Raw genomic sequence first — 522,677 nt, forward strand, 5'->3', positions numbered from 1 at the left:
AGAAGTCCAGCAAAGGGCTAGGGTGATGCAATCTTCCTCTGCCCAACCACTGGCAAAGACAACATCAACCACTGTCTTGCTTGTGCCAAGAGTCTAGGCTGAAGAGCCCTATTTAATCTCTTGTCATGGAAGAAGATACTCTGATGTTCTCCACACTTCTATTCTCTGTACCTTCTCTAATCTACTCTTTTTGACCTTTTTTGAGGTGACAGCAATTAGCATAGCCAGTATTCAGAATGGATTTATGTAGGGACAAAATAGTATACTTGTTCCCTTTTCCAGTCTTCTGGAAAATGCCTTTCTAACTGCTGAGTGTGAAGCAGACATTCTGGAAGCATGGGTCTAGCCTACCAGCACAGAGAGACAGACATTAAAGTCAACACAGCAATACACTTCAGCAAAGCATCTTGGAAAACCCTGCTCCTTTCAGACCTCTGCCAAGGACACCTCTCCAGGCTACTCCAGGAGTGTGTGATGCATCCAAAGCAGAATCAAGGCCATAGTAACTCCTGATGCCATGTGTGGAATACACCACCTGGTTTAGTTTGTCCATTCTGCATGCCTGATATTAATCCTAATGAAAAGCTCTTTCTTTTTCCAATGAATTGGCCTTTCATTGCCAAAGCCCCACAGATAGGGAGCACTGAACTTATGCCTGTTAATTTGTATTCAGTATAAACTGTACCACTGATATAGGATGAGTCTGCCAATAGGGATAAAAGAATGAGTCAGATGAGAAAAGTTATTTGCAAACACCTACAACCTAGGCTGGCACTAGTGATTTCTGGGCTCACTGCTACAAACACTACGAGATGCAGCATACTATCAGCCTTTGATGACTTAGCTCATAGGTACATAATGAAATTTATTGATCATTTCTAGGTCCACGTTAGTCCTGGAAGTGTTTGCAGAGTTCTGAGCATTTGGTCTAGATTGCAGTGAACTGAATTCAACCCCACTGAATGCTTTTGGCTGCTGCTGGGTTTTGGGTTACCCAGCTAAGACAGGTGACATCCAAACCATTTAAGGGCTGAGGTGCCACCTTACCAAATAAATGTGTGGTGCACTGGGGGGGGTGTGCTGCAGGGACCTCAAAGCGGCACCTAGCACTGTCACCCTGGCACTGGAAGGTACTCAAGCACACCAGTGGCAGTGCTGTTCAGGAGGAACCAGCTGCACTGAGTGGCTCTGTCCCAGGGCCTGCAGCAGCTCAGGAGGTGATGTTCACAAGCATCACAGACAAGTTACTGATAGCTGGAGTCCCATGGGCTCATGAAACAGAAGCCCACGGATAGTAGCAAGACACCTGGGGAAACCTTCACCTAGAAGTTCTTGCATATCTGTCACATTGCTAATCATTTTATCCAAGCATGATCTGTTTGCCTTGAAGCCAGAAATGCCTTCCATTTGTGGAGTTAATTCACAGTCTTAACAACACCAGAAGGCAGGTTTTTGTGGTCAAATATATTGCCACATTAATAACTTCAGAATATTAGATGAAGCACAAAAAGAAAAGAAGAGAATAAATTAGCAGAAGAAGCCTGCATGGCACACCGGAGAATTAAAGTGCCATTTTATTACACACACCTTAGAGTTAAAGTTTTAATTTTCTTTAAAAGATAGCAACATATCATTTTCATCCTCTGCGTTCAAAAACACTCAGAGAGGATGTGAGAGAGGATTTGTTCTTTGTTGTAATCTATAGGACAAACAAAGCTGTAGTCAAGTGATGTTGACCAAATTCCTGTAATTTCACAGTAACAACAGAATTATTATTATGGTTTGTATTCATTATTGCTCTAATAAGGGACTTTTCTTCAAGGATGCTGATGCACTTTAAACACAAATGAATGAGTCTTCTCTAATTCCTTGTGATCTGTTTATGCAGCCTTATTTTACAAAGGGGTTAAAAAAGACACTGAGACAGAGAGGGGTTGTTGGCCTTATTTTCATGGGAAGTAACTTTGAAACTGTTCCTAGCTACTGATCTGACACAGGTCAAAACTGTAGCTCTGAGTCAGAGGCAGCTCCAGGAATTATACCCATCTCCCTCTTGAGACATGCCTCCCTGTCCAGATGTATGGCTGCATACATTCACACAGTACAAGTACAGTAAGCACTGCCACTTGTGGGTTTTACTAGCTCTGCTGAGCTGGCACTGAGGGCTTTTAAAAGTAGAAAGGCATTTAGAGGCATCTTTTTCTTTTACAAGCTGCAGACATTTGCCTCTTAGTGAAGAAGGTCACCAGCCAGGCATAGAGATCTCAGTGGATATCACTGCAGCAGTTTCCAAACAGCTCTCAATCCAGCAGCTCTCCTCACTGCCTTATATTGCAGACCAGCAGAGCTATATTTGGAGACAGATACAGGGGTTATGCTCCCAAAGGCCTCGGATGGAGTAAGTTCAGAGTGTTGTCATGATGGACATGCACACATGTGCCCTAGCAGAGTAGAGGTCAGCCATCATTCATGAATATGCGAAGACCGCTTACAGTCCAGTTACAACATATGCTAGTAACACGTGTTCCCTACCCACTCTGCTTTCTCCCCAGTAAGCTGCTGCATTTTTAATGCCTCCATTAGCTCTTGGAACAATTGACAGCTTCAAGTCTTCCCTTGCAATGAGCTCCAATGTGGAAACGCCATGCAGCTTTCAATCACAAGCCAAATGGCTAAAGATTTTGAGACAAGATTTCTGTTCCAGAAGAGGAAGCTTGTCCAATCAACCCTACGCCTTTAATATAGCTATTAATTATTCATAAACAACTATAAATGCACCTAAGTCCAGCAGTACCATTCGTCTTTGCAAATGACCTTGTTGAAATCACAGGTAGGTGTCTGGGATTTTCTCTTTCATCTGCACCTAAGACAAGGTTTCTGGCCCTAATGCTTCTATTGAGAGTCAAAAGATTAAGTGTTTAATGCAGACGTAGCAGCTTGTCCCAAAACATACTATGGTTTAGGTTTCTTTTAGCAGAAGAAATTATTCTTTTAGCACAAGAAATGATTCTTTCATTTAAAAGGAGGACAGTGCAGTTAAATGGTTTCTACATAAGGCAGTCAGACCTCACACCCCTCCTCCAAATCCACCCAAGTCACATTCACATCCGCAGAAGAAAAACCTGAAGCTGGCTGGCGTTGCAAAGGTTCAAAGTGCCAAACAAATAGAAATAATATAAAGTATCTGCTCTCCTAAATTGTTTTTTTTTGGTTTGGGCTCTTTTTTAGGAAATGCTATCAGCCCTACCAGCAATGAAAGATGTGCTCTGGTATGAGATAAAATGATGTTTCTCTAAGTGCCATGTAATTTAGCTTGGGAGCAGAAAGTCACCTAAAGCTCTTAATTGAAACGTCACTGACAATTACAATTTTGTTATCAAAAGTTGGCTCAGTTTCAGTGGAAATGCCCAGCTATGGAGATATAGAAGCCTGTCCCCTCTCAGGTGGTTCAGCTCTGCAGAGCTTCCAGGAATGGAAAGAGGTAAAATCATACTTCTGTCACTGAAGAAAGCCATGCACACAGTTTGAACACCAATTTAAATCAATTTAGAAAACAATTTTGTTAAAACAGATCCGTCCCTTGGTATAGATACTTTGATTTTAGCTTGACAGCACTCTTTTGGATAAGAAACTGACTGAAGAAAAGAGCAAAGCAGGTCACTGAAGCTGCAATTACACATGCTGTGCTGTCTGCTGCCAAGCCAGTCAGGAGGTTAGTGCCCAGCAGTTTTCTTGCTTAATCTTGCTACCCCATCTCCCCTCTGGATCTTACTGGCCCCTTTGGATTCCTGAAGCCTGACTCCGCAGAAACAGCACAGACTGAAAGTCCTCCCAGTATGAACTTAAACTAAACTTTATCTTTTTGGTGGAACAGAGTGAGGTAGAAATCACACATAATTATGTTGGCAGACCAGAGAGGACATTAAGTCCCTGGGTAAGTAAGTAGTGAGATGTCATAACCCATGTGCTGTAGGAACTCAGACATTAGTCTGAGCCCTAAGCCATCCTGCTTGAAATTTGTCATATTGTTTGACTTTTTCAATAGTTCATGACAAACCTTTGTGTAACACACTAAACCTGCACTCAGATGTGGTCCTCTGGCAAACAAGGTTACAAGTGTATTACTGCCATCACATATAAACTGAAAGACGCTAACTACCCATGGGCTCATTGCTGCAGCTTACAGTAAATATGAAGTAAGATATGTTTTCCTAAATTTCAGTGAAATGAGTGATGTTAAACATTTAAATTAAGCCACACTGACCTATATGGACATATTGTCTGAAACCTTGTTGGCATGCTTAACCATAAATACCAGTAGAAGCTACAATGCTCTGGGTTCAGTTTTAGCTAACAGACTTATCCACTGCTCATGTTGGTTTTAGTGAAACATTTGATTTGGGTTTTTGGGAGGCACCAGTACATTCCCAGAGGTAGAGAGAGCTATTCACTTACAGGGAAAGGAAACTGAGTAAGAGATGAATTTATGTGGCAAACTGTGGCTAACTAAAAGTGCTAAGAGTGCTTACTGATTTTAATCTTAACAACAGTTGCATTTGGAGTAAGAAATACATCTAAACTGCTAATTTTCATGCTGTGGTACTGTCAACTGCAGCAAGGCATTACAGGGAGCTCTAGCTGCATGAAACTTTGGGGTAGTTATCTCCCAGTTGCTATTATGTTCCTCTCTTGGTTCCAACCAGGATGTGTCCTGGCTATGAGCTGTGCTTCCAGACCAGGGAAACAGTCCTCCATGATGCCACACATGCCTGTGGGTGCAGGTTCCATAACCCTGCCTTACTGTCAGGGTATGGTTCTGATACTGCTTTCAGTTCATGTGAAGCTTATCTCCTCTTTCTGCAGATGAGCAAGGAGATAGCATCCTTCTTTTTCCTGTCCTCTTCTCTCCCCCTTCTACTCCCACAATTTCTGAAGGGATAATAAGCTCTTTCTTTTTCCTACAAAAATAAGTTAGCTACCTAAAACTTCCCAGCATTGTTGACAATGCGCTTTTGTAGGTTAACATTCACAGTTATACTCCAGCACAACAAATGAACAACAAACTGTCATAAACATGAAAGAAATGAGCATGAGAGCATTACCAAAACCAGCTCACTGATATAAACCTTCAAGAAACTTCTGCTTCAGAGAAATGTTCTGGCAAAACAGCTCTACACACTGAAGCCTATCCCTTGTAAGATCACAAAAGTTATGAAAACGGGTCATGAATCCCATCAGTCAAGATGCCCACCCCCTAAAGGTCTCAGCTTTGTAGACAGAAAAAAAATACGTTTAAAAACAGCTACATGGAGGTGGAGAGTTTTATTTTTTACAATCCTATATATCTGGAGAGAGCTCTAGGTCCACTGAGTGAAGTCTTGACCTTACACCTATGTCCTGGACAATTCTCCCAACACCAAGAGCAGCCAGAGGAGACCTTGATGATGCAACTCCTTTCTCGCACTTACTGAATTGCTTGGATTTTAAGTCATTCTACAATACCATAAATGCTTGATTTAGGTATAGCAGCATGTGTTTATCTCACATCTAGCTTGACAGCTTCATAAGGAAAAGCACTCTTTAAGGACATACTCTGAGACCTGGTGAGCTGGGGTTTGTGCATGCGGAAAGACTGCATCAGGCTCCCAGAGCAGGAGCTTGGAGTAAGGCACTTCCAGCACCCCACTGCCTGGCCCATGGGGCTGTCGCTCTGTAATCAAGTCATTCATTGCTCTCTTGAACTTAGACCCTGCAGGCAATGCAAAAGCAAGCAATCAGACCTCACCCCTTTATCTTCATACTCACACTCAAAAGTCCTGCTTTCAATAACAGTCTGAGGACTTAGGAGAGTAAGTCCCAGTGAAAGTGACTCTTTGCAAGTGGCACTAAATCTTTTTGGCACTTTCAGAGTTATATCTTGACCTGCACTTGTGCAGTATGGCCAGCAAACCCTTTTATCCAGCTGCTGACAGCCTATCTGCAGAGCACAGCTGCTCAGGCTCCTGGAAAATGTTCATTTCTAAACAAGAGAAAGGCAAAACCGACCAGCTCTAGTGTTGGCAACAGACAAGCTCTGAGAAGAAGCTTGGGCAAGAGACCCTGGAGCTTCCCTGCTACTAATGTTCCCATGATTTCCACGGCTCAGGAAGGAGAAGGTGCTGGCAAGACTCCATGTCACTCCTTCAGCATGGGAGAGTCTAGTCTTCTCTAGCATTCTTACACACAAAAATTTCCAGATTATCTACAAACCAATTTACTTCAGTCTCCACAAATTACAGTGAGTCCAGAAGCTGAAACACACTAGAATGTGACAAAAACTCTCCTCTAAGTCTTTCCTATCAGGGATTTTAGAGGGAATTGCAAGATACATCTATTCCATTGTGGTAGGAAAAGACTTTGAGATGTGCAGCCTTCAGATTTACACTGGGAAGGACAGGACATGCCCTTCTTCTGAGGAAAAAATGAGCAAGAAAGCATTTTTGTTGAAGACTAACAGATTAGATATTTCTTCTGCAATACCATGAGGTTTCAAGAGAGATTTTATGTGTGCTCAGAGGAATGAGCAAATCTTTGTAAATGCTGATAGACTGTAAATAAATAAATGAAGTATTAATCATCACTGCCATCAAACTCTGGGAGAAATTTATCTTTGTATTATTTGGATGAGGCTCTGTCATTAGTTCAATCTTGCCATTTTTAGAAATTACTAGAGTTTTATAGCAGGTCTGAAACTCTATGCCAATGAGACTGTGATTTTAATGCATATTAATGGAACAAATGGGGGAGGGGAAAGGAAGTTAGTGCGATTTCCTTATAGAGTAGAATGCTAAATAAGAAGATTCCAGCTGTGCAACAGGAAAGTTAAAATGTTTTGTTTGGATCATTAATATTGCAATGAAAACTAATTAAACCTAGAGCTACAAGGAGGAGCTCATTAGAGATTTGAACAGAGGCAGCACAGCATTTAGCAGCCTTCAGTTTAAGCAGTTTCTTTTATCACACCAAGTAGGATAGCAAGAGTTCACCAAACAGAGGATAGTCTGAAGAGCCAAGGGGGTACAGATGCCCAGTCCAGGGGATGCAATGAAAGTTACCTGACTGCTACAGGCCTTCTTTGGAAAACACTACATGAGTTTTGTAGCTCTGTTGAAGGAGTCAAGACCTTCCACTGTGTCTCCTCTCAGACTAACATCACTATGCTCTTTACCATGACCTTCAACTCCAGCCTTGCCTCCTGCAATGTTATGACTTTGTTCCCTTGTCTGACCTGACGTTTCCATAGTCTAAGAGCCACAAAAGATGCTTTGCAAAACACATCTACTTGTAAACCACTGATCCTTCTGTGGTCCTTAAACCATGATATAAGGGCCCTTCTATGCCTAGCTATGGCACTTCATAGTTTGTAGTTTTAGTATGACCCTCAGTTTTGCACTTCCTTTCTTCTTTACCATGCCATGCCACTTTTGCTATAGCCAGAGGAGGTGTTCCTGCCTCTGCTTTGTGAACATCAGCATCCTCATATGGGCAGATAAGTCTTCTTACCTCTGATTTTCTCTTTTCCTCACCCATAATGCTGCAAAAAAAAACCAAAACAAAACAAACCACTGGAGTTGCAAAATTAATTTTCAAATCTGATGTCCAGGTATCAGCCTACTCAACCTGTGCCAGTGAAAACCCTCAGAAAAGCCTCTGCTGCAGCATTTCACAGTGGCAGGCACAGAGGCTGCTGGACAATGAAGACTGTTGCACACCCTGCAGAGTCAAACCCTTTGCACACCCCCAGTTGGTGCCGGCAGTGTGGGGCACAGGAACTTACGCACATACATTGAAGACATGACAGATGCCTGCTGTTTGTTTAACACTGTGTAACAAAACAAAATGAAAGGCTGTGTGCTATAGGCCGAAACGGCCCCAGAGGCCAGAGGAGTGACACCTTTGTGAAGACCTCTTCCCTGGCATCCCAGTAGTGGATGGTGGATTCATCACCAAAGGGGGATCATTTTGATTTTCTGTGTCCAACACATGCATACGTAGATGTGATCTCTTCTGCACTCACCCTGCAAACTTGCTTTGAAGAATCCATTAAGAGACTTGATGTCCATAGGAAGGCTCAGATTACAGCAAGCTCACAAAGAGAACAAGAGCCTGAGTGAGGCAAAAGTATACTTCAAATTGCCCTTGAACACAGGAGTCCCATCCTAAATTTAGAAGCATGTAGGTACACTAGACGAGATTTATCCAAACCCTGAAAAATTCACACCAAGAGGCCTGTTATCTGTAATGTTTCTATTTTTTCTCTGGAGAAGAAATAGGTGAGTTTGTGATGATGGCACTTCTGCCTATTAATAGACTGCAATCCTGAGATCCTACATACCACTTTCTATTTTCCCCTCTCTGATGTTCCCTCTCAACCAAAATCCTCAACAGCATAGTTTTGGAATGACAAATATCTGCTGAGGCTTGAGTGACTGCAGTAACCTCACATTCCCTTTCCTGGTGCAGCTTGCATAGTACGAATTCACATAGTTCAAAGTCAGCCCTTGAATATTTCACATGCTAGTTCTGTTCCTTCCTCCCCAGACATCAACATCTTTAAGCAACCCTGTGTTGCTCCTAAACTGGTTCATCTAATATACTTCTGACTGACAAACAAGGACAGTGACAAACAAGGGGGAGGAAATAAACAAAGTTGTTTTGGCCAAAGGCTTGATTTCCATAGAGCAAAGAAGACCAGAGGACACATTAACTTCACATAACCCATGATCAACAGCCACCTTACATTTGCTGTCCACCACATAAGGCTTTTAAGGACATCTTCAAATAAATCTAACTAACTCAAAAAGTGCTCTGTATGAGGCGAAGCATAAGACTGGGAGACCGCAGTCTCAACAGAGAAGGACAGTGCAGGGGAATATCATCTCCCTGAAACCGTGGTGTTTCAAGGGTTTAGTGGGAAAGGTAGTTTTGTTTCAGATCCCTCCCATAAGATAAATTTGTGTTGTGACACAGGCAAATGTTAGTAATGTAGTCAAAGTTGGATGCTTTGGCTGCCACTTGATCATGCATAGTGATGATTTTACTAGCAAAGTGACTATGCACTGACATGTTGTTTCTGCTAATTGCCCACCACGAACACTGCCTTCATTGGAAAGACCTCAGGCCTGAGCCATCAGAATGGCAACACTGTTTAGATTCTCTAACCTAATTTAAGCACCTTAAATCATAATGTAGGTCCTTAAATCCCTGTTGAAGGCACTAAACCAGATGTTTACATACCTAAATCTATATATAAAGTGCTTAAAGAAAACAGGGATGTAACTAGGAGCACATTTAAATCTCTCATTTCAAGCATCCAAATTTGGATTTTGGTGCCTTTCTTCTTTATTTGGCCATAAGCATTTCTCCACTCAATGCTGCTTGGCATGCCAGAGCAAGGCAGGCATAGCCCCACCATGCAGAGACTGAGAGAAACCTCTGTCAGGGTCTGAAAGCTTTCTTGCACAAAGAACAAAATTACTGTCTTCACAGGCAGATAATGCATTTGGGGTCAATCTGCATGGAAATGAATGAAAAATGGCTGTTTTATTTTAACTTGGTGTTTATGAAGATTGCCTAATGATTTCTACTGCCTTTCTGTGTTTTTATATATAAAAGGAGCAAAATCACATAATTCTAAGCCCAAAGCAGGGCAATTGGTTTGTTTATGCCTATTATATTCCATTAAAGATGCAATATGTGCTTTATCTCAAGAGAAGTCTCAGTTTATTCATGCCTAGTGTAAGCGTAAATATTAGTTGGCACCAAAATGGGGTGCAGTTAAGTCTAATGTCATGTCACCAGCACTGCTCATTTATAAACAAAGTAAGTGGCAATTACTTGGAAGCAGAACTGGATAGTTTGTTTAAGAGGCTATTAATGTGCATTCAAATATTTTCATCCAACAACAAGATTTCAAGACTAAAGTGCAACATGTTCATGCTTTTGAAGAATAATATAAACGTGCTGTAGAAGCCTGTTTGTCCACTATTGCACTGCTCTAGACTAGCTGTCTGACATCAAATGATTCCCTTATCGTTAAAACAAACAATCAAGCACACTCACACAAAATAAATCCAAGGTGAATATTTCTACTGAGAAACTTACCAGGCTGTCTTGTGGAATTACGTATCTGACATTTCATGTCCCCTCTTTTGATGGTTGAACTGACTAGTCAAAAAACCCCAAACCCACCAAAACAAAACAAAAAATCCAAACAGAACAGTGCAAAAAAAACCCAACCCAAAACCAACCAACCAACAAACCCACAACAAAACAAAACAAACGAAAAAAAACCAAAAAGACAACCAACAAAAAAAAAAATAACTCAAAAACCACCCCCCTCTGAGTGCATCAAATTTTTTCTGTGCCAGTGCAGTGGATCAAATGGATCATTCTATCCTCTGGTTACAGTACATCATGAGAATGCAATTCAATGGGTGACCCAGCCAAGAGAGGATAACAGGGGCATGAACTACCTGCATTACAACTGGTGTTTTTCAGGAGTTCCTTCCTGATAGAAGCTCAACCTTTCTGCATGTACAGCACATTTTCTTTAAAGAAGAAAATCTCAGCAGTTTTATTCTGTTGAAAACCCTATTTTACACCCAGGAACAGAAGAGACACAAAAAGTTTCATCCATTCCAACAGCCACATTCCCTCATGGGTCATTTGGAGGAAACAACCTGCAGACCTTTGGTCATACAGAAATAAGCCGCTGCTGCCCAGAAGCCATTGACACAGATTTCCATATGTTGCCTAGCCAATAAGGATACAAAGTGACTTGTGCACCATGTACTTACTCTGCATCTGTAACAGCAGGTACTAGCTACAAGCAGTGTGTTATGATACTATTTCCTGAAAATAGGTGTTACTAAATGCATTTGTCACTTTCATGTGTAGATATGGCCCAGAATTTCCTACATGACTGGCTTTAATCTGCCAAGTGGTCATGTCAGCCATGACTGCTTACATTTATTCTCACCTTAATGAAGTTTGGGCTTTGACATGATGTAGGCAGACAAACAACAGACAGTTTTGCTCCTACTAAACTAAAGAGACATAAGGACAGTTGCACTTTCTGAGAGGTACTAAGGGGAACTGAAGTCAGCACAATTTTTATGAGAGAAATCAACAATATCTCATTGAAAAATACATTATCTCCTGAAATCCTCCATCTTCAGAGATAGATGCCATGTCTTTGACACCATTATTCTTGAAATACTAATAAACCGCTTGAATCACCACACAGAGAAGAGCTGCCTTCCCCATGTTCAGCACCCAGCACAGCAAGTGACCTTTTTGATACTCACAAAGGCCACCAAGTGTAGATTCTTCTGGACCAGTGTGGGGAGAAGCCAGAAATCCTCCTTTTCAAAACAATAAGGCTGTTCATTCAAATGCTTCCCTAGGCTGCACTGTTGCATGGAAGAAATGGTGTCCGTGGCTGTATTAGCAAAGATAGTTAAATTAAGTTTTCCACTTCTCCCATTACCTTCAAAACTTCATCCTGCCCTATGCAGGACTCCAAGGATTTATTTCACTTTCCTGATGCCAATAAAATTAAAACAGGACAACATACATGTGAGAGCAAGAGCAAAGCACTAGACTGCCTCCACTACAGCAATTGAAAGCAAATCTGTCAACTCTGCCACCTTCTTCTCCCACTCACCTCCCTTGACTTTTCCTTTCAAAACCTAACTGGTCATTAAAAAAAAACAGTGTTATTACAGGTAGGCAATTTATTTTTGCTATCATTATATTGTCTGCCCTTAAAAAAAAGGATACTTAGTAGTCTAAAAACTGCATTGTGAATATCTTAAGATGCTGTACAACTAGACGGCAAACGCATCAAGAAAAGGCAAAGTTAAAAAACAGGACCTGTGATTAAACCGGGCATCCCATCTTGCTCATTTCATGTCCTGCTTTAAATTAGATAAGTACTAATACAGAAAAACATAAGTGTTTTAGAAACACAGCAACAGAAACACTCAATTTTGGCTATGGTGCTATTACTTTCATATCATTTGACTTCCTCATTTCTTTCCTGGGCACCCTTAGCTTTACCATTAACTTTATGTTCATATTCTTACAAATCCTGGCTAAAGATTGTGCTCCATCTCCTGAGTTAGTAGTAGAATAAACAGGATAATTTTCAGAAATGCAGAGCAGAAAATCATGTTGTTCTGTACTGTGACAGCAGGAGCAGCAGCAGGAGAAATTTACAGTGAACAGGACAAAGCCTGTGAACAGCTGGGATCTGTCTCTCAGTCCTGAACCCCTGAACTGCAGAATGCTAAACATCATCTGAAAAATACAAACCCAAGTTTTCCCTCTGAAAGAGGGCTGAGAAAAACCTTGTGCTACTTCAAAATTTCTGATGGTTTAACTTCCTCTAAAGCTATAGCTTCAGATTTTCAGTCTCTAGTGTTTGGCTTTTTTTAGTTTGTTTATTTTTTTTCTTCTTCAATAATCATGATGCCCTTGAAAGTGTTTATCCCATTTTACTGATATAAATTTCTCAGAGTGGCTTCAATTTAACAAAGTCCAACGTGCTTATACAGGGTACAGGTGGACAGGGCATGCAAGAATAGGGGACAGAAATTGGACATACTTTGCCTTTTCTTTCTTTTGCTCCGAATTTTCTTGGGCACAGCATTTTGCTCCACCACCACATATGCCACCTTCAACAAGTAAACACCCAGCCATTTTCAGAGGCTGCTTAGGAACTTTCTAAATTATCATCATGCATGTCAAAGGTATTTTAAGACACAGCTAAGTGCATCAAAATGTGTAACAATGACAAAGCCAGACTGCCTGGCATGTTTTGTTCATGCTATATGAAAACTTACACAGGAAGAATTAGCTGCCTCACTAAAGGAACTTTACCAACACAGAGCCCTCCAGCAACTGAGATGTTTGATAGTCAGAGGAGAAGCCAATATCATCCAGTGAGTAATGGAGCCTTCATTTAGGGACATCAAGTCCTAACTCATTGCTCAGAGTCCTAACTCTCCCCCACAGACATTTTTAATCAGATTTGTGGGACTGTTGCTTCCTCCCACAGCTTCCCAGCTTCTCTAGCATCTTTCCAAATGCTGCAGTATCTCCCTTGTGATATACAGTGCTTCAGAGAATATACAGTATGCAAAAGAAACTTCTCCTCCAGTAGCTCACCCAGATAGATTTGAACAATGAGACAAATGCAATGTGAAGAGCATTTCCTATTGGATGCCGAGTGTACTGCAATCCACATGCTCTGTAAGGAGGGTCCCTTCTCTCCCTGAGCAGACTGCAGCCTCTAGCTGACCTGCATGGAGAGGAGCTGTTAGCCAAAGCCAGCCAAGGAAAACAAGCAGACACCTCCTTCCCCAGCCAAAGCTAGCTTTCTGATGGAGTTGAACAAAGTGGTGAAAGGCATCTGCTGATGAATATGAGTAGCTTTGTTGGGATTAATAAAAATTTGTTCTGTGTTTGGCAGAGGGGTTAGGTAATAAATAAGGCCTGTTAGACTCACTGAATGATGGAATTAAGAGCTATATTGAGCAACTGCCTTCTTCACTCTGCCTCATTCATTATCCATTTCAGATGAGGTGAAGATCTGTTCTTGAAGTAGGTGAAGGCTGGACAGGGAAGGTTCGTACCATGGGACCATGCTACTGAAGTCTGCACTACCATGGAAATATGTAAAAGGCTCAATTAAACATAACTGAAATTTCAAATGGTAGCACAAAAAAGCATTTCCTAAAAGCTTGTCTCAGCACAATACAGTTCCTGTAACGTCATTTTGGCAGTGTCACCTAGATGTGTTTTTTGGTTTTCAGTAGACAAATAAAAATCCATATTTGGTTCTCTGACTTCATAACAACATCTATTCAGGTATCATCAGCAGAGTTAGACTATTGAATTCCCCATGTTTTAATAAATATTTTCTACTTAACACAAGAAATCCATCCATGCAATAAAAAAGGATACACAGTCAAAAAAACAATGGGTCATCCACATTGTAGTACTGTCGTGGTTTAAGCCCAGGCCGTAAGTCAGCCATGCAACCCTCTCGCTCACTCCCCCCCAGAGGGATGGGGAGGAGAATCGAAAGAATGTAACTCCCACAGGCTGAGATAAGAACAGTCCAGTAACTAAGGCATAACATAAAACCACTACTGCTACCACCAATAATAATAATGATAAGGGAAATAACAAGGGAAGAGAATACAATACCACCCGTCGATACCAAGCCCGACCAAGCAGTGATCTAACCGTTCTGGGTAACTGCACCCAGTTTATATAGTGGGCATGACGTGCTGTGGTATGGAATACCTCTTTGGTCAGTTTGGGTCAGGTGTCCTGTCTCTGCTTCCTCCCGGCTTCCCCTCCTCCCTGGAAGAGCATGAGACTCAGAAAGTCCTTGATTAGACTAAACATTTGAGCAGTAACTAAAAATATCGGTGTTATCAGTGCTGTTCCCAGGCCAAAAGTCAAAACCATAGCACTGCATCAGCTACTAAGAAGGGGAAAAAACGACTGCTACTGCTGAACCCGGGACAAGTATACACATTCTTTAGAAAACCAAGACAAAAATATTGTAGGACATTTCTGTAAGACGTAGTATGGATGAGAGATGGGGAGCCATAGGTTCACTATGGCACATTTTCATACAGCAACAAGGCCTATATGATCATACTCTCTCTGTGTGTATTTCTCAGTCCTCCCACAGGTATCTGAACTTACTGAACAATTTCAACTAAATCAGAGAGAGGATTAAGATCTTTTCCAGTTGGTGAAGCTTTTGTAATTTTTAATTTCCCACCTGCTAGCCCTCTGAAAGATATCAGTAGAAAACCAATCCCTTTCAGAGGAAAAAACAGGTCAAATCAGGTGGGTTCAGGTCGCTACTGTAATGTCATCTGGTTCTATTGAAAATAAACCAAGATCAACCTACAAAATGAAACAGAGCCTTTGTCTTTGTTGACTATTATCTGCAACACTAGCTTTTGGAGAAACATAGGCCTAACTTTCATTTGCTTTTGACTTGTTTAATATTTGCTCCTTGTGTTCCCACACTCATCCTTCCCAGTTACTCATGGACTGCTCTAAGGAAGGATCCAGATCTCTTTCCTACTTCATTAGCTAACTGAAACAATTCCCAGTCATACCGAGCATGAACACACCCTCCTACTTCGAGACTGTCTTTGCTGACAGGCCAGCTGGTGATTTCATGAGAATCCTAGAAGTGTCTTTATTATTAATCTTTCTAACTTAAATAAACTATTTCATAGTAGACTATTTGCCTCACACTTTTATAAATATTTAATACAATAGGCTACAGATTGGACTATGTCTAAGACAAGACAAGTAAGATCAAAAGTTTTTGTAAAATCATTCCTCTGAGCTGTGGTTTACAACTACATATAAGGCTGTGGACTATGTTTGAGGGCCAGCAAAGGTTATCCTAAGAATACCTATGGGTCTAAATGTATTAGTTGGAGACTGATACATTTTCTAGAAAGTTTCTGGCTGAAATGAAAAAGGAATTTAAATCCTCTGGTCTAAAGCAGAGGAAGATGGGAAAAAATGCTGCCATTGCTGATGCTCCTGTATACTACCTGTAATCTCAGCCTGTAGGAAATTAACAATAAGAGACACAAGGGAAATGCTAGAGCAATGGCCAAGCGGCAAAAGATCCAGACAGGAAAGAAAGATTTTCAATGGCTTATAATAATGCTAGCTCTAAACAGATCTCTGTCCTTCCACCAAGCACACACACACAGGAACAGTGAAAAAACATACCACCCTGGCCGTTATGTCACCTCACTGAAAGCCCTGCTACACCATGTATAAGTGCCAAAGCTTTCCAGCTGAAGGGTAGTAGGAAAGCGCACCTGAGAAAAGGAACCATGAACACTCCTGTTGCCTGTACTCAAGTCTGAGCTATAAACTGTGTCATCAAGAAAGAGCATCAGTAGGTTCCCCAAGTACCTAGCCCACACCTATGGCACACTGGCAGGAGTCTGAAACAGCCTGGAATGAATCTGACTGTTTTCATGCAAATATCTGATACACACCTTCCAAGCACACACATTAGCCATGTTTCTTACAAAAACGATCTATTTTTTCACCCAAATTTATATTTGCCTACCTGTGTTTCATCCCAACACATATGTTCATTGCCATGTGTTAACCTGAAAGATACGCAACTTCTAGAAGTGATCTGCAGGTGTTTTCCTTCCCCATGAAAGAAATTGCCCTCTGTTGTAATACCCTTTTTTCCTGCTGCAGCCACAGTCTGGCTTAGAAATACAAAACATCCTCTTCACTGAATGAAACATAGATGCAGACCATCTGAATGAATAATCCAAATACACCTGGTATGGAAGAAATTAAGTTCAGTAAAAGTTCTAAATTCTACAAGGGACACCACACAGTTTTACAAACCTAGGAACAGAGCAAGATCTGGGACAGGACTCCTGCAAATGAATAGACTGCTTAGCTGAGCCATGGACTAGTTTAGCATTTTCTTTCCTGATGTTGCACAAAAAGACTTGAGTACACAAACCAAGGTTTTTTTTTTTGCCTCCTTGAATCTCTCTGAGTTGGCAATAAGACCAAGCCTCAGTGTTCCTCAAGTAAAATCAAGAAAACATGTTTTTAAAGCGTACCAGCGTTTCCATTCCTTCACATTGAAAAAGAAACAGAGATGGAGAGGGAAAAAAAAGGAGCGAGACTGAAATGTTGAATGGTTTCCCATGGTATTTCTTAATGTCAAGGGAGGAAGGCGTTAAATAACTGGTGCAGGAGTGTTTCCCTTTGTTAGCACACATGACATCTGTGATTTTGCTGCTTGCTGAGATGTGGAATCCCTCCCAGTTGTCCCAGCAGCTCAGAGTCCTGACAGAGGAGGAGATGGAGAAAATAGCAAATGAAGAGCAGCTGTGATTTTTCAAGCATAGTTTCCAATTGTTCTGGATGCCCATAGCAAAAGCACCTTGATTTTTTGGCAATAACCAGCCTGAACATGTTTCCTCCAATTTGTTCCACGGTGTGACATGACATGTTAATGGAAGAAGGCAGCATGTCCATGCACACCAGACTGCTCTGATGTTGCCTGATCTCCATCAATACCCACCCAAGCCAAGTGCACAAAAGCTTTCAATCTTTTTCCATGAATCTTTTTCAGTCAGACTTCAGGACTTGCTTGGCTACACTCTAAGAGCTTATACTTGAGCCTGAGGACTGGATTTATGTGATGATGATCTCTTACCAAGACCTGTTAATGAAACAAAGGAAATGACCCCTTGGATCAGACCAATGAACATTTCACTCCATGTTTGCCCACAGTGGCAAATAGAGAGGATTCTAGCAATGGTGACAAAGGACAATCAATAACAGAACATCCTGGTCATCCTGGAGGTTTGCTTTTGAATTCTTGCTTTGGAACTCATATGTATCCCATTCCACCGGAGTTTTCTCTTTCATTTAAAACAGGTTTAAAGACTATGGTTTAAAGAATTTGTATTTGTTTGATTTCTCTTACTGAAATCCTTCATTTCACAACATTTGCTCTCTCCTGCCTTGCTCATTTCAGTTAGATTCTTTAATTCATGCTGCCTATACCTTTGTTATGGTTCCTTATTCTGTTGCCATGCTGAAAGTAATCTGAATTTCTTCCTCTCTGCTTAACTCCTCAATTTGTCACATGCTTTGCCCTTTAAAGACCTGCTTTCAGAAAATCAGGTGGATAGTCCTGGTTCAGGCAACTAACAAACAAGAAAAGAGATTCTGCTATGAGGGTAAAGGCTTTAGAGAACGTGCTCCTAGATGACCAATGCCTTTTTTCAGTTAAGCAATATAAATCTAGGCATCTCTACAAACACGGACCATGTTACACCACTTAAAACAAAAAGGGAACAGGCACTTGCATCTTTAATCACTCATAATCTTTTAAGGGTATCTCCTTAACCCACCACAACTGTCCTGACATCCCATGCAATCATAAGCTGCTGCACTGGTCTTTGCTTTGCCCTGTTCAGAGCAGTTTCATTCAATTTTTTGCACATGGGATGAATTCTACAGAGAATCAAAGTTTGCCAGAAGGACAGATTTCTTTTGAACCTGGGATGAAAGAGAAGGAAGAGACTTTAGTGTGCCTCTGATTACAGCCACCATGACAGTTCATATGTGTAGCAATAAAAATAACTATAAACCTACCTAATCATTAAAGTAAAGCAAACAACTCCTCTCTGTATCATCATACACAGGTACTAGAGTTGTTAATAAACCAGGAAGAGCACTGAGGCACTGGAGGAGCATCTTTCCTATCTCCACAGTTTCTTAAACAACTTTAGAGGCGTATTTTTATTAAGTATATGCAAGGCAGATGATCTTAAACCTCAAAAAGAGTCTGTATAATAATTGTGTGCTCTTCTAATGCTCTCCAAAGACCTATTCAGAGTCCATTCTGAAAGACAATAATATATCAAGAACTTCTGCAAACTTCCTCCTAATGAACACATGCCAATTTGAGACCAAGAATTCTGGCCTCGGAGGACAAAATAACCACTGCTCTTAGTCTCTGGGTGTTTTGCTACTTTATTTCAGAGTGATTCAAAATCTAATTAAATTTCTAAACTCTAATGAAATTACAGAAGAAAAATCATTTAGGATTATATTATATACAATTACTCACAGCTGAAAATTACAGTTAGCCTCTTTCACCAGGATAGGGTCTCCTGAGAAATCCTTGTTATTCATATAACATATAAATCTGACATCACTCCACTATTTACAGGTCGAAGGTAAAAGCAGAATTAATTAAACATATATATCCTGCCCAGTGGCTGGATGGTGGAGAGTAAGTAATAGAGGAAAGGCTGATAATGATGACTATGCTTGAAACCACATTCCCCAGTTTGGTCAAGAAACAGAATAAACCTATTGCAAAGCAGGATTTTATTAAGCCTGACTTATTCTGATCAGTGCTTTTCCTCACTGGAGGTATGCCGTGAACGAAACAAGTGAAACATACGTAGCCAGCAGTGTGCAGTCAGCTAGCTAAGCTGTCTGAAGCGTTTTGTGGAGAAGTAGCAACAGAATAAAACAAGCAGCTTTAGAAAGTTCAGCCAAATGCTTAGTTTAGATGTTTAGTTGCTTCTCTGAAGTAACGCCCCTGAGACCACTGGCTTGGGCCAGGGTAAATAAAGAGAAAGGGAAAAAATAAAAAAGAAAGGGGGGAAAAGGCAAAAGAAAAAAAACAGAGGAAAAAAAAGAAAGGGAAAAAGAAAGAGAGAGAGGGGACGGGAAAAAGAGAGCTGACATTCATACTATTCCTTCCACAAGTTTCTCAGGAACCTTAGAGCATGGGATCATTTGCAGATGAAACACATGAGGCATGAAAACATTGGGGGTTTCTTACAAGGATCTTCCCTATCTTGCTGGTGCAGAGATTCTTACTGGTTTTGGTGTTTTCAGCTCTGATCCCAGAGAGAACCAGGGACAATGAAAGGGCAAAAATGCATTACACACACATGCATGTGTGCACGCAAACACTGGTCCAAGTGTTAAAAAATACTTTATATCACATCTACTGCACTCAGCCACTTTTACCTATGCTTCATACAGCCGAACAGGCCAGGAAGTGAGGCCACCTCAGGGGCACATGGGTCATCTCTACTTATATTTTTAGTGCCTCAAGAGCCTTATTTGTTGGCTAACACAGTGTTTTGCTTAATCCTCCACAAACACCTGGTGGTCATAAATACAATTTTTCACTCACAGCCTGTCAGAACAACTAAATGTTTGTGAACATCTTGCTCATTTGCAGTCACGTTTTTCCACCCAGGTAGCCATACTAACGCAGTCACTGGCATTCCTTATGGACTATAATGGTCCCATTAAAAAACACGTTTCTGGAAGGAGGCTTTATAACTGTAATTTACTCAGCAAGACAGATGTTTCATCCAGCCTTAAGATGCAAGATTCTGTTGAGACCAGATTGCTCAGACCAATAGCAGGAAAAATAAGCATCCAAGAGTTTTCTCTCTGAAAACCTCTCACTTAAAATGTGTTTCAGATTACTTTGATTGGTGTATGTAAGTATCTACATGAGATGAAGACACCAGACAGCAAGGAACTATTCTAAAGCAGGAAGGTACATAAAGAGGCAAGAAGTAAAAGCAATAGAGACCCTCCACAGAAATCTGCTGCAAAAAAAGTGGGGCTCATGTTCTTTGAGTCTTGCTTTTCTGAAGGATGGACCTGAAATGAGTTGGGAGGAATGAGTTCACTTAGCAAAAAGGGCTAATATACTTGCATGCTTTGCTGTCATTCATTTTTGGAACAGGTTAACCTGTTTGAAAGATGAATTTTCCTGAAGAAGAATCTCTTCTTTGATTGTGGTTCAAAGAATAAACTTGACTTCTATCAGAAGCATTACCTGCTAGTAAGTTCTTGCTGTTTAGTTCCTACTACGGCAGGACATTATTTTTAGTTATAAGGTCTTTTCCAGGAACTGGCTTGCAATGGTTTTGCAGCCATGGCAGATTTCTTCCACTCCGCTCCTAAAAAAGCTGATTATGAAAGGGAAATGTTTAACCAAGTACTCCTCTCCTCTAAATGTTACAATGGCATTCATGTTGAATTTAAAAAAATACTGCAACATTGATAGAGATTGCCTTAGAAGGTTTTCCTTCTAAGATAGAAAATCCACTTGCATGTCCATGGATTTAGAAGTCATGAGCAAAGACCAATTACCTGTGGTAGGACTTCTTCAATTTTTAATAAATAGAGGTTAGTGTTTAAAGGTACCTTAGAGAGCAAAGCAGCTGAACCGGGCTGTGACTGTTCCTGTCCACCTCTTCCACAGAACAGCTTCAAGTGGGGAATTTATTTATATGTTTAACTGAAACCCAGAAAGGGGAACTCCTGTTTGCAGATGCAACTACTCAGGATGTGGCTGAAGTTTCCCAGTATAGTCACATGACCTGCTTTATGTCTGGGGTTGGTTTTGTTTGTATTCTTTTTTTTTAAGAAGACACTGCAGAAGAGCTAAATTCAGAAAACTGGGTGAAACTTCTGTGTCAAAACTTCACAATGACCTTCTTAACACGCTGGGTATCAGTGCTACTGGCATTTCTTCTCTTACGTGAGTCATCTATCATATTTCTTTTCAATCCTTTTTGAGAGCTTTTTCTTTTCCCTGAGCGTGGTGGGATTATTTATTTCCCAGTCTAGTTTTATGTATGAAGTTTAAAACTTTGTTTAGAACTCTGCTTCTTGGAGAGAACATTTTTTTGAGACAGTGAGGTATTTTGCTGAGTTTTCTCAGCTAGCATTTCCTAGACTGAGTGCTAAAGGGTCTGCTGTGTGAATCCAGAAGCTACCGTGAACTTCACTACCTGCATCCTTGCAGGTTAGATGGCAGAGTTGCTGAACGTCCTGTTTGGCACTGTATAGAAAACGGTACTTCAGTAGAGTATAAGAAAAAATTTGATTGACGTGCATGTTATCTGCAAGTCAGTTTTGGTCTTTGCAACTCTCACTCACAGAACTGGATGCTTCTGACTCATTCTGCTTCTAATGCTTCCTGCCAGCCCAAAGCATGGCTTTCTCACAATTTGCTTGTTATTTCACAGTTACTCACATCCAATTTGTGCAGGGAAGAACTGGGGCTCATGGATAGCAAGTGTCAGCAGGTGTCATATTAACACTGGGATTAATGTGGACTAATGGGGAGGATGGGGCTGGCAGCAGACACAAAGGCAGAAGTTTACAGTGGTTACTGAGGTCTCTGAGATGTTAAGTAAGACTCATCTTTACCTAATGAACACCTCCCATGCTACCCTACTTCATGCAGAAATTCATACAAAATCATCATCTACTCTTGGGGAACCCCGCAAGGGCATTTTGCACCTGCCTGAGGCATACAGACTGCTTGCATCCACTGGGCACCTGATCCTGCCTCAGCTTCTGTGAGCAAAGCTATCCATAGATGTACAGCAGTGCTTTATCCTCTTGTAGTCCTTCTCAGGGTACACATAGAATGTTGTTGCTCTCACTATTCTATTTATTGGCCTTTCAAGCCCTCTGCACCTTTCTATTGACACTTCCAAGTCTCCAGAGAAATGGAAACTGTCCACCACACAGGACATAGATAATCAACCAGTCTCACAGATGTGGAGTCAGCAACATCTGCTCTCCAGTTACTGACCAGTTACTGCTCACCAGTGAAATGACACAAGACCCATTAATACAGTAGAATTTGCTTAGAGCAAAGAGATGCAGAGTCAAGGACAGCACAACATGTTCCATAGCAAAAGGCACTTTGCAATAGATAAAAGGAAAACACATTAACATGCCTCCAACTGACACATGGAAAGGTGCAGGCAATCTATGGATGGAGGGGTGCCTGGCAAAGACTAGCGCTCAACAATTTCTGTCTCCATGGAAGAGTGATTCCTGTCTTCATCTATTGCTACAGAGAAGGATTTTGCCTCTAATTTGAGGACCAAGGGAGGACCTAATTTACCTGGATGCCAACAGTGCCTATCTTATGAAATTCATACGTAGCTGGGAATTTTGCTACACTAAATACCAGCTAAAATACTTCTTTTAATAAAGCTTTTCATGAATGATGTCCAGCAGGCTCATTGCCAGTAACCTCTTTGTTGCCGTGGGCATTCCTTATCTGACTGGAACTGCTCAGACACCCGCTGTGAGCCACCCTTTTTTACAGCCTACCTTAGGGTTCCCCAGATACTTGCTTCCTTTCCCATTTGCTGCCCCAAAGAGAAATGGTCCTGAACGCCGGGCTGCTGCAATGCCACAGGAGCAGCCATTATGTGCTGCAATGAGGAGAAATCTGAGATGGGGAGGAAGAGAGAAGAAAGTCACATGGAAGCAGGAGGCAGTGAGCAAAGGGACTAAAGCAAGTGCTGTGCACTGAGAAAGGCGAGGCACATACTGCCATTTGTCCCTGCAGGTTATGGCTGGGAGTTGCTCACAGTATCTAATAAGGTGGGAAAGTGAGCTATTCCTGTTCCCTGATCTTATGCGCAAACTGCATTCTGCACCACTTTCCTCACTGCACTGATCTATGGGCAAGGCACCTCGTGAGCACAGTTACATTGCAGAGGCCACAGAGAGAACAGGGTGTCCCCCAGTACAGCTCAAAAGCTGTTTTCTACTTTGCCCAGTGTTGTGTGCCATCTGAGGAGGGCTAAACCAGCCCAGGGATACACTGGGATCACAGACCAGGGCTCTCAGCCCAGTCCCAGCCTGGTGTATTTATTTGCAGGTCCACTACCTTATCAGGAGCTCTGTTTTGGAGGAGGTAGCCACAGTGGCAGAGGACTGTAGCAAGCAGGCACAAATAAAAGCTTCCATTCTGCAGCCAGTTAGAGATGCAGCCCGCACCTCTCACCAGCTTCCTGGTGCGGCCAGGGCCCTGGAGGGCACATTCTGATTATAGTGCCAGTTGTGTGCTATGCCTGAACCTGGTACATAAGAGAGGTGAGAAAGCACCATCAGTTACTTTAAGACCCTTTGCAAAATGGTCCATGAGTCACTCAAGTATAGATACCTCGTTCACCTGCAAGTCTCTTACACCCAGAAGCAAATATTCTGCAAGTCCAGAGGGCTTGTTCAAGATGCGGGAGTTAGTCTAAATACAGAGATAAGGGGTCAGAAAGCTAGCACTGGGACTAGAGCACTCCAGAACTTAAGGCATTTCTAACCTCTCTGTAGCAGGAAGTTTGTGTACATCCCCAAAAGATCTAAATTGAAGATGGGATCTGGGTAAAACAGCAACACGTGTGTTTGATTTAGTCAACCCACTTCCTTTCATCTAAGAAGAACCTGAAGCAGACAGAAGGCATCTAACACAGTCCTCACCAGCAAATTGTGTTTAAGTAGCACCCAGTAAACAATATTAAACCTTAATTAAAACCATATTGAAAATATGAATTGGAAGTGTTCTCTCTAGTCCTGTGGGTTTTCAGAGACTTCCCTTCCTCCCTTTTAAAAAAGAAACTAATAATTTAATTTCAATATATTAAACTGACCTACATAAAATATTCCATGTAAAATATTATTTCTGCCATAAAACACATAATCTGTCACTGGTTTAATTCCATTAGAAAGCATACATTAAGGTCTATGTATAATGATCCTTAGGATAATAAGAGTATTACAATATCACTTCTATTATATTTGAATTTAAAACATTCTTCATATGAGCACAAAGAATAATTAAAGGGATGGAGGAAAGGTGGTTTCTTCTTTTTTAATTTATAATGAAATACATTCACAGGCGAGAGCAAAGAGACTGGTTTTTAATCTGGAAATTCAGGAGCTTTTTGCACCCACGATATAGTCCTAGATTTTTTCTTTTTTAAATTTCCTTCTCTTTGTAACTTTGATTTTGGTCATTTGGGATAGCAGTTTTTGTGATCATAGCTGCAATTGGATTCCCCAGCCCTCCCAGCTCCCTTCTCTGGCTGTCATGGGGGTTTTGGAGAGAAAACATTTCTGCTTGTATAAAATAAGTTTCCAGACATTTTAATTATGAAGAAAAATTTGGCAAAAAAGGACTTTCAGCTCAGAATTATAGTTCCCAAAATATATTTGCTTTAAAACTCAACATTTCTTTTTTTAAGCTTGTCTCCAGATTTTTGAGGTTTGGATTGTAATTTATGAATATTTGGGATTAGAAATGTGATTAAGACCAGGAAATGAAAACAAATCTGTTGTGAGACACACAATATATCAGATATTTCTGACATAACCATGGAAGCCTCAGAGCCCACACTCAGCTCAAGAGTTTCAGCAGTGTGAAAAGCAGACACAAGATAGATTTCTGTAAAGGTACCAAAAAGGCTGGTTTTGGAGTGGGAGGACTGTGCTTCAAGTTTAAAAGTAATTGTATTTCTAGTGTTCGTTTTAAGGGACAAGAAATAAAAGCACAGCTCCCCAAACCTCAAGAAGCATGCTGTTTTAAAATGCAGGAGTCATATCTGCATTTAAAGCCTTCTCATTCCCCAGGCACCTCATGCAGCTACACATCAGTTACATCATTTGAAGCTACTAGTAAAGACTTCGGTGGAAATATTCCCATAGCTGAAAAAGAAAATTTGAGTGTACATTTTTAGCCATTTCCTATAATAAGCAAGCAACATTAAAACTAAATGTAACCTCTCCTTTCTCTTAACTTCTTTTCTTTTTTGGAAAATTTTGAATATTTCCTCAAAAAAATTATGTGGGAATTAATTGTTTTCTTCAGAGCCACTCCATGCTGAGGGCCTGCAGACTTTGAGCATCAGGCAGCAAAGCTCACTGCTTTATGGAGAAGGAAAGGGCCAGGATAGCGTCCTTTTGATGAACAGGGAGCATGGCATGGGAGTCTCTGAAAAGGTTGCTTCCAGCCCAGAAGATTCTCTCGCAAAAGACTCTCTTGTCTACCAGCAATAAATCACATTTTGAAGCCTGGAACTATAAGAGGGACTGGCTCACAAATTTTCTGGAGAGGGGTGCTGGGGTGTGCTATATTCTCTCTTGCTAGCATGTCATTAGATTTACTGCACTGATAGTCTTTTTCTTGATTTATAGCAACTTTCCTTGCATACAGCTTCCAAGCTTGCATGGAGGAAACTCTGGAATAGGAACAATACTAACATAACATAAAATATAAAAATTCTGTATTTTCCATTCTGTCCAAAACACGGCATGTGGTGCCCACATTCCTAGGATGCCCTTATTAACTTGACTGATAACTATTCACTACTGCAGGAAGCCTCAGATCCTTTCTTAAGTTTTACCAGGATCAACCAGATAAGGCATTCTTCTTCAATGTAGAGTATTCTCCTTGATATCCTAACAGGACAAAATGTTTCCATTTCAGATTTTTGGAGAACAAAGGTTTATGCTTCTGGAAACTCAGAGGAGGAAATAGGTGAGTCCATGGTGAGAGTTGTGCTTCCAGACAGGAAACTAGGGGCAAAGAAATACAGCAAAAAATAATGTGCTTAGAAGACTTTACATACTTGTTATGTGTAGAAGATAATCACCTGATTGCATGTTTGTATTTTGCCTAGCACAGCAAACTCCTGCTGTATGACTGGAGCTTTTAAAGTACTTTTGAATAAATACAATGAGCATAGGGAGGACAGATCCTGAGCGCAGGCCCTCAATACAGGCATTCTCCTGCCTGACAGGTGGAGCTGGTCCCTTATATACAAACAATGATGAAAAAAATTAATCACAAAATTGTGCCTAATTTACACTAAAAAATTCTCCTGCTTCCTCTCAGTGGGGATTTACAGAGGCAGAATAGTTGGGTAGGGCATAAGGCTGGGGAGTGGGAGGTGGAGATGAAGATATGTGCATGCAGCTATGGGAAGCAGGAACGAGTTTGGCAGGGTACAAAATGACAAGGAAGTGAGAACAGGGAATTTCACTTTTAGGGGGTGAGGGAAGTAAAACCCCAGTGTATACTCACTGATTTGTTTTCAAATCTGTTTGCAGATTTCACATATGTTATTATAGGAGTTACTCTGGGAGCGTTTCTAGCAATTACTTTTGTAGCAGTAATAATCTGCATGATCAAAAAACAGATGATTGACAATGTTTTCAGAGGTAAGAAAAATACTACTGCTTTCTCAGTCAGAGATCTAGATCTCCTTATGTTCCAATACAGCAGATCTGCGCTTCAGTGTTAGGAATTATGAATGTGCCACAGCTCTAGTTTTCCTCTGAAGAACTATTTTAAAAGGTGTCTGAAGTGCTGGAGTCCCTGGAACTGCAGGTTCACATCTTGGTGTAACCAACTCTGCTCTTTAATCCTATCAGAGAAACAGATTCACTTCAGCATACTGCTTAGGTATCTTCTAGAATAACTAATTTTTAAACAGAATTCTGTCTATTCAACATAAGTTAATGAACCTGTTGCATCTGCAGAATGGGCAAGAGGCTTGCTTACACTTCCTAATCAAAATTACTATATATTTCACTGATTTTGGACTTTTCTTTCAAATGCCACTGGCTCTAAGATACGCAGTTTCCATCAGAGTACATAGAAAACTGTAAGTTTCTCACTGCAACTGGTTTTCAAGTTGTTACAAGAAAGCACCTTTTTCATCTGAAACGGGCAAAGGCTCTTCGATCTAAAATCATAACTGCTGGTAGTAACAGTTCCTTTTGAGTTCATACCAGCAATTTACAACCCATATTTTTGGATTCAAAACCAAAATCTTAAACTGAATATGACCATCATTTCAGTAGACAGAAGTTAGTGACAGGCAGAATTTGTCCCACTGCCCTGCATCCTCAGATACAAATACTATGATTTCTTCCACTGCTGAAATACAACTGTCATGTGTGAAATAAAGTTACAGCACACAATAACACTCAGCTGCAATTAAGAGCTAGAAATAAAGAGCATAGCACATAAAATAACAACAGTTTGTGGCAAATAAGGAAAATTGAAGTCCTGGCAGATTGACTGGAACTTCTGTGTAGGTTTTTCTTTTTTGCAAAAGAAGATCACCGAAACTTTGCTAAGGCACATCTTTGCAGCCTATGTTTTGCTTGTTAAGAGAGGTCTGTACTCTTAGGAGTACATGAGAATTTGGCTTAGAAGGAAACCATAGCAGAAATGGAAGCAGTGAGGCAATCTCATGTAATGAGGAAATAATCCTTACTGAAAGAGGAACTATAAAAAGAGTTTGGGGACTGAAAGCCTTGCTTTCTGTATGCCATAGAATCATAGAATGGTTTGGGTTGAAAGAGACCTTAAAGATCATCCAGTTCCAACCCCCCTGCCATGGGGACGGATGCCATGGTGGATTTAAAAGTCTCCATGTTGAAATTCAAAAAAGCACCATTACAGCTCTGGTTGCATGCAAAATGTCAGTTTTTGCAGTCCACTTAAAAAAGTAATAAAAAATCATTTATTCTGATAAATTCCACCATGAAAAACATCCAAAATATTAGCAGAGATACAGGTCTGAGAAAATTGACGTAAGATATTATAACTGGAAGAAGCAAGGACTTTAGGAAGGTTGCATGACACTACTAGTATCAAAGAGCTTTGCCTCAGAAAGAATGGGTTGATCTTATCAGCTACGACTATGTTCTGGTTGCATCCGCATAACTTCTGAGGAAGCCTATCACCATTTTGTTCCTGGTTTCTTAAGTAATCGTATTTTCCTGTTGTCTTTTTAGAATCAGATGGCAACCTGGATAGAAGGTAAGAGTCATTGTCCCATGCATTTTTTGAGGTGGTACGATGCACAAACTGTAATGCTTAACTTCTCTCTTTATGCATGATGTTTCCCCACAGCTGTGATTTGAGTAACACATAACACACATGAAAGCATGTAGTGGACTACGCAGTAGTAGTAGTAGTAGTAGTAGTAGTAGATACGCAGTGTATCTAGTGGATCTGTGTGGAAAAAGGAAATTTCTTGTAACATGGTTTTGACATTTCAGAAATAGGAGGGAAATCACAGCAGACTGAGATTCTTTTTAAAAAGAAAATCTTTCAAACGCTTTTGATTAAGCTTCTTTTTTGTGTTTGTACTATGTATTAGAATAGCAAATTCATTAAAAAAAAAGGCATTTTTAAGGGATGATAGCCAAAAGCCTTGTTTCAAAAGCATTCTTACAGGCCAAGGTCATGCAGTGATCATTCCTGCTGGAAGCAATGTATTTTTGATCTTCACATCTTTCCCCTAACCTAAAAACAACAAGACCATTTCAGATTTTGAGCACATGATGGACTCACAGGTAGAAGAAGCAGTGCTAGACTGCTTAGTCAACGGCTACTCCTCATCTTCTTCAAGGACCAGCAATAAGGTGGAGATGTACAGGAGCAGGGGATTTGGGCTGCTAGTTATCTCTTGACTGATGGCAATCTACAGATACTTCTTTTGTGTCCCTTTGAGACATTTTATAAGTGACTAAAAAAAATTAGACATTAATTAATCAGCATTTTCATGAACTGAAGGCAACAGCTGTACTCAGTGACCTAAGAAATGGCTTTTGGCCTCCCTGAGACAGCTGGATAGAAGGATGTCCCTGTCACAGTCATTCTTCATAAAGAGAGCAAAACATCTCTTGCTTATTTTGTTGCTGTTACACTCAATTAAAGATCAAAGCAAGGGCACCCCTTGCAGCAAGTACTTCAATATTTTGCCTGCCCAACAGAGAAAGGCAAAGCACCTGTTATTTTACCAGGGAGAAACTTCCCCAAACTAACACAACTGTCACAAAAATGTTTCCAGTAACACACTATTCTCTTATAAGACACTGAAAAATTCTGTGTATTAACCTAAAATAGATTAAGACTATTATCTGGCCAGAGAAACAAAACCAGAATGCCCAGTAAACTTTCTGGTGTATTGATGGTACAGACAGAAAAATGATGGGAAGGGCATGATAAAGAGCCAAGACAAAGCAGAAAAGCCAGAGACCAGAACCAAGAGAAAAGGAAATAAAAGGAGAAGAGGCACAAAGTCAAGATCAGAAACAGAAGGCAATAAATTTACTGCCTGAGTGAAATGCAGATGGTATGATAGATCAGACAATGTATGAACTGCTCCTTGTTTTCTGCATCCCCTTGCTGCTTATAATGTGTGATATTTTCTTTTGAGACAGTTTGAACATCTATGATACCATTCTCTGATCTTTCTAGGGAAAGCGACTGACTTTGTCACACATCAAAATTTTACATCTTTAAAGATGACCTTACATTGACTCCAGCCTACAAGCATTTGCTAAAAGATAGAGTGAAGTTTCCAGCTTCACGCCAAAATCCTGGTTTTAAGGCTGGAAATATGACACAATACTCAAACTAGCCTTAGAGCTACTGACACTCACCAGTTAAAGAAGCCATAATTCCAGACTGTCTGAGGGCAAAACTATGTATATTAAATATTACAGTCACAGAACCATCTTGAATCACTCAGAATGCAGGGAACCTGAAACCCACAGTGATAATTAAGATCATCTCCAAGTCATTAGGACTGGAGTTGAGAACTGGTGTATCTTCTGCAGACAACTTCATTGTCTCTTGACCAGTTACGATTATTAGTGTTCGTTCAGGAATAAAACCTTAATGTAACTGATAGAGCACTGACCTTTAGCCAAATTTTGTTGTAAACTTCACCTCATTATTCCCTCAAGAGCCTCAAGCCCTTTGGTAATTTCTCTCCCTAGCTGGGATATACTCTGAGTACTTGTCACCCAGCACAGTACTATCATAGCCAAAGCAGTTGTTCAACCTCATACTAGTTGAAGGCCTTGATGCAGATAATCTTTTTTTATGCTAGAACCCCAATTAGCTGGTACTGAACCTAACCAACACATTGCAAGGACAGGTTTCCACTAAAATCAGGAAGCATTCCGATGTGTCCCCCTTGATACTTTCCCAAACACTTAAAACAGAAGTGCTTCTACACCCACATGACACTGACAGCTCATTGTGAAATAATTAACAGCATTTACAACTTTATTTAGTCAGGTATATAATGTTAAGATTTAAATAATCAACTCATAATGGGATGCCCTTAAACTCAATGGGATATTTACTAACACTTGAGAAGAGAAAAAAGCTTGAGGCAAGCTTCTGTCAGCTAACAAAACAGTAATTTAGATGTCAACTGACAATTATTTAATGTCCTCTATTTTAATTAATAGCTCATGTCAGTTTCAAATGCCATCTTGGTGTAAGCTTGGTAAATTATAATGCCTAAAAATTTCATGCAAGTTTAATGTATTAATAAAAATGTCTGGGCACATTTATTACTAGCAGTATTTTGAGTTAACTACAGTGCATGGCAGCCAGATTTATTTTGACAGGAGACAAAAAAAGAGACATACAGAGACAAGGAGAAGAATGGAGAGAGAGAATGTTTACTGAAAAGGCAAAAGTACATATTTTAAACCTACTGCAATAGCAAAAAGGAATCTGTTGCTTCAACACATCCTGGGCAACAGCACACACCAAAACTCCCCATGCCACTCATTGGGTTTTACAGACCCCCAGATAAATCACTCATTAGGAGATCAGGTTTTAAATGCAATGTACAAGTCATTCTGGTGTTTGATGGAGGAGAGGAAGAGCTTGGAAGGTGCATCAGCCAAGTGCCAAGCTTATCAGTCATTTTCTCTTGCTACCCAAAGCAGCATCTAGATGTCCTCTTCTATTTTCCCCACTTGACTTCTTGCAAGGGACCGACTTCTCTTTCCTTGCTAGACTATGCTTAGGGCACACAAGGTACTCTTGAGAATCAGAACATTCTTTAGACGAATGGAGGCAGGCTTGGAACATTATCACATGTTGCAAGTCTTCAGTCTCCTCATTGCCTAACTCTAAAACCAGCACCATGGTAATACACTAGGTGAAATCATCCACTTGGAAAATATAAACATCAGAAGTGGCTGGCATAGCAAAGGGGCAATCACATGCAAGTTTGAATGTTGAGCTGCTGTTCCTTCCAACTTCCATAACTGCCTTGGCCTAAACATTTGAGCCAAGAACCTTTTTCCTAGCATTTTGTCATGTTCAGATCTGTAGCCATCTGCACTTACAGGCAGACAGTGAACAGGATCTGATCTAAAAATTTCGTATCCTTCAAACAGGTTTAAAGTCAGATAGAAAGACAAATCTTCTGTTTTAGAGAGGAGAGCATCTCCTTCTGATGTAAATAGTCCAGACTGGTCTGCACCATTTACCAAACAGGAAGCCAGTCAAGCAGGCATGAGTTATATCACTGATACTATTAGCCACAAATGAGAGACACAACTTGTCTAATCACTGGAGGCTGAGCTCAGAAGTAAACTTAACTGGAGACCTAGTTTTGATGCTAGAGGTACTTGAGAGCTCCTCAAGAGTGTGTCCTTTGGAAAATGGGCCCAAAATTTACAACTAAAAATCCACACATATTGAAAGAAAAGAGATTTTGGCCTTGTCTGAACATGTCATTGGAAGAGTGATGCACAAGAAAAAAGGATCGTGTTCTAGAAACACAGGTTGCACAGGACACTGGGCATTGAAATGCATTACAGTGACTCAGATACTGCATCAGCTATTCACAGGTAACACTATACATTTGATCTGCAGCCAGGGAGCAATACTGTCTCAGACACTCTACTATCCATTGAAATTATATCTGCTTAAGATGCAAGAACATACTGCTGCTCTACTATAAGCGAGTTCAATGGCAAAAATAATTGAAATAGCATGGTGCCAAAAATAACTCTGCAAAGAAATTATTGTTATACCGTTTCTATTCAGAGCGACTAAGATGTCCTTTCCACAAAAGATTTTTATACGAAGACAGCAGGAAACAGGGGCTGGTATTGCTTGTTTTAAGCCATGCTACAACTTTTGTGAGCTTTAATTACTTTTCAATGAAGTAATTTCCTCCTGTGTAAACACGTCAGACTTGGAGACGTTTTCTTTCACTGACCTGACTTTAAGAGGACGTTTTTCCCAGCAGTAAGGGAAACAACTGGAATGAGGCTAGTTCATTCTGCACTAGAATGAGGCTAGTTCATTCTGCACATTTTGTTCAAGCTATGGGCTTCCTGCTAAGACCACCATGAAGAAGTAAACAGGATTTGTTTGGACACCTTTGCAGAGGGAGATTAAATCTATGACATATTACACACTGAATAATCTATCACTACAAAGTACTAACAAACATTGTCAGCTGCAGCTGTGGACATGAAGAAGCACACATTTTCCTAAGCATAAACCTATGTCTGTCATATGCCCCCAGGAGATGGGCACTATAGCATTCTATCTTTACCTGCAAGATTACAGCCTGTACCTTCCAAGTTTCTGATTGCTTAATCTTGCTCCCTCATTTGCTACCAGTTATCACTTTATCTTTCTGATTCACCTCTTTCAGCACATGGGATGCAAGTAACAAATACAGGCATAAGGAAAGGAATTTGTTAAGCACAGTCACTACTATTCTGAGAAAAGCTTTCGAGTGTTACCAGTCTTACCAGAAGAGCAAATATTGGTATGGAATGGTTTGGAAAGGTGGCATAGTCTTTTATGAAGAGTCCCAGCTGCTTGGTCTCTTCCCAGCCTGGTCTTCAGACATGTAACAAGGGAAAATCCTCATCCAAAAGATGGTGCCTAATGGAATAGAAGAGGCAAACCTGTTATCGGAAGCCATCCAACACCACTGACACTAGATGTGGGCAGTCCTTCCTGAGTGGCCTCATATTTCTGCATTAGCAGAACAGTGCCTGGAATAGACAGAATCCTCCAAGTTGCTTTATAGCAACAAACAAAACCCAGAGCTTCAGCTGTCAGAAACTAGACCTGCCAGGAAGACACCCAGCAGAAGCCAGCTCACACTGCAGCATGGATGGGCCCCCCTGGAACAACAATCTCTTCATATAGTCCCACAAAAACACACCCCAGTGGATCTGCCCCAGCCCACTGGTTACCTCCCTTTCCCCACTCAGTTTGGTCTTCCTGGATTTCTTCAGTAATCCTCAACTTTCTTAGAGCCACTGAGTTTCCCACATCTTTGTTCTCCTAAAACAAGCTTCCTTTTTCTTTTCCTCTCCCAGGAATATTCCTTTTAATCTATGACAACCAGTGTCATCTTCTTGGATCTGGAGAAAGTGGTCATGTAGATTCAGCAGAATCTTTGACACCTCTGGGGTCAAAGACTTGAGCGCTTTTTCTTAACACCCCTCAGCTAAACCTTAAGTTGTTTTTTCAATTGCCACTTTTTTTTTACTCCAAGCAGCCCTTTGCAGGGTCTTTCATTCTGCCAACTAATATTTTCTACAGACAACTCAATCATCAGGTCAACATAAAGGTTTCATAAGTTGTTGGAGGTTTACAAAGAAGGATAAATAGACCCAGCAAAGACACTTGTCCTCCTCCATGATAAGCCTTGCAAAATCAGTCAAAAAATTCCTTTCTAGTCTGCTTTGACTGCAGGGTTTCCCTTCACATTGGCCAAATATCCACTACTGGGGGAATATATCCTCTAATCCAAATATCCACTATTGACCACCACCATGGCCAAATATCCACTATTGGGGGAATGAGAGTGAAAGACAACTTGGAGGGCTACAGCCCTCTTAGTGAAATGCTTTTGCATTTCTGCTGAAGAAGCAGATACCACATGCGCAAGATGAGCCTGCCCCTCCTGATACACCAGAGCAGGCTCAGTTCGCTCAGCACTGTAGGGATTAATGGACGGCTGATAGAATGAAGGCTGCATTCAGTGCCTTAGGTTTTCTCAGTACACATCTTGGGAACTGAGTTTAATGAGTTTAAAGATGCACAAATGCCGTAATAATGCATGCTACTGCAAATGTAACTACAAAGAAAGATGGCCTAAACAACTCCAAGCACATTTGTGTTAAGTGTTAAAAAATGAGCACGTGATGCCAGCAGAAGTGGCTGTCTCAATTCCTTGCACACATACATTTGCAGAAAAAAAATTAAATACCCATTCAGGGTTGAGGAGGGGCCACCAGTGACTAGAGGTTTTCTGCCTGGTTTTGTCACTGTCCTTTTTTATATATATATATATATATATATATATATATATATATATATATATATCTCCACACACATATAGCCCAGACTGTTAGGGTAAGATTAATTCATTAAACCCATTTCCAGGATACAGCATACTTCACTGATGCCAGCTACCAGCCTGATGGGCAGAGCCACACTTCTGGCTATTTTTTGCTCCTCCCTGGCCACTCTCCACATTCCCTAGGAGAGCATCTGGCCCGGGATGCCTGTTCTCCCCTCAGATCTGGGGGCTGCATTTGAGGTTGACCTTTTCACAGCTGCCAAACAGGGAGGAATCCTTACTCCTTCCTACCCCTCTGCACAACTGTTCGGGGCTAGTCTCTGAATCATTTGATTGTAAGAGTTGGTGCCAAACCTGCTGATTCAGGAGAATACTTTCCTAGTAATATTCAGGCACCTGTTAGAGGGAATTCCTTCCACAGCCATGGTGGTCTCTGCTGGCAAACTTGCAGGTGCCACTGATTCCTGCAATAAACAAGTGACTCTACTTTTCCCTGGAGCTGCTGTGAGTCTGGATGAAAAGAGATAAATGTTTCTGGAAGAGCACCCTCTTCACTCCTGTCAACAGACATCCAGGGTAACTCAAATATTAGATGTCACTGAGCAGAGAATCTCCTGCTCCCAGGAAGCACCTGTCTGCCATCCAGACTGAGCAGCTTTATGTTGACTAGGGCTTGTCAGGGAGCTGACAACATGGGATTAGTTAGGAATGGAAGCTGCTGCCATAGCTAAAGGACAGCTTCAAAACAAAACAAAACAAAACAAAACAAAACAAAACAAAACAAGGCCTCCTGATGCAAGGGACTGAGAGTTCTACAGCTTTTAGCCAGAGAGAACAGCATCAAAACAGAACTCATGCATATTCCAACTCACAGAGTTTGCTGTACTGCATTTAATTTCTAAGCAAGTTCACACTAAACATATGAAAAAGGAATCACTAATTTCAGATGGAACTTCTTTCAGTAATTTCTCAGAAACTAAGATTGTTTATAGATCCTTTTTTAAGTACATATATGTAGTCTGACAGGTAATTAATTTCAATTCCCTGATCTAATTTTACTCTCCAAGAGTTCTTCCTTAAATGACCTGTACTAGATATCAACAAATCCAAAGCTGGTTTTTTTTTGTGGTCGTTGCTTATAACCATCCATCTCCATATTCCCTGGGCACTTTACAGCCTGGTGTCAGAGAGCAAATAGCAAGCTGAAAGAAATGATCAGTGATGATGACTTCTGCCTTACAGGCTGCAAATGCTTGGGGACTCATGGAGAATTTTTCATAGGTTCACAGAAGTTCATGGGCTTAAAGGTTTTTCTTATGGGTTTAAATTGGCCTAAAAGATACATCAAAGAGGCCCACAGCTTCAATGGAAAATTTCTATGCACTTGTAAATGAACGAAGACAAAAAAAAGACAGCACTGGTTGAAAAGTAACTAGGTATGGGGTCGTATTTGTTTGTTTATTTTTATTCAGTAAAAACAACACCTGGCCCACTCTCAAATGTGATTTACTACGTAGACATTAAAATGCTTGTGCAGGCACAAGAGGTGTGGGAGAGAGGGCCAGGAAGTGGAGACAAGTGCTGAAAAATAACTACCCCTTTAAGTGGAAATACTGTTTTTAAAGTGTTTGTGAACTGGTTCTTTTGAGTGAGCTTCAGTGACTCCCTGGACAGTATCAAAGCATGGGCTCAGCAGAGTGTCCCATCTTCAGAGACAGTTCTGCTCTGCTTCCCCCTGCCTCCCTGTGCAGCAGCATATTCTGATCAGGCAGTCGCACATCTCCATGGCCTCGTGGAACTGGTCCTGCCAAAAATCTGTATGGTATGACATAAAAATCATTTTCAGAGAGATCAGGCTGTTCAAGGGCATCTGTCATAAGGGAAGTAGTAAAGTGTTACAGCTGAGGTAGCCTGGACCATCCTTTCCTGGCATTGGCATTGTTAACAGTGAGAAGGCTGCCTGAGAGCATCAGCAAGAAAGCCAGTCTCTTTAGTTGACTTACAAATTACGTTGGTCTAAACAAAGAAGAGCATTGGCTTCCCATCTAGTCCCTTGTTTGTTCTTTCTGTATGCAGAGGACTGAGTTACTTAGGATTATGGCACAGGCAGGACATCACTTAGAAACGATACCGAGAGACAATGCCCTTCCCAGTATTTCCCTGCCACCTTCTCAGACACAGGCTAGGGAAGGGATAAAGTGAACACCCCTGAACCTAATCCATTGCTGATTCACCCCAGTTAGCTCAAATCACTTTGCACTGGCTGTGTTTTGCATCAGTTATCACAGTCAGAAGAAGAAGATAGAATTGTTGTTTTTAATGGCTGCAGTTCTAGCCGGGCAGGAATTTGCATAACTTGTTTCACATGCTCAAATCTGTGTTGTTTGAAGAAATTTTGACAAGCTCATAAGCTCACCCGATGTCAGGTCCCCTGATTGTGTTTTGAAATGTCATCTCTTTCTGGGAAAGAGCTGCCACAAACTGTTTGGAACAAGCTGAAAAATATTGCTGTATAACTGCGACACCCAAAAGAAATCCCTGTGTCTGTGAAGTGCCAGACACCAGTGCAGGCAAAAGAGGGCTGAGACAACCCTCAGGTACCTCCAGTGTGGTCACCAGGTTGCAGGCAAAGCAGACTGGTAGGCAGATACTGGCTAGGTGCTGACGAGCTTCCCTCCTTGCATTTCAGCAGACACCTCTGGATGCCCTGGAAGCTCCTGAGGACTCAGCAAAGCAGGCAGTGTGGAAATTCAGCTGTGAAAGCACTGCAGGACAGTGCAGGCACTGCCACCTTATAGATGTATATGATCTGACTCACCCCAGCCCCAAACTAGAGAAAGAAATAATGGAGGAAGGGGAGCAGAGCAGAAAAATATCCCTCCAATTCCAGCCTCACCATATGGTCTCCCATGGGTTGTATGACCAGTTCAAACTAGAAAAATGAGAATCAGGTCTTAACTTTCTTACAGGCACTAATGGTTAGTGCAGTAAATTTCACATGGACAGAAAATTTCAACACAGCTTTCTAGAAGATACATGATGAAGTTCCTCTCAAGAGAAGGAAAAAAGACTGAGGGAAAAGATAAGAAGGATATCCCTCCCTGCCTGCCAAATCTCCTGTGAGTTCTGTCTTTAGCAGTCACCAGAAAACTGCTTAAGTAGTATTGAAGGAAAGGGACTATGATGAATACTATTTCCCAGTAAAGTCATGAGATCTAATATAAGTAAGCTGAAGGCTGAAAGGCAAGATCTTATTTCCAAACACTGACGCTAGATGGAGTAAAACTGAATAAAAGATTAAGAGCAGCGAAGAAAAAAAAAATAAGAAGTTCCTGAATTTTCCCAGCTCCTAATGTGTTGCTTCTTTGAATGCTGATCTTTGATTATTGCTCTGAAAGGCACAATATCTCACTCTCTGTACTTTACAGGTCAAACATGGGATCAAGCCAAAACAGGTATGTGCGGGAACAAGGGGGAGCCTGAAGGAGCAGAGATGGAGTGACAGTACTAGGCAGACATGTAGGCGCTGTAAAAACACATCAACATAGGGAAAGGTTACACATTCATGTAGGTAAAGGAGATGTTGCACAGCAATAAAGGCTGTGGGGCTACCCTATCTTCCTAGTAACAACCCAGATCTGCCAGACACTGCATGGCCTAAGGCACGTAATTTAAAAGCCTCATCCTTCCCAGCTGTGTACCTGGAATACCCTAACATAAGGCCCTGGCATACTGCAAGACTGTCTGCCCTATGCAGCTGCAATGCAACTCCCCCAACATTAGCAGGTATTCCAACTGGTATACTCTTGGAAAGATGCAGCCATAATATGGATCTAGGAGCTGCTCAGCTGGTCTCTACTCATGTGGCAAGGCAATGCTGGGAAGTGGCCCAAATAATAATAATCCAGAGTCTTCAGTTCTTACAGTAGGATGCTGCCCTAAAATGCATTGCTTGCTGCTAGTGGATTCCTACCTGGCAGCAAAGAAGGCATCAGGAAGTCATCACAGCAGCAAGAATCATACATTTGTTCTGTTAATTCACTTAGGAAAAACAGATACCTCCAAAGAAACGCAGATACATCTAGGAAAAGTTAAGTGGAAGGAACTTCATTAATGTACTTTCAGCAGCTCTATTAATAATTTTCTAGAATTCTTCTAATTTTTATGTGGGTGTCTCAGCTCAGCTTTTACAGCGATGCTATGAATCATCCCAGGTAAAACCAAAGCCAGCAAATTATTGTTAACCTATGATTTTTCTTTCTTTTCAGAGATGACATCAACGTACCAGGAAAATAAAGTACAAATGATCAATAAACCTTTCGCAATCAACAGTTACCTGGTCTGAGGATCAATAAAAATCTCTTGTACACAGGCAAGAATGTCACCAATACCAATTCCTTTCTTTGTTCTTTAATTGAAAGACTGATCGATTGATTACAGGAAGTGCATGCTAACTTCAATCACCTGCACAAGAAGCCTGTAATTCCCAACAGCATGTATATGAAGGAAATGTATAAGAAAAATCAAATAGATGAGCTCTGCTCATTAATAGATCCTGTTTAATCTGTGCTAAGTATATGATTGATTTCTAAAATCAGTTAAATTGTAGAAATACATTTCAGCAGCAGGATTCATGGTCACACCTGTATTTCAAGATAGGTAAATAATGACTGAAGTAACTTGAAAAAAAAAAGTCATTCATTTGACATTGAAGCAGAACAAGGCTTCTCAGTTTTTTCAGGAAATACATGATCTGTGTTAATAGGATAACATTTCATTCACACTAAAGTTGTATCTTCTTTAGCTCTAGGGCTAATGTATAACTGTAAGTGGTAGTTCTAATCTCAGCCTTTTAAATGAATCATAATTTAAAATTAAAAATTCCTTTTTGAAATAATGGTTTTTATGTTTTGTTTTTAGAACATTGAGATAAAACCAGTTTTGTACTCTCAAAAAAAAAAAAAAAAGTTTCTGGGCACCCGAAGCAAAACATTTAATGCCATCATTCTAAAACAAGCTAATCTGACACTTCCAAAATTCACCCACCCTATTTTTTTAGTATAAAACAATGCACTAAATTCAATCAGAATTTGAAATGTCATTTCAGTCAGAATTCAATCAGTCTCCCAGCCCCTTCATTCTTGTTCTAGCAATATATATTCTCTTGAATTTGATTTCATCATAATTGCTTTACCTGATTCCAATTATAGTGAGAGTGACAAGAAGAAAAAATAGAGCTTTGTCTCAGAATATTTGTAATAGTTTAAATCATTTAAAATGGTTTAAACCCAAGTTGCTTTGTAAGCACATTCCAACCTTTATCAAAGCTGTGAGCCTGTAGCTCAGAAAATAATGCTATAGTTCTGTTTAACCCACTTCTTTCAAGAATGCTGTATTACAGCAGATATTTTCATCACAAGGTGTGAGAAAAGCAGGAAGATTTTTATATTTCAGGCCAGTTTTTCCTTTCAGTTTGTGAAGACAGGGCAACGACTGCTATTTGGCTAGGAGCAATGCCACACTGGGCATCCCCTGCTATTCCTGCAGCTCCTCTCAGGAAACCCAGCAGGATCCAAAGGCTTGAGAGCCTCAGGTAGATGTCACACACAGCATCAAGTAACGTCACAATTTCACAGGCATAGCTGTTATGTCATAACATTACAGGATGACTCAAAGCAGGATGTTACATTATTTTATTGCAACTTACAAACTCCACTATCCAGATCCAAAGACAGCAAACTTAAATAGATTGGATCTTCCTAAACTTTACACTCAGGCCAATGTCTGCAGACATATGGATTTGTTTTAATCTCTTATCTAACATACATTCCTAAAGTTAACTTTTAAACCAGTGTTTGCTCTCAGTTACGCCACATGGCAGATCATAATAAAGTTCTTTCCAGTTTTTCATTACTGTAATGTAACAGAAGTTATCCAACTTATAAAAAAAGTAATCCAACCTAGAAATTCTGTGTATTATTAAGAAATATAACTTCAAAAACTCATGGAAACCAGGGCCTCCCTTCCAATAATCAACTTTCAGACAATGAAGAGCTGCAATTAACCCTGCACATTAAAGCCAGTGCTGATGTGCTGAGTCAGGGACTTAGAGTGAACACACTGTCAGATCACAAAAGCAGATATGTCAGAATTTTGTTTCTCTGAAGAATAAGGTAGTGTATTGCTTGTAACTAACTGAAAGGATTTGAATATGGTTTTGTTCCGACCTTAGCAAAGCAGGTAATTTTCCAAATATGCAAAGAAAACTGGATTTTTTTTTTTTTTTGTACATTTTGAACAACAAAATGTAAGGTTTATTTTCAGAGAAAAATAATATATTTCCCTGGATTCCTTGGTGTCTGTTACCCAGGTCAGTAACACTGCAGTTCATAAGCAGCGTTTGCTAACAGATAAACTAAAGCAGTAATGTGATACTTGTAAGTAATTGTGTATGTGTACATGTGTAAGTGAATAAACCATTTTGTAAGGTATCTGCTAATTGATTTGCTTCCTTTAGTACCATTTTAATTAAGACTTGGAACAGAAGAGATCATGTGGTCAGGGAGGGAAGCTATTACCTTCCCTTATTTGTGTGAACAAATGTTTCTTTCACATCATTTCAGTACACTACGGGAAATAAAGATGAAAATAAACCAAAAATGGTAAGCTACAAGCAGTAGAAAAGCCTGGAGAATTAATGTTAGTAATATTCATCAGGCAAATGTACTGGGGTGGTGAACAGATTATGAATTCCCAAAACGTTGGTGTGTTCATTGGCTTACTGGGTATGAGAAAAGGATGGACAGTGCTGAGAAAGACAGCTGAGGACAAGAGACCCCCAGAGCTGCTGCTTCTGCTGCCACTGAGAGGTTTGGGCACACTTAGTAACTGCCACTGCTGCACAGGGCTGCTGTGGCAACTTTTTGCCACCCCAAAGAGGTGCTTATTTTGCCCATTCCTACAACCAATTTTACCAACACTGCTTGCAGCATCAGTAGCTCCCGAATTTGGTCCAAGTAGCACAGCACTGCTTGGAAATAGTCAGTAACGGAAAACCAGATGAAAAGGGAGCATTTTGGAGGCATTCAGTCAAAAGACAAAAGTGTTAGCTTCACTAATTCTTGATCAAGGATGCAGCCCTGGCATTCCACAACCAGCACAATAGACATCTGCACTTGCCTATTTTACTATCCAGCACAGGTTATGCTGGCCCATGCTGAACACTCCCAGCTTGCTGGCATTCGCTTGAATGGATAACAGAGGGAAGGCCTTTGGAGTCGGCATTTGGACACATGCCCCAGTTATGTCATGCTGGACCTACCGTCTCCTCATGGCAGATGCACAGCAACATAATGATGCTTGTGAATAGAGTTATTCAGAAGAGAAGACAGTTGCAGACACAAGAAGTGAGCTAAGAGGTGCATACACAGCATTCATTTCTAAAGAGATAACGATGCAGCATTGGCTTTGATTACAATGCATGTGCCACAGTAACAGTGGGATCATTGAGTTCAAACCCTGCTGTCAGCTACATCAGTGCAAATCGAGACTAACTGCAGGAGTCACACAACTTGGCACAGCACTCACTCACATGGTAATAAATCAGACAAAAATCCACTGGACTCAGTACAACTGCATGGGTAGAAAAGAAGTGCCTGCGGGAGAAGTTCTGTAAATCAGACCTCACTAATATTAATCAGCTCTGAGCAGTGTGAGGAAGAGTCTGATTCAGCTCCTTCCAAACAGAATGAATGGAAAATGTAATAGTCAAAACAGTTGCAACCTTGGCCTCTCTAGTGCCTGTAAATGAAAGATCAGGTCATTTTATCAAGAGGTTTGTTTTTTTGGGATGTCTTTTTTGTGTTTTGTTTTTTTTTCTTGTTTCTTATACCTGCACTTAATCAAATACAAAAGACTAAGACTATTAAAAATTATTTGACTCACCAACCAAATATGGAAAAACAAAAGCAAAACAAAGTACCTAGCTAGCTAACCTGCTAAAGAAGGGATTTTATACCATACAAATAGGATCTATAGAGGCTTCACATTTCTGAAAATCACACTCATTACATACAGGGAATATTAGGATAGCCAGCCTAGGTCTGACTGAAGTCCATCCTCTCCAATAGCCTCTTTGACACAGGGGCTAATAGCAAATATCTAGATGAAGTCTAAAAGCATTGCTAGCATAAGTCAGTGCTCTCCTAGAAGACCCCACTATCCTACAGGAAGCTTCTGCATAGTGTCATTAAGCCAAAAGTGTTCCTGTTAGATTTATTTATATTCTAATGTACTTTCCTTCCACAGTCAGAAGTGTTTTATTCCACAGATACTATATATTTATACATTAAAAAAAGAATAAATCACAAAAGCCTTTGCCCTTCCTGTCACTACATCAGTGAATTTGCATGGTCATTACTAACACAGAAAGAAAGGAACTCACATACTCCTAAGAAGGCACATCTCTCTCATTTCTTTACAAAGGGGGGAAATGAGACATGGAGCAGCACAAGTGCTGCACCAAAGGCCAATCCAGGATCAGCAGAGCAGAGAATACAGACAATGCTTTCCAAGTTCAGCGTGGGTGACCTAATTATTAGACCATCATCTTTACTGCAGCCTTCAACAAAAACGCTGTTTCTGGAATGGTTAGGTGTTAAGTATTTCACCTTATTGAATATATATGGTCTCGATTCTCATATTTCAGGCTTTAAGCCCTAGAAGAACCCTGTGCTTTTATTCACAACTGCATCAAACAGGAGCCTCAACAAAGTCAGTGATATTACACTGGACTTGAACACTGTGTGGATTAATAACAACCCCAAATGAGTCACAGGCAAACTAGCACACTGCACACATTCTGTTTCCTGAATTCAGTTATAAAATGTGTTCCCCGTTGCTGCAATCCAAGCAGTGCTTGTAGTAGGTTAGCAATGTTTCATTTGGATCCCTCACACCACTCTTAATGGCAGTCTGTCCTGATGCAGACAATCCACAAGGCCTTTCTTTCCTTTACAACCAGACTCTACTCAGCACTATCAGGAATCTTTCTGAGTCAAAGGGCAATTAAAATAATTATATTTAATCACATTCTTCAATTACTCCACAGTACGGAGGGAGGACTCACAAGGCTGGGATCAGATGCAAACATATTCTGTTGTGATTGAAACTGGCTGAAATGCTCCAGTGAATTCAAAACACTGACTATTCATCCCTTTAGTGAACAACAACCCCTGTGTGTTTTAAGCTGCTTGATATTTAAGCTCATTGGAGTGACACCAGGGAAGAAACAGAAACCTGTAGTAAGTGAAGAAGGGTTCCTGCAGGGACCCCTTCAAAGAAGCTGCTACCTTGAAATACATACAAAACATGAAACAACTACTCAGAAGAAAAGGCTGCTGCCTATTTGCAGGATGAGCAGTTCTAACAGCAATTGGTAAAGAAACCATGAAGGCTGGGCAGGTTGGTTGGTAAATTTACCCCTCATACACTGCCTATTATCTCCAACAGCTTTGGGACCTTGCTATTCCACACCAGGTCCTCTTTGGGAGGCTATGGGAATCTTTCTGTCCTGGGTCAGTCCCCTGACCTCAGGTCTCAAAGAGTGCAGATACCCAGCTGTTTCCTATGGGTCTGTCCCCACTGGAGGCTCCTGCTCCTTCCTTCCAAAGGAATGCAGTACCCAAAGTAGATCTGGAAAGGCTCTGAGGTACCTCAGGGGGTCGTGGTGTGAGAGTCTGACTGGATGCATTTGATATGGCACTGGGGACAGTGGCAGGTTTGAAGGGACTTGTCTGGGGATGTGTGGTAAATTGCTTTCTTGGATGAGCAAACTGATGATATAAAGGAGTACCAAATATAAGAGAGAACTAACTTATGCTGGGAAGGGAAAAAAAGTGCTTGCACAGGAAAGGCAGGATATGTGAATTTACAATCGCCCCAAATCACTGCTTTAGCAGAATCAGGAACAACAGAAAAGGTAGAGTGCTGCCAACAGTCATTATTTAACTCGAAGTTTTGCACTGTCTGATACTTTACTTGAGACACTAGGTCTTCAAATCATGTGGTGGTGACAATATACCTTTCTCTTGATGCTGTAGGGAACGCTTAGAAGCTCTGATCCTTGCTACATCATGAAGGCTCAGAAACTGGCAAATCAATAGTACTAATTAAAAAACCCCAAAACCTCTAAACTGTCAGGATTATTTTGAGTGTGCTTACAGATTTTTGAATTCTCAGGGTTACAAACACAAGCACAGTAAACAAGGGGCCCATACCTGCTTTCTTCTCAAAAGGCAGTCCCTTCCCTGTGACAGACTCCAAGCCCACAAGGTTTCTGGCTTACAGAGAGCAAAAGCCTGGTCCTACATCTCCTCTTAAAATTACTCCAAGATGTAGTGGAGGAAAAGCCCAGAAGAAAGAAACTGCATATTGCTGGGAACTCAACTGCAAATGATTTTCACTAGAGATTGGCAGAAGTGAGTTAGACGTGGTAGATTAAATGAAAAGTATTGCATTGGCATTTAAATGTAAATGTCATGTATATGTAACTATAGGCTGTGCCAGTAGTAGTGAGTTTGCCTTTCTCCATTCTCTTCCCCTCCACTATATTGGAACCTCTTACACTTACCCAACAAGATCACTGCCTCAGTCCTGCATCCCCTGCATAAAAATGATGGCTACATTCAGTTTCCTTGAGTACAATCGTCCAGGTACCAATGCTGCACATTAATAATTTGCATCTAATTCATAACATTTTCAAAATAATGCTAATGAGACAATAACTTAAATCTAATTGCTGTTAAATAGCATGATCACATACAAGAGAGTGAAAATGGAAAACAATTCTCAAGCCCATGTGACATAACATCGACAAAAACAGTAAACTTTTCATTCAGTTCTACCACCTGCCAGGCTTTTCAGAGATTCAGAGTTCAAACATGAAGATCAACTTTTAACACCCTTGCCCTGTGTTTTTCATGAAGTAGATTGAAAGACACTCAGACCAGATGAGATGCTCATAAGAGGAAGACAATAGACCTTATTTAGCACCTCAGCACCAGCCACATCCACCGTCTGTGCTCAGATGGAACAGTCTGCAGCTTGGTGCACCAGCACACATCCCACCCTTGCTTTTCTCTGCTCATTGCTGGAGCTTGCAGCTTGAGCTGTAACAGGCCTAGCAACATGTGCTAAAATTGAGCTCAGTGAAACCTTCTCCTAAGGGTGCATAGACTTGCACAGCATAGTCCCTTAGGTTCACCATGTTGAAGGGCTTAGACACACTTTGCGTTCAAAGTTGAGCACAGCTACAACTGATTTTTATTTCTGCAGTGATTTTAATGGGAACAAGATGAAGCTGTGCTTGGATCTTCTGCGTGAGCCATAAATGCCTTCCCACCATGACTAAAGAAAATTAAAAAATTCATCTCATGTCCTTGATTTACTATGGTTTAGTGGCTAGAAACCATTCATTAGCACAGAAGCATGTGGTTTTTCAGGCATCCTTCTTGGGGAGGTGATGCTATTGATCTGGATTGAGCTGAGGTTTAGAACATGTGGGAGAAAGGAGCAAAGGGTGGCTTGACTGCTGCATGGCTTGTCTGCAACAGGAGTAAGGAAACCACACAAAGTTCAGGGTGAATCCAGAAGGTATCAAGCCTCAAAACAAATAAGAGCTGCTAGTTCTCTGCTCCCAAGCCTTTTTACTGACTTATCTATTATCTCCTCCTGCGTAATTTGTCATAATCTCTGACTCGTCAGGCCAATTAATCATGCTTCAGAAAAAATGAGATTTCTCTCAAGGAGATGATCTGTCTCTGACAAACAAGGGATAATTCAATTAGCTTTTCTTTTTCTAAACATTTATTAACTAGTTTTGGTAAATTAGTCCTTTTTTGTAATTTAGCTATAATTTAGGAAGATTTAATATGTCATTAGGCACACCAAATTCTGTGTTAATATAACATTATGGCTGAGATTTTAATTGCCCCAAAGTCAGGAACTGTATAGTTAAATGGCTTGATTCCCATATGGAAGAGGCTGATAGGAAGTACGCAGGACTCCACAGAAGTTCTCCTTAAAATCCCTTCTTCTGTGAGTTAAGCACATGCTTAAGGACTCTGGAGAATAGGAGGCTTTCTCTGACTTGGATAAGAACTCTAAGAATTCAGTGAGAGCTACTTACGTATTTATTTTCGGAGTTTCTACATACCATGGAAGCTTATAGTATACATGGACTTAACTCTCCTCACAGTTCTCAAAGTTCCTATTTTCTATACTGCAATTTCCTGAGAAAATCCTAGTGTCCAACAGGAGTACCTGACTGTGGCCTGTCAGATGATAATTTCTTCTCTGATTCATTCTGGATTATGCCTTTTAGTCTTTTTGGACACTGCCAATCGATACTAATGTAATGGCATTAAAGAAGTCAATGCAACTTCATTCTGAGAATGAAAATCTGCCTTTCTCATGCTGGGGGGAAATAAAGAGAAAACCGAAGCTATTGAGTTGTGTGGATTTTAAAAGGCATAACCGCAGAAGCAGATCCAGTTTTAAAGCAATGTTAATTACTTTACCATAGCAGGGTCACAGAGACTTTGCCTAAACTGAAAGTGAAGAGTCAGTTTAAGCTGACTAATCCCTACACACTGCTGGCTGCACCCTGATTGTAACATGGATTCAGAATATTGTGACTGGCCACACGAACATCAGAACTCGGGGTATTTCCTAGCAAACCCCGTAGTAACCTGACCATGTCAGATCCTTTGAGGGTTCATGTTTGACAGTATGCATCCACCATAAAGTGCTAAGATTTGGAGAATCTTTTCTTTCAGAGAATTTTGGGACTCAGGCTACGGCAGTCTTCTCCCCTTGTTTGAATAGATTGGCCAGTTTCTATCACAGCTCAACAGAAGGGCAGAATCCTCCCAGACACTTACATTCCAGTACATTTATGAGGATGAGAAGCTAGAGAAAAAAAACTTATTAGTCTTCTTTACAATGTGGGTCCTAGTGCCTAAAAAGACACAAAACCCTATTTGGAGCTTTTCTCAAGGCTGGGGCATTCTCTAGATCTCTCTTTATAGATTACCTGACACCTAATAGTAGCCGTAGCCCTATTTAGCTAATGTCAGCCAAGTATATAACACAAATCTGCTGGGAAGCAGACTTCATCAGTTCTGCTGCTCACAAGATGCATCTGCTTACCGTTGAAATACACATCTCCCAGCAGAAGTAGTAGGAAAATGTCCACAATTTAAGACAAGCCAGTTCAGCCCACCATAGTGGCACAACCATTACCTGCCAACTCTGTGGTAAGCCACATTTAAGGAAACAGAAAGGTTTTTATCACAGACAGTGGCCTATCTGACTCTCAGCTGCAATAACAGGTACCCATTTGCAGCTGAGTTGGTGAATAAAAGCTCTGAAGAAGTAAGATCTGACTCTGTCTTGAAAACAGTCATCGCTAACACAAGGGAGCTTATACCTCTGGCAAAAAGCCAGATGTTGTAACTGCTCTGGCATCACACCTTCATTTAGGCAAAATAAGAACGTTCCTTAATTTTATTTTATGGCTAAGATAGTCCAGAGCTCATTAGATGCCATGCTGTTCACTAGTTTAAAGCCATAAATTTATACATTAAATAAATTGTATAAAACTGAGGCTTTTTAATGAGTTATTTCAAGTGGTAATAAGAGGCATGATTCTGCACTCAGCTATACAACAAAGACTGGGAGTAACTTTATGGAATTACTGCAGGAAAGAGAGGTTCGGACAAGAAGAGAGCACAGCCTGTGTATTTTCTAATTTAAAATATTCCTGTATTTAACTACAACTCTAAACTCAATAATTATTACCCTTAAGGAATTTATTAAGCAAGCATTGCTCTGGAGAAAGCCCAGCTGACCTCAGTGGGAATTTTGCCCAAGTAAACTTCCCATTGGAGTATGCAATCCTACTTGTATGCTCATAATCATGAGCATTAGCAGAGACCAGACCCATATCTGAAAACTATTTCATGAGCGTGTCATTAGCAGCAGAGGTGGAGCTTTAAAAACTATTGGGACAGATTCCCTTTGTCCCTTTTTGGTCTGTATAGTGTCCATTAACCCTCTGCAAGCAGCTGGGAGGAGTTCACAGCCCTGGGCTGCAGGCTCCATTAAGCTCTTTTAATGCTATTGTGGGGCACAGAGAAGGGTGATGTACAAGTAAATATCCCAGGGATAAAGGAGTGTTCACAGCATGTGTGGAGCTGTGCCTTTAAAAAGTACTGGTTTGACACATGTAGAAGAATATGTTAATTTTGATGGAGGTTCACTCAGAGCAATGCTGACATGTTCAGACATCACATTTACAGTCTGTCAGACTCCCAGACTTGACATTACCTCAGGACAAAGTATAGTATTGGGCAGAATCAAACTGTTCTGCAGGAATGAATAATGGTGTGGGTAAACTCCCTACTAGTGAAAAAAACCCTTAGAGAAGACCTGCACAGTTTCTACAGCTACAAACAATGAATGCTATCAGCTAGGCAGAAAGTCAATTTATTTCTGATAAAAGTTGGATCTCAAATGCATTAGGTTTTTAATAGCTTTCAATTAAGTCAGCCAAGAGGCTCACAATGAAAATGGTTTGCAGAATCTTAAGGAGGACTGCATTCCATGCAAAAATTGAACAAGATTTGTTAATGAAAAGTATAAGAAGAGATTATAAGTTTATAAGAACAAACAGACTGGAAAGATGAACATTTTTTCTGGAGCGGGGAGAAAGGGAGTTGGGGAGGATGGGAATTGTCTGACCAAGACCCTGATAAGAGGACAGCTCTTCACTGGTGTTGAGACACACACACAGAGTGAAGTCAGAGATGGGCTCATGAAAGACCCAAAAATAAGCTTTGGCAAAACATCTGGAATCTGCCAAGCAAAGGAAGTCACCCAAACTCAACTGAAGGTTACAGAGTGGAGGCTGCTCTGATACTGTGGCCATGACAGTATGCAGAAAGCATCGTAAGTAAAGAAATCAAGACAGAACCTGTCCATGGAGCTCCAAGGCCAAAGTAACAGTATGTGACTCAGCACATGAGCCAAAACCATGCCCAGATTCTACAACTATGTGAGAGCTGTAATTATTGACAAGATGGCAAGCAAGGCCTGGCAAGTTCGTTGATGGCAATACCAATGCCGTAACTTCTGGGGAAATCTGGACAGTGTGGCCACAGAACATGATTTGGCTGCCAACTGTGGGATGCTTGCTAATTTTCTCTCTGACGTGCAAATCAATGTGATGCGAGGAACAGTTGTATTAGCACTACACTAAGGATAAAATAGGTCAAAGGCAAAGACCATTGAAGAACTATGAGAATTAGATGTACAGGCAGTTAACAAATTGGAAACGACAATTTTCTGAGACTTGGTGAAGAAGGAAAATATTGTTGCTGATCTTAAGGTAGTAAGTCTGATCAGGACTGAGCACAGAGAAGGAGTGACCAAAACAACTCAAAGAAGTCTTTAGGGACAACTTTCAGGAAATAAGGAAGCTCTCAAAGAGTGCTGAAAGCTCTGGAAGAACACAATTACTCCAAGACACAGGCCCTCAGGAAAGCTACCCTTCCCCTAAAAAGGAGCTAAGCTTAGGCCTGTTTCTCTGGGAAGGCAGGGAGGAAATATCAGTCCAGTTGTTGAACATCTGTTCTGGCTGCTGCAGGGGACAAAACAGGCAATTCATGGAAAGCCAGGAACTCCCTGACAACAAATGCTGATATAAGCAAAATCAAAGTACAGCTCAGGGTATTATAATTTTTAGGTTTAAATTTTAAATGTGTTTTTGCACATTTTATTAACCCACAGAACGTGCAGCATTTAAAAATGGAAATATCATAGCCAGAAAGAACTACAGATGTCAGTAATTAGTGGCACATTACTCACATTTCATTGTAAAACAGATGTGTGTATTATTTTAATTATAATGACTAATATAACATATGCCTTTGACATATATAAGCATAATGCTTTCTGTGAGTCAATGCTTTAAGTATGGTTTTCATTTTATTTACTTCCCTAAGTTCAGTGTCAGAGAAGGAAAGCGTATTTGTTACACGCAGATCAAAAAAAACAGAGAAAGTCTCTGTGTATTATTGTAAACCTGTGTTTTGACAGTATGCATTTGTAACTGGTAAGTGGAATGTTATGGTCTCCAGCTTCATTCAGATGACTTCTTTTTAATGATAACACTTCCTTACCCTGACGCTATACCACAAACAATTATGGAACATTTTGGAAACTGCATTGTGTTATTACTTTTAAAAGATAGTATCCTGCTTCCATTTTTTTCCTACAATCTTTTTTTTTCTTCAGAGCAATGTCCAAATACGCTCCTTTTTGAAAATTACTTTCATATGCCATGGTTTTTATTATGGCCATTTAGCACTGTCATCATCTACTGCACAGCTAGCTTTTCTTTTCAGTCAAATTGTTGACTGTCTTTGCACTGACAGTCAGAAAGGAGTCTGTATTAAAAAACCCAAACACACCTCAACAACAGAATCACCAGCAGACGTTCAACAAGGTATTAATATACCCTATGTGCCACTCAAGCAGATGCTTTCACCCACCTATCTTATTTAATTTCAGAGGTTACCTATGTTCAGATACAGACCTCTCTAAGAGATCAGCATGATGATTGTGAGTCCCAGAGAAGGAGCTGGGCCCTCCTTTCCATTTGTGTTTCTCCACAGCCACTAAGAGACACACAAACCTTTGAGACTCTCCATTAGCCTGGTGAAGTCAACCCCAAATGTGTGACACTCTCAGCATTGTTGTAACCTTTGCTGGCAATTTCCCTGAAGTTTACAGTATCTGACCCTTTAAAATTTCACATTTTGAAGTTCACATTGCCATATCGCCTCTACCATTGCACTCAGCCTCTGCTTATTGTCACTCTCCATCTTCAATCCCCACCACAACCTCCTACTCTACTATTAATGACTTTTGACAGATTTCAACTATCAGAGTAGAAATGTTCTATGCGCAGGCCCTCCACAAGGACCTGTTTGCTTCTTTGTTTAAACTGAGCAAATATTAGTCATTTTTTGCCAAAAATCAACACAATATACTTTTAATACCTTCATAAGTGAGAAAAATCATTTGTCATGCCTCCAGGGTACAAACTGGAGTTCAAAGGTGTCTTGCTCAAGTCACAGGGAATCATTCATACAGGTTTCCATCATTTAAAAAGTGCAGAGGATAAACCATTTTTTGAACTTGCACAGAGGAATTTGACTCACTTGTAATTCTGCCCATGTCCCTGCTGCCCTGCACAGGCTATTGTTCCACATAGCCATGGAGGCAGCAAATCAGACCGGACACAGCCAAAAAAGGATCCAGTTGCTAATTCACCTCATCAAATCAGTAATTGTAATGGATCAGGACCTCCCTTCTTCCATCAAACAGCACAAATAATTTGGTACCTTTCTAAGGCCTGCTGTTGGAGTAGTTGTCTTCTCCCTGATTTAGAAGATAAATGAGGAATTTTGCCTATTGCCTTCTCATGTAAGGAAAGGAATGCAGGGAAAAAATCAGACTTTTTTTGTTCAGTAAGTAGCGCAAATTTGAGAGTTTATACAAGGTAACTTTTCAGACAGAAAAAAATACAAGCTAATTTTGTGATATGGCAACTCTACATTTTATCCACATGGCCATAACACTGCTAGGAAAAATGTCTGTGTTTGGTTAAAGGATGCCTCCAAGCATACGGTATGTACGGTATGCAATATGTGGCTTCTTTCACATTCTCTGCAAAGAATCATTTAACAACTGGCACCTGAACTTCTGTACTTTAAAAAACATCAGTCAAAGTATTTCTTTTGCTCCTTATTTTTACTTTTATAGGAAATAAGATGAAGAACACACAATATTCAGCACCTGACAGCTAGTCAAGGGACATGCCTTTAACTTCCTACAGTATCAGCATATTTTTCACTTAAAGGCAGACACTATACATCCACATCTACAACAGGAAAGATAATCTATCCTAAAATACTCAGTATTGGAAGGACATGAAATGTTTTGTTATTCAAAGCTGTGCCAAAAATTCTTTGGAGTGATCACCTTAGAAACACAAGTGAGGTAACTTTTTAAATAGTTCATGGACCTGCTGGATATTTGGATGGATATTTATCCATGATTTCACTGCTCAGCAGGAAACGTAACCACTTGTCTCATCCATAACCCCTCCTGAAGCTCAGAGATCAAAGTTCAACCACTACTCAATCCTATATGGCACACAAAATTTGACTGGAGCTTACTGATTAAAGTAAAATCTTTACTCAAAGAATTCCTTAAGAAACAGTAGGCTTTTACTTCTGTTTTTAAGTTTAAAGAATCTGGTTTTAAGTTAGCGGCTGCCAAAGTGTGGTGACACCATTCCTGACAACAGAGCAAAAGGCAGTCACATCTTCCAGGGACATTCCTGAGGTTAGGGAAGGATTCCCTGCTTTTCTGACAACAAACACTGCAGTGTGGGTATGTGTGTGGGTACTTTGTTTCCAGGCTGTAATGTTTTAAAATATGCAAAACACAGAGATGCAGGATTTATTATCTAAACTTAAGAAAAGCAGAAACAGAAGAAAATCTTAGGGGACATGGTAGAAAATGGAGAGAAGAGGTCAAGATGTTATCTATGTCTGAGTAGGACAAAGTAGGTTAAAGTGTTATTCCTTGGGATGTGAAGACCTTAAATGTCTTTTCTGTGGCGTGTTCATGGATTTCGTATTTCTATTAAAGGAGACAACATAAAGTATCAAAGAAAACAGTGCTAGAAGAACTTTTGAGGTCTTATTTAGTTCAACATCCTTCTGAAAAGCTGATCAGGTATACTTAGACTATTTCTGATGAATATTTGTCTTATCTGTATTTAAAAACTTCTTACAATGAGAAGTTTCCCTATTCCAGCCCTTAACTAACCTCATGGTTAGGAAACATTTTCTAATATCTAATCTTGCTTCCTTCAATTTAGATCCACAGTTTCTCATTCTACTGTCAGTATACATAGATGGTTGTTTATTCCTTCTCTTTGCAAAAGCATTACAGTACCTGGAGGTTTATTATGCTTCCCAGGCCTCACTGAACAATCCCAGCTTTTCAATATTCCCTCACAGGCTGTGTTTTCTAGAGCTGTGATCTTCCTTGCTGGGCTCTTCTCTGGGGTCTCCCCAGTTGGTGTGTAAATTTTTTCCAAGTTTGTAGTTGCTTTCCATCTGTGAACTTCAGCTCTTTCCAAAGCTGAGTTAGAAGTTTGTGAAGTGCAGATAGTAATTCGGTTTGACATGTTAGAATTATAAGCTTCAGAGTCAATTTTCCAAACAGACATCCCGGAGAAGGTAGATTCTACATACATCATAGATCTGCAGGTAGGGATAACTAATGCATAGGAATAAAGTATCTAATGTAATGTGACATCAGTCAGGAGCAATACCTGAGATGTTTTGGTTCATAACTTGCCCACACCTTCACCTTAATTTACCTTCATCCAAACCCTGAATTCCACAACAATCACGTCTCTGCTTGGACACTAACTTCATCTTTCTCCTCAATCAATGTAGCTGAGTAAGGGCAGATCTGAAATACCAAGTGCAGGCAAGCGGTGCACCTCTTGTCATATTTCTAGCCTGAGCAGGAGCAGGTAGGCCCAAGGACTTTATGTGAAAGCCTTTCTTCTTAAGATATGTCCAGGCTAAATTTTCTGATTTGGAAAAATTGTTGAAGAAATGTTTGAAAACTTGAGACAATAAATCCAAACATAACCAGGCAACTGCTAGACAAGTACAGTACTAGTATACTACATACTAGTTTGCTGCTTATGTAGTGTGACTTTTCATGAGCCATGTAGTGCCAATTGACAGCAATGGATGTTGGAGTGTCCCTGTGTGGTCTCAGTGATTCTTCATGATCACGCCAGAAAATTCTTCCTCTGTAATCACGAAGCTTTATTCCTATCAGGACCATACCTAATACTGTAAGAACCATGGAGCCACTCTAACGAGGGAGGAGGGGTACACCAGAAAACTTCTGTCCCTTCAGCCCAGAATGAAGTGACAAAGGACCATGTAATGTGGTTGGGTCTGATCAATGATGGTCTGAGACTCAATGTCTTGCTGAGACAGCGAGTGCTGCAAACCATAAGAAGCTGGAAGTCTCCTGTGGTATTGTGGCAAACAGAATACCACAGTATTGAGGTACTGTTTTTGCCCTGCCCATACTACACTTTAAGTACTTGCTATAGGCTACTGCCAGAAACAGGCCACTGAGCTAGGTGGATCATTGCTCTTTCCCAGTAGAGTCATTCTTACATCTCCTGTTGACGAGCAGGCAGCGGGGTATCTCTTAGACTGAAGATCCAGAGGCAATTATGGCCATGATGTTTTAAATATGATGCCAGCAAAGGCTGTGTGAAGAGCACAGAGTAAGACTTACTGAGGTTTCAACTCTTGCACAAACCTAATAACCCAGAAAGTACACATGACACTCTTGCAAAATATCCACAAATCTCTTTTTTGTTTTTTTTTTTTTTTCCCGAGGATTAGCAGTGCCCTGCAAACTGGAATGATCAAACTTGAAGCAAGAGCTAAGAAAAACATCATAAATCCCATGTGCTTTTATGTAGTCCCAAACATAATCATAAAAGTAGTAACAAAAGCATGTTTCCCAAACTAAAAAATATGCTCTGATTTGAAGAAAGAGAAAATGGAAAAATAACATTACAGCATCAATAATAAGGATTTCACCTACCCAGGAAAGTATGGCTGCACTACATGAAACATCAGGTCCTCCCAGATATATCAATATCTTTCATAACCCTGAAAGAAAAAGGAAAAGAGAATGGAGGAAGGACAGCTTACCCTGGTGGAAAGGATATCTTCAGTAACAACATCACCCTACCTATCAACTTGCCAATCAGTCAGAAACAAATGGCAACAAGTAAACCAGCATCTGAGCCCCAAACAGTGTAAACGTTACATGATATTCAGAGAGCTAAAACCCATGATGCTTACATTTTGGAAGATTTACAGAGTGTCTTCTTTCCCACTAGCATGGAGCTGGATCCACAAGACAACATTTCCTATGTATCAGTCCACAGAATAGCCATGGAAAAATAGCAGGGTACAGTTTTTAATCCTAAAACACAAGTTCTGCACTGTTACGGTTTGTAGTTGATTTTGCTCATCAAAGGGATGGAAAAGTTTGGATACAGATCCAAATTCCCTCCATGCTTGGCAACATGGAACTGGCTTGGATTTTATCCATCTCTAATCACTGAACATTTATTTGTAATTCGGATTCCTTGGATCATAGGAGCTACCAGCTGCTGGATTCTGAAGCAGACCTGGCCATAATTCATGTCTCCCTGATAAGATTCAGGCAGGCAGGTACCATCTGAAGTGTGGGAGGATGGTAAGCTGAAGCTGTGCTGATCAGTCCAGGTAAAGTTCAGAGAAGTTCAGAGAGGCAGTTTATTGTTGCAGGTGCATAGCAAACTCCCATACATCACCCTGAAGAAGCATAACTTTCCTTAACAATATATCAGGTACGAAAGCAGGTGATCAACCCACACCAATCCACCTACACATGGCGAGATTTGCAGTGTTGTGGAGACATTTTCCCCAGGGCCAGAGCACAGCCAAAGCAGCCCTGTGTGAGTTGCAATGAATACTACTGTATCCTTCTGCTGCAGTTCAATGTTGCTCCAAGGGCAAGCCATTATTGTGGTCACAGGAACCCTGCAGGAGACAGATTTGGGGACACTAGTAAGACCTTCCAGTAGAAGAAGGCAAGTTAAGAATAGCAGCCAGGGGGGAGGATGGTACAGCACAAGCCAAGAGGCTGTAGTTAACTCTCCTGATAGATGTGACTTTGCAGAGAGGCAAAGGGGATTTGCACATCAGGTCTCACTGAGAGCGACTGAGGCTAATGACTTCAGTAACATTGCCCCAGGGAGCAAGGGGCTCCAAGCTCTGAGCCAACAGGCAGTCTGAGCTGTGTCAGCGGCACTGGAGTGCTGATTAGGCACTTTTCCTCATCAGAACAGACCCATTCCGGCAGGAAACGAGGCCACAAAGGTGCTGCCAAAGCTGAGAAAGCCATATCCTGGGGTCAGAGGCTCCTCTCATGTGCGTCAGCACACTTCCAGAGAGGCTAAGGGACATCTGCTGGCTTACAGAGCTGTGTGTCTGACCTGTGGGTGAAAGAGATAAAGGGAATTGTACTGCATTTAGCCTTTGGAATTTTTGGTGTATGGATAAACTGTGATGGTATCAGGTAAGAATGCAACAAACTTCAACATTTTACAAAAGCAGAAATGTCTCAGCTGCTACAAAGGGGTTGAAGGGGTGAAAGATTTTAACAGTGAAATAATGAAAACCGCATAACTGAACCTTTTGTGCAGGTTGCCTCAGCTCCATTAGCAAACCCTTCCAATCCAGCACAATAGAAGGCTACAGATCACTCAGCTGCAGCCCAGAGGTTGGAACCGACTTGTGTAAAATATCCAACAAGTCAGCAGCAACTCTGAGAAGATGGCCAGCAGCCTGTTTCCCCACAGCTCACCAACCTGACTAGTGCTGTCTGGCCCATGAGTATATTCCAAGAGATTGGCAAAATGTGTATTTATTTATTTATGTTAGGTGCTGGGAGGCCTAATGAATGCTGCTAGTGGTACATTTCGGGGCAAGAGAGTTTTTTTTTTGCTATGCAAATAACTCTCCCTTGGTAAAAAACCTAAAAGGGCAGAATCATCAGAGCTTATTTATGCAATGGGAAGTAGAAGACTTGCAACCTAAACCACTTTTAAAAGCACATTCTAAAATTTAAAAGAAATGTCCCTTTAAAAATAAGGAATGCTTCTCATGTTATTATGTTAATGAAGATCTTTCAATAGGGGAGAAATGAACTAAATAATTGTACACAAAAGAGAGAACCCACAACACACAGGGAAATGTCAAAGGTACAGAGATTACAAGTTACAAACCAGAAAGATTATATTTTCAGTAATCTGGCAAACATTTGAGACTAGAGATGCCCAGTTGTGTCTCTGACTTTCTACTTATCTTCTATCACATGCAAATACATCATATGAAGCCTTCTCACCAGCTGATCCATCTAGCTCTTCCACAAAGCTCATTTGGGTTCTTGATGCAGTTAAAAGAACTGTTGGTGCCATTGGTAACTGGGATGGTTGATAAACAATGACAAACACAGGTACTGATTCTAACAGTGCATATTTAAGCTCTGTCCAGGCACTCACAAGAGAGCTTAGGCAGTTCTTATTGATATCTTTACATCAGTATTTTGTACACACCATTAAAAGATTAGTAGACTGAAGGAATTTATGAGACATAGAGTAAGGCATGACTGAACCTAGCAAAGTTATATGAGGTCTAAAATGTCTATCCAGACTAATATGTTTCTTCAACAATGGCAAGATGAAAATGCTTTGGAAAAGAGCATGCAAAATCAGTTATCCCTGGTTTCCCTCTCAATTGGCAGTCCAATGACTTCCTGAGATGGAGCTCTCATCAGGACCATCAAAGTAAATAATTGCTGGTTGATCTTTTGTGAATTTTTCTGTTTCTTTTTGAATTAGCTTATTTCTCTGTTAGGATTTCCTTTTACTATGGTAGAGCTGAATCTACAAATCTTAATTAGCTCCCTCTTAATTAGCTACTGCTCTTAATTAGGCAGTACAACTTTTAACAACTCCCTCTGTTTCTTCAGGTCTGCTGGTTGTTCTCTTCATAATCCAGACCTGCCATTCTCTTGCAAGGAGTTTTTGCTGTACAGACACAAAACCGAAGTAAATGAATTGCATTATGTTAAAGGTAGTGTTCAGTCTCGTAAGTACCTTATGAAACACACCCTAAATTTTCCATGATGCTTAAAAGCAGACATGTATTACCCTGCCTGATTATTAGGAGAGGGGTGGGGTAGCTATATCAATCCTGCTTTCCCTGCCCTGGGAAGCAGGAGTGCCAAAGTGTTTGTATCATCCCCACTTCACAAAATGTGAACACTAAAATCAGTCATAGCCCATCATATCTGCTAGTAGAAGGATTAAGTCTATGTCTCTGGAGATTTGTGGGCTTTCAAGTCACAAATACTTTCAAAAGGAGCAAAGGGAACGGGCAGGAGTAGACTGCCAGGTGGCAACATCTCTTGTCCTTTCTGGCCTAGAAATATGTACCCATTTGGCAAAATAAGCACAGTAACCTTGGGGTGATGCACTTTAAGATGTTAACATCAGTTAATTTAGGACTTTTTTTTGTGTGTAATGTCCTGGTACACATGTCCAAACAGCCTACAGCATCCATACCCATGCCTGCTGATGGGCCATTTCTGCCCACCAGACCTCCTTGCTCCCATGCTGCCACCAAGAGAGCTCATGGAAAGCGGGACAGCATTAACTAAAAATGCTTAGAAATGGTGGTGCTGTTCCAGTTAAGGAACGGGGAATGGGCATGAGGGCCTGCAGAGTTTCAAACACCTCCAGGAAAGCAGAAAAGATGCATAACAGCCTTTCCCATCCCACCACCCTGCCCCACAACCCCTAATTGCCCGCCTCTCACCTTCTTGCGAAGAGGCTTTCTGGGCTCAGAGAGGGGAGCTTCCCACTTACCATATGCACAGATCCGGGTCCTTAGGCAGAGGGTGTGTGCACGGGGAAGGGGTCACAACCCTATCTAGCCCTAGTGCCACCCCACAGGCCTGAGCTCAGTGGGGAGAAAATAAAGGGAAAGAAGTCGAGAAAAACAGGAGCAGAGCTGAATGGGGGGGGGGGGGGGGGGGGGGGGCGCAGGGCGCAGGGCGGTGGGAAGAGCAGAGAAGTAGGGAGGGAAGGAAGAAAGCAGAAAAAAAGGAGGAGAAAGGGGAGGAGATGAAATGCACAGAGAGGAGGGAGGACCGGGCGGGCAGGAGGCGAGAGGCCGGGAAGCAGAGAAGTGAGGCAGCTCGCACAGAGGAACGGGACGGGACCGGACCCGGCGCCCCCCGCGCCATGCGCCTTCTGGCAGCGGCGCTGGCCGCCCTGCTGGCCTCGGCCCCGGCCCCAGGTAAGCGGCACCGCGGGCGCTCAGCGGCCGGTACCGGGCAGACCCCTCAGACGCGGGCTGCCCCCGTCCCCTTCGTGCCTTGGAGCTGTGTCCGGGCTCCCACGGCAGCGGGGCTGGCGCAGCGGCCCCGAGCAGCGGCAGCGCCCGGAGCTTGGGCTCCAGGAGAGGGGGCTTACAGGGGTGTTCGGGGAAGCCCGGCAGTCCCCTGCAGCCGGCGGGTCATCCCCCCGGCCCGGGGGATCCCGCACCCAGCTGTGCCGCCCCTTCCCGGGCTCCCGGCGGCAGCGTTTCTGCACAGCGACCTGACCCGCAACTGTGGACTTAAAAAAGAAAACCTTTCCCGTCAGAAGTTTATGGAAACGCGTTCTCCGCTGCCTGCTGTGCCAGGCGGGACAGCGCTGAGCTGCACCGGGGCACTCCAGGCAAAGCTGAGGCAAAGACAGATTCGGCATTGTTTTTTTTCCACAGGTGCCTAGGTCCCATAGACACCCAGCGAAACAGAACCTGTAGGTCACTTGTAAAAAACTTTCTTCGTTCAAGTCCTTTATCCCTCCAAAATCAAAGGTGCATTGGCCAGTGGTGTGTCTAAAACTGCAACAGAGACACAGAGGCTGGATCTGAACTTCAAGGTGCAGTGAGGGTTACAGGAATTAGGAAGCCCTGCTTATTCAAGAGTTCCAAGATGCAGCTTGAATCTTCACCTCAAAAAGGCAGGAGATGGTGGAGGCAGAGGTTTGGGTCAAGCCCATCTTTAGTCAGTACAGAAGCTTTCCCTGAGAAGGAGCCTCAGACTTGTGAAACTTGCAGACAGATCAATTCAGCTAAAACCAGCTGGCTGCTGTTGTTGATCCTGCTAGCCAGCTCCTATTTTCATAGAACTTTGCTTCTTCCTGGCTCACCTGCTCGTCTTACTTTTTAATTGTAGAGGAGTCAAAATAAAGCAGCCTTTGACAGTAACATTGTTTCACAGAACAAACTACAACACAGATGAAAGCCATCCCGTATGCTTCTGGTCGTGCACATCTGAGATCAGATCAGAGATACCCAGATGGCATGCCTCTAGCCCCTCAGCTATCACCAAAGGCTGAGGATAAAAGTCCTCTCAGCCCTGAAGGATGGTGGGTTGCAGATTCTGCCTGTCAGACTCCATGCGGAAAGGAAGAGGGGCTGGTACATAACAGTAAATCTGGACTGTGAGCACAGTAGCAACTCTGCTTCTATCTCCACTTATGTAATTGGGGTTCTTCCACCAAAACACAGCCACACTGAAACTACTTACCAAACACAAGGACCCAGCAGTGACTGAGGGTCCTTTGCTGCAATTCTAGCACAGAGAGAGGGGACAACCCTACCAGTGACAGGTTTCTGGCTCCTAAAAGTATAATTTGTTGCTCTTGACAGTGCTGTCAAAGTGCTTTGCAATGTAGTATGGCAGACAACAAAGTCAAACCTAGCTAATACTTGGAATTGAACTGGTGCAAGCAGAAGTGGACTGCTTTCAGAGCATGACTTTTCAAAACAGAGTTTAACCAGCAATAACCTTCCCTGATTCTCTACAGGTTAGTGAGCCATGCAGGTGAAGGGTACCAATGAAATAAACAGCTAAAACACTGGGATGGGGGCAACTAAGAGAGCTGGTGGCAAAAGGAGATGTATTTAATGATTAAGCACACTGCAAAGAAATCCTGAAGTCTTTGACTCACTCTTCCCACTTTTTCTATAAATAGTTTCCCTTTCTAAGCAAAAGCAAGACTAAAACTTGTGGTGAGCTCCACCTGAGTGGCTATATGATGCTATACTGGGAAGGCAGGAGAAGAAAAATAGTGATTCCTCACTTGAAGCAGTAATCTGAAATCTAGAAATTTAGCACTCTGTTGGCACACAAGCCTGCTCTTAAGTTGTGGAGGAGTCTCCTTGTTGGCAAGGTGCCCATTACAAGGGTAAACCTCATTCTGGGGCTGATCCAGTGACTGCTAAAGACAAGAGGAACATTGCCAGTAGTGTTTGGGAGCCCTAAATGAAGCTTTTCCTTTCTACATAAAATGTAAATGACCTCTTTCCTCCAAAACCCACCACTGTTCCTGCTCCAAAGGCAGTGGGAGGATAGAGTCAAATGGACACTGTTTTTCTATTTTATAGAAAGCATCACCTGACACTGTTCAACATAAGATGCGATCACGGTAAAAGTGTCAGGAAACTTCCAAAACTCTCCCCATTGCTCCACTTGTACAGCCACACCAACTGAAGCTGCAGAAGGAAGACAAGGAGATGTATTCCCACTAATCAGACAACATGAAGCATGCAAAATTTGGTATTTCCTTAGAAAAAAGGCATGTCCCCAGAGGAAAAGAAGGAGCCTTAGGTATAAAATACTAATGTTTGTATGAGTGTAAACAGCTAGAAAGGGATCAGAAACTCCATGTACAATGCTTCTTTATCTTCTTGCACAGGCTTCCATCTTCGCCATATCTGAGTTCTTCTGTATTTTCTCTTGGGTACTTTTTGGCACTATGTTCTGCTTAGTTTTGAATTAAGCAATGATTCTTTGGACTTTTATTTTGGGACTCTGTTCCACAGTTAATCCTAGCCAGCTTTTTCAAACAAGAATTTCGCATGTCAGGAAAATGACATAATTGTTTTTCTTTACAGTTTTTCACGATATGTTCATAATTTCAGTAGAAGAAGTTTGTGTTTTTCATTTACCCAAACTGCATTTTTGACTTATTAAATATTTACAGCCCAAGTATTTATGAGAACCCCAAAAGTGCTGAAAATCTAAAACTTATTTACTGAGCAGCATAACCTTCAAAATCTGATCTTATTTTGGTGGCAGAGGCAGCCATCTTCACATCTGCCTGTAAAACGCCAAGGTCAGGTAACTTCAGCAAGTAATAACTCGAATTTCATGCCTGGAAAGCTTTTTGTGGTGTTCAGCCTTAATTTTAAGTTTAACATCCTGTTCTACTTGTGTGCTTTCTACAGTCCAAAATAATCTCTTGCTTTGGCACTTACATGAGTTGCCCACACAAGCATCATGCACAAATAATTATATCAATAATCTAGGCCATGCTCAGTAGCAGTTTCTTAAAGCAATTTAGAAACTCCTCCTTTATACAACTTATTTTCTCCTTCATAAAGAAAAAATACTGTCTACTTGGAAAAAATATACCACTCTGTGTATTTGAAGTGAAACCAAAAAAATTATTGTACTATTAATTTTCATAGTTTTTCTCAAACACGTGCAATGTAAATAATTTAAGTGGATTTACTTTAAGTAAGGTGCTACAATTCACCACTCCATTTCATGGCTTCATTGGGAACATAAAAACAGTGTCTCTGTCTCCAATGTTGTTTCAGAAATAGCATGGAAATACTTTACTTGCTTATTTTGAAGATAAATATACGTTTGGGTTTCAGGAGCTGATGTCAGATAAAAGACTGCCAAAACGCTCATCCCCTTTGTTAAAATGTTCCTAGCTGATGTGGTAGAAAAGTGTCTAGAAATGAAAAATAATTCTCCCAGATTTGCAATTCTCATTAGGATTTGACCACAGTATATTCACATAACAGGAAGCTTAATATTCACATTTTAGAGGACATTTCATGCTTTGCAGGGTGCATTGCAGAGCGTGCTTACTGTTGAAATATGGTGCTCTCTCTAGTGGATGCCATCAGACCAGTAGGTTGCACATTACAAGTCATTTAGGAAACACATTGCCACGATATACCATTGGTAAAAAAAAAGATCAGTCTCTGATATGACTAATAAGAACATTATTAATGTGCATTAGGAAGAAAATAAAACGAGTGTTGATTCCCATGACTCAGAAAACCAGTCCGGCATAAATCAGTTAGGTCAGGAAAGAAAATTTTCCTGTAATGATCAGCTATGGACTTCTTTCAACCTTCACCTATACTGGTCGTTGTTAGGTGTAAAGCAGAGAGACAAACAAGTGGCTTAAGCTAAATTGATTATGAAGAACAGAAAAACAAGTGTCAGAAATAAATGGAACAATGGAATAATCATTTGTTCCAATATAATCTCATGTCATAATTTGTCATGAAAATGACATCAGTTTAATTTGAATTTGTAGTCAGAAGGACTAATCTGACAGATTTAACCCAGGCTTGAGGTGACCATTTAATAATAAGAGGAAGACGACATGGAGAACTGCAAAGTGAGGAGCTGGTTACAGTCATATAGGGACATTAGAAATCTTTCAGAGATAATCTATTCAACAGCATCATGTAAGGTTTGCACAAATGATATCTAAAAGAAGTAGACAGAAGCACGCACATTGAAATTATGTGACCTTATAAAGTCAGCATAAGACTGGGATAGCATGTAGGAAAAACTGAGGACCAATTAACAAAAGTGGAGCAGAACAGTAAAGCAAAGTCATGTACTTTGAGATTAGTAAGAATTTGACAAAGAAGGAAAGACACTCAAGTTTATTATTTAATTTTAAACTGACGTATAATCACATGTGGAAATATCATGAGAAAGGACAACATAATTCTGGGATATACCAGGCAACGTATATCCCAGACAAATCTGGGAAGTACCATGACTATTTCACAGTACATTGGAGAGCTTCTTTCCAGACACTGCCTATAATTCCAGTCACACACATTAGAAAAAGATGTAAATAATTACAATCAAAACCAAAATGGAAACAGGACCTAATGCAGAGAAGGGCTATTAAGGTGAACAGGGAAGACACTACTTCACTAAAGGAGACTAACAGAGCTTTGCTTCTTCAGCTCAACAAAGCAATGGCTGAGGCATCAGATAGTTGCTTTCTATAAGGACTCAGAAAGCAAGGGCTAGAGAAGAAAACACTAATCTTAAAGTTGGGACAGGAAAAATAGGCATAAGGTGGCTATTGAAACAATTTAGCCTGGAAATCCTAAGAAGGGTGCAAATTGTTGGAATAGCTGGTCATGGAACAGCTTTGCAAAAGATATTCTTAGCTCTTACTCCAAGCTAGTTCTAGACTAACACTTGTTCAGACTGATAAAAGATTATGTGATGTTGGGCTTATGAGAGCAGCAAGGTGTCCGCTTCAGCCCCATCTTATTTATTAGCAACAGCAAGGACACTAGAGGAGACTCACTGAAGGAGGGCCTCGTACCAAGTTAAATATTCACAGATAGACAGATGATGTCAGGTTCTAAAAGCTCATTAAATTGCTGCATACTGAATGGATGCCATCAGTTTACCTGCTGTGGGCTTGCACACTGGGACAGATGCTGTTGTGCCAGCATGGAGGGCTCTCACCATCTTTTATCTCCTTTGCAGATGTTTGTGGGGCTTTAAATGTGACAGTCTCTCCAGGACCAACAGTGCGATACTCTGAGGGAGATAATGCTACCCTCTACTGCCACATTTCTCAAAAGAGAAAGACAGACAATTTGCTGGCTGTGCGGTGGGTCTTTGCTGCGTCACCTACTCAGGAGTATCTGATGATCAAAATGACAAAGTTTGGGTCTGTCCAGTATTATGGAAATTATACTCATCATTTCCACAAACAAAGACTTCATCTTCTTAAAGAGAAACATGGAACTATGTACAAATTTCTTATTCTAAGTCTCCAGCAAACAGATCAAGGACATTACATATGCAAAGTCCAGGAAATTGGCAAACACAGGAATAAATGGACAGCATGGTCAAATGGCACAGCAGCTACTGAAATAAGAGGTGAGAGACTACTGATTTCAATTTTATTATTTTTCTTGTCCCATGAGGCCTTTTAAAATTTTCTTACAAGTTCATCCATAAGATATTTGAAGTTAGGTTATTTTTAAGTGTTATAAGAGGATATGAGAAGAAAACCTAATACTCAACTTCTTTACTTACACATTACAATTTAAGCATTATTCAGCCCATAATAAAATGCAAAGAAGTGAGAAGGCTGATTGAGAGATTTGTAGAAGATAGTCTATTTCCTTTGCCTTTTACCAGAATAGCAGTAATTAAAATTCCTTTGCATTCAACTACAGGTTTGTGGTGGGTTGACCTTGGCTGGATTCTGGCTGCACACTCTGTTGCTCCTCTCCTCAGCAGGACAGGGAGAGGAGAAAATGAGATGAAAACACCCTTGTACGTCACGATAAAGGCAGTTTAATAAAGTAAAAGCAAAGGCCATGTGCAGAAGCAAAAGAAAACAAAAAAATTGTATTTTACTTCCCATCAGCAGGTGATGCCCAGCCACTTCCCGGGAAGCAGGGCTTCAATCGGTGTAGTGGTTGCTCCAGAAGACAAACACTGTGATAGTGAATGCCATTCCCCCTCCTCCTTTTTTTTAGCCTTTGTTGCTCAGCGGATTCCACGTGGTATGGAATATCACTTTGGTTGGTTTGGATCAGCTGTCTTAGCTATGTCCCCTCCCAAGATCTTGCCCATCCTCATCCTACTAGTTAGGGGGCAATGTTGGAGAGACAGCCTTGATGTTTTATGAGCACTGATCAGCAGTGGCAAAATACTGGTGTGTTATCAACACCTTGTTAGCTAGCAATACAAAGTACAGCACTATGAGGGTTGCTGTGGGGAAAATTAACTCCACCTCAGTCAGACCCAATACAAGGTCTCTACAGCTTTGCTAGTGGGAATAAATGAATGCCATTATTATTATTTAAATACAAAGAAAGAGAAACAGAGAGAAATTAACTTATTTTCTGAAGAATATGCAGTGGGTCAGACAGAAATAGAACCATTATATTTTAGATTTGTGTTTGGCATCTCTCTTGGTGTTTTCATTGCTTTCAGTTCTAGTCCAGCAGCACTTTGCAAATAACATTCCTAGTATCACTTTTTTACTTTTGTTTATACTACTTATAGCCACAAAGCACAGCTAGAAAAGCAGTGAATGCCTGATGACATTGAACTTCAGATAAAGAAATGACCAGCAACAAGTGTGGGTTTAAACCAAGTTGAAAACAAGCTTCCTCTTTGGGATGGGTTATCTCAAATCTATAACACCACCACACCTACACATTCAGAGATGTACGAAACTGGACATAGAGAATAGACGCCTTTGAAGAAGTGGTTGAGCTCAGCAGTTGTACTGTTAGGGCTAGACGGCAAACTAGCCCCTGATTGTGGCTTTATAAACAGAAAAGCTGGCTTACCACAGGGTCAGCTGTAAAGATATTGCCAAAAATCAAGGTTGAGTGCTTGGTCCATGTGTCTGGAAATTCAAGAAGCTCATCCAGCAATCACAGAAAAACTAGTAGGAGGAAACTGTATTTTACAAACTTTCTGCCATTCCTGTTCATGCTAAATTTGATGTTGTGTTTAGAATCCAAAAGGTTGTTCCTGCAGCTGGAAAACCCTAATCCTACTTATCTATGTTGTGTTTTGGTGAAAATGGCCCTAGCTTTCCTCTGAAACCAGTTTTGGTCGGAGGGAACTCTACTGACTACAGGCCTTTTCAAGATGGGTTTGAACATGTTTATGTAGTCTTAATCTAAATCATATTCCCTCAATGCCAGCTTCACAAGTGTCATTCAGGTTTTTTGTATTATTTTTGGATTACAAACACAGCAGGGAGAGAAATGTGACAGTAAAAAATAATATTTTTGAGTGTATTATCTCCGATGGGTAGCTTTTAGGTACCACAAACTTTCACTTTGATCTATCAGAAGTTTGAGAGCAAAGATGTGAAAAATACAATATAACAAGAGATAAAAAGCAGCTTCATGTTGACCAGAAATGTTTAAAAATGCCTTGAGGAATCATGGCATTAACATAATTTAATTAGCTGATTATTACGAGCAACGAGGAAATATACTAATGATCCAAAGCTGAAGTTCTGTTTGGATTAGTAGCAAAGATGATGGATCATTTTTAAGCAACAGCAAGAAAATCCTAGTCTAAACTATTTTGTCTTACTGGGCATGCAAAACTTGTCTGGAAAACCTCCATGACATTCATTTTGGATTGCCTCTGCTTCCTGACTGTAGACAGTCAGAAATATAAATAACAACAAAGCAGGACCCAAGTCCAAATGGGAACCCAAGCCCTTTACCTGTCTCCACCAGGGAAATGCCTATCCCTTCAACACCCAGACCCCCAGCAACGCTTCTTTTGCACAGAAGATTACAGAACCAGGACTTAAAAGAAAACTCCACCAAAGTACATTAGGCTCTTTAAATACAAATCACCAGGGCAATCAGTACCATGGGTCAGAAATGTAATCCTGCAGCCAAATGCCATCTCTAATCCATAACCTGATCTCCTGAAGAAACCAAAGCCTACATGATCACACTATCAACTAGTCTGCACCATTCTGAATCCATGGGCTGATTTTTGAGATGACAGTCTTAAAGATATTAAGGTTGTACAAGTAATGTGAAATTGTCTGGGGGGAGGGGGGAGGGAGAGAAGATCCGTATGAACTTCCTCACTGAAGGAAAGCTGTAAGAAGTAAAAAAGGTAATTATTGCTCTTGAGCTGCCATCTTTTTGTCCAGTGACCTTCCACATCGTAATCAGTAACTGGGGCTCCTGAACATAGCACAGGGTTCATTAGCTTCACAGCTCAAAGAACAGTTTCTTTGATTTTTGTTGCTGTTTTCACTCTTCTGTTTTTAAACAGGGAAGAGTAAAAACACTAGAGTGAAAACATCTCCTGAACTCAGTCATCTTAATCTCTGGAGGGCATTAAGTTTTATAAGCACTGACCCCATGTTGAGTGGCTGGAGCCAAGGCACAGCGGTTAGTTTTGTAACCACACAGGGATATGAAATGAAACTTTACTGCATGCATGATTTAGCCCTACAGACTTCAGGCATAGTTTGTCTCATGCTCAGCAGCTGTTCTTCCCTGTTGTTCCTGCACTTGGCTAGGAACTGGCTCTTCTCCTCCTCTCCCGATCTCTTCTTTCATTCCTGTAGATTTGACTGAAAGGGGAGATTCAGCCACTGGCAACCAGGAGGTCTGATCATCCCAACTGCCTCAGCCTCCCACCTTTGGGAAGGGGCAAAGCTGATGACTGGTGTGGGGAAGGGAAGCCAATTCTCTCATCTCAGCCTGCAAAGAACAGGTGGTTCAAATGCTGTGTCAGGGGAGGAGGAGAGGCTGAAAGTAGCTACCAAATGTGGCCACTTTCAACAGTGCCTTGAATGGATGGTCAAGGCTGAAGCTTGCAAGCCTACAAGCAAGGCTAGGAGGCCATCGTTCAATCCCAGAGTCTTCCAGAGGATAGACTAAGCTTTTTTTCCAGTGCTTTGAAGAAGAATTTCTGAGGGTAACTTGAGGGAAAGGAAGGCCAGGTCTGATGTGAAGAGACGGAGAGAACCAGTGAAGGAGGAGAGTGCTGTTTCAGTTGCACCAGACCAGGTAGCTGTCTCCACGAGCAGTACACTAAAACATGCAATGGATAACAAGTAATGTTTCTTGCATGAAGAACCTGCAAAATAGACCAGTAGATGTGCCCAAAGGGTGCAGAATAATAAGCAGGCTTACAGGAAAAAAATAAAAAAGAGAGAAAATCAGATGGACAAGTTTTTAGATTTTTTCTATGATAATGTCATTTCATGGGGGAGGTCAGCAGTTTAAAGAGTGTTCTCATTCACTGAATGATGGACTTTCTTAAATGCCTATAGGGAAAGATGGATTTGTCAGGAGTGCTTGGAAGGGGAAGGACATGCTCCAGCATGGATGGCAGAAGAAAAAGCAATATAAAATATCATGAGATCACGTGTCATACCCCTCCTCACAAAAAAACATTCTGCATCTTTCTTTGCTGCTCAGGCTATTAACTAAACATAGAAATCTCTCATTTTTCTTCATAGCCAAAGTGTGAGTCCAGATCAATTTAGTTACTGCAAAGAAGGGAAACTGTAAATTTTCAGTCTACCCCCTAAACACCATTCCCTCCCCCCCTCCCAATTTTTAGTATGATTTATGAATACAAAATCAGGGTGGGTATTGGAGACTCAGAAACACAGAAAGGTTTGGGTTGGAAAGGATCTTAAAGACCATCTAGTTCCAAGCCCCTGCCACAGGCAGGGACACCTTCCGCTACACCAAGTTGCTCATGATTTCATCTTTCCCACACTGGTCAGCTGTACTGCTTCTCAATGCTTCAAACGTGACCCAAACCAGAGCCAGAATCCTGAGACAAGGAAGGAAGTCAGGCCCACCTGTAGACTAAACACAGAAACAATAAGCCCTGTGGGGATCTGAGGCAGACATCATCACCACCCCAGCCCCCCAAGAAGGAGTATTTATTCTAATTCTACATCCAGATTGAAGATACTAAAAGACATCTGAAAAATGACATATCTTTAAATGCCATAGCAACTGTTTTACTGCTAAAAGCCTCTTTACTGCAAACAAAGGACCTCCTTAGCTAACATTCTGTTAATGCACTGTGAGTGTACAGGACTTGCTACACATGGGAGGGAAGGCAACTCTTTCCAGAGTGGTGATAAAGTCTCCAATTTCCCCAATGGTAGCACTTGGGCTTTTCAAGGAAATTTTCTTCCAAACACATTTTGTATTTTATACTATGATTGGTTACAGTTTTTATTGCAAAGGGATTCACTTATATTACAGTTAGATCCAGGATGAAACAAAAGGAGCAATACAAATTGCCTGAAGCATTGTGATACTAAAATTGTACTGCTTGTGCTTTATCAAATAAGGGAACAGTGTTCACACACATTACGGTTGCCGTCTTGTCTAATATTTTGTTCCAGTTAATGTGTCCACAGTTATGCCCAAGTTCAAAATAGTATCTTTACATTAAAGCACCAGATAAATTTCTTACAACCTTGCGTATCATATGGATGCAGAAACAGCATTTATATCCCTGTTCTTATTCACACAGAAAGAGGGGGTGACTGTGTTAGACAGATTTCCAGAGGGAATGGAAAAGGGTCATTTGGCTTCTTCAGAATCTTGAAGTAGAAAAAACCTGTAGCAGTTCAGTACATAGCCTTTGTCATCCACCTAGCACAGCACTGTACAAAGCAAAATGAGTTACCAGACTGTAGTGTGGTCTAGAATATATTCCACTATTAACTTATTCAGATGTTACTTGGTAGTAAGTTTGCAGGTGTAAATTTATGCAGGCCATTAAGAAGTTGCAAATACACTTTTTTTTTGCAATACATAAATTTATACAGATACACATATCAGACTTGTGGAAAAACAATTAAGTTACAGGTGCTAGCTTCTAAATGTGCAACGATGGCAGCTAAAAGTTTAGCTACATACCTGGCTTCTCCTTCAGGGGCAGAATCAATAGAATGTTTACGGTTGGAAAGGACCTTAAGATCATCCAGTTCCAACCCCCCTGCCATGGACAGGGACACCTCACACTAGACCATCTCGCCCAAGGCTCTGTCCAACCTGGCCTTGAACCCTGCCAGGGATGGAGCATTCACCACTTCTTTGGGCAACCCATTCCAGTGCCTCAGCACTCTCACAGTGAAGAACTTCTTCCGTTATATCTAACCTGAACTTCCCCTGTTTAAGTTGAAACACATTACTTCTTGTCCTATCGCTACAGTTCCTGATGAAGAATCGCTCTCTGGGATTCTTGCAGGTCCCCTTCAAATATTGGAAGGCTGCTATGGATACATTTCTTCAGAAAAGGAGCCTCATATGATGGGGATGGACTCTTTACAGTCTTCTGTTCATGGACTCACATGTCAGCTACAGCAACTCTGTAGTATTTTCAGAAGGCCCAGCTGAAATTTGAACTGTTGGTTTGTCCTTTTCTGTGTAGTGAACACAAGATATCAAGTAGGATTTTTAAAAAGGTTATTGTTAAATCTTAGCAGTAAACCCAAGAGAAATCCACGTCCTGATGTTGCCAAGAAGTGTCTTCTACTCCAGCCATGCAACATCTTCCTTCTAAGTTAAGGTCAAATTTTTCCCCTTCCCACATCTTCTTCTCAAAGGCATCTGTCCTTTTCCTGAACTTGTGTGGTTAATGTTAGTCTAAAACCAAGTTACTGATCTTTATTACAGCAAAAAATACACCAGAAAACACGTATATTTGAGGAAAAAAAAACATCAGAAAGATGGTTCTCCCACTGCCTTTCTATCAGAAAACTCAAAATAGTGAGTAGTCTGTTCATAACAATATGCAGCACCTTCAAACTATCATTTACAGTTTACTAATCCCTCAAGCCCATTATGCAATGTACTGCACATTTCTTAAGAAGAGCAATACATGCTCCAAATGGTTTACAATTCAAGAGAAGACACTACAAGTAGGAGGACAAACGCAGAAAATCAGGCAGTCCCAATTACAATCCTACTGGCATAGATAACATAAACAAATAGAGATGATAGCAACAGTCTGTCTTGTTGGGAAGTTCATGTGTCAGAGTTTCCCACAGAACAGTGTCTGAGTTATACTAAATGTTAGTTGCATGTGGCATTTTCTAATGGTAAAAGTGTTGGAAGATACAGGAAGGCAAGATTTTTTTTTTATTTCCAAGAATTAACAAAAGCCTTTTTTTTCCCAGAGCAGTTATTCTAAAACACTTGCCAAAAATCTACATGTGTGATACTTTCTTGTAATAAATTAGTAGATGTGCTAATATTCAGGATGAGCTTCCCATCACAATTGAACAGAAGATTTCAGTAGTCCCTAAAGCAGTTCCATATCCATTGAGTTAACTCCACACCTTACATCTCTAAGGAGCATACCTTAATGGGTTACTTTTCCAGTAGGATACTTGTTCTGTAATGCTTTGCCATGTGAAAATCTCTTGGATGTTCAGTCTTCACTGGCAATATGGAGGACTCTTATTGCATTGCAGTGGTTGCTAGCAGAAGAAAAATCATGGATTAACATGACAGACATCATCTAATCTGATGTCATCAAGAAAAGTCAGCATTCTTAAACAGTCTGGCTGGGGTGAGCAGAGAACATTTTGAACAGTGATCCAGCAGTCGGACCATTTGTATTCTAGTGCTAGGTTGTACAGCTGTTACGATATCGACATCCATCCATTTGCTGTCTGTAGAGCTCTGTAGTCTGTTCCTCCTTCTGAAACAGAGAGAATTCTGTGCAAACTCTGCAGCTATTTTCCCTCTTCACTGGGTTAGAACATAGTGATTCAGTCAGCTCTTTTCCTAAGCTGTAAAGGTGAGCTGGTACAACTTGTGGTCATGCAGTCTTTCTGGCTAACTTAGAACACAGAGCCGGAATAACTACAGAACCAGCTGCGTACATAATGGCAGCTTTTTCCCTCCGATACTCAGACTCCCACAAAGCCAGACCTTACAAGAACATGCCATCTTATTCTAAGGGCTAGGCTCTTCTAAAGTGCCTTTCTATTCTCTTGCTGTTCTTCACTGAATTTAACTTTCGATTGAAGAGCCACACATTGCATGTATAAATGGGTAAGATGACAACAGGGAGGCAATATCAAGCAATGAAGCCCTCATGGGGGTGCTAAGCCAGATGAGATCTACTGGAAGACATTTTTATAACGCTGTTTTAGAACTGAAGTGTTTTATTGGAAGGTAAATGTCCTGTGAGGTAAAACAAGATCATGGTGTACTGAAGTCTACGGCAGAACTACATTTACTTCAAGAGGTCCCAACTTTTTCTGCCATACAATTTCAGTTCTTGTCATGGATTTTTTTTTTATTTTTTATTTTTTTTCCAGTGATCTCGTCGAAACCTGGTGATGATCCCACTTTCAAGAAAAAACATGAAGCTTGGAAGTTTTTTGAAGGTAAAGATGCGTCTATAACAGCTACTGGTTCTATACAAGATGTTGATTTAGTTCAGTGCTACAGGACAACTAAAATCCCTCAATCAGGATCAATTTTGCTAGTTCCTGTGCAAACTCAGGCCTTGCTTGAGAAAGCATCCCACAAGGTACAGGGGGTGATGGAGGAAAGAGAATGGAAGGTCCAGCTTCAGTTTCTCATATATTCTCATATACATTCAGTTTCTCATACATTTGTGATGGTCAATGGGAAAATAACCTATGTCTGGCTAATCACACAACACAAATGCAAACCTTTATTCGGGAAGGTGCTGAGCATGCCTGAAGAGGCACTGAGCACACTATGCTACTGCTAGCCTTAGAAACTGTTTACTAAACATGCTCTGCACTACAAGAGAAACTTAAAGCTCCCTTGATTTTCAAGGCAAGCAGTATTTTCTGTCCAGGAGACTGAAATCCAGAATTTGCACACAGTTGGGATTCCCTTCTCCTCCTCCCACCCCAATCTGGAACATCAGCAAAGCACCAGCACAGCATTTGCAGCCACTGCACTGCCTGCCAGGCAGGATTGCTTGCTTGCAGGATGGTCTTGATTCTATGGGGAGCCTTGCTGTTTAAACCACAATTTACAAACTATATTGTTGTACTGTGTAGGGGGAACAAAGCACAGAACTGCAGGTCAGGGGTCTAGTTCCAGCAACGCTATTTTCTACAAGAACACTTGACCTTTGAGGCTTAGTTTCCTCTTTGTGAAGCAGGAAAGAAGCCAGTAAAGCTCCCTTAGGACATTTCAAGGCATTAATGGGTAGAGCATCCTTAAAGTCCTCTACTTAGAGTTCTAATAAAAGCAGAAATAAGTCATTAAAGATTTCTTCTCCTTCTGAACAAAATACTCCATCTTGATCTGCCATGGTACCACTCCTGTCAGCTCCACTGGGAATGTGTTATGGCACCCAAATGAAAGCCATAAAGGGAGACTGAGGCTGTAGATTGAAAAAGAAAAAAAAATACACAAAAGTTTCAAGCTAGTGCTGCCACCAGAAGAAGCAATGGCAGACTTCCTTCTTCTTCCTCAGCCACTCAGTACTCTCCCCACTGCCACTTTTCCTGTTGCGTTTGCTTGAAGGGTTTTTTGGTTTGTTTGCTTTAAAAAGTACAGCTGTTTTAACTGGGAAATAATCCAGCTGAGTTCCTTTTAGTTTTTTGTTGGTGTACAAAACAAACCAAAACCAACACAAACCCAACCAACCATCAAACAAACAAAAAGGGAAAGAAAATAAAAGGAAAAAAGCTCCGCCAAGTCAGCGCTTCTTTCCTCCCTCATGAAAGCCCTCTTACTTTACTTTAAGCACACCTCTTTGCATTTATGGAACCACCAACCAAATTTTAAACTGAGCAGGATACTATATGAAAGTCTCAGGAGACTCAAATTACTTTGAACAGTTACACTAAATCTTTTGAGCCTATTTAGATATTGTAGGTGTAACTTCTATCCTGTAAGCGTGAAGCATACAGCTGCAACTGTGACTGACATCTATGCTTGGCTTTCAGATCTGTACGTGTATGCAGTGTTTGTGTGTTCAATAGGAATTATCAGCGTCCTCCTTTTTACATTTGTCATTCTCTGTCAGTCACTTCTGAACAGGAGGAGGTCCACAGGTGAGTGAAATGTCATTCTTGCTGTCTTCAAGGCCTTTCCCAAAGAGGTAGAGGGGGTAGAAATAGAATGCAGGAAAAGCAGGAAAGCAGGAACTCCTTGCCTTGATTTTAATAAAAACAACAACAAAAACTTCGTAGAAAAAAAAAATGTTTCTGCCAGCAAAAGTAGAACAAAGGTATTTTAAATTTGCATTGGGCTTTTAAAAACTTTCAGCTTTGCATAAACATAGATTGAAGGTTGTTGGAACTTCTTTCAAGGAAGACAAAGTGCTGTATCATTAAATTACATTCTGATCAGACCTAGCTAACATTTTTCATGAGTGACATTTCTGCAGATATATAGAGGGGTTTCAAAGCAGTCTTATTCTGTCCTGTTTTATTCTCCTTTCCAGACTAGCTGGCAATATTCTTGGAAATATGGATGGTTGTTACTAGCCCTCCCTCTTTTGTAACATTCTTTGAAACTAAAGCATCTTTTCATTAGTCGGATCTGATTTTTCTTAATAATCTTTCAAGATCAAGGATTACTGTTTCATTATTTTCTTCCTCAGAGAGAGCTTCTCAAAGAGGCTACATGAAAGCAGACCTGTTATAACCAAAGTGCTATTTCAGATCTGTGGAGTAACAGGTGCAAGCTCTACTTTCATTTTGATTTAAGAGTGGTTTATTTGGATACCTCACACAAGCTGTGGCATTGAGATACCAGCATCCTTAGCAGCCACCATGACAGAGGAGAGCGTAAGGACCATCTCTGCACAGAAACTCTCAAAAAGAGTTAGTGGTTTGTCCTGTTAATGACAGGAGAGAATCATGACTTCACTGCTTCTTCAGCACCACACATATACCAAGAAGGAATGAGTGACTCAGATACACAGGGCAGAAGACATGCAATCAAAAAATAGATGTATACAAAGAAGTCCTTGCCTGACCACAAACATATTTCAGGCTGTGGCTCCGTCTTCCCGGTAGTGCGCTCAGTAGAGTAAATGATTCTAACTGAATCCAACAGCTCTGCTTGCCAAGAGGAAGGAACAAGATCAACGTTATTCTCCCTGGTTTTGAGCCAAGGGAGTACCCACACTTAAGTATGTTGGTCATGGTGAGTCACCCTGAAGCTCCAAGCAGTAGACATGCTGATGTAGACATGTTGATGTACCCTGTTTTTTTCTTGGGCAAACATTGGGCTACACTTCGTCTCTGTTTTTGCTGATTTACATTACTGTAAGCATAGAAGCAACTTGGAGGTCTCTTTACATTGAACCAATACCAGTTAAATATAGAACTAATATACAATATAATACAGAATAAGCATATACAACAGAGAAAAAGTAATTTCTTCTGAGCTGCTGGATCCTTTCTTCACTACCTTAATATCTGAATAACTGCAGGCTTCACCAAATTTTTATTTAGATTTTGAACATTTTCCAATAAGCACTGGCAACATTAGACTTATGGATTCAATGGAAATATGACAGAATAAAGCTTAGCAGACAGGTACTCAGGATACAATGATAAGATTTTCATGCAAGTCTTTCAGCCAGGACCAGCTGATCAGAGTATTTTCCATAATCACATTAATTGCCTCAGCATCCAGTCAGGCATCAGGGAATTAAAATTTCTGAAGCAGCAGTGGAAGAAGCAGCAGTGACAGACACAGTCTCCACCAGCCCCATATTGCTTTTTCTCCCCACAGCCTCTGGGCCAGGGTAGCACGCTCAGCCCTGAACTTCTGCCCCAGGGAGCAGCAGTTCCTGGAGGGTGCTGTTTCCACTCTGACGTATGGGCATAGGGCACAAAGAGCTCCCTGCTCTCTCAACACTCCTCTACATCCTCTAGAAACGCCTTACAGGGGTTAGGGTCTGACCATATGATACTCCCCTGCCAGCCAACAGCAGTACTCTCTCATTCAGACTGTTAGAATAAGGCATCACTCCTCAAAAAGTGTTATCTTACTTCCTCTCCATCCTCAGCACTCTGTATGCCCATCCTGGGATGGACTAGGCAGATGCTAGTATTCATGTGAAAAGAGCCTGCAGTGAAATCATGAAGTCCGTCCTTCCCTGAGAAAAGGAGAAAAGACAGGAACAGCAATGCAATTCTCCCTCTGCATCACCCCAAACCTCCAGGCAGGCTACAGGCACAGCTGCCTTCCACCTTCAGTGAGGTTTTTGCCACATCACCCCTCTGAGGCCCCTCAAGAAATGCCTGGCTCTGTTCTTGAGACCAGGTCAGGGGCCCAGGGCAATGAAAACTATCTCCTTACCTCACCTTGCTGGGCAGATTTCCATCAGGGCTTCTCCCTGAACCTCTTCAGGCACCCCACCCCTGTCACAGAGACAGCAACAGCCCCTTCAGCTCTCCTGCTACTCCAACTTCCTCTCCCCAGTTCCTCAGCCCTAACACCACAAAGAGGATGAACTGCCCTGCCCTAGCACTGTGTAGGCAGACACCCAAGTAAGGGGAGAAGAGGGAGGGAAAACTCTGCCCAGCCCTCTACAAGAACAGCCCAGCCTGGGATAAACAGCAACTCATACGCAAACTAAAAGCTGAGATTTGCAATAGAGGAAGCTGGAAATAATCCCTCTGAAGTGTCTGTCTGTGAAACCTGAGCAGATTCTGGCTCCCCTCAAGTCTCTGACATGAGAAGGGTAATACTGAACTCAGTTCCTCACCAAAGGAGGTTGCTTGGTTTGACTGGATTGGCAATGCAGCTAGGGCTGTCTCATGGCAGAGGTTAGCTTTGGGATTCTGTGGGAAGCAGCAGTGGTTGCAGCTGGCAGCTCCTTTGTGGTTATGTAGAAGCCTATGCCCATCTATTACAGGAGTGGTTGCTCTTCCCAATCCCTGGTTCAAAGGCTTGGAGTATTTAGTGCAGGGCAAAACAAAATAATACATACCTAGACATGCTCAATAGAAGCATGTCAACAGCGTGCATGAGCATCCCCTTACTCCTGAAGGGTCAGACCTACCCCTCTGCTGTATATCTTTAAAAGGCCAGACAGACAGATGGAAGCACTGCCAGATAGAAGCTAGCTTAGACTTGGCCTCTGTGTTAGCCCCAGTTCCTAGTGCTCTCAGCTCCCTTTCCTTAGAACTAAAATACGCCCCCTAGGAGGTTCTTTAGAATGGAAGAATCGAGGTAAGACGAAATATGAAAACTTTCCTGTAGAGAGGGGCATGATCATGTAGTGCACTATTGTCTGGTCTCCATGGCCTTTTAAAGAATGGAGAACATAAAGGGAGGGTGGTGTCTATGTTGTATCCAACTTCATATCATGGCCTAGGGATGCACCCTCATTTCCTTCCAAGAAATAAGTTGGCAGTAGGTTGACCAGAAGAGCCAGAGCCTCTCCTCCTGCCTTTATGTCTCTGCATGCTGCACAGCTTGGGCAGAGCACAGAAGCCACTAAGCTACAAAGAACATCTTAATAACCGTGGCTCCTGAGTGGCTGCAGTGGGGGGAGCTGCCCTTACTCAGGACTACTGAGTCAAAGGAATGTGTAGCAGAAGGATTTATATAGCTCACGCACACAGCTGTTATGGACAGGATAGTGGCTGGACTGGACCTCTGATCTGATTCCAGGAGGCAATCCCTTTATGCCTGAGGCCACAGTCTAGCTTGCATTAGGAACAGTAGTGGCTCCTGTGGGTAAATGGTTTATTTCAGGCTTCTGGAAATAAATAGAGGCACCACAAGGGAAATAAAAGTCTTCAAAGCAAAATTACTGGCCTGCTGTGCATGTCCTTACCAAGCTGTCTTTTGGCTGGGCTGACCACTGGAATGTGTGCTGCCCAGCACTTCCACAGCAGATTTTTGCTGTTGTTTGATACATTCCTCTTTCCCAAGCCTATGTGTTTTAGTCAGTTTTTAAATGCACAATATAACTTATGGTGATGATTAGAAGCTCTCCCAGTGTAACAACTTGGCAACTCTGCAGTCTCAGCAACATAGGTCTATCTGCAGTGCCTCATGTAACTCATAAACTGTGTTGGTGTGAAGCCACATTTTCCTTCTTTTTTTCTTTCCTTTAACAGTGAAACATTACCTGGTGAAATGCCCCCAGAACAGGTAGGAGATTGCACTTCTCTTTGCTATAACCCAAGGCACCAATTTTGTTTTTGTTTTGCTATCTGTGCTGAAGAAGATGAGTGATATTTTCCAAAATGCTTACAGGAAGATCCCAGGCCCATGACTCATGAACGTGCCTGAAAGCCGACATCTGCTGTGCATGATAAGGGAGATCTATCTGGGCTATCTAGTTGTAGGTCCTGCAGGTGCTTCAGTGACAAGCTTCTTGAGGCTCTGAGCTTTCTGGAGAAGCCTGCTTTCATCCTGTATGGTTTGACAGGCTTTCCTGATGCCTCACTAGATCGTAGTGACTTAAACCATCCATGTATATAGGACAAACCACAATGTTACCCAGTGATTCCCACACCCAGGAAAACAGATTGGAGTTCAAAAGCAGTTTTTCAAGGCCCACAGGCTATTCCCAGTTGAAGACTCCAAGTGATGGAAAAAATTCTACTTTTGCTTCAGTCATTAATCCCTGTCTCTTTAAATAGCACCAACATCCACAAGTTTTTGATTGTGTGGTGCTATAAAACTGATTTCCATCATATGATTTTCCTGAGATATAAATTGTGCTGGGAATGCAGTAAAGGAAAAAAAAAAAAGACAGAAGTATTTTACAAATAAAAAAGATTAAAGAGGGATGCTTTATAACAACTCAGAAGAACAGCTGTTGCCCAGTTTTCAGTGACATAAAACATGTGTTTTTAGCCTTGCACTTTAAACCCAGTATCACTTGGTATCACAGATACTATTTCTCATAGTATCTAGAAGGATTCTATGAGATTCAATGTCAAGCACAGCATACTCTACATCCTCAAATAGTGTATTTTTTAGTGCATTCTCATGGGATTATCTTTGTATTCAATCTAACTGACACTCGGATGTAAATAAAGTCACAATAAAAGAGAGTTCAGGAAAGGCCAGTACAAACTGAAACTTTCATGTTATTCATGGAAAGATCTTTGTTCTGTGACCCTGACCAGCCATTGCACCATACCAAAAATTTACAGACAGCTCAGCAGTTTTCATTTTCCCCTGGGTGGTTTTTTTTTTCCTCTTCTCTATCAGCTGCTGGGACAAAGTTGGAATTTCAAAAACAAAAAAAAGGAAGGGGAAGAGGGAGGAAATCAAAGAAAATCAGTAGAGGACACAAGGAGAAAAATGAGACCAGACTGAAAAGATGACTGAAACTATGGAGCATGGCATTCAGATAAAAGGGCTTGTGCTATAGAATCTGACTCTTTGGGAATAGATGTGTGATACTACTGCAAACACTAAACTTTAATGGCTGAATATCGGGGGAAAATGAGCCAACTTGATTTCTTCACTGTAAAATGGAATACCTTGAAGCACAAGAAATGCATAACTCTATATGGACAAAAATACAGTTTCATGCATTTAAGTGTGACAAGATATGCTAATGAAAGCCCCACTCCCACAAGTGCATGTGTAAAGTTCATTGACTTCAGGGTTGCAAATTAAACAGCTATGAAATTTTTACCAGTATCATATTTTTTCACACTTGATACCACTTATTTTATACTCTCTGCTCAAAACACAAACCATTAATTCCTTTGAACTCATCTCTCTTCACCTGTGGATTCCTTGTCTTGGAACTTGATTCATACATTTAGACCCAAACTCCAGTGTCTAAATATCCCTTAGGCCAAACTGATGAACTCATTTGTATGAGATTCCTGTCAGTCAAAATGACTATGCTGTGCAAAATTCACCCTTGATTAGAGAGGCTCAGCTCCAACTCCCTTAGTGATATTTCAAACTCAAAGCAGAATCCAGTTTCAAAATTGCATTGATAGTTTCGTGTCTAAGAAATGTCTGTACTCCCACTGCAGTAATACCTAAGCATCTTAGAATATTTTGTCTTGACATCATAATGGTGTTTTTCCTTTATTAGAATCTGAAGCATAAAGGGCTAAATGACTTGCTCCAGGTCTCACAAAATGGCCTTGGTAGAAAAAAAAATTAAATGCAGATTTCCTGGGCAGGATAAAGCAAATGTTTGGGTTTTGGTTTGCTACTTGACCAAGAACAAGTTAAGAAAAAAATAAAAAAGAGTTAACCTAAACCCATTTCTTTCCCACATTTTAAAAATAAATACCTAAATAAAAAGTATAGCTATTTTGGTTTTCAAACCACGTAATTCAATTTTTTGGAGGTTTTTTTTTTTTTTTCCCTTTAAATATTGTCCTTCTTATTTTGTTCATTGTTATTAGATCATTTGGTCAGTTTTCAAACCCAGACAGCCTCAGGAGGTGTAGCTTTGAAAATAGGCATTATTTTTTTCTATTTGTATTCTGTATTTGTTTTGGCCTGAACTCCCTAGTCCTTCGGTGGCTGCTCTTCTGGAAACAAATAGCTCAAGGTGAAAAAAGTATTCACCCAGAAATATGCCCATACAGATGTCCTGGTTCCATACTGCCAGTCCAACACTGCAGGGTCAAATTCTGCCAGACTGAACCAGAACTGAGTACCTAGTCCATCCCTGGCACCTTTCACACAGCTTCCCTCTTTGGAAGATACCAAAGCAGCTCCTAGTTCACTCAAGCGGATTTTTTGTCATCCCTCTGCAGACCTTTGACAAGAGAAAATAGCTGACTTAGATGACAACAGGAAAAGTCCAACTTCCTTGACTCTAATAAGGATAGTAAACCCAAAACTGTGGTAGTTTGACATCTCTTGGGACAGTCATGACCTCCAGAGAACATGCTGCCCCAGTGCCATGATTGTTAGACACCTTCCACAGGTTTTCCCCCCAGATTCATCTGTTTTTCTTGCTCTCAAAAATCTCATTAGATCCCACAAGAAATGCACAATGTGACACTGTTGAAATAGAAGCCAGGAGGCTGGAGGAGGAGCTGGAGATAAAAAACTAACTTTCCTTTTAGAAATAGAACAAGACAGGCTCACAAAGAGGCAGTGTTTCGGAGCCAAGGAGTCTTTTCTGAGCCTTCTTTAGTTTGAGGAGCTCAGTTCTAAGACAGCAAGTACAGTTATTGTATCTCCCAGAATTAGTTAACCCTGTATGGCCCTGGCATTTAAAAGAAAAGTGCAAGCCACAAATACATTTCTCTGTAGCTTCACTTTTTTTCAGTGGCAAAGCAGGAATAACCAATGCAATGAATTGACAGTAAGTCTTTTCATGTATTGTGCTTAAAGTAGCTGTATCAGAATAATAGTATCTTTAAGCTACACATCTGCCTTAATGACCTTGGATTATTAAAACCAAAAGCATTAAAAAAAGCACTCTTGTCCCCTTTTTGGCATTCTTTGTTCTTTGCAGTTTGCTATGTTTGGGCAAAGGGAGCCAGTCAGGACAGCTTCATTTCCTGCTGGTTTAGAACCATTTCATGTTTTGTTTTTAATATAGAAACAAATGGTTGTTGTGGGATAGGTTCACAACAGTGCAGGCAGACTTTGAAATTATTTTAATGCAACCCTCAGTTTACATAACTGGTGTGATTTGTTTATACATCATGAAAATATTTTACCTTTTAAACACTTTAAAAAATGAAGCTTGGCAGCAAACCTAGGTTTTGGACTGAGTACATGGAACAGAACTCAGGAAAGTCAGCAAACCAGAGTCTTTTTGTAATCTACACAAGTGTAAATCCAGAGTGATTTTACCAATGGCAGGGGCATTCATTTGGATGTGTGAAATGATAGTGTCTGTTATTTTGTTATTCTTGTGTGGGCAATAGCTGAGACATCTTAACTTTCATTAAGGTTTTGGCCCAGTTTGAGTATTTTATTCTATTAATATAAAGAGAATGTTTCATTATGAAGAAGAACCTGGAGAGGAACAGCAACCTGGGACAAATTATTTAAGATTCAGTGAAATCAGTGTTGTCAGCGTTATGACTATGGAGACAGTGGTTGGATCCCATTATGTGGTGTAACTCACCAGCACAGAACAGAAACCTCTCCACAAGCACACTGCCTTAATTTTTCCCAGAGTCCCAGGTATGGTCATATGCATTTGAGCAACAGCTGCTTACCAAGGCACCTCCACTACTGTGGTAATCATAACTAACTGCTATACACTCCCATCCCAGCTGCAAGTTATCTTTCATTAGCTGTTAAGAAAATACAATTTTATTTCACATTAGTTGCAAGCTAGGAGCACTGCACAGTAACCACAGCTCAGCTGACACACAGTGATAGTGATTGCAATCTGACTGTGTACCCAAACCCTAAATATTCAAAGCAGGATTTATGATCTAAGGCTTTGGAGATGTGAAGGGTAAAAATCCCATGTGAGCTTTTATAAGTCACCTAACCTGTTTGCACCTCTGGCCCTCAAGGACAGTCAGGTACAAGCTCATCCTGGGTGAAGCAAGTGGCCATACATGTTTTTAAGGAATAGGTGCTATAAAATGATTTTTGTTTATGCTTGACATTGCATTTTCTGCCCCAGGACAGATCACACTCTTGAGTTTCTCAGCTTGTATGGTTGAAAAAATGCAAGACCCAGAGCATGTCCAGCCCCTGTAAGAAGTTCTTCAGTATATCCCCAGGTCAAAATCCAAGTTGGTGGGCAGGGACTGTCACAAGTAGGAGGTGATGTGTTTGCATGAACTCACTGTAATGAACTGCCTTTCCCTGCATTGCCTTCACTTTTCCCTCACATATGGGCCTCTGCTTTGCAGCTCTGGGGAGACAGTTACCAGTGTGACAAGCATGTCCCCTCTACAGCCCAAGAAGGTGAAGAAAAAGAAAGAGAAAGAGAATCTGGAGCAGCCACCAGCCATCCCAGCAAAAGGTATGAAAACAGAGATATAGAGGTGTTTCAAATCCTGAGCACAATTTTAGTGGCACAGCAGTGTGGGATGTGACCTGTGCTTGCTCCCATCAGTGGGGAAGAAATGGTCCATGCCTGCTTCTGGGACCAGGGTTTTGCCTCCCTGCAGCTTTAACTATTGAAAAACTAGTTGCTAAGTAATCAGAAGAGGCAGAGGAACCTCTATAACAATATTCAGGCAGGATGAAATATCATGTTGGGGGTAGACTGAGAGAAGCCAGCACACTGCACTCTTAGAATTTCAGGTCACTTGAGAAATCAAGCAAGCTGAGCAGATAATGACCAACCTCTTGGGTTGATCTCAGGGACCTCACTTTTGAAGATTTGTGATTGCCTCTGGGGTCAGTCTCACAAACACTAGGGTGTACTTTCTGAGCTATACTGCCAGTGCCAAGACACTGGGAGAGAGGAGGGAAAAGACCTGAAGGTTTGCTGTGGGTTAGATCACAAGTGGCCAGTTCTCAAGGGGTATAGTTGCTTTGGATTCTGCACACAAACAGCATGTTTTGCATGTCATATTTGTTAATCCTATGGGGTTCTTTTTTCTAATCCGTAAACTATGCTTCATTGTAAAATATTACCTGAAATACAGTTAAACTCTGGTATAAATACATGTATTTGCTCCTAATCTGCTATTAATCTGTATTTTATAAACTGCTAATGTATATACTAAAAATGTCAGTGAATGATGATGATATAAAATGTTCCCTTAATATTTATTTTTATAGCTCCAATAGCCAATAATTTTCCTAAGCCCAAGCTCTTGAAACCTCAAAGAAAATTGATCCTGGTAAGTAATTTTCTATGATATTAGTTTCTCCATATTCTTCTCTCTCAATACAGTGGTTGTATTGTTGCCAGAACTTTAGGTTCAGAAATTCTAAACTGGCTTTAACAATAGTACAAGTATTTTTTTTTAAGTAATACTTTTAAAAGTAATTAATGATCGTGGCTTTTTTTTTTTTTCCACACTGAGCATTAGGTTACACTGGATGATGTTTTCCACCTTTCTAGCAGTCATCATGTCTACAAGTGTATCCTGTTCTTAAATAAAACCTGCTAGTGATTCTCACATTCCATTGGCAGCTGATGCTTTGGAAAAAATACCAGTTACTGACAGTATTATAACTGTACTGGTCATACTGCTTTTGAGACTTTTCAAGTCAGAAATGGGGAGCCTGATTCTACCCTATTGTGGTGTAAGTCAGGAATAACTGAATTGGAGGTGTAAGATGTATGTATATAGCTCATACTAAGGAAAAAAAGACTCGCATGATAATTTCTGTTTGAACCCGTACAGATACATGACAGACAAAACAAATAGATGGAGTGGTGCTTCTCTGCTATAATGACAAAACAATACCTGAACAAGATATCCAGGGGTCATAGAGTTTTAGACAATTAACTTCAGCTGCCTTTATAAAGAGGGTAGTCAGACTTTCTATACAGTCATGAGAAAGAGAGGTGAGTGAGAGTAGGAGCCTAGTGCTTCTACTGATTCAGACTAGATGCTCTGAATTGCCTGCTGGGAATCCTTTCTTGTCTGGCAATACAGAAAGCCCAGAGTGAGTAACTCCCTAACTTAGATGAAGTTAAAATTTATGTGCCTAAATTTAAGCCATGTGAATAACCCAAAAGCCCCTATGATGACTTTGACTTTCAAGTGGGGCCTAGACTTCAGAACCTTCCCACCAATTTTCAGTAAATACCTCTGCCCTTTAAAGCATGGTCAGAGTACAGCCCAGGATACCTGGTGATTTCAGAACAGCTCAGGTAAAAACTTAGGCAATATTGCTGCTTGGGTATGAAGTTCACATCTCCTCGTCCTGCAGGGATTGCTCCTTGCCCAGGCACTGCTTATGAAGGTCAGGTTTCAGTAGTGGAAGAGGTAGAGCTCACTAAGTCTATGATAAAACCATGTAGGTAATTGTGTTAGGCCAAAGATACGTTAAGATACGTTAATAGTACAAAGACACAAATGGGAGCACTTGGCATCAGGGAATGACAGCCACCCTTTGCTATGCACACACTACATTAATCACTGTGCCAAGGCACACAGGTACATCAGAAACCAGTCATCAGCCCTCCTAGGAAAAGCCCTCATCAGCTAAAGCACTCAGGCTCTTCCTGCAGGTCAATAAAGCACATCAACACATGCTGAACTTGAGGTAAATCTGTTTCCAGATGCTTTTTCTTTCTGGAATAAATCCAAGGATAACAAATAGCTGTTGTCTCTTCCCTTCTTCCTATGCAACCCCAGTCAAGGTTCAACCTCTTTAGAGGTGAGCAGGAATAAGCCTTTTCAAACAATGAAATCAGCTTTGTTTTCACTAGCGTGACTGAGGATCCACACGCTGCCAGTCAGCAGACTCAGTTTAATGTCTTGCAGTTGGACTCGAGTCTGGCAGCTGTTTCCATATGTTGCTCTTTTTCCTTTCATATTCACCCCACTGCAGCCTGCAGAAAACCCACGATCTATGGACGTTAGTTTTAAATCAAAAAGTAATCAAAGAAAAATTATCCAAAATATTTTCAAGACCTGAACTCACCCACCAATAAAATGCAATAAAGGGTAAAGTAAACTAAAACCAAGTCAGTCTATCAGGCTTCATTCAGCAGCTGAGCAGGACACTCCCCAGAGCTGTTTTCCATTTCTGTTTCTCTTGCCCCCCTTTACAATGTGGTTAAACCTCCATGGCTTAGTATTATCAGTATAAAAAAAAAAAAAAAAGTTTTTTCTGCTTTAAAATGATTTTTCTGTGAGAAAATTAAACAAATTGAAGCAAAAGAAGTTTCAACAAAGATACAAAATGGTAATAAATTCATCTAAATGAAGCATTATATTGATTTGCAACAAACTTGACTCCTCATTTTTTTTAGTTTTCAAAAAATTCTCAGATTTCAAATTCTTAGTCTGCTTTGGGGAGAAAAAACCCCAAACAAAACCCAACCATCATCCTGCCAAATCTCTGCAGGATTAAGGGTTTTTTTTTCTTCTAGAGCTATTGCACAGCTGGTGTCCGCACTAGGTCTTTTTCTCACTGATGGCGCATGATAACGGTCACTACAAAGACAGATTCAGATTGCTGTATTTCTGGATGACTTCTGCAACTTCCTTGTGCAACCCAAGGAAGGTACAGGGCACAAGAAGAATATTTTAGAAAACCTAAGCGAACAAGCAAGAGTATAAGGGAACATTACAAAATAATTCTAGTGTTTTGGGAAATTTTTTGTAATAACCTAAATACCAGCAAAATTATTTCCAGAGGACATGTGCTTCTGGTTTCTTGAAAGATGTTTATAATAAGCTAGAGAATTTCTTTTGTTGTTAACGTGCTGGAGTGGGTTGCAGTATAATTTTACAATACAATAACCTGGATAAAATATGGACATAATCTCAATGAAAATTAAAAAAAGAGAGAGAAAGCCTAATATTGTGTTCAATTACACAGCCTTGAGTAAAGTCTTTTTAAAACTCTGCTTAAGTCATATTGCTTTTGCTTTAGCCAGAATAACAATTCTATGCTCCCCTTGTTGCAAAAATATTCCCCATCAGTGTCGTTCTCTATTAGCATCAATGAAAAATGTGTGCAGATCAAAAGAAATAGAGAAGCTGAAATGCAAAAACGGATGTTTTTTTTATAGCATGCAAGAAGCACAGAGAGTCATTAGGAAGAAGAAAATTCTAGGGGCCCACAATTTCTGCTCTCCAAGGGCTGTTCTGCTATAGCCTTAGCCCTTTGAGTTGGCAGAGATGAATCTTAAACTTCCTCAAACAAATTTTCCAGTAAGCCTTTCATTGCCTCCTAGAGATTAGTTGTCATAGCCTGAGAGTGTCAGTCGCAGAACATCATCAAATGAAAAGGTTTCAGTGTCTTTTCTTGAAGGTTTGCGCCACCAAGTTTAGGATCTCCTGTGTGATTCACAAGAGCAAATGGAAGGGACAAGACTTCAGGTTAGACAAAATCCTGCAATATTTATGTGCGCAAAATTTTTGTTGACTTCATCATCTGCACACTAAATTTGAAGGGGAGGAATACGTGCACTGACAAGACAGGCTATAGCGAATCTTTCCAGTTTGGTTGCTGACTTATATGGCCTCTGTTAAATCATATAACCATCCCACTCTGAAATCAGAGAAACATATCCTGCGTTACAAATGATCTTAGTTCTTCAAACATGTTGTACATGCACACAGTACGTAAGAGTTGGCTTCTGCTGTCCCTACACTGAGTAACCTCTTTACTGGAGTGTATCTGGCTTCTTTTGTTCCCCACCACAGAATACGTATTGGTCCTGTGTGACTTGTGAAGCAGAGTACTCTCAGTGAGGGCAGCTGAGCTAATTAAGGGAAACACTCTTTTACCTTCAGCTCATACGGCATAGACAGGGTTGCTTATCTCAGAATTGATTTGATTGCCAGTGGCCCAGCACCATGTGATGACTGAGATTTTCTTTTGATGATGATAATGATGTAAAAGCTACTTGAGAGACAGGAAGGACTTATGGTTACCTAAGATGGAGGGAAATTTCTGAAAGTAATTTTGTTTACTTTGGGTGAAAGCGTGATCTTTGGCACCCATTCTACCCGCCTGCCTTTTCAGGCACCACCTCTATATTTTATGCTGAGATTTGCAAAGCCAGCTCAGAGATCTGGATTCCCAGGTGTTTATAGATCTAACAAGCGGGGAGCTCAGATTCCCTTTTGCAGTTTTGAAAATTCCATCTTTATTTGCTTTATAGACCAAGTGCTGACAGTGTACTGAGTGCCAGTGACTGCAGGACAGGATAGTCCCTGTACTGAAAGTGCTTACTCTGTAATATGTCTGAAAGTCTGAAATTTGCAAGTATTTGTTCAAAGGACATCTTCCCTGCTACTGCTGTGTCCTCAAAGCAGAAGGGTGCTGAGCAGTACCTTGACATAGCTTTCACCTGTGGAACTAAAAGACAGCTGTGATTTGGTCTTATTATCTGCATGTACTCAGCAAAATCAATCTTTCAGCACTACACATTTGGCTCAGTGCTCCACATTGGTGTATACTCCTCAATCAAGCAATGAAGGCAGGTGCCCTTTAAGCTGCCCAGAAGCTTAAATTTCCTTTACCTGAAAAACTTATGTTTCAGGAGTGCCTTTCCCATTATACAGCAAAACAGCCAGATCCGCTGTACATCAGAACCAGTGACCATGCTGTCCTTTTTGGAAAGGGGTCTAGGTGAGTGAGTGATTACCATGTCAGAGCTGTGAAATGTAAAGAGCTGCTTTGGGTTTTGATTGCGGGCAAATTTGTGCCTTCTAAGCTGTGTTTCAGCCTGTTGTCCCACAGCTTCAGCCTCACAACAAATTTACCCTTTGCAAGATTGTTCCTGATGGACAAATTGACCTTTTTCCCTGTTTTCATTTTCATATTACAATTAAGCACTGCATCACTGAAAGCAGTCTCATACCCTATGCATAAAGCTAGCTGCGAAAAATGGACTAATAATTTTTTTGCACAACTAGTAGTATTCCTCATTAGTCTTAACCTGTAGGTATCATTGGCCCTTTCCTAGACAAAGAAAAAGGAGCTTACATACAACTGTTCAGTAATTTGTGGATTCTGGATCTGGAAACAATCAGGTCTTATTTTCTCCTGGATTATTTTAAATTAAAAGCTGTGCCACCCTCTGTTAGAAGAGTTGTTTCCTCCACAATATGTAACAATGGGTGATGATTTAAGCTCCCAATTTCTTAAGGCTTTATTGATCTCCGCAGATGTCAAGTAACATTGTATATATGATATACAAAGGAGTGAACATTTTTTTCCTTGACTCCCTGTGAGTCTTGAATATTCCATCCAGTCCACATAATTTCTCTCTCCCAAAACAAATATTCCTTTTCTTTTTTTCTCTTTTGCAGTCTCTCCTTAGGATCTAAGTTGTACATAGGAACATGAATATTATTTACACATTCACGTTGACACTCAGAACACAACATATTCAAAACTATTGAGATATGGCTGCTTTCCCATTCAGATCACAGGTTGCTATCTTTACCCTCAAGAAGGAAGAGTTTGTCTAAATACATAACATCTCTTGCTGGAATTGTGTTGAGACTTGTGCATTTACAAAATCACACAGCAGATGATTTTTGTGTGATGACACATTTGGAGTAATAAAAGTATCACCAGAAAATGTTAATTACTTCCTTGGGCCTTTGTGAAGGATAAGAAGAAACCAGCCTGATTTCCAGCAATGTTGGTTTAGAATCTGGGAATAACCGTGACTGTAAAAGAAATAAAGTGTTAGCGAAGATGTTCCCTAAAAGCTGTTAAAACAGGCTGGACAAAATTCTGCCAGTTATATTTAATTCTATAAATGAAAAAAAGATGGACAGGCTCACCCCTTAGAGTTGACACCTGTCCTACATTTGTGGGGTTCTGTTTCTTTAAAATAAAATCATTCAACGTGACTTAGTAAATCTTTTTTGTCCCTGACTTTGTTATCATAACTTGTGTGGATTCATAAGCAAAATTCAGATGCAATGATGAAAGAGACTTCACAAATTGTTGTAGATATTGTTCCCAGGGAATCTGAGAAGTACTTTTCTCTATAAGGAGTGAAAAAATAGGTAACTTAATGGAAAGAACCCATCCTTTTTAACTGATAGTGCCACTAAAAGTCGTACTTCCTACTTTCCATATTTTCCAATGTCACATTCCTCAGCTTTAGCACTGGGAAGACGATGTCTCCCTTGATATTTCATCACTCTTACTGGCCAGCAGTTGCATTTCTAAGGGGTAACTCATCTTGCAGATCTAGCTTCAGATTTTCATGAAGGTCTGCAGAAGTAATTTTTGAAGCTTCTCTCTTCCAGGGGAATCTCTGGCTCTCTGCCTGCAGTCAGGACATTGACACTGGTAAACACCCAAGGCTCTAAAAAGAAAAAAACACCTCTCTGAATCCTGAGTTAAGTTACTACTTCAATGAGGGATCCATTCCACTAAAATTCATGGGGTTTGAGCATCAACTGTGTCTATGTCCCTGAGGAGTACTACTGATTTCAGCACAACTGAAATTACACATTCTAGAGAGAGTGACTTTCCAGTGTATATTACAAACCAGGACTCTCAAAGGCTAGTTCTTTTCTCTCTGAAGCTACATTAAGTGTTCCCACTATTAACTTTGCAAAATCCTGCCTAATCTGACTGCTAGCATGTGTGGTCTTCCCCTGTCCTGGTGGCCCAGACAAAGGAGTTGCAGCCTGTCGACCAAACACACTGGATCTTCACCTCAGCACGCTCTTGCCCTCACAAATGTAATCAACCCTCTGGTGATGGCCAGTCTAGCAGCCAAAGGCCATCCCCTCCCATAGCCTCAAAAATAATGCTTACAAAAAGGAGATATGCAGAGGAGAAGACGGCCTGGCCCTTTCCCTTAGGCTGCATGCAGTGTGCAGTTTCCTTCCATCTGGGCCTGCATGCAGAGCAGCAAGAGTCTGTCCTTATGGCCAAAGCCCATCCAGTTGGCCCGGAGAGTCCTGCCCAGACACTTCCTGGCTAAGTGTGCTCAGCAGTGAAACAGGAGGCTCCTAAGCTGTGTCATCTGGACAGTATCTTCATTTTTCCTGTGGAGCTCTTCACAAGAGTGACTACAAAACAGGATGTTTCTTAAATATGAAAGAGAAAAGGCCAAAGGCAAAGTTTGGTTTTTGCAAGAGAAAGGGAGAGAAAAAATAGTAGTTTCAGCATGTGCTTGCTAAGAAAGTGTTATTTCATGGCACCGGGGAAGGACTGCTTTGTGCTGTGGAGTAACCTGGAAAAAAGTGGAGTTCTTAGAGACTGGATCACATGAACCTCACCACCACCTCCTGATGCTATACGTTTCCCATTTTCATTTCCTACAGCACCCCTGTGGCACCACAGTGTGCACCCAACAGCACAGCACAGCCAGTCCACAGGTGGCAGTTGGCCATGTACTGGCAATCAAACAAGCAAACTTATGTATAATTGGCAAGGTTTTATCCTTGCTGACCTAATCCATTCACCCATGACAAATGGCACGCCAGCGAGGGTGGGGTTTCATTTTCATGCATTGCTGCAGGAAATTGGAGTTACTAAAAATAATATGAAGCTCTGACTGGAACTTGGGATATATGCTTGTTAAATTCAGAAAATCCAGAGCTGAAAATTATATACACAGAAAACATAGTTTTCTTGCCGTGGTCTCATGTTAAAGTCATTCTGCTTCACATCCCAGAAACTCCATCACACGCTGTCATACAGACACAGAATTCCAAAGCAAATGTTTGCAGCAGTAGTCACTAAAATATTTAAGATTGAAGTGAACTTGAAAGTGAGCCCCTTTCTGCTTCTCTTTGGTAGTAAACAAGAATCAGGGGAATTACTATTTTTTAAATTAGAAATTTCAAATTTCACGTTCATTTTGTCATGTTTATTATAACTGGTGTCGTCATGGAAGAACAACATTGCAGAAATCTGTAAGTGCAAGTTGGCACTAGCATAAGTCGTTTTTCCAGAACAATTAAATTTATGAGGTTATTATTTGCTTGTTTTCTTCATAAGTAATTGCAAGTTTGGATTAAAATGTTATTAGTGAACACTTCAAGAACTTTCAGTCTGACAGTACTTAAAGTAGGCATCCTTGAGACTGCTAAGAAACAAACCAGCTAGGCCTAGGAAGAGCAAAATTGATATTCCTGATAATTATGACACAAAAATCTGCGTAATTTTCATTAAAAACCCAATCCTTCTGGGTAATTCCTAACACATTTGTATATTGGACAAACCCAATAAAAACAAAACTATGTATATGCGTACTTCAGTTTCTTTTAAGTATTTGCATGATAGACTTTGCAGATTGTTTATTAAGAAAAAGGTTCCTAAAAGTGAGCTGTATCAAACTGTTTCCCATGGGAAGCCCTGTAGCTGGAATGAACTAAAATTAAACTGGAAGAAATTTGAAGGAGGAATCATTTTGTATTTGCCAGAAGTTACACTGGAGAATGACGAGTCTTTCTATTTCTGCTAAGTGTATGATCCCAAGATGAGAAAACAGACATACAAGATAAAGACTGTATCTAGAAATGTCACATTGGAATAGAACCCTATTTGAAGAAATCATTGCAATGTTATTTAAAAACAGTAATGCAATTTTTCAGAAAAGGATGTTGTAGCCATAGAAACCCCATTGACCCCCTAAGTGAAGAGCCAGGATGGAAAGAGAGAGGTGAATGGCCAGCTAGTCATTATCTCTTCCTCTTCTGCCCTAATATCAGTCCCACTTATAACATCAGTAATTAAAGTCACGCTATAGTTCCAAAAAGGAGGTGGTGGCAGGGTTCCAGATTCACATTGCCAAAACATTATCCAATCCAAATGAGAGATGAAATCGTAGAATAACTTTTCTTTCTGTGCCTGTAAAAAAAAAAAAAAAAAAAGATTAAAAAAATTGGGTTTGGACAAACAAACCAGCACAATTAAATTAAACATGTGGTTGATAAATGAAGTACAGAAGAATATACAGAATAAAACCTTGGCTACCATAGGTATTTTAAAGTAGAATTGGCTTCCATGCACTGTTATTACACATCCTTTGCTGAAAACTGTATACCTTTCACAATTTTGAACCTCCTGTGTGTTTCCTCATATTTTCAATCAAATTATTACATACAAGAAATATGCATAAGGGAAATTATTCTACACATTTTATGGCTTGCTGTTGCTTGTAGCAGTAATTGAAGTACCTTTTCCACTTATGAAAGTACTAATTTTATTTGGTTTTATTGCTTTTCTAGATGCAATTATTTATTTAGTGTGTTTTGGCTTTATTAAATTATGCTTACTATAGGAACATCATAAAAATGTATGAAAGCAACACATCAGCCACTACTGCCCAATGACTTGTTTTGGGGAATCTAGTGTTATTTTTCATATCCAAATATAATAGAATAAAGTAAGAATAAAGAGATAATCTACACTGGAAAACAATGCAATTTTGAGATAATATAATAAAACACCTGGACAATATGATTTCATAAATCTTAGTTCTAAAATTTACATGAGCTGGGGTGGCTATTTTAGGACATGCAGCATTTTCTAAATGGAAACGCAATATGAAATAAACAGCAAAGGCGAAAGCATATAGAGATTCAGCTTGCCCTGAGCTACTGATTTCTACAGAACAATGAAAATATTTCTACTTCAAAAGATGCAGTGGGTCAGTCTTAGGAAGTGTAGAGTTTTACTCTGGCAGTGACCAACAACTTGTTTGTAAAGTTTTATCATCAGATTCATCTTTAGGAGGCTTTTCACATTCAGTGTATAATTCTGCATTGAGGGTCTGAGATGGCACTCACTGAGGTTGGCAGAAAAACTCCTGTTAACTTCAAATAGAGACTAGATGTGCTATCCTACACTGTGAATAAAATCTTCAGTATTTGCTGGTGTTACTGTGATGCCCAGCCTCAACTCCTGTATTTAGCATCTAAACTAGCTATTGAGTGGATAGGCACATACAGTTTCGAAATCTCAAGAGGAATCTTCAATATATCACAAAAAGCAAATGCAAAACCAACTTAAATGCCTAGCAACTGAGTCTAATGCTCTTAGGCTAGAAAGGAGAATACAAAAATTAATTATCACAGCAGTTGACCATAGGGTTTTTTTTACCTCTTTAAGCCAAAGCCAGGATAGGACAAATGTCTTTCTAAATATTGTGGCTAGGCTCAGTCCAAGTACATGAATAAAGAAATGTCTGATTTTATTTCTGTTACATACAAGATCAGGCTGAGATCCACAGGAACTTCTTTTATATCATTAAACAAGAGAATTCAATTAAAGCAGGAAATTTTCTGTGTGGTCAACAGTGCAGCATTTGATAGTGAATGAGGACCAGAAGCTGAGATCAAATAGGAGGACCCATGCAAGAGGGGGAAGGAGTGTGGGAGTGAAGAACATGTGAATAATAAAACACAAAGATAACAGTCCTGCGAAAAGTTAGCCCTGCAAAAGGCCTTTACTCACACGCACAGATCAACTGCCTTCAATGACACCACTTGCAGCAGCAGCTGCAGAAAGTATTTCAGGATCATATCTGCAGAGAAGAAATAAGATTAAATTAATGCTGGAAAAGTGTAAACTGATCCACCCAGGGGAAACAATCTGAAATGCATAGTGTGAGCAACTGTCAAGGCCAAATGAGAGTATTCCAGAGCAGTGCAAAAGACAGGAAGCAGGGGAGCACAGGGACTGATTTCAGAGGATATTACATGTTTATCTTTTTAGCCAGAAGACAATATAGTAAGTATTCAAACACATTTCAAGGAAACAGAAATCATTTATGTTAAACCAGAAAGAAATAAATAGCAGTATATAAAACATAAAGGAAACTCTTGGAAAATACTGACAATTTCTTCATTATAATATTTAAGTACTGTATGGAAAATCCTTGCTTTATGAACTTTGACTCAGACTTTAGTTTACAATCCCTTCTTCTCAGAGATTAAACCTTTTTCATAAGGTAGAGTCTTGTTTCTTGCTTTGTTTCAATTGTCCTTTTTAGGCTTAAACTTGAGGACCAGTTATATTCAGATAGAAAACAGTACCCAAGAAGATAAAAGAACAAATTTTCCAGTTCTCCTTAGCACTTCCATCCTTCTTTGGGAAGCAGAGGCTTGAATCTTCTACCAAACTGAAATCCATTCAAAGTACTAGGGCTAGACATACAATTCTACAGGAACTCTTTTGCTTGTTACTACATTTTCTGAGGTGAATTTGATATGAACAACCCACTCCCAACTGATGAACCAGCATACACAAAGGAACACAAGACTTTCCTCCCCTATGCCCCCATTCTGAGTCTGGATGTAGGCCAGTCCCCAACAGCAGTAGGCAGCTCTTCTGTCACCTGTGTGAAATTTGTTCAGTAAATTTTCTTGGTAACATCTCTTTTAGCTGACTTTTATAGCTTTAAGTCTAAAACTCAATGCTGTAATGAATTAGTGGTATGGTGGTATGGCCTTTTTTCGAAACTCTGAACTCATCTATACCGGGCAAAAGCGGTGAAATCCCATTAGAATGACAGTAACTCAATTTATTAATTTTTGCTGCCTTCTACATATTTTTAACATCTTTTCTGGTTCTGTTAAGAAACAATGAGAGGCACTGAGAATGTCTGTGATTAGAGATGTAATTGGTCCAAGGTTTACAGAGTGGAAGCAAATTCGGCATATATATACTTCAAATTGCGAAATCTGCAATAGCTAAAGTTAAATTGGAAAATTTGGGATTAAGCTGAACATTTTGCTAATTTTTCAAATTTGTAATATTTGAATTATTAAATTTAGTGTTTTAGAAGCAAGGATAAATTGAAAATGAACGCGAAAATCTTACTCTTTCCTGTTTCTGATTTTTAATATTATTTTTATTTCATCTTCTATGAACTAACTCCAGTGCAGACTGAACTGATTAACAGCATAGTAGAATTATCATGTGTGAGAGAAGAAATATAACCTATTCTGTAGAATATTTACATTCAGTGGTAAGAACATTATAACTAATTTGTTGGTTCTGTTTCCTAGCCAAAAATCACAGAGGAGAATTTAACATATGCTGAACTTGAACTTATGAAGCCGATTCAAGAAGCCAAAGGCACTCCCAGTATGACAGTCTACGCACAGATACTCTTTGAGGACAACAAGCTGTAATAGTTCGTGCCTGTATAAATGTCCTTTCTGTGTTCTATTTAATTTTTGCTGTGCTGTTTATTTATAAAAATCATACAAATATCCTTATTTTTTTATTTCCATTTGTGCATTTCTATTTTTCTATGAGACTTTTAAACAAAATGCAATTGAAAGTAATCATAGAAAAAGCAGCTGGTCTACAAGTGACATTCCAGAGACATCCTTTGTAGAATTTGCCCCATTTTAAATGGACTGAAGTTCCACCTGGGGCATTTTCAATATTAAATATCATTCCCTCTTTGATGCTAATGCGACAGGTCCAACTGCAAACATCAACATCTTAGCAAGCCTCAGGAGGAGTAGTGGCAGGATCCATGCACATAATCTGCTTTTGAAGACAAAGACCACTGACCAAGAAATTTGTCAGTTTAATGCTGTTTTTCCCATAAGAAAAATACTAGCGCAGCAAAGCTGAAATGTTTTCCCTACTGCAAAAAAGAAGCTAAAATTACTTTTTCTGATTTTTCCCCCCCCAGAAATAGTTGTAAAAAGGTTTGCGTTCTGTATTTTCAAATTCCCTTTTTATGACATAATCTTTAAAAATTGATGTTACTTTTAGTAAAGTTATTCTTAGGTGCTTGAAATCAAACATTCCAAAATAATCCAGAGGAAGCTTTCATAGTTAAACCCTAACAAATTTAGGGAAGAACTTTTTTTTATTTTTTTATTTTTTATTTATTTTTTATTCTGATTGGGAATAGGAAAAACTTATGAGTGAGTTAAATACTTTAACAGAACCAGGACAGCTTTTGGCCTTAATTTAGACTGGGGCTCCCAGACCGGCAAAAGTTTTCTCCTGTGGCCTATATTACTGAACTGCTGATTTAGAGGAAAAATGGCAGTTTCTCCTTTGCTATGGAACAGGCTCCATTAGAATCCTGCTCCCTCATTTGGAGTTTTTTTGGAAAGACCAGGGCTCAGGAGTTAGTGAAACGAGCCTAATGTGAGATCACGAAATACTCTTTCTCTTTCTTCACCTCTTGATAACTGAGAAGGGAGTTTTCCTTTTTCTTTGATATACATTCATGGAAAATGGGCTGTTCTGTTGCAAAGTGAGCATTTCAGTCATGCAGGATAGCTGGATTGATGTTTTCAAGCTCCTGAATCTCCAATGCCCAAATTCTACCAAAGCTCAGGGAGAACTGGGTACCAGACAGCTTTCAGCCCTTAAGAAGCTTTAGCCCTTGAGTAATTGCAAAAGCATAGGGTTTTTAGCTCACCATCAGGCCATAGAGATCTGGTATTTGGCATGTGGCAAGTCCTCTCCAGGCCTGGGGGGAGCTGCTTGACAGGCCATGCATTCAGCAGTATTGAGCATGGATTTTGGAGTAGAACTTGCAGGCCTTGGGTTTTGAAATTATGATCCAAATTGCATCCTCCTTTATAGGTCAGGCCTTTTTAGTGATACAGAATCTTCTTACCAGGGTTTAGGCACAGCTGGGAGCCATCACAGAAAAACTTATGCCCTTATTCATGTTACTGCATGGGAGCACAGGAGAGAAGGGCAGGGGTGACAATGCAGGGATGGGGACATGTGACAGCGGAGAGTACATCAATACCTTTTGGAAGGTTTCACCAGAATAAGTAAGCCTGCATGAACTGCTTTTTAACTTTTTTGAATGGGGATAGAGATTAGGAGGCATACATAATCTGTTACTGTATAGCCAGGACGCGTAAATGTAAAATGCAGTTACCTGCTTCCTTGTCAGATAAAACCCTCTTGTATAAAAAAAGAATTTAAGACAAGCTTGTCAGGCTGTCCATTATGTACAGTACTAATTCCTACCCCAGTCCCTCATAAAAATAGTTCTTTTCAAACTAAGGCCAGTTTTTATCAATAGGTTTCCTAGTAATTATTTGCATTTATAATTTATGCATTTTTGAGATGTCAAGACAACATTCATTTCACCTTTTCATTATCCCAGGACTTTAATCACCCACCAAAAGGGCAGGGTATATTTCCTTGTTCATTGACTGGGTGATAGGCTTTCAAAGAAAACAGCAATCAACTCATTGACCAAAATAAATTGGCGCTAAAGAGTGATCAAACATTCAGGGATCAATTTTGGAACAGCTAGGGTTTGACTGACTTTTCAGAGAGGACCTCTCTTACTCAGACAGCTGTAAGGAAGGCCTTAGAAAAGTATAAAAATTATTAGTGATTCCTTTGGAATTAAAAATAAAAACCTAACACATTAATGAGTTGATCACTTAGTTGTGAAAACTTCCTAAAGTTTCGTATATGGACATTCCTTTTACATACAACTGGACATTGTGCACATTGTTCAGAAAAATCCTCTACTGTATGTTTATGCGCAGTATTTTAATGAATACCATTCTTGTGTATTAATAGTCTATATATTCTTATGTTTGATATCCATTTCACCCAAATAATAGTTAATTGAGCTAAATAAATTACGTTTTTTGTGAGATAAGTTCTCTGAGTCTGTGGAGGATTTATTGCTTCTTAAAGAACAATTCGAGGATATGTGTTGATCTCATACTTAGCACTGTCCTGGGTTCAGCAGTAGCAGTCATTTTTCTCCTTCTTAGTAGCTGGTGCAGCGCTGTGTTTTGACTTTTAGCTTGGGAGCAGAGCTGATAACACTAATGTTTTGGTCTGGCCAAGGACTTTCTGAGCCTCATGCTCTGCCAGGGAGGAGGGGAAGCTGGGAGGAAGCAGAGACAGGACACCTGACCCAAACTGACCAAAGAGGTATTCCATACCACAGCACATCATGCCCAGGAGGTAACTGAGAGTTACCCGGAAGGGCTGGGACTGCAGGGTTGGAGGAGGTATGGGTTGGTGCTCTGTAGGGTGAGGTGGGGCGAGTTATCCGTAGGCTGGTGGTGAGGTGTTGTATTCTCTTCCCTTGTTATTTCCTTTATCATTATCATTGTCATTGCTAAAACATTGCCTAATGCTTAAATTTTAACAAATACAGCTCTATTAAGCTTCACACTGATTTAGTATCAGAATGTTAAATGTTAATGTACTGCACCCTATAGCTTTAAATAGAATTAGAGATGTTTACAGCTTTGGTTAAATGCACCTTGTTCCTCCACATTAAATTTTATGACTAGAATCGTCCATCAGCAAATAGGAGTAAATCATATTAGTGTTGTGGGCTGTGTGGGGGTTGATTCTGCAGCCCAAAGAAAAGGTGTTTTATTACTCTTTATTACAACTTTCTAATTGGTAGGTGTGGTCAGAATGTCATTATCTCTGTAATTACAAGCAAATTATTTGTTTTAGTATAATTGTAACATAATTGCGGGGTTCTCTTCATTAAGAAGTTCAGTAAACCTGTGTCTTTAGCCAGGGTTTGGCCAAGTTCTGCTGACATAGCAAGAATCAGATCAGATGAGGTCTTGTGATGTTTGATTTGTAGGTCAAATTCTGCTTTTTGAAGGCTTCTTCACAACAGATCTGGTGAGTGACTTAAAGGTGCAAAAATCCTTTTTGGCGTCAGTCTAACCTGTGAGGTCAAATAATAAAATTCTTAAATTCCATTGCACAGCAATTGCTCCTCTGAATTCCTGCAGTAATCTGAAATTCATTCACTTGGTGTGCTTTGTTCCACCACTTGGTTTGACTCCTTTTTACTGCCTCGGTTGGAAGGCACTGGATAGAACAGATTTTGAGAAGTCAGCTAGTTTAGCTCTTCATCCCAAGATTGGACCAACTCAGCCTGAGTGAACCTGGTAGAGGTTGATCTAAAAAGAGTTTGACTTCTTTTTAGAAGCTTACAGTGATAAGGTTCCATACTTGCTTCACCATCTGTCCCCACAGCCCTAATCATTCAGAATGTTTCTTAGGATACAGGCTGAATCTGTTTGCCTTTTCTTCAGAACTTCTACCTTTTCTCTTAACAGCCTGCTCTATGGGAGGGAAGTTTGCAAACAGAATTAACAACCTCAATTCCCCTTGTAAAGGGCAATTGATTCCCAATATTGGAAAAGTATAACAAATTATTCTAGAAAAAAACGGCCCTGGAAATTCAGAGTATGGTAAAGGTTGGGTTCTGAGCTAGCTTCCCAGATCCCATTCTGAGTGAACCCACAGAGGAAAATTGCTGAAGCAACTTCTCAAAACACACCATAGCTCCAACACGTTGATCTCAAACAACACCTCTCACTGGCTGCCCCAGCTCTTCCAAGCAAACTTCACAGCCGTTTTGTATTCCAGCATTTCCACTCAGAGGCTAAATACTGAAGCAATGTACCCTACTGATGACATTGCAATAGGTAGGGCAAGAATCCTACTGTCGTGGCATCATATTTTGTTAAAGCTCTCTTGTTCCTCACTGGTGTTGCTGGGTTGTTTGCAAATACCACAAGAGGCTTTTCAGTCTTCAACCACCCCAGTCAGAAATGTTCTGGCAGCCCTTTTTGAGCCTCTAGCTGAGACACACTCAGCTTTTTGTTGTAGTACATAGCACGGCTGGTCACTGCAATTGTATTTCTGCCTGCCGGATATGGGACTCTCCTACACCTCACACCAGGAAAGCAGGAGGTCATGTGCATAGATTCCCCTGGCAAGCTCACCTGGGTTCTAGTCCTGGCTAGGGAAAAACTTTGGGGAAAGGGACTTCTTAGCTCCCTGCAAGCCTGTTCCCTGTGCTCCTCTTGAATACAAGCTGTTGTGATGAGCTCAAACTTCCCTTTGGATTTAAATTGTTAAGCCATGTTAAAGTCCTATCTATCTTGTCTGCATCAAGATTTTATCATAAGGAAGTGATCAGAACACAGTGGTACATTAGGTGTGTGTACACAGAGCTGCACAAGACAGGGACACCTCTGGGGGCTTTTGCCTTCTGGTTCTGGGCTGGCACAGTCTTGGGCATAGTTGACAGCAGTTAAAGTGGCTACACAGAGCTCTATACCTTTCTGTAAGAAATTAGTCTTTGATCCTTTTGGATTATCCTCAGGAAAGAGGTGGCCTGCAGGAACTTCTCTGACTGCTAACAGTTCTCTCCTGACACCAGAGGAGAGCACAGCACAGGACCAAGACATCACATAAAATATACAGGGCAACAGTTATCACTTTCAAACATGGTAACTGGACTTTACAATGAAAACAAACAAAGAATCACTGGATACTGCTCAGTGGTGCTACACCATTTCCTCCACCTCTGATTCTGCCTGCTGTGCATAGCAACTAGGAGGGAAACTGCTCAGCAGCATCTGTGAAGGGATTTTTCAGGCAGCCAGTTAAGCAGCTTTACAAATCTCATTCCCCTGCACTAGTCCTGTGAGAGTCAAGCAAATGGTGAATCCTGGCCTAAGTACTCAGATCACATCGGATCAACAAGATTGACAGCCGGCCATTATTATTCTATATAGCACCTCTATGCCTTAAATGGTCCTGCCTTGCACATGCACTCTACTCTCATAGGACACGTGCCCTTCATAATCCTCAGGCAAACATAGCTATACCCACTTCTAACTTTACTTCCTCCTTGCTTGCTCTCAGAAAGCAACCAGAGGATAGAAGAGCTCTGATTTGCCAGGGAACTAGGTCAAAAGCCAAAGTTAGTAAATCGTTACGTACATGACACCAGCAAATGGTAAAGGCCACTCCTATATCACTATAAAAAATAACATTAATTGGGATGCTTTTCAATTTCCTGTACAACCCATAATTAGGTTAGATAAGAAAATAGCATTGTCTAAGTGCTATAAATGTCTAGATTAAGTTATTTTGAGAGTGTTCGGCACTTTGACATTTGAGAGTTCAGAGTAATTGGGGTATTGAAATAAAATTGCTTCTGTTATTTAAAAGGTCATTATCTTCTTCAGATAGATATATAAGGACTATTTTCCACTCTACTGAGCTGTTCTATTTGGTACAATTAGACCTGCTTGAGTAGATTTCTAGTGGGCCTCCTCCCACTTATCACAGTCCCAGCACTGCCACAGAAAGGCCTGTAAATATCCAGCCCAAATACAGAGTATATATTCAGTTCATAATAAGGCTCTGAAGAGCCAAGAGCTGCCCAAAGCTTCAAACAGACAGCCACCAAAAACTCTACAGACTGCTACACAGAGCAAGGTGGCAACTGAGTCATTACACAAATCAACAAATGCCAGGTTACACGATTTCACCTTCCCAACTAAGTTACCTCACAGTCTGGCAGCAACTCTGGTTATTTCAATAACACTACTGGAATCCCTTGTTTACAACATACACGGTCCCACTGTCACAATAAAAATATAGCTTTTGTTTGCTTACCAGCTCGGAGTTAAACCTATGCCATTTTCCCATACTTTTATCCTAATGGAATTAGATTTCATTTTCCCATACTTTTAGTTGTTTGATGCTCTGCAACTGTGAATTCCCTTGTCACAGCCATAGGCAATCATGAATGAGATGATCTTATTAATATGGTCTTGGAACAAACTTTGAGATCCCTGTATGAAAAGGAGTTGGGAACAGTAGCACATGGTGACAACCACAGGGGAAACTTGCCTGCCGGAGTTCCAGGTTGGTTTGCACAGAGAAGAAATCAAAACTTTTTCAACCAAGCACAGAAAATCATTCCTTATCAGAATTTTCACCAGGAGGAAACTGCAACCCATTTCTATCCATTAATCTTTTATATTCTCCCAAATTGCAACTCCCTGAACATTAGAACAAGCTTGATCCAGGAAGACATTCATTCTTAACCTGCTGACTTCCATTCACACATGTACACTCTGGATTTGTTTTCTGAGATCCAAAACAACAGCTTATGTACCTGATCCTTCTCTTGAGGGTGTAAAAGAACGGACTTTAGGCACAAGGAGATGAGTCTGTCAAATCCATGCATGGCTAGCTTACAGCTGGCCTCTTCTTACACCAAAGTCAGGATGATGTCTAGAGCATTGGAGTCATTAGTGTGACTGTCCAGGCTGCAAAGTATCTGCCAGTACCAGCTTTAGGAGAGGGAGTATTTGCTGTTGGCAAAGACAGGCTGCATAAAATAGCTAAGGGAGGATACACAGTTAACAAGCTATCAAGATGCCTAGTAGGTAAATGAAAACACAGGTAGTGAGTGTCTTTCATGGCTGTTAATCAGCTTTATCATGGTTCAGTAAAGCTGTATTCACAGTTGACAGGAGTCCAAGTCTTGATCTCCATGTATCCCAATCACAGCTTACTTTTGTGGAATGTGCAGAGGGAAGAAGAAAGAAGCAGTGCACTTAATTTTGCTGCAGTCTATGACAATTGACCTTTTCACAGTCCTCAGGAAAAGGAAAGATGGGCATGGTCCACCTTTGCTCCATAGGGTTAGTTTGCAAGAACAGTGGTGCGTTTTGGCCTGTTTTCAGTGTATGTTTCACTGAGCACAGAAAAGATAGTATTAGAGTCATCAAGTCATGTACTTGGAGGTTAGAAAGGATAACCAGCCAGGTCATCTGTGTAGACATAATGCAGACTTCCAGGTTAGAGTGTCTAGCATCATAAGCTAGCCTCTAATTACGTCATTTTCCACAGGCGATTACCTCACTCACTGTGGAGGTTAGACCAAGCTTTGGGGTGGGTTGGGGCAGGGACATAGCCGCACTGTGTAAGGAAGGAAGCTGTTTGCCATAGGAAGTCTTGCTCATTCAGCAACATAATTCAAAAGAAGAGTCACGAACAAATCAGTGTCCTACAAGAAGAAGAATGTTGATGGTATAGTTAAAGAAAGACCGCTAAAAACAGATTCTTTCTAATGATGCTGGCAAGACTCTAGCACCAAGACTTTGGCATATGGCAGTTCTTCATTCTCTGGCAGTCCAGTGCAGCACACACAGTGCTTCTCTTCTGCAGGGCTGAGCAGTTCCAGTGTAGTGGAAATCAGGGAACAACCCTGGCATTGTCTGCCAAGGGTGTGTTTGCTGGTATGAACACAAGGGCCTTCATGGCCATAATGTCCTTCATGTTCTTCCTGGCTCTGCCTTGACCCAGTTTATAGCGTTCAGGAAGTTGCCCTGCCTAAGTGGCTACTCAGCCTTTCTGTGTTTAAGACAAGATACTCAGTTTCTTTACCAGGTCAAGGAGGCGCAGGGCAGAAAGGAAATAAAGCTATCAGTTTAGCTCCATCAAGTTCTCACAAAATGTTAAGGAGCTTGATTTCTCACACTTTCTCCATTTCCACTAGGAACACAAATGGCACTTAAATTTATTACACTGTGGCCTCAGCATTCTTATATTACAAATACCCGCTTCTACCATGCAGGGTGATCGTGAAAGTAAATCCTGAAGTATGTCTCATATACTGATATTCCAGAGAACACTGGGACAAGGCCAGGAAAGAAGGCAGTGAAGGAGAATGAAAGAATATGCTGACCAGCTGTGTCAGATCTTCATCTTCACCCATTCCATGCATGTTGCCTGCCTTGCTCGCTATGAAAAAGAACAAGTCACAGATTAGGAAACTAAAGATTGCACCATAACACATGTTCACAATGGGGCTTGGTAAAAGCACTACTATCAACCTATGAATTCCTACCTTCACTTTCCAAACAAAATAGCTTTCCAGGAGACATGCATACATTTTCATGCAGCGAAGGAGGAACATTGTAATGGAAATATTAACGTGCTTGTATGTTAGCAAGAACAAAGATGCTGCAACAAACTCACTTTACATCTGTTTGAAGCCCCCATATTTTCTGATATCATTGTATTAAAATTAGAATGTTAATTTTATTAAAAGCTACATTGCTCTTTGGCATAATCAAAGCAGTTTTATTTGCTAGCTATTATTTATGAAATGCAATGTATTATCTAAAATAACATTTAAAATACATTAAAATACAAAAACTTTCTTAGGACAAATACTGCAAAATCTCATTGTCCATGTGTCTGTCAGTATCTCACACAATTTTGGAATCCATTCTCCAAAATTCCAATCAGACTTCACTACAAAGTCAGTCCTTTGCGATGCAGTCCCCAACCATAGGCTTTCAGTTTCTCTGATTCTTTCATGCTCTGAAGGGTAATTTTCTCTCCATCCAGAAGGCTGAAAAATCAAGAGTTCTTGGATATTTCTTCCTACCCATCCACAGACCAGCAGCAGACTCTTCCCCAGTCATCACCAACTAGAAGCTTGGAGGAATTTCTTGAGAAACAAAGGAGAAAGATTTAAGAACAATATACAAATGGGATCAAGCCTTTTTCCTGCATGAGTAGCTATTATGAGGATGCAACATTCAGGAGAGTAGGTTATGTTTAACATTAAATTTGAAGAGTAATGATACAGAGTAGAAAAAAACTGTAAGTAGACAAAGTATTTCCAAGTTTGAACTTAGAAGTACATCCAAATTTTCCTGGAGTTCAGTGAGTTAGTTGAAGACAATCTAGCCAGATCAGAAGCTCTTACCCCTCTCTAAGACTCTATCAATGTTAAATAATCTGCTGGCCAGATTCAGAATTCAGACTCGTTAGTAAATAATGTCATAGCATCACCCCCTGAAATCTCTGCTGCATGCAATGCCACCAACAGTAATGAAAATAACCCACCTCCAAGTTTCCCACTTTTAGTACATATAAACATCACAATCACTAAGTGTTGTAAAGCTGAGAATGAAGAATATAGGAATAATTTTGGCAACTATCAAAATGCCAACAATTGTGGAGAGAAAGACAGCAACTGTTCTACAGTATATCATAACATCTTGGAGTAGGAGATAACAAATATTACAGCTAGATGAAACTGCAGGAGGGGGATTGAGTAAACTAAAATACTGCTGGCTGTGCAAATTGTTTAACAACAAAGTTGTCCTTTGGCCAAAAACTTCCCATTTACATTTTAAGGAAATAGCAACTCCTAGGATAGTGTTTTTTCTATGGAGCAGAGACAGTGTAGCAGCTACAGATCTTTACAAGTATTCCGGCTGAAATCTGCTATTTCTCCTGGGTTGTCTCCTACCTGATCAGCTCCCAGAATGACTGTGTTTGGCTAAAAGTGATTTGGCTGAGATTTAAAAAAAAAAAAAACAACAAAACAAACAACAACAAATAACCCTGCAACAACAAACCCCCAAACACAAAACCCCATCAGTATTAGAAACTTCAGAATAAAATCAAAACCCCTGAGGATCCCGGGCAGAGCGGTGGAGACCTTAAGGCCAGCACCGTGCCCTCTGCTGGGCTCCGGCTGGAATGTAAAGTGAAGAACAGTACCTGGATACAGCCAGCGCGGTCACTGCTGGGCTGGTCTTACTTGGTTTTCCAGTCAAGGCAAGGCTGGGATGCAGTTCCCGACAGAGAACAAAATGTTTTCCACACTTGTTACCTGTTGTGTGGTTTAAAAATAAATATTTAGAAAGTATCTGGGGGCAGCATGGATGGGATTGTTATTATTTACGGTCAGCAAGTTGTTAAGTTGAGAACAAATATATTTAATCTCAGCCTGTGCTGTTGCAAAATAGGCCCATCCCAATTTAATTTGTGGCTATGATAGTTACATGTGCTGACGTGCGGCTGTATCAATTGTGTACTAAATTGGATTTGTGTATTATTGCTTTCTAAATTGCATGCCTAGTTCAGCAAAATTGTTCATCAGTTTTCACTGGCTCTATGCTTAATAAGATGCCCCACAATACCTTGCTGCCAGGATATAATACAGCCCATAATTGCCTAGTAAAAAGAAATTACATAAAGCCCTGGTATTATCAACTTATCTAAATCTGCTCATAACAGAACCAATAATTAAATGCTGAGGACATTTCACATACACACACATACATACATACACACACCCCCCTAACATAATCATAGTTACTTTAGTCTTTTTAATGATTGTGGTTTGTATTAATTTCATTTTCTTTAATGCATATAATGAAATCTGGGAATATTTGGCCACTTAAAATAATCCTGAAGTCATCTGAATAGTTAAAGAGAACATGTCACTGCTTTGATTACACCTCTCCACTCTAATAAAGAGTGCTGTTGCTGCATGCATCTGAGAACACACACTGCTCATGTACAAACAGATGTGTGTGTCTACATATCAACAGATGCCTGCACTCAGTGCATGTCTTCTATGGTCCTCTCTGAAAAAGGCACAAACGGGAGTATTCTGCTGTGCTCCCATGGGCAGCTTTTAAGTCCTCATTTAGAAAACTGTTTAAGGTATAAATTTTTCAAATAGCCCAAATCAATCAAAGACATGCGTAAGCAGTTGTACCTGAGTACATAGGACATGGAAACGTCTGCCACAGGAAGTTATGGACAACAGTTTAGGAAATTCTTAAAACAAATGGGACGTTCCTACATGTAAAATGAATCTGCAAAATACTTACAGAATACGACAAGGATTTTGGAAGGAATGTGAAGTCTTTAGCTTTGACTTACAGCAATCTCTGATTAGAGACCACAATGAAACCAAATATGTAGCTATTGCAGCCAGACTAACATCACATCTGGCATCTCTGGTGTTCTTGCACCTTCTGTAGAAGCATGTGGCTCTAACTACTCTGAGACATGACAAAATGTAGGATGGGCACCTGGTCTGGCATTTCCAATATGCCTCTGTATGTATAAATATTTTCATATAGCAATCTAAGTAATGTAGATTCCAAGTTCCATGAACAGTGTGCTTGTGAAGATCTCAGTGGTAATGCCCAATTACTGTATAATATCTTTTTATGCAGATGCTACATCTGTATCACTATATTTATGCAAATTGTGTGCCTAAAATTGAAGTAATAGAGATTGTCTGTAATGAGGATCATAGCAAATAAGTGGTGTAAATTATACATGATAACACCACAGCTCCTTTCTCTTCTAAAACGTGCTGTGAAGAGAAGCAAGCTGTGCTATTTAGGATGTGCCTTTAAAGTTCCCTGGCAGATTTCAGCTCCTCTATTTGTTAGAACAGAGAAGCGAGCTCAAGTTATTTTTAATACCAGTCAGCACCGCAGCCCCATCATCTTATTAACCTCAGCTCTGTGAGAACTCCAGTGTATCAGCTTTACCTTGGCATGGCCTTGAATAAACAGCTCCATGCTAACAGAAACCAGGCTCAGCTGCTGCTGGCCTCCAACCAGTTTGAAGGGCCTCTGACCTCATTTAAGGTGGCAAAGACAACAAAATTCCATGTTTCATCCCAGGGCAGGATCTGACAGTGTCCTTTCTAACATTATTCCAGGACACTCAAGTACAGGCCATCAGCAGAGGTGCCAAGGGAATGGGCTTTTTGGAGCCAGAATAATTGATTAGTTTCATGGGTTTATGCAGAAACGTGGTCTGTTAAGCTCAACAGAACCCATGACAGAGCCTATGAAGAAGCTTTTAACTTCATCCAGGCAAGATGTGCCTATAAAACTGGTGGCTCAGTGGTGTTCTAAGGTAGGGCAGTAGCTACCCACTACTTCCGCTGTGGTTCCAGCAACATTGCACCAGTAACCTGCACCATCTCTCCTTCACACTACTGTGCTCACACCACCTCTTCTTCCTCCCAAACAAGGTCTGCAGTGCATAGTGACGCTGAAGTTTAGAGCTCACCCTGTGTTCATACCTGTGTTGTCACGCTCTTCCATTGTGCTTTTCTGTGGTCCCAGTCCAGCAGCTTGGTGTGGGTTACTGGTGTATTCAGTCTTCCACAGCTGTGCCAGCAAGCAGGTTGAAGTGGAAAAGCATGGATTATAACAATGCAACAAGAGAGAGAAGCAGCTGCCTGCTTCCCAGCAAGGGGTTGAAAATGGACTTCTAACATCAGAATTGGATTTCTCAGTCATCAATCCCTCTGCCACTGCGTTGCAGGGTGTGGCACTAGAGAAATATATGCAGGGACCTGGTATAACCCAGGAAGCTCTCCCACCAGACTGGAGGTAGAACTAGCAGTGAATCCTGCTCCTGAGAAAGTATGACTTAATAAGCTGAGCTGTGAATCAAGTCTCAGAAACCAGGCTCAAATATATTTCCTATGGATGATATAATTCTTTCTTTCAAAACCACACCAGAATGAAAAGCACATTTTCAAAAATCTTCGTGTATGGCAAAGACTGCTCAATTCGGGAGGATAAAAGCTGATAGGAAGCAACATTTCACTTTGATTCTCAGCTTCTGCCCTGTGCTGCTCTGTTAAGAAAGTGACATGGGCTTTTAGTAGCTCTGTACTTCCATTTAGGGTGCAAAATCCTGCCTCTGTTCTACAGTGAATCAGCATTTCCTTTCCTCTCTCCCATCTACTTACCCTCACTACTCCGTCCGTGTTTCCTGTGATGATGACGCTATGTATGTCCCAATCCATCACTTCAGCAAAGCAGCAGCAAACAATATGGCATTTGGGGCTGCATGTGGTGTTAATGCTTGTGAGAAGCTGGCCATTGACTGTCCACAAGTATAGGTAAGATCCAGCACAAGAGAGAATATCACCCTGTAACAAAGCAAGAGGCAATGTCTCAAAATCCTACACTCATCCTCCTCACAACTCTTAAATGCTGGTTATAAATTGCAGTGTTGGTCTGACTTAAATTCTGACCTTTGTTTTGCTTCTGGGCAGATGATGCAAACCAGAGAAATAAAAATGTCACTTTTTTTTCTCATGAAAAATGCTGACATTTTTGTATTGTAGAAATCCAAAACAACTTTCTCAGATTTAGCAAAATAATGCAGAGGGTTTCTTACATTTTAAATGAAAACATTTATTTAAACCTTCCCTTTCTATTTTCCAGAAAATCAGGCTTTTAGTGAAAAAGGAGACTGTCAGACTGATGTACTGACAGGGACTGTGCACAGGCAATGGGCCAGGACAAGTGCTCTTAAATTTTACAAACAGGCATTCTCTTACAGAAGGACATGATGTTCACCTGCTTCACTGAGAAGCCTTTGGCGATTTCACAATCCTCCTCTGCCCCTCGCAGGGAGCTTAATGTCATCGCATTTTTAAACTGTGTTTTGCATTTGACCAATGACCAGCTCAGCATTCAGTGATACGCATTTCTGATGCAGAAAACATCCTTTGCAACCGAGTATGTCCTGTCCTCTCCCTTCCATACAGGTTGCAGTCTTACACGTCAGAGGCATGTGTAAGGAGCAGATACAAAGGTAATCCCTTAGGGGCAAGAAACATGAGACAATGATGCAATTTTAAATGTTTTTTTCAAAAGTGCATTTTGATCAAGTTACTAACTGAAATTCCACCTAACCTTTCCATCCTTGAAGCATGCTAAGAGCCAGCTAAATAGAACACCATCAGCAAAGTCATCTGATTCTGGCAAAGGCCACTGTGCCCTTAAATTAGCAGCATGCATCTGGATAAGATCAACTAACACCATACTTCACCCCTGTCTGATTTGGGCTCTTCATACTGCGAGGCAGAATTCTGAAGATAAAATAGGAATAGCACATTTGAAACAGAGTTGCCAATAGTTAAAGAGATTAAATTTTAGCTACCTTATCTGCATGTGAGCACATAATGTCCAGGCATTCGGTAATGATCTGCAGTGTTTTTCAGGTCTAGACCAGGGGTTTAAAACTAACTGAAATCATTAGTTACAGCAAGCTTTTACAATCCTCCTTAGCTCACAAAGTTCTGGGGACAGTGCTTTTGTTTTGTATCTATGTGATACAAACAGCATGAGATTTGGATCTATAAATGCAGCTTCTAGATGCTCTAATATAAAAATCAACAATGACATACAAGACTTGGGGTTCTTATTTCACAGAAATGTATGTGGTTCAGAGATCTGCTTCCTTCAAAGCTTTACTTCAAATTGCTCTGAATTTTCTAGGAAAAAAACTTGTTGCTGAACATGTAATTTCGTGTCAATCAAAATATTTAATTTAGCACAATGGAAACATTTTAAAAATTAAAATTTAAAGAAAAACACATTTCAGAATTTTGCATTCTGTTCTGCTAACGTCAAAACAAATTTCTTTATCCACAACATATGGACCCCTTCATCCTTTTTCCTTGAGATTTCAGTCATATTTTCCTAAGGCTTTTCCTCTTTTAAATGAACCTTTCTGCAGACTAGTGTCCAATCAGTTTAACCATTTACACCCCACAAGCTGGAGAACTACACTTGGATCAATTACCATACTGTTCCTGGCACAGACAATCTCTGTTTCAGACAGCTCCAGAAGAGGAGCTACAACTAAAAAAAGCTTATGTCAAGGGTGGGCTGGTACCTAGAAAGGAGAGGACTCCACCCTTTTTGGGTCTCAAGTCCATGCTCTGTACCAGCCACCTCCTCAGTTTTGAATGCTTGGCACTGCTTCAGCTGACTTCATAAGGCACCATTGAAGTATTCTGAACTGGCCTGCTGCACTGGACATTTTACACTAACCAAGAACCCCAGGGCTGGGAGCTGAGCTGGCGCTGGACAGACTACATAATTCTCCCTCCACTGCAATTATTAACCATCAGACTGTATGATTAATAAAACTCAAATAGAAGATGACTGTTTTGGCACAGACTAAATAGAGAATGTCTGCCTGGTTTCTAGCTGCTATAAACTCAATTTTGCCTCTCTTGATACAAGCTCCACTACTGGATCCAACCTCGACTTGTCTGAGAACCTGGAACCCTGCTCTAGTATATTAACAGAGAGAAAATACAAATGTGCAAGCAACATTTTTAGGAGGTAGATGGTCGGAAAAAAATTCGAGTGGTTGCAGCAAAATACCGTACAGAAAAATTTCCTATCAACAAGCATGCAATTCTGACAAGGGAGACCACAACAGACTTACACCCATTGTTATCAAGTGCTCCCCCTTAACCTGAGAGTAGATGAGAAAGCAAAAAGTCAACATTGTCACCACGCAGGTGTAAGGTAGTTGTTAGCTGAGGCGTCAGACTGAGGTTTAACATGTCTCAGCTGACATGTCTCTGCTGCATGAATGTCAGGAGAAATTAGTGAAATAACGGAGGCAATAAGGTTATGGGTGAGCCAAATCCAGGAGCTGCTAGGGTAATGCTTCATGCTCTGTAAACTAAAAGTTGTTTAATCCTGCTATCTACCCATCCAAAGATGCTTCTACTTAGCTACTCAGTCTAAGATGCTGCTTTTAGTGCTCGCATCTCATCATTAAGAACACTATTAGCAATCTCTGTAGAAATAAAAAAAAATCAATGTATCAGACTCTCAGGATGTTTTTATGTTGGGAAGAGCACCCATTAAATTATCATGAAATGTTCATGGATGCATCAGAAGAAAGATGATAAATGAAGATCTTACTGTTGAATTGTTGATGGCAACAGAACACAGGCTTGCCCTGTGGGCAGGAAGCTGGTTTATGTACATCAGCTGGTTCAGGTCCCAAATGATACAGGTTCTGTCATCAGATCCACTCACAAAGATGCTGTAGGTCACAGATGCAGCAAGGCAGGTCACTGCCTGAGTGTGCCCATACAGAGCCTGGTGGGGAAAAAGCAACCAATAAACCACAGTAGAGGCTGGCTGATTTACTAGGGAACCACAGCCCTACTGTAATTTGCTTAGTAAGAGCAAGAAAATTAGTCATTCTTTGGAGAATTGGAAAGGGTATGAGTGGAAATACCAATGCCCTTAACTTGTGGTTGAAAAAAGTTGAGGTTCTAAGAGATTATATGACTTGCACAGTAACTCAGGGCCCTTGGTGTACTTTTGAGACTACAAGAGTGCTTTGCCCTCAGCAATAACACACCTTTTTTTACTTAAGTCCATACAGTTTTAAGTAAAATTTATGCTTGGAAATTACTATTTCTCAATACTTAATAAACATTTTGAAATAAAACTTATCAGGATGTATTTCAGTGACCTTCTCAGTCTTTATCTTTGTATACACTTCTGTTGCATAACCACCAATGACAATAAAGCCTGTAGGGCAACAGAGAAAAAGTCCTTCAAGGCTCTCCTAAAAACCTTTTCAGTTCTCAGTTTTTAGCTGCCTTACTGTGAAAACTCAGACTCACCAGTTTCAATGTTTGTTTTAACAGTAAATGCATATTCCCCACTGTCTTTCTCTACATGACATAATTAGCACATCTTCAGGGTCTATCTCAGTTCAGCATGGAGCAGAAGAGCCACATGTCCCAAATGGTTTTTGCAAACACATCTCTCACTCTTTTCCAGCCTGTGACTGTGAGACTGAAATCCTGCTGGCTAACATATGCTGCCACTTGCCAAGGTTACTAGGACAACAACATTCAAACAGTCCAGTGGTGCAGAAGGTGAGCTGCAGCAGGCTATGCACTACTGGAGGCGAACTGCAACTGCAAGGGATGAATTTCAGCTTGTGATTTATTTTACTTGCAAGACCTGTTGACTAAAAATCCTGGCACAAAATGGGATTTTTGGACTGGCTTTAGAACAGTCATTTTACAAAGGACAGGGCATAACCCGGGGCCTGCGCTCAAGAACTGCGCAAGACCTTTGAAAAAGGGCTGGGACAAGGCAGGTTCAAGGGCTTCAAATTTCCCTTCCTTCTTCCAAAGCATGAAAGAAAACATACCCACTGTGACAGCATCCAAACTGCTAAGTCAAGCTAAGCTCCTGCACAGATTTTAATTAAACTCCCTTTTTGTGTGTGTGTGGGGGGGGGAGGTGTTTGTTTTTTTTTTTTTTAAGCCAGTAAGATCCTACCTGGCAGTGAAGTCCTTTAAATAAAAGTTGAGTGTGGAGCAGAGGGCTAGACCTGAGCCCAATTATAATCCCTGCTTCAATCCACCAATGTCTCAATGCATATTAATGCAAAAACTGCTGCATGCTTCCAGCTCCCTACCATTTTCTCATTATTGCTCAGGTTTTCCCTTAATGGGAAATGTCCTGCAGCATATCTGCAGAAAGAGCTGTGAGGCCTATTTCTGGAGGTAATTCACAAATAGCAAAAGACAGAAAGAGACCAGGTTCACTGCAGGAATACTCAGTCCACGAAAACTTAAACTAAGTTTGACCATCCAACTGAACTGGCTGACATGGACACAGACACTTCACAGCTACGTTCAACACATCCCTGAGAGGTCTGTGTGGCAGACAGCACATCTTGCCTGGATGTTTCTCCCAGTCTAGTGTTTCATTTGGCTCAGAAATTCTGGGGTCTGAATTGCACATATTGCTCTCCTCATGAACACTGAGGGGACCGGTAAATCGCATGGATCGATACTGAGGCTATTATGCTCAATCTTTAGTATTCCACAAAACTGTGTAAGCAGCCCCTGTTAAAAAAAAAAAGGGGGGGGGAGAAATGTCTTTTTTTTCTGCTGAAATGTAGTTTTTGTACTTTACTACATTCCATACCGGAATGTGCCAATCCCATGAGACAACTGATAAGTGAATACCATCCACTTTATAGCACATCAGCTTTACTTAAGCAAAACTCACTCTCTCAGGAAAGATGATACAAATTTTTTGTTCAGCAGAAAAAGCAGCCACCACAAAACAGTGAATTACATGAAAGCAGCAAGTAATTCACTAAAAGACATATAGAGCCATAGTTCAAATTTACATCTATGCCAGATGGTCATCAAAAAAAGCCTCTGCTAGCAAAAAGAAGGAAAGATACAGTATTTGTCATCGAATGATCTCATGCCACTTTGTGGACTTTGGATAATACCAGATTAATCACAGTGGAACACATCAGCAAAGCTGATTTTAGATTGTTAAAAAGGTGTTATATTGGAGATAAAATACAACCTCTTCAAACAGTTGCCTGAAACTAAACTGACCCCCTGACTGGTATCATCTTGATGTTGATGAAGATTACTGCTTATGCTTTTCTCTATTACTATCTCTTCCATTTCTACGTTCATGTCCTGCTTTGGATTAATAATCAGCTGGTTAAAAGTCATCACTGAAGATCTCGTCTCATATTTCTGGCTTCTCAAGCAGAAAATATCATAAACCTCAGAAGAGAGACTGCTCTAAACACAATTTCTCCCCTAATTTCAACACACAAGAATTTCAGATAAATGAAGACCTAAGCCCTTCTCTGGCATCCCAACAGAGATTTAATGAAAATTCACATCATTTAATGAAAAACAAAATACGTTTTGGCTCAGGTTACAGAAAGCACTGAAATACCAACCAAATATCTCTTCAGAGCAAATGAACAGAAGAAGCTTCTAACACTGTGAGAGCTTGATGATCAGTGAACCCTTTATTAGTTCACCTAATAAGTAGCAGTGTTTTGTGCCTCTTGATTTCTTCGGGAAAAAGGGTCTTGTGTTGCCTTTCAGCTATAACAGAGGTATATATTAGTTTTACTTGTAAGCTGAGAACTCACCATAGCTGCACCACACAAACCTTGTATGCAAATTTGCTTTTGTAAATGAAATAGCATTTACACAACTGTTTGATGACTATAGATGAGCTCTAAATCAACAACAACTAAAGACATTGGACAACGAGGACACAAACTATATCATTCTTATTGGATGCAACCCTACCTCATGAAGTGACTGATGATAAACTTTTTATGTTCTGAATTCAGTTTGAGAGAAAAGAACCAAGAACTTTGCCTAGGTGAGCCTTCATCTTCATCAGCTAAGTTCGCAGGGTGTTTTGGACATCCTGCCCATTGCTGTAGCAGGCCAGAAAGAGCTATTAGCATTTCCAGGTGATACTGTTTTTTGAAAGTAATCCAAGGGCTGGCTGCACTTCAAGTGAGGAGAGCATATGCCTTAACATCACTGTTTCTGTGATCATAATAAACTTTGGAAATGCTACCAAGGCAGGATAAAAACCAACCATTTTCATAAATTTAAACTGTGGGAATAAGGCATATTATCAGCGCCTGTCCTGATAATAGGCTATCACATGGTACTGCTGATTGGTTTATTTTCTGCCTTCTTGATTCACCCAAAGGTATTTCCTCTGCCAGTCATATGAAAGAAAGAAACAAACCATTTGGCTTTCATTGAGTTTCTATAGCAGAAGAACCACAGTACTGACCTGTCTCAGGTTCAGATATTTCACTTTGTCCTTGACCAAGGAAAATTCCCAGATGCACACAACTGAGCTTGTTCCAGATGTGATTATGGTAGTTGCTGAAGGACACACAGCGCAAAGACACTTTCCCCAGTCTGCCATGCACTCAAATGTAGTCATGTTCTGTATGAGAAAGCAGCTTTAAGATCAGTGATCATCTGGTGATACCATGCATTTACCAATACCAAAGGGTAGATTCAATTTTCTGAAGTGAGCCTCCATTTCTTCAAATCCATGAAAGAAAAGCTCATCTTAACCAGTCTTTTTGCTCTCAGCACAGCTGCATAATAGGAACATGCACAGGCTGTGGCTGCATACAGCTGTGCCATCCTCCAGGGGCAAACAGGAAGGCTGGACAAAAGTCAGTGTCTTATGTCTTCGGGCACCTGAGTCCCAATCTCTCTTGTGCCACAGATGTCCTCCATAACATAAGGCAAGCTCATTCTGCCACCATATAGTGACAGAACGCAAACATTCAGGGTAGATTAAAGTGAAAGTTCAGGTTGTGATGGCCACTGATAACAGTGCCTGGCTCTGCAACCTTCCTCTTACTTACTTGGATTGAAAAGCCAAAAGCCAAAGCATTAAATTCCATTCTGTGCCAATTTCTCCATTAGTGTCATCCAAAACAGCCTAAACCAAAGTCAGGTCTATTGCATATTGCCACAATTATAGCACAAACATCCTTTTGCTCATATTCTTCATTAGCTCTATCCCACAGAATGGGAACAACATTATGGTGCTAATGATTCTGGCGGGGCTGGATGGCACAGCTACAAAATCATACCACAGACAGAACACACCTTTACCTACTTACAATGAAGACAGAAATTTCTTTTAAGCTCATGTGCAGAGGCATGGTTGATCCAGAGAGAACTTAAGTTGGACTCTCAACTACTTCTCACAGCTGACTGTAAGAAGTCACACTCACTATGCTCAGTGTCACTAGGCTCAATGACACCCTGACATTTGAAAAGCCAAAACAAATAATTTATACCTACAGCAGTGCTACGAATTACTAAGCACTGAGTGTAATGAAGTCAGTGGAGAAAACTCTCAATAATTTTTACCAGGGAGCAGAAAGTAAAATACATCTCAAGGCTTTTTCATTTCCATTGACTGTGGTTATGTCTAAAAAACATAATGGTGTGGCTTCCACAAATACCTGAGTCATTATCTTGCTGAATGACATAATCTGCTATTGTGGTACCCAAGCTAAATCAAATAATTTCATGCGTCATAACATTGTCCCAGACATGTCTAAAAATCAGTGTGTTTATGGTAGAGGAAGAAACTGGACCTGTCAAGTGCCCTAGCAAGCAGTGTGATGACACAGACTGTTGATTTTTAACAGTAAAGAAATAAGAGTATTAACTTTCTAGAATAGAAGGCATTATTTTAAATGAACGCACTGGGCTAAACTTGGGAGCCAGAGGGGAATTGACAGATGGTCCTACTTTAATTTCAGCAGAAATTTCTGCACAACGAAATTTCTAATCAGTGGCCAGGAGACCTTGTATTGTCCTTACAACCTATGAAATGGGTTTTCTCCTTCATTTTGCTGGACAACACAGTCACTGGAAGGAAAACTAGAAGTAGTTTAGAAAGGAAATCCTACATTTTTGAGCAGTGTAGAATGACTTTGTACTCTCTTGGGATATCCACCTCGAAAAGCCTGACTGTGAGAAGTCCTATACAACATCCTCTGAAACCAGCTCCCAGTAGCCTCTGAAATGGGTGCCTAAACCAGCCAAAGACCACAACATATCAGTAATTTATTTTTCTTCATAGATTTTTTTCTTATTTACCTTCTCAGACCCATAGTTGCCAAAGCAGCAGGTGAAGTCCTCAAATCCCCAGCAGAATGTTTTGTTCCAAAGAGGAGGAATCAAAACTTTATTTTTTTCAACAGCCAGAATGCCTTTCTCAGTATGAACAATGTGCCCAATAGCTCCCTTGGGGCAGTCTGTCAAGAGAGAGAACATATTTAATCCTGTTGGGTTTAGAGCAATTAAGTTAACTTTTCTCCTTGCACAGCTTGTGTGGTGAAACTGGCAAGTCCCACAGCTGGGGTCAGTGCTGTGGCTAGGTCCACAGACAGAAATAGACTCTACAACTGAGATTCCAGACAGAACAGTGGAAATACTCCTCACCAATGGACCACATAAATCCATGCAGCGGGAGTGATGTGCTCCAAAGGAGGACATGATAATGACACTGTTTAACAGCAGTGTTATTAAGCTTCTTTTCATTGGCAGACATGCCTTATGCCATGCACTACAGAGGATGCTGGGCATGTCACTCACAGCCTTTGTAGTACAGCCCTTCTGTCCCCACAAAGCTGTGTGATGTAAAGAACTCCACCACGGGATGAAAACATTGACGCTGAAATTTTTCAGGCTTACTCATGGCAAGAAAAGCAGCAGACTAAGAAAAAGATGAAGAAAAATAAAAGATTTGAAGATCAAGAAGTTGAGAAATGCAGACAGTATTTACTTTGCTGCTAAATATAAGAAGAGAACGTGAAAGGAAAACAGTGAGATTTATGTTTCAATTTAACATACTCAGAATGTAGAAGAGAGAAAAGATTTAAGTGTCTTACAAATAAAGTAAAATAAAATGAAATAAAATGAAATAAAATAGATTTGTACTGAACTCTACAACAGAAGTTTCAAAATTTCTCCTGACTGTTTGAGTGTTTTCAATGCCCACTCACAACACATAAATAGTGATTGGCAGAAGGGATCTTGACGGTACCCACTCATACAAAGCTGTGTGACTATTTTTGTGCTCTTGAAAAGCCAGATTCAGCCCATCCAAGAATTCTGTAATTATTAGCTCATAAAATGGAGCACTGCCCCCACAGCACCTCTTATTGTAACTGGTGAGAGCTTCAGGTTTTGTAGGCTGCTCATAAAAGGAGGAAGAATTCCACTTGAGTGAAGGGACAGCACAGACTCTCTTCCTGACAAGCTTTTCCCGTGGGCATTCCTGGGTGGATGTGGTTTTGTGAAGAGCTAGAACAAATGAATGGCATTGAAAAATTAATCTCTCTTTGACAGATCATGCAGGAGAGACACTGTTTAAACCCTTAATCATAGACTCTAGGACATGAACCTCTTCATTACAATAAAATCTTAACCTTATTACATTTTCATCAGATTACACCCCTTCCTCACAGAAATAGGAAGCTAATCCCAGCAATTTGGAAGAAGAGATAAAAGCATAGGTGAGACTTTGAGCTGCTTTTCTTTGACTGTACCAATTCTCAGACTAGGAGTTACTCATGTGGCTGTACCAAAGAAGAACCCAGATTTGATGCCACAGCTGTATGGCATACAACAGGAACAGCATGATTGAAAAGTGGCGTCACACGTGTGGGTGCACAGCGACATGTTACACAGTCTGGAGACATCTATAGCCCATGTTTGAGCAGATTTAAATCAGACAAGGTTCTATTCTTGCTTTCCAGTTGAAATACTATAACATCAAAATAAATTATGATCTTTATTCTTAAGATAAAGTGGTACCTGCTTTGGTATCTGTCCAAAGTTGCTAATAAAACCCAGGATGGTGCTCTTAATCAGAGGATCTTTAATGTTGTTAAGATCTGTTTTGTCTCCATAGAAGTAAGGATGATAGGTGTTAACTGCCTCCACTGCAGCTGAACCATGTTGCTTGTGGCCAAAAATCAGATCTATCCAGCGATGAAGGTGTGCACTGACATAGTCACTTTCCAGTGCCTAAAAATGAAAGAAAATTATTTAAATCACTAGAGCGTATCAGTTATAAATGCACTGCCTCTCTCTTATCTTTGCTGGAGACTTAAATTGTGGGCAAGAAATCTTCAAATTTTTTGTTCCTCCAATACTACAATTCTCAGCACATCCTCATAGAATGTGACTTCTTGAGGAGATGTAAGATGGATCCCCATGGAAAAAGAAAGGACATTGTGCAGAATTCTTGACTTCACAAACAGCAGGAGCAGTATCCTCAGAGACAACACAGACAGGTTCCACAGAACAAAGTGCAAGCACTCCACAGATCTTTGCACACCCTCCAACCTCCAGCATACATTAAAGCCTGTGCTATCATGTCTTCCCCAATCCTGCTACTATAAACAAGATGGTTTAAATGAGCAAAACATTTGTTAGCATTTGGTACCACCACTTGGCTCTACAGACAAACCACAGGTGAATTTCTATTTGTAGAAAGAAGTCAGTCTTAGTCAAGACACACACTGAATAGCAGAGACTTTACTTGAGAAGATACATATATACATAGATTGGGAAGTGAGATGACTAGAAGAGGGGCTTTAAGTTGGGTCTGAAGGATACATCAGGAGAGGCTGCATGCCATGAACCAGCAAAGAGAATGCAGAGCCTGTAGTGATATTGCAAGGAGTGCTGCAAGTCAAGACAGGGAAGGCTTTTGCACCAGCAGAGCTGGGGTGCAGTGAGGCAGCTGTATGAGAGAAGTTTCCAGATTGTCTGGGTTTGATCAAAAATTTTCTACCCTTGAAGGGCTCAGGCACAGACAGCTGCAGCATCAGATTTCCTTATCCTGGAAAAACTTGGGGTTTGATCTTTAGATCAGGTGGCAGGTGTGTGGATTAATGAGACTAGAAGAAACAACTACTACTGAAGAAAACTGGTAAACTGTAAGGTAATACATCCACCCTAATGTGGGCTCCCTAGAAAGCTCAATGTAATCAAGCAGAAAACTTGTGCTCAGAAGACCCAGAGAACAAGTTCAGAAGCAGCGGACACAAGTCTGAACTGAACCTTTTCCCACCTCCACATTAGCCAGCCTTACCCATGAGGCTTCACTAAATGGTACTGCCATCACCTGCTTCACCAAAATTTTTTGTATTCCCGAATGGCCTTGCCCAATGATTCAAGCAGCAGAGTTAAGCATTATTAAAAATACTTTCCTATCTCTGAATCATTTGACTGTGCAATACTCCCTGATGCTCAGTTAAAGGTCTCCCAAGCAGACCATCCCACCCAAAGCACAGCAGAAATAAGCAAACTAATGGGATCCAGAAAAATGGCTCATTTCACAGAGCAGACAGTTAGCCCAGTGCAGCTGGTTTAAATGACCCTGCCCACAGCTATAACGATCACACAGCAGCTCAGAGAACAAGCACAGCATACAATCTGTCCCCTGCAAACAACAGGAAAGCACTTATGAACAGACTCAGAACTCATCTTTATTAATAAAAGCAGTTAGTCTATGAATTACAAACTGTAAATTTTGCCTTGCATCACTGCCAGAGAAAAACAAAGCAACCAACAGAGCTGCAGCTCTGCAGCCTCTCAGTATTTCACGGAGCACTATGACAAGCCCAGCCACGTAGGAAGAACTTGCGGTCTAAGTAGGAAGTAAATAAATTCTTCAGTAGATTAGATTCCTAACTTATTAAATGTGAAACAAGAAGCTACCCAGAGTTGTATGTCAAGAACAATTCTCTCTCATATTCTTTAAAGCAATAACCAAAACAGTGTTAACCTGGATCTGTTTAATGTACCAAACTTTCTGTGAAGCCTCCTAAAAATGATCATTATACCAGTAACAAGTACATTCCCATCTGGCAGATGATTTCAGAGGAGACAGGAACTATCATCTTTCAGAATTCAAGAACTCTAGCTCTTCATTTCGGTGAACTTTCCCAGGCAGGCTAATCAATTTTCTTTCCACAGCAAGATTTCTTGCACCCTCCTGTGTAACACGTAGCATTAGCCTTGGTTGAAAAGGGAATATTGCAGTGACCATACATAAGGTGTGATCAGGTCTGGCAAATCATTAAGAATATGAGTCTATAAACATGATCTTTCATGTGCTAAACAGTTCCTATTGGAGATTTGAATTAATTTGTAAAAGTTGTGCGGCTTTACCAGCTGTGCCAATGTTATCAAATAGTGCAGCTCAGTGGAAGCAGGTCTGTAGAACAGAACAGATGGTAGAGAGGGCCCAGTATCCCCATTACATGCACTGTGGGAGCTTTACTTGAAACTAGGTCTAGTCTGCTCCAACAGGCTGACTGCCACCAGCATCTGGAGTGCGTAACTGAAGTGCAGCCTTTGGTTTCATTTCATCCAACCCAAATGTAGTTCACACAATCTGAGATTGCTCTACAATGAGAGCAAACCCATGCTATGCAGGGATGATGGATAGATTAATTTCCAAACTGCACCCTTACTCCAAAGTGTAAGGCAAAAGCAGATGTTCCTCATTGTATCTAAGTGCCTTCAGAGTGCTTACCATTACACAAGCAGTAAAGAGTACAGCTCAGTACTTTACATTCCAAACAAGCCACAATGTGAGAGACAGCATTTCTCCCTATGTTTTTCTTTAAAAAAACAACAGCATAAACTCACAGCAGCTTTCAAGCATCCATGCTTTTCTGTCTGTAGCAACCTCTGTTAGGGAAGGACAGCGTTGTCTTTCCCATATTTGGGAAACTGAAGAACAGAGACTAAGCATCTTGGAGAGCTTGAGAGAGAGCAGAGAAAGGAACCAGAAAGCCTCTACACCTCCATGCCTTTGCTAGAGTCACTGGGGAACATCAGGGAACTGCTGCATGACCTCAGTGGTCAAAACCTATTTGCAGTGGGTAGCACTGACTTGCTTTCCCTACAAGGGAAGAGATTGGACACTCCCTAAGCTCAACTCTTCATTTAATAAGGACTGTACATTAAGCAGCAAGCCTGCAGTGGACACAGCACTTACACAAGGATCTCCTTCCTCATTGTAAGTGTATCATCATGCGGTTGCAGGCACATGTAAAAATGAGAATTAGGTTCTGGGAGAGACTGAATAATATTTTCTTTCCAAATCAGAACAAAAATCCCAGCTCTCAAGTTTTCCCATGTATTAAAATTTGCTCCCCTTCCCCAGTTCCAAATTTGGAAAAAATACATCCTTTTATTTTACTAAGAATGAGGCTATATACCTATACCATACAGTATTAGTTATAACAGCTACATTATAAAATACTATTTCAGTTCAACCTGTAAGCTAATATAAACATTGCAATGAAAACTTCATTTTAATTTTTTTCTGATAACAAAGAAAGTTGAAAGGATTTATTGAGAAATTTTCTTGTTACTACCAACACACTCCCATTTCAACTTGGCTAGTTTTCTGCTGAAAAGCTCTTCCAAACATTTTTTTCCCCAGCAGGTCTTCCCACTATGTTCTTGTCAGACCAGTAATATGGGGCTGTGATCCGAGTTACACAGGTAACTGCTACACAAATAGAAATTAAAACAAAGGACAAGAAGATTAATGTAGCTTCCGCAAAGGGACTAATTAGTTACTGAATATGTTGTAAATTCAATGTGCTGGCTTGGCTTAGGTTACTAAACTGTGTGGCAGCACACCACAGTCAAGCCACTAGGCATGGAGATACTTGAGACCTGCTAATAATAGTAAGCAGCTATTCTCCACACCACATAACTTGAAATACCATTAATTCACAATTTTTCATATATTAGAGGCAGGATTCTGGGGAAAAAAGTGGTAAAGTGGTAGATATCTACTTTCAATCACATTTTCAAATGATTGAAAACAACATTTTTAATAAATATATGGACAAGTTATCCGTTTCAAAAAAAAGTAAAGTAGCAAGACAGAAATTTAACTTATTTTAAATATTTTTTAGCATTATTGTTCTGACACAGATATGAAGTGTTCAGGTCATGAATTCACAGTAGAGACTAACAGGAACCTTTCAATTGATAAAGCCAAAAAATTAAATATCTCACTATATACTCAACTGTCCTGAAAAAGAAATGAAAGCAGGACTACTACACAAAAATGTGGCAAGCACAGGCTTAGATCATATCCATGTTTACTCAGGTCAGAGGTCAGAGAATTTAAAACAGCATTTGGAGAGGTCAGCTGAGGAAAGCCTTGTTTGGAGATACCAGAATAGAGAAGATAGTTGTATCCACAAGTTTGGATACAATCACCTACAAAGAGATCGTAGAGAGTGAAAGCTGAACCCCCAAGGGCAGGACCTGCATAGCATAGGAGAGGTGAGAAGAACCCACTGAGGCAGAAACTGAAGGTACATGACAAAGCAAGACGATACAATGCCTTGAAAATCGTGGACTATTTGTTTAGTTCCAACAATGCTAACAAATACAATCATCATACTTTTTGTACACATCAACAATCTGCATGCACTCGCAAATACAGATTGACTCCTTTTGCCAGAGGAAATCTGATGAGGTAATACAGGGGCACAGTAGTACAGCCCCTCCTCTTTTTAGCAATAACAAAGAGACCTGCACCAAGATAGCTTGCTGCAGTCTGTGTTCAGTGCACCATCTTTCATACAGAATTGCATTTGCGCTCACTACTACATAGCAAGTGACATCATACAGAAGTTAAGACTTGCTAGCTATTAATAGATAGCACTAATTGCAGTAAGTCTCAAGACCTTAAAGCTATTTGCTTTCGAATTGCCAAGGCTGACTCCATTAAAGGCAGGAAGTCACATTAGCTTTTCCCTCCAAAACAAAAAAATAATTGCAGTCCTGGCATGACTCAGATGGAAGTAGCTAATTTAAATAAAAACAGAGCTGGTTAGCAACAACATGAAACTGTATGCATACAAATGCTACCTGTATGCATTACGTTATGTTCACATCCACTTACAGGCTGAAATAGATCCGTACCAGACCTAGATACAAACCTCACCTGCTGTGGAAAGTTGGCTTTGTTTCAGGGTGAATTGTTAGGCAAGCAGACATGGAAAGTTAAGAACTCACACAAACTCCACACAGGCAGGATGCGTTTGCAGCTAATGTTTTGATTTGTGACTTTGGCCTTCAGAATTTCATTTTTATTGGGGCCCAGTTCAGCATTTTATCACAAATCCTGATGTTCACTGACCTGTCTGTGTAGGAGAATGAATTTATGGGGGTCCCCATCTGCCCAAGGAGGAAGCTGCACATCTCCCAGCACTGTTCCATCCTGCATGCAACCTGCAGGAATCACAAAGGGAGAATTATATTGTAGCTTTTCTAAAACACGGAAGTCAAAGGAAATTAAGGTGATTTTCTCACATGAAGTTTCAGGTTCTACATCAAATATAGTGCCTCAGAATACTGCAGAAACAATTTCTCTTGGGAATTCTGATCCAGTAATAAAGCACTGAGAAAATGTTCTAGTAACTGTCACTAATACAGTAAAAATAAGCATGTTCTCAGCACAAACCATTTTAGCACAGATTGCAAACTCAGACAAGACAAACCTGTTGGCACAACTTTGGTTTTATACATAATCCTGTGGGTCTAACTGCCAGATATTCCTACTAAATCTACCACTCAGAGGGATTATGTTCTCAAGACTTTTGCAATCTGATTCCTTTCAGAAGGCAAGCATGTGTTCTTAAATCAGAGCACAGGGTTGCGCAACTGGATGAATTAAAATCTAAGTTGAGGCTCAGGTCTGTAACTGCAAGTTTCTTTATGGTGTAGCGATGAACAGACTTAGGTTCTTGGCTTTGCCTGTTGTAAAATCTTCCTCTATATTTGTCTTCTACTGTCAAGATTCTCATGTGTTTTTTAGGTCCCTTAATTCCACCCAGGTCAGTCTCTGGAACTTGATTTCAGCCAGGCTCTGTTTCTTGGACTCCTCTCAGGATAAAACTACTTCAATGCTTTCTTATCTTCTAACAATCTTCTAACACCTTTTTTTTCCATTCTGCTGTTATCTTAGAACGTCTCACTGAGTTGTGAATTTCCTGTAAAGTGAAGTGAATTGTGACTGCCATACCTATTTCTGAATACTATATTTTTTTCTGGATTCTCTCTGACCTTCCATCACTGATGCAGAAAGGTCTAGAGACAGTGCACATCCAGAAGGGATTATGATGCTGCTTGAGGTCAGGGACAGTATATCAAATTCATGCAACTTCTACAGAACCTTTCAGGATGACAGTGAGGACATTTAGCAAATTTAATCACCTTGTGATCTCCCATCAGATTTTAAAAAGCCTCACCTTTCATTGACACCATTTAATAATTCATCTGCCTCTAAAATTCAAATTAATATATTGTTCATGGCAATATAGATGTAATGAAACAGCCCAAATTTTCAAAAGCAGCCAAGTAGATTGCTTATATAGAAATCTGCCTTTGTCTGACAAAATGTGCAACTCTGTTGTATAGTAACTAAGAGGAAATACAATCCTTTCTGAGCTAGAAATTTGGCTCTTCTGATATCATTCAGCTATCAGAAGCTTGTATTCTTGTAGCCTTATTTTGATAAAAATTAATCTCTTGTCGCTGGAGAGCTTCATCAGTCCACACAGTCAAGGGATCAACTCTCAACAGATGATCTGCATCATTTTCCCTGGCAGAATGCTGCGGAGCAGAAGGGGAGCACTGAAGTCCCTGCTAGAACTTACCAAGTTCAAAGTGATTTGCATTGGTTAGGAATTCTGGCAAGTAGAAGAATTCAGGGATGAGTTCCCTGACATCACTCATGTTGTCCTTTGATGCTGATTCCCATGTGCTCTTGACACTGTGAAACATCCTGTCAGCAACATCGAAACTCCCGCCCTGTGAAATGGAGACAGAAAGAAAGACTGCAGTGTGAATAATCTGTTAAATAAAAAGCAGATGCAGAATCCTAACGAACTTTGCAATAATTACCTTATCACATATTTGATTAGGTGGTATCTCAAGATCTGTCCCAACTCTATTTACCGATGTTTTATTAGGGACTGTCTTAGACCTAATTTGTAGATATGTGGGTTGAGAATACCATGAATCTTGGAGTCTTAGCATAGCTTTCAGTAACACAAGGCAAGCAGAAATAATCACGGGCAACCAGAGAATATCAGCATACCCATCACTAAAGCTTCTGAGGGTAATTAATTCCTTTTTCCCTGAAGTGATTTGCAAGCCAGTAGACACAACTTCAGTGCTTTCACTTCAGTTATGACCCAAACAGTTGTGAACAATTATACACATGAAAAAATTTTGAGGAGGCGGGGGTACCACTGAAATAACATTCATCAGATACAGCCAAAGAGGAAAGGCACAGTGGGCAGGAGCCTGCAGGGACTGTTCATTCCTTATGGGGTGGAGGGACAGCATAAAGAGGGGAAGAAAGGAAGAACATCTGGGTCTCAAGCAGAATTCGTGTGTTAGGAAGGAGAAACAAACTACCTCACATCCTGAGAGCATTTAAACACATTTAGTTTAATGAGAGTCAAATGCTAGGCAAAACCAGCCTTAGTAGCAGAGGACATCATTCTGAAGCAAGGCCTCGAGAAGAAAGAAAATAAATAACTAACTCCGTGAACTAAGCCTATATGCCTTACATTGGAACTATACATGATTTTCTAATGGGATTGCAGATACTGTAGGCATTTGTGAAAATCCAGGTTTACTTTTCCGTAAGGATTCCTACATTAAGCATGAAAGGATTTATTTTAACATAAAATTTCTACCATAATGAAAACAACCAAATCAGGTTTTTTTTTAGAGATCATCTTACGGGTTAAAACTTAAACAGGGGAAGTTTAGATTGGATATATGGAGGAAATTCTTTCCTGTTAGGGTGGTGAGGCACTGGAATGGGTTGCCCAGGGAAGTTGTGAATGCTCCATCCCTGGCAGTGTTCAAGGCCAGGTTGGACAAGGCCTTGGGTGAGATGGTTTAGTGTGAGGTGTCCCTGCCCATGGCAGGGGGGTTGGAACTTGATGATCTTAAGGTCCTTTCCAACCCTAACTATTCTATGATTCTATGATCTGAATAAGTTTGTCAGAAAGAACAAGCTGTTTCAGGAAATAGCTGACTTTTTAACAGTTTACGTGACAGAACCAAATTGTTTCTTAATACCTAGTTCAGGTTCTGCCAGCAATATAGTTGCCCAGCTCCTGCATGCTCCCACACTAATATAGGTACTTCTTATTGGGATTAATTAATTTGAATTATACATCATTAGACATAACACTACGTCTCACTGTCAGAGCTCAAGAGAGATTGACAGAGATAGAAAAGTAACTTTAAATAGTTCTGCAGTGCAGTGAAAATATATGAATGACTTTGTCCTCAACCATTCAATCCTCAAAGCTGCTTCACTGGGAAAAAGGAATAAGCCACTGAGATTGCAAAATGAAGACACTAAAACCCAGAGTTGTTGCAAGAGTAAATCTGTTTATGAATGTGAGATGCAGTCAGGCTCTGTCTGTGTCGGACTTCCTAGGAAAATTTGTTTGCTTTTGGTTAGTTTTCTCTCTGCTTGTAGACTGTTGCATGTGCCGAATGAGGAGGATGCTGTCCTGCACAACAGTCAGCTGAAGCTTTGATTTGCAGTGTATGAAATAGAAAAATAACATCTAAGGATCCTCATGCTGTATGCATGGGATCCCACTCCCATGGACCAGATGAACCCTGTACAGCAATTGCCAGATTGGCTCCTGATGGTAAGTACTGCCCTTTTGACTGCTTGAGTACCTGCACACTTATGATGCAACTCCTTTGGATCCACAAACTCTGCTAAGTCTGCAAACTGCAAGTCAAGAAATAACTTTTGCAGTATCTTTTGTTAGGAAAAAACTACCCTCATGGATAATCTGTCAAAACACAGGAGGCAATAAACCGTAAGTTCTGAAGCCACATGTCTTTGCTTGTCTTTTGAGATAGACTCTCAGCAAAAGTCAACATATATTCCAGATGGAAAGACCCGTCCCTGTTTCCCCTGAGGTGAATTCTGACCCAGCTTTTGATCCAGCCTCATTTCTAAATGATAGTTCTGCTGTATCCCCTTGACCTTCTTCCTTATACCACTGACAACTGTGAAGCCTTCCCACACCCACTCAAGGGATTGAGTAAGAAAGTGGCTAATCATGTGAGTAAGCCTAGCTGGAGTTAATCTGATGCACAAGGTCATCTTGTTCTTGATCGTTATTAGGCAGGGACCCTTGGAGTCAAATTCAAATTGAAATTAAAACAGAGTAGAAGAAGGACTATAAATAAATCAACAGCTAACAAGTATCTCATTGAAGCATATTAAAGGGCTTTGTATATTTAATCTGCACACAGCACGCTGTGTCTGATGGTGATTGATGCTTTTTCATCTTTTTTTGCAGCTTTTATGAGAGCTGATCGTAATCTCCTGAGAAACAATATGATTTGTAATAAAAAGATTACCTGTATTAAATAAAAATAATATATACATAGGAAATGCTGTTAGCGCGACAAATCTGGTTAAAGATATTACCACCATGAAAAAATGTGATTTTTTCCCTGGCTGTCTAATTCATTTTAGGGAAAAGTAATATCTTTAAAACTTAAGCCTGTATTATTTATAAAGGAAGCAATAACTGATTTTCCCATTTCCTATATTAATAAATTTATTTGCATATATTTATATCAGAATTAATGAGTTTTCTCTCTCTCTGAATGCAAAAACTGCACTGAAAGGGAAAAAGGAGTATCAAGAATTGCTTTATGCCTTTAGATTGCAAGTCGACACAAACTCTCATGGCTTTTCTGAAACATAGCAAGTCTCTGTTTTCTTTCTTTTCAGTAGAGGCCTAACACTGTCATCAGAAATACTATCAAAATATGCTTTTTAAAACTAGAGTTCAGTGGGGTATACACAAAGCAGCTAGTCAAAGTGATCTCTAGAGAGAAGTTAGAACTTCTCATGCTTATGACCCTAAGCATCACTGATACTTGGTGGTGCTTTAAACCCAAAGACCTCAAAGTGTTTCTAAGAGATAACTGTGAAGGTGCAAAGTCTTACCACATGCCCAGAGATGCTAAGAAGCAATTACTTTCAGGCAGTGCTTAAATGACTGCTCAAGAGTCAGAACACAATAACAAGAACCCTATTCTCTGTAAGTAGCTATGAGAGGCAAATGCCAGGAAAGATCAGCCTGCAAGCTGAAATGCAACACCAGTGGGATAAGAATATAAGGGCCAAAAAAAAAAAGCCAAGTTGAATCAGAAGCAAGTCTCACTAATTATTGAGGCCATGGAGTTCTAGAATGCCTTTCCCTTTCCAACAGAGACACTAAACACAGAAATCTTTGCTGCTTTTTGTCATACTGAGACCAATTCCTGAAAGGATTGCAGGGGGCACTTGACTAAGGTGAAGTGTAAGGTAACCTTCAACAGCTGTCCGACAAGCCAGTTTTTCACCCATTCCAGTACAATAATGCAAAGCACATACACACTTTTCTCCAGAGTCAGATCTCAATACACTTATATGAAACATGAGATAAGGTTTTGTAAACTCCTGTACAGCTAGCTCCCTTACTAGAAGCAAAGCTTCACCACTGCCTTCTTCTGTGGTCATGTGGAAATCTTGCGAAACAACGTTACCCCAACCCCAATTTCTCACATGGTTTGCACCCAAGTTGTCGCACTACTTGTGCATTCACACTGGCAGTTTGCAGTTATAAGCATGTCTTTGCCACTTTTTAATATGCTTAGAAGCCTTCACAGCTCCCAGCTCAACACCCTTTTAAGGTCTTAAGTTTGGGAGTACTCCTTTTCCAACCTGCTCTTGCCTTGATAATACAATTAGGTCTCACAGTCAGCAATTCCTATGCCCCTACAGGACCACTCACCTGGGGGAAATGACAGGAATGAGCTCAGCTGAACATGCAACAACATAAGAGCAAAGGAATGAGAATGGAAAAAGTTCAACAGTTTCAGTGGATCCATATCCAGACAAAATTGAGTGCTTCAGTTCTCAGCAGCCTTTGAAGACAACTATTCCCACAAAAAACACTGGTTACCTGCTAATCACACATAATCACAGCTGTAAAGCAGCTACACAGACTGGGAACTTGTTATGCATGAAAAGTGTGCCAGTGAGATACAGCACTTTGTTGTTTACAAGAAACAACTGCTCTGCAGTCATTCATGACTGCAGCTAACATATGGCTCACAGAGTGCGATGGTAACTATTGCCTCAGGTGGTTCACTAACCCATCAGCTACTGCTGGTAACAGCCAATATCATAGGGCTTATTACTTAATTAGCACAGCGCTTTATTTGTATTAGTTCATTAAAAGAAAAAAATAAAGACCAGCACAACAGCAAAGCACTTGGAAAGCTGCAGGAGGCATGGCCAGCCTTTATCGTACATACAGAAGTCTCTGAGTGTGGAATGTTCTGGTCATGTTGTCTCACATTGCTCCATAAGGATAGGTACATTTCAGCAAGACACTCCTTAAAAAATACACTTTTAAGGATCTGTCCTCCTGGCAGACCATGCTATAACACAACATATACTACAGAATAAAGGGAACAACTGTCTGCTAAAGCCCCCGTCTGTGCTTGTGCATCATCAACTGATGGAGCTGAAGGGAGCAAACAGGAAATTTGGTGCTCCTCTATGCTGACCAGCTGGGAAAGGCAGGGTCAAAGTTCATTTTCTAGGAAATTAAATTTCATGGTGAATGATTTTGGCACTGTCAAACAGTGCCAAGTTCAAAACAAGCTAAAATAAAATATTCCTTCTGGAGCAGTGGATGTAGCCTCACTCCACTTCTCCATCTGTCAGGGAGCTGATCCCATGATCCCTATCATTCCCCACCCACTAGAACTTGTGCATCCTCAAATGGCCCAGAGATGCGCTCTATGCCACAACAGCCAACCCCAAGTTCTTGCCCATAGCTGCATTAATGTATGGACACTTGATTTTAGAATACCTACCATGAAAGCCTCATGTGCCCCAAAGTCAGAAGCTTCTGTTTAGACAGATAGTAAAACATTATCTAAGTGATTATATGCCTGAGCTCTCGCAAAAGGCATCACAGGACCAAAAGTAAATAAACCTTCTCCCTTTAAAGAAAACAAGATCATCAGGCATCAGTCATGCTCCCATGAAGATATTTTCACTGAATTCAACAGACATAGCAGAGAGCCCTTGCTGAGCCCAGAGTCCACAGAAAATGTCAAAAGAATTAGTCCCCCTACACTACACAACCACTATAATCTGTTACATGGTTCATACTGAGGTGTAGTATTGAAGCTCTCTTGCCCCCTTACCTGCAGAGAACAGAAGGTCTGGGTAAATGGCTCAATTCGGACCAGGTAAGATGCCACTATAATTGCTGATGAGTAGTGAGTGCAGTAATGGCACTGCGCTGACAGGTCTCCTGGAAATTGGACAGAAATCATTCCACTGCAAAATATCACCAATTCAAGTCCATAGCATCCAGTTACCATAGCACAACTAAATAGGCAGCAGGTCTGTAAAGCAGATATGTTTCAAGAATCTGTAAGCAAAAGCACACTTTGCATATTTGCATTTAACAGGGACAGTTGCTACCATCTCTGTATGTTCTTTTTTTGCCTACCACATTACAGTTTCTGAAAAATAAGGCCTTTCACTTTCTAGACCATCCCTTTCCCCATTAGTGCCAGAAAAAGTCTTGATCTCCACAGTTTAACAGCCTCAGCATCCTGTTTCCTTTTCTTAAAGTAGCTGTTAGCTAAGCTGCATGCAGCAGTATGTAGCTTAAGTATGTAGCTTAGCTAACAAATGAGACTAATGTGTTCAGCTTGGCTAACAGCACATTCTTTTCCAAGGAATATTGCTTTTTGCTGTAGCCTCTCTTCCTGCCCAAGGGAAGTGGACAGAATGCAGCAGTAAAAGGCACATAAGGCAGTAGTTGCAGGAGTAATTTCTATTCGAATCCTCAACCAGTTTGTATCCAGAAGTGAGTGGATCACCTCGACATGGTGCTTCCCTTAGCCACAGTTCTGGAAAGTTTTTGGGTGACATTTTCCAAGGGATTCATGAGCATCCCTAAAGGCTTCAGGGCCTCAAGCCTCTGCTGTCTGTTAATGTCCTAAACCACTCACCCTCACTCTTCTCCACCTCATTGTAGCGCTGGATGAACTTGCGTTTCCTCTCCACAGTCTGTGCTCCCATGGGCTTCGACAGGTCCCGAAACGTATGAGGATTAGTGAGGTTTAGCGTCTGAAAAGCAAAACCAGCAAAGATGTAGATTTTTAGAGTCTTAGACATCATGTTCAGCTCAATGACACTGGACAACAGCACAGCTGCGTTGGAAGTTTCACCTGTACAAGGAGGTCACAGATTCATTACTAAAACTCATCTCCAGAACTGGGATAGCACTTGGAAAGAGTGGCAGCATGTGCCACTGAAAGATGCACAAAGAGGTTCACAAATGATCTGGCAGGTTGCAAATTGCTGTCAAGGCATTTTTCTCCAAACCGCCTTGTCAGGGGTCACAGAAACCCATCTCAGGCTGTGTGCTGAGCCAATGCAGCCTTTCCTTAACTAGATATGTCTTTAACAGATGTTCATACACCTTTCTGAGGCAGAACATGATTCCTCAGCATGCTGATTTGAAGATAAGGCTATTCTATGCAGAATCAACACATTTCAGATTAACTATCTCAAATTTAGAACCCTTGGTCTAGGCCCCTCTGCTTCAGTGGCATCATTCAACAAACCTTCATATGGCTGCTGCCACAGAAAGCACAGAAAGCTGCAGCAAGCACTGACCTCGGAGTGATAGTCAGCGAGGACCCATGGAAACACAGGATACTGCATGTAATCATTATAGCTGCGGCCAGCCAATGTGTTCAGGTACATGAGGTAATCGAAGTTGCTGATCTCCCTTTTCTGACAAAGAAAAGAAACAATTATTAATATCTAACTCCACTCCTGAGCACCATGCCTCAAAGGTACTCTAGGAGCCCTGTGGGTCCCAGGTCCACCAGGACAAGAATTATAAATAGTGCAATTAATCATCCATTGCCATTCAGATTGGCACAATATCTCTTATACAACAATCTACTCAATTGAATCTGTCCTTATTCTGGCTCTTCCTCAAATAGGCCATCTGCATTTGTCTATAATCACACAGTGCTTTTATGCTGCATTTGCATAACAGAGCACTTTTCCCCAATTTAAAAGTGAGCCAAATGCAGGTAGTCTGCATATTGGAAAATCCTGGACAACTGCCTATACAGAAAAGGCTGCACTAAGTGCTACATATAAACAAGAAGGTATAGATTTCTTCAGTGTTTCTTGAGTTACCAAGATCAGGGGTACAGGAAAGCAAATGCATCTCTCAGCTCAGTAAAACATCTGGGAAAAAAAGAGGTGCATTGATTTAGATGTACAGATGATCTGTGAAGTCATTCAACTAGGTGGCTGTCTTTGGTCTCAGTTTAAAAATGTGCATGATATCACACTTAATCTGCCAGACAGTAGCACCATATGTTTCACAGCAGGAGGAGCAAAACCTCTGCAATAACCAGATGTAAATACTCTGCTCCTCTTGCCAATAACCTCACCTCCAGCAGTGAAACAAAAGCTTAGGCCTTGAAGTACATGCATACACACACACACCTATCTGTGTGCAGGCATACAGACAGGTACTGAAATTCTCCGCCTGACCATGTGCAGCCAAGATTTAGCTTACCTGCCACTTCTGGAGCATTGTCTTTTCCCCTCCTGAGTGCTTCCTGTATGGAACAAGCATTCAATTGAAACAGCCTGCTTCAGAACAGTAAGAGAAAGTCAACACTAACATCTGTGCTCCCTGTTCCCCCTGCTCTCATCCCACAGAAATAAGGGAACACCAAGACTAGGAGAATACTGAGGTTTTATCAGCAACCAAATAATTCCAAAACCAGAAGGTCATCAGTTAGGTTAGTGCTGCACAATCAAATTTTGTTACTGCTTTCCTTAGGAAGGAAGGCTCTGCCCGATGAACAAAGATGGTCTAGCTTCAGATAGCTGATGAATTTATCACTGTCAGTCACTTTCCCTATGACATGATGACTCTCCTACTTGCCAGTCTTCTCCTGAATGAAGTGCCACCTAAAGTATGATATTTAGTAAAGGAAAAAGAAGGAAGTAGGGTGGTGATGCTAAGGATGGATTCTTTTTGCCCTAAGATACCACTGTGAACTGTGGTGGTGATGCCATGTGGTAAAAAGAATTCAGAAGCTGACTCACAGGCAGAGAAGATGCCTCTGCAGCAGGGGCAGATGGACAGATGGGAACAGCAACCTCCTCAGCTGTTCTGAGCTAAGCCACACTCTTAATCAGTCTTTTCCCAGTCTCATCTCATTGTAGATCTAGAGTGCTAGTGACAGGTACCATTAAGGCTGTCTGTTTCTATTCTGAAGCCTGATTCTCAAAGGCTCATGCTTTTCTGAAGCGTTCTGAAAATATTGGCTTGAAGACAGAAGTGTCTCAGTCTCCATATCAATTATGTTCTTTTTGCACAAATCACTTTGAAACAAATAAGGCCTTGACTGTGTGTAAGCACTGCTAAGTAATAAAACACCCCTGGGTTATTAACAGTTTTCAGCACAAATCTAAACCGTAGCTCCACATCAGCTACTATGAAGAAAATTAATTCTATCCCAACCAAAACCAGCAAATGGATTGAAGAAACTTCTGATCTGCCAAAGTAAACAGGGTTACTGATGTGATACGATATAACTGGTGGTAGGAGGTTCTAAGGTGGCAGCCAGAGGCAGGACTACCAACTTCCTTAAGTTCAATTCAATTCAATCAATTCAGCCATAGATTACAAAACTGCTACAGGAATAACTAGCTGTTACTTTGCACTCTTGTGCTCTGTATCAGATCACACTAGAAACCCACAGAAAAGGTAGGCTTAAAGCAGCCTCAAAGATCTAAATAAAACACCAGCATGGTCTATGATCATTACAGTTTTATAGAATTTGCAGTAGTAAATTCTTGCAAACAACCTCTCATGTTTATGACTCATTTTACTGCTTATTCAGTCCTGGACCAGATAATAGTGTACATGAAAGAAAAACCCTAGCATTTACTCAACACTGTATTTTATCCCGTGCTTAGGCACTCTCTTCAGAGAAAAGCGTGTATGTGAGGGAAGTATTTTACATAGCCTAAGTAATAACCTATTCCATGAACAAACATGAAACTCAGGACCAATTCTAGCACATGGTCTACAACTCTTAAACTTTTTTAGTTCTCCTGTTCAGCATATGGTTTCATAGGTTTCGCAGAGCTTTGCCCCACTTTCTTTTCCAAGATCTCCAACAGATATTTGGAACTCAAAAGAGTGTATCTCAAAGGGATAGAACAGGATCAGGATTCCTGACATTGCTTGAAGTGTTTTGGATTAGGGTGTTCGTCACCAAAGTTAAGTTTGTCATCAAGTTAGTTTCTCCCTTTCCACAAGGGCAGACTGGCTAACTAGAACCACCCAGGTTTATTTTGGATTTATGGCTGAGTTAGGAAGCAGGGAATAATATAATGTTCAAGCCTGCTCAATACATCAGTCCTCCAACATTCAAAGTAGAAGCATTATAAAATACTATACAAAGGACTAAGCTGGGCGAGTCTGTGTGTATATCACGCAAATATACATATCCTGACTTGTGGGTGCCATGACCTTCCAGTGGAACTCTTGCTCTGCTTGTCACAAACCCTAAACAGTTAATAAGGACTCAAGAAGGGACAAAACAATCCTCCAATTGGACTTTGGAAGCCAACTCAAAGGTGTTGACAACTTCACTATGCCATGAAAACAGTCAAGGCTAAATGTAGTCACAGCACTGTAAGAGCTACCCTTCTGGGTCTCAGGGGACAAGGCAGGATGCTCCCTTCAACTCCCCAGAGATCTAGAATTCTATATTCTCCCTTGTTGACTCACAAAGGCTCAGAACACGAATCACATTACCAGCTCAAGCCTGTTCCTCCCTTCTCCATGGTAATCCATCAGCATTCCTCCTGCCAACACCTCTCTAGCTAGCACAGCAAAGCTCGAAGTAGATCAACTGCAGCCAATCAACCACAGTAAGTGCATTTAAAAAAAAATAGATAATCAAAGGCTGGTTTGAAATAGAAACAAAAGTGCTTTATAAATGTAAATAACTAAACTTCAAGAGGGGGTGAAGTTATGTGATGCTAAGAGGTGTGTCTGTATAGCTATCGATATCTAAATCTACAAGGTATTTGTAGGGCACCGGCCCTGGCAGAATTTAAGCATCATGTGTACTAATGATGATCCACCTTTGGCTACACTATACATAAGTGATTTATTAATCCCTCCTCCATTACCATCAGACTATGATCTCACTCTTGCGATAGCCAGTGCTCTTAATTTGCTAGAGACAGGTGGACCTCAATGCATTTGGAGATTCACTGCAGATGAGATAATCTCAAAGGATAAGATTTTTGCCCCCACTGAAATGAATCCTAAAATCTCAATAAACTTCAAGGCTTCTTAGACTTCACAAAGCTGCTTTCATTTTCTTTTTGTCTCCCATCTTCCAGACTTCTTAAGTCTGCAAAACAGTGCCAAGGCTCTCCTAACCCACTTCTCCTAAAGAATCTTTGCAACTACCAAAAATACTCTAAGGAAAATCCCCTTCCTGGTAAGCCACAACCTAGGTCCAAATCCTACTATAAAAAGAGGGAGAAAGAGAACAAAAGCAATGTCAGCTTTCCCTGTGAAACAATCAAGTCTCCCTCAAACTCAGAAAAGTGATAGGTTACCTTACTTTATTCTAAAGGTCAGTGTCCTCCTTGTTTGATTGTACCAGTCTACCTTCTAGGTATTCTGACTCTGTGCTCAAAGAATAGAGCAATATAATAAAAAAATTATAAACAAGTATAATATTCAAGTAGGGCTCCTTGAAGTAGCATGTCTTGAAGGGCCTAGGGAAGGAGAAAGGAATCTCTCTCTTTTACAGAACACTGTATGCACCATGTATACTCACAGGTTTAAACTAGAAAAAGGGATAATATTTCCACTGCAGAAATGCTGCATTCAGACACAACTTGGATTGTGCAGAAAAACATCAAGTAAATTGAATTAATTCATTGAGGTGAGCAGAATGCAATCTGCATCCCCAGAATCAGGCAAGCACGTCAACACTGGCAGTTTCTTGATGCCAATAATATCTGAAACCCATTATCAGCAAGAGAGGGATCTCAATGTTGCATCTCCTGTGAACAATATCTACCACAAAACACACAGCTACTTCTCTTCCATAGTTCTTTTTTCCAGATACTATTTTGAAATTATTGCAACTAATTACTAAAAGTTTGAGCTTGGTAGCCCTAGTTGTAGAGAGAAATTCCAGCAAATTCACATGCTACAAAGGGAAACTTGTACCAGCTGCACTTTTGAATGGTCACAGATAGAGGAATATAAACTGCAGCTCATATCCTCTCTGCTGTGCTGCTGAATAAACCTTCCCTTCTGTGTCCTTATCTATCTGATCTGGCATATGCCAAGGGTGGTATCACAAATGTTGTGAGTTTTAACGCACACACACAAAAATATCTCACACTGTGTTATAGCCAAGTAAAACGAAATAACCAAATGACTAAAATGGACAGTTAAGGTGATGGTAGAAACTGATGAACAGCTTCTAATGAGGTCCAGATGTTTTTTTCTTTCTGCATAGTTTGAAATCTAACGTTTCCAGGCACTGCGTGTCATTCAGTTCTTTTCCCTCCAGCTTGAACTTGCATGCTGGAACCAAACATTATGCTGATGATCTCCAAGGACTTAGCATTGTTGTTGCTTAGGAACGGAAGTTTCACAGGCAGTGGAAGAAGAATTGAATAGAAAGACTGGAGCGGAGGAAGTCCTTTTTGCCACTCCTCCTCCCTCTGCACGCTCACATACACAAGTTTCTTGAAGGGCTGCCATTTTCCATCAAGGAAGTATGATTCGGAATTTGCAGGACTGCAAAAAGGAAATAGTCCTGTGCTCTCTGCTCACGTGTTTATTTACAGACTGAAAGACTAATTCATGACTCAGAGAAGAGTTGGCAGAGGACAACTGCACAGTAACGAAGGTTCATCCTGCACTACTGAAAAAAGCCCCAAGGAGCTTGTGACATCTATACCTCACCTTGTAAGTCTTCCTAGCTGCTAGCCAGTAAGATCTTATGCAGGGGGGCAGTGTGGCAGAATTGTAAACATGAAATTATATTTTTATTAACTCTTGGTGGGCGTTGGTTTTATAAGTGACCTTGCACTGTGTGATACCTCTGAAGTGATCTAGAAAAGTAAGAAAAATAAGGAAGAAAACCTCTTTTTTCCTACTTGCTCATGGCAGGATTTAGTATAAACCTCCCTTTTAGCAAGAGACTGCATTTTAGATAGTCAGTGAATAAATCTCTCTTCCACAACAGGTTATATCCAACAACAAAGAAATGGTAAGAGTCTTGTAAGCAGGGAAATAAAAACCTACTGTAGCTGGAACTGCATTGATTCATGAAAAATCATTTAGTATAAAATTTTGGGTTTAAGTTTTATATGAAAGCACCAATAGGCCAGGTTGGACAGGGCTTTGAGCAACCTGGTCTAGAGGAGGGTATCTCTGTCCCTGGCAGCATGGTTGGAATTAGAAAATCTTTAAGGTTCCTTCCAACCCAAAATATTCTATGACCTTACGATTTCCACAGAACTATTCTATGGGTGAATTAGAACACGTCACCTCACTGCTTTCCTGCCCCCAGAGAGGTGTAGAGCATGTGTAACTCTGTTGGACTTGGCAAGCCTGCTCTGTAATACACAGGCTTTTAGGAAGAAAGAGAAAACTTTTCTCACAGACTAGTTCAAGATGAGATCAAAATGGCTCTGTGCAGCTTTGGGTGCAGTGAAGTAGGAAGCAGGAACCTATGAGAGGAAAAGAACAGGCATAGAGTTAGAGGTCCTGAAACACCCAGACAGTGTCACAGGCAGAAGGCTTGTTCTGTTCCTACCAGCCCTATACTGAGAAAAGAAGGAAGGTTCAGGTAGAAGATATGCATCACCAGGGTCAAAATCTGTATTCTTCTAGGACTGGATCTCCTTAAAACAGACTTAAGCTACAATTGGTCATGACTAGGCCCTGTGCAAGTGCTTAAGTGCAGTTAAGGAGTAATCTCCAATCCTCCTTTGCCTCAGAGACACACTGACAGTTTTAGCCCTTATGGCCAAGGTCTGTTCTGCTCCTGCAGCTCCCAGCAACACAGAGCACCACAGACGGCATGATGCCCCTGACACATTTTCTATTTATTTCTGTATCAGTTTAGCCTCAAAGGTTTGTTCCTGTGAAACACTCCTAAAGCTCTGGGGTTAGCCCTGGGCTTTCAAAAGCCAGATCCAGACCAAAGATTTTACCAAGTGCAGATAAAACAGGAAAGCATTTTCTAGTTAAGATCCTCTTTAGCAAGACCTTATATCACATAGAAACGCCCCACCTCTGGGCAAAGGCTTGCCAGCAACTCAGAAGGTGAACCTGGCAGTGGGGTGAGGGTTTAAAGCAAGTAAGAGAGTTCTCTCTTACCATGATTTCATAGGTAGCAGGGCAACACATGTACCTCTTCCTGTGCTATTCCAGAAGATGCACCGTGAGCATGAGATTGAACAGGCATAATTAACATTTGCAGCAAGGAGGACTCCTGCGATTCCTGAATTTTTAGTATCAGTGGCTACAGAACTGGAGACCTCATATATATAGACCTAAAGAAAATGAGATGTGGCTAAGTAAGCTCTACTATTTCCAGCTACAGCCCTGTGAAACATTGATAATCTGTTTACAAGCATGCAGAGACAGGAGAGCTATTCACATCCCCTTTCAGTCGTCCGGTGAGCTGCAGTGTTTCTGCAGACTTACTCTAATCCCTATCTTTGGGATAGCAAATCACCTTTTCTGAGTTTGAAACATGGCTCCAACTTTTAACCCAAAGGAAATAGCATTTGGAAAGCATGAACACTCCCTAGGGACTCATATTTTCCTGATCAGTGCCTCTTAGAGGTCCACAGTAGGATTTAAAAAAAATCCAACTAAAGGAGGCATTTAATCTCTGATGTCTGGGCATTATCCAGCACATCATACAAAGACATCTATCTTCAGGAAAATTGCGCCGATCTGCTTGTTTGGACTTCTTAAGAATCTGAAAGGTCCAGTTTCAAACTTCGTAACAAGTTGGCAAAGGTTACTGACAGCGTAGAACCCGAACCCAAAAGGTTAAACTCCACTGTTACTCCTGAAAAGCCTGCCGCGCTCAACCTTGTACACCAAGCTCCCTCTAGTGCTCCTAGGCCCGCGCAGCACGGAGGGACACCGACGCTGGGAACCAGCATTATCAGGCAGCTGCAGAACAGGCTGACTTCTTGGCTAGCTGGCATTCTTCAGAAAAGAACAGGTTTGAATCAGTGTTTCCCCCTTGGATGAAATGTAACAGAAAAAAAATATTAGGAGCTGAGCAAAATGTTTTCTTTCTGAGAGTTTTAAAGATGTTTTAAAAAGTGTTATAAAATAAATTTAAATTTTTAATTAAAAAAAAAAATCCCTTGAGGCTCCCTTTCATGTTTTTAAAGACAAACTTGTCTGAAAAGCTTCACTGATCAAAATGTTTAGGTCAACTCATCCAACACAAAAACAGACAAAGAGAAAGCTGGACCAGGTCATAAGGTTCACATCATTTGTGGGAAGCAGAAATGCTCTTTCCATCATGAAGAAATGCAAGGAAGCTGCCCTGCAGATCTTTTTCTGAAACATGGTAGTCACCCTCTGTTCACTGGTAAGAGACTTATGGCATCCTTTACCACCAGCAGGGCTCTGGCATTTCCCATGCAGCTGAACTTCATTGCAGAATTGCCAGCAAGAATATTGCATCAAAACCTTAAAATGAGTGAACTGTGATAAAAAAACGCTGTTGTTTTAATCTTTAGAAATTCCTACCCACTCCTTGGTAAGTTATTTAAACTAACATCAACAAAGGTAAAAAAAGTGCTTGATTTTTCACTGTAGGGTACTTAAGTTACCAGTCTATACTATAGAAATAATAGAATTAGTATTGCCACAGGAACACTCTAAGGCTACATAGAGCAAAGAGTGAGAGGGCTTCAGATAAAATGGTAACATGGCCCTGTAAGTACTAGTGAGAGACAGAAATGTGGGAGTGACAGACATAGAAAGATTTAACTGTGTCTAAATATTTTTGTATAAAATAACAAAGATTCAATTTGGGAACATACCCTTAGGGCAAGACTGACCCCACTGTTCTGCTTCCAGGATTTTCTAAAGCATCTACCTCATTACAGAGCTCCTGGGAGGTTGGATGGTAACTGGCAGGCAACCCCCTTGCTTATGCATTACTTTGGGTTATCACATGTAATTGAAAAGGAGCTCAAGTGCCTTAGTTGTAGCCTGAATTCCCCTTTCATGTATTTGCACATGATTAATGAGTAGCCAGAAAGCCTCAAGGGTTTGTAGTGAAGCCTTTCTAATAGGGAAATGTATTGTTGACAAATCCACATTTTATCCTAAACAACCATTCATCAAAGCTGTGATTTGAATCTTATCTCAATTAAATGCCAGAGCACCAGTACCATCTGTAACCCATGCTCCTTTCTGTGTTCTGGTTTAGAGTGACATTGTTGTCCATTTTCAAGGAATCAGCTATTATTTCCTTTGTCACTAGCCATAATTAGCAGCTGCATATGGTGACCTTTGATTAGAGAGATAGTTCATCAAACCTAAGACTACAGTAGACTACTACTCATACAGGACTCAGTTCAACAAAGCACATGACACATGCTGAGAGCATCAGTATGAATCAGAAGTTTGACCACAACACTTACATGCATTTTTTGGGAACAGAGTGCTTTGGTATTGGAAGTTCATCCATCCCACAGCATGGCTGGAAAGGCAAGGTTAAGCAGCTCTGACACAGGCCTCCTGTTACAGTCTGCCCTGCAAGGGATGTGTGAACTGCAAGCAGTCTGGCAAATCTGGGAGCCTTCTATATTCCTGGTTTAAACAATACTCTTTATCATTTGTTTTAAATACGTCAATCTTCCAACATCAGACAGAGCCCAAAACTTAGGTCCATTAAACAAGACATTTAATCAACCTGTCAACAGCTGCCAGGCATATAAGAAGGCAACTCGGTCTGGGATAATATGTACAATTTTGGATAACTTTTTTTAGTGCAGGCCTAAAGTGTAGGCCTGGATTGAGACCCACAAAACATCTTGCTCAGGTCTTCAAACAGCTGATGGATAATAACACATTTCATTCAGTTTCATTACATGCTGAGCTCAAATCAGTATCTAGGGATGAAAGGAATAATTTCACCTTGTAATGTAATATAGGTGCTACAGTGCAATAAAACAATGATGTAAATTGTTAGAATTTCACCTACTAAAAGTATTTTCAGGAAGGGCTTTCAGTCTTCCAGCTTCAGGGTTGAAAAGTCCCGATCTCAACAAAAAACTCAACAAACTCTGAAGAGTCCAGCAGTAAAATTTTAACTATGTGATTACTTTGTTTTTAATTAGAGACAAGCAGTCACTGCTTTCAAAGGCTTTACAGGAGTTTCTACACTTTATCCACAGAGTCTGGTGTATCTGTCTGTCTTTTAGTGAGAGATGGCCAAGGGGAAACCAAAAGGGAAGAAGATCACCTTGAAAATTGCCAAAAATTCCATCCGGATAGCTCCTGATGGAGCACGTCGTCTTGACTTAAGCAAGATGGGTATCACTACCTTTCCCAATTGCATTCTGGAACTGGCTGATGTGGATGAACTTGATTTGAGCAGAAATATGTTAAAAAAGATTCCAAACAGCATCCAGAAGTTTGAGAAACTGCGCTGGCTGGACCTGCATACTAATCAACTTGAGGACTTGCCCAAGGCAATAGGTACACTTCAGAACCTCTTCTACCTGAATATATCCAACAACAAGCTGACCACCAAAAATTTGCCAGAGGAGCTGAACCTTCTCAAGAACCTTCGTATTCTCAACCTTGGCTTGAACTGTCTTGACAGTATTCCTACCAGCCTTGGGGCCTTGAAGGAACTTCAGGAGATAGGTCTCTTTGACAATTCCTTGACCACCATCCCAAACAGTGTGAAAAATCTTCCCAAGCTCAAAAAACTGAGTGCAGACAGAAATCCTTTTCCAGATTCAATAGAGCAAGAAGAGTATGCAGACTCCATTAAACGCATAGAAACCCTTTACTTAGTACAAGAGAAAGACCTGTGCTCTTCCTGCCTGAAGGTGTGTCAGGGTGAGAAGGACAAGCTGAGTAAATTAAACAGTGAGACACCTAGCTCTTCAAAGAAGCTAAGTTTCCCTTTGCTCCTTACACCCAATTCCACTGCAAAGGATAACCAAGAAGAATGGAGATTAAAAGACATACAGGCTTGAAACATACCAAGGTACTCCACAGACCATGTTCCATGAAGTCCAGCCCAAGCTAATAAAAAGCTGACCTTCCTCCTCCCTTTTTCTGCGGTTCTCTTTCTTTAAAGATCTATTATGTTTTAGAAGCAGCAGATCTCTGTCTCCAAACCGACTAAACCAGATGGATATTTGGGAAAAGGTTCATTTGGGAAAGGAAGGACTGTTTCCATCTGGGCTGTTTCTACAACATATTCTCCCTCTTTGGGCTTGTTTGGTGGTTTTTGGGTTTTTTTTGGCCTTTTGTGTGCGCACATGTCTGGTGAGGGAATCTTTAAAAAAGATAGGTTTTTTTTCTAGTAACTTCACTTGCACTCCACTGAGCACTAAACATTAGTTCTGTCCATTTTCTAGAGTGAGACACAGTTGAACTAGTCTCAGTAAATAATGTTTGGGGGAAAAGGAACAGACCTGGAAAGTTCTGCTGCTGATGGCTGTCACCAGCCCCTCAGACAATCTCAGATAGGCACTATGATAAAAGGAACTATGAGCCTGTTCCAATTCAGCATAGGCAGCAGACACAAACATTACACTTAGGAGGAATTAAGCAGTGCAAGCACAATCTTAAAAGCTAAAAACCAGTGATCCTTCTTGCCATCAAGGGGCCAGATTCTGCATAAGCAAGTTCTCTGTGATTTTGAGTGCTATACCTTGGTGCAGTGGTCTCTAACTTGCATGACACAATCAGCATCACTACCTATACTCATCATGTTTCATCTGCCTCTGATTCTCCCTCCAAGGAACACACAGAAGGGAGGAGAAGTAGGGAAAAGATTGCTCTTTCTAAATGTTCTGGGTGTATCACTTCAGTAATGCTTAAGAGAAGAAAAGTCACCCTCTTCCATGATGCAAGAGGCAACTGGTGAATTGATGAAATCAGGTCTGGTGTCCCCACAGTACTTTTAGCTGTCTGCTCACATGTGCGCATGCACAAGTGCACCTAAGCACATGCATTCACTTGCTCAATCACATCCCTAGGGCAGAGGGTGCTGACAGCCTGCAAATAGCAACATACAGGTATAAGTAATGAGCAATTTATAAAAGCAATCAAGCATGACATGAGAAGAGGTGCTGTCTGTGGCTGCAGTAACACACAGTAACAGCAAACATTTAAGTATATTTAAATGAAGAATAAAGTGCCAGGGGCAAAATACCCAGTTGTCCAGTAACAGCCCATTACTGTTTTTAAATGGCTACAGTAGAGTCTGCGAGTCAGAACTGTGTATTATTCCTATGAACTAGGTGAAAAAAGTATATGGCATTTCCCAGAAATATTATCACCTCAACATCATATGATACATCAAACTAGCAATTTCTTTTTTCCATGCATCAGCTGTGCACTTATTAATAGTGTGTCTGGGCAAATAGCTTTGTTTGGCCTGCCTCCCTGTTTCAGGTAGGGCAGGAAAAGCTGGGATGCTATGGAAACACGGCCATTGCCCCCTAGATGGGGAAGAAGCCCCTTGTGCTGCTCTTGAATTTTTCTAACTCAGAAGAGGCTCCAGAATTCAAACGAGGGAAAAGGGAAGCATGCCCACTGGGGTAATTTTCTCTAACTTTTCACTTAGGAGCTGCTTTTCTTAGGCAGCGGCAGTATCTTCTTTATTTTATTTTAGCTCGTGCTCTAACATGGCCCTGCCAAAGCTATGGCAAAGGCAGCTTACATTCTCAAATATGCTAAAAATGCATAAGGTCCTCTCTCAGCAAGTGGAGTAAAACTGGAGGCAGAGCCTTACGGAATTCAGGACAGGCTACTTTAAACCTAGACATACAGCCTGCTTCGGTCGCCAAGACATACACAAGTCAAATGTTTCTCACAATAATCATGAGCCCAGCTAAAGCCCAGAGTTCCTGCAGCCATAGGAGATCTTATCTCAAGACATTCCCACCTGTTGGGCACCCAGCAAGAACAGGGAAAGGAAATCCTGGGGAGAGTTATTGATTACTCCACACAGAACATCTCCATAGAGTCAACCATCACCTCTGGCATAGGTTAGGCTCTAGCCAGAGTTGGTTGCACACTGCACCTACATTTTTTTGTGAGCTGGTGGCTGGTACCTAAGGGTGAAAATGTTCTCTTACAAGATCAGTAATGATCTACAACAGAGTGAGAATGAAAAAGAGTACAGCTGACACAGGACACAACAATTCATAGTGTTAATCTGCCCCTCAGGTCTCAACAGATTCTGGCCTCCAGGTGATCACTTCAGGGGGCACCAGGTAGGCACTTAGGGTTGTGTTCCTCAGATATCCAAACTGAGAAGAGCTACAGGTATGCAAGTAACTCAAGGTCAGCATGGAACATATTCTCAATCACGTCCCACCAGGAGAAAACTTTTTCCTACAGTGGTAAATCTGAGGGACGAGTTGGAATCTCCACCGCACAGTTACTACCACATACCAAAACTTCCATACGTACATCTATCACTGTCCACACAACAAAGAGGCCATTATGCAGAAGGGTTATGGATTAGCCCTAAACTCAGCTCACTCTCTGCCTCTTTCCCACGCTAGCCATCTGTGTAGAGTTTACTAATGAATCATATTAGGGAGATAATTATTAATCAACTATGCACAACCAGCTACTCAACACATTCTTCATGTTTTCATACTGTGGACATTGCACTTCAGAACACTTTTCAGAGTTCTGGGGATAGCTTTCAGTCTTTAAAATAGGGGCACAAATAGGTAAGTTTCTAGATGCTTTTTTTAAGGTGCAAATTATTTACACTTGTTTTATAATTGCACTTATCTACAGTTATCCAATGTTTCTTATGTTTTACCTTATATTCAGGGACTCTTCTGTTATCCCCTTTGACTTCAAAGCAGGTTGGAATGAGCAAAATCTACAGAAGATATGAAAGGTCACATTATAACAATTTAAATGGTTATCTGTACACATTACATTTGTATATGTAATCTTGATCATGTCCTGATAGCAACTTTCTTTCTGAAAGACACCACAGCATTTCACTGAGACTCTAACCTAGGATAGAGCTGCAAGACAACACAGCAAAAGTAATAGGAGGAACTTCAGTGATTGCTTAGAAATTAACAGTACCAATCCTCAGTCCAGAATGCAGAATTTACCAGAAGTACTACATATTGAAGTATTTTTCTTGTGTAAAGGATGGTGAGAGTAAACCTGATATAACTGCCGGAACTGCAGTAGGGAAAAAAAAGAGCAAGAAAACAAAGTGCAAATTATTCACTTCATAGTCTTACATTAAAGTTCCAACAAACAAAACAAGCACATAAAGTGAATTCTTTTAAAACAAAACTTCCACTGTTAAAAGTCAGCTGCACACCAAAATCAGAGCCAGAGGAAAAAAAAAAAAAAAAAACCAAACATCTTATCCCTAAAGAATCTAATGAAACTTTCTATATTAGAAGAAAACAAGAAAAAAAACTCCTTTCATACAGTACTGTGAAGTGAGATGGAGGCGGCTCTTAGTGAAAAGCAGCAACACATCTATAACTGCAATTTCTTGGGATGCAGGAACATACAACACACTCCTGGGTGCTAGAAGAGTCCTACACATGCATTAGCTGCCGTATTAAATCAATGGCTCTGAAGAACTTACAGGTCAGCAAAAGGAAAATTTCATGGCTTTGCTTGAGTTTAACTCATTAAAGACCAAGGAGCTGCGATTGAAGAAAAAGCCCCTGGGACAGAACAAGACAAACACTTGAAGCTAGGATAAATGATTACCTCTTAAATATCTTATTTCGGTCACTGTCGTGGAAGACAAGAAATTTGGAATAGCCATTTTTGAAGAATATTTCCAAGGCGATCTCCTGGAAAGGTAAATTTACAGTTTGAAGAGCTGCAGAGCAAACCTGTTGCTGCAAAGAGCCTGTCATGGCCTGTCCAATTCTTCAGGGCTTTAAAAATGAAAAGTTGCTGACTTTGTATCAGTGTGAAGAAGTAGAGCAAAATATGCCAAATATCCCAAATTTCTCCAACTGTAAGAATGGTCCTATTGGGTTGATTAGTTCATTCAAATGCCTTGAGGAAAAAACAAACTCCAGATATTAGCTCCATCATCTGCCTCTTCCTGCTGCTTTCAAAGCATTTTTCTTGAAATCTCAGTGTGATTTACAAGACACTAGTAGCATTAATTTATAATTAGTGATAAAGATAATATGAAAAGGGAATGTTAAATAACAGCTTCTTTAAGAAAGCAACCATGCTGCTTTCTAAATGAAGAATGAATTCAACAGAAATGCCAAAATAGTTTCTTCTGGCCAGAAGCAGCAGGGCAGGTATGTGAGTCTGTAATATTTTCATGTTTTAAATAATCAAAGTTGAAAAATGATCCCCTTCTTTCCCCAATGTTTCCACACATTGTTATATTGGGCATTTGCATATAATCCTTTTATTTTCTCAGTAAGTGGGTTTTTTTTTGTCCAAAGTCAACAAGTCAAACCCAGACATGAGTTTTAATCCAAATGTGGCAGGTGCAATACAAACCTAGAAAAACACCACAATGGCAACTGCCCCATGCATGATTCACAAATGAAGTATAATGCAGAAAGGTAATATGAGAGCAGCTACAACAAGAAACAGCTTACTCCACTTGCTCTGAAGTTCAGCTTTCCAGACCAAGCCTGCTCAAGTGTCAGCATTACAGAACTGGGCCGTGTAGTTTCACAGTGCTTTGCTCTGAGCTGTATTATGTGCATGAACAGGAGATCAGCTCTTTGAGGCACAGCAGCTGCCCTAACAGCTGATCCACCTGCCTTGCAGGGAAAGCACAAGAAATCAGTTTTCTTCTTTTACCGCAATATTTTTTTCAAAGCAGTTCGTGCCATGGAGTCTCAGTACAAGATTTTGAGAGCCTGATACAGATACCCGTGTTTTCAGTTCACTAATTGAAGCATAACAAAGCACAACAAAACCAAAATAAACAAACAAAACCCTCACAAAGAACAAACCACAAAGCCCCCTCAAACAGCAAGCCCCACATCTGCCCTAGGCCCACTCAAAGACTGTTCATAATCACCTCCGTTTTTCATTTTTGGTCACACAAAGCATTTCCAATTTACATGTTTAAAAAAATCTATGCATACACAGACATGTGAATATATGAGGTGGTGGCAGGATTCCACTGCCAACTTTGATGCCATTCACAAACCCAGAAGAGGTTACAGTTCTATTCTTCAGGTTGCTCATCAGTGATGTAAGAAAATAAGATTCATGCAGTTGCTCAGAACAAGACATTCCTATACATGATTAGAGCGTGACCTGACCACTGAAATATGTTATATCCTGAAGCAAGTCTCACCTGCTGAAATTGTCCATTTTGCATACATAATTAAATATAAAATGAAATGGGGCTGAGTCATGGATAAGGGCCATACTTATCAGCCCTAGTTTTCTCCAAATTTTGAATTTTCCAAATTATTTCTTATGTGTGCTGAATTTCAACCTTCCAAAAACGGATTCAAACTAACAGGTAACTAGTCATGTCAAACTAGTCAAACTTCATATTTTCTGTCAAATGGAGTCTCTGAATTACTCTTTAGACTGTACCAAAACCCTCTAGAGCAAGCAGAAGCTCTCATACCTCTGCTTCAACTTATGATTCATTTATTGACTCACTTGCACAACTTGAAAGTTATTCCAAGAGGCCTAGAGTAAGTACGTTAGACATACCCATAATTCCACTGATGTCCAAAATTACTGAAGTCTGTGGGAGCTGAGTATTACTGAAAGTTAGACACTAACTGGGAGCTTCCATTAAACACAGGAAACTGTCTTATTTTCAAAAACATGGAGATAAACTGTGAAGAACATTGTTAGCCTAACTACTAATAAGCCAACACTCCAGTGAGGATGCTTAGGCACCCTGGTGAATATAGGCAGGAGTTTGTATTACCAAAGGCTAATGAAGCAATGATAGGAGCAAAAGCATTTTGGGACTCAAGCAAAGAAATCTCAGCAGTCTTAGTAAAAATCATGCGAGTAGTTTTCAGTCACAAGTTGTTACTCCTCCTGCAGCTTTCCCTTGAATGACTGAGGCATTAATTCCATTAGTGTTAGTTCCTACCTGCAGAAGAAAGCGCATCAAATGAATCTCTTTTATATCATGATATGAATAACGAGAACACATCTGGTCTCCCACAGCATTATCTTTATGACATAAGTTGAAAATAAATGGATCACTGATGCTGGAAGTGAAAAACAAAGAAATAAAAATTAATTTAAAGCAAACAAAACAAGAAAAATAATTAGGAGAACTCTAATGAACATCCAAATAATCCCTAAAAATGAATAAAAAAACTAAGATAGCAATATCAGCTGGGATATACATGAATTGAAAATAAAGCTAAATACTGAAGGCAGATTTTGTACTAGTTCACAAAATGAAATAAAGAGTCTGTGGAGGCTAAGGGTAGGTTTGGAAACATGTTAGTGCATGCAAATAGGAAGACAGCAACATTTTGCACACACTGAAGTCTGACAACAAGGGAAGGAACTGGGTGGGAGAACCTGAAAGCCTCAGTCAAGAACAACTGTCATATGGACACACAGCTATTACAAATAGCAATTAATTGTATCTAATAATTAAGTAGTTAACTCATTATTACTTTAGTTGTGTATATATACTGTTATTGCTGTTTTCAGCCTAGCCTATAGCAAATCCCTTAGAAAAACAACCTAAGCTTTTATCAGACCAAGTTCAATTCATCCTCAAGTCACCTGATCAGATTGATTGATATTAGACTTCGTAAGAACTAGATGCAGAGCAGACAGTCGGGGAGTAAAAACACTGAGTTATTCACTATCTCACTAGGCTTTGCACATGAGCACACAGTATGTGCAAAGAGCCAAGTCTAACAGACTCATTTTCCATATTGATCAGTTTCAATAAATCATGAGGCAAAGACTGTAGTAGTGTGCCAAGTATTAATTACAATTCTGTCTTGGAGAAACAAACAAAAACCTTATGAGACAATGGAGCTAACGGCTCCTGTAATGACTGTTCCATATGAATAAAAGCCAATCAGAAAAAAACATTAACAACACTTTAAAAGAACTGAAAAACAGCAGTGTGTGTTAGACTGCCCACCATCTCCATCTGTTGGAGATAGTTCACAAAGCCTGTGAACAAGCACCTGTGTTAGTTAGGTTAAACAATTCTGTGAACAGATGGAAAAGATGGCAAACTTCTTGTGCTAATATCCCTTTTGAAATTCCCTCAAAGTCTGTGCAAATTCTGCATATCCATGTGCCACTACTGAAGTTAAACAAGCAGATCCCTGGGAGGAATGAATGACTCACCTGGACAAGCAGTGACGTGTGCAGTACACTTCTTCTAGAGGGGATAACACAAAGCACTCGCAGATGTAAAAGTGCTCTTTGCCAAAGAGCAGCACTCCTTCCAATGCTCTATGCCCCTGCACAACTGCCACAGAGCACTTGAATGTGACCTAGTATGGAAGCGAGTATAATGAAGGCAGGGGTGAGTAACGCAGGAGACAGAGACAGCAAAGAGCAAGACCCAATGGTGCAGAAGGACATATGTATGTACTAAACCAGCTGTCACCTTGTCTGGGAGGTCTATAGGGATGCAGCCACAAAATCACCATATGACTGACAGTGCATGCCTCTCTGTTATTAGTAGTAAGAGGGTCTGACACTCTTTCCCCCCAGTAAATCTGTTCCTTCCCCATCTCTCTGTAGCTATATTTAGCAACATTAATACAGAATATGAAAAGCTTGCAAATGTTGCAGGAGTTAGCACTGCAAAACTTTGTTAGACAGCAAATATGGACAGTTATACAGGTAGGGGGTTGGAGCACTGAGGAAACAAGTGACATAGAGAAAAACAGTGTCATATAATAAATAAATATATATTTAGAATATAGAGAAAAGGCAAATACTTTTATTTAGATCCTAGTGAAATCTATACTTGAAAAAACCCTGAAAAGGATCCCAAGGAGCAATGAACAAGGAAAAAATCTAATATACCTACTAAATACCTAACTCAACATGGCCAGCTGAATCAGCATACAGTGGATTGAAATCTTGGTAACACAAAACTCCTTGCCCTGGAACTTCTCCTTCCTGTCTTATACAGAAGGCCAATCAAAATATATGAGTCTATGATTCCAGTTGTTTTGAAGATTCAGTTAAGCATCCTGGAATAGTTTAGAAACCTCTCTTGACTGTGCCCAGTTTGGAACAAAACTTCCAACCAGTATCTCCTACAATTGCAGGGAAGGAGGCAGGAGCTAATCATCTGGCTATTAGCCTATCTCAGATGAAGCACCCTCTATTTGCAAACATCCTTTCAAACACTCATACTACAACAAAACACAAATGCTCCCACAATTTTAAAACAGAAATACTACCTTATATACTAAGAAAACTTCTCACTGCTAAGTTCCCCCTGTAAATCAACACAATTCTGAACTCTATGCAATCCAGATACAAGTGTAGAATTTTGCAGCCTGAGTCCACCTGCAAGGACCAAATGGCTGCATACAGAGGGAATAGATCTGAGAGGTATTTACATAATAGAAGTTTGCTGGTTCTGAAATCTAGTGCAATGCTCTTGAGAGAACTGATTAACAAGTATGAGAAGTATCACAAAGTCTGTTTTTACTCTTAAGATCTCAGCTCTACCAAACTTCATACAAACAAAAGTTGTGCATTATTTTCTGTGCATGCAAAAAAGACCCAGAAATAGCATTGGTTCTACTACATCATGTAAAGTCTACACGATGATATGTAGAACAAGCATGGTTCTCCTTCACTTTTTGCCTTTGTTGCTATGTCACTAGTTCTGGAACCAAGTCGACAACCTTCCTTGCCTCCATCCCAAAATACACATAGGCTAATTCAGGTCTGCACTGCTACACAAGATTTCAGTCTTGGATGCCAGCATAACATAAACGATAAATTGATAAATAATTGAAATAAAATCTTGTTTCTGCCTTTTTTTTTTTTTTACTGAAAAGCAATTATTTTACGAGCAAAATGGGGGTTTCATTTTTAAGTCACTTCATGGGCACAGAAGATTTTTTTTAATTCTGGGTTTACAAAAAAGAAACAATCACAGAAGATTTCTGTGAGTAATTTTTGATGAAAATCCCTTCAATCTCTTTGTCTTTCCCTTCTAAATTATTTCTTAGAGGAAGCTAGCATTTTCCAATCACTTCTCCTGCAGATCCCAAAGGAACACCTGTCTCTGTAGACAGAAGTCTCTGAACTGGAGTGCCTCTGTTTGTGCATGCCATTACGTGGCTAGGGGCATGTATGCTCGTGCTGAGAGTACTGGGGAATTCTGCTCACATTAGCAAACCATGGGGTTTCCCGAAGTAATTGAATAGCAGAAAGATCTTTTCTTCCCCAAAGGAAGGTAACTGAATATTGAAACCTCAGGCAGCTGTGTAAAATAGCTAAATGAACACAAAGTTGAAATCCAGACTTCTAAGAAATCCACTTCAGCAAATCCAGCCTCTGTGCCAGAGATCATATGTGTGGTTTTGGGAGGTACATGGATAGTGAAGGGGGCCTGCTCATGATCACTAATATGGTCTGGCACTAAACACTTTTTTACTACACCTAAGGCAGGAGCAGGACACTTAAGCAGGCCTTGAGGGAGAGAAAGCAAGTACCACCCTTTCTCAAACCTTAAAACTCCAAGCCCCAGTACATTGTCTTCTGTACTATTCAGCCAGTAATAGCAACCAGTGCCAAATCCATTTCTTCAGTTTTATATCACCCCCAATAGAATTAAACACATTTGCACTGTTAGAAATCCTAAGGCCCGTGGGATAAGTCAATTGTTCTTATTTGGAGAGCAGGGCTCATTTTATTTCAGGTGAGTAATAAAGATCTGACAAAGAGATGTACTACTGAACCCCTACCATAACAGTTTTGTACCTAGTCTTGCATTGAAACACCAAGCAGCCTGAAATTACCATAGATTAAATAAAAACTTTCCTTTTCTTTCAAAACAGAACAAAATCCAGTCCACCAGCCACTAAAAATCATTAATCAATGAAGTAAACATGACATAAAATAATTGATTTACCTTCTAAGGTATTGCCCAGAGCCCTGCATCTCTTGATTGCTCTGTTCATTCAGATGTAAGAGGGAATTAAAGACATGGTTTTAGTTTTTTTTCTTTCTTTCTTGTTTTTCAGAAGAGCTGTTTGTAAATGTTCCAGTTGCATTTAAGCAAATAGCAATACAAACATATCTGCTCTGGAGTTAAAGAGGCAGATTTCCAAAGGAATTACCTGATGCAAACAGTTTTCACACAGTTTTCAAAAACCCAGGAGGAGGTTAGCATTAGCCATCTATTCCTGCAGACTCTAGTAGTGTTAACATGGCTCCTCCAGGGAAAAACACAATGCAAGGAAATTAAAGTCACAAAATCATGTCAGTGGAACACATTTACCCATCCCATACAAATCTCCTGAACACAGCATTTTTACAGAATAAGGACAAAAGAATGGCTACTCCAAGTCAGTTCAGATGCCCATCTAATTAATTATCCTGCATCTTAGTAACAGAAGCTTATGGAAAGAGTATAAGAAACAAGCTAGGTAAGGAGTGATTCTTGATCTTCATATACCTTCTCAACATCCAGTGGCTTTAGGGAACTTCCTAAAGCCCCTTCCTACTCATTGTCACATCTTATGTTTTTCTATAAACACTCATAACTATCTCTAATCATTTGCTCAGCAACAGCTACAATAACTTTGCATGATACACATGAAAGCAACACATTCAGGCACCACTGTATCATGAATCACAGAGATGAAACCTGTAGTTATATACTCTCTCTGTCCTTTCTCTGGTGTATTGAGGGATCCCAGGGTGTACCAGCTACAAAGAACTTGTCCATAAAGTAGGGTTAACGTTATTTAGGGCCGCAGAGTTTAAAATGACTATGAGCAGATGAAATCAAATACATTGCTTTCACAACTTTTGCTGGAGAAGCAAATAATGTGTTATCATGGCAAGAGCAATACAATCCCACCTCCTCTCTGTGCTACTCACAAGACCTTCCCTGCAATGACTGTTGGTTTGGTTGATGTTTAAGTCTCATCTTACTCTGAAACTGTCACACACGTCTCATAAATCACAACTTAAGGATACATGACAGGTTGCTTCACTCTTACCAGCTGCTCAGCGATCAAAGGAAATTAAATCCGCTTAGCCTAGTCTTTAGTGGTGGGGGCTCTAGGCTCAAGTTTTGTCACATTTGAACTGTTACAAACATGAGATCAAATTTCTTCTGCTCATACTTGAGTGAAGCCATTTGCAATCACTAGAAAGCAATCCTTGTGGTTACAGCTTAGCTTTAGAAGACCCAGGACACATCCCTTTTATTGCAGATAGCCTCTACTCACCCTCCCTCTCTTACTTCACTGGAGCAAAAACCCCATGTAGGAAGTGTTTCTGTGTGCACTTCTCAGGTTTTACCAACTTCCCAAATGTTGCAAGGAAAGAATATCAGATATCTGTGAGAAAAGAGGGTGGCAGAAGGTGGTGCTTGTCTTGTACATAGCTGTGGGCACTGGGACTGCTCTTTGTGCTTGCTTTCTGTAATGAAAGCTGACATCTGTCCCAGCCCATCACGAGCCAGAGAGGCCGGCACCCCTTAGCTGATGATAGCATCTGGAAGACAGTTCCAATTGCATTGTGCTCATACCTCTTACACTCCACGCTCCTCTCAAAAAAAAAAAAAAAAAAGAAAAAAAAGCTGCCAAAAACTAACACTATTCTTTAAATTTCCCCTCAGCTCAGCTCACACAAGTTCATGCCCTTACCACTACTCCTATGGCTCTCTAGGTAAGAACCACAGCAAAGCCTGCCTGCTCCTTTCCTTGCTGCATCATTCTACAGAAAGAGCTTTAGGAAATCAGCTGTGCTTGCTTGAGGCGGCAGTCAGGGACCTGGGTTTTTGGAGCCCTGAAGAAATCCAGAGGGCAGCTACAGCCTTACAATTGAAAGACATTTTTCATTAAGGAGAACACTTAAAGCAAAAAAAAAAATCCCACCCCCCCCAAGACAGCAAAAAAAACAAACCAAACCAAACAAACAAAATCCAAACAAAAAACCCAAACGAACCCAGAAGCAGAGATGAAGGGAGACTACTAGGAAGTATATCTCTGGAACAAAGTAGTGTGGTGAAGGAGCATATCCAGAAGAGCAGAGATCTGGCTAAAGATGCTCTGGGTTTTTTTCTTGGTGACACTTAGAGCATGAGTCAGACCCTGTCATTTGCACCTACTAGCAAAGCTGTTCCCTGAGCTGTGGTACAGGTAGAGGTGCACAGGCTGGAGAAAGGGCTCCCAGTATCTTCTCTACTATAGCAGAAACCCAGATAGAGCAAGTCAGACGAGTAATCATCTGCCACACTATGTCCTTCTTCATATGCTCCCATCTGAACACAGGAAGAGTTTCACACTGAAAACCCCTACTACTGCTTAGCACTCCTTCCTGCAGTGGAGTAGCCATCACAACCTCTGCTCCTGGAGCAAGGAGGGAAGATGAGAAACTTAAGACACAGAAAAGGGAAACGGCTTGTGACAAGGACCTGGCTTCTGAGTTCTTTGCTTTGACCACATAGCTAGGCTCTGTTCCTACTGCACGTCAGCATGTTTAATGCTCTGTACTGCTACATCCTCATGCTCAGATGAATTGTAAGAGCATTCCCATGAAAACAGCCTGCTTTGGTATTCTGCGTTTCTGAGAACTGCAGAGGGAGGTGCTGATGCTTCTAAAAACACTGGCTCCACCAAGTGAATGCAGACCCCTTACATCATTCCGCCAGTCCTAAATGCAGAACTTTACAGTTGCTCCCTCTTTCAATTGAGCTTATTCTTTAATCAGCTCCTTTCTCCCAGTCATGGATCCCACTCCCTCAGATTTATGCTAGTCCCTTCTATTACTGCTCCTACCATGTCCTGTGATCTCTCCAGCCCCTCTTTCAAGGAAAGGCATTGTGCCCAGATTTCTGCTAGGTCATGCCCTCTTGTTAACTTCAGATTCACTACTCCAGCTGCTTGGATTTCTTAGTCTTGAATGACTTGCTGGCAAACAGAGATTTACTATTTTCCAAAATTCAGAATTTCTACACCAAAACCATTCCCCAAGCCTCCCAACACTTTCTTCATCTAGTACATGCTAACCACACATTAACAACCTGGCAGGACTTCTTTAGGATTGTAAAGACCAGGGAGGTAATCTTGCACTTGGGGGCTCAGATTGCAGATACAGGTATCCGATCTCCCTGTCTCTGCTGGTAAACTAGGGTTATTTAAAGAGCTGTCTCTGCTTTTAGTTGGCATGTTGATAGATTAGGCCAGGACAGGATCCTATTTGCATTTCTATTGCAAAATTCAGCAGCAACACACGTTGTGTAACATCTCCTTCCATGCATAGGGTGTGTGCAGTCTCAGCACACTAAAGATAAATGCAAAATATAATCTTCACATACTATAACTTCAATGATTTTTCAGCAAAAACTATAACCAAGCAGCCAGAGTATGACAGCTCAGTAACTTCTGAAGTGACAGCCCTAACAGAAACAATCTGTAAATCTGCACCTGCAGTCTGATATATCCTGATACATTAACTTCAGTGCAGAAATAAAACCATCTCCTTCTGCTTTGGGCATAATACCATAGATACCACTTTACTGTAACTACAACACCAGTTCTAAACATTCAGCAATGACATGACTCAATTCCCACCTTTGAGGTCAAAGCCACATTTGTCCCAGGCATACCATGAAGAGTTCTCTTGCCCAGCTTTCACAAGTGGTCCCTGCTGGACCCATCTGTCTGGGAGGAGGTGAAGCAACAAAATATCTCAGCTACCAGCCCACCATTCTCCTCTAGTCTGCAAGCAACTGCCCTGAGCCTCCATCTCTGCCATTAGTCTGTTATTCCTGGGAGGCCTGAGAGAGGCTTCCGTTTTTAAGCTTTTGGAATGACACACAATTTAAAAAAAGTATTATTATGATTGCAAAATTGTATCTTCAGATGTCAGCCTGAATTCAGCCCCTTTGCATATGCATTATGTCATTATGTAACCACAGGAATAAATACTATGTTTTCAGAATTTGCTCAGGAGGGATATATTTTAGTGATATATTAACTCTGTGTAAGGAAGATGACTGGAGTCTATAGCATTCCTGCTAGCTGCAAAACACAGAAGCTACAGTTATATATATTACAAAGATCCTGACTGGAAGAGACAGAATTATCGTTAATAAAACTAAATACTCCTTTGAAGGTATGGATTTGGATATACATACCTTCCACTCTTTGTACTGGTAAAGCAAAATGGATAGTCTTACAATAAAATCAGCAAGTGAATATGTCATTGAGTACTGTGATTGCACAGATCTGGCATTAATTTATTGATTTCTGGCATATTCTAAATTCAGAGTGTTTGACTTTGAAATCTGGGAAACGCATTTGTCTATGGGTAGATATTGCTTTTAAAATGGGACAAAAAAAAAGAACACATTTAAAGGACTCTTTTGCATGGTCTGGGTGATGTTCAAACATGCAGAGCATAACTGCTCCCTCATATGATTAGTCCCCACTCTCTCAGGGACTAACCATTCAGTAGCATCCTTTAGCCTATACTCAAACTATATCCATTTGCTTTCTCTTTTATAGTCCCTTTCTCTTGCAGTCCAAGTGGTAAATTCATATTGTTTGAATACTTAAATTTATTTTCATAGGAATGCCTAGAAATGTTTTCTGTTTTGTTTTTCAAGTAATATGAACCAAAAATTTAGATGATATTAGCAATAAGAATATCCCACCTGCACCTGCATATTCTTCATATTTAACTTGCTGAGGAACAGACTCTGAACCAACAATGTCAATAACATTTGATCTACTGCTTCTGCAAAAAAAGACATCTCGTATATCTGAATATGTACAAAAGTATCTGTTTAATAGCAATGCAAAAAAAAAAAATAATAATACTGGGTAACACTATAAAACAACTATCACTTTCCAGACAAGGTACCCTTGTGTTCCAGAAATCAATCTAGTATCTGCCAAAGCATCGCAATGACTTTCCTGTGCAGTGTAGTAGGTAGGATGGTTCCAGTTGCCTGCTTAAAGCGCAAACAGCCCACGAGGCAGCCATTTATGAGGCAGGACCGCAGCGCACTAAGTGAGCACAGGACAGCTAATGTCACCCCCTACTGCCTTTTTTAATACTTCTGTCAGCTCGGCAACACAGTGACTGCTGCTGGAAAAAAACATGCCTGGCGTTTCTGAGGGCTTCCTGTGGAGTTACATGGAGAAAAGACAGCCAGCCTTAAGGCTCAAAATGAGATCAGTGCATGGAAAACATGCCTTACATTTTCATGCATGTCTTCTTCTGCTGGAGAGAAGGGGGTGAGGAGAAAAAAAGGAGCAGGGGCAGGGAAATTAATTATGTTGTACAGACAGAGAGTGTACCAACAGCTCTTATAGCAGGATGAAGCCTTCATGTTAGAGAACATGAATATGACCCCCCAGACATTACCAAAGCATTAGGAAAATTTAGCAATGGCATTGAGACATAAAAATAAAATAATTATTTCTATATATATGACTGTCACAGCACTGTGATGGCTGAGTTTAAATACTTCAAGTCTGACCTTCAGCTTCTACTTTGGGATGCTAACTCTTGGGCTAATGATGCTACTGGATAAAACAGGTACACTGCAAAAAATCAGATCTTTCCAGTACTCATGGGGGAGCAGAAAAGAAAAAGGCATAGGAAGAGAGGACGAAAATATTTTCTGGTATTCAGCAGGAAGAGATTTATACATCACTGAACTAGCAGCCTATACAAATCGGCATACTTTTCTAGAGGTAATAAATGAAAAATCAAATTTGATCCAAGCACTGCTCTGAGCCTGAGTAAAGGTGGGGAAGCAGGACATGAATTCTCAGCCTCATAATTAGCCACGTCTCTGGCAAATTTAGAAAATACTGCCTCACAGGTATGAGAATACTTTGGTCACATGCCAAGATTTTTTTCTGTTTCTTCAAAGAGTTAATGTTAAATACTTTTCAACAATAAGTCCATATGGGAGTTGTGATTGCTTTTAGGAAACAGTGATGACCCTTACTGTAGCCTAAGTAAATCTGAACCCCAAACTGAAAGGAACAGGTAGGCCTCCACATCCAATTCATCCTCTAAAATGCCATCTCTCCAGAGAAAATGTTCTAGTTTTTATTTCCTACCTTTTCACTCTCTGCAAACTCCTGCAATATAATTTGTCTCTCCACACACAGTTCCAAGAAGTCTTCTGAATGGAAACTTTCATGTAGAGCAGGGAAGAACGTTAGCTGGTTGCAATCCAATCCCTTCTTATCCATCTCGCTTTCTGCTCCATTTAATGTCAGCTCTCCTATATCAGTATAAAAGAGATTGCAGTTTTAGAGGCAGTAGGATGACACCAAAAGCATTTGCAATTTAGACTTTAACTCAATCTGTTCTACCTTGGGAAATAGCATTATTTCTCTGAAAAAAACAGGCAAGAAAGGAGTAGAATCCGTGACTGCTAAGGAAGGATGCTTAGCTCAGGGAACTAAAACCGTGTAGCTGCAATCAGTCATAATTCAACCTAAATTCCTATAATCACTGATGATTAAAAAATTAAGAGAAACTGAAAATGGTAGTCTTTTGGGAGCATGCACTGAGCAGAATCTGAATAGAATCCAAAGAGAGACAATCCACTCATATCTTGTCCAAGCTGTGTCCCAGGTTTTGCAACTTTACGTAGTGCACACAGTCAAGGAAGGCACGATCAGCCTTCCTATTGGGTAGAGTGTAATCACTTTCATGCAGAAACTACATAGTACTTCAGTCTTGTTGAACAATGAGCTCCATTATCACTTATTTGGTAGGCCCTATCACAATAAAAGCATACAACAACCCTGCCTATTTCCAACAGTTTACACTACATACACTAGAAGCTTGACATAAAGCAGCCATAAAGGTGGCTGAAACCCACAACCTTAGACCTGGCTAACATTTCCAAACTACAGCTCTTTTTCAAAGTTGGGGTCTTTCCCCATCCCTGCCCAACCCCCACCCCCACCCCCCCGCCATTAACTATTGACTTCTGTACCATATTTCACCCCAAGATATCCTCTTTTAATGTCTTGTGTAACAGAAAATCTGGCCTTGGAAAAAGAAAAGTGTTGATGTAATGATCGCATTTTGAAAAATCTGCTTCTACTTTGAATGCTAAATAACAATTTGACATATTAATATTCTTGATGATTTCCTTCCACTCTCCACCTTTTTTTTCCACATTCTTGGAAAGTTACATTTCCTATTACCACTTCTCTGAGCTATCTATCACCTGGTTTTATATGCTGTTTCAGAGGCAGAACTGGAGTGTCTACTAAAACCAGAGGGAAAGTCCACACTTTTTCTTCTGAGTTTAGGCAGCTGGAAGCTTTCCAGGTGGCCAAGGATGCTCAATACTTTCAAGATAGCTTTTTTACTTTGAGATCTTTCTGGTGGCAACAAGAGAGCAACAAATTTTGAAGGCAGTTTATACACCACCTATAACAATTGCATTGTTTTTTCCCCTGATGTTACAGTGACATTTCAGTCCAGAGAACTGACAATAAGGGTTTTTTCGTTAGAAGAAATTCTGACCTAGAAATCCATTCACTAACTCTAATTCTCTTTGTCTGTTTGTGTCTACCCTTTTGATGATGTGATTTTAGCCCTAAAACATTACCTGGGCTCACTTCAGCAGAGGAGGTGGTCTCATTTCTGTTTCCCATGAGAACCTGAAAAGAGATTAGGTATGACTAGAGTGCAATATGCAGAAGATAAACATAATTCAGAACCTTGTTGTAGAGAAAAACACGGATTTGGAACTATATTGCAAATATATGCCTTGGAAATTCAGATAAACTTATTTGAAAAGACCCAAAGGAACAATCAAATGTAGGAACAAATATTAACTGTTAGGCAAAAGGAATATTGTCTTTTCAAAGAAGACCCTACAAAAAGCTGCCAGAATCCAAGCTTCACATGACAGCTGGAAATGTGCTAGAAATGGGAACTTCCTGATAATATTGAAATGCTGAAGCATTTGCTAGGTTGGTAGGATTTGGCACTTAGATACTCAGACAGACAGTAGTAAATACCCCACATTTCAATGCTTAGTTCAAACCGCTCTAATTCCCTTTTTGATCATCCCTACGAAACATAAGACTAACAGGACAGTGCACCCTTCTAACTGGACTCTGTTGCATACATCGGGAAGCACTGTGCCCATGAGATTACAAGACAGAAAGTATGCTTGGGTTATGCTTTCATCTGTCTGGGGAGATCTTATAACAGAAAGGAGGAAAAATAATTCTGTGGCTGCTAACCACATTGCAGCCCCTCTTAGTCTCTCGAAACCAGACCTGTTCAGTAAGTTCTCTATGCATTTCATAGCATATTGATGAGTCAATAGAGAACCAGAGGTGGTGAGAACCAGAGGAAAAAAAGTCACCAGCAACTGCGACAGAAATCGTGTGCGTCCTGCAAATGCTTTCTACCTCACTCTTCATTTGCATCCTTGTTGCTTGGGTGTTTACAAGTTGAATCCTCCTCCGCATTCGTGAAGGCCCTTCATAACAATCAAGAATCCATTGTGGATCAAACGATCGTGATGCATCTCTCCATGGGCCCCTTCTATAGAAAAGTTGCTCCTCAAGTATCATCCAGTCCTTGGCTGCTTTGCTGTAACCACACTGCAGCATCTGTGGGACAGAACCACCTTGTGCCACCTTTTGTACACTTCCCTCCCACCCAGCAATGGCACCACTCTAGCAATTCAGAGGGATTTACCCAGCCTACTGGTTAGGACTACTACAGAGGAAGGGCTGCAGACCCAGAAAACACAGGTACAGCTGACCACTGAAAGTGTGCTGTGTGAGATGCTACTACTTAAACTAAGATACAGTGACAAATATAAGCATGTTGTAAACCTCAACCTCCTTGAAAATGGCTGCTTTCATTATGTTTCCAACTCAAAAGCAGTAAGCCAGAAGAACAGCATCACTCCATTTTTATCTGGTTAATGTTTGTGTCAAATGACAACAACCATGTTCACTGAAAACACAGTCTGAAAATCTCAATCAGAGGTCTACTGTACTCCCTCCAAGCATGGCAAAAATTGAATTATTTCTACTTAGGAAGTGTGTGCAGGAAACTGGGGGCACTAAAATATCAATTTAAAAGAGATAGGAGGTAAGAATCTTAAAGAATGAAATGCTTGTTGGTCCTTGATAGCCAACACTGAAACAGAAACAGTGAGATTTTACTGGCTGTGATTGAAGCCTTCTGAAAAGTTTTACTGGCTACTAAGAGAAGGTCAAAATTCTCACTTTCTGCCATTGTGAGAGCAGAATAATTTATTTAAACCAAAGAAAAAAGGCTTCTGAAGATAAAGTGAGGAATCTGATTGGTGAGGCTTTATCACACCTCAGTGGTGATGTCAGGAGTGGAGTATTGACTTATCAACTCTCTGCATTCCTTTGGGCATACTACTCATCTCACTTCTGAAATGCCTGCTTTCTCAGGGTAGTCCAAAATCATCCTTCTGGCAACTGAAAGCTGTTGAACAACATTCCTGTTCTTTACCTGTATGTGGTTCTTGTGCAAAGAGGCATACAGCTCCTGCCCAGTCCTTCGGTATTGTTCCATACATGATACAAATCCCTGGAAGAAACATTGTGACACATTACACCAAGGTGCGGCCGGTGTACACTCTGTGAAAGGCAGAGGATGCCATTAGCTGCTCATTTACAAGAAAAATTAGGGAATATGGCCTGTGACTGCAAGTCTGGTGACTCTCCAGACAGGATAGTGGTGAGGCCATCATCTGAGAGCAAGCTGCACACTTTCACCACAAAGATAAACATACCATGATTTTGAGTAGTGGAACTACTCAAAAGGAGGAAAATAACAGCAAATAACATTTAAGGTTCCTCTTTTTGGAGCTGAATTAGAACTGCACATAGCATAAAAGACAATTAATCTCTTTGTAGAGACCCCAACTGATGTAAGGATGCGTAACAATAGGCCTGCTCCTTCCTGCATGAACTGCAAAGGAACAGTGCATGGCCCCTTTTTGCAGGCAGGAAACCAACTGTTTCCAGAAACATTTTTGAGATTTAGGGGCCTAAGTCTTCTGACAATTAGAGATTTGGAGTATAAATACACTAGTTAATGGAACTGTGATGTACACATGTTTAAGCTAGAGCTAGAACTGGGAATTTGTAGAGCTGACACCTATAATAACCGCCTCTGCTCCACTACAGAGCACAGACATGCCCTAAACCCCAGTGCTATTCAGATGCTTCTGGTAATACATGTTTTCTAAAGCAGTCTGACAGAACTTCCTGGCCATCTTTCCTTCACGAATGCACTAGACTCATAGAACAATGAACTTGCATCTGGTGTTTTATTGGAACTAACTTCTCAAGCTAAGGGTCTCTGTGCAAGTACAAGACTGATGAACTGCTGTCATGAAATTACAAGTTGCAGTCCCCATTATGCAAAAGAATTGTTTTGTGATCTTTAGCAAGACATGCTATTGCCCTAAAACACTACCTCTCCAACCAAAATCCAGAGACTATAATACTAACCTCAGAGTAACACATGCTAAAATCATAAACAATGGACTACTGTGTGGGATCCTTAAACTTAGGGAGCAGGGAAATGAAATGGGTTTCATTATCTTAACTACTCAACCAAAACCCACAGGTTTTGGAGTCACAAAGTTCACACAGCCAAGATCTACACAGAACACAAACCAGAGAATTTCAAACAGCACATCCTACCTGAGCCTCCCTTTTGAAAAGATCAGCAGAAACATTATTAAACTCAATGGAGTATCTCAGGTGCCAAATCATCGTGCAAATAACTACAAAATACAACCTAGGACATTCATTATCATATTAATTCATCAAATTTAAACTTTAATCAAAGACAAGTTTCCAGCTTTGAGAATGCTAGGCTTGTTCCCCACTTTCTCCTAGCTATTTATGAAATTCTGGGTACCAAATGGACTTGAAGTAAAGTGTTCTCATGACATTTACTTTGCCTGATCAGAGAGACAAAGCATATGGAAAGGCTGTGTGCATACCTGAAGCACTGAACAACTGCAGAGTAAACTACTGGCTTGTTTTATCTTATTGAATTAAGACAGTTGAAAAACCAGCACAGGACTCTGTTTTAACAGTCTGTCCAACACTCACAGGACTTTCTACAGTCATAGAATCATAGAATGGTTAGGGTTGGAAAGGACCTTAGATCAACTAGTTCCAAACCCCCTGCCATTGGCAGGGACACTTCACACTAGACCATGTTCCCAAGGCTCTGTCCAAACTCACCTTGAATGCTGCCAGTGATGGAGTATTTACCACTTCTTTGGGCAACCTGTTCCAGTGCCTCACCATCCTCACAGTAAAGAACTTCTTCCTTATATCTAAACTGAAATTTCCCTGTTTAAATTGAAACCCATTACCCTTTGTCCTATCACTATAGCCCCCGATGAAGAGTCCCTATCTGTTATCCTTGTAGGCCTCCTTCAGATACCGGAAGGCTCCTATAAGGTCTCCACGCAGCCTTCTCTTTTCCATGTTTCCATGATGCCAGTGATATCACATACCTGTAGACGTGCACACATCTCTAATTGCTCTTGTTTATTCTCCATACTATGAGTGTTTGTATGCAGGCATCTAAGTCGAGCTCTGAATAAATCTGGCTCATTGGCTGGAGCAGCTCTGCATCATTCCAAGCATTCATTACATGTGCTGACATCTGACTGGTAGTTTTGGGAAGAATCACTGCTGCTTTTCCCCAGCAAATCTAGTTTAAAGCTGCCTTGACCAGCCTGGCAAGTCTACCAAAGCAGTTCTTCCCCTTCTGTCAAGACTGGCCCCATCAGCTCCCAGCAGACCTTCCCTCCCAAAGCAAGTCCCATGGTCTAAGTAACCAACCTCCTGATTTGTAACTAAAACCCAAGCAACCAAATCAAACGAAAGTCTGAGTCTTGTAACACAGACTTTTCTAGGCAAAACACAAGGATAGTTACTACATTTGTTTTGTTATGCAGGAGAGGATAGTGTACCATTCCAAGGCTCTCATGCCCATCTAAACTTCCTTGACAAAGGTGATACTGCTATGAGTCACAGCACAAAGCTAAACTGGCTGTCAAAGTCCCAGCCTCTCACTACCTAAAGCCATGGATCAGATGGGTAACTTTTAAATGCATGGACTCTGTGCCACGCTGGCAGTGATTCCTCACAGCAAACTATCTAGCTGCTGCTTGCACTGTGCTATAATTAAGTTAACACACAAGGTCTATGTGGTGTGCTGATTACTGCTGGCTGCCAGCCAGGCCTGTGCCCCTGCCGCGAAGTCACATTTATTGGTGTTTCCCTGCAGGAAGCTCCTTTTTTCACACTGATGAAAGTCATTACATTTTTGTTTGTTTAAAGCATCATTAAACCTGTAATCACAGTTGTGGCCTCACAAAACTATTCCATAATTCATATAAAACTCCCATAAAGGGTGACCTAGAAATCAACATCATCTCTGTGCTATTGAGCTGGGCTCAGTATAGGAGAAAAGCTGAGTTCCCAGCTCCATGTGGACACAGGGTAAAAGCCATTCACAGTACACAGCCAATTCCTCCAGGTATTAACAAGCATTTCAGATACCCACAGGCTATTCAAGCCTAGTCAGTGCTCTACTGGCAGCTGTTTCAAAGTTGCTTGTAGTTTGGATTTTGCTTATGGTCACCGATCAGACCCCTAAGGTCAAAGCCACATTGAAGAGATTCTCACAAACTTCACTGACCCAGCTTCTAGCCTTTGAAACATATGAAGGCTCCTAAGAAGGAAAAATTCCACTAGCCACATTTGGTGAACTGAAGACTAACCATTTTGGCTTCTGAATGCTATATCTAGCCATCTTCAACCAGATGAACATGTCCCTGATGATCATCCTCACAGAAAAACCATCTGGTTGCAAAATTAAATGAACAGTTAACAAAATTGGAGATCTCTGTGATTGGAAAAAAAACCTAATAAACAAAACCCAACAAAACTAACAAACAAAACCAAATTTCTAACAAATAAACAGTTTCCATTAAGAATTGTAGGTGGTTATCCTTTAAAATGGCAACCCTGTATAAAACACAATAGTGCCACACTGCAATATCTATCATGACCAAAACAATATGCCAGCTTTGATACTTGTAATATTGGTAACACACAGAATTAGTCTCGACAAGAAAAGACAATGTAGAAAGAATCATGCCCTGCCTATACCACCCAAGGAGAACTTTTGTGTGCTTTTTGCAACCAGATTTGCCTATCCCACACTGGCCTTTTTAGTCATCGGCTCGCTTGTAGTAAGCGTGGGTAAAGCCCTTCTGAAATCTTCGTTCACAAAGTCAAGCCATGATGATGATGAACTTAAATGTGTTTTACATGCATAAAAGCAGGTGTAAATATAGGAAAGAGCATGGTAGGAAAGAGCAGACTAAAAGGCCATATTGATCTATCCTTTCAAAAAAATCTGAGTATGTTACTATGCTGTAAGTATTTATTTATACAGATTTCTCTACTTTGCAGCCTTAGACAATCACATTCTAAGCAGAATCAGGTTGTTTTGCTGCCTCAGATTCCACAGCCAATATTTAGAGCTTGAAAAGGTGATGGAATTTATAAGCTATTTCCCCATTAAAAAAAAAACAAATCCAAAGAATCAAACCCCATTTCTCCTCTTGCGGCATGGAGACCTCATGCAAATAGGAGAGAGAATGATTATCACTGGGGAAAGGTAAAACCAGCAAGAAGAAATATGCTGTCAAACAAAGAAATTAGCATGCAAAAAAACCAAACCAAAGCAAACCAAAACCAGAGATCGGATTTTCTATAATTTCTTTCAACTAAAGCAATTGCAAGGCTGCTTGTAATAAGAGGAAGTTGAAACAAAAAAGTAAAAAAAAAAAAAAAAAAAGTTGAAGTGTCACTTCTAAGTTAACAATTCTTTACTGAGCTCTGGAATGTTTTATGTCTGATTTTTTATTATTCTTATAGATATATATATCACTTAACAGTGAGGCTATGTGTTGTATTACAGAACACACATGCACGCCAAAGCATTTGCCAAAACTCTTAATAAATAAAGTAAACCTCAAGGCAAAACAATTTTGGACTTGGAAGAGCGTGGACTTGGCCGCACGCAAAGAGGGCTAAAGGAAAGCCCAGATATCCAGATCCCTCACTGTGCCAAATAAATAATCCTATGGATGATAAGTGAGAATATCCATATACTTGTTTTGATGCATGTGCTTTAGTCATCTCTTGGTGAGGACTAGAACCAGAGATATTAATTTACAACTTTAGCTCTTCTGAGCAATATAAATATTATAAATATACAAGCTCACACAGTAAAAGCATTCATGTAGTGTTGCAGCTACAACTAAAGTATCTACTCTTGCATAACACTTTTCACTGGTACATCTCAGAGGTCTTATGAAATAGGTCAAATTCTTTAGCTTGCAGATGGGCAAACTAAGACGAGTTTCTGAAACATCCTGTCACTATGACCCGGTTGGAGGGAAAGGGGGTTTGGTGATGGGGAAAACCCAACCTGAATTAATTTGAAGCAGACTGATAGACCAATAAAGGGGATGCATATGGTGACAACATGCAATAGTGAAAGGGTGAAAGAATTTGATGAACCAATTTGGAAATCCCTTCTACCCTTATGTTCCCAGTGCCAGATCATATTCTAATTTAGCTGATTTACCAGATATTAAATCTTATATCACAAGAAGAGTCTAATTTTTTTTTTCCTCTAACTTGTGCTTTTGCAATTCTACATGTAAGGTTTTTTGATCTAATTACAGCTATTCAAGCAATCACTAGGTTTTAAGAAAATATTCCGCGGGCACAGAAAAACTGAAGAGGTAAAGAGCTCTCAGGGACAGAACAAACCTCATGTCAATAGCATATGTGACAGTGGTGAAGAGTTTATGCATGGAAGAAACAGATTCAAGAAACAACTATGTTTCAGGATGTGTTTAGGCGTATACTTCACAACTCGTATACAGGCTGTCTGCTACCAAAGAGGGGCAGATTTGCCTTTAACCCAAGCATTTAAGGCACAAACATATAGATAACATATACACGTCACCTGACCTTTGAAAGTAGCAAATTAACATGCTTAAAAACTCTATGGGTGATGACTGCAAAGGAGGGAAACAGGAAATTAGCATCATTAGAATGAGAAAAATGACATGATACTAACATGATACACTTGTCCCACCTCAAATCAAACAGCAAATCTGCATTTTTTTTGATGAAGAACATTAAGAAAATGCCATTTTACAAAGAGCAAACTGTTGAGTTTTACTTAAGTATGTATCTCCCAGCAGCTCAACATTAAATGGCATCTGCTTGTGGTGCAGCATTGCTTCTCTTGACAGCCTCACATCCTACTCCTGTCCTCTGGACTTCATGAACTAGCCAGCATGGATCTCCGGTCACAAGCTCTTTTGAGGTCTGAAAACTATCTTGTATTCAGTTCTCATGCTCCTGCTTTTTCCACACATTTAACCAGATCTTCCCCTCCTGACATGCACAATTAAAGCCCAATGCTTCTGGTCCTTTCCTACTAAATCAGAGAGAATAAATCAATCCTTTCTTCATCAGCATCACAAGCAGAGAATAAGATTACAGCTAACATGGCAGTTTTACAGAGAATAATACAAGTGTTATAGTAAATTACAAGAGCTGGGTGAAGTCTCCAATCCACCTGTATTCAGATACAGGGACAAAGTGCGTTAACATCTCCAAATCTACTACTCTTGCTGAATCTAACATGGTGAATCAGAGACATAGCTGCCCTGTGCAAACACTAACCCATCCATCTTGTGATCAGACTACCTTTTAAGTAATTCACTATGTACCAGGAAGCAAGTAGGTTCATTTCTAAAGAGGAAAAATGTTTCATTAGTCTCCATTTAACAAGCATTAATCTAAGGGAGATAACATTTTCCTTAGCAGATTAAAGAGCACTTTATTCTAGTCCTTTGCATACACTCTCCATGTTTTGGTTTGTTTGCCAACTCTTTTGAATCACAAAATTGTTATAGCCATGTGGATTTTATTGTTGCTTTGCCAAAATTCATTTTGTTTTTTTTCAACAGACTGTAGCTCCAGCAGTTAAGTGTTGCATGGAAGCTTTGTGCCTCAACCCGCTAGGAGGTTAATGCACAGTGCCAACTGCTCCTAAGGATCATGGATGGATTCTTGGCATCGCCAGTTGGTTGGGGAATAGCAAACTTAATGAGAAAAAACTCAATTTTTCAGTGCATCATAAATGTACCCACACAGAGGGATGGGTTTCAAGATGAAAAACCCAAAGTATGGCGTTCGTGTATTGAGACTTCCAAACTGTATTTTTCAGCTAAACGCAGGCAGCACAGAAGCATTACTACTATAGCAACTATATATATGTATGTATATATATATGTGTGCATACATACGCTCCTTCAACAGATAATACTACTGAAGAGGTGAATTCCTGGGAGAACCAATAACTTGTACCCTAATAAAAAAGCATAGTGGGAGGCAAGACATGTTTGTTCTTTAATCCTATCTCTGAGAATTACCTCTGTGACTTTGGGATAATTCACTCAGCCTCCTGATGGACTCCTGTTGATATTTCCATCCTGTTACAGCAGAGGTATTACCTTTTACCTCTAGTGGAAGGTGAAGGTGAAGGCATTATGGGGAACAGCAATGGGGTCATTGAATCACGGCTTTTATTTAAGAAAAATGTGCACTTCTAATCCTTTAGCTGACAAAAAATCCTGTAAATATTAGCATATGCTTAGAGATCGGAGTACAGAACACAAAGAAACATCTCTTCCCTGGTCCCTAAAATTATCAGTTTTCCTAAAATAACATGCACTTAAAGGTGACAAGATTACTTCTGGAGTTTTTTAGTGCCTGTAGAACAAACCTGTACTCCTCAAGCACAAAGCATGAATGGAACACAGATAGGCATAACCAAGCTTTCTCCTTAATTTGGCTAACAAGGATGAGAACAAGAAATCAATGGCCACAGACTTCAGCACAGGGTAGCAAACTTTACCCTCACTTAGAAGAAACATTTAATTTCATCTTAGAGAGATTTCTATGACTTGATTTCCTGCTCTCTACTTGCATGTACTGCCATCCAGTCCACGCTCTGCAAAGTTTTCAGTCCCTGCTGTCTTATATAGAAACTTATACTTAATTTTTTGGGCACCCAGACTCCCGTGTATGTTTTACACTGCTCCTTGCATGAGATAAGACACCATATATAAAATCAGAACTTGTTGATAAGCAAGTTTATTCATAATTCTTCTCCATATAAAAATTTCTAATAATAACTAACATGATTAAAAAAATGCATTCTTTTACTTAAAAAATAGAACAAACATAGAATTTAAAAATTAATGAATAATGAAAACTAATTTTCTTGTGGGAAACTGTGGATGAGAATGTTGATTCCAATCGAAGTTTTAAAACAAAAATGTAAGTTTGATTCAGTTTAAATTGTTACTTCAGGCTTCTGAATCAAATCCATATAAAGTAACTTAATTAAAACAATTTATTTCAGAATTTTTGCATATAAAATGACATACCTGATCCAAGCAATATATTCTATATATTCAGCAAAGAAAAAAAATTCTATTTCAGTGGCTAGCACTTTTTTCTGCTTTTTGTCTGCAATCAAATAAAACTCTGCTTTCATCCACATTAATACCATTCAACTCTCTTAGTATCACTTCTGTTATACGAAAATAAAACTGCAACCAGAAGCACTTGATAGATGAGATTTTAATATCAACAGCTTAAAACATTTAATTCTACTCGCTGAAATCGTTTACCCAAGCTTAAACCTGAACCAGACATAATCTCTAGCTTGAAAGGCAGAAGTATATTTTAAAAAGTATTCTGGAAGCAAAAACATCTTTTCATACATTTTTAATTAAATGAAGGGACTTCACTGCCATAGGAGACCACTGAGTTTAAAATCACAGAACTTCCCCTGACCAGTTACTCACACAAAGTTTTGTAAGGGATATTATGTCTTCTAATTCAGGTTTTAATATGAAACTGATACAGATTAAGAAAAAAAAAATTGCTAGGATAATTTTTCTACTGTGCATTGTGCTGTCACACACCAACTGCTGTAACAACCAGTACTGGATTTTTAGGGGCCAGACTGTGGGGATAGTGGCTTGTGGATATGAGTCAGCCTAATAATTTGTATTCATCAACATACAACCTTTATATTTCAACTTCTCTGATAAACAGTTATCTTCAATGCATGAGGAAATTATTCCCATATATTCCAGAAAGTTTAGTGATTTGTATTACATAAAATCAGACAGCTCTGCATTTGATGTTATCATGCAGCTCTTATTTAACGTATTGACCTGTTGAATTATTTCTTTATGATCTTGTAAACAATCTGAAAATGATAAATGAGCAATGTGTCAGACAGCTGCTTAAAAGGACATAAAAATTCCTTTGTTCAAAGTTAAAGAAACTTTTTCCAGCTTGCTGCAGCATACTGTAATTTAGCTTTGAGCCAGTTATTAAACAAGACAATAATATTATAATGGAAATTGTTTAATATACATCATTAATAGTAAAGTGCCTACTTTCATCAAAGTAAAAAAATGTGTGCTGTGAGCAGTTTTGAAATGAATATTTGATTCCAAACTTCCCTTGTGCATCTAATGACATGCTAATTTACATTTTAATTACTTCCTAAGAAATCAAAGCATTTGTTGACAGAAGAACATAATGTCAACTTCATGGTGCACTGTTGGTGGATAGTTAATGAACTTAATTAGATAACTAGTGATGTTAACTATTCTTCTATTATGAAGATAAAGATGTTACACAAATGATGAACTATTCAAAGGAATATCGTTATGTTTGCTTGTTTTAACTTGGTTAACTTGGAAAGCTGGTAAAAGCCCAAATAAGTGGTAAGAAAAATATTTAAGTGATAACTGTGATTTTGCTTCAAATATTTCTATCATCTTCTTCATTTCAGCTTTTGTGAACTAAGTTCTGCTTGTTTATCCTTCATCTCAAATTAGCAAATTTTTTTGTTCAAGGCCACTGTGAAACAGATTTTGTGTCTGACAGTGACTTAAGTCTCAGCCAAGAGGTCTTTTCTCGAAGCTCCTGACTTCAGAAAGTAATTCACAGGGATGGAGAAGGCTCTCACTGACATTTTGATGCAGTTTTTACAGGTTTGCTGTGGGTTTAACAATCTGGCTGCTACTTACAAAAGTAAATACAAGAGATGGGCTCTTACTATACAGTCAACTAAAGAAAAATTAATTATTCCTAGTAAAGCCAAAATTTGCACCCAGTATCTTCTGGTTCATAGAGCTACACCATTAAATGCTCTTTTGCAGTTAGCTCTGCAGTGACATTGCATACACTAAGGGCAGCAGAGCAGAAACCAAGCTATCCATCAAACTGCTCAAAAATCCTTAAGAGTTCAGAGGCTGTCTTCTCCCATCATTTAACTAGAAAGAATTCTTTTGTAATGGACAGAATGACAAAACTAGCACAAGGGAGGTCAGATATCGGCTTGTTATCTATAGCTGTCTTCACAAGTGTATGTTTGCTGACCAAAATCCTACACTAAAGTTTCTGGTTTTGCAATTACAACTTGGAAGGTCTCAGTTAACCTCTTCATTCTGAAGTCTGGGATTAAAAATACCTTTTCTATTTTGTTCTCTCATGGTACATGGGTCTCTGGCATAAAGGAATGTGATTAATTAACCAAAACAGAAGAGGTCAAGCATGATCAGGCCTATGGTAAAACTCAGGAGGCTTTATATTTCTTGTATAGAAGAACAACTACATCTACACGCCTGAAGCAGTGTGTCTTACAGTCATTAGAAGTATGCTGCTTGTATCCTTGCTCAGGCACTCATCCTCAAGAAGAACCTCATGACACTGCATGGTAGAAGCTGTTGACTGATTTACAGCTTACCGAAATATGATTGTTATAGTGGTCCCTTGATGCTTTTGCAGCTTGTTGAAGATGACAAAAACAACCAGCCATTGCTAGCCTAAAAATTACATACATATCCTAGGTATGGATATAGGGACTGGGAAGAAGGGAGGGCAAAGAGCAAGAGATCAGAAGTCTCACTTTGAAACAGGAAAGTAAATGCTTTGAAAACCTTTGGCATTGCATTCAGTCTTATAGACCCTCCTGCTGGCAAATTTACCTGTCACCTGTAAGCATTAAAAAATCTGACTTTCTACAGTGCTCTTCTTGCTCCTCCATGGCTACTCAGACTTCCAAGAAAGCAGAAAAAAAAAACCAATTACCAGAGCAGATCATTGACATTCTACCAGAAATGTGATCATGCTTTTGCTTCTGAATGATCATACCTTCCAGACACAGCCCAGATCCCAGCATGAGATAGCGAAGTGGATTCAGAAATACTGGGAAAACAAAACTCTATTTGATTACCAACTCTGACATTTGTCACCAAATTGCAGGGCATTGCCTTCACTGGTGCTGGAGATCCTGAGTGAAAGTACAGCGGAAACATTGGGGACTGACCCTTTGCTAGAGTGAATAGGTTGAATTTTGCTGGTTTTTACAGATTGAGGATTTGGTCTCAAAAACACTCTTTTATCTTGTAAATGACAGCACATGAAAAGTGAATAGTTTTGAAAAGGTTTTTTTTTGTTGTTGTTGTGGGTTGGTTTGTTTTTTTTTAAATCTCCAGCAAATGCTACTACTGCATGAACTTCCTAATTTGATTCCCTTGTTGACTGAAAATCGACAAATAATGAAGTAACCAACTCATTTCTTTTTTCTATTGAGCAAAGTTTTGAAATCCTGGCTGAATTTCTGCACTTCTGTCAAATTTAATAAGTTTTGCTCAGTTAGGAACAATCATGCTTAGCTCTTGGTAAATGCAAAGATTTTTTATTTCACTATGAGATTTAAGTGCTTTGTCTCTCAATATGAGTTCATGCTGCTATTTGGCCTTGCATTGCAATGTTTCAGCCAGGTGCCTATTGCTGTAGGACATATAGGTCCATACTAGTAGTAGTGAAGGCAGAGGCCAGAATCTGAAGATTTTTCCTCAAATGAATACAGAAGGCACCTGAGACACAGAAAATTATTTGAAATCACATTACAACACTTTCTAAAGTGACTACCTAAGTGAGGTCAAAAATAAGAGTTAAAAGCACAAATACCATGTGCTTTTAACTTAATTTGTGCTCCCAATTTCCTTTGATGCAGAAATCTTTACTATTTACCTTACTTGTGAAGTGTACAAAGAAAGAGGGATGTTAACGAGCAAAGAAATGAATTTCTTCCTCTTAGATTTCATCTCCCTGAAAAGTGCATCAAAATCTTTCAAAGAGGCTGGAGGGAGAAAGGCAAAGAGGGTGAAGAACATTTGGAGCTGTAGTTTGATATCTCATTGAGAGGAACAATTTATCAGAGCTGTGGAGCTGTCAGTCTTTGACATGATAAGGAATAACACCAAATGAGTAATGTTTCCTCCAAAACCAGCTCCTTTAATTACAAACCGCTTCCTTGCAGAAGAGAGACAGAAGATGCAGAAACACCAATTTCATGCACTTGTGCCTGAGTAATGTCTCCGCACTGCCTTTTCCAGATGGCAACCTCTTCAGTGGAAGAACTAATGATGTGGGCATATTTAGGGAAAAACCAATAACGGAGTCTTTAACCTTCAACAGCAAAAAGCATGTTGTACAAAATGTTCCTTGGGATACATTTACAAATATCAATTACATTGCTCACTGAGGTGTAATCAGCTGTAATAATCAAAATTAATTTTAAAAAATAATTAAACAGACCCCAGGGCAAATAGTCAATGCTCCTGCAGTATGACATCACAGTCTACATATGTACCTGGGAAGAACTTGCTCACTCTCTAAGCAGCAAAGTGGTTTTAAGGAAAAAGAAGGATTCTGTGACATGCTGAGAAAAAGTTTGCAGCTCAGTAAGGTACTATCAGACACATTACTTGGGTATCATAAACTTCCTCACCCATACATCTGGAATTGAAACAGCCATCATTGGTTTAAAGCTGCAATCTGCTATAGCTTGAGTTAGAGGGTTAAGACTCCCAAACTGATGCTGTAGCAGACTCACTGTCTCCTCAGCAGGAGAAAAAAAGACCTTAATATGTTCAGCACTGCAGTAACACAATGGTAATACCTGATGATTTTTACTAATTTAGTGTCTGAAGGACAAGATTTACATAAGCGATGTAAGTCAAAAGCAGCGGTAAAGCTAGCATCCTCTCACCTCGCTCTGACACAAGCAGAGCCCTGTGAGAGCACAAACACACACAGATTGCTTAGGTTTTTCCTTTCATAGAATCATAGAACAGTCAGGGTTGGAAAGGACCTTAAGATCATCTAGTTACAACCCCCCTGCCATGGGCAGGGACACCTCACACTAAACCATATCACCCAAGGCTTTGTCCAACCTGGCCTTGAACACTGCCACGGATGGAGCATTCACAACTTCCCTGGGCAACCCATTCCAGTGCCTCAACACTCTCACAGTGAAGAACTTCTTTCTTATATCTAACCCGAACTTCCCCTGTTTAAGTTTTAACCCGTTACCCCTTGTCCTGTCACTACAGTCCCTAATAAAGAGTCCCTCCCCAGCATCCCTATAGGCCCCGTTCAGACACTGGAAGTGCAATAACTAGGCCTCAAGCAGAAAGTATGCATTAATACATCATATGTTAAGTCTGCCAACTGAAGTTCTTCTTATCAATGACTATTTCTTAGTGATTATTTTTAGTAGTCTAGGAAAGGAACTTTAACTGCAGTGGGTGTCTCGTTTACAATGGAACATTTCAACAGATATACTGAGAAGTCTCCCAAGCCCAGACAAACTCTTCAGAGCTGTAAAGGCAGACCAGTGACACAGTTAAGGAAGACAAAGAGCAGAAGTTACCTCAGATTTGCATGTAATTTCCTTTGTGTTTCGGCCAGGCATCAATTTCATAGCTGAAGAGAGGCTTTCGCTCCAGGAATTGTGCTTGCTCTGTGTCAGGCCTGGCCCTGATTTATGCTGGAGAAGCTTCTTTTCAGATGCTGTGGGCCAGAACAGAAAAAAAAAACAAACTCGTAAGACTTGAAGTTGAGCCTGTGGGAATTTAGAGGATTTGTATCCCTGTTACACAAGACACAAGAAAATGGCAGTGCCTCACTCCAGATGGATTGTCCTTCTACATATAGAAGCGTTGAATTAGCAGGAACTCCTCAAATCTTTAAAAACCTCACAGAGGTCTGCCGTAGATCAGTTTCATTACACAGACATGAACTTTGAATCGCTGCAGCACTACACACATTGGGATACTCTTCTTCACCCAATTATCCTCCCTTTTATATTCTCCTATGGGACACAATTGTCAAGCCCCACAACATCACCCATCATCATCTGTGATTACAGAACAGCTAGGGCATGACACAGAAAACAATCACATTCCTTGATGACAGTCACTGGGAATCTGCTTTATCTGGCAGGTGATGTGCAGAGGAAGGGTATAACCAAAGCACCAGTGACTTTCCATTAAGTGCTACATTTCCTGCAATGTCTTAGCTTACTACAATGAGCGTTCCATAAAAGACAGAGACCTATCAAGTGTTGCCAAGCTTTTGTCATAATTTCTTCCCATAAAGGAGTGATTTCTGTTAACTTCATGTCCCTTTCTCTATCATTTCCTTTTACAGAAAGATCCATCTTGTAAGTGTCCTCCAGAGCCTGCCGCCTCTGAGAAATGAGCTGCTTCCAGATGGCTTCTACTGTTCTCAGAATCTCCTGATGCACTAGGAAACAAAAGAAACTACAAATGAAAAATCATTTTTTTGTGTAACAAGTCAAACAGTAGATAAAGGAAAAACATCTCATTTGAAACAGCATTGTTCCAGAGTAACAGCTAGAGTCAGAGGAGTTTTTGCCTACTGCCTCCATAGGTTCTAAGACAGACTACTTAGTCTAGAACAGAAAACAGCAGGTCATTACTTTTACTATATTTCAACTCTCTGAAGGAAACAAGTAGGAGTGACAGATGATTCTAACGTGTTTCTGCGTTCAGAAACCATCTCATCAGAATTTTGATGATCTTACTATCATACACAGAATGCTAAAGCACACTCCTTTGTGTTGCCAAACTTTATTAGACATGGTGGGTGGAGGGTAACTGATTCATGGAATAATTTGACATAGCAACAGGATGCTCTGTAAGGAAGTGCTGATCTGTTTTGCTGTATTTCCCTTCCAAACAGACTTACTTGGTTGAATCATATCCAAGCCAATATTTATATACAAAAAGATCACCACTGCTGTACATTGCAGCTCAGCCTCCACACTGAATCCAGCCCCCAAATTTTACAGCTTTTCTCTTAAAAGAGCAAAATGTTTCTTCCTGTGTACAACAGACAGAAGCTTTGTATAGGCCTTGAGAAAAGAAATAAAGCTACAAATAGTATGTATCTGGGTATTGACACTGGCCACTGTTGTGGTTTAAGCCCAGCCAGTAACTCAGAACCACATAGCCACTCACTCACTCCCCCCACTTTCTCCCCCACTCCCCAGCTCCTGGAGGGATGCAGAGGAGAATCGAAAGAATATAACTCCCACGGGTTGAGATAAGAACAGTCCAGTAACTAAGGTATAACACAAATCACTACTGCTACCACCAATGAGAATAATGATAAGGAAAATAACAACGGAAGAGAATACAGCCGCTCACCACCCGCCGACTGATACCCAGCCCGACCCGAGCAGTGATCTAACCCTTCCGGGTAACTGCACCCAGTTTATATACTGGGCATGACGTGCTGTGGTATGGAATACCTCTATGGCTAGGTTGGGTCAGGTGTCCTGTCTCTGCTTCCTCCTGGCTTCCCCTCCTCCCTAGCAGAGCATGAGACTCAGAAAGTCCTTGGTCAGAGTAAACATTACTGAGCAACAACTAAAAACATCGGTGTTATCCGTGCTGTTCCCAGGCTGGAAGTCAAAACCACAGCACTGCACCAGCTACTAAGAAGGAGAAAAATGACCGCTACTGCTGAACCCAGGACAGCCACAACAAAGGAAGAGATCTCCAGACTGTTACAAATCACTCCTGAACATGTGGGGTGTGAATTTTGGATAAAGAGGTATGATGCAAGCACAAGTAATTTTTAGCACAACTTTCTCTATGCTGTGCTTACAATGCCTATACACTAAAGAAGCAAGCAGCACTTGCACAAGCTGCTCTGATAACTATTTAGGCTAGGCACTTTCCTTCTCAGTAAGCTAAAGACAATATGTGCTATGAATTACCATCATCTGGAGTAGGCAGGTTGCCCCTTTCCTCTTCACTGGGTGTGAGGAAAATTTTGTGATATGAAGCCAGCTTTGGTTTTGCATCCACCCCAAAACCTTCTGAGTAGCTGTGACAAAAAAAAAAAAAAAAAAAAAAAGGAGGGCATATGAGTAATTTTTACACATCCACTCCAATTCATTTAGTAGATCAATATTTCCAGGCTTGAGGACTTACACGATACTGCAGGATTTACAAGAGGTGGGAACTAAACCACTGCCAGTCTGTTTTTTGAAGTCAAGGAGCAGTCACCAAGATCCTACAGATTACTCTGTTATATATGCCTTACCCCTGCACTTCTTAGTGCACTTCTATGTACCATTCATCTCAATTAGCTAGAACACAGGGGCTGTATTAATGTAGCCAGATTGCATCCAGATTTCTTACACTTCCCCTGAGCATCTTGCATGCTGCCACTTTGCTCTGAATTCCTTCACTAGAGGTATCTGCCCTTGCGTGGGAAACACTGCCTGAACTGCTTGCTTAGTCCAACTTCTTTGCACCAGTGGTTGTTTATTCAGTTTATAAAGCACTCCGCACAAACAAGCTGCAAACATTAGCACCATGATATTAGTATCACTTATAGTTGAGAACACTTAGATTATAGTTGAGAACACTTAGATTATAGTTGAGAACATCACCATGGCCATATAAAGTTAACGGTGCTTTGGGAATAGGATGTGTGTCAGGTAATTTAGCAGTCAGTAGGTAAAAGATACCAGGAATTTCAGCACAGCAGTAATACTTACAATAAATAAAACAGGCTTAGTAAAGAGAACCTGGACTCGGTCACAGAAGTGCTGTCAATAATCTATATATTATATAGAAGCACTAGTAACATACTACATTCTTTCAATTACAAACAGGCACTACTACATGGGAGAGTCAGACCTCTTGGGTATGCAAAGCTGCCACTTTAATTTTGGATTTTCTTTTAAATACCACAATTCTGATTCCCTGGGTTTGCTGTGTTCGGATTTTGGATAACGCCAACATTACTGTAATATATTAAAAAGAAAATATGTTTTCTGCTCTTGCTACATACAAGCAACCCTTACCCCATCTCAACAGTTTTGCCCTGGAAATTATTATCTGACTGGAATGAGAGCAATCAAGAAAAGACCACAGGAAGTGCAGTTTATTTTTGTTGTGATCTTGTGTTAATGGATTCAATTCAGACCAACTAAGCAGCACAGAAGGCTTGAACTGAAACAGTTCCCCATCTTACATTAGCAAGAGTACCTCTGATACATCACCTGTAAAAACAGCGAACAGAGTGGGTATGGATGTTCTAGCCCTCTCCAAGTCAAGGTAAAACTCCCAACTTCAGTATGACCAAGACTTTGCAGCTCAGATCCAAGTAACAATAACCATAACAGATTCACAAGACCCATGCACAATTTTATATAAATGTTAGAAGTACCCACACAAGAATAGCTGCTGGATCAAGAAAAACATCTCCCTAAATTAGCTCATGCAGATGGCTCAGAGACTGGCCACCTGCACGCTTAAGGAGTGATTCTAGCCCACATCCCAGAAAGATTTCCAGATTCTCATTTTAATGATGGGCTTGTGAGCCAGCTCCACTGAAATAAGTTCAACCTTGTTAACTGCAGTTACTCCTCCAAAATGAGTAAGCTGCTGGAAATGCTGGATGAGTAAAACAGATAAAACACGTATGCTTTGGTTAATAAAGAGTAGCAATTATCCTAAGTGCAAATTTAAGGGTTCTACTTAGACAAACATGCAAGCTTGTGTGGGTGTATCTGAAATGAGATGTCCTTTTCAAAATTAAAAAAAAAAAGTCACTGTTATTACCATCCAATATCCCTTGCTTATTACACCCACGAACACACGTACTAGTCTGCCTTTGAGAAAGAGAGGTGGTAGGAAACTCTCTGCTCACTAGTATATTTCAAGGAAAAAATAGCCTTCTGACACTGAAAAACAGCTTATCCCTTCCACTTTCTTGCTGAAAGACAATCCATTGCATCCAGAATACTGTCCGCATTAGTAAATTTCCTATCTGCTAAATTAAATAATAAAAACTGGTGCCAAAAAATTTCTGCTGTTGTTTTTCATGTTTAAGTCTATGAGGAAAACAGCCGTCTTTCCCTAACTGTCTTTACTCTGACACTTCAACAGATATCAAGTCAGAGGAGAAGGTTTGTCATACTTAAAGCAAACTGGTGCTTTAAACCCTCAGAGCATTGAGCCCAATGGGTCAAATGCTTGCTAGGATGCAGTACATGTACCACATCCAAAGTCCTTCATCTATCTAAATATAGCTCAGTCTCAGGTTCTAGTGATTCACTAAAATGGCTATCGCGCAACTTTTACGAAAGCTCCCTCTCTGCATACACTCCCATAAATAAAAGCACAGAGATATAAACAAGCACTATACTGAGATGAATATTTGTACCTGCCCGAATTCAGTTGGCAAAGGCAGTACATTAGGCAGATGGTAAAATTATTATTTGAGTTGTAAGTTGCAAAAATAAGGTCCCACTGCTCCTGCAGGACACTGAGAGTGTTCAGGACATTAAACTGTTCAGGCAGCGACTGTTGCGGTCTGGATAGGCAGTATAGGATGGCTCTGTTTAGACAGCTGTACAGGGCATTGAGGAGAGCTTCCTTTTGAGAAACGGAGCTTCCTAAGACCTGTGAAAAGAAAAGAACAGAGTACTTGGCTTGCTCAAAGAACTTTCTCCCCAAGGATCCTCCCCACTCACTTCATTTAAGCTGTTGCAAACTTATTTCAACAAAATTCCTCTTAACTTCCTGTTAGATACAAATTCAATTTTTCTGCATTTCTGCTGAAGTCCCTGGAATTGTGGAAGAGATTTATTCCTGTTCAGCAACATGTACATAGCCAACAGACAGCAGCACAAAAAAAGCTAACTATCTCTTCTTTATGCTGCATCATCTATCTCTGATTGTCATTTAGAGCCATTATGTGTTCATGTAAGAAAACAGGAACATTCACAATTACCAAACTTATTACAGCCATCTTTTTGAGAATTGTGGTATCACAATGTCAGTGTGAAAGAGCCCATTACAACATGCTGACAGTTGGAAAAAAAAAAATCGGGTAACTCACCCCTGCAATCTGTTTGACGGAGAAGATCAGGATTTGCTTGGGGTCAGCAGCAAACATTCTGCTGTTCAGTTTCTCAACCAGCTTCTGAGCAAAGTAAGCAATATTCATCATGGATACAGGCACAGCTGATTCTGAAGTGCCATGAGGATCACTGCTCCCTGAAGAGGATACAAGAGGGTTGATTATTCTAAAACCAGCTGAAATGCAATAAACCCCATGATGTGATACATGAGGTTACTCGAGCTGAGAAGGAACAGTCTGATATCATGTCTCAAACATGGAAATGTCCAAGGAAGCTCCAGGTCTGGCAGAAATACTTCACTCAGTGCAGAAATGATGGCTCCATTCTAAGGGCAGAACCAGTCTCACTAAAATCATGAAGGACTGGTGCAACTAATAACCAGAAAGGAAAGCAGCAACCACTAAATTATCATGGTTGTTTATAGAAGCACTCAAGAATAAAGCTGTGTTTCTTTCTAAGTACTCCCTTTTTAATGTTCAAAATCTGTTCTCTAAAAGTAAAAAAAGAGGCTCTCCAGAAAAATGGCAAAACCACAGTAATTTATGCCTACATAAAAACTTGCCTACAGCTGGAGTGAACAGACAGTCCAGCCTGCTAGCTGAACTGTCCTTCTAGCTACTGCTTCCAAACCTTTCAAGCAATTACATCTACATTCTAAATATCAGCTAGCTAATGACCTGATTCTCACCACTCACCTCTTGGTCTTGTTTTCCCCTCGCCTTGGCTGGCAACATTGAAGACATCCATAGCAGACAGCAAAACTTCTGTCTGAAAATGTCTCTTCTGCTCGCTGGTGGCATCCTCTGGAGAAGCCTATACAGTGACCATATACATATTAGTACTGCAGGAAAACAGCCAGGAAATCAGACTCAAATTCAGTTTGATTTCATTGGATTTTTGGAAGATTATGTCTGTCAAAGAATCAGATTCAAAAGTTTTGCTCAAGGAAACAAGTAGAAACTCCAAGAGATACTTAGTACTATCTGAGATAATTCAAAATGCCCAATATTTCTCATAAACTACTAGACACCATATTGGGAAGGTGAAAGGAAAAGCAAGAAGAGCAAGGACAACTACTCCACCTCTCTTACACACCTTAGCTCTTGCTGTGAGCACACGAAACAGCTGCTACAAGATGAGAAGGTTTCTCTGACAGCTAATCTACAGTGATACATAAATGCAGAGATTTGGTGTACTCCTCTGTGCAAGGCAACATAGCACCTCTCATGCAGAGTTTAGCAAGAGTGCATGTGCAGAAAATTACTGGGCATCAGGTGAGATGACAGAACCTCACACCCTAGCTGAGAAAACAGGAAGAAGTCCTACACAAGTCTACATTCTCTAGGTGACAGCCAGCACTGTTGCCCTCTGCACACTGAATACAAACAAGGTTTGGCACAGAGCCAGAAGCCAGTCTCACAGGTGATTCCCAAGAGATCTTGCTCTCAGGGAACTTCAGCTCCATTAGCAGGCTCAGGATTCAGATAATTAAAAGAGTCATACTCTATTTTAAACTGTACCAACCCTTGGGATGTTACTGCATAAGCCTTTTGGGAACTGCTGCTCCACAAAATTATTTAACTCATGACAGTTGCAGTCAAGCTTAAGTTCATTACTAAGTGTATTACTAAGCTATGTCTGCATCAGAATTCACATCTGGAACACCTGGCCTATTGAAAATTGGAGATGAAGCCTAGATTTTTCATTTTCCTTTCCTTCAGGCTACTCTGACTCTTTCCAGTGCTTTGACTGATTAAAGTCCATGATTCAGACTCAGCTGCTACAGCTTGTATTAGTCTATACTAAAAGTGAAGACAGTTGTTTTTGGTTTATTTGAACAATGGAAAAGAATTGTTTTCTCAAAAAACAGTACACGGGAATACTTTATGTGAAATTTTCTGTTCTCAGCAAATCCAAGGGCTGCTCTAGTGACAAGCAGGTATTACTAGGGAAAAGAGTAATTTTCTTCACACTATACTTCAATATTGAATATTGCCTGAAAAATGCCTTTGTTTTTGTCTAGAGGCATCATTTTCTTAGTTCACATGAATACTGAGCAGGCAGAAAAGGCCTTTCTTCCCTGTTGAAAAGGTAGGAATTCCATTCCACTAAGCTGGCTGTCCAGATCTGCCAGGATCTTTCGAAAAGCTCTGATCCCATCCTTTTCCTAGACCGTTGAAAATGATGAATGAATACATGTCTTCATCACTGTTAGCACTTTTTTCACTAGGACACTAGCAGGATACCTCCTGTCCTTCCAACCCCAGTGCAAGGTAGAGCAGCAAAGCCTGATGACTACAATAGAGACCTCAAGAAGCAGCTCAAGTGGATGCCCTTGTTTGTTTGCTGGGATGTTGACAAGACTGTCCATCAGGAGGACTCGCACAAAATCCCACACTTGTTTCTTGGCAGGGTGTGGCAGAAGTGGGAGAGAGGAGGGATCAAGACAGCCTTTCCCTTCAGCAATGGCTGGACCATCAGGAGTCAAAAGGCCTTCAGCGCCTCCCTGTGGAAGCAGACAGCAATGCATTTTAATTCATCTTTAAACTGATTTTTCCTCCTAGCAACCCAACTCTGATCTGAAGGACTCATGCTGGCTTAGATGCACACACCTTGGGTGGTCCAGAATGGAAAGCAACCATAGCCAAAGCTTTCAAGAAGTCAGGACAGTGCCAAACGGGGTCCTGAGTATAAATGTGATAGATCAAGCACAGAAACTGGATAACGTTCCCTGGATAGGCAATTTCCCAGAAGGCTTCTGCATCTGTAACAGGCTGAACACAGACAAATGTGTATTTAGTCAAGGCACCACTCCTCTTGCTCATATAAGCTCACATTTGCTCCTCTCTAGGTATTCCTAAACAACTAAGTAAATATGACATGGGCATAGAAGTCAGGCAAAGCACAAGCAGCCAACTTCCAGATTGAAGATACACCCAATCACAAAGATGGCATATCCTCACCCTCAAGAATGGAAAAAAAAAAAAAAAAAGGGTAATGCTTTGTGTAGGATCCATATCTGTGCTCAGAAGCTCTTAAACATGAGCCCATCACATCATCTGCTAAGTACATAACCAGACCAATAGCTATGCTGATGTTCTGAAGCATACCGTTATGCTCAGTAGTTCCCTGTGAGCGCAGAGAAAGGTTAGTGGCTACAGGTGAAGACTGCTACTGACATCTGAAATTCTCAGGCACTTTATTCTGCCCTTCACACTGCACTGCCCTTGCAATAAAATGCTTACCTTGTCCACAGTGACTCTAACCATTTCCAGCAGCAAAGCAGCTGCCTCTGGACACAATCCAATTTTGAGGACATTTTCCATAAGGTGGTGCTGTAAGATCCACTGCAACATAGACTCAAGATCTTTCTACAAAAGGAGGAAAGTTATTTCAAGATGAGATGTGAATTATATAAGATATATCAAGAAAAATGCCTGCTCTCCACATCAGAAAAAACACCAAAACATTTTCATCTCCAGCAGCTCCTCCTTTACCTATTAAGTATGGTTCCCCAGGATAGCACTAATGGATTGTCTTCTGAAATACATCCTTGGCACTACTGGGACAAAACTGCCTTATGGCTTTTCAGGACACTGGAGGGAATTACCAAATCCACTGATTCTGAGACTTTAATGAGTCTTAATGTAAGAGCAGACAAGGAAGCAAATCTAAAATATATTCTAAAGTACAGTAAACGGCATTTAAGACCCACATGAACAATTTGAACACAAATTTCTTTAAATCAAAGTTAACTTACTTAATTTTAAAGTACAACAGACTAATTTTAACTACCACAAAAACCAAGTAGGGTCAACTTGCTTGAGAATCCTCCCACAGAAAAGGCCACAAAATGCTAAAGTAGTGAAGCAATAACAGCTTCATGCTTGTCTACTATTTTTTTCATACCTTAACCACTTCAGGTGGTTCAGATGGTGGAGTTGCCAGAAAGAGCTCTGCCACAAGCAAGTAGACCTCAGGGATGTGGACATGATCAGTCAGACATCTTTGCAACACAGAAAAGCCAAAAATCAAGAAGGAGCCATTGTCAGGCACTGAAGGATGAGTTTTTAAATTATCTTTAAAGGAAAAGAAAAATAAAACATTCTGAGGAAGTGTGTAAAAATGAATGCCATATCAGAGAAAGGATTACTGACCCAACTTTTTATCCTCATACACATGTGTCCCAGGCCATGTAGTGCTCTGCTAAGCTGCAATAACAACAGTTTAAAAAACTTCCCTAGATCACAGTTTTTCCCACTATAACTTTTGTTACAAGAGATTCTTCCTGAATCCTTCTTCCTTTCTCTTCCCCTTCTCAGAACCACAGGTCTAGTTAACAAAAAGCAAGCTGAACGTATCTTAAAGAAACAGAAGGTTGAGCTAACATCTCAACACCTCACAAGCTTACCAACTAGCCCTATTTCATACAGGACAAAAAGGGCCATTTTACTGCAACTGCTAATCAAAAATGCTAACTGTCATGCAAGGGAGAAGGATGGCTCTCCACTCTTCAGCACAGAAAAGCTGAAGGACTGGGACAGACTCACCTAGAAAGTAGGATCAGTTCTTGGTCTATTGAGATCAGTAGGAACTCTCCCATCATTTCAGCAATCTCCTGTCACTGAGCTGGATCAAGGGATTGTTTTGGGAACATTAAACCAACACATACCCATTAGAATAGTCACTCCCGCAGAGCTGTTCTCCAGCCAGTGGCCAGCTACTATCCCCTCCTTGAATTTGTTCAGCAGCAAGCGATTGTGGAGGAAGCACAGAAGTAGCTTGATTCCTAGCACAACTGTGCTAGAGTGCAGGTAGCTCTGCGTGAACAACAGAAACCAATCTGGTCCCAGCGCCAAAAATGTCTCTTCTTGCTGCCTAGGACAAACAGGGAAATTAAAACAAATGAAAAGGAGACATGATGGAAGACAGAAAGGAGATTTTATTTAAAAATTATCTCTAAGTGATCTAGAAACTCAGGTTTCTCTAGGAAAAAAAAATAAATCTGATTAAGAGCATACCGCAACACAGAATCATAAAACTTAACACACAATTCAAGGTGCTCAATTCCTACTAAATCCAACCTTATATTACTGTCAGACAAAAAAGTTCATTAACATAAATCTCCTTCTGATAGTGTGTATCAAGAACTGAAGACACATCACAGACTATATTTTTCAACCTATGAAATTAAAAATTCCTGTTTAAATTTTGAAGTCCAGCATATGAAAATGCACAGTTTCAGCACCTAGCACTAAGACCTCCATCTTTCAGTTATACAAGGTAGAGCTATAGTAACTGCATGCTCATGGTTACAATAGATGGGTGCAAGTAATCCCGCTTTAGCTTGAACTGATTTTCAAAGACAGCTGTGATTTCTTCAACCCTTGCAGTGCAGAAGAAACAGCAATATACGAGTTCCTCCTTTGAGACATTTTCTGAAAACATTAATTTTTTTCAAAATGGTATCAGATGTGTGATTTTATCACACATCTGTGTGAATGCCTGATAAATTACTGACAAAAAATAACTCTGAATCCAGTCTGCATTTAATTACTGTTTTGCTGAGACTCAGATATTATCAGTGTGTCCTGATCAAGCACCAGCAAGGAGGAAATCTAGAAGACAGAGACACTTACATATACCTTCCTAAATTGTTCCTACTTACTCAGAGGACAGATGAAGTTTGTCTGAGCGCATTACATCTAACAGCATCTTCAGTAACTGGTTTCGAAGCCAGATTGTCCTTCCAGATGTTTGGCTTAAGGCTACAAATATCAGAAAGTAATAAAGAGTAATGAAGAGACGAAACACATGTTCCATTGCTTTGATGAACAACCTTGTTTGCACTAGATTAGCCCAGTGGAAGTATTTATATCAGTCTTTTGTAGAGTAAAAAAATGCAGACATCAGATTTTAGATGTAAGAATTCCTGCTAACATCAGACCACTGCTGACATTGTCAAAGTCCTCTCTTCAGAGTTAATTGAATCTCATCCAGACTACATGTTGAATAATAATCCACAGGAAGCAATCTCAGTTTAACTAGAGAGGGAAATGTAAATAGGCAATCTGATTTGGAATGCTTAGCTGTGATGTCTATATATATAACTACAGTAATCAGTGCCTCCTTAATACATTGTTTAGAGGTACAATAATCAATATCATCTCAAGTGAAATACCACAATGAAAGAGTCAGCTGCCTGGAAGCTCCCACACACAAAGCTGACATAAATATGCAGATGCTTTAAAAGGTGCAGAGTTCCACATTATTATGTGCTGCAACTGTAAATGTATCAAAGTGTTCACATAAAATCCAGGATGCCAAGTGAAATCTTATTCCTTGTAACAGCCTAGTATCTTCGTTTGGGACAATTTTAATTTAATGGCCTTCATCCCTCTGTATATCTGTGAAATCCAACATTATGTTGTTTCTGGACAATGCAGCCAAAGTACTGTTGGCTTTTTAGCAGAGAGAGGACAAAAGGGGAACTCTCTTAGCAAGAAGAGGATCTTGCAGTAGGTCAAGTCTTTTGAGGAGATATATATACACACAGTGACTGTGACTTCACTGTTCTTCACATCAGGCCTTTGTAGCAACGGAAGTTTTCCCTACAATTTCAGGTCGCCTCAATGCAGCCTGTCCCTTTCCATATTAAGCCATCTGAATTGTCTCTTCCGGCCACTGCAGGCAGAAACACTATAATGCATTTAGGGTTCATCCTGACTTGGGGAAGAAGGGTAGTACTTTACTGATCTATCAGAACACATACACCAATGGTAGCTTCTTACCTTCATTTGGCACCTCAGCCACACCATCCAGGCAAATATGATTTTCATCCACAGAAGAAGGTTTCAAAGTGTAAACAAGGAACAATCCAATCCTTGCAGAGAAAGAGGGAAGCAATTTTGGTCAGCAGAAAGACAAACGTTCATTTAATTACTTTGAGATTACATGCAAATATCAGTACTCATTGACAATGACTGTTAGTAACAACCATTGGAAATTCTAATCACTGTAGAAATAGGGTTGAAATAGGAATGCAAAAGTTCATACACTAGGAAGTAAATAAAAAGGACATGATTCTACAAATGCAAGTAATAGCTATTTTACTATGGAAACATTTTAACCTATTTCTTGATTTTAAAGATCTTCCACCAGGAGAAAAGCAATACTGAGTTTAGCGCTCTCTTCATACAAGACTGAATTGCCTGTGACATTCAGATATCACTGCTGTCACCACTTGGTTTCCAAACGCATAAAGAAGAGCAGAGAAACCTCAGCATATACTCAGGGAGGACTGGCAATCTATTATCACCTGTAGTTTGCTTTAGCACATTACCTAAGGTAGGGTTCTAAGGATGGATAATGTGAAGTACACATTTAGTGAAAGTGCATAACTCCTCCTGCCCACAAGGACATTTCTTAAGCAACAGAACACTTGAACAGTTCACATGCATTAGGTGTGTTCACATGCATTAGGTGTGTCCACATCCATTAGATGTGTCAAAAGTCTGGGACCAGCAGAAACCCCAACACCTTTCAGTGTTGCACGCTGAGAGTGTGCTATAGTCTCTGCTGTCCTGCAGCTGGAAGGATTGGGACTGTCTTTATCCACTTGCTCATCACTCTTGGGCCTGACAACCAATCAAATTACCATGGAATAAAAAAATATGGTCTTTTAAGAAAAATGCTCATTCACACTCCTTACTACATGGCAAATTTGATATACTAAATCCACTACTCACACCTATATGAAAAAATAATAGGTTAACACACGCAACCCCAGGATAAGAACATGCATATATTAACGCGCATTAACTGACTGAAATTCAAGAACAAAAATGATAGTTACTGGGATATAAGCCAAATCAAGAGGATTAGGTACATAATTAACTGTGGCCAAGTTGCAATAGTACAGTGATTGCAATATTTTCAGGGCAGGCCTTAGTGAAACCAAAGTACAGACTTTGACTAGTTCCAGTCATACCAGCAGAATTGTTTGTACCATTATTGCAATGATCATCACCCAAGCCATCTTCACACAAATGTAAGGTTGGACTGAAGTCTGTTTTGAAGGCATGAAAGAGGGTTTCATCAATGGGGATCCTTCAGTTGCCACAGATATGGGGGCTCCTACCAAAGATGAGGTGGAGGAAGTTCTATAGAGTGCTCTCCAGCACTGGCAGAGGTATAGCTTATCCACAAACTGAGAAAGAGCTGTAGGCTTGAAGGTTACCTAAGAACATCCCTCGTGTTAAAGTATCCTTGCAACAGATGGGAGAGAATAGTGCAGGCCACAGTAATCCTGGAGTTACTAATTTCAGGATCATTAAAGAGGAAAATGAGCTTGGGCACCATTTGCACCTGGTAGGCAACTGCAGCATTCTGACATCCATCTCTGTAAAAAAGCACAGGGACTATTAAAAGCTTTTACTGGAAGGAACCAAATTTGCTGGATTTCAGCTAAAAAAATTCTCAGGTTGCTCTGATACCTTGCACCTTTGGCTTCTAATGTTGCTTTGGCAACACTTCAAACACTGTCAGACAAATTGAGTATGTGTCAGCAATGGAGATCTGAAAACTTCTTTGTGTGTTCTCTACTCTTCCCATTTGTCTTCTCCCCTAGAAACTGCTGCACTTCGATGAGTTCAAAGAAAACACCCTTACTCTATTTTCAAGCAATGAGCTGGTGGTAATAAATGCTGTTCCTATAAAACTCAGAAAGAGACACCAGACAGCTCTGCATAAAGCTTTCTGGTACCAAAAAGGAGGAGTCTAGTATCCTGCTCTACTCAGACCCTCTGCCATGCAATCTCTCTTCAGATACAGGTAACTCCAGTACCCATGATTAAAAAAGAATACTGTTTTAAAAAATCTTTCTGGGTTGTGTTTTGGACTTAAACGCACCTTGAACCATTTATTTATTTATTTTTTATTATTATTTCACATTCAGTTCAAGCACTCAGACTTCCCCCACCCAGCAGACATTTGAATTTTCATTGTACAGCAGGGTAACCTGGTGAGCCAGCTTACGAGATAGCTTTTCCCAATCTGGCCCCACAGCCAACTCAGGGGCTAATCAAATCACTAACTCCAGTCTTGAAAGAGCAATAAAGGAATGATTCACTCCCAGAGTTCACTGATTCCAACTAGGACCCCTAATATCCACCTCACAGTTCCAGCTTCAGGTTACAGATGAGCTTTTCCCACGTTTCTGATTCAAACACTAGCTGTATACCTGGAGGACTGCAAGATTTCCACAAGATGTGAAAAAAGAGCAAGGTCAAGATTTTCTGGTGCTTTCATCCAAAGCTGAAAGACAAAGGAAAGCAGAGGTTTTACTGCTGTGCTGAGCTGAGAGGACAGTACCTGTGGCAGTTACAAGTATTTCAGGAAGGAGAACATCATAAACTCCCAGTCAGCAATGATAACCTGCAGGCACTGGGAAATCCCTACCAGTGTGAGGAGTTGCTGCTCCTGAGTTAGCCCTGAGGAGGAGACCCTCAGGGTCTGCAGGAACACTCCAGAAACTGCACTGGAGGACAGTGGGGAGCCATGGTGACAGATGACTGTGAGCCACAGCATGGAAAATCACCATGCACCACCCCATCCCAAATACTGGATCCAGGAGGTGACATGAACAAACGAAACCTTATACTATAGAGTCATTAGAAAAAAAAAGACCAAACCTACAAAGTAATGTCAACAGATTTACCTCAAAGTTGCAGAGAACATACTGGAATGCACTATAATTCTTTATGACTGAAGACTCAAGGCCAAACTCAGCTGTGCCCACTAGGGAGAAAATTAACTGCAAAATCCTGTTGTTTAATAGCTGTGTCTTCATCTTCAATAGATAGGCCAGCAACTGAAAATTAACCAACCCAAAACCCAACAAAAAAAAAACAACTTAAGTACCTGCTGAGTATAAATTTGTATTTATAATCTAACATATTACACTGTTTTTTAATTCAAGACAAATGTACATAAACATCACGAAGAAAGTGAAGATTTCAGTTCAGGCATGAAATTTCACGTAGCAAATGAAAGGGTAAGTTTTTGAAGGAGTTTGACAGCTCTCTAGCGTTGAACAGGAGCAAAATACATGCCATATTTTTCTAAATGGAATTTACAAAAAGCAAAATGCAAGTATAATTGTAAATAACCACAGTAGGTTTTCTACACTATTCTTCATGGGTACGTTCTTAGTTGCTTGCAAATGGTGTTAGTTCGAAACATATATGAACATCGACCTGTTCAAATGAGACATCTGTGTGAAACCTTGCCAGTTTCTCAACTGAGTCTATCTTTGATTATTCAATGAATTCCTGATGCAGTGAGAAAAGAAATGTTCAGAAAGCCACTACCTTTTTATAGTTTAAGAGGAGCAGAATTCATTTGAAAATAAATAAAGACATTTTTGTTAATCGACTGTTCAAAAAAAAAAAAAGTTCAGACAACCAAACAAAGAGCATCCATTACAATATGATTATCAGTCACATGGAAAGAACACTATATACTATAATGTTGAAAGGAACAGCTTGTACACAATCTACAGACAGGCACTCACCTACAAGAAAGGGTTGGACAAGCAGTATCTAAGTATTATAAATATATTCATATGAATCAGGATCAATTTATGAACAGTTCACAAACTGGGAAAATGGAAAGCTTGTAATAAATTATTTATGAAGCCATACTGTTAAGAGTTGCATTTGGAACTGTCTCCGTTAAAGAGTCTTCTCTGTTCCACAAGACTACTTAGTCTACATAGCATAAAGTAATGATACTGAACTGAAACTTCACACGTGAGTCTTAACTCATGCAATATTATGTATATACTGCTTAGATACACCGAAGCTCTTCAGTTTGCACAGCTTTCCAGTTTGAAAGATAAATTTCGGAAAGACCTAATCAATAAAATCCAGATAGCACTTATTTGTATCAGAACAATTCCTAACACACAATGAAGACTGAACAATAGGAATTCATTGTCAGCCCTACACTGGGCAGTCTTGTAAAGAGGAATCTTAGGCTGGACGAACCAAGAGGAGAGAACAGATCTACCTGAGAAGTGGTCTTTTGTGGGAGGGTCTGATAAAAGGTTAAAGGTGCACAGCTCTCAAATCTGTGGCTTATTTAGTTTATTAAATTATGTCTGACCAGGAGACACCTGTCCCCACCTTCCCATCAGCAGATAAACTGTTATAGAGGCTACCAGAGACTGTAAGCACAGGATTCAGAGCCCTATCCTATATCCCCCTCTCAAAGATCTTCTAACTTACTTTACTTAACTTACTAACCTAATTTATGGTTAAGTTCCAACCGTAAGTGCCAAGAGCCAGGATATGTTTGGTTTATTACCATCAATAGGTTTTGAGATAAGTTCTCCAAGAGAAAGACTATAACCAGAATGAACGAACAAAAGAGTATCTACCTGGTAACCATGCATGTGCCTCATCAATTTTTCACTCATTGGGCTACTGTTCAGGATGGAGCTCAGGACTTTGACAGCTGCATACATGGTGTGGTCATCACAGGCCATAGCAATGACACCCAGAAGAATGGCAGGGCCTCCAATAAAGTTCAGGCTAGTAGCTGCTGGAGAGGACTGGAACACTCTTACTCCTAGGAAATCACAGTGTTAATCTACCAGGAAGTTACATGGACTAAATTTGTTATTGGACAGAGAAAGGCCAAACTCTTAAGAAATATGAAACATTAAAGAATAGTGCACTTACCATATTGGCCCACAGCAATTGACCCAATAGTCCGCAAGGAACCTGAGAGGTGTCCAGCAATATTCTTAGCTAGGAATATTAGAGTTGAACTGTCCCGAGAGTTAATCCCAATCTAAAACAGATAAAAGACATCTTAAAAGACACCCCTCGTACTTCTAGGAACAAGAAAAGTTACAAGCACACAGTCTAATACTTTAGTTTATTTTATTACTTTTAGACTATGAAACATTTTATTTTTCCTTCAAAGTTGATTGTTAGGACTAGCATTCACCCACCTAATATTTCCTACAATCCCATTACTTTGACATGTCAGTAGGCCTAGAATTGGCAGGAGTGCTTGTATAGCATGTCAAAGATCATTTCAAGACTTTGTGAAATCACAGACTGGAACGAATTATCATTAATCCTGAAAACTGTGGCTTCTGTTGCTGTTTTAAGAAAGGCTTTTAACATTGTGCTCCCAGTATCCAGTCTATTCCTCTCCACAGATGTGTAGAATGGAGTTGAAGAATGGGAAGAGAAGCTTGGGTGGGGGAGGGATCACTGAAGGTGCACAACTAAGACAAAGTCACAGAAGTTGCTCTAGAAACAAGAAAAAATGTGCTTAAGACAACTGAGGGAAATTTGTGACCTCTTTGGCAATCAGTCGGCCATCCACTTCATTGTAGAAGCTCTTTATATCTTGGACTGTAGTAAGAGATGAGCACATGGCATTGATCCCAAAAGAAATCTTCTCTTCTGCCACCAGAGAAGTCGGATTATGATTGCTGTACTGGTCCTCACCTAAAACAAAGAGACTGTAAGCCTCTGGAGGCACTTTGCATCCTCAGCACGTGAGACAGAAGAAGGAGATGAAAAATAACTGAAGTTAACCAAGGTTTAGATAGTAATTTGATTTTGATTTAACTATAACAAGAAAAAAACCTTCACCCTTTGCAACACAATCCATGGCATCTTGCCAGCATAAGCACCAATATGAGATATGCTTTACTTGTCTCCTCTGGTCACTGCTTTGTATAGATCCTGCAACCTCTCTCAGTATCTCAGAAAGCTTAGTAGAGTCCAGAATAAACCTTCTCTGTCCACACAATATAAACAAACTTTCTGGACAAAGAAAACATTACTGAGGCCTTCCATTTTACTGTGAGCTTTCTCAGGAGTAGCAGGAGCAACGATTCATGTAGAAAAAAAAGGACAGAAGCAAAAGTCAGAGCTGCCAACTCAGAACACATGGGAAGCTTCTGAAAATTACCAGGTTCAGCGGCTTAACGGTTATATGAAATTCCCAAATACTTTTCCTTCAATAATTTTCTGTTTCTGCTTGCACTTGGAAAAACTATGTGTACCTTAAAACAAAGTTTGTATTTTTGACAATTTTATAGACTGGGAAAGCAGTTGATTCATGAAACTGTTTAATAATGCTTGTGACACAGCCCTATAGGCAAAAAGAATTAGCTTATTTCCTTCATGAAGATTAACTAGAAATAAATGTGCAAAAACTGTGTCACCTATTTCCCTTCCAGTAGATCATAGATTATGGCTAAGCCTTTGCACAGCTGCTGCTGCTTGGTGAGATACTGGTGAAATGGGACACAACACCGCTGAATCAATTCAAACTGCTGTTCGCAACAAGGTCTTAAATCCATTTCAAGGAATGAACCATAATATCTGGGTGTTCAGGCTGACTTTTTTTTTTTTTAATGTAAAATTTTCTATTAGAAAAGCTTCTTTGGGTGTTTTGATAGATCAGGGAAATATTAGGTACCATATTCCCCCTCTGCTCCTGTATCCTGCACGCCCCAAAAAGAAGAGTTGGGGTGGAGAGAGAGGTAAAATTTCACAGTTATGAGATTACATCTTGCATAGCACCCTGTGATGTCCCTGCATCAGGGCACTGCTGGAATCAGACATCCACAGTCCATGACTAGTACTGAAGTTCAGCTAGGAAGGCCACCATGCAGAGAACAAACATCCCAGACATCATAGACACAACACTTCAAAAATTTAAACTTTCTGACTTCTGTTGGTGGTAATATTATTTTAGGGCTTTATTCTGATATCATTTCTCTTTCAACAACTTCTTCCCAAGCTTGACTTGGAGATTTTATTTGGTTTTTTTTGTCTATGTAGACAGCACTCTCTTTGCTTGAGGCTGGAGCATCAGCAGGTGAGATTATTTTGCTGTTTTCAAACAGGAGATGACCATCCCATTTCGTCCCAAGCTCTAGTACAGAGGTGACTGCACTACTTGTTGAACAAGTCCAGAGAAGGGCCACAAGGATGATCAGGGGACTGGAGCACCTCCCATATGAAGACGGGCTGAGGAAGTTGGGGCTGTTCAGCCTGGAGAAGAGAAGGCTGTGTGGAGACCTCATAGCAGCCTTCCAGTATCTGAAGGGGGCCTATGAGGATGCTGGGGAGGGACTCTTCATTAGAGACTTAGGACAAGGGGTAATGGGTTAAAACTTAAACAGGGGAAGTTTAGATTGGATATAAGGAGGAAATTCTTTCCTGTAAGGGTGGTGAGGCACTGGAATGGGCTGCCCAGGGAGGATGTGAATGCTCCATCCCTGGCAGTGCTCAAGACCAGGTTGGACGAGGCCTTGGGTGACATGGTTTAGTGTGAGGTGTCCCTGCCCATGGCAGGGGGTTTGGAACTAGGTAATCTTAAGGTCCTTTCCAACCCTAATTATTCTATGATTCTATGAAATGTTTTGTCTGCCTGTTTAATAATTAAAGCTCACAGCATACTTTAGTTAAAAAGCCTCTTCATTAAATGGAACATAATTTATTCCCCTACCCTTCTTTCCTCTGCACTCTCTCCTACTCTGCAGACATCTGCAATTACAGGCAATGCTTCTTTTTCTGATGCGTTTTTTCTGTAGCACCATAAATGCAGAACATCTCAGTTAAAGTTGCTGTTCTGACATTTGTCCAACAGAAATTGCAGTCTTACATCTCCTGAAGGACATTATCCCTCTTTATTCTCCATCTCTCTCTGCTGCTTGATTTCTGCTTTCTTCTTCTTCCCCATTTACAGTATGTTACAAGATCCTTATGATATCTTACTACAGTCTTATACACCACTCAATAACACAGAGTCCCAGGGTTTTAGAGCAAGTTTTAGGCACAGCTGGAATACTAATGGCAGATTATAAGAATAAAAAGAGCACTGCCTGACAAACAAATACTGGTGGATGAGAATTACCACATACCTTGAAGCTGTACAGCTTGGAAATTGCTACAGTATTGTGGGCCAAGCTTATTAATCACCTCCATGGTTTCCACAGAGATGGCTTCTTCAAACAAGTATGTAGGGCCAAGGCGCCAGGTCAAGGAGGACTTCTGTTTCCAAATTCGGGGGGTAGCTATGTACCCATAGACATCAATAAAGGAAGAGGGTTCCATGGAAATACAGCTACCTGGTAAGGGCTGGAGATACTGCATCTGCAACAGAGGAAGAATTCACTTAGGGGACTCAATACATTTGGGGTACCTTAAGGTCTTTTTCCTGGAAGCTACTGCCTGCCGCCTCTTTCCTCAGTGAAGTCTCAGACAGCTGTGCAACACAATTATCAACTACTGTTTAGAAACTGGACTTTCAGAAGTATCACAAATGTAAGTATTTTGGAACATTCAAGCCTACTTTTTGTTCAAAAAGCCTAGTCAAAATCATTTCAGATGTTGGCAAAGAAAACCATATCTTGATCCCAGGCCTATTTTTCCTGTTTTAAACTTCATAACGCAGACAGCCAAGTTACAGATTGCACCCTGCACTGGGCTTCCAGGGAATGAACAGTTTTTGAAGAGTGTAGAATGTTCCAGTGCATCAATTAGCTTCAGTGAAAGCAACACAGTTTAGGAATTTGGACCATTGACTTTTTTTATCAAAATAAGGCTTCAGCCTCCTAAATTGAATCTATAATTTTATTTAAATATGGACAGCTCTAATAGGAAGTAGTTTTAATATTTTGGTATAGAGAAACTATATTGTACTTCAGAGCTTAGCCCTGCCTTTAATAATTTGCTGTTAGGATGACAGACTTAGCATTTACTGATCTCTGACTGCTGAAATGGAGAAGACAGGGCTGGTCAATATTAGGAGGCAGGACTTGATACTTAATTGAACAAATATTAGGCTTGAAGCAATGCAGTAAACTACCCAAATATAGCTTTCAAAATTGTTAACAGCCTTTGCACAATTCTAATTTCTTACATAATCTTTTCTTTACCGTACACATCAAGATGAAAGCTTGCATCATATCTGAGACCCCAGCACTGGGACAATCTTTTATTTACTAAGACTTGTTTTATTTATTATGAGCTGTTTCATTGTATGTTAAACACATTTGCTGTGAATTCTTTAATCAATTGCAATGTTTAGGCCTAGTTTTATTGATGACTTTCACAGTCTCATTTGAAGGAAGGCAAATTAAATTAAATTTTCATTCTTGAAAAGGATATAGGTCCCAAAAGGTGTTTAGATGACAGACCATTTTTCTCAAGTATGGGAAAGAGAATATTCGGAATTAAACAGGTTGCTTTTACAAGGGAAGTATAAAACACACAAGTGGGCTTTGCATGTACTGAGATTGATTTGAAATATGGGAAAAAGGAAGAAGGTTACAAGTTTTAATTAATGAAAGGATTCTATTCAAAAACAAAACAGAAAACCATACTACACTAACCAGAGCTACAATACACAACATTCAAAATCCAAACATTAGATCTCAGAAATAATATCAGGTTAACTTCAAAATGAGGAGCATGATAATAATTATAATATAAACCAGGGTTTTTCTCAGTTATCCTGTAGATTATTAACCCTTCAGGTGCATTCAGATTGTTTTCTTATGATATCTCATACAACCTGAGAACTTCACCAATTTGAGAATTGATTTCTGTGCAATCAGATCACAAGAAATGGCACACTAGGGGAAATATTAGCTTCACCAACATTTGCAATGAACTCATGAGTTGATATCATTGAAATTTACAAATTTCTCCTACCTGGAACATTTATTTAATTTCTATTATCTTGAAAAAAATATGATTATTTTAATTCAAGAGCTTTCTCACAAAACTTCTAACTGGGAAGAACATCTATATTCCTAAATACTTAGAATGCCAGTGGGAAAAAAGCCACTGATTCATCAACTGATTGTTCAATGGGTGTAACAGGAAGAGGATAGCTTGAAACATTCTCACGTAAGATAACTGAGGAAATTTTATCCATCTTGGGATTCTTGCGAAGACCTGGCCAGCCACAGAAGCTTAATCCTCTGCAACCTTCTGCTTTTAAGACCTTTCTTAAAAAATTGTGGGTCCCTACATAACTCATCACCTCTGCAGGTTTTAGCCTAAATCCTAAGTACCTTTGGTTCAGGATTCACTGATCACACCTTAATGTGATGTACTTTCTGTAGTTGACACCTTGTGAAAATCTTGGGTTTAAGCTGAGATATCCTCAAAATTGCTAGTCAATTCAGAAAACTTTGGCCTAAGGGTACAACTGGATTTCATGAACATAACCCTGAGCTATCAGCAAACTAGGTAACCCCCATTTTTAGATGAGTGTCTGCCCTGGGTTCAGCAGTAGCAGTCATTTTTCTCCTTCTTGGTAGCTGGTGCAGTGCTGTGCTTTGACTTTCGGCTCGGGAACAGAGCTGATAACAAGGATGTTTTGGTTTGGCCAAGGACTTTGTGAGCCTCGTGCTCTGCCAGGGAGGAGGGGAAGCTGGGAGGGAGCAGAGACAGGACACCTGACCCAAGCTAGCCAAAGACGTATTCCATACCACAGCACGTCATGCCCAGGAGGTAACTGGGAGTTACCCGGAAGGACACGGGCTTCTGGGTCGGATTCGTTTCTCAGCAGGTGGTATTGTATTCTCTTCCCTTATTATTTTCCCTTATCATTGTTGTAGTTGGTAGTAGCGGTGGTGCTTTGTTGCTGGACTGTTCTTGTCTCAACCCATAGGAGTTGCACTCTTTCCATCCTCCTCCCCGTTCCTCCGGGAGCGGGGAAGGGGAGAGTCCCAGGGGAGGGGGGCCCTCGATTGCTCTCAGCCCGGCACCACTCTCTGGGAGTGAGTGAACAAGCTGTCTGGCTAGGGTTTAAACCACAACAGTGTCACTACTCAAAATTACTCTGGTTATCTACATGCTGTGGGGGATGGGGCAAACTAGTTCAAAGAGCAAGTATAAACTGATAACATACTTCTGAAAAGCAGCACAAATACATCCCGGTTAGGAAGCACAGAGTGGCACATGTCCTATGTAAATCACCATGATGTGAGTCTCAGATTAATACTGAAACATCATGGAGTGTGCACAGGAGGATGAGAATGAAGAACAATAAAAGGCAAATATCAGGCACAAGATCTGTGCAGACATCTTTTACCTTTGCAGAGCCAAGCATTTGACCATTTATATAAGCTGACACAATGCAGTTCTTCTTTGCTTCCTTAGCAACTGTCACTGTGAGATGATGCCACTGGCCAGTGACTAGCAGCTTGCCACAGCCAAACTGCACTTGTCCTGGAAATGGGTCGGAATTTAGGACCTCATCCTCAGGTTCCATTATATCTGTAACAGCAAAATCAAGGAGCAGTCAACAGAAAGTTTCTCTCACCCTCCCGTGCCTCTGGAACACAACTATCACATGCGACAAAAAGAGCACAAGTCTCTCTCTGTGTATAGAGTCAGTTGGTGTTATTCCTTTCAACATCTTTAAAACATTCTCTGAAGGTCCATTATCAGGACCTGAGACTTGCACAACTTGCAAGATCTCTCCAGCATACCGTGTGCTATCCTATCCTCTCAAAAAACACCTGCTGGCTACCTCAATGCTGCAAACATAGAATGGACTAAGACAAAGACAACAAATTCTCTAGGAGGAGAACCCCTCTGGATATTCACTGACCTAGCTGACACAGAGAAAATTTCCTAGTGAATTCATGAGAAGATAAAAATCTGTACATTAATTTGTAACTTTTATGAAAGAGGCAAGCTGGGGTTTTTAACATCATCCAAGGGAATCAGAGCACTTGCACAATGTCAGCTGTGCATGAAAAATCCCAGCTACTATTCCCGCTCTATTTCCAACCTCCTCTGCAATGTTCAATCACATTCATATTTGAAATACCTACTGTAGTCATTAAGTAGAAAGGGATAAATGTCAACATGGAAAAAAGTATAATTGCCTGACATTAAAAGTGATCAAAGGAAATGAGCTGTTTGCTTAGGAAGCTAGATCACACCCAAACTCCTCAGTCCTCGTCTCCAAACCTGCCTATTACCACACAGAACAGGCAGCTGGTTCAAGCCCAGCCCCCACAACTGCATACAACCTTATAACTGACATCCAAAAGTTTTCCTTAAAATACTGTAAGTTTTATCATATATTGCAGGCCACAAAGTAATTCTCAATGCTTATAGCAAACTTAAAACTGAAATATGACCAAGAATTACAATCACAAAAGGCTGCCAGAATACAAGTGAAGAGGTAAAAAGTCTCACTGATGTCCTGGGTACTTGAAGAAGAGGAAATTTGTTAATGAAAAAGTCCAGATAACCAGGGGACACAGCACTGCAGCTTGGCTGAGAAGAGCCTTACCAAGTGGCTGGAATTCTACTTCTTCTGTGGAAATGACCAAAGAAAGGTCTTGTGGGAAGAAGCTTACTGAAAAGCAAACAAATTCTTGCTCCGTTCTTGACATGTGCCTCACAACTGTGAGGAAACGGAGTGGGTGGCTGCTGTGCACCAAACCAAACTTGCTAACCAGAAACCAGCAGGAGAGTGTCAGGCCACTTGAGGGAGGGAACATTCTGGTGCCTGTAGACAGGAAACAAAAATGCTGTAAGGGAGTTGGTTTTCCTGTGCAGACACATTAACAAACTGCTTTCTGTTTCATTTGTAGCCCAAACCATGTATGAACCTACATTAGAATACGAGGTTTAATTTCTGTTCCATTCTATTATATTTCACTGCCTATCTTCAATATCATAGAGACTGCTCATATGAGCATGTGTACATGTTTAAATGACCTAAAATTGACTGATGAGAAATGACTACTAGCTCATCATTTGGGAAGCACTAAGCCAGAAACAAGTTTTATCAAAATTTACAAAAAATCAGGAAGCAACAGCTACAGCCATTTCGCAGTTCACCAATAGATGATTTTGGTCTATAGGAAAATCACATTTCATGTTAAGTGACAGTTTCTATTCCTTCCATCGGAGATTACTCTAAATCTGGTGGCTCTTACTTGTTAAGAACGCTTTCTTGGCAGCCTGCTTTAAGTTTGTATTGCTAATGTTAAAGCTAATGTATCATACTATCAAGCCGCATCAGATACTACATTCTGGTTAGCATTGCAAATTATGCAGCTCAGATCTGGAGTGGAACACAGAGGCATAAATGTATTGACATACACAATTTATTTGCTGCCATTTCTCACAACTGTTGAGTGGTTTCAGGAAGCTGTAGGTGAGTCAAAGTGCTTACCAATGCCAATTCCTCCAGAGACAGATTTCTCTGCACTGGGTCCCATGATAGTGGCCAAGGTAGGGAGGTATAAACACCTACGAAAGCAAGCAAGCACCCATTTCATCAGGAATGCAAAATCCTCCATGAAGGTTACCAGTGACTTAATAGTGAAGAATCATGGCAGCAAGGCAGAACCTAAGCTATCAGCAATAAGACAATAACAAAATGGGTTGGCAACACTGCTGCAAGGAAGGCAGCGATAGGGCACAAGGACTGACTAAGATGGAGAGAGAAGTGATTAGTTTCCGTGTCCAGAGTAAGAGCTCGGGGACTGCAGAGCAGCGAAACAGAAAAGCAGCAGCAGCAATACCCGTATCCTTCAATGGACATGTCAAACTCCACAAATGATGGAGCCAAAGCAGTGTTACGGAGCTGGAAGTTTCTAGGTGACGTCATGGAGATGAGACTCATTGCAGTCTGGAGTGCCAGTGCAGATCCCCTAGACACCCAGGGAGAGCTGCTGACAGGCACAACTGTTTGAGGATCAGTTTTATTGTCCACCATGTCCTCTTCTGAACCTAGAAGATCAACATAGTGCTTAACCAGATCAGTGTCTGCAATACTCTTTTCAGTCACAAGCTTTGCCCATATTCAATTCATGACTGCTAAGAATAGTACTGCATGTTCTTCAAATAACACATCCTCAGCAGCCTGCAGAAATCCTCAGCAATATTGCACTGATGGAATTTCAAACTGGGAGGCTGGTAGGAGAATGAGCTTACAGAACTGATAGCCATATTTTCTCCCCACACATCTGCAGGCAGCTCCAAACTTCACCTCTGGTAAAAAATAGTTCCTGACACATTGTTCCATTTTATTTCTACATAGAACATTCAATTCTGCCATAACAAAATAGTTAACACTAACATGTAGAAGGGGATCTGAAGAATAACTGCAAAGAACATAAGACTCAAATTTATACCATGCTGTATCAGGTGTCTCATAGGCATGAGAGTAGTTTAAGCACCAAATACTACTGCTGTAGCCTTTCACCTACAGAATATATTGGAACAGAGAAAGGACTTGGATGGAAAATGGCCTGTATAAGCAAGACAGGCTACTAGGATATCCCTAGGGATTACAAAAAGCAGTGCTCCTTATTCACATCTTTATTCAATTTCTAGCTATAATCCACACGGAAAACATGCTACAAACCCAGAAGACATTCCACTTGGTTTGTGGAATGTGATAAGTATTTTTATAGATTACTTCCATGGCTGATCCAGCAAAGACTGAGCCTATATTATCATCTGTATTGAGCACACGTGCTGTAATTTGATCTCTGCTGATATTTAGATCAACTCAGTGTTGATCAAGTAGCACCCGACCTGGGCAACACTCAGTCTAAGACACCTTTACTGTGACTGTCTTGAAGCAACTTACTCCAACAGCAGTTTCCTGTCATTACAGAGACATCTATAATCGAGTCACTGTACCAGCAACAGGCTGTTCATTGTGTGCTTACCTTCATTCCAAGCTGTGCTAGCTGAATCACTACCCTGACATGAAAGGACCTCAGTCTTTTTTGTGCTGGGCCTGAAAGGCAGTGGCGGTGAGCCTCCCAACCAAAGAAATTGCCTAACATGAAAAAAAGAAACAAAGTATTAAAAAAAAAGAAACAAAAGAAACAAATCAAGTTATCAAGGTTTATTTTCCCCAGCAATAAGTCTGAATACTACTAATTTGTGTGTGCGTGGTTTTTTTCCTAAAGAAATTCTGTCCATTTTTGAGTAAAAGAAATCCAGCCTTCCACTGCATATTCAATTTCATCTGCACTTTGATCTCTATTAAGTACTCTTATGCCTAGCATTTGTTAGCATTGAAGAGGAAAGTACATTGTCAAAGTCAAAACAACAGAGGTTGAGAAACAAGACTACACATCTGTCATTGACATGGATCCGAGCTAAGAGAAAGTCACTTTAGCTCTTCAAGAAACAGCTTCTCCGTACGAATAACGAGGGGGAATAACCTTAGTTGTTTTGTAATTACTTAAGCAGTTACCATTCATAAATAGCTTTACAACCCCTGCAGAGATGAAGCAGCAGAACACTACAGACTCATACTATCTTCAGCAAGTCATTTAAGCATATATCCTGTGATCAACATGTAAGCAGCATAAACTCAGACTTGAAACAAAAGGCTGAATCCTGCTGAATTACAGCACTACACAAAGTATCTAATTATTACATAAACTTTGCAAAAAATTTGCAGCACTAAAGCAAATTGCTTCCATCAGGTACAATCTGATACCTTAACACATTTGGCTCAATAGCCTGTGATGCAAGCTTCTCAAACACTCTAGTGAGGGGCAGATGCAGGGGATGGCTCTCACTGCGGAATGCATCTTCACAGCAGGTTATGATGGTGCTCAGCAAGCCAGCTCCACACATAACCTGGCGATTCTTCTCTGACTTCACCAGGGACTGAATATGATCAACCACAGCACATTGGATTTCCTGTGAAAGCTGAAATGGACATAGAACTGAAGTCAGTGGAATGGAGCTAAAATCACATTGTGACTGATTTTTTATCTTTGGGTGTAAAAATCTGGCCCCCCAAAAAGAAGCTTCTAAGGTCAGAAGCTCAAGTGCAACTGCATGGCTGCTCTTTAAAGCTCTGACATGAACAGTGTGTATATATCCAAGTAGCTGCTCAGCCACCTACAGTTAAGTTTTCCTGCCACAGCCCCATGCTAGTGAAGGAAGAGAGCAATCAGCTGTTATTCAAAATGGACCACCATCGAGGTCAGATTACTAGGCAATAAGCTCCAAGACCAAAGCAGTAACTCAGAATATACTTAACATTAAGCATATGGAGTGTAGCATTGACATGACCTACTTTTTGTTCTAAAAGCACTGTTCTTAAAGCTGTATTTGGCAATTGCATGAAATACTTATTAAATACACCTTTCTACATGTTTTGCTGAATTGAAGCTTTACTTCATTATTGCTTCTTAATGGTCTTCAAGAAGTACCTCAGTTCTAATAAATTATTTTTAGAGGAATTAGGAATGGCTCCTACAGTATGGACCTAACTAGACTTGACACAAAAGTAACAGTGCATCATATATTTAAACACAAATCTTACAAAGATGAAGTCTTCCCTACCCCCAAGAGTTATTTGGCTTTTTCATATGCTCTTCTAGGAAATATCTATGGAAACTTTCAAAGAAAAGGACAGCAATGGTGGCAGACACACAGATTAGGACATTGGTATTCGATTTCATAACACAAAGAGAAGCTACTTCACTGGACTCAGAATAAGCTAGTTTATTAAGTGTCAAGAGGAATTCAGCTCTTTTGCACCCAGACCAAACAAAACCAGTACAGGACAACTTCAAAGCCAACAAGCAATTTGTTTTCAAACCCCTTAGCAATCAAAAGCCCCAACCGCAATGCTTAGACAGTGCAACGTACATACTGCTTTTGTAAACATAACTATTTTTGGTATCTGAAGGGCAAGTCCTTTGGACAACATTTTCTTTTCTCTGACTGTTCATTCCCAGTGACAGAAGTTTCACAGTGCATCTCATTACATGCAGAAACCATGCACCAGACCAAACTACACTAATCTTCAGAAAGGCACTTACTGCTACCGTATATCAAAGCCTCACTTATATCTTTTTTGATCTTCCAATTACTATTTTAGTTGTTTTTTTGACTGGATGCATGAAAGTATCTAAATGTATAAAACCATGAGAAAACAGAGAAGGACACAGGTGTTGACTAAGTGTAACTACTGTTTAAATCCAAGATAAATCCAATAAAAGCATAATGGTATACAAAAAAAAAAATTGATTGTTTTCATTAGCTTAGCAGCTTTGTCAATACCAGTATCGTCTTGTTTTGAATAAAATGTGCTGTTTTCATGGATCTTGGTTCCAGTAAAATGAGATTTTAGTGGAAATATTAATGGCAGCCAGGAACTAGGCTGTGTGTTTCTGTATGCATGGATTGATTTTTCCTAACACATATTACTTGCACCATGAATCAGAATATTGAAGGTGCAGTTAGAATGTAGTTGAGCTCACAGCTTTACTTCAGATTAAAGTCTAAAATGCAATATATCACCTAGCAATTTGCCCAATCTGCTTAAGGAGTTCCCAGATTCTTCCTCCTTAGGGCCCATAGCTTCAAAACTTGATAGCTGAATTTAATTCACTGTCACCCATCTTCAAGATGATCATGCTATGCTCAATACAAGCATGAATTTTGAGCCTTTGGCAGTATGTGTTCACTTCAAAAGGATGCAATTTCCTTAAGTTTAACAATTATACAGCAATAATTCTTTGTGCAATTGCAAAAAGCAAACTTACTTTTCAATTTCAGAGCACCTAAAATCACAGAATGGTTTGGGTTGGAAGGGACCTTAAAGATCGTCTAGTTCCACCCCCCTGCCATGAGCAGGGACACCTTCCACTGCATGAGGTAGATCAAAGCCCTCTCCAACCTGGCCTTTAACATTGCCAGGGATGTGGGTCACACTTGAAAAGCTAGGAGCCCTTCAGAGAAAATTAGGATTAACTTCCTATCATACCACAGCGATTTAGTTTTACTAATGAAGCAATTCAGGCATTGAAAAGAAAGCTTTCAAAGGGTTCCAAGCAACCCAGGATTTTAAATTGTGTTTTCAAAAGAAAAGGTAGAAATTCATAACCTTAAAACCCATCGTCTGTAGAGAGGTTGAGTCACTTCTGAAAGTCATCTGTTCAATTTTTTTTTCTTAGAATGTTATAAAAGAAATTCATAATTTTATCACAGCTCAAATTCTTGATGCACAGTTCTCGACTGCAAGTACATTTCCATTCTATCACAATATTTTGCTGATTAACTCTCACCCACTGACCTTGAGAAACAAAACTTGCTTTGCTGACAGTATGTATAACTGAGTTTTACAAAGTTACAGAATAATTTGTGTTCATGCACTCCTTACAAGCAGACAGGGGAAAAAGCACTATGAACTGCATGAACTGCTTCTACTTTTAAAAAAAACCCATGGACCTACACAGGGCCTTGTTAAATGCCCCATATAAATTATACGATCTCCATCAGGCTTTTCACATTTCCCCTTGAGGTACAGACTGTGTGTAAGAGAAGCTGCAGAGCTTTCCTCATATAAATATCAGGGCTCCTATTGCCTAGTAATAACAAGACTTCCCCATCTGAAGCCAGGCAACAAAATCTCTTTGCAATGTTAAGAATCCTTTTGTTAATTCTAGTGGTCTGACAGATCTCTTGCTCATCAAATTACCTTTAGTTGCAGTATTTTTTTTCCCCACAGTATTAGCTGAATGCAGTGTCTCCTCATTTTTCTAAGCTACTATACAGTGCTATAATGTGATGTTCATCAGACACCTGAAAGGAAGGCAGAGCTATGCCTGTGTGCCACCTTATAACTGGTACGAGACACAGTAGAAAATTATCTCTGGTATAGTTAGCCAGGGTTTCTTGGCAGAGCTCCTATGTCTTCAATCCAGGGTACAGTACCAAGATTTTAATTCAACCTTAGAGACACTGGCTGCCTTTTAAGGATAAAGCGAATAGCAAGAGAAACAGGACAAATAAAAGGACAGGCTGTGGGGTTGGAAGCGCAGGAGGAAAACTGCTTGGTCTGAATAAACAGTGAAAGCTTCAGAAGTTGATTGATCAATGAACAAAAAAACTTCTTATTAAAAGCCCAAAATAACCTTGGAAAAGAACATACAGACAGGCTGTGCATTTTCTTATAAAGAAAAAAAAAGTAATGCAGTAATCAGGCTCAGCAAAGAAAAATCCCCAGGAGACAAGGCTGGAGCAAAGCCTACAGCAAAGTGCTCAGGGAAAAAGAGCTGACCTTCGGTTACCCACCCAGGCTGGAGGACCCACTGCCAGGGTGTTTATATTCTCCTTCCTCCTACCAGAGTTCTGATCCATTCTCCTTTCCTTTCTCCCAGTGCCTTGACTTCACAAAGCAAAGTGGAATGAAGCTCAGGCTAAATACCAAAAAATTTCCTTGTGCAGATAACGTAGTGCAGTAATTTAGGAAATCACTGTGTTAATAACAGTTACATTAGCAGTGATATCACTAATATAAGTCTAAAGGCAGACAAGTCTCACATATCACAGATTCAGGCCATATCTAACTCTGTCAGAGACCTTTTCAATTTAAAAAGAGTTTATGTGTTTAAGAAATACAAATACTTAGCAAGAATCATGCTATTAATATCTACAGTGAGAACAACTGAGGCTAAATTTAAAACAGGGATAAAGATCTTTTACAAAAGGCGCATAGTCCTTATTAATGCACAGGATTTTAGTTTTATAACAGTGAATGACAGCAGTTCATTGTAGTAGAGATGTGGATAAAAATATAGGGGACAAAGCCAGCTGTGGAAGCAATAATATTATTTAATATAAGTATAAAAAATTCACATAAATCATCATGTGAGGACTTTTCTTGTCCATACAAGAAACCTGCCAGGATAATGACACAGAAGTGAATTACTTGATTCTCTTCTCAAAAGTTAGAATCATAGAATTATTAGGGTTGGAAAGGACCTTAAGATTATCGAGTTCCAAACCCCCTGCCATGGACAGGGACACCTCACACTAAACCATCTCACCCAAGGCTTCATCCAACCTGGCCTTGAACACTGCCAGGGATGGAGCAGTCACAACCTCCCTGGGCAACCCATTCCAGTGCCTCACCACCCTTACAGTAAAGAACTTCCTCCTTATATCCAACCTAAACTCCCCCTGTTTAAGTTTTAACCCGTTACCCCTTGTCCTATCACTACAGTCCCTAATGAAGAGTCCCTCCCCAGCATCCTCGTAGGCCCCCTTCAGATACTGGAAGGCTGCTATGAGGTCTCCACGCAGCCTTCTCTTCTCCAGGTTGAACACCCACAACTTTCTCAGCCTGTCTTCATACGGGAGGTGCTCCAGTCCCCTGATCATCCTTGTGGCCTTTCTCTGGACTTGTTCCAACAGTTCCAAGTCCTTTTTATGTTGAGGATACCAGAACTGCACACAAGTGAGGTCTCATGAGAGCAGAGGGGCTGGATCACCTCCTTCGTCCTGCTGGTCACACTCCTTTTGATGCAGCCCAGGATACGGCTGGCCTTCTGGGCTGCAAGCACACACTGCCTGCTCATGTTCATTTTCTCATTGACCAACACCCCCAAGTCCTCCTCCGCAGGGCTGCTCTGAATCTCTTCTCTGCCCAACCTGCAGCTGTGCCTGGGATTGCTCCGACCAGTTCTTTTTCTTTCCCTTACCCAGTTTTGTCAGATCTAGATCTCCTAGCCTGACATTGCAAATGAGAAAGACCTGGCATGACACTGGAGTCTTAAAAGCCACAGTTCCAAAATGCCAGACAAGGATGAGATATAATCTGAGGGGAAACTTCTTTCCTTGTAAAGCTGGAAAAAATCCTGTGAATATCCTGAGCCACCTGTCTGAAGTGGGATGTTAACCTCTAACTCTCACTTTACTTAGTTTTTGAAATATGTGACAATGTTATCTTGCATCACAGAACAGGCAGCATATTAATAAAGGGAAAAACCACCTTGCATTTGATCAAACTGTATGCAGTCTGATAGGAATTGATGGGAAGCTTAGTACCAGTCCTAGGCATGAACATGAGCAAAATCCTCTATATACAGCTTACTGACTCAAAGACTATCTTTTTGGGTGGTTTTAAAGCTTTTAAGCGAATTTTTATACCCATGGGACATTCAAATGATTTTTGATCATACCTAGGAATGGCAGTAATACACAACCACAAATCTATTTGCTTCAGCTTTTAATTGTTGTTCTAGACAGCCAGAAGAAATGGCTGAAGTGCAAGACCACCTGTTTTGCTGTCTGCTACTGTTTTTCCTGTACTGCAGGCTTGACATTACTTCAGCCCATCACTGCTTGGGTTTGACAAAGGTCATTGAGAAGCTGCAATTTTGGCAGGAAATGGATATTATCTGTGAGGGTCAGAATCAGAGTACATTAATTTTATTGAGTTCTATTAACGTTTCTGTAAAAGCAGCACTTTCTCATTGCTGTTTACGTGAAAGCAAAGGACTTGTGCGTGACCACCATTTATTCTGAAGATTTTTCCAATTTTCTTGAACACCTGGGCCTTTAAAGATCTATCACAGTACTAAAACAAGCAGAAAGAGATGAGTTACTGTCTGCTCTTCACCACTGCTCCTAAAAAATGTACTGTTTGACTCTATTTTTGAGTGAATGCCTGCAGTAAAAAAGCTCCATCCACAAAGAAATTAGTTCATCTCTCCATATAGCTGTCAAACACTATTGCACTAGAAGAAAGAAAAGTACCCTGTTTGGAAAAGAATATACCTATTCAGAGAAATTCTTTCAGTTAATCCAACCAAGTATCTGCCCTTCCCTAGCCACTGAGGTCCACCTTTTGCATTAGATCTTTCCTGACTCCCATGTTCCAAGTAGCATGTCATTGCACAGGGGCTCATGCAGTGGCACATGTTATGACTAAAGGTGCTAAAGTCCCATCATTTGTGTCGCTACCTGGCAGCATCAGTGATCTGCCCAAGGTATGTGACATAAGGTTCCACCCATCCTCTCACATGCTTTTAAACAGAATTTGTGAGAAAAAAAAAAAATATCTATTTTTACTCTATTCTTTCTGTGGATCATCTGCTGAAAAACTCTTCAGAACATGTGCTAATTCCTAGCCAGAGTCTGACTCCAGGCCCTGCATAACAGGGGTCCCATTTTACCTGAGGCAATCTTATTCACAATAGCAATACTGAAAAAACATTTTGAGCAATAATTTCTTGTTGACTAAAAAAAGGTGAAAGGAAAAAAAGATTAATGTACTTAAATATATAACCGAAATTGCTGGAATTTGTGCTCTAGTCCTTCATACTTTTAAGAACACTGCCATCTACTGAAGGTTTGACAGGTCTTCTCTCTCAGCTCAGCCCTACAGCCAGGTCCTGGTTACTTGAGAACACTCTCATCCAATTTACTGTTCTACTTGTTTTTTAGAAATTAATTACTGTAATTAACAAAATTTCACAGCTGATGGCTTGATTCTGCTACACAGAGTTGGGATGTGCCAGCAGTTAGTTGTACTCCCACCTTCTATAGCTCTGGATGAACAATCTGTGTTTATTTCAATCCCTCCATATGTACTTTAATTGTATTCAAGTATTTTAGACCATATAGCAGATACAATACAGGCAATATAATTGTTCAGAGTGGGGGTGTGTATGGAAGGTTTGAAAAAGCAAAGCAGATTCTAAGCTACATTGAAAGTTTACAGACTGCTGGCCTTAAAAGGCAAATTGCTCTGGTTTCTGTGTTCATTACCAGTATTTTAAACAAGGGACTTACACACTTATACCTCTACAGTGAGTATTCTGGGATCAAGGCCTGCCTGGGACAAGGCACTGCATCAGACAGGTATAGAAATACTTAGTCAAACTGATATTCTCTGTTGTTCTTACATCTGCTGACTCAGGAAAATTTGTGCTGTTCCTCCTGCCAGTGTTCTAGCTAAATTTCAGTACATCCACATCTGCAAAGAGCAAGCAATTCTTGGAAATGAAGCTACAGAAAAGTAGCTGTTTATATGGCGCTTTGATATGTTCATGCTCACCTGAGAGTGTCCATCTTTGTACAGCTTTGGCAGCAACTTCACCATGACACAGACAGCACCCGGATGTACAATAGCGTAGTCTCCCATTTCCCACCTGCAGGAAAAAGGCACATAAGATATACCATCATAATTATCATTATTAACGACAGCAAAGAGGGTCTAACACCGTTCCAGCTGAGTACAGCATTAAAGCCTTCTGGCAGTAACCAGGGTCAGCATTTGAAGCTAAACAAACAATACAGATAACCTGGAGCATCTAGAGGTCTTCTTAAAGTAACAAAGACAAGACATAACCTGCTCATAAGCTCATATCTTAGGGACCTGTTCATTTAAAGGTGTGCCACAAACTCTTCAAATGAACTTTGCCTTTGAAGGTATTTGCAGCACAGAGGACAGACAACCAGATGGATATCTCTGCTGCTTCCTCACCAGTTTTCATTTTTGCCGAGTGCCACTTTTACATATTCAGGCACAGCAGGGAACCTAGGTATTAGAGTTACCACAGAGAAGATCTGCTTATGCTGTGATGCAGGCCAGAGGTCAGATATATCTCAGTGTTGAAGCCACAGCATAGCAGTAACTCTAGTTTAAGCACTGCAGGTTCATCACATTCAGAGCATCATCAGCATTTCTGGGTGCACCCCTGAACTGGAGTTGTAACAAACACTGTCAGAAACATCTGTCCCAAATAGATGTCATGAGAAAAGCAAAAGCAACATCTAACAGCCATAATTAGATTGAAAAAAAAAAAAACCCCAAAATAAAGCAAAATATGCTTTATGTGTTGTATAAAACAAAGGGTACAAGTAAAAGAGTGAACATTGAAAAAATTAGCTTTTACAAGGGACCTAAAGGAGGGTAAGAACACCATAATTAACATATCAGCCACTTCCAAAAAGGCTCATTTAAGACATCAATGCTGCAAGTAATGTGTACCACACTGCCACACAGTGACAAATAATTCTTACTGCACTCCCAAGAAATACACTTTTAAAGAAATTGCTTATTTGCAGTATTTTCTGTGTGATTAATCAAAATCAGATAGGATATAAATACTTACTGCAGCACTGGCTCCAGTGTGGATACATACACCTTTATTTGACACGAATATGTATGAGTTTTTAAATGCTAAACAAGAAAAAAGTACACTGAAATTACACTCTCTTCTCATCTCCCACAAAACCTAACCACCTTTAAAAGCAAAAATCCAGGCCCACTAGTATAATAGGACCAAAAGTGTGGCTAGAAAGCTGCCCAGCAGAAAAGGACCAGGGGGTCTTGTTTAACAGCTGGCTGAATATGAACTTGTGCCCAGGCAGCCAAGAAAGCCAACAGCATCCTGGCCTGTGTCAGAGACAGCATAGCCAGTGGGGCCAGAGAAATGATCGTCCCCCTGTACTCAGCACAGGTGAAGCCATACTTTGAATACTGTGCTCAGTTCTGGGCCCCTCCCTACAAGATGCTCAGGTGCTGGAGTGAGTTCATGAGTAATGGCTGAGGGAACTGGGGAGCCTGGAGAAAGGAGGCACAGGAGAGACCTACAACTACATGAAAAGAGGGTGTAGTGAGGTGAGTATCAGTCTCTTCTCCCAGGTAAGAAGCAATAGCCCTCAAGCTGCACTGGAGAGGTTTAGATTAGATGTTAGGAAAAAATTCTTCACCCAAAAGGTTGTCAAGCATTGGAAGAGGCTTCCCAGGGAAGTGGTTGAGTCACCATCCCTGGAGGTATTTAAAAGACCTCCAGGATGTGGTCAGCTTAGGGACATGGTTTATTGGTGGACTTGGCAGTGCTAGGTTAATAGTTGGAATCAATGGTTTTAAAGTTCTTTTCCAGCCTAAAAGATTGCATAAAATTTCTGTCTGTTTTCCTGCTGTAACTGTGCTCCCCAGAGCAAGTTCATTTTTTAGTTGAAGCCCTGTATTCAAAAACTGACTTTCCAAATTTCCAATTCAACTCAAACTTCTATCTTAACACTGTAAAATTACACTGCCAAGCCATGTGTTCTGTTTTTAAGTACATGTGAAGTAAAGGTAAAGGTAAAATGTGAGCTAACAAAATGTGACTATTAGAAGACAACAATAGAAAGTGATCCTTTAAAAATAAATAAGATTATGAAATGGTTAATAAGTTGCCATCACTGTAAGGAGATGTTTTCTTACCTTTGAGCACTGTTTGGCAGGTTTAACACTCTCCAGGGCTGTTAAGAAAGAAAAACCAGAGTCCCTGGCCAGCATTGAGCTATACCTCAGGTTTCCTGCCAGCACTGCACAGTCACTCCCCTCTCAGAATATTATATAAGCCTTATCTCCAGCTTTCTGTGTAGCTTTCCAGTGTGGTTGCCCTCATTTTCTGGTTTATCTTAGTACAAAAGCAGTCTCTATGTACTAACACCTCACTCCCACAAATACCCATCTCTTTCATTCCTCCCTCAGGGTTACACAGTCAGCCCCATGATCCACTCCATCTACCCCACCAGTACCACGGTATGAATCCCAAATCTGCTCTGCACTGGCTGCTACTTAAAAATAAGAGGGTCTGGGGACAAAATGAAATGCTGCAAAGAATGTGAACAGCCATTAGCACAGTGAATCTGTGGTAACAGAGCAGTAGCAGCCATTCTGCTAGGGTGGGCATGAGGAGGGTCTTCCCTTCCAAAGAAAGATCAGTCTCAATTAACAACTTGCAGCAAGCTATCTCTAGTCACCAGGAGCTGGAGAGAAACAGAGACCTCATCTGTCACAGAAGGTGTTTCAAACATTAATGCAGGAGCAGGGACACAGAGGACTGGTTTTGAGATGGGAATGAAAGTATTGATTCCCCTATGGCTCAGCAGCTAGCAGCACCACTAACCACAGGACAGTATAAGGGGCTAGAATATTATCCAGTTAAAATGATGATTTTCCTGCATCTTAGTCACAGGTTTCCACAAGATCACCTCCTTTCCCTCTCTTTGGGGATGTTAAATACATGTTGCAGGATGGGAAATCACAGGCCACTTACACTGATTACACTCAAGTTCCTCCTTTCAGGCTGCATAGTTCCAGGCTGAAGCCTTCTTCAGGAGGAAGTGTGAGTGTGGAGCACAGCTAAGAGGAAGCTGCACCCGGGGAACCACAGGCTTGCAGGAACTCTGGGAACTTGATTTCTTGTTTTTATTTTCAGAAAATTCACTGCTGGAAAATGACAGAGTCTGTGTGGCCTAAAGCATCTGACACTGTTCCACACAACATCCTTTTCTCTAAACTGGAGAGATGTGGATTTAATGGAAGGACCATTCAGTGAATAAGCAATTAGCTGGATGGTCATACTCAGAGAGTTGTGGTCAACTGCTCGATGTCCAAGTGGAGATCGATGACAATAGTGTCCCTCAAGGATCGGTGTTGGGACCAGCCTTGTTCAACATCTTTGTGACATAGACAGTGGGATTGAGTGAGCCCTCAGCAAAGTTTGCCAATGACACCAAGCTGTGTGGTTCAGTTGATACGCTGGAGGGAAGGGATGCCATCCAGAGGGACCTGGACAGGCTTGAGAGGTGGGCCCATGCAAACCTCATGAAATTCAACAAAGCCCAGTGCAAGGTTCTGCACTTGTGTCATGGCAATTCCAGGCACAAATGAAGGCTACATGGAGACTGGATTGACAGCAGTCCTGAGGAGGATGACTTGGGGGTGCTGGTCAATGGAAAGCTCAACATGACCTGGCAATATGCACTTGCAGCCCAGAAAGACAACCATATCCCAGGCTGCATCAAAAGGAGTGTGACCAGCAGGTCAAGGGAGGTGATCCTGCCCCTCTCCTCCACTCTTACGAGACCCCACCCGCAGCACTGTGTTCAGCTCTAGGGACCCCAGCACAAAAGGGAAGTGAAGCTGTTGCAGCGAGTCTAGAAGAAGCCACAGAGATGGTCAGAAGGCTGAAGCACCTCTCCTATGAAGACAGGCTGAGAGAGTCGGGGTTGTTCAGCTTGAAGAAGAGAAGGCTGCGTGGAGACCTCATAGCAGCCTTCCAGTACCTAAAGAGGACCAACAAGAAATCTGGAGAGGGACCTTTTACAAGGACATGTAGTGATAGGACGAGAGGTAATGGCTTTAAACTGAAAGAGGGTGGATTAGATAAGATATAAAGAAGTTCTCTGTGAGGATGGTGAGACACTGAAACAGATGCCCAGAGAAGTTGTGGATGCCCCATCCCTGGAAGTGTTCAAGGTCAGGTCGGAGGGAGCTTTGAGCAACCTTGTTTAGTGGAAGGTGCCCCTGCCCATGGCAGGGGTTTGGAACTAGATAATCTTTAAGGTCTCTTCCAACCCAAATTGTTCTATGATTCTTTGAAGATCAACATCTTGCCAGGACATGTTCCTCTGCTGTGTTTGCACACACTTGTCCTTGACACTCTCCAGCTATCTGTAGCTAAGCTGGCTTCCTTTTGTGTCTTCACATCCCAGAACCAAAGCCAAACTGTTCAAAACCAGACAATGTGAACAGAATAGATCCCAATTTGCATTTTCTCCACAAATGGTACTCATTCACTTACTGCACAGACTCACAGCTCAGCAGGCAAAACAACGCAAGGACCTAGGAAGCCTTGCTTTATGTTTCAAATCTAGTAACTTGAGAAAGACGAGCAGAAGAGAGCACCATACCCTTCCCAGTATTGCCACAGACCTACACTTCCTCCATTGTCTTCCCAGGGCCTCTCTTATACATACAGTTAAGGTACAGGCTATGGACATTGACCCACATTCTCCCAAATGGGACTAGGAAGATCTACTTTGAAACAACTCTTCTTTCCTTCTGAGCTGCCAAGTCCTATCCCAGCACTAAGTATCTAACCAGAAGTTTCAGCTGTAACTGAGTGATAGTAGAGAGCAAACATACCTATGGCTCTTTACAAACAGTAGCACAAAGAGCACAGAAATCTACTGCAGATTTTTCTAATTGCTTCAAATACATACAAATATGACCAGAAATACTCAACCAGCCTCAGTACTCAGGGAAAAAAAGTTCTGCTGACTGCTAGCTACAAGTGGCAGAGCTAATGACTTGGCCTTTAAACCTGGAAAATGATTGTGGAATAACCTACAATAAAGGCTGAAGGAATCTCAGTTATAAATTTAGCCATTTAAGTGTAACTACAACCAGAAAAATTTTTGAGAACAGGACTGAGAGATCCAAGATAAAGCTACAGACACATGAAGGGGCAGAAGATCTCACAAGTTATGAAATGCAACCTATTCAGAACTGATTCATAGCTAACAGCTATGTTGATTTCTGGTGTAGTCTTTCCTTCCTGCAAAGGATATATTTTTTTTATATTATTCAGGCAGGCAGCATTACTATTCCTTTTCCAGGTTTCTCTATTTCAGCTATATGAATGGATTAGTGTGTATGTCTGTCCATGTGTGCCTGTACACACCTGCATGAGGGACCACTTAAATCATTTAAATAGCTTTCATTTTTAATGTATTAGGTGACAAAAAACGTATTTTCACATAATTGAAAAAGTCAAAATTGACCAGGGCATATTCAAGCTGAGACTAAACACAAACTTCAAGTCCCAACAACCATTTCCTACAGTCTATTCCAGCTTCCACATTGCATGTGTCAGAACCTCCAGCACAAACTCTGCCACTCTCTGGCTTGTGTGACCTGCTGCTCCACCGAGGACTCATGTCCCAATATTTACCATCATTTACCTTTTAAAAAGAGGTGATTTCTACTCCCCACAGGCCTGCGAGTTGGGACTGTGGGACTGATTTGTTTGCTCTAGGCAGGTTATGTCACACCTTACCTCAGTTTACTGCTATATAAAATGCAGATACAAGTCTTCTTATTATATTTCCTGTAGTAGATAAAGACTTACTTCTCAGGGTTTCTGCATACCCTAAATGCAGAGGTAGGTGATTTGTTGCCTGGTCTTTTGAAAGCAACAGGATGCTCTTCTTGAGCTTGGGGTCCTTCCTGATCATCTCTTGATGCCTCTCCCATCTCTGGCTTTCTCTCCTTGAAGTAGCTCTCCAGATGGAGGGTTCCTTTAACCATGTGGTCAAGAAAATTCAGAATCCATATGCAGTTCTTTAGCCACATTGGGAAAGGTTCTGAGGAACAGAAAGCTGCATCCAAGAATTCTGCAAACGTTCTTGTCTTTTCAAGGCTCAGAGAGATTTGATATTCCCCTTGTGTCCAGAAGCATCCGAGTGACCCAAGATCCTCTGCCATCTTTTCAAAGAAACCATTCCTCTGGAAGAAGCTGCTGTTGACAGGGTCTAGGTGCAGGGCTGCTGTTATTCCCTGAAGCGTGTAGAAAACTAGCTCCAATATACTATTCTGCCCAACTGATGTCCACAGCCCAGATGGAGGGTCCTGCAATGCACCTTCCATGTCTGATAGAAGGGACAGGAGTCCATTGAATCCACTGCAGGTTCTGAAAGCTGAATGGCTTTTGGGACTCTCCAGTATCCTCAGGAGTGACTACAAATGTTAAGAAGGAGACAAAAAAAAAAAACAACAAAACAAAAAAGTTAAATCAAGGGACAGAGAAGCTTTAAAGTATTTTAAAATTCCAAGTTTGTATCAAAATTCTTTTATTGAAATGTCACTCTTCAAGATAAAGAAAAAAAGAAAAAAAAAGTTGATCAAACTAAAGCTCATCCCAGCACAACTTTTCTCCTCCTCCCTTCCCCTATATATCCAGTGAGTTAAACAACTGAGATTTGAATGCACCCTCAGAAGCAACCCATGGAGTCAGCCCAACAGTTATGGCTGAATAGGAATAAGCAAAGAGATCATTATTATTCATTAATCCTGCATTACATGTCCTAGTCAGTTTGGCCAGAAGCAGTTTCAGATCTTTGCTATTCTTTCATCAGTCTTTTCGAAGTCTCCCAAGAAATCAGTCTTTGCCTAAAATGAAAGCAGTGATACAACTGCAAATAACCATACACAGGAACTGACAAAAAGGTACAGCTCTCTATAGGCAAGTCTTCCTACAGCCCTGAATGTGCTAGACTTGCTCATGTGGCTGAGCAGACCCTTTTCAAAAAAGGAGTGACTCAGGATGACCAGAAGAATACTACAAGCAGCAGGCTCTGCTCATTGAGGAAGGCAAGAATAATTCTCTTTCTCAGAAGACATATTTTTAAAGTTTGCACAATACTTCAGAGGAAAATAACCATAGAGTCAGATCCCAAGGTAACAAAGTAATTAGGTTTTCTCTAACTACAACAGGCTTAAAGCAGGCTATAAGCGAATGCCACTTGACAATATTACACATGTATAGAAAGCAACCTATACCACTTGTAAATTTTGAATTATTTTTAAAATAAGCCATTTTAAAACAAATGTAAAGTAAATTATTAAGATATGTGGTTTTGGAAATAAAATCAGTGAGAAAAAAGAGCTTGCAAGGAAACAGTCTACCGTCTTTGAATGCAACCCATTCCAAGTTTTGGGTTGTTGCACAATTAATTTTATAAATATAATACTTTTTCAGGCGCCAGGGACCTTAGAAATTTGAGGCTGTACCTTTTCACATTGGAAAGGGCTTATTTTACATAGTTTCCCAACAGATATCCCATGAAAGAATTCCACTTCACAACCTGCTGAAGAGGAACAGTTTTAACACAAGTAGATATCCTTGTAATGGGATCTAGGACTGTGAGAAAGGGTTACCAGAACTGGAGGGGGAGGGAGGAACTTTATTACTGTCATTCAATTTTGTATGATAATGTATCAAACCAGGCAGAGACTTCTGAACAGGGAGTAAATTTAATAACTCAGAGTTGAAGTTATCTGGATGGCTTTAACACATTTCAGAGAAGGTCAGCAGTAACCACATTTCCTTGAGCTCTAACTCAGTTAGAATTTAATCGCCTATGAGTTAGTATTCCTCTGTCCTGAATCTATAAAATTCGTGTCTGCTGGAAATCCCCTAACCCAGTTAACGTTAACAGAATTTATTTCACGTTCCATTATTTGTTATTCCTCATAATTGTCCATGTGCCACTCTGGAATATGGCAGTTCTAATTGCATTTGGGCTCAGGCTTTAACAGCTAAATATATATTAGCAAATCAATCTGAATTTATGTGTAACACAATCACAGTCCCAATGGGTGTAGGTAATAAATTCATTTGCTTACATTATGCCTTAATATAGTTATCATTTGTCAAAATTAGACACTGAAGCTGCAATTATTTTCATATTAGTTTGGACACTGTACTCAACTTTTCCACAGATACTGTTAAAGTTTACTGTTTAAATCAAAGCTATAAAATTTGTCACATTTTTGGTTTTTTTAAAGTAACATGGTTCTTCTATCACAGAAGCAGCTGTTATTGTTGTGCTGTGTAATGGTTTAAACCCAGTCAGGCAGCTCATTCACTCACTCCCCCCTTCTCGCCCTCCCCCTACTCCCGGAGGGACGGAGAGGCGAATCAAAAAGAATGCAACTCCCACAGGTTGAGATAAGAACAGTTTAGTAACTAAGGTATAACACAAATCACTGCTGCTGTCACCAACAATAATAATGATAAAGGAAATAACAAGGGAAGAGAATACAACACCTCACCACCAGCCAACCAATAACTCGCCCCCCCCCCAGCCCTACCAAGCACCGACCAATGCCTCTTCCAACCCCGCAGTCTACCAGCCCTTCCAGGTAACAACGAGTTACATCCTGGGCATGACGTGCTGTGGTATGGAATACCTCTTTGGTCAGTTTGGGTCAGGTGTCCCGCCTCTGCTCCCTTCTGGCTTCCCCTTCTCCCTGGCAGAGCATGAGACTCAGAAAAGTCCTTGGCCAGACCAAACATTTGAGCGTTATCAGCTCTGTTCCCAGGCCGAAAGTCAAAAACACAGCACTGCACCAGCTACTAAGAAGGAGAAAAAATGACTGCTACTGCTGAACCCAGGACATGCTGAAAGGTGAATTCAGTTCACACTTGGTAGAGAAGGTAGAATGAAACTTTCAACCAGTGCATATAACACTGTTGCTTTTCAATTTGATGCCCATGATCTAAACCAAAATAAACCACACCAGTTCTTTCCCCTGCTTCATTGCTTATCAGATCCTGTATAAACAAGATCATATCCTAAATAAACACAATACAGGCTATGAATCACACGAATTTATTCCTCCAAACATTCACAAGACACCTTTCCATCATCTCACAACTCATTTTTCATGACACTGATGTATGTGAGAGATGACAAAATTAAGGACAGCAAAGTTTCAACCTTGGAAACCTAAGAGAATCAAGCTGTTCATCTCATGCCTGCCCTGTCTCTTCCAGTCTTATTCCTTTACCTCTTCTCACATCCTCCCTCTACCTCTCCTCCACTGTTATTCACATCTGTTTCTCCTTTCACTGTCACATTACATAGAACTGTTCATACAACTGTACCCTTCACCATTTCCATTTCTCTATCCTTCCTATTTAAGTCTTCAAAATACTTCACAAGCTGATACTGAGTGAAGGTGTTGACTACACACATTGCTAAAAATCAAAGTGCCTAATTTACCAGAATTAAAAACTAGCCCATGGCTCTTTTAAGTTCCACACTTACCTTCTTTGGAAAAACCGCAGTGCTAGGTATGAGATTAAGAGCAATTTGCCAAGAAAACAACAACCAAGTGGGAAACCACATTAATTACCTTCAGCAGATCTAGTTTCAGATGTAGTTCCCCTTGAGTAGAAGAACAAAGGGCCCCAATAATAATGCTCATATATTCTTCATAGTTGATGACTGACAGCTGCTCCAAGATGCTGAGAGTAGCACTCCTGTAGCACTCATCATCCAAAAATATCTTGATATATGGCACCATTCCATAGTCCTTCAGGACAACTGGGGACAAACATAGTGTTATTTGTTACTTAATCTATCCCTTACTTATAGTTTTCACAGGCAGATTTTCAGTGTTGGCGTGAAGTGCCACATTTTAGCAGGAGAGGCAAGAAGAGCAGCTAGTTAAGCTAAAGACGACACAGGCTGAACAGCAGAAGTACAGCTAGGGAAAACATTACTGCATGAGCATAGTTTCTATTCAACTCCTTACTAGTTTTCAGCTTAAAAATCTCTTCAGTTCATGAAGGGGAATGTTTGATAATTTGTGACTGTATCTGCACTGTAAGATGCTGCAAGCACGATGATTCTATGATCAAGAGTGAATATTGAGTGGATTCCAGAGTTCATAAGAGTTCACTTCTGTATTACTATGTTCCACAAGATTTCCTACACACACAGCTGTTAGGTATGCCAACTCTACATGTGTAAGTGTTACTCAGCATGTGTCTGATCCCATCAAGAATTCAAATAATAGATACTATGGAAGAAAATCTGGATGACCAAACAGCACGCAAACCTCTCACACAGTTTTGCTTTCTACAAGATGACTTGTATTTTCTATGTAAACAATTCAGAAGTATCCCATGGATGAGGGAAGAAGAGTGACTACTGGGATAAGGCTCCTTAAGCAGGATGAGAATACCTTTGACACATTTCTTCCTGGTATAAAAAACCTGTTATCCCTACTCTTCTAGAGTTGTCCTCCACTTCTCACTGAAGCATGGAAATTGGAAAATTTGTCGGTACTCCTTAACAGGCATTGTGGCTACTTACCACCAAATACCACAAAAGTAATGTAGTCATGCCGTTTCTTACCAGTGTTCCTCACAGACCTCACAGTAAGAGCAGCCACCATCTTCAGCATCACAGCATTTAATTCCTTCTCAGTGCCTTCTTCCAGACCAGGCAGATGGGTTCCAGCTGTCAGTGTATCAAAAGTCATAATACAATTTATACAAGACCTGGTTAACTATACCTAAAATATATTAAACCAAGAAAGAAAACCAGTTTTCCAGCAAATTCTAATTTTCTCTTAAATATTGCTCATATTGAACCCTAATATGAGCAACAAAATACAGAGAAGACATTCTCTAGTTATTAGGGTTTAGTCTGGGATTGGAAAACACAGGTCTGATTCCACATTCTGCAGTCTGGACCTCCCACATAGCTACAGACAATAGTGGTAATAACGGTGTTTCTACTTCCTCTTTACCTATGTGCCTAAATTTACAAATTACGTAGCCATTCAATCACTCATTCTATAAAATTTAGATCACCGAGAGAGTTTGTGGGTCAGGATTAAAGGGAAAACACCGATGGGAGACATTACTGTGGGGATCTGTTACAGACCGCCTGATCAAGAAGAACCTGCGGATGAAGCACACTATAGATAGATAGGAAAAGCCTCACGCTCTCAGGCCCTTGCTCTCATGGGTGACTTCAACCACCCTGACATCTGTTGGAAGGACGGTACGGCCTGGCACAAGCAATCCAGGAGGTTCCTCGATTGTGTGGAAGAAAACTTCCTCCTGCAAGTAATAGAGGAGCCAACAAGGAGAGGTGCCATGCTTGACCTTGTGCTCACCAACAGGGAAGGGCTCGTTGGAAATGTGACTCTCCAGGGCAGCCTTGGATGCAGCCATCACGAGATGGTCGAATTTGAGATCCTCAGGACAGCAAGAAGAGCTTGCAGCAAGCTCACTGCCCTGAACTTCAAAAGAGCAGACTTTGGCCTCTTCAGGAACCTGCTTAGTAAGGTTCCGTGGGATATAGCCCTAGAGGGCAGGGGGGCCCAAGACTCTTGGTTGATATTCAAGTATCACCTGATGCAAGCTCAAGAGTGTTGCATCCCAACTAGAAGGAAGTGCAGCAGGAGGGCCAGGAGACCTCCTTGGATGGATAAGGAGCTCCTGAGGAAAATTCAAATGAAAAAAGAGGCTTATAAGAAGTGAAAGCAAGGACAGGCAGCCTGGGAAGAGTACAGGGATGTTGTCTGGGAAGCTAGGGACCAGGTTAGGAAAGCCAAGGCCCAGTTAGAATAAACTTGGCTAGCGATATTAAGGATAACAGGAAGGGATTCTACAGGTACATAGCAAATAAAAAACAGACTAGGGAGAACGTAGGCACCCTCAGGAAGCTCTCAGGAGAACTGGCTACACAGGATTTGGAGAAGGCTGAGGTTCTGAATGTCTTCTTTGCCTCAGTCTTCACTGGCAAAGGCTCTGACCACACCACCCAAGTCTTGGAAGGCAGACGCAGGGACTGAGAGAATGAAGACCTTGTGCCCACTGTAGGAGAGGATTTGGCTGGAGACCATCTTAAAAATCTGAATGTGCACAAGTCCGTGGATCCTGATGAAATCCATCCACAGGTCCTGAAGGAGCTGGCGAATGAAGTTGCTAAGCCACTGGCCATCATATTTGAGAAATCATGGCAGTCAGGTGAAGTTCCCGATGACTGGAAACAGGGAAATATAACCCCCATTTTCAAGAAGGGGAAAATGGATGACCCAGGGAACTACAGACCAGTCAGTCTCACCTCTGTGCCTGGCAAAACCTTGGAGCAGATTCTCCTGGGAGGCATGATAAGGCACGTGAAAAATCAACAAGGTGCTTGGTGACAGCCAGCATGGCTTCACCAAGGGGAAATCCTGCCTGACCAATTTGGTGGCCTTCTATGATGGGGCTACGGAACTGATGGACAGGGGTAGAGCAGTTGATGTCATCTACCCAGACTTGTTCAAAGCGTTTGACACTGTCCCACATGACATCCTTGTCTCTAAACTGGAGAGACATCAATTTGATGGATGGACCACTCGGTGGACAAAGAACTGGCTGGATGGCTGCGCACAAAGAGTTGTGGTCTATGGCTCAATGTCCAGCTGGAGACCGGTAATGAGTGGTGTTCCTCAGGGATCGGTGTTGGGTCCAGTCTTGTTTAACATCTTTGTCGCTGACATGGACAGTGGGATTGAGTGCGCCCTCAGCAAGTTTGCCGATGACACCAAGCTGTGTGGTTCCGCTGATATGCTGGAGGGAAGGAATGCCATCCAGAGGGACCTCGACACGCTTGTGAGGTGGGCTGATGCCAACCTCATGAAGTTTAACCATGTCAAGTGCAAGGTCCTACACCTGGGTCAGAGCAATCCCAGGCACAGCTACAGGTTGGGCAGAGAAGAGATGGAGCAGCCCTGCGGAGGAGGACTTGGGGGTGCTGGGCAATGAGAAATTGAACACGAGCTGGCTTCAGGGTGCGCTCGCAGCCCAGAAAGCCAACCGTATCCTGGGCTGCATCAAAAGGAGCATGACCAGCAGGTCGAAGGAGGTTATCCTACCCCTCTACTCTGCCCTTGTGAGACCTCACCTGGAGTATTGTGTGCAGTTCTGCTGTCCTCAACATAAAAAGGACTTGGAACTGTTGGAACAAGTCCAGAGGAGGGCCACGAGGATGATCAGAGGACTGGAGCACCTCCCGTATGAAGGTAGGCTGAGAAAGTTGCGGCTGTTTAGCCTGGAGAAGAGAAGGCTGCGTGAAGACCTCATAGCAGCCTTTCAGTATCTGAAGGGGGCCTATAGGGATGCTGGAGAGGTACTCGTCATTAGGGACTGTAGTGATAGGACAAGGGGTAACGGGTTAAAACTTAAACAGGGGAAGTTTAGATTGGATATAAGGAGGAAATTCCTTCCTGTGAGGGTGGTGAGGCACTGGAATGGGCTGCCCAGGGAGCTTGTGAATGCTCCATCCCTGGCAGTGTTCAAGACCAGGTTGGTCAAGGCCTTGGGTGATATGGTTTAGTGTGAGGTATCCCTGCCCATGGCAGGGGGTTTGGAACTTGATGATCTTAAGGTCCTTTCCAACCCTAACTACTCTACAATTCTATGATTCTATGATCTAAAGCAGTGAAATTAATGACAAGACAGAATAAAGCATCCGTGTAGCAGCTCGTAAGCAGAAGGGCAGATTTCAAGATCCTTGAAAATCCTTATCTTAATATTCTTGTACAAAACCAGTTCTCTGACATCAAGAACACAAATCTAAGTGTCCTCACAGGTAATGGATGCCTGCACTCCAGATCTTCTGTTGCAATTCATATTTCTTATGTTGCTTGGAATAAATGTGCAAAAATAATTCAATTGTGCTTGCTGCATCAGAAGTTCTACCTAGTATTTTGGGTCCCTCCTGCGTTATTAAACAACTATTGCATTGGAATTTTAAGGCATTTCCCAATTCATATAGCACAGGAAATGTGCTAATGCATTTTTCTTTTTTTTTAAATTAGCAGTTATGAACTTTTAATTATGTGAGTCTTTCCCCTAAGTTGGCTGTACCCCACAGTTACCACATCAGGACTATTACCTTCTGTTTTCATAATAAGAGATATCTATGTCAGATGACAATGGGTGGTAGTAATATAGGGCCAAAACTCAAGAAACTGCTTTCAATCAGTTCTTAGGATTACGTATCATTTTCACAGGAGCTAAGCACTGTGAAAAACCTTTTTTTACTCTACTCTCAAGCTGGAGTTCTACAGAACCCCAAACTGAGACCTGTTTTTAAAGTGTAGTCTGAACGGTACTCTCTAGAATAATTAATAATAGACTAGTGAAGAATAGCTCAGAACTGTTTAGGCTAGTAATTATAATGATAAACAGTGAAGGTTTCAAAGAAAACCCAGCTTAATATATCACATATTCTAGGCCAGTTGGCCAGACAAAATCTAGTTACTCAGAATATAAAATCTGTAATTTGACTGTAGAAAGAGGTTAGTTTCTTCCTATCGATCAGGCTACTTCAACAGTCATTATGAATAACATTAAGTTGTACCTGACTTCCTCAGGATCTTAGCTTGCTTCCTTAAAAGTGCCAGCAGTAGACCTAAGAGCCCAGAGTCACGGAAGATATCACTGAGTAACAGGTCCTTCTTGGTCATGGTGAGAAGGCACCGGAGAGCTGTTAAGGTGCAGAATGGCACTATGTTTTCCTTTATCAAATACTGAACCTTCTTCAAAATTTCATGGGGGACATAGGACAGGTCTAGCACTATGGACTCCACCAGTCTGAAGAACTGGACTTGGACTGGGTATGGTTTGAAATGGATTATGTCAATAAACTGGTTGATAGGTTGTAGTGTCCATTCCAGAAGAAAGAAGTTGACTGTGTCCCAGGCCCATATGGTACTGATTGCTGCCAAGATTCTTTCACACAGGTACTGATTATTACTTTTCTGGAAAATAGACTGCAACACCTGAAAAGCCTGAAGGTTTTTCACTGTCATTCCTGTGGGATAAAAACAGGTGAGATCATTTTTATGTCAATGCTATTTCAGACTGCAAGCACCATAACTACAATATTAAATCATGTCTGAGAGTAGAAAAGAAATCACAGACACAAGGGATGTGATTTGGAGGCAGATTCTCAACCTTGGATTAGGACCCTACAGCTGATACAGTCAGTTCAGCTTGATACAGGGTTAAGTACATAGATCAGAAGATTCCATCTTCTACTCTTCCCACCATATTAAGACACATAATTAATAGAATGTTGTTCTTCTATGGCCCGCCTACATAACCACATATATATATATACTGTACCAGAAGACCGTGTCCATTCAAAATTAAAGTGTGGTAATTGCGGGTGTACAATATTGCCAGAAACTTTCAATTCAGATTTTCCACAGGTTGTAAGGCAAGTCAGCATGTCCAAGATCTCCTCTAGATAGGGTTCTCCTTCATTTTGCTGCAACCCTTCACATCTAGGAACAAAATTTCGGACAGTCATGTTCATGCCTTAGTAATGCAAATATTTTGGATACATCACCAGGTCATGAGCACATAGGAGCTACCCGTTTTAGTCCCTGCTCCTTCCCAGCCTGTTTTGCTGTCTTACTGTCTTATTCTGTGACTTGTTTAATCACCTTACAAACAGTAACTTCACACCTGGGTGGCACATTCTGAATTAGAACAAAAACTGAAGAAGAAAACTGAAGTGCCACTGTACGTGACTTCTGAAGAAAAGGAAGATAAATGTTGAAATTTAGTCTAGTTACGTGTACTTAAAAAAAAAAAAAGAAAAGTAATTGTCTCAAAAAATTCTTGTTTTGGGGAGATAAAATTTTAATTTTCTGAGAAATCAAAAATTAAATCAGGCAGTTCACATTAAAAGGTAGGCATGTTGTTGGCACGGTAAGGGACTAGCTGAGATAAAAACCAGAAAAATCTTAGCCCTTAGGGAAAAATATTGCATTTCCTGAGCTTTGTGACTCAGACATGGGGATGGCATGTCTCTCCTAGTAAGGAAATAGCTTGAACTGTAACCCCAGATTTGCTACAGTTTAGACTGAAATGAGAGTCTTTCAAAGGCAGAGAGCTGCTTATCATGTCATCCTATTCTGTACAGCTTAGAGGGATCAAATTTAAAGACAACTGTAGTATCTAGGCATAGATAGTGGTAGAGCAAGGGACTGATACTGGAAGCTGTGGAAATGTTGGAAGAAAACAAAACAAATGTTCTGGTTTAATCCAAACAAGAAGGGGGGGGTGGGGGGAGGGGGAGGCGGGCGGAATCCAGGGCAAATGCCAGTATCCATTTTGGAAGGAAAGCAAGTGGTCAGCAAGATTCTTTTTACCTGAAAAAGAAATCCCAAACATCAGAGAAGAGGAAACTTGGTCACACAAAATGTTCAGGAAAGCAGCTCTCTGTCTCTCTCCTTCTGCCAGTGTATGCTGACAAGGGAGATTAATCAGAAGCCCTGAGCACTTGTATGCTATTTCTGTCCCACATCACTTTCAAAGGATGGGGGCACCTGTATTCCTTACTGATAAAAGACTGGGTGTTTCTGTCTTTATGTGGTCCCAATTTAATCAGAAATATACATCTACACAGAGGTTATTTATAAGGGAGAATTAGTCAATCTACAGTAACTAAAGAAAACACTGCCAGAAAAAGACCAGACTTTTTCCAATTGTAAGTTAATTATGTTGTGCCATCCAAAAATCATGAGAAATCACACTCACCTACAGATACCTTTGGATTCATGATTCAAATTACAGTCCCCTAGATCCAAATTACAAAATACTCCCCTCAGTCTAACGTACTGGACAGGGACCAAAGTTCTTGCAAGTGTTGGAGAAGAAATAAAAGAAATACACAGCAAGAATAATACAAGAATACACAACTACAGGTTGGGCAGAAAAAAGATTCAGAGCAGCCCTGTGGAGAAGAACTTAGGGGTGTTGGTCGATGAGAAATTGAACACGAGCTGGCTTCAGGGTGTGCTTGCAGCCCAGAAAGCCAACCATATCCTGGGCTGCATCAAAAGGAGCATGACCAGCAGGTCGAAGGAGGTGATCCTGCCCCTCTACTCTGCTCTTGTGAGACCTCACCTGGAGTATTGTGTGCAGTTCGGGTGTCCTCAACATAAAAAGGACAGGGAACTGTGGGAACAAGTCCAGAGGAGGGCCATGAGGATGATCAGGGGACTGGAGCACCTCCCATATGAAGATAGGCCGAGGAAGTTGGGGCTGTTCAGCCTGGAGAAGAGAAGGCTGCGTGGAGACCTCATAGCAGCCTTCCAGCATCTGAAGGGGGGCTATAGGGATGTTGGGGAGGGACTCTTCATTAGGGACTGTAGTGATAGGACAAGGGATAACGGGTTAAAACTTAAACAGGGGAAGTTCAGATTGGATATAAGGAAGAAGTTCTTTCCTGTTAGGGTGGTGAGGCACTGGAATGGGTTGCCCAAGGAAGCTGTGAATGCTCCGTCCCTGGCGGTGTTCGAGGCCAGGTTGGACAGAGCCTTGAGTGACATGGTTTAGTGTGAGGTGTCCCTGCCCATGGCAGGGGGTTGGAACTTGATGATCTTAGGGTCCTTTCCAACCCTAACTACTCTATGATTCTATGATAAAAGGCAAAGTCAGAATGGAAACAGCATTAAACTGAGAAGATCTGGAAATGCTCTCTTCATATGATATAAAAGAAAACCAGAACAAAGTTCTTAAGTGCTTTCTAGGGAAGTGGTATAATGTACTGTTTTGACATTGCAAACTCAGAACCTGGTTAGACAATGCAAGGAGACAAGGAGAGTAAAAGATTCTACTTTGTACTTATTAGAATAACTAGTGGTTTTTTTCCTGATATGTTCATATTCATCTCAGCTCCGAAGAACCATCTTTTCAGATATAAGTTTGTGTGGGGTTTGTTTGTTTGCTTGTTTTCTGCACAGCAAGGAGATTAGGTTTCCCTCCCAAAGAGACTATTCTTGTATTCACCTTAACTGTGACATGTCTCTGACCTACAACCCCTTTAATATTAATTGATGAAGAACCTTTGTCTTGCGTTCAGTAAGTCACTGTGCCACTTGTAGACTAACTTCTCCTACTGTTAATTTGTGTTATGGTTTCAGTAGAAGTTATGTACTGCTTCCCTTCCTAAAACAGCAATGAAAGATCCAGTATTGGGGTCTTTATTACTGGCTTTACATCCAGACAGGATTACCCACATAAGCCATATTGTAAAAAAGACCACTGTGGGTTCTGGAAATAACTTTTTATCACCCTCTAGAATTACACTCAAAACCTCTCTACTTACCTCAGTAAAATTTTTAGCAGGAGTTGGTAGCCATCATTGTTTTCAAACTCTGTTAATAAAGCTGAGGATATGGGATAGGAATCTTTCACAAAGCACAAGACAATACTAGCAGCTTCACACACATCACAAGCAGGTAGGGTATCAGCCACTTTAAAGAGATTCTGAATAGCTATTTTAATGCAGTCCACAGCTGTGGAGAAACGATATAGCAGATATTTAAGAACTGACAGTAAAACAAGTTCAAATTTACTAACAGCAACAGAACATCAAGTCTGAAAAGTTATTTCCCAGTAAAATGGCAGTCAGTTAACTCTTCTCCTAGAAAGAAAAGACAAGAGGATAGATGAACATCACATTCATTTCAGAGGCTACATGAAGAACATTTCTGGTTCTAAAGTATGTGTGCATTTCTTTACTTAATCCCCAGAAGCTTATTCAGTCTCAGGAGTGTAAACTTCCAAAACATACACTCACCAAAATTCATATGCAGTGAATCCAGCTGTCTGATTACAAGGCAAGTAGAAGCTGATATATTTGTCTTGGACTAAGTCAGTCACACATTCTAAGCAGAGTTCAGAGATTAATTCTTTGCTCAATAAGGCATACATAATGGAATATACACATGCTGCTCTGAGCAATGAAGCCTAGTTTTCCTGTCTAATCTGACGGCCAGTCCTTCCAGGACAGCTTCAAAATGTCTCAACAGTTCAGTACTTTAAGAAATATTATTCCTCAGTCTTTCAATCTCACCCAGGAAGCCAAATTTTTACTTCGAAAAATAAAAATACCTTCATGCAGTTACTCCATGAAGCGATGTACTGAGCGTAAAGTCTGGATTATAGAATTTTTTTTTTTTTTTTTTAATTCTAAGAAATTGAGACTCATTGTCTTTGCACTTAGTAACAAAAAATTTCTTACACTAGTAAAACTTAGGAAGAAAAAACTTAAACCAGTCATAAAGTTGTCCCAAAAGACTCCATTCCTCTGGCAGTGCCCTCAACTTTGTTTTTAGAGTATGCACGAGCCTTAGACTCACACACTGAGTCATGCAATCATAAAAGAAACATGATACCATTATCATTTCCTGCATTACTGTTATTAGATGGGATTAGCCCTTGCTTGTAATTTTACTTTTTTCTGTAGAAAAAACTTCACTTTCCAGATGGCTATCAGTACTACATAAAGCTCCCAAGAGCCCATGCTTTGCAATTGAGTGTAGAGATAAAAGTCTATCCCAGGGAGATTCTTCTTGAGATTTCATTCTCAGTGGAGCTATCAGAAAAGGAATAGTCAAAATTTTAAGCCAAACCTTGTAAGTACACAATGCTGGTTTTGGTCTGAGCCTTTGAAATTGTTCTCAGCACACGGCCTGTAGGTACTTTCCAGGAGTGGCTACACTGGTCCCAGAGGGAAGCAGTTGCTATAATTAATGACTGAAGCTTATCAGCTGCCAGAAGTTCCTCTACACCTTGTTCCTCTCTGTACATGTTGAGCATTATCTGAAAAGCAAACAAACATCAGCTACTATAAAAACCTTTACAAATACCTGGGAGGTAAAGAAATACCCACTTGGGGGGGTGGGGGGTGGGATTGGGATATTGGGGATTACAGTTTGATACTAATGCCTAATAATAATGCCTCCTAATACTAGGAGAAAAGGTGAAGTGAAATGAACAAATAGAACTACCACTAGGATATTTTCCATGGATTTTTTCCCACTTAAAGTCATGGTGTTTTGTTTAGCAACAACAAAAAAAGATATAAAGTGCACCATCTCAGACTGTTTTATACTTCTCCTCTAGCTTCTGCACTAGTTTTCAGTCCAAATTTACTCCTATTTTGGCAGTTTGAGTAAATCACCAGCTAAAAGCCTAAAGGAACATCTCAGTACCTATGGCAAATGAACTCCTTCTGGAGAGTTCACCTCACCTTAACAAGCATTTCCTGAGTTTGGGGGTCATCCTCACTTGTATCTCCATCACTGGTTTTCTTCAGAGGAAAAGTAAAGAAAAGGTACAGGCACTGCATCAGAGCTGCTGGAAGGCCAGATCCAATGATATTCCACATAGTTCTCTAAGTAAGGAAAAGAAAAATCACATCCTCCAGAATCTGACCACAGTTTCCTTGCGTTTCAATACACTGAGTGTAGTCACGGCAGATGAAGAAGTTGAGCATTGTATCCATACAGGTGTTCTAGGGCACACAAATGTGTGCATATATACATATAGCATGGCTGTACAAATCCACTCATCAGAAGTAAACACTGTGTTGCTATAAGTGTTCCTAGGACTTCCCACTCCATCTGAACTACAACTTTGGCAGAGATACCTATTACATCCTGCATAAGGAGAACTACAGTCAATAAAGCACACAAACTGCAAACTAACTAGCAACTAAAATAGGAAGTCCAGGAGCAGTCATTGACCCCTTTATCATTAATTCACAGGACACCTTGCAGCTATAGAGGCCTGGTATATTAAAAGCACAAATTCTCCATTCCCTCCTTGACCCACCATAGCAGTTTAGCTATAACACCTTTGCTTTTGTAACATACTGAATAGCTGCACACGCACTTCTAATTATAGCTTTTATAAATACAAGAGATACTGTTCCTCTACAATATTTCCCGACACTTATTTTCTTCCCATCTTTATTATTGCTGTGTATAACTTACTGAGAAATCTCAGCGTGTCTGCTTGGCACACAATAATGATAAGAAAAATCAGCAGCAAATTAAACAGAGAAGTAAGGTTTGTGATACGAAGTTTTGCAAGTGTTTGCGCCACAAAAAATATCAACATCTTATATCCATGGAAAATGCGAACCTCACCAGGAACGTCATGCTGTGACTAACTATATATGGTTTTATAGAGCTCCTTATGACACGCAACATGTCTACTACAAGATGACAGTGAGATTTTATTTTCATGTATCTGAATAAGAATGAGACAAGCTGCTCAGCTCAGTGTCAGGGATGCCATACAGTGTTCAGAATGGCTGTACGAACAGAGCTTCTGAAATGCTCTGAAATGCTTCAGAGTGGGAAGCTTCAGGATGGAAAATCCAACCACTTCATTACCAGACAGACAGATCCTTAGTAGTAATCTTTTTGATACATAACTTGGAGTGACAAAGAAATGTTGAAGAGCAGTGATATACAGTAGAAAAATAAAATAAAATCAGGGGAACGCTAGAACAAACTGCCCAATGATCAAAACAAAAGGTACCTGAAAGTACAGAGGACCTACTTCCCTCTTTTAGAAAAGCCTGGACTATAAACCTGTGGGTGTGTCCTCCATCAGACTGCATACCCTGGGCTTCCTGAAGCACAAAGCATTGGAGATAGCATAAACATTACTAAACTTAGGTGTTCCACTGTTGGAGTGGCTACCCAGCTTCTCAAATAGAAAGGAAAAAAACAAAGACAAAATACCAACACCCCCCCACACACACACAATCTGTAGTAACTTCTCTTACCAAGTCAGTCTGTGAGAGCAGATACACTGATTTCAGCAGCAAATGGCCATCTTCTCCTTCCCCTTTCTGTTGCAGCAATTGCTCCAAAGCCAGACGAGCTTCCTCTGTTGCCACAAAAACATTAAACTTTAATTCCTTAATGAAAGATGAAAATTCTGTATTCATCCTTTCTTAACAGGTGTGACAAATTTAACAAAATTACAGTAGCAGGAGTCCATTGAAGTGAGTAGAAGGACATAAAATGATTTTGATTCAGCATCAGGTCAGTTTGTGTAAACTATGTATTTCAAATTGACAAGCTTCACTGGGAATAGCAGCTCAGTACATGAAATCTGCCAACTGACCAGTGTATGACAGCCACCAGGAAAGCCATGTGTAGCTAGCAGTATTTTTCTCATTAAAGAAAGCTCCTCGGAATAGTGTATAGCCTACTCTTTTACTGCATAGCTGCAGTATTATACATTTCAAGCTACAGAAGTTCCAAAACCAAAGTCACCATGGCATACAAGGCCAGCTCTTCACTGGTAATCATCCAAAACTAGGATGCTGCATCAAAAAATAGTATGTTTATGCTAGCTGAACCCTACCAAAAGATCTGGCTCGCTACTCTTAGCACTTTCCTCTTTCCCCTCATGGTAAGCACAGATGACAGCTGAATGACAGCACATTGCCAGAAGTGGATCCAGTGGTTGTGATAACAGATGATTACCTGCAGGTTTGCCATTGAGGGTCCTCTTAATTTCTTTTGTCAGAAGCTTGGAAACCTCACTTGCTAACAGCTGCATGTTGGGGAACACAATTACTCCAGCAGACTGTTCCCAGGCCTGAAATCCAAGCATAACTGTTAAGTCTTTTTGATATATCATGTTTATGGTAGATTGAGAAGTACAAATAAATATAAACAAACATAAAGCTAGTATTCGCCTCCAAAATTCCCCTCCCCAGCCAGTGTAGTCCATTAAGCAGTATTTACGAGACAGGCAGGATCCTGATACTAAGGATATAGAAGTCAACCAGGAACTACCTTTTGAATCACATAATGTACCTACTAGACAGCATTTACATGTTTTCTACACTGAATACAATCAAAACAATGTGTTTCTCATAGCTCCTGTATCACTGATTATTTATATCGAAAAGCATGGTAGCCCCTTTCAAAATACAACATAAACAACCTGTACCCTCAAGACGTTGCAGCTTTTTTGGTTTGGGGTTGTTTGTTTGAGTTTCTTTTTGTTATTGTTGTAGATATTTTTAATACCTTCAACAAATTTCTGCCTTTCAATTCTACTCCATTTTGGGAGGAAAGTATGGCTCAAATTCAGAATTTCTTGCCGTACAGAAATAATCTTTGTTGCAAAGTAAGGAAATAAAACTTCAGACTACAAATAAAAATTTGAACTACAGACCAGTCAGTCTCACCTCTGTGCCTGGCAAAACCTTGGAGCAAATTCTCCTGGAAGGCATGATAAGGCACGTGAAAAATCAACAAGGTGCTTGGTGACAGCCAGCATGGCTTCACCAAGGGGAAATCCTGTCTGACCAATTTGGTGGCCTTCTATGATGGGGCTACGGAACTGATGGACAGGGGTAGAGCAGTTGATGTCATCTACCTGGACTTGTTCAAAGCGTTTGACACTGTCCCACATGACATCCTTGTCTCTAAACTGGAGAGACATCAATTTGATGGATGGACCACTCGGTGGATAAAGAACTGGCTGGATGGCCACACACAAAGAGTTGTGGTCAATGGCTCAATGTCCGGCTGGAGACCAGTAATGAGTGGTGTCCCTCAGGGATCGGTGTTGGGTCCGGTCTTGTTTAACATCTTTGTTGGTGACATGGACAGTGGGATTGAGTGCGCCCTCAGCAAGTTTGCCAATGACACCAAGCTGTGTGGTTCGGTTGATACACTGGAGGGAAGGAATGCCATCCAGAGGGACCTCGACATGCTTGTGAGGTGGGCTGATGCCAACCTCATGAAGTTTAACCATGACAAGTGCAAGGTCCTGCAGCTGGGTCGGAGCAATCCCAGGCACAGCTACAGGTTGGGCAGAGAAGAGATTCAGAGCAGCCCTGCGGAGAAGGACTTGGGGCTGTTGGTCGATGAGAAAATGAACAAGAGCAGGCAGTGTGCGCTTGCAGCCCAGAAAGCCAACCATATCCTGGTCTGCATCAAAAGGAGTATGACCAGCATGTCAAAGGAGGTGATCCTGCCCCTCTACTCTGCCCTTGTGAGACCTCACCTGGAGTATTGTGTGCAGTTCTGCTGTCCTCAACATAAAAAGGACTTGGAACTGTTGGAACAAGTCCAGAGAAAGGCCACAAGGATGATCAGGGGACTGGAGCACCTCCCGTATGAAGACAGGCTGAGAAAGTTGGGGCTGTTCAGCCTGGAGAGGAAAAGGCTGTGTGGAGACCTCATAGCAGCCTTCCAGTATCTGAAGGGGGGCTATAGGGATGTTGGGGATGGACTCTTCATTAGGGACTGTAGTGATAGGACAGGGGGTAACAGGTTAAAACAGGGAAGTTTAGATTGGATATAAGGAAGAAGTTCTTTACTATGAGGGTGGTGAGGCACTGGAATGGGTTGCCCAGGGAAGTTTTGAATGCTCCACCCCTGAGGGTGTTCAAGGCCAGGCTGGACAGAGCCTTGGGTGACACGGTTTAGTGTGAGGTGTCCCCGCCTATGGCGGTGAGGTTGGAACTTGATGATCTTCAGGTCCTTTCCAACCCTAACTATTCTATGATTCTATGATTCTAAAAGGAAACATTGGGAAAGGAGCTGAAAAAACAGCTATATGGATATTGATGTGATTTTACAGCAACAGGTGTTGCCTAACCAATCTGGCTATGAGGTTATGATGTAGGCTTCCAGGCCTGGAGTGACACCCCTTCCTGGCTAGGAATTTACATCATTATAAGCCAGCTTACATCACTAGTACAGGTCGGTGCCAGTAGCAAAAATGGCACTTCTAAAATGCTGAGATGGTGGCAGTAAATGTTTACCAGATCAGGATTTGTAAACATTTCCTATGCTATAATAAGCACCCCTATTTAGAGCGGAAGATATAGGCCTAAATGCATAACTAGCCAAGGAAAACAAATTTATGGACAAGTTTATAAACAATTTATACATAAGTTTATGTGTATATTTAAGAAAGGACAAGCAATTAAATGCTAAACTGACAATAGTAACAAGAGCAAGTCTTGACGGTCCTCAGCTCTGAGTATAACAAATAGATCCCCTCTCAAATGTTTCTTAGCCTTGACTTTGGGGGAGGGAGGAAGATAATTCAAAACTAATATAAAACACTGCAGTAGACTAATACTATTGCACCCAACTCTGAGAATCAGGTACCATTACTTTTACACAGAACATCTAACACTACACACATCGATGTACTAGCAATAATGCAGCATTCACCCCTAAATACAAGGCTGAAACACCTTTGTACTAGAAACCTTGAAAATTTTGTATACAAAAGTCTCCTTCTTTTAAAAGCTCAGAAAAATCAAGCTGTAAGGCCAGATGAGGAAAGGAAGGTAACAGAAATAGTAAGACATCTGTTCTAAAATACTTCGGAGCAGACACTCCATAACACTGTCTGCCAAGAAATTAGTGCAACTCTTTGTGAAAGAACATCCTCTACAAACAGTATTTCCTTCCCTACCATTGCTTTTAATTACTTGTTCTTTCTTTGCAGATGGCAGCTTGTGGACAAGCTATTTCTCTCCTCATGAATTGCCAGTCATCTGTTGGCAATTGGGCAAGCACTTTTTATTCATTTTACTGCATTGACCTCTGAAACTGCACCCGACTCTTTTTTTTTTCTGGGCTACAAATGTGTGAACTGCAATCACACAGACTACCTATCAATTAATTTTCAATCAATCAATCAATCGTCATTATTAAAAAAAGGGCTAGTTTTATTCAGATTTTGGCCACAAATGGTTTTAAGAGAACCTCAGCTGCAGGAGTAAAATTCACCAATTCCTGCCCTTCTGAATCAGAAGTGAGGGAAGATCTATAACGAGCAGAAGCAAGCTGGGCAAACACCATGACAAGAAACTTACAACCACAGAATACACAATGCTTGTCTTAAGCTATACTCTTTTCGTAGGAAAGCAGTGATTTCCTGCTCCTCTGCCTCAAAGAGAAACACGCTCTAAACACTTCAGAAAGGACCTGTTATAATCATTCTTCTGCTAACAGAAAGAGCAGACTAAATTTTAAAAGATGCAGCATGAGAGCAACAATTGGCAAATGCTATCACTGTGCAAATACTTAGTCTATCTCACTATAGACCAGGCCACTAATGTTCTGATTTGATTTTGTTGGTGATCTTCCTGACTCAAACACCAGCCTCTAGAATACACTCCTCTAAAGCAGACCTAATGAGTTCCATAGTCATCTTTGAGCCTATAAAACATCTATATCTGGAAGAGTATCTACCTGACTCCATTCTAGGATATCTGCCTTCAGAGGAATCTCAAATAATATGGTGCCAATGTAATCTGATTTTCTTTCTTCTTCTTAGTCTGTTTCTACATGTTTAAGATTTTGTCACAAGGTCCCCGTGTCTGCTGTTGCCATCTGTCCTTCCTTTTCCATGCTCCATGGACAGATGCTAGTTCAAAAGCCATCCATATAATAGAACATTCTGATACTTTCTGAGGCCTCCAAAGGAAAGATAGAAGGCACATTAAAATGACTCCCAGCCTAGGCCTGAATTACAAGCAGATGGCTAACATTTTCCTCCTACACCTTTTCCTTCTACATCAAGGAGTATCAGTGAGTAATGAGCCCCTACACCCCAGGTGGCTCCTGGTTAGTGCCCTCTCTCTCCAGCCAACTGAGTAAGAGCTAAAGCACTCTGAAACAAAAGGACAGAGATGCACTGGCATCTGCATAATCAAATAAGAAAAGGAAAAGCAGGAGATGAAAATCCCCCAAGGAGGAAGATGACTTATACAGAGTCCCCTGATAAACAGGAGGAAGTGGTTTCTGTAGGAACTTTGTAACATGTATAAGTCAAACTGAGATGTGTTTCCCCAAGCCAGCCCAGGGCCTTAGCACAAAGAAGAGGGCTGGTACATGAAGGGAGTACAAGTCGTATGGTGAAGTACAAGATGACTCAAATCTAAGGGGCCAGGTCCTCCACAATGTATTCCTTAATCAATGGTGTGAGACCAAATTGCTCTAGCCATTCATCTGAACCTAAACTCCTACAAGGCACTGTGAACTTCACCGATACATCAAAGAAATGCGAAGGGGAAGAATCCCTCTCTTAGGACACAAAATCAAGTGGTAAGCTAATGAGAAGTTCACATCTCTATTTTGAACATATTCTGTAGCTGAAATATCCTTTAGGAATTTAAAATCCCCTCCTTGTGAACATTACTGCATTTCAGGACATCACTTTCTACAAGCCTAAAGTATGTGAAGTTCAGCTATACAGAAGGGATATAGTATACACATGCACAACATTGCATGTCCCTTAGCGATACTCAGCTTGCCTCCTGGGGAATAGCTGACTTTGATCCCACTGGTACTAAAGTTTATTTCTCATGTGTCATGAAAAATAAGTAATTTCCTGCTTTGCTGTCCAACTTTTAATTCCTAACACTTCTAGATTTTATAGCTTTCATCACCTTCACTCAGTAACAACTTCCTCAGTCCTTTGAAAGTTTCACTCCAAAAAATGACCTTCACGTGGAAGGCATTCTTGCTATTCTTACTTAGTTAATGATCAGCGGATCTGAAGTTGTTCTATATAATCCCATCTTGCCAACACTTGCTTACTTCAGATTCATTGTATGGTATTTAAAAACAAGAAATATCACAGAACTCAGAAACCTTGACATCTGGGAATTTGTATTTCATTGTAAATTTCAGACAGGACAATCTCAACAGAAGAATTTCACAAAAAGCCTGCAATACATTGCTTACAAGAGGAGGATGGAGCAGTTTGGAGAGACAGCTTGGATCTTCCACAGCAAAGCTTATCTTTGTTGTGATGAATTTATATGCTCAAAGCATTAAGGCTATATGTTTTCTATGGACCTTAGAGAGGAAGGAAGACAGAAGGTCTGAAAACAGCTTTAGGAAAAGCAGAATAGATGGCTCTTTCTCAAAGTGAAAAGATTGTATCTTCTTGTTGTGCTGTCTCAGAAAAGAAGTGCTCTTTTTGGTGTGACATTTAAAAGGCAGATCTATGGCATAAGAAGGTGAAAACTAATATCAGTCCTGATATGATTTTAAAGAACATTCTTTGAAGGCTGAGGAAAGAATTCTGCCCCTTTGCAAAGCCAGAATTTTTGAGACCTATTAAAGCAGTGGTGAGCTCCCAAGAGAGCCAAGCCTGCCCTATTACGTGTAAGTGCCATAAGCAGAGAGAGAGATTTGTTGCTGGTGACAGGCACATATTGCAGAGAAACACTGCTTATGCTTAAATATAGCCTTTGGTTCAGGAGGAACACTCTTCTATGCCAACAAATCCAGAAGCTGAGGAAGTGGTGAAAAATGCAAGTTTTGTTCACTATTCACAAATATCTATAGGCTATTTAGATGAGAAGGATGCTTCTGTGTCTCCAGAATATGAACTCACTGCCTTTTCAGACCCTTACCTTCTTTTTTTTTCTGGACTGCCTTGGACCAAGGCAGCTTTTACTTGAACACAGCAAACTCTTCACCATAAACATGACTAGATCCTACTCACAATTTAGTTGTTTGCACCACACTGACACTGAGGGACCTATTTCAGTGCTGTTAACTGATGCTAGCATCCACAGTGATTTCAGAGCCCTGCTCTGCACAATGACTTACAAGCTTCATAGATTCATGCTCCATTCAGATGAGTGAAATGTTTATGCTTTGTTGTCATGGACACCAAAGATTTCATAGCCCTGAGCACAGTGGTTTCCTTGCACACGCAGTTCAAGGTGTCCTTCTCACTACAGTATCACTTTTATGCCCCATATAAATGGTACATTCTATGTTCCATTTAAACAGGGTGGCCATATCATTTTTTTTTTTTTCACCTACCCACTGACTTGTTTTGTCAAAACCAACACATCTGGGTAGGAAACAGTCAGATCTGAGTTCGGTCACTCACGAGTACAGATGGTTGAAATATGACATCATTAAAATATTGTTTCACTAAAAAAAAAGCTTTTATTTTCTTACCGAAAGACATACACAGTGCGAAAGTGTAAAAACTCAGATTTTATACCAATAAATACCCAAGGTAATTCAAGACAAAAACAATTCTTCTGTACTACAACATGGCCATGGTACATTTAAATATAGGCCAGGTTTTCTGCTCCTCTCAGTACAAGCTCTGCTACTTTGTCACTATATGGTCCATTCAGTTTCCTATATGTTTCACAGACAAGCAAAACCCATTCATAAGGTTTCCATTGAATACAGAGCTCTTCCAGTTTCATCTTTTAATATGACCATCTCAGAAATTCTTTGCTGATGGAAGGGCATGAGGTAGGCCATCCTGCTAACTGAAATGTTCTAGTTCTTAGCTGTTCTGAGCTGTCCCTCACCCACAGTATAAGGGTTGACCTTCCTCTCCTCATGCCACAGTTTCCTCATTTCTAACACAACTTCTTTCTCAAAACCTAAAATTAGACTTTAGCACTGTCATTAACCCAAAAATTCTATCTTAAGTCTGTAACCCTGCATTCCCCCTAACTGGCTGCATTCCACAACTACATTTTCCCAGACTGAAACTGTGCTCAGCCCCCCACTAAGTGTGTAAAATAGATGGGCAGACATGAAGTGATCTCTTCACAGGGTACTCACTTTGAAACATGCCTATCTCATCAAAATATCCCTTGACTCCAAGAACAGAATTTAGCCACTCATGAAAGTAAAGTAGTGCTCCCTCATATATTCTTCGCATGCTAACATAGCTGGTTAGTTAGATAAGAGAAAACACTGTTTCCCTAAGCTCCCAGTGGAATAAAAGTAATTATCCCCTAGACAAAGGGATCATGCTCCAGTTAACTCCACTGGCAGATAGAGCAACAGAAACTCAAATTTACATCCTTGGCATCTGCAACAAAGACAGGAAGGAGAGCCAACCTTTAAGAAGAGAGGAAGAAAGTCCAGCAGCCTTCTCTGTTGCTCTTCAGGGATTAGAAATGGAGCCAGCTGCTCATACTCTACAAACTGTTTTCCTAGAGTCTCCCACCGAAGGGTATGGCTCTGAGGTGGCTTGTCTTTGCTGTTTGGCTTGTCTTTGCTGTTTGCAGGCTGTCCTGGCATTTCAGCTTTGTCTCCATCATCAGGGCTTTGCTCTTGCTTTTCTGCTTTGCTGGGCGAATCTTCCAGCTGCAACATGAGTTCAGCTGCATTGTCCATGCTGAAATGAGACCTGAAGGTAAAATATGGTATTATTTACAGTCAGTATCATTTCTTGCCAGTCAACTGTCTCATGACACTAGACACTAACAGTTTTAACCATTGGAAGTGTGGAGTTTAGAAGTATGAAAACACTGGCAGCCACTGACTCTTCTCCAGTTATGATGGTAAAGCACTTTGCTCCTGGACAAGAGCATTACCACCTTGCAATCACATGAACAAGTTCTGTCCCATGAAACACATGTCCATTTGCTGCACAACTCATTGGGCTTTGGCAGAACAAACTGGGAAAAAAAAACACATGTAAACCAAGTAAACCATGCAGTAAATATGGACTTCAGCCCCAACTTTGCTACTGAGCCAGATGATCTCCCTATACTTCAGTCACCCCAATTGCAAAACAAGTCATGCAAATGATGATGATATGCAAAACATACCATCATCAGATCTGCAACAGAAGAACACTACCTAAGAGTCAGATAACACATTTCATTGAATACAGATGCTAAACTAAGCTGCACATCTGAAGCACTCCACACCTATAGTAGGGCCGAAGCACTGGCTGGAATAGTAACTCTGTGGAAAAGCCACGGTTTCCACCCATGGGTGTGCTGGCCCAAACAGGCAGAAACATTCAGCTCTTTCGTACTGCAGATGTACAGCTCTGTACAAGAGGTAGGTGTTTTTTACCACAACATTACCAGTTCTGCTCATCCTGTTAACTGATATGCCTCACTGAAGGAGCAAGATGCTTCCAGCAGCCTCATTTCCATCAAATTGAACTTATAAGGGGTCCATTTTGCACTACAGATAGAGGAATCCTACTGGCATTCTCATCTCAACCCTAGGTTGAGAAGAACTGATCTGCTTTATAACCCTGTTTTCACCCATCATCTTCTGGGAGGTCACTGACAGCCTTAAATCCACAGCAACCCTACTCCTTTGCCATAGACTTCTGTGAACTCACATGCTACCTGGAGCCTACCTGATGACAATGCTTAACCCAATGGAAATCAGTCACCTCCAGTTTCCAGCAAAATCAGGCATATGCTTATTGATGTCTAGAACATCATCTGACTACTCAAAATATGACACATCATTAATTATCACAGTGTGGGCAGGCAGTTGGGCAGTTTTAACCAAGATGAACGTAGCTCATCACTTTACTAACTAAATATATTGTCTCTTAAGAGCCTAGAAACATTACACTCCCTCAAAGAAAAACACCAGAGTACCTCCATTTTTTTGGAAATAGGTTCCTTCTCTACAGTTCAATTTGATTGCTATCCTAGCTTGTCAATAAAAATGCCAAAAAGAAAATTTAATTAAGAAAATATGCCAGACCTGCACTGCAAAGACATACACCTCTTAAATCTTAACAAAAAATATTATGAGCCTGGTTTAGGAATTATGAGCCAACACTAATACTATATTTGGGATTCTCTTCCTTCACTAACCAACAATTATACATCTTGCATACTGCTTGCATCTTCCCCACTCCAAGCCAGATGAACCAGTTTCATTTCCACACTCACACAGTAGCTCCATACAGCAGAGATGAAGAGGGTGACTTTATCTTATCACAGTGCACCACACTATCTGCAGCAAGCTGATGATCCCAGCAGACACCTACACTTGGATGTAAAAGCTGATCCTTCACAGTACAGCAGAGGGAAACTTATTCTACCAGAGCCCATACTCTGTTCTTCACTGGGAGATGGAGTGGTATGAAATTTTGATCAGCCTCCAAAGATGTCAATCTGGAACTTCCTACCTCAACAACACTTTGTATTCTGCTGCTGTCATTTTCCGTAATTATCTGTGTTAAGACAACACAGCTCTGAGAGCAGAAAAAGTGCAATGACTGTCTGCAGAATAAACAGGAAGACTCTGTTCCTCATGACTGTGTGGGAGTTACATTTGTCATATGTTATACTTAACCCTGGTGTGGGTTTTCAGCCCACTTGAGTCATCATGAAGCTATACAGTGTATTGAGAAAGCCTGGGTATGGTTCTAGAGGCTTCAGCATAGTTCAGAGTTACTTTTTCAATGAAGCTGCTCTCACATCCCAAATGGCACCATTCTTTTCCTAAGGGAAACCTCTTGCCTTGGAAGCTACTCTGCTAAGCCTAAATCGATGCTAAGTAACAAGTAACTCACTCCCCAGTGACTACATTCACCTTAGTCATTGGTACAGAGAAGCCCGAAGTCCTTTACAGAGATATTTTACAGATGGTGAAAGTGAGGCATGGAAAGGTGAAATGAAGTGCTTATGTTGGCCTCAGAAGGTCAGTGACTGACCAAGCAATGGCACTTCTTGAGCTGTACTACACAGAATAGCACTGCAAAGGTGTTCACCAATTTTCTCTCTTTCTATTCATAACTTACTTAGCAGGCCTTTCTTGCTGGTGGCGCAGCTAAGGCAAGCAGAGCTGGTCACTCAAAAAAAACTCACTTCATGAATCTGTGTAATGAGAGAATTATTCCCCTCTCTGTGAAAACTATTAAAACCAAATGCGTACACACAGCTTCATTGATGAAGACCTAATTGCAACAGACTATGCAAGACATTTGAGTGTACATGGAAATCTTTAATCTCCAGAAATACATGAAAGCAAAATAGGATTATGATTTACCTCATTTACTCCAACTGTCCAGACTACCAGAGGCATGTTAGACTAAGTATCAGTCCTTCTGATATAAAACTGTTTCCTTCACTTGCACTATCTGCTTTAAATATTCCTTCTTTAAGTAGCCTTTTCTGCATCTACAGTTTCGTTCAGACTTCTAAATCCTTCAAATTTTCTATTCCTCTTGGATGATAATTATTCTCCTAGACTACTCATAACATCACAGGGTCCAGCATTCCAGTATCTTCAGCTAACAGGATAGCTTACATATTTTGAAAAGGTTTTACATGTTGGTTCTTGCCTACCCCACCATTTGTCCTGATCATCAGTGTAAATTAATGCCTTATTTCAGTTTAGATGAGTTGTAAATATCACAATGATACAAAAAGTAAGGTCTAAACAATAAAGATTTTAAGAGACATAAAAGTGAAAATATATCAAATAAACCCAATGCTATCATTCAGAAAGTAGTGTCAGGTAACAAAGAGGAAGTGGAACTTATGTATTTTCCTTTTTGTTCTATCTAAATAAAGCCTGTATGAAATCACACTGCAATGTGGCCATGCTTTTTCAAACTGGTTAGACAAAAGGGAAGAAAGGGTTTTTTTAATGAACCATCTTATCTCACAGATTCTATGCCTCTTTGTGGCTCACACCACTCTGTGCTCACAAGAAATAACAGTACCTCATAATGACCACTATGCCAGACACTGACCATCTGCTACTCTCTTATCTCTGTCCCTCTCTACAACTGCCTTTCTTAAATTATCTACACCTATTAGTTCTATGTCTAGTCATCATACTTTACACATTTCATGAAGCATCATCAAAAGTAGTTAAACTTTGATGTTGCTCTACTTATTTTCTCCAATAAGAAGGCTGCAATGAATTAAAACAAGTAGCAAAATTCAATATCCTACTAAGCCATGCCAAGCCCATTTAATTACAAATTCTATGGGGAAGGTATTCTCTCTTCCTAAGTCTGGCACGGTTCTTTACACAACAAGAGCCTAACCTGACTGGTGCTTTGAAATACAAAGAGCTGACAAAATACAAATAACAGAGGGGTTTTAAAACACTTGTCTGCTTAGAGAAGGTTGAATAGTGTTCAGAGAACTAGCTCCATTTCAGTAGGACATGGCCCCTTCTTTTTCAGCAATATAAATGCAACTTGTTTCAAGAAGATATGACAGTACCAAAGGAGCTGCATTCATTTACACTAAGACTTCATCTGTCCAGGCATATTTTTACTTTTTGACTTATGTTCAAGCTGGACAAGTCATTTCTGCAGTACAATCTCACAAACAATTTACTTTTGAACACTTAACTGCATTGCTTTTCATGTTTGTTTGAAGAGCATCTTTAGGCAATCCAGAAGTAGCTATAAAATTGACTTTGGCCCTCCCTCATGTACCCACTCTTCATTTTTTTCTGCTTTAAAAGTAGCTTCTAAGTAGCTAATTGAGAATAGTTTCTTCTCTGACTTCCATACACTCCTACTACAGCCAAGACAGAAATAAAGATACTGGTATGATCGCTTCTGAGATGTGGTCTTCCTGGAAATGAAGTAATACCCCCATCTCAAGAGCAAACAGAATACTTCTGGTCAGCCACGAACAACCTAATCGTAACAAGACCAGGGCAATTCCAACCATCTCATTAGATAAAGACATGCAGTTAGATGAAATTTAACAAGTCTCCACTAGCAGCAGCAATCTTATTATCATCCCTAGATTAAGAAATACAAGCAAATCACTGATCTTTTTTCCTCCTTGTACTGAAGTTTAGGGTGAACTTTGACTGAAACCCTTGCTGTTTAAAAATGATCCTACCACAACAAACCAGATGCAGACAGTACTGCAGTTTCCTTCAACAGTTAACAGTCTCTTCCTTTTGTTTTCACAACAAATCTCTGACATACCTAGGCTCCTAGATTCCGCAGCTCCTGTTGAAGTCAATAACAATGTCCAGAGAAATGAGTGTTACTGCTTCTGTCCTACTAGGCATCTTACTGTATGAAGCTCCCACTCTGCTCTTTAAAATTTCCACTGTGAATCACCTGATTAGCTGCTGCATTTATTTCCTGAGGAAAGCAGAAGTGAAGAGCAAATGAACCACATGCTCAAGACCCACCAAGCTCCCAAAGCAACTTAGAATAATTCAGTTTATGCACAAAAGTGGCAGGCATTGAATGCTTCTCCCTGGGTTAAAAGTAACCAGGTATTTCCCCACATACCATATTCACAAATATGGGGTGTATGTCTGTGGTGGGTGTTGTTTCATTCTGTTTTTAAATTTAAGGTTTTCCAGACTGCTACAGGAATACAGTACCACAAAGCTCATGCTTTCTGTGCAATCTGCGCCCAAACAACAGGCAACAGTTGGAATCCTTCCTCAAAGCCAGTATCCTTAAGATAAATACGTTTGAATGCTGAGATGAATGCTAAGTCCTTGACCTCGCTACTAAAATGGTAAAGACAGCCACTCAGATCAAGAGCTCACTAACAACGTATAGGAGCCTAGATTAACTACAGGACTGGGAGAAGGCTACTTCTCAGTTGTCTAGTTGCTTTTTCTTTGGTCTCTATAATAACACATCTGAAAGGCTTTATAAATGCTTTTTAAGGGGAGGTGGAGTTTAAAAATTTTATTCAGGAAATTCAAGTGTTTTCTAAACTGCTTTTCCCTGCAAACTTTATGATAACTTTGAGAATCAGTGGGATCACAGCCTTAGAGTGATTAAGGAGCATGACCAGCAGGTCGAAGGAGGTGATCCTGCCCCTCTACTCTGCTCTTGTGAGACCTCACCTGGAGTATTGTGAGCAGTTCTGGTGTCCTCAACATAGAAAGGACATGGAACTGTTGGAACAAGTCCAGAGAAAGGCCACAAGGATGATCAGGGGACTGGAGCACCTCCCGTATGAAGACAGGCTGAGAAAGTTGGGGCTGTTCAGCCTGGAGAAGAGAAGGCTGCGTGGAGACCTCATAGCAGCCTTCCAGTATCTGAAGGGGGGCTATAGGGATGCTGGAGATGGACTCTTCATTAGGGACTGTAGTGGTAGGACAAGGGGTAACGGGTTAAAACTTAAACAGGGGAAGTTTAGACTGGATATAAGGAGGAAGCTCTTTACTGTGAGAGTGGTGAGGCACTGGAATGGGTTGCTCAGGGAAGTTTTGAATGCTCCATCCCTTGCGGTGTTCAAGGCCAGGTTGGACAGAGCCTTGGGTGGCATGGTTTAGTGTGAGGTGTCCCTGCCCATGGCAGTGGGGTTGGAACTTGATGATCTTAAGGTCCTTTCCAACCCTAACTATTCTATGATTCTACGATTTTACCCTAGATGGTTAAATCCATCTGGTTTTTGTTAACACCTACTTCACTCACATGCCTAAGAAAGCATTCAGGAGGAAAACTAGCTTTCTCTTCCAGCTGAGGTAGAGCAGTATTCAGATGACAGACTCCTGATGTTTCTGCAGGTAGAAGCAGAAGGCCATGGAGGGATAAATTCAACTGTTTGATAGAGTTAAGTAATAATACAGGACAGAGACTGCCTGTACATCACAGGGACCTCTTAACACAGTGATGTTTCTGGCCAGAACAATTCCAGAGGATTGTTATCCTCCCTTACTGTGGAAATGTACTCATTGAAAGGAAGATCAACAATAGAGGCAGCAGCAAAATCATGGGTTTAGTTCACCCCTTTACAGAACTGTCGTGGTTTAAACCAAACCAGACAACTTGTTCACTCACTCCCCCCCTTCTTTCCCTCCCCCTACTCCCGGAGGGACGGAGAGGCGAATCAAAAAGAATGCAACTCCCACGGGTTGAGATAAGAACAGTTTAGTAACTAAGGTATAACACAAATCACTACTGCTGCCACCAATAATAACAATGATAAAGGAAATAACAAGGGAAGAGAATACATCACCTCAGCACCAGCCAACTGATAATTCACCCCCCCAGCCCAACCAAGCACCAACCCATACCTCCTCCAACCCTGCAGTCTCCCAGCCCTTCCGGCTAACTCCCAGTTACATCCTGGGCATGACGTGCTGTGGTATGGAATACCTCTTTGGCTAGCTTGGGTCAGGTGTCCTGTCTCTGCTTCCTCCCAGCTTCCCCTCCTCCCTGGCAGAGCATGAGGCTCACAAAGTCCTTGACCAAACCAAAACATCCTTGTTATCAGCTCTGTTCCCGAGCCGAAAGTCAAAACACTGCACTGCACCAGCTACCAAGAAGGAGAAAAATGACTGCTACTGCTGAACCCAGGACAAGATCATACCAGTAATTCAGCAGCTCTGTAGCTTTGCTGCAAATAGAAACATAGAACTCGAGGAAAATACTCCAGTCTGTACAGACAGTAGCCTTAAACTGACCAGGTTTTAGAAAGCATTAGCTAAACCAAGTATAATCTACAGAGTGTTTTCCAAGCAGATGCAAGGCCAAACTGAGCTACCCACACCCAGGGTAGCTCCAGTGAATGTTACACTTTCATGAGCCCCACTGAAGCATGCACAGGTCTGGCTGACTTCAGTGCTGCCCTGACACGGCTGTGAGGGCTCAGGGCACCTCTGAGCACAGGCTGAGGAAGCTCACACAGCCTGAGAAAGGCTGTAGCAACACATCCACTACTTTTCTGCCTGAAGTCATTCACTCTCAGCTGATACTTTCCCAGTTGCAATCTAGCCAAAACCATGGCGGCAAGATGAATGGCAGAAGCACAAACCCTGTGAAGAGAATATTAATATAATCTCAGCACACAGTTGTTTTGCCATTCCTAACTCAGAAGCAAGCCTAAATGTACTCCATTTCCACCCTTTTAGTGTCAGTTTAAAACCACAAAACAGCAGATCAGTCGCAGCAGCCCCTCCATGCTGTTTGATCAGAGATCCCATGGTGCTTCCTTCACTAGATGCTGTCAGGGCTCAAGCAGACACACAGTCATTAGTAGATTTCTAATCCACACAGCAGAGGAAGCACCATTTCTCTTTTTCATTGTCCACTAACTGCTGATGGGGTTGAAAGTCGGGAGTTTCAACATGCCCTCCCACTTAATCTCTGCTTCACTGGAGCAAAACAGCTGTAACCAAATTATACGTGGTAAAAATAACTCAAGGGGCAAAGACAAGCTAATAACCAGTGTAGTAGGAGACATTGCCACAACGCCCTGTGTCAGTTTGGGCTGTTTATATTACAACCCCTTGCACTGTGCTTCCACCTACAAAAACAGAGAGAAAAACCCTTCCTATGTCCTTTTTCACCCAATCTCACCCAAGAAAAAGGGCATGTCTCCCACATACTTGCATTTGTATCTATATGCAGGGCACCTTGTTCAAAGGAACCCTCATTTGGTTTAAGGTTTCTAGAAAGATCACTAATAACTTCCCTAACTCAAGAGCTACCTTTACCAGCAGCAACTGGAAACTTCCATCTGGTAGGGGCAGCATTCTTCATTAGATCATGCACAGCCCAGTGGAGATGAGATATCCTGCCTGAGGTGGACATAGAGTGGGCTTCCTGAGGCAAGGATCTGGAGATAACTATAAGGTCCACCTGTCTTGTAGCACAAATAGTGTCCCTTATGTTGATTCTTATTAAACTTCTCTTTTCTTTGTCACTCCAACTTCCACACACAAGTGGAAAAAACCTCTTTCATTTATATTAATATCACCCACACCAAGATATCTTGGTAGTCCAGAACATCTAGAAGCACAGCAGCTGTCATCTTAAGGCTAGAGGTCAGCTACTACAGATTTCTTCAGAAACCGGACTTGCAGTACATTTCAGTTGCATTAGCTTCACCAAATGGGCTGCCTAGTTACACAGAGAGCAACACATGTCCTCTGGCAATTGCTGTGCAGTTACCATTGCCCCAGGGGCTAATAGTTCAACCCAACTACAAACCCAAATAGGATGGAGTTTTGCTGAAAAGCCTGTATCTCTCCCTTCAGCAAGTTTTTCTCCTTGTAGATGTAAAAAATCAAATGCAGCTGATTTTGCTGAGACAATACATTTTTCTGTTGCACATTCATAACCTTCAATTTAGAAAAAAAAAAAAGCCAGTTAAACACATGTCCCTTTCAACATTGCAGTGTCCAAAAGTTGAGTTAACTGCAGGGCTTTTATTCCTACTCTTCAACATTCCTGCTAAAATCCATCTTTTTTCTTGATAAAAAGAATGTTGATTAAAAAATGTTCCTCAAATCATTTTTCATTTCTTTAACATCATAAAGGAAGCAGCTTTGGCTTTCATTCTCCTCCCCTCTTTTCAGTGGCAGAACAGAAGCTGCCAGAGAGACCACAGAGAAAGGCAATGCAAAATTTAAACCATCTGCTTAACCATCATTTTCACTCATCATTTTTCTCAGCAGCCTTGAAATCTGCAATGAAAGAGGCATTCAGCTCCTTCAGCAAATCTTCCCAAAGAAGTGAAAGCAGCAGGCTATGAAGTGAAAAGCCACAGGACTGTATGCTTGAGCAGCTCAGCTCCTCTCCCTCTGGTGCACACACAGAAGAACGCAACGCTTTCATTGCATTCCTCGGCACATCATGCCCAGTATAGAGGCCAGGGGCAGCAGGGATGGCCCCCACACATCTTTGGCCTGGTTTTCTCTGTACAGCTTCCCTGAGGAGGTGAGAAGTAAAAGCCAGCTTCTGCCAGTACTGCTATGCATGACCGCATTATTCACATTGTAAGGTAGTTTGCATATTTGTACACCTGCACAGGTAACTGAATTTCCGCCTTAAGTTAAATGGAGGTTGTGCTGATGAAACCATGAGACTGGTAGCCGGTAAAGATGTACAGAGTATATGCAGGGCAGCGTTTCTCTGCCGATTGCGTGCCATCACCCCTTGGACTTAGTCTGGATTGGGAGGTCTAGTTACATGACTGACTACTCTGGCAGCATGACTGACAGACCGTTAAAAGACAAGGTAATGCAGAGCGCTGGGCTGAAGCTCCTAAGCTGTCTCTGGAAAGGGACCATTTTCTTCCCCTGGCATTTCCACCTGAGCCAGGCCAGGCAGTCTGCAACCCATCCTTTGCCTCCAGGCATCTAGCCTTCCATGGCACTGGTAAACTTTGATCAGCAGTAGCAGTGTTACATGTTAAGAATAATTTTGTTACATGAAATTCTGCTATTTCAAAACATTTCATTGGAAATTAGAACAAATTCCCTCCATCAACAAAAAATTTAAAAATCTGTACATTAAAATGTTTTTTTTTCCTATGCTTTTGTTGTTTAAACAGGAACGAACCAAGGTATATCCAATACCCTGCATCTTAAAGGTCAGGCTGGAGCAGTGATTTTCAGCCTTTTTCGATCTGTGCAGTTCTGAAGTAGTTTCCTATGAACACTTACACAACAAGAGGAAGTCTGCTGCTTGACACCTCCCTCCCCCCTCCTTGCTCATCTTTTTTGGTTCCTTTAAAAGTAGTTGGGCGGGGGAGGGAGGGGAAATCACTGGACTATATAATCACAGAAATACCCTAAATAATTTTGAACTACATTTTTCTAAATTCTGTGCATAACTAAATGCTACCAAAATTACTCCACAATTAGTAAAACAATATCAGCTTTTAAAGACACAAGAAAAAATAAACCATGCTTAAAAATAGGCTTGTAACAAAAGTGAAAACACTCTTGGTTTCAAACTATCAGGCCCAAACATCTTGATCGAATGAATGGATTTTTATTTTTTTTTCCCCAGAAGAATAGAAGTATCAAATATGAAAGTTCTTCTGGGAAGCTGCTATTTTGATTAAATGCCACCTACTGAGTAACAAAAACGTTGTGCAGAAAAGTTTTAAGGCAGCTTGACTGAACACATGATCTCCCAACTGGAAGACATGTTAATCTAAGGAGATTGAGGAAGTTGAAAGGCAAAATATAATGGCATACCATTTCTCCCATCACCTATACCACAGATTAACTTTGTACTACAGGATATATAGGAATTCACTGTTTTCATGATCAACTCAAAAGTTATCAAACGGAAGACTCATGATATAGGAAATTTTTAATGAATATTTCCAAAACAGAAAGCTAGAATTTGACACATAGTATTTATCAGAAAATACCACTCTTGGACACAGCCTCAGACTAAAGATATAATTACATAAGTACATATCGAGCAAGAGCTGTTTTCTTAGGAGATTTACTCTTCTTGCTCTCTCTGCAAAAGCAGGACCAAAACCTCTGCAAATATGATTTTCTTAAGTCTCAGAAACTGGTGCTACTTCCCGTTTAACACACCTCAACTCTCTGCAAGGGTGTTGTGTAGCTTGCACAGCTACAGCAACTCTCATTGTTGTCTTAGAGGAAATAGGGAGCCTGAAATTCAGGCTAAAGGAATTAAGCAACATCCTTGGAACTCAAGGCTGAGAGCAGACATTTTTCCATCTCTGATGTGTCCCCTACTAACTACTATTATTTTTCTTTTCGTAGCTCCCAAGTGTATTTATAAATGCCTGCTCCTGTGACCTTGCTCTTCTATAACCTGTACTCCAAGAGTCTGCACATATCCAGGAAGGCTGCTTTCCCACAGTGATAACTATCCAGATACCTTCAAACAGCTAATAAATATGCTTAATTAGCTGTCACACCTCATTCATAGATGAGCCTAGCAGTTCTACAAATATTCTTGTAGCTCTCAATCTATACTCAGATATTCTTCCCATCTCTTTAATTCCTTATTTATAGAACTAATATACTCCAATTTTATTTGGTTGCTAGCTTTTGCCATACAAAATTCTGGACAGAAGGAATGGGGATAAACTGATAAAACCAGTAGTTTTGCTACCTGGTATGCTCTGGTTTAAAAAAACTTCTTGAAGCCAAGTGGTTTCCCTGGGGAGTGGGGTTTCTTTTTTTCCTAGGAAAGGACTGCTTTTAAGGTGTTCAGATGACTCTGTTCTAGGCTGGCAAATAATAAGAAAAAACTCCCTCATCTCTACTTAACTTATAGCCAGATTCTATATTAATGTTTTATTTTGTTCTAGGAACTTGACCTATAGGGATACACAAAATTGCTACTGATACTTAGCAGAAAGGTAGTGTTAGATTTGAAATTAAACCCCAGCTCTAAACACACAGAAAAACTTTGTTAAAGAAGCAAAATAGAACAACAAGAAGCTAGTCATTGGCTGTGTGATCTTCTGCAAGCTCAATGTATTCAGCGGAACTTGAAAGCATGGCTTTCTCATTTGAAGCAGAGGCTGCTACCACATGGAGTAAAAGAGGAACTGGTAAAAGAAAGCTACAGTCGCCTTGCAGAGAGGCTTACCACAAGAGGGAAGTGCAACAGGCTCAGACAGGAGTCCTTTTAGCTGTAATACTTTTCCAAGGCCAGAGAACAGTGGTTCAGAGCTCACAAACAGGCAAATTCCTTCTGCAAAGCTGCATGCTAAGATACCAGTTCAGACAGAGCATCTCTAGGGCTGTCCGCATGTAAGAATTTCCTGCGTGTAGGCAGGGAAATGTGAACAGCAGGATTCATATGGCGGTCTAAGAAGGCTCATTCAGTAGTAGAGTCGTTAAGCTGTCTAAAAACCAGACAGCAGTCATGAGGTGAAACTTAAATAATTATTTCGTAGCGCAGTGTATTGCTCACTATACCATGCTTAGAGGAATGTGCAAGATGCCTCTAACTTGGGTGAAGCAGAAGTCTACCTTGTAAAAGTTTGGGAACAACATACATTCAGAATGTAATCTGCAATGTTTGCCCCCTTCATGTCAACTATGTAACAACAAATTAATACCAGAACCTGTGTTCACACCACTGGCGAAGTTACCAATGGAAAAAAAAAAAAAAAAAATTGCCAAAGTCAGTCCCATGGTTTGTGTTTTATTCTGCACTGTTGCAGAAGTAGCTCAGAGATCAGAGCCATCTTAAAAGGCATCCAAAATAGACAGATGACAAGTGTATGACTAAATAATACGAACATGCCAGGCTCTAATGGTATTTTTATTTATATTTAAGTTATTATCCTTTTTAATTTCCTTTAAACTTTTATTTTATATTTCTACTTCATATTTTGTTGCTCAAATGATATGAGAATAAAGATGAAAATTCAAACAGCCTGCTTTTGCAAAGTACGGGCATTCCTGGCAGAGATGCTCAGAGCTCTTCCTTTCCCACGCACCTGTTTTTTTCCATACGGACCACAAATACAAAACAACATCTTACAGCCTTTAAGCCTCTGCCCGAGCTCCACGCATTACCTGGCTTGGGGATCTCAGCAGTCACACGAGCCGTCTTAATTCAGTGCATTTTCTGTGTTGGCACTTTCCTCCCCGAGTGTCACCAGGTGGCAGTACGACAGAAGGGCTGTCGAGGTCTGCTGTTGCATGAGGCAGCAAAAATCCTACGCAGCTGCAGGTATGCAGTTCACTGTCATGGTTAGCAGCTTCTGTTCCTTTTCCTCAGTCCATCTTAAATGATACAGGAGAGTATCGTAGCACAAAAGATAACGACTTACTTTCCTGTTTATTTACTTTCAGCAATTTGAGCATTTACAGGATGATATTTGCAGACTCCCACCAGTCTCTGGAATGGATAGGTTTCTCTTGGGCACCCAGCAGAGAAGCCACTTAGAAAACAGTGGTCTACTTTGAGCCTCTTACTCTAGGTGTACAGATTACAAAGGTGTCAGCATGTAGCAGAGGAGATAAAAGATTGTGAATGAAGAATGGACTTTCAGGGGAAAGCAAATTACTTGTGAAATGGGTCAGCTTTGGCAAAGAAAAAAAATAAGGGATATTTAATAGAAGAGGATTTTTCAATACTTCTAAAATTAAACTCGTTGATGTTTTGTTTTGAAAAAGCATTTTTCATTTAAACATTGAACAAAAAGATGAGTGAAGCTGAAAGCTGCCCAGAGAGGTGGTAGATGTGCCGTCCCTAGAGACGTTCAAGGCCAGGTTGGGTATGGTTCTGGGCAACCTGATCCAGTTCAAGATGTTCCTGCTAAGTGCAGGATGGTTGCACTAGATAACTTCTGAAGGTCACTTCCAACCCAAATTATTCTATGACTATATGAAACAGATTATCCTGAAATAAGTGTCATTTGTGGGAAGTTAATAATTTGTAGAGGATTATTTGGTTGGTTTTAAACATGCAAACAAAAAAACCCTATTCATACAACTTTAATTAACAGTTTGGGTCTGTCTCTGTAAATCCAGCAATATACAGCTTTTAGGTGCATATTTTTCTCCCAAGCTGTAAATTCCCTGGAGGAACACACACTTAGGAACTATCTTGCTAAGAATTTGAACCATAGGAGATTTTTATGCTACAAATTTATGATTTTCAAATGAAGTATTTCTATGCAGACTCATTACATTGCAGCTGCTATGAGTGGACAGCTTTCACAGGAGATTGTCTCTGAGCAGACATTTGTATAAATACACAGTTGGATAGCCCAAATAAGTGTGTCCCATATATTAATACTGGGGTAGAGAAAGGGAAGAAGTAGTTGTCAGCTTCTGAGAAACAAGTATCATTGCAAGCAAGATGCCGATTACCAAAATTTAGATCACTTTTATTAGGATTATATCTGCTGTAAACTGAATGATGATTTTAAAAGACTATGGTCCCTAAATCTCCCCTCCCCCACCCATGGAAATGCCAACATCATTATTTAAAAAGCAAAAATGCTTTTCACAATTTGATCAAAAAATATTTACAGGAAGAAATTTTCAGGTCACATTTTTGCTTAGTAACATTGCTCCTATTAAACCCATTTTATTGGGTGTTTTTCTTCCATACATCTTGAAAAGTTTATCAGAGATCAGTATTACAATCTCCATTTCACAGGCTGGAAACTGTGACATTAAGAATTGAGGTGACATACCCAAGGCCACATCAGCCAATGGCAGAGCCACAGATATTACCTGGGCCTCAAAAACCGAAGGCCAGAAGTCAATAATTGCAAGTCTATTTTCATTTCATTATTTTCTCCTCCTCTGCTTAAAAAGATTTGAAACAGAAGAAAAATGGGTCAGTGTTAAAATAAGAGCACATTCGAAATTTTTAGCTCACTTCATTTTTCACCTAGCTTCCAGTTTTCACCTTAGTTTCATTTTGAATCAGATCTGCCTAAATGACTATATTTTTCTCTGAGACAGCAGGAGGAGATATGTTCCTGAGGATGCCAGCCTCAGTCCCCAGTATTTAAAATATGCATGCATTGCTCTTTGGTTCCTGCTACTAAAAAAAATATAAATAAGAAACTAAATTTAAAAATCCATTCTGCAGAGATAGCATTTAAGTTTTCAATAATGCATTTCTGTATCTCCTCTCTGAACCAAGGACCTCATTTCTTCTAAGCCCATAGATGACAGCTAGGATAAATGATTGCCCAGGTTACCGCATTTTAATGTGGCTGATTCATGAGGTCCTGCAGCTCCTGACTATAGGGTATATTGCTGTCAGTGTTCTCAAAGGTGCAGGGAGGGTCTGGGGATAGAGAGGAACAGATGAATGACGGACAAATCAATAAGGTCTCCAGGCTTCCACATCCCACCTGTCCCAGGAATCTCAGAGAAATTCAGGCAGATTTTACTGGAAGATGTCAGTGGGAGCAGACTGATGTGAAGCTCAACTGGATACATACCTGTGTAGATAACACAACTAGAATAGGAGACCTGGGCTGGACAGCACAGTTAACCGTGACAGTCATGCAGCTTCCTTTAAAGTTTGAGGCTCTATGCTTTATTTACATACTGCAGAATCCAAGCAACATGAACTACTCTAATAAATTCTGATCAAGCAGGTCAGTTAACCATGTATTTTGATATGAAGCATGTGAATAGTCTCTCATGGTTTAAGTTAAGCCTTAAATGCTTTTCTGTGTTAGAATCAGAAAATTAAGTACGGGGAAAATCAGAATTCATTTCTTACAGAGTTTCTGAAACGAGTTTTTGTGAAGGTGATAGTAAGGCAAAGTTTGGAGACAAAACTAGCATTTCATTCAACCAACAGTTATAGCATCAGAAAACAGGTTTTTCGAAAGACTCACAAAAATTACCTTTGGAGGTTACTTAGACCAGCCCTCTGTTTGGAGCAGAGCTAGCACCAAATCCAGACTAATCTAGCCATCTTGAAAACCTCTGAAGACTGATATCTCACCTACTTTGTGGGTATCTGCCCCAGTGCTGCACCACTCTCCTGGTGAAAAAGATTTTCTAAGCTCCAATCTGAGTTTCTAACCTGAAATGTGGGGGCATTGCTTTTGCTTTAGCATCTACCACTACCAAGAATAGTTTGATTTCATAGTTTTTGAAGCTGTCCCTTAGCTAGTTGTGGATTTCTATTAGATTCCCCATTAGCCTCTGTGCAAGATTAAACATGTCCCTCACCCTTGTGGGTGATGTGCCTTAGTCCTCAAACATCCGAGTAGCCCCTCAGATGTGAAACAGATTTCAAACCAAGCACAATTTGGTAAGAATTTATTTGTATTTGCTTTAATTATGTTACTCAGATTTTTGTCTGGCTATGAGACAAGTTGTAGTGTCATTGTCATTCTGCTTCAGATCGGAAAATATCTACTAGATCTTGTACGGAACAGAAACAATTAATTCAAACTTTCTGATCCGCCCGGGGGTGTCTCCAGTAGATAGATATTGCAAAGGTAAAAAGATTTCTGTCTGCCTCATTATTAAAGCTATTATCTAAACACCATTTAAAATAAGTATTGGCTGTCCATGCAGCTAGTATCCATTCCATATGCAATTTTTCTCCTTACCCTGTGAAAGGCAAATGAGGTGCAATACATAGAGCCTCCCTGTCTCAATAACCCTATGCCTTCATTAGTAAAGGAAACTTTGTTTGCAGACATATTTAGGAATACTGAAATAACAAAAGAATTTCTGATATTTAAGGTGACACGTTATCTCTGTTCCTGGTGTTGCCTTTGGTGTAATAAGGAGGATACCACAAAGACTAATACAGATTAGAATATGTATACAATTAAGTATGACATAAGAACATGTTTTGTCTTACTATCTTCAAGGCTTAGAGAAGCCTAGACTCTTTGGATTTATAGAAGATTTGTTGCTTTTAAGAAAGTTTTTACCTGGTACTAGAGAGGCCAACTTGAAAGGAGAACATGGGAATTCTCTCCAGTCTCCAGATTTCTTGCTGTATCTCCACAGGTTGTCAATAAGACGGCTAGTTACTGGCTGCTGAAAGACCGGTGGCCCTTTTCACCTGGAAAACCAGATGACATCATCATCAAGAAGTTCTAACCAGCGACCTCTTGACCTGGAAACAATGGTCATGTCAAACTGAAATTCCTTCCTATCATTAGATACTTGAAAAGTTGTCAATTTATGACCAGTCTTGCAGAGGCAATGGTGCTGCAGTTACTGATCTCAAAATACACACCATCATCCTCCTTGTTTCTTTGGACCCTTTTCCATCAACTCCATTTTATAAGAAATGGGAACAGATTGTTACCAAAGTTGCAATCTAAATAAACTGTCTCTGGATTTCAATAGTGCCAAAGTCCAGGGTGATTAGATCTTGGGCTTAGATCCAGATGCATCTTGCTGATGAGTAAAGAAAATATAAGAATCTAGTTACAACAAGTCCTTGGCCTGCATATGGAAGCAGAAGATGAGGAGGAGGAAAAAAGGATATGTAATATAATAATTGGTAAGCGACAACATGCTGTGTGTACAGCCTGGGCAAACAGAGATCCATTCAATCTCCCCCAAATTCAGCAACTTCACTGACCCACGCAGTCTTCCGTCTCAAGCACCTGACATGTTTCACAGCCTCCAGCCATCAGCCTTGGCACCAACAGATGAATCATATCTTCAGTGAGTGTCCCTGCTGCAGTAACTGGTTATCATTATCACCCTCTGCAACTAGATAGCACTTGCCAGTCCCAGGTCTCAAAACACTGCATGGAGGTGAATGGGAACTGGGACTGAATATCTTGCTTTAGCCATGGGAAATCAGTTGGCATTAAGGCTGGAGGCATACCTCCCCACTCCTCTTAAATTTTCTAATCTCTAGGCCATATCACCTTTCTTCGTTATGTGTGCTTAACGATCAGTGGTAAACACTTGTGAGATACAGCAGAGTCTTTCCACATTCCAAACAGGCATCAGATAATTAGTGAGCACATTTATTTTTAGATTCAAATAAAAGACAAATAGTAGTGCTTCTCTAGCACTTGGTTAGTCAGCTGATTTCTATTTGCTAGCCTTGTAGACACTTAGTGCTAGAGTGCCATCCTGGATTTGGACAAGCAGAGAGCAATAACCACGACAGCAGTGATTTCCAACAACTGGTACACACCTTGACGTTGGTATCTCAAATCATCAGGAATCTCTTGCCTCAGATCAGTCAGTCATCGAAGTCTTACTGCTTACAGCCCAGTAGCTTAAGTCTGTCTGAGAAGCCTGACATGCTGGGACCCCTTTAGCTTAGCTCAGGAATAGGATGACCAGCAATATCCATTTACTCCCTAAGGGAAAAGGAGGAACAGCACAGTAGGGTAGGTAGTTCCCGCAGTACCTGAATGAGGTAAGGAAGAAGGACTTCAACACAATAGTCACATTCAATCAAGAGTCCAGATTAAGCACATTCATGATGAGAAAACAGGTCTAGGGTCAAGCCAAGAAAATCACTCACATGTCATAGTCAGAATTAGTCTGAACCAAAGCTACCAATCTGGCAATTACTACATAGATACACAGCAACAAGGCAGATACAAGGTCAAGCTGGGTAAACATCCCATAGTCCAAATCTATATATCAGTATAGCTGAGTTAAAGATCAATACTCCTACAAGATAACTTAGACTAGGAGTAAAAGTCCAAACCTGGGCTTAAATGAAACTTCTAAGCCTATGGACAGAGGGTGTGGGTGGTTGCCAGGTGAGGCTAGTCAGGGCTCTTAAGGCTATTTATGCAGTTCAGGGCCATAATAAATGTTTTTGTAGTCTTTGTGATGCAAGAATAAATTTGATGCTTGCTGTGAGTCCATTGTAACTTCTTCTGCCTATTCATGTAAGGGTTTTTTTTTCTGGTCTCATAGCCCTAGGCTTCAATAGTGAAAAGAGAAATGAGTTGTATTCTGAAACAGCAGGCAGGCATTACTCTAATCTGCTGATGCAAGGACTGTCTGAGACTTAGCACGCAACTTCAGGTACTCTCAAGCTGGGGAGCCTACCTTAAGTGCCTTTTATTGCATTTCTCTCTAAAATTTTTAATCAGGGTATTTTCAAACTCCCCTCAAAGAGTGCCTTTGCTAGGTGAGAGAGAAGAACTGGTGTCACTGAACTGTGTCTTTGTTTTCCCAAGTTCTACCACCCCTGTATTTACTAACTTTTATTTAGCAATGAAATATGGGGCTAATATATCCCTGGCTGGGCTGGACAGCCTTTATTTTCTACTACATGATTACATATCCATGGGGAGACCTGATGCAAATACACTAGAAGCAAAACTTTCAAAGCTTACTCCTTCATTTTTCATGTCTTTACAATCCTTTCCTTTAAGAAAAATTACTGCACTGAAATTGTCCCTAGATGAACTGCCAGATGAACTTCAGTATACTTAATTTATGTACTCTTCAGATTGCAATTACTGTCCTTCACAAGCAATTAAAGGCTTCCATACTGTTGCCATTTAGAAGCAGCATCTGAGTCAGACAAAACTTGATGTAGGGAGAATTATCTAAATCAGCCATTACTTGAGCTCTTTTCCTTCCTGAATCATCACAGGCTACTCTGAGCTCTGACACCTTTTACACAGAGGCTTTATATATATATATTTATATATGTTCAAAATGTCTTTTGCTAGGTATGTGTGTTGAAGGGGCAGCTGGCAGTAGTGTGGGACACAGGTGAAGAGTTGACTTGGGCTACAGGAAAAGTGTATTACCAGCTCTGCTCCACCAGCAGATCCCCTGTGGGCTGTGTTTCTGTTGGGTCAGTACCGCTGAGGAACGCACACCCTGAAAAAGAAGCCGTGGGATGGAAAGGAGCTATGAAACACACAGGAGAATTAAGGTAAATGCAAACCATTGAGATATATTGTCCTAATTATCCTGCTCTGGCTAACTAGTTCAGTACACACACTGGAGAGATTAAACATTCCCACAGGGTCTCATTCCTTCCAGACACTTGTTAGGCTACCTTTCTTTTGGACCTAATCTCAGTGTTTCTGTCAGAAAGTATTTCTTTAAACTGTCAGGGCAGAGCAGCCAGCATGGAGCTGCTTTCTGGAGGTGACTAGTTTTTTATTTCTCAGTTGACGGAGTTTTTTTAATAGCTTTTTCTTTTTTTTTTCCTGCAACAAATGGTTTATTTGTCCCAAAGAGTACATCTGGGAAATTCTGGTCTCAATTTGTTGTGTTAAAGCTGGAAAAAAAATTAGGAAATTTCCAACTTCTAAAAAACCGTTTAAATGATGTTGTTCTTTTGAAAATTGCTTTAGGAAGAGCTGAAAATGTTTACGTCAAAGCAAAACATTTCAAACAGGATCAAATGGAATATTTCTGGTTACACTGAATACTTTTTTTATTTAACCAAAAACCTTCAGAGTTAGCATTTAGTGTTGAATTTTGCTGTTATTTTATCCATGAACATGATAATTATTTGTACAGGTCCCTATATAACATCTTTCCCCAGTGGAAAAATCAAACTTTCATGGGAAGTGACTTGGTGGGAAAATCAAGCTTTCATGGGAAGTGACTTAGCAGGATGAGATGTCCCACGCTGCCCATGAGATTGAAAATTCAGTTAACTATATCTTTTGTTAAGTTTTACTGTACACGCCTTTTGCTTTCCTGCTCAAACTGCAAAATAATGTGTTTGAACAGCACCAATGCAGACAAGAAATGCTAAAAATATGGAGAGATGGTTCTGTTAAATGGTTCTGAGGCTGAGGTTGGGCAGAAAGGTAGAATCATAACTTCTCTCAGGCAAGGCTCCTGCTGGTTATCCACAGTACCAGGACACTTGCTAAGTTTGTTTGCCACAAGATCACCAATTAGCTACTCTTCACTGTGCTGAAGCCCACCTAATATAGATGATTAATGGGGAGGTAATTATAGGAGCCTATGTATTCAGAACAGACACAAAGTTCAGATCCCACTTGTAGCCTCATTTATAAGCACTTAAATGTGAGATGGCCACCATGAACTCACAGATTTATAATTACTTCTAAGCAGCTAGTTCTACCAGTAGCTAAAGCAGCTAAAGGTCCAAAACATCTTGGCCATTGCTGCAGCCTGCACACTGAGAAGTATAGCCTCCATGATGGATCTTCTTGGCAGAGGAGGAAGCTGCCAATCTCAGATGCTTTTTGTCAATGCAATTCAGCAATACAAACCTGCAAGGTGATACTGCAGGGCATGCACATTGCTAAGAAAATATTTACCCCTTTTTCTAAACTGCAGAAGGACCTGCTAGGCAGGTAGGGATGATGAGGAAGGATGTTGTGCCAAGAACAGCCCAGGGGCAGGATGTGACAATTACTCAGATTAGATTTTCATCCATCTGTTTATAGATAATATTTAATAGTATCTAACTATTTCATCAAGTGGTTGCCCTTTCCTCCCCCTATTACTGACTGCAGACATTGACTCCCCCGCCTTCCCCCCCCCCTCCCCCCCCCCGGGAGGGGTGAGGGAGTGCTTAGGAAGGAGTACAAATAAGAATGATGGGTGCTAAAGTGGAAAGATGACATTTCTCTGTGCCCATCCTGCCAAGCTGTCAGTGCAGGCAAGACATATTTTTCTTCCTTGCAGAGAGCAGCAGGTCGTTTTTCTCTCAGCTCCCCGGCTCTCACCAGCATATCCCCCGGAGGGACGCGGTGCTCAGTAGAAAGCCCAGCACGCCGCTGCCCTCTGGACCAGCGCACTCGGTATTTCTTGGAACGCACAACTGTATCAGATGCTCAAGCTGTTCTCGGAGTGTGCCTTGTGCCCTTTTCCCCTTGGCTCGGGCTTGGAGAGATTCAGCTCCTGATGTGATCCTTGTCGAGTCAAAGCGTCTGTTGAGCGCGACCTGAGAAAGATGCTGAGGGGGAGCGCGGGATCAGCCCTGCTCCCTGAGATATATTAATAACACTGATGCATGGCCAATTAGCAGAAGGAGCCAGGTCCAGCCCTCGTGTCTGCGTGCTAGTGAAATATCGACAGTAATTACCGAGGCACTTAATGCCTAGTTTGGATGGGAATTAATTCGAGGCCGGATAAATAATGCATTAGGGTTTATTTAGCCCCGTGTGAAGCGTCGCTCCTGAGCCAGAGCTGGCAGCGGAGGGAAGCGGCGTTTGAGCGGCTGGCGCGGCGATGCGCGGGGCGGCGGCCGGGGCCGGGCGCTGAGGCTGGCGGCCGCGCCGAGCCCAGGCGGGAGCATGCTGAGCCCCAAGATCAGGCAGGCCAGGAGAGGTGAGTGCCTTCCCGCGCGACCCGGGCCCTGCGGAGGGACCGTCCCCCGGGCACGGGGGAACTTCCCAAAGGTGCATCCCCTGAGCTGCGGCGGCTGCACCCCGCACAGTGAGGCGGCTGCCCAGCTGCCCGAAGCCGGCCCAGGGAGGGGAGGGAGACAGCTGGAATGAGCGGTGCTTACAAAGGTTCGGGCAGAATGAAGCGGAGGAGGAGAGCACCTGTGCTTGTGGTCACTAACATCGTCTGCGATGTCAGGGCTGAGCAGCAGCGATAATTAAAAAACTGTACTCCGTCCTGGGACTCGGGGGAACCTTTGCGCCTCTGTGGTGGTTGCTATTGCTGTGTTTGTAGTGCTGAAATTCATTATAACAGCTGGAGACAATTATGACAAGTTTACCTGCAGCATCTCGGAGAAGCAATTTGCTGTAGCACGTTATCTCTCCAGGGCTGGAAGCAGGAGGTGGGAAACAACACCCTGTGAGCTGTGGGCAAGACAAAGAAAGGAAGGAAAACCTGTCCTGGGTTTGCAACAGCTTCTTTGTGCAGTTGTTCAGACCCTCGAGGTGTAGTGTACAGTGTTTGTAAAGCCATCAGCTAGGGCTGGGCACAGCCAGTATCTCCACTCCAGCTCTTCTGGAGGAGATGCTCTGGCAGAAGCTGTATTGTGTGATCTCCTGCTGCAGCACCAATGCCTCCTTTGAAATGGCATTTGTTGAGCATCGTTGCCATTCACAGCCTAATGACTGTCTCAGAGGGATATCTTCCCGCCCATCGGAAACAGAGGTTAGATTAATGTCATTTAGGAGCAAAAGCAGACACAGTCAAAAGAGTATGTAAAGACAGTGTTTTTCTTCAGCCATGACAGCATTATAAAATGGGAAAGTGTCACTGATTCTAGCTGCTGTGATTCCAAGACAGATACTTCCAGCCGAATGTCACTTTGCATCAGATATATATAAAAGCAGTATTAAACACTGAACAGTCCTTAAATACCAACAGACCATTAAATAGCTGTTAGTATCTTGGAGGAAAGAAGCTTTCTGCCATCTGGAGATGTCAGGATGAGATATGTACAGCCTCACCCACAGTAAAGTCAGTAACTGCTTATTTTTAGTTACACAATTTTGTAGAAGTTCAGAAAGTCCTTTGTAGGTGCTGTCTCTTTGCCATCCCTCTTCTAAGGGGTGTTAAATCTCCTTCCAGTCTTTAATATCTTTGTTATTCAGTATTTCTGCAGGCTGTTATAGCTCTGACGGGCTATAAACGATGCGACTATAGTGGTACAGGAAGTCTGTGTCAGGGTGAGGGATGAGGGCTTTCACAACTGTGTGCCTGCCATTCTTCCACTTTCTTCAATTCATCTGGAAGAGACTAAGTTGTACATTATTATCTAATAAAATCTAGTTACAGGACAGATATTCTAGATCTCTGTTGGCTGATGATGCTATGGGGAACAAACTGTCATTAAAAACCTTTGTCATTCAATTTCAGTTTACAGCTCTATATGTAATTCAGGTTTGTTCTGTTTGGTTCATTAATTGTCCAATAGTAGTTTTATTTCTGAGTAAATTTAGAACTCATGAAAAGACCTGGATTGATGGCTTTTGAAACTTTGGGAATTTTCCTACTTTGGTAATGCTATGGCAAAACACCTGTAACTTCTTAAAAAAGTTCCGAAGTATGACCTAATCCTGTAAGGTTCTTCTGAGCTCTTGTTCACAGGACCTGTAAACAGGCAGTGCTGAAGATGCTGAATGCTTCTTGAAGGTAAGTATCTCAACTTGGGAGACTGAGCTGAATGTGAAATGCTAGTTCATGCTTCCTGGGCTCTCAGCTGGGATGGCTAGTGAAGGTTCAGGTGATTCAGGCAAGCAAAGTATTGAGAAAGCTGCAAGAATCTGTTGCTGACAGTATTAATAAGGGCAGCAGATCTGCTGCAAGCTGCTGCATGAGCTTGGGTGGCTTCTCAGAGTAGTGGCTGTTAACTTTGCCATTGAGGGCTTAGTTGTGTAAGGAAGGCAGCGTGGCTTCTCTGAGCACACAGAATGAAGAAAAGGGACAAGGAAGGATACTATAGGTATAGCCTGTGATTTCACTCGATTGTGATAGAATCATAGAATGATTTGGGTTGGAAAGGACATTAAGATCATCTAGTTCCAATCCTCCTGCCATGGGCAGCGATGCCTCACTAGACCATGTCACCTAAAGTCTCTGTCCAACCTGGCCTTGAACACTGCTAAGGATGAAGTATTCACCGCTTTTTTGGTCAACTTGTTCCAGTGCCTCACCACCCTCATAGTGAAGAACTTCTTCCTTATATCTAACCAGAACTTCCCTGTCTAAGTTTTAACCCAGTACTCCTTGTCCTATTGGTACAGCCCCTGATGAAGAGTCCCTCTCCAACATTGTTGTAGGCCCCCCTCAGATACTGGAAGGCTGCTATGAGGTCTCCACGCAGCCTTCTCTTCTCCAGGCTGAACAGCCCAAATTTTCTCAGCCTTTGTATTGGAAGTGCTCTAGCCCCCTGATCATCCTTGTGGCCCTCCTCTGGACTTGTTCCAACAGCTCCATGTCCTGACAGCAATAAAGGTTCACCTAGAGATATTAATGTATTTGGTGTAGATTTCTTGAGGTTGAATTACTCAAACCACCTTTTGTGCATGTCCATATCTTTGCTTCATGCTTCCTGCATCTGTGCAAATAGGAATGCGTCATCAGCTCCCCTTGTATTTCCAAATCTCTGCTGTGGATGGTCCTTAAGAAAACTCCTTGGTTTAAAGATATTCAGACTTTCAAAAATGCCGAATCTGAAATTGATCCTGGCATCTGGGGTATAGTTCTTACTATATGTGAAAGGTACAGTATAGAACAAAGATAATTTGCCTTACTAAAGTCACTGTCAGTGTAATGCAGTCTGTGCTGTTCCATCAGCAAGCTCACATCTGTAATTCAGAAACGTGTGTTCAGAGGTACATTATGTTTTCATAAGGCCTAGGAAGGTGTTAAAATCTCACAGGCTGAAAAGCTTAATGTGCATTAATGGGCCTTCTGGAAAATCATTCATCTTGGCTAGGCCTGAATGGATTTTGCATTATTTTTTCATCTACTCTGTTTTATGTACAGCAATTGGCCAAGTCTGGGATTTCGTAATAAGTGACTACAGTGGAAAACTTCTATTTTCACATTCTTTCTGTGTGCTGGGGCATAGAAATGCTGCCTTCCAGAGTGAAGGCAAGAGAACTTTCACTATGGAGTGCAGGGAAAGAGGTTTTCAGACTACAGCCATCAGTGTCAAGGAATGAATTTTTGTCTCACTGTTATTAAGAGATGAAAAAAATGAAGCAAAGCTTTTGCTCGTTAGTTTGAAAAGTCTCAAACAGGTTATATCTGCCCAGTTGTATTTAAATGTGCTAGGAAATGGAAACTGGATTGACTACAAGCTTATGCATTGGTTTTTTAATAAGTAGTGTGATGGGATTGCCCTCTATAGCAAGAAAGTTGGCCTGCTGATGTGATAAGTTCTTTACAGTATTTCTGTCTTCAGTACAGTCTGTCTCAGCTGTATAGGTACTAAGAATAAACCTTGTCTCCTTACTGGGACTTTGTATAAATGTGTGTCTGACATAGAATCATAGAATGGTTAGGGTTGGAAAGGTCCTTAAGACCATCTAGCTCCACCCCCCCTGCCATGGGCAATATGGAATTGTCTGCACTTCTGTGACCTATTAGTTCTATTTATGGCATGCTCATACATATGTTGCAATATGTTGAAAATTTTCTTCACAGTCATAATAACTGAACTTTTGTTCTGTTGTTTACTTAAAACTTGAAGCATGAAAAGTGATGGGAGACATTTTAGCTAGCTAGCCTGCTGCAGGCTAACTGGTTTTACCTCAGGTATCCTTCACATAGCTGTAGTAGAACAGAGTTACATTCCTCTTTTTTTTCCTTCTCTGAAACTTGTCATAATACAATTTTAATGAAAAGTGGGCTTTAGCATACTTAAAACATTTCTAAGGATGGTATACAGTAATGCTTCTGGGAGGGTCTTTAAGAGGGTAAAGTACTATTGTAACCCTGTGGGAGCATGCACATGTACAACGTAAGCTTCATGTGCTTGCAGTGACGACAGCTAGGTTTTAATATTCAATGCCTTTGCAATGGTGTCATTGTATTTTTAGTGAAAGTACTGTGTCTTTGGTTACAGGAGCATCAATATCCTATATTTAGACTGCTTTCTTAGCAGTAAGGATATATGATTGCATGATTTCTCTATCAATCTCTGTCCTACCAATTTTTTAGTTGCTTGGCTAAATTCAACCAGATTTGAAAGCAGAAAAGGAGTGTCAAGATGTATTTTGACTTGTACAACCTTAAAGAAAAATGGTGACAGGACAAAGGAAAGATAACCATATCTGTACACCTAGGGAAAATTGTCAAATAGTACTCTAAAGGAAGATATGTTCTGGTCCAAGGACCATCCAAAAGATACATACTGGCTGTCCTGTAAGAGCACACATATAGTCAATTCTGCCAAAAAGCTAAGGGATATAGGAATATATTAGTTTTTTGGGGATATGGAAGGAACTGGCTATTTTGTGGCATGTACAAGATAAATACATTTTTAATTGTTAAGTCCTGAGATACTATGGTAGTAAATTGGTGGCCACTGAAGTAAAGGATTAACATAAAATTATCAGTTCTGAATGGAAAAATCTTGTGATATTCCATGGATTAGGGAAAACCCTAGGCCACATATGAGGTCCAAGGCAGTGCCGGGCTTGAACCAAGTTTCCCAAAGTTTAGTATACATGACAAAATACTGGATTAACCTTTCTTCTTATTCCACAACTTTTCATTGGCCATTTTCTGTCATCAGAATGTATCTGATTTCATAAGAACTCGCCAATTAAGAACAGTTTAGACATATAAATGCAACCCTGCAACTTTATTTCTTAAGTAAAAGAAAGGCATCAGCATAATAGGATGAACATACTGTTATGAAATTGTGGGGGATGCCTCCAGGAACTTTTTTTCTGTACCAGAAACATGAAATGATTAGGGTCATCTCTCTAGAGATTTCTTGTCTTTCAAAGGAAATTACATTATTAATCACTTCTTCAAGACAGTCTTAATCACAGTGGAAGGCTATCAGCCAGTCATGGCTTTCGGGAGTTCTCATCTATCCCGAGTTTGCCAGGCTCAGGAATAAGCTTTGGTGATGATGAATGACATCTGAGGAAACATGAATTAGGCATTTTTAGAACAGTGAAGGACATGGAACTGTTGGAACAAGTCCAGAGGAGGGCCACGAGGATGATCAGGGGACTGGAGCACCTCCCGTATGAAGACAGGCTGAGAAAGTTGGGGCTGTTCAGCCTGGAGAAGGCTGCATGGAGACCTCATAGCAGCCTTCCAGTATCTGAAGGGGGGCTGTAAGGATGCTGGGGAGGGACTCTTCATTAGGGACTGTAGTGACAGGACAAGGGGTAATGGGTTCAAACTTAAACAGGGGAAGTTTAGATTGGATATAAGGAAGAAGTTCTTTCCTGTTAGGGTGGTGAGGCCCTGGAATGAGTTGCCCAGGGAGTTTTGAATGCTCCACCCCTGAGGGTGTTCAAGGCCAGGTTGGACAGAGCCAGGGTGGCATGGCTTAGTGTGAGGTGTCCCTGCCCATGGCGGTGGGGTTGGAACTTGATGATCTTAAGGTCCTTTCCAACCCTAACTATTCTATGATTCTATGACTCTATTAGAAGATGCTGCTTGTTCAGTGCCTCATTTGGCCTACCCAGTTAATAATTCCTCAGTATCACCAACACACTTCAGGTTCCAGGAGTTGAACCTCATCTAAGAGGCAACTCCACAATGCCAGTATCAGGCATAGGTAGCAAGACAATATATGAGACCCAGCAAGGAAATAAAAAACAGTGATTTAAATGAGATTTCAATGAAAAGGAGAAAAAAGAAACAGTGTGCAATTCAGTCTGTGAAAAAAAGATGTGGCAGAGAGAAGAAATCAGGAACAGTAAAATAAATACACTTCACAGGGACCCAGAGACAGCAAAAAAGCCCCAAGTGCATTCAAGACTTCTCTGTTTACCAGTACATCAACCCTCTAGCTTCTTGCTGTAGTCCAAGTCCTCCACACAGAGGAGGCAATTCTGCTGCCCCATGCGCAACAGGAGTTCTCTGTCATGTTTCTGTTTTCCCTGGCATTCAGGGAGAACTGAGGGCACCTCACCCCTCAATTCCTGCAGAGGCCAGTACCATGCTGCTGGAGCAAGTCCTGAACCTCAGAGACTGCTCAGTGGGGACAGTTTCTCAGCCTGTATTCCTTTCAAAATTACACTGTGTGAAGTGCCCTTGTTTCACTGGCCAGGGAAAGGCAGAAAAGGGGAACTCTCCCATGTGTCTAGTCCCTGTCATCAAACCACATCTTAGCACCTGCAGCCTGTTAACTCTGCAAAGAGGAACACCAATGTCTCCGTAACCCCACGCTGCAGCTGTGGTTTGAGGGGCTGATGATGCACACAACTATCCCAGAGCACGTGGGAGGACAGCACCTTGGCACCTCCAGCTTATCAGGCAAATAATAACACCCAGCTTCTTACTTTGGAACCAAAGTAAACAGCCCTTGGGCTGTGAACTTCTTCAAACACTTCCTTCAGCCCCCAAGAGCCCATCAACATATCTGGGAGCACACCAGCCCCAGCAGGATCAATGTGACTAGCTGCAGCTGGCATGGCAGAGCCACCATTAGCAAGGAGCCCAGCTGTGAGTGGGAGTTTAATTACACACCCCCTTAAATAAGTGGTTCTCTAGGACAGAAGCAGCAATTTCAGGAGCTGTGGTCCGGGAAGGTATGTGGGTAAAAGGTTTGGATGAAGTGATGGTAAATATGATTTGTTTTATGGCTTACAGTTTGTGAGCTGGTAGAGGAAAGAGTATGTAAGGCATTAGGGGGAAGGAGGTGGTGGTTTTCTCAGTGGTGTGGGTCTCAGTTTCATCATTTTTGCTTTGGAGGAACATGAGATAAAGCTGCTGAGGGGAGTTTGAAGTCTGAAAGCAACGGTACAGAGCCTGTGGAGGGAGGCATTGGGGCTGGAGCTCATGTACTGCTTGATTAACTTTCCTGAAGGCAGGGAAGAAATAGGCCCAGACTCAAGTATAAAGTATGGGAGAAGAAATGAACAAGGAGTGAGCTGGGTGTTTTTTCTCATCAATGTTAGCCCTAGAGAGGTGAATGAAGCTGGAGATTGCTTTTGCCCCTTGGTACTAGATCAGTCTTCTAGTACTGTGCTGTTTTGGTGCAGGGGTGGGCAGCAGTAAGCTACACTATCAGCTGTGCACTGTAATTACTTTGTGTCTGTTGCTCTAATCCATTGGCCATGTGCATGTATAGAAAGGGTCAAGAAAATGGTATTTGTGAGATTCCTCCAAGCACAGGTTCAATATCCTACTCTAGCTTTGTGGTGTGTCTCATGAAGAAGGACCTAAGCTATTCAAAGGTGTAATCTTCTCATCTCTTTAGAGATCCCTCCCTTTTCCCACACAGGATTCAGGGTGTGTGCTGAACCAAGTGCTGCTCTTGGCAATAGCAGTTTTCCTTCCCTGCCTAAAGGCTTAGGCAGGAAATAGCTTTGCTCAGAAAAGCCCCGAGATGTTTGCAAGCAGGCACTAGCTTATTAAGCACAGGCAATCTGAACTTGAAATAATGAGCCCTGGCTTCACCTCCTGGGGAAGGGAAGGGGTCTTGAGAAAAATCAGTAATGCAGCTCAAAAGGTAGCTGGACTGCTGGGGAAAGAAATTATGGGAAATACATTAAATATTAAAAAAAAGAAAAAGCCATAGGCTAATTGCTTGCAAAACACCCACTGAGTGAGTACAGGGTGAACCTGGTAGGGTTGGGAAGAGCACAGTGGAAGCACTACAAATGCTAATAGTTCTCTCCTGCAAGGACAGTCTCCTGCAAGGACAGTCCCCTGCTAGTTTTAGTGCTTATATAAATGTGTTGTTCTTAATTGAAAGGTTATTGCTAAAAAATGAGTTTTTCTTTGCTGGCTCTCCCTTTACATTCATGGTAGTTGATAAGCAAGCACAGCAGCATAAAACACAGAGCTGAACTTTTCTCTAGCTCCTTGCATTATGGGCAGAGGTAGCTTAAGGCAACAATAAAGACACTTGCACACTGTGGCAGGAAGGGAGTACCACTTGATGAGGCTGCAGTATAAGCTATTTGGTAAACTGGAAGAGTAAATTATCTATGCCTATTCTCTGTCCAAGACTGCATGTGTTTAAGGTGTTTAAAATTAACCTGGGGGAGGGAAGCTGTGGCTGACAGTCCTTCTAATGTGTATTCTTTCTACAGACATTTATCTGTGTGTCCCTTGTATGCAAAAGTTGGTAAATTGGTCTTCATGAAGAGCTAAAGAGAGGACATACTAGGTCTTTGCTGCAACTGAAAAAAGTTACTTGTAATATCCTTTCCCTTAAATGCAAGTGCTAAACATTATTGTGCTTCAATAGTATAGTCACCCTGTGAACTGGTATTAAGAGTTTAAAGAGCAAAACTATGATATAAGGAACAAAATAACAAGAAGCTGTATATGTTGGTTCTAAGGTGAGAACTGATTCTGTTGCAGGGGAAAGGATTGGGTTGATCGTAATCTCTTTGGGAGAACTGTATGTTCAGGTTTAATACTTGCTCCTCCTCGGAACCCTATTTTAGAAGAAGCCTCCCTTATTAACCAGTGACATCTCATTACAAATACTTATGGCTAAATAAGCTAAATTAGGTACTTAACTTCAGAGTATATAATTAATGTGGGGGTAAGAATTCCTATATTTCTTCTGCCTTTGTCCTCCAAATCAACCCTGGTAGCAGGGCAAGTCACTAAGCTGCCTGTTGTCCAGAGAAGGAAGCAGGGTTTGCACATTGAAAATGGGTACAACAAATGCTGAAACGGGGACATAGAACTGTTGGCTCAGTGCTGTGCCCTGAAAAGTAGGCTGGGAATGAATAGCTTCCTAATGTTCAGATGAGAGAAACATGAAATACAATGGTATAGGTGAATTTGGGCAAGTTTATTGCTGAAAGTGGCTGGACATGATATTGTTTTGGTCTTGCAGCCAGTTGCTGGCAAAAGGCCTTGACAAAGTTTTCTGTCCTCCTGATTATTTTTTTCAGTCCAGAATAATTTAGGAAAGCGATAGCTCATGAAAAGTGGTGGACAAACATCTTTGGTGCTTATAATGTCAGTGGAAAGTACTAGTGATGCTGGCAGCCACTGCGGTGTCTGAATAATACAGACCCTGGGCTTGGCATGGCACAGGCGTGGCTGGAGAACCTATGAGTAGTTTGAGTTGTGTTTGTATCTGTAGGGCTGAAGAGCTGCAGTGTCGACCAGGACACTGCAGTAATTTGTGCTGTAGGAGCTCAGGATAGAGTTTTGGCTGCAATCTGAATATTATTGTGGTCAGCACTTTTTGTTTGCTCTTCAGTCCATTATGGCTGGGAATATTATTAAAAGTTAAGTCTTAAAGCTGTACCTGTAGGGAAGACTACAAGAGGCTTTTTCTGATTGTGGAGGCAGTACAAGGTATTCATTCAGTCTTCCTTCTGTGACCCAATTTGACTCACTAAAATAGCAGGAAGAAAAAAAATCTGAGATACCTTTCAGCTGTTCCAGTAGGTAATTATTCTTATGAAAAGGTCTTGCCTTGTCAATGAAGTATAAGAATGAAAGGCTGGGTGTATCAGCAGAAGGAAAGAGCAATGCGAGTGTAGGGAGAAGGGAGTAAGACTTCCCTCTTCTGGCAGCAATGGGCTGTAGCTCAGCGTGGTTGGCTGCCCGTGGAAGGACAGAGCTTCTCCAGCAGCAGAGATGCCTTTAGCAGTGCTTGTCAGGTAGGCAGTTCTAACCAACCGGTAGGAGATGATGTTCAGCTTTCAGGAGATTCTGCCAGGGTTCACTGAGAGTGGAGAGCTGATGCTCGGGTTTGCTAGATAGTTTTGTAGTTCGCTGTGTGTGATAAGTGGGTGCGCTTTAAAGTGACTGACCAAATGGCTATGTAAGTGCTGATGTGTCCTCTGAATCCCTGCAGTGGATCTAGCTGGGAGCTATCAGGACGATGCAGGTAAAAGGACCTGAAAAATAAAATGCACTCTTGTGCTGTGACCAGTTTTATGTACTTGGGCTGCCTATTAATATAGTTTGTAACTCTGATTTTGCAATAGTGGATTGGATTTGGGGCTCTAACTCTGGTTAGAGTTTATTCATGATTGGTAAGAATATCCTTGAATTCCACCTGCTCCACCCCTCCTCTCCCAGAAAAGAATAAAACATAGAATCACAGAATTGTTAGGGTTGGAAAGGATCTTCCAACCCCCCTGCCATGGGCAGGGACACCTTAACACTAAACCATATCACCCAAGGCCTCGTCCAACCTGGCCTTGAACACTGCCAGGGATGGAGCATTCACAACCTCCCTGGGCAACCCATTCCAGTGCCTCACCACCCTAACAGGAAAGAATTTCCTTCTTATATCCAACCTAAACTTCCCCTGTTTAAGTTTTAACCCGTTACCCCTTGTCCTGTCACTACAGTCCCTAATGAAGGGTCCCTCTCCAGCATCCCTATAGGCCCCCTTCAGATACTGGAAGGCTGCTATGAGGTCTCCACACAGCCTTCTCCAGGCTGAACAGCCCCAACTTCCTCAGCCTGTCCTCATACAGGAGGTGCTCCAGTCCCCTGATGATCCTCGTGGCCCTCCTCTGGACTTGTTCCAACAGTTCCATGTCCTTTTTATGTTGAGGACAGCAGAACTGCACACAATACTCCAGGTGAGGTCCCATGAGAGCAGAGTAGAGGGGCAGGATCACCTCCTTCCACCTGCTGGTCACACTCCTTTTGATGCAGCCCAGGATATGGTTGGCTTTCTGGGCTGCGAGCGTGCACTGAAGCCAGCTCATGTTCATTTTCTCATTGCCCAGCACCCCCAAGTCCTTCTCTGCAGGGCTGCTCTGAATCTCTTCTCTGCCCAACCTGTAGCTGTGCCTGGGATTGCTCCGACCCAGCTGTAGGACCTTGCACTTGGCATGGTTAAACTTCATGAGGTTGGCATCAGCCCACCTCACAAGCGTGTCAAGGTCCCTCTGGATGGCATTCCTTCCCTCCAGCGTATCAACCGAACCACACAGCTTGGTGTCATTGGCAAACTTGCTGAGGGTGCACTCAATCCCACTGTCCATGTCAGCGACAAATACGTTAAACAAGACCAGTCCCAACACTGATCCCTGAGGGACACCACTCATTACTGGTCTCCAGCTGGACATTGAGCCATTGACCACAACTCTTTGTGTGTGGCCATCCAGCCAGCCAGTTCTTTATCCACTGACTGGTCCATCCATCACATTGATGTGTCTCCAATTTAGAGACAAAGATGTCTTGTGGGACAGTGTCAAACGCTTTATAAAAGTCCAGGTAGATGACATCAACTGCTCTACCCTGTCCATCAGCTCTGTAGCCCCATCATAGAAGGCCACCAAATTGGTCAGGCAGGATTTCCCCTTAGTGAAGCCATGCTGGTTGTCACCAAGCACCTTGTTGATTTTCATGTGCCTTAGCATGCCTTCCAGGAGAATCTGCTCCAAGGTTTTGCCAGGCACAGAGGTGAGACTGACTGGTCTGTAGTTCCCTGGGTCATCCATTTTCCCTTTCTTGAAAATGGGGGTTATATTTCCCTTTTTCCAGTCATCGGGAACTTCACCTGACTGCCATGATTTCTCAAATATGATGGCCAGTGGCTTAGCAACTTCATTTGCCAGCTCCTTCAGGACCCACAGATGGATCTCATCAGGACTCATGGACTTGTGCACATTCAGGTTCTCAAGATGGTCCTTGAACCTGTTCCTCTCCTATGGTGTGCCCAAGGTCTTCATTCTCACAGTCCCTGGTCTGCCTTCTAAGACTTGGGTGGTTTGGTCAGAGCCTTTGCCAGTGAAGACTGAGGCAAAGAAGTCATTCAGAACCTCAGCCTTCTCCAAATCCTGTGTAGCCAGTTCTCCCGAGAGCTTCCTGAGGGGGCCTACGTTCTCCCTAGTCTGTTTTTCATTTGCTATGTACCTGTAGAATCCCTTCCTGTTATCTTTAATACCTTGTCGTGGTTTAAACCCAGTCAGGTAACTTGTTCACTCACTCCCAGTGAGTGGTGCTGAGCTGACAACAATCGAGGTCCGTGTCCATCTCCCCCCCCCCCTTGCACCGGGGCTCTCCCATTCCCCGCTCCCGGAGGAACGGGGAGGAGGATCGAGATAGTGCAACTCCTATGGGTTGAGACAAGAACAGTCCAGCAACAAATCACCACCGCTACTATCAGCTAAAACAATGATAAGGGAAAATAACAAGGGAAGAGAATACGATACCACCGGCCAAGAAAGCGAGTTCCACCTGGAAGCCCCTGTCCTTCCGGGTAACTCCCAGTTACCCCTCACCCCGGGCATGACGTGCTGTGGTATGGAATACCTCCCCGGCTAGCCTGGGTCAGGTGCCCCATCTCTGCTTCCTCGCAGCTTCCCCTCCTCCCTGGCAGAGCATGAGCCTCACAGAGTCCTTGGTCAGGGTAAACATCACTTAGCAACAGCCGAAAACATCGGCTTCACCAACACTGTTCTCAAACTAGAAGTCAAAACACAGCACTGCACCAGTTAACACAAAGGAAAAACATGACTGTTACTGCTGAACCCAGGACATTATCCACCCCTTATTCCATACCATTCACGTCGTGCTCAGATCCCACATTTTCAATACACCATTGCTCTCCCACATATATACATCCATATACATACAGACCAAGAGGAAAAAATCATTTTCTTAGTGCATGGACCAATCCCTATAATGCTGCCGAGTCCATTCGGTCCGTGATGTTCCAAGTTCATTCTCTGTTGGGATGATGGCTGGAGGGAAGTCAGGGCCAGTCGCTGGTGACCTGGAGACATCTAGTTGATGGGCTATAAAAGCATTACACAGCAGGCAACAGCATACAATTGAGTTCACTGGCTGTTTTCCCCTAAAATCAAATCCCCTTGAGGTATACATCGGACTTCCCCATCTTCCCGCATTACCCACCAAGTATATCCAGGTCCCTGAGCAAAAGCAATCCCACGAGTGGGTTTGCCTTTACCTGAAGCAGGAATAACCCAGACTGTCTTCCCCAGCAAATTCTTCATATGCACCACGGGAACTTTGTCCCCCTCTACAATATGTAAAAGTTCTGACTGGCCTGGGCCAGCCCTGTTGGCAGATCCTCTGGTGTTGACCAACCAGGTGGCCTTTGGTAAATGTGTATCCCAATGCTTGAAAGTTCCCCCACCCATTGCTCTCAGTGTAGTTTTTAACAGCCCATTGTACCGTTCGATTTTCCCAGAGGCTGGTGCATGGTAGGGGATGTGATATACCCACTCAATGCCATGCTCTTTGGCCCAAATATCTATAAGGTTATTCCGGAAATGAGTCCCATTGTCTGACTCAATTCTCTCTGGGGTGCCGTGTCGCCACAAAATCTGTTTCTCAAGGCCCAGGATAGTGTTCCGGGCAGTGGCATGGGGCACAGCGTATGTTTCCAGCCACCCGGTGGTTGCTTCCACCATGGTAAGCACATGGCGCTTGCCTTGGCGGGTTGGTGGCAGTGTGATATAGTCAATCTGCCAGGCCTCCCCATATTTATACTTCAACCATCGTCCTCCGTACCAAAGAGGCTTTAACCGCTTGGCTTGTTTAATTGCAGCACATGTTTCACACTCATGAATAACCTGGGCAATAGTGTCCATTGTTAAGTCCACCCCTCGGTCACGGGCCCATCTGTATGTTGCATCTCTGCCCTGATGGCCTGAAGTGTCATGGGCCCACCGGGCCAAAAATAATTCACCTTTATGTTGCCAATCTAAGTCCATCTGAGCCACTTCAATCTTAGCCGCTTTATCCACTTGTTGGTTGTTCTGGTGTTCCTCAGTGGCCCGACTCTTGGGTACATGGGCATCTACATGACGTACCTTCACCACCAGGTTCTGCACCCGGGCAGCAATATCTTTCCACAGTGCAGCAGCCCAGATGGGTTTACCTCTGGGTTGCCAGTTGTTCTGCTTCCATTGCTTCAACCACCCCCACAGGGCATTTGCCACCATCCATGAGTCAGTATAGAGATAAAGTACTGGCCACTTTTCTCGTTCAGCAATGTCCAGGGCCAGCTGGATGGCTTTCACCTCGGCAAATTGACTCGATTCACCCTCTCCGTCAGCAGTTTCTGCAACTTGTCGTCCAGGACTCCATACAGCTGCCTTCCATCTCCGATGCTTTCCCACAATACGGCAGGACCCATCAGTAAACAAGGCATACTGCTTTTCACTTTCTGACAGTTTATTATATGGTGGGGCCTCTTCAGCGCGCACCACCTCCTCCTCTGGTGACATTCCAAAATCTTTGCCCTCTGGCCAGTCCATGATGACTTCTAGAATGCCTGGACGACTGGGATTTCCTATTCGAGTTCGTTGTGTAATTAGTGCAGCCCATTTACTCCATGCAGCATCAGTTGCATGATGTGTAGAGGAGACCCTGCCTTTGAACATCCAGCCCAACACGGGCAGCCGGGGTGCCAGGAGGAGCTGTGCTTCAGTGCCAATCACTTCCGAAGCAGCTCGAACCCCTTCATAGGCTGCCAGTATCTCTTTCTCAGTTGGGGTATAGCTGGCCTCAGATCCTTTGTATCCCCGACTCCAAAAGCCGAGGGGTCGACCTCGAGTCTCCCCTGGAGCTTTCTGCCAGAGGCTCCAGGTAGGACCGTTCTCCCCAGCTGCAGTGTACAGTACATTTTTTACATCTGGTCCGGTCCAGACTGGTCCAAGGGCTACTGCATGAACTATCTCACGTTTAATTTGCTCAAAGGCTTGTTGCTGCTCAGGGCCCCATTTAAAATCATTCTTCTTCCGGGTCACATGATAGAGAGGGCTTACAATCGAACTGTAATTTGGGATGTGCATTCTCCAGGACCCCACTGCACCCAAGAAAGCTTGCGTTTCTTTCTTATTAGTTGGTGGAGACATTGCTGTTATCTTGTTGATCACATCTGTGGGGATCTGTCTACGTCCATCTTGCCATTTTATTCCCAAAAATTGAATCTCCTGTGCAGGTCCCTTGACCTTACTCCGTTTTATGGCAAAACTGGCTTTCAGCAGGATTTGGATTATTTTCCTCCCTTTCTCAAAGACTTCTTCCGCTGTATCGCCCCACACAATAATGTCATCAATGTATTGCAGGTGTTCTGGAGCTTGCCCCTGTTCCAGTGCAGTCTGGATCAGTCCATGGCAAATGGTAGGGCTGTGTTTCCACCCCTGGGGCAGTCGGTTCCAAGTGAACTGGACACCCCTCCAAGTACAAGCAAACTGTGGCCTGCACTCTGCTGCCAAAGGAATTGAGAAAAATGCATTGGCAATATCAATTGTGGCATACCACTTGGCTGCCTTTGACTCTAGTTCATACTGAAGTTCTAGCATGTCCGGTACGGCAGCACTCAATGGTGGTGTGACTTCATTCAGGCCACAATAGTCTACTGTTAGTCTCCATTCTCCATTAGACTTTCGCACTGGCCATATGGGGCTATTGAAGGGTGAGCGGGTCCTGCTGATCACCCCCTGACTCTCCAGTCTACGGATCAACTGATGGATGGGAATCAGGGAGTCTCGGTTGGTGCGATATTGCCGCCGGTGCACTGTTGTGGTCGCAATTGGCACTTGTTGTTCTTCAACTTTCAGCAACCCCACAGCAGAGGGATCTTCTGAGAGACCAGGCAAGGTGGACAGCTGCTCAATTTCCTCAGTCTCCAAAGCAGCAATACCAAAAGCCCACCGGTACCCTTTTGGGTCTTTGAAGTACCCTCTCTTGAGGTAGTCTATGCCGAGAATGCATGGAGCCTCTGGACCAGTCACAATAGGGTGCTTTTGCCATTCCCTCCCAGTCAGGCTGATTTCAGCCTCCAGCACAGTCAACTCTTGGGATCCTCCTGTTACTCCAGAAATATAGATGGGTTCCACCCCTTGACAGCTTGATGGCATCAGGGTACACTGTGCACCGGTATCTACTAGAGCCTTATACTTCTGTGGGACTGATGTGCCAGGCCATCTGATCCACACAGTCCAATAAATCCGATTGTCCCCTACCTCCACCTGGCTGGAGGCAGGGCCCCTCTAATGGTCATCACAGCATTGGACACTTAAGTCATGTTGAAAGGGATTATTCTTCATTATCACAGGAGCTGGAGTAAAATCAGCTCTTCCACTCCATCTGGGAAACTGCTCACCAGAGACTGAAGCCGTAGCTCTCATGGGACGATCAGTCTTGGCCCTTGCTCCCCTCTTCAGTTCACTCACCCGTTCCTCCAAAGCTGAAGTAGGTTTTCCATCCCACTTTGTCATGTCTTCTCCGTGATCCAGCAGGTAAAACCATAGGGTACCCCGTGGCGTATACCTCCTGTATCTCCTCTCTTGAACAATAGGACGCCTTTTGTTAATAGCTGAGACGTGTGTTGGTACACGTGAGGAGCTGGATAAATCAGATGGATCGTCCCTCAATTTTTCGAGGTCCTGGGACAGTTTTTTCACGGGTAGTTGCGGCCGAGTGGTGAAGGCGATGGACTAGAAATCCATTGGGGTTTCCCCGTGCAGGTTCGAATCCTGCCAGCTACGGTGAACAGCTGCTTTTTTTTTAAAATAACTGTCGTGGTTTAAACCCAGTCAGGTAACTTGTTCACTCACTCCCAGTGAGTGGTGCCGAGCTGACAACAATCGAGGTCCGTGTCCGTCTCCCCCCCCCCTGCACCGGGGCTCTCCCCTTCCCCGCTCCCGGAGGAACGGGGAGGAGGATCGAGAGAGTGCAACTCCTACGGGTTGAGACAAGAACAGTCCAGCAACAAATCACCACCGCTACTATCAGCTAAAACAATGATAAGGGAAAATAACAAGGGAAGAGAATACGATACCACCGGCCAAGAAAGCGAGTTCCACCCGGAAGCTCCTGTCCTTCCGGGTAACTCCCAGTTACCCCCCACCCCGGGCATGACGTGCTGTGGTATGGAATACCTCCCCGGCTAGCCTGGGTCAGGCGCCCCATCTCTGCTTCCTCACAGCTTCCCCTCCTCCCTGGCAGAGCATGAGCCTCACAAAGTCCTTGGTCAGGGTAAACATCACTTAGCAACAGCCGAAAACATCGGCTTCACCAACACTGTTCTCAAACTAGAAGTCAAAACACAGCACTGCACCAGTTAACACAAAGGAAAAACATGACTGCTACTGCTGAACCCAGGACATACCTCTAACTATGTTTAATTCTAACTGGGCCTTAGCTTCCCAGACAACATCCCTGTACTCTTCCCAGGCTGCCTGTCCTTGCTTCCACTTTTTATAAGCCTCTTTTTTTTCATTTGATTTTTCCTCAGGAGCTCCTTATCCATCCAAGGAGGTCTCCTGGCCCTCCTGCTGCACTTCCTTCTGGTTGGGATGCAACACTCCTGAGCTTGCAGCAGGTGATACTTGAATATCAACCAACAGTCTTGGGCCCCTCTGCCCTCTAGGGCTGTATTCCATGGAACCTTCCGAAGCAGGTTCCTGAAGAGGCCAAAGTCTGCTCTTTTGAAGTCCAGGGCAGTGAGCTTGCTGCACGCTCTTCTCACTGTCCTGAGGATCTCAAATTCGAGCATCTCATGATCGCTGCATCGAAGGCTACCCTGAAGCATCACATTTCCAACCAGCCCTTCCCTGTTGGTGAGCACAAGGTCAAGCATGGCACCTCTCCTTGTTGGCTCCTCTATTACTTGCAGGAGGAAGTTTTCTTCCGCACAATCGAGGAACCTCCTGGATTGCTTGTGCCAGGCCGTACCGTCCTTCCAACAGATGTCAGCGTGGTTGAAGTCACCCATGAGAGCAAGGGCCTGAGAGCGTGAGGCTTTTCCTATCTGTCTATGGAGTGCTTCATCTGCAGGTTCTCCTTGATCAGGCGTTCTGTAACAGATCCCCACAGTAATGTCTCCCATAGCTATAAAACATATTTAATCTTTGTAATGAAGCTCACCTGAACCTGCTGTCTGTTGATGTAGATTATCATATATCTATAACGGCCTGGCCCTCCAGCTTCTGTGTGTCCTTTTCAGTACTTAACAAGTAAATGAAGCATGTGAGTATTGCTTGAGTAATGAGTGTTCAATTCATGGCGCTTCTGTGGCTCTCTAACCTTGCCTCAAGAATACAGAGTATTACCTTACTGTTCCCTGCCTTCTGTGTTTATATTCATTGACTTGGACAAAGCTATGCTAAATGGCATGCTTAAAATATGACCTGCAGCAGGCCATGCAGATCTACTTCATCCTCATATTTCCAGGAGGGACAAGAGGCCATTGTTAGTGAAGAAAATGGGAGCATGATGAAAACAAATTTAAATGGTTATGCTCTAATACATTTTGTGTGCTCTGTCATAGAGAAGCCAGCTCGTACTATTGCATGAGTTTGAGGGTTTTATCTGCCGCAAAGTGTCTGATACTTAAGGCATAAGCATTGTACCCCTGAGTGTGATATTTTCTGTTGAGAAATAAAGAGCCAGTAGTTAGGGGTGCTAATGAATGATCTCTTTATTCCTTGTCCTATCACAGACATTATTGCAAAAGTTTCTCTTGTCTGTTCTGTATGCATTTTTATTCACAGTGTACAAACACAGCCATCCTGCTACTTCAGATACACTGGGAGCAGTAAAACTGGAGATGGGAATGGCTGGGTTCAACAGCTAAGACTTCAATGAAGGAATTATTGTAATTATTAGTTCCTGCCATAATATCTAAAAACATCACTGTCTATTGTCAGTTCTACCAACCGTTCTTATTCTAAGCTACTGGCTCAGTAGGTGGATCCTGTTCATTGTCTTCATTTGGAGTAGATAGTTTTGGATAACTGACATGCTTTTGAAGCAGATCTCTTGGTATTTCCTATCTACCATGCTTTGGTTGGTGTTTTAGCATAGTCTTGAATTACTTACGAATGAAAATGTTCTCCATGTGCAGTATGCTTCCATGATCAAACCTAAATAAAATCCCTGAAACAAGTATTGTGTAGATGGTGGGTCTGTGATACCAGCTGTTCCTACTTCTTCCACCCTACCAAGTGTGCTGCGGTACTTCGAAATATAGACCTAGCAAAGTTCCCCAGCTCTGCACAGAAGATGCAGGCTACCTCATCTGAATGCTGATGTTTCTCAGTGGTTTCCTGCAATTCACTGAATTTTTTAGAGTAAAGCATTTTATCATAGAATAGTTAGGGTTAGAAAGGACCTTAAGATCATCTAGTTCCAACCCCTCTGCCATGGGCAGGGACACACTTATTTTACTTTAAGTGGTAAATCAGTAGGCTGGTCTCCTGTAGCAGAAAGAATCAAGCCATCACCCTTCCATCTTGACACATATCCATAATCTAATGCTAGTGTTTTGATAAGGCTGGCATGGTTTTGTGTATAGGGCACTTTTGTGGACAGCTGATGGCAGGTTACCTGTGGAATTTGATGTTTATTCATTGGTAGGTGCTAAAACACCCACTTATTCCCACAACCTGGGGCAGTAATTGAAATAATTTTTAAAACACAACTTTAAAATCTTTAAATTACTATTGTGTGGTGTTGAGACCTTCTGGCTTTGCTGCTAGTGCCAGCAAAATGAGTTTGGGACTTCTTTATACAATAGGTCAAAGGTCTCCAGAGGTTAATGAGGTCTCAGAGATGGAGTGAAATGTCAACCAACAAACCAATGCCTCTTTACCTAGATGATGGCAGCAATGAATTACCAACACCTTTACCTGTTCTGAAGTTCAAAATGATACAAATTTTTAACAATAGTTTGAAGATAAATATGTGTTTTTCTTCAGGAGAAAAGGACTAAACTGATCCACTGATTCTGTGAGTGTTTTGTTGGGGTGTTTTTGTTTTTTTTTCACTGTGGGATGGGTTGCATTAATTATCAGATAGACACGAGTTTTTCCTGACTTCTGGAAAAGCCCTGAATTAATGCTTATCAATATGTGCTATCGTGTGTTCTTTGATGCAATAAGACAAGACATTACGAGGTCATCTGTTAGTGTATTTCATGAAAGCCTTGAACCTTTATGTCATTCTCAAAAATAACTGAGACTGAAGCTGATTCCTGTCTTTCTTCAGCCTGATCCTCCCGACTGCTTTCTTTAGGTGTGCTATCTGCATACTTTTGCAAAGTAAGTCTGATCAGTAATTTATAGTCACATTGCACAGGTCACTGAAGCATAAAATTATTTTTCTGGTTTAGAACATGCTTTATAGAGAGCTGCCTAACGCTGATGGTGAAAGGTCATCACTGTTATCTTGGACTCTATAAAGAAGACAAAGACTAATTCCTTCATGCCAGTCAGGCAACAACTGTCTTCAAACTAGCTTGTCTTTTACTCTTGGTTCAGACTGTGTTCTGTAAATCCTGTATTGGAGCTGGAAAACTGGTATAGTTTTTCTACATGATCTACAAAGGAAATGCTGCATGCTTATGGAAGGCTGATGAAAAGATCTGAGCCAGCCCTGATGACTCTAGAAAGGCATAGGCAACTTTAAATCTGCATTGCTGTGCCTGAGCTCACAGCATGGGAGGGCTATGCTGCTTTCAGTACCAGATGCAGTATGTGTAGCGCAACAGTGCTGTTTGGTGTGCTAACCTGCTAGCTAGCAGGAAATATTGCTGCCTGTTCTGTTGGGTGCTGTCAGTGTTCCCATTCTTAAAACATGCTGGTATAGAGAATTTATGCAGACCAGGTTTATCCTTCAGAATTCCTTGGTGCATGTGCAGTTCCCTTCTCTTTCCTTTTTGCCAGTGAAAGAGCACTGACTGATCTGGCAGTGCAAAAGAAATAACAATCTTTATAAAATAGCAAACTTCTTAAAAGCAGAGCCCTAAGCTTTTTGGTCTTCCGAGTTCTGAGAGGGGATGAGACAGAGTGCTCCTTCATGAACACGTCTAGTTTTCCAGTCCACTTGGATTCCTTGTTGGGGGTTTTGATGCATCTTTTGCTATGGTTCATAGTGAATTTCATTTCAGATTCTTTCAGGCTGGCTTAAGTTCTTTGGCCGTAGATGTGCTCTGCAGCTGAAAGGTTCTTTTTAGTAATTCCTTTGCTACTTGGGTATTCCTTCATCAATCTCTTCGCACTTTCTGCATGAAAGACTTTCTGTGTGGTTGGTCTGGGGGCTGCTTTTGTTTGGTTAGTTTTGATTTTTGTTTTTAAACAGAATGTCTTGCCTATAGGTAAATATCTATAAGCAAACTTTCTGCCCTTCAGGTAAGGACCAAAAGGTATTTTACCCTATATATATAGCCAGTTTCTAACAGCAGTCATACCTAGTCTGGGAGTGAAATTGTACTAATCTATGTTGGGTTTCAGACTCATGAAGTGGCCTTTGGGAGTGCATTTGTTCTCGCAGAAGCTTAATAATGTTGAGTAAATATTTGTACAAACAGTTTCATCATTCAGACTGTCAGAACTTTTTTGTGCAAGCCTACCTGCTTTGGTACATGTAGTCTGGTATCTCAGCCACTGCAGAAAATATGGGTTACTAGATAAACATATGCAAAGTTGATTGCCTCCCCTCTTTTCTTTCAGTTGGTCAGCAAGGTTACAGAACTGCTTCCAGTGTAATGCATGTATGGCTTCTCCTAGGAAAAAAAAAAAATATGGGTTTCCAGACTTTTTTTTTGTCTTAGAATTCCACCCCTTCCCCCCCCCCCCCCCCCCAATATCTGATGGTGAGCATGAACGATTTTGCAGACCAAATTTTTATTTTGGCTGAAAGAAAAACAAACCAAGGAAAGTAAGTAGAACATGGCACATGTTCTGAAACAGACAGATGTAGTTTTATTAAATAGAAGTAATGAAGCACAACCTGCTCTTGTAGTAATGTTTCTGAATGTAGTAAGTCTCCTCCAGGTCACAGAATGTTAGCAGGCATGTGGCTGTGTATCACCCTTTAGTTTCTGTACAGGTTGCTATTTTATTTGGCTTGAGAGAACTAAAAGCCCTTGCCAGTTTCTTGTAACCAATACCTTTTTAGTTGCCTAAATACATCCCATCACCAGTCACTTCTGCCTTCAATTTCCTTGCTAATTGTGTTTCAAGATGCTAAATTCTCAGACTGTGTTGAGGAAGTATCTTGGTTTCATTTGTGCTTACTGACTGTGGCATCTTAGCAGTCAAATCCAAACAGAAATACAAATATGTAAGGGACACAGAAAACAATTCTAAACCAAGTATTTTATCACCTACTGCATTTTCTTTCACCAAATTGTACCTCTTTCTATGACTTTTGTGTTTAAGCGCATCCATTGGTGAGGCAAATCTATTTAATTAAACGGAACAACTGAAAACCTTGTTTATAGTATGTGAAACCACTTCCCTTTGTGGCTAGTACTTTAAACAAAAACTGTATCAGAAATAATATAGTGTCACTGTCACTAGACTGAAGAAACACTAGAGCAAAGTGCCTTCACTGTAGGGCAGTTTGTCAGCCAGAATCAATTTTAATGACTGTATTGATTTAAGCTAACTGCCTACAAAAGTTCAAAAGATTACAACTTTAATTGATATTGAATTGCATTGACTTGATTGATTTCCATGCCTCTGATTTATTGATTGCTCAAATCCGTAGTGGTGTTTGGAGCTGTGAGTGAGAGGAAAGTGGTAAAGACTGAATAATGTTGCCAGGCAAGACTAAGCTCAGGAAGGAGGATGGTATAGGTAGGGAAGAAGTTGTCTCTGTTATGTGCATGCTGAGGGTAGGAAATAGATATGATGAGAAAATGGGAATATATATGTTGCTTGGAGGCAGGTCAAAGTTGCAGAGAAACTCTTGTAGAACTGTATGGTGCCCTGTTAATAGGGCAAGGAAGAGAAGTGGAGAAAGAGTAGCTTTAGACAGCACTGAATTGGGATGGGAATAGGGATTGCTAAATCCATTAGGAATGGCAGCATGGCTGTTTGATTTGATCTATCTACTGATTATAATAATCTTTGAGTTTACTATTACAGAAATGCCAGCTTAGTGTGGGGGTTTGGATGGGAAGCTTATTTAGTGCAGCTCAGGAAGTTGCACAGTGAGCATTGATTGTCACTCACTGCCTTTCCTTATATTCCTCTTCCCATAGTCATCTAGATACGAGTACTTCTATATGCCAGTGTCACTTCCAGTCACAGGTGTATTTTCAACACCTGCAATTCTGATTTTTGCCATCTAATGACGCGTCATGCCAAAAAAACAGGCTTGTCTCATTGTTAGTGCCACCAATGGGGCAGCAAGGATATGGGTCTGCATGGTCTGTTGTAATCTTGCTGTGCTGTAATTGCCTTATTTCCCTGCTACTGGCTATGTCACATAGTCGGTATTTTAGTATTGCTGTGCTGTGTAAAAGAATCCTAAACTTTTATCCAAGGAGAGGTTGAATCTTTTCTACATTGATTTTGCTTTAGAACTTAATGTGCATGGAATTTATAATTGATTAATGAAAATGTAAAGAGCAAAGCCAAACTGTGTGGCATTATTGAAAAGGCATTACTGGATCAGAGCTCTAGAGTATGTAAAGTATTTGATGAGTTGTTGTGAGTCTGATTTATTGATTTGTTTTCTTCCTTATGCTCTGCTGATTCCATAATTCTGTTAAATGGATGAGCACTAAGAATACATATCTACTTTTAAGAATCAAGGGCTTGATGTACTGAATCAGATTATAAAAGGAGCTGTTTTGATCCCAGTAGTATGAAAAATGTGCTGCTTTAAAGGCAGGCTGTGCTCATCTGTGAAAGTCTTCTTCTGACCTCTATGCAATTATTGTATTACGTGAAGCATGCAATATAAATATCAATGTTCTTAATAGCCATAAATAATTTGTCCTCCTAAAAATTTCTATCTGATCCATGCTGTTGATTTACAGATGAGGTTGCTAAGTAGCTCCCTAATTAAATTAACTATTACAGTCATGACTAGAAACTCTAAGGAAATGGAAAGCTAAACATGAAGAATTAACCACCACAGTGATTGACTAAGACATATGGTGCTGCTTAAGATAAAAACATGCAGATGTCTGTTCTTCAGTGATTCATTATGAAAGCATTAATTCTGCACTTTAATAAGTAATTAGTAGGTAGAGCTGTACAAATAATACCAAAGGTTGTGTGCAGGGGAGATACAAAATAGCATATTTTGGGTTATTCCAAAGCTGGATATTTGATGTCTTTTGTGAGGTCTGTGCCAGTATAAATGCTAAAATAAAGGTAAGTTCCACTTAAATAAATCCGATTTCTTTTTAGAGGAAGGGGTGAGGCAGGAGATGGTTTATATCACTATATGCAAGTAAGGAAGACTAGAAACTGTTGGGAGTTGCACACTTAATCTGGAGACTGCTGAGGAGCTCACTGTAGTATGGACTTTGATATTATTAGACTAACAGGTTAAGTTAATAGCCAAGATGCTGGCTAAGAAACATTATAGTTTCGTTTTGAAAGGCAGATTCTTGGGATATTCTTGTAGTAATGTATGTTGTAACGTGAATCTGGGATGGTTTAAACCAGATTGCTGCTTGGACCTTGCTGTAAAATGTGGCCTGTGATGAGGCAGAGGTGGTTCCTTTAGCTAAATCCTTATGAGCCTCTACAATTGAGATTTTAATGTGAAGTTTTCTTACTACATGTGCATGAAATAGGATCCTCCATTTCTTGGCAGTTACAGGGGATGGGGAAGGAGGTGAAGTTGTTCTGGTATTTTCTGTAATAATCTGATAGAGGGCACTGTGTTGCCAGCAAGGGATATATTAAGGTATAAGGCTCTTCACTTCTTGGCGAAAAGTGGTTCTTCGTACGTTTTGCTGGAATAAAAATGCCTGTGAGACTTCAGGCTATAGTGAGTAAGATTAGAGAATAAGCCTGATTTTAAGGTGAATTCTATGTTAATATTTTTTTAATTATTGTTTTGGCTATGTAAAAATCAGAATTGCAAAGCACCCGGTTACTTGTGCAAATCTGAAGTTTGCTGGTAAACTTCACTAATGTAGGACCAATACTGTATATGAGCTCAGGTTAAATTCAGCAAGGCATTTTAACCAAAAGAGAAGTGTAATTCTGAAAAAGCTGTGATACTGTATCAGTGCTGCTTACAACATTTGAAGTTTCTAATTCAGTTTTAATATGAGACTAAAAACAAAATAAAAACTTAATTTCTAACTGCATTAAATAGTTACAGGGTGAAACCTAATTTCTCTTGATTGAGGACAAGGCAAACCTATTATTAATCTGTTGAGAATAGCAGATTGAGAATAGCAGTTGAGAATAGTTTATCAGTTCAGAGAAATATGGGTAGGAGGAATCCCTTCAGCCCATCAGACAGGGTTTTCACTGAAAATTAGGACTAACAAAGTAATGCCATCTTCTGTCTATAAAACCAGGAAGTTGTCAGAAGCCAGACTGAGAGCCTACTGGATCGTTAAAAGAGAGGCGAGTGGACTTTTAAGCTGGAGTGGAGTATATGTTACAAGACAAGTGGAGATTGCTGTCATTGAGACTTTTTTGGTAATGGATGATGTGCTACCATTCAGATCTGCCCTCCCCTGTCAGAAATGTTTAGTGCATGAAAGTGCTAGGCTTCTATTTCTTTACAAAGCAGAACATGATGCCCTGGCTGCCAGGTCATGGGGAACTTCAAAATAGTTTATCATGAACACCACTATGATTTCCCTTACTGAATTACACTGAGAAGGCTCTCCAAAGATCTGAACTCAGTACTTTATATCTGCCTCTCCTTCTACTGCAGCTTGCTTCATGGAAGAGAAGAAATAGGCTCAAATTTACTGTTGTCATTGTGATTTTTTTTTTTTAAGATGTTTTATTCCCCAACCACCACATCTATTTTATTTTTCTTTCTTTGGCATATGCTGTCAGTCGCATTGCTCTGTGGTGAGGAACCAGGGTTAGAAACCAGAGCCAGGTGGTAATACCAAGGCAAGATATTTTAATTGTCTGACCTCAAAAGAAGCAAAGCTAGACAGCATGTTGAGAGGCAGAGGATTGACCTTTGTTACAGGCTGAATTAGCTGTAGTGTATCAGGGATGTCTGAATAAGAAGTTTGCTTGTTTTTTAGGCGCTAACATAAAACATCAATGATGTAGATTTGCTGGTACTGGCCTGTAAACTACCTGTGTTTCAAGTGGGCAATTACAAAATTTCTATATTGATTGTGGAATGTAGAAAATAGGAAGGAACAGGATCGTGTTGGCAGCAATGAAGGAAAATGGCATGAGGTATTAATTATGAGATACTTCGTAAATCCAAAGGAACTAGAGGTGGAAAAGACCCATGAAGTTATCTAACCTATCTGTTCTAGAGGACTAGCTTGCTGCCTGCAATATATAATCATTATCTGCTACTCTAGACTAGTTTACAATGCCCCAAAGCTTCAGTTCTCTTACTGCAGGATTGTGAGAGGAGGAGAGGAAGAAAACTAGCATTATTTTCTTCTTCTGAAGTCTTTCCTGAGATTCACATGTTTTTTCTATCTTGAGTTTTTTGTTGTTTTGTTTTTTTTTTTAATTTTCGTTGTGTTTTTCTGCTTCAGTGTCAGAAAGCCCTGAAGAGTGAGGTGACTTTAAGCATTCTGGATAGTATGGTATGGAGTGAGAATATCTTCTTATACTCTCTCCTTCCTTCTTTTCTGTTTCTCCCTTACCACACTTAGACATTCTCACTGGGTACATATCCCTTCAGGAGACAGCAATGTCATTATTCCCATGTAGAACTGGAAGGCAGTAATGACTTATCATAAAAAAGGGTAGCATGAGCAGTGAAACCTTGGTCAAGGTATTCTGTCACTTAGAAGGTTACTGGAGTGAGTAGCACCAAAATGTTACTGTTTGACTATCAAGAACTTGAATGTACAACTTGAAAAACAGGTACCTATTCAAAGAGTGAGCATGCATGTAATGTTCTCTCCATGTCTGAGAAGAAAGTCTGGAACAGTTATTTAGTCTTTCTGTATGTTCTTACACTTATTTCTTTGTTTCATTTGCTCTGTAATTGCTTTATCAGCCCGGTCAAAGAGTTTGGTGATGGGTGAACAGATTGGGCCTCCCCCCAGACCTTCTTCTCCAAACCCTCAAGAACGTGTGCTGAAGTGTGGCTGGCTGAAGAAACAGAGGAGCATTATGAAGAACTGGCAGCAGCGGTGGTTTGTGTTGCGTGGGGACCAGCTCTTCTATTACAAGGACGAAGAAGAAACTAAACCTCAGGTATGACTAGAGAACTGTAGGGTGTCTTGTTTGTGACTTCTATGTGGGTCATAGTCACTGCTTTGATTGACAGCTCACTTCAGTTGCACTCTATCCTAGCCAAAACCATGCACACTTAAAGAGGCTCAATGGCAAGAGGCATTGCAGGGAGACTTGGGTACTACCCAGGCAAATGGTACAGCTTGGGAAAAGATTAGAAGGTGTTTCTTTACCCATTAGGGAACACTGACCTTCGAACCTTACTATGGTCATCTGTGAAACTGGAGTTTGACAGTGTCGTGGTTTAAAACCAGGCAGAGGGCTCGTTCACTCTCTCCCCCCCCTTCTTGCCCTCCCCCTACTCCCGGAGGGATGGAGAGGAGAATCGAAAAGAATGCAACTCCCACGGGTTGAGATAAGAACAGTTTAGTAACTAAGGTATAACACAAATCACTGCTGCTGCCACCAATAATAATGATAAAGGAAATAACAAGGGAAGAGAATACATCACTTCACCACCAGCCAACTGATAACTCACCCCCCCCAGCCCAACCAAGCTCTGACCCATACCTCCTCCAACCCCGCAGTCTCCTAGTCCTTCCGGGTAACTCTCAGTTACATCCTGGGCATGACGTGCTGTGGTATGGAATACCTCTTTGGTCAGTTTGGGTCAGGTGTCCTGTCTCTGCTTCCTCCTGGCTTCCCCTCCTCCCTGGCAGAGCATGAGGCTCACAAAGTCCTTGGCCAAACCAGAACATCGCTATCGGCTCTGTTCCCAGGCCAAAAGTCAAAACACAGCACTGCACCAGCTACCAGGAGGGAGAAACGTGACTGCTACTGCTGAACCCAGGACAGACAGAAAGAGCTATGGAGTCCTAGATTATTGAGGCAGGAGTGAAAAACCTTGCTTAGTCAGCTGGGCCTCATTATCTCCCAACTATCCAATATTAAACCAAGAGATGGGCTAACTTGTGTGGGTAGAATATGTAGGTTTTGTTATATGCCATCATGTAGAACTTGAGGATGGGCTGTGTAATATGTGGTTTAGTGTGTTTTATATGCACCTGGGAATGATTGCTTTTCTATGCAAATTTTGAGGAGAAAGAATGTATGCAGGTTTTGTGCTGTGTCTGGGAGAAGTGTGAGTCCGATAGTGAAAACTAATTTAGTAGACTGGGGAAAAATGTCTATAGTGGGGGAAAACCAAACTGTCTGAAGTCAAAACTTCCTTTGTCAAAACTTCTATACTTTATGCAGCATGAACGAAAGAACACTTTTCCTGGTGGAAACAGGTTAAGTCCTGTTGTGCAGTACAAATTAAACAGTGTCATAGAGCCATCCCAAAGTAGACTGCAGGAAGAAAACCTGCAGAGGAAAGAGTGTCAGAATGATAAGGAGCTAGCAATGAGAGAAGAGGTTGGCAAGTGGCTAGACAGCCTGCTAGCAACCATTACTTAACAACCACTAAATGATAATTGAGTAAATTGAACCGCAGTAGGGCTACTTAAAATTTAGTAATTTAAATTTAATTTAAAGTTTAGATCAGCTATATTGGTTTGTCCACAGGACAGCAAATGTGTGCAGGGAAGCTTACCAAAGCACATTTATTCTTGCAAATGATTTAGGAGATTCTAATTAACTATGTGCTGAGTAGCTGTAGAACAGTTTGCAGGTCATAAAGGGTAATAGGAGGTCACCATGCAACTTTCCTATGGGCATGTAACTTTTTGCTAGTGAATATTTTAAACAGTTTTAATGAAGTGAATATTGCACAAGTATGTCTCAAGCCAAGTATTAATGGATTTTTTTTAATAACTTCCGGCTGCTTCACATGCCTTTTTGCAAGCTTGTAACTATTCTAGTACCAACTTCTTACAATTAAAAGTGGTTCCCTAGAACAAGTTATAAAAAAAGGACAGTGCTCCTGTACCTAGGGGAAATGCAGAGCTGAGCATATTGTAGTTGGCAGTCTAGACTTGGCACTAGATTCAGGATTAATTTCTGCTTCTCTGACAATTCTACATATACAGCACTTAAGGTGATGAGGTGTGTTGCAGGATGGGATAAAGCTTACAGCTGAGGTGAAGAATTTCTTATTCAGGTTCTTCAACATGCTTGTAAAATATTGTTGCAGTATCTGAGCTAAGGTTTTTCCTAGCTGATGTAGTATATTATCCAGTGTATTTCATGTATTCATTGTTTTGACTGTCAGGCCTTTAACCAGGGTGATTGAACAGAGGGAATATAATTGAATAAGACAGATAAAGTCCCTCTACTGCTGCATCCTGATGAGTCAGTACAAGTATTACAGGGTGACAGACAGCCTGTGTAATATCACAATCCACACACTTGTTATAGCCTATTATTACTGCTTGATGCAGCTGTGTGCTTAACTGCCACACCTAAATCTCACTGTAGAGTGAGAATGGAAATGAGTTTTTCCCTGTGAGCCTGACACACACATGGTAAGTGCATGAGCATGTTAGTTAGCTGCATCTTGCTCTTACCTAATCAGGGATTTGATCCATCATTAGGGATAACCTGCTGTGTAAAGGCTAGAAAGACTTGAACTTGATGATGTACCTGCTGTTGCTCAGGACTCTGCAAGCAACAACTGGATTTTGCGCTTTGAAGAGGAGTACCTTATCTTCCTAGGCAATACATAAGGAGAGCTGGCCACTTCTGAACTGTACCAGTGAACATGATGAGGAAGGAGCTGCCTCAGATAGTCATGTTGGAAAGAGTTTCTTTAATCCTGTCTCTTTCGGGGAGCAGGGTTGTCATACATTTATCGCTGAGGGAAACAATTTTGTACAGGATGGTGCACAACCATGCTCTGACTATTCTACCAGGTGCAAGTTAGGATTCATAATGGCTTAGACTAGGACTGCATGTATCCCGCATGTGAGATGTACTTTCGGAACCTATAGATTGCTGTTGGTTGGGATTCTCTGGAATGAAGGGACAGTAGTACAAGTGTGGGCACATATCTTAGAAAGACAGCTGTGACATTTGAGGCTGGTAATAGAAATTAACTGGATGTTAACCCCCATTTTCAAGAAGGGGAAAATGGATGACCCAGGGAATTACAGTCTCACCTCTGTGCCTGGCAAAACCTTGGAGCAGATTCTCCTGCAAGGCATGCTAAGGCACATGAAAATCAACAAGGTGCTTGGTGACAACCAGCATGGCTTCACTAAGGGGAAATCCTGCCTGACCAATTTGGTGGTCTTCTATGACAGGGCTACAGAACTGATGGCCGGGGTAGAGCAGTTGATGTCATCTACCTGGACTTGTGTAAAGCGTTTGACACTGTCCCACAAGACATCTTTGTATCTAAATTGGAGAGACATCAATGTGACGGATGGACCACTTGGTGGATAAAGAACTGGCTGGCTGGATGCACACAGAGTTGTGGTCAATGGCTCAGTGGCTAGCCGGAGACCAGTAATGAGTGGTGTCCCTCAGGGATCAGTGTTGGGACCGGTCTTGTTCAACATCTTTGTCACTGACATGGACAGTGGGATTGAGTGCACCCTCAGCAAGTTTGCCGATGACACCAAGCTGTGTGGTTCGGTTGATACCCTGGAGGGAAGGAATGCCATCCAGAGGGACCTCAACACACTTGTGAGGTGGGCTGATGCCAACCTCATGAAGTTTAACCATGCCAAGTGCAAGGTCCTACAGCTGGGTCAGAGCAATCCCAGGCACAGCTACAGGTTGGGCAGAGAAGAGATTCAGAGTAGCCCTACAGAGAAGGACTTAGGGGTGTTGGTCAATGAGAAATTGAACATGAGCTGGCTTCAGTGTGCACTTGCAGCCCAGAAAGCCAACCATATCCTGGGCTGCATCAAAAGGAGTGTGACCAGCAGGTGGAAGGAGGTGATCTTGCCCCTCTACTCTGCTCTCATGAGACCTCACTTGGAGTATTGTGTGCAGTTCGGGTGTCCTCAACATAGAAAGGACATGGAACTGTTGGGACAAGTCCAGAGGAGGACCATGAGGATGATCAGGGGACTGTATCACCTCCCGTATGAAGACAGGCTGAGGAACTTGTGGCTGTTCAGCCTGGAGAAGAGAAGGCTGTGTGGAGACCTCATAGCAGCCTTCCAGTATCTGAAGGGGGGCTGTAGGGGTGCTGTAGTGATCACTGTAGATCACTGTAGTGACAGGACAAGGGGTAACGGGTTAAAACTTAGAGGAAATTTAGATTGGATATAAGGAGGCAATTCTTTCCTGTTAGGGTGGTGAGGCACTGGAATGGGTTGCCCAGGGAGGTTGTGAATGCTCCATCCCTGGCAGTGTTCAAGACCAGGTTGGACAAGGCCTTGGGTGATATGGTTTAGTCGGAGGTGTCCCTGCCCATGGCAGGGGGGTTGGAACTTGATGTTCTTAAGGTCCTTTCCAACCCTAAGTATTCTATGATTCTGTGTTAGGCAATATCTCGTAATAACAGGACGTTTTGTCATTTTTCCCTCTTCTCCAAGACTTCTGTGTGAGCCTGCACATCTGTGTCCTCTCAGACTATCCGCATTTATTCTGAACATTTTTTGTCAGTAAAATCTATCTCATGGCTATCTGCTTTCCCTTTCCAATCTAAGGTGTACTTTGCAAGGTGAAGGAGCAAAGCTGTACTTACATATGAAACAGACTGGAATTTCATCCTCCAAGTCATTGTGGAGGTTATTAGCTTCTAATGAAGAGCGTTTTGTTTTGGCTGAAAAAGGCAGCCAGTACCTGGAAAATCTTTGAAATATCCAGACTTCCTTGCTCCATCTACTCCATGAGCAATATGCAAGTGGAAGTGCTGCAGTTACTCACACCCACAGGTACTTCTGCAACCCTCTGGTCCAGCGTGATTTGTAGGTATAGCTTGACAGAAAGAAAAAAAAAACAAACCCCAAACCAACAAAAAATGCAACAACAAAACCCAAAATCCTCCACAAAACAGAAATCTGTTATACCCTTTGTTTAGGGGTTTCTAACATACATTCAGCTTCAGAAGTCTTCTTTTTATTTCCCACTACTGACTCTAGAAGTTTTTAAGGTCTGCTATTCACAAAATGTTCCCCCAAACAAAATCTAGTTCCAGTAATGTTAGAAACTTTTCAATTTTTTTTTTCCCTAAAAAAGGGATTGTGACAAAACTGGACTGTCAGATAAATTCAGGTGGAATCTTAATAAACTAAAGGTTTGGTGTATGTGGTGTGGTGGTGGGCTTTTCTGTTTGGTTTTGTTGTGGATTTTTGTGGGAAGGGGGATGTTTGTTTTTTTGGGGGGGATTTTTGTTTTTTTGATGAGGAAATCTGAAGGTGTCAAGAACACAGGAGAAATGAATGTTGAGGGGAGAGTTATTTTTCCTCTCATAATCTTCATTCACTTTTTCCTTTCTTTTGGAAAATTATAAGGTAAGCAGAATGTTAATATTGCTCTGAGCTTGCGTTTCCTTAAGTTATTTTGCTCTCTGTTCCTGGCCTGAGACATGAGGATCTAAGACAGTGATTAACTCAGTTTTTCAGTTAATTAATTGTTCTGCTAAGATCAGTTGAACCATGGAGGGTCTATCCTCAGCCTGCTAAGAGGCAATTTGTCTTCCATCTTGTCCATCGTCTGAGACTAAGGCCAAGTCTGGTTGTTGGTTAGCTTGGGCTGTTTGATCCCTAGAATATGGGTTCAGAAAGCTGTTGCAGAAATTTTGTTCAATGTTCAGCTAAAATAAAGAAATTAATGTAGTTAGTTCATCATCCTTGCCCTGGGATTCAGAAATACATATCTGAGGGCAGATCTGAGCCCCACCATTCTTTCTCTCCCATCTTGTAAGCATTTGTAGCAGTGTCTGATGTGTTGTGTTAAAGGTAATGGTATGAGAATTAGGATGATCAGGGTTCTGGCACCAGCTGTGTTTGTTCAGGGACTTAGTCAAGAAAAGGAAGCTTTCTGTTCATGTTTCCTTTGTCACAGCTTTGCTTTTCTAAGCTCTGGCTCTCCAGAGCCTGATTCAGTGAAGAAAGTCTCAATTGGTCTTCTTACAGTAAGAACTTTAAGGTATGAATGCCTGTGCTCTTAAGACTTTCCCTCAAAGCACCAATGCCCCAAAAGGGTACAAGGTGATTCTGTCATCCAGAATTGGATTTGGACCTTCAACTTACTGGAAGGTCTGTAAAATATTGCCTGTTCCTTGAGTGCTCAGCCACCTCAGGCTCCCAAAGCCTGAGGGAGGGAGGAATAACCTAGTCATGAACTGAAGTTTATTTCTGGGGTATGCTTTGGCATATATCAAGTTAGACCTTGGAGAATTTAAACTGATTTAATCCATCATTAATTTACTTCCCAAGCAAGATTGCTAATGCAGTCTGAGCGGCTGTTGGACAAGGGTACATCAATCTGTTTAAAGTTAGTAATATCTTTTTACCAGTGCCGGCAACTGCCAGAATTGATACACTCTCCCTGATAATACGAACTGGGTGTTTTTCTATCTTTTCAGAGTGTTTATTTAGAGTTTTCCACAGTGTGCCAAACAGATTGGACAGCTGTGAGCTAGGTACTATGATACCCTCTGGAGAAGTCTCCTGTCCCCTAAAAGGACAGGATAAAAGAGACAGCACAATCCGCTGCCATGTGCAGAGAGGAATGCTCAAGGAGGTGTTCGGAAGATCCTTGCTATCTATACACCCATGACCGAAAATTACTTTCCAGAGATGACCCTAGGTTGCAGACTTCTCTTGTTTTCATAGGTAGAGTAAGCATCCCTCAATTTTCCTTTCTGAAGAATCATTCTTTTAATTTTATTTCCCTAGTCCGAGTTGTTATGCTACCAGCTCAACTTGCTGCAACCTCATTGCAACCTGAATGAGGTGCACACTGATAAGGATGAAGTAGCTATACTGGAGAACAGTCCCCAGCAAGTCCTTTGTTCATTCCACTGTTCTGTGTCTGTGGTTTGTTTTTCTGCTTGTGGTCTTCCTCTTTTCCATTTCATCAAAACTTGTTAAAGTGAGACTAAGAAACCAGTCACCCAAATGAGGACTTTGTACAGGCCATATGGAATCAAATATGTTTGGAAAAGGATTGAGAAGAAAGTGTATTTTTACTCAGAAATGTTTTGGTTAGGGTTAGGAATGTTAGTTCAAACAATTTATGCTTCTGTAATCTCTTCTAGAGTAAACATCATGCTCATATACCAAAGATTTGTCTCACTGAAGAAGACCACAAAAGCACATCTTTTTCTTAAGTAATACAGGAATCTGAATCAAGGCCTGAGTTCTGCTTGATTATAGATGTGAAGTTTAGGTAACTGTTTCAAATGGGGACTTATGCTTGCATTATCGGATAAGGAAGACCTAATTTTTATTTTGTACTGGCTTGTAGGACCTACCCACTTTGAAACTGGGTAGTTTTGCTTAGAGGGAGTGTGGGCCTCAGCATATTTGATTAAACCATTTTTGTTTCAGAGAACTGACTTGTCAAAGGAGAACTGCTCCATGTCAAAAAAACTCTCAGCTTTGGGTAGGAGCAAAACTCAGGATCCTGTCTGAAAATCATGCTGTGTTCACTTAATCGATGGCCGATGAGAAATTAAACACAAGCTGGCTTCAGTGTGTGCTCACAGCTCAAAAAGCCAACCGCATGCTGGTCCGCATCAAAAGTTGATGAGAAAGTTGAGGCTGTTCAGCCTGGAGAAGAGAAGGCTGCGTGGAGACCTCATAGCAGCCTTCCAGTATCTGAAGGGGGCCTATAGGGATGCTGGGGAGGGACTCTTCATCAGGGACTGTAGTGGTAGAACAAGGGGGGGTAACTTTCATGGTGGAGGTTACAGTGTGGAGAGGTACTTCTCTGCCCATTTGCCCTGTCCGATCTCAGCCCTTTACAAGCTCCCCATCTGGTCTCATAACAGCTCTGGAATTTTGGTGGGCAGTGCTCCTTGTTTCCTTCAGCATATGAAACGGAAGAAGAATGCCATTCAGGTCTTAATCCTTCTCCTTCCTCTCTCCTGGAGCACAGCAGGTGTGCAAGTTGCAACATCTATGTTTAGTGCAGGGGCTGCAGCATGAAAGAATATAAATGTCTGCTCAGTGGGTCTGCAGACACTGCTATTTTGGGCTGCACTGCCTATTGCAGAATGGGGCAGAGAGGAAGGTACTGCTAGATAGCATTTGAAGCTTAGTTTAGTATCTCTTTTGATTCCTTTTTCTCTTATTTTTTTTTAAATCTGTCTTCCATCATTTTCCTTCTTATCGTATTTCCTGGTGAACAATAAATTTATGGGCTGAGTAGCATGCAACCTGGAGTATTTAATAGTCTTTCACTGTTTTCAGCATGCCTTGCTCACAGTTTGCTCTAGTTACCAGCATCAGGCAAATATTATGTGGAGAGAATGCACACAAAAATTTATCATGTTCGCTTCACTCTTCTCTAGGATGCTTTGTGGAGCCAGCAGGTGCTGGTTTCAGCTCCTTGCAGAGTCTGGCTGAATATCTCTAGCTGTCTTCTGAGTGGTCGTTTCTGTCATTGTTCAGGCTTTTTTTTTCTTTTCAAATCTGTGTATGTCAAATGCATTATGCACAAATTTACAATGTGGTACAGAACATCCAACCTCAGCTCTTGCTGTTACACAAAGGACAGAATTTTAATTTTTAAATACAAGGAAACAATTGAGACAAAAATGTAAACACACAATTTCCTTAAAACCAAGGATATCTAAACTCGAGGCCTCAGTGAACAATGGCTTCACAGTTTCTATTTTTTTCTTTTATGATTGTTTTTGCTTTTATATTCTGTAGATGGAATAGCAGTAGTCCACATCATTGAACAGTCTGCATATATGCAGTGTGGGCAGGGTAATTTTGCTTCTGGAATTTTTATCATCTTTTGTTTTGTTTGTTTGGTTTTTTTTCTAAACATAGCAACACTGGAGGGGTGATGCAGATTGGTTGGATATAGAGTAGTATTTGTTGTTCTATAAGCTATGAATACTCAAATCTCCTATGCATGTTCAGAGTATTATTCTAGAGGAAAGACCACTTTATCAGAAGTGCTCAGTGTGAGAGAAAAGATTGGTGAGGCAGGTGCATGGCCAGCTCAATCTTTTTTTGCTCAAAAGGGTGGAAAGGAGATGGGCTCTGTGGAAAACTGGGGTTAAAATTTGCTATGTCTGTTATGTTTATCTTACTTTTGCCATCCTCTCTGTAGCATTTCCCCTTTCACTGGTGTTTGTGTCCCTTACAGGGCTTGATACTACTGCAAGGTAATCAGGTGAATGAGCTGCCACCTAATCCTGATGAACCAGGGAAACATCTCTTTGAAATTGCCCCAGGTAGGACAGCACTTCCTTGTGCTTTCAACATAACATCATCTCGTTCCCACTGGTTGTCATTAATGATAATTGAACTGTTCTGATCACTTCTAAACACTTTGATACACTAGCCTGATTATTTAGAGACTGGGAAACTGACAGACTACCTGGTGTTCTTTGGTTTGGGTGTAATGCTTCTGTGGTACCTCATAAAACTAGTAGTTGAGATGCACTGTGCTCCTTGATTTTCTGTTTGGAGGGGGCTCCTTGTCTGGAGTGCTATGTGGTCTCCCAAGCTGACAGCACAGCACAGAAGTAATGGAAAAAGGGTGTGCAGTATCTGGATGTATTTCATTTACATATACTAGTCCTCCCTAGTTCAACATGGAAAAAAAAAGTTTCAAAGTATTTCACTTTTGGATAAACGGTTTAAGAGAATCAATGACCTGCCATGGAAGAGAGGTTGAAGTTTTGTTAGGTAGGAAAACTAATGATCTATCACCACAGTCTTACTGTGAAATTCTTGAAGGCATTTTAGCTCCCATGTAAATGTGTCCTATGCACTGGCTTAGTATTTCTGAGGTATATATAGAGTTAAGTTCCCTGTTGCAGCACAGGACAATTTCTATTCACTTTAATCAGTCCTGATTGTGGCTGGGAGAGGAGGATCTTTCTGTGTGTATTTCAGTGCAGGATATTTTGGAGATTGTTTCAGGTGGCAGGTTCTATAGAGAAGAAAGCTGTTGCACCACTACCAGTGTTAGACCAGAGGAGTGAGAAAGATGAACCAGGATAGTCATAGAATCATAGAATAGCTAGGGTTGGAAAGGACCTTCAGATCATCTGGCTCCAAACCCCCCTGCCATGGGCAGGGACACCTCACACTAAACCATGCCACCCAAGGCTCTGTCCAACCTGGCCTTGAACACCCTCAGGGGTGGAGCATTCAAAACTTCCCTGGGCAACCCATTCCAGGGCCTCGCCATCCTTACAGTAAAGAACTTCTTCCTTATATCCGATCTAAACTTCCCCTGTTTAAGCTTTAACCCATTACACCTTGTCCTATCACTACAGTCCCTAATGAAGAGTCCCTCGCCAAAATCCTTATAGGCCCCCTTCAGATACTGGAAGGCTGCTATGAGGTCTCCACGCAGCCTTCTCTTCTCCAGGCTGAACAGCCCCAACTTCCTCAGCCTGTCTTCATATGGGAGGTGTTCCAGTCCCCTGATCATCCTCGTGGCCCTCCTCTGGACTTGTTCCAGCAGTTCCATGTCCTTTTTACATTGAAGACACCAGAACTGCACACAATACTCCAAGTGAGGTGTCACGAGAGCAGAGTAGAGGGGCAGGATCACCCTTCATCTGAGTAAGTCTACTGAGGGGCCGGGAGCAGAGTAGATCAGGGATCACCTCATTTGACCTGCTGGTCACACTCCTTTTGATGCAGCCCAGGATAAGGTTGGCTTTCTGGGCTGCAAGTGCACACTGCCAACTCATGTTAAGTTTCTCATCGACCAACACCCCCAAGTCCTTCTCCGCAGGGCTGCTCTGAATCTCTTCTCTGCCCAACCTGTAGCTGTGCCTGGGATTGCTCTGACCCAGCTGTAGGACCTTGCACTTGGCATGGTTAAACTCCATGAGGTTGGCATCAGCCCACCTCACAAGTGTGTTGAGGTCCCTCTGGATGGCATTCCTTCCCTCCAGCGTATCAACCGAACCACACAGCTTGGTGTCATCAGCAAATTTGCTGAGGGGCGCACTCAATCCCACTGTCCATGTCAGCGACAAAGATGTTGAACAAGACCAGTCCCAACACTGATCCCTGAGGGACACCACTCATTACTGGTCTCCAGCTGGACATTGAGCCATTGACCCCAATGTCCTTCCACAGCTATCTCTCAGTACCTGAAGACTGAATTTCCAAAAACAAAGAGGGAGACAAATTTGACTGCGAAAATGTTACATGAGTGCACTGGCTCAGTCATGCATTACAGTCCGTTTCTTCTGCATGGGCTACCTACCCATGCTTCTTGGTACCATTTTCCCACCGTGTTATTTTTAAATTGAATGGAGAGCACAGGGAACATTTAGTCCTTACAGTTGAATGTTACTGCTGTGGAGGTGGGTGTGCATTTATCCATGTATTTGAGGTCTTTCTCTTACCCCCTGTCAGGTTTCCTTAAAATGCCTGTCTTGCACACCCCTTTTAACAGAGTATTAGGCAGTGCAAGCATACGCAGTGCTGCAAGGTTTTCAATCTATACCAGCAGGCAGGGTTTTGCAGTAATTCAGTCACAGCATTCTGTTTGACAGACAGGAAGGTACTTGGGGAAGGAAAAAATTATTTTTGTTTTCCTTATCACTGCATCTGTTAATGCCTCCTTTTTGTTTTTCTTCATAGGCAGAGCCTTACAAACAGCAGGGCATTGGGTTTACAGTGTTGCTTGTATAGATAATGTCCTAGGAATTGCGATTCACTTTCTGAATGTGACACATCATCTGTACCATTTTCCCAAGATCATGATGTTGTAGAAGGACTGTGGACATTGGGTGTGAAAGCATTTGTGTGGTTGTGATTGTGAATGATCCCATATGTTCTGACAGTGATCTGAAATAATTAACTGAGCCATGGACTGGCTTGGTCAATTTTCCTGCAGACTTGAGTTTGCCCTCTGGTTCCAGATGGGCACTTCTTGCTCAACCTGTCAGGTTTTATTACTGTAGGATGCAAAAGAGTTGTCTTGAACTGCCAGGTGGCTATTGCTTCATTGGATCTGGTAAAGCAATGCCACATGGCTACTTGAAAAAGGCTATCCGGAAGGGTGGAAGAAAGCAATACTATTCACAGCATAGTTGTGAATCTCAGGACATCTGAGTTCAACTTGTGGTTTTGACGTTGTTATCTATGTCCCTGGAAAAATGATTCTGTCTTAGTCACCACTGTCCTGCCTGCAAAATTGAGATGCTTTTCCTACCTTGTGGAGCTAAATCCATTTGTGTTTGTAGCAAGTATTGAAAAATGCTATAAATAGCCAATACAAAATGTGACTTGGCACAGATGTCACTGGAGAATGTGGCCTGAAGAGTTCCCTGTTCTGTTCACAGCGCATCTATTCTGTGCTGGTTCTGGCATAAATGCCTTTTTTGTGTGTTTGTGTGTGTGTGTGTTCTGAAATGACTGTTCTGCATGGTTGCCAGCCTGCAGAACGCCCAACATAATGAACAGCTCTTCGATGGATGCCAGATAGGAAAGGGAGCATAAATAATTTGCAGAGTCCAAATCAATATTTTCCATCACCTCCCATCTTCCCTTGTGTTGGATGTATGGCCATGATCATGTATTTGCCTAACTGTCCCTCATTTTTGCTACTATAAACTAGGATTATATAGTTTCTATAGGGATGGTGAGATTATTAGTTTTTTTATTTAGTTAACTAAGTGGGGATCTTGTAAATATAGGTACATTCCATGGCTGTAAATATGGATATGGGATTTTACTGTGCTTGTAAGCAGCAGAGCTTTAAGTAACCAAGTTAAGACCAGAATGCAGCAGTCCTTAAATGTTTCCATAGTGTCCTGATACTAGCTTATTTGGAGAAGAGGAGAGGCCGAGATCTCCAAATGAGGAACTATCCAAAGTTTTCTGAAGTTTGTGGTACCAGTTACCTCTGAACCCCTATTTAATGATCAATAGCTAAGGCTTTCAGCAACCTCATTGTTGGAATTGTTGATGGGATATTCCCACCTTTTGTCTGCTACAGGCTGTGTAAAGCTTGGCTGCGGGAGCTGTTTCTTCAGAGTACAGGGACTAGAGTAACAACATGTCCTATGCTGTAACAGAGCATGTATTGATTTTTCTGCTGAGTAACAAGAACTAATGATGTGCATTGTGTGTTATTCATGTTTCATCAGGTTTATTTCTAAGCTCTGCAGTGCAGCTGGGAGAAGGGTTAACTAGGGACATGAGGGACTGTGGAACAGTTCAACAGTCAAACCGGTGTTAGATCTGGTGGCAGGGCTTCCTCTAAAATACCTCTTTTGGCAGAGATATTCTCAATCTTCTTTTCTGGGGAAACTAAATTTCTGAACCCTCTTTAACCCCTTCCTGCTTTCCTCCCTTACATCTAGTGAAGTTCAAAGTAGAATGGCAGAGCAAGCTATAGGCTCACTGCTCTGGTGATCCAGCGCACTTTAGCAGGTAGAGTGGGCAATGTTTTCAGTGAAATCATGAGGTTAGGTATGAGGTTAGATGTAACGCATTAACCATTTGGGGTAATCATTGCACAGCAGCTGGTATTTCGGAATGGAAATAGCTACTGTATGTTGCTTGGGAGAGGAGTCCAAATCTGGTAACAGGAACAGCACCTGACTGATTACTAGGGGCAACAAATCAACTATGTGTTAGCCTGGGAGTACAGCGCCTTTCAGAGTGGGTAATGCAGTGTGTAAGAAGCATAGGGATTGATCTCTGAGAATGTCTTAAGAAGTATTGATGGTTTAAAAGGTGAGACCTTGGGGCATTTAGGAAGCTGCTGCTTTTAGTGTCCTGTGGCAAATAGTCTGCTTGGTTTTAGTCTCTGGTCTTTGCAGCACTATGAGATGAGATGCTCAAGTTTCTCTGCAGAATCAGAGATAATTCTCTGATATAACAAGGTTTTCAGAGTCATGAAAGTGAGTGGTGAAAAGGTTCAGAAGTTAGCAGGTAAAAAATATTATCTTTAGGTATGGCAGGGGCTCTTACCAACTGATTGGAGAATAGCTTTTCTTTGTAGAGAACCTGGTGACTTTTAACAAGATCCTGCTGTTATGCTCCAGAATGGATTCAAGTGGTCTTTCAATGGAGAATAAAAGAGGAAAGACAGAAAAATGAACAAGAAATCTTCCATGGATTACCTGGTATCTTTCTGGCTAATGTCTACTCCTGTGACACAGGAATAGTTTCTGTTCCACTGGGTTTAGGCCAGAAACCTGAATTTCTCGCCTGCATAGTGGGCAAGTATTTCAGTAACTGCTATTTTGTTGGGGCTTTTTTTTCTAGGAAAAATGTGTTTTCTTCATGATTTTTTTTTTTACTATGAAATTATTGTAGAATAATGCTCTTGTCCAAACAAGACGTGCCCTTTTCCATTTCAACAAAAAGGCTTGTTTATAGTTACGAGAACCCTGAAAAATTCCTGACCAAAACTTACAGTACACATCTTAGTATTTCCTGATCACTGATGACAGCTAATTCCTGTCATGCAACAGTGTTTTCTGACAAGGTGAGCAGTGACATCTCTTAGCTGGGCCTTCCTGTGAAAACGACTGTGGTTTTGTGATAATCTTAATTTGATTTTACTGGAAACTGCTGCGGAAGGGGTAGGTCTTGCTTTCCCCCTTTCTTCCTTGCTTCATCAACAATATCTAATCCCATCTCTCACTTCAGCTCTTATGACTGGAAAAAAAAAAAAAGAAAAAACAAAAAACAGACTTCAGGTTGATCCAACTAAGTTTGTTGAAAACTGCACCTTTGGGTGGCTTTTTGTGCCCTAGTTGAGCAATGCTACCAGCCCCCTTTTTAGTGAGGCAGCTTGGTCCCCTTCAGAACTGTGGTCTCAGGTCTTTGCAGACAGAGCAAAGATGACTGCCTATGCTTGATTCACATGTAGAAGTTTTATTTTCAAAGCCTTAGAGGTCAGAGTTCTGTGGCATGCTTCTCAGTTAGAGACTGAGCTCAATAGAGGCAGTTTGCCCTCATGGAAAGGACCTGCATTCAAGAGTTACTACTTTAAAGTTGGACTAGTGGTTGTGTTCTGCCAGAAGTCAGGCTGGGGCATAATAAAATGCCTCATCCAAGCACTTTCGTATTGGGTTTGTGCAGAAGCAATTTCACTGCATTGTTTGTTCTGCATAGTAAGTAGGAAATCAAGAAAAGCAGAATCAGAAGGTGGGAGTCCCAGCTCTTACAGAGACAGTAATTGTTGACTATTTGTTCTGTAGGGAGTCTGTCAGTGTTGTAGGCAGTGTCATACTGAGCAGTCAGAGTGACAGCTTGTTTGCCTTGTCCCAGTAGGTTGAACGATGCCTGCAAAGCAGTCTGCTCTGTGGTACACTTCTGTGTCCCAGGTGATCAACACCAATTAAGTTATTTTTGTGGCCTTTTTATCTCTGTTCCTGTTGAGATAGTGTGTAATTAAAATACCTGCTGGGAAAATTAGAAATTCAGACATTAAAAATCATTCCATGTTCTCCATTATTCAATGCAAATTGCACTTCTAACTAACAGCAGGAAACTGAGTTTGCCAGTGGTAATTAAATTTTCTCCTGAAGTCTACGGCTAATAACTGACTGTGCATATCTGAATATGTGATGATTTTGATATTTCAGTTTTATTTAGTCTTCTGGGATTTGTCACTCAGCATATTAACCAGGGAAATGGCACCAAAATTAAGTAGCTCTGGGTCCTACTAGAAAGAATGAGGCAATGTAGTTTCAGCAGTGTGCTGTGGAAACACTTAGCAAGAGAAATCTGTGGATGTCAGTGTCCATGCACTGCACTGACCAGCAGGAGAAGACTGATGGTCTTGGTTTTGTAGGGTAGGGTACTGTCTGATCTGTGTTTAACAGTTCTAGATGTCTGGAGTGCAGCTGAGAGCATGCAAATACTTGTATGTCACTAGAAGTTGATAGCTGTCTTTTGGAATATGAGAAAGACTTTCCATTATCAAGGAAGGAGAAACCTAAGATGTCTTCTCTGAACTGTCTTTCTGAAGGAGTGCTCAGAATGCAAAGAAAGCATGCAATTTGATCAGTCACAGTCTGGAAATTGTTATTTCTTTATGGCTTGGGTTGAAGACCTTTAATAAAGTCCTAGCATGAAGGTAGTGACAGGTAAATCTAGTTAGCTTCTGCCAGCTGCAGTCTCTTTTTACTTGCAAGCTGTGTGCAGCCTGAGCCTCCTTGGAAGTGTGTATTCTGTACTTCCGCGCCAAAAGATTGTTATCTGCTCTGTATTTTCTGCTTGCTCCGTCTGCTCCTGAGCACTAGATGGCGCTGGTTCTTTCTATCTCGTGCCTGGACGCTCGCTGTTAGTTGTGGGCTATGTCTTGAGTCACTTGAGTGTGAGTGCGTCCTGTAAAAGGAAATTAGCCACTATTGCTCATTGGTTTATCGGGAGCAAATCGGCAAGCAAGAGTTCCCTAACAGTGTTACTGCCTAGCCTGTGAAGCTAATACTGTGCTCTGTAGACAGAGTATAGTATTGCATGCATTTCTGTACATTTGCCCTGCCACGAGCCTTTGTCTAAATGCACGCTTTTAATGAACTGGAATTTGCCTCTTCCATCTGGTTATGGGGGTGAAGGAGTTTGCTCAAACCTTTTGCTGCATTGCTGCTTAGGGATCTGCTGGAAAAAAAAAAACAAAAGATACTAATTTTTTCCTACAGGGTAACCCCTTTTGTAAGTCTACTGAAAATGTTTTATCCAACTGCAAAAATAGTTTTTGTGGCCCATGTGGACCATGACAACTTCAGTCATCGTCAACAGAAGTATCAATTAGCTGCCAGTATTTCCAGGCTTGCTATATAAGGGGATTTGAATTGAATTACTATTTTTTGCAGAAGTTCATGGAGGCCCTGGTTTCCCTTAGGCAGTTATTAGACACAAACAGTGCAAATGTTCTGCAAGAATGGCAGCTCTACTTACTGCTCTGATCTGTATTTTCCCTGAATACTTTGACTGTAGCATGTTACTGAATAATTTTGAAAAGGGGGGGGGGAAGACTGAATTTTGCCCTCTGGATTCGTGGATGGATTTCAAAAATGTTGCGTTCAGTCCAGTGGTGTATCCCTTGACAACTTGACTAGCACACTGTTTCCTGCTTAAGGTGATGACTTATGGCTGGTGAATGTCTTCAGATTGCATCTGGACTTTTATACCGAAAGGTTATTAGGCTTCTCCTTCCCCCTGAGGGCTATGAGGCTCTCTGATAGTTAAGAATGTTTTGGCACACCTTATGTTATCAACTTAAAAATATCTTAAAGGGCATCAGGAAACACCAGCAGACTGTAACTTGCTTTTTTGCTTTTTTTGTTTGTTTGTTTCTTTCTCTAGCATATGTAATGCCCAAGGCTTATGTTTGCAGTTGGTGAATAACAGATCCCAGTTCATGAAATGAACAAGATCCTGGCTTTGTTACTTTAGAAGTATTTGATCTCCTCCATGTTATACTATCTACATCCCTTAGCATTCTGGGGCCCTGAACAGTTTAAAATAGGCCTGGAAATGGGCTGTGAGAGCTTACGGGTTCTGCTGTCCTGGAATTTGCATCTCTAGGAGAAGCTCTGCATCTGATCCCTGATCAGTAGCACCTAGCTGTCTTCAACACATGCTGGATTTCAGCAAGAATTTTGGCATTTTACAACTTCCAATTCTAACAGCATGAGGCTTAAGGAGTTTCATGAATAGCTTTTTCTGCTAGTGCACGTCACTAAGAGATAATCTCTGACTGTTCTTGAGTAGTTTTCATTAGCCCGTTGTATTCCTCAAGATCAAATATGTCTGCATAACATTTATGGAGCCTGCCTTTTGTGTATAGAAACATAGCTCTAAGGTGATGACATGTTGTTGCTGGAATGTGCAAGGCACCACTTGATGACATCAGGTTGGCTTTTTAGTGCAAATTAGGCAAGATTTTGAATTCTTCCTGCTGAGATGTTTCACAGTAAGCTTTCCAGCTTAAGGGTAATATATTAAGCCCTAGGGCATGTGCAGTTAATGGGGGGGGGAGGGGGGTGCTAAGCATTTCTGTGTAAGAACAGTTTTGTTCCATAAGATATACTTACTGAACTGTCATCATGATCACTTATATTGTATCTTCCCTGTATTTCCTGTTAACTTGTCAAAAATCAGGTCTTTACTGCTGTCCTGTGGCTCTGGTACCACTACTTCATGTTAAGCTTTGTTGAACCTCAGAGGCAGCTGTATTCCCATTTGCAATGAGGATGGGTGAATTCTCTTCAAGATTTATGCAATGATTAGGATCTCTGATGCTAAAAAATTACTCAAGTTAGGTTATCATGATGAAATAAAATATAATAAGACACATGATACATGGCAGTGTAGTTCACAGCACATGGCAAATTCTTGAGGTAGCAAAAATAAGCATTGGAGGTCAACATCAGCATGAAGAAAGAAAACATCAAGCTAAAAGGAAGTTTACTGCTCAGGCGCCCGCTCCACAAAATTTTTACCAGCTCAACAGCTTTACTGAGGTGAGTTGGTTCTTAAGTCTTGTGAGTTTGGGCCCTGTTCATGTGCTGTGCCTTGTGTGGTTCAGTGTTAATTCTTGTCCTTAGTTAATCTGGCACGGTAGTGTTAAATTACAAATATAATGCATTTGGAGAGTTGTATTGGTTGTGTGAGCTGAGGATATGCAATCAGGGTTGCTCGTTCTTTTCCTTCAATGTTCCCAGGGACTGCTTTATTTTCTGTACTTGAGCTTTTTAAGGGTTAGCATGTCTCCAGAGTGCATTTTCTTTAGCTCTGATAGTAGGAAAAATAAATTGCTGAATTTTGGATGGATGATGATTCTTTGTTGAGGTGGTTATTCTTTTTTTCAGTACTCTGTGGATCCTGAACCTGTCAGTGTATGAATGTATCTGCTTGCAGAGTTCATGCTTTATGATAGCAAAACCAAAAAACATTTCTTTGTTTCTAAATGTGAATTTGTGGACAGGGAGCAATACTTGAATTTTTCTGTGTACCTGCTATGCCTCTGCTGTTGTCACTACAGAACTGCTGTAGATTCTGTAGCATTTGATGACTGCCTTCCTGTCTGCTTTGAGATGTGTGGATTTGATTTTTGTGGTGTGATTAGCAGGGGCAGGCGACGCAGAATATAGATAAACACATACACACACAATCTGCAAATGCATCAGTCATGGCTCATTCACTGAAAAGAGGGCAAGAAGTGCGACTGGTCTTAAGCCAATGCAGGATGCCACATAAGTGAAAGGAACTGAAATATTTGTTCCTTAGACTGTGCCAGAAGGGAATTTTGACACTTCTTAAAATGTTTCCCTCTCTCTCTTTTAGATAAGAATTATCATCCTTACGCTATGTACTGACATCCTTAAGGCATCACTGCTGATGCTGTTAAGGTACCTGTTAGTGCTGGTAGCTTAACTACTCAGTATAACATCTTGACTTGAAAATACCAGCTGGCAGTCATTCTGGGGAGCAAAGGTAAGAAAACTGAAGTATTTCCTTTTCACAGAGCCCACATAAAAGTGTATGGGGGAAGGGAGACAAAGCTGATAATGTGCTGCTCCAGCATCCAAAAGGAATTATAACTGGGAAACTGTTATCTGGGGTGTTTATGAAACCATGTCTTTGAATGATGCACTAATGCCAGTTTGAAGTGGCAGCTGGCCCACTGTCAAACAGCTGTGAGCATTCGCAGGCAAAACTCACTCTGTTTGGAATGCTTGAGGGATAACTAGTGTGCTATCAGTGAGAACCAGCTTGCACTAGGCTTTCTGAACTTCACAGGATGGGGGAGGAAATACGGCAAAGATGTATTGCCTAGGGCATAACACTTAAGATTTATACTTTGTTAAATAAGTCGTCATGGTGTAAAGTAACAGGAGCTTAATGCTACATTATAAAATCTTTCTTCAGCCTTAGTATGCTACTTAAATTATTTCCAAAGTACTGATTACGTATGATGAATGGGGGAGGAAGCCTGGGTGTTGAAGTGACTTACATGCTTATTTTTAATGATTTTCAGATTCTTATCCTATGCACATGCCTGTACATAGCCCTACCCCTAGGTAGGATCCTATCAACTTGGTTGCTGACAAAATGTATGCCTGTGAACTTGTTTGTTATGAAGGACCTTAGACTAGGTCATCACAGGGTTCCCTATTGGGCTTGATGTTTATGAATAGATTTTTAAAAGATGCAAGTTACTGCAGAGAAACAAATTATTCTGGCACCTGAACTGTTAAAAATGCAGGCTCTGAAGAACTAGTGCAACACGAAAAACGGCAAAACGTGAAACAAGCAAAACAGTTCAATTTGCCTGTTAGGTAAGTACTGCCACTAATCACGTGAAAAATCTTATTACTTCAGAGTGTCCCTGTAGAGTGGCAAACTAAGGAACTAATTTTGTGTGTTTTAATACATCATAAGAATTATCAGTCTTTTTCCATCAGTTCCAGTTGTTAAAAGAAACTTATTAAACAGGGGATGGAATCCTTGGCATGTTCAGCATGTGTAGGATTTTTTTGTGATACAAGCTTTTCGAACAGATAGAATCTTGTCTGGATGTTGGATTTTCATGAATTTCAGGACACTGGGATAAATCCCTCCTTCCTGATGGCTTTATGCTCTGTAGAGAAGTTAATTCTACTGAATTCAAGTAACTTGAACACAGCCTGTTGATCTGATTAAACTTTTGGTTTAAAGAGGAGGTATCGTGACAATGTGACAGTTTTGATTGATACCTAGTTATTAACCAGCATGTGTTTCAATTTTCTGTTTTTTATTATATTTTATTTCTGTGAATAGTTTTAACTTTCTATGCTACTTACCTGGATATAGCTTCCCTGTAGAGCATGCATGAGTATGACAGGATGTATCCTCTATTATATAGAGGATGTAATGCCATTTTAAATGTTACATTGCACTGCATTAATAGACCTGAGCTATGCCAGTAAAGAACTTAAGTTCTGTGTTTATGATAGTGACGATAGAAATTATACTGGTTTTCTTATCTTGCAGTCTATTTCTAAACAGGCGTAACATACCTGAGTCATATAACGTGATCCTGTACCAGGTATTGAAAATACTTCTTATGACTATGAGCACCTGAAAAACCTGTATTTTGCAGTTTTCTGTCTTATTTTCAAGACTTTAAAAGGTGTTTAACATAGCAAGCACTAAGAACTCTTACTGCAGCTTGGCTATTTTGTGTTGAACTTAGTGGCATTCCAGCAACTTGTGAGGATAAAGCTTAATATAAGCTTCACAGCATCTCAGCAATACCCATTGCTGTACACAGGTACTGTTGTTATAAAAGCAGAGAGGCAGCTGGGATCAGGACTGTGTTCTTTCTAATGTAACACATTTTGATTAAGCTTAATCTTCCTCATTTTCTTCAAGCACTCTAATTGAAATGGGTGTGATTTCTTCCATTAGGAAGACAAAGTTCAGGTCACTTGTGATTATAGAACTCTTCCTTTTAATAGACAAATGTTAAGTTTCTCTGAGTCTGTGTTTTCTAGCTCTGTTCTGGTAGGTGCACAGCACAGTGGATGCACATTCTTTCAAAGTCTGGCTTTGAATCTCAGCTAGAGGAGATCAATGTAACTGCAGGATTAGGGAGTGCATTTAACATCCATAAACCATTTCTCATCTAACTGAAATTCTCTTAAGATGTTGATATCCATGCCTCGGTGAAGATGCTATATATTATGCTGAACTCATGAAGCATTGTTGTTAGTTCTGGGCTTTGCTTTTAATCACCAGCTGTCTGACACCCATGAAAACTTGGGGGAAGGGGCAAGGAGAAATTTGAGATAACAAAAGAAAGAAGTATGAAATCAGAAGTATACAGTGTTAAAAGGGAGTGTCTGCGAGGCCATGAGGAAAGACAGTTATAACCATTGCATTGGAGGATAAGTGCCCAAACTGTGTTGCTTCCCTGAATTTGGAGTTGTGGATTTTGATAGGATTTACCAGCACACTGGCAGTTGCTAACCTGGGAGTTGAAGAGCCTTGTCTACACTAAGAATGCTGCACTGGCATAATTATGTGAAAAGAAAGCCTGTACTGGCACACTAGTGTAACACGGACAAAGATTACTTTGTAGACACTCATATTTCTGTTAAAGAGAGATTAGCAACCTTCTGGCTATGCAAGCGTAAGAATCCTCCTACTCCACAGAGGCTATAAAGGCTCTTCTTTGAGACCATGTGTTTTGTATGTGAATCGGAGTCAAAATGATGCCTTCCAGGAGGGTTCAGCAGAAGATCTTTTCCAGACTTTCTTGTGGTCATTTTGAGCGGACAGACCATGATTCAGCAACTTTATTTCTGTTCCCATAGGTCTTGAACATAGATCATCAGTGTCATGTGTTACTGACACTGCAGAACATTAAAAGACATGTCCTACGTTTAGTTATATCTGTGACCCGAACACTTCACAGCAGAAAATAGAGGAAGTTAGTGTAATGGGAATATCGTGTCTATATCATGTTGGTAAGAATCATAGAATAGCTAGAAGAGAAATATTCCCTCCTGAGCCCCTGTTCTGAAGCTGCTGGGAATCTGTGTGAGGTGATGTAAATATGGCTGTGGGTCTGTAAGGTGACTGCAGGGAATATGTTAGGATTGAGGAGGAATAGGGAGAGGGAATTCAGTGTCCTTCCCTCTTGATGCTATGAGGTCACAGTTATTTCCTCTTGGAACTGAAATTCTGCCTTCTTTCACAATGTTAACGACATCACAGGGTTTTGGTTTGGTCTCAGGAACTTAAATGAAAATATGATCAAGCTGCACATAAGGAGTTGTTTCTTCACCGCTGTCAAGGCATCCCAGGTTGTAGGAGTCCAGTTATTTTCTGTCCATCTCAGGCCTTCTTGCCATTATCTTTGGATTCTGAAATCAGCAAAGAGTTGTGTGTCTCTGAGATGAAGTGGATCCATCTTTGTTTTCTAGAAAAGTAATGATTCTTTAAAGTTAGCAAGTGTGAAAACTTGCATATGTTAATAGTAGGCTGTCATCTTTCGGTCACCTTTCAACACAAAGGAAGGTTCTTATTTTTACAGCAAAGTGCTGCTGGGGAATAAGATGCTTTCAGATATTTGAAGTAATATTATTAACTATGTTATATCTTATAATCTATGTGTTTAGCTGATCTTCCCTTTGGGGTGTAAGTGGGTGTGAACTGTATGGATACATGGTCACTGATGAAAAATAGTGTGTGATGTCAGGTAAGAGTTGCTGATGTCAGTGTGCTGGAAGAAAGGAGACCACAGCAGTAAGAGCTGTCCTAGTAGTATTCCTTAATCAGGGAGCACCCTGCCTTTCGTGCAAGGCAATGTTTAGTGTGAGGTGCCTCTGCCTATAGCAGGGGGTTTGGAACTAGATGGTCTTTGAAGTCCTTTCCAACCCTAACTATTCCATGATTCTACCAACAAAAATGTAACATTAAGGACATCAGTCTTGCCAGGACCATGTGTGCAAGATTCATTATAAAGGCACTTGGCCCATGGGTAAAGCTGACTATTCAGGGATTTTTTTCATGCTTCCTCAGTACTTTAATGCCAGAACTCCAAGAGAATACTAATGTCCCTGAAGCAAAGACCTGGGGATTTACTCTCTAGCACAATATGTCTAAAGATATATCTGAATTTACAATTAAGCTTGCATTATTTGTTGATGTTTGTATCTAAAATCCTTCTGATTGAATATGCTTAGGAAGCTGCGAGCTTTTTTTTGTACAACAGATGGTCCACTAGAATTTGTGGGATTTCTTTTTTATTTCAACAAGTGGTTTGGGTTGTAGCATCATTATTTGAATGGAAGGAATAAAGAAGGTATACTCTAGGAATATCTTTTAAAGTATGGTCAGTGCTATGGAAAAAATGTTAAAGTGCCAGTGCAAATTATTGTCCGCTGAGTGTCGGAAGTCATGATTGCAGACAATGAAATTTGCTTGGAAATTGCAGTGTTTGGAGGGGAAAGGGGAAGAAATAGACCTAGTCAAATCAGAATAACAATTTGTAAATTTAGTATCCTGTGACTCTCTCCGGACTAGAAACTGTTTAATAGGACAAGGTCATACATTCTGAAATAATGTTCCTGACTGAACAATTAAGTGACTTTTGATCCTGTGTTTTAAAATGTTCTGAGGTTTTAGGGGTTGTGTTTTTGTGGGTTTCCTTTTGTGTTTTTTTTTTTTTCTTTTTAAACCCAGAATCCCTTTCTTAATACAATTTTGTCCTACTATAAGCCTAGCCTAGCATGGATAATGGACATGCACTGTCATATCACTTGGGAGAAGGCAATGTGTGAATACAAAATGTGGACTTCCGTGAAGTATCTACATCTCGTACAGTTTAGTGATATAGCTACATCCAACTCATGTTCTTCTGTGCCAGTTTCTTCCAAGAGGAATAGATGAACTACAAATTGTTCCTTTAAACTGTCTGATTCTTCTCTCAGCAGGTTATTTTTCAGAGTCTTACCAGCCTGGAGAACTGGAGTTTGCAAAAACATTTCCTTCACAGTTTATAGTAAAGGCATTAGAAGTGTGTAGTTGGAGGGCTGAGCTTTTGGAGTCGGGGAATGGTGGTGACAGGGGCTTGGGAGGGGAGGATGGCTTAGATTACCCTGATCTCACAAGAAAGAAGCCTTGGGGGAGGCAGCATGTCACTTCATTGCTAAATAGTAGCACAGAAAACTTGCTTTCTAGTTTTAGGCAATTTATGAGAGATTAAGTTGGTCTTTAAGGGAGTTACACTATTTAGAGCTATATGAGCTGAGACTGACTGTAATGTACTCTTCTGCCTCTGTTATTACATTGCCAAATTTTCTCTTCCTGAAATCCAGTGTTTATTAGGAACTCTGTAAATAGTCATAGGGTGTTCCCACTGTGGCCTCGCAAGCCACCTTTACATGAGCTTCACCATGTATTTTAATAATCCAGTAAGGGAATAATCCAGGTTGAATCTGACTTCTCATGAAAAGCAAGTTTGCCATTTTAGACTCTAATTTTTGAAGAGAAATCCTGTAGTTTACCAGCTCCTTGACTTTTAGATTTTCTTGAATGATATGAGGAGGCTCATAGTATAAATAACTCTGCAGATCAGACAAAACAAACATTTATTGGCAAAGTGTGAATTCTCCTGGATTTTGAATATGGATATTAATGCAAATTGTCATTTCTTCACAAGTACATTTGTTTTGTACTGGGTGACTCAGATCTGTTCTCTGTGAAACACAGTTTGCCTGTTTTCATATTGGTGATTCAAGGTGTTGCCGGCATTTGTGTTCTTCAGACAAGTTTGTGCTTTTTGTGGGGGAGAAACCCCAAACTTGGTAATCCTTTCTTTGTTTTAAAGGTTGAAAAGTAACATTTGCCCAGCTCTAGAGATGCAACACTGACACATTTGCAAATCACAAATCCCATTTGTCTCCTAGTAAAAAAATGAAAAATAAATAATCTCAGCCATCAGTGAGCTGTCACATCTGGAATGACTCATTGAAATACAATAGTATACTTCCCTCTCCCTCAATATTTCTTTTTTTGTTTTTCCCTCACCTAGTTTTTGTAATCCCTTCCCCCAGAATATAGGTGGTTGTATTAACTAGAAGTGAAATCTTTACCTCTGGTGTCCAAATCTTCAGCTTGGTCCTTAAATAGGAAAGTTTATTATTCACACAAGTATTTAGCAGCCAGCTTTCCTTTTTAGTGGCAGCCAACACACCATCATATTTCTTAAGAAAAATGGGAGGGAGTGTTAAGTTTAAGTCAAGAATTTCAGATGGTGAAGCTGAGAGTTGGAGGAAAAAAAATGTGCAAAGTGCATTGGTTATTCAGAGAAATTTAGGGCACTCATTCTGCACCAGTTCATTTCACAGGGACCTGTTAAGTACTTGAAAGGTAAGCCTGTCGTAGAATCGTAGAATGGTTTGGGTCAGAAAGGACCATAAAGATCATCTGGTTCCACCCTCCCCTACCATGGGCAGGGACACCTCACACTAGACAGGGTTGCTCTAAGCCCAATTCAACCTGGCCTCGAGCACTGCCAGGGCTGGAGCATCCACAGCTTCTCTGGGCAACTTGTTCCAGTACCTTACCACCCTGACAATCAAGATTTTTTTCCTAATGTCTAATCTAAATCTAACCTCGTTCATTTGAAAGCCATTAGCTCTTGTCCTGTCACTATATGCCCTTGAAAAATGTCCTTCCCCAGGTTTCTTGCTGGTTCCTTTTAGGTACTGAAAGGCTGCTACAGGGTGTCTCTTGAGTCGTCTTTCTCCAGGCTGAACAATTCCATCTCTCTCAGCCTGTCTTCACAGGAGAGGTGCTCCAGCCCTTTGATCATCTTTGTGGCCTCCTCTGGACTTGCTTGAGCCAGGTCCACTTGCCTCTTGTGTTGGTGGGCCCAGAGCTGGATGCAAGACTGCAGATGGGGTCTCAAAAGAGTGGAGTAGAGGGGCAAAATCATCTCCCTTGACCTGCTGATCACACACTTCTTTTGATGCAGCCTATGATAAGCCTAATTACTTAGTACTTGAAATATAGATTTAGACGTTAAACTCTGCTTCTGATTTTGTAAACCTTATTCTGAAGCTGATATGCGCACTTTAAGAAGACATGCAATGCTAACCATAGATCTAAAATGTTAAATTGTCAATTGCAGAAATTATAGGAGTAGCCTAGTACCTACTTGAAACATTAAATGTGTAAATATAAATGTACTTTATGCAACATTAGAAAATATAAATCTCTCAATTTTGTTTGATCCAGTATCTCTGTAATGTTGTGTTGAGCCTTCAGACCCTTCAGGGGCAGAATTTTGCAACATACTGGACAATCAAGATGTTAGGGTACAGGATGAGAGTTTCTAGGGTTGCTTTTTTTATTTAGACAGAGGTTCTGAGTGGAAGTTCTGCACTCTTACCTTCATTAGCTGACTTCTGAGATGATCTCTCTGGGCCTGACTGAAAGAGAAACTAAACAAAGTTTAGCCATTGAAGACTCTTGAATTTTCCATGGGATGACAGATCTGGCTTCTACACCTCCCAAACATTGCTCAGCTATCTTAAAATGGTTGGTTTGGTGTAGCTTTGGTTTGGGTTTTTTTCCCTTTGCTGCCCCTGCCTCATACCACCCTTCCACACACTATTTTTTTTTTTCCTTCCATACTTTTGTTTCCTGGATCTATTCCCAAATCTTCTGCTCTCAAAACCGACACAAACGTATATCAAAGTCACCAATATAGTGAAGATGTTTCTTAAATGAATCATCCTTTTTCTTGTTTGCTGAACCACTGTTGAACTGATTTATTTTGGATGAAATCTTTATTGTCCTGTGAAATTGAAAGTGCGGATGGTTCATGCATATGCAGGTGGCTATCTAAAAGCTGTCACTATTGGCTTGTTTTATTGCTGAACTTCACTGTAATTATTATTGCCAACCAGAGCAAAAGCAAGGGAAGAGCTAAGTGCTCTTTAACTCCATTTAATGTAGCGATGCTCTCAGTAATGTCGCATTATGTCCATGTGATAAGGACATTAGAGTCTCTGCCTCTTTCTTGCCATGAGTGCAGCTGAAGATTATTCTCTTTAAATACATCATGATAGTTACTGCAGTAAGTTAATATCTGCTGTTTCCCCTTGGGACCATTTAATTCTCTCAAGTAATGTAATGTAATCAAAAGGGAAGATGAACATTGTCAATTTTCCAAATATTTTGTGAAAATAAAGGGAGTTTAGAATTGTAATGTTTCAGTAACAGAAATGCAAGTATTTATGATCTGCTTTACTGAAGCTGCCAGCTTGGTTGTTTAAAAAGTGTGTGTGTGTGCGTGTAACCCCACAGCAGCCTCTCTGTCAATGGGAGGTGATGTACATAGTAGTCCTAAAACTTCTTAAATGTTCAAATTTTAACAACTTTTAGTTGTTAAACTAAAGTTGTTTTAGTTTATGGGTTGCTCTGAGGAATAGCATCTAGTCACTCCGCAGAGCTGACTTGGCTATCAGGGTGAAAATGCTGGAGAGCTGGATGTTCTCTTCATATGTTTTATCTACCACTTAGTAAACACTTTGTGTGAGTTTTCCAGAATTTGGAAATCTTTCCTCCACCCAGCAGGGTGCTCTCTGGATAGGCAGTTCATGTGCCTCTTTGAGATCAGATCTTCCTCTAGCCAAACAGAAGATTCCCTGTTTTACAGGGGAAGGTAGTACTTTGCACAAGAGATTTCTAAGCAGCTATTGGTGGTGTTTGACAAGTTTAGAGGCTCAACAAAATAACTGAGATGAGTTCTCATCCCTCCAAGAGGGCCAAATTGATACCAGCAAAGCCAGAATACTGGAATTCCTTCAGAATATCATGAGCTTCCTCAACCATGTTTAGTGATAAGGCAGGAAAGTTTCTTGCCCTACCCATCTATCATCTTGTGGGGAATGTGGTTTTCATTTGTTTTTTTTTTTTATTAACCTAATGAATGTTCATAATCTGAGGTAGCTCAAGTGTGCAGTAACAGTTCAATACTCTGCAGGATGACCTCTTTGTAGTTTTATCTTACAGACTCAGTAGATATCTGCCCTTTATTTTATTCAGTTTCTATCCTGGAAGTCCCAGTCTGAAGAATTGACTTGATTTCAGAGGGCTTGGATATGTCTGGGAGCAGGAGCTGCAGATTCTCACCAGGTCTCAGTTTCAGGCTCTTTCTGATATTTGAACTATACTTAAAGATATATCTCCTTGTTACCACCCCTGCTTCTTCATACGCCAAACTTCTCTTTGTGTATGTCTCTTCTTCCACCTACACTGTCATTTGTGTGTTGCACGTTGCTATTGGAGCATTCTCTTCTGCTGTGCCCAACCTGGAATAGATTTCATCATTCAGTCTCTTGCTTGTAACATCTAAGTCATAACATTTGGTTCAAGCTTTGCAAAGGAGCCATGTTTGCCTGTGAGTTTCTGTATAAATCAAAGCTATGCAACTATGCCGCAATGCTTAGGGCATTCCTGCTTCTGTGCAGTGGCTCTCCAATGAGCATGGTCCCTGCTAGTTTAAGTTCAGTGCTGTGGGGTCTGGAAAGCAAACGCTGAATGATCACAGAACCAGCAAACATCTGTTCTAGGGATGTTCTTTCCTTATCCCAAAACAAAACTCTTATCTTGTCTTTGTGGCTAGTGATTTAGTCAGGTTAATGCAATTAAGTGTTTAAACAAACCTTCTGAATATTGCTAGCACAGAGCTGACCTTTGCAAGAATGCAAAGTCCCTGTAACTCTCGGTACTTGCAATCCCTGCAGAGATACTCAGAGATACATGGTTAAGTGTTAAACCTTGGTAGGGGGAGCATATGATATGACCCTGTGCTGACATAATTTGCAAGAGGTGAAATAGCCTTTCTAGTATTTTTTTGCTCACACTGAAGACTTATATTTGGCGTCTGCTGCCCTTCGGCCAACTGAGAGCAAGCATCTGCCACTCGCATAAGGCAGACTCTGGCGGCTCTCACCCCTTCGAAAGGACAAGTATACTTAATAAGACAGTGAGGGTTAATGGGCAAATAGAGCCGTGAAGCGCCGAGGTCTGCCCAGGGCCGGCTAGAAATACGGGCGCCAAAGGCGGGGAGCCCCAGGGCACCAGCCTGCCCTCGCCCCCTGCGCAGCCTGTTGGGAGCCCGGGATGCTGCGAGCGGCCTCTCCGGGCGCTCAGCGGACGGGCAGGGCTCCGGGGAAGCGGTCACCTGCCATGGGGCTGTGCTGCTGCGGAGGCTGCGGTGAGGAGCACACAGGTAACGAACCGCCCCTCGGCGGTGGCAGCGAAACTGAGGCGGTGGCCCCCTCCTTTTCCCCTTTGTCTCCGGTCCGTGCAGCGCGGCTCGGTCCTGCCGGGGCCGGCTCTCAGCCCTTGGGGAAGCGGATCCGCCGGCTGGTCGCGGCGGCGGCGGCGGTCTGAACTGCCTTCTGCTTGAACAGGACACAGTGGAACGGGAAACGGGGCTGTTTTCCCCTAGTGTTCAGTGTCTAGTCCTTCGGAAGGAGCCGTCGTTTCTTTTGTGGTTCATTTTTTCATTTTTGAAGAAAAAAGAATCCTAAAAACTATCTCTGCGCGTGATCTTGTGCTTAAGACATAAACTTCCACAAACTTAACTTGTTAGTGGAGAAAAAGAAGAAACAATGGATTGTGTATTAAGCATAAGGGGGAGTAGTTGTTTCTTTTCTTTTTCAGGAAGGCTGTTAAAGTGACTACAGGATTAGCTGACAGTCTTTCCTCATCTGTTCTATGTCCTGATGGACTTTTGAATACTTTCTGAAGTGCTGAGCTCCCAGGTGTCTAGAAGGGGTTGATATAAGAGGCAGAGAGGTGGTGTCTCTGACCAGCGTGAAGATACTGTAATTCCCCTGTCTCCATATGGATTATCAGTTACTCCCAAGGTGGCTTCTGAAGGAGGTTGCCTGTTAGGACCAGCCCTCGACATCCTGTTTGCTTTGGTGCAAGTTCGTAGTTTGGATCCAGGAGCGTTAAGAACAGGTTATATATGAACCCAAAGAGAAGTGTAACTTTTCTTGGTAGAAAACAATCTCTTTTTAAGTACTTAAAACCATTATAAAAATGTTTTATAAAAAAAAAAGATCATGGTACTGAAAAACATTAATGTGCTTGGAGTTTGAAAAATGAGCTCTTTAAAGCTTTTAACTTTCTGACAGCTGAAAACAATTATTTTGCAGTAATCAAAAGTTCTTTGAAGTTGAATTATGGAGAAATGGGGGGGGAGTTATTTTTTGTGTAAAACTTTGGAAAAAGCAAAGTGTACTCTTAAAATCACTAGACTGAAAGCTTGCTTCAAAAAAAATTGTAGCAATTTAGCACACTTTTTTGTTTGAGACGAAGGCAAAATAAACACTGGGTGAAATTTGGTGAATAAAAGACTGCAGTCTGTATCACAGTTGTATCGGGATAAAGTTTTTCAATATATGTAAGCTTTGTGAAGTTTGAAGAATGCAGTGTAAAAATAAAGCTAAATGAAAAGCACACTGATCTGAGGTAATATCAATATCGATTATGTTAGAAAGAAGGATACACACTGAAATTAGTTTTCCCTTTCAGGAGACATGTCAGGAGTACAAAAGATCAGGTAAAGGTGGGTCTGGTATTTCAGTCTATTATTGAGTTGTCAATGCCCAGATTCTTTGAGTGGTACCTGATGAAAGTATCTTGCTCTTCCTTATAGAGACAGGCTCAGGTAAAAATCTTTGAGCAAAATACCCCTGAATTTTGGATAGGAAATACTACTGGGTTTTACATTTGCTTCTGGTTTTAACCTGTAGAGAAAGGAAGACTTTTTTGAGGACTACTTTCAAGGGTAGTCCATTAAAGGCCCTGTCATGATCTCCGTCTTATTTTGAAAATCTAGTTTTAAGTCATTCCTTTTTAATGTTATAAATCTTCTGACCAACTCTTAACCCACGTAGAAGGTTGAAAAGTACTTCACAAAGGTCATGTGCATCCATCCAGATGAAACTTAAGTCTCAAGTTTAATATAACTTTTCTGTTGTTACTAATATGATCAGGGAGGTTAAAAGTCAGTGGCCTGTCTTGCTGGTCTGTTACTCTGGGGGAAGTCCTGAAGCACCAAGCTGTGATTTGTATTCTTTATTGGGACCAAATTCAGCTTTGTATGATGCTGCTGAAGCTAATTTGTTTCTTGGTCCTTGGTGTAGGCCCTTTTAAAACAGTAAGTTTGTTTTCCAGTGCTTTTCAGACACCTCTAGATTTATAAATTATGTAGAGAAGCCATTGACTGGGATTGCCTATGCTGCTTTCACACTTTTCTATGGCCTCAGTGGAAGTTTTTGCACTTGTTTGCTCCTATGGCAGAATTTCACAAAAGTCTTTGTATTTGGCTTCAGAGACTGGTTTAGGCTACCATTGCACTGGCTGTCTGACCATGAGGTTCAACTACTCCTACTCTGTTGTGAGACTACCTTCAGCAGATGTGGGAGGAGAGGTGTGGCTGGGGAATCAAGGTGCTGATAACAGTGTTGTGGGTTTTTGCATTTGCCCTGGCAGCTTTTGCCTTGATAGGCTTTTAGCACATCATGCACAGATAGGGCTAACTGATGAGTAGATTCTGTTTACTTAGAACAACTGGCAGACTAAAGTGTTAGTTGTCCTGAACACAGCTGGTTATCTGCAGCTAGCAGGAACAAGCTTAATAAGGGAGTAGGACTTAAGGGATATTTGCTTTTGTTTAAGGCCAGAATGGAATTGAAGTTTTGTTGTCCCTATCCACCCACCTACTTTTGTCCCTGTAGTATAATTATCATGCTGGCTAGAAAGTACCTGTGTAGGAATATTAGAATTGTCCCTTTACCTTCTTTAGATTCAATGATTTGTTATGTGCTGAAATCAGAAGGTGGGAGAAGGATATGATTGTTGGTAGGGATTGGAATGAAACTAAAAATAGTCTTCCATCCACCCCATTTGGGTATGACTGTCAGCTCCTACTAGCCTGAACCAGACTGGAATCTGAAGCTGGTGGAAGTGTGTTTTCCATGTGCTATGCTTGATTATCCACACTTTCCTATTTCCTGAGCTTGCCTGTTTCATGTGATTGTATTTCTTTCCTTGGCATTTTTTATACTGGCAGTTGTTCCCAATCAGATGATCCAAAAAACATTCTTACTGTAATGTTGCATAGATTTCTGGTGACTTTCCAGTAATGTAATTAAGATTGTAAGCAAATACTACTTTTACTTTCTTTAACCTGGTCATCAACTTGGTCTTCTCAATTTAGCTCTCATAAGGAGGCCCACATTGTGTTCACTATGGTAAAAAGTGACTTGTACACAAGTGGATTCTAAATTACTTTGGGGCAAGCATCAAGGATAACTCAGTTTTCAGCCAAACAGTATTTGCTGTATGAATCTTTTTTGATGTCAGCTGCCAAGGCGTGTTTTGTTATGATTTTGCGCTTAAGAAAGTTCAAGGTGTGTAAGGCTTGTAAAACAGGGAACTGAGAAAAAGGGACTTACCTGATATGAAAGATGGCTAGAATTTTTTTGATAGTTGTGCTTTATGTAAAAGGAATAGAAAGGGAAGTATTGAGAAAGTAATTTGTGTCTGTTAGATAAGGCTGGTATCTTCCCCTGCAGGAACAAAAAGGGTATGGCTTTAAGAGAAAACGGTACTTTGGAAGTCTATCATTTGTAATGCATGCAAAATGTATTCAGTGTCTTCCAGTCTGTGGTATTGGAACACTTTAGAAATGTGGTCATGATAGGGTTCATGATACTGCATCAGTTAAGGAACTAATCATAGAATCATAGAATGGTTAGAGTTGGAAGGGACCTTAAGATCAAGTTCCAGCCCCCCGTTCCTGCAATGTGCAGGGACACCTTTCACTAGAAGGCTCTGTCCAGCCTAGCCTTGAGTACTTCCAGGGATGGGGTGCTCACAGTTTCTTTAGGCAACCTGTTCCAGTGCCTCACCATTCTCTCACAGTAAAGAACTTCTTTATATCTAACCTAAATCTCTCTTTTTTAAAAATTTTGAAAACTTTCTAATTTTTCTGTTTAAAAAAAAAGTAAAGGAAAAAGAAAAAACAACAAATCAAACAAGCAAACATTAAATTGATACATCTATCTACTTATTTTTCTGGATTTTTTTCAGCCTTCCTAGTAACTATAACGATACCTTCTGACAGAAGGCCAGCACAAGTTCTCACTCATGCTGTTACAAGACATAAGTCTCACTTAGACTGTTGAGTAGGTTTTGACTATGTTATATGCTTGGCTCCTGTAGACAGTTTGTTAGTCTGTGCAGCCATGTGAAGTGCACAGTATCACAGCTGCAGTATTTTAGAGTTATGCAGTCCCTGAGATGAGAAAGTATGTGTACGAATAAACTTGCATGTTTGTTATTTTGCCCACTTTCCTTTCTAGGAGAAACAGTTCTTTGTGTGGTAGGACTTGAGCACTGTGAGAACAGCCTGTGTTGGGTAGGAATGTGTATAAAATTAATGTGTGAACTCATTTCTCATTTCAATAAGTTGATCAGTTTACTTGATAACTGTAGTAGAAAAAAGGACTTGTGTGTCTTCTGAGAATTCTACATCCATTATGAAAACCCAAGATGTAGGGAAGGTTATAAAGGAGGGATTCAAAGTCTTTTCCAAAATATAGGAAAAAGTGAACAGGATTCTGTTAGTGAGGACCCTGAAGAATGTCACCTTCATGTGTCTCCAGCTAGTGTTCCCTGGTTTGCACCCATGTACCTTAAAATCGAATAAGGGTGACATTTGGAGGGCATGTCTTGAGGCATGTGGGAGACTTATTTGGTTATTCTGCTAAAATTAAAAAATTAATTAGAAATTTGGGAAAATGAGATTTGTTATAAGAAGAAATATTATCCTGGAGTTATCTGATCGATTATTACTCATGCAGAAAATTTTTTAGTGACTGGTTCTGTCAGTGAAAGTAAACACTAACCTTTGACCTAGCACAGCAGAGCTGTTGCTGTGTTAGCTGATAGTAAAGTCCTGTTAACCTTTATGGTCTATACCTCTTATGCTCCAAAGAGAAAAAAATAAGCTGATAGCATTTCAAAGGCTTGATCATGTGTTTTGTCTCTTGTCTGATTCACTGTCTTTTTTTCTTGGACTGATAATGGAAGATATTGGCTGGTTTCTAAGCAGAACTAGTTGAAATTTTTATCTTGAAATGCTTCACTAAAAAGTCTTTTTAACCAAAGGTTGTATTTCCACAGCTTCTGGTTGTTGTGACTTGGAAACATAATTTTCAACAAAAGGAAAGTGTATTTTTTCCTATAAAATTAATAATTTGTGCCTAAAAGTGCTGTATAATTCTGGTTATCTTTTTTACCCAAGAAAGTAAGCATTACTGTGTGTGATATTGGACTCTGTCCTCCAAAAATGAGCACATGGCACACTGAGTGAAGTGGAATACAACCTTGCAGGACAGGCAATGTGGGGCCAAAACCAAATGGAACTGCTGAGATTCAGCAAAGCAGCAGATCACTGCCTGCATATAAAACCAGGGATCTAAGGAATATGAGTGTGTTAAGGGTGGCCTCACTGAGGCTTTTAATGTATAACAACTCCATCAACTGAGAAGCTTAAGCAGTTCTTTTCTTAGCAAAGAGCGTGGGTGCCCCTTCAATGAACTGCCTTTTATAGGTTAAACTGCCTGCTGTGTTTAATCTGTACACAACTGAAGCTAACACCTGAGGAGCTGATAACATCTGCTCTGTATACACAACCTCTGTCTTGTATTTACTGTCAACAGAGTCTTGTTACTTGTTGATGTAATTTCAGGCTCTCATAGTGAGAAGGCTCATAAAGGCAGCACGGACCCCTGCAGTGACATTGCTTTTGCTCTCTGTTACCTCATCACTCACTCGTAACAGGAAAGCTTCCTAGATTGCATGAAATGGGATGTGTTCACTCTCTCCTCTGACTTGTTTTATATCTTCTCTTTTCTTTTTGCTTAAATAGTGTCCCTCAATACATGAAGGCTTTCAGCCTGTTGCCCTACCACAGGTAGAACCTTGCATTCATTGTTCTTGGGACCCAACGAAGTGTTCAAACCACCTGCCATATAATTAAGTATTGTTTAATTAAATGTGCTGTGGGAAAGGCTTATGGAATCTGATATTGCTAAGTCTGTTCCAAGGGGTTAATTTTATGAAAATGCTAACTTAATAAAAAGACATTATAAAGGTCTGTACCTAGAGAATACTTAGGTAGTCTATCCTTGGATAGAATACGATCCAAGGATTTATGAGCCTTTCTAGCCTCATCTAGCTTATATCTAGAATATTTTATACAGAGGACCCCATGAGTGGATTTACAAGGGTGGAATTCATAGATATTAAAAATAAAAAAAAAAGTACATTACAGTAGGCAAACTGAGGTACAGAGAAATCGGGTGGCTTGTTCAAGAAGCCAGCTGAAGACTTGGTACATTCAGGTTTCAGACTGTCAGAAAATTCTCATTTCCTATGGGTCATACTGCTAATAGTTACTGTTGAAATATCAACTGTCCAAATGCTTTTTAGATATTGTTCAGTATTTAATGCCCATTAGTGTTCTGAGTTTAGGCGTTCTCTGGCTGACGCAACTTTATGCACTATTAATTTGCCATGCTAGGTGAAACTTCACCAACACAGAGAAGGCAACAGTAAATCAGCTGTTTCTGCTAATAACTTTCAGAATGAGTTGACTTTCTGTAACTGTTTTTTTTTTGTTGGTTTTTTTTTGTTTGTTTGTTTGGGTTGTTTTTGGTTTGGTTTTTTGTGCTTCTCACTATTGAAAAGCAAACCAAGGCAAGTCTTATTTTTTTCACCATTATCTTCTTTATATGGTACAGGGAAATAAAGTGACTTGGCAAATGCTACCCGGCAAATGCTCAGGAGAATGAGAAAATGGATTCTTGTTTCTTGATGAAAGTGTTGAGATAATTTGTTGTTTACACTGTTGCATTCCTGTATTCTTTTAAAAGCTGTTTTGACTCAACCTGAGATGACAGTGTGGTAAAACTTCAGCGACTCAAAACCACACATTTTCATTAGAAATATGGAATCATTTATTTAATCTCTGTAGAAACACTTCAGATTAGAGACAGTTACCTTATTTAAGAAAAATTCAAATGCATTAACCAGTGTAAACATTTTTAATAACCTCATTTATTTAATTTGGATTTGATAAAACAGTGTTGAAGCATCCTGTCCTAATGTCCCTTAAGACAAAGCATTTAATTAAAAAAATGCTGGAATTTAATGTTCTGTCACTTATAATTTCAGCCTGGATCTGAAAAAGCTGAGGAAATGGCAACCATGAAGTGTCTAGGTTTTGGTTTTTGGGTTTGTTTTTTTTTTTTCTTCATTGAAGAAAAATCCACCAGACAGTAGTACTTTTGAGGCCTACAGTGTCATTTTCAGCAAAGGACAGCAGCTTGTGTTGTATGGTGAACACAGCAATTCCACTGTCTTTCCTGCTTCCAAAATGCTTGGGACTTCATACTCTCTTATAAATAACTAAGCAATTGGAGATCAGAGCAGGTTAGATATGCCTATTCACTTCTCTAACCCACACATTCCATTTGGTCCAGAGCACCTAAGTTGCTATATTGATAATAATAGTATTCTTGAAAGCAAACACAGGTAAATAATCAGCTACTGCTGATTGGGATGATGCAGGACTTGTTCAATTCATAGAAATGAAACAAATGAGCTGTCTGGTTTTTTGTTTTTTTTTTTTAAGCAAGCACTGTATGATGTGAAGAGCCCTCTAGAGTAGTAGTTGAGAACTGAGCGAAGAAGTGGTGTTGGAGAAATGCAGCAGTTAGAAGCTGGCATAGCAGGCTTTCCTTTTTCTTTTTTTCTTGTCCAAATAAATAATTGAATGGAGCTGCAAGAATGAAGGAGCTGGCAAATGAAGTTGCTAAGCCACTGGCCATCATATTTGAGAAATCGTGGCAGTCAGGTGAAGTTCCCGATTACTGGAAAAAGGGAAATATAACCCCCATTTTCAAGAAGGGGAAAATGGATGACCCAGGGAATTACAGACCAGTCAGTCTCACCTCTGTGCCTGGCAAAATCTTGGAGCAGATTCTCTTGGATGGCATGCTAAGGCACATAAAATTCAACAAGGTGCTTGGTGACAGCCAGCATGGCTTCACTAAGGGGAAATCCTGCCTGACCAATTTGGTGGTCTTCTATGACAGGGCTACAGAACTGATGGCCAGGGGTAGAGCAGTTGATGTCATCTACCTGGACTTGTGTAAAGCGTTTGACACTGTCCCACAAGACATCTTTGTATCTAAATTGGAGAGACATCAAATTGATGGATGGACCACTCGGTGGATAAAGGACTGGCTGGATTGCCACACACAAAGAGTTGTGGTCAATGGCTCAATGTCCAGTTGGAGACCAGTAATGAGTGGTGTCCCTCAGGGATCAGTGTTGGGACTGGTCTTGTTTAACATCTTTGTCACTGACATGGACAGTGGGATTGAGTGTGCCCTCAGCAAGTTTGCTGATGACACCAAGCTGTGTGGTTCGGTTGATACACTGGAGGGAAGGAATGCCATCCAGAGGGACCTGGACACGCTTGTGAGGTGGGCTGATGCCAACCTCATGAAGTTTAACCATGACAAGTGCAAGGTCCTACACCTGGGTCGGAGCAATCCAAGACACAGCTACAGGTTGGGCAGAGAAGAGATTCAGAGCAGCCCTGCAGAGAAGGACTTGGGGGTGTTGGTCGATGAGAAATTGAACATGAGCTGGCTTCAGTGTGTGCTTGCAGCCCAGAAAGCCAACCTTATCCTGGGCTGCATCAAAAGGAGCAAGACCAGCAGGTGGAAGGAGGTGATCGCTATTCTGCTCTTGTGAGATTGTGTGCAGTTCTGGTGTCCTCAACATAAAAAGGACATGGAACTGTTGGAACAAGTCCAGAGGAGGGCCATGAGGATGATCAAGGGACTGGAGCACCTCCCATATGAAGACAGGCTGAGAAAGTTGGGGCTGTTCAGCCTGTAGAGGAAAAGGCTGTGTGGAGACCTCATAGCAGCCTTCCAGTATCTGAAGGGGCCTATGAGGATGCTGGGGATGGACTCTTCATTAGGGACTGTAGTGATAGGACAAGGGGTAATGGGTTAAAACTTAAACAGGGAAGTTTAGATTGGATATAAGGAAGAAGCTCTTTACTGTGAGGGTGGTGAGGCCCTGGAATGGGTTACCCAAGGAAGTTTTGAATGCTCCACCCCTGAGGGTGTTCAAGGCCAGGTTGGACAGAGCCTTGGGTGATACGGTTTAGTGTGAGGTGTCCCTGCCCATGGCAGGGGGATTGGAACTTGATGATTTTAAGGTCCTTTCCAACCCTAACTATTCTATTATTCTGTGAGTCTATGAATAACAAAACCACAAGCCATAATCTGTATGTCAGGCACAGTTCTCAGACTGAAGTGACAATAGTAGAATCCATGTTTGGGTACCGAGACCTGCCTGTGGAGTAGTTGCAAGCTGCGCTGAGCAAGGTTCAGCTCCACTGGGATCCCCTGTTGCCTTCTGTGGGAGGATGAAAAACCTTGTCTTTCTTCCCTAAACAAGCAAACCAAGACTGATTCTTGAAGCAGGGGCGATCTTACCTATGCGAGTCAAAGTGTTTGTGTGTGCGTTGGTGGTGTCTCGCCTTTTGCTTCTCTCAAGACAGCTTGGGATTTGGCCTCCAGGCTTGCTGTAGTCTGCTGGCTCCTGCCCCAGGTATCAGTCAGCAGAGGGGATTGTACAGAACAGACTTGTTTGTATTGCAGCCTGTGAATGACAGTCTTGTTGAAACTTCTTGGACATGCTTGCTGACTTGAAAGAGTTAATGTGTCTGTTTCATATGTTGAAAACAGCTGTACATGTTGGTATCAACTGGTTTTATTGCAATTAGTATTTTTGCATCTGTTGTAGGTGATCACAGTGCTGTGAGCAGCTGCTATAAGCAATGGGGTCTTTCAGATCAGTTGCTGACAGTGTTTAGGGGTGTGACTAATTTAAAGAAACAAAACCAACACTCTCGGTTGGATGTTTATTGGAATAATAAACAATGCTATTTTGCTGATTTTTATTCTCTGGATGTATGTTAGCATTATTAGCAACAAAGCATGTAATGACATTTTTAAGGAATGATCATATTTAAGGCTTTAAGCACCTTGTTTTGTTTTTCAGAAAGTTGTCTCATGATGTAATCTAGGTGGTTATATGACAATTCATTACGTATCAGAAAGAACATTGCTTTAAAATGGGAACAGCCTCCCACCTCCCAAAATAATTTCCATAAGGTAGGGTTTTCCAACATCTGAATAGAATAGGACTTAAGTCAGGTTTTTTTTCCAATCATTAATATTTGGGTTATCAAAGAATTTTGGATCAAATGCAAATACAAATGCACAAATCCTTTGTGATTCAATGGCTTTTTGGGCCTGTGATACTGGCATGGTTTAACCCCAGCAAGTAACTAAGTATGCTTGCCCAGCAGCACACTCGTTTAACAGGAATCAGCTCTTTGAAGCAAGATGGTAGTCCTTGTTCCATCAAATCTATGTTTTAAAACATAAAGCGCATTAGCTATTAAAGGGAGCACAAGGGAAGAATGGGAGAACAATGGGTGGTGTTATAGTATGATAGGTCTAATAATTATTTTACCTTTTTTCAAGTAGCATGGAAAAAAGTTCAGGAACTGTTCTGATTGTTGTTTGGAATAGTTGGTAGTAGCAGATAGATTCTTTGTTTTATTACTCTAACAGTTACCTGTTTTACTAGTGACTTTAATTGCAGCAGTTGCCTGTGTCCTAGGCAGTGAAACAGCAGTCTGAAGGGTAAGTTTTGAATTCAGATGTCATCAGTGTGCTTCTGAAAGGAAAGGAGTGAGTCACTAAATTTGGTTTTAACCAAGAAAAAGGCATATCATATAAAACATTACAGCAAGTGTATACTGTGTGGGTGACCCCATGGCTGTATTTTCTAGTTTACAGTTGGCAGATGCCACATGGGAAGATGGACTAGAGTTTGCTGCAGCTTGACCCCATAGACAGGACTGACCTCTTGCTCTTATAGGAATTTCTTGTCTGAAAAAGTTGCTAGTAAGGAGGGAGAGTTCATTGTGCTTTCTCTTGTGGAGGCTTTGACAACAACTGTGATTTGCTTAAGCTTTTAGGAGGATTGGGTCCTCAAAGAGCAAAGCTGAAGAGTATCAGTACTGCTCTGGGGGCAGCTGGGGTTGCAGGAGAGGCTCTCTGCCCTCCCACAGCCTTTGTAGCAAAAATGTTCTCTCTAAACTTTCAAATGCAGCAACATCTCTGAGTAGAGATGGTTATTCAGTCATGCTATGTTGGCAGGTTTAATGAACTGAGCAAATTAATTTAGTGGGGAGTTGAGAAATGAATGAGATTAGCTATTTGACAATCTCCTTTTAAATTAACTCAGTTCTAACAAGTCTATAAAAAGGCATGTCAGCTGAGAAGTGTAATGAAAGTGCCAATTCATTAATAACCTGTGACACCCACTGTACCTGGGAGTACGAGGTACAACCATTGCTTCCTAGCCATTTTGGATATGTCTTCTATTGGCCGTGTGTCCCTGTAGCAGGGACAGCTGCTGTGAGCAGGTCATTGACTGTGTGTTGGCCATTACCAACCAAATGGATTGGTCTGTGCTACTGGTATCATGAGGATGAGAGAAAAAATGCCTATATGAAAGATTCCACTCCCTCTCCCACTTTTCCCCCCTTTGAATCTCCTGTTTGAGTGGCTATGGCAGCATCCTAGAAGTACATGTGATAAACTGCTTTGTCTCCCAGCACCTTTTCTTTTTACCACAACATAAATCATAAGTGAGTTGGTAGGGGAAGTCATTAAGTTATCTCTATAGACTGTAAGGTCTTTTCTACCACGTGTCCTTTTTTTACGAGGTTGCTGGGGTATGCAATGACTCCTTAGTGAACTGCTGCTGTCAAAATGAGAAATGAAAAAGACCATGTATCACCATGGTGTTTTCATCTATGTTCTTGCCATTGAGGTGCTGCGGATAAAGACTAGAATGTAAAATTCTATATTGTATGGGTAAATGTGTTGTGGCATGACAGTCAAATAACACATGAAGAAATATAATAGCATACCAGTAACTGCTCATTTTAGCAATTGTGAGCAATATATAATTATTTTTTTTTTTTTTTTACTCTGCATTTGCTGCAAAGCGTTGTGGTTGTAAATGCCATTTTGCTCCTCATTTTCAACCATTTATAATTTGTAAAATTCACTGTGCAGGTGAAAGCTTTCTATGCTTATGCCTTATTGAAGGGAAATCTGTACTAAATATTAAAAAGTTTTGAAAAAAACAGACTAAACAGTGGGGAACAGAATAAAAACAAATGCTTTCTTTTCCTTGTTACTAATATTCATGTGAACTTTCTTGACTATCTGATGTCAAGACATTATCCCTTATTTTAGGAAAACTTACTTGACTTTTATGATTAAGCATTGGTAAGATTTGATAGTTACGACTTGTGGAAATGGTTCATAAAGTCAGTCCTTCCCTGCCTCCTGCCCCTCCTCCCTCAAGTGCCAACATAATTCTGTCTATTCATTTCTGGGAAAGCACCATCTATGCATGCTTATATGTTGCAAGTACTGAGAACATAGGTAAAAAAAGTCAGGTTCAGAGGTCTGCCCATATAAAATTTCTTGGAATTTTATTCTCAGGTACGTTAAGCATTTGACAGTACTGCTGGCGGCATCATGAGCTGGTTATAGCTGGGTCTGCACCAAATCCTTAGGGCATACTTCAGATGTGTTTGAGATTATGGTTTTAATGTAGGTAATTGGAATCAAAATAAAAATTACAAGGAGCTACAACCCTACTTCTAAGTTATGGAAAACCAACGTAAAATGTAAGAAAATAATGTAAGGATATGTTTACTCACTGTTTTTTGAATCATCTGCCAAAGTCAAAGATGTAAGAGTGTGGTTTTGATTATGTGAATTGTGTTGTTTAAGTAATCTTGTTTGTGTGCTGTAAAAAAAAAAAGAAAAATCATTAAAAAATATGGGGGGGGGGTGTGCAAAAAACAGCAAAATACCCACCCTGAACCAAAACGTAATCAAACATTATATGAAAATTGCAATATTACATAAAAAAAACACACACACACACACAAAAAAAAAAAAACAGCACAAAACAATAATCCTGAAGTAATTTCCTTAAATATAGTGAAAATGGACAACAGCAGGGCTGTCTTCTGCCCTGAAGTGTTCTACATCTCATGCTCTGGGGTATTACATGCTCAAGAAACTGTCATTGTGCTCACACTGGTAGTCCCTGTTTAGATTTTTGCTGATTCCCTGCATCCAGTGTATGCAGCCTGCAGCCAACATCCAGCACCCTACCTGTGTAATTGGTAAAACCCCTTATTGCCATACTGCTAAACTTGGGTCTGTCTGTTTAGCTTGGTGCTATGTCTTTGCACTTTCTAGCTGTATTTATTTATTTTTTAAGGTGGGGTTGTTGAATTTCAACCACTGGACTCTCCAGTGCTTGTTCCCTGACTTTAGGACAGTGGCCTTCTTCTAGAACCTTAAACCCTTATCCCTGTTCTCTATACTCTCAGCCCTAACTGTACTTGCTTTTGGGACAGAGCCTTCCTTGTCCTATGATAGCCAAGGCTGTCCCCAGTGACACTCAGCAAGGTGCTCCAGGGCTCCTCCAGTAGGAACTAAGTAGGGGGTGTGGAGTATGTGCAGTTTGCTTCCCCCCACAGCCTGCTGCCAAAGATGCTTTCACCTAGAGCTGCTCTAGGTACAAAGCGAAGTGCTAGACTGAGCGAGAGTATTCGGTACCTTAAGAAAAACTCTTGGATGAAACTTTCATTTCACCACTATCTTCTCATGCTTTTGAGGACCGTTTTCCTTCTCAGGTGGCAGGCAGCATCTTCCTGAAGTTAAACCACTTAAGCACCTCTAAAAAGGTGTAATCGGGGGCTTTGCTTCCATTGCCCAAAGCATATAGGCCTTTTGTGTCCAGCTCTTGAAGTAATGCTTTGAAAAAAATCAGTGTTTTGGCTTTCTGTGTGGGAAAATCTGTGTGTGCCAATGTGTGTGCCTTGCTGATTAGCCTACTGGGTTAGACACCCCTCTGGAGTGAAGAGTCGGACTGAAGGACGGTAGGAGGGAGGGCTTTGGCTCCATCAATCCCTTTCTGTCTGCAGCTCTCAGGAATGCTGAGAAACCATATGCAGTATTGTTCCCCCTGGCATATTCTCATATGCTTTGACTAGGCTGGCTGTAAGCAATTCAAGTGTCAGGCATCTGACTTTCTCTTGGGAGGCAAAATATAGTTCAACCACCGCTGTAGGGAGTAGAATGAGATTCCAAGGAAATGAGGAGAATCTGCTTGAAAGCAGCAGCAATATGAATGTTCCCTTAGATGTTACTTTCAGGGGTTTACCAGTCTGAGCCAGAGGCAGATTTGGGCAGTTTTGTACCTGCTTACAGTGGCATCGACTTAGAGTCTTACTATATGTTTCTATTTTATGTTGTAATTTGCTTCCATTTTTTATTCTGGGTATCCATTATTGGCATATGTATGGTGGAGGGAGACTAGTACAGGAGAAACACATAAGGAGAGAGAGACCTGAATTAATTCTTCTGAAGTAAGTGGACTACACTAGTTGAGAGGCTCCTTAGGCAGCTGTTTAGGGGGCTGGAAAGGATACCTGATCACTGCTGGTGAGATGTTTTGTGAATTACTGCTTTTAAGCATCCTGGTTCCATGCTTATTCACACCAGACTTGTGTTGCTAGATCACCTGGTAGTATAAATCTGATCATGATCCCTGAACCCATCATTATATTGGATTAGGTAGAGCACATAGTAAGGTTTTATGCTGCAATATTATGGCTTGTACTGCCTGTGGCAGCAGACTACCTGATCCAGTACAAAATCTTCAAGAGACGTTTACCCTTTCATAACGTTTTAGTACATGTGAATATGGCAGACAGAATTGGCACACTTGTTTTGCACTGTGCAGCTGGGATGTTTTGTAATGGAAAATGCTCTAAAGCACACTTTACTGCCTCACAGGATAGCAGCTTTGTGAGTCTGTTTGCATTGCCCAATCCAGTCCCCCACAACTCTATATCCTCTTGAGTATACACTACTAAGCCGCTCACATGAAGTCATAACGGTCTTAATTAATCAAGTCCTTCCACTAAGTCACAGTATCCCAATACTTCATCCATCCTGAGTTGTTCAGCGAGTCAGAAGTCCAAGCCGGTGTTACCGTCAGACTTGGCCAGAGCAGGGAGGGCTTAAGGATTGTTCTCTTTTGTTTGATGCCATAGGTGAGTGGCGTGCAGCATAGAACCGATCAATGAACATCTGAATAGAGGAATTCAAGTAAACCTTCAGAATTTTGTGATTTCTCCTGAATAAAAGTAAAGCGTACTCTGATTTCATGACTTTGATGCTGAGAGACATGGAACTGTTGGAACAAGTCCAGAGAAGGGCCATGAGGATGATCTGGGGACTGGAGCAGCTCCCGTATGAAGATAGGCTGAGAAAGTTGGGGCTGTTCAGCCTGGAGAAGAGAAGGCTGCGTGGAGACCTCATAGCAGCCTTCCAGTATCTGAAGGGGGGCTATAGGGATGCTGGGGAGGGACTCTTCATTAGGGACTCCAGTGACAGGACAAGGGGTAACGGGTTAAAACTTAAACAGGGGAAGTTTAGATTGGATATAAGGAGGCACTTGAATGGGTTGCCCAGGGAGGTTGTGAATGCTCCATCCCTGGCAGTGCTCAAGACCAGGTTGGACGAGGCCTTAGGTGATATGGTTTAGTGTGAGGTGTCCCTGCCCATGGCAGGGGGGTTGGAACTAGATGATCTTAAGGTCCTTTCCAACCTGAACTATTCTATGATTTTATGTATGCACCTCTTGTCTTCTGCTCTCAACACTCCTTTCTGAATTACCTAAAGCAGGAGGAATATCATACTTGCGGAAGAGGTCTCTGCAGCAGTAACCCTTCTCTGACCATGGCTAAAACAAGTCATTATCAAGGCCTGTTTTCACTGACAGTTCAATTTCCCCAGACAGAACCCTTCCTGAGCTGTTAATTATCAAATTATCCAAGTCTGTTATATTTTTGAGATTGCAACAGTTGCTTGACTAGATCTAACCCAAGGTCTGGTATTCTGTCTCTGATGGTGGCTAACATCAGATGTCTCTGAAGTGACAGGGGCCTGCAGCAGGTGGGAGATTATCTACTCCTACGCTAGGTTTTATCATGTCTTTAGCAGCTAGAGGTAACTTAAGCTCTGGAAAAGATCTTTCAGTATTACTGCCTAATGTCTGTTATAGTGAAGTGATTGTTTTTGGACAGTCTTGCTAGCAGTAGGAATCTATAATGCATTTGAGTTGTAAAATTTTGTGGAGTTGTGGAAGTTTGTTTTTTTTTGGGGGGGGGGGGGGGCTGGGTTTGGTTTTTGTTGTTGTTTTCTTTTTTGTCCTTTTCAGTTTGGTGCCTCGAAAGATCTGTTGCCCTTATCTGGTGGCACAGGGGGAGCACCGCTCCTGTTTACTGAACTGCCAGTTCTTCCAGTGGCTCTTCCGAGCGTTCTCAGGGAAGTTTTTAACATTATTTCTTATGAGAAAGCAGTTTTCTTCTTTATTGAAGACTGCTCTGCTTCAGTGATGGTAGAAGTGCTGCTTGTTATCTACTGCTCTTGAAGGCTTCTCCACTGAACAGTGTTAACCTGTTGTTGCCTAGATGCAGCCTAGCCACTTCTGAAAGTATTGGCAAGTTCACCTACTCTTATCTTTTGCTATCTGGAGTTCACTAAATTAGCTCAATTTCTGTAAATGTATTGTCTGTATTTTACAGAAAAGAAAACAAGTCAGAGACCAAGAATGTCATTTGGCTGGCTGGGATTTAACCAGGGAGTGTGGTCCACTAATGGGCACTACTTCTTCAAAGAAAAGTCTGGTTTTGAGACCTTGATCTGTTAGTTCAGGTAAATAAAAGATGTTGGAGAATCACCAAGTCTAAGAATGGAGCAGCCTCACTAGCACTGAGCACCAGGTAAATGTCATCACCTGATGAAGTCTGGATTCAGGTTTCAGCAGGACCTATTTTGTTACAAATTTTAACTGAGGTGATTACCTTCCAACTACTGGAACAAGAACCTAGACCAATAACTTGCATTTCCAGAGCTTTATTGTTTGCAGAGATCTCCCGCAGCAGCTGTAAATCTGCAGCTGAGTGTTCCACTGGTTCAGAGGAACATAAATGTAGAAAATAAATGATGCTGCATATTATTACAGTGTTCAGGAATAATCCAGATGGAATACAGATTTAATCTATTACTATTTTACAGGTGATGTTGCTGAGACACTGAACAGTTAAGGGACTGACCTTCAGAAATGTAGTCACTGAAGTCAGTGGGAGATAGGACACAGCAGCTCTGAAAAGCAAGACCCATGTGACACGCTCAAAGTTGTGTGATGTGTCCTTGGCAAACTGTGGGAGAAAACTTGGCATTTCTGTCTCTGAGCATAGATCAACATTCAGTAGTCTGTCCAGAAAAATGTGCTTAAATGCAGTGCGGATAGGTGTCTTAATGTTATGCTTTGCTGGGTGACAATGCAGGATTGTTTCCATCTGTTCAGTTGGAGAAGGAATGCAGAGCCCTCAGAGGAGAGAGGAATCAATGAAGACTTATGTAGACTAATCCAAACAAGTTTCTTTGCTGTTTTTGAGAATCAAAAGGTGCACAGACTGTTCATTCAGTGAATGTGTGGGATAAGTTTTGGTAAAATGAAGTATACTGAGACAATTCTCCCTGAATAACAGCAATGCTCCAGGGGTCTTGGTGTTCCTTTGTCTTGGAATACTGGGAAAGTTTTGTATTGAAGTGAAAGCCGCCTGAAATGATTTGCTTTTGTCCAGCTTTTAATTTCCTTCATACTGTGCATAAAAATCCTTTCTGGGTCAAGGTGCAACATGGCTCTGAAGAGTGATGACTTAATAACATCAGGGTTGGTGACAGTCCCTGAAGCTAATGCCCCTGAGTGAGCTCAATAAGGCATTTAAGTATAGGTGAAGAACAGATTCAGAGCCTCATAGCACAGTGGTTTTTACTCCATCTCTTTCCTTTTACTTTCTTCCAAACTAAATGCACCGGTTCAGGTTGGGAACTGAGCAGAGCTGCTGTGCAGGGCATGAAATGATGTGTGCATGTGGCTTCTTGACAAAACTTCTGCCATCCAGGTGAGACATAAAGCATTGGGATGCTGTATTCATCATCCCAGGAGGTAGAGAGTACTGGTCCAAATCTGTGTCGTTTAGTACCACAGTAGATGAGATCTTATCCTCTGTCAGTCTTAAGGGAAAGTCATCCTTGAGGCAGCAGTTGCCAGCTATTACTGCTTGGTTCCTAGTCAGACAGTGTGGCTTAATGATGGGTTGGGAGGGCATGCTAGTCTCAGCAGCAAGTGTGTGATCTGCAAGGGAGGGGTTGTTATTTTAGTGGTGATTTGCAAAACTATACACCCTTTCAGCTGGTGGCTATCAATTAGTAGTGATTCTATAGTGAATACTGTTCATGTGACTAAATGTCATGGTCATCATTAAAGCCAGTGATATGAGGCCTGCTAATCTAGATTAAAAATAACTATAGAGTAGAGAATCTCCCTTAATGTGTGATGGGGGATGGGAAGGGTGGTGTGTAAGAGGAAGGGTTATTTTCTCGTATAGGTTTCTCCTGAAGGGAGAGAGTCAGTTCTGACATCCTCATCCAGTGTCAGAATGTTCTGTCCAGTCAGATTTCTAAGAGAAAGTTCCAGTAGTTTTCTGTTCTGGTGGACCTGTTGTTCTGATCTAAAACCTAATTGCTAATTGCAATCAATATGACCTAGGTAATAACTTTTAACTGGAGCATCCATCAAGGTCTAGTCCCCCGGGAGTTTCATAATACCACATACCGGACTTGATGTTTTGTGAGGTATGTACAGAGCTAGTCCTGATTGCCATACAGAATTCAGCAGCTGTGAGAACTTTCAGAAATGACTAAATAATGTATTAGAATATGTTTTTGCCTTGCATACATCTTGATGCTTTCTACATCACTAGAAGAGGATGAACCTCAGAAAATGCAGAGGATGCTATCTTCAGAAAAAGCAGGGGAGACAACTTCTCGTGAACCTAGAAAATGTTATTTGCACAGTTTTGAAGTGGAATAGGTTTTGAATCCATGCGAATGAACTGGAAAACCTGAGACACAGAACTTAAGGTTCAGCTTAGAATATGTTACAGGGAAGAGAGGTAATTTTATATCATAACTTCGGCCATTGTAACCCTCAACCATAACCATACCTGTGAAATTCACTTACTTGTTGTGTGTCCATTGCAAGAGCTTCCTCTTCTCATCTGCTTCTTTGGATCAAAGACCTTCACTTACAGTAATTGCTCATTGATATGAGGGCATGGAGACGTTATGCAGTACAGATGAAAGTAATCATTCCCACCTTTTCAGACTCATCTAAATGTGCAGGATCTATTCCAAAAAAAGTAGACATTGCTTTTGAAAGGACTAGCTGTTCTTAGCGCTAATCCATATTATTCTGGTTTGTTTCCAAGCCCCTTTCATGTGGGGAGCCTGTTTGAATTGCTGTAACTAGCAACGCCTGTTTGGGGTTTTTGTATCATTTTAATGCTTTGTTTCCAGGGAAGCCAAGGTTAATAACCATGATGCTCCTCTAGAGCTGCTGCTTATTGAAATGAAGCACTGTTTAAGGAGAGTACATAAATTCTGTCATCCAAAGTGTCCTTCTAGGACAGGGATAACTGAAGGGTTAGCAGTTGTTTTGCATTTGATGTAAAGCGTCTTCAGCCCTTGGCAATACTGACAACATTGTAAAGGACTTTTGAGCAGATTCAGACTCATGAAATGAGCTGTGAAGTGGTGCTTGGCATTGTGTGTCATCCTGCTCAGAGTGTGCTAATGCAGGTAGATTTTGTGTCTTTTCTCATAAGGGAAAAGGTGTGTTCCTTTCTGCTACTAGCAGGTAATTCATGTTGTCTTCATAATTGGATTTGTGAAGGGGAAAGAAAAATCACTACAAATTCTCAGTTCCTCTACCTAAAATGTATGGGCTGCTCTTTCTTTATAGTTTTTGTAACTTCGCAATTAGTTATTGCACCTGGGTAATTTCAAGTGTCATGTGAATGCTGTGATTTTATTGATGTTACCCTAATGGACTGACTGAATTGTGTATATGCAAAGAGCTGTTGTCCTTGGACACAACTGGTAGTGCTTTATGATTGGGGAACAAGGCTGCAGATTTATGACAGTGTTGTTCCTCCCACCTACCTTTGGCATCCATGCTGAGTAGGTGGAACTTTGGTGTTGTAACCCTAGTTCTTAGCTTGTTACTGTATTGAAAAAGTTCAAACAATTGGAGCTTTCCAGAGTGTCATGGTCAGGATGGCTTGAATAAATTTATTTAAAGTATTGCTTGTTAAACTGAAAGTTGAAGCTCTCTCTGTAACCATTCTACAGGCAAACTTTCCTAGCAGTACTTGTCAATGGGTGTGCATCTTCCTGCTGCTGTGTAGTTGGTAGTGGCTTCGAGGGTAGATAGGACCAGCACATCATGCATCATTTCAAAAAGATGACTTTCCAGGTTTGCTCCAATTGAGTCTTCATCAAAAGGTCTCTTGGAGAACAAAGATGTAGCATTACTTTATGATCGTAGTCATTGCCTACAGCCTTGTAAATAAATATATAAAAAATAAATAGTAAAATGCTGGAGAAAAATGGATGAACTCTTCTGTAAGCCCTAGAATTCCAAAGTGACAAATCGGGAAATCTTTATAGAATCATGAAATAGCTAGGGTTCGAAAGGACCTGAAGATCATCTAGTTCCAACCCCCCTGCCATGGCCAAGGGCACCTCACACTAAACAATGTCACCCAAGGCTTCATCCCACCTGGCCTTGAACACCACCAGGGATGGAGCATTCACAACTTCCCTGGGTAACCCATTCCAGTGCCTCACTGCCCTCACAGTAAAGAACTTCTTTCTTATATCCAGTCTAAACTTCCCCTGTTTATGTTTTAACCCATTACCCCTTGTCCTGTCACTACAGTCTCTAATGAAGAGTCCCTCCCCAGCATCCTTATAGGCCCCCTTCAGATACTGGAAGGCTGCTATGAGGTCTCCACACAGCCTTCTCTTCTCCAGGCTGAACAGCCCCAACTTTCTCAGCCTGTCTTCATACGGGAGGTGCTCCAGTCCCCTGATCATCCTCATGGCCCTTCTCTGGACTTGTTCCAACAGTTCCATGTCCTTTTTATGTTGAGGACACCCAAACTGCACATAATACTCAAAGTGAGGTCTCACAAGAGCAGTTAGAGGGGCAGGATCACCTCTTTGGACCTGCTGGTCACACTCCTTTTGATGCAGCTCAGGATACGGTTGGCTTTCTGGGCTGTGAGCGCACACTGAAGCCGGCTCATGTTCAATTTCTCATCAACCAACCCCCCCAAGTCCTTCTCTGCAGGGCTGCTCTGAATCTCTTCTCTGCCCAACCTGTAGCTGTGCTTGGGATTGCTCCGACTCAGGTGTAGGACCTTGCACTTGGCATGGTTAAACTTCATGAGGTTGTCATCAGCCCACCTCACAAGCGTGTCAAGGTCCCTCTGGATGGCATTCCTTCCCTCCAGCGTATCAGCGGAACCACACAGCTTGGTGTCATCAGCAAACTTGCTGAGGGTGCACTCAGTCCCACTGACAAAAGGCTCTTTCCTTTTGTGTTCCTGTTCCTGTGGTGTCAAATTCCTGTTTCTGCTGAGGTTCCCTCCCGCATTGGTTTAAAATCTTCCTAGGCTTCAACTGTTATTCCTAATGGACTGATCGCATCTTATTTTATATACATGTTAGTCAGGACACATGCAAATATTCCAAGTGTTGCTTGCTGACTACACTGGGAGGTAGCAGCTGCAGCAGTACAGCTCTTCCTAGAACTGTGCTGGGCTTGTTCTCTGCATCTTTAAGAACAGTTCTTACCTTTATGTAGGACCTGTGGCTTCCAAGATCTCTCATGACTGCCTGAGGTTGCTATTTCTGATCTTAAAGTTAAGTATCATCTAAGTATTTAATTTGCACGTGATTCTCATGCTGTTTGCTTATACTGAAGCTTTCCTACCCACTGTGAGAATGTAAGCTCATCTACTGTAATGACATTCCAGCCTTGTGGAGACCCTAAATTAACAATTTGAATGTTTAGTGCCTAAACATCAAATAGGGAAGGAAAGCACCCAGTAGTTATGCTTCTGTTATTCTATTCTTGTCTGCTGTATTCAGTTCTTTCAGTGCACCTTCATTTGGGTTATTTATGTCAGATTGCTTTCTTTTACTTTGATACTCATTTGAAAAACATTTTAAGGAAATTAAATGTTACAGCTTTTTAGAAGGAAAAGTTCACACACTGTATGAAGCCTGTAAACTGTGGACAGTAGAATAAAATTATTGTAATCAAAAGTAACATGTTATTAATTTATTCTTGAGCAACAAATCTGATACGCAGAGACTAGGTAATATCTGGGGGATAACTTTTATTTTCTGTCTTTTGGCCTGACTCAACAATCTGTGGACTGTCCAGAGCTTCAGTCATTTAAAGATATGCCTGTCCTTGCAGCAATACCCTTGTTTCCTAATCCCAGTTCTCAAGGGCATGTTGGATTAGTTTAAATAATGAATGTGTCTAATTGAGAGGAGTTGACATTGGATGTAGTTAATACAAGATAAGGCTGGAAACAGAGTGGGTGAAATGTAACCTTTGAGAGGACAAACTAATTTTCCTTTTGAAATGTGTGCCACAAAAGACTTATTACAGGTGTTGACATGCCAGGGTTCTAAAAATCTCATTCTGTGTAACTTCATGGATGCTGAGGCTGGATTCAGTTCATGGACCCCCATTTTCAATTGCTTGGCAACTATGTGAGCAGGACTAGTGTTTGTACTCCAGTCTGTTTTCTCCAGCTTCATGCTGGGAATGGCCTTTGGTCCCTGTGTTTTCCACCTTCCTAACATTTTTACTCAGCTAATGCCGATTTTCCATATTACATAAATCTCACTCCTGATGAAGAGATGAAAGCTCACAAGAATATGAGCTTTACATTATAGTGAATACTGTTTACAACACAGTCATGATGGGGCAAATATGAGCGTCAAGCGAGGTAGCTTAAAACCATACCTATAAAAAAAGGAGGTGGTGTGGGATCTCAGATTTCTGGTATCAGCACTTCAGCTGATGCAAGTGTCACTATTACAAATGGAGAGGTAGTAGAGAGCCTCTGTTTTGTTTCTAAAAAGCTTTTGGGTTTTCTCTTCTGTGTTTACTCAGCAATGTGTTCCAGCTCCTGCGGAAAGTAAGTTGGTTATTGAGTATATTGAAGGTTTTGCTTTTTTGTTTTTTTTTTTGAAGGAAAGAAAAAATGAGCCTCTTCTGCCACAAGAGGGAGAGCATGAGAAACGGCAGAGAGAGGAAACCGCATGGCGACGGTTCTGCTCATGTCTCTCTGTTCCAGGCCCCACAAAGGGATAGCGATTTTTGGACCTGAACTCCTCCTGTCATTATGCCCATATGTACTGGAAAGCACAGATGCTAGAGATGGTCAAAGTCTAGTGAGCCTTGCCTAATCAGTGTTGCCTACTGGTTCTTGCATGAATTGTGATTGTATCTCAGTTTGAGGTGAATATTGCCAAGATTTTTTATGACTCAAACTTGCAGATTGATTTACTCAGTGAGTCAGTCATAGTGCTAGAACTGGGGCGTGGAGTCCAGGGAAGAAAGAACATCGATGGTTAGAAGTCATCATTGCTTGTGTCTGGTGGGCACTCTGTTACTAAACCCATTTAACTAAATGGATACTGATTTTTAGTTAATTCACTATCCAACCAAGTCATGCTGATATACTTCTAATGTACTCTGACTTTTGTTGTGTTGAAGGGCTACAGCTATTTAACTGCATTGAGTTTTATGTCAATTTAGTTAAATCGGTGTGAAAGTGAGTATTGACAAGCTCCAAGTATTTCATAATGGGGTTTTGCATTGTAAGTTCATTTTCCTGTCAGTTCAGGTTTTAACCTATATTCAGCTTTTCGTTTGGTTGTCAATGATAACATCTTCTAGGCTTATTTTTATTTTATAAAATCTGCCACAAAATAATTGAGTATTAGTGCTATAAGAATCAACACATCTGAACCAGCACTAAAGCTACCTTTTGTTTTGGTTCCTCCTTGCTGTAGATGTGCTATTATAATAGGTGTCTCAATCAGTTATTTTGTCTCATAGCATTCTTTTTTAATTTTTCCTTTGATAAGAAGTTTATCAGAGAATACTTTCCAATCCCCTAGTATCATGGTTAACTTACAGAATCTATGAAAGGCATCTGTGAAAGTGAATTGCAAATGTTGCTCAGTTCAGCTGAAGTGGATGGAATATAAAATAGCAAGTAGATCTGCTGGGAATGTATATATTTCTGTGTGGCAGGCTCACGTAGATGGTTCATGACACAGAATGGAGCAATAAGAGTTCCTTCTCCTGGCTTTATGGATGCCTATTGTGTGACTGTGAACACACTGCTCCCTTTGTCTGCTGGCAGTTCCTTGCCTGACTGTTCTGTAGTGTGTTATGATGATAAACTCTGCAGGGCATGGACCATCACTTGCTGTGGTCTAAAAGAGCCATGCACATCCTTATTATCTACCACTCCCTCATTACACTATTTTTAGTTGTTTGTCTCAACCAGTTGTTACTTCTGTCTTGTAGATAGTGGAGACTGCCAGCTGCATGTTTAGACAGCACTTAGCACTTAGCAGCCTACACTTAGCGAACCTCTTTAGTCACTACTGTGACTCTATTTCCACCAGAGCTCTGTATTTTAGAGTAGTATGACACATGGAGTTATGGCCTAAATTTTAACTGAGGTGTCTGTGTCAGCTGTTTCTGTGGTGATGTTATTAGCCATACCTCAGTGCATCTCAGGTATTGAATTCATAAACCAAGTTGAGAGGCAAAGTTTGAGGCATAATGTAAGGGGGCAAATTGGACGGTAGCAGTGGTATATAAATTAGCAAGCTGAACTCAGTTGTTTCCTGAAAACTGAAGAGAGAAAAAAAATCCGCTTTCTCTAGCCAAAGTAAAATCTTCGCAGTTTAGGCAGGCATATTAATTTAGGACATTTCATCCGGTATTTACAGCTTTTAAAAACTGTCAGGACAGCCTGAGGTTTCAAAAAGATTAATTCAGGGATGCCAAGCATACACCACACAGGCCAGAACATTCCCCTCCCATCCTGTTTGTTGGTGGTTCTTCAGATGTGGGCAGGAAGTGGGTCAAGGACTGGAGGGATTATTCTGGTAGTCTTGTCCCTGCTGTGCTCCTACCCAGAGGCTCCATAGATTTTTTTATTTTTTTTTTTCCCCAACATGTGAAAAAAATTCTAACAACTCCTATGCATGCAGTAGTGATGCATCTGATGATGTGTTGGAAAGCGCAGGCAACACCTCCTGCATTTGACTCTATACATGCACATCCCATCACAAGATGTCACTTGTCACTGTTGTCTGACAACTATCTGTCATGTGATAGACCTCTAGTGACACAATAGGGGTAGGGTACAATGCTTGAGGGCATCTGGAAGTGTGAGTTACTTCCAGTTACTTCCAGTACCAGGTGAGTTACTGTGTTTGTGTTTTACTGTTTGTGCCAGGCAGAGGGAGACTGAACATCAGGCAGTTCCCACACTAAACAACTGGGCAGATGGGAGACCATGGTGGCTCCTGGTTGCTGCCCTTGCCTCTCCAAGAGCTCACCACATGCTCAGCAACTGTAGTGCCACAAACTGAACCTCATGGTGGATTTAGTTTTGCAAGGTAAGGAGCATGTGAATAAGAATAATGGTGTCATGGTTGAGATGCAGCCTGTGCTTCATAAACTGAAATATGTAATATTCATCTGTTTGAATTGTGAACCTCTAATCCAGGTAGACTTGCTGCTTGTTTTGGCGTTGTTTTTTTTTTCCCTACATGGAAACAGCTGCCCATTTTTATGTGCTCTTACGGGAAAATCCAGTATTTGTCCAATTAGAAGTAATTCTGAAACTGTTCTGATAGCTGCACCCATTCAAGGGGCAGCCTGGCAGCCAAGGTGGTAGCAAGGGATTGTGCCAAAGGCCATGAAGAATTCCAGCTGTGAGCAAATGTCAGAGCAGCCTCTGGATACCCAAGCACTGCCCCCTTCCAGCTGTCTTTTCTTTCACAGCTGTGGGAATGTTTAAAAATTATGGATAGCTAGGGAGGAGGGGAAAAAGGATCACAGTGACTTTCAGCTCTTTGGCTGAAAGCCAGATATGTTGTTACGGGCAGAAATTCAGCATTGCAACTGCAGCCATGAGAGAGGTATTCAGAGACTGGGATTTATTTTTAAGTATACTTAATTCCAAGTTTCTTTCTCAGAATGTGAAGCCCTTGTTGGCATGCTGGGGCCCAGCCTGCCCTTTCTCACTCTCCCGGCCCTGACCTAGTCGTGTTTCATTCATTCCTCTCAGCTGTTATTAATAGAGATCGCTTAGTTAATTTTTCATTCTCTCTCAGCTATTCCCGCTCCAGTTCTGGTGCTTGAGGAACTTGGGACAGCTGAGATGGATGTGAGGAAGCTGGGGTGGATAGAAGGGTTAGGTTTCTGTCTCCAGGTGTTTACCTGCCAGGTTCTATTCCCATTGCTGCCCTCAGGTTACTGGGGAGCTTGCTTGCAGCAGCTGTGGTTAGTGAATGAGATGATTCAAGCTGGCCTTCCTTAGGTATCAATTTGAAATGCTCAGGCCATGTAACTACTGTCTTTTTCAGTGCAGATATCCCTTTTAGTGTTGGAGTTGGAGACCGAGGTGTCCAAAGCATGTAAAATGACATGGCTAGGATTTCCTTCTGTGAGTCCAAAAAATGTCATGTCTAGATTTAGCTTGTCGTCAAAAAGAACATGATCACCAGGGTTTGATTAAGGAAAGAATTTCAAAGACTGAAATTACTCAGTGGACTGTTGCAAGTTCAGAGAAATGTTTGTGTTAAAAGAGTAGGTGACACCATTTTAACTGTGTTTTAAAATTGCATTTTCCATCTCTTTGAATGGATGGGAAATGTATGGGTGTTTTTTCAGCTAGAAGCAACAAATTTCAGATTAGTGGAGAGTCTTATTTATTGATCCAAAATTGGTTATGGAATTGGAGAGAAATGTTCTGGTGAAAAAATACAAAACTATGTCTTTTGGTATGTCCTGGATCTGTTACTGTGACCCCATCTACCTGCAAGTCTTTGAAAACCTCTGGCATAAGTACATGGATGAATGACATGTATGGATGTTGTTGCCTACATCACTGAGTGGCTGTTATGGTTATGCTTAGGCTGCTGCTGGTGAAGCGCTATAAATAACACGAAAAACCTAGCCCAAGGAGGATGGAAAGGCCTGAGATTCAGGGTGTGAATCTGTTTTGTGCTGCATGTTCATGCCTCCTTCTGCAAGGTAGCTTGGCATCCTGAACCGCAAGCTTCTAGAGAACCATACAGTTCAGCTGAGGCAGCCTTGTTGCTTTTTGTCTATCCCTGATTCCTGTGCTTGACTGCTCAAGTTGAGAGGTCCTCTGTGCCAATTTAGGATAGCCACACCTGTGGGAATGGAAAGTTATGTTAGGTTTGTCAGCTACCTTTAAAAGTATCTGAACACTAAAGGGATATTAGGATAACAGAATATATTTACTTCTTAACAAATACTAGCTTTTGTCCACCTGTGTTTTAAATAGCTTCTAGGAAGATCCAAAGACTTCCTGCTGTTTGTAACTTAACAAGAGATTCAGTTTTAGTTCTGTCTGGGCAGAAGTGTTAACTGCTTCATTAGTTTCTGTGATGGTGATGGCATGTGGGCCCTCATCCACTCAGACAGTAGGTAGCAGGTGTTTACCTCTTACCTATAAACATAATAATTCACATCTCTTAGAAGGACCACTCCTTCCCGGCTCAGTGGAGTACAGCATTCAAACACGGCTCTTAAAACTGAAATGTATTTCTATAGAAAGTTAAAAATAGACATCTGAATTTTATATAAATTTGTAAGTGAAAGGGATGGAAGGAATTGACTTTAAGGGTATTTGACTGAGATTAGATATAATGGCAGCCTAATAAGTTTGGGAATAAACAAAAAAGTTTTGAGGGACAGAGAAGTTAGGAAAACATTCAATGAAGCCAGAGACATCCATAGTCAATTATCTGATTTACACTGTGTTTCCTACCATACAAGGATATTGGGAAAGCAGAATCCACTCATGCAATGAGGTGTGTAGATAAAGTAAGGCTGCTAAAATAGGAGACAAGAGTAGATTTAGTCTTAAACCAGCAGTGAGATGAGTTGGTCTCTTTAACCTGGGACTCAAGACATCATCTTGCTTTTACTGGGAAAAGCAGATTGTTTGTTGCACCACATTGATTTGTTAATATTGTACGAATTGAGCCTTTGAGGTTCACTTTTGTCATAAACACACAAGCGGTGCGTGTATGTTGTAATGAAAGGCTTTAATAACGTTGATTAGGAAGCCTGTGTGTGCCTTGCCGCTAATAACACCAGTGCGGCTGGAGAGGCTACAGAGGTAAGTAGCTGTTGTTGTGGCTTCTAGCAAGGGTTCTCTTCAGGCAGGGAGCAGATGGGAGATGGGGAAAAGAAGGGAGTTAGGGGAAAATATGGGTTCCACATGGAATCGTTATTGTTCTGTTCTGTATTTTTCCCATATATAAACCCAAAGTGCCACCCCCGTTGCTTGAGGCAGGAGAGATCTTGCAAGAATTGAAGGGCCTAGCAGACTCGTGAAAAGGGCCAGCTAGCCCTCTCTCCTTACAGCTTTGGCCTTTGGTGCTTTGGGTTGTTGTTTTTCAAATTGCTTTGGATTTTCTTTTCTTACTGTTGGCAGCATGTATAGTCCCTGGGATGTTTTCACATCCCTTTTAACAAGTTCTGCACCACCTGGCTTTTTTTTTCTGCTCTCTTTCTTGTCTTTAAGCCATGAAATACTGTAGGGAAAATGCTTCTGATAGACATGATTTGTTCCTATTGTATATTCTCCATGGCTTGAGGCTTGTACAATGTTCTGTGGGTTATTTCTGGATAGCATTGTAGGCATTAATGCTGAGGTCCAGATTCCATTGCAGAAGATGCTGTCTGACAATATAAATGGATAGGTTTACAGGAAATCTCAGAGAAATGTGAAACAGCAGTAAAAAATATGTGCCAGTGCAGGATCTATATCTACCACTGACAACTCCAGAGCTGCCTGTCAGTTGAACAGCAGCTCAGCATGCTTGAAAGAAGAGCAGTAGTTTATAAAAAACCTTACTTTGTGTATGTGCAGGAAAAGGAGTACAACTGGTTCTGAGTCATCTATGTAGTTGTGATAGTCCTGCCAAACTGTTTGCAGTAGCTTGTGTATAAGCCATATAGTAACAGAACAGTCAGAAACAGTTTTACTGTAACATTGCTTTTCCATAGGTAGATCTCAAATACTAGTTACCTAGTTACCTGAAAACTACAATTATGACAGGAATCTGGTTTTCACAGAAATTAGGCTTTTTACAGTTTAAGTAAAATCACTTAATTCAGATGAGAATGACATGGAGAGAATCCTGGCTGTGATGCTGGGAAGCTGTTCAGCTGGGCATACAGCAGGTAACTGTATGACAACATGTAAATTCAGAGAGCCATGTAATACCTTGGAATAGAATTGATGATGTGAGGTCTCTTACTTTGCAGCCCAAACTATGCTTTCTTTGCTGCTTTCATCACGTACAAATTCCTTTGTAATTAGCCATTCCCTGTCATCTCTCATTGTTGCCAAGATTAATTTTTCCATAACGTACACGTTTTCAAATAATATATTGGTTTTAATCTCCTGTGGTTATTTCTCTCTTCATAACCTATCTAGGATTCTTTGATCTAGTTTTGTCATTGCAGTTTGCAACACACTATCTTCACATACTCTTACACTTGCAGATCTTTATGAACATATTATCTGAACACTAAATAAAAATTACAGGATGTGCTCTTTTGGGAGAGAGAAACGATGGATGCCTCTAAATGTAGTAGCTCTTGGTGCAAACATGAATCTAGACACAAGACCTGAAGCATAGCTGAGACTAGAGCCTAATACTGCGTGTATTGTAGTGAGAGATTAGACATGTACTGAAAAGCTGACAGTCTGAAGCTGTTTCAAGAATTTAACAGGGTTTTCGAGTTGTTAGTACCAAAGATGTAGTCATGCACTGTTCTGATTTTAATTCATTTTGATGTTTCATATTTGTACTAAAAAAAAAATACATCCCCCTAGGCTCTAAACCAGCAAGCTTTATTTCGACACAGATATGGTCTGCTTATATAGATATGCTCTGCTTATATCATTCCAATTTTGTGTTGGATTAGGTATCTTTTCTCCTGCAGCTGGCATGAGGCTGATGTAAACTCTCTTTTGTGTGCTTTTGCTAATTTGACAGAAATGTGATTGTGTCAGTGCCTGATCTAGCTCAGTCATGCCTTAAATGATTTGGTAGCTTAGAGCCAGCAGTAATTGTTGTGGAACTTCTGCCATGTTAAGCAAGACAGAAATAAGAAGTTGTCATCTTCACCATTTTGCATAAGGGGAGCTACAGCAAAGGGAACAAAACCATGTTCCAGCTCAGAGCAGAACTGGCCTTCTGTCTCTGAGCTTCCTACTCTGCTGCTTGCTATTGCATGTCCCTTCTCAAGTTTAGTACACTGCATGATGTGATAATGCTTTTTTTGAGAAGCCCTTCAGAGTTTTGGGTTCCTCTGGCAGTATTTGTGCTCCAGACAACTTGAGTTACTGCAGTAAGGAATTCAGGAGCCACAGGAAATGGTACTGTAATGAAATCCAAGCATTTTGCCCCTGCTGCTTTTCTTGTTGTACAGTCTTATTGTAGCAACCCAATCCATTTTGTCTGGAATACTTTGCCCTTTATAAACCAATACCACCTCTGAAACCTATTGTTTACCATCTTCCTGTTGATTAGTATTTCATTCTCTTCCTATTACTTTTATTCTTGCTTGGAGAAGGGGTCTGGCTCAGGCCAGTAATTACATGGATTATTCCTCTTTTTTGTTATGCCTGCTTGTAAATTATAGATTATAATAACATTAAGCTTTATAGTTAGCTGGAAATTTTGCATTTAACGTTAACATAAGCTTGATTACAGTTTTCAAAGGGACTGTCAAGCCCTGATTCTCCTTTAAGGTACAGTTAGTGCCAGGTATAGACACAGTTTGACGTCCACCTAGCAAAACCACTGTCATGTGTGCAAGGTCATTACAGCAGAATTAGGAAGACTAGTTATTTTGAAGTAGTGTGTGAAGTCCTTCGGGTCCAACCAGCAATCTTAGCTCTGGTTTTGTCAGGTCATGAATAGAGCAGGCTAAATGCCGGGTAAATCTCCCAGAGTTCCCAGGCTGGGAATTAGCCACTGACCTTAAAGAGTCAATCTAGGGGAAGGGCTGTAGAGGAGAGTGCTGAGGAAAAAGATAGTACTTTAGAGGGCAGAAGGAAAGATCTAAAAGCTCATTGAGATGGTGAGAAGGCTCTATCTCCTGCTGAAGTTACTATCTCAGAAAGATCATTTGCAGAGATGCTCTCCCTTTCTCAGGCCCTTTCCCTGGGTGACTCAGTCAGACTCAGCAGAATTCACTCGGCTCCTTTCTACCAGGACAGAAAACATTGGAGAGCCACCAGGACCAGGCTGAGGTGGTGGATCTATCCCAGACAAGGCAGCCTTTACCTGCCCAGGGTACTGCCCCTTTACTCCCAGCCTGCATGATTCAGGCAACCTTGTGCAGAAGCTGTTTCAGCACTTACAGGCAACTGAAGGAGTCTTGCAATGGATATTGCTGGGCAGCCGTAAGAAGCGGCAATGTTCCTAGCCTGGCAATGATGCAGATGTTGCATTTAAGCAAGAGTTGAACACAGGGAAGTCAGGCGATGTCAGTTTTTAACCCTACTTCTCTTGCTTAGTGGATTACCGTGATATACTGCTTAGGCTTGCTGGTCAGATCAGAGCAATACTGTTGCCTACTCCTTTTGCGGCAGTGCTGTGGACAAAGTTTCAGCTGAGCAGTGGCTTCTGTAACAGCTCCTTGACCATACACAGTGGATAGCCAGTGTATGACAGCATGTCTGTTGTCAGCTGCTGTACAGTGATAGATCCTGTTTAACATACCTCAAAATAGTCAGAAGCATTCTCAACTAAGGTACTGGTCACTGTTGCTCTAATTACTGTATCAAAAAGCATCTAAGCAGTCAAAATTGCTTCAGAAATTGTTCTCACACTGTTTGGCTGCAGCAGCCTGTTCGGAGCTCCTAAAAATAGCCACCTATGGATCAAAGCCATGGCTGCTAGGACTGAAAATGCAGACATCCTAGTTCTGTACTCTGAAACAATAATGTATACACTGCAGAAATGGGGAAGAAACAGCAAATCAAAAATATTTAGATGAATATTTTCCACCTCGGCACCAGTAAGGTGCTGATATCATGGGAAAGATCATCAGACCGCTAAGCTGTTCCAGAGTTTGAAATGCAAGAATAAGTCATTATTAATGTTACTCCTCTTTTTGTCCTCTTTATTGAGCGTCTAGCTTCTCAAGTGACAGTGTGTTAGTCATCTTCATTATAATGTTGGTACTGAACATCAGAAGCTTTTCCTGTGTTCATTGTGTATGCTGGGGACCATTGTGGCTTCACTTTCACTCACTTCCTGTCCTCTGCATACACGTTCTAAATTGGAAGATGGAAAATCTAGAAGTTACAAAATTTAGAATTTATAAAATATGGAATTTATAAAAACACAAAGCAAAATTTGGCACATAGGAGAGCACACTGCAAACGAAAGTTACCTCATTTCCAGTGTTGCCCTGTGCTCCTTTTTTCACAGGTATCACTCTCAACAGATAAAAGTCAGTACAGCACTGCTGACTTGAGTAAAGCAATGCCACCTGGGAAGCTGAGCTTGTAGGGAGCTGCCTCTTTCATCTGCAAATTTACCATCAGTCGTGGATTTCGTGACCCAAGCCTCACCCAAGTCCCATAGCAGTGTGCCTGTTCTGTGATACAACAGGACATGGCTGGAGATTTATTGACAGCTTTGAGTCCATTTAAAAATTGGAGAAAATACCTTCAGTTATGCAATTAGAGATGCTTTCTTTCTGACAGTGACTTCAGTAGCCCTTTTCCTATGGTCATCTGTCCACTTTTATTCAACAGACATGTGCCTTCCTGTAAAATAGATTTAGGACTTTGATCATATTCTTGATCTCCCCTACTCTAATTGAAACAATCCCCAAAAAGGACATACCAAAATTAAGAGCAACGGGAATAGTTTCAGAGGAATGGATGGCTTCCATGCAGAAAGAAACTGCCTAGGTCTTAAGAGTAGATAGAGAGGTGGATACAACAGAACTGGATATAACTGTGAACAGTATGGGCAAACAGAAAGGGAATAATTAATTATTCAGGACTAATCATAACACAGCAGTTAGGATTACTTAGATAATCAGAATTTATATTTTTAAAATGGAAAAAAGGCTTTTTTTTTTCTTGACAATTCACAATTATATTGCAGCCCTCATTACTGTAGTTTATTATGGGAGCTAAAATCCAAATGGTTTCAGAATGGGATTAGGCTCTCATACGATAGCAAGTTTGTTGGTAGCTGTTACAGACAGCTGTAACATATGGATGTGTATATTCTATATACAACAGCGAAAAAACTACATTTCTGTTGTACTTTTTCTGTACCTTCTTACTGTACATCCAACTCTGATCTGACTGGACATGGCTGTTCTTCTGGTTTACAGTTTTGTTTCTTTATTTTAACTTAAGCCTCAAGTTTGTATAGTGTTCTGGAACTTGTTTAACTTGCAGTGTTGTGGGATGTATGGTATACCTGACCTAAACAGTTTGTTTACCACTGATACTGGGGGTTGGACTTGTGAACCAAAGTGACCCAGGCTGGGTACAGTTTCCCAGTATGTTAGATAAACCCATGGGATCCAACCCTTTTGAGGAAATGTTGCACAGCCTAAGATATTTGATATTTTAAATGTCTCCTACTCTGGTCCTTCCTCCTGAGACTGCATCCACCTGCTTTCTCGCCCTGGGGCTGCATTATGTTCTTGACATAAACCATTGATGCCCTGTTATAAAATCTAATCAATAATGATTTCCCTCTTTAAATATTTAATTCTCTGTCTTTGAATAAGTACTGTGGTAGAAAATCATAATTTTTGGCTGCTGTAGAGAGCAGCTGACCCCAGTCTAAAATGAAGGCTGTCGTGGTAGAGCTGGTGATCTATGGTGACGGGGTGGCTAAGCTACCTGAATGTTTGTGTGCAAATGATTTGCAACAAATCATCTTGACCTGTTAGGTGAGGGCATTTGCATTGCTATTACTGGGTTTGGAGTTAGCATCTTGATTTCTGGCTCTTCAAATGTTTTTGAGTGTGTATCACTGCATTAGCTTCAGGTATGTTGAGATGATTTTCTGCCATGCAATGGGTGAGAAACTTGGAGGAATCAGTGCAGTTTAAAGTAAACTGCTGGTAAATTTGCTTCATATCTACCATGTTCGGTATGAAAGGTGGAGAGACTACATTTCATTCCCTAGGGACAAGTGAGTAAAGCATAGTAATGCAAATTCACGGTAGCCTATGGACTGTGGACCTGTGTACAGCAGAGGAGTGATGAAGATGCCGACAGTCCTTATCAGTGAGGCTAGTGGTGTGAAAGGTTTAGCTGGTCGGTGTTGACAGATCAAATCAGTTCAGAGCACAGAGCATGCAACTGTCTCTTGCTCTCCATCCTCCACTAGGAAAGGAACTGTCTGAGTCCCTGTAGCATTATCCTGCAGCTGCAGGGCCTTTTCTGAACAAAGAGGAACTCTTAGGCCTTAATGCTAGTGAAGAAAGGCAAAATTGGATTTTTCTTTTTTTTTTTTTTTTCTGCTGCTGTTTGGGGGTTTCTTTTTTTTTTGTTATTTTACATTTTGGTTACTTGCCTCCATTTTTGTTCTCTAGGCAAGTAATGATCCTGGGGGAGGAAATCTGTGGAAAGATAGTGGTTTAGGCTTCCTAAATTGAAATTACCTTTCAGCAAAGCAGTGAGGACAGGTTCATTTTGGGTCATCCCAAGACAGTTTGCTGACTTCCAGACCAGTGTTTTTAAGTTTATTTTCACACTGTTTTTCCTAAGCTTTTCTTTTGCTGTAGATCAGCAGAAATCTATTTATCAAGAGGAATATTTAAATAATTCATGAAAAACTCAATAATTTGAGATGTTTTAATTAGGCCAGACCCATTTGCTGAATTAAAAAGTGTTCCAGTTTGCTGGAAATATACCTTCCACTTCTTCTGGCTCTGTTCTGTTGCAGAGATTCTTCTGTGGGTTTAACTACTCTAACTGCACCAATCTGAACTTGAATGTATGTTGTACACTTATTACTGCGCAAGGGTGAAAATAGCTGTGTTCTTTAGTCAACACAGCTGGCTTAGCAGACACTGCCAACACAGTTAAGTATCAGTTACCTGTTTTCACATGAGGCTTTTGTTCAGTGTGACCTACAGGATGTGTTATGGTAGCAGATCTGCAGCTTTGTTAGTCTAAGCTGAAGCTGTACAAGAATGATACTTCAGTCTGTATCTGATATCCCTCTGGCATCTTTGGAAAAAACTTATAGTATAAATCTAGCTCTGGAGCTTAGTTAACAGGCCAAAAGCTGTCAGCCGTGGCTGTGCACAGGAAAGAAGTGGAGCCAGATTCTCAGCTGGGGATAAATTAAGATTTGCTGATATCATTAGAGCTGATTGACTTCTACCTGCTGAGAATTTGGCTCAGTGTCATGACTACATTTATTTCCCCTGCTGCCCCTTGAAATACAGGCATCTTCTGTTTGATTGAATATGTCTGTATTCTAGTTGGGACAATTTCTGTTGTAACTGCCAGTTCTGAAGATAAGGTGTTTACCTGCTTGTCAGCTCTATTAGAGAGAAAGGGAAAAACTGAAAGTTAAATGTCAAGCCACATGATGATGCTGTGAGGAGGCACCATACAAACAGAAAGAAGGGATCCTCGGCCGAGTGCAGGACTAAAGGGGTTGCAGGTCACAGGCAAGCAGTAGTATAACCCTGAAAGAAGGAACAATCTTGGTTTAGGATACAGGAACCTGCACTGTTTCCTCACATTTTTACATGAAAGAGAAGTTCTGTCTCAGTCTCAGCCCAGTGGAGGGGTGTGAAAAGAGAAATGCTGAAGTATAGAACCTTGGGTACTCGAGCCTGGTTGTAGCCTAGCATTCAGATTCAGTTCAAAACCAGTGAATTGCCAAGGCAGATGTAATGTGCTTGAATGAGTTTAATAAGATGATCAGGGCTCTGTTTACCAGTGTGGCTTGCTTAGAGCAGTGCTCCCAATACCCAGGGAAACAGGAAGAAATTATAATTAAAGGCAGCTTTTAAATTCAGTATGTGGCTGATTTGCATTTTACCATTATATTCCTCTTTCCCCTTGCCCCTATAAAAGCCCGGAGAGGTTTGCATGGTGAGACTGGCATTGCTGTGTTTCATTATGTATGCTTGAGGGAATGCGCAGTAGCAATTGTGTAATGAGAATGAAAATCAGAGATTACTCTGGGGAGAAAAAGAAACTTTTCCCTTAAGCGGTGTCCAGAGGCTTTCATCGTCTTGATTGCACATGTGGGGCAAGGTTGTGACTCTGTTACTAGCAGCGCTGGAGGGGATTGTTGGGGGCTTGTACACAGTGGCTCTGGAGCTGCAGGATAAGGGTATCTCACAGAAGCTGTGCTGATAGCTTATGTTGCATGTGCAGTCTGTCTGTTCAGCTCCTATCTTTCTGTCCTTGTCTTCGTTTTCATTATGCTGCTTGGGATGTAGAGTACAGATGTCTCTGCTAAACTTCTTTGCTTGCATGACTAGGAGCAAAATTGCACCTATTTCATATGCTGAGGGTAGAAGCAAAGGCTCCTCTCAAAACACTTGCAGATCTGCAATGATTTATTCTGATCCATTTTATCTGCTGTGTCTCTAAAAAGCTATTCTTTGCATTCAGTTCCAGCAGTAAAGATATTTTACTGAATCAGTTTGTTATCAATATCTTTAATTAAGCACTTTAAACCTACTACTCTGTCTTGTTCCACTTTGTTAGTGCTGCAGACAGATTTCTGGCTTCATTTTGGTTTAGGTACCTACATAATTTCATTTCTTTCATTTACAGAATTTAACAAGATTGTGGGGTTTCCCTTTCAGAAATATGTAGGCCTACATTCATATGCTGTGGTTTATTAATATGTGTTTTCCCTTAAAACCCTAATTTTTAATACTATGATTAGTAAATCTTGCAGCTTTCATTAATAAAAAGCAAGTCTTTTGCTGCTTGTGAATTTAAAATAAAGATCTGTGAAGGCTCATAAACCAGAAGATAAATAATAATGAAAACTTCCCATCAGCTGGAAGCCAGTCTCCTGATTTTGGTGGGCTGACCTGTAATTTGTGAATACCTGGAGTGACAGTGATCAGAAGCCAGATTGTGCACAGGCTGGTTGACAAACAAAAGTCATTGTTACTTCAGAAACATGTAATTTAAAAACCAGTCAAGATAAAAATGCATCCTGGAAGCTATAAGTGGACTTCAGACTACATTGTAATCTTCTGTATCAGGTGTTTTTTCAGCACACCACCCTCTTCAGCTTAAGGAGTTTAGGAAGTCCTGGTAAGCAGAATAAGGAAGCACAGGGATGTACTAGGGCGATAGCATCTGTACCCCTCCAATGCCCTGTCCAGTTAACTAGAGAGAAAAAAAAAACCAAAATCAAAAAACAACAAACCATAGGATGAATTCTGTAGCCTTTATGTAGGGGAAGTCCCATTAACTTCAGTGGGAAAGTCTGCATTCTGATTTTTAGGAAATTAATATCATATATTCACACAGTAATACCACAGAGCTTTGCAGAAGTGACGAATGGAACAGTGAAATGCCTCTAACTCTGGACTTCTAGCACGTAATTCCTGCAAACTCTTGTCTTTGAATTTTGAAAATCTTTTCTTCATTGGAACATGTTTGCTTGAATGCGGCTTTAGGAATACAGCCAGTGGTGCTTGAATATACCCATAACGTAGCCATAAATTAAACCCCGTTCTTGCTCTGAGGCAGATAAGCATGAAGGGTATTGGTGTTCTGTTGAAGAATCATACTTAAGTCATCAATGAGTACCTTCATTTAATGAAGCCATAGTATGTTAATATTAACACTGCAAAAGGCTGTAAAGTTACAGGCAGCCATACTAGCTAGCTACAAGCATTTAAAAGCCTGGGCATGAACTCCTACTTGGCTATTCTGGCCATAATTAATGATGACAAGTATGTTGGAAAAATAATTATTTTGCTTGCTTTTAAAGACAGTTGCTCGAGGCAAGTGAGACGGTGGGATTTATGTGGTTGTAATAAGCATATGTAGATGGCATCTTCCCAGAAGAATATTGTAGCCACAGGATCTTTATAATTGACCTGAGATCCCTTTGTTCTGCAGATACAATTTATGTATGAGGTTCACAGACTAAAATGACCCTACTTGTTTTAGGGCAGGCTGAGTTCTAAACTGCTGAAAGGAAAAAAGGCCACTTTTATCAGCCTAGCCAGCAACAGATAGAAATCTCTTATGGTCACTTTGCAGGGGGTAGAAATCTTTTTAAACGGGTACTCTGAGTGCACGCTCTTTCCATCTGATAAAATAGAACTTGAGGGTATGGGAGCAGGCTGGGGTGAGTGCTGCTACAGTCATCTGGTATCCCTCCTGTGTTACAGCTCACATAGCATGGCAGCTTTTGCCCAGAATGTGGCCATGCCATCCTCTGATGGCCACCTGCCTGCTCATTTACCATGTTCAGCTGCAGAGCCTTGGTCCCTTTCCAGCCCAGACATGGTGGTGAAGTCAAAGAGGAAGTGCCTGCTCCTCCACTGCCTGTCACTCTAGTGCATTGTGTTAGTGGGTGATGGAGGGCAACTGCTCCACCTCCACTCCTCCTCCTTCCCCACCAGTCATTGCCATCCTCTGCACTCAAGGGCTGAGAGCCATGTAGCCTTGTCATATAGGCTGTCATCACATGCTTTAACAATAAGGTAGAGACTTACTGCCTTTCACTTGGAGTTTCATGCAGACTTTGCCCAGGTGGGAAATAACAGCAGAAAGTCCCCCTAGGCTGTAATTCAGTGGAAAATTCCAACATGTGGCCACAACTAACAGTCTAATAGAAAGTAGCAGTTTTCATGTCTGTTGTCAGTCACTGCACTGTTCCTCTGAGATGGTGAAATTCTCTTGGGCTACAGGAGAGAGAAGGGGAACAAAAAAAACAACTTTGTACTGATCACTTGCATGCATTCAGAAAAACCTTCCTCATATGCCTCTTTTTTTTTTTTTAATCTTGTGGTGAGCGTACAGAAGTCATGATCCCTTTCTCCAATTCCTATCTGTAAGATGGGGGAGGATGGTGCTGACATTCCTAGTAAAGCGTTTTGAAACCTGATACAGAAACTTATTAGAGAAAATGCAGTATGAAGAGTCATAGGTGCTTATCTCCACACTAGTCAGCCTGCTGCTAACAGCAAAGATGGTGCTCAATGTTTGTGCTCTGCACAAATAGCCAGTCTGTGAATGGGAATCTGAAGTTATGGAAAGGAAAATCAGAAGATGAGAGACCCAATAACTATATTAATGCATTATTTTTTTTTTTTGAGTGATGATACCTAACAGAAAAGTATTTAGCGGTCTTGTAGTCCCACTTAAAACTAGTCCTTTCTAAAAGTGCTACTGAAGGAAGCAGACTGAAAGCTGGGTGAATGATTATGTTGGATCCAGTCCAGTCTGTTCTTGGTGTCTGCAGATTTTTGTCAGGATATAAATTTTCACCTGATCTCTCTCTGTTTGGAGAGCTGATTAAGGAAAACTGTGCCTAAGAAACAGAAAAATATGAGCAAATAAAGAGTTCCCCCATTGTGAAGATACAAGGTTTTAGGGTTCCTCAAAGTAAGTTGTGGCGGTAGGAGGTGTGGATGGAATGGAAGAAAAGGAGTCTGTGTTTCATTGCAGTGAATAAGACACACAAATGTTTGTTTGCATAAGTTCAAAGTTCCCTCTGGAAACCAAAGGTCTTAACAGGAGGGCAACCTCTGCTTTTAGCTCCAAGGGCAGAGTGAGTTAGAAATGAAGCAGAATATAGGGGTACTGGCATAAAAAGCAGAAGGGTTTTGTGCGAGGTCATTAAATGGCAGATTTTTAGGCAGGTGGGAGGGGTTACTGCATTAGTCAAAATTTGACCTTGTGTTAAAATGGCAGAGAAGGGAATTCCCTTGTGGTTTTACTGGGTATTTCTTTTTTGTCATTTTAATTTACTGTGAGCAAAAAGGCAGACTTCAGCAAAACTCCAGCCTGGTGTGTTGCTGTGTGGATGGCACGTCTGCTGGCAAAGAGGAAGTTGAAAGATAAAGGGGACGTTCCAAAGGCAGTTTGGGCATAACATCTTTTCCCATGTACCACAGAAGGATAGCAGGAGGAAGTGTCATGACATTCACGGAACTCTACGAGTTCATCCTTACTGCTGAGTTTCTCCTTCAAAATAACTGGATTCTAGTGTAAATCTTTGTTCAGGACCTTCTGGAAGGAATTGTCAGTGGTGGAAAGCCCTTTCCTACCTCCCTCCCCAGGCAAAAAAGAAATAAAAATATCTAGATATTCATGGCTAATTTGTGAGGCCATAGATGGTGTTAGATCTGGAAGATCATCTGAGTAGTCCTTGGCAACATGGGATTAGGTTCAGGTATTGTTTCCAGATTAAATATGGTGTGGATAAATTTTACTAGACTGATTCCTTCTATACTCACACAGACACATTCTGATGTGTGCCAGTCTGATCATGGATGGAAGAGATGTAGTAGCTACATGCACAAAATTTTTCCACTTTCTGAAGCAGGTGGTATTGGGCCATCTCCAAGGGCAGGGAAGTAACTAGTTTAGCCCATTCCAAGATAATGTGAATTCACAACCCACCCCCTGTGGTAGTTCACAGGTGGCAACTGCCCACATCACTGATTCATAGGCGCTCTTTTCTCACCTCTGTTCTCTCTGCTCCAAGGTGCTTAAGTACACTTTTGTTCAAATATGTTAACATAATTAAGCTAAACACAGGTTAACTTAGTTTACTGTGGAAGAATTGTATGCCTGAAAGCTTCTCAGCTTATTTTCAAACTGCCTAATGAAAGAACAGAGACTTGGGGTTTTTGGTATGGTACTACAGATGTAGGAACAATGACGTCTTATTGGGCATCACAGGATTTATGAATGTTCAACTATGGCAAAGATTTTCAGATTGAACACTGAATGGATTTCCTTCAAGTATGAAGCTTGGCTTTCCTAATTAAAAAAAAATAAATAAATAATATATATATTTGTGAGCTGACAACAGATGGTTCAAGAAAAGGCCCTGCTGTTAGCTTTCTACCTTGTAGAGTGCACCCCTCATTTATACAGTCTGTATTATAGAACTGTATGCTCTTTTATAAGAATAGTACTAGTTTCATTTGAGTCATTTTGCTGATTTAGAAATCTGACTTCACATCCAGCCAATAGGTTATTGGTTATAGGTTATAAATGTTTTCAGGTAACTGCATGCATCTCAGTGCAGTGATGACTTAGCAGTATACCAAAGGCTGGAAGCGGTAAAAGCCAAGAGCTGAACCACCCACGGAAGTATAGATCTCTTGCTTTTACATGTTTTCCATGACAAGTCTATGAGCTTTTAAAAGAGTGAGTCCTGTCATTACTCATAGGAAGACTTAAAGCATAGAGAAATTGATGTGTCCCAGGGTGCATAGGAAGATTTCTGGCATTGTCCGTTATATTCCAAGGAGTGAGGATGGAGGTGTTGCCTGCCCCAGCGATATGCTGTGGTGAAGTGAATTAGAGGTAGGTGACTAGCAGGAGGCAGACATGGATAAATATCATTGCCATTAAATATACTGTCCCAAATTTATGGAATTAGACAGGATACAAAGGTGATACTAAACTGCTTTAAGCTCTCCAGAGAGGGCAACAAAAGCAACAAGAATAAGACTAAATTTCCAGATCAGACCATCCTGGTTGAATAAAAGCAAGAGAGTTTTAGGTGGCTTTTGGTCCTAAAATCAGCATGGCAGAGTGACAGCGCCATAATTCTGGAGGGCAAAATAATGGACTTTAAGTACTTGTCCTTCTCTTAGTACCTACTGCCCAAGAGCTTCAGAGATTTTTACAAATAGAAACATGGCTGTATTGTCACTCCATTTGAAAGGTAGGGAAACTGAGGCATCAGTTATTGGGGGGACTAGAATCAAAACCTTCTGATGATTTCTTTTACTGCTTAGGAAGGACTCTTTCATTTTCACAAGTGCCTAAGAAGAAAATGAGGGGATAGCCCAGTGATCTGACATAGCAGGTTTATAGTGATCGTTTTTCACTCTAGACAAGAACTGGTTAATAGAATCAGGGTTTTTACGTTCTCCAAACCTGATGTGTTTTGTTTGGGCTTTTATTTTTTTCCTTTCTCAACATATTGCTGGTTGCTGTAGCAGCTGAGTAATGCAGAAGTTCTGCCTGAAAAAATGCTTCCTCCTTATATGATACTGTACATATTGTCATGGAAATTGTCCTCATTTCCCCCCCCCCCCCAGCACACTTTAAATAACTTGAACAGCAGTGCTAATGAGCAGAAAGATATCTGCAATCCCCACCGTGCAACTTGACATACTTTATCCCACTCTGAATTCCCTTTGCTCATCACTGAGCATTTTAAAGATCTGGTATAATAATTCGCTTTCTCTCTTTGGTCCAGTCATTTGCTCTTAGCACTTGGTAATAAAAGGTCAGCTTTGGCTGAAACCTCAGTGTTTCAGCCATGCCATTTTTTACTGCCAAATATCTTAAGAAAAGCAAGTGTCTCCGAAAGGGTAAGTCATTATATTTTTTGTGTGTTTAGTGTTGTCTGTTTTGCTTAAAATCACAGTAAAGGATTTATTTGGAATTAGTAAGCAGTGGGAATGGATCTATTCATATTGCCGGTCGGTTAGCACAGGGGGTTTGGTTATTCTGTGTGCATTTTTGGCTCAAGATACAGTGTATGTTATTATCTTGCATTTTACACTCACTAAAGCTGACTGAGAGAAAGTTTAACCCTTTAAACATGGAGCATATGTTTTGCACAGGGGTGGAATTCCTAAGGCAGAGCAAAACAACAACAGAATGCCTATGTATATTTGTTTTTCCAGATAGGTTTAAGTAGGCAGCTGAGTAATGCTCTGGTATTTTTGTTTCTGTTGTTCAAAAGGAGCTTTGAAAAACAACAATAAAAAAATCTACACTGTAATAATAACTTAAAATGAATATTGCCAAGTGAAGAAAAGCATATTTCCTCTTAGCATCTTTCCTATGAAGGGCTACATGTGTGCATGATTCAACATAGATTTTCAGCTCGCTGTTGTGAGGTTTGCTTTGACAGTCGTGTGGGTTTTGTCAGGAAATGTGATTGTTCTACCTCCAAGTAGATATAAAACTCTTCATGAGAGCAGTTTGCCTCTAGCATTGCAGAATTGACAATGTAGTAAGCTCCTAATAGTGAAACATATTGCTTGTATTTTTCTTGTTCTATTGCATGTGTATTTATCATAATGTTTTTTATCTAGCCAGCAGTCCAAATGTGGGGTTTATACAAATGTAAACAGAAGTGATTTCTTTGTTGCTGGAACATGCATCAATTCCTTGGGATCTGAGGAACTGGACTTGCTTACCTGGCCAAGCATTTTTATATATTTTTATATATATATGTATTTGAGATATGCATTTCCCCAATTCTTTGTTTGAATATAAATTGTTTCTAAGGTATAGCTACACAGTGGTATTGAATAGGTTTTCATTGCAGGCTGAAAGTTGAAGAAAAGGTTTTGAAGATATGTGAATTTGCTTTCTTTAACCTACCTTCATGTTTACTACTGGGTTCTTATTTTGAAAGGGGGTTGCACAACAAGAACTATCAGCTGGGATGTGAGAACTGAGCTAAGCTAACCTGTAGCTACTGGTACCAACCTTTTGGTATTTTGTTGAGCAAAATGTATGTGCAGGTACACAAATTTATACAATTGTTCAGGGATTCTTAAGGATAGAACCATGTCAGGAGTCTACATTAGAAAGAATGAGAAAAGCTTATAAGTCAATTCTTAATCTGCTTTTGCTAGTTTTTTTTTTAGGGGTTTGTTGTGTGTGTGTATATATATATGATACTTTACAAGAGGGCATAGGATGGGTTTTGCTCCCTTTTTTTCCTTGTCTGCTGGGAGCACTTAGCTGACCACTGCTTCTTCCCTTATAGCATGTGCCACAGTCGAAATGTCTCTTTAGACAGATGCTGAGGGAAGGTGCCTGCCGAACCCGTGTCTGCAGAAGACATGGCAAGAAAGGGCTGATGGTACAGCCAGGAAAGGTAAGGAAGGCTATTCTCGCAGGTGCACCTGAAGATAAACTTGCTCAGCCCTGATGCCTCTACAAGAGTAGGGGGTGTGCATCCTGCTGAATACCTGTCCATATGCTGTGTATATGTTTCCTGACCCTCTGGTAAGAAGCTGTGATTTATTAGATGAACATCAGTCCGTTTAGGCTCGGAGCCCAGCTTTAGACATCGAGCATGAGTCAACGTGACCTAAAGGTTATAGTTTGAAGCTGAGGAGCAGTCATTCACTACTTAATCCTTTGCCTAGTCACCTGAACCTTGTTGCTGCCGTGCTGTAATTTGGCATTCCCACCTGTGGAGGCAGATGATGTGCTGGTGTGGGAGAGGACTAAGCCTCCAGAAGCAGCGCGGGGATAGGAGCTGTGGCTGTAGGTCTAGACTTAGTGGTGCTGAATCTGTTGGGAGCCAGCATTGGTGCCACAGTGCAGTGGCTGTGATTTGCCTAGCCCTAGAGCTCAGCCTCGAGAGAAAGTCTTGCATGGATGGGAAGGCAGTGAGGAACTGCAGCAGTTCCCCCCCCCCACCCCAAGCAAGAGGGGGCTATGAAGTAACCATTTTAAAACCAGAATCAGCATGGGCATGATCTGGGCCTTCAAGAGATGACAGGGAAACTCAGCCAACAGCAACCAGTGTTGCTGTTCTTAGAAACTCACTACCAACTCTGAAAAAAGTGGAAATTGTCAGCTAACTGGGCACCTCAAATAGCTTTTCCCCGAAAGCAACTTGGTGAGCCAAAGAGGGTCAAGGGTATTGCCTGTCTGAGACTGTTTCTGCAAATCTGTCTGATCTGTGAAAGCCATCTAGCTGTTGAGGATACTCCTTGTCCAGGCATAGTGGCAGGGTAGGGATCCTGTTTCCTTATGATGCCCACTGTGCCCTGTGCTACCCTTTCTTTTGTTGCTTCCAGAATAGCCTGGGAAGGGAAGCACCAAAGCAGGAAGGGAGAACCTGTGTGTCTGAGTGGAGAGTGCTGAGTTACCTGGACAACTCCATGTTTAACATCAGTCTATTAGTCTTGCTTTAAAGACGCCAGACTCCTGCCAGTTTTTGAGCCACTTTCCATCCAGTTACTTGAAGCAATCCCTCCTCAATCCCTTCCGGAAAGCACTTCATTTGCAGAGGTTTTTACTGTGATCTGAGTAAGGACATATTTCCCAGTAAGTAAATGTGGTTGTTAAAAGGCATTAAATGATTATAGAGTGCCCTAGGCATAGCATCAAAAGTGCAGTTGCATAAAAACTATAGTAGCCACAGGCTCCAATGGGTCTGTCCATGCTGTTCTTTGTGTGTCTGATCAGGGAAAGAGCAAGCCAGCAAGAGCAGTGAGGTTTGTGCATGATCTCTTTCCCACAGGTTCAGATGGCCTAAGGATAGGAGCTGCGCTGTAGACAAGTTCATGGACAAAAATACTGGTCACATGGGAAAGAAAAGTCCCAAATAAACACTCCCGATCCAGGCTGGAGAGGGAACTTGCTGAGATGAATACAGGAAGCGGCCAGAAGAGCTGGAAATTGGAATCTGATTCTCTTAAGTCTTATAGCTTGAAATCCCAGGCAGTGCAGGGTTTTGTCTCTTAGCTCTCTGAGCAATGTTTGTACCAAGTTGCAGCTGAAGGCTGATTCTCTCCAACTGAGTTTTATTTTCACCATACTCCATTTATCTTCTCACTAGCATTCCAGGCCAGGCTACACAGCATTTTGGATTAATTCTCTCTCTATTTTTGTGGGGTTGAGAGCTTCTAGACACCCCTAAAGTGAATTGGCCAAGCTGAAATACAACATTTTCTCTTTCTGTGCATCCTTCACTTTGCAGACTGCTGTGCCTGTGGAGATTCCTCAGAGATCTCATTTGGTGATGTATCTTTAGGCTATTCTTACACTCTGGTAAAACCTACAGCAATGACAGATACTGGAACGCTACAAGTAAAAACTCATTTATTTCTATTGCCAGTTTTAAGAGCCATCAAACTCTTATCAGTTGCACACACACCCCTTAAATAAGACATTAAACCTATTAAAGTATTTATCAACCTCTGCAGTCTGTTGTTAAAACCTACTGTTCTCTCATATGCCTTTCTACAATAAAATTTCTGTTTTCCTTTGGTCATTCAGTGAACACCAGCTCAACACTACTCAAAACTGGGCTATAAGATGCCATACAGTCAGAATTGTCTCTGATCCTGGAAAGTCATGATTGACTTTTACCTGTCCTTTCATTTCTTGTGAGGAAAAAAGAAAGTTTCAGCTCCAGAAAAACCTTTTCCTCTTTAATTCCAAAAAATTAATAATGGATGTTTTATTACCAAGTGGTCCTTACATTGCTGCAGCTGTAGATTTACAGGACTTCAAAGCCAGATGATTAAGGCACAGTTTGTAGCCAGGCAAGCCAAACAATCTCAACTTCAAAGGAAGGGTTGGTCTTTAATGTTGTGGGCTTGCTCTTTGTATTCAGCAAACAGAGCTGCCGGGGAAAATGCCATGTGCAGCAGACAAGTGATGTGGCTGCCACTCCTGGGAGGGAGTCTGTTAGCTGCTGCCTGAGAAGAGCAGCCCACACCCAGCAACCTCAGAATATCTGATAGCTGCCGATTAGGTCATTTTTGCATGACGTCAACCTATGAGACTTTCAGTGTCTGCTTTCATAATGTTAGGGGACACTGTGTGGACCTCCAGGGGTGGCCATGCTAAAGGCAGGATTTGAGCCTGAGCTTCATTGCCTCTCCTGATCCTTTCTGTCTGTGTCTGATTGTTTTTCCCTCTCTGATGTGCTTGTGAGGTGAGTAGATTTATATGCATTAGGGAAGTTGAGAGAGGCTGTCTCAGTGAGAAGTGTTCAATCCATACAACATTGTGGTTTGAGGGAAACAAATGCTAGGACTGGAGATGAGGATGCTCAACATCTATAACAGTTGTGTTGAAAAGCAAAACCAAGGGCCATCATGTTTTTGCTCTTATGCTAATACTTTGTCCAGTCAGTCATACATCACCTGTTCAATCTAGCAGAGCTAATAGGGAGAGAAGAGGAGCTGGATAGCTCCATTATTACACGCACCTGGGAGTTGTGGTGGTGTGTGGCTTTACTTGCAATTCTGAAGCCCAGGCAGTGTGACTTAACCCTTTGTGTTTTATTAAACCCCTTATCCATATTTCTGGTGGATGCTCCAGTACAGAAGTCTCATTGTGAGGCAGAAAAGGGGACTGGATAACTATGAACTGAACTGGTGAGAGTGTTGTTTTCTAAGACCGTTTCCTTGACTAGAAATCAGTCTTAGAACCCCCTACAAATAAATTAATTCCATAGATTTGGGATGCAGCAAGGTGCAGACATGTTGTAGTGAAGTATCTGGTATCAAAGCAAGGCATTTGGATAGAGGATGAGCCCACAGGCAGTCTGAATCCTGGCTGCACGCTCTGCTGCTCTGAGCATTTGGAGACTCCAAGAAGCAGTGTGCTGGACTCCATGGGTCTGGAGATATGAAAGGAGCTGGCAGGGCACCACAGAGACACATCTGTCATTCAGCAAATAACTTCCAGAGCCATGTAGCTCTATTGCTAACCTCCCTCATCACCATTAAAGTCTGAGTGGGACTGGGGCTTTATCCAACCAGTATCTAGGCTTTTGTGGGATACAGGCCACTGTCTCCATGGGGCTCTGAGATTCAGCAGCCAGAGAGGCCAGTGCTGCCAAGAAGCATAGTGCTCAAGAGGCAGAAGAGGCCAGCACACTGCTGTGCCTCTCAATGAGCTGTGCGTATGCTGCTGAGAGAGCAGTGACTTCAGCTCACCAGTTAAACCTCTCCAAATAGAGGAGATGCCAGGCAACCACTGTGGCTGCCGAGCGAAAGAATGGCTTGTTCAGACACAATACACTCCTAATTTCTGATGTGTCTTTCCCGTTTTGAGAGCACTGCTTTGGTGAGACTGTGGCTTGCTTTCCATCCTGTGCTGGGGGAGCAGTCTTCATGCTGGTCAGCTTGTTCTCTCTCATTCTTTGCTTTCTGCTTTCTAGGGTTGGCACTGTCTTTGCAGTTGCACATGACCGACCTTCCAAACGGTATTCCTTGCCTTATAAGAATCAGTGTTTAATTAACCCAGGGTGCCTGGAAATCATTTAGTGTCTCTGTATCTCTGTTCTCCACTGGTATGTAGGAATTTCTCACTCTGGAATTTGCACTTTTTTTTAATACAGAGAAGGCATTTCCCCACAGACATATAGTATAACCTTGGAAAGTAATTTTAACCTCTGCTGTGCCTGTCCCCCTGAAACACTAATGTTTAGTTATATTTGAGTAGAATATTCCAGCAATTGAACATCTTTTTGAAATTCCTTTATTTATTAATATCTAAATCATACACTGAAATCACTTCCACTTGCTTATAGTTGTCATAAGTTTGTTTTGCAGTTACTGTGGTGTGACTACTCTTTATCCAAAAAAGACAGTCTGAACCATGTTGGTTACTTTTAATTGGACAGCAGGAGCAGAGCTGAACTGAATGAAGCCGGTCTTGCAGGAAGGTGTCCTTTAGGATAAGCTGTGTGGTATGAAGAGCTTTTTTTTACTGTCTGCCTCCTGAGAATCAGTCTTCACTCATATTTAGGCTCTGATATGGTCAGGACTGGAATATCTGTAGAGAGGAGCATTTAAGGATAACATGTTTTACCGCATTTGTATATATGCTCACTTTTATTGTTTTTATCTAATGCTTTTGTGCCTAGGTACCCAGATCACCTAACTGAAATTAAACTAGGCAAGAGAAATAGTAAATCTTTTCTCTGGAATGCTGGAGAAGCAATGTCTGTTTGGCAAGTGCTTGCAGTTTTGATTCAGAGACTATAGATGAGTTCTCTCTTAAGGAGAGAAAACTGGCAGGGATCAGAGCTTCAAGGCAATAGTTTATTGCTGTCTTTGGTTCTTGCTTTCACACTGTAAACCATTTAAATAAAAATAATGATAAAAGCTAACGTTCTGTGTCTTTAATGTTAGGGCAATAAAACTGGCGGCAGTCACAAGTGCAGATCTATAGTTCTGTTATTTTTTCACTTTTTTTTTTTTTAGGGACTTTCAAACTCACACAATTGCTTTCAATAAAAAATGAGGAAGGCAGGAGGAGGCAGCACTTGCCGTGCTCCCCCAGTTCCATCTGCTACCTGACTGGGGCTCAGGCAAATCATAAAGCCATCAGTGACTTTTCCAGTATTGCAGACCATTTACACAAATGGTTCTTCCATTTCCAAGCCTTGTCCTCCCCAGCACCCTGTGTACCATAGCTTCATTGCAAATACATAATTCATTATCTGGAAAGTTGCTGTTTTAATGTAATATTAAACAGGCAGCAGCTCAGCAGGTGTCCCCAAGGTAAGGTACGTGGCAGCTGCTGGCTTCAGGCTTATCAAGATTTCTTTGTTTTGAAACAGAAGCTGGAAGGCTTTTTAATATACCATGTCATTGGCTGAGCAGATCCTGGTTTCTGGCTGTTATCCTGCCTTTGACTGCAAAGACAAAAATTCTTATAACACATGCTGCCAGCAATGGCTGCGTACACTTCTGTGCTCTCAAGAAAGTAGCAGGGTGAGGAGAGGGTGGAGGCTCATGAGACGCATACATGTGTCCTATTTCTTGTTCTCACTTTACTTAGTGGACCAACTGGTCCCAGTGTATCTTTGGAGTAGGTCCACTGATGTCAGCATTGCCAGAATGGGCTTTCTGGTTCTGTAAGCATAAAACCACCCAAATACTTTGCCTATAGAGAGCATTCCAAGAAATGAGGATGATATTCCACCATTGTCACCCAACTGCTAGTTCTCAGTGGCCAGAATCATAGAATAGTTAGGGTTGGAAAGGACTCTGCATAATTAGATCTAATTTATACAGTTAATGTCACTCTGGCAAAAGCAGCTAAATTGGCGAGCCTGGTATTTCTAAGTAGTATATCTCAATGTGCATTGGGCAAGTCTTTTTTGTTCCTTGGGACAGGAACTTCATCTTCTGTATTTGAACATCATAAAATATGTTGATGACTGGGTTTCCTCAGAATACGTGAGTCCTAAATTGGCATGTGGGAACTGCATGCCATAAACCTGCTCTGTCTCTTCATTTGGTACTTGATTCTCAGCTTAGGGAAAGTAGAGATTTTTCATAAGGTAACATTTATTACTCTAGAGATAATCGCAATGTAGTTCTATTTTTTGGCTAGGCAGTGTGAATATTTATGTTACAAATACGCTCTTACACCAGGAGAGAGCTGCGCTATCACACTTCATTGCTGTTTGCACCTGTGTAAGGTTTCAGACTTTTAGGGCACATTCCTGTGAGTTGTAATGTCTCCTAAACATTTGTTTCCTTTCTGTGCTCCTTTGTGGAGATTCTTTTAGTTTGCCCTCCTAATAAAGAGACTTTATCTTATGACCGTTATATAGCTTTGGTCAGCTGCCTTTGCTTGAAGCACAACAAAAACTTCTAAGCAATCAAAGAGCATAAGATGATTTGAAGGAGCTTCTGGTAGCATACTGTAGCCTTTAGTAGGCGACAACATGCTTTGCTAAGACACTGTTTATGCTGGCATAGTGGAGAAGAGGTTGCTGATCCAGGTTTTCAAATACAAGGATTTCCTGTCTGCCAGCTAACCATTCTGGAGGAAGACTACCAGGACAGAGACTGCAGTGCTATGCAGACCTAGGATGACCCGCAGAAGTTCAAGGATTTCTGCAGGAGTGATGTCGCTTTACTGGAGTTTGCCCTGGTCCACAGGTACTGAGATGCACAGACAAGAAAGTCCATACCAGGTCAGAAGCAAGGTTGTGTTCTCTGGAGCTGTACAGCAACAGGTCAGTGACTTGATTGCTTTTCTGCTGGTGTGATTTGTGAGCTGTGGAGTGGAATCTTGCGAGGCAATGCTTGAGGCAGTTCTGCTTTGCAATGAAGACTGTGAATAGTCCCACATCATAAATGTGCTTCCTCAAGCAGTCATCCTGAACTGTGCTGTGACCTCTAATGGCAGGCACCTGAGCTTTATTGTCTGCCTCTGCATTGTAAAGCTGACTATCTTAGCTTGTCAGAAGAGACTACCTATGTACAGGCCTTTGGCTTATCATGGAAGAGATACAGAAGCATCATGATGGGATGAATGGAAGGGTACATCTGTAGTATTCAGTATGCTATAGTAGCAGTGAATGCTGCAGACAAGACTACCACTGCAAAATCCACTGAGTCTCAGAGAAAAACATTCTGTGCAACACTCCCTGGAATTTCAGTAGGAACAAGTTCACTAGCTAAAGACAGCTCCCATATGAGTTATTGTTTACCTAACAGGCACTTTTAATCTCTTATTTAAATCTGATTTAAATCAGCATGGTTTTGAAAAGTGAGGTTGCATCTGCTAATGATTAACCACTTCAAAGGAACTTGTATGGGCTTTTTGATAATGCTGCTAACTGGGAGGAATATTGCCAATCAGTGGAGAGAAATAGAATTGATTTTTCTAAGCATTGTTCTGCTAGTCATTCACTGACAGTTGTCCTAAAGCACAAAGAACTGAGGCTCTTTCTTTTTGCATCAGCACAACCTTGAGTCCACTAGCCATCCACAGCTGTGCTCTGAGCAGTTGCAGTGTTAAGCCCAAGGGAAAAGTGTGAACTTTCCTTTTTGCCAAAAAGCACTGTTGCTACAGTGAAAAGTGCAATGTATTACAGTTATGTTTAGAAGATTCATTGGTTACCCAATGCATAGCCGGATACAAGAGGAGACTGCTATAAAACTGCTATTTTGTGCAAACTGTAACAAACTATGTACTTGGATCAGAATATCCCTGAGCTCTTCAGTCTGGATTTAGATAACTACTTCCATCTACATTGTCTCATCATTAATATTGGCAAGGGTTTTCTCCAAATTTGCCAACATTTTTCCAAAGGTCTACACTATGTATTCTTTTGTGTTTCAGTCCCTTTTCTGCATTAATACGACAAATAGCTTCATTTTTGTAAAAACAAAGTCAGTAACTGTTGAGTCTTTGATGATAGCCCATTTACTTGTTGCTGCCAAAACTGTGATTATAAAGCTTCAGTCATTTCACTGAAGAAAATAATAATGTTTGTAATTGGTTGGCTTGAATTTCTGTAGAGCTCTGTGTTCAGACTACAGAGAGCCAGAGTCTTTACAGGCTCAGCTAAAAGCTCTGGTATCTACAGCCTAAGCTGTAGCAGCTGATGGCTTCACTTCCATTGTCTTTAGTTCAAAGACTGGAGCATTGGCTAAGATGGTGCTTTTAAAAATGCAGTGAGGGTGTCTTTGGCTTCATGGTGGACTAGGGGAAAGAAAAAAGGTTTATGAGGGGCAAGGAGAAGATAGTTGTAGAGAGACTTCTTTAGAAAACGTCAGAACCACTTCATTCACATTGGTGAGCAGACCTGGCAAGTGTGAGCACACCACTTCCAGAAGAATGTAGAAGTTGGATATTATCTCTCCAGTATGAAACTATTAAAGAAAAGTAGATCAGACTTTGCCATTCTGATGTTGCGGTAAGTAATTTCTTGTCAGGATTTAAAGTTTCCCTCATCTCTTGTCTTCAGTGTTACAGATTTGAAGAAATTTATGAGAATTAGAAAATTGCTTGTGGTTGCATGGTAATGCATAAAAATTATCCAGTCATTTTCATTCAGATATTTCAAAGCACAAAGTATCATCATCTTTGGTTGGGAAGGAATTTCCTCCCTTATAATAGCATGCAAGCATAACCACAGTTGGAATATATAATTTGATACATTCCTCAGAAGTGTTGAGCACTTGCTGCTTTGGAGAACCACATGGAACTGTGTGGCCTGCTTTGCCACTATTTTCTGAGTCTTTTTTATACATATTTCTAACTTTTTGTACCCTCAGACTGACAGCTGCCTTAAGTTAGATGCCTCTGCAGTGTGCCTTTTAGGGGCAAGCACAAAGCTTCTACCAGTGGGCTGGTCTGAGGCACCTCCCTTGAGTGTGTAACTTCTGGCTTGAGAAAAATTCATTTCCTTTCCATACAAACCAGAGGGCAGGGAAAAATGACCAGCAGCTCTGCATAGCTCAGGCAGTTCCACACTTCATCATGATTAAGGACTAGGCTCATTGTTACGCTCCAGATCTGAAATGCATTGAGGAAAGACTGCAGGGGTTAGCTGTCTAGAGTGGAAGAAAGGAGGGTAAGGGAAAGCAGCCTGCTGTTGTTACAAGGTTGTCTATAGAACATGCTGGGTGAAAAAGCTACACAACCTTTTCTTTCTCCCCTTTGTCATTCCCACTTGCTGTCACTATCACAGTCTCGATTTTTGTTGCAGGGTTATGGTAGCCTTTTGCGGGGGGGGGGGGGAAATGGCTGTTTTGTTGGTTTGGGTGTTTTTTTCCAGCACACAGTTAGAAAGGGACAGAAGTTATCCTTTTGTCATTCTAAGACAAACACTTCATGAACAGCTCCCTAAAAGCTGGTGACATGTCAGTCCAATTTTGAACTAAAGGTTTGTGTTCTCTGGAGCTCAAGTCTGTGCAAATGGAAGAAGCTGAATGACAGCTATGCCTGGCCTCCCAACACCTTCAGGTTCTTTTCCAGCAGGAACTTTGTTTTTCCAGTGAGAAGGTGGTGCCAGCATGGCAGATACCTGTTACCCTGGCAGGCAAAACAGTTAGTGTTAGCAGAGGCAACACTATACCCTAAATTTTTTGCTTGTCAGCAGATACTGCTGGTAAGAGGAGTGACTGTGCCGTTGCACGCTGAGAGCTCCACCAAAGAAGCTGCTACCATCTCTGTTATGATCGAAGTTTTGAAGTGAACACAGTCGCCACTGTAACCCCTTATCAAGAGACCTTATTGAGTCAAGAGCCACAAGGGTTTAGTTGAGCAGACTGTCACTTGTTTAACAGTCTAACCCTTGAGGCATCATGGACATAATTAGAATATCAGTGCTGAAGATTTCACACTCAAGGTGGAACACACAAGTAGCAGAGAGGTGAAGTGGCGTCATACAGCTCCTAGAAATTGCTGGTGTAGTAGTTGCTCCTCATGTTAATTATTGTTGATCAGTTTGTCTTTAGAATAGTTCTGCTGGCATCCTAAACTAGCTGTGACCAAGTTAGAGAGACTTCATCTCTTGCTGCTAGCTAATGGAAGCTAATACAAAACTCAAACAACAGCGATACAGCTTGCTTATAGGGATACCGTATGGAGCTAGAAGCATGTTTTACAGGCTCCCAAAACCACTCTAGTTAGGGAGGCAACGTTAATGGCTGTTTCTTTTGTGAAGCAAAGTAATTGTGGGCAGAAGCTGGAGGGAATGGTGCATGAGCTGTGTTGGTACAAGAGCGATGCTACATCCTTGAGAAAAAAAATAAATGTGCTTAGCAGGTGCATGTTATGCCTGGGCTTATCTCAATCCTAAATATTGGGCTGCTACAGTACAAATGGCTTTCCCACATTGTGAATTCACTTTAGCCAAGTTAAACTGTACTTTGTGGCCATAGTGAGCAGCACATCCTAGGGAGCATAATAATCTCCTCTCTGAAATTTCAAATAATTGGGAAAAAAGGAGTTACAAGAGGGTTGGAGTGCTATTGCGATATATGTTTCTAATGCCAGAAGCGTAACTTAAAAATGAATAAGCAGGTTTTTTTACTGCAGCTTCTCACAGTTCAGCCTAAGGCAGATAAAGCACATGGAAAAACCAGCTTAAGTAGATCTAAACATTACAAAGTACTGAACATATGTAAGCAGGTTTTATAAGTGTGGGGTTCAAGGTAGAGTTTGTGTGCAATGCTACTTGCTTTTCCTTTAAGAGTACTTGAAATTGTTTTCCTCCCTTCCTCTTATCTTGCATTTTCTTCTGTTTGTCATAGTTCTTGATGTGTGGTCACTTACCAGCATGTGGCCTACCTGGAATATGGGTTTGTTTATTTTCAAGGTTTTGGTTTATTTGAAGTGATTGGTACTCTTAACCCGTTCTTCAGTTTAATTAATATGCGAGTCTGAAGTAATACAGGTCACACACATTATCAAGAAAGGCATCTATGTCATCATATTTGAAAAATTGTGGCAGTCAGGTGAAGTTCCTGATAACTGGAAAAAGGGAAATATAAACCCCATTTTCAAGAAGAGGAAAATGGAAGACTTGGAAAATTACTGACCACTGAGTTTCACTTCTGTGCCTGGAAGGATTATGGAACAGATTCTCCTGGAAAGCATGCTAAGGCACATGAAAAACAGTGAGATGGTTGGTGACAGCCAGCATGGCTTTACTAAGGGGAAATCCTGCCTGACCAATTTGGTGGCCTTCTGTGGTTTTGTAGAAGTGATGGATAGGGGCAAAGCAGTTTACTTCATCTAACTGGACTTGTGCAAAGCGTTTGGCACTGTCCTGCATGATATCCTTGTCTTTAAAACAGAGAGAAATAAATATGATGGATGGACCACTCGGTGGATAAAGAACTGGCTGGATGGGCACACACAAGGAGTTGTGGTCAATGGCTCAATGTCCGGCTGGAGACCAGTAACAAGTGGTGTCCCTCAGGGATCAGTGTTGGGACTGGTCTTGTTTAACATCTTTGCCGGTGACATGGACAGTGGGATTGAGTGCGCCCTCAGCAAGTTTGCCGATGACACCAAGCTGTGTGGTTTGGTTGATACGCTGGAGGGAAGGAATGCCATCCAGAGGGACCTCGACATGCTTGTGAGGTGGGCTGATGGCAGCCTTATGAAGTTTAACCATGCCAAGTGTAAGGTCCTACAGCTGGGTCGGAGCAATCCCAAGCACAGCTACAGGTTGGGCAGAGAAGAGATTCAGAGCAGCCCTGCAGAGAAGGACTTGGAGTACTGGGTGGTGAGAAACAGAACAAGAGCCAGCAGCGTGAGCTCGCAGCCCAGAAAGCCAACCTATCCTGGGCTGCATCAAAAGGAGTGTGACAGGTTGGACAGAGCATTGGGCAACATGGTCTAGTGTGAGGCATCCCTGCCTATGGCAAGGAGGTTAGAACTAGATGATCTTATAGTCCTTTCCAGACCATTCTATGATTCTGGCTCCAGGCAGGAGAGTCAAGCTAACCAGATAAAATTTTTATGTATAAAAGGCCAGAGATTAAACCAAATCTTCAGTTCTTGTATTTAACATACACTTGGTCCTGACAACTGAAATAGAGTACTAGCCTTAGGTTTTTAAGGGTTTTCTGTAGTCCATGTACCAGTACAGAAAAGCTGTAGTGCCTCTGTTCATGTTTAGTCTTGTCAGAACTTTTGTCTAAGAAACCACAATTCTGAGGTCTAATCTCTTTGTTGGTGTTTTCTTAAAGCAGTTTAGTAGCATCTGAAACCGCAGAAGGTGTGAGGAGAGAACAGATCACAGGGCCTTTGGATTAGTTTATAGCTGGCAGTGGTTTTGGAGTGTTTGCCTGCATTTGCTTTATTCTCTTGGATGAGGTCTAAGATCTGGGATCTCAAAATCATGTAGGAGCTCATGAAAATCCTCAGCAAGGAGTTTTGTTTGAAAATGTTATCTTCTGCTTGTAACTATCATTAAACCTGGTGGATTGAAAGTATTTAAGGAAATTAGGCATTTATATTTGATGGAAAAGTCAATGAGGTTTTAGTGCATGCCTGTAAATCCTGCCATAAGAAAATCTGAACTGTGTCAATTTAAAAGCTGAATTTACTCTGTGCAGTAAAAGGTATTTAAGATTTTCTTTTCCTCATTGACACATTCAAATGAAAGGTGAATGTTAGAATCCCCTCAAACTCTTTCCATACCCTTCACCTACAACGGTACACATTTCTTTAGGAAAAATTGCCATTATGTTGTCTACTAGATCTGAGAAACAAGAAATGTACTTTGATTCAAAACTTTTTTCTTTCAGTTGCACTCCCCAAGTTTCCCCTTCTGTTAAAGGATCACCAGAAAAAAACAGTAGAAAAGCAGTGGAGTTTCTGGTTGTAGCAAAGTTTAAACTGCATGCTGATGGTAGGTTAGCCCAAGATTCAGGTATGATAGGAAGGGTCTGTCCCTAGCATTCAGGCTTTTGGAAAACTTTGGTTCATGGGACAGTCCTCAGGAGAGAGGTTCAGCATTAATCAGAATCAAAAGCAATGACTGAAGAAACAGAATTAGGTTTCAAGCGACTGTTCTAGAGCAGTCATAAAGACCTTTTGCTTACTAATATTTCTATTGTCTTTTTCCTTAATGCAAAGATCAAGACTGGGTTTTTGATTTGGGTGTCTTTTTTTTCCTGCTGTGCAAAGAAAGATTTCCCCCTAATAGAGCTGCCCTTAATCTTGAAAGAATTAATCTACCTCATTTTTCACTTTTTTTCATTACTGGGGAGATCTGAGAGCCTTGAATGTGATACTTTTAAGACAATCATAGAGAAAAGGTCAGTAAACATGAATCATTGCAAATGTTCTTTTCAGCTGTGGATGCTAGTTTTGTCCATTTGTCAAGATCTTTGTTGCTGCTTGTCTGCAATTAAAGGCTTCCTGTCACTACTTGCTTTAGTATCGAGGGCAGACATGTCAGGTGGACCTTGCTTTACCCACGAGGCACCCCTTTCATAATTCAGCCTTCAACTGCCATTGCCTCCCCACATACTGCAGCACCATGCACACTGGCAGCTAAATTTCATTCTTACTGAAAATACGACTATACTATCCACACCAAAGCAATGCAAACATGTAAATATATACACACACATACAAGTATTTGTAATTGTGTAAATTTTCAGTAGAGTTGAGATAATGACAATACACAAGTGCATCAGTATCCATAATGATGAAAAAAATGGGTGAAAGGCAAACCAGATGGGGGTGGAAGGAAGGGAAATGGTATGAACAAAAAAGGAAGCTGCCAACTTCAGCAGAACCTGATAGCAACTTTGAGAATAGAAAAGTTCCTCCTTTTACATGAAACGGGGCAGAAACATCTACTAGGAAGTCCAGTCCTGTTCCCTCTGAACTTCTGTTGCCATACAAAGGGGATCCTGGCTTCACAAATGCTGATCTTAAGAACATTAAGCTTCTATGAATGAAGTTCAAAGCAAACAAAAATTCCAGTGTTTCCTCATTGGAAACAGCTGTAATAAAGGGAGAGATGCCACTGCAAAGGTTCTTCAAGTGGGGACCCAGGGCAGGACAGATAACCAGCATAATGGCAGCCTTATGCTTTGCAGTTTCCAGTGAATGCATACCAGACTAAGGATGATCAAAAAAGGAAGAGTTTTCAGTAAATAGGTCTTTGAAGTGTGGATTGTGATCCCTGCTGCTGTTACTTCAGCAAGTCACTCAGCCCCAGTGTTTTAGTATTTCATCTTCCCTGTTGTGGGGTATGGGGGAGAGCTGAAAGGAGGACTGCTGCTAGGATGTGGTGTGTTACTCTTGAGGTGAACACTGTACAGCTGACATCAGCAGCAGATGGCTCCAAGGCCACATGAAAAGCAGTTGCACAAACCACATAAGCAGATGGCATATGAGAGCAATTCTGCCAGCTTTAACTAGTCTGGGCCTGGAAGAAAGAGCATTCGTGCAATGCAGCTAGGGGCCTGCAGGTATGTTGTTCCTTCAAGGCAAAGATACCTACCAGTGTATGTAAAGCAACTTGACAAAGCTATCTTGAGAGTGGGGTGGCAAAGCATTGAAGTCAGATGGGATCTGTAGCCCTTTTGATGGTGTCATTAACAAAACAAGTCCCTTAATCTTTCTAGGCTGTTACATTTACTGTATATAGTTGTATGGTTGCTGTCACCTTTCCCAGTCTTGAAGCTGCTTGGTTTCTGTACATCTGGGAGGGAGGCAGGTAGTACCGACAGCTTGCTTTGTGGATTGGGATGGAATCCAGTACATTTTGCCCAATGTGCACTGAAAATCTGCATCAGAGCAGGTGATTCAGTGCAGGATCCCCGGTCATGGGTTAGTGCTGAAGCAGGCGAACTATTCATCTGCAAAGTTGAGCCCCCTACATCTATCAAGGTGCTTGTGCTCTGTGTTTGCAGACAGCTCTATTTTTCCTGTGATCTGGAGATGAAAGTGGCCTTGAGCAGAAGGACTGGAATGTTTGCCTGTGACAATCCTGAGTTGGTCTCTAAAGGCCAGTCTTGTTTGTATGGGCACTTGATTAAGGAGGAGTGAAAACTTCTGTTCAAGGCAATGAAAAGCCCTTGTCTGTGTCTAGAACCATTAGCAGAGCGTTTTTCCCTACCACAGTGCTGAGCAGCCAGAGCACTGTTTGATTCACACAGTAGAAGAAGCACTTGTGCACTTCATGATTGGAGTCTGAAAGCAACCAGAGTAAGGGCTGGAGCTCTATTAGTAGCAGAGAAGAGATTTGATTGCAGTATCCGAATGCAAACTTCATACTGCTGTGAGAGGCAAAACTAAGTTCCATATTCGAGTGTTTCTAGGCTGGAAGGTTTACAATTGCTTTCCCAAAACAATTCCTAAAGACTAGGGTGTTTGAACTGATACAGGGTTGCATTGCAACTCAAATCTGAAACCCGTAACAAGATCCTGGTTTGGATCTAAAGTCAGAAAAGAAAACATCTGTGAACTTAAGGTAAAATTCTGGACTTTCTGAAGAAGGTGTATGTGGCATTGTTTCTTTGTTTGTTTTAAAAAATTTTAAGTGTTTGAATTTAGTCATTTCTCATTCTTGTGGTGACTAAGACTCAAGACCTGTTGAATGTTACAATAGCACAAAGGATCAACGTGCCTCAAGGATGTGGTGAAAGGAGCCATCTATGTGCAGAAAGGAACATGAATAAAATGTTGGGGTTTTTCAAATAGTTTGGGGGGGGGGGGCTGCCTTCTCTGCTACTTCATAGTCATGTTATGTTAACCTATGAGGCTTTCTCTAAGAAGCAATTCTGAAGTGCATTCTTCTTTCTAAGCTAGCCTCTGTGTGTGGAGTTGTCTTTATTTGCTTGTACTTACGTGAATAGTCACTACTGATTCTCCCACAGGCAGCTTGTAGGGTCATGACCTTGCTCCTAGTTAAAGCTTCAGTGGGGAAAGCCAACCACAGAGGAGCTGTATGTAGTTTCTGGCAAAGTCTCAGGTCTAGCATGTACAGGAATCTTTTTTCCCATCCTGTTTTTACTTTATACAGATTCAAATAGAAGTATAAATGTTTGGGGGTTTTTTTCCTCCTAAATGTCCTCGAAGATTTAGAAGGCAGCTGGCTGGTCCAAAGTAACATCTTAAGGGAAGGGGAGTTGTAGTCAGGTCCCTGTGCTACAGTGATTCAGTGGGAAGATGCTGAGACACCGCTGCTGCAAAAGTCCTGTAAAAAAATCCTCTTCATCATTCTATGCTTATTATGCTTCATATAGTAATTTTTGTATGGGTTGATCCAGCTGTTCTGACTAACTTTGCAGTCTTTTTCTGGAAATAATTTGAAGCTAAGATTCTGGTCTCTTTTTTGCCCACCCAAGCTTTTTTGGCTTGGGTGGGCAAGATTTCAGCTGGGTACCTTTAAATTGAAAAATAAGATCTGTGTTTACTTTGATTAAGATCAGTTGTTTGCTGGTGTTGTGAGGTTTTTTGAGACTGTTTCATTTGGTAGGACAAGAGGAGACAGCCTCAAGCTGCGCCATGAGAGGTTTAGATTGGATATTAGGAAAAATTTCTTCACAGAGAGGGTGATCAGGCATTAGAACAGGCTGCCCAGGGAAGTGGTGGAATCACCGTTCCTGGAAGCATTTAAAAACCATGTAGATGAGGCCCTCAGTGACATGGGTTTAGCGGTGGTCTTGGCAGTCCTGGAGTAGGGGTTGGACTTGATGATCATAAAGGTCTTTTCCAACCTGGTTGTTTCTATGATTCCTTTGAAAAACTAGCTTGAGCTCAAGGCCATCTCTCCACCAGATGCCAGATCCTGAAGCCATTTCTGATGCGTGCTGAGGATTATGAAAAGTCTTTTCCTTGCAATGAGATCTCCCATGAGATAATTTTTGTAGAAGGACAAGGGAATATGTCTGCCAGGTAAAGTACAAGAGTTAGACCTCATGACCGCTGCTTTCACTGTGAGGCTGAATATGTTAGTAAAAGAATTAAGCTGTGACAGGAGTTTCACATACTGTAATTTCCTGCTCTGTATGTGAAGTTCTGTATGCAAAGGATGAAGTATGTCCTTCTTGGATTATATAGTGGCACATTGATCTGTTCAGATGCTGGCATCCTAGCCTTGAGATAGGGAGCTGTTCTGCTTCATATATCTTCGTGAATATGAATAATTCAGTAAATTCAAATTGGAAGACTGTCCAAGAGAATGCTATAAGGAAAGAAGCAGAATTTTGATACCTGAAGCGAAAAAGCTTTTGCTTCTTAACCTGCATGCCTAGTCCCACGAGGCTGTTGTCTCTCTTTGTTACTGAAAGACTGCCTCAGGTTCCCAGTTCAGTGAATTGCTTCTCAAGAGCTACTAAATCCTTCCCAACACATCTCAGTTTACCCGTTTGCTTTGCAAATCAGTGTATCTTAAGCATGTCTAGGCTAGGAAACAATAGCAAGAAAAAGTATTTCTTTGACTTGCAGGCAGCTCCCAGCTTGCTCCTTTCCCTAGATTTCCAAGGATTTAGGAGGAACAGGTTATGTATACGCTAAATCAGTTCTGCAGAAACCTCCATATACTGTCATCCTGCTTTTATCTCTGAATTTCATGGACAGGCAATCTCAGCTGCTCAGCACGGCTTTAGCTTGCCAGTAGGTACCGAAAGCCATGTAACTGTGGAAATGACAGTGACACAACAGCTAAGATGTTATCTCCTTAGCAAAGCCAAAGGCAGTTTCCATGGTGATGGAGAAGCTTCAGGCTGCTAGTGATGCAGCTGCTGTGTTGGGCAAGATCAGTAGCCTTTTTATACAGAGACTGCTTTAATAAAGCTTTTATTTGTTTATGTGGTCCTTCTTAGATTTTATCCAGTTCTGGAACAAAAAACAAGGGGCAAGAGGAAGATTTAAACTTACTGAAGTTGGGTGCTGACCTAAAATGAAAATGGGAGAAAGGTGAAAATGTTTCAAGTCTTGGAGTATCCACAAGTGACAGATACATATGAGAGTTTGAATGCATTTGATACTCCGTGTGTTTGATATTCTGGTCAGTACTTCCCTGAGATATTGCATCCTAAAGTTATTTCATTTAGGAGAGTCAGATTCATATGGTCGTCTTAACTCCTGTTAAAAATGCTCCTTCTGAGCTGGGATTTTGGATGGGATCCAAAATCAGAATGAAGGGGTTTGGGTTTTTGTTTTGTTTTGTTTTGTTTTGTTTTGCTTTGTTTTTTGGTTTGTTTTGTTTGTGTTTGGGGGGGGGGGGGGGATTGTTTTTTTTGTTGTTGTTTTGTTTTTTTTTTAATATTGAGACTAGAAATCCTCAGGGGCTTGGGGGAAGTAGATGATCTTGTGACTTCTGCATCCTAAGCAGTAGATTGTTTTGCAATTAATTTAGTCCCCTTTTCGGGTAGTAATTTCTCAATACCTCAGAGTAGGTATGTGGAATTCATTTATTCCTCTTGCTGTAGAGTCTTATAGTCTGTGCTTTCACTTTGCTTATTGCTGGGACAAGCAGGTACAACATCCTCAGGTTCCTGCACTGGAAAAATGCACATTTTTCACTTCTGCTCTAATCTTCTACCAGCCTGTACTTTGCGAGTGCTGCAGCGCATGAGTAGGAATTGCGTGTAAAACTGCTTATTTAAAACAACAATTTGATCATTTTGACCCAGACTTTTGGTGGTTTTAAACACTGGTTGCTCTCTTCTGGACTAGATGTTAAAAGAGTTTTCTATTCTATCTTTCAGGTGGTGCAGGGGACCGGGAAAAGATGCCTGTCAATCATGAGGCTTTCCTGCTCATGGCTAATTCCCAGAATGAAATGGAAGATTGGGTGAAAGCCATCCGACGGGTTATATGGGCTCCATTTGGTGGAGGTATTGCAAATAGCTCACATGCACATAAATTAAAACATTTGCCTCAAGGTAAAACATATTCTTGTGATACTAGGATATGTGTAACACTTTAAAATCACTGAGATGCCTAGATAAGCTCTTGATTGTCTGAAGTGTTTTGCAGCAAGGGGATTGTATTGTTTTTTTTTGCCAGGCAATGGAAGGAACTGGGAAGGGAGGGCACATTCAGAATACATAACTGACTCAGAAACAGGTGGTGATAATAAGCATATCATTATTGTTAGTACTCAGTTTTTTTACAGCTCATTATGAACTATTCTGTGGAACTTTCTTATCCTTATGGACATAAAGGAGTGTGCCTAGTTATCTCAGCTTTCTACCACAAGGGCAGATGACCACCTTTATCCTCTATAGAACCAGGGGCAGCAAAATTTTTCATCTGGCTAATGTAGGGCTCAGTTGAGAAGACAAAGCTTCCACTGGCTTCAGTGGGGTGTAGCCTGAGGAAGAACAGTAGGGTGAGGCTGAGTGAACACCTGTAGGATAATACAGCTGTTGACAATTCCTGTAGTTAAAATGCACAAAAAAAATCCAGACTCAGTGTTCATACTATACCACAATCTTCAAGTTGTTAAGTCAGTAGAGTAGATAGGAGGTGTTTTTGTGGTTTAGCATAGAGGGATTCATGGATGTTTTCTTCTGGGTATGTTATTGGTGACAGCAGCTACTCTCTTGGTACTGGACACTCGATGCTTTGAAGTGACTTGTGTGCTGCTAATGGAGTTCATTTAAATAGTGCTATCATCTGCAGATAGTGACATCAACCTCTTTTGAGAGGTACAGATAAAAAAGTGCCAGATAAAGGTTAGGTAACACAATTACTTCTGTTGAAATGAAGTTACTAGTTTTCCTGGATCTATGGAGGGGAAAAAGTGACCTTGGTGCAATTGAGGGAGGCTGAAATACCACAAGGTCACTAAGAAGACCCAGTGTTTGTCAGTAACTTTTACGTTGGTTGGGGTTTTCTGATGTTTTTTGGCCAAGGCTTGTTTTGTTTTGTTTTTTCTTTTAAAGTGACTCTTATGATTTTGAGTCTCTAATTTGGTTTATCTGGAGGGGATACAGTCTCTATTGATGATGTAATTCTTTCCTAGGTCCTTCTTTCACTTAGCAGAGTGTATGTACAAAAGGCAGCTCATACCTGATTCTGCGAGGTTGCATGTAATACTTTTGTGCTGCGTGCAAAAGCAGCTCTTCTCACTAGTAGAAACTGGTCTACCGTGATTTCTCCTCAAAAATTAGTATGTGTTTGTTTTGTTTTCTTTCTGAAGTTGAGTCCACAGTGAAAGGTCTTTTAGACTCTGAGCTCAGTGCAGGGCCTTCTTGCACTCCATCATAAGTCGTAGCATATCAGACTCAGTATTTCTGTGCCCATGTGTAGTGGACCTTAGAGTATTTTACAGCTTTGCTGTGTGCATCAAAGAAATACTGTGAGGAAGAAGAAGACATTCAGTCATGACGAATAGTACTCATTCCCACAACAGCATCGTTCTCTAGGGCATGATTTTGTCAGCGCTGCTAGTATCAGCTTCTTTTTTGTTCATGTTTTGTCAGTCTCTTGGAATAGTTCCAGAGCAAGCATCTTTTCTCAAGTATTAAAATACTAAATAATTAAAAATCCTAAGATTTTAAAAACAAAACCATGAGGACAGCATGAAGGTAGGGATGGATTTCTTTTTTGATGTTTGTTTCTTTATGGGGACAGCATTGTCCTAATTAATCTGTTCTTTTTCTATACCTCTGAACTTCCCTGCAGCTGTCAGGTAATAATCTGGTTTGCCTTTAAACAGAAGCTTACTTCTACATTTGATTCCAGGAACTGGGGTTTTGCAGGATACCAAAAAAAAAAAAAAAAATCGTGAGAATGAGGTAACTGGGCAATGAAGGGGGGGATACAGCAGCACAGAGGGGGAATACAGCAGCTGCTGTTTGTTGCTATTTTCACATACTGCAGTTTTCATCTGGTTCTATCAATGTCAGTGTAATGGTTGCTCCAGCTGTTGGTGAGAGCTGGCTTAAGCCCTGTAGAGGAGAAGCAATGGCATTTGCAGTGTTGGAAAGAACTGTGATTGTATATTGATGTTTTTCCTCTGTGGGAAGATATCTAGCTAAGAACATGGGCACATCCTGAGTGGTCAGCCCGGCCTGTGCTTGCTGCCCTAATGTTCAAATGCATCAGTCTAAAGCTAGTTTGGCTATGTCTGCTTTATAGTGCAAGCTGCATTAGCAGATTCCTATTCTCTGGTTTCATTGCTTCTCTGAGCTGACTGAAGTGCTAACTGCTGTCAGGATTCATCTTTTCCCACCTTGCAACCACGTGCTCCCACATTTCATTCTGCTAGCTCTAGAGGTTATGCAGCTGTGCAGTAGGAAATGACCTCGCATTAAAAGTAGGGGGGTGGGGGTGGGATTAGTTTGGAAGATTAGTTTGTAGGTAGGTTGTCTCCCTGGCTCTGCTAACCATGCACTGCAGGACTAGCTCCAACAAAATGAGGACAGTGGGGAGAGATGATGGGGTGGAAGAGAGCATGCTTGTTCATTCTGATTGCAACCCACCCATTAATTGACTCTATTCTGCTCTCGTGAGACCACACCTGCTGTACTGCAATCAGCTTGGGGGCCACAAATGCAAGGACATGGACCTGCTCAAGGAAGTCCAGAGGAGGCCATAAAGATGATCAGTGTTCTGGAGAAGACAGACTGAGAGAGCTGGGCTTATTCAGCCTGGAGAAGACTCTGCGGAGACCTTATAGCAGCTTTCCAGTACCTAAAAGGGGCCTTAAAGAAAAGGAGAGGGTCTTTTTACAAGGGTTTGCAGGGACAGTAGAAGGGAGAATGAACTTAAACTGACAAAGGGGTGATTTAGGTGAGATACTAAGAAAAAATTCTTCACTATGAGGGTGATGAGGTACTGGCATAGATTGCACAGAGAAGCTGTGGCTGCCCCATCTATGGAAGTGTTCAAAGCCAGGATGGACAGGGCTTTGAGCAGTCTGGTCTAGTGGAACGTGTCTTCACCCATGGCAAGGGGGGTTGGAACTAGATGAGCTTTAAGATCTCTTCCAACCCAAACCATTCTGTGATTCTATGATACCATGGAGCTGCACCCTCAGTCTCTTTGCATTTTACAAAGAATTTATAGGAATATCAATAACTAGGAATTAAGGATTTCAAACCATTATTTCCAAATGGTTTTATCCAGTTTGGGGACATGATCAAACCTACTCTTCCTTCTGTCAGAATCAGAGCAGGACAATTTCTCTGAGTGAAATCCCAGCTTACCTCAAACGTGGGAGGACAGTAAACATAGCTGTCTCGGTGTTTTAATTGAGTAATTTGAACTCTGCTGTGCTACCACCACTAATTTGAGAGCCAAGTCTTATCTATCGACATTTTTTATATATGAAGCTAAAGGAGCGAGGAAAGGAATTAAAAAGCAGGCTTCATTATTAATATGTAAATATCCAGCCCTGGAGAAGGTTGATATGGTGTAAAAATTAATTTTGCCAAGATAAAAGGGGAGGCTTAGCCACACTTTAATCTTCCCTGATGTACTGAAAAAACATAAATCAAAAAAGTTGAGGGTTTCTCCTTACATGTTGATGTGGGCACATGAACTGTTTTTAAAGGTGAAGAGCAAAGGCTTCTCAAAATAAAACAGAAAACTCCCCAAAGCTGCTGAAGATCCTGAAAAAAGATCCCAAATTATTAACAGGAGACACATTCATGCTTAAAAGCCATATGGAATGTGTGCTTTGAAATACACTTCAAATGTGGCCTTAAAATAAAATCCTAAAGTTCCTAAGTCTTTTGAAGAAGAGCTGTCTTGTTTATGGGGAAAATCATTTCTAACAAGTTTTCCTGGGTTTCAGGCTCCTGAATTCTTGAGTCTAGTCGATCTCATTCAAGCAGATTTTGGAAACTGAGATTTGAGAATGCTCGGTATATTTTGATTATGCCTTTAAGAGCAAAATTTGTCACAGTGGCTTGGTAAAAGTGAGCTTTGGAGCACACTCTGACAGAGGGTGATTAAAACTGTTCCCCATGACCCTTCTCACCTCCATGATGAACAAGTTTTGCCCTGAGCTTTCACCAGTGAAAGTTTATTTGAGAAGTCCCTGCAGTCATGCTGTTCTGCAGCTGCTTTTTAATATGGAGTGCTTATAGCAGTGCCATAGTGCTACATGCAAAGGGTTTGTGGCCATAAGCTTGGGTGAGAATGATCCTGCCAGTGTCCTCTGAATGTGGATGCATTGGACATGTTTGGTGTAGCTGGGGGGAGAGGACGTAATTTCTCACTCTCCATATACAGTGGAGCTGTACTTCTACTTTCCTTAAGGAAACTGTTTTCCATCTGTTCGCCTCTCAGTTGGCATGCTTTCCTCAGTTTTGACTTGCATCAGATGTAAACCATACTATGTCTAAGACTGATTTTTTTTTTTTGGCCATGAGGTAAAAAGCTGAGTTTTTTTGGTGCCCGAGTTGAAAACTGAGCAGCATAACTCTTTCTAGCAGCCCAGCACGACCAGCACTACATGGGGACAGAATCATTCTGTGTTAATCTTGTGCTATGTTTGTTTTGTTCTGTTTACATATTCTTTCTTGCCATGAGCAGTTCCTTGCTCCTTTGCCAGAAATGCATGTCACAGCTGCTTTCTTTCTCCTTGTACTAATTTTTCCTTCTCCTCATCCCAAGCTTTTATCAGCTCCTTGTGATAGAGGGGAGGTGAAGAAGTTGGAAGGGATGTGCTTCCCTTAGGCAAACGCAGGAAGTTTTACCCTGTGACAAAGTAATTTTTCCTGCAAGAGCTCCAGGAGTGGTTTCTCCATTTGGGAGGAATAGTCACTGTTGAACTGGCTGGCTCTAAAGAAATGCCCACTGATGAAGCCACTCTACACAGAATTAAGTCAAGTCCTCTTCTTCATTTATATAATACATGATGTGTGGATTCTTTCTTCTCTTGCCAGTGAAACAATGCACAGAACGTTTCTGCTGGCAGCCAGGGCCCTGAGCAGACTATGTCTTGTATTAGGGCAGAGCTGCAAGCTAGGGGACAAGTCTCTGGGGTGTAATTTAATACCTGGCTAAATGGTGATGCCTTTCAGGCAACATCTGCATGAGAGCAAAACATGAGTGTTTAGAAGGGTCAGATACTGGTATTAGTTTTATGTCCACTAGAATGCCAGACTGTTTAGGAGCTAATGTATGATGTTAAGTCTTGGGAATCTGAGGTTTAATTTCTCCAGTTGTAAGATGGGGATTTTCCAGCAAGAGCATCATGAGCATAGAATCGTATCAGTGAATTTAAGACACTAAGATATCACAGTAACGAAGAAGAGGGAGATGACTTCAGTTACCTGCCCAGTATGAAGGCAGGGAGGAGGTTTCTGCTCCATGTCTTGCCAGAGGGCCTCCCAGAGTGACAAACTCAAGTAGGATTCCTGACCAGGCCAAGAGCAGCCCCTTCTCTTGGTGGCAGGGTGAGCTTCCCTTGTGCCAGGCTCCCACAGGTGTGTGGGGAGTGATGCTGAGCGTTTGTTGTGCCTGATATGTGCCATTGTCTCTACACAGAGATAGCTGGCACGTGATGCAGCTTATCAGTGTTTGCTCTTCAGTGTTGTCTCATGCTGGGAGATATGACCAACCAAAGGAAGAGAAAGATGATGGGGTTTATGAGTTTAGATATGCGTCCAAGACTACGGGATACACGAATCACCTGTGACGAGGTGCTGGTTAGCCTTACCCCAAGCAAAGGTATCACAAAGGGCAAACTGACCCAAAGTAGAATTAAAGTAAGTTGGGAGTGGATCTTGCTGGCAAAACTGCTTACAACAGAGAAAGTTTTAAGATCTGTTTCTGAGATCTGATCCAATTATTTTTTTCTAAGTTACCTCTATCAGGTATATCTGGGGCTTATATTACTGCTTTATGACCAACATCTATTGCCATCACGAAGCAGCCTTGAGGTAGGGAAAGGCTATTGCCCACCTTTTTTTTTTTTTGTACAGGAGGAATCTGAGGTATTGAGCAATCAAGAAACTTGCCTGAGGTCACAATGAGTATCTGCGAAAGAACCATTCTGAAAGCATCTTTCAACAAGGCAAATACAAGGATGTCAACTGTGGACCTCAGGAGAGCAAACTTTGGCTTTCTTAGAGATATGCTTGAAAGAATTCTTAGCGGTATGGTCCTGAAGAGAAGGGTCCAGAAGGTCTTTTTTCAAGGATTCCTTACTCCAAGCTCTGGAACAGTCCTCCCCCATATTCAGGAAACCAAGCAAAGGTGGCAGAAGGCCTGCATGGATGAAAAGTAGCTCTTGGCAGAGTCCATACCTAAAAAAAGAAGTCTACAAGAAGTAGGAGCTAAAGCCCCCCTGGAGTTGAATCTGGTGGAGGCTGTGAAGGGCAGCAAGGAAGGCTTCTTCAGGCATATCAACAAAAACTCAAAGACCAGGGAAAATATGGGCTTGCTACTGAAAGAAGCCAGAGACCTGGTGATTTTTGAACAAACATGGTGATAGGGGAGCTCCCTGAAGACTCCTATATTCAAGGGCAGGAAGGAGCACCTGGGGAAATACATGTTGGTCAGCCTCACTTCTGTTGCTGGGAAGGTGGTTTTTGAACAAACCCAGAAATCATTTCCAAACATATAAAAGTGAAAAAGGTGACTGGGAGTAGTCAGCATAGATTTATGAAGGGGGAGTCATGTTTGACCAACATGGTAGCTTTTTACAATGAAGTGGTGGATGAGGGAGCAGCAGTGATTATTGTTTGTCTTGACTTCAGGAAGGCCTTTAGCGCTGTCTCCTGTAATGCCCTCATTTAAAAATTCATAAAGTGCAGATCAGATAAATAGACATTAAGGTGTATTGAAACCTGGCTAAAGTGCTGCTCTCAAACGATTGTGATCAGCAGCCCAATGTCTGTCTGAAGGCCAGTCATTAGTGGTACACTCCAGGGGCTGATACTGGGGTGAGTACTGTTTAACAACTTCATGAAGGTCCTGGATAATGGGACACAGTACACCCTCAGCGAGCTTGCAGACAGTATTGGGAGGAATGGTTGGTGCATCAGAAGGTTGTGCCATCATTCAGAGGGGCCTTAATGGCTGGAGAAATGAGTGGACAGAAGCCCCATGAAGTTAACAGAGAGGAAGGCAAAGTCCTGTATCTGGGGTTGGATAAATATAAGCAACTTTGTTCATCTGTGTGGGCTTCCTGCCACCTTGTTTGGTTTCCTGTACATGGTAGGGAGGACTGTTCTTGAGCTTGGAGGAAGTAACGCTTAAAATGAAATCTCCTGAACCCCTCTTCTCTCCCAGTACATACTGGGAGCTGACCAGCTGGAAAGCAGCTTTGCAGAGAAGCACCTGGGATAATGTTGAACAGCAAGTTGAGTGTGAGCCAGCAATGCACCCTCGTGGCAAAGAATGCCAACAGATTCCTGGGCTGCATTGGGAAGAGCATTGCCAGCAGGTTGAGGGAGGTAGGCCTTCCCCTCAGCACTTATGAGACCACATCTGGAGTGCTTTGCCCAATTCTTGGCTCCTCAGGACAAGAAGGACGTGGCCTTACTGGAGTGATTCTAGCAAAAGCCCACTAAGATGATTAAAGGATTGTGGCAAGTGAAATACCAAGAGAAGCTGAGAAGTCTGGGATTGTTTAGCCTGGAGAAGTTTCAGAGTGGATCTTATCAGTGTTGTGTAAATTCTTGATGGAATGGTGTAAAAACTAAAGCATGTCAAGGGCAAAAGGTATGCCTTACTAACTTTTGAAGATCCTACCTTTAGAAGTCAGATGGCTGTTCAAGTTCCATATAAAATTCCTAACCTTCACACCAATTGCATATATTTCATCTTTAAAGCTGCTGGCTAAAGGCTTTAAGTGACATCCAGTACCACTGCCCAAGCTTTTCTGGGCTCTGAGTGGAAACTATGCAGTAGCCTGGTCATGGCAGAGCAGAAATGGGGTATTTTCAGAGTATTGCGTCACTATATTGTCAGAGGGGCAAGTCACCTGCTGCTGGTTTTAGAAGCCCCAGGCAGCAGCACAAGTTCTGTACTACAATGCCATATCTCTAGTTGTCATTAACCAATTTAGTTCCAGTGGCTACTAAATGATGATGCAGTTTGACATCAAGTGAATGATTGCTTTGTTAGTGTGGACAGTCCTGGGCACCAAAGAACAGGCATCCAGAGCTGGAGAATGACAGACAGCTGAGCAAGAATCCTTCTTGGTGCCCCTGCTCAACCAGACAGCAAATACAGAAAAAATACAAGTAGAAATTACTTCTGTGACATTTGCAAGTGAGCAGGGTAAAGCTTCTCATGGGATTTGCTGTCTGTTTTTTCAAGTTCAGAGCAGAATTTTTAATACAAGCTCTGCCCTAAATTAGTCTTGTATTCTAGAGGTTGTATAAGCAATTGAGATTGAAAATCTACCCAACTTAAGCACTTTCCTCAAAAAATTACTTTGAAAAGGGTCTTGGAAAAGAGAAGATTTCAGGAAAGTCTGATGCATAAAATTGCAAATGTATGGAGGATTTGAACAATGCACAAACATGGGGTTTGAACCAATAGAAAAAGTGTTTAATGCAGTGCACAATTAAATTATGAAACTCAGTGCCACAAGATCTCAAAACAAAAATAATAAATGGATTCAAAATAGAATTAGATGGCTTTATAGAAGATAAGGCCACCTGGGATATCAAAAAGAAAGTTCTGGAGGGAGTCATTAGTGTCATATAGCTTGTATTGCTAAGAGTAATCCACCTTTAGATAAAATATGGTGGAGCTTGGATTTGCTTTTATAGCAGATTGTTTTCCTGTTCTCTTCAGCTAGAAGTGCTATGGAGAAGTAATAGTGGCTGTGCATTTGTTACGTTGTTGGTGACTACTGCCTGTAGCACATAGTCTGAGCAGTACCACTGGTGACCACTGCTTGTAGCACATAGTCTGAGCAGTACCACCTCCTGCGCTGGTGATTTCTCAGTGAGACCATTCTTGTAATCATTAGATTCATGCTTGATGTTTGAAAGCTGACAGTCTTTAAGACACTGATGGCTCTTACTGCATGTCCTGGCAGTGTGTGATTAATGGGACAAATATGTTCCTGTGGTGTTTCTCAGCTTGCAGGCAAGTATTTAATTTCTCTGTTTTAGTCCTTTGATGAATGTTGTGAGGATATGTGCTTACTGAAGGGGACTGGTAGCCTGCTCCTTGCAAGTTGCAGTTTTAACCATTTAGGAGCTGAAAACAAAGAAATTCACTCTCTCTCTTTTCTTAGGTCCTTTCTGAATGTTACCCTTCTACTCCCCACAGTTGCTCCATCATCGCGTAATCAGTCTCGCAGTTTCCCCTTTCTGCCTTCAGAGTTGCGGGTCAGGGAAGGGAGCATTCATCCCTTAATGTTTTCTAGAAGGCTAGCTGATTTTCTGAGATGTTTTATCCATTTTTGCAAATTGGAGCTAAATGCCATCTTTTCCCCAAGCACAACAAGTCAGGTTCAGTTTTTTCTAGAACTTAGATCCCCAACCATATGCTTGGCTACTGAAGGTATAAGTTATGTTTCATATAGATTGAGGATTTTAGTTGTATACTGGAGGCTGAAGGTAAATTGGTTACAGATTTTCATCCATGAATGAGTTTGAAGAAGCTGCAAAGTGAAACCATGTGCAATTTACCTGGTAGTGAGTTTTACAGTTGCAGGTTACACACTGACAGAGGTATTTATGATGAAGTTTGATTTGGATAAGCATCCATGTGTTCTCTGTTGTTCCCATCTGCTTCTCAGCGACTGATTGTGCATAGGTTATCAGCCTCTTGGGCTTGGGATACAGGATGACTTGAGGACATAAGCTTGTTTGGTTTTCTGAATGGAGAAAAGAGCTGGTTTTCTAAATTTTGGTTGTGAATCTAGATCACAGACACTGTCAGGTTTCAGGATGGCCAGAAATCCTGAAAGTTATTTATTTCATTCCGTACCTGAGATGAGGATGAGCAATAGCTTTTGGACTCCATGATCCTTGCATTTGAGCCCACAGCCTGAATTCCCGTCCTTCTCTGGAGATGAGACACTGGTGGCAACAATTATACTATGTCATAGTTCCCAGAATTTTTGTAAAGCTTTTCTGTGCAGTGGGGGCATCAACATGCAGCACACTGGAAAGAGAGGATCTGCTGGTCAGATGCTTTCTACAGACGTAGCTTCAGTTCAGTCTATGGAAGCTATCTATTAAATGAAGATAGGCACATGCAAGAATAAATAAAAAGTTCTGTAAAAGATGTTCTTATGTTGTGGTGAGAAAGAAGTTTTCCAGGGCACATTTGTCCAGATCACTGCTTGCTAAGAGCCATTTTTTGTTGCTCTTGATGTTTTGTTCTCTAAATGCTTTCTGCCTTTGTTTAGAGAGAAATAGTCCAATAAACACAGGCGTTTTGCTCTGCATTCAGAATGCTGTGGTTAAGTGATGTTTAAATCTGTTTGTCATCTTTTTTTTTCTGTAAACAAACAGTTAGAATCCCATTTTAAAGCATAAACTGGTCAGAGTCCATGGCAGGACAGTTTAGAGTGCTGCTCAGTCAGTTCCTTTCCTGACGTATTTTAGAGAGATGGGAAGACACCTCACACAGGTAGAATCTATTGTGACAGAAGGATGAACATAGCTGTTTGCTAACCTTTTAACCCAGAATGAACTCTTTATCAGTTAGAACTTCTTTATCAGCAGGAGCCTGCTTATTCTCAAAAGATTTCATCTTACCAGTAAAGGTTGAGACCCCAGCCCAGAGCAGGGGAGGGGTGTGGGAACATCATTTTATTCAGAGAAGGATCTGTCCAAACTGTTTGGAGAGGTAGGAATCTGGAAGGGAAATTTTCTGTACAAGGACATGCTGTTGAAGTCTTCCCTGCTGGGTTCAGCCCTTGTGAGTTATCAACTCTAGCCACTTTACTGCCAGCTTTCAATAAATACAAGGGATGTTTGTGTGCCCATGTTTGCCTGAGTTAAAAAATGAGTCTGTACAATGCTCAGCTTACTTTATAATAGGGGAACTTCATCTCCAGTTTGAACTTGGATACAGATCTCTTTCTGTACAAATAGATGAGGCAGTTTCCTAGATCTGAGCTCTCTCAGACAGGTCTGCTTAAGTATACCTGTATATTAGCTAATACTCCATGTAAGCCAGTGTCTAAAAATACCTATACCCTATGGGCACTTGCTAGAGCTGTGCAAGCCAACAAGTTTGCTCACAATCAGAGATGAGGAGGAATATTTTTCCGAGTTCATGTGGGTTCACCACTCTTGTCTGTTGCAACCAGATTCAAGACTGAATTTGACCTGAGTTAGATGCCAAGCCTGAGACATGCCTACATTTTCAGAGGTGGTGTGAGCTGTAGTGAACTTCCCAGCCAGTCTCAAAGCTTGTAGCGACATGTACAGGCAGGGTGCTCTCTCCCTGTTCTGGTACCTGCAGCAGTGTAAGTGGTGGTACTAGCTCATGAGAGCTTTCTTCATACAAAGACACCAGGAAAGAAAATGCCTTCAGCTCCCCATCAGAAAGTTCGTGAGATATTTACTTGCTAAACTGTTTTATAATCCTAAATTCTTTAGAAAATAAGAACCACCCAGCGGTAAACTTCTCTACAGCTAAATAAATTCACACCAGTATGGAAAGAGGGAGTTCAGTCTCCTTCTGTCCCCTTCTCTCCTTGGCACATGTATATGGGGAGCTCTCCAGGTAAAAATTTTGATGGTAGTTTATATGCAATGTGGCCCACTCTCTGGATCAAGTATCAAGTATACTTCTGAAGTCTGCAGCCCCTGCAATCCAATGATTATGTGTGAATCTCAGATTTCATTTTTGAGAAATGTGGTTAACAGAGAAAGTGGGATTCAACTGTGACCTGGAAATTCAAAACACATACAGGTGTTGATTTTTATTTGTCTCATCATATTCTGTGGCCTAAGTCATATTTTTTTAATGCAACACTTTGAAAGGGATTGAGAATTGTTTCATATAAAGAGAGAGGTGGTAACAGGAGTGTGTAGATATGAAGCATAATGTTGCATTCTTCTCACAGGACACTGATAGCTGCAGAGCTACCATGTGCAGGGAACAATAAGGAAGCAGCTTTTATGCTTTAGTTGTGGTGCTTATGTGAGCAAGCATGTGCTCCTTCTGCTTCTTATTCTCACCAGGGAGCTGTTTTCTTTCCTTGGAGAAGAGTTTACATTATCTTCATAATCTCTCATACAACTTGCAGTATTATAAGCTATGCTGAAGTCTAACCACGCTTTGAGTCATGCTGTGTCCTTGGCCACAGAGAAGCTGTGAATTTCATGGGTTAATTATAATTTGGGTATAAAAATACCCATGTTAAACAACATTACTTTCTATGTCATTGGATACCTCCTTGTTCCTGTGTTTTAAGAGTTGGAAAACAGAAATGGAGAAGTGAATGGAAGAATGAAAGTCTGCATTTGCTATCTCCTGGGCTCCCATCCCAAACTTTGAGTCCCAGGCTCCATAAGGTTATTAGCAGATGTGACACATTTTGAGGGATAATTCCAGAAAATAGTGCCAAAAATCCTGATGGTGTCTCAGCTGTTCAGAAGAGGATTGGTCCTGCTCACTGCTTAGCACTATGGGCAGTCTCTCACTAACCTGCAGCCTGCTCTGTTCACCACAAAGGAAGAGAGATTAAATAGAAGGGTGAAGAGTACCCAGGATCTCATTTATATCTTTTGTTTAAGGATCTCTATCATTTTCCAGTATTCTTTAGTGGGCTTTAAACACGGTCTAGTGTATTGTCTGGGCTTCTGGTGTCCAGTTGTGCGATACCTTGCTACACAAGGTATACCGTGAATAGTTAAGGATACCTTGCTGCCTTGCTATTCGAGAACTGAAGCTTTTGATCTTGGTACTGCCTTCCCCTATAATAAGAGACAGTAATTTCTTCAGGAGATTCTGATTAATATAGAGAATGTAGAGAGGGAGTTTGACCTCAGGTTTCCCAAGCTGTGAAACAACACTGTCTCACAAAGTATCTTCTTTGACCTGTGTGTTCAAAGTGAACCACAGAATAACTAAGAAGGCGGTGGGCCGCTATGTTCAGATGAGTGTGGTCTATCAGTGGAGACCACAGATAGTTTTTTTTATAACTGAAGCAGATGAGCAGCTGCACACAGGGGGATAGCACACTGTTTTTTCCTGCAGAGGGAGATGAAGTTAGTCACACATAATAAAATTCCGTGGAAGCTTTGGGCAAAAGTTTTGGGTGGTGTCTGCTGCAGGTCTGCAGTCACACAAGTGCATTTTGTAAAGAGGGTAGGGCTGACCTCTATATAACTGCATGGGCCATTGTGTGATAAGCGTTTTTCCTAACTGTAGGCTTCTTACCCTGAGAGCAGGAGTCAAGGGAGTAAATGTTTTCCTGCAAATAAGTCCTGGGGATTGATTCACATGTAATTCCTTTCCTTACCAGTTACTCAGCTGAGCTATTCAGCATCAGCCAACTTCTCTGTAGAGGGCTAAAGCAGAGGCTGTAAGCACAAAAAAGCAGCACAGGTCAAAGACTGTAACTTCTCCTAAGCTTCATAAAACTTTCTAACATGTCCCAGAGCTCTGGAGATACTCTCAGAACACACCAAGGCTAAGATGGGGGCATGTTCCCCTCCAAAATGAGATTTCTGCTTCTGGTGCTTTGCAAGAAGATCTGAGGCCAGACCAGGGCACCAGGTTGCCTGCAGCACAACTGGCGCTGCCTGTAGCAGGAAGGGATCCAGAGTGTGGCATGCAGACAGCAACTGTTGCTCAGCTTTTCCAGCTATCTAGAATAGATCTGACAAGCAATTAGAGCATGAATATATTACAGAGCCGATGGGGGATGCCTTTGTTAAAACTTGTGACCCATACTTAGCTGCTGTTTACATTGGCGGCCGCTTCGAGGGTGGGCAAGACCCTACCTGCCTGTCTTTTTCTCCTCTCCTTCCCTCTGTGGAGGGAGCTGGGGAGCTCTGCATCTCATTGGATATTTCAAATGCTTTCTGCACAAGTCATAATTAATGCCGAGTTGCGGAGCTAAGACCAGATGTGCTGCCGAGATTATCTCCCAGGGCAGATCGGCTTCTCTCCGCTCTGTAGCACTGGGTGAATGGAAAGCTGCCAGTGCTGGGACTCAGAATGTGTCTGATGCCTGAAGTCAGGACTTTCTTTCTCTGCCGCTCCTGCTGTCTGACACTGCCTGGTTTCTGCTTGAAGCTCAGCGCCTGTCATGTAGCGGAGTGCTGCACAAGAACGAGAGGTATGAGATGATTTTCTGGAGTTCAAATTTGTTACGGTTTTCTTTTCCTATAGGAAAAGCAGATATTTGAGTTTAGCCTCAGACAGAAGCTAAGAGGCTTGAAAAGGTGCTGGCTTTACAGAGAGGGAAAGAGTGGGAAGCTCCCAGTCTATGGCCAAAAATAGTACTGGATGCCAAGCTAGCATTTGAAAATAGTTTGGGAGAGTTCTGTTTGCTTTTACACTGAATATTTAAATGGGTGTATTTGGATGACAGCAATTATCTCCTAGTATATGGAGACTGCTGTTTATGGGGAATGGGGCCAGAAGATACCAAGTTCTACCACAGACCCATTTGTGTGACCTTGGGAAAGTTACTCCATCAATTTCTATGGATTCCTACTTACCTGTCACTTCCTTTCTTCCCCCCCCCCCCCCCCGTTCTTGCATGCTTTGTCTGGCTGGATCGTTTAGTTGTTAGGGACTATCTTTTCCTAGGCACGTACAGCTCCTAACATGGAACTCCTTTTTCAATTGCTGATGCAGTAATTCACAGTAATGCTTGGGTGGGCTAGAGGAGGGGAAACAAGAGTTAGAGGTTTGTGTGTGTTTTGTGTTGTGGAAGCATAAGCATATGAATTTCTGAATGTCTGCCCATGAGTTTTTCCTCAATGCTTTCATGTGTGAGAGGGACAGATAAATGGGAGCGTAAGCACGAATGTGGGAAGGTAAAAGTAGACGCTTACCTGTGCAGGTGAGCACGTATGCAATCTTCACATCCATAAATTGCCTGTCTGTGAGGCACCACATGCCTCACAGACATGCATGCGCGGGTGTATGTACTGCTGTATAGCAGCATCCAGGTGTGTGCCTGACTATCTTCCCGCACATCTTTTAACGTGTGTGTACTAAGCTGTACATACAGCTGACGTAGGTGTGCTTGGACTTTTCCCATTTTAAGCACAGAGTCCTCAGTCCTCCCCATAAAGAAAAATCTACTCAAGAACTGACTTTATTATCTCTGTCTTTATTTTGGTTGAAATCAGAGCTCTGATGAGGAAAAATGAACAGGGAGAATACATTTTCCTGCCCACTGCGTGTCTGGACAGCATAGCTGAATATATAGGCTTTGTATGCCTGGAGCTGGTGGGTGAGCTCTTCGGGCCAGAACGGAGAGTCTGTCTGTGTCTTAGTCAGTACATCATTCCTGGCTCGCTTTTTCCACAAAGAGCCACCTAAATCTTGAAAGAACAGAGACAGCTTATTGGAATAGAGGAAAGAAATTCTGTAGCTCTGCTAGCCTCTTTTTTTAGTATCTCTTGGATCTTTCTTAGATTAAGGCTGTAGTCCCAGGCATGCTGGAGTTTTTTGTTGGCTTTTTTTTTTCTGCTTTGAAACCAAACAAAAGGGCCTAGCTATAGATAAAGATATGACAAGCAAAGTTAACCATTGGGTTGCTAGTAGCTTTTGGCTTTATTTCCAGCCTAGCTCTGTCTGGGAGTATGACTGGATGGCACTGGTTCCCCTTCTTCTGAATGAAGAGAAAGATTTTAATGTCTTCCAGCAGGATCATCAAATGGAGTGAAGTGCTGCCAAGTTCAGTCTGAGCTGCAGGCCCTGGTGATTAAAAACAGGCCTGTGCCTTGATGAGCTGGGGGATGAGGCTGTGTGTGACTGGCTCCAGATTTAGCTTTTCCTTGCAAGGCAGGGCAGTCCCTGTCCAGCCCAGAGATGCTGTCATATGCTGGTAGTTTCAGGGATATTTTACTACATCAGTTCTACAAACTCTTCTGAGACCTAGCTGAAGTGAGATGAGTTTTGCGGAGCTAGCAGGACACTGCGTCCCCAGTCTGCCCTTGTTTAGCCCTGGGAGACTGAAGTAGGTGCATCTGCTCTGTCTCTTGCCAGCTTAGCTGTGAAAGTCCTGGCAGTAATTTTCCTGAGGGTAGACTTCACCAAGGCCCCCCAGCAGATGTCTGGGTGAAAGATTTCTGCAAGTGCAGAACTGTCAGCAGCTCAAATTTGCCTTTGACAGTCTCTTTCCAGCCCCACTCCAAAGATAGCTCTTAGCTTGCTCCTTCTCTGAACCCTATCACTAATTTCCTTTTCTAAGCAATAGACAAGCTCTGCAGCCACTCCACTGCATAGATGAACAATTTCTCCAAAGCAAACTTTCTGGCCCCGTTATAGCTGCAGTTCTGATTTCTCCCTCTAAACCCCAACCCTAATGCTCTTGTTGCCAAAATACTTGGCCTGAGAGCAGTATTTCTTCTGGGTAGCAGCAGCTGAGGGAATCCTTGTCTATGGCTCAGCAAAAAAATATGAAGGCTAGGACAGAGTGAAAGAAAATGCATAGAGCTGTGGTGTCATTCAGGCTGCAAAGGGAAAGTTGCAGTTGCCAACAGACTTGGCTTGGGTGAAAAATTGTCTGTGTGAAGCTTTGTCTACTTTTCTCTAGTCTATGGTCAGCAGCATGCTGTAATGCATGCACATTGTCTGTGCAATGTTTGGTGACCTTTTATAGTGCTTCTCTGGAAAATTAGGGTTAAGGATTGAGGGAAAGAGAAAACATAGATCTGCAATTGGAGTTGGGCTGGAGTGGGGCTGCCAAACCAAGGCAGGAGGCAGCCAAGAGAGGTGGACTGGGAGAAGTCTTTCAGCCTGACCATGGCTACAGGGTTTTTATTTCCCCTCAGCAAAAAATGACCCGTGAGAGCTGTGTGATCTGTCCCGCACAGCACTTCAGCACTCACTCTCACACAAGAAGAAACCCAAGATTGTGCCAGCTCCTTTCACTCATCGTATGATAGGTAGATCAGCTTCATCCTCAGTTGTGTCAGCCTTGGTTTGCGTGGCTGGTTTTTCTTGTTACCCATTTTAAATGGTGCAAAGGGAGCTGAGTAATATCGCAGTAGAAAAATATTACAGTGTCTTTGCTTCTTCCAAAGATTGCTGTCTCCATCCAGGAGAAAAAGGTGTTGCCAGCCTTCATACCTGAGAAGGGAGAAAGGCAAGGTTCCCAGCATCTGGCTCGTAGCAAACACCCACAGTAATGTTAATCCTGTGCTTGTGAAAGGTTCATCTGCTGCTCCTTCTGAATCTCAAAACAGGTCACCCTTCTATCTTGTTATCTGTCACATTCCTTAACCTCTCTGTCAGTGGTCTCTGGGTGCGGTTCACTTGTTACTGTGAGGTCACTGGAGGGTTGATTATACCTACAGAAAGCTACTGCTGCTGTGATTCAAGCTGACTGGAAAAGCAAGGACTGATGTTGCTTGAAACGCATCAGAGCATATTGCTGACCACAGACCAGACAAGTCTAGGGAAAAATAGGCAAAGCTTCATAATGCAGGTGGACATTATGCATGCAGTTGTTCTGTGTGTGCTTCCAATGTGTGTGTCTGATATCATCATTGTCCTTGTGCTAACTTCACTCTAGAACACCAGAACATGAGCTTCTGGAAAAACATTATCTCTGTGGGAATGCAGAGCATTTACCTCTTTCCCAGAGCCTTCTCTAGACATGCCCTCTGGGAACCAGAGCTGTGATTCAACAAGTAGAGAATTGAGAAAACAGGGCTGCTATCCTATAATTCTCATGACATCTGCCACAGCCTGACCTCCCTAAACCTGTATGTCTTTTTACCATGTATAATTTTAAAGCAATAGATGGGTTTGTTTGGAGGAATTTCTTTGTCTCCAAGGTGCACAGCTTGGCTTCTGACCCAAGCTTGCTACAGCTAATGCTGTAAGACCTTGGTTTGCATTGACCAGTGGCCCAGGATCAAACATGCAGAGGAAGAGAGAGAAATAGAAGAATAGCATAAGGGAGGTTATAGAGGATGCATGTTCCTGGATCATTGCTGTGTATATTTACTGCAATGTTGAGAGTTACTCCTCCATGAGCAGGTTCAGCAGAGAGGCTGAGAGATGAACAGGCCATGGAGACTTCACTTTTTCAGCTATGATCTGGATTTGGAAGTTGTCTGAGAAGCTGGGCTGAAAGGGTTGTTCTTTCATGGCTGCCTAGCCTCTGTAAGTGCCCTGGAAACTCTTAGATAATGCTGAACCCCACCTACCGAGCACTTCTGCTGTGCCCCATCGTGACAGCAGGGATTATGTGATGAAATTACACGGCAACCTGTGCAAAAGCAGGAAGAGATTCCCTGTCCTAGAACGTGACTTCAGAGACACCCTTCTCAGTGAAAATTCAAAGAGATCAGAAAAGAGAACTAGTAAAACATTTACTCTTCAAGAAAACCAATATTTACAGTGATAAAGATAAGTCACTCCCATGCTCCAGGGCATGTCCTCTTGCCAGAATAAGGAGGGAATTTCCTTCGAGACTCTTCTTGGCCCTCCAGCTCTGATACTGTAATGCAGTTGTTTAGGCTGGAGTGTAAGGAAGGTTTCTGTCTTCTAATGTATAACAAACTGGCAGGGAAAGGAAATTGGACTTTTGAATCTTTCTTGCATGTTTCATTCAAGAAGCTGAAACTGAAAGGTTTGTTTCCCTGAGGGCTCAGCAGGGATGGACTAAATGCAGAAAACAGGTATGGTTTGACATATCTCCCTTGAAGGACAGTGAATGGTGGTTAGGAAACTTCCTGCCAGGAGTTATTCTCCCATGAATATAGCACTAAAATAAAAATAGAAAATATGGTTATTATAACAAAAGTAAGTAGGGCCTTAAGAAAGGACTAAATCCCCTGGTGTGGTGTAAGCACATGCATGCATCCATTAAACGCTGCTTCTGGCTATTAGTTCTGAACACAGTATAACTCCAATACTGCATGCTGCTTTGAGTTTATTTTTCCCTCAGACCTGCAGGATTGAGTGCTGAATGCATGATCTAAACCTCCTTGATATCAGTGGAAAGGCTCCTGTTGCTTTGAGAAATCTTTGAATATCCTATCTGCTGTGGTCTGGTCTCATCTGAAATCGAGTAGATTCTGTGATTCTCTAATTTACTGAATTCTTATTACCAAAATATGATTAACTTGAATGCTACCCTACCTGACTCCACCACATGTTGTAGGATGCTAGAATTAGGGTTTCACAACACAGCTCAGTGGCTGTCGCTTTAGATGGAGCAGTCTCCTAGTGGCAGTGATTAAACTAAAACCTCTGGGTCTTACATCCTGAGCCCCTTCTATGCTGCTGAAAAGATCTGGTGCCAATAGTGGATTCAGCAGCTAGTATTGACCAGGAACTCCAATGTCCCCATAGAGGAAGACAGTGTTTCATACATGATGATGTATGTCTACAACAGATCTGACTTAAAAGAATTGCCTGTGCTAGTCTGTTTTTAGAGTACCTGCTGCTTCTGATATTTTCAGGGTGCAGGAAGTACAGCACCATGTTTTAGCAAGAATTTTGTATGCATTTTAGTCTGTTTTAATTCTTATACAGGAATTTTAATTAAAGGAAAAGAAATAAAAATGCAAAGCTTGCAGGATGGTGGGGGATTTTCACTATAGCCAGTTTTAATGTTGACAACTGTATTCTGTCATGTTATCAGTCCCCTGCTAGTGGGATTGCTACCTGTTGGGCTGGGCAGCTGCAAACTGTTGAAGGGCAACTGTGTGACAGCTGCGGTGGATGCCTGCAGAAAGGGTTTGTGCCTCATAATGTTAGTGTGGCCTTTGTTTTGGCGTTCTTGGGACAGAAGATGCAATGGAAGCATAACTACTTAATTCAGATTTAGCACTGCTGCATATTTTATACATTATGCATAAACATAATATTAACCCCACCTTTCTTGCATATAGTGAGATATAAACTGGCTTAGGGCAGAGAATAGTTTGAAGCCCTCTTAAGCAGGAAAAAGCCCCACTCAGCATATAATTCTTAGTTTTAAAATACTGGCTGAAAGTCTGCTAGAAACTGGACCTTCTCATAGGTTCACCACCTCCGTGTGAGCTTCCCTCACTGTATGCCCTGATCCATAGCTCTAGAAGAGTTTAAGCTGACACACAGATGTGTCTTGCTCTCTGTTGGCAGGGATCTTTGGACAGCGATTGGAGGACACTGTACAGTATGAGAGGAAGTATGGCCAGCGCTTGGCCCCACTGCTGGTGGAACAGTGTGTGGATTTTATTCGGGAGCGAGGTCTTACAGAGGAGGGGCTTTTTCGGATGCCTGGCCAAGCCAACCTTGTCAAAGATCTACAGGATTCTTTTGACTGTGGAGAGAAGCCCCTTTTTGACAGGTGAGTTGACATCACCAAATTTAGGCTGGTTTATCCGTGGCATGTAAATTCTGGCAAGAATGGCCTTGCAGTGGCTATTCTAGTTTACATGTTCTTTCCGTGCCATCATTCCCTTCATTTAAAGTGCCGCTTGGCCTTTTTCCTGTATGATGTTGGGTGCAGAGGCCTTCGTTCAGCTAAGTGCTTGAGCAGAGGGAGAAATTGAGACCATTAAGCTAGCTAGTTGGCAGATCCACTGTGTTTGTGGCAATGTCTTGACTCTTCCCCTTCCTTTGTCACCAAGTTTCATAATAGGCACCACCATCTTGCACATCTTTGCTGGCTGTGATGTGTGCAATGTATAGAATTGGTGAGCATGTCCGTAACAACGCATTTTCTGACACAGAAGAATTATTTTTTTATCCACAATTTCAGCAGTTGAGATGACACATTTATTTCAAAACAGTTAATATCTTTTGATTTTCAGCAAAACTTGAGTCAAACGTTTCTGAAATAAAAATAGCAATTTTGCATTTTTCTTCCCAGTACAAAATGTTGATGTAATCACTCCTTGCCTAAGGAGTACAAACACATGCTGGCTGCCTTCTTGTCCTGCTGACCATACCAACATCAGGGAGTAGCAGGGCCAGCTGCTGTAGCGAGCAAGGTGAGCCAGGAGCCAAGTTTGGTAATAAGGCTGGTAGAGTCAGTGACACAGTCCAGTGATCACCTGGCAAGTCCATAGTGATGAGGCAGCTCCAAGATCAGGCTAGGTAATCTATCCATGAGTCAGAGTCTGGATCAACAGGATCTGTAGCCAGGCACAGACATGGCTGTGAGGCAGTGGGAGCTGTAGCTCAGACACAGGATAAACAGTAGAGGCTCAGTTTAGTATTGGCTCCCATGAGAAGAGCGTCAGGCACTCCCGTCCAAGGTCAGCAACGGAAGGGGGGCAGCTCTCAGCTGTGCTGTGTTGGCTCTGAGCCCAGGCAGTCAATTCATCAGGAGGGATGGATGCTCTCAGGGCCCTTACAGCCAAATCTTGTCCATAACTGTAGTATTTCCTTCCCTCTCTCATACGTACATGCTACCCAGAGGGACGGTCAGCATTGTGTTAACCTGAAGAGTGCTTTGAGAACTGGACCTTAACCCTAACAGAGACTTTGAACCCCAGGGATATTTGGATCCAAGGCCATTTTGTGTATCTGGCCCCATCTCTATGAGAGGTCCATAAGTATGATCAGATTTGGGATCTTGACTTGGACACCTGGCTCCATTTTTTGCTGGAAGTCACTAGCAGCACTTTCTCAGGTGCTACAGGCAGCATCTGGTGTATTGCCAGTACATTAACCTAGGGGATCACTTCAGCTGGACCTACAGCCAGTCTTGACATTGCCAATAGCATCCCTGCCTAGTGCTGAAGGAAGAGGAAGCAGTCTCCTGCGTGGGAAGCACAATGTTTGGTCTCATCCTGGGAGGAATATCCTTAGAGTTTATTGGGAACATTCTTCTAATTCTTCCCTCCCCTCAACTTCCCAGACCACCCATCCTCCTTCCTTTGATTCTTAACCACAGTCAGCATTTGCTCTCTAAATAGAAGTGTCAAATATCTGGAGATATTTTCATGAAAAAAATAAAGTTTGAAATCATCAAATTGTCTCACTTCATCTTTTCTTAAACAAAATCTCTGTATTTTTAACTGAATGCCTGGGTTTTTCTAGTTTAGAATTGGAATTGTTTTAAGTCATGGAAGTGAAAAAAGTTATTTTGGAAAACTCTTGTATTTTGGAACAGGAGTATCTACAGAAGCAATTAATTAGGAATGACAGTTTCACTTTCATCTTTAGTCTAATTAGTCTAATCCATACTAACTTCATTGTCATGAAGATAAGCCAAGTCTGCCCCCAGCATTTTTAAAGCAGGAAGCACCTTTATTTCCATAGGCATTTGCACTAGCTAACTAGATCAGTGCTAAGTCTTGCCTTCAAAAGAGGCAGTAAAGATCTCCATGAAGGAATGCCTGCCTTCTGGGTAGTTGATTTGAAATGTGATAACTGAAGGTTCAGTACAGAATTAGAGGAGGCAAGCCTAGGGGACCCAAATAGTGTGAGGGTTGAGAGTCCCCCCATCATTGCCTTTTGCTCTATCCACCGTAAGCTCAGCAGCTTGTAGGCCCAGGTCTCTGATCTTTGATAGGATCATCACAGATAGGGGGAAAGGCAGTTCTACCTCAGCTAAGTGAAAAGCTTTTCCTGCATAATTTTCTTGATATATAACTAAAACTATCCATATATGGCTTATGATAAGTAGGCAGCAGCAAATATTTTCTGCAAGTGTATAATCTGTAGGCTTGTTTCCAAATCAGGTGCAGGGATAGGAGTATCTTCTTTTTTTTCCTCGTTGCAGTCAGTGCTTGTAGATGGCTCTTGTATCCAGAGTGATCTTCCAAATGCTAGAACCTGCCTGCCCCATGGTGGATCAGATCTCTTTGATGACTGATAATTAAAATACTTTTTTTTTAAAAGGCTTGCTTTTCCAATTTGGGTTTTAAATGCCTATGTATATTCTTATGAAAGGACAGGTGTTGCTGTTTTGGAAGCACCTACAGCAGTCTCTCCTTTTGTGCTTCCAAACTGCTGCAAGTTTGGCTGGATTTCACATGGCTTTGAGAGTGAAGCAGTAACTGCAGCCAGCAGACCTGAAGCTGTAGTCTGGGCCCTGCTTCTGAGTAACAGTCATATCCACCATCCATGCCTAAAACTCTACACTAAAAAAGAAAAAAAACAATAAGGATGATGACCTCATATGTACAGTGTTTATAATCAGCTGAAGAAAACAGCCATGTGACTGTGGTATTCCCAAATGTGATGGAGCTGTTTATCAGGAATAGCATTATCAGCATTAGTAGCAAGTGGTAGCTGCTAGCAGCTATTGTAATTTTTCCTCTTTTGTTTTAGCTCTGTGTTCCAAAAATGCTTAAAAACATACTAAGCAGAAGAGATTCAGCTTTTAGACAGAGGTGAGGATTTGAAGCTCTTGCTCCATGGTTACAGATATGTTTTTCTCAGAGTTCTTCAAAGGCTTTCAGGGCAAAGGTGGGTAGTGGGGAGCTGGTGACAGAATCTCTTTAGTTTTCCAACTGTCAAAACCTTCTAGGTGGTCATCTGCAAAGATTAATAAAGTTGTACATCATGAAATTTTGAATGAGAGGGGTATTGTCATACATCAAAAGCTGAAAAGGACCTTCATCGTAGGATCTGACACCTCAACCCCAACTTAGAGCAAAGGAGAGAGAAGAGGAAAAAGAAGTTCCTGGAGCGGGAGAGAAAAGAAAGTGCTTGGTATCCCAGCATAACAAACAGGCTAGGAAATGCCAGATACTCCAGCCTAACAGCTGTGCCAAATGGCAATAGAGAGCCCAGAGGAAATACAGTTTCCTCCATTTTTTTCTGAATGATTGACTAGGATACTTGACAGCCTGGCCTATCAGACTCAGGTGGGTGCTGGCTGGGAAGAGTATCAGGCAGGAGTGATCAGTGAGAGGATCAGAGGTTATGTTTGATGCATGAGGATGCAGAGCTCTACTCTCTGCTCTGTGGTTGCTGTGCACTTGCCTGGTTGGTATTGCACACAGTCTTGATCCACATTGGCTGAGGAACCACACCACCACCCTACCTTAAGCAGTATCATGGACATGTATCTTCTACTGCCTGTATTGCCTGAGATGCATTTGTATGTTGATGAAATGGGAGGTTTCCCTTGTTCCCAGGTAGACCCTCCTGCTTAGTACAGGCATGTGGCAAAAGAGTTTCTGTCCGTGTGCCTACTTTGTCCCTGTCCCTGCAAGAGACCTTCATGCACCTCCAGAGAAAGTCACCCCTTAGGGTGGTGTGGGTTTCTAAATTTCCTTCCCTCTTTTCTATTGCAGCAACACTGATGTTCACACTGTGGCGTCCCTCCTGAAGCTTTACCTTCGAGAGCTGCCAGAGCCTGTCATCCCCTTTGCCAAATATGAAGACTTTCTTTCTTGTGGACAGCTACTCTCAAAAGATGAGGGAGAGGTCAGTGATCCTTCTAATCTGCCTCCTTCTACCTCAAAGGTTGTTCCTCAGACTCAGCGTAGTACAGCTTTTTTCTCATCACTCTTCAGTCCTGATTTAAATCAGTGAAGTTCCTGGGAACCTTCCTCTGAGTTTTCCTGAAGCCATGAATTGGGCATTAATATCACAGGCTCCTGCTTGAAGCAGGAGCTTTTTTGGAGTCAGTCTTGTAGCCTGGTGGTTTTCCTGAACAAATTCTGTAGAATAATTTGCAAGAGATGCATGGTGGGAGATCTGGGTTCCTTTCCAAGCCTCGCTGTTGACTCATTAACAAGCTGTATGAAGTCACTCCTTTTTTCTGCATTTTCAGTTTCATATATCAGAACAGCTTCCCAAAGTTTTGGTGGATGAGGCGTTGATCAGTGCGATGGCCTTTGCCTTTTCTAGAGGAAAGGCACTACAAAAGCGCAACTTATGATATTATCCCAAAATAGGGGGAAATATGCTATGAATATTTTTCCAGAACCTTCTTCTGATGTTCCTCTCTTTGGTTTCCAGGCAAGGACAGGGACTGACAAAATCCCCTGAGTCTGTGGCAATCATGGAAATTTTGATTCAGTGCCTGGGAGGAGCAGGATAATTTACAATATGACTGATTGATCTGTTTCATCCATATTATTCCTCTTGTGGTGATGTCTGAGCTCTTTGTTGACTGCAAAGGCACGTTGGATCTGGTCTAATGCGGGTGGAACTGTGCCACCTTCTAAACCAGAAATTTAAAGAAGCTGTAAAGGTTGTTGTTAGTGTCAGCTAAAGAAGCAAAGGCCTGAGGGCTTGTAAGTTATAAGCTGCAGTCCACAGTTCTGTCCCTTTTCTGTGTGTGGCCTCAAAAGAGAACTCACATCTTTGTCTCTGGTGGGGATTGTAAAAGCTTCTTTACTGAGAGCCTGCGGTTCACCTTCAGTTCAAGTAGTGTAAGACTCTGGGGAGATTCAGTCCTTCTTGATGCCCATAGGAAGATGCTTGCTTGCATGCATCAAATGTATCATATCTGATAATGTCATTTTTTTATGGATATAAGGCAAGTTTGCTTCAATCTATACTCACATGGTGTATCCTGTAGCCAGCTCTGAGAAAAGAAATTTCTGTGTATGACACAGCATATTGCCACACATGGATATGCATTTGCATTCTGGACACAGCCACACCAGTGTGCCAGCGCACTAGTAGTGCTGTCTTAATGGGTACAGGTATGTGACTACTACCTCTCAAACTTGCTCCGTTTCTTCTTTATACTCAGGCAACTCTGCAGGGTGCTGTGTTACAGGCAGCACAATGGTTGATTTCACAAGAAACAGCAACGTTTCTAAGGCAGTAGAGCTGGTTGCATTTTGGTCTTAAGATGTGCAGACTAGGAAGTTTTGGATCCATTAAGCACTATTTCACAAGAATAGAGACACTGCCAAGTTGGGCAAATGTAATTGTACATCACTGCTCAGCTTATTAACTACACAGTTGCCTGAATTTGCCTGCACAGGCTGCAGCAGTTTGGGAAGCAGTATCTCTGTTGGTTTTGTGGGAGCAAGGCCAGACTCAAATGACTCCTGGTGCAATATTCTCTTTGGATTAGAAAGGCAATGTGGAGCACTAGATAGCCAAAATGAAAGCTTACAAGATACAGCATTGTTAATAGCACAAAGTTGACTGACCAGAGTGCTGTAAACATAAGCATTTCTATTTATTTATTTTGTCAGGAAAATCTGGAACCTCAACAAGGGCTGTTTACCCTTTCAGAAAGAAAGGTGAGGTGCACACACCAAGGGTGGAGATGCAGTACGTGCACAGTAGCATGTGGAGCAGAATGTAGCACAAAGTATACCCAGCCTGTAGGGCCTGACTCGCCTACGACATGGAAAATCCCACTGCTCAAAAATGTAGTCTCACTGAAACCATAATGCTTTAGCATGAAATGATAAGCAGGAAATTTCAAAATAAAATGCTTCATTTTGAAAAAGTATTTGGATTTTTTGAGTGAGAGTTTTGGATTCAAAATGTCATTATATCTTTAGTTTTATACACCCACCCCCCAATAAAATCAGAATTATTGAAGGCAAAATAGCCGTTCAGATAAAATTTCTGGCACCTCATGCTGCTACATTGTGACCATAGATAGGAATTATTGTGATGTTAGCTCGGCCTAACCTCCATCTGAAGCAAAAAGTACTCCAGCACTGCCCTAAACTTTCAGTTTTTCATTCAGAATGCTGCTCATCTTCATTCTTCACCCAGCTCATCTCTGATGCTGGAATGCAAACAGAAATGTTAACAGAGACCTTTGGCTGTGCTGAGGCCTCCAGGTATCTGAGCAGGAGTGCAGTGTTTCTAAAGATTTGATTGTCATACCAACTGGTTTGGAGGAGGGATTGACAATGAAAAACAATTTTACAGTAAGAATGAATGAAAGATCTTCAAACCTCTCAAAACTCATTTGAGTCTGAGCTGACTTGATATAATAGCATTTTAACCTTCACTGCTGCCTGTATTCTGGTGGTGCACATAGCAGTTCAGTGGGCTAAGCACATGGCTTTGAATTTTTAAAGAGGGGCCTGAATTTGAGTGAACATCTGAAGTGTTGCTATCACAATTAGAAGCTCCTAATAGTTGCTGAGCTGTTACACACGTTACAAAACCCTTGGTTTTAGGATCACTCCTTGGAAAGCATGCATCTGTGGCAAATTACACGTGCAGCATTTTCAGCAGAGTTAATACTGCAAAATACCATGCTGAATTACAGAGCAGTGCCTCTGTTGCTTGCTAGGCTGCAGCCATAAGCATCATCGGTGCTATTTATTAATAATGGAGAAGATTTTAGCTTGCATTTTCCTTTTTCACTGGGCTCTTAATAGGCTCAGCCTTCTGCCATCTGTTGGTGGGTACAAACCTGTGGCAGACCTGATAAACGCTGCAGCTTTTCTTAACGTGGAAAGTGTTCGTACCTTGACGAATATGAAGATACTCCCTGTGTAATAGCACATTTGTGACAAAGCAACAATGATAAGTTTTTAGAACCTTTTTTTTTCCTGTTATGTAGCACCTTGTACCTTTAGGTCATGTTCTCAGCTGTTCGTAACTGCCTGCATTTTCTGTTCCAAAGCCCCGTCTTGCATCCAATGGAAAAATGGTATTTTAGAGCACTTGAGATACAGTGACAAACGTTTGAAATAAATTGGGTTACAAAGCAAAATTCAAGAGGAAATTAGGTCAGTTAGCTCACCTATTTATAGTTCAAACTTCTTACTTGAAAGCTGGATGACCTGAACAACAGACCTTAACATTCACAACAGTAGCAGCTGTCCTTGATTCAAGTTTTCAGAAATTTAGGTTGTCAAGGTGGCTGATCTTTTGTTGGTGTCTCCATTGTTGTCTTAGTTAAACCAGCGTCATTTTTAAGCTAAGGAATTAAAAAAGACTTACTGCTTTTAAGAATATTTTAGTTTCATTTTTTATTAGAGGACTTTTTGTTGTGTTGGGACATACAGGATAAAAAAGTGTATCTACATTTAGGGTATTAAGGGTAGAGGTGGTGCTTTCTGGATCTTTCTCACTTGTCTGGACCAGAGAAATTGGGAAGATCTTTCAAGAGGCTGGCCAACAGAATTCGCTCCCTACCAATCCTTAGAAACTGAGGAAAAAGCCCAGAAAGTCTCCAGGGCAACTGCAGCATTGACAGGAACAAGCAAATGATGCTTGGGATGTGGAAGGACAATAGCCTTCTGAGTCAGAGGTTTTCATTAGATGATTTCAGTAGCTTCAGGGTTTTAAGTCATTCCTCCAGCAGATGTCTCATCTTACATTTTAATGCAAAGACAGAATTCGTGTGAGGAAATGTGTCACAACTCAGAATGACTGCAAATGGAAGTAAGTTAATAAAAAGGAGGTAGTTGAATTGGAATGTTGTTTAGGTTTCTCAGAAAAAGCTCTCCTCTGCCTACTTAAGCATTGCTGCAATGTATTTGTGCTACACTCAATGCCTCAAAATTTCAAATAGGCCAGGTGCTGAAAAGGCACATTTGCTGGTACATTTATACCAATGCCAGTGAGCAATCTGTGAAAACTAGCAGGCCTCACTAATTCACTAATTGAAGGCTTCCACGTTAACCATTAAAGTTGACAGGATGATTTCCACTGATTTTGAGAACCAAATCAAGTTCAAGACATCAGTTCTGGACAATGCACTGGATGACACCTCTTTTAAAGCAGTCTCATTGTCTTATCTGTTGTTCCTGATTTTGAATCTGGAAAGAGGACTTTGTAATACTGAAGAAAAGTCACGTATGCTTTGCATCGTTTATGTTAATAGCTCTCCTTCTTGTTTTTCCTGTCCCTCAGGGTACCCAGGAACTGGTTAAACAAGTGAAGAATTTGCCCCAAGCCAACTACAACCTCCTCAAATACATATGCAAGTAAGTGAAGTTAATTAACACTTGGAAAAGTAAGTTTATGAGGCTCAGTCTTAGATGCAAATAATTTACTCTGAAAGTATGAATATTCAAACATCACTTTACATGTAAGTTACTGCTATAAAACATGTGGAGGTGAATGTGCAGCCTGCCTGAAGGAAGCTCTTGTTTTATCCAAGAACATCAACCAAGCAATTTGCTGTCACCCACAGCAAAGATACTAATATGTTATATTATTTATTTCAGAAGCACTTAGAGACCAGTAAAGAAAGGGATTTTTTCCAGGTACCACACACTTGGAAGATTTATGCCACAAGCTGTATAGCAGATGCAGTTATAATAGCCAGCCTGGCCTCAGCGCTGTTTTGGAAGGGGGGTTGGGAATAGCTTCCCCTTGGAGTACCATGGACTCTGCAGCCTTGTCTCTTCCCATCTCTGCTGATCTTCCATTTCTGCAAAGTGGGCTGGAATGTCTTTGGGAGCTGGAACTGACTGTTACCCTAGATACAGTGTAGTGAACTTTGTCATATTTTAGGTCTCTGTGGTAGTTAGACTCTTTATGAACAGTGGGATTTGCACATCTGCGGCAGACAGGCACAAATGCTGACATGAAGCCCATGAGTTATTCAAGAGATGTGAAGCCCTTCCCAAGTGTGCAGATAACATTTCTGAAATGTATTTTTGAATGCTTTATTAATTATTTTTGCTTTACTATAGAAGCACATAGTCCTTTGTTTTAACAACTGAGCACCTCAGAACATGGATAGCTGAAGCAGGGAAATATAATGATACATGTTTCTAAGTGAAGAACTGAGGAAAGGCAAGGCAAGTAGAATTTGCTTCTCAGTGAAGAAAACAGAGGATTCTTAGGTCCCAGCACAGCGTCCATCACAGGGCAAAGCTGCAGAATAAACAGGAGTGCCAAGAAACGCTACGCTGCCAGTAGAAGCATTCAGAAATTTGCCAAGTAGTGCAGAAAGACAAGGAAACTTTTTGCTTGCCAAAAAACCTCCAATCATCCAAAAATTATCAATAGATTAGGAAACAGAGTACAGCCAGAGTGAGAATACACTTTGGGGGCCGCTGAGTCCTATTTCCTGCTATTGTAGGTTTGCATGTCATATAGCCCTTTTTACAACTCGGCTAATTATGTACAAGCTATTAAGGTGTTTGTTACAGCCCTTCTTTTATTACAACTCCTATTGGGAGACTGTTCCAAATTACAAAACATTAACTGTTACAAACCTTCTGCTGATTTCCAGCTTATGCATTTAGATAGCCACTCTGTCTGGATTTCTTTGTGTGCTATCTTTGGCTTGCATAGACATTTTCTTGTGTTTGTTTGCCCAGAAGATGCACTCACAAGAAGCATTTGGGCTACCTCTTTATCTGTATTTTATTAGATTCAAGTCACAAAGCTCTTTCCACAGGCTTCTAGTTTGAGGATGAGCACATGACTGAAATGTCTTTTTACTTCTGTCATATCTGGAAGTGAAAACTGGCAGAAGTCAATTTGTGTGATTGGAGATTTCCCATAAAAATGTGAAAATCTGTCATTTCATACCCAGTAGGCTGATAAACTGGTACTTTTGACAGAAGCCATCTTGTCCTCTCTTGTTCATATACTAGGAGGGATCTGAGGTTATTACTGAGTATTAGTTGCATTAGTCCCTAGAAGCATTTCTGGTATCAAATTTCCATAAGCAGAGGACAAAACTGTTCCTCCTACAAAATGTCTACAGTCTGAGAAGTGACTTACTTATTATTTCTTTCCTTCTTTGATTTTCTGGGGGGGCTTTTCAAGGTTCCTTGATGAAGTTCAGGCTCACTCCAGCATTAACAAGATGAGTGTCCAGAACCTGGCTACAGTATTTGGACCAAATATATTACGGCCCAAAATGGAAGATCCAGTGACCATGATGGAAGGTAGGTAGTACTCTTACGAAATAACAGAACACCGGTGTTTTGGAGTTGTAAGAGTATGCTGGAATTCATACATTCATTGGTAGCTGTGTCACTTCACTGCACAGTCAGCAGCAAGTGAAGCACTCCCTTTCATCAGTGCCTGCGAGGGAATGTACAGGTTCACCTCTCTTATCCCACTCACTGCTGGCCTGGGAGTGTCTCTCCTCTTCACCACATGAAAATGCCTCTGCCCTTTTGTAAGTTATTACATGAAACTCTTTTTGAGCCCACTGCTAAAATGAAAGCTCAAATGTTCTTCAGAAGGAGGATGCTTAACTACCGAACTGCTGTCGTTTGGTGTAGATGCATTTTGGTGGTTAGACAGCTCCCTGTAAAGGATATCCAGTCCTCCATTCCTGAAAGAGGAACTGTAATTTTTGCTGTGCTACAGTGGCTATAACTAGGTGTCTTAGAAGTCTTCTCTTCTAAGCAGGCTGGGTATGGGTCAGAACTTCACAGAACCCAAGGAATCAGTTGAAAAACCACTGTTAATTTTGGATGTAAAAATATGAAGCTTGAAAATTATCTACCTCCATATGGTTCAGGAAATGCCCAGGCCATGATCTCTGGCTGGCTGGCACCTGAGCTGGGATACAGCCCCTCTCCCAGGTGGCACTGCAGCACAACTGTGGTGCAAGTTTTAGCAAAGTCTTTGCATCAAGTTTTGTGGGATCTTGGCAAGCCTGCTGGATGAATCCACCAATTCTTTTGCATTATGCACAGATGGAGATGCTGTGCCCAGGATGTCTGAACTCAGCCCTGGCACAGCTCCCTAGCTGTAGGGAGCAGCTCATACAGTGCTCTGCGTGATGGAAATCGTTCACAGAACACCAACATTATAGAATCATAGAATAGTCAGGGTTGGAAAGGACCTTTAGATCATCTAGTTCCAATCCCCCTGCCATGGGCAAGGACACCTCACACTAAACCATCTCACCCAAGGCTCTGTCCAACCTGACCTTGAACACTGCCAGGGATGGAGCATTCGCAACCTCCCTGGGCAACCCATTCCAGTGCCTCAACACCCTAATAGGAAAGAATTTCCTCCTTATATCCAATCTAAACTTCCCCTGTTTAAGTTTTTACCCGTTACCCCTTGTCCTGTCACTACAGTCCCTAATGAAGAGTCCATCCCCAGCATCCTTATAGCCCCCCTTCAGATGCATTAGTAGCAGCAATCTCCTTATCTCTGCACAAATGACCTCTGAAAGGTGGTGCAGATGTGTGCCCTCCAGACGGTAACTCATTATAAGGCAGCAGACCAAACTCAAGAGCACAGCCTGATATACTGTAGTTGTTCAGGAACTCGAAGTTTGCTGCAGAGATGTGGGCCATATTATCAAGGGTAGATTTAAGATCTTCCACTTGAAGCAGGGAAGGTACAAACATGTGGGGAGGAGAAAAGGGGTGCCAGGGTACGTGCTCGGTTGTTTCGGATTAACAAAGGTGGGGATAGCTGAGACCTGTCTGTTGTGTGATGCTGTGACTTCCCCTAGTGGCCAGTTGGCCAACACTCCAGCGCTGATAAGACTTTCAGCCTTGGCCAACAAAATGCTTATGTTCTGTTGCTGCAGATGACAAGTTAAGGTTCATTCACCTCAGGTATTTCATTATGCCGTTCACCTGATGGCAGAGGTGCTGTGCTGTGTGTAGGTGCACAGCTGCCACAGATGCTGTGGCCTCATGGTCTCTCTTAATCATCAGATAAAAATACTGGAGAGACCTGACCTGGAATTCTGTATTATCACAGACCTGAACTGTAGAAAAATGAGGATCCAGTGGCTGGAATTTTAGTCTTGATCATTATACTCATAAGCAACAGTGATGGCAATGTTTTGGTTTATTGTTAGTTAAGAATAAAAATTGGTTAAATAGAAATAACAGAGAAGTGGAAAGACTCAGTAATTTTTTTTAGCTTAAGGGTAAGATGCATCTGTTAAACCAATTGGATACAAAAAAATACTGCTGACAGTTCTTAACAAAAAGCACTTCAATTGCGTTTGTTTTCAAATTTAAATCATGAATTTCAAATAGAAATATCTGAAGTGTGACGGCTAAATTGTTAGGAATCTTTTCTCTCCAGAGAGGTTTCTTTTCTTCCATGCATTCACAGACATAACATAGAAAATTGAGCTCAGTACCTCTTGCTGTCAGGCCAAAACCTTATTACTAAATTCAGGCTCTTATCTTGAACCCCTGAGGATGTTAGTCTTACTCTCTATTTTGGACAGTACTTAAAGACAGAACTACGTATTTGCCCTTAAAGGTTTTCCTCTTTTGTAGAAAATCCTTTGTATTAGGTTCAGGACATGATGTTCTGTGTTAGTTCATAATGGTCTACTCAACTACTGGAAAACAGTGACAACTCATTTCTCTGGATAGGTAATTGTAAGTACTTTCTGTACTTGCTGTACACTTTCCGCAAGTGCATGGATCATACAGATGTCATACTTTCTGTAAGTTTCTCTATACACTGAGCGCAGCAGAAGCCCTGAACTGAAAGTTCTGGTTCTTCAATAAACATTATGACTGGGCCTGTTAAGACTGTAAAACTGGATGCAAAGGTAGCTCTGTAAACGTACTGGTTTTGCAGGTTGGACGGATCAGTGCTCTATCCCAGAAGTTAGTGTGTGCAGGCCTGGAAAGCATATCTGCCCAGGGATACACTGTCCTGCATAGATTCAAACACTGATTTGGATATAGCTCTGTACCCCTGCCTTGGTGTGCTACAGGCATGCCCTGTTTTCCAGGTGTCCTCCTCATCTGTCATCCTCAAAGGTGTCATTAAATAGGCCAACTTATTAATCATTGCTAGTGATCATTTGTACTCTGCTATATTCATGAGCTGGGCTGACACCTGCATCCTTCACAGTCCCCATTTCTAGCAAAGGGAACAATTCCTATCTTCTGCAGTCCTGTACAGAAAGGTCTAGAGCAGATGTTTGTGCAGACCCATTGCAGTGCATATTGGCTACAGGCCTGCCTCATGAGGACCTTACAGGGCATCTCACAGACAGAGGTGTCTGAGGTCTTCCATGTCTCATCAAACGCTTGCCTCTGTTTTCTCCACACAGGCACCTCACTGGTTCAGCACCTGATGACAGTGCTGATAAGTGAACAGGGGCGAATCTTTGCTGTTCCTCAGGCTGATGTGCCAGGAAGCCAGCTGGAAATCAGACCTGTGCGCCAGCGCAGTACTGTGGAGTGGATCTCTGAGGAGGATGGGGAGGACAACAGGTCGGAGAACAACATTCCCAGCCCTGCTGATTCGCCTTCTAGCAATGCTGTAGTACTAGAGACCACTCCTGGGTGTGCAGTGAAAATCACTCCTTCGGAGCACAGTAGCAAATTGACTCAGCCTGCCACCAGCCCCAGCAAAAGAGTGCAGACACTGCCTCCATGGAAATACTCCTTCCGCCAGCAGGGAGCACGGTCTGTGAGTCCAAAGCTGGGCAGCTCGTCCTTAGATATCCCCAACCTCTCCTCCAGTGGGAACTGGTTGATGAATGGACTGTACTCTCTCCGAGGCCACCGCCGGACAGCCTCTGGGGAACGAGTTAAAGACTCTTGTTCTTCCCAGAGACTCTCTACTTATGACAATGTCCCTTCGTCCAGCCTCTCCCTTAGCACACACAGTATGGCCAGCACCACGTGGTCTACATCATCGTGTGAGATCTCTGTGATGGACTCGGTCAGCAGCTGCGCAGCCTGCCGGGCCAGTGACTCTTCTGCTTTAAGCTCTCTCAAAACTGAGTGGATAACTCAGGACTCACTGTCTCAAAGTGAGGTCAAGACTGCAGATCTGGAGAACAGCTTTGACAGGTTTCAAGCATGCAGCAGCAGCAGCAGCGAACACAGCAACCCAGCTGCAGCTTCCAGAGACACTGTCCAATGCTCTAGGGCCTTACAGAGCTTGGTCGCGGAGCTAAAGACAGAGCTGACCAAACAGAGGACTGAGTATGAGACTAGTATCAAAAGGTAATGTCATCTGCAGGGGGGACAGTTGTCTGTCAGCATTACCCCTGTTGGAACATGGGTGGGGGATACCAAGTGTATCAGGTTCTCAGACCTGGAGTTTGGGTTTGGGAGATAGCAGATGTGGTTCTGCTCTTTCCTCACTGCTCTCTGAATGCAACTTCCCTCCCTCTGATCTGAGAGGATCAAAAAAAATGGGATTTCCATCAAACAGGGAATTCCAGTATTTCACATTCTGTGTTTCCACTGGAAACTAGAACTGCACAGGTAACACCAAAATCTGCTCTTAGCTAGTGTCCTTGGAGAAACAGCAAAGCAAACAGCTTGGAGGGATTGGGACCCAGGGTGGCCAGGCCTTAACAAGGAAATCTGTTAGTCTGCAGGTGCCAAGAGGGCACCAACTGAGGGTTTCTCGCTGCTTTTCCCAATGGAAATACCCTTCAGGAAACTGATCTTGGCTCTTCTGTGTTTTGGTGGGGGTTTGGTGGTGGTGGTGTTGGGATTGCATCTCAGCTACAACTTTTTTTTAGAAGCCCTTTTGTGTTGAACTTCTAGAAATCTCACTTTTGACTTTCGATGTACTTGTGGTGGTCCTTTGCTCATAAGGCCACACGCTGACTCAAAATAGCAGCAAGGTGCTGCCTATACAGCAGATATGTGAACTGTGTAGTTCTTAGGCCACTCTGATGCTTATTTGCACAACTGCAACTGATGGTGCTGTATTGCAGATCTGTGCTCAGAAAAATTCTTTCCATTTTCCAGGAGAGGCTGTAGGAAGTAGAAAGTATTGATAACAAGGAAGTCATATTTATTCATGTGAGTTAGTGTATTAGTTGTTTTGTGTATTAGTGTATTAGTTACTGTATTGTGAGTATTAAGTGCTTTATAGAATGACTTTCAGGGAACTATGCACATGAAATATTGTTGCTTAAAGGAATTAGATATGTTTTAATATACAGCCATATGCAAAATTGCACACCATGTTAAAATACAGAATAACCATCATTGACCTGTGCTCTGCAGCACACATACCTGGCATGGAAGAAAGGTTGTAGTCCCATTTCTTACAAATAGCCCAGTTCTTAGCTTTTTTGTGTGTGTTAAGGTGTTAATTATTAAAACTGATAGCGTTTATATGACTCAATTTCCAATCAGTCTCCCAAACATGGTACCAAAAGCACATATGACTATTTGCAGGGATTGCATAGCACAGCTTTAGGCTACATTTGTTGCCTCATTTTTTTTTGTTGCTGTTGTTGAAGTATTTTCTCAAAAATGTATTTGAACTATGATCTCTTCCAGTGGGACAGCACTTAGAATAGGAATTTCACTTGTTATTTTCCTTCTTTATTTTATGATTTCCTATGGTTGTGGTTTGTCAGACTGCAGCTTTTCTGCATTGTACCCCCTTGGTATGTGAAGATGGAAGGAGAATCAAACCATGTAGCAGTTTGGTTCCCATCTAACATCATAGAGTGGGAGAACCCACCTTGTTGTATTCCAGGTAGAAGAGCCACTGAGAACACCACCAGTTGCTAGTATGGTGTGTTGGAAAATGTCTGTGAATGAGGATGGTAGTTCATGGCTTAATTGTTGTTGGTTTGTTGTTTTTTTTTTTTAATGCCCTAGTGATGCAGAATGGGAGGGAAATGAGGGTATGGACTTGCATTTAATTCTGTAGAGCTGCTCTGGCAGGCCTGGTTGCAGGGATAGAATACTATACACGAGACAAGGCTGCAAAACTTGGAAATGTTTATCTGCACATATTTACCTGCTGCCTGGGTGGAGGGGGAGAGATGGCTTTATACCTCTTACCAGTGAAACCATTCCAAAAGGGGCCTTCTGTTCTTGACATCGGGAATGTTCAGGAAGAGCTGTTTTTTGTTCCAGCTGTTGAGCAGTTTCAGCTGCTTCAGCTCTAACACCTGCCTTCCCCTCCAGCTGTGCATGGACAGGCAGTACTGGGGCTGGAGGGGAGGACTGTAAACTGGCCAGGTCTCGCAGGGCAAAGTAGCTAAGAGAAAAGTGCCTAATGAACTAATAGTTTCATAAAACCAAGCAAGATGCAATCACTGGCTTTTCGTATTAAACAGTTAAACAGAACGACTCCAGCTGTTCAGGACTTACAGCCTGAAGGATCCTGCTGTCAAGCCTAAGAATTTCATGCCAAGTTTTTCAGCTCTCAAAAATTTTGCAATGTTTTTACAACATGTGCAGCAATTTACATGTGCAAAAATATGCTCCTCTTGAGACTGCATGAAAGTCTGCTTCTGTGGAAATACAGGAGCTAACTAGCAAAGAAGGGAGGCAGTTTAGCAGGAAAACTTTGGGCTGCCTCACTAGCTTTATTTTATTGAAGATAATTTAGTCCCCAAAAGTAATAATTAGTTCCTTTACAATTGTACGTGTGCTTGTGTGGTTTGCAGAACTCTTGTGTGTGTAGCAGGGCATATTTTAATGAAGGAATATGAGCTTTTCGTTGGCACATACATAAGTGGAGGGAAAGCAGAGTCAGTACCTGCCTGGGGCAGAGGAAAGGAGCCCTTGCTGATGGAAAAGCTGTTATTTATCATCATCAACTGCCCATTTTCTTTCCCTTAGTCAGAGGGAGGCATGTTTTATGGCCTTCCTGTAACCAGCCTGTTCAAGAGTATTTCTCCCTCAAGGTTATTATAATTATCAGGCATTCTCTGCTGAGTTTCAGTAACTCATGTTTACCACCTGGGACTCTTAAGCAACTGGAAGTATCTTGCAGAGGAGTACAATGTTGCGTATGGAGAAATGCAGTTAAGTACTGGGTATCCATATAGCAATTCTCAGGATCAGGATTAAAACAGAGGTTAGATTATTTTGGAATAATATGTGAATTCAGCTGGAGGAGTTAATACATCTCCTTAGACATTATCTGTTGGCCAAAAGTAAGCATTGTTTTGCAAGACTTGAGCATATTTTCTCAAGATACAAACAGAGGAGGCTCCAGCTTTCAAGGAGTCTCTGCCCTTCAACTCAACATTAATGAAATGACAATTAGTGCTCTCCTTTAAAACTTCCTCTTAGAATATTTTAGCTCTAAGTGGAACAAGCTCACATTATAGCTATCATCAGCACTATTTATCCAGCCACTTAAAAAAAAAAAACCAACACTTTTTTTCCTCTCCTCTCTCTCTTTTGGTTTTAAGAATTGAAGAAACAAGCGCAGACCTGAGGAAACAAGTGGTTAGCTTAGAAGAAGAACTGGACCAAGAACGAAAGAAATACACGATGCTGGAGATAAAATTGAGGAATTCTGAACGTGCTCGTGAAGATGCTGAGAAGAGAAATCACCTGCTGCAGAAGGAAATGGAAGAGTTCTTTTCAACATTAGGATGTTTAACTGTTGGGAGTCAAAGTTCTAAAGACCCCAAGTAGAACAAGCTGATGTACAGCATAGAAAATTCTATTTCTGGCAAAACCAGTGAAAATGCACATTTTGTTCTGGTATACTCATGCATCATGAGTAATTTTACAGTGATTGTGCTCTCAGTGACACTTGCTCCGTTGTCTTTACATGTCCTGTAGTATTTGGGTCAGATGGGAAAGACTGCTAAATGTAAAGCTTGAAAGTGTAGGTGCCAGACTGTCAAGAGAGTGGGCATCCTTTTTATCCCCAAATCAAAAGATGCTGTTCTCCATAGCTGTAATGTTGCCATTTTCTTATTTACTGCACCTTTTACTGGCTCAGCAGAAAGTCCTGCAACATGGGAGGGGTGGCCAGAATTGAAGGACAGGCTGAGCCTGAAGCTGCAAGCCTCCTACATTTGCGCTTGCGAAGATGGCAGTCCCAGTATCTTACCACATTCAGTGTGGTTTAACATGCTGATTTAATGAGTTTCCTTTTCCCCCTGCTCCCTGCATAAAGTTTGTTCAAGTTTGTTTTCACATTATCTTCATAAAATGATGCCACTTTAAGGAGAACAAAGTCTACAAAGGAGGTGAAGATACCAAAATCTTGGTAATTTACTAAAATTGTTCCTTACCAGCAAACAGTTCCAGTGTTTCATAAAAATGCAACTTATTAAAGGGTATGTATGTGATTAATAATCAGATTGGCCACATAAACTCAATGGAACTTTAAATATGCACATTTTGCCCTAGGTATCTGGGGGGTTTTGAGCCAAAAATAGAGCAGTATTAGCTGCAAGAGGATCTCATGAGCTGATACGTACTGATCAGATACAGAGGTATATTCTTACAGACAGAGAAGATTCTTAGCATCAAAACACTTCCAATTGCTGAGGGGATTTTTACCTGTAAAACTTTAATAGCAAAAACCTATGATAAGATAAATTAGTACAACGGGGGGGGGGGAGGGAGGGGGTAAAAGGTGAAGGGTGGAGATCTTTAACCTTCCTAGGCCAATTTACACTTACCGGCCTTGTGACATTTTCATTACACCAGTTGGTATTTTGGTTCTTAGTTCACGGGGACATGAGGGCACAGGAGGAGTTCAGCAAACCACCCAGCAGCCCAAGTTCATCACTCCCACTGCAGAAAAATCATTAGAATGGAGTTGCAATTTCCAGTAACTAGCAGCCAGGGCTGACCTTCAAGGGTCTCCTTTGGGAAGTTCTGCCCAACATTTGTAGCATCCTGAGCCACGTGGAACCTGCACACAGAAAATTGTTCCACCAGATTCAGCTTGAACGCTGTTTGCCAGGCAACGCTCACAGCACTGTTCCTTCTTTCTTGGCACCTATCTTTGACAGCTGAGGCAGCTTGGGAGGCTCAGAGGAGAAAGATTTTTAAAGGAAAAGTGCCATGACAACACAAACTGGCTGAAGGGAAAGTACAGATTGGAGTGAAGGTGCTCACTTTATTCAAGTATTTTCAAAAAATTATCTGAATCTGTATTTTGTTATTATAGAAGAATATAACTCATAGGTCTGGAAATAACCTTAGAATAGCCTTTTTGACCTACCAGCAGATAGCACACCTTTCAGTATTCACTTTCTTTTCATCTCACAGATATCCAAATCTTTCAATATTTAAACATTAAGAAGTTTACTTGTTTCTACCTCACTGTAACGCTTCTCTTCCTACAGAAATCTGATTCATTTAAAGCAAGCAAACCCAAACATTTTAACCAGGAAAGATTAGGTTAAGACAAGTCAAGGAAGTTGATAAAGTAAGCTGTAGGGATAGGTTAATTCAGATATTTCACAACATTTTCCCTTCCCAAAATATCCAGCTGTGTTGGATTCCTTACAGCCCCAGGCATGAGGCAGCCTGGTCGGTACCTGGCTGCTGTGCCGAGGCAGCCCTGCCACCTGCAGGCAGCAGTATCACCCTCACCTTTCTTATGCACCACCCCTCTGCCTTTTATTATTACTTATAGTCACAACTGATCCTGCAAGGAACCTGGTGGCTTGTTTAAAACAGCAGCATTAAGATGAATAATGTGAGAAGCCACTGTTGTAACAATGATTCTGACCTGGAAGAGCACAGTGGATTAGGTGGCATTAAGTCATCACAAAATAAACCTTAATATTAGAGAGTAGCCTAAACTGGGTTGTAAGTAATTCTCCTCAATTAGAACATCTGTAAAAAGAAAGTTCCTATGTAGGCATTCAAATCCAGGTTATTTAATGCCTTTTCTTATTCCTACCCCCCACATGGATACCTTTCGCTATATCCATCCCACATCCCTTAGATGACTTACATACAGGAAATGCAGTATTATCAAGTGCAGACTACTACTCCCTTTACTTCAGGCATGCTACAAATTTAAAAACAAAGCTATGCTGACTAGAAGCCTAAAAAACAAATGTGCAAGACAGGCATTAAACAGGTTTGCTGGCTAAGTAAGTCTCAGAGAAATCAAATGGAGCTGCAATTCTAGATATTCTTTAAGTATTTAAACTTATGTAACCATTACATATAGCAGAACTGGGGAACAAGCCCACCTATCCTAGAGCTGCAACTTCAGATTAGCCTCATATGTCAGTTGTGTAGCACTACATAATATTACTCTGCATCCAGGATAAAATCCAGTATTACAAACAAAACTGTATCCACTAAACTGATTAATGGAACTAACCATTTCCCTATTACTGTGCTCCAGCAACATCTGTTCCTCTTGTTCATGAGGAACACATTTCAGGCTCTTTTAAAGATGAGCCACTGCAGTAAATAAAGCCTGCAAGAAGTTACAACTACCCAGTTCATGCTAAGAAACACACCACGGTAGGATGCAAACTCTAAAGCACGGGAACAGGGGCATAACACTCATTTACCATCATGGACAATTATGCAAAAAATGGAACGCACTTGTGCTGTTGTTCAACCTCATGAATGCTATGTCCTTTATTTGAAGGAGGCAATATACTCTTTTCTAGCTTTAACTCCCATTTCTGTGCCCTCTGCCACTTCATTTGCCAACTTCATGGATCTTTACAAGCATTTATAATATACAGGTTTGGTAGTATTAATAAGACATGACAAAAGGTTTTACCTGTGTGATCTTCCAAGCCTGGAATATCCTTTCCACTACTATGAAAGCAAAAAAAGCATAAAATTCTTTCAGTGATAGGAACCCAACACAAACATACACTGAAAAAAGAAAAAAATAGGCAACAACAAAACAAAGCTAAACAGTTACAGAATAGCAAAAACCTTCTGTAAATCTCCATAGCATTTCTAATATGAAAAGGAAAATTAATAATGATAGCTTACTGAATTATCTACATTCACTAGCAAGTTCCACACAAGCCAGCAGCACAATGGAGTGGTTTAGTTCTTGGCCTAAGTCATGCACAGGCAAATCTCTTGGCAGAGCTAAACTGTTGCAGGCCTTGCTCTGTATTAATATATGTTTACTCAGAATCAGCTACACTTCATGCTAACATATGCTAATAAAAAAGGGCATTTCTGAACCTCACTGCATTCCTGGAAAAGTACCTCACAAACAGCTTGTCCAGAGAAACAAAGCAGGCTGCAATACTCTTTCCATTACAGAGGTACACAAAAGACAACTGAAGAATATGCAGACCAACACAGCTCAAAGGCAGCATGAGTCTTTGTTTAAACAAATGGAGAGACCCTGCTGGAAATGAAGGCAATGAAAGGCATTATGTTAGGATTTAGCCCCATGGTAGAGGTGCCAGTGCAGGAAGTGGTCCTGGCACCCAAGTTAGGTCTCCAGTAAGAGCTCTTCAAAAGGCACATCCTTCAGGCTGCTCCGAGATGAAGTTTTGAGAAAGATTTTTCCCGAGGGTGCAAGGACTGGGCCCGCCTTTCCTACACTTCACAGCCAGTGGCTTACCTTGTTCTGAAACACAGGATCACAGCAGCTCCATTTCCAAGAAAGAAGATGGCTACAGTTGACAGCAATGAAGTAAGACTGGATTCCCAGTGGTCACAAACATGCCTGGTATTAAGTCTGTGGCACATCCAAAGCACATGACAATAGGGAAATGGAAGAAACATGTCACTGTGCCCATGAGTGAGCTCACATACAAGACAGGAACTTAAGTACCATTTAAAACAGATGAATTCTCAGGAAAGACTGATGCTAATAAGTCTCCAACTGCAGCCATATTATGAAAGCCACTCCAGCCTAGCAATGAAGAAACACTAGATGCATAGTGGTCAGACTTCTTTTTTTTCCCCTTTTTTATTTAAAATATCATTATAACCAATTGACATACTAGATAACAATGTATACATTCCAGTGGTGCACACATAATGACCTATGGCATGAATGAGTAAAAAAACCACAATGTTCTCAGTAATGCCCCACCAAGAGCTTATTTGGAGGGAATAAAGGAAAAGCAGGAGAAGATATCAAATGTGGGAAGAAAAAAAAAAGTACAGTTTTCCTCAGCATTTTTAATGGTGTATCTTCCCCTTCATATTTCTTGGGACAAAATAAAATTAAGAATATACTTCAAAAGGGGCAGAAGGAATGATCACAATAATTAGGGTTTTTTTTCTCAACTTTAGTAATAAAAGTTAAAGAACTCTCAAAAATAGACTAGATATTGGGCCTACAAAAGTAATTCATCTGTATGCAAAGCTTACCAAGAATTAGTCCTCTTGTAAAATGTAAAGGATGAGCTGACATTACTAGTAAGCTATTTTTACCTACAAAACCAGACTACAATAATAAAATCACCAATTTACAGCTAACACAATATTCTAGATATACATTACTGTACACAAGCTATATATTACACATGACCAACCTATGTGAAATCTATAAGAAACATACTTACTGATATTGTCTCAACATTGGCCAGTAGGTTTACTTTTCTAAAGGAAGTGTATTTTTCTATTCACATTCAGTGTAGTTCCAATAGCATGGGTTAGCTTTGCTTACTTAAGAAACATAGAAAGTTTGTGTGAGGTAGTTCAAGAAAACCTAGCTTAAATTTTTAACTGCAGAAGTAGAAACACAATGATGTGATCTGATTCATGACACGTTTCTGTAATGCAGAGATATATAAAGAGGAGAAGGGAGTGAAAGAGTTCACTTAAAATACCACTCTTATCCAGTGCCCTTAACTAAGACTAAATTAAATGAAAATTTGGGTAGGCAGCAGAGTCTTATCACATTTCTTCATTAAAACCCTCATTCTAATCCTAAAAAATGCAGACAATTCTGCCTCAGCTCCAGTCCTCAACCTAAGAATCTGCCTAAGCTCCAGTCCTCAATGTAAGAATCAAAACATTGACAGAAAAATAAATTGTAACAGCATGGACAAGCTGCTGTCAACAGCAAATAAAAGCATATCTAGAAACAGTAATTCACTTCCTTCAGCAACTGGAAACAGTAAGACCAAGTGTAAGGTGAACCACCTTCTCTTGACCCTTTCCCCTCTAATCTTAATTGGGAAACAGTTAATGTCATACACTTTGGATCCCTGGCTAGATAGGAACCATCCTCCTGTACAAGCTTTTAGATCATGTTCCTTTACGCAGTGTTCAGATGAATGCCATATACTCTAAAGCAGGGCATTATACTCATGCAAAAGCCTGTCAAGGTGCTTAATTCTTGCTCTCTAACCAAACAGCCTGTGTTCAGAGAAGCAATTCTCTGTAAAAACAACCCATATCAGTAACACCATGCTCACTCAGACACAGAGGCAGCAGAGGGTGCCAGTGCCACAACTGCCTGGAATAGAGCTCACCCCATCTGAGTTACTAGCTGGGCCTAAATCACACCACCTCCTTGAACTCACACCTGCAGGTTGGCAGAGGGTGACTCGCAGATAACAATTAATGCTAATACTATCTTTGTATCTAGCTGAATTCCTATCCAGAATGGTACTACTGCATATAGCGTAGTCAGCTTCTTCAAAACTAAAAATGCAAGCTACGCAGTACCCACACAAGGAAAAGTGCCACATCTGCTCAGCTCAGCAGGCTAAATACAGCAGAGGTGACCTGGGCGGTCAAGTTGGCTTTGAGGCTGTTCAGCTCACAGGTACAGCTCTAGCAGTCCAGCTTCTCACACACATGAGCACACTTACTTCTAATAAGAAGAGAGGAGCTATTTTATCCTTGATGCCTTCCACAGTTCTGACCAGAGAATGTGGAAATTAATCGAGTCACTGTTGTCCAACTTTTAACCTCACCTGACATAAGAAATCAGACAGCTCACTGTAATTCCATCCCTACCAATTCCCAGTGAACTGGAACAGCCCTAGAAGAGCAAAGTTGCACGCACTTTAAGTGAAGCCTGCTGTCATGAGAATATTTTGGAATTATAGACTAAAATAAAGCTTAATAATACTTTAAGAATAAAATTGTACAGTGCATTAGATAGTATACAATCTAACATCATAACTAGACAAAGGCAGCTGAACTCCAGCTGCCCATTTGTTTGCTATCAGTGGCAGTGTGCAACTATTTCTGAAATAATTTTATATTTCAATAAATATAAAGGAAAGTTAAAACTAGCATGTTGTTGTGATAATTTGGTTACTGAATCTGAATTTACCATCACTTTGATCTGCCTAAAATTCAGGCAACAGAGTGGAAAAGAAAAGCAACACTGCTCTGCAGATGGTGCCAAAAGTGAACTATACATTTCCACAGGCAAAGCTCTGACCTTACTGAAATAATCCCTTTAAGCATAGTTCACTCAAACTGCAATGGGTTGCTGTGGGCAAACCCACCCACTCATAAGCCCAAAACATTCTATGATTAACCCTACCTTGAAAGAAGAAAAACTCAATTCTCCTTAAGAGCTCATGAACTCAGTGAAGTTTTAAAACACAGCACACTGTGGTAAAACCCAGGAACTTAATTTTTAAAGCTATTTTTCTTTGGGACACTGGAAAGGAATAGCAAAAATTATTAATTATTTCAAAGCTTCAAAATACTTCAATCACCGCTGCAATCTGGAGGGGTCCAAAATAAATTTACATAGCAGTTATATTTACCAAATTCTGTTCTTAACAGCATTTACAGGCATCAGAAGTTGATTTTGTCAGTCTTGACTTCATTACGTTGGGCTGATGAGAATATTATTTGACCCTATGTAACAATGGAGTACTGTTGTATGACCAAAATTCGGCTTAATTCACAGCTTAAACTTCGATTAAAAAAACCTCTACAGAATAGACTGTTCTGTCGTCTCTGTTGAACTTGAGCAGATTTTCTATGTTTCAGTGCTAGATGAATCCAAACATGTCCTGCCTCTTCTGAGGTAATATACAGTTTGGCAGGATCCTTTAAAAATAATTGCCTTAAAAAATATGGTTTAGAAAGGCAATATTGAAGTATCAGATACAAGTGAGGAAAGCAAAATTACATGCACACAGCACTTACCAGTAGTCTAGCCAGGCCAGGAAAACAGAATTTAAGCCATCTTTGAGACATTACCATTTCTTGTAACCCTGCATGTTTTCTAAGATGACGTATTAGATATTGGAAGCATTACTATCACTCCTATTTCTTCTGAAACTTACTGCAAAGATGATTTTTCCTCTTTCAATTACAACTTCAAAAACATACCTATTTAACCCAACAAGCAGAAGGAACCACACTGAAGAACATCTGTCATTCCTGGATGACCTCTGTAGCCAGTTACACTATTTGCTTATGCTCTGCGCCTGGCAAGACTTCGGTATTCTTTTATGCTCACTTTTGTGAGCATTACTAATTTAAATTCTTCTTCACATTCTAATTCACTACACAAAATATGCATCTACACAAGGCAATCAATTGTACAGCCTAGCTTCACTAAAAAAAAAAAATCTGCATTTTCCAAAGGAATAAATTCTGAACGATTGTTAAACTCAAACTTAAGTCAGTTACACATAAATCATTCTGCAAATATAAAATGTAAACAGTTAAAATACTTCTGTGAAGAGCAGCACCATTTTACATGACTATTTAGTAACTGTTCTATACATTTCAATATATCTTTTGTTTAAAAAGTGTATTGAAACCTGGAGCATCAGTGCTGTAAACTACTGAATATTTATGACTTAAAATGAACCATTATTAAGATTTCTGCTACACTGGTCTCATGGTGAAATGAAGAAGATAAATAATAATTTATACAGCACTACTTCTCCCTCCTTTGGATGGCATATATTGCTCACTTAATGCATTAGCTACAGAAATCCTGAGGTTCTCCTATGGTTTTTAGCAATCAGTTACTTTTGGTGGAGAAAGAACAGCTGACATTTTGCCCCACTGCATTTGTGTCATTCCCTCTTTTACCCAAAAAGCACTTGCCTTCGTAGACAAAACTAGCAAGAAATAAAACTCCCAAGAATCACATATTACATGAAAGTATAGCTACAGCATATACGTTTTCTCTCTTGGCAGTCTAGACATCCTGGATACACTTCATTTTGTGTGTACAAAAACAGGCTACAAGCTAGAAGTAAACAGTTTATTGGCATTGCAATGTATTATTCATGAAGTATCCTTGTGTTTTATGGCAATCACAAGATTTGGCATGCCACAACTCTGCAGAAAATATCACATTACTTTGTTAAGCTAGATATTTCTGCAGCTTTGAAGATATGCTTTGCTTCCTTAAGTTCATAAAACTGTTCAGATGCGATTACTCTGCCAAGGATTGTATACTGTTTCTCAAAAAAAAATTCACTAATTGTTGCTTTTGCTGAAGTATTACAGGCAAGTGGCCAAAATAAAAGAGGATTTTGTTCACTGCCAGCACCAGAGTAGCATGCCCAAACTACAGCTGGCTGCACTGAATTCCCTCCCCCTTCACCTGGACATGAACATATGACCAAGCATAAAACTTTGAAGGATATCATGAACAAAACATCTGGAATAAATTCTAATTAAAAAATTGAAAACCTATAAAATCTTAAATAATTCATTATATGGTAATGACCACAACATTAATATGTGCTTTGATAAAACAAATCTTACAAATTCAGTAAAAAAACATCAGCAGCATAATAATAAAGCAAATATGCAGATTTTAAAACCACAATAAAAATTATCAGGTTTAATATTTTACAGTTAATTACAGCAAAAAAGTGGCTGCTTTTAACACAACTTACAGTTTAAAATTACAGCACTTTATGATGAATTCTACGATTATTTTTGAAAAAACACTCAAAAATACCACCAAATTTTAAAGGTGCCCTATTAATGACTAAAAGGACCCCCCGCCCACCCCCCAAAAGACCAAGTAGTCATCTACAGCAACCCAGAGGTCCAGCTGAGGTTTCTAGACTGCTGTCTGTATCAGAGGCCAATGTTGGATCTGTTGACATTGAAGACACATCATTGACAGATGACGATGAAGATGGATGTTGAGAGCCATTGATCATTGCTGCACCTGTGCTATGAGAAACAAAACAGCAAATCAGTTGCAGATACAGTTGCATGGTTCAGTACTTGCATTAGTCTGTTTCTTCCTAATAGTTATGACTTTCCCCTGTTTTGGCAAGTTTGAAGAATTGTTTCAATCTATTGTCAAAGTAAATAAAACCCACAAGTCTTTAATACAGGCCTTAATGAATGGTACGTCACGAACCACAGAACTCACATGGCACGATACCTGTCAAATCACAGTAAATGCTGATGGCTGAAGGTTAAAAATCACAGATAGTCCTGCATAAATCACAGAAAGGCCATACTGCATAAAGGCAGAAATGAGATGCCCTACAAAATGTTGAGATGCAAAGCTAGAATATATCTACATATTTTATTAAAGAAAGAAGGGGCCTGTTTTTTTTCCCCATCAGATCCTCCCCTTCAGGCTGGGTAATAGCTGGTGTCCAGCCAGACTGCATAGATTCAATCTCAGATACACAGAGTCTGGACTTCAGTGAACTCTGAGCGCACTCCACTACAGCTGTCCAACTTTTACCATCATTTTTCAGCAGTGCATGAGTCCTATCAATGGCCAGTTAAAGGGCACATTTTGCTCCAAAATTCAGCAACAGTTTCTGAAAGTGCTCTGTAATTTTCCCACCTAGAAATCACATCTACTGCTACGTCTACTCAGTAGATGAAAATAGTGGTTATATCTTTATCTGAAACCACACCAGTTACACATTACACATCAAACCATCTTATGGCAATAGAGCACTACTACCTACCAAGATGTTTCTTGAGGACTGAAATGAATGAAGCATCAGTTACACAGGGACAATAATAGAGGAATTTAATAGATTAACAAAAAGAGGTGTCAACCCCATACATTTAATTCAAATATGCAGTATCTCAAAAAGAATTTAAGGGATTACTGGTAATTTAAGAGCCATATGTTTGAGTTCAGTTACTCCCAAATATCTTGAACAGCTTTACTCCCTCCTGACCTACACCTCAATGTAGCTTTGTACTATTCTTTTATTGTAACCAACCTAAAGGGGCTGGTTGTCCACGTATAACCCCATTCTTGGTTCTCTCCTCCAGGTCCATGACTTCCTTGTATATCAACTCTGAAAGTGCAGAGAAACGAAGGCAAAAAATGAATTTGCAAATCCAAGACTGGATTGATAATACATCTCCCATTAAAATGTACATGAATTTCATAGATTCAGTACTGTTCGGAATTAGGCTTGAACAACAGGCTGTAGACTACGTAACAACTGGCAAGTGATATAAAAATGTACAATTATTTTAAATTGGAGCTACAGCGGTCTGCCATTCTCGAGAACACACTGATACTGCTAAGACTCTTTTGTCCAGGCTGCTTCAGGACCTGAGGATAAATGGAGTCTTAATCACTCAGTTTTTATCAATGGATTCTTTGGTACAGATAAACTCATCAGCAGGCTTCAAAGAAATAGGTAGAAACAAGCCCATACAACTCTGCCATCCTCCTGACATATATTTGCCACTAAATTTCTTCAGCAACAACATCTAAAGGTCCAGATCACCACAAAATGCAATACAATACTGGCACATAACTAGCCACTCCAAATGAAAGCAACTTTATTTTCCAGGTACAGAAAATTCCTCATCCTTAAATAGTTTGGAAGTGCTTCTAACACATATCAATCATGCACCCTGTGTACTGGCCAAAAGGTTTCGAGGCTAATGGCAGCCTATTACTCAGAAAATACTTCAGCTGTGAATCTACAGAAGTAACAATAGAAAAAAGGGACTAAACATGTTAAATGCAACTCATAACAGCTGACAGTCTGAATACTTCTGATCTGTCACTGCCAAACTAATGCAATGTACAAACAGTTTAGAAGAAAAAAGCATTTAAGAATTACAATTTCAAGGGCTGTGGGAGTCTCAAAAGTAAACTCCATATTGCTTGAAATAACTTCAGCACATCTGCCTCAAAAGGGAGATCACATTGCCCGGAAGGAGGAATTTCCACAGTTTTCCTTATCTCTGCCTTTATGATTAAAAGTTAGTTTCTAATAGAAAGCTACTTAAAAGTATGGTAGTAGTGTCCATTACAGCCAACACAATGCAATGTCATAAATGATTCACAAAACATTTGCCTTGTCTTTTTTCCCTCTGGGGATAAAAAGGTTATAGAGGTCTGATATCCCTTTCTGGACATTTTCAGTACGAAGTATTAGAACACTCAATTGCACTAAATTCTTGCTTAAGTGAAGCATTTATAGCCTGCAGTCTGGATCTGCATTTTTTTAGAACTAAAACCTCTGCAATTACACCACCCTTTTAGAAGCGCTTTCAAAATGAAGCATAAGCTTTCCAAGTAACAAATATGTTCCCCTTATACTTTATCATTTTACAACTCATATGACTAGGAAATATAGATATTAAACCAGTATTGAACACTAAAGACCATGCTCTTGGGGCTACGAGACTTATGTCATACTACTACCTGTTCCACACCTCAAATTCAGGTACTTCCTCAGGATCCTGTAGCTGATAACCATCAACTTCTCAACACCAGTTGTAACTTCAACTACCTTGCCTATCACTAACACTCCTTATAGCTTCTTCTTTCAAATCCTCTGCTTGATTTAAAAGGAGTCTAGTTACTGCTGGTATGCTCTTCACTTGAAGATTAGTGCTTCTACTTCAGGCTTATATTACTCAAGCTCTTGCATCTTTTTCAGTTGTAGCAGTTGGTCCAGAAGAGTTACCCTCCCTAGAAACACTGCCTTTGTGATTTGCAAAACGAGACTGAAATGCACAGGACTTAAGCTCACTACAAAGGCTTAGCACCTTTGCAGGAAAATTTTTAGCGTCACAACGATCAAGAGCTTGTGAAGCACTGATCTACTGCCTTGCTAATCCAAGCAGTTTAAGTAAATATTATTGGGTTGCTCAGAAGAACCTTAACAACAGTAATCACTGGGACCTAGCCTACTCCCAAAAGCCTTATTATACCTAAAATGTCTTTCTTACCTTTCCATTCTTCTATCGTGTGCTCCCTCTCATCTAACTGTTTATCTGGTATCTTTGGTGGAGGCTGAAAAACAAAACTAACTCAGGTTAAAGCAATTAAAATGGATATAAACCAGAACAACTGAAAAATAAAATTGGTACTCAGAATATGCACCTGATCAAAAAAATACTGCATTTACATGGTCACGTGTTCTCCTGTATTTGGACTTGGCCTATTTTCTAGGTGCTGCTACATGTTTTAAAGTTCTTCTGATTAACAGATTTGCTTACATTATTATAATAATTAAAACAGAAACTGAACAGTCCGGTCAGAGTTCCTAAATGCAGCCACCTCCAGCCCAAGCAGCCCTTTTTATCTATTTACTGCTAATTACTAACTTTTCCCTCTATTATAGATCAGCAGAAATCTAACTTCACCATTTACATCAAGCATCCTTTTCTATTCTTTGTGGGTCAACCACATTCACCAACCACCTTTTTTAAAAAAGGATACTTTTTTCACAAGCTGAAATTTTCCTGAAATGAATTTTAAGAAAAAATTTCAATTAGTCCCTTTGCTCATCAGTGTTCATGACTGAAAGCTCAAAATCTCATACTCTGATTTTGCTTAAGCACAGTTTATGAGTACTATCAATTGCTACAACTAATGAAAATGTTTCTCTCACCCAGGAGTAAATACCTCAGAAACCTACCAAGGACAATCAAGTCAAATAACTGAAGCTTGAGAAATTAGAACCCTAAATGAAAGATTTCGTATGCACTGCAACATGCCCAGGAGATTATATGCAATTGTACATGAACATACACACATACAGGTACTTCAGTTTGCACCCATTCTTAATACTATTTCTAATAAACAAGTCTATCCATGTCAGTAAAAATGATTATGGCTCATTTAAGCTTCTAGTGAAATGTGTAGATCAATCAATAATCTTTCAAGCAGTTATATCAAGCATCACGAGTTTGCTTTAGTCCAGTACCTTCCTAATCAGAGACCTAAAACAAGAACTTACAGCTTCTGCTTCTGAGGGATCATACCAAACATTGATGTAGGGGTGCTGCAGGGCTTCATCCACCGAGATTCTTTTAGAAGCATCTATAACCAGCATTTTTGATAACAGATCCCTTGCTTGACTTGCTGCAAAAGTGAAATTTTCTATTTAGACCAGTGCCACACACAGTGCAACTGAACAGTATTTCAAAGCTCCTAAGGAGAGGAGACATAGAGTAAACAAATTCCAGTTTAATATCTATGCAACCCTCAGGGAATTTGGGGTTTAGGAATGTGGTCCATTTGATGGACGAAAAAAAAAAATTGAAGAGAATTAACACAAGTGGGAAAGGGGTTGGACATGTTTCACTACGCATTTTCAGCATAAAGCACCCCTTAGTAGCATAAGCTACTTATAGTATATAAGTATATAATGTAAGCAGCATAAGCACCCCTTAGACATCCTTAAGTAAAATAGAACTCAGCTTGCAGCATAGCCTTGTCTGGAATAGCAGTGGGCAAACACCTATTACCCCTCTCAGTTTATGGAGAAAAAACTGTCATGTACTGTTACTCACAGATAATATGGTGAGTCTCTGACTCCACTGAGTAGATGACTTTTCAAACCAATGAGCTATTTCAGTAACTACAGGATATGTATTATGAATATAAAACCTTTATTCTCCTCCGTAGAGAAAGAAGATCAGCTCTGCCTACACAACTTCCAAGCCACCCTCCTCCCACTCTTCTCTAAATCATGTTGGCATCTGTCATTGAGAGGAATGTATATATTTACTTTTCTTTACAAAGTTATCTCCAGAATAGGAGCTGTTTTAGAAACGAGAAAGTGGATGTAAGCATACACCAGCACTCTCACTCTCATCCACTCCCATTATACTGTAGTATTTAAATCCTTAGACAGACAATGTTACAGTGAATAAAACCAAGATATGCTACTGTTCAATACATCACAGTTGTAAAACTTACACAGAAGGTAGAGCTTACCTTTAAGCTTATTATGTTCAGAGTCAGCTGGGAAAAGGACATCTGGAAAGAGTTTTTCAAAACTATATCCAGCATATTTAGGTCTATTCTCCACGTAAGTTCGGACTGTAGGCTGTAATTTCTTCATAAATTCGGGGCATGGTGTTCCTAGCTGCTCTATAACTTTATTCCATTGATCAATATCTAAGGTTATACAGCTAAGAAAAACACAGTGTCTAATTTTTGGCTAGAAAGTTATGTTAAAACCACATGAAATAACCAACAGAGACAAAACACAGAAAATTATAATAAGATAACAAGTTCATCATCATTAATTAGGACCATCTTAGAGAAAACTGTGAAACAATGAAAGACTATGATAATGTAGTCAAGGCAACATGTATTTTACTCAAAATTGTAATTAACTAGCAAAGGATATACCTCTGAGAAACAGAAAATTAAAAGGCTCACAAAAGATTATTAAACAAATTTAAATAAAGGCATTGTTTAGGTTCTGGAGAAGACCTCACCTCCGAATCTGAACACATATTCACAGTACTCCAGATACTCATAAGAATTACCCCTGCAGATGCTTTGTCCTTCTTTCCCATCTTGAGTACCTCAGCCCAGCTGGACTTTCCCAAGTTGGTGATCTGTCACCAACAACATGCAACACTGAGCACCAGTGGGCACACAGAGGATGGAATCTTGGCCCCCACATATCAATGACAGTTTTGGCAGAGCCTCAAATGCAGAAAGTTAAAGAGTTTCAAGGATGCATACGGAACGTCTTAACTGAGAAGTTTACACAAGGTACAGTGGAGATTGACTTGTTCTCAACATAAGAATTTAAAACATGTTACTGAATAAGAAAATATCTGGCTCAGGAATTCCTACTTGCAGATGGTTAGATAGTGGGAGAGAGCTCAGGTAAAAATTTATATGCACTTATTCATATATTCTTCCCAACTTTTTCTCTTTGGCTACCACCATAAACTGCATACTGGCCTACATAAACCTTCAGTCAGATGTAGCAGGCCTCCTCTTACGTTCTTAAAACTTAACAGCAGACCTTTACATAGAGATTTTCAATCTCTACAATGCTTTAGTAGAGGCCTTGGGAGAGTTAAAAAAAAAAAAAGTATTTAAACTGTATGGCACTGAGCTTAAATTGAAAAGCCATGCTAGCAAACCAGATGCATAAAGCTAAGCATGGTGCAGCTCATGCAATGACAGAGCTGTGTGAAAGGAAGAATGCCATGGATCTCTTCACTGTGCCTCAAAATTTTCACCCAATCTTGATCCCAAATGGGACTGTATCAGTTATTAAACAACCTGCAGCAAAAGCAGGAAAGATTTCTGATGTATAACCACCAGTAAAACAAGATGCCAAATTCCAATTAGATCCACTAATTTTAGCAATGATCCAGACGTTTCAGCTCTATTCACTTGGAGCAGACCCTTTGTCTGAAGTATTGTTCACAGGACACACAGATACCACAAAGCCATTCATGGAACAGAGAGACAGAAGTGCCAGATATTTCTGAAAGCCGTTTGCAGGATCATTTCAGCATACAAAACTCCAAAACTCCAGAGTGTAACCAATGAAGCAGGTTAGGAATTTTTGGTAAACATTTCCTATGGAATGTAAAGAGTTAACAACTGCTAACATGCTTAGGTAGTAAACAAGATTAGTAAGTTATTACATATAAATGATCTCCAAAGCAAAAAGCAATGCATGTGAACCAGTAAAATAGCACCTAAACAAAACAAACAAACAAAAAAATCTGTCTTAAATGTGACAACACCCAAAAGCAATGGACATACACTGTGTTAAATTGGGAAAAGAAAAAAAGAGGAAAACAAATTAAAAAGGAGGAAGGAAAAATAAGCCTGTTTGCCCAAGTGGTATTTTGTTCATCTTACTTAGTATTAATTTCTAAAGACAGTCATACACATTAATGCTACATTGTGGGTTTGCTTTAAATGGTACAACTGTAGAAATTTTTGCAGCTTCCTGGAGGCAAAATAATGAACTTGCAAATTGTATTTTAAAAAGGCAGTTTAAAACCAGAATTTTACAAATTAGAACCACCTTAATCTGGAACTATATAGCTGCAGTATCTTTTGACCCTTTACAACTACATCCTAGGCCAAAGGTAAGGATACGATCTGTACCAGGAAATAAAACACCACCTTTGATCATTTCTCCCATGATGCACCCAACTGACCAAATGTCAACTGAAAACAAAATGCAATGGTATTAACATAAAAGATAGTTATTAAAATAAAGTAAATAAAAACATCTAGACACACAAACATGAAGTGACTATAAAAAGCGTGTGTAATGAAAATGAGTGAAGGTGAATGTATGCTAACTACAGGACCAGCAGAGACTATGTCCTACTGCTAGATGCAGCCTGAATATAAATGAAGCTCTTAATTTTTTTTAAGTATATCACAAGAAAAATCCATGTTCATTTAATAAAAAAAATTGTACAATATGCATTTTCATGACACAACATCAATAAAATGGTTAATCACTTCCTAACTAATTCAACCTGCTGCAGCAGCACAAGGATACAGTCCCTTCCTGGAAACAGGATTTTGTGGCAAACCATTTCGCCCATAATGCACCCCACAGACCATAAATCCACTATGTTTGTAGCACAAAAAGAAGGAAAAGCAAAGCAAACAGTCATTTAAAATTAAAAGAAGCATAACATGACTGCATTCTATAAACTGCAGAGACAGCACAGGAAGAAGAGCGACTCTTTATATTAATCAATGAAAACACTTTAAAATACCATATATAAGGATTAGCTTTTAACTGTCTCAAATGCAAGGCAGAAAAACATCCTTTTGTTTAACACAGTGCTAGAGCAAGAGCTAGAGCAGAGAGAAAGAGAGAGGGATACACAGGAATCAAGCAGAGTAAAGCCCTTCTCCAAGCTCTGAGGCTTGCAAAGCTACCTCTGCCAATAGACTAGATTGGAGCATCAACGGTGTTTCAGGGAAGTAATTCCATTGTACTTGTAGGAATAATTTTAGAAGTAGCAAAGTAAACCAACCTTTAAAAATATTGTGCATCTAAACATTTAGGAGGAGAATTAATTGGTTATTACACAGGAATTTAAATTTGCCATGAAGTATTTTCTACAAGTCAGATTACCATGCATCTCTCTCTCCCTTTAAATAAAAAGCAAACAGAATCAGTAAAAGATCATTCAGAATTTTAGAGGATCAGTTAATGACAATATTAGTATGCTCCTATAAGATTTTCAAATAAAATTATTTTTTAAAAATATTTCTCCAGTTATGCTGAAATAACATCTTGTACAAAAGAAAAACTCAAAATCCTTTTTTTTTTTTTTTTTTTTTTTTTGGTGGGGGAGTACAAAGTACACATTTTCTACAATACCTTAAAATAAATCACTCAGAAGACATACTCAAAGATGCAAAAGTTTACTTTTCACAGGTATGCCAATTTCTTTTGTGGTTGCTTTCAGAGATGTTATTAACTCTGGATGCACAAGTTTTCTTGAAATCATAATAACGAAATTGTACTATTATAAATACTTTTATGAGAACAGTTGTATAATAAAAATCACTTGTAAAAGCTCTGGAGGAGCTCAACAATATCAAGCAAATAATGTTGCTTCTTACTGAAAATATTCCTTCCCCCTTATTTATAGTTCCTCTAAAATAGGATCTAAATCATATGAGATCATAGTTGTACACATTAATAGGTCAAAATTAAGGGCCTGGTTCATTTAAAAAATGTTTGACAACATTTTATGACTAGTGGTGTTTTTTCTTTAAAAATTCTTTTCAAATACTTAAAAAAATACACATTCTTTGGCTTAGAGACCCAAAGATCAGCAGCCAAGTTTTGCATTTGACTTTTAAAATAAAATTCCTTCTGTTGGCTTTTTCACCTGCAAAACAATCTACTGCTATCAAAAACCAAAACATACCCAACTCTGTCATAATTAGTTTGTGTCCAACATGATAAAAATGACACCCATAATTGCATGGAGAAGCCTGGGAAGAGCAATAGCATGAGTCAATGACCTATCTTCATGCCTCAGAAGACAAATTACTTCAGAGGTGACAAAAAAAAGTAGAAACCACTCTTCTGGTCATCCTACAAAACCAAATTTATGATGTTTGGGGGTGTTTTGGATTGCTGCTTTCATTAATCAAACAAAGCCTGCCTACTTATAGGTCTCTGACTTTTTTGTTAAGCTAGACTAACTGTACACTGAGGACTGCTCCTGTGTATAAATCTATAAAAGACTGAGTACAATATCATTACAGACTTGAAAAATCTTTTTAAAAACCTATTGCTTGTCAGAGTGTATTTTTTTATTAAAAACCTTGTTTGGAGAGAAGTTACTATTTTCTATAATACTAAGAGAAAAAATAGCACGGGCAAAGGAAGTTAAACCAGTGCACATACTAGGAAAGTTAAAAGTATTTGCTTCAGATGGTTTAGGGGTTTCCTTGCTTTTCAGAGCTTCCTTCCTGATAATGATGCACATAACTGCACATAAATCAAAGTATGTTAAGGTATGTGTGCACGAGCATTTTTGGTGTCCTTCAGTTCAGAATTTCTTGAGTTTGCAAGACCTGGTTTCTTAATGTAATACACTTAAATGTGCTTTATCTTCTTCAGTATCAAAACCAATGAAGAAGTTAACTCTATAATTGGTTTGTCTGGGATCTTTGCTAGTTTTAAAACAAGTAAAATTTCCTATGTGTATCATACAGTATGAAAAGAACAGTGCTCTCAGTCATCAAAACATACATTGCAATCCTCCCACATAAGTTCAGCAAGGCACTGAAATGGCATAAAGCTACCAGATGACCCTGTTCAACTAAACTGAATGTTAACGTTAACCACTAGTTAGCTGTGAATTTTCAATATTTAACTCTAAAATAAGTTAGCTTGTAATTTAACTGTGAGTTTTAAAGGGATAAATTAGGCATCGATGTTAAAAGGTGAGAACTCCGGACAGCCCGTGGTTCTTACTGTAAGTACATCCTTGATATCTGCCTCCGTATCAGGGTAGCTCCACAGTGAGGAAACTGATCAGGCAGTGACTTAGAAGAGTAACAATTTATGAAGTAGCTTTTCAATGACAACAGTCTATATGGAAATGCAGACTGACTTCTGACTCAGCCCACAGATTTACATCCTCCGGAAGTGTCACTCTCAACTCAAGAACCGTGTATTTGGCTTTGTGAAGACAAGATAGTTTTTCATATGAAAGTAACTTTTTATTGATATTCTGCTTCACAAAACAATACATGCTTGCTTAAGGAACAGGACTGTCACTAGCATGACAAGGTGCTCTAGAACACAATCTATTTAACTTCAATTATAACCTAATTAACATTTTAGTGGAAAGAATGTTTCACACTTTTGCAAGTCAAAATTACTTACAGAGATAAATGTAAAATAGGCAAGCTAAATCATAAAGCTTGTGACTTCCATTGTACCAATTCCTTCTGTAAGACAGCTGCATGACTCAGATTACAGTTTTAGGTTCTTTTATGTAGTCTCTCTAAACTGGCCAATATAAAGTCTGGAGAAAAAACAAAGAAACTTAAATATATGCTTTCTACAAAACTTTAGCGGTTAAAAAAAACCAAAACAAAACAGAAAACCATTAGGCTTGGTCCACTCAACTTCTGACTTCTAAATTATGGGAAAAATAGCCAGCCCTGGAGGCCATTTGAAGAAAGTATACCCTGTCATGCAAACTAACTATCCAAACAGATACAAAAACCACAGCCTTGCAAAAAAGGCCTATTCTTATTCCTTTGATATGGCTTTTTTCCTTGTCAACACTGATAGAAGTTACTATTCTTGGCTTTTATAAATGATACTATTCTTGGCTTTTATAAATGATAACAAAATCAACTCTCTATGCACATAGCAGCTATCGGTTACACACAACCTTAAGTTACTTTGCCGTAATGGTATGCAGTTGCTAGGCAAGTTTCCAGACTATATTAAGAACCCTGAAAAGGAGAGCAAGCCCCAGTTGTGTCAGTAACCTGAGGAGCCATGCCTCATACCAGCAGGAGACAGCTAACAAAGCTTCAAGCATCATGGCATCTCATGGGCCTTTCTGGAAGACAGATCAGTAGAGGGTTTAAAATACCTTGAGCAAATGGTGGCCTCTGTGAAGTGTGCCTGCCTGAGGTGGAAACACCAAGTGAGCAGAACTGACCACAGGGACAGCAGATCAATGAAATGGCAGCAGAATTGGGGCCACTACAACAGAATTTCAGGAATGACACATTACTTTTGTTTCCTAAAGGATACTAGATGTTTCATTCAGGATCTGCAATGTACTTTATCATGTTTTTCCCTCAAATACTGTATCCTTTCCTTATATGCTTATAGAAGATATTGAGAGAAGGGCCACAGAGTGAGTATAAAGACAAGGGATGTATGCAAGCAGAGGTACAAAATAAGGCAATTTCCTTAGAATTCATCCAAGGACCATCAAGCCCAAAGAATCTGTGATACTTCATGAAGGTACTATCTGCATTCTTATCTCAAGATCTTTTCTCAGCAAGGACTTAGTGCGACAGGACTGAAGTAGGCTAGTTGCCACAGTAGGCAGTTTTAACTTGTCTGTTCCTCAGCAGCCTTTAAGTTACCTATGTCCTGAAAGGCTACACTGAATATAGTTATTTAAACATTAAATTTAGGACACACATTTACTGATGAATTACAGTTTACACCCTCATCAAGACTAAAGTCAGGTCGAGGTATATCAAGGTACATACCACAAATTAAGAAAATATATTTCCAGATCTTCCTGGATGAAACTTGATCTACTAGGCAAGTTATTTGAATTTTTAAACAAACAAGGCCCTCAATTTCTTCTCCTATTAAATGCAAACATTTCTAATGGGTTGAGCTGAATAAACAAATTGGTGTATCCAGAATCTGCATTTTGGTCACAAGGCTAATTTATAAAATTTTTACAGCTTGAAAAAAACATTAACATGTAAAATGTGGTGTGCCAAACAAAAGATAAAGCTATGCCAAAGAAAGACTATAGTTGCTGACCGTTTTCTTTGTATCCCATCCCTAGGATGACCTCTGGTGCTCTGTAGTAACGAGTCACTACATAAGGCGTCATCATAAAACTAGTTCCTGCAGTTCTGGCCAGTCCAAAGTCAAGAATCTTCAAAGTGCAGTCTGACTTTACTACTATATTACTGGGCTTTAAATCCTTTAAAAAGAAACATCATATATGACTGCTAAGACAAGCACAAAGTACTCTGTGGTTCACATTTTTAAAAGATAATACTGCTAACATTAAACCCCACATATACAACTAGGATATTGCTTAACTGCAGTTACTTTTCCCCTTGCATTAATTCATATGCATTCAGCAGACTACAGATTAACTCCCTTAATGTGCCTCTAGATTTATATATCATTAAAGAAGGAAAATACAACTAGCATTACAAGATAGGTTAGCAATGTCTGAAATAAACTGAAGTTAGTAAGAAATGTTAGCTCTGAGGAAAGGTCTAGAAACTGCTCACTGTAACAACAGTTATTACTATGATGCAGAACACAAGTAACATGACAATTGCTGAAATAATTTGATGAAATAATCATCTTAATACAAAAATTATTAAAATTATAACATGAATGTAAAAAGCAAAAGGTTCCTTTGCTAGCTGAAGCTGCATTACCTCTTTTGAACCAATGCAGATGTTTCTCCGAACAGGAAGGAAATCCTCATCCTCGCATAGATTTAGTTTCCTATGTAGGACTTGGTTTTATACTTATTTTGGTGACCAAACCCAAAAGGCACCATTGAAAAACTGCCAGAAATTAACACAACCATTAAATTGGAGGAGGAAATCCCCAGATACCGTTTCAGATTATGTTAGAAGTTTGGCAACTGTATTCTCTTCATCCGAACCCTAAAACCACAGTGACAACAGTGGCTTTACATCTACTTATACAAACACTACACAGGCATACTTGGTCATTATCTCAGGAGGACCTTACACACAGCCAAATATTACAGAGTAATTTCAGAATAACTTTGCCATCAAAAAATCATTCATAGCATACACACTGACATAGATAAGCCCTGGATCCTTTCTGCCTATGCTCTACTAAGATTAATGAGAGAAAACCCTGAGATGCAGCACAGAACTCTAGCGTTTGGGCTGCAGGCATGTGGTAAGTAGCCCTATCTTTCACTGTTTCATAAAGACTTAAAAGCAGCTATCTGCAAGATATACTAGTTTTAATTTGTACTTGTATGGCTTTCAGCAAACTCCTCAGAAAGCTAAGAAAACTGCATTAGACAGGAAACCACAAAAGACTTTAAGAACAATAGAATTTTAATGGGTAATTAAAAGTCTTGCATACTTACATATTCATGCATTCACGTCACACACGCAAACGCTCTGCAGACAACTTTGACTTAAAAGATTTTAAACACTATGAATGAATTCAAGTACTATAAGGAATTCCAGCTATTTAATATGCATGTTTCAGATTTTGCTACAATCCTATCAGCTTTAGTTTTGCACACTTTTATTATGTGGAGGCTGAGTCCCGGGTGCATGCCTATTATATTCATCATCCTCAAAGCTGCAGGAATAACACTGGAAATGCTAAAAGATCTTCACTTTGGAAAAATCACTACGAGGACAAAATGCAAAAGCTTACAGAGTACTGTCCATCCTTAATTTCTGAACATCATGTAGCTGTCATGAAGCCTAGGAACATGATGTAATTTGCAACACAGAACTGTCTGTCAAAAATATGAAGGCGAGAGTTGACTTACACTGCATCCAAATTCATGCCGGACCAAAACCTCTTATGCTTTAAATAAACACAGTCTCAAAAGCTCCTGTAAGAGTGATCAGGTTAATTAGGCTGCATAAATATATCCAGAACCTATAGCAGAAGGTATCCTGCCTAACCTTAAAAATGTAAAATGTCAGTGCCTAAAAATCTAAAGAAAGATTTGTGTGAAGGGCTTCCATAATGAGGCACCTTCGTTAAGTGCTCAAAATCAGGCAGAATGCAGTGTTTCAGTCCATGCAAGACTAATGAGACACTGTGTCCTTCAGCAAGCCAGTGAGGCGCAACTCTGCAATGCTGATCATCCATCCTTTTCAGACCACAAAATATAAATGAATGTGTACTTCTACACTTGCTGGAAACTCTGTCTCTGCAAAATATTTTGAGCACAGTAATGTTAATTTGCCATCATATGTTAAAGCAGGTGTAAAACTACAGTCAAATCTTCACCAAAATCAAATCCTTATCCACTGACGTGGCAGCTAAGTTTGCCCCTACAACTTTGAGGTGAAATTGTCTAAAACTCTTTGTGTTTGGTATCTGCCTTGTTTGGTGCCGCCAGTCTGCTATGAAAAAAACCCCACTTATTTCTAGGCAGGCAGCATCCAGTGCTGCAGGCACATACACAGATTGTTGTAATTTCACTCATTCAGCAAGCTTTCAAAAAGTTGCTGAGACGTCGAGATTATCACAGCTGTGTTAAAAGCAGAAAAACCCAGTTAAAAACCATGTGAAACTACCAACACCAAAAAAAGCTTAAAGCTTTAGAGGACACTAAAGTAGTACACTAGATTCACAGACAGAATGCTCCACGGGCAGCCACACTAAGGTAGACTATGTTTAAGGAGTATCTAGTTTCAGTAAACTAACAAGCTTTAGATATTAAGGACAGTAGTGCTGAAAGCCCAGCAGAGTGGTATAAAGAGTAACTACTGCAGCTACTATATGATCTCTTTCCAAGCATGCCCTCTTTTGTCTTCTGAGGTTTTGCTTGACTTGTTCCACAGGGAAACAGGATTTTGATACTTTACACCTTGAAGTATAAAGGCATAACAAACACAGCAGGTAAGCAATGCAAACATTTTGCTTGAACATACCTAATCTTTTAGCAAAGTCCGAGAAGAAGCTGCAGGCTGAAAATGTACCGTGAAGACATGTAAGTGAAATGTATCTGCCCATGTTCTTCAAAAGCATTCATGCGTATATATGTTACTATTTACACAGCAATTGTACCTATAGTCTCTTTGGAATAGCTTATCCCTGTACCAGTATGTCGCATTTCAAAGACTTCACCCATCTCTACAGAACCAGGAATTTTATTCTCAAAGCTGTTTTTATTCCTGCCCAACTACTTGAGTAGGTAGTTCTTTTTTGTAAATGTATGAATGTTTATATTTATCCATGACTTCTACAGGCTCGAGGGTCTGATGCCTGCTTTATAGGAGCACAAACTGTCCCTGAAGCAGTTTTAGAAGCTCCCTCCTGCCTGCGCCAAGATGCACAGAAAGAGACACTCCTACATTACCTACTCGAGCATGTCCATAAAATATGCAGTTTCCAAAAACCAAAGATGACCTAGGAGAACCTGCAGCATTAATCTTGCACAGCCAGTTACTGAAGAGACCATAAAATGTCAAGCTGCATACGAACCCATTACTTCAATCCCATGGGCGCATGCATCAGGACACAAAAACCTACATAACCTCAGTAATATACAATACCACAGCTGTGGCAAGTGAAGTAACCTAGTCCTGCCTACGATTCCCAGAATAACACAAGAAGCCCACTGACCTGTCTCAATGTCCACCAAGAAGCACAGGGTGCAATGCCTGGTTGCAGGTTATGCTTCTGCCTACCTTTCCTTGCCTATCTTTCAAACACAGCAGTTAAGGGCAAACTGCAAGCAAGAAGGAAGCCATCATGCTCCCTCCCAGAACTCCTCACTGGAATGAGGCAGCCAACGCATACTAAAGCTACCTGGAAAAAGGAAGCAGTGTTTGCCCATTCTAACTGCATTCTCTATTCAAACAGTTGTCCCTGTTCCCTTGAGGGAAAAACAGAAAACTGGAACGTCGTACTGCCAGACACAGCTTGCAAGCCATACAACACGTCAGTCACAATGAGGTGGACTACTGAACTGGACAAGCACCCTAACACAGCAGCTCCTGTCCTAGTTCTCAGAATTGCCATTCGTGATTTGTTTTACCGTGTACTTCACCCATGAGGAAGACTATGTAGCACTGTCTGAAAGCATCACATATCTAATATGCTTAATTACATCTTCTGCATAATTTCAGAAATTAAAAATTTCAAATCTCTCTAAAAGATTATAATGAAAAATGTAGCACTGCAGAAATAGAAGCTTACAATTTCCCAAAATAGCAGAGATCATATCTGAAAAGCTATAACTAGACCATCTCAAGCAAACTTTACAGTACATATGAATATATATATGAAATGTTCAATTTGAACAGGCCAGCTTAAATGCAGGATGTCTTGACTGGATTGCAACACACACATGCCATTTAAAAAGCAGTAGTCAGTTTTGCCTGAGGACAGTCTGAGTGAATGTTTTGTGACACACAGGTATATGAAAGTTCCACTTACAGGTCTTAATCACCATCTCTTTATCTGGAGACTTCAGATATTTATTCATTACTCTGCTAGTAAAATACAATGGGCAGTTCTTTCAGAAGATGGGATTTCAGGTTTGGTTACCAAAACAGTAAAGGCAGAGACACATTCAGATATTCTTTCCTGCTATGACTACTAAAATAGAGTATGACACAGAATTGGAGGAGGTAATGTAACTCGCTTCAAAAATCGTTATTTGTTCTGTGCAGATTATTATCAAACCAAACATTGAAAAAGTTCATTCCAGAATTACAGTGGAAATGTGATGATTTCCTTTCAGCCCTTTCTGCTACGTTTTATTTTTTTCTGTCTTTAAGTACTCAAGGCCAAACCAGGTGAAATGGAAACGATCCTCACTTAAGTTCACTTACCCTATGTATAATTCCAGCTGAATGAAGATGTTTGATACCACACAGCATTTGGTAAAGAAGATAGGACATTCGTTCATGGTCAAGCTCCATCTGAATCACTTGGCAAAGATTTGCATCCATGAGCTCCATCACTATGTAGCTTACGAAAAAAAAAGACAAAAAAAAGAATAATAATCAAGTAATACTGTCATTTTATTGTACTCTTTCCCTCATTCCTCTTTCTGTGTATTTTTAAAATTAAATCCCAGCTCTATTTCAAATCAGACTTACACATCTTGAAATTCTTCCAGGGATTTTTGTGGTGTGAACACATTCAGTAGGCCGATTATCTGTAGGAAGAGGGAGAGGAAGTATAACTGCACCACAGCAATAGCAAAGCTGCAAAGTCAACGTTTCAAAACTGATACCCATTATTCTGATGAGATCCTCCTGGTACACATTGAAGCTCGAGGTGCTCAGTGGCTCAACAAGGCCTAATATGCTGTGATACTAATATTGTAGAAGGAGTACTTTTTTCTCCACAAATCACATAATCAAGAAACACTCTGTGCATTAACAAGATGACACTAAAAGTTTGAAACCTAAGGAAGTTAGTCAGTTTTCCGCTGCCTCCTACTTGCAGTTTGAAGAGACCTGGTAACATTTTTATTGCTTATGAGGAAAAATAAAATTAAAAACTGACAGACTATGTAAGAGATACAATTTTGCCATTGACACAGAAAATACACAAAATTTTCCTGAATAGCTAAGAGACAGAGTAAGTCATCTATCACTGTTTCCTTCCCTAGCAGCCATTTTATCTTACGGAAGGGGAATTAATAGGGAAGGCGAGGAAGACTGCACACAGCCAACTCTGAAAGAGAAAATGGACAATACCAGCCTTCTGGAGTTCGACTCTGATAAATTTACCATTTATTATTCTCTCCCCTTGTGATGTAGACCAAATATTTCTATAGCTTGCTCTACTCCACAGCTTTGCAAGCATCAGACAGTTCCTATTCTCACAACACAAGATTCCCAACTCATTCATGCATAAAGAAAAAACCTGATACAATAGAATTATTACAACCTTTTTTTCTCCTATTTGTCTAGCAGCAGCCACAGAAATAAAAGGATGTACTTACCACTCATGGTATTCTTATTTGCCAGCTGCTTGTAAACTGTAGCAATATAACACTGACTCCCTTCCTGAGTTTGAAGGGGGTATTTAAAGATTGGGCAGGTATTAAAACTAGTCAATAATAGCTCTCCTGAAAGATCCTTCTGTACTTCTCATGGAGATACCACTACGCAATTAAAATATCTATAATCTACAGAGGATGTCATCCTCTGAGGGCACTTTTAAGACTTCAAAGAACAACCTTCTAGTTAATTCTTTAACATTTAAAGCAGGACACTGCACTCACATTTTTGTGATTAACACACTTCATAAGAACAAGCTCTCTGTAGGCTCTTTTAGCATGGGTTTGGTTCTGAAACGGTCGGCTTAACTTCTTGATTGCAACATTTCGTTCAAGGATAGCATCGTAAGCTGCACTGCAATTAAAAATAACATTATTACATCTCAGTATCAAGATCCTTTAAGCCATGCTAATTGCCACCTTTTCCAGACACCTGATATCATGCCCACAGTTAGACCAAATTTCCACTGATACTCACCTTTAGGTAGTATAATAGTGAAGTATGTAACAACTGAGTGATTCAAAATTTAGAAAGGTTTCACAGATTTCTAGTATTAACACACGACAATCTCCGCAAAATAATGCAGGATCTCTGCTTCCTAAAATACTTCACTAAAGATATTGATATTTTGCCACTTATTGGCACTCAAGAACAGACCACCTAAAAATACCCAAAACACTTCAAGTATAAAAAGCACATCAAGTTCAGGTAAAATCTTCATACTAAAAGGAAGGGAGGAGAGAGGAAAAGTAGGTTAAATAAAGGTCTCATGCTTTCACTTACACAGTTGCTTAATTTCCTTATGACAATGAGAGTATCAAGGTCAAGATAAAGCAAACAGAAAAAGTTAAACAAGCTTTAGTATCTTGATGTCACTGGCTTTTACTTGGTAAAAAAAAAAAAAAAAAAGAGTAACACTTTGTTTGCAGACTAATGCCAAGATTGTCACACGATTCAGTGACAGGCTGTTACTGAGGACAACTCCAAAACGTATCACATTCCCATGACAGGAAGGCATGGATTTTGTTTCCTGTAAGTAATACAACAGCTGACTACCATGCAGACTCACGGATATTTATCAGTTACGAAGAAAGTTTCAGCAGGATAAACACTGTTTTCTTGTTTCTTATCAAGAATCGAATGCAAACCTTACAAAAAACACCTGCCAGTAAATGATCAGCATCTACTGAATCCAAGTCACTCTTTCAAAAACAAACAAAAAAAATCATGTTGTCTACATGGCATGTAGGCTTGAAATTTTATTTATTTTTACATATCATTAAGTACTCTAGTACTTCCTAAAGAAAGAAAAAATGAAAACAACATATACTGGTAACTTTCACTGGTTTAGATTTTCCACTATCTGGAATTTCCCCCACTGACGCCCAAGATAAGGATTACCTTATGAAAGACAGACAGGAAAGACTGCCAACATTGGACTCCTGTATCAGTATTTAAACTTCCCCATCTCCAGTACCTAATGGCACTGCTTTGAAACTATTTCGGTATTAAATATGGTTGAGCCTTCAGGCCACCTACACAATATTCCTCCAAATCAATTTAGATCAGGTTTTGAAGCAGAAAAAACAAAACCACTACCACCACCAACAACAACAAAAAAACCACAACAAAAACCCAACCCAAATCACAAGAATTACACTCTATCTGCTCCAGACATGGACAAGATTTAACCACATAAGCAATCCAGTCCTTCCCAGCATAATCAGAGGAGTCTAACTAAAAGGTCTTCAACTACTACTAGCAGCAGTTACAAAATAATACAAGAATAATTAAATGGTCAGTTTTTGGATCTCAGCTCTAGAAGGGACAGAAAATATGGAAAACAGGCAGTAACGTATGACTGGGAATCAGAAGGACATTAACATCTAAAGCTTTTGCAGGTATTCCTATAAACAAACTCTAGTCAAACAACTGTCTATGTCCTCATTATATTAACACATATGTAAATAAAATTCAGGTAAGTTGCTTTGCTGCTGCTACTATTTACAGACCAAATAATCTTTATGCCAAAGGTTACCATTTCAAAACCAACCCTTTTCTAGGGTACCCGCCTTCAAGTTTTCATTTGGACTAAGTACACTGTTTTATTATTAACCCAGCCGAAACACAAATACGAATTAAAAACCCACCTATATCACATATGGTCTAAATGCTGATAAAGACAAGACCAAGGTAGTAAAGAGGTTATAGGGAGAAGTAAGATTAAAAGGATTACACTTTTCACTCCCTTTCTTTTCCTCAATGTTTCTTTTGTATTTTTTATGCCCCTGGTTAGCATCTTAAGAGTTACAATAAATTGGAAAATCTGCAAGTTCCTGTTCTATCTACATCCTTTTCTTGAACATCCAAAAAACTCAGAAGCTGCTTAAACAAACATTTACCTTTGGGACAACATCACCACACAGGAAACAGCACCTACAAGCAGCTATTGGTCTCCAATCTTATATCAATCAGACACTCTTCAGTATACAACAGAACTCTTATTCAAAGAATTACGTTGTGAAATCGTATTTTCTCAAACTTGCTTCACATATTTAACATATTACAATAACAGTCAGTATCACAAGTGCTTACTAATCAGTATGATTATGAAACTAAGTGAAACTGTTCCCTAACAAACCATTTCCAGAAGTAAAAGGATTTACAAGCAGCAAATGTTATATAGAGTATTTCTGGCTTTTATTTCACTGTAAACTGTGTGTTTTGGGATTAGGATTAGTTTCTTAATCCATTTTTTTATTTTGCCCCATTAATTTGTGCAGAGCTGCCTGAATGTGCACAGAAGAGTATCAGGAAAGGACATAGGTCAAAAAGCAACACCAACAGCCAAACCAGGAGGAAAAACCAGGAACAAACCAGAAAAACCAGCCAAACCAGGAGGAAAACCAGCCAACACTTACTACTGCCATTTTGCACATAAAAGTTGTTTTCCACACTCCTACTCAGTAACATATAACAGTAAAAGGACTCAGAAAATTCTGCTACAGGAACTTACAAGCACATTTACATTTTAGAGAAACCTTACCATACTATGCCTTGTGCTCCTGATCCTATTGGTTTTAAATTCTGATACCGTTTCAATACAGTGAAAGTAGAATCTCCAATTTCAACACTGTAGAAATTGTTGTCACGCTTGCTTCTGCTCATGATGGCAACTCAGCTAGATCACTTCATCCAAATTTTGCTTCTGGCCTGTAAATAAATAACATTTGAAAAACTAAGATTTTACAACTCTATAAAATCTGACAAAAGGCAAAGTTCTTTATAATGAACAGAAGACACTTTCTCAAGTAAGTTGCATATGCAAATGTAGGTTCTTTTTAATGTCTGTAGGAATGTGGTGGCATGTGTCTGAAGTATTTTATTTTTAGGAATGATCCTAAGATACTATCCTAAAAGGGCAAACATTATAGAATAAGAAAAATAAATGGATCGCATCAAAAATCTTATATGACAACAGACAATTAAATGACACCAAGCTGTGTGGTTCGGTTGATACACTGGAGGGAAGGAATGCCATCCAGAGGGACCTTGACACGCTTGTGAGGTGGGCTGATGCCAGCCTCATGAAGTTTAACCATGCCAAGTGCAAGGTCCTACACCTGGGTCGGAGCAATCCCAGGCACAGCTACAGGTTGGGCAAAGAAGAGATTCAGAGCAGCCCTGCAGAGAAGGACTTGGGGGTGCGGGTTGATGAGAAAATGAACATGGGCCGGCTTCAGTGTGCGCTTGCAGCCCAGAAAGCTAACCGTATCCTGGGCTGCATCAAAAGGAGCGTGACCAGCAGGTCCAAGGAGGTGATCCTGCCCCTCTACTCTGCTCTTGTGAGACCTCACTTGGAGTACTGTGTGCAGTTCAGGTGTCCTCAATATAAAAAGGACATGGAACTGTTGGAACAAGTCCAGAGGAGGGCCAAAAGGATGATCAGGGGACTGGAGCACCTCCCATATGAAGACAGGCTGAGAAAGTTGGGGCTGTTCAGCCTGGAGAAGAGAAGGCTGTGTGGAGACCTCATAGCAGCCTTCCAGTATCTGAAGGGGGGCTATAGGGATGCTGGGGAGGGACTCTTCATTAGGGACCGTAGTGATAGGACAAGGGGTAACAGGGGAAGTCTAGATTGGATATAAGGAGGAAATTCTTTCCTGTTAGGGTGGTGAGGCACTGGAATGGATTGCCCAGGGAGGTTGTGACTGCCCCATCCCTGGCAGTGTTCAAGGCCCCTAACTACTCTATGATTCTAAATGGCAGGAAGTTACAGGTCATCCAGAGAACTCCGAGAGTTCTGCCATCCCTTCACATACACACATGCAGTAAGGGAGCAGGGTGTGGACCAGACACTCCCCAGAACTCCCTTCCAACAAAAGGGACAAAACATTAACAGCACTTCCAGACACTGCAATCATCAAAAAAAAGGCAGGCAACACCTCAATGCACATGTCCACAGGAGAAAACAAAAACCTGCATGGTGGCTTTTACTGTATCATTTCCTGTTTCTTTGATGATAACTGTGCACTGACAATCTTCTCTTTACATGGGTTTTGGGTGTAGCTGCAACAGATGTCTATTAGTACAAATTCCTGTTTACTATAACACTGTGACTCTTTCTCAACACTTTCTTCACAGATGTAATCACACAAAAATTTGGAATAAAGATGCTCAACAAACGCAAATGACAAAAAAAAAAACAACTGAATTAGAAAAGGCACAATTTGTTATGGAAGGTGTGCCATCAGCCAAACAAATTTTTGAAAATCAGGAAACAAAGAAGGCAGACAACATTTCACACAATCCTACATCTGTTCATTGTCAGCTGAGAAAACAAACTATTGAGTTTACCCACTGAAACTGTATTAAGATGTGACATTGAACAATGCCAGATTAAACGGAACAGCTTAGTAGGCAGAGCATCAAGATAATGAGAATTTTATATTCCACTTTGGATAAATCCTCAGAAACAAATACAGGAAAGACAGCTTCCCCCCATCCAAGGTTTTCAGGTGAATATTGATACCTTCCCATTTAAAGGTCAATATTTCGAGTAGCCAAATCTAAGCATTTTATTGAACTTTTTAACTTTTTTCAATTTGGTGAACTTCATAAACAGAGCAAATATAGTTTAAGAAAAGGATCTTGAGAGACAGTATTCTCTTAGAAACAGATTTTACATGTAGACCACACATGGTCTTTTTATCAAGCAAATTTTATCACCTTAAAGCTTTGTCATCTGCTGCACCATATTACAAAATGTGCTTGCTATTATGTACTGGAAAACCTGTATTTGCTAACTATTTTATAACTCAAACCAGTATCTGGGCATATTCCAGCATATGTGTGTAATCTTTCTATAATAAAGATTTCACTCCTTTCTGAAGCTATGAGCTTTGCAGTCACCTAGGTACTGCCTATAGCCTACAATCTTTGCTCCAAAGACAAATTAAAAAAAGCCCTAACCCAACACATCTGTACACTAAGTCTAATCATCATAATTGAAAAGCCCTACCTCTACTATTTCAGTAGATATGCTGATCCTAAAGAAAAAAAAAAAAACAAAACCAACAAGTCTGTGGCACGGTTTATTATACAAATTATTTCTTTCACTTTAACCAGTGACTGACTGTATCATAGAGAGAAGATACACTCTGAAGGTGTCTCCAGCCAGGGATGCTGGGGAATCTGCCCACTGGTCAGAGAGAAAGCACAAAGGGTAGTTTCGCCTATTCATGAGGACTGGTTATTATTTGGCTAATAGACAGCTCTAATCAGGACTACAACATGCATGATGTACCAGCCCATCATTCCCACTCATTCTAGGCTGAGTCTCCCCCTCTTCATCAATCTTCAGTTTTGCCACTTCCACTCCCTGCTGTGCATGAGGAACAGAAAGCTCACCTCTCTCAAAGAGCTGTGTCCTCACCTGCCCTTCAATACCCATGGAGAAAAGCAGGCCTACCTAAGGAAGATATGTCTAATTAGGCTTCGTCAAGCCCCACAGTATGAGATGTCTTTGGTCCCCAAGCTTGAAATCATTTAGAGGCAAAGTTTTTCATTGCACTGCCTAAATAGAGAAAGGAAGCATCTACAATACCTACTTCGACAATCAAAAAATACTCACATTCAAAAATTCAAATATTTTAAATCTACCTAAGTAGCTATGAAATATATATATATATAAACTATTCCAACACAAATTCCTAAACTTAATATTGTAGATACACTGTACCACAATTCAGGGCATTTTAAGAGTTACACTTAGAAAATAAAATAAAAAAAAAAAACCACAACATGAATCTGCTAGACTTTCCAGTCTAGAACTGGTTGCCCAGAGAAGCTGTGGCTGCCCTGTCCCTGGAAGTGTTCAAAGCCGGGTTGGACGGGGCTTGGAGCAAGCCGGTATAGTGGAGGTGTCTCTGCCCATGGCAGGGGAGCTGGAACTGGATGGTCTTTAAGGTCCCTTCCAACCCAAACAATTCTGTGATACTATCTTAATTCAACACAAGTTACAAACTTGTGCTGTCAATGGTTTAATTATTATGGGTTACTTAAAAAAAGAATGAGCTAAATGATTGAGGGACATGATTCAGGGTCAGATGTAATTAAATTTGCTTCTACCCCGCTGTAAAATTCACCAACTGAACCTAAAGCTAAAACCAAACAACCCCCAAAACAAACAAATCCAAACAAAACCTCTGATTAGCAAATAAATAAAGAAAACGGAAAAAAACAATAACATTCTATACAAGAATTATCAGATGATGGTCTGAAAGACTTTGCTTACTACTGGACCTTTTAAAATGTTGTTAAAAGTATGCTATGCATTGCTTGAGTAACACTGAAGAGCCTACAGTGCACTACATCTTTCCACTGACAGTTAAAAATCTCAACCTTCTAGTTGCCAGTGTATCTATTTACAAAATAAATCACAAGAAACTTTCAGTGAATGCTTCCCCTTAAATTTCTTAAGTAATTATTCCTTTTAACAGATGTTCTTATAAAGCTGTGGGTATTTTGTAAGAGAACTGATCTTACCTGGACCATGCCTCAAACATCCCACTGCTACCCTGACCCATACATCACTAGCCTTGCAGGACTGCAAAGACTGAAAGCTTCTCAGACCACTACTTGGCAATATTTCCAAGTCTTAGGAAATAAATAAAGAGCAGGACTGGGGAGATGGTTTTTGCAGTGCAAAGATTGCTTCTGCAGGAACAGTTTACAGGAGGTAGTAAGTAAAAACAAACAGCCCTGCTCTGACATACTCCAAAACCAAACTACTTCTGTACTTTCAGTAAGGCACTATTTCAGGGAAGGGACTTCTTTCTGAAAAAGAAGTTTAAAGAACTTCTGAGAAACTTCAAGTCAAGGTGCAATGCGCAAGTAAAAGTCAAAACACAGGAGGAAAACTCAGATACAACTGGGCATTTTTGCACTTTAATATACATTTCCACACAGAAGCTCTAGAACACCACTCCAAATTTAATGTTTTATATTTACGTACCAAACACTTTCCCCTTGCCTCCAACCCTCCTGCATTTCATCTGGCCATTACAGATTCCTCAGCCTGACATCCATCTCCTCTACACCCCTTGCTTCAAAGTCTCTTACAGCTTCTACACAGTTTTTTCCATCAACCATGGAAAGTGTAAACCTCTCATTTTATAAGCAAGTTTACTTTCACTCAATTCTTTGCTCCCACTCAGCTCAGAATCTATTGCGCTCCCTGTCTCTTCACCTCTCACAAAAATATACTCAGAAGCGCCTGGGATTGCCCAGTTCTGTAAATATACCTCCCAGAACAAAGTCAAAGACTTCATTATTTCCTTATCTGCTAATTTACTGGTGACTAGTCTTATGAAGTCTAGCTTCAAAGATCCACAACACCAAAAGTCTCAGTCTTTAAATATTAAACTAAGTCTAAATTCAGAAACTGTCAAGACTTTCAAGGTTCTTACACAATCCATGCCTGCAATGTCTTTCATTAAAACATGATTAAGCTGTATCAGATAAACTCACCTGCCCAAAATTTGACATTTAGCTCCAATTTCTAGCAATTCTGCAGAAGCACATATGGGAAGAAAGGCAGGATGCAGATTCCATATTTCTATTATTAATGAGGAAACTAATAATACATTTGTCCCATTAAATGTCAACTTGCCAGAACACTGTCAACCATCAGCAGGGGAAGAATCCCACAGAACACTTCAATTTCCTCTTCCATATCAATTACTGTGCTTTTCCTTGAAAACAGCTTGCCTAAGCAAATTTCAATACAGCCTGCAACTACTCAAGGTAAGGATACTCTAAAACTGAATCCTAAAATAGCATGGTAAGGTTTGGCACGTTAGCTTATTAATCATTTAGATTGCCACAAGTACTATTTACCTGAAGCAACACAACAAAATGCTGTCAATGGAAATAACACTATATCCATACAGTGAAAGTTCTCTAGGGCTCCTACAAGGCTGTGTGCGAGTTTTAGTCTGATTCCACTAAAAGCAACCAAGAACTCAACAGTCCTGCAGGAGACTTAAGATGGTCAAGAATTTCTAATCATCAATTCTTTTATACAGCATCATAAAGTTTAAGCTCTAAAAGCAACAACATGGATGCACTGAGCTTGTAGCTCCTTGAAAAAACAAGTAGCATGTACCTATGAAAGTAAGTGTTACGGCTAACCTTAACTAGTATAGCAAAAACTGTTTTATTGACACCCCATTCTACTCCTTCACAAGTGAGTAATACTGACAATGAAGACTGTCTAAATTTCTTCACCCAGGTTTAAAATAAGCATATTTAAAAAGTGAGTTTAGAATAAAAGAAACCATGTATATAGCAATGTTTATACACCAATATGCAAACTTCTACCATTTACTTATGCTCAAAAAAAGGCATATACCTTAGTATTTTTCAACAAGCCCGTTTGATATAAACTTGCTGACCTCAAGGTACCTGGAAGATAATGCTGTATACTAATATCAAACTTTGTCTCGAATACTGAAAATATTCAACTTACTAAAAAAGATATAGAACAATCTATGGACAATATATGTTAAAATATTTTTCCAGTACAGCCTAAATATAATTGAGAAATGGGATTTGGGATGGATATATGGGGTGGGAAAGAGAAGCTAATACTTTGGTCACACAGCTTTCACTTTAAAAAAATCCTACTGCAGGTGCATTTAAAACCTTAGAAACGGCCAGATGGATTTAAGTCTTAGGTAAAACAAAAATTTGCAATGCAAAATATTATAAACAATAGCAATGCATTTTGTAAGCTTGCCTTTGCAGAGTGTGTAAACTCATTGCTTTAGAAGGCAGAGAGATGACATGATGCTCATTCCAGATCCCTTTTTATTTAATGCTTTTTATGACTATGATCTATACCACTGGACGGTGCTATAAAGGGGCCTCCAAAGTAACAGAGCTTCAACTCGGCACCTTCCCAAACTGTAAATAAACTTAACGTGTTTGAACTAGAGCTGGCACTCCTGTGGCTCAGTAGAGGTTTATGGTTATGCAGAGCCTGTGGTGCAGACAGAGTTATCAGACCTGCACCCACTATGTCATTATGGCTGGACTTAGGCAAACACATTTTGCTTTTAAGATCAATCCAGGCTCATCTGCACCAGCACTCTGAGAAGTTTATCTGAAACAATTACAACAATTTGCCCAGCTGACACAGGCCCTAAGTGTTGTATGCCTGAGTTACCCACAGCAAGTTTATGTTTCCACAATTAGAATTTAACTGGAAAACCACACGCTTTCAGCTAGACATCCGAGTTATTCACCTTCAGAACAATACTACCATCAAATAATATCTTCTTGGCTATCACACCTGCTAGCCTTCACATTAGATACAAAGTCTGTGCTTTTTAAATCAAAGATCACTTTAAAAACAACACATAATTATGCATAATGTTTCTTCTCTCACACATTGACCTGAACGCATGCATTCTAGGCATACGGAGGAGCAGAAATGGAACAGGTTTTGTGGAAGAAAGGATCTCTCAGTTTACATAAGAGCACAAAACATTTTATGACCTCTTCTGCACTTTTCCCTCACTAGAGACAGTAACGATAGGAAAGCTTCAAAGGTTGCACTGCAAACTGAAAAAAAAAAAAAATGCTTACATTTGAGAAACACCTCTTCAGACAAAGAAATGGAACCCAAGAGATAATTTTCCCACGAGGGACATGGAAACAAAATTGACTAGAATGGTGCCAACTTAAAGGATGGAGAAACATATGCTCTGTACAGCTAGGTCTCTAAGACTGCTCTGTAATTGCTGGCTTATACCTTTACTAGACAATATAAAACAAAAATCCAGGATTCATCCCATGCCATATCACACAATACCTTACCCTAAGTATTCTTTTATGTAAGAAATTAAATGTATTCAGTTTGCTCCTACTGCAGTGAAGAAGTACAGCCAACAAGACATTTTCATATCCTAATACCTTGAAATGTAATACAGTATAAGAAATGAGAAAAAACGTAAGAGGCAACAACCACCATTAGCTAGAAGTTTTGTGTGGAACCCGACTTGATTCTCATGCTCATGGTTTCTAAGGCAATCCTTTCCTAAGAGCAAATATAAATGTGCTTAGTCTTAGAAGAAAATTAGGATGCTGAGACAGCAAACAGCCTTTGGGGCAAGATGTGTCTTATGTGAAAACAAATACCAACTAAGACAGCGATCTACCTACACATGCTGAAAACTGAGGGCTCCTGGGCAGAGCTGTTTTACAACTAAAGATTATTGCAGTAGTTGCTCAGAAGTAGGGTGACAAAAGATGAAGATCATGACAGTTAAAGACATGAAGAAATGGAAAAGGCAATTTTAAAATAATTACCTACATGAACAAATTAATTATTAATATAATCAACATTATAATGACATAAGGCACATATCAATGATGATTCAATAACTCATTTTAGAAAAGGGTCTAACACTAGCAAAATAAATATTCTGTAGGAATCTATGGTTGACCTAGAGAAAGCCAACAGTATTTCAAGTATATGCTAGATTGCTACTGAAAGCAAACAAATGAATTCCGTATGTAAAGCTCTAGCATTAATGAATTTCATACAATTTCTTTGTGAAAACACAGTTGGCACATAGCTGATTTATATGCATCATGTATTTCTGAATGCTTGTCTAGTTCTCAGCTGTCACATTTAAAGGCTTCTAGACATCTGTTAAACTGGTATTGCAAACAAAGCCCAGTTTTCAGATATTAAATAAAACAAATGCTTCAAAGGCTCAAATTTAGTAAATGGAAAAACAAAATCATTCTTTTTCTTAAAAGTAACTTCATAAGTCATTCAATTATTCACAAAAGTAATCACAGTTTTAATAATGTTTTCCTTTCCCATACTGCACTTAAAACTGAAAGTTATGTTTCACACTACTTCCAGCTCTGTTAAATGTTGATGCAGATAAGGAATTCAGAAAAAGGCGTTAACATTAGCTGGGTGAACACTGAAGCAAAGTATTACCAGACCATTATAAATGCTAAAGCTGTCTGAAACGCCTGAAGCTTATTCTAAAACTCTCATTGTTTTAGAAATACTCTCATTGTTGACTATAGGATTAATTAACATTTTACACAGCTTTCAAATTACACCTTCACAAGTCAGGTGGTTTTAAGTTGAACAACTTAACACATGATTGCCTAAACTACTCCTAACAATGGCACATGTTTAATGAGGTCTCTAGCTTGTGAGTAATTGATGCGGAAGTGCTTCGCACATCATCTAATGTAGGTCTGCATTACCGGAGTCTTCCCTTTGGCTTAAACTACTCACAGGAGGAGGGGCACAGCACAACATCTTAACTCTACAGCTTCATCTAAGGAGCTATTTTCTGCAAGCAACTATTAAACAGAACCACAAATATCCTGGAGTGATTCTTATATACCACAAGTCTGAAGTGCAGTGCAGGTACATTTCTTAAAATAACAGAAAGAACACTTCAATGTATCTTTTGGCCACCAGAAAGTCAAACACTAAAGAGGAAATTCAGAAAAGGTGACAGGTTTGATACAGGAAAATAAATATAGTTTTAAAGCAAAAAACTTGTAAGTATGCAGCAGCAAAATGAAACTTAAGAGGACATACTACCATCTGTTTATACAAAAAAAATATCTCAGTGGTTTGGCAAATGTCATTGCCAGATTGATCTGTTGGGAAGGCTTAGAGCCCTCTCTGTTAAACCAACTCTATTCTAGGTACCTCTTACAGGAAAGCTCTACGCAGTCTTAAATTAAAAATGAATGAAATCCATTAATACTAATGCAATCTTTCCAGTGATTTAACGTTGCAGTTTACAAGTTCATATATTGGCTCTAACCACATGACCCAGACAGATGACAGGTTGACTTTTTCTGGATATAGTTACCTTCATGTATTTCTGTCACCTCACCTGAATATCAAGACAGTAACTGTAATCTGAGGAATCTACCAAGAAGGGGAAGACATTCAGGGAAATAAACCAACCCCTTAACTCATAGAATCAATACTTAGGGTTGGAAAGGACCTTAAGATCATCTAGTTCCAACCCCCCTGCCACAGGCAGGAACACCTCACACTAAACCATCTCATCCAAGGCTTCGTCCAAACCTGGCCCTGAACACCACCAGGGATGGAGCATTCACAACCTCCCTGGGCAACCTACTCCAGTGCCTCACCACCCTCACAGGAAAGAATTTCCTCCTTATATCCAATCTAAACTTCCCCTGTTTAAATTTTAACCTGTTACCCCTCGTCCTATCACTACAGTCCCTAATGAAGAGTCCCTCCCCAGCATTCTTATAGCCCCCTTCAGATACTGGAAGGCTGCTAGGAGGTCTCCAAGCAGCCTTCTCTTCTCCAGGCTGAACAGCCCCAACTTTCTCAGCCTGTCTTCATACGGGAGGTGCTCCAGTCCCCTGATCATCCTCGTGGCCCTTCTCTGGACTTGTTCCAACAGTTCCATGTCCTTTTTATGTTGAGGACACCAGAACTGCACACAATACTCCAAGTGAGGTCTCACAAGAGCAGAGCAGAGGGGCAGGATCACCTCCTTGGACCTGCTGGTCACGCTCCTTTTGATGCAGCCCAGGATACGGTTGACTTTCTGGGCTGTGAGCACACACTGAAGCCAGCTCATGTTCATTTTCTCATTGCCCAGCACTCCCAAGTCCTTCTCTGCAGGGCTGCTCTGAATCTCTTCTCTGCCCAACCTGTAGCTGTGCCTGGGATTGCTCCGACCCAGCTGTAGGACCTTGCACTTGTCATGGTTAAACTTCATGAGGTTGGCATCAGCCCACCTCACAAGCATGTCAAGGTCCCTCTGGATGGCATTCCTTCCCTCCAGTGTATCAACCGAACCACACAGCTTGGTGTCATTGGCAAACTTGCTGAGGGCGCACTCAATCCCACTGTCCATGTCACCGACAAAGATGTTGAAAAACACTGGCCCCAACACCGATCCCTGAGGGACACCACTCATTACTGGTCTCCAGTTGGACATTGAGCCATTGACCACAACTCTTTGCGTGTGGCCATCCAGCCAGTTCTTTATCCACCGTGTGGTCCATCCATCAAATTGATGTCTCTCCAATTTAGAGAGAAGGATGTTGTGTGGGACAGTGTTGAACGCTTTTTGCACAAGCCCAGGTAGATGACATCAACTGTTCTACCCCTGTCCATCAGTTCCGTAGCCCCATCATAGAAGGCCACCAAATTGGTCAGGCAGGACTTCCCCTTAGTGAAGCCATGCTGGCTGTCACCAAGCACTTCATTGTTTTTTCATGTGCCTTAGCATGCCTTGCAGGAGAATCTGCTCCAAGATTTTGAAAGGCACAGAGGTGAGACTGACTGGTCTGTAATTCCCTGGGTCATCCATTTTCCCCTTCTTGAAAATGGGGGTTATATTTCCCTTTTTCCAGTCGTCAGGAACTTCACTTCAAATATAATGGGCAGTGGCTTAGCAGCTTCATTCACCAGCTGCCTTTTCTTGGCCAATACTCACATTACTACTGTTCTATAAAAAAATTACCTAATTGAATGAAACACAATGAACTGAACCTAATTCCACATTCAAAAAATCACTTGGAGCCCCAGTCAGTATTAAGGAGCTGTTTACCATTCAAACAGCAGCTTTACGCACCTCACAACCCCCTACTGAATTCCAATTCAAACCTGCACAGTGACCCCTCTCCCATCTATAGAAAAATAAAATACAGACATTTGTAAAATTAAAAGGAACACTGTCTCTCCTCTTAAACACAAAATCTGTGTGTAGGACAGTTGGTAGCACAGGAGGGTCTAAGCAAAGGAGGAAGTATGTCTCCCCTGTGACAATGAAAATTAACAAATCACATTGCTTGGAAAAGAGTATTTACATAAAACTGGCTTTGTAAGTGACTCATAAAATATCTAAAATTCAACTTCTTTTTCCAGATTCTTAACCTCATAAATAAAAAGTCTGTACTTATTTATCAGTGGTCAATAAAAATGCCCTTAGTAAAATACAAAATTCTGCTAAATTCAATACTTCATATTGTATCCAAAAGAGCATTCTAAGAAGCTGTATTACTTTTTGAAAGAGGCACTCACAAGAAGAAAGTCTAATAATCTGATTCTGATCTCCACAACTGATCTGTTTCCCCAAATCCCAGTTGTTTGCAACAGACAAGTAATCCTACCACCTCACAGAGAGACCTTTCTTAAAACCATCATATACAGATGTCTAAAAGAACTATGAAGTACCCCAAGAATCATGAGGTGCTTTGAGTCTTCACCCAGATTAGCAGTGACTGGAAGTAGGAACTCAAATGGAGAAAACTAAGCATTTTTAAGACTGAACATGCTGAAGTACATGCAGCCACTTTAGTGTTGACAGAATCTTTTGCAGGTGAGGTACTCTCAGACGCTCTAAACCAGGCTGCCTTCTTGCAACACATACATCTCTCCAGTCTTTGGACTGCCTCTGCTCTCTAGACCCATACTTCTCTCCACAGACGTAGCAGTATACACTATCCATTCCTTACTTCCTTTTCTGCCTCAAAAATCCTTGCATCCCCTACTCCAACAAAGCCAGTTCTGGGGCCAACCTCCTCCATTTCCAGCCTCCAGCAGAGGTGCTCCTGTGCTTCCTCATAGCAGAAGCAGTTCCTTCAATCCTCACAAAGTCCAGACCTTGCACTTCACACCTAGGCAAGAAACTGCATCTCCCCTATAGTTTTCTAGAAGTGCTGAAGCAGCCTGGACTACCCTGTGAAAAGGAATCTTTCTAACTGCCAATTATGACTATGGATTATGGAAGAAAAAATGTTTTAAAAACCAGAAACAAAGTAAAGCTTTTCCAGATCCTGAATCAAGGCAGAAATACAACTTTAAGATTTACTAAGGATAACATGAAGACAAGAAGAAAAAACACCAAAACCAAAAACACAACAACAAAGAGAAGCTTGAATTAGTAGAGGAAGAGTTGGGCTTTCTTTTCCCCACCTGTAAAACACAGTGAGGAAAAGACAAGAAACCAGAATCCAAGAGCACTGAGGATGAACTAATCTTCTAGGGAGACACCAGGGCTACCTGCAGAGCTGCTGACAAATGCATCAACTTCTCAATAATTCAGAGTTCTTCAGCAGACAGCCAGGCACAGCCCTCTATATTTTCTCCTTGCAAATATGGGTGAACTTTTTATCTTTAACATTTATCTTAATGAAGAATTTGGGAGCAGGAAAGGAGAGAACTTCTTCATAGAAACAGAAAGAGCTTTTTTTTAAATTTTTTTTATTACTTTTAGTGAGCTTCCTGCAATTTAAATCTTTCCCAGCCTAATATTTACACATTTTATGACTGTAACAGCCAAGCCAGCCATTGCATTACCCACTGAATAAAAATAATTCCAGTGTGTTATGGAAGGGGGCAGATTGCACCCATAAAATTTCACAGCTACTGAAAGTCAGGTCCCAGCTTAGGGACAGACTAGCAGTTACTAAAAGTAGTATGTATATACATAAATAAGGATAGCAAATTCAGGTTTAATTTTTTCATCTTAAACTGACCTGCTCCTTCTTCAGGTCATTTCAATTAGCACATGACTCCCGTGGAGGGGCCGTGACATCAGCCGCAGCACAGGGGCAGAGCGCAGGTAAACAGCCTGACCTACAAGCACCAGTAGCACTTGCTTGGGAGCTTCTTTGTTTGCTTTGGAGGGAGAGAAATGAGAGGACAGTTACTACTGGCAGTCAGTCAAGGATTTCTCCAGGGAAGAGGAACATACATTTTTCCCAAGCAGAGCCCTTCAGTAGCAGCTGCTGACAAACACAGCCCCTTGAGTTTTGCCTTTTCATGCTGCTCCTCTCTCAAACAAGGTGATTTCACCAAGGCTGAGAACACGTTCTGCAGTGCCACTGAAGCTGTAACACCCTAAGGATTATATTTGCAGGGTTAGTCATACAGCCAGGAACTTGAAGCTGGCATGTTCCCTACCACTGCTTCTGTCAGACTACTCTGGTCAATACCGTAGCCTCTCAGCCAAAAGCAGAAAAGCTACTCTTCTACTGCCATTCTTGGAACCTCACCCCAAATGTTTCACAAGACACAGTAAGACGTTAATAATAAAACCAGGGATGAGCTCAAACAGCTAATTTTCAACACTACATTTTATGCCTGAATTCCCTGCATCAAATCATGTTAAAATACTAGGCAGCCAGAAATAGCAATCAGTCACAGGTTGCTATCATCAGTGCCAAAATATTAACAGCTGAACCTGAAATGGGTAAACCTGAAGTTCAAGAAAGTAAGCAGCGCTCAGCGATTGTTGTATTAAGCAACTGGAACTTGAGCTTTTCCACTTCCAAGTTTCAAGTAACTTCAAAAGGTCAGGTTAATGTCAGAAGTAACTAGCAATTCAGAGGTTGTTTAACAGTAAAGAAAGACCTATGATTGGCAGCAACAAAATGAAGACTGCAACTAGCAGAATACTGAGATACTGGCATTTATCTAGAAATAGGTAGCGTAAAACCACATGCAAATGCATAGAAAGCCACAAACCCAGTTCCTGTTGTTAAGCACTGCTCCAGCTGAACCATTTCCTAGAACTGCTCAGCCAGCTGGCACGGACAGAGCCACCAAAGCTCCAACAGCGCTTTCACACACTGCTCCCTGTGGAGCACAGGCCAGGCCAGCACGGACACTTCACATCACATTTTCCTCAGAAGCTAGCAGCATGCATTTATTCAAACCCAGTATCAAACAGCAATATTGTCTAAAGTGGTTTAAGAAAACACTACTCCTCAACGCAGGTCAGCAGCTCCAATGTCAAATGCTGAACCTACATTCACAACTTCAGAGTACCCTCTATATAAAACTCAATATTTAACTGCTATGTGTGTTTCTAAACACAATTCTTGTACTGTGAAACATCTCATACAAAAGATCCAAAATAAGACAATTGATATAATTTCTGCTGCTTCTAAAACATTTGTTTTGTTTAATATCAAACAAAATGCAGCTGAGAACTGAATCTTTACTGCCAAACACACCACCTTGCACAATCAGGAAAATTAAGAACAAAGTAACAAATGCACACACACAGTAATTTACTCACAAATGACATCAGTTTTGCAGTGATTCTCTTTTGAAAAGAGACAGTATTTGCTTTTTATCAATAAAGCTCTTATTGAGAGGATTTCACTTAATCTACCTTCCTACTCTTGCACCTCAGTTTCTCTAAACTCTAAAATATTGTCACATAATGCCACTCTGTACGCTACAGCAATTACACTACAAAAAAAAAAAAATACTAGCATATAGTAGTCATCCATGAGTTAAGGTATTGCTTGTTAACGGTACAGAGACAATAACAGATTGTCACAAAGAACAGGAAAAGAACCACACTGAACTGCACATTTCTGTTTATCTTCTGCACACTCATAATACCTACACCAGTCCAGTAACTGGCCTCACCTCTGGCACTTTCAGTGCTACTCAGTTTTATCTCCCCCTTTACGACAATCACTAAAGCAGCTGGTCACAGGAGAAAATTATCCACAGCCTGTTGGCTTAGGCTCTGCCTGGCAATTAAGTAAAACACACATCACAGACACCAGCAGCTCTAGCTTTGTAATATGGCAAGCTGAAGTAAAACAAGATTAAGATTCAGAAAACAGAAGAATGTGAAAATAAGTCAAAATATGATCTAAAAATGGTCTAAAAATCAGACTTCCAGTAACCTGAAGACAAGGAAAGAAAGAAGCATAAGCGAATGCATTCTATCAGCTCCATGAAAAGATGTGAACATTTGTGCTTGGTTATCTACCATTCAGCCATCTCCCTCTCCTCAAAGGAAGCAGGAAAGTCTGATGGTTTGTGGCAAAGGAGATGAAACCTGCCACTTCTTCATCATCTGTGAATATTAACTTCGTGCTATCCAGATTCCCTGGTTTCTGGAATATATATTTTTAAAAGGTACATATTCTGAACATGAAGTGACCTGTAGAGAAAGACACCAACATAAGTTTTTGAAACATCCTAACAACTGTCCTGAGACTTACAAAGTTTAAGATTTACCCAAACTTTATCTGAGTTAATTTTGGTGATAGTCAAATCAGCCCTGTTTATCCAAATCAACAACAACAGCAGCATTTACAACCTCCCAGCATTTCTCATTGTCAAGTCAGTTCCTCTAACATGACCAGTAAAGACAGCTGCCCTAGAATACCAGCACATCCTCTCTGGAAAGTTATCATCTGTGGCCAACAGCAGTTACTTAACGTACATATCCTCACCAAGTTATAAATCACTTCTGATTTTCTTTCTTACACTGACACTCTGCTACTATATGGCATTCTGTATTATAAGTCTTCCAGGGTTTTGTATTTCATGATAAGGATATACATGACACAGACATCAACACAGAAGGTTGCACAGTGAAATGATGCATTTGTAATGGAAGATACTGCAAATTCCTCTGTTCTTAAACATTATGTTTTTAAGAAGTGATTGATTAGACATTAGCAGAGACTCTTTAAGATAACTATCTTCCTTTGTAAAACCGGTTTGATTCACATGCCAGTAGGATGTAAATGAAGAGACAGATAGGCTGCAACATGCAGTATTAAAGAGCCTGTAAACAGGCATTTCTATTGCTGCAGATTAACTGTGACTTTAAACACACACACAAAAAAAATAATAGGTAGCATTTTTCTAGAAGAAGCACTATCAGAATGAATAGTGCTACATCTACAGACACACACACACACACAAAAAATCCCTCTGCAAACACTGCTGTGTTATATCTCATGGGGAGAATACAGCTTCTTCAGTGTAATGTCACGTGAAGCTCCACTACAGATGGTTCCATGATGAATCCTATTATTGCAATATATGAAGTAACACTTTCCCAACTGTCTCTTGCAGGTCAGTTTTGCTGCAGAAATCATAAAGCAGAATGGCTCTATCAAAAGAAAACGTGTCTAATTCTACATTTTGGCAAAGAAGCTGTTATGACAGCAGATTAAAAGACTATTCTTAGCAAAACTTTTTTTCAGAAATAACAGGATGAGGCAAGGATCTTCCAATTCCTTTATCCTTTTTCACATAAAAGATTACACAAAAGGACAGTAAATGGGGAGAAAATCAAGGCAAACGTTTTTAAAGAAGCTTAAATTATTCAGGTTTATGGCAGAGCATTATTCGTAAACCCTTTTTTTTAAAAAAAAAGAGGACTATTCTTAGAATCTGAAATCAGTGAAAATTCAGAGAAGCAAGACTTCAAAAAGCTGTTCCATTTTAAGTATCCAACTCAACTGTGTCAAAAATGCAGGATGAATGCATGCTGCTGGAACCCAGAAAATGGGTTAAAAATCTCACTTAAACTACACTTCTGCCAAATGACTGGGACTACTGCATTCAAGAGAATGCTACTCCATACTACATTTTGTGCAGAATAGTATGTCATGGTCCATTCAGCTTACTCAGGGACTTGAAAAAGCTTAACCGTAATCAGAAACACAGAACAGTTAGGGCTGGGAAGGACCTTAAGATCCTCTAGTTCCAACCCCCCTGCCACAGGCAGGAACACCTCACACTAAACCATGTCACCCAAGGCTCTGTCCAACCTGGCCTTAACACCACCAGGGATGGAGCATTCACAACCTCCCTGGGCAACCTACTCCAGTGCCTCACCACCCTAAGAGGAAAGAATTTCTTCCTTATATCCAATCTAAACTTCTCCTGTTTAAGTTTTAACCCGTTACCCCTTGTCCTATCACTACAGTCCCTAGTGAAGAGTCCCTCCCCAGCATCCTTGTAGGCCCCCTTCAGATACTGGAAGGCTGCTATGAGGTCTCCACACAGCCTTCTCTTCTCCAGGCTGAACAGCCCCAACTTTCTCAGCCTGTCTTCATACGGGAGGTGCTCCAGTCCCCTGATCATCCTTGTGGCCCTCCTCTGGACTTGTTCCAACAGTTCCATGACCTTTTTATGTTGAGGACATCAGAACTGCACACAATACTCCAAGTGAGGTCTCACGAGAGAAGAGTAGAGGGGCAGGATCACCTGCTTCGACCTGCTGGTCACGCTCCTTTTGATGCAGCCCAGGATACGGTTGACTTTCTGGGCTGCAAGCACACACTGAAGCCGGCTCATGTTCATTTTCTCATGGCCCAGCACTCCCAAGTCCTTCTCTGCAGGGCTGCTCTGAATCTCTTCTTTGCCCAACCTGTAGCTGTGCCTGGGATTGCTCCAACCCAGCTGTAGGACCTTGCACTTGGCATGGTTAAACTTCATGAGGTTGGCATCAGCCCACCTCACAAGCGTGTCAAGGTCCCTCTGGATGGCATTCCTTCCCTCCAGCGTATCAACCGAACCACACAGCTTGGTGTCATCGGCAAACTTGCTGAGGGCGCACTCAATCCCACTGTCCATGTCAGCGACAAAGATGTTGAACAAGACCAGTCCCAACACCGATCCCTGAGGGACACCACTCATTACTGGTCTCCAGCTGGACATTGAGCCATTGACCACAAGTCTTTGAGGGCGGCCATCCAGCCAGTTCTTTATCCACCGAGTGGTCCATACATCAAATTGATGTCTCTCCAATTTAGAGACAAGGATGTTGTGTGGGACAGTGTCAAATGCTTTACACAAGTCCAGGTAGATGACATCAACTGCTCTGCCCCTGTTCACAGTTCCATAGCCCCATCATAGAAGGCCACCAAATTGCTCAGGCAGGACTTCCCCTTAGTGAAGCCATGCTGGCTGTCACCAACCACCTCATTGTTTTGTATGTGTGTAATCTAACTTGAAATTCATAAGAAGAGAATAAATTATTGATCTTGGCACTACACTGTTTCAGCTAACTACATAAGGAACTGTTAATTCTAACCATAACAGAAAGTCTGCCTGCATATGCTAGTCTTCTCCCCATCCAGTGACCACTGGCAAACCAGTAATATAGAAAAACAGGCAAACCATAGGAAAAATAAATCAGTAAATAATACTCAGAGTACTTCAATGAGATGTGCACAAGGTTAGAAGTGAAATCCCTTTCCAGGATTATTTCTGGGGTAGGAGGAAATGCTTAATCTTTAACCTCTTCTTGTAGGGGAAGGTGACGCTAAATGTTTCAGCAGAAGAAACGTATCAAAATATTCCCTAACTTCTTTAAAGGACACAAGCATACAAAAGCTACCAAGTGATCTAAAATACTTGTTAAATATCAGCGATGAAGAGAACAGTAGCTACAGGACATTAGAGGAATCAAGGAGTAGCATAACACCTGGGAAATATGTTTTCAGAATGTTTTAAAACTACATTTAGGAATTATATTAATTGTTCTACAAAAAAAAAAATCTCAAAACATTTAAACTTTAAATTCCAGTTATAAAAACTTATTATTATGAATGTGCTACTTTCACTAATTCATGCATTTATCCGTCAAGTACAAGTAGTCTAATGTGCCCTGAAATCCTGTCTAAAGTATTTGGCATACAATACCTCAGTAATAAGAGCTTTAGAATGGAACAAAGTACTCCAAAATACATTACAACCTCAGTCCTAACAATTCCTTCACAGATACCTCTAGTAATGCAGTACAGTACTTTGCACAATAATTTTATGGGACTGGGGTGGGAAACAAGGCAGAACAGTTCAAAATAAAGGCTTTATTATCTAGGTAGTTTTTGGAAATCTACACTAATCTACAAGGTGCATTACTAATGGAGATAGCCTGTTGTGTTGCCCCATTTCTTGTATGCTTTGGTAGTGCCTGATGCTCTGTCCTAGCAAAAGAATATCTAAGACATAAATTCCCAAACTAGGAAGAGTCTGAGAATTCCCATTCTTTAAACAAGAAGAAAACCTCACTTCAGAAGCACTGCTGTGCACCATACGCTAGAGCTAATGGCTATGGACATGAAGAGTTGTGATGAGAAATTTTCTGAAGAAAACTCAGAATAATTTCAAATAAACTAAAAGAGTGGGAGAATAATAGCTCTAGCCACATCAAGATTTCTAACTTCCATGCAATGTCATGCTAATATTAATGAAACCCTTTTATGTCCAACATAATCTTATTAGAAATAGAACTTTTTTTTTCCTCCATCTCGACATATGAGTGGCACAAGAATCCTGTAATGCTCCAATTTAAAAAACAGCAACAAGGAGTTTTGCATTGCAGCAACTGTGCAAATGAAAGTAACTCACTATTGGAAGGCTTCACTGCTCGTAAAATGAACCCCAGCACCTACAAGGACCTTCCTGCTACTGTCTGTCTCCTGAGTATTCATTTTCAGCACAAAATAAAACAAGCGAACCCAGCTCACACTCTTCTAATAAAGCTTTTTAGGATACCATGTTACTGCCCTTCCAGGATTCCAATATTCACTTAATGAACAATAAAGAACTTATCAAGATTTCAGCTTTCAACTGAAAGAGGGTAGATTGAGATTAGATATAAAGAAGAAATACTTCACTGTGAGGGTGGCAAGACACACTGGAACAGGCTGCCCAGAGGAGCTGTGGCTGCTCCGTCCCTGGAAGTGTTCAAGGCCAGGTTGTATGGGGCTTTGAACAACCTGGTCTATTGAAAGGTGTTCAACAGATCTATGGCAAGGGGATTGGAACCAGGTGACCTTTAAAGTCCTTTCCAACCCAAACCATTCTACGATTCTATGATTCATGCTGACTGGCATGTCAAGCATGGGATTTGCTTTTACTGTTTCTATAGTAAAAATTAAGATTACATGCTCAAACCTCTGCTTGTAGTTCCATACTCAAGATCCTGCAAGTATCGTAACTACTGATAACTTTGCTCTGACATAATCTTAGATGTTAAAAGCTACTAAAGATTACATCTAGGGCTTACAAGGATGTGCCATCCCCAACACCAGATCTCCCATCCAACTCTGTCTTACACACATGTGCACCTGTATTCACATATTTAACTACCTATGGGTTCAAACCCCAGGAGAGCTGCTTTGCTGAAACACAGAACAATCACCTTGGGTTTTAACTTCCTCTTCTGCTCACCTCCCTTTCCTTAAGATTTCTTGTTAACATCACTAATATGTAAGAATATGTAAGAATTAACCGAAACATATACGCGGCACAACACTGTCTTCTCAAGGCAACACAAGTATTAATGACAGTAATACAGAAAGATTTATGGATCTGACATGGCTCTTTTACCTTCTCTCAGCTGCTATTAGCCCTACCACCTCTCTGCAGTCATGAGCTGCTATGGTGATCAACTGGAAATCAGAGCAGGTCTGCTCCATGAAGCCACTTCCCCGAGTAACCATGCTCCAGCTAAGCGTTAAGGAACTATCACACACCCAGCAGAAGATCAAAGCCTCACAGCAGCAGCTGCCAGTAAGCTCTTCCGCTACAGAAAGCAAAAGCTGGAGAAACTTCAGCTGGCTACAAGGTTGCTTACTCCGGGCTGTTCCTTCAGAAATGAGTTTTCATGTTTATCACAGTGATCACAGGCATGATAGGTACTATAACCTTTTTTTTGTGTGCATCCTTTATGCTAGCCTGCAAGCACTTCTGGTCTAGCTGGAAAGTTCAATGCAGTGCAGAAAAATCCCAGTACAGTCACCAGCAGTCTTCCATGAAGATCCTTATCATGTCTCATTACTTTTACCTCCACAGCTTCTAATAATGTTCTGAGCAGCCTTGTTATCTACATCACTCTGCCTTTGTTTTGCAAACTTCCTCAAGCTACTTTGAAAATAAAATTTAAAAAAAAAACTGTAAAGAGTAAAATCATAATGGGGCTTGAAAGCAGCCTCTGGAGGTCATCTACCTGCTCAAAACAGGCAAACTTCACATTTGTATTCCTATCAGGCTGCTCTGGACCTTGTCCAGTCAAAAGTCTCCACAGATGGTGAGCACATGGCCCCTCTGGACTCCTGATGCAGCACTCACCCACTCCCATGCAACATGACATCCCCTTCATGACCTACAGAAATTTCCATTCTTATGTCTTGTGACCATATTGATTCATTTTTTCACCATACGCTTCTGAGAGGAAAGCCACTGAGATGCATTGCTATCATCTCTGTAATGCCTTGCTTAAAGATGGTTAAGCAGAACAATTACGTTCTCTCTTAGCATTCTCTTCCTCAGAGTTGCAGACCCAGTACCTCCTCCTCACCCTCAGGTGCTCCAGCCCCCAACAATCTGAGCAACCCAGTGCTAGACTCCCTCCAGTCTGCCTCTCTCATGCAGGGCATGTATATACGTGATCTACTGCACAGCATTGCAGGTGGGAGGCTGCCCCACAAATGTGAACAGTCCCTTCCCTGTACTTGCCAGCCAGGTTCTTGCCAATGCAGCCCAGTAAATTAGCCTTGAAGACTACAGAGGCCCACTGCTGACTTCTGCTAGCTTTTCACACATCAGGAGCCCCAGGTCCTCTTCTGCAAGAGTTGCTGCCTAGTCAGCAGTTCCTAGCAACTGACAGCAGCAGAAGCATTTTCATTTCATGCACCTTCACACACAGGAACACACATATGGTATTTCCATGACTTTGAGATCGCAATAAGAAACATGATACATAATGTTCATTCTTCTTACTTTACAATAAAAACACCAGACTAGAGACACTGCAGGTTTTGTTCAGCAGACTAAGGTTTGGTTTTTTTTTTTAAATACTCAAAATCAGTAATTAGTGAATACGCTTTCCAGCAGCTCTGTAGAATTAGTGTTTTCCCTCCTTAAGAGTATACACACATGAGCACATACAGTACAGTATTTGCTTTGTTTGCAATAAAGTGACCATTAAGTGAAAGTGTATTTTCTGCAGTCACCATTTTAGTATTAGTCTACAATATCCAACTGAGAATGATTTAATAAGCATCCCGTCTGTTCACATATCAAGCAGCATTTATCCAACAACAGAAGTGACAATATGGGCAGCAACTAAGAGGTTTATTTAGAATGAAGCTTACAGGCAACCAATTTGGACAGAAAAAGAACTAAAAATTAGTTTCTAATCACTTTGAGGAAAAAAGCATCTGACATTAAGAAGAAATGTGTTGCTATTAATTAGAAGCCTGGTACACCAAAATTATCTTTTCCTCACACAAATCTAAGAAAACGAAGGCCTTAGAAACCCTTACAAAACTATTTTACGGAATAAGTAAATCAGGGTAATGGTACTATACAAACAGCTGGTTGGGCAGCTCTCCACGCTGGTCTGATTCAAAATCACTAATGGATCTCTTTCTCAGCATCTGATGCAGTCAGATCCAGTCTCACCTGGAGGAGCTCTCACCTAAAGGCTTTGTAAAATCTATAGCAGAAGCAAACTGCTATGCATTGTCAGCTATATGATAAGTTGGAGTGTTCCTTATGCTACAGAGAATGGTAGTCTTACAGCTCAGGAAAGGAGGCCTGCTACCATGTGCTTGGTGTGCTCTTTGAGCTCACACATCAAAGTCCGCAGCAAGGAAATCTTAAGTTACACCTTTAAAGTATCCAGTAGTTCTGGGTCTTTCTGATTTTGTTTTCTGTGACTTAATTCTTCAAATATTAATTTTCTTTAATTAAAGATCTCATGCACATCTACACTTATTGCTTGTAAATTTCAAGTCGATGTCTTGGCAACATATTCCATCCATCACAAAGTTATTATAAATTTCTCACCAACATCTTCAAGTTCCAAGGCAGCACATTTCTTAAAAACATTTTTGTATGGTTATTTGTACAGATGAATGCTACTAATAAAATTCCACTAAGTATTTGGTAAATACAAACAACTTGGGAAGCTCATCAATGACTGTCCTGGGTTCAGCAGTAGCAGTCATGTTTCTCCTTCATGGTAGCTGGTGCAGTGCTGTGTTTTGACTTCCAGCCTGGGAACAGTGCTGGTGATACCGATGTTTTCAGTTGTTGCCAAGTGATGTTTACCCTGACCAAGGACTTTGTGAGGCTCATGCTCTGCCAGGGAGAAGGGGAAGCCGTGAGGAAGCAGAGACGGGGCACCTGACCCAGGCTAGCCAAGGAGGTATTCCGTACCACAGCACGTCATGCCCGGGGTGAGGGGTAACTGGGAGTTACCCGGAAGGACAAGGGCTTCTGGGTGGGGCTCGTTTCTTGGCCAGTGGTATCGTATTCTCTTCCCTTGTTATTTTCCCTTATCATTGTTGTAGTTGGTAGTAGCGGTGGTGATTTGTGTTGTACATTGGTTGCTGGACTGTTCTTGTCTCAACCCGTAGGAGTTGCACTCTTTCAATCCTCCTCCCCGTTCCTCCGGGAATGGGGAAGGGGAGAGCCCCAGGGGAGGGGGGCCCTCGATTGCTCTCAGCCCAGCACCACTCACTGGGAGTGAGTGAACAAGCTGTCTGGCTAGGGTTTAAACCACGAGAGTTCTTTTTGGCGCCCAACGTGGGGCATGAGGGGTTGAGATAATGATAGATCTGACTGGATTAATAGTCACTCGTCACAATGCTGATTTATCGGCTCTCAAGGTTGTTCCTCTTGATCTCACAGTTTCAGTATATCGTATCTTACTTCCATCTGGTATTTGCTGTATTAGTGTTTTTCAAGTGTGGGGCTTGGGCTAAGGTTTTTGTCCCATTGTACTTTATGGTAATGACTTGTAATACAATAGAATCATTGATCATGAAACTGATCTGGCTTATGTTCCCAGTGTGGTCACCACCTTTATACTTTGGGAGATATGTAATAGAAGTGCTTAGCAATTACACATCTTTTTCTCCTTCTCAGGTGCTCAACCTGTGAAGGAGACATCCTTTTACCCTCCTAGTCGTCCCCCCAGACCATTTACATTTGAGAGTTTTGAATTTTTTGAATGGCCTTTTAATGCTGTTGAGACTTGTTTGCTGATGGTGATGGGAATCACCATGCTAACACGCATACAGAGTGTGTTTTGCCCACTGCTGATTTCAAGAGTTAAGCAGAGTCAGGTTTGGGTCTTGTCTGGGGTCAAATGACGATGTAGGAGGACCGAGAGATTTTCCGTGAGGCTGGACAGCCATGAGTGGTAGGGTGTGTGGGATAGTATGGGCAAGTATCTAGGTCAGTGGGCCCCTCCAGTACTTTGGAATTTCACTACCGAACAACTGCAAAATCCAGAAGAATTAGTAAAACACTTAAATGAGGTGTGTGGTCATTCTGGCCATACCAGAGATGGACAAATCACGGCAACGTGCTGGGGCTTGGCCTATGCTTACAGGGCCTTGTTCAACACTATCCAGCACCTTCAAAAGGAAAAGAATGTCGGCGGATTTGAGGGCAAAGCGACAGTCAGTGCAGCTACTCCAGCTCCAGGCACAGCAGCTTCACCACCCCCAGCAACAAGTACAGTCGCTACTCAAACTTTGGCTGCAATGAACAGCATGGCAGCCCCAGTGGCGTAATGGATAAGGCACTGGCCTCCTAAGCCAGGGATTGTGGGTTCGAGTCCCATCTGGGGTGGTCGCAGCAATGCTGCATTGTGGAAAGATATTGCTGCCTGGGTGCAGAACCTGGTGAAGGTACGTGATGTAGATGCCCATGTACCCAAGAGTCGGGCCACTGAGGAACACCAGAACAACCAACAAGTGGATAAAGCGGCTAAAATTGAAGTGGCTCAGATGGACTTAGATTGGCAACATAAAGATGAACTGTTTTTGGCCCAGTGGGCCCATGACACTTCAGGCCATCAGGGCAGAGATGCAACGTATAGATGGGCTCGTTATTGAGAGGTGGACTTAACAATGGACACTATTGCCCAGGTTATTCATGAGTGTGAAACGTGCTGCAATTAAACAAGCCAAGCGGTTAAAGCCTCTTTGGTATGGAGGACGATGGTTGAAGTATAAATATGGGGAGGCCTGGCAGATTGACTATATCACACTGCCGACATCCCGCCAAGGCAAGCACCATGTGCTTACCATGGTGGAAGCAACCGCCAGGTGGCTGGAAACATAGCTGTGCCCCATGCCACTGCCCGGAACACTATCCTGGGCCTTGAGAAACAGATTTTGTGGCAACACGGCACCCCAGAGAGAACTGAGTCAGACAACGGGATTCATTTCCGGAATAACCTTATAGATGCTTGGGCCAAAGAGCATGGCATTGAGTGGGTATATCACATCCCCTACCATGCACCAGCCTCTGGGAAAATCGAACGGTACAATGGGCTGTTAAAAACTACACTGAGAGCGATGGGTGGGGGAACTTTCAAGCATTGGGATACACATTTACCAAAGGCCACCTGGTTGGTCAACACCAGAGGATCTGCCAACAGGGCCAGCCCAGCCCAGTCGGAACTTTTACATATTGTAGAGGGGGACAAAGTTCCCGTGGTGCATATGAAGAATTTGCTGGGGAAGACAGTCTGGGTTATTCCTGCTTCAGGTAAAGGCAAACCCACTCGTGGGATTGCTTTTGCTCAGGGACCTGGATATACTTGGTGGGTAATGCGGGAAGATGGTGAAGTCCGATGTATACCTCAAGGGGATTTGATTTTAGGGGAAAACAGCCAGTGAACTCAATTGTATGCTGTTGCCTGCTGTGTAATACTTTTGTAGCTCATCAACTAGATGTCTCCAGGTCACCAGCGACTGGCCCTGACTTCCCTCCAGCCATCATCCCAACAGAGAATGAACTTTGATAGAACTGGATGAGTTCCGCAGTAAAGGAACGACCAGCATCAGCAGGCAACGATCCAATACTGCACACAGCCTTTCCTGCCCTGAAAGATTGTTACAAGAGATGGAACCTGACATCATGAACCGAATGGACTCGGCAGCATTATAGGGATTGGTCCATGCACTAAGAAAATGATCTTTTTCTCTTGGTCTGTGTGTATATGGAAGTATATATGTGGGAGAGCGATGGTGTACTGAAAATGTGGGATTTGAGCATGACATGAATGGTATGGAATAAGGGGTGGATAATGTCCTGGGTTCAGCAGTAGCAGTCATGTTTCTCCTTCATGGTAGTTGGTGCAGTGCTGTGTTTTGACTTCCAGCCTGGGAACAGTGCTGGTGATACCGATGTTTTCAGTTGTTGCCAAGTGATGTTTACCCTGACCAAGGACTTTGTGAGGCTTATGCTCTGCCAGGGAGGAGGGGAAGCCGTGAGGAAGCAGAGACGGGGCACCTGACCCAGGCTAGCCAAGGAGGTATTCCATACCACAGCACGTCATGCCCGGGGTGAGGGGTAACTGGGAGTTACCCGGAAGGACAAGGGCTTCTGGGTGGGGCTCATTTCTTGGCCAGTGGTATCGTATTCTCTTCCCTTGTTATTTTCCCTTATCATTGTTGTAGTTGGTAGTAGCGGTGGTGATTTGTGTTGTACATTGGTTGCTGGACTGCTCTTGTCTCAACCCGTAGGAGTTGCACTCTTTCGATCCTCATCCCTGTTCCTCCGGGAATGGGGAAGGGGAGAGCCCCAGGGGAGGGGGGCCCTCGATTGCTCTCAGTCTGGCACCACTCGCTGGGAGTGAGTGAACAAGCTGTCTGGCTAGGGTTTAAACCACGACAATGACCTACATCTGCAGTCCCTTATTTTGAGTAAGAGTCAGGACAGAAGAGTAGGTATTTCAAGCTTTTCTTCCCTGAAGACTTCATGCATTTGTGAGATATACTATAGCTTTTCCCCGCTTAGTAAGAGAAATTTTGAAAGCTGAATTAAATGCTACCCCTACCAACCAGAATAACTAAAAAGATAAATGCTACGTATTTCTGAAGTGTCACAAAAGATGCATTCCTACATGTAAAATACAGTCCTAAAATAGTTCATATTTTTTCTTCACAAACATAGCATTTAAAGAAAGCAGGAAAACACAGTTCTCAGCACTGTGAGGATGCATCTTCTGCACCAGCCCCCTACCTCAAGTCCAGAAAGTTCCAGATTGTTTTATTTTAGGACCCCTGTTGATACTACACACATGCCTTGAAACAATAGTTAGGTGTGCAAGAGGATGTCCTTCCTGACGAAGTTAGTAACATGTAACTTCTATATCAACATTCATTACAAGTGGGTCCTCATGCCCACATCCCCCCATTAATTTTGGGCTCTACAGTGCATTCAAGAAACCAAAATGAAAATCTTGTTCAGAATGCTTTTCAGTAACAGCAGCAGAATACAAAGTCTGCAAAACAGATCTTTAAACAAGCACTTCTCAACACAGAAGAGGTTTGCCCACATCCATCATTTTAGTCTTCAAGCAACTACTACTTGATTTGTAAATACTTTTGTGCATGTGTATGACTGATAAGAATCCCCACCTAAGCAGCTTCCTTGTCTTCCAACCTGTCAATGGAATAGCTGTTTGTTAGACACATAAGGGAATTAATCAGGCTGAAAAACAGTCCAAGAGGAAGATCTTTCCAGCTGGATCAGTTAGCTCCGTGATCTATTTTGCCACACACCAGCTGGTAAGGAATAGCAGGTACGAGAAATTGCTTAAGCAAGGTAGACAATGAACATGAAACTATGGTGTGATGTTATAGAAATATAAATCCTTATGATTGCTCTGAAAACTCAAGGACTTTATCAACCAAGTATCTTTCACTAACAACACTACAGCCACTGTTAAGAACAATATATGCAAGTTCTGTATTTTTATGCAAATACACCTTGTAATGGAGCAACAAATGCCTCTCTAAATATAGCTCATCTTTTCACAAGGACAGCCAGAAAGAGCCTTTATCAAATTGAAAGGTTTAAATGGAGATGGAATTTCACAAGAGGATTCTTGAGAGATTTGAAAACTACATGTTTAGATTATCAAACCACAGTAAAAAGTGTTTTGTAGAATCCATGTCCAAACTGTGTGAATGTCACAGCAGGCAAACAGCATAAGTAGTCTCAACTGGATTTTTAAAGTGCTTTCAAAAGCCAAGAGATCTTTCAGCAACATAAACAGAAGCCTGTTTCTGCACGTTTTGAGTTAAGGACTAAGGTTTTTTTTAAAGGAAACACTCACCCCAATAAAATACATTTTTATTAATAAAAAATAGGATCGAAACTATATTAGTCCAATTTCTAAAGGGATACAGCAATGAACAAAAATACCTAGTAAAACTGTATACACACAGAGCACTTTCTCCCCTCCAATGGGGGTGAGTGGGAAATTAAGTTTAAGAAACAGTACACTATGTAGACCATCAAGGACATTTTTATTTGTCCAGAACACTGGATCAATCCTCAGAAATAAAGAGCTGAGCACATACTTTCCATGCATCTTTTAAACAATAAGCACTCAAACAATTTAGTTGTGAAGGATGAAAGAAACCAGAAACCACATCTACAGTGAAGAAATAACCAGGTAGCATTATAATCTCAAATACTATCCCATTAGCTCATGGTTTAAAAAAAATAAACAAAACATGAAATAAACTCATTAATTCATTTCAAGTAAGTAGCAGCCAGAAAATAAATTGTTGTCAAAATCTTTAAACACTTGTTTATTCCCTAACGTTTGCATAACAATTCATCAATATAACAAGTTTACCTAAAGCCTTTGCAAAGAGGGTTACATCTGTGCCCCTAAAAGCCAGAGGCCCTGGTCCCTAAAGATCCCCGAAGGATTAAAAGCTAAAAGCACAAAACACATATACAAAAGGCACCTCTGCTTCTGTCTAGAACAAGCAGTCCAAACCTTCAGGACTCAAAACTGTATTAGATCATTTTACTGTTTCTGACCCAGAAGCCTCCATGAAGTATACGGTAACCCACAAGATTACTTTGAATGCTTATACAAGCCAACGGTCCAAAAAGGTTGGGAACTTCTGCACTGGAGGACAGGAAGATACATTAAAATTCCTTTTCCAGACTGATGACAAAACAACTTCACACACCCTCCGCAACTGTGGGTTAGTCCTGTTCAGCATATGTTTCTCTCTCCCTTCTCTGAATATACTTCTGGCCAGCTGGCCCTTCAAACTCAATACCCATCAGGCAGTTGCAATTTGTCTGGTCCTGTACTGGCATCACCCACTCTGCAGAACTCCATACCTGCATCCTACTACCAAGCTAGTCTATGTTACGCATCTTTGAACCAAGTAGGGAAGAAAGACAAGATGGCTACCCCCACAGACTGAGATGAAAGCAGGGGACTATTTGATATTCAACATATTTTTGTTAACTATTATTTGAAGAATTAAGAGTTTTCCTTCATTATATACAAGCAATGTTCACGTAAGTCAGTGAGCTCACTCTGACAGTATCTTTAACTAGGTTAGGCTCAGTTTCTTTTTATGTTACAGTTTAAACCATTTTCAAGTTACCTAATATTCTGATATATCTGCAAATACATTGAGGTTTCATACTATTTTGGCCGAAGTGAGAACAGGTGAGACAACCACTGGTTAAGTCTCCACACCTGTAAGTAAAACCCAGTTGCAGCCAGTAAGCTTGCTCAATTCCACATGCACATGCCCTACGGCAAGTAATACCTTCCTTCCCCTAACAAGCCTAACACCCTTCGTGTTTATATTATCAGACAGGCCAAAGCGTGTAGGATTTTTTTATTGTCTGAAAGGCTTCAGCTCACCTGTTCTGAACAACATCAATATTCCAACATGCTATACACTCTAAACCATTACTGTAGCTGGGGGGATAGTGAGTGGGAACAAATCAAGTGGGATTTACATTTGGAGGTTATTATTAGTGGCACTCAGGTCAAACTCGGGAACCACTACAGATAAAACGGCAAAACTGTTTGTGGGAGCAAAACTGAATATAGGAACACAGAGAAACCAGAGAAAAAGAAATTCTCTGCAAAGAAACAGCTCACTCCTTTCCCCCAAAAATGTAAGAATTAAAAGGCAAACAAATGAAAGACACTGCTGCACTCCCCCCTGCCAAGCACCTATTATCTGGAGCAGTTATATTATTCCAGAGAGGTATTTTTGCCCAGAGGGGCATTTCCAGGAGCAAGGTCATGGAAGTTGGCCGCAGAGGTGGCTCGCTCACTCCCAGAGCAGCATTCCGACCCCTGGCCCGCAGACCCTTCCCTCCTCGGAGGCCGAACGAGTGCCCGGCCTGCCCCGGTACCCCCGCTCCCCGCAGGAGGAGGAGGAGCCCCGCGCCGAGCCTCCTGCCCCTCCTGCCACACCAACAAAGAGGTCCCCGCCATTATCCAGCGAGACACCTCCAGCCCAGCAGACAGGGAAGGTCACCAGACCGGAGAACCCCCCCACCGCCGCCCGCTTCCGGGAAAGTGCACAGGCCGGCCCCAGCTGCCTCCCTACTGCTGCCCCATCGAAAACATAAACAAAACCGACGACACCGGGCCCGGCCCCCGCAGCGCGGCCGCTAGCCCGCGTACCGTACCATGCCACACGGAACGGTGCCATGCTGTACAATAGGACACCGTACACGGCCACTCCCTGGCTCAGCTGCGCTCCCCCCCCCACACTCCCACCGCTTCAACGGGACCACAGCCCCACAACACTCACCGCCGCCGCCTACCTCGGTCGCTGAGTAATGAGCCGGGGCCGGGCCGCGCACACGCACCGCGCTCCGCCCGCCCGCTGCGGCTGCCCGCCCCCTCCGCTCGCCTTGCCCCGCCCCGGTCCCGGCTCAGGGCTGCCGCTACCGGTGCCCGCTCCTGCCCTCAATCCGGCGCTCGCGCTGCCTTTCACCGCAGCCTTGCCTCGTCCCGCGGCCCCGACCTGGTCCTTGCGGGGGCTGCGCGGCCCCGGCTGCCCGTGAATCCCTGCTTGGCACCAGCTCCTCTCTGTCTCTTCCACACCCTTTCCCGCGGAGCAGTTCCTTTCTTGAATGACGCCCCTGAGCCAGACCTCCCTTCCTGCTGGGGCTTTCATTAAAACATCGCGTTTTTCAGGTCTGCCTTCCTGCTGTACGCCAGTGCTTTGGCACCCAACCGTCGCGCTCTGGCATCAGTTTTTCTGCTGCTCCTAGACATCTTTCACGGCCTTGGCAGCTCCAGGCTTCCCTTTGCATGCCTGGCATGGCAGCACTTTATCTCATTATTGGGCGTCTGGAGTATTGTAATGTTTTCTTGTTCTGTATCTGTTTTGGCTCTGTTTTTCCTCTAAATCTTCAGTGCCTTTTGTGGGATTTGGAGTTACTCATTACCATTGCCCTTGGCTCTTGGCACCTGACATGAGTATATTCTCTCCTTTGTTTTTTGATGTTTTGTATACCATCCTTTCCCCCCCCCCCCCCCTTTTTCCCCCAGGAATATCCCTGCTTAGAGACAAAAGGAGGCCCCTCCGTGCCTTGAAGCCATATTAATATGGTTGAAGCAAGCCTTTTTATATTTTTACTATGTAAAATAAGCCTTTTGAGCAATACTTAACAATATATAAAATCTGCCAGTTAGGCACAGGGCACTATTAATATGGACATTCCACACTGTCCTAAGTTCAGCAGTAGCAGTCATTTTTCTTCTTCTTAGTAGCTGGTGCAGTGCTGTGTTTTTTGACTTTCAGCCTGGGAACAGCACTGATAACACCGATGTTTTTAGTTGTTGCTCAGTAATGTTTACTCTAACCAAGGACTTTGTGAGTCTCATGCTCTGCTCGGGGGGAGGGGGGGGGGGGAAGCAGGGAGGAAGCAGAGACAGGACGCCTGACCCAAACTAACCAAAGAGGTATTTCATACCACAGCACGTCATGCCCACTATATAAACTGAAGGCAGTTACCCGGAAGGGTTAGATCACTCCTCGGGCTGGGCTGGGTATCGGTTGGTGGGTGGTGAGCGGTTGTATTCTCTTCCCTTGTTATTTCCCTTATCATTATTCTCATTGGTGGTAGCAGTAGTGATTTGTTATACCTTAGTTGCTAAACTGTTCTTATCTCATCCTGTGGGAGTTATATTCTTTCAATTCTCCTCCCCATCCCTCTGGGAGCGGGGAGAAAAGGGGCGGGGGGAGTGAGCAAGCGGCTGTCTGGGTTGCCGGCTGGGCTTAAACCACTACACACATATTGTCAAACATTTGAGTGGCCTATGTCACATTTTTTTTAAGATGACAAAGATTATATTGTGATTGTTGCTGCTAGCAGCTTTTATCCTCCCATAATAAGCATGGATTTTTACATGGTAAAGGTGGTGCTTCAGAATATTACAGTTTTGCCTGCTATCTTGGTGATTAAATCTTCATTTCCACAAAGCGGTCTGTATACTACTCACATGACCATTTTATTAAGACCTCTGCACTCTTCTGCCGTTAAAATTCTCAATTTAAGCAAGCCCATTTTCACTCCCTAAGTTCGAAGTTGTTCTTTTACAAATCCCCACAGATATATGATGCTTCTTTTGTATCTATACAAAACCCTCAAACAAAACCATTGCTGACAGTCCATCCCCAGTCCTCTTTAGATGTCACAGGGCTTTAAGTATGTTTCTAAAACACACTTCCCACCTCACCTCTTACCATTTCCATGGGACAGCCCCAGAAATGAATTAGCCTGGTGTCCTGGGTTCAGCAGTAGCAGTCATGTTTTTCCTTTGTGTTAACTGGTGCAGTGCTGTGTTTTGGCTTCCAGCTTGAGAACAGTGTTGGTGAAGCCGATGTTTTCGGTTGTTGCTAAGTGATGTTTACCCTGACCAAGGACTCTGTGAGGCTCATGCTCTGCCAGGGAGGAGGGGAAGCTGTGAAGAAGCAGGGACGGGGTGCCTGACCCGGGCTAGCCGGGGAGGTATTCCATACCACAGCACGTCATGTCCGGGGTGAGGGGTAACTGGGAGTTACCCGGAAGGACAAGGGCTTCTGGGTGGGGCTCGTTTTCTTGGCCGGTGGTATCGTATTCTCTTCCCTTGTTATTTTCCCTTATCATTGTTTTAGCTGATAGTAGCGGTGGTGATTTGTTGCTGGACTGTTCTTGTCTCAACCCGTAGGAGTTGCACTCTCTCGATCCTCCTCCCCGTTCCTCCGGGAGCGGGGAAGGGGAGAGCCCCGGTGCGGGGAGGGGGGACGGACACGGACCTCGATTGTTGCCAGCTCGGCACCACTCACTGAGAGTGAGTGAACAAGTTACCTGACTGGGTTTAAACCACGAGAGTTTTTTTTTTTTTGGCGCCCAACGTGGGGCACGAGGGGTTGAGATAAGAACAGATCTGACTGGATTGATAGTCACTCGTCACAATGCTGATTTATTGGCTCTCAAGGTTGTTCCTCTTGATCTCACAGTTTCAGTATATCATACCTTACGTCCATCCGGTATTTGCTGTATTAGTGTTTTTCAAGTGTGGGGCTTGGGCTAAGGTTTTTGTCCCATTGTACTTTATGGTAATGACTTGTAATACGATAGAATCATTGATCATGAAACTGATCTGGCTTATGTTCCCAGTGTGGTCACCACCTTTATACTTTGGGAGGTATATGATGGAGGTGCTTAGCAATTACACATCTTTTTTGTCTTTCTCGGGTGCTCAACCTGTGAAGGAGACATCCTTTTACCCTCCTAGTCGTCCCCCCAGACCATTTACATTTGAGAGTTTTGAATTTTTTGAATGGCCTTTTAATGCTGTTGAGACTTGTTTGCTGATGGTGATGGGAATCACCATGCTAACACGCATACAGAGTGTGTTTTGCCCACTACTGATTTCAAGAGTTAAGCAGAGTCAGGTTTGGGTCTTGTCTGGGGTCAAATGACGATGTAGGAGGACCGAGAGATTTTCCTTGAGGCTGGACAGCCATGAGTGGTAGGGTGTGTGGGATAGTATGGGCAAGTATCTAGGTCAGTGGGCCCCTCCAGTACTTTGGAATTTCACTACCGAACAACTGCAAAATCCAGAAGAATTAGTAAAACACTTAAATGAGGTGTGTGGTCATTCTGGCCATACCAGAGATGGACAAATCATGGCAACGTGCTGGGGCTTGGCCTATGCTTACAGGGCCTTGTTCAACACTATCCAGCACCTTCAAAAGGAAAAGAATGTCGGCAGATCTGAGGGCAAAGCAACAGTCGCTACTCAAACTTTGGCTGCAATGAATAGCGCAGCTACCCCAGCGGCAAGTACAGCAGCTGCTCAAACTTCAACTGCAACAGACAGCGCGGTTACCCCAGCTCCAAGCACAGTAGCTACACCACCCCCAGCAACAAGTACAGTCGCTACTCAAACCACAGTGATAATCACTGCAGCCAAACCAGAGGACCAATTTGTACCAATATCGGTTGCCCCTGTACGCAAGAGAACAAGCAAAAAGGAGGCAAAAAGGGTGAAGCGAGATGAAGAACCAATGAATTCACCACCCGGTCCAGAATCTGATCAGGAGTCAGCATCACATGACGAAGAAGAAGAAGAAGAGGTAACTTCTCGACCTCGGACCTCAGCCGAGCTGCGGAATATGCGAAAAGATTTTACCCGTCAACCAGGGGAGCACATCATCACCTGGTTACTCCGATGCTGGGACAATGGGGCCGATGGTCACGAACTAGAAGGTACAGAAGCCAAGCAGCTGGGATCACTTGCTAGAGAAGGGGGAATTGACAAAGCAATTGCAAGAGAGAAAAAGTCCCTCAGCCTTTGGAGGCGGCTCTTGGCAGCTGTGAAAGAAAGGTTTCCGTACAAGGACGATGTTACGAGTCGTTCGGCCAAGTGGACTACTATAGACAAAGGCATCCAGTCTCTGAGGGAATCGGCCATCGTAGAGATGCTCTATCACATCAAGCCGAATAACGGGGATACACCTATAGATCCAGCTGAAGTTGAATGTACACGACCCATGTGGCGAAAACTTACACGGAATGCACCGTCATCATATGCCCATTCATTGGCAACAGTGACCTGGAATGACATAGTACCACTAACAGTGGATGAAATGGTTCATAAACTCCGAGAGTTCGAATCTCACCCCTTCCATCATCTCAGCTGTGAAAAAACTGTCCCAGGACATCGAACAATTGAGGGACGATCTATCTGATTTATCCAGGTCCTCACGTGTACTAACACATGTCTCAGCTATTAACAAAAGGTGTCCTATTGTTCAAGAGAGGAGATACAAAAGGTATACGCCACGGGGTACCCTATGGTTTTACCTGCTGGATCACGGAGAAGACATGACAAAGTGGGATGGAAAACCTACTTCAGCTTTGGAGGAACGGGTGAGTGAACTGAAGAGGGGAGCAAGGGCCAAGACTGATCGTCCCATGAGAGCTACGGCTTCAGTCTCTGGTGAGCAGTTTCCCAGATGGAATAGAAGAGCTGATTTTACTCCAGCTCCTGTGATAACGAAGAATAATCCCTTTCACCACGACTTAAGTGTCCAATGCTATAACGACCATTAGAGGGGCCCTGCCTCCAGCCAGGTGGAGGTAGGGGACAATCGGATTTACTGGACTGTGTGGATCAGATGGCCTGGCACATCAGTCCCACAGAAGTATAAGGCTCTAGTAGATACCGGTGCACAGTGTACCCTGATGCCATCAAGCTGTCAAGGGGTGGAACCCATCTATATTTCTGGAGTAACAGGAGGATCCCAAGAGTTGACTGTGCTGGAGGCTGAAATCAGCCTGACTGGGAGGGAATGGCAAAAGCACCCTATTGTGACTGGTCCAGAGGCTCCATGCATTCTCGGCATAGACTACCTCAAGAGAGGGTACTTCAAAGACCCAAAAGGGTACCGGTGGGCTTTTGGTATTGCTGCTTTGGAGACTGAGGAAATTGAGCAGCTGTCCACCTTGCCTGGTCTCTCAGAAGATCCCTCTGCTGTGGGGTTGCTGAAAGTTGAAGAACAACAAGTGCCAATTGCGACCACAACAGTGCACCGGCGGCAATATCGCACCAACCGAGACTCCCTGATTCCCATCCATCAGCTGATCCGTAGACTGGAGAGTCAGGGGGTGATCAGCAGGACCCGCTCACCCTTTAATAGCCCCATATGGCCAGTACGAAAGTCTAATGGAGAATGGAGACTAACAGTAGACTATTGTGGCCTGAATGAAGTCACACCACCATTGAGTGCTGCCGTACCGGACATGCTAGAACTTCAGTATGAACTAGAGTCAAAGGCAGCCAAGTGGTATGCCACAATTGATATTGCCAATGCATTTTTCTCAATTCCTTTGGCAGCAGAGTGCAGGCCACAGTTTGCTTGTACTTGGAGGGGTGTCCAGTTCACTTGGAACCGACTGCCCCAGGGGTGGAAACACAGCCCTACCATTTGCCATGGACTGATCCAGACTGCACTGGAACAGGGGCAAGCTCCAGAACACCTGCAATACATTGATGACATTATTGTGTGGGGCGATACAGCGGAAGAAGTCTTTGAGAAAGGGAGGAAAATAATCCAAATCCTGCTGAAAGCCAGTTTTGCCATAAAACGGAGTAAGGTCAAGGGACCTGCACAGGAGATTCAATTTTTGGGAATAAAATGGCAAGATGGACGTAGACAGATCCCCACAGATGTGATCAACAAGATAACAGCAATGTCTCCACCAACTAATAAGAAAGAAACGCAAGCTTTCTTGGGTGCAGTGGGGTTCTGGAGAATGCACATCCCAAATTACAGTTCGATTGTAAGCCCTCTCTATCATGTGACCCGGAAGAAGAATGATTTTAAATGGGGCCCTGAGCAGCAACAAGCCTTTGAGCAAATTAAACGCGAGATAGTTCATGCAGTAGCCCTTGGACCAGTCCGCACCGGGCCAGATGTAAAAAATGTACTGTACACTGCAGCTGGGGAGAACGGTCCTACCTGGAGCCTCTGGCAGAAAGCTCCAGGGGAGACTCGAGGTCGACCCCTCGGCTTTTGGAGTCGGGGATATAAAGGATCTGAGGCCAGCTATACCCCAACTGAGAAAGAGATACTGGCAGCCTATGAAGGGGTTCGAGCTGCTTCGGAAGTGATTGGCACTGAAGCACAGCTCCTTCTGGCACCCCGGCTGCCCGTGCTGGGCTGGATGTTCAAAGGCAGGGTCTCCTCTACACATCATGCAACTGATGCTACATGGAGTAAATGGGCTGCACTAATTACACAACGAACTCGAATAGGAAATCTCAGTCGTCCAGGCATTCTAGAAGTCATCATGGACTGGCCAGAGGGCAAAGATTTCGGAATGTCACCAGAGGAGGAGGTGATGCGTGCTGAAGAGGCCCCACCATATAATAAACTGTCAGAAAGTGAAAAGCAGTATGCCTTGTTTACTGATGGCTCTTGCCGTATTGTGGGAAAGCATCGGAGATGGAAGGCAGCTGTATGGAGTCCTGGACGACAAGTTGCAGAAACTGCTGAAGGAGAGGGTGAATCGAGTCAATTTGCCGAGGTGAAAGCCATCCAGCTGGCCCTGGACATTGCTGAACGAGAAAAGTGGCCAGTACTTTATCTCTATACTGACTCATGGATGGTGGCAAATGCCCTGTGGGGGTGGTTGAAGCAATGGAAGCAGAGCAACTGGCAACGCAGAGGTAAACCCATCTGGGCTGCTGCACTGTGGAAAGATATTGCTGCCCGGGTGCAGAACCTGGTGGTGAAGGTACGTCATGTAGATGCCCATGTACCCAAGAGTCGGGCCACTGAGGAACACCAGAACAACCAACAAGTGGATAAAGTGGCTAAAATTGAAGTGGCTCAGATGGACTTAGATTGGCAACATAAAGGTGAATTATTTTTGGCTCGGTGGGCCCATGACATTTCAGGCCATCAGGGCAGAGATGCAACATACAGATGGGCCCGTGATCGAGGGGTGGACTTAACAATGGACACTATTGCCCAGGTTATTCATGAGTGTGAAACATGTGCTGCAATTAAACAAGCCAAGCAGTTAAAGCCTCTTTGGTATGGAGGACGATGGTTGAAGTATAAATATGGGGAGGCCTGGCAGATTGACTATATCACACTGCCACCAACCCGCCAAGGCAAGCGCCATGTGCTTACCATGGTGGAAGCAACCACCGGGTGGCTGGAAACATACGCTGCGCCCCATGCCACTGCCCGGAACACTATCCTGGGCCTTGAGAAACAGATTTTGTGGCGACACGGCACCCCAGAGAGAACTGAGTCAGACAATGGGACTCATTTCCGGAATAACCTTATAGATGCTTGGGCCAAAGAGCATGGCACTGAGTGGGTATATCACATCCCCTACCACGCACCAGCCTCTGGGAAAATCGAACGGTACAATGGGCTGTTAAAAACTACACTGAGAGCAATGGGTGGGGGAACTTTCAAGCATTGGGATACACACTTACCAAAGGCCACCTGGTTGGTCAACACCAGAGGATCTGCCAACAGGGCCGGCCCAGCCCAGTCGGAACTTTTACATATTGTAGAGGGGGACAAAGTTCCTGTGGTACATATGAAGAATTTGCTGGGGAAGACAGTCTGGGTTATTCCTGCTTCAGGTAAAGGCAAACCCACTCGTGGGATTGCTTTTGCTCAGGGACCTGGATATACTTGGTGGGTAATGCGGGAAGATGGGGAAGTCCGATGTATACCTCAAGGGGATTTGATTTTAGGGGAAAACAGCCAGTGAACTCAATTGTATGCTGTTGCCTGCTGTGTAATACTTTTATAGCCCATCAACTAGATGTCTCCAGGTCACCAGCGACTGGCCCTGACTTCCCTCCAGCCATCATCCCAACAGAGACTGAACTTTGAACATCATGGACCGAATGGACTCGGCAGCATTATAGGGATTGGTCCATGCACTAAGAAAATGATCTTTTCCTCTTGGTCTGTATGTATATGGATGTATATATGTGGGAGAGCGATGGTATATTGAAAATGTGGGATCTGAGCACGACGTGAATGGTATGGAATAAGGGATGGATAATGTCCTGGGTTCAGCAGTAGCAGTCATGTTTTTCCTTTGTGTTAACTGGTGCAGTGCTGTGTTTTGGCTTCCAGCTTGAGAACAGTGTTGGTGAAGCTGATGTTTTCAGTTGTTGCTAAGTGATGTTTACCCTGACCAAGGACTCTGTGAGGCTCATGCTCTGCCAGGGAGGAGGGGAAGCTGTGAGGAAGCAGGGACGGGGCGCCTGACCCGGGCTAGCCGGGGAGGTATTCCATACCACAGCACGTCATGCCCGGGGTGAGGGGTAACTGGGAGTTACCCGGAAGGACACGGGCTTCCGGGTGGAACTCGTTTTCTTGGCCGGTGGTATCGTATTCTCTTCCCTTGTTATTTTCCCTTATCATTGTTGTAGTTGATAGTAGCGGTGATGATTTGTTGCTGGACTGTTCTTGTCTCGACCCGTAGGAGTTGCACTCTCTCGATCCTCCTCCCCGTTCCTCCGGGAGCGGGGAAGGGGAGAGCCCCGGTGCGGGGGGGGGGACGGACACGGACCTCGATTGTTGTCAGCTCGGCACCACTCACTGAGAGTGAGTGAACAAGTTACCTGACTGGGTTTAAACCACGACACCAGGTTTTAGTTTTAAGGCTTTTTCTTGTTGCAGTAGATTAGATCACAGCCAGACATTGCATTCCCTTCCATGTGTATGCATGCCAAAGGCAAATCTCAGCTGGCAGAAGGGGCAATATGAATCCCCAAAATACAATGAAGGGAAAATTTAATCTGGGTAGGTCATATTTATCTTCACTGGCAGATTAAACTAGCCCTGCTGATTTGGCTGATGCAGGCCATGGCACCCTTAGATGTTTCTTTCTACTGGCTAACAGACCTCTGGTATTAATCTTCAGTCTCCTCTGCATAGCAAACAAGTGGGGTGACATCATGCTCGGCCAGTTCAGTTATTTGCAACAAGACCCATGGACGTACAGATCACTGACGTTTCTTCAGATGTTTTTCTTTTGGGGAGAGTTATTGTTCCCGACTATCCCATTTGAATTAAGACTGTGTCCATATAAGCAAAAGCCCAAATATTGAACCTGCAAGAAATTTCAGTTGCAAGGGCAGTTGTGAAGATATGGAGGAGAAAAGGGCTGAGAACAATGCGCACTGGAGCTTCTCGAAAACAGTATACCAATTGTCCGTCAGATACAGACAACTGAGTAGCAAAAAGAGGATGCAGAGGAAGATGATAAAAAGCCTGTTTTAAACCACAGGGCAATAACTTGCATAATGTGTGGAGGTTTGGTGCCCAGTATTTTGGACAGGACAAGGCATTCTTTCCATGGGAAAGATTTGCAAGAGAAGAAAGAAAATAGTCCCTTTAAAGTATAAAATGGTGTTTTGTTTAGGATCCAGATTTGTCTTTTTCAGGACATAATCAAACCTTCATTAAGACTTTATAGTTTACAAAGTTGACACTTTTAAACAGAGACTGACTTTTTAAAACTAATCCTCACAACCTTCTAGACCATCAGCATCTATTGCCATCTTGCATGTAGAGCTGATAAGCAACATAAATAATAATTCAGAATTTACACAAAAAGATCAGATTGGTGTTGTTGCAAAACGTGATGAAGGGGCGTTATATATTTTAATAGGGGCTCCAAAATATGTAAAGATTTTTTGAAGGAAAACTGAAAGGAAGAATTTCATACTGTTAATTTGCTGCTTACTAGTGTAATGGTTTAAGAAAATAGTATGATAGATAGGTAGTAAAGTTCCTGTAAACTATGCAAAATTTACAAGACATTGAAATAACTGATAAAATTGGGGCTGTTCAGCCTGGAGAAGGATGTGTGAAGACTTCATAGCAGCCTTCCAGTATCTGAAGGGGGCCTACAAAGATGCTGCGGAAGGACTCTTCATAAGGGATTGCAGCAATAGGACAAGGGGTAATGGGATTAAACTTAAACAGGGGAAGTTCAGGTTAGATATAAGGAAGAAGTTCTTTACTGTGAGTGTGGTGAGGCACTGGACTGGGTTGCCCAAAGAAGTTGTGAATGCTCCATCCCTGGCAGTGTTCAAGGCCAGGTTGAACAGAGCTTCGGCTGACATTGTCTAGAGTGATGAGTCCCTGCCCATGGCAGGGGTGTTGAAACTAGATGACCTTGACTAGATGACCATACCTATTCTGTGATTTCTTGATTGACTGATTCTGTAATCTATCTCTGAGTAAGGACAAACGTTTCTTTGACTGTGTATATAATCAGTTTGTCAAAACCAAGTCCCTAAATAAGAAAACAAAACTGAGAATGCCACTGTGCACCACTATAGTATTGTTTTCAAAACTGCTTTTCACAAGCATGTTGAATTGCTGAGGTGAGTAGCTCGAGAGCAGACGCCTTCAACACCGGAGCGGACGAAGCTCAGCGTCCAGGAGCCTCAATTCAGAGCGGCAAGAGCCACCGAGGGAGCCTCAAGTCCTCGAGAGGACTTGCCCAGGAGCCGGCAGCTCAGCTGACGAGAGCGAGCAGCTGACTCACACGGGGCGGAGCCAGCAGGGACGGCATCAACCCTGACTGGGTAAAAACCGGCCCCAGGGACCGGGAGCGAGGAGGAATGTATCACAGCAGTCGGGGTGTGCAGCGGCAGTTGGCGCCGGTAGCGCTAGCGGGCAGGAGAGCGGAATAGTGAGCACTCGCCTCAGGACCAGGGCTCAGTCTGGGAGCTCTGCTCTGGATGCCCCGGCGGTGGCAGCGTCGGCACCAGAGCCGATGGGAGGGGAGGCTGCAGTGCAGAGCTCGGGATGTAGAGAGTGCCTGCACTGGGCTCGTGATGGGAGGGTGCTCAATGGGCAAGGCTGCACTCGGTGCTCCCTGGTGGAGGCCCTCCTGCAGCAGGGGCTGAGCTGCGGGATGCTGTTAATAGACTGCGAGATGTCAGGGAAGCTGAGAGGAAGCAGGAATGCTTGCTCCGGGCCCACACTGTGCAGGAGCCTCAAGCGTCCATTGTAGTTCATGCAGGAAAGAAAGAGGACATTAACCCAGGAAGCTGGGAACGAGGAACAAAACAAAACAAAACAAACAAAACAACAACAACAACAAAAACTAAAAAAAAAAAAAATCCAAAACAAAAAAAAAAAAACACAACAAATGACAATTAAAAGCAAGAAGCTTCCTCCTAAATCTGACCTCCCCACCCAGAACTGCTTTGCAATTCTGTAGGGGGCTAATGAGAAAACACACACCTCAGACATGAACAATCAGCTGATGTACCAGGAAAGAAGATCACTACTGGTGCATCCAGGAAAAGTGGCAGGTCATAGTAGCAGGGGACTGTACTTTGAAAGGCACAGAGGCACTCATCTGTTGGCCTGACCCAGTCTCAAGGGAGGTGTGCTGCCTACCAGGGGCATGGATCAGGGATGTTGCAGAGAGGCTGCCTGCTCTAGTAAGTCCCACAGACTATTACCCACTTCTAGTGGTCCATGTGGGTGCTAGCGGTATAGATGTTAGTAGCCAGAAGAACATTAAGGACTACAGAGCCCTGGAAGAGGTGGTTAGGGGCTCTGGAGCTCAGATAATTTTTTCATCAATTCCCCAGGATAAAGGGGAGGACCTTTAAAAGGCTAGGAGGATTTGGCAGGTAATAAAGAGTTAGAACAGTGGTGCCATAGTCAGGGGCTTGGATATTTAGAACACAGGACTCAATTTGGGAGGCCAGGTCTACTGGAGGCTGATGGAGCTGGCAAGGGAAAGCTGGTTTGGTAGGAGGCTTGCCAGGCTGGTCAAGAAAACTTTAAACTAGATGGATTCAGCAGTCATGAAACTGCATTGAAAATGTAGTTTTGTCATATTTGAATATTTTAAGTTCTTATCAATTACCACAGTCTTGGTAGTAAACGCAGGTTTAACATACTGATGTTTATAAACTGCAAAGCAAACAGTTTAGGCTGAAATCTTTGGAGTGAAGGCAACAGATCTGAGTATCTGATGCAAATTTTGATGTTCAAAACTCAGGTCAAAAATTAGAAGCTATAACATAAAGTAACAGGCCCAAAGATACCTGGAGTAGTCATTTTTGCCCACAAAACATCTACAGTAAAGAATAATTATTTATTTTTGCACCAAAATCGATTAGGAAAATACACATAGTAATTCAGTATGTTTCAGCTAAATGGAACTGTTGTGAACAGATACAGGGTGGTAGCTGCTTAAACTGCAATAGCTCTTTTCCAAGTAAATATCTGATTATGCCTACAGTCATTTTTAGACAAGCTGAAAATAGAAACAAGATATTCTAGGCATGCGCCCTTGCAGGACCGCTTCACCACTCTGCAGACTAAAGAGGAAAGAACTGTCACATCAGGAAAGATGCTGCCTGATCTGCTCCCCCTATAACAATCAGTGCAACTAAGAAAAGGCGACAGGTGACAATAGTAGGCAACTCTTCTGCAAGGTATGGAGGCATGCATTTGCTAACCTAACCCATTTTCTAGAGAGTTGTGCTACCTATCAGGGGCTTATATGAGGGATGTCACCAAGAGACTACCACACCTTATAAGGCCACTTAGTATTACCTACTGCTGCTATTTCACGTGGGCACCCATGATACAGCCAGGCACAGTCTGAGGAACATCAAGAAGGATTACAAAGCCCTGACAGCAGCAGTAAGAAACTCTGGAGTGCAGGTAGTTTTTTCATCAATCCTCCCAGTCAAAGGGCAGGCATTTGAATGGGCCAGTTGAAACTGACAAATCAACAAATGGTTACAGGACTGGTGGCACAGCCAGGGGTTCAGCTACTTTGAGCATGAGCCTTGCTTTGAGAAACGTGGATTGACAGGGACCATCTGCTGGAGAAGGGGAAGAGCATCTTTGTCATAGGCTGTCACCAACCACCTTGTTGTTTTTCATGTGCCTTAGCATACTTTCCAGGATCAATCTGCTCCAAGATTTTGCTAGGCACAGAGGTGAGACTGACTGGTCTGTAATTCCCCGGGTCATCCATTTTCCCCTTCTTGAAAATGGGGGTTATATTTCTCTTTTTCCAGCTGTCGGCAACTTCACCTGACTGCCAGGATTTCTCAAATATGATGGACAGCGGCTTAGCAACTTCATTCACCAGCTCCTTCAGGACCCGTGGATGGATTTCATCAGGTCCCATGGACTTGTGCACATTCAGGTTCTTAAGATGGTCTCGAACAAGATCCTCTCCTACAGTGGACCTAGGGTCTTCATTCTCACAGTCCCTGCGTCTGCCTTCCAGGACTTGGGTGATGTGGTCAGAGCCTTTGCCAGTGAAGACTGAGGCAAAGAAATCATTCAGAACCTCAGCCTTCTCCAAATCCGGGGTAGCCGGTTCTCCTGAGAGGTTCCGGAGAGGGCCCACATTATCTCTAGTCTGTCTTTTATTTGCTACATACCTATAGAAGCCCTTCCCATTATCTTTCACACCCCTTGCCACACTCAATTCTAACTGGACCTTAGCTTTCCTAACCTGGTCCCTACCTTCCCAGACAATGTGCTTCTTCCCAGGCCACCTGTCCTTGCTTCCACCTTTTATAAGCTTCCTTTTCTTCCCCTCTAAGTTTCCTCGGCATCTCCTTATCCATCCATGAAGGTCTCCTGGCCCTTCTGCTGCATTTCCCATTCCCTCTCAGGAGTGGGATGCAACACTCCTGAGCTTGTAGCAGGTGATCCTTGAATATCAACCAACAGCCTTGGGCCACCCTGACCTCTAAGGCTTTATCCCATGGAACCTTACCGATGCCCTTCTTCTTTCCTGCATGAACTACAACGGACGCTTGAGGCCCCTGCATAGTGTCGTCCTGGAGCAAGCATTCCTGCTTCCTCTCAGCTTCCCTGACATCTTTCAGCCTATTAACAGCATCCCGCAACTCAGCCCCTGCTGCAGGAGGGCCTCCACCAGGGCGCACCGAGTGCAGCCCTGCCCGTTGTGCACCCTCCCCTCACCAGACCGGTGCAGGCACTCTCTACACCCCGAGCTCTGCACTGCAGCGTCCTCTCTCATCGGCTCTGCCTGGTGTCGACGCTGCCACCACCGGGGCAGCCAGAGCAGAGCTCCCAGACGGGGCACTGGTTCTGAGGCGACCGCTCACCGCCGACTCCCGCTATCGGCGCCAGGCCGTAGCTGCCACTCTCCCGGGAGCGGGTTTTTACCCAGTCATGGTTGATGCCGTCCCTCCTCTGGCACCGCCCCCCGTGAGTCCCTGCTCGCCTCAGCTGAGCTGCCGGCTCCTGGACAAGGCCTGCCTAGGCCTTCAGATTTCTTCGTGGCTCTCGCCGCTCACGGAACGGAGGCTCCTGGACGCGGTGCGTCCCCGCCCTCCGGGGTTGAAAGCGTCCTCTTTGGAGCTGCTCACCTCGGCAAAAGTCATAATAAAAGAAACATCATAACAGTTAGACTTTTTACCTAAGTCTTGAAAAGCAAGTCTTGAAAAGCAGTGTGAAGTCAACTTCATGTAACTAGCTAGAGGGACTGTTCTCCCTCTTTGAATGGAACAGTCAATAGTTGCCAAATGTTGTTATATACTTGAATTCTGACTATTAGCAAATAATGGTGAACTGCGGTGAATGACATTTTTTACTAGTAACCAAAATGAATTGAGCAGTCTCTTGCTTTAACACATGTAACAGAAGGGAAGCAGCCACCACCATGGGGCACCATGCAACAGGTTATAAATGTGAACATGAAAGGAGGGCCATATTCATGGCTAAGGGATACTGAAGCTCAGTAAAAATTACATTTCTGTATGCCTAGTCAAGAAACTGTGCTCTGAAATGTCAAATACTATTAACCACTTCTTTGTTCATCCCGCAAAGTTCTTTCTGAGCTGCCATAATTCTATGTACAGCCAATTGATATTAATAGGTATAGCAAGTAAACAGGCAGCCAAGTATGTACAAGCATTAGACATACTCAGCCAACTGGAAATGATGGTGGGAAGTGTAGTTTAACTATTAGAAAACAGCATTTAGGGTATAACATGACTCATATTTCTGTACACTGATATTAACACAGCATAGGGTGTTCTTTATACAGCTACTCATTTGAAATTCTGCATGAACCCTGGAGCTTATGCAAGATTTTGGGGTTTAGCATTACCTGGGAACAACATTAGACAGTGTGCTCACTGGGCTGGATTGTGGCAGTATTCTACCTAAGTCACAACCAAGACGTTGTGGTTTCTTTACTGGTGATTGATTGTAAATGTGTGCTGCTGGCATTTAGTTCAGGAATCTGCCAACCATACTTCTAATTTATATCTGTACCACACTCCTGTCTTTCTAATTTATGTACTGACATGCCTGATCTCCCTTCCTGCCCCCTTATAAATGAAGACTTTGTGTTTGGAATTCTAAGAATAATTCTAAAACAAAAGGAATTTCCAGGATTCAGAAGGCAGCCATATGGGCTATTATATCAACTGTTTCTCCTTTGTCATTATAAGCTGATCATAGTTGGAAAATATTTTCAGTTTTTAGGTAAATTGTTAATCTGATATACACAAGTATATCTGAATGTATGCAGGTTTCATTGTGGGGGCCAAGAGCAAACCAAATATATAATCTCTTTTCCAAGAAAGAAAAGAGACTTTTTTTCCTTATAATACCAGCCTCCATGCCATGCTGGCTAAAATGGCACTTTTCAGTGAAACTACAAATGGAGTGCACACATGGAATTCCATCACCATATTCCAGAAACTTTGAAGAAGTTGCACATTTTTTTTCCTTAGATTAATGGCCTGAACTTCCAGTTCTTCTTTAGAGAGTAATGCCATTAGAGTTTGAGAGCATTTGGTATTAAACAGTGCCAGTTTGTACTTTATATAATGAATTACTTGCTTTACACCCTCTTTTGTAACCTAGAAAGATGCATTGGAGGATATACCATAGGAATACTACCACTCATTGGATTACTTATGGGATAAGCAGAGCTGCAATCGGCTATCACAAGTATGAGCTACTTGTCCAATCACATTTTATTGCTTCACATCACATATCAAAAGCAGTGTAAGAAGCAAAAGCAAATTAAACAGATTGTATTAAAAGTGATACTTTAATTGCCTCTCATCCATTCATAGAACTTTCTGAAGATTTAGAAACTCCCAGGAGTTTGATCCAGCCTTTGCCAACTATTCCTTTGAAGGAAAACTGGTTACTGTCACAAGTAGCAGGTAGAAGTTGTGCTGCCTTCCTTCCCCCTTCAGACACAACAGTACAAACAAACCCCTAAACACCTCCAGTCTCAGTTTAGTGGGGCTTGGGCTTGGGTGGGTTGGTTTTTATTTTTTTTTATTTAACTTAGAAATTCTCTCTTAAAGGGAAAAAGGCTGTTCAGGTATGTTTGTTCAGCTAATTATTTTGAAATAGATTTCCTTACATAGCTCCTTTCTTTGCATCTGTGTGGAGACCTCACAGCAGCCTTCCAGTACCTGAAGGGGGCCTACAAGGACTCCAGAGAGGGACTTTTCATCAAGGTCTATAGCTATAGGACAAGGGGTAATGGGTTGAAAATTAAGTTTCAGGGAAACAGGAGAAGTTTAGGTTAGATATATGGAAGACATTCTTTACTGTGAGGGTGGTGAGGCACTGCAGCAGGTTGCCCATAGAAGTGGTAAATTCTCCATACCTAGTAGTGTTTAAGGGCAGTTTGGACAGTGCCTTGGGCAGCTTGATCTAGTGTGAGGCGTCCCTGCCCATACCCTGCAGGGGGGGTGGAACTAGATGATCTTAAGGTCCGTTCCAACCCTAACCATTCTATGATTCTATGATTCATTGATCTTACTTACATGTTGGCCTCTTCTTCTTCAAAACTGATATGAGGTCTACACTAACCTGATCTGATTCCCATGAAGATACTATTGTGAAATACCCCTGACATCAAAGACCAGAACAAGAGCATAGACACATCCCTGTATTATTTTGCCAAGCTAAATATAGAAGACTGGTCCAATTCCAATCTGATTAGAAATCATTATGGAAATAAAACTTTAATTTGTACGTATACTGGACATAGGGATGATGCATGGAAGTTCACTATCAGAAGAACTGGTTAGGTCCTGTTGAGCAGACTTAAAACAAAAAGGGAGATGCCCCGATTTTTCTGAAAGCTCATGTGATGTCCCATTTAGCTCTGATAGCGCAGGCAGTTTATGATTCACTCCATGGGAATCTGAAATAAAACCAGTTAAACATTTACAGAAGCACTGTGAGTCTTCTCTGTTTAACAGTAACCCCACACCTGATGTGGTTTTAATTTGGACAGCCTGCTTGTAGCACCATCAGCAGAGAAGTAAATAATAATCCTCACGTTTATGTAAACTTTAAGAGCTTCCCACACTTCACCTTCTGTAGGATGAAGGCATTAATGTCAGAGAATAATTGGATTCTAACCGTTGCCAGTTCTCAGAAAGCTGGATGGAACATAAGGGAGATCCTAAGCCTCCATCCAGCAGTTCCTTCACCAGGATAAATAGTCTCATCTTGTTAACCTTCCTTCCTAGTGATCTAGTTACGTAAACTTTGCCACAATTACAAATGTGTCACCTGTACACAGTAAGGGTTCAAAAGATGAATAGAATAAATGCAAGTACAGCTCTCATACTGTCTCTTTTGAGTTTATAAGTCAGACATACTGCTTTGGTTGAGGCCAAATGATGTGAATCATCTTCTAAAATGTCTCTTTTCAATGACTGTTTTGAATAGAGAAGGAACCATGGGTGAGAATTCTATTTCACAAATCTGGAACCATTGCTTACACCGACAGAACTGTCACAGGTTTGCATTGGGCCCATGTTTTCACAAGAAGAATGATTGAGTCTTTTCTTTAAACAATAGAGCATAAAGTATTTAGGAACTTTGATTAGTTAATCAAATCAACATTTCTACCTGATTTAATGGGAGCGTATTCACACAACACATTATTTCTAGCAAAATGATTCTACAAGCCACATGCCCTATTAACTCCATAAACAGCATTATACACACATCTATTTAAATCAATCTGGTAGCTACAAGCACAGCACTATAAATAACTTCTCCCCACTCATTATCTGCGGAAGGAACAGCCACAAACTTCTGTGTTGCTTTTCTCCTGCTGGTATGACTGAGTTGGACAATCAGGCTGAATACATCCCAATGTGCATCAATGCTCAGAGCTTCTTTTCAACAGCCTTTTGCTGATCTGTTGATATTTGGATTTGTGAGTTCAAAAAAATGAAAAGCAGTATCAATCCCAGTGATCATAGGAAAAGGGTAAATAAATAGTCTTAGTTAAGGATTGGTAAGATTTATCACTATATGTTAATTTGCCAGTTCTGTAATAGTCTGTTTGACACATCTCAGATGTGAGACTTTTCTACCTAATTTAATTCCTGCCTGCATTCCTGGCAGACTATTCTTCAGATCAGATTTATGACTTCTGGACCAAGACCAAACTTAGAAAGAAATAGTTTCACTTTGCTGCTATAAAGAAAAGGGACCAGAGAAGGGATACAAAAAGATGAGAATTGTGTCCAATGTGACAATTCAGAGAAATGGATGTTTTCAGTGACATTTTGGATAAAGCGATATTGCATTTGTGAGTGTCAGAAGAGAAGAATTTGCAGCAACTGAGATGATAAAAAGCTGTTGGGTTTTTTTGTTTCTTTTTGTTGTTGTTGTTTGTTTGTTTGTTTTTTAATAGGTAAAGAAGACCATAGCTTGTAAATTCTATTCAAAGCACATGTCAAGGTATTGATACAGTGGAAGTGTTGACCTAGGAAGATGACCAAACTGAACATGAAACCCAGGGTATGGGCTGAAGATAACAGTGGCTTCATTCACAGTGACTAAGAAAGGAAAAGGGAATGAGAAATATGGAAATAAGAGGGTGGGTTTTGATCATATTGAACTTAAAATACTAGTTGCACAAAGTTAGGCAAAGAGAGACAATCCAAGGGTTTCACTTGGACATGAAGAGAGAAATCAACAATTTCTCTCAATTTCTCTCCACAACAATTAGTGGAGACATCTGTGAAGCACTGGCATAAAGACTGTAGTTGAAAATGCATCTGCAAATCACACTGCTCAGGGACAAATTATAGGGAGAAAGAATAAACAAATGCAGCTTTGTGGAATGCCTATACAAAGCTGGAGGGAGAAAGTGAAGGATCCTCCATCTACTTCCCAGAAGAGCACTTATGGAGGACAAGAATCAGGAGTGGAGACAGACCTATAGTCAAAGGAAGGACAAGACATAAAGAAGAACATGGCTGAGTCTGAGCTGATGAATCAAGCAGTATGAGGATCTAGGGTAATGACAATTTCAGCTTCTGATGGTAAAATAATCTTGACTTGTGTCTAACATAGACAGGAACAGCAAAAGAGACGATTGCCTGATACTAATATTTTCTTGCTGTAGCTCTTGTTTTTTTTAATAATTATGTATTTTCTGTTGTGTCATCCAATTTTTTGAGGGTGTTCTTTAAAAATAAAATGCTGTCTGCTCTATCCGAATACTAACATTATCATTAAAGTGGATATTTGCCATTTCAATACATAACGTACATTTCAAAAATTTCTTCTAGTTTTGTTTCTTTGTTTGTTTGTTTTGTTATTTCATTTTTAACACTGGGAATTAAATTAATGAATTCATACTTTTGGGGGGCAGAGTGATTTCTGTTTAGCTCAAACCAGAAGAAAGCTGTTTTAAAGATGGAGGGAGTAAACCATAATGCCAACAGAAACAGAGCTGGGAAGAATGAAGGAACAATGTGAAGAGCTCATTGAATAAGTCCAATTAAATTTTCTTTAGTTTTGCTAAGTTGTTTTTTTTTCTTCACTTTCTTATGGCCAGCTCACAATCACCTTGTCGATCACTTTGCTCTGCTCTGAGCACAGAGCCATAATAAGCCAGCATTTTTCAGACTGAGCAATAAAAAAAACAATCAACTTCCCTTCTTCCAGGTTTGGGGGATTTTGTTTGTTTGTTTGGTTGGTTTTGTTTTGGTTTTTCCAGACCCATCAAAATGTTATCTATATTGTTTATTGAATCTGAAGGATTTTGCTGCTCATAAAAGACATGCTCACCCCCTTAAATCATCAGTCTCTGCTTTGGTGTAACACTTCTCTCTGGATTGGCAGGGGGCTGAAAGTGACATCAGTCTACAGGGCTTTAGATCTAATGCTCCCGTGTGCGTCAGGTAATCCAATTGAGTTCTTACATGTTGACAGACCCAGAGATTTATATTGAGGCACTTCCTAAAAGCTGACTTTTATTACCTGGTGGGTGAACTGCAAAACAGGGAAAAAAAAAACAAACAACCCAACAAAAAACAAAAAGAAGAAAAGGAAGGAGTGTACACAGCCTCAGCAGTCATGACGTTACCTTCAACTTTAAACCAGGAGCTGCTAGGCTTGGCTTGCAAGCAGGAGAAGGAACCTTACTGTTTACTTGCTTAGCCACTTGCCAGACCACAGAGTGCTTAGTTACAATATATAAACAAAGCAGTAGAAAGAGAGAAAGGAAGACAGAGAGAAACAGAAAAGAAAGAAGACAGAAGAAAAGAAAGAAAAAGAGGTAAAACCCACAAGAAACAGAAATCCAAGCAAGTCCTGAATATGGTTAACGAGACATTCACAACTATGATGATCTAAACAATCAGTATTGGGCAAAAGTATAGAAGATTTCAGACTATTCTGGATGCAGCATCTGTCTAACTTATACAGGTAGGTTCTTGTGTATGTCTCTTAATCTCATTATCAAATAAATAAGCATCTTCTTGGCTTTGTAGAGCAGTTTCTAATATTTGTCCTTTTTTAATTAAAGTTCATTTAATTTCTCTCAAGTCATTAGCTAATTCTGATTAGAAGGCTGCATGCTTGTATGAAAAATAACAATATAGAACTGGTCAGACTGTGGTACAGAATGTCAGTGCCTAGTCCCATGTGCTTTCTCCTGGAGTTAGAAACATTTACCTATGGCAGAATTTCACTGATAAAAATTTAGGGTACCTCAGCCTATTTTTATTTTCTATTGAAGGCAAAAGAATAGTTACTGCTTTGATGGCAAAGGTAAATCTTCATTTGTATAACAAGCAGTTCACATGATTCTGGAAACCAGAAGTATGTTATTTATTCATGGATTTATACAGAGTACTATGATTTAGGAAACAGGACTGAACTCCCAACACTAGAAAGATTACCAGTGATGACAACCTGGGACTAAAGAGTCTCAATTAAAAAACTGGTTTCCTAATTCTTCTCTACTGCTTTCTGTGATTTTAGGCAAGTCCCTGCGTTATAATTTGCAGTTTCTAAAATAAAAACGGCTTTATTTTATATCATTCTGGTATATGCTTCATAAATATTAGTGATTTAGAAATTTTAATGTGAAAATTCCAAAGGAATACAAATAATGGTAAAGAACTATTTACATCTAAAGTGGATCACTCATGATAGCAAACTGCATCATCCTCAGTGATGTGGTGAAAGAAGGCACTGATTCTTTCTCAGGTGATAAAGCCAATCAGCATCAGAATCAAGATCAGAAGCCTTAGATATTTCTCTACTGCAAACAAAGGTATAACTGTAAAACTCTTAGGACTCAAAAAGTAGCTTCAGACTACCTGTTTAACATATAAACTATAGGCAAAAAATAGCTGCATTATTAGAGTAGGATTAGCTGCTTGAGAAACTTATGTGGTAAGCCTTGAGAGTATAGGTTAAACTCACGGCTCTTCATCTTTAATTTGGGACTTAATTTTTCTCTGGCACCTGAAGAAGCTAGAATAAAGCCTGCCCAGGTCCTTTTACTTGTGTTATGGTGCTGCCTTTTAACCCCAGCGTTGGCAAACCCTTTGATTCTTCATTCCTATCTCTGGAACAAGACTGCCTCATTGAAGAGAATTTACAGAATGCATAAAGAAGGACATAAGCGAATAAAAAGAGAAATACCAATGTGTTGCTGGAGTTCTACTGTCTTACTATTTCCAGCACTGCAGTAGCAGACAGTGTTTTTGAAGCTTCATTCTTTGAAGCATTGGAATGTAGATTGTGTATTAGATGTATTAGATTCAGTTCTAGGTGATCAGTCTATAATGCTGTCTTGTAGAATGAGTTTTCAATGAAAGGTGCATGGAAAAAATAAAAGTATGACAGTAGCTTTCTGTTACAGACAGATATTCTATAAGGTCTTTTGGGTTTGACATCACCCACTTTGGAGGCTATATGGCACATAAGTTTAGCAGGAACAAACATAGCACCACTTTTTTTGAATGCATTTATCCAGGCAGATGTTTTTACACATTTCTACTGAAAGAAGATCTTTCTGCAAAGTGACTTCAGCATAATATTCCCCTCACAGGTAGGTTCCCTTTGAAGTAAAAGAAATAAGAATTTGGCCCTGTTATGTTTGATTCTGTCAGATGCGAAGTTCTGTATTGTCTTTTGGCAGAAATAACATTTTGTGCCTTTGAGAAACAATGACCATAGATCTTGTAATAAAGCCACCCTTACTACTCAGCTTATGAAATTCAGTGCAGAGAGGCACATAACCACACTGCTCAGGAATCAGATTTCAGTTCTCTCCTTCAAAGATTAGACTCTTTAAAGCCTAGCCCAACCCATGAGAAGTTTATGATTTCCTACCAATGAAGCTTGGCTCTAATCAGCAAAGAAATTTTATCTCTTCTGAGTGCTGAATACTTTGCAGCAGTCTGGTTAATTCTCCCATTGATTAAAGTGCATGCTTCTAGAAAGGAAATAATTTCCATTAGAGGGTGAAAAAATGTATCATTATAGCTATAATTGTTGTGGCATAATCTTTCTAAGGAAAAGTCATGCTAGCAACAGGGCAACTCCCTTAGTGACTTGTCAGTGTTTACAGATTTGGCTCCACCTGTCTACTTCATTTGAACAGATTTTTTTCATGTCATTTTATTTGTTTATTCAAATTATAAACCCAGAAATTTCCACCCCATATTTCAGAAAGTTTAATTTCATACTTAATGAGATTCATCTCTCTGGTATAAGGAATGCAGTGTATACTCTCCAGAATGATAATAAAAAGCATAGAGTCAGAGTATAACATTTATATATAGAATATATGTAAATAAATAAGGTTATAATTTAAATTCATTTTAAACTAGATCTTTAAGAAAACATGCTCTTTTCAGTCTTTTCCAACTTTTCATGCATCTATTATTTATTGGTATTTTATGGACAAGCAGCTCTGAAATACAGTAGATTGTACTTAAGCAAAGTAATTAGTAATTATTCAATTTTTTCATCCAGTTATTATATTTCCAGGTAAAAAACATGTTGTCATGAGTGATAGCATGTATCAAGAGCTGACTTTAAATATATTAAAGGTTTACTTATTGGCCCTGAGATGCACTGTATACACAAGAATCTCGAAGTTTAGTTTAGACATTTAAAAAAGTCTAAAGTACACAGTAAGAGTATCTGATCTTCCCAGAGTCTTTCCTTTATTGTTTCTCTAGGATATTAATACCATTATGACTAGGATATTACATTTAGTACTCATAAAACCAATATATTTAGTTGTCATTTCTCAGTAAATTATTTCTATACTGTATTTTTGAAAAGCTTTATTTTTCTCATGGAAGAATACTGTTCTTCAAAACCAAAATATAACCTGAAGTATTAAACCAGAACTGTCATCAACACAGTAGAGGCAGTCAGACCCTATCCAAAGCTCACAATTACAGACTGAAGTGATCATCTTTTTTCCTTTGTAGCTAATTGCATGTTATAGTTTTACGGATTATTAGAAATCACATGCAAAACAGAGCAGGTTTAGTGTTCTCACTAAAAGACAGTTTGGTTCCACCTTTCAGTGCCTCTTCAGAATCTCCTGCCTACCTAGTTCTAGTTACTTTGGAGACCAACACCAAATCTCCATAGAGTATTCCAAATGACAAGGTTTGGATTTGTTTTGTTTTTTTTTTTAAGGAAGCATATAACATGCAGCCCTGCAGCATCAAAAGACTGTAATCCTCACATGAAAATTGTTCATTTAGGAATTAACAGTGTAGACACCCTTGAGTGGGACAGATTTCAGTGATCCCAAACTGTCTGTAGAGACCCAGAATCAGTTTAATACATAGGTACTGTGCAGTAATCTTGTGCCTCTATTAAAGCAAGCTCTATTTTCCAGTTTCAATTCAGAAATGATTCTGTACATCAAATATTTAATCTTTATGCCTATTGGGATATTTTTTCATTTTAAAAAACATCTCTGCATTCACATTTATAGCTATATAATATTTAAGTGCATAATGCAAGTCAGTTAAGTATCTTCCTGCAGACAACTCCTACAAAATGTGGAGAGGTGATTCTGGCTTTGGTTCAGATTTGTGCCAAATGCTGTCCCTGCCACCACAAATCAGGGAAGTCAGAGGCAGCAAGATCGATGCTAGCTGCATCCATTTCTTCTCCACATGTTACTACAGAAAGTGTTCTGCCTTCGTCATGTCACATCAATATACTGCTAGGCTAGGAAGAGACTTTTTCAAATTCTGTAGATTTACTTTGGAATTATCAGTGATTATTTCAAAACTATAGCTCAATTCAAATATAAATATTAGCCATATTTTTAATCCTCCTAATTTTGTATTCTGAGTTTGATTTATTGCACAGCAAGCCCTGAGATAGGCTGCAAGAACTTTTTTTTGGGGTATCTGGAATATTTGATATTATAAAAGAACTTGACTTGCCCTTAGTCAGATATTGTGTTTTAATTTATTTATAGTCTTCAGTGAATTTTCAGTCACTTTTGATGAAGTTTCTGAACTCCTATGTCATAAAAATATAAAGATACAAAATCATCACTGGGCTATTCTTAAATATAGCGAGCTTCAAAGCAGTGAGATACTGCAAGTTATTAATCTTTGAGGGGTGGGACCACAGAGGAAAAGCAAGAGATAGGACAGACAGACTGATTTTATCTAGGTCAAAGTCCTCACCTGGGTGTGTACAGAAATTACATTACTTGCTATGTTTTTAACCGATTGTCCAGCACCTCATGTCAAGCAAAAGAATGCTTACTAAAAATGCACTTTTCTAGTCACTTTCGTTCTAAAGATCTTTAAGAATTAGCAAGTCTGTCTTGCTAGTCTGTTTGCTGTGTACTCCTTTTCAGCCTTTAAAATCGGTCTTATTAGCCCTCCAGCACCTTAGGAAAATGTCACTTCAAGTTCCCACCTTTCCTGGGATTTGATCAGCCTGGATTTGAAAGCAGATTTTTGCTTGACATCTTTCAGAATAGCACCTGAGGTCCTCTGGCTACATCCGTCTTCTAAAAAGTGTTTTTTTTCCTCTATTTCATTTTTCTACCACTGATACAAGAAGTCTTGCCTTTGGCTATACTGAAGTAGGACTGGGTCCCCTTGGTTTGGTCATTTATTTATAGGAGGTGCTTTTAGACTATCAGGCAGTACGTGAGGCTTAAGGAGTACAACTAAGAAATTGGATTTCGAGAGCTGAAATTGATAGAGGGCTGAGAAAAGTACTGTATCTAAAGAAAGTTGGCTAAAACCCCATCTTTTTATAGATTTGTGTGTAGTTTTACTGCTTCAGTGCAGCACTAGAAGAAACAATTCCTCATCTCTAAAGTTGCCCTTGAAAGTGACCAATGGAGATTCAGATACTTCTCCACAGTGTAGTGGTTATATTAAGTAAAATCAGTATTAGCCAACTTCATGTGTCTTCATGTGCAGAGGGTTTACACCAGCTTACACATACTGTTAGGAGTAGACAACTTTTTCTGGATATACTGGTGAAAATGGTAGAGGTTAAACTCCAGGCCCACACTCACTTGCCTGTCAGTAGAAGCCTACACTCACACTCTGTTAGTGAGGTTGATGACTGAGGTTAGCAACCTCTCATCTGCCAGAGGACCTACTTATGTGGCCTCTCTCTGGCTCACTTGTCAAAATCAATTAGTGACCTCTGGTACAGGAGCTGTGATGAGCATGTATGTCCAAACCATAAATAGAGAACACACCTTTCTCAGACACAACTGCTTACAAAATCTATGCCTATTTATAGCCTTCAGCAATTTAAAAGCTGGTTAAGTTTCCAGCTAGGTATTTTTTGATACACAGGTAGAGTAATGAAGCAGAACTGGGTATTCAATCAGAAGAAAGAAAAGACCGCTGCAAGAACAACTTCCAGGCAGTAAAAATTGAAAGGCATTTCTGGTTTGACAGAAGCCTTTCCAGTTCACAGAATGCTTGGTTGCTACCTAAGGTTAATCCTTTGCTGCTGTTCTGTGTATACAGAAACTTTTTTTGCCAAAGTTCTCATTTCCAGTTTTTCTTCAAGATGCCCAGAATAGGGGAAATCTATCCTGCTTCATGCCTTTAAAAGTAGACCAGAAACAAACCTGACCCCATATTTTCAAAATCTAAATGTGAGCTCTCCTTCCTCACCATCTTAGTCACTACTGTGTCCTATGATGTTCCTTTATCATCTGTTGTTTTGTTTTTTTTTTTAATCATCATCCAGGTAATGAATTAAGACTTTCATTCTGCAGCTGAACAAACTCCCAAGTAAACTCTCTTTGATATGGTTGCATGAAAAGGGCTGTCGTTTACAAGGAATCCAGATGCCCCATTCCTCTTGAGGTTATCTAATTCATATGCTTGACAAAGGAAGGACAGTTTTCTTACAAAAGCAAGGTTTTAGCTCTTTTGTTTTCTTTATACAGTCAACAAAGTAGCAAAAGTAAAGTTGTTCCCTTACATTTTACTAACTAAGATTGCCAAATCTTATAAAGCCAAATTGCATGTGAAGTGACAATGGCATATGAAATTACTAATGTGTGATTGTTATTAAGTGTTAAATTCAGACGCAAAGCTGTAGTTCGTTAACTTTAATTCAGTTTCTTTCCTTGACCCTAGCTTTCAATGACTGGATGAAAGCTTGCACTTACGATAAAAAAATATATTAAATAACAAAATAGAATAAAAATGATGGGTCAGCCTCACCTCAGCATACGTTTCATATCTATGCAAAAAGAGTAGTTTAAATTCTCCCAGGGGAACCTTTATTGACTAGACAGTCCATGCAGTGAATTAATGTATTGCAAAGATTAGAATGGATAGGATATTTTAAGCTAATTTGCCTATTTTGGTGGTACTACCTTCTTCTGTAGAAGTCAGCAGAAGATTTGTCTTTGACCTCAGAGCACAAATTGGCACTGAAAGCCCTTTGCTACTTTTTCCAGGCACAAAATGGTAACCTCTTGTCCTGGGTTCAGCAGTAGCAGTCATTTTTCTCCTCCTTGGTAGCTGGTGCGGTGCAGTGTTTTGACTTTCAGCTCGGGAACAGAGCTGATAACAAGGATGTTTTGGTTTGGCCAAGGACTTTGTGAGCCTCATGCTCTGCCAGGGAGGAGGGGAAGCCAGGAGGAAGCAGAGACAGGACACCTGACCCAAGCTAGCCAAAGAGGTATTCCATACCACAGCACGTCATGCCCAGGATGTAACTGGGAGTTACCTGGAAGGGCTGAGACTGCGGAGTTGGAGGAGGTATGGGTCGGTGCTTGGTCGGGCTGGGGGGGGGGGGGGGCGAGTTATCGGTCGGCTGGTGGTGAGGTGATGTATTCTCTTCCTTTGTTATTTCCTTTATCATTGTTATTATTGGTGGCAGCAGCAGTGATTTGTGTTATACCTTAGTTACTAAACTGTTCTTATCTCAACCCGTGGGAGTTGCATTCTTTTCGATTCTCCTCTCCATCCCTCTGGGAGTAGGGGGAGGGCAAGAAGTGGGGGAAGTGAGTGAAGGAGTTGTCTGACTGGGTTTAAACCACGACACCTCTATATCCTGGCCAGACTCCAAAGTGGGTGATTACATTCTGCTGCTCTAATTTTTCCCTTCAGGCTCAACTAGATCTACCAGCATTGCCTGATGTGTAGGATTACTGCAAACAATCCAGTCCCTTTTGCAAGGCTATTGTTAACTTTTTCCTCCATGCCTCCTAATTTGTCTGCTTTGGCTTATTGGTTGTAGCTTGTTTGAAGGTCAGAATTGTTTGGATCTGGATCACAGCTTTTATTAAATTGAGGGACCATGAATATGTGCAGTGCTACAGTGATAACATCTTTATATCACTTTTACTCTCATATCATACACATAGCGTAGCCTGGCTATAAAAAAAAATTAAATGCATTTTTTTTGCCCAAGCACTCACAGTTAAATTTTTGTCAGATATCACATCATGCTGATCTTGAAAGCCAAAACTCAAAAATACAGCCCCAAATTACGGGGCATTACAATTGGGTTTTGTCGTGGTTTAAACCCAGTCAGGTAATTCATTCACTCACTTCCCCCCCTTTCGTGCCCTCCCCCTGCTCCCGGAGGGACGGAGAGGAGAATCGAAAAGAATGCAACTCCCACGGGTTGAGATAAGAACAGTTTAGTAACTAAGGTATAACACAGATCACTACTGCTACCACCAATGATAATAATGATAAAGGAAATAACAAGGGAAGAGAATACAACACCTCAGCACCAGCCGACCAATAACTCGCCCCCCTCAGCCCGACCAAGCACCGACCGATACCTCCTCCAACCCTGCAGTCTCTCAGCCCTTCCGGCTAACTCCCAGTTACATCCTGGGCATGACGTGCTGTGGTATGGAATACCTCTTTGGTCAGCTTGGGTCAGGTGTCCTGTCTCTGCTTCCTCCTGGCTTCCCCTCCTCCCTGGCAGAGCATGAGGCTCACAAAGTCCTTGGCCAAACCAAAACATCGCTATCAGTTCTGTTCCCAGGCCAAAAGTCAAAACACTGCACTGCACCAGCTACGAAGAAGGAGAAAAATGACTGCTACTGCTGAACCCAGGACAGGTTTAAAAATCAATTGCCAATTCAAATATAAATTAACACATTCTTTAACTTTATGTGCCATTAAAGCAATAATTTATTACACTTTAAAGAGATTATGATTTCTATGGCCTTAAAATCTTACAATTTTTAGAAGTTTGCACATTGTTGCTAGCAGTATTCATTTAATTCATATTTAGTATTGATCTGAGACATTAATTTTACTCTTCGAAAAAACATTCACTGCAAAAGTTAAGCATATCTGGTCTTACTTTTGATTTCCCTTTGGCTCTATGAGGTTGTAACACCTGCAGTCTGCACACTTGCTTATTGACTTAGAAATACCAGCACTGGAATCACTTGATATAAGCACTTCTATCTAAAATGAAGGATGCAGTCAGTGCTCCTTCCACCAGCACAGTCTCAAATAAAACAGCAATAAGTACACTCTGGTGGATTTCCCATATGGAGAAGCCACACAGATTCTAGCTCTGGGGATGTGAATTGATTGCTTAGTCCCAGTACCACAGGGTTAAGTGAAACACTATCACAGTAATTTATGATTAAGAGAAATGGTGATGGCTTAGATTAAGAAGATTTGTCTGTCTCTTCTAATTAAGGTTAAGTTCTTAAGAAGCTTTACTACCCTTTGAAGCTACAGAGACTAAAATTAGGACTCTAGTTCTGTTTAAAATGTCACTAGGTTGGTCCATAATCATATGGTGATTGCAGCAAGGGACCATTCTTCCAGTGTTGTGATTCCTTGTTTGGAAGCCAGTGAGCCAAGGCAAGACCCCATAAATCAAAGTCTGAGTAGTCTATTAATCAGCAACAAGTTGGTCCTGCAGAATTTCGTAATGCTCTTGCAGTGACCCCTTGAAGACTGCATAATGAACAGGAAGCTGGCAAAGAAACCAGCTGTAAGACACAGGAGTTTCTATTGCTGTTTCTATTTCTATTCCCCAAAGGGTAGCAGTAAGTAAGTGAGCTGTGTACAAAGAGTGAAGAAATGGTTAGGGGGGATGTAAGCGGTGAGAAGAAGCAGACAGGCCAACCCAATATGGGTGATAAGCAACTTCTACTTTATTTGTGACGCAGTTCACACATATATAGGAGTGGTACTCAGCCACTCCTCCTTGGCACAACAGTATTGGTTAGCCCCCACAGCTTCCTCCACATTCTCCTCCCAGGTCCGGTCTCCAGCTACCTGTGGGGGCCACCCCCTGCCTTGCTTGCACAGTCCTCCAGAACTCTATGGTCCTGCTCTTAGAGTCATTCTGCAACAGGGGGAGATCTGTTTTCAGGCTGTAAATGAACTCATTTTACAGTGGTGTTTATAATCCTTTATGTGACAATAACTTCCTAGGCTCTTGTGTCCTCACTTGGTGGTCAGACAGTCCATCAATCTAGACAATATCAAAACCTCAATGCAATAGATGGATCACTTCCAACTTTTCTCATTATGCCCCTATTTACACAGCATACAATGAAACTATGGAGCTCACTGTTACAGTATAGTAACAGCAAAAGAGAAAATTAAATTCAACAGTTTTTAGCAAATTTTAAGCTTGGATTCAGTTTTCCTTACAGATGTGTAGACCTAGAGCAGCTCTGCCTAGATTAGTAAATTATAAAAATGTGAAATTGGTGAAATGGAAAAATCGGACCCATTTATGAAGAACAAAACCTTCTTTGACAATATTGAGTATGGTAACACATTTGGAGGAAAAGAAGCCTTGATATTTCAAGTCACAAGTCAGTTTCTAGTTGGCTGGGATTAGGAAAATACTTTTCTGATAGGTAAGACATTAAATTATGATTCACTACAGAATGCCTTTCTCTAAATTATCTGATGCTGCATTGCACTGAGACAAAACAGAGAGTGTGTGCACCGACATTCTTTTGAAGTCTGCCAGATCTTATGAACCTGTCAGAAAGGACAGTGTGCAGGGAGCCACTAAACTCCTATTCAGCAGCTCACTAAGGGTTTAGTGAAAGAAAGCAAGTTTATATGTGTATTGATATGGATGAATTGTGAGTCCTGAGTCACAGGTATCTGACCAAGAAAATTTCTCATCAATGAATTCAGTAAGAGTCTACAAGCTTTTACAGATCAATCTCCTGAGCAATAAATGAAACTCAATTGCTCTGTTGGACTGTGTTTACAAACCTTCCATGTTACAGTGCATCTCTTTTGCTTTGCAATTTTTTTTCTCTTAGGTTAACTCTGTCATGTTTTTATAGGCAAGAGCATTCAATTAAGCAGCAAAATCAATGCCCTGCTATTCATATAACCACTCACAAAGTCTGAACAGCACGTATTCATGGAGGATCTCCCAAGTAAAATCTATTTGCCCCAAATAATCTTGTGATTGGTCTCAAATGAGGAATAAAAGGGCTCCAGAAGATTACAGGGAGTCACTTAGTTCAGACCCCTTTATTTACTCTTACTCAGATTAAGATGGGGCTGAATGATACTTACCTTTAGTGAACAAAGAAGGTGGTTCACAAAATATTGTGAGAGAAGGATACAGTTGTGACCAGTCTACTTTAGTGTGTCCAAAATCTGGTTTCTGTTGCAGCAGGCATGAGCAGTTCCTGTGTGACACTGGCAGAGGTCCTGTGGGCAAAAGGAAGCCCTTTAGAGGAAGAAGAAATATGGGCACTCTTGTACCTGGCCACAGAGCAGCTTCTGGACGACCTTCACAAAGGTGAGGTGAAAAGTATCTTATGCTTTTTACTGTTGGAAATTCATTCTTGAGTTCTTTTAGCTTTGTGGGGTGGGGGCTGGGGGGAGAGACAAAAAGCACTAATGGCAATATTAGTATATTGATAATAAAAATGAGAAATCTTTCAGTGCTGCTGCCATTGCATGCAGACCACTCTGCCTGCATGAGAGATATTCACAGAATTTTGTTTTCAAATTACACATCAGATATTAATTCGTCTAAGTACAACTATACACAGTGGAACAGAATGGAAGAGTCCTTCCTAAAGTCTGAGAAACATACACTCACAGAAGGTGCAGTGCCAGCTAGAATCATGTCTTTCATGTTCCAGCAGAGGAGAACAGGCAAATCCACATGGTTCCTCATTCAGCTAGTAAGATACTTTCATCCTTGATAATAATGACTTATCATAGTAGCTAGGCAAGTCTTCATGACAAATGCTTGCCAAGCAGGCCAGCTGTATAAGAAAGCACAGCTGAGCAACCTGTCACATTTTGAGAACTGTTTATGACAATGGATATTCCTTCTGAAGGGAGAATGAATGAGATGTGTTCTTACCTCATGAGCATGTAGAACCAAAATACAAAATACTGAACACAAGTAATACGTAACTTCTGCTATAGTTGGAGGGGTGAACTTTTATTATCAACTAGTTTTTAATGGACTGGAACACTATAGGAGGTTGGCTATACCATCAGTTCTCTATTAGGTAGTCTAACAAGAGGGTAGAACATCACAAACAAGACAGGCACCAGGAATGTCCAAAGGAGTGCAGCACAGAGATACCCACCTGGATAGATTCAGCTCAGGTCCATCACAGCTTACTAATTCTGTCCCATATGCTAAGCTGACACTGTGCACTCCTGATTTATTGTTCAAAAAAAACCAAAACAAAACCAAAACAAAAACCTAAAAAACCCAAAACACAACAAGCAAACAAACAAACAGAAAGACTTTTTGGATATCTGTTGAATTCAGATAATCAGCCTATGTTCCCTATGCTGCACCCGATAAATTTAGGATATTATGATCAGAAGATGAAGAGTAAGCCAAGAGAAAGTAGCTGTGTAGAACCAAGCTGGTCTATAGGTTAAGCACGACTGCTCAAACATGTCTTTAGAGAGCTCAAGTCCAGAAGTGATGCCAAGTTGGACTCATTCTGAAGCTGAATCCCCAGTGCTACAGTTTCTTGGAGGGCAGCAAAGGTAAACTGCCTCTGCATAGCATCATCCCAGTTGACTAAGGCATATCCCTGGCTCCACATCTCTTAATTATAGCTATACTACTTCTGGAATCAGGCTTTTCTCTGGGCTAGTACTGCCACATTTGTGCTGCACTGTGCTTGAATCTTGCTAAACCTGTTGAGGGTCAACACTTGCTATAGCAGTATTTTCAGTGTGTTTGAGCACTAACTGGTTAGACAGGTATGCTCATTCCTTGGCTGGACAGCAGTACAGAAGTCTGGGTAATCTCCATCAACGCTAAAGTACAAGCTGGCTACCTGTTTCTAAAACAGACAAATTTCCCAGCACATGCTAGTTGCATTTGCATACAATATTACAGCAAATGAGGAAGAAGCAAAATAAGTTAGCTGACATTTGTAAGACCTTTAGTTTTCTAAAGAAGTAAATGCCACAATTGTTGCAGATACCAGCAGTCCGTAAGTCTTGAATCTCTGGGTCCTCTGACTATACAAACCTCCTAGGTTTGTATATATATGAGTTCCCAGTTTAACATTTTATCCATTTTTACCATCCATTTTCCTGGTACAGAGAGCCCTATCCCACATTACCCAAACAAGGCAAGCAGGGAAGGTCTGGGGCTTGATAGCTGAGAATCCAGACCAACACACAAGTTTGTGATGACAAGGCAGGTCTGAGCTCAAGCTGGGAAGCTGAGTCAGGATCAGGTCTGCTGTGGGCAACCAGAGTCAGATGGCCCAGTGATCACCAGGCAAGTCCACAGTGACAAGGCAACCCTGAGGTTCTTTTGGGAAGTTAGTCAGTGTGTCAGGATCAAAGAAGTCAGCCAAGGCATAACTGGCTAAGCTGGACACAGGCACACCTTCACCATACCTCAGGCAGGGACTCAAAGCCCTAGGCTGCACTTAACTGAGCCTGGGATGGGCAGAGGATAGGGTTAGTTCCCAGGTGAGGCTGGTCAGGGCCATTAAGGCCTATTAGTGTCCTCGGGACCTTGTCAAGTTTAGGAATCTGCATTTATCATTTGAAAGCACATTTGTTTGAAATATCCCCTCTTTTAAGAGATCTGACATGCAGACAGAAAGACTGAATGTGAATAATGCTAAAATATCATGGCAGTTCTACTAGACTGCTAGAATCTAGTCTTAGTTTAGTTTGGTTAGCTTTCATATCTGCATTCTGGTCAAAAAAAAATCCCAAACTTTAGGTTAGTTGGAAATTATGTTTCCACTCTACAAAAAGTTTCATAGGTTAAAGCACTGGGACTTGGGAAGCTACCTTGGCTTCTGTTGACTGGTATGGTCTAGTCATCAAAGCTGGAGTCTGCATCAGTTTCTTCATCTCTACAATAGGAATAAAGGTACTGAATCCTGACACTGACTTTCTGGCAAAGTAACTTGGCTTTGCTAGACACAATACACTGAAAAAGAGGTTACTAAAATGCAGAACTGACTGACTATAAGGAGCACACAGAACAAAAATATATCACCACAGAGATTTATAATGTGGTCATGCAACTTAATGGAAACTAACTTAAGGTCTTTGCAAATGCCAGTTCAAAGTACCCGTACTTTATTGGAAGGAGTGTTCTACCCCTCAGATACTCTCTTGTGCTTTGCATAAAAAGATCTACCAAAAATGTCAGTATCTCTAGAATCTGCATATGGGATGTATTTGTGACTGTCCTTAGGCTTCAGAAATCCACTGAAATCAATATGTTTGTATGTGTGAAACGTGAGAGAGAAATCAAGTCTTTAACCATCACTGAATTCCACCTTACAAAATGAGCCAGGCATAAATGAGCATGATTCCACTGACTTCTGGGTACATCTCCATGAAACTTCATTGATGGGTTTGGCTATGCAGGTGAGACACCAGCAGTATAAATTTATGAAGCACAGTAAATTTAACACTAAAAACTCCATTATTTTCTTCAACATTTTTCAGACCCTACCATCTGTGTGATTTGCCCATGGTCAGTACTACTGTCTGCTGAAGGAAATCTGTCCTTCCAAAACAATGCATCTCAGACAGAAGCTGTACCTTTCAGTGCACCAGAATTGCTTCAAAGACAAAGTAAAAACCAGCACACTGGACTAACAAAGGTAAGGTATATTAGAAAATAAATCTTGAGAGTACCTCATGAAGACAAGCTTGCGGGTTTTAATGCAGTATACCAGGTATCTATTGTCAAATTCCATTTCTGATAACACTAATTAGGCTACAATAAGAAAGATTTAGATGTGTCTTGAAGCTTGCCATTAGACAGCATGCATGTCATCATCAAAATAAATTTTGGACATCAGTCCTCAAGATCTACACAAATGTATTATATGTAAAGGCCCACAGAAAGGAAGAATATTTCTATGAACATGATGTTTGACCAGATATGGTAATTGTAATTACAGTCAGAGAGTGGAAGCACTCCCAGGAAGTCAGAAATATGTTCAGCTTTGTTAACAATTTACTTTTCTTCTCCCTGCCAAATAAGTCTCTCTGGCAAGACAGTAAGATACAACACTCAGGTATGTATAAGTTTTACAAACCACTAGGACTGCATAACTGCATACTTCCCTCAGGCAGAACACAGTAGTTTCAGACTCCCATGTAACTGATCACTTAGACACTATGCAGAAACGTAAAGCTTTGGAATAGATGGACATGAGTGCTAGTCAGCTCCACAGGTAGGAGAGAGCTTTAATGACCAACGAGATTGCTTCAAAACTAAAAAAAGGAGTTAAAATTTCTTTTCCTACTCATGGCATCATTGGATAAAGGGAAGTCTGGCTCAACCGCTCAAGCTGAACAATACCCGTTGCATGCTACCTAGTCTGTAAGCCGAGTCACTATTGTACTTTCATATGCTTCCTCTAGTCTAGCTTGCTTTTTTTTTTTAACACTTCTTTGGCTTCTGCCGTTGGTGACCAGAGACACAAAAGGTGGTGTCTCTAGTACAACGCTTTTCTGTATTTAATGTTTCCTTTTCTGTTTTAACAGATGTTGGTGTATTCCTTAGGAATGACCCTCTATTGGTCAGCAGACTACCAGGTTCCTCCAAACCAGGCCAGTAACACATTTTTGTTTTAGAGTAGAATCATAGAATAGTTAGGGTTGGAAAGGACCTTAAGATCATGCAGTTCCAACCCCCCTGCCATGGGCAGGGACACCACGCACTAAATCATGTCACCCAAGGCTTGGCCTTGAATGCTGCCAGGGCTGGAGCATTCACAAATTCCTTGGGCAACCTGTTCCAGTGCCTCACCACACTCACAGTAAAGAACTTCTTCCTTATATCTAACCTGAACTTCCCCTGTTGAAGTTTGAACTTTTATTCTGTTTTATATTAGTAGCTTCAAAGAATGAGAGGCATAATCTGAAATCTCAGAGGGAGGAGCTTTATGTTTTGGACCACTAGAAAAAATTGGAAATCCTACGTCAAGGTGCAGACTTCACCAAAAATACTAGTTAATCCAAATAATAAATTTAGTTGAGCCTCATCTTTACTTTCCTTTTTTTCTCTCTTTTGCTTCAAAAACCAGAATTGTTCCAAATAAGATTAATTGTGCGTTGCTGTTAAGAGTGAAGATGATTTACTCCAAGGCTGTAATAAGGAGCAGACTCTCCAGTGAAGTGGTTGAGTCACTGTCCCATGAGATATTTAAAAGATGTGTAGATGTGACACTTAGGGAC

General features: G+C 41.1%; 6 protein-coding genes, 1 long non-coding RNA gene and 2 other non-coding genes across 23 annotated transcripts; 7 read left to right on the forward strand and 2 right to left on the reverse strand.

Annotated features, from left to right (window-relative positions):
• The first annotated feature begins 21,068 nt into the window (after window positions 1-21,068).
• Window positions 21,069-26,809, forward strand: TMEM273 (transmembrane protein 273). The gene is made up of 3 exons (XM_057400989.1): window positions 21,069-21,175; window positions 25,928-25,978; window positions 26,551-26,809. Exons 1-3 carry the CDS (start codon window positions 21,124-21,126, stop codon window positions 26,742-26,744), a joined length of 297 nt encoding a protein of 98 aa, XP_057256972.1. The 5' UTR covers window positions 21,069-21,123; the 3' UTR covers window positions 26,745-26,809.
• Window positions 26,810-37,505: 10,696 nt separating this feature from the next.
• Window positions 37,506-38,945, forward strand: LOC130594837 (uncharacterized). Its single transcript, XR_008971176.1, has 2 exons — window positions 37,506-38,065; window positions 38,879-38,945. It is a non-coding gene; the product is annotated as an uncharacterized LOC130594837 (long non-coding RNA).
• A 20,679-nt stretch (window positions 38,946-59,624) lies between these two features.
• Window positions 59,625-96,764, forward strand: VSTM4 (V-set and transmembrane domain containing 4). 2 transcript variants are annotated; one of them, XM_057401042.1, is made up of 8 exons: window positions 59,625-59,710; window positions 65,013-65,411; window positions 73,351-73,419; window positions 74,968-75,075; window positions 79,111-79,144; window positions 83,815-83,927; window positions 84,695-84,756; window positions 96,544-96,764. In XM_057401042.1, exons 1-8 carry the CDS (start codon window positions 59,656-59,658, stop codon window positions 96,667-96,669), a joined length of 966 nt encoding a protein of 321 aa, XP_057257025.1. In that variant the 5' UTR covers window positions 59,625-59,655; the 3' UTR covers window positions 96,670-96,764. The 2 variants fall into 2 exon arrangements, with proteins under 2 accessions (XP_057257025.1, XP_057257026.1); XM_057401043.1 differs by lacking the exon at window positions 96,544-96,764 and adding an exon at window positions 84,943-85,016.
• Window positions 96,765-105,616: 8,852 nt separating this feature from the next.
• On the reverse strand, window positions 105,617-248,302 carry WDFY4 (WDFY family member 4). 2 transcript variants are annotated; one of them, XM_057401045.1, is made up of 62 exons: window positions 248,181-248,302; window positions 243,350-243,641; window positions 235,961-236,075; window positions 235,252-235,355; window positions 233,704-233,847; window positions 233,084-233,273; window positions 231,775-231,964; window positions 228,780-228,940; window positions 228,013-228,465; window positions 224,005-224,109; window positions 222,998-223,188; window positions 219,207-219,814; window positions 213,347-213,440; window positions 205,982-206,196; window positions 205,197-205,309; window positions 204,042-204,249; window positions 203,690-203,766; window positions 202,799-203,017; window positions 201,584-201,768; window positions 198,399-198,630; window positions 195,815-195,966; window positions 195,184-195,295; window positions 194,880-195,070; window positions 193,158-193,310; window positions 192,681-192,754; window positions 191,679-191,840; window positions 190,231-190,322; window positions 189,108-189,207; window positions 188,112-188,317; window positions 187,349-187,518; window positions 186,685-186,810; window positions 186,052-186,213; window positions 185,748-185,945; window positions 184,135-184,252; window positions 183,418-183,575; window positions 182,740-182,978; window positions 180,278-180,387; window positions 178,585-178,776; window positions 177,902-178,041; window positions 164,468-164,545; window positions 163,381-163,584; window positions 162,567-162,618; window positions 161,053-161,219; window positions 152,108-152,256; window positions 150,873-150,993; window positions 148,532-148,617; window positions 147,603-147,665; window positions 135,044-135,086; window positions 134,119-134,238; window positions 133,449-133,566; window positions 132,630-132,739; window positions 127,019-127,172; window positions 125,500-125,591; window positions 120,126-120,338; window positions 119,465-119,612; window positions 118,404-118,561; window positions 116,560-116,718; window positions 112,867-113,046; window positions 109,878-110,060; window positions 109,200-109,287; window positions 106,862-106,973; window positions 105,617-105,797 (listed from the first exon to the last, which is right to left on the reverse strand). In XM_057401045.1, exons 2-62 carry the CDS (start codon window positions 243,626-243,628, stop codon window positions 105,731-105,733), a joined length of 9,603 nt encoding a protein of 3,200 aa, XP_057257028.1. In that variant the 5' UTR covers window positions 243,629-243,641; window positions 248,181-248,302; the 3' UTR covers window positions 105,617-105,730. The 2 variants fall into 2 exon arrangements, with proteins under 2 accessions (XP_057257028.1, XP_057257027.1); XM_057401044.1 differs by lacking the exons at window positions 105,617-105,797; window positions 106,862-106,973; window positions 109,200-109,287; ... (28 more) ...; window positions 186,685-186,810; window positions 187,349-187,518 and having other exon boundaries at window positions 188,185-188,313; window positions 189,104-189,207.
• On the forward strand, window positions 137,273-144,859 carry LRRC18 (leucine rich repeat containing 18). Of its 2 annotated transcripts, XM_057401047.1 has the most exons (4): window positions 137,311-137,421; window positions 138,350-138,432; window positions 139,375-139,495; window positions 144,001-144,859. In XM_057401047.1, exon 4 carries the CDS (start codon window positions 144,007-144,009, stop codon window positions 144,784-144,786), a length of 780 nt encoding a protein of 259 aa, XP_057257030.1. In that variant the 5' UTR covers window positions 137,311-137,421; window positions 138,350-138,432; window positions 139,375-139,495; window positions 144,001-144,006; the 3' UTR covers window positions 144,787-144,859. The 2 variants fall into 2 exon arrangements, with proteins under 2 accessions (XP_057257029.1, XP_057257030.1); XM_057401046.1 differs by lacking the exon at window positions 138,350-138,432 and having other exon boundaries at window positions 137,273-137,421.
• Window positions 248,303-263,171: 14,869 nt separating the features above from the next.
• Window positions 263,172-424,692, forward strand: ARHGAP22 (Rho GTPase activating protein 22). Of its 7 annotated transcripts, none has more exons than XM_057401051.1 (10): window positions 263,172-263,282; window positions 292,835-293,034; window positions 302,239-302,326; window positions 386,091-386,267; window positions 406,540-406,747; window positions 410,655-410,787; window positions 415,156-415,229; window positions 417,031-417,152; window positions 420,266-421,169; window positions 424,346-424,692. In XM_057401051.1, exons 2-10 carry the CDS (start codon window positions 292,855-292,857, stop codon window positions 424,572-424,574), a joined length of 2,115 nt encoding a protein of 704 aa, XP_057257034.1. In that variant the 5' UTR covers window positions 263,172-263,282; window positions 292,835-292,854; the 3' UTR covers window positions 424,575-424,692. The 7 variants fall into 7 exon arrangements, with proteins under 7 accessions (XP_057257034.1, XP_057257031.1, XP_057257033.1 ...); XM_057401048.1 differs by lacking the exon at window positions 263,172-263,282 and adding an exon at window positions 265,094-265,669; XM_057401050.1 differs by lacking the exon at window positions 263,172-263,282 and adding an exon at window positions 265,097-265,669 and having other exon boundaries at window positions 386,091-386,219.
• Window positions 282,324-282,405, forward strand: TRNAS-AGA (transfer RNA serine (anticodon AGA)). The gene has a single exon. It is a non-coding gene; the product is annotated as a tRNA-Ser (tRNA).
• Window positions 424,693-433,039: 8,347 nt separating the features above from the next.
• MAPK8 (mitogen-activated protein kinase 8) lies at window positions 433,040-486,055 on the reverse strand. 6 transcript variants are annotated; one of them, XM_057401058.1, is made up of 12 exons: window positions 485,969-486,055; window positions 455,057-455,223; window positions 452,235-452,364; window positions 451,099-451,157; window positions 450,829-450,967; window positions 446,054-446,219; window positions 441,130-441,201; window positions 438,982-439,164; window positions 437,999-438,123; window positions 436,986-437,049; window positions 435,008-435,085; window positions 433,040-433,977 (listed from the first exon to the last, which is right to left on the reverse strand). In XM_057401058.1, the coding sequence occupies exons 2-12, from the start codon at window positions 455,176-455,178 to the stop codon at window positions 433,832-433,834; spliced, it is 1,284 nt and encodes a 427-aa protein (XP_057257041.1). In that variant the 5' UTR covers window positions 455,179-455,223; window positions 485,969-486,055; the 3' UTR covers window positions 433,040-433,831. The 6 variants fall into 6 exon arrangements, with proteins under 6 accessions (XP_057257041.1, XP_057257042.1, XP_057257039.1 ...); XM_057401059.1 differs by having other exon boundaries at window positions 485,956-486,023; XM_057401056.1 differs by lacking the exons at window positions 441,130-441,201; window positions 485,969-486,055 and adding exons at window positions 441,545-441,616; window positions 468,091-468,115.
• TRNAR-CCU (transfer RNA arginine (anticodon CCU)) lies at window positions 479,905-479,977 on the forward strand. The gene has a single exon. It is a non-coding gene; the product is annotated as a tRNA-Arg (tRNA).
• Window positions 486,056-522,677: the final 36,622 nt, after the last annotated feature.

This window comes from Pezoporus wallicus, unplaced genomic scaffold, assembly GCF_028554395.1.
Source record: "Pezoporus wallicus isolate ANWC-B61680 ecotype Strahan unplaced genomic scaffold, APGP_CSIRO_Pwel_v1 contig_5524, whole genome shotgun sequence".
NCBI classification, from domain to species: domain Eukaryota; kingdom Metazoa; phylum Chordata; class Aves; order Psittaciformes; family Psittacidae; genus Pezoporus; species Pezoporus wallicus.

Bases quoted from the DNA above. Each gene is read 5' to 3' on its own strand.
- MAPK8 (XM_057401058.1), bottom strand. From the start codon at position 455,178: ATGAGCAGAAGCAAGCGTGACAACAATTTCTACAGTGTTGAAATTGGA. The intron at 439,165-441,129 runs GTATCCTTACCT...GTATAACCTTAG, and splicing joins TTTATTTCCTGGTACAGATC to ATATTGATCAATGGAATAAA. The intron at 435,086-436,985 runs GTAAGAAAGACA...CTGCACTTTCAG, and splicing joins CACGATAGAAGAATGGAAAG to AGTTGATATACAAGGAAGTC.
- VSTM4 (XM_057401042.1), top strand. From the start codon at position 59,656: ATGCGCCTTCTGGCAGCGGCGCTGGCCGCCCTGCTGGCCTCGGCCCCG. The intron at 75,076-79,110 runs GTGAGTGAAATG...TTCCTTTAACAG, and splicing joins GAACAGGAGGAGGTCCACAG to TGAAACATTACCTGGTGAAA. The intron at 84,757-96,543 runs GTAAGTAATTTT...TCTGTTTCCTAG, and splicing joins CTCAAAGAAAATTGATCCTG to CCAAAAATCACAGAGGAGAA.
- LRRC18 (XM_057401046.1), top strand. From the start codon at position 144,007: ATGGCCAAGGGGAAACCAAAAGGGAAGAAGATCACCTTGAAAATTGCC.
- ARHGAP22 (XM_057401048.1), top strand. From the start codon at position 265,636: ATGCTGAGCCCCAAGATCAGGCAGGCCAGGAGAG. The intron at 265,670-292,834 runs GTGAGTGCCTTC...TTGCTTTATCAG, and splicing joins GATCAGGCAGGCCAGGAGAG to CCCGGTCAAAGAGTTTGGTG. The intron at 302,327-386,090 runs GTAGGACAGCAC...TCTATCTTTCAG, and splicing joins TCTCTTTGAAATTGCCCCAG to GTGGTGCAGGGGACCGGGAA.
- WDFY4 (XM_057401045.1), bottom strand. From the start codon at position 243,628: ATGGACAATGCAGCTGAACTCATGTTGCAGCTGGAAGATTCGCCCAGC. The intron at 178,777-180,277 runs GTAATTCATAGC...TTTGTTTCCTAG, and splicing joins CCTGCCTACTCCAGATGATG to TGCATCAGGAGATTCTGAGA. The intron at 164,546-177,901 runs GTAACTTCTGCT...TGTTTCTTCCAG, and splicing joins AAATTACATGCAAATCTGAG to GGATTTGTATCATGTATGGA.
- TMEM273 (XM_057400989.1), top strand. From the start codon at position 21,124: ATGACCTTCTTAACACGCTGGGTATCAGTGCTACTGGCATTTCTTCTC. The intron at 21,176-25,927 runs GTGAGTCATCTA...TTTCCATTTCAG, and splicing joins ACTGGCATTTCTTCTCTTAC to ATTTTTGGAGAACAAAGGTT. The intron at 25,979-26,550 runs GTGAGTCCATGG...ATCTGTTTGCAG, and splicing joins AAACTCAGAGGAGGAAATAG to ATTTCACATATGTTATTATA.